At 39.3% G+C, this 576,716-nt stretch overlaps 4 protein-coding genes and 1 long non-coding RNA gene across 22 annotated transcripts; 3 read left to right on the top strand and 2 right to left on the bottom strand.

The window, feature by feature from the left end:
• Positions 1 to 22,130: 22,130 nt before the first annotated feature.
• LOC120750732 (uncharacterized) lies at positions 22,131 to 23,804 on the top strand. Its single transcript, XR_005700128.2, has 3 exons — positions 22,131 to 22,160; positions 22,697 to 22,756; positions 23,603 to 23,804. It is a non-coding gene; the product is annotated as an uncharacterized LOC120750732 (long non-coding RNA).
• A 65,019-nt stretch (positions 23,805 to 88,823) lies between these two features.
• Positions 88,824 to 96,149, bottom strand: ZBTB18 (zinc finger and BTB domain containing 18). 5 transcript variants are annotated; one of them, XM_058419892.1, is made up of 4 exons: positions 96,046 to 96,149; positions 94,624 to 94,707; positions 91,833 to 92,520; positions 91,181 to 91,720 (listed from the first exon to the last, which is right to left on the bottom strand). In XM_058419892.1, exons 2-4 carry the CDS (start codon positions 94,634 to 94,636, stop codon positions 91,690 to 91,692), a joined length of 732 nt encoding a protein of 243 aa, XP_058275875.1. In that variant the 5' UTR covers positions 94,637 to 94,707; positions 96,046 to 96,149; the 3' UTR covers positions 91,181 to 91,689. The 5 variants fall into 5 exon arrangements, with proteins under 5 accessions (XP_039915297.1, XP_039915298.1, XP_039915299.1 ...); XM_040059363.2 differs by having other exon boundaries at positions 88,824 to 92,520; XM_040059364.2 differs by lacking the exon at positions 96,046 to 96,149 and adding an exon at positions 95,525 to 95,542 and having other exon boundaries at positions 88,824 to 92,520.
• A 76,276-nt stretch (positions 96,150 to 172,425) lies between these two features.
• Positions 172,426 to 326,438, top strand: AKT3 (AKT serine/threonine kinase 3). Of its 5 annotated transcripts, none has more exons than XM_040057628.1 (14): positions 172,426 to 172,443; positions 185,867 to 186,021; positions 252,738 to 252,863; positions 264,788 to 264,899; positions 266,310 to 266,454; positions 272,944 to 273,075; positions 277,093 to 277,158; positions 278,711 to 278,779; positions 285,810 to 285,932; positions 287,762 to 287,890; positions 304,535 to 304,749; positions 307,898 to 307,985; positions 316,955 to 317,057; positions 319,086 to 326,438. In XM_040057628.1, the coding sequence occupies exons 2-14, from the start codon at positions 185,976 to 185,978 to the stop codon at positions 319,169 to 319,171; spliced, it is 1,440 nt and encodes a 479-aa protein (XP_039913562.1). In that variant the 5' UTR covers positions 172,426 to 172,443; positions 185,867 to 185,975; the 3' UTR covers positions 319,172 to 326,438. The 5 variants fall into 5 exon arrangements, with proteins under 5 accessions (XP_039913562.1, XP_039913558.1, XP_039913557.1 ...); XM_040057624.2 differs by lacking the exon at positions 172,426 to 172,443 and adding an exon at positions 173,085 to 173,224; XM_040057623.2 differs by lacking the exon at positions 172,426 to 172,443 and adding an exon at positions 173,425 to 173,535.
• Positions 325,621 to 430,423, bottom strand: SDCCAG8 (SHH signaling and ciliogenesis regulator SDCCAG8). 9 transcript variants are annotated; one of them, XM_040057616.2, is made up of 20 exons: positions 430,030 to 430,423; positions 422,992 to 423,156; positions 422,800 to 422,882; positions 419,363 to 419,476; positions 418,833 to 418,958; positions 418,396 to 418,536; positions 416,945 to 417,009; positions 415,024 to 415,212; positions 413,054 to 413,192; positions 410,216 to 410,368; positions 407,751 to 407,885; positions 404,785 to 404,901; positions 392,836 to 392,978; positions 373,421 to 373,548; positions 371,195 to 371,300; positions 364,351 to 364,482; positions 347,690 to 347,779; positions 331,646 to 331,772; positions 329,687 to 329,769; positions 325,621 to 325,755 (listed from the first exon to the last, which is right to left on the bottom strand). In XM_040057616.2, the coding sequence occupies exons 1-19, from the start codon at positions 430,094 to 430,096 to the stop codon at positions 329,719 to 329,721; spliced, it is 2,271 nt and encodes a 756-aa protein (XP_039913550.1). In that variant the 5' UTR covers positions 430,097 to 430,423; the 3' UTR covers positions 325,621 to 325,755; positions 329,687 to 329,718. The 9 variants fall into 9 exon arrangements, with proteins under 9 accessions (XP_039913550.1, XP_039913546.1, XP_039913551.1 ...); XM_040057612.2 differs by having other exon boundaries at positions 371,195 to 371,303; positions 430,030 to 430,422; XM_040057614.2 differs by having other exon boundaries at positions 325,626 to 325,755; positions 329,683 to 329,769; positions 371,195 to 371,303; positions 430,030 to 430,422.
• A 317-nt stretch (positions 430,424 to 430,740) lies between these two features.
• On the top strand, positions 430,741 to 522,659 carry CEP170 (centrosomal protein 170). Of its 2 annotated transcripts, none has more exons than XM_058419643.1 (19): positions 430,741 to 430,851; positions 455,201 to 455,346; positions 460,177 to 460,266; positions 464,513 to 464,594; positions 465,151 to 465,206; positions 465,320 to 465,482; positions 468,148 to 468,282; positions 476,417 to 476,893; positions 479,464 to 480,107; positions 492,821 to 492,970; positions 498,908 to 499,034; positions 501,162 to 502,970; positions 507,146 to 507,380; positions 511,978 to 512,155; positions 513,572 to 513,739; positions 514,025 to 514,113; positions 518,626 to 518,719; positions 521,893 to 521,944; positions 522,293 to 522,659. In XM_058419643.1, the coding sequence occupies exons 2-19, from the start codon at positions 455,242 to 455,244 to the stop codon at positions 522,577 to 522,579; spliced, it is 4,941 nt and encodes a 1,646-aa protein (XP_058275626.1). In that variant the 5' UTR covers positions 430,741 to 430,851; positions 455,201 to 455,241; the 3' UTR covers positions 522,580 to 522,659. The 2 variants fall into 2 exon arrangements, with proteins under 2 accessions (XP_058275626.1, XP_058275627.1); XM_058419644.1 differs by lacking the exon at positions 430,741 to 430,851 and adding an exon at positions 436,310 to 436,324 and having other exon boundaries at positions 511,978 to 512,125.
• The last annotated feature ends 54,057 nt before the right edge of the window (positions 522,660 to 576,716 follow it).

Below are 576,716 nucleotides of genomic sequence, written 5' to 3'. Positions count from 1 at the left end.
ACCAGATCTATTCCAAGTTTTATCTGCCTCACAAAAGTCATTTTGGCAGCCAAGGAACCGACAAGACCTGAATCCAAAACCAAGCAGAAGTTCCCTGTTAGAAACTTTAGAGCAGGAAAATGTCTAGCACTTCAAAACAATGTAGGCTTTCATGTGAAGCTCTTTGCAAACTTACAAAACAGCAAGAAGTTCTTGGATAAAACCCTGTTTATTTGTGCTGCGCACCAACAGCGAGTCCGGGTTCCTGTACCCAAGGTGAAGGGCCTGCAAGAGTGTGCAAAAATTGGCTGTAAGTGCGTGGTTGTGTATGGCTCCAACACAAAAAGGCTGTGACAAGCAACTGAATGAAGTAAATGGTTTTCCTACCAGAGTAGTGCAGCGAGTGCATCTGAGGCCATCCCTCTTCTGCTTCCTAGTTTGACATTTTCCTGGCCTCGTATACTAATGGAAACCGTCCTAAACTAGCAGGTATCACCTGCCCCTGCAGGGAAGCAGCATCTCCCTCTCCTAGTACTTGCCACAAGTGAAAATTTCTGGAAACAAGCGAGAAAGCTGAGTTAAAAGGCTTTATCTTGCACATGTAACACTGCCGCTGAACGCGATACAGACCGTCGAGAATCTGAGCCTGTTACAAAACTGCCATTCAGCGCAGAGGCAAGTGTCTGGAGCATCGCAGTGTGTCCCCACATTGCCCTTCTGAGGTCCTCAACGTGAGGTCTTCCTCCTGCCCAAGACCTCACAGATGGGGCAGCGATTGCTGGGAGAATAAATGATAGCCAAGGAAAGTGGAATCAGGCATCGTGCAGCCAGGGCTCGCGTGTCACTGCTTCCCCTCGAAAAATTTACTCATTTTACTTGCGATTTGAATTGCAGCTGCAGTTTGAATTGCAGGACCCTCTGCGCTGTGCCATGCACAACTGCATAATTACAGGACGGCGTGTTCTCCACTTGATTGCGATCTGAGCAGGGTGCTTCCTCCCACCTCGCCAAAATGGCCCCCAGCCAGAGCCCATCAGCCTGCCGGGGGGAGGGAAACCGGCTCTGCTGGGAGTGGAGGGCACGGTTCGCAGGGAGAAGAGCAGGAAGAAGTGCTCCCAGTTTGTGGAAACGTTAAGGGTGTCACAGAAAGCTGCAGAACCAAAAAGACAGTTGGGTAGTGCCGTGCGGAACAGCAGTGGAGGGGGTTGCCTCTGTGTTGACTGCTTGCAGCCTCACAGACTGAGGGTGTGTGGTAGCCATCAGCAAGAAGGCTCTGGCTGCGTTGGGACACCAGGCCTTTGGGGGGTGACACCTGGAAACTATTAGGCTTCATACAAACAGTTCTCCAAGCCGCTCCAGGAAGACGGATGATTAAAAACAACATTAACCTTCAGCACACATACTCCATGACTGTCTGGACACGGCAACTTTTAGAAGAACATTCTTGATCTTTGCATCTTTTACCTTTTATCCTAACGCGTGACCTCACGGCGTATGGGGTAGCAGGGGGTTTGTGCAAGCAGCGGTCCCAGCTCTGTGGCTGAGGAAGTCACATTCCAGTGTTTTTTCTAATGATGTATTTACCTTCTTATGTGTGCTGGGTAAAGTGCACTGAGGCATTTTAATCAGCATTGTCAGGAGATGTTTCTCGTCTTGGCTTCAGAAGCCCTGACTGCATCCTGTTTCACTGTCCATCTCTTCCTGTCTAATAGTTGTTATGCTACAGAATTTAGATTTGGAAGCAGGAAAACTGCATGGACAGATGACCCAGAAACTTTCTGGAAGCACGATCAAGGCAGACATGTAACTTCTTTGATTACTTTTTATATTTAAGTGCTTTCCTCCTCTGCTTTATTTCTGGGTTCACGTCAACAGAGCTTTCTTCTTTATCTACTTCAAACATGATGTCTCCTACCAGGGCTGCTATTTGATTACTTTCCTGTAATAAGCATCTGGAAACATTGTAGATTCTTTCCTCTGTATTACAGTGCATGTGATTTGTTTTCTTGCTATCCAGCTGGATCACGCTTTTTTATGGATGAAGATTTACTGAAGTGAGAATCTTTTCTCCAATTAAATACTCTCAGTTTAAGAAATCATCCTCATTTTATGTGCAAAGGGGTCTTGAAGCCAATCCAGGCAATACAAGGTAATTGATGTTCCCTCCTTTGCGAGGTGTTTTTTTCTCAAGTTGTTTATGTTTTATCAGGGAGAGCCCTGCAAAAGGTTATTCATAAATAATGAGCATACAGAAGTCTTGTCCCTCAGCTGAAGGGAAAATGGAGAGAGAACAAGCCCACAGCTCCTCCTGAGGCCAGGTGTCACCATCAGCCTCTGCCCCAAAGTACTGGCATTCACGATGGATTTGCCCTTTCCAGGAAACGTGCTCCTGGCCGTGGCGAGTCCGGACACGTGTAGGGTGATGCTCTGACCACAGTGAACAGCAGAGCTCAATTCTAAGGCAACAAATCCTTTTAGTACAGTAATCTGGGTGGATGTCACAAATTTAGGGGTGCAGAAACCACTCTTTATTGTTTGAAGATTTTCTTTGAGACCTCTACCTGGACAGCATGTGCTGTGGATGAAATGTCAACTCAATCATTCTTCAGTGAGGTGTTGTTGCATTTTTTTTTTTTTTTTCCTAAAGATACTTTTAAAGGGCAACTCATTTGCATAAGACTTTCATATCCTTGGTCTTAAAAAGGCTTAAGGAGCCAGGACTGTGATCTGAAATCTAATATTCTTACCTTTTGCAGTGGCAGAGGACACGGGGAGTTGTCATTAAAAAATGATTCAATTCTCTTTGTAAAGGAGTATTGTATAAACTGTGAAAGACATGGTTAAAATAGTAAATAGTGTTACAGTTTGGAATTTTTATTGTTTTACTCCGGGCATTTACTGTGGGTTCTCTATGTGAAATGTGATGGAATTATTGTGAAGACACATTGTTTAAATATTAAACATTAATATTCTTCTTTTGATGGCAAAGCCAGTATTAAACCTGTTAATTTTTCATTAAAGCACCTAAAGCCAAATTTGTTTAAGCTCTCAGTTTGCTGTCATCTTCATAATAGAAAACACCTAGTAAAAGCCACACAGACCTGAGAATAAATAGGAGTGAAATGTGGGAGCCAGCTCCAGGCTTCCTCACAAGGCAGAGGGGAGGCGGAGAGGAAGAGAGAAGCAGCAAGAGGAGAAGGAAGAAGAAAAGCAGCTCAGGGAAGAGAGGACGAGGGAGGAAAACAAGAATCGACAGAGCAACAGGAAAAGGGTTTGTAAGTATTAAACACACAGTACGGGAAAAGGCTGCTCCATGGAAAGTAACTCCCACTTGGCAAAAAGCGTAAGGGGGTGTAGGGCTGGAGACGGGTCAGTGCTGGGGGCTGGCACGTGCCACTGCGGGACAGGGCCTTCCTGAGGCACAGCCGGTGCCCTCGCGGCGTTCCCAGCGGGAACTAAAGGCAGGGATACTTCACGGCCGAGTTTGGCCCCAGGTGCTTTATTTGATCTCGGTGTGACGGTGACATGCGTGAGCCAGCTCCTGCTCGCCGTTCCTAACATCAAGGGCTGCACCTGTACAATCACATCCAGATGGGAGCGTGTGCCATCACCGCGGTTTTGTGATCGCCAGCAAGAAAAATAACTTGGGGGAGGTGTTTGTGTGTGATCCTTTTGAGCATAAATGATTTTAAGCTGTGGTTGGCGGGTATGGTAGTGGCTGGGCAGGGAGATGGAGTAGGAAGCGCTGGATGAGGCTGCATTTGCCAAGCAAGAAGGATTTTACAGTAATTGAGATGTGAAATGCTGAGAGTCTTGACAAGAGTTTTAGCTGTACAGATGGGTAAGGAAGGCCATATCTCAGAGACGTTATGCAGAAAGAATCTGCAAGCAGCAGAGAGCAAGCTTGGATGTGAGCCCGGGGGAGGCACCCACAGGAGTCGCTGCCCAGGTGACTCTGTGGAGAGGCAGTGAGGAGTGACGGATGGAAGCATGAATGGAGGGAGAGATGGAGGGGTGGGTGGGTGTCTGGGGGAAGGGATGGGGTTGTGCAGAGCTCTCAGAAACAGGGATCCATCCGCAAAAGGGCGAGGCAAAAGACGAGAAGCTGTGTTTTACCCTTGCTGTGTGCAAGCTGATCCCTGCTTGTCCACACAGAGATGAGACTTCAGATTTTCATCTGGGTAGGAGACAAGTCTCCAGTAAAGCACTAGATCTAGGAGAAAAAAAATATATTCATGGCTAACAAAGGACTAACACCTTTTGCTTCATCCACTGAGATTTCCGGCTATAAAGAGGGCCAAAAAGCAATATATTAATACTTAATATAAGTTATTTTATTAGAAGTAATAGGGGGAAAAAGGCCCATTTTTAACTTTGGTTATTAGTCTTTTTTTTTTTTTTTTTTTTTTGAACACCACTTTTCTATTGTTTTAACCAATCCAATTAACCCTGATAGAAAAGTCCCATCGGATTCAATGAGGATAATATTGACGAGGACTTACAGACATGCTACAGAACGACTGCGAAATCTGGGGGGCCCTGATACACGAGAGCCCTAAACTGAGCTGCTGGCACATGAGCACTGATGTAAGCAGGGCGATCAGGGATGCTGAGGCAGTGGGATACAGTCCAGCCAACTCACAGGGCAGCAAGCAAGCAGCGCTGTATTCCATTGGATTGTGCATAGCAGCCCAAAAACCTACATCACTGCTGCTGGTCATATTTTTCACCTGAATTATTTAAGCTCTTTTCTGGAAGGGCGATCTCTGCGTATTTCTCTCTTTCACTCTGTCCTTCTCTTTCTCCTTGTTTTTCTTCCCTCTCTGCCTTATGTGACCAGTTCATTTGCAACATTTCTGCTGCAATCCTGCCGAGATTCATTTTCACTTTTTTATTGAAAAATCAAAATCTTTGGAATTAAAAGCTCCCAATATTGAATTTTCAATAACAGGTGAAAATTATGCTCTGCATGACAATGAGGAGCAGGATGCGCTGAGCTGGGAGCACGATGACATAGGAATCAGTGAGTTCATGTTTGACCCACACAAGACAAGTGGGGCAAGTATTTAGAGAAAAGCAAGAAAGCAAAAGGCATTTGGGAAGTGCAGCAGTGAACGTGGGGGAACAAACTTTTCCATTCAGGGCAGGGGTGGTAGCAGGAGGAATTTTCCTGCCTTTTGATTGCAAAGCAAAAGCAGGAGCAGGATGCAGAATTTTTTGGGTGGTGGATGAGTTTGTGGAAAAGCATTGGAGACTTGAGGGTTCCCATCAGGGGAGAAGCAGTTTGTTAAGTGCTGCTCTGGCTGCTCCCATCTGTCCATTCCAGGGACCTCATGGCTGCAAACGCCTCGCTGTGCCCCAGCATGTGGTGAGCGATGGGAGGGCTGGTCATTGCAGTGAGAGGTGAACCCCTCTGCTGCAGCAAATGCTGTGAGGAAGCCAAGGGTGTTTTCTTTGTTTCATCTTCCACTGAACTGATGCAGATCAGCAGCAACATCACCAGCTTCACTGGCACCCAGCATCCCTTTAATTTCCATCCAGCCTCGCTCCGAGAGGGGTTACGCAAGGCCATGGTGACACTGCCAGTACATGCTGTGACTGCTTGCCTGGTATCCGCATCTTGCACTTTTCTGGAGTAGCCTCCTTTCTCTGCTAAGCCCTTTGTAGTTGCCTGGACATGTGCCCAAGTGAGAGGTGCACATTCAGAGAGTGGCCACCCTGGGAGCCACATGCCAAGAGAGGTCTTGTGCGTGCCAGGTGATGGCTCAGAGACTCTCAGTACAGTCACAAAAAGCTTTCCCATCAAATCTCCAAGGGCACACTTCTGCTCAAGCACTGTTTCATTTCCTGCGAGTCTTTGAAGATGAGGAAAATCACGTAGGTCTCATTTTCCAGTGAATGCGGGACTCCAAAATTAATTCAAAAGAGCAATGGTCTCCTTCTCCCATGCTGCCCACCCAGAGACCAGAGCCCACAGCTGGTCCTTGCAAATTTGGGGGAAGTTTTGCTGCTGGCATTGACGGTCCTGGGCATAAAGCAGGGCAAGGCAGGGGAAAAAAAACACAGTGAAAGAACACAAGGCAGGGAAAACAGAAACACACTCCACTCCCTGGAGTACCTGGGCCATGCAAACTGTTGGATAGCTGCACCAGGGATCTCAGCCATATTACCTATATGGGAAACCCTTGCTGACCTGGAAGGAGCCACCAGGAATGTTCCATGACCCAGGCCCTGGAGGGAGCAGCCAGCACCACCTGGCCCCATTGGACTCAGTAGCCTTGGGTCACAATAGCTGCGAACCCTGCCCCGTGCAAGGAGGCAACAGGAGGAAATCAATTTCGATGTGAAGCATTGTTATAAAATTTCACCGTCGCTCCCTCCCTCCCACTGACCCCGTCTCCCTCCCCAGCTGGCTCCAGGGAGAGAAACTGGCAGCAGCACGTGAGAAGTGCTGCAGATGGATGGTGTGTCACGGGCACAGCTGGACAGATCTGGCACACAGGTGTCGGTCCGGTGCCTGCCAGCTGCCCAGCAGCCCCCAGACATTTGTGGCCGAGGGATTAAAGGGGAGAGGAGTCTCCCTTCTCACTTGGAGCACAGCAAGGGAAGCAGCCGTGCTAGGGGAGTTGGTGGAAGGCAGCAAACCTCTCCCACCAAGATCCTCAGGGTCAGATTACTCTGCCAGGGAGGGCACGGAGGGTCCGAGGGCTGGACATGGTGGCTGCTGTCCTGCAAACCAGGTGAGTGCTGGTGGCCCCACAGACACTGCTGAACTGGCATGGCCACAGTTCACAACTGGGTGCGTGGCCACATGAGCATGACTGAGTGCAGGGGAAGTCTCCATAGGTTCTCTCCTGTGGTCTGGGCACTGGAGAAGACCATCTCCTAAGTCAGGTAGCCCTGCTGCTCCCAGAGGGGTCCTCCAATGGATGCCATCTTGAGATGGAGAAATGAATAATGGAAGTAAAAGTTGGCAGTTGGTTAGGTACCCGATGATCATGACCTCTTTTTTTGGTGCAAAAAGAAAAGTTAAAACCCGGTACTAATTGGGGACATGTGGTGCTTACATTGGTAGAGATTACAGGCTGAATAACCTGGCAGAGAAAACAAGAAAAATATTAATTGTTATTGCTGAAAGATACAGTTTTTTTAATGCCCAAATCCCTAAACTCAAAGGATTGAGAGGTTATGCCCAACCCAATTAGAAGGAAATAAACCCAAAACTTTATTTTATATGTGTATATATTTCTAAAGAAATGTGTTTGTGAGTGTTATGTGTGAAGTGTGCCTACATATGAATGTTTGCATACACACATAAATGAAGATGAGAACCCACTAATAAGGGACAAGATACCGTGGAGTCTTCCCTGGCCGCTGCCTGTGTGCGTGAGTGGCCTTCAGGAATGGCCAACAGAAGAGATGGGTTTCATGATTTCCTTCCCACTTTAATCACTCCCACACTGATCATCATGTGTCTGGGAATCTCGGTGTTTGTGTTACATGGACTTACATACATCAGAATGGGAAGTGGGTTGCAATGAATGTTGCCAAGAGGCAAGGAACAGCACGGAATTGGTAAGATAAAAAATAATGGATTACAATTATACAAAGTTATCGTTAAAGACAATTAATGTGGGGGGTTTTAAGGCATATTAGTAGCACAGGCAATCTGAATAACACTGTATCACTCAATGGGAATGATAAACTGTCAGTCAAACATTATACAAAAAGGGCTTTGCAATCAATAAATATTCTTTTTGTGCATTTGGCAATGAACATATGCTGTATTTGTATCCCAAGAAGATGACAATGATGAGGATGTCTGGTTTTCCAACTCTATGTTGGCTCCATCTCTGCAGGGCTCCAGGGTGCTGCAGAGCTCCACAGGGTGATGAGGGCTTTGGCCAAAGACCTCCCTGGCAGCTGCTGCTGTGATCACACAGTCTCCAGGCCTATTCACTGTGATGGCCTTCCACAGACATGCACTCCCCTTCCTTCTTTGTGTATTTTTGTTAAGCCAGGCTTGCACAGTCCTGCTGGAGGGGGTCCCTGGTGACAGCAGAGGGTCTATGCTTTGGGGGGCTGCCCATCCTGCTCCCCTCCACATCCTGCCTGGACAAAACCCACCAGAGCTTTCACAATGGGACAGATTTCCCCAGGCCAGCTGACCCCACAGAAGGTGGGGCTGCCCTCACCAACCTGGGGCTGCACATCATTTAGAGGCTGCCCTTTGAGAGCTGTTTTTACCCTCAGTCACTATATTCATGGGACTCACACTGCAGGTTTATTTCTCAAGTGCAGCTTGTACAATGAACAGTTATGATAGAGATTTCAATAGCTCCTGCTACAGACTCAACTTTAACCAATACCTGGGAGAACCTCTCAAGATGATGTTTATTAATCTGTTTTCTGCTCAAGAAGAAGCTCAATTGGCTTCCACTGAGTCAGCAAGAAAAGGCATATTTCTCTAGACTGTAATTTGTAATTTTATTGGTTACTCCTCTTTCGGAAGAGGCTGTTGGAGATTTTTGATTTCTCATAAGCCATTGATAGAAATTCTAAGGGAACCTAAGTTTGGTTATCTGGCTTGTAACCATTAAATGAAATTGACTTGCTCTACCTGTGAACCCCCTGCACCTTCTGCTGGATGGCCCCGCTCTGTTGACATCCTGCATGCTGCGGCCTCTCAGCCTGGATACGCAGGAAGATTGTGAGCCAAGCACTTACACGTTGTCTTTCCATTGCTCTGCCCAGCCGGTGGTGTTCTTGTGTTATTCATTCCTCTCACACCACCTCCTGCACTTCAGAAAGTTTGGAGATGTATGGTACCTGACAGCCTGCAATTAAGAGTTCAGCCAGGCTGTGTAGTGATAGTGCTTTGCCCTTCCTGAAAGATGCAGACTGCCTTCTGTCAAAAGGGCTGTGTGACTCATTCAAATTGATTCAAATTGCTTTTGTTTGTTTTTCTTTATGAAGCAAGTTCTTTTTAATTGCTAAGGCTCCCTTTCTGTCCTACTGGAAGCTGGACTAAGGCAAGCTACTACAGAGTTTAGCCTCAGAGATGCAGTTCTGTTTAGTTCATAGATTTACTGCTGATTATCAAAGTAAAATAAGACAAAAAAGAATAATTTTCTTGCCTTGCCTGGCCCCCCAGAAAGCACAGCATAGACATGGGTAGTCCAGGAATACTGACTCCACTCCCACAGCAAGTGCAACCTGGGGACATTAGGCTGATATCTTTGAGGCAACTCAGCAGAAACTTGTGGGAAGGCTTTCCCAGCGGCATGGTAAGAGCAGCAAGGCTGGAGGGAGCTCCTGCAGTGAAGTGCTTGGGGCAGGGGGCCCCAGCTGTCCTTGGAGGACCCCATGGAGGGGAGCCCTCTCTGCGCTGTCTGGGGACAGGGCGAAGGTCAGTGCCCTGGCACCAGCACCTTGGCAGGCATTGAGTTAAATCTTGGGCCACGTGTGCAGGGTTAAAGGGGTGCAACATGGCTTCATTTGCAGCACAGCTTCCTGTTTTAGCAGGATGCTTTGCCCTGAAAGAGCAGATCTGCTTGGCCTGGAATTTGGTCAGAAGACAAAGCAATGCAAGCTCTCTGTGGGGAGTTACTGTGGCACCACCGCGGTATTTTTGGTGCTGAATATGCTAAAAGGCTGGCCTGGCTCACCAGCTTCAAACACACATCTGTCCCTTTGAAGTAAGACTTGACAGATAAGCTGCTAAACTGACCTGCAGGCCTATGGCCTATGACTGGCAGCCAGGTTCTTTATGCTATAAAAGTCCAGTCTACTTTCATACAAGTTCGATTCTTTCACATCCTTTTCTGGAAGTGGGAAGTGTGGAGTTTCTCCCATGGGTTTTGGGACACGTCTTCATGGTTCCTTCTCAGGGATTGAGAGAAAGAGGAAGAAGTACTCCAGGAAGAGAAGTGTGGTGAGATACATCAACCTCAACTTAATGTTTCTATTGCTAGATTTAATATAATTGCTTTAACACAATGGATTTAATATAGTGCACTATACCATTTATGTTATACCACATTTGCCTAGCTTTTATACTGTGTAGTAATTGTGATTTAGATCTTCTTACTGTTCATTTGTCTTAATAAATGACTCATCTTTTATAAATACATCTGATTTGCCATCATTAGAACTTGTGGGGCAAAGTTATAAAGCTTAAACCTTTGGCAGTCTAAAATCAGATCCAGCTGTCCCTCAGCTCCTGTCTCTGAGAAGGAGTTTAGAAAGCAAGGAGGTCCTCTCGGCCCCTTGTGACTCAGCAGCAGGGCTTCTTTAATTAAACTTTGTCTGAAGCTCCCACTCCACCTGTGATACCCACGAACTGTCTAAAACATTGGGACACACGCTAACAGGCAGGCCCATGGAGCACGGATGTGACCAAAGCCACCTCTTCACGTGCAGTTGGGGAATCGTGGTGGTGGTGCTAGAAAAAACAGACACTTGGCTGAGGGGAGGTGGTGATCCCATCAGATGGAAAAGGCAGATTTTTCCCCTGCCAGGACAGGGAGGCTGAACTGATCTGTCCCTCCAGTAGAGAAGCCATCAATGCTTCCAGGCAACTCCAGCTCCCATGGTCAGACCAGCAGCACCTTGGTCTTAAAATTTCAAACATCTATGGATGCAGGTGAGCACAGCCTGCTCCGAGCTAATACCTCTTCTGCACAAGGAGCCCTTTTCTCTAAAAATCACTCACAAGGGCTGTTCCCATCCAGCTCAGGGTCAAGGGCTTCAATGGTGCAGGGGGGTCACTTCTGTGGGGGCTCCTCACCACCTCCTGGAGCTGCTCCGATGTAGCCCAGGTGTGGGTTGTCCCCACGCAGGGTTGGAGCTACTGCAGCACTCTGGCACCCATGGCAGGCCCTTTGCCTCCCTGTGTGGGGGTTCCAGAAAGCCCATGCTTTCCCACTCCATAGGCAAGATCCTGTTGTTGCTTGCACAAAGTACCAGGCTCAGACAGTGGAATAAAGGAATAAGCAGAGAGCTCGGCAGGAGGGCCAAGTGCCTCGCACCCTGTTTTGCTTCTGAATGAGTTTGGGATGCAGTGGTGGGTTGTTGCATCCCTTCCCTCAGGAACTTCTTTGGGATGGCAGCCAGGGTGCAGGGACAGCATCCAGAACTTAGTTACTGCATTTGCAAAATTCACACTTTGCAAAATCCAGTTCAGTGCCAGTGTCGAATGGAGTTAAAAATGAAAACCTACACAATTAAAGCAATTGCACAATGATGGCATTGGAGCCTCCATGGCTATGAAGGCTGAGCCCCAGGGTGGGCTGGGGGCTGCAGGGTGACCCCTCTCTGGGTGCCTGGGGGCTGTGGCCTCCCTCACTCCCGCCCTGAATAAGAGCTTTCATGGGCCCTGAGTGCTTCTGCCAAAGGGAAGGGACAGGCAGCTGCCTCCTGCGCTTGAGCCAGGCGCAGGTGATGAGGGGGAGAGGAGCCCAAGTGCTGTGGGGCCTGGTGTGCCGAGCTTCTAACCCTGCTCTTGTTGGGAATGCTGGGATGAACACCCCTCACTGGCTGCATCCCCTTTGACACTGTCCGCGGGATGGCTGGGCACAGGGACTGACCTGTGTCTCCTATGAGCTCTCACCATGTAGGCAGGCTATTAGGGGACAAACTGCAAAGATAAGATAGCACGAGAAGTTGGGCTTCACCGTGCCATCCTCGCTTTCCCTGGTGCGAGAGAGAGCGCTGAGTTGTCCAGCTCTGGAGCCAGGGACAAGTGCATTTCCTGCTTATTTGTAATGTCTCTGCTATGTTGATAGTGGCAATTTCTTAGGGTTAACAAATAGGGTTTCTTCATGGAGCTAGCTGGGAAAGGGTTCTCTGCAGAGAGGACACTCCCCTCTCCCTCCTCGGCTCTGAAGGGTGTCCCTGCTGGATCTGGGAGAGGCAGATACTAGGGGATTAGCGCGCGCTGGAAGGGCTGCAGCCGGAGGGAAGGCTTGGCACCGCTGCCTGGATGAGAGCTCGCAACAATGGCGAGCTGCAGCCTGCCAAATCTCAACACAGCAGGCAAGGCTAGGCTCAGCTCTAGCTAAACGGGAGCCGTGTAGGACCCTCCATTTTGGAAGAGCTCTAGCAAGGTCTGGCACTTGGAATTCTTGGCATCCACAAGTGTCTTCGCTCTTTCTTATCCCCTCCTGTTCCCAGTAGATTTTGCATCCTTTACAATGGATAAATTATACATGCAGAGTTTACTCTCCTACCCGAGCTTCGAGAATACCCCAGTGCCAGCCAAGGGAGCTGGTGCATGGGGGAATAGCCAGGAATGTTTAAAATAGTCTGGCCATGTGACTTTGGGGATTGGAAAAGGGAAAAAAAAGAAAAAAAAGAAAAAAAAGAAAAAAAATCCTTTCCCCCAACACTTGAAATGCAAACCAACTTTTTTTTTTTTTCACAGGAGAGAGTCATGAACTGGTGATCTGTGCGCCAGTCACGAGCCAGCAGCTCTGGTTTCCCTCCTGGATGCAGAAGTGGCTGTGTCTGGGCCCTGGGGCTAGGTGCTCGGAGCCAGAGCCTGCACGGTGGGTGGCTGGATCCAACCTGGGCCGAGGTGGAGGCGGCTGCCATAGGGAGAGCGGGAAGGTGGCAGAGCCTTCCCGTCCCTCCCACTTTGGCTGGCGCTGAATGATTAAAGCTAAGGGCGGGTGTACCTGCACTTGTACATACAGCTTGTTCTGTGTCAGCTCTTTGTAGGGAGAAAAACCAGCCATGAAAAGGGAGACTCAGGCAATATGGATCCCAGTATGGACATGGAGCCATCTGGGAAAAGTGGGGTACTCAGCCCCACATACTCTTCCCTGTTCAGCTGCCCACGCACACCCTGTTCATCTGCCCCTGCATCTCCCTGCCTGTGGGGGCACCCACTGCATCCATCTCACCGTGTCTGGTTGCAGGAATAGCCCCATACCTCCAGGGATAGTGACAGGGACAGTGTTCCCCAATATTCCAGCACCGCCTCATGCCCAGGGTTGACTGCTGCTGCTCACCCCACTACTGGGGGGCAGAGGGGCAGCAGCATTAATGAAGGTTTTAATGATGGCTACCGGCTTGTACTACAAGCATTTGAGTCTCATTTGAATTCAGGCAACTTTAAGCTCTTTTGGCAGTATAAAAGGGCCTGAAAGTGGATTCCAGTCACATGTGCATTTGCTTTTAGACTCCAGTGCAGTGCCAGCGTGATGTAAAGGGGCCTCCGCGAGCCGGAGAATCAGTCCCTGCATATTTTACACTCTTTTATAGCTTACTGTGACTCTGCTTATCTCTAACAGTTAAAAAACGAGTGCCAATGGTCTACACGCTGGATACGTATCATGCAAAACCAAATATAGCACGGCTCAAGAACACTCTTTGCATAATGTACATATGTATTTCATTTATTTTTGTAAAAATTCTGCTTAAGCATATGGAAGGGAAGGAGTGATAACACTGCCTAGAGGCAGATATAATGTGGTCAGGCAATGTGCAAGCTTCCTCACACAGCTCGAGGAATGTGCCTGAGTTTGAAGTTGTTACATGAATCCTGGACAATTCCTTAGCGGCGAGAAGCAAGTAGGTCATACAGATGACTTTGTGACAGGGGGTCTTCATTCAAATCAGATGGCAGAGATCCTCCAAATGCACTTCACCTGGGGCTTATGTTTTCTAACCCAGAACTATGGATGTGCAAGACTCTGGCTGAAAATAACCATGTAGAACCATATTTAGGAGCCTGCATGCATGAATTTTTCTTCAAACTTTTGGCTTGCCACATCAACGCTGTCCTACCAGTAATTCTACAAACCCTCTGGCTTATATTGCATAGCAAAACCACAAATGCCAATTGCAAAAAAAAAAAAAAAAAAAAAAAAAAAAAGAAAAAGGAAAAGGTAAGCCATTAAGAGAAAAAGAAATTAACCGTATTTAATAAAAATTAAAGCTCCTTGTCCTTCCCTGGCAGGGAGAGCCAGACAGGACTGACCCCAGTGCCTGGCCCTGAGAGATGCTGGGCTCCTGCCAGTGCTTCAAAAAAGAATTCTGCTTTGTTCATCTTGAAGTGTGCCTCAGTTCATGCTGCTTTTCCCTACTTTCCTTGTATGAAGACAAAATTATATTTTTAAAATCAGAGTGGCTTCTGCTACAGATTGGGGTAAACCACGTCAGCTTTAACTCATCACCTCTCAGCCACAGTGGGAGTCACCGGGACCTGTCTGACACTGCATCACACATACCAGCTCCTGGATGGCTGGCCAAAGCCAACCCTGAGCCTTCTGGGGTCCCTGGCCAAACCTTGTGACCTTGCTGTGCTGAGGGACTCTCCCAGTCCTGCTGCAGCTCCCAGTAAGCAGGAAATCTGGGAGCACTGAACTGGCCAGCATCTCTCTTCCCATTAATAATCTCACTGGGATTTACCCCTCATTTTTACAGGTGCAAATGACAGTCAAACGAAATACTTTAGCACTGGCTGGTGTTTGCAGATCCAGCAGCATGTGAGGTGCTTTGAAGCTGGCATGCAGAAGGGAGCTGCCTGTACTGGAGTACACAAAATTTATGAGCTGATCTTCCAAAGAGATTGCACCTTGGGTGGGGAAGATTCTCAGACATAATCCTGATTTCATGTTTAAGTTAATTTTGTTCTGAAAAACACCAAAGCATGTATTTATCTGTAAGTGGATAATTTAGGGTAATTCTGGGTAATTTAGTGTAGCTCATTGAAAAGGGGTGCTTTGCTAAACAGGGGCTGTAAGAAAACATTTAGGCTAAACTGAAGTCAATGGGCTTTACTTCTGAGTAATGTGACCTGGTGTCTGAAGCATTGGGATCAAGATCTAAAAGGGCTTGATGGAGAAGGGGAGGATGAAGAAACGGAGATTACAGTGACACCAATGCAGTTAATCACGGACACAAGTGCAGGACACGCATTTTACCAATGGATTTGTGTAGATTTTGGCTAACAGGCTTTGTTTTAGGAACTGGGGGATCCGTGGTCATGGCATTTTCTTACTGGCTTGCAAACACTTTCTGCTGAGAGGCTGTTTTGCAGAAGAAATTAGACTCGTCTGAGAGACACAAGGTTGGAGCAGAGATGTTAAGAGGACAAAGAGTTATCAGGATATGGACATAACAGAGGCAGTAAAATCCAACAAGATACCTTTTTCTGTGTTGTGCTCTCCCTTTCTACCCTGAGCCAAAGCTTAATCTAATTTTTTTTTTTACTGGTAAAAAGTGGTTTGCTTAATATAGTCTTATGCAGCTGTAACTGAGAATAAAATTAGATCTTGGTGTGCTAATTGGGGCCCTGACCCAGAGGAGCAGTTAAACATACACTTAGTGTGAAGCAGGAGAGCCACTCCACCTGAGTCAGTAAGGGTATGCCTAAGCTTGAGGTTAAGCATCGTTACAAGTATTTGGAGCACACAGTTCACAAGGGCTGGTTTCCAACCTCCTCCCATTTCTGCTTGGATACCTCAAAGCTCCAAACATTTTCATCTTAAAATAGTGAGTGTTTCACAGGGAACTATTATCATTTTCCTACCTTCCTTGGAGGAAAACTGCCCTCCAAATTAAGGGGTGAATTTCATTTCAGGAGAACCGCAAGACTAGAGACAAAGGCATCTCTTCTTTACTGACCTTCATTTTGGTAGCAGTGGGAGTTCCTGGTTGCTCATTCAGTGGAGGAATAGAAGGAAGTGTTTGTAGGAAAGTCTTTGGTTCACTGGCTTGCACACTGTAGAAGACAGGAGGACTGGGTTTTAATTTAAACTGTTAATTGGAGGAAAGCAATAAAACATAAAAGATTTACTTGCCTACAAACCTCTGAAATGTCTTCTATTTTTAGAATTCTCTGCAAATGCTTTTCATGCAAATGTACACTCACGTATATGTACATATGTACATCTCTGTTATGTAAATCAGCTCTTGATTTCTTATTCACTGTGTTAAGGAGCTTCAAAAAGGCTTTGGCATTTCTTTTACTGTGATGGGATTTTTATTTTTAAAGAAATAGTTAAACCTGCATATCATAAAGGTACTTTTAAAGCAGCCTGACCCCAAAAGCTGTATTCAAGCTAAACAGGATCTGGCTGTGCCAGTCCCCTGAAGTACTCCCCTAAACACTGTCAAACTTTTAACTGCTTGTTTAAAGCTGATGCTGGAGTATCTGGCTGACCTGAGTCTTATCCATTGAGCCAGAGTGTTTACTCAGCACCTGGAGAGCCAGGCACATGAGATGGGACAGAGGAAGTACAAGGAGTTGGCTCAACTTTCCTGGCCTGCCAAAAAACACATATCTGGCCCACGGAGCCATGGGAAGCCTTTACCTGCAATGCAGGGTCACACTGAGTCTTGTTTCCTTGTTCTGTGTGGTTCCTCACCCACGTGTCCAGTGATGGCACTGGGCAGGCAGTGTGTCTCTCTGGGTGTGTTTCTCCTGGAATAAAACTTCTGTTCTTTAAGTCATCATGAGTCTCCATCCTGCTGGCAGTGAGTCAGGAGATGACTACCACAGATCTCTTCAGTGTAACACCAACCTTTTATAAAGTCATCAAAATCCAGAGGGAAGCCAAGAATTCCTGAGGCCGGATTGCATTGCAGCGTGCCCAGTAAGCAAAGATGTACATTACATGTATGCCTAAAATGGAAACAGGAGCTGGTGCTTGCTTCAAAGGCAGCAGCCAGCAAGTTCCTCTGGAGCCCAAATGCTCTTCCCAGCAGACAGCTCTACTGGCTGAGAACAAAGGTGAGAGGCAGGCCCCAGCCCACAGGTGCTGCAGAGCAGCAGCCAGATCTGCTGCAGGATATCAGCAAATAAAGTGGTTGGATCCTACCACATCTGTAAGAGGACTAAAACACTCAGCAATCAGAAAACATCTTGGCAAATATTTTTTTTTCCCCCTGTAAGTAGAAGGATGTTTCCTAGTAGCAGCTTCTGCCTGTGCCTGTTGTCGGCTGCTTTGTGTGACTTCCCTTTTCACTTTAAGCTGTCTGTACCGAACACCAAAGGAAATGATGTGGGATTATTTTACACCCAACTTGTATAGCCCATAAAAAAGAGAGCACCCTGCTGTGACAAGCAATGGCTTCCGTACAGTGGCAATGCATAGAAAACAGACACTGACTTTGAAAAGTAAAACACTCCAGGGAGTCACTGCTCTCCCTGAGGAAATAACATTTACGGTGCACCAGCTCCATTTGTTCCAGGGACGTTTCTAACCTGTTGTCTGGATTTTAATGCAGTTCAGGCTGTCACATCACACCAAGTTATGTGATGCCTTTTGTGGATAAGAGCAACAGGCTCAAAGGACTGGGTTTTGTTGGTTGTAAATATTGTTTCTTGATGAAGATTAATGAAGGAAGAGCCAGTGCAGAGCAATCAGGTAATGGAGGCAAAGCAGTAATGTCCCTTTGCCACCAATTTCCCTCCTAGAATACCAGGACCAATTGCCCCTCAGTCTTGATTTCCACTGGGGTCTCAGTGCTGAGCTCTAGCCAGAGAGGTGAAACTGAGCAATTTCCATATTGCCTGCATTCCCTGAATATTCATCCCTCTTGCTCAAAAAGGAAAAGAAAAAAAGTAACAGAAAGAAGAAAGCAAGCCTCACATTTTCTGTGGCATCTCAAGCTGGGGGGAAAGGCCAAGATAAATGGATACTTTCAAGGTCATTAGCTTGTGGAGCTCACAGTTTGTATTGCCCTGCCAGAGCCTGGCTTGGAGAGGTTATAAATGTTTTTCGTCTGGAGCAGGGAGCTCATTGTTGGAGTTTGGATCCTCTGCCTGGATGACAGTGAAAAATCCAAACTCTGGTGGAGCAGGGCCCCCCTCTCTGCCCAGGAGGTCTTTTGTCTATTCATCTGTAGCAGAACACACAGGGAATTAGATGTGAGTTTGAACATATTGCGATGCCTCACCGCTATGGTTTCCACCACCAAAAATGTTGCTGGGCAGCTGACCTTCCTGGCAGCCCACCAAGAGAGAAACAAGGTCAAGTGCTGTTTGCTCTCCAAGAAAATTACATCAAAATGATGTCCAGTCCACTCCAGCCTCACCAGCCAGCAGCCCCATGGTCTGTGGACAAGAGATAGGGGAAGGGACAGAGTCAGAAAACAAGGGTGTGGGGCAAGGCACCATCTGCTGGTTGCATATTTTGGGGGTACCCTGAGCCAAGGCAGTGATGTGCCTTTTGCAGCTGCAGCAAGTGCAGCACTGCGGCAGCTGAGCCCACCTGCTGACACGCAGGTGTCTTCTCCTCGTTGCTGCTCCCAGGCCTGCCGAAAGTCGCTGCTTTTGTTCGGCCGAGTAAATAACTCCTGCACCTGGCGCCCTTCTGTGTTGCTCGGGGCCCCTGAGGGGCTTGGAGGGGCAGGGGCACAGCCACAGTGGCAGTGAAACCCAGCCTCTGAGGGGGAACTGGTGTCACCCTGCCTGGCCATCTACATCTCTGACTTTTCCCACCCAGCAGTGACAGGGTGCAGAGAGGGTGTGTGCAAGGGCAGATATCCTTCAGTCTCACTGCCCTGCCTTGAAGGCTGCTGGAGTTCTTCCTCCAAAGTCAGGTTTCTCCATTCTCCCAGGCGTGGACTGTTTGTTCAATGGATCAAGCTTCCTCCAGCATCTGAGGCCCCATGGCTTCCAGGGGACTCGTAAATGGTGCAGATAAATTGTTGTTTGGGGTCAATGCCACCAACTGAAATGGCTAGAAAATTCCAGCTATTTGGTGCACAGTCAGGCCAGATGTTTTATAGCCTCTGGAGGAATATCAGTAGAAGTATTTCACAGTGGTAAAGGTCAAAGCTGGACTCTTAATAAGCAGAGCCAGCATTTTTGATGGCTCTCCAATTAGAGGAATATTTATTGGCAGATAATATCTGCAGAACAAAAACCTCTCACTCAGAAACAAAAGAGTTTTAGCAGTGGCCTCTGAGAGCCACCAGGCCTCCTAGACCTCATGTTGGCACAGGGAATCTACAAGGATTGTGTTGTCTTCTTCCAGGGCAGGAAAGCCTCTGATGCATGGAGTCAAGCCCCTCTGCCTCTTGACTGTGCACTGCTGAAGAGGCTCCCTCTGTGGTTAACCACAGGGATTTCTGTTCATCAGTTCCAAGCCTTGACACTGAAGCAACGTTTGGCATCTCCATTGCTTCTCCTTCCCTGGCCCCACCAAGCCCATGGGTCTGGCTTACCTGCCGCCTGCACTGATTGAGGAGCAGTGGAAGATGTTTTTTCAAGCCCTTTCTCCTCACCACCTCCAAGAGCCTCCAAAAAACTGCCTCAGCACAGAACAACAGCACAAAACACTTAGCTGCAGCAGGATCTGCAGGACAGATGGACCAAACTGAGATTTAAATTCCAGGTGCAAGTCCATTTTGCTACTGAATTTATGCCCAAGATAATATTCAGTGGAAGTTTTAGTTTATATAAAGATGCATCCCCAAGCATATATAAATTAGAGTCTGAAATAATATGATTTGAAAGTAGGCAGGGCATGAATTAGCAGTGCTCTTCCAAAGATATTTCTGAAATGGCACACAGAAATACTGAGAGCAGATGTTAGATTGCTTTCGGAGGACAAAAATGGGTCAGACCTTACAGCGGAGTTTCTAACCGCCGTGTAGTCTCTGTTGTCCTATATTTCTCAGGATAAGAGTGAGGAACACTAATGCTTCTGCTCCAGGTGCCCCAGACCGCTGGGACTGAGGCGGTGCTGGTATGTGTGAGAGGAAGGTCTGCCTTTCCGTCTGTCATCTTCAGAAAAATAAGCTCTCTCCACACCTAAATCAGGCAAAAGCAGAATGGTCAGCCCAGATGTTGCTGTCCTAAGAATGAGAGCTTGGGGAGCAGACAGATCCCAGGAAGCATGGGATGAGGCCCAAGCAGCTGCAAGTGCTCTGGTTGTGGTGTTACCCTGTGGCCAGGGGCTGGAAGGCAAGGAGGAAGACTCAGGAGACCTGTTCAGCACTAGGCATGGAGCACAGACCTGGCAGCTGGGGCAGGAGCCATGCTGGGGCTGGAAAACAGGGACCAAGTGGCAGGTGTGCCTGCAGCCCGGGCAGGGCTGACCTTGGCTGAGGTGGAACGGATGGATAGCCACGAGGCACTGGCAGGACCTCCCTGACAGACAGACCAGCCTGAAACATGAGGCCTCTGGATGGGAGCCAAATCATTTGCCATCACCTTGTCAGTGTCCTGGGATGACCTGGACACTGAACCACTTCAGGCTGACTTAGTGGCTGGAGAGCCTGTAACTCCTGGGACAAACAACTTACCATCACCTTCACCTGTTTAGTTTTGCAAGCAGAAAGGCAGCAAACAATTCAGTGGTTTGTGTTTTCTTTTTTAAAAGGTTTGCTCTTTTTTCAAGTTGTGATTTCCTGTTATAGAAGGTCTTCCTGAAGAATTGCCTTCAAGTCATCTGATGCTCGTTGGAAAGGGAGGCTTTCCTGTGTAGCAGTGGTTAAAAGACAGAGGCAGACTCCCTGTGAATTGCCAAGGTCTGTATCACTCTGTGCTGGCTGCAGGCTGCAGGAGTTACAGGAGAGGGGAAAAAGTAAGCATGGGCAGTGTACCTGTGATTCCTGCTAGCAGGTGCCCAGGACAGCAGAAAGCAGGCAGTGCCACTTTAACTCTGCTGAAAACACCAGCAAAAGTCCCCCTGCCTCCCCACACAGCCCAGGCTTCGGCTTCAGTATTCCTGTCACAAAAGCAACTGGGACAGGAAGGTTGTGCTTCACAGGCATGGCAGAAATCCCAAATAAGGTCTAAGAGAAAGGACACCCATTTCCCTGAGTGCCTGCAATGCCGGGACTGGGCTGCGGGAATGGCCGGACCTGGCGGGGCTCTGCTGGGCTCTAGGGTCACAGCCCGATGGCTCCCGGCAGCGTTGCAGACTAACAAGGACGAGCCTGAGGGACCAGCATCTCCAGAGCAACGAGGGGGACAACGGCAGGAATGGCCTGGCCCTGGCCCTGACCAAGTAGACTGTAAGTCAAAACAGGCTATCACACCCAAAATAACGTCAGGGGATTTGTTAGTGCCAGGAGAAGGCTTACTGGCTTTCATCCTTTAAATATATGGACCTAAAATATCCTAGCAAGATACCAGTCAGAAAAATGCCAAAAAACCAGCCAAAATTTTACCAAGGCAGCTGTTAATGCAAAGTAATTCAGCCGTTCAAAACCATTTGTTTTTCACATCAGTCCTTGATTAATAGGCACTTAAATTAAGTTTTGTTTGTTTGTTTATTTGTTCTTCTGGGATTAGCTGTTTCGCTTTGAAAGAACACAAGCCCCTCAAAAGATAAATGGAGGTGACACGCTGCAAATGTTCACCCAGCCTTTGCTTTCTTTTGAAAGGCTTAGATAATTTCTGACTTTCCTTCTGGAGGCTTCTTTTGACCTGCCCAAGATGCCAAACAGGAATATGGTGGGTGCGCAAGGTGGCAACGGGTCACAGCTGTGCCGGACTGCAGTGAGGGCACTGGGGTAGCTGAGCTCTGGTGACTCATAATGGAGCGGAAGGAGGTTTTGGGTTTCCCCTTATCCTAAGACAACATCCCAGGGAGGTGACACCAGGTTCTGAGGGCTCTGGTGGAACAAAGGTTGGATGTGCTGCCCATCTCAGTGAGAGGAACAGAAATTAAACTTCATGAACTTGAACAAAAGACTAATCTCTATGAGGAGAGAGGGGAGGGACAGAGAGAGGAACTGCAGACAATTAGTACTCTACAGGCTCTCAGAGAGTCATTAATGAGGGATAATATCCAATTAAGGAGGAGGATGGGAAATCTGGGGAATGCCTGTATATATTCCAGTAAATTGCTCATGGCTCCTCCCTATTCCCCTCCCCAATTTTGATAATAGTCTAAACAGGAAAGAAATGTTCAAGTGAAATATAGTTCATGGAAATATTTGGAGCCCACAGGTAGGTGGCTTGCTGCCCAGACGTCCTGGGAGCACATCTCTGCTCACATGCCTCATCAGAGATGCACACATTGAAGGGTGTGCAAGAGGGAACCTAAAAGGTTCTGGCAATGATTTAACTCAATTAATGTCTGTGGGAGGGTTCAGCTTCACATCATGAAGCAAACACAGGATGAGTAACTGATATAAAACTGAAAGGCACTTTACTTGTGTCTTTTGTCTTTAGGATGGCAGAAGAGGGATAATATTCCTCCACTGACAGAGTAAGGCTGGAGTTGGGCAGACTCTTGTAAAGCGCTGCAGATTTTTTTTTTTTTTTTTCTTTTTTTTCTTTTTTCTGTCAAAAAGGTCATCAACAGCTTGGAAATGCAGATTTCCTTCCAGCAGGAAGTATCCTTTTTTTAAAAAGCACAACTTTCTATCCATATCAGCATTTCTTTAAATGGAACTGTTAGTCCTGTTGATGTGACCTAAATCAGCAATGTCCTGCATAAGAAAGAGAAATAACTCACAGTCCCCAGTGCCTCAGAAACACTTGACTGGATTGACAGAGTGAGAGTCTGTTTCCAGAGAGTCTCCTATAAAAATAGCTGGTAGTAAATTTCACAAGTTTTGATTGTCTGGGTTTGGGGGGGTTTTGGGGTTTTTGGGATTTTTGAATAATTTTATCTTTAAGGCAACCCCCCCTCCCCCAACATTAATTGTGCCAGCAGTGTTTCAGTACCTCCCTTAAAATGATTCCCAAAGTAGTTTGGGGAATAAAGCTTAATTTGTTTAAGTTTTTGCATGTGCTGAATAGGGTGAGAGCTGGAAGAACTCCTAAGACTTTTCCAGACCTTTGGAGCTTTCTTCAAAACAAGTAAGTCACTTGTCTGTTCAAGCATTATGACTAAATTTTCTCCCCAAGGTTACTGCAAGGAACAGAGACCTCAACACGTCTGCATTTACAGATGGGTTCTGAACAGCATAAGCTTTGAAAAATGGGACTTAACTTGCTTGTGCTGTCGCTCCTTTTCTCCATAAATATATATATACACACGATTATATATAAAATCCCTCTCAGCCCCATTGTATGCAATCAGTGGCTATTGCATCAGTGAGTGTTACAGATCCCATTTTTCCCAGGGCAGGGAGGGCCCTTAGCTTGCACAAAGGCACAATGCAGGGAAGATTAATATCAGCTTCTGCTTTGCCATTCCAAGCCCCTGCTAACTGTAAATAATATTCCAGCAAAGATCTTGATGCATCATGATCTATTGTGTTGCAGCGATGATGCTGCTTGTTATGTCTTTAGCAGTGATTTATCATCCTCTGCAATGACACAAATCATGGATGGCTCATGACACTCCAGGATGTATGATCTCTTAGTGGTGGCAGTGATGAATCCTGTGCTTAGATCATAACATTTTGAAACCTGGGATGTGGAGCTGATCCTTTGCTTTTTACTTCTAGAAGGTACCTAAAGCAATAAAAACCTCTCTTTGTTAGCAGCACATCAAGTAATGCATCTCCCCTTTTCACAACATCTTGATACGGTTAATTCTGGCTAAGACTCAAAGGGTTATCAGGCAATTCTGGATTACTCACTCCTTTTGCTCTTCCCCTACTACCTTCTAACCTTTAATGTCCTCCTCCTGCATTCTGGTCTCAGGGACATATTTTGAAATTCTGCTGCATGTATAATGAGTATAAAATGTTCCTCTAGGAGCTGGAGAAAGCTCAGATGTTTGGGTACAGTAGGCCCATTCCGACACAACAAGCCTACGCTCAAGCTGTGATCCCAACAGAGAAGAAAGCGTTTCAGGTCTGAGCTGCTCTCATCCAGTGAGCTACTGCCATATCAGCTCTGCTCCAAGGAAGTGGAAGTACTTGCTTTTATTTATTTTTATCCTGTGGCATCAAAACGTCCCTGGGTAAGAGAGGACAGAATGGGAAGAGGGGGGATGATGGAGGTTCTTACTCTTCACTGCTGGGTTCCTGATCTGAGACAATGTGCGATTTCTTTTAGGCAACATGTAGATTATTGTGAGAATACAGGTTTACTGGTAAAATAGACATGAATATCAAAGGCACCAAAAAAAAAAAAAAAAAAAAAAAAAAAGGAAAAAGAGAGAGGAGAAGAAGGAAGAAAAAAAGAAAATTCTAAACAGATGACGGGAGGCCAAATGCTGCCCTTAGTGATGAGCACCTTAAGCACCTGACAAGCTGCTCTGGCTGTAGTGGAGGGGCCCCGCAGGCTGCTTTCACCTTGGACACAGCTGCAAACCTGAGGCCTAGGATCACTCCAGCAGCCAACACTCCCCGCTGGGCTCAGACCGAAGTGAAGGGCCCCCTCCTGCCCTGTTGCTCCGCCTCACCCCAGAAGCGACAGAGAAATCAGCACCCTCACCCCCGGGAGGGCTTGGTCAGGCCGCTGGTGAGACGAAGAGCCGGGGCTGTAAGGCAGCGATGCTGTTCTGCAGTCAGCGAGGTGCCGGAGCCCTAAGCCCGCCGTTCTTCGTGGGGCTTGCGGCTGCACTGTGGGGCTGCGTGTGCTCCCGGCGCTCTGGTACCCAGGGAGGAAGGAGCTGGGGCATCCGCTTTGAGGGCCGCAGGAAAGTCAGGCAGGGCGGCTGAGGCACCCCGCGCCCCTCGGCTTCACTCTCAAAGCCTGGAGGCTCCAAAATGGCTCGCCACCACTGGATGGAGCAAAAGAGGTGGGCGAAGACAGCCGAGGAAGCCTCCCGGGATGCTGGGCTGGCTGGCTGCCTGCCCTGGCCGCGGCCCCGGCTCAGCTTCCAGGGAAGCTGTTAGTAACTCGGAGCCGGCTCTTCCCTCTGCTCGCGGGGCCGGGGCCCCTCGGGTGCCCCCCGCCGCTCGCTGCCCGGCCTGCTGGCTCGCCAGCCCCGCTCTGCCACAGCTGCTGCCGCCGGCCGCCAGCTCTCCAGGTGCTCCACCGGCTGGAGACACCCCAATGGCCAAGAAGGCCTCGGCGGAGGGGCCAGCGCCGGCCCCCGGCACGGTCGCTGTACCCAAGCAGCAGACTGTCCAGGGGAGGGCTGGGGAGCGGCTCCGCAGCCTGCACGATTCCCCCGCAGCTCGCAGGGGTCGGGCAGGGCGTTCCCTGAGCCCCGGGCACAAGGGCCCCGTGCCGTGCTCCCGGCGGCTGCAGGAGCACAGCGGATCTCCTCGTCGTGAAGGCCACGTTTGACCGTGCGGCCGCAGCACCCCAGAGGAAGATAATTTCCTATGGTCTCAGTGTAGTGCTGAAGGCTGGGGAGGCGACTCCCGCTCTCCAAACTGGGAAGGGGAGGTGTCGCAGGCAGCAGCAGCACCCAGGGGCAGCAGAGGTGAGGCCGTGGGAGGTAGGCGCACCATCCCCGAGTGGGGTCTGCCCCTGCCGCCACTGCATCTCTGCGGGACAAGACCAACCTGATTGCTTCAAAGCTGTAACGTGGTCACACTCGTGGCATTTTGCTGATACACCACCTTGGTATCAGAACGGACATTTTTTCCTGTTTCTTCCATCAAGAAGTCATAAGCCAGTCAATTAGTGGAACAGGGCCCTATTTAAGGAAGGAGCTGCCTTTTTTTTTTTTTTTTTTTTTTGTAAAACTTAGCAAAACAAGAACTGTAATTATCAGCCTGAGACAGCCAAGCATCCTGGAAATTCTTACCTCAAATGGTGACTGTTCAGCCAAGTCGGAATATAACAAAGGAAGATTTTAGAATAGAAAATCTTGGGCAGTGCTGCTTACAGTCTTCAGTACTCATTAGTGCCTGTGTTTTCTGTAATGCTGTAATTCATTCTATGATATCATACCATGATTATGATACTGCTTCAGTAGGCAATGCTGTCCTCTAAGAAGAGAGTTATACTCAGCATGAAGCAAATGTATGATAATAGTTTTTAGGCTGCATACACAGGTATGAAAACACATAGCAGCCTTTCAAACCAAAGCCTTCCTTATTACTAGTCCTAAATATCTTGCTCCAGAAAAGGAAACAGCTTCCAGTGGTGTGCAAAGGTGAGAGAAACCATTTGAGATGCACCTTGTCATGGCAGCACATTTCTTCAGTTCCCAGTGTATAACCATGGATGGCAGTGAAATTTGTAACAGCTGGGATTCTACTCATACACTAAATTTATCACATATAATGCTTTGTAAATAGAAACATGTATTTGGAACTTAGATGCACCATGAATAACCTTATATCCTTTAGTATGTAACACTTTACAATGTATTTCTCACCACCTTAAATTCTTTCTTTACAATAATCATATTTCTGTACCTCCTATTTCACCAAGTGTTTTTAACTTAACCTGTTGAAAATATTGTGAGAAGGATTGCGCATCTATTGAATGTTTTTATTGGGTGTGTTTTTTGAAAGTATGAATAACTGGATTTGATAAAGAATTAAAATTAGTGAGACTGAACCAAAACAGACAAGAATTAAGAAAGAAAATATAAAAGTGATATGAATGAGGTAAAGAAAATGACACATCTTCCTAAGCTAAAGCAATTACAGTAAATGGATTTCAATTAAAAATATTAATGAAAAGTAAGGGATGTAAAAGATGGGAAGACAGAATGGGAGAGAAGCGAGCCAGTATCACAGCAGCCAGAACAGTTTTGTTAATGTGGAGGATTCATGTTTAATATCCAATATTTTCCCGTGCCCAGAAAGATGTGAAGCCACATCACAGCCCTGTTCAGACAACACCCTGATGTGGGAAATGTGAAACCCTACAGGTTTCATTGAAAGTGAGTCTCCTTATCCTCAGGGACAGCTCTAACCACTGTGCTGTTGAATGAAAGGGCATCCCTTGTCCTTGATTTTGTAGGAAGCCTCCCCTTTTTTTAACAGGTGCCTGAATCTTTTGACTATGCTAAATCAGCTGACAATGAAAATTATGTGACTTGTTTGTCTACCATGTTCTGATGCATTTCTTTCAGCTGGAAGTCTCTGGCAAAAATGACTTGAATTTGTAAATATGTTTGAGCTGCCCTGAAACATCATGTGTGGAAGCACCTGCTATTTTCCAAACTATGATTTGATGATGATGATAAGAGTAATGATAACAGCTGTTATTGTTCAGGTAACCATGAGTATTTTGTTATTTCCTCTTTTATGTTGCTTTTTTATTGCTTCCTATTTCTTTGCCTACCTGCAGCATATTATTTTACATATATTTTCTTATTTATTTTGCTTCCTCCTCTCCACTGGAATTTCTGATGGTGCCCTCATGGGCTTATATATCCTCAGGTGCACAGCCACACAACTCACGGCTTCTTTTTTTATTGCCTGGGCCAAATCTCCTCCAGTTTTCCTCAGGTGCAGTGTCAATGAAATCAAGTTACATCAACAGACTTGTGCAACTAAAGAAAAAGCAGAGCCCTTATCAGTATAGCGTTTCGATATATCTTTTCTTTCATAATGTCTTTCTCATCACATATCTTTATTTACAGTTTCCTTTATTATTTCTCTGCACCTCATTTTACAAACCTGGCTTCTTTACATTCAATAGCCATCATTGTGGTCTATCTGATCTAGACAGCTGTGCCGAGACAGGGCATTTTGGAATATTACTGTAAAAAACTGGAAGCTTTTTGCCACACTTGTATTCATTTTAGTGGTTATCACTGTAACAGTTAACAAAAGACACAAAGACATCCATACCCAAAACAGCATATGAAGATTTAATTTTTTTTTTTAAATGGCACATACATTTAAATAGCTCCTACTTTTCCCATTTGGCAAGGCCATTGTTGTGGCTAATGTATGTATTTCTGAAAACAATGATACATTTCCAGTAGTATCTTCCACAATTTTTTTTCAATGAGCAATAAAGGAGGTTGAGGTGGGATGTGTTTTATCCCACCACATTATATCATTCCTCTTTTTCCTCTTTGTTGGATGGCAATCAGGAACCCTCATGCCAAGCTTGGGAAGCAACAGCATCTGGTTCCTTGGCAGATTCTGCAGGCGGTCTTGTTGCCAGCCTTTAAGCTGTGTCTGGGTCTGCTGCATGGTTTGGCTGCAGATGGGCTCTCTGGGTTGCCTTGTGCTTATGGGTGCCAGTTTTGGCTTACCTTTGATTCTGAGGACTTTACTCATTTTTATTCATTTGTGAATAAGGACCCATCCAAATGCTTCATGAAACCAATATCAGAGTGTACCGATATTTAAAATGGAAAGGGAAGAAGGCCGTTTCCCTTCCCCCTCCCCTCCCCAGGATGAAACATTATAATAGCATCTGCAAATGGATCTGGATCTATCAGTATTTCCATTATAAATCAGAGGCTTAGAGCTTAACCATGAATATTCCTCCCAGAATAAAATGCAATGCGGCCACTTGTATCAAAACAACACTGAGCATTTTTTCAGACCATCTAGGCATTCCCACACTCACTTCCTTTTCCTTCCAGAGGGATAATTTTGAAGACACAACAGTCTTACATCAAGCATATGTCCAAAAACCTCTGTATGGAAAAAAACCCAAAAAACCCACTTCTTGCTGTTTCTGGGTGCTGAGGTTCCATGCTATTTTGGAGCACGTGCAAGAACAGTGCCTAGGCCTGGAAGAAAAGCCTTGAAATCAGAGACTTCTCGATGGACACTGGGGAACACAGCCCTCCTGCCTCTCTGACCCACAGACCCCCAAAGCCTGGGAGGGTGCAGTAGGGAAGTGATGTATCTGCCTCCTGTATTTGCTATCAGCTCCTGCCGTGACCCCGTCTGGCCACCCTGTGGCCTGGATTTGGGCACCCAAACACCCTCTTGGCAAGAGCTGCCTCTCCTGGAGAGTATGGGGGAATAGCAGGGTGTGGGGAGGCTGTGCTCCCTAATCGGAGGTGTCAGGCTGTTGTCAGGGGGGAGCCAAGTGCCTCTGCCCAGCCAGGGAGTGCAGATACCGCTCAGCACAGATGGCCAGGGGGGTCTGCCCAATTACCAAATTAAGCCTTCAAAACACGATGTGACTCCCAGCATTTTGAAAGAAACCTTCCTGGACCCCAGACTTCAGTGCCTGTACCTCCGTATGCACAGCCGGACCAGGGACGGCTGCTTTCTGTCATCTTGGGATGAGTGCATTTGGGGCAGCTTGATTCTCTCGGGAAGCAACAATTCTGCTGAGTCAGGGGATATGCAGGGACCAGCATCCCAGAGAAGTGGGTGGGTTGGGGTTAGAGGGAGCAGGGGAGCTTGTTGGCACCCTATCAGAGGTGCCACACACGGTAATAAAGGTGACAGTGCCTGGGGAACAGAGCATTTCCCCCGCCTACGACGGGGCGCTCTTGATGATGCCAGATACTGGGCAATGCTGGGTCACAGCTGTCCGTGCTGATTCCCAACATGACCCTGTTTCCCTGCTGAGTGCTCCTAAGCAAGCTCTGAGCAGCCAGCCAGGCACTGAAGACAATGCACAGCAAAAGCTCTCCTAATTACAACAGTATCCACAGGCAGAAGTTCCAGTACTGATAATGACAAAAGAAGATTAAAGTAAAAGACCCAGCAACACTTTTTCAGAAGGGTATTTCTATTTTTCTCTTCGCTATTCGCAATGTAAAATAGCAGTGCACAAAACTTTATGCCTATGAATATATGCTGAAGGAGTCATGTCAGTGACACATAGTGTTACATGAAATCCAGCTAAACGTAACACAACATTCAAAGCAGCAGTGTTTCTGGTGTCCCTTGCTTCCATTTTTAAACTTCTCTTTTCTATACTTAGGAAGAAGGATTCTTTCCTTTCCATGTTACCCTGCAGTCTATAGACAGTCTCTGCACATGATTTACAGCAGTCTTTCTTGTGAAGTCTCTTCCAGGATTCATCTTTTCACAATCCTTTGTAACAATCTTATGTTCTTGCAGTCTTTCTTAAATGGATCAAGGCAGAATGTAAAGAAGTTAAATCACAACAAAATTGTTACAGATTCTCTTTTGCAGGTTATTTGGGGAAGGGAAGCGATTCACCTTTAAAATGAGTGATGCTTCCAGTCTGGTGGAATGCTTAAGCATCTGTGCAGTTCCAAATATGGGAGCAAGCTACCTACATTTGATGAAATTACTTGCCTTTTAAATTAAAGTGCTTAATAAGTTTCAAATGTCAGGTCTCATTTTTACGTGTAGGCCTTGCCCTTGTCTAAAGTTACTTTCTATTTTAGGCTGTTAAAAGCATACATTACAGATCAAAATAATAACCAAATAATCAGTTAGTCTCCTTAATGGGAACCTCTCCCCTCTTCTGCATGAGCAGTAATAGAATTCTTAAGGAAATCACCCACTAACATTAAAAATACAAGCTAATATTATCTCCAAGAAAGATTCCAACACAACCAAAGACAGAGGGTCCAAATAAAAGAGCAAGTTAAGTGCCGAAAACCAGGACTGGTGAATATTTGCTTAAATGCTATTTGAATTCTCATCCCTTGTTGTGTCTTCTGAATATTTCCTTAAGGAAGTAAGCGTTGACTATTGTCGGAGTGGTTGGTTGCTCTTTGTAATTTTCTTATTCACATAAAACCCAAAAATGTTTATGAGTTTGTGGTATTTCCTTGTTTACTGTTCTCTTTGACAAGTTTCACCTACCCAGAGAGAAACAGACGAGGTACTGTGTGGTTTAGGTGATCAGCTCAATACTATGAGGGGTGAGTAGCAAATAGGAGACTGTCAACCCAAACAGCTCATAAATAAGGCACAGGATGAAAATCATGAGTCTAAACCATTGACAGCCAAAAGTAAAAATACACCAAACGCTTAATGAATATGCTCAGTGCAGTTCCAGCTGGTCCATCAATCATCCACCAACAGAAGTGCTACAACCATGGCAAATAATAATTAAACAATAGTATTACTATTGCTAGCTCTGTTGGGCATGACCGCTGTCTCACAGAGGAGGGTCAGACAGGCATGTCCTGCCCTGAGTTTAGAGCATGTAAGAGATGCTCCACAGAGATGTGTGTCCACAGCCACCTCTCCCATCTCAGGTCTTTGCTATATAAGCAAAAAAGGTAGAGGATTCAGCTATTGCTGCTGGTGGCTTGCTGTGGATCCAGGCACAGTGGTTGAGCAAAGCACCTTTATTGCTGTCTCACCGTCCAGTTTCTAGTGGGCCAAAGAGCACAGTACAAAAGCTGTCATCCCACTTGGCTCTCATTGCTCTCATTTTTGGCACCACTAGCTGAGGCCAAGGGCTGAATGAGCACAGGGGATGAATCCTGCTTTGAAAGCTTGCAGATCAGAACTGAGCCATGCTGGAAGAGCAACGTGAGATGCCTGCACACTTCTTTCTTACATGCTCCCATTCTCTAGCTAACAACGGAAATTACGATCCTGCAGGGCTAAGAGAACTCTTCTAACAATTCTGGCATTCTTGCTAATGGTCTGAGAAAGTGGTCAGATAGAAAAACTATACTCCAGGAGGAGGAACTTCTGGAAAAGATTGGTCTGTCCCCTTGATTTCTTGTCCGCAGGCAGTTTTTTGTTTGGGAAGGTGTGCAGAAAACCCGTCAGGTATTTTATTCTTTCTTTAGTTTGATTTGCAAGCCATGCTTTGCCGTGCTTTGAAGTCATCTATAGAGCATTTAAACCCCTCCTTACATTTATAGTCCGGCCTATCTAATTCATTTCCCTTCCGTGGCATTTCACCTGCAAACTTAAGGCTCTTGCCATTTGCCAAGGAACATCCTCAACTCCTTACCGGGCAGCAACACATGCAGACACGAGCAGCAGCTGCTCCTTTATGTGGCTGGAACAAGCAAAGCTTGGAAAGTCGGGAGAGGCGTGTAGTGCAGCTCGATGTATGCAGAATGCACAGCAAGCCAGCCATGCGCACGTTGGCCCTGCAAAATGGCAGAAGCCCTACGTGCCTCCTGTGCCTGCCCACTTCACTCTGCCTTCCAGCAAGGGCAAGGCAGCCCAGCACGAGTCAGGTCTCTGCTGTGCCCCTGGCCGTCCTGCCTGAGGAAGGGAGGGAAGCAGGGGACAAATTTCTGCTCTGGCCTCGGCTCCTGAAGCAGAGGAGCCACCAGCCAAGTGCACAAGTAAAACAATTGAAATAAATCTTAAGGTTTCACTAGTTTGTTTGGGTTTTTTGTTGTTTTCTTTTCCCCTTTTCCACTGTGTAAGCTGTCTCTTGTTTTTGTTTTTCACAGGTTTGGCAAGCACTTTGCTTTTACAGCTCAAGCTTTGCCCAGTCACAGAACTGCATATAGGCTTTGCTTAGCTTTTGTCTTGCATATTAAACAAGAATTAGGAAATAAAAGAGATATTATTAGGGTTTGGACTTTCTGATTTTGGAGTCAATAGGAGCTTTGTTCTGCACTTCTGGCAGAGGAGAAGGGAGAGCAGACTGCCTCCTGTTAACATTGTAACCCAGGGAGTTTGCTCTTGAACCCCAAACCAGGTACGTGCCGCCCATCTGACCTCTTCCACAACCCCGCTTTCAGTCCCTGGCAAGAAAAACCTTTCTGTTAGGTTCCACAGAAGCAGGATAAGGTCCAGGATGTTTAAATCCTCAATACTTTCTGTTATTTCCTGACAATACCCAATTCATCGGTCCAAGATTTGAATACACATCTTCCTCGCACCATTTCACAAAAGGCTCGGACCCCAAGAATAGAAGAAACCACTGCAATACAACAAGGACATATAAATATGAATGTCAAACTGCCCCATCAATGAAATGCTTTAAAATGCAGGGAGTGCCATGGTGCAGTGGGCCACAGAAACACAATGAAATGATAATGAGGACAAACGGAGATGAAGACCACCCACCAGTAGTTTTATGACTGTGACTTGGAACGACAGTTCTCAGCGGGGCCATTGCGACTGGACGCCATTGTCATTTTTAGCACATGCTAAAGTAGCAATTGTGCACGGACATTTCAACTGTTGCCTCTGACAAACAGCAGCCAGACTATTTATGAACAGCCCCCAACCCCATTCTTGTGCGTTTGGCTGTGTCTGTAGGTAGGAGAGAGTGGAAGACTGCTACTTTGTTCTGACAGGTTTTCCCATAGTCACTGTCTGCTACTCCTTGCATATGCTTAATTTTCTGAGGATTTATGCTGGCCCCTTCCTAGACAGCTCTCCAGCATTAATCTTCCTTACCCAAGCTTCTACCCCACTTATGCCATAGTCTCCTTCATGCTGTATTGTGTTTACCCTCCTTTCCTAGAGAAAAAAAAACCAAAAAACAAACCAACATTCAGAATTAGGGTATCAGAGCAAATTTTTCTAGGGCTTGCTTGTGCACGTCAAATAAAACTTGGGTTTTGGAGGAATGAAGAAGACGAAGGCATGAGTCTGTTCCTGATATGTTTGTTCACCCTGCCAGGGAGGTGCATGTGCTGGATCAGAGCACCTCCCAGGTGTCCTGGCGTAGGTTTCTGCCTCTCTATCCCCAAATGCTGCCACTCATTTTCTTGGCAACTCTCACCAACACCTCATCTCCAGCGCAGGGCACAGGGGGTGCAAACAGGGTGCAGGAGAATTTTCTCCCACCCAGCTTCCATGCCAGAAACTGTTTGGCTCAAGATTTAGGTAAGCAACAAGTCTTCAAAACAATGATCCAAATGCAAATCTCTTCTGTTTTGTAACTCTGCTAGAAAATTACCAAATCATATTCACAAAATGAAGCCTTTTAGGTTTGTTCACTGTTTCATAAATATCTGTAGATTACACAGCACTCTACCAGCTTGACTTCAAATTTTATTGTATTAAGAAACTCATCCAAAAAGCTGTTGGTATCTAATATATTCTTAATCCGTCACTCTTCAGATCCTGTCATAAAATGTGTAACTGAGAGAAACTGTTCACATTAGCATGCCACCGTATCAGGTCATCACTCCCAAAGCTTTCATTATGGGTTGTTGCTGAAAGGTGCCATCTTCACAGCCAAGATATGCCTAATTTATCCATTAGGCATTCCTTCAGTAGTCATTTAAAGAGAGCATGATTGGGTTTTTTTAACTGTCTACGCTTTACCAAGAAGACAGCTATAGCATGGCTCAGAAAATAAGCACTCATGTTATTCTCGATGGGCTGCGCAGAAAAAAATGTTTAATTTGCATGCACATGATGGTAAAGGAAGCTGACTCAGAACAAGCTGTTGGTGCTTCTGGATGGTCAGAATTAAGGGACCATAGGAGCATTGAGAGGTCTCCAGCATGGACCAGGGAGCACTGCATGTGTGGGTGTTGTTCTGTGTGTTGTATAACCCCTTAAAAAAATGGGGAGTTATGTATTCATCCCTGAAGGAAGGGATGAAAAGAAAAGGAGCTAGGGAGGAAGAAGGAGGGGAAGAGCGATCCACAGCATACAGAAATACATAGCTGAAGGTACAAGGAGACAAGGCACAGCGTCCCCAGCTTATTAACCATTGTGGGGAGCATTGCACGCTCAGGTCTGCTTTTATCTTACCAAAGCTTTGGGAGGAGGCCTGACACACCTCACTGGAACACATTAGGTAACCCACAAAGGCAATGGACAGCAATTTCATAAGACAGTTCAATAAGCCTCAGATAAGAAAGTCTCCTGGAGCTATCACTTTCTGTCCAGCTTGGAAAGTGAGGTCCATTGCTGTCACAAAAGCACAGATATTAATCAGACAGCCAACTTCTCTGGCTCAGAAAGCTTCCTGTCAAAATCTTCACAAGATGGACAGTCACAAAATACATAGTGGGAGCTGAGTAGAGCAAGAGCTCCTGGTTCATATCATAGGCATGTGGTGACCGTGGCTCTGCAGGAGAGGTGTGCTCTGCCTCTGTGATTCCTCTGCACAGGTCGTGTGCTGGGCCAACAGCTCAGGGCTGGCAGCAGAGCTCCTGAGCCAGAGGACTGTCTGTGTAATCCAGACCTCTGCTTCTAGAAGTAAGAGAGCCAGAAAGGCCTGCACCATGGAGTTCTCACTGACTGCATGCCCAATCCAATCCAATCCCATCCCCTTACAGAGCAGAGGGGCCCCGGACAGCAAATATTGTCTTCTGTCTGGGCACCTCATTCTTATCTCAGCTTTCCAATGCACAAGGTAGGAAGGTAGTGTCCAGTGATTCCCCGCCATGAACGAAATTCTGATTTATAGATACTGGGTAGGAAATTCAGCCTTTCAGTGCCACACAACTGCTGCCACTGGATCTACAACGGCTGTAGGAGTGATTGAGAATAGTACAGGAAACTGGAATTTTCCCTTGCTCTTGGTCCTTGAACTCCTTGCATTATCCCATGAATTCTCTGAAATTTTATTTAGTGAGTACTTTGGTTTGCAGTGGAAATCTGGTGCAGGTAAATAGCAGTTGTCTTCCACACCTCATGGGATGTTTGCTGTTGTGTAGAAAAAAAGGTCACCTTACAGAAAGTTCAGGATAGGCTTGGCACTAGCACTGACATTCTTTGCCAGGCATGAATCCTCAGAATGATGTTTCCAGATCCCAGAGCCTCCGCTTCCTTCTTAGCCTGGTTAGTTAAAAGCCTCTCTGTGGTGCTAGCCTAAGTGGGATCCCAGAAACTCTCAAATATGCATTGAGACACCCAGCAAGACCTCGTGGTGTGGGCTGTCAGGTTTCATCCTTTGACAGATTTCTCAGTTGAGGCACATGTTGGTGAAGTGGCATATCCAACGTTGTGCAGGAAAATTTATGGTAGAACTGAGAAAGGAAGTCAGTAACTTCAGCTTGAAGTTCTCTGCCATAACCCTCACTCCTTCCCCTTCATGTCTGCTCCCTGAATCCCCATTCTTCTTAATGCCTCAACAAAGGGTTTAAATAGACCTTATGAAGAAGAGGACACGTGGCTGGAAAACACTATATGTGGACACATAGTTGGAAAACACTGTATGTTTAAATTCAGCATAGCTGTGAGAACAGGCAACAAGAAAATGGGATTACAAACAGTCAAGCAAGTTCACACATGTTAGTTATGTCCAAAGAGAGCTGCTCTCCTTTGTTGCAGTGTGCTTCACTCATCTGTGCAGCTGTGCATCTGGCCTTTTGTTTCTCCACCTATTCTCATAGGTGACTGTTGTAATGAGGAATGACAGAGACAGGGACCTGACAGGCAGAAACCTCCCTGACTGACTGAAGCATGGGAGTCATGGATAAGGCACTTGAAGCAAAGGAATCTGGAAAAGATATTCAAATATATAGAAAACCATAAATACTACCAGCAACACTACCATTATGCCAGTTTTGCTTTCCAGCAGACAGAGCTCTGTATGCATCCAGCCTCACACTGGACTCTCTAGCAAATCTCTCCTGTTTATTCTGTCTGTGTTCAGATACCGTGGTGGAGACTACACGGTTGCTCTGTTGAAGCACCTGGTCGCGAGTGTATAGCTGGCCCCTCCTCTGGACTGTGCTGAGCTTCCCTGAGTCCAGCACAGCTTGTTCACTGTGCCAAGCACAGACCAAGTCACCTAGAGTGTCATTTTTCAAACTCTGTCTCTGATTTTTAAATGGTGGGTTTGGTACTTTGTAGGGGAGATTGATGCCTGGCTGCCAAGAAATGTTTATTCTTGTGTTCTTGCCTAATCATTGTCACAGATGATTCAGCAAGAGCAGAACTGCCACTCTCCCTAAAAAAAAAAAAAAAAAAAAAAAAAAAAAAAAAAAAAAAAATAAAATAAAAAAAAATCAAATCTGCTGGGGCTCGTTCGTGCACTTCAGAGTACAAATTAAAAAAAAAAAAAAACAACAAAAAAAAAACATCCCAAAACAAATCAAACCAACAAAAAAACCCCAAAACCAACCAACCAACCCCCCACACACACACACAAAAAAACCCCCCCACAACCTCCCCCCATAAACCCACAAAAAAAAAACCCATAAAAAGCCATCCTTGAGTTCCCAGAGGCAAATTTTTTGCATTTTGAAGAGGGAGTATTGGGCTAAAATTAGAGAAACTGCACAGGTAGAAAGATTATTAACATAATTAATGGCTTATGTAAACCAGGAAGAATGTTTTCTGGGGGATGTTTTGCTGTCTGCAAAAACCCAGAGACCTAATATTGTTTAGCCAATTTTCCCCTGCCATGAGGAGGTCAACAGTCATGTACCCTCTGTGTCAGACACTGTCAAGCCTTGTTTACTGCCATTAGAAGGTCCCAGGAGAAAGCTGGTGAGTTTTTTGGCAGTTTGTGGCAGAAGAGAGAGCTACAGCTGCAGAGCAGTTGTTGTCATAACACCTATTCATCATTATCCCTCCCATCATGAATCACCTACTGATAACCAACCCCTCTTTGTTTACATTCATCACATCTAGAAAGCCGGTGCTTGCTTCCAGGAACCACATCTCTACCTGTGAGAACTGGCTGCTTTTCTGCCAGTATTTCTCCCCCAAACCCCAGAAAATTCTCGAAATCTCCCTGCTGAGAGAACAGGGACAGCTTTTCAAATGTTTTGTTCACTTCCACTTAAAATTCAACCGGAGTATCTAAATTAGGAATGCTGCTACATTCCAGCTCTGAGAGCTGCAGTGCTCTGTTACAAAGAGGGGCTCCGTTTTCTCCTCGTCATCCAGAACCCTGTCTTTCTGGATCGTCTGGTCCATTTGCCTAGGTGGAAAGCTCGGTAGGGGGCCCATGTTGTACCCTTCCTTCTGTGTCTGGTACAGCATGGAGCACCATGTCAGCGATGCACTAATACACAAGAATAATCAGCTCATCAAATCAGCTTCATTAGTTGGAGCTCGAGAGCACAGCTCTGCTGCCCAGCCCTGCAGACACGCAGCCTGCCTCACCACTCCATCTGCTGCAGCCGAGCAGGAGGGGTCTGCCCATTCGGCTGTTCACGCAGAAGTGCAAAAGCCCGGGACACTGGGGGTACTCCGAGCATGTGCCATGTTCCTGCCTGACACATGTCACCAGGGGACCACTGCTCCTCCCCTGTCTCTCATATGGAGACCAAATCCAACTCCAGAGTGCCAGCAATGAAGCCGCTAGAGCGAGGTTTTAGGCCGCTAATGATTTTCCTGGGTTTTTGGGGGGAGGGGACTGGAGTCTGGTCCAAGAGGTCTGCCTCACATCCTTATCCCAACGCAGACTCCTGGAGGCCGCCGCACGCTGCTGGTGGGTGGCTGAGCACAGGGGACCCTCTCTGTGTGACGGGAGAGAGGAGAGGTGGCAGTGCAGAGGCTACTGGAAGGTGGCTCATCTCCACGGCAGGCTCAGGGCTCTGCGGTCCCTGCATGGAGATAGCAGAGGAGCAGGACATCAGCAGGTCATGAGTTTCACAGATTTGTTCACTGCTTGGAATTTCTGAGTGAGAGTATTTATGGAGAGCTCTGCAGTTATTTTTTACGGGAATGGCTCTGTCACTAAGCACTTCAGAAAAAAATCAGGCCACTATGTAGATGAAAAGGCAGGTGGAGGGGGCTTCACTTGAGTGTATCCAGCTTGGATACACCCACTTGGGATGGGTGTAAGCCCCTAGCAGGCGCTTGCTGTGCAAAACCCCTAGGGCTGGTTATCTTCGCAAATGCTCTTCCTCAAACAATGACGAATAATAAACACGTGTAAATTTCTCAGTCTTTTGATATTGCCAAGGGTCTGTGCAGAAGTATCTGTTGCTTACATCGAAGTTCTCTCTCTCTTTCTCTCTGTGTATTTTTAGCGTGGATGGAGATATAGTCTCAGAAAAATGTAATGACATGTGACATGCAGGATTCGTATGTATCTAGGCAGTATGGGAATGTACCATGTAGGAGGAGATGTAACATACTGCTTGGCTTCTAATACCCATTACTTAAGCACAATAAGGTGCCTTATGGAAGCAGATAAGGGGGCTCCCCATGGAGCCTAAGCGTTAGAAGACATATGTTTATTCCATACCTGTATTCTCTCTTTGCTTTATGTCATTTCTTTTAAGTTACTTCATGCAATATTGACTGATGATTTTTACTGGCTTGTCAGAAATGCTCTGGGTGTTTACCTTTAGAAGATGATCAGTTTTCACAGGAAAACAACTATCAACTTGATTCCACCTCTCCCATGTCATTAACGAATATCTGCTAATGAGTCCAGCCTGATGCCTATATAATCCTATGGCAAATAATCTAAAGTTCAATAGAATATCTCTGATGATTTTAAGACAGCCAAAAGGCAATGTTCTGTCCTGGAGTTACCTCTGTAGCTTTAACAAGATAAGACAGAGAAGTTTTGCTTTGTAAGTGGTTCTAAAAAAATGTTCTTTTTTTCCAAAAACCAGCATGTTTAAGGAAGCATTTAATGTCCACAGTACCTCTGCCACTCAGAGGAAGTGTATCAAACAGAAGGGATCAGCCTCTTCCCTCCCTTGTTTTCACATTGCAACCTAGTTTTAACAGGAGCTGTAGCCTGTAAGTGGATACAGAAAAGGACTTCTAAAGGATCTTAATATCATAGTTCAAGCAGAACTGCCTATTTTCTAACTAAGGTTTGAATTTCATTGTAAAGATAGACACTGGAACGGTTGACAGCTTTAACAAGAAAACTGTGACTGCAATCCTAGTGCAAACCATACATCTTGTGAGATCAAGTGGAATGCTCTGTACAGATGCCAAAAGGAGCTGAATGTTTAAAGCCTGGTTTGGTTTTTTTTATTAGTAGTTAATGGTGTATCTTTAGCACTGAAAAGATCATTTGACAGCACATCGGTCTTGCCAGATACATGAGTAAAAAGGAAACTCAAAAACCCCACATTTGTGTGGGGTCTTTTTCATCTGAAATTTTAGGAGGAAACAACCTACCGACTGTGAACTCTGCTGAACTACATGGAAAGACTGCCATTGATTTCCATGGACTTTAGATCAACCAGAAGGAGGGGAGGCAAAATGCATGCTAGGATGTTTCCTTGGTTATTTGCCTGTCCTTTTAAATGCTATATGTGACATTTTAAAGTTCAGGTGTTAAAAAAGGAATGATAGCTTCATGAAGGGTTTGTCAGTGAACTGCAGAGTTTAGAAGGCTGTTAAAAATATGAATATAAATGTCTCTGTGCATATACACTACAGGGACAGAATTTAATTTAGCTGGAGCTGGTGGTACCTGACACTTTCTGCTATGAGAGCCTGTTTTCAGTTTTCTATAACTTTGCCAAGTTTTAACCATTCAGTGTCTACCTCACACTGAATATTTTGCATCTCTTGATTCCACCAGCAAGGTGATGAAAAGCTACCCAGTACTGCAGAATGGAGAAGGCAATCAGGATCTGGCCACAAGGGAGAGGGAGTAAGTGACAGCAGGAGAAGCCTGCACATGGACAAAGGAGGGGACAAAGTGAAGTGGAAGGTAAATCAGATGAGGGCAGACAGACATAAGAGAGAGTGATGGGATGGGGTTAAGGGCTAGGCCAGCAGGAGAGGCAGCCTGGGAGAGAAACACAGGAAAGGTTGAGGAATAAAAGACCCCCAAAGCAATGTGAGCAGTAAATCCTTGAATCATGCATTCATCTTCTTTAGGTTTTTGGGTTTTTTTTTCTTTTCCCCCCAGGCTAAAGAAAATGATTTATGCAGCACCAAGCATAAGGGGGCCCCATTCTCCACTGGCTGGTAAGCATTGCTGTGAGGAACACAACGGCAGCAACAGCAAAGGCAGGAGATGCCTGTTGTCATTTCAAAAGCCCTGGGAATGACTCATTGGTCAGACTGCTCCCAAGAAGAGTTGCTTATTGCAACTGTTTGCTTTCTTTTCCTGTTAAGACTGCAGTTTTTATATTCATTTTCCAAGCACTAGGAAGAGGCTATGGGACTAGAGAAGTAGGCAGAAAAGCTAAGAAAGAGAGCAAGGACAGGGAGTTATAAACAAAGGCACAGAGTGAGGAGGGAGACAAAGCACAGATGAGGAATGAGAGCAAGTGAGAGATGCAGAGAGGGGAAGAACCACCAGTTGGGGGACAAATGAAAATCTCTCAGCATTTCTAACTCAGTCCCAATGTACATGTATGATCCTCGTGCAAACACTTCTTCCCAGACGTGCTTCACCTTCTGGTCACAGGGACGGATGCAGAGTCAGTAGGAAGGACAGCTGGAGAAACAGATGATTAGACATTGGTATGACAAAAGATGTTCTCTGGTATACCACATCAGTAGATATACTTGAGGAAAGTCCCAGCTCCTGTGTTCTCTCACTCTCTACCTGCTAGGTTTAAAGCTTGATGTCCAGAAAGGCAGCACACATTTCCTTGTCCTCTGACCCTGGAACCAGAAACCAGCCCCACCCAAGGCACTTCCCAGGTTGAGGTCCACTGGAACATTGCACATCATTTCTGTGGAGCTGTTTACATGAGGTCCTGCTAATGTGCACTCTCATTCGTGAGCAGCCTGTGCCTGTGTGTCTCCCTGATCCACAGATTAATGGTGAGATGATGCTTGTGGCAGCTGCCAGGCTGCACTGCTGCTGGGAGACAGTGTGTAGGCAAGGAGGTGTCCTTCTTGCTCCAACTGCATGTACCCATTGCAGGCATTTCTGTAAGGGAGGTTATTTTGGAAGTGTAAGGAATCACATGATTCCAGAACAAATGTCTCCAGGAGATGTTGCTCTTCCCACATCTCTTCCAAAGGGAAAAAAAAAAAAAAGAAAAGGTAGAGGGAGACTTCCAGCCAGCCCCGCTAGTTTTTGCAGATGAATTGTCTTAACAAATGAAGCCTTCTCACAGCATCAGTTTTGCACACGGGTTACATCAAGTTGTTGGGCATGCCCCTGTTCATAGCTGCCTGGCAAGGAATTTGGGAAAAAAAGAGAAATGTGAAAATGGTACCGTGGACTTGCCAGTAAATGGGCTATTTGGAGTTTTGGCTAATCAGTTTCTGTGATGGACATCACCCAGTCTTAATGGCATTGGCTCTCTGCATGCCACACTATAGAAAAAAAATTGTTTTATATTTTCCTGTTTCACACATATTCCCTAAATATTTGATGGGTCAGAAGCTCTTCTGAGGCTAATTTATCCATGTGAATATTTACTTCCTATAAATGTCACCATCTCCCTGATGGATGCAATCATCTGTGGCAGTTAGGCTGCTTTGCAGGACAGGACCCTAAGTGATGACCGAGAGGAGAACATAAAGATGCATGAGTGGAGCGAGGCAAGGAAGCCAAGCCAAGCAGGGTGACTGCTGTGGTCTAAACACCCCCCAGCAGTGAAGAGGTTATGGTTTCTGTTGTCTCACTCTTCCTTTCACAGACAGTCTGGCGACTACCACCACCACCACCTTGGGAAGTAAATAAAGTCCAAAACACCAGCAGAGGGAATCAGTAGTTTTTATTCACTAAAATATATGTCGGGGGAAAAAGAAAAAAAAAAAAAGAAAAAAAAAAGAAAGAAAAAGCAAAAAAAAAAGCGCGCGCTGTAGTCACACAGCTGTAGTCTGGTCTCCCACGTTTCAGCTGTTCCCTCTGTCCACAGGCAGAAGTAAATGCGTCACTTTCTGAATTGTTTCTTTAAAGAAAAAAAACAACAACCCAAATCAGTTAATCAACAGCAGCAGTGCTGCCGACTGGGAGCGGTGGGCTCTGCTCCAGCCGGGAGGCACAGCACGGCCCCTGGGAGCGGCCGCAGGTAGGAGCCGCGAAGCTCAGCGCTGTTTGGAGCAGGCAGTGTCCCGGCAGCGGCGGAAGGAGGGTCTGTCCTGCCCAGGCAGCTCCCGGCGCAGGGCTGCTCTGCCGCATGCAGGAGAGCCTCGGAGCACGGCAGGGTCGAGCAGGCAGCGGGGCCCCGGCGCCACAGCCCGGCCTCGGACAGGGCAGGAAAATGCTGCGTTCCCCGGCACGACGCACAGGATTTCCTGCAGCGGGTCAAGAAAACATACCTTCCCATTGTCCCCGCCATGTCACGGGGAGTCCTTGTGCTCCGCTGGGGACAATGTCAACTCCTACCCTGGCAACCAAGGAAAACAAGGACGGTTGTTTGGCATTTCACGCGAAGCTGCCGCCCGCCTCCCTCACCAGACAGGCCTGGCACCGGCAGGGACGGCCGCCCTCATGGCCACTAATGAGCCTCCCTCCCTGGCCGTTGGTTGGCCCCAGAGGTGGAAAATCTGTGGCAGCCCCAGGGGAAAAAAAAAAAAAAAAAAAAAAAAAAAAAAAATCTCAAGACAAGCAACTGTTTGTGGGGGAGGCGGCGAGGAGTGGACGCCATCCGGCCTTTCCGAGCGCGGTGCTGATCCCTGCCCTCGGCCGGGAGCTGGGCCGGGCGGTCAGCCACAGCCCGGGCAGTGTTTCGGCCGGGGCTGTGCCCAGCTGTGCCCAGAGCGGTGTCCAGTCGGGAAGGGCTGTCCCACAGGCGCAGGAGGCCGTGTCGCACCCTGCAGCAGGCGTGGGCCGGGCTCAGCGCCCACTCCTTTGCCAGCCCCGTAAACCGCACGGTGGGCTTCCTACTGCCCTGCCCTGGCGTTCAGTGCATTCACTGTTCCTGTTGTCTTTTGTCTCCTCTAAAAATCACTTTATCGTTCAAACATCAACCACAGAGAAGAAACGGCAGTTTTACGTTCATGCAAAGCCCAGGACTCAGTCCTTTCACGGGCGCTGAGCGCACAGAAACGTGACGTGCCGTGCTGGGCTCCCGGGAGGTGGCACAGCCCCGGCCAGCACACGTCCCCCGGGCACTCCGAGTGCCGTCACTGCAGCCTGGCTCCTGACCGCCCCAGAGCCCCGTGAACACAGGTCAGGGAAGGCTCAGCTTTGATACTGCCGGGCTGGCGCATCTCCAGGATTAAAGGTACTGTTTGCTTCCTATAATGCTTTTGTGAACCTGCATTTGCTTTTTGTCATAACACCAAGCCAGCAAGTGCAGGATGAGACAGAGCACCCTGGAAAGCAGTGGCCAGGATTATAAGAAACTGAGCGTTTTACAGGAATTTAAAGGAAAGGAATTAACACTCTGACCCTTTAAAACAAGGTAATCTTAAAGTACACGTGGAAAACATGTAAATCGGCTTAGTGTTAACAGCAACATGGATACATACAACCCAGTATGTAGGACTTGACCTCTGGGCTGAAGACAGTGTTACGGTTTCTGGCAAAATACAGATTTTCCCTCTCTTTCCAAGATGTCAGTCTGTCCTATGTTTCAGTGCCCCTCAGAACACCCAGAACTGTTGACTAATACTAGTTATTTCCTTGGGTAAGGATTATTAATGAACTCCAGCATAACAGAAAGGTGAAAATATTTAAAATAAAGCCCTAGAGATAGAAGCACATATAAACCAGGCTCCTAGGCATCAGAAGTGCCCCTGCCACTAAACCAGGTGCAAACCCAAAGTGCCATGGGATAGAGCTGTGTCCAGAGCCAGTGTTACTGTATGGCAAGATCCACAGAGTGTATCACATAGAAGGCTGCCCATTCAAAGAAGGAGAAAAAGACATACGTAAAGAGATTTTGCTGTTAGAATAAAAAAAACAAAAAAACAAACAGTTGAGAAGTGTTTGTCCAGGAAGGGGGAACATGTGTCTTTAAATTTATCATAGATAAATGGGCAGAGGGAATAGCAGCCAAGATTTCCTTGTCTGAAAGGCTGAAGCTAATACTGTCATCTGTGGTTAAGACCCATTTGTCAAACAGAGTATGCTGAGAATAAGGAAAATCAAGTCTGCCTTCCCTTTTTAATTTGACTTAATTAGCCATATTTTCCCTTACTGAAATAAAGGCATTTTCAATTGCAGGACACATTTCTGTGCCCTTACTTTTACTAATGCAAATACATAGCTCTGCATGCAGGGAAAGCAAAAGCCAGACAAATGTGCTGCAAAAACAAGATGCTCCACTACACTCACCTCCTTCCTTGGGAGAGGAGGACAGAACAAACAACACGTGGCAGATGTTAGCCGCACAGTTCAGTGCCCTACTGGGAGGCATGCAAATACTATCGTGATACACAGGCTGGGAGAAGCTACATAGGAGAAAACAGGGCACTTGTTGTACGTATGTCAGATTTGCCCCTCCATAGCTAGGAGAAGGCATGCACTCATAGCACGGCACAGAGTACATAATGCAATTATAATTGGGTGCAATATGTTCGCAGCACTTAAAAAAACACCGTCTTAAAAAACTGAGTGCCACGTTCAGATGGCTTAAATTCCCCAAGAGCCCCCGTGCCTACTGCTTCCTACTGGCTGCTTCTGGTCCTTCAGCGGTGCCCAGCCAAGAGGAAACTTCAGGGCACAGATGGAGTTCAGGCTAGACAGTCCATAACCTTCACTGGATCCCGCTGGCATCCTGTGGTGCGAAACCTGCATCCCAGAATTACTTGGAGCAGTTGTCCTCCCGAACCCGATGAGCACACTTGCTTAAAATAGGCACTTGCAAAGGTGTGGCGGGGCCAGCCTTAGGGCTCGCAGAATTGCTGAGGGGGACTGTGAGCCTCAGAATATCCTTGTAATTCATCTGTAATGTTAAACTTTAAATAACTGTCTTCCTCTTTCATTCCTTTCTACCTCAGCTAAGAAATGCGACACGCACCGTGTAAAGGGACTGTCACCAGCTGTTAATAAGAAAGCAGCTTTAGCTTCTCTCCGCTTCTCTTGTTCACACGTAGACAGTGTTGGAAATCAGTGAAAACGGGTGTAGCCCCTCTGCTACCGCCACCACCACCTCCCACAAAGAGAGCAAGTGAGAAAGGGAAGAGGAAAGGTTGAAGAAACGGGCTGACCTACTTAGGTACTGCGAAGGACGAGCATGCAGGCTCTGAGTGCTGGGATGGCTGCGCGCGTTTGTTCTGGGCACCTACTGTTACCCTGGCATCCCTCCAAACAAATGGCTTTACACCAATTCCAAAACAGCTCCTTCCTCCTCCTCTTCAAAATATGCCCTCCCCACCGTGCATGCTCTCCCTGTGATCCTTGCCGCCTTGGTTTTAAAACGGCCGCTTCCCTGAGCAGGCAGCCAGCCCCTGTCTTCTCACCCACCTGTTAATACCTGGCCTCCTGTTTGTCACATGGCAGCTCTGGGCTCTGGACCAGGAACCCCCCCTTGCTCCTGTGCCGCAGCCACTGCTTCCGGCATGGGCCACCTGTCCCTCCTGTCTCAGCTGAGAAAGGACAGGACCTAACTGCAGGGTAGGTGGCTGTCAGTGAGCGGACCCGGCTTGCAAGGAGTGGTTTCCAGAAGCAGGAAGGAGAGAGGAGGCAGGTCTCCTTGCTCTCAGGAGCCCTGACTCAGACCCCTTCCCGTGTGTTGCATGCCACCCCCTCTGCTCCACTGGCTCTGAGCCCCTGAGTGGCATCACTCGAACCCTGCGAGTTAGCCAGCCTGAAAATTATACCCACTGGGATCTGGCCAGTTTGCAAAGCCTAATATCAGTGATTGCAAGGTGGGATCAACACATTCAGGCGACACAAAGATTGGTTTTATAAAACCCTTTTGGATTTAGATGGCAAATGATCCTTTTGCTCTTCAGACAGTATTTCTGGCAATTCAGAGCAGTCACAATTGCTTGTCAGAACAACCAAAAGTGCTTCCCTGGCAGCACGGCATATCTTACTGAGAGACTGGAAGAACCTTCTTTGGTTTCTATATAAAACACACTTATGACTCATATAGGACTCAGAAATTGTCTTAGAGATAAATGGGACGATACACTGCAGATCTGGAGAATGATGCTTGAGTCACAAAGCTGGAACCGTGATCAGAAGGCAAAATTCCCCAAAGTTTGGGGTCTTAGGGAGACAAACAGGTTTGTTTGCATTTGCATGCAAGCGTTGCATTTGGAATTTCTTTTTTCCTTCCCACTTTCTCACTGAATGTGTTCTGGAGTATGAGTGGTCTTGTAATTCCTTTTGTCTACTCCTGCTACCACCTTTTGTCTTTCCTCACACCAGTGATGTCTCAGAAGCAATTAAAAGCAGTTCCACTGAGCTCCACGATGCCACATCAGCTTCAGTCCTTTACCAAAGAGTATGTAATGACATTATACAAACCACAGTGAAAGATCATTACTAAGAGTGACAAAATCAAGCGCTGAGAAACTAGGAAAAGCCACTACCAAGCTGGCTTGTGGAGTTGCAGTTTGGCTCCTCTGTGTGTACACACATTGCAGCAGTCTTCAATTACACGAGCATAATCCTGCCCCGTTTGTCCCACAGAGTCCCTGCCTCATCCAGCTCATGGAGCAGGCGGTGCTCAGTTAACAAGCAGCTATTTATACTGGGTCTGTGCTCAGTACAAGGCCCCATGCCTTGTTCACTTAACACTGCTCAGACCCCAGTGAGAGGATGGAGCGATTCACTTTCCTGTAGGCTCTACTGTTCTATGAGGACAGGCTGAGAGAGTTGGGTCTGCTCAGCCTGGGGAAGAGAAGGTCCAGCGACCTTATAACATCCTTACAATACCTACAAGAAAGTTTGGAGAGGAGCTTTTTTGCAAGGGCATGTAGTGATAGGACAAAGGACAATGACTTTAAACTGAGAGTAGGTTTAGATGAGACATTAGGAGGAAAATCTTTACTCTGAGGGTGATGAGGCACTGAAACGAGTTGCCCAGAGTGCTTGTGGATGCCCCACCCTGGAAGTGTTCAAGGCCGGGTTGGACAGGGCTTTGAGCAGTGGTCCAGTGGAAGGTGTCCCTGCCCATGGCAGAGGGGTTGGAACTCAGTGGTCTTTAAGGTCCTTTCCAACCCAACCCAACCCAACCCATTCTGTGATTCTAGTGTACTTACCAGTGTTGTGTCAGTGGGCTTCATTCCATAACACCTTTTGGAGATGAGAAGGTGGAATTATTCCCATTTTTAGATGGTGGATTATGCACGGGGATTAGATTGTTCTAGTTCTTCAAGGTGACCCCTTTGGGGTTCCTAGGCTTTCTGTGCTTCACACACAGGCTCCCACCTACATATGAAAGCTTGGTACTTCTACACAATAGACTGTAGCAGGCACTTTTATCATATATTCACCTGTGGAAAATTTGTTTTCAGTGATTTGCCTTATATAATGTAGGATGTCCTGGAGCTTTCTGGGATTTCCTTCATATATAAATATTTGCCAAAAAATAGTAGTGACAAAGAGATTCTCTCAGCAAATGTTTTACAACTCTTGCATGATAGTTTCCAGGACAGCTAATTTTAAAATATTAATCTCTATAGGAGTAATTTAATATATCCTTCAGTTACTTGTAGATTGAAAAGGACTTTCATATCTTCATTTGATACTGATATGTTGCCATACTCTTTTCCAAGTAGAATGAAAATATGCATTGTTTCTGCATTATGAACAAGGTTGACATCCCCACTCTTCCCCAGTAATAGGCTAATGCAAATTTCATTTGCTTCTACCATATTAAATAAAATGTTCTACATCTCAGTCTGCTGTTTCCCTTGCTCTTTGAACCTACTTTGTTTTTAATTTTTTAGGTTATAATGCTGCTTGTTTGGTCTCTCATGCCCTTGCATTTGCATTTTTTTCCCTAAGAGATGATTCCACTCTGCCTTGCAAACAGAGTGAGTTGTCAGGCAAATCTGCCTTCTTTTTCTTAATTGTGAAATCTTGACCACTTGACCATATAATGACCTTCTTGGTCATTACACCCTTCTTCAAGACACCCTTGGTCAAGACACCCTTCTTGGTGTCTTTGCAAATTTTTCCTCCTAGCCTTCCTCACAGTTCTCATCACCCTGAGGTATTAGCCCTTCTCAAATGTCAGGTTCATGTACTACTGGAGAGACTGTCTCTGGTGTAGTGAGCACATTCAGGTCATGAAAAAATGTCCCTAAGCAACCGCCACCTTCCAGTCCATCAATCTGCACACACTGTAAGGAAATCCAAACTGGAATTCCCTCATGCTGGCTGCCATGTCTCTCATGTCAAGGAAGTCTCATTGACAGTGCTCTCCTGAGAACACAATTCTCCAAAATTGAAATTCGTTGGGATCCCCCATAACAATGCAGTTCTTTTCAGATGCTGTAAGAAAATCACTAAGTGCCCTTTGCTGCTTATTGGTTGGTCTGAACATTCCTTTTCGTGCTTTGGCCTGTTTGGCCTCCTGTCCTCAAAATGTTTTATGCCACAGCCTCTCTGCTCCCCATTCTTGCCTTATAGGCTTTAAATTTATTTACCTCCTTACCTCACTAGATCCATTCTCTCCCTGACAGCTTGCTCTGTGTTTTATGGTTTACACCTTTTTTCTCGTATTGGCCAACAGGCTTAGATAAGCATTCCCGAGCTTTCTGTCCAGTTCTGGTGCTCCTATCCACCTCCACTTTGGCACTTTTAGTTCTTGCTCCCAGGCCATCCTCTGTAATCACTTTACCAAATTTGTCTTCCTTCCCTGGTTGTGTTCTCCACTTCCCCTAATCTCAGAATATCCTAAGATCCAGCCTTCCTTGTGCCTCAGAAACACAAGGTGATTCCATTGTCCATCCACAGTTTGTCTCCAGTGCTTGCTCACTTCAATACTCTGTTCTTTCCTGCCCCTGGCTCCTGTTCCCAGCCTACTTGTGCAGCTAATCCCAACCCTAGTTGTTCTTGCTCTCCTGGCTCTCTAGGTCAACAGATCCCTTGTTTCAGTTTTTCCATCCATTTTGCCATCTTCATTCCAGTTGCTGTCTCCTCTGCTTTTGAAGCCTCCTACTTAAAAAAAAAAAAAAAAACAAAAAAACAGCCTACCAGGAATGTCACTGGGGCAATAAGTTAACTAAGCAGAAAGTGCTCAAGGTTCTGTTATTCTCAGTCCCAGTTCCCCAGTTAACTGCATCAGAGACCTTGGCAGAGCCTCTGCCCATCCCTCTGGAAGCCAGTTGAGTGGTAACCTGATGAATACCCATCCACCTACAAGAAGCTGGACATATTTTTAGGTACACCAGCTTAAGCTGTTATATGAATAAAATTCTGTACACTACAGATATGGTCCCTCTTCTCAGTGCTGGCTCTAACTCAGGCTAGAAGAGTTATTACAGGAAAAAAAACTGGCTTCTCTTCCTGTGCTACTGGCCTGAGACATGCTCTGCTATTTCATACAGAAGTACATGTTCAGCCTCTGTTATCTCTTGGAGATAATGATGAGAGGGAACATGCACCATGACAGTGGCGTTCTTGGGTTCTTTATCTGTTTAACATCTAGAGAGTCTCCACTCAGCAGCTATGAAGTGAGATTTTTGGTTTTCCCTCAAAAGCATGTGTTGGCCAAATTAGGTGGATTTTTCAGAAATGTGATACAAGGCATATCCCTGAAGTCAAGGCCAAACCTCTGCCAGATTTCAAGCCCTGCTTCAAAGCATGGGAATGATGCAGTGGTTCCAAGAAAAAGTTGCCAGAACATTTAAATTTGGGCAAAACAACGTATTTTCCCAAACCTTGTTCTTGGAAAAGCCAAAGCTGACGGATCAGAAATTTTCCCAAAAAAATAAATCAATCAACCTGAACAGTACGGCAAATTTAACTTCAATTCATTAATGTTTGGCACAGGTGTAAGATGCCAAACCCATGATTTTGTAATACAAAGCTGGGGGCAGTTTTTATAACAAAAGACAGGGCAAAATCACTTGTAATCATTTTTATCCCCTCTTTAATTTTTAGTATGCTTATGTCTTCCCCTGTTGTTTACAAGTTAAAGCAGATTTTCATGCATCCTAAAAGATCTTTTAAGGTCAACACTTCACATTAAAATATGCAAAAAAACCCACCAAAAAACAATACCCGCCCCCCCCCCCCCCAAAAAAAAACCAAAACCAAAACCAAACCAAACCAAACCAACCAACCAACCAACCAAACAAACAAACAAAAAAAAAAACACCACCAAAAAGACCCACAACAAAACAAACAAAGAAACCCCCACAAACTGTGCTTTTGCTCTCAAAAACAGAAATAAAAAATACAAAACAAAAAATAAGAACAGGAATTTGCTGGTTTTTAATTCCACAAATACACCTCACAAATGTCAGATTTCTTAGCTGTACAATCAATAAGTAAGGTGTAGAAAGTCATTAAAAATTTTTCATCCTGCTCTGACTAAACATACAAAAAGTGACTTATTTTCATGGAAATGCCTGGGAATGTCTCTTTGGATCCAAAATTATTTCCCACATCCACACCAGCTAAAATTGTAAACATTAGGATATAAAAACGTTCTATGGGAACCAGTTTTGTGCAGACAACTGAGGGCCTGTTATCACTCAAAACTCACTGACTGAAAGTGTCCAGTTGCTAAAATTTTAAGTATCACCAATGACAGCATTACAACTGTGTGGCAGTATCCTTCCTTGCTGCACATATTGTTTAGCCAAAACTTCATTGACTTGAAAGTGCCTTTTTCTGTGCAGAAAGCTGAATTTTAATTTCTGATTTACCAGCTGCAGTTTTTTTTTGCTCTTGTCTCAGCGACCTTGTTTCCTCAATACAAAGTGTGGATTCAGATATCTTTGGAGAGTTGTCTCCTCTGGTTTCCCCAAGACGGCAGAACCACTTATTTCCCTTCACAAGACATCTGAGTTCCATTTATTAATAGAACTTACTAAAACCATTATTAAATGGTTTTATAATCAACATGAAATAATGTAGATGTCATCTGTGGAAAATTGCAAAGTGTGGAAACGATGTCATCATGTATTAGTAATGCTCAAAAATAAAATAAGTAGCTCCACAGGGCTTTTCCAATATTTGTGGAGTGGCACACCTCCAAAGCACACTCAGAGAGGACAGGGTACTTTTGGAAAGCTTATTTGCATGCACCCAGGCATGCAAGCGCACACACACACACATATGAACTGCAGGCACAAAGCTGTTCTATTTTGCTGGCTGGGAAGAAGTGAAGTGTTGGAGGATACTAGTCAGTGCTGCCTGCTGCCAGGCTGAGTAGGGTTTCTCTGTTTTTCTGGGGGTGTACCACAACTGGGAAGAGCAGTCCTGCCCCGCCCTCTGCTCCCCTGGCACTCCCCAGCACGGCAAGACTGGGCAGGACAGGCATCCCTGGTGGAGGACAATGCACAGGAAGGTGCCAGCAATGCACTGGGGGTTGTGCTGGCCTCCAGGAGGGGAGAGGGACAGCTGGCATGAACTCCTGCCCTTGGCCAAAACCGGCTGGGGAGAACTTTAATCAAAGGATAATATTCACAAAAATTCAGAAAGCTGGGTATAATACCTAGCAGAGCCATCCCTATACTTCAAGGCACAGTGCTTCCTGATGACAGTCTCCATACATAAATCTGGTGTGCCCTGCTTACTTCTCATTAAGCATATTAGACCTTCATGAGGAAGGTTGCTGTTGTAACCAGCTTAGTTACTCATTTTCTCTTGTCCCCCTTAGCACAAGTAATAAGCTTGCTGAGGCTTTGAAATGGGTAGACAAAAAATGAGAATCTTCCTGAGATTTGCATGGCACATAAATATTTAGCATTTGATTTATGCTGTGTTGATGCTATTCATCAATTGCCTTATTAAGACCTATAAACTTTGAGAGAACTTTGTAGATGGGAGAAAGGAAAGTCATCCCTCTGATGCTAGAAATATGGAAGAGTCAGAGGTCTACGTGTTATGGGAAGAGGAAACTGCTCTGTTGTGTCTGATCACTGTGGAAACTGCTGCTCTGCTTTTGGGTTCACAGCCCAAGGAAACAGCAAGGATCTGCTCCTTTCAATAGGCAGACAGAGGTGTATTAAACCCCTCCACTTAAAACTGAGTAGATCAGGAGTTGCTCTTCGTTTTCCTCCCCCATCCCCAATTTAGAGACAACATAGCTGTGAGGACATTGATGTGCCAGTGAAGGCAAGGGTGAGCTGAGCTGTGCATCATTTGCCAAATGCGTGAGAATGTGCGTGTGCATGAGGCTGAGTCAGGGCGAGGGCATCTTCTGCCAGGACCTGGGGGAGCAGAGGAGAGAGACCAGCAAGACTGCAGCCCCAGAAGCTTGGTGCTGGTTTTGTACTCAGTAGCCACTGCACCCGTCATCTCTGCATATTTTAAAAATGACAGGCAGTTTGGGCATCTGCTTACATCAATATTCTGTAAATACAAGGATAAATTGGTAGCCCAAAACGGTGAGAAAGCTTTGCATAGGTTCTGTTTTGAATGCTATTTATTACACAGCATGATATACACAGCACTCTTATTCATGTCAGTGGGAGTTTTATGCAAACATGGAAAGCAGAATGTGGCTCAAAATTGTAACTTGATTTGCTGTAGACAGGCCTTTCTGCATGCAAAGCTGTGAAGGCAAGTTCTCCTCTTCACACAAAAAAGGTGCAAACCCAGTGTAATATGGAGACTGTGGTAAAGTGCAGAAAGGTCCTGCTGCCTGGTGTGGCTTTACACCGAGTCTTCCATCACCGGGAAAGAAGAGAAAGAGAGAAGGGAGCAATCCTGGGAAGTATGCTTAGATAAAACGTTTCCCTAAGGCATTTCGTTACATTCGAATTTGCAACTGATTGTTTTTGAGGAATAAGTGTACCTCTAGAGATGGGACATTATTATGGGGAGCTGGTAAAGTCTCTGTAGATAACAATGGACTTAGATTGCTGGGGAAAAAAAGCAATTTCTATCATCCTAGCATTGTCTAACCTTAAATGATTTACCTTAATAACCATAGTTTTATGAATGTATAGATTTACTCTTTTGGTAGATATTTTGCTTTAATTTTAGAAAATGTGTGGAAAAGACCTGCCTTACTGACAGCATGGAGGTTTAAAAAGTAAAGATTTTTTTTTCCTAATACTTAGATCTAAGTTTTTCTTGCCCTTAGGGTTAGAAGTGTTCTTATTTATACTGGCCTTAGCACTCTGACTTTTGGGTGGTGCTGTAGTGACATTGAAATTTTAAATTTCAGGGAAGTGAAATACCTTAAGTATGCCTTAAAGTCACCAAATTTTATTACATATTGAAACAAGTGGCCACAGGGTTTGTATAATTTGGAGTTCACAGATGAAGAAACACCGCCCATGGGAAAATCCAGATGCTTTGACAATAGAGCATTATTACCGTGTAGCATTACAGCACTGATAAAGATCTGCCACTGAAGGCTTGGACATATTTATCACCCAGAACTCCTTCTGTGATTGTTACTGCCACAAATAAACTCCTGCAGAGCACATAAGCTTTTCACAGAACAGACTTTTTCCCCCTTATTTTTTTACTTAGAATAAAGATGATCTCCCTTCACAAGCAAAATTTACCCAGGACCATCTTGAAAAAAATGTAGCGGAAGGAATCCCTAAAAAATTGTGTATCAAAAGCTTAATTAACACTCTTAGGCTGTAAATGCAGATATGTACTACAAGGAAAAAAATAGTCTTCTATGTTGAGTCTATTTCATATTCAGTTTGGAAATTCTAAAGCAAGACAAAGTTTTCAAGATATTTCAAAATATACTTGAACAATTCAGTCTTAGAGCTCTGGGAACCTTAACTCTGAACACTACCAATGGCAGAGTGCCCTACGTGATACAGAGGACAATGTACCCTACATATCTAGTGCTGAGGGCATTATCTATTCAAGGTGTCACAGCACATTATGACTGAGGAAACCCTTCTGAACACAGCAAACTGCCTCCTAGAGTTGCACTCTCTAACATTCCATCTGTTTCATACATGGGCCCACTGTCTGAATGGCAGCTTTGCAGGAAAGGACCTGGGGCACCTGATGGATTCCCAGTTCAACAGTAGTGGGTCCCTCAGGCAGAGGTGGATTGCAGTATCCTGGGCTGCACTGGCAGGAGTGTTGCCATAAGGCTGGGGGAAGTGATCCTTCCTCTCTTCAGCACTAGTGAGACCACAGCTGGAGTTGTGTGTCCAGGTCTGGGCTCCCCAGTGCAATAGAAAGATGGAGTTACCAAAGATGATCAAGCCAAGAGCCATAAAGATGATTAAGGGTGTGGAGAAAAGGCTGAAAAATCTGTGACAGTTCAGTCCAGAGAAGAGAGGGCTCAGAAGGAGTTCTTATCAATATATACAAATACGTGAGGGGAGGGTGTAAAGAAGATAGAGCCAGGGTATTTCCAGTGGTGTCTAGACCATGAGCAGTGGCCACAAAATGCAACACAGGAGGTTTTGTTTGAACATCAGGAAATACATTTTTACCGTGCAGTTGTCTGAGCACTGGCACAGGCTGCCCAGAGAGATGGTAGAGTATCCATCCTTGAAGATACTCAAAAGCCAACTGGACATGGTCCTGGGAAACTAGCTCTAGATGACCCTGCTTGAAAAGGGGTGTTGGACAAGATGGTTCCCGGAGGTCCTTTCAATCTCACCCATATGGTGATTCTGTGATACTAATACACATGCTAAGCAGCAATTCTAGCCTACTGACTAGAAGTGTCCTTTTCATACATCCCTTCCTCAGGTCTATCCAGAAACATCTGGGCAACTGAAAGCAACTTGTCTGCCAAATATGCTGCCTTGCAACCAAAGCATTGCCCTGATTTTAACCTTTAAATAAGTACTGACCAAGCAGTCTAGCATTTGTAAACCTCCAAAGCAATTAGAAAGATTTTGGGCTTTCATACTGTAAAGAGTGTATGTTCAGGCTACAAGGACAGCTATCGTAACACCCTTGATGGAATCAGCTTTGATCACAGAGATGTCTTTTATTATAGTAGAATATAGGGGAAAAGTTAGTGTGTGTAGGCTCATCCATTTTTAAAAATGTCTACTGCTTGCTTTTTTAAAACCTTTACTTTCCATTTCAGAATCTCAACTTGAAAAAAAGTCCTAATTTAAAATGTCAGGATTATTTTTTTCTGTATTTGATTTGGTTTTGCTAATTCGTCTTCATTTTCTGACTAGAAATAACTAATTTAACTAGTACTGCTATTTATTTTAGTAACTGATATAGAACTGGTACAACCTGGCGGGGCTGCGTGTGCCAACGGCATGACGGTTACGTCTGCAGCAGAAAACCTGGCATCATTGCTTGTCCTGAGGAGTAAGGAATCCAGTTTGGAAATCATAGCTTTTCTAACCCCCACCCACAAATCCAGCCTTGTGCGCATGTTAAATCCTGTCCATTTGAGATATGACCTGGATGTGTGCCAGTCCTGCCCATGCAGCACCATGTGTACCAGCAGTTCTGACCTGCAGAAAAATTTGCTGGAGAAGCATTGAGTGGCTGCTGAGAGGAGAGAAATGGAGAAATCAGGATGGGACGAACATCCCAGGGATGGGGAAAAAGGGTCACGAGCGGAGCACTGTGAAGAGGGGAAGCTCCCTCTGCGCACCAACCAAGATTTCACCTTTGCGTGCATGTGTCCTGTAAGTGATATTTGGTGCATGTAGCATTCCTCATTCAAATCCCTCACTGAGGCAAGTCATTGCCAAGAAGACCGCCCCCCCCACCCCCCAGGAGACTTCAGTCCTTCCTCACATCATATATTAGCACCTCAGATCTCCTGCATTACTGCTCAGACTAAATGTGCATTTAAAAAGAAAGAAAAAAAAAAACCCCACACATTGCAATCTTCCTGTGAAAAAGAATCACAAACATGAGGATAACACCCCAGTCCCGGCTGTTGGGAAACAGTTTCTGTTTGGGGGGGGATTTGCTAACTCGTCCTCTCCGTGGTGGCCGAGCTACCTCTGTGCACAGGCAGTGTAGCATGTGGAGCCCACGGAGGAGCACGTCCCTTCTCCTGGGGTCGCCACTACAATAAACATCTTGTTAAATAACTGCAGCAGTGGAAATACACGGAGTGCTTGGTGACCCTCATAATTTCTCATTTCTTCCCTCAGATGAAGTGGTCGGCAAGTCTGAAAAATGTAGGAGCTCTTGGATGATCTCTGCAAGATGTGCTTTCACTTATCCATGTGCATCTCTTTGTTTCTGAATTTAAAATGTGGTACATCTGAGTGAAGAAAACTAGGTTTCTATGCAGGCTGCCTCTTTTCCAGCTCCAAAGTAAAAGATGTCAAAATATGCTTTTTGAACAAACCTGTTTAGAGGCAGAAGGCTTTCTCTATTGATCAGAAAAGCTCAGAGTGACCAAACTGAAGTAAAAATCCCAGAATGGTGTGGAGGAGGGTATCAGTATTTTTTGCAGATGGCTTGTCTGAGCAGCGTTTGGCTTTGGTTCCTGGACTAATGCAGCATGTTCTTGCTGCTGGTAAATCCAATCTACTAGAGATGTAGACTGCAAGGGTGCTGCAAGACATTCCTAAAGGCTCCCCAAGATCATTGCTCCTCTGCCTCACTTGTGGTCCTCGATCCCTTTCTCCATCTTCAAATCTGCAAGTGTCAAAGTTAATAGAAAACACCAAAGTGGGGAATTGAAGGAAATCTGAAAGGTTTCGTGTGGGAATGCTGAGCAGGAATCCCAGAAGTGCACAAAAGAGTTTTTAGTCTGATAACCTGTGTCACTTAGGCACCACTGAAAGCTTTATCTGCAGCTTTCCTGATCAGGGGATGGTCCCTAGCAATGCAGTTGCTAGCTGTTTGAGGGGTTTTTTGTGCGTGTTTTGGGTTTTGTTTGTTTGTTTGTGTTTTTGTTTGGGGTTTTTTTTTGGAGGGGGGAGGGTGGGGTACGGCTTCCTCTCTTGAGGATTTCCCACTGCAGATATCTAGAGGTGTGTGTAGCCCAAGACATGCGAACAGAAAGAACTCTGCATATTTTGTGGTTTTGTTGAGTAGCAGTGCAACCCAGGTGATGTAAGAGTGCCTCTGATTTCCAGTTCTGGTACTTCTTTCTTGAAGAAACCACTAACCTTCACAGACCCATGGTTTTTTGGTCTGCGCACTGACAATAGTGGTACGTACTTGCAGTCCTCTGTAAAGGGACCCCAGCAGAGTTGGGAAGAGTTTCAAAATCAGCAAACTTTTTCATCGTCTTGGAGCTGCACAAAGAGGAGCAGAGAGTTTGTGGGTGCTGAAAAGGCTCAGTATGTCTGTCACAGCTTGCTTTTCTCCCCAGATAGCATCTATAGAGTACTGGAAGCTCAAATGACTCAGAAGGGGAAGGGGAACCTGTGAAGTCAATGCTACCAAACCCAGCAACTAAGTGGTGAGGGAGAGACTTCCTCACTTTTGTGTCTGTGAGTAGGACAAAACATTCCTGGTGCCAGCCTGGAGCCAAGTAACCCACAGCAAGCTGTTCTGTGGGCAGTGCCAGCGACGAGTGAGCTGAAGTACTGCAGCCAGGTAAACAGCCATGCACGCTTCTCCACAGACCCAGACTGCTCATTTGGTTCCTGTCTAGACGGCAGTGCCCCGGCACCTCCTACCCTGTGCCTTCCTGCCCTTCTTGCACACATTTGCTTGCGGGCTTCCCCACTGTACGGAACTGCAGTGCTGCTCACTCCTTGCCTGCTGCCCGTGTCGGCAGCCAGGCTTCGTTTGCCCCTGAGGACACCAGCTCAAACATCAGCTGGAGGGAGGAACTTGACATCAGGAGAGAAAATGAGCAGTTTCTCCAGACACCCCTTAAAGATGGTTTCAGCAATTTTTATGTGCCGCCTGGTGAAATGCAAGTTAGCTGTTATGTTGGCAAGGGAAACTTTTATGGACTGTTCACGCCCTTTGGGCACGACCCCGGCCCCGTGTCTAAGCTCTCTCACACATGTGGGAAGCAGAAGTGCTATAGCAGGCGGCACAGTCACACACGCCGAAGTGAGATGAGAACCAGACTCGCCTTTTTAGTAGCCTCTAAATGCCGCTGTATCCAAATGAACCCTTTCATTGGATGAGTATGCAGAACAAATCTGGGTGGCAAACGTACGAGATTGACTCGTAAGGCAGAGGTCAAGCCATCACAGGAAAGAAATGATGTATTGGTGTAGGCATCAGGCACCCCAAATATCCACTGGCAACATTCTCTGGAATATGTGAGCCCTAAAATTTCAGGTCAGTGTCTTATGGAAGGGACCCCCCCACCATCCCCCCCTAGCCCCCCCCAGCTCGGCAGTTTCCATTTCATTTTTTGAATTATTAAAAGATCAAATGTTGGAATGCTGGATAGCCTGAATTCATTTGTCAGATCACGAAGTACTCATAACATTTCTCAGCCTTAATAACACATCTGCTCTTAAAATGTGGTCTCTTGATAATAGCTGGCTGAAAGTGTCTGAATTTAGGGATTATTTGAGACAACAGATTTCCTTCTATTTGGAATTGAATGAGGCATCTGCTCCCTCACCGTCAGCTTTGTGGGATATTCTCAAGGCAATCATAAAAGGGCAGATCATTTTGTACATTACGAGAAGGAAAAAAGACCTCTGTTGGCAATTACGAGACTTGGAAGGGTGAATTAGGGACCCACAAAGGTACCACTTCATGTCTAAAAATTCTAGCTACTCCATCCATTCTCCCCTCTGTCTAGGGTGGGACACATATTTATCTGATGAATGGAGAGGGAAGGTGCAATTCTCCTGTCAAAAGCAATGTTGGCAAAAGGGAAAGAGAAAGAAAATTAATCAGGAAAGGATATGCGGATATCCAAGTTATCTTGGATAACTGACCCACCAACATATTAGAGAGATTAGGACTCAGGATGGAGAGCAAGGCATGGATCCCTTGGAGGATTAAAGGAATTTTTGCCAATGTTTATGCCAGTTTGGTACATCGGAAAACCAGGACAAAAAAATGAATGCTTGCAAATTATTTAACACGTATTCATCATCAGAATCTTCTCCCACATGTAAGCGGAAGATGATTAATAAAGAAGTAAAAACAAAAGCAACTGGAGCTGAGAGAAGGCACTGCTTTGCACTTTGCAGGTATATAATTCATTTCTGGATGTGAGACATGACAGGCGGTGCCCAGATGATGCCCTTTGCTACGGTAGGACAGGATGCATGCTCCGGACCACCTGTCTTGGCCAGCACACAGGTGAAGGCAGACAGATAAATATATGCATGAATACACACAACTGCATACATGTACATCTGCATGCATCCATATATAGTGTATGTATATACTCACATGCATGCACACATCTATACATATAGATGTATAGATAAGTATATTTAGCTTTTTAGTCAAGTGACGCAAACTGCTGCAGCTGGAAATAACACTGTCTGCTCATGAAAAGACAGGCGTGTACTTAGACTTATTTATGTGGTAGAAAATGTGTTCGAGGGATGTGAGCTGCCCCAAAGCCTTTGTCAGAGGAGAGGGGAGCAACCGATGAGACACCTTGGATGCATTTGCATCTGGGTATGATTATTTAGTGTAAGACTGATCCCAACATGAAATACCTGGAGGAGGACCTCCTGCCGCAGGATGGGATTCCGGCAGGAAGGAATGTGTGCCCTTATGGCCTCACTGTGATGCACAGGAGTCCCCGGTGTGTGGTGAGGAAGACTTTCCTGGTTGGTAGGAGGTGAGCTGCTCTGTTTACCTTGCGATGGGCAGAAGAAGGCACCTGACGTTGGATGCTGGCATGCAGGCATATTTATGAAAATATGTAGCCTGAGTTTGGAAAGGCCACTGCACCTTAAGGGAGTTGTTAATTATTTTATGTTTTCTAATACCTATCTAGAGCCCAAAGACTGACTTAGGAGCCTTGTGTGAAGGTCGTTTTCTGAAAATTATGACTCTTCATTTTGAATGGGTGAAACCACAGAATAAAAGTCTAGGACCTCACAGCTCTTCAACTCTGCTTCAACCCTGCGCGGGTGCCATAGGCATTGTAATTGCCTGTGTGAAATGGGATGAGGCAGGGGATGGGTTGTGCCTTCCCACCGCAGAGAGTGTTTGGTACCTCGGCACGATGCAGTGTGCATAGGACCCTCCCAGAGAGACAGCGGCAGTGGCTGAGCTTTCTACCTGGGCGAGTGGTGTTGCTGTTGGATCAGGGCAGGTTTTTGGCTCGCAGCTGACTCGGGGAGAAGGGGCGAATGCAAACGCTCTGCATAATGCATAATATACCCACAGGTCAGTGAGCATCGCACATCCCGCTCTACGGCTGCGCTGCAAAGTAGGAGTCTGCTCTTGTTCCCAGCCCAAGAGACTTGCTCTTTAGCGAAAGCTGTGGAGGCTTATGCTGAGAAGGTCTGCGGTGCAATCCCCGGCCTTGGCGGAGATGCTTGGCAGCACCGACACCACCCTGAGCCGCTCCGAGCGCTCCGCAGCTGCAGGCGGGAGCCCGGCCAGGGGCCGGCCATGGATCCCTGTGCCGGGCTCCCACCGGAGCTGCGCTTTCACACGCTAATCCTCGCGGTGAGGGCAGCGTCTCTAGCAACAGGGTTTTCATTCGGGGATGGCTTGGTTTCAAAGGCAGCTTTTTAGCACTTTGATTGAGGCTCACATCAATTCTTCATGTTTTATATTGGATATTGCAATTTATATTAGGAGAGGGGTTTGAAGTTTCTGATTTTCCCCTCGGCCACCTTTAAATCTAATTTCTAATACCTTAGCCACTCTAATGAAGTTCTCAATAGTTTACATTGTTATTAAACCTCTCTTTGGGGAATATAGCTTTAATCCTCGTTATATACCAAATATGAGTATCGAATATTCATTGTGTAATTGCAATTAAAAAATACAACCCCCGAAGGATCTTTTATATTAATTTAAATTATCCTGCAACTTATAGTATGGTTTGAAATAACCTATACTGCTACAGTGTCTTTATTGAAGACATTTCAATGTCTGTAGTTATACTTAGAACTCCTTCTTTTTTGTCAGTTAAATCCTGTTCTATGGCACTGTAGTCATGTAGATACAGATTTACAGCAGTATTATATTTGAACCTTTTTTTTCCACCCTCTTTGTATTTTAAAGGAACAGTTGAAATCACTAATTTTGCATTCAGTGTTAGGAAAAGTAGAGTAATTAATCCAGGCAGCTTTTTCATGCATTTGACAAAGCTTCATGTCACATGAGCTGTTTTCTCTTTATAAGCGGAGACAGATTCTTTACTCCTAGCAAGTATCAAGAAAGTCATCAAGATAAATCCCCAAATAACACACTGAAGGACTTTAAAATACAAAATTTACTGTTTACAGCTTAGACATGAAAAAAAAAACAACCCCAATTTATAATCTTCTGCATATAGATAGCATGGTTTGGGACACATTTGCAGTGGATTTCAATAAAGTAAACTGCTAGCAATTTACAAGATTATTCATTTAAGCTAATGTTTGCAGATAATAATACCATCTTATCTTTAATGTATCTCTCTTGATTCTTACACTGAACATCCTTTACAAGAAAAAAAAAAAAAAGGCTTTTGAAGTCTTTAGATGACAAATGTTATATTTACAGATGATGATCTCTGTGTTTGAAAGCTGCGTTAACTGGCATCATCTCCAAGGGGAAATATTCAGGTAGAGCCAAGCTTACTGCTATGCAGCAGCTCGGTTACAAAGAAGGGACGCCAGCCGTGGCCTCTGGGAGTCACTGCTTGGAGCAGACACAGCAAGACCCATCACTGGCTTGCAGTCTGCATAGATATGATTGGATATTTTTATTCAAACATTCTGGAAAAAAGCCTAAAAGGTCACAATTCTGCCTGCCACACGGCCCTTTTTGTTTTTACAGCCACAGTAAGTATTAAGTGAAGAAGTTGACGGGCTGAAATAGAATTAGCATTAAAACAAATTCTGAAATCCAGAGAAATCTGGTGGAAATTTGTATATTTTTGATACCCGCCCTCACATTTTTTTTGAACTGACAAACCCAAATAGGGCAGCCAGGGACAAGTTTCATACTTGCTTCTGTCCCTGTTTTAAGCGTGATCCCCAAATGTGAGGGATGGAAAAGGGGACAGGAATGGGCAGATTTGGCACAGTGGAGGAACTGGTGCGTTCCTCACTCTTTCTGTTTAATAGCCTGCTGCATGTGGTCACTCAGGAGAGGAAGGTGTCCCAGCAGTGTCTCCAGAGAGCACAAGCATTCAGGTTGTTTAGATGCTGTGAGCTAATGGCTTTTGGAGGCTGAGTACTCTTCCCAAGCAGATATAACAGGGGGCTCTTTGGAGTGGCAGCTGCTACCAAAACCATAGTGGGAGTATTTCAACAACAGTGGGAGGGACTTTCTTCTGTTGCAGTTGAAGGAAGGAGAAGGGAGGAAAGTTAAAGGGGGTTCTGACATGAAAGCCATGTCCATGACTCCTTGTTCCCTACAAAGACTGATGGCAGCAGTCCAGCTAAAAAGAGTGTGAAGCCTTTTGTGACACACACCACCTCCCCGCCCCCCATGGTGCCATCTGTGATTTCTCCTCAGGCTTACAGCTCTGCACTTTCTGGCCATCATCTGTGTTAAAACTCCCAGTCTTGTGGTTGAACCTGTGACAGCACATGGACAGCTGGGACTCCATTCCAATGCTTCATGTCCAGGAAGTCTTATTGCCCTTCCTGTTTCATCTCCTGTCTTTCTATTGTGTGCAGCCTGTGCATCACCTGTCCTTAACACACAGCTCGATTCCCTGGCCACCCACACGGCAGCTGGAGCCAGGGGACTCCTCCTTTTCCTGGAGTCTTGGTAAGCAAAGCCAGGTGGTGCAGGGGAGTGAAACCCAGCTGTTGCAGGTAGGGTGAGAGCTATCAAGCTCTCCACCTATATGGTGATTCTCATCGAGATTACCGGGTAGGAAAGACATCAGTTCAGTGCTGGATGGTCTTGGCCCATTCCACTGCTGCCAGAGGATTGGAGGCAGCTTGCAGGTATGAATAGCACCTCTAATTGAGGAAGGGGAGGAGATTGTTGGCCTCTCTACTCTTCATGTGGATCAAGACCGTAAGTGACAATTCACACATCACTGTGATTGTCTGCAGTGGGACGAGTCAAAGCTTCCACAGACCTGACTGAAGATGGAACCACGGTGGTTCTTGTGCGAATGACCCTATATAACTAGCAATTTAATGTTAAGGTTGTCCCTGGGTGTCCTCTTGGGAGGACTCCTGCCAGTCTGGTTTCTGTGGGCTCCCTGTCTGCAGGAGTTACTCCACAGGGGTTAAGTAGAGCTGGGTTTATGGCAACAGTTCTGGGGAGCATTTTTAATGGGAGTTCAGGGGTGTGGGAATGTTGTTTAATTGCCAAACTTGGCATCACTTCCTTAGGGGCTGGGTCTCAGCTTTTAAGTAATGAGTGACCTGCAGGTTCACTGTCCAAAATTGTACCCACATTTCTTTTACCTGCAGTTATCTTATCTCCATCTCCATCACTGATTCCATGCACAGACAAGCATTGTTAGTACTGTAAGAATTAATCACATACTGTTTGAAAAAAAAAAAAAAAATTGACATTTGCATTTCAAAACTCTTACCAATTCTAAACATTTATTCTACAAAACTTGGAAAGATTATAGTTCTGTTTCAAATTATTCCAGCACCGTGGGCATTGCCACAGAATGTAAAATTACAGAACATATGAGACTGAAACCTGACACCCGTTCTTCCCTGTTGTGAAGTGTCGTTGATGAAAAATACACTAGTTTGAAGAAAAAAAATTATGTAGGAGCATGACCTATTCCCAAAGCAGCTAGCCAAATTCACTCATGTTTCAGAGACAGCTGCATATGTAAATAGAGTAGGGGACGCTTCTTCAAATACAATCAAATTGGTTTAAAATAGTAAGAAAACATGATATATCTGCTACAGAATAATCTCCTGATGCTACTGCAAGGAAGTTCAAAGTATTAGCAGAGAAAAAAAAGGGCATGATACTGTTTGAAAGTGCATCTCTTCTGTAATCAAAACAACACAGAATTTAGTGAAATCAGTCTTTATTGCTATTAAAATTCTTCTTCCTTTAAACATTTTCCAACTAGACATTTTTAAGTTTTGTACTCCAAGAGATGAGTTTTGCATGAAATGAATAATCTACTCAGACATTTCAGTACTTTAAAATGACCTAGAAAAGATGGTGAGACACAGGTTGAAAGGAGCATTTATATAGAAGGGACATGAGTGAAACTGGAATTGAATATAAATACAATTGTAATTAATATAAGTATAAATATAAATAAAATTATAAATATAAATAAAAGATAAATAAAAATATAAATATGCAATACATGTAATTTTAAAAAATCTCATCTGTGTATTTGCAGATATATGTGTGTGTATTTTGCTGCACACATAAACACGTTGAGGCATCTATACAAGGCTTTCATTTGAAGACTCCAAAATGCTTCAAAAAGCTGAGTATTGTGCTTAGTTGCTCTCCTTTTACAGATGGGGATGTTAAAGTGCAGAGAGGTTACATGTGCAAAGCACATTGCTTTCTTGGATGTAATAACCAGTAAATGAGTTCCCAGCTAGCAGAAGAGCTGCCTCTGCCACCTTCAGCAAGCCACCTGTTGCTTTTGAATGGAGAATTAGCCATTTTGGTTCAAGCATTTCATCTTCCCATTCCAGCTGCTAGTTTTCACTCTACATGAAGAAAGCAAAAGCCACAAAGAAGTTTTGACATGTTTCAAACAGAGTAGTCCATTCTTTTAAAAAAACAAGCCTAACCTTACGTAGTCCACACCATTAATTTCCCAGACCTGGCCCCAAGTCCTGCTTCTCACCCATGTAGCATTTAATTCCCTTTCTAAATCTCTTCTTTATCCATAAGTAAGTAGGAGTGTTATTTGAGTAAGGAATGAGCAAGAGCTGTAGGCTTTAGCCTTTGAGTTACAGAGATGAAATAGTTTACACTCACAATATGTTGTATTATTTGAAACAGGAAAATAATATTTTTCAGTGAAAATTAAATTTAAAACATATGTTGACGATCATCCACATCTTTCACAAAACATTGCGTGTTCTTGAAGATCCTTTTTTCACAAAGGTTGGACAGTTTTAGTTTGATTCCCTGAACTGTTCATTTACTCTTCTTTTTCTGCTTTGTTTTGCCTCTTGCTCTCTTTTATCAAGTCACCTGGAGAGATAAAAATGAACTGTCCCACATAGATGGCCAGTTCTGGAGCACACATGTAGCCAGACGTCCTCCATAATCCCAGGGCTGCAGAGGTGGCTTCCCCTCCCACCCAAGCTTTTACACTGATCTTCTCAGTGGTCCACCAAGGAGTCCAATTTTAAGACATAAGTTTGCACATTCTCTGCCAGCAGTGTCTGGGAAACAGCAATAAAGGAAAATCTCTCCATTACCCATATGGGCTGCCTTTGCTGCAGAACATGAAACCCTGGCAGACCCCCCCCCCCCCCCCCCCCCCCCATCTCCTTACTCCTTCTTCCTCTTTCACACCAAAAATGCTCTTGGAGAAATTTAATTTTAACTGTTTCTTCATCATATTGTAAAGCAAACACTGCTACAGATTTCTGTGCTGAATGATCTGCTGCTCACAGCAGTTCAGCTTCACTTCTCTCCCATTTGGGGAGGCTGGGGCAGAGAAGAGGTGCATGATAAGGTCTGTAGTGGACCTCAAGGTCCACTGAGGACCAAACTAAAGTCTCAGTTCCCCTGAGCCTGATGCCTATACCCTCGACCCTGTTCCTCTCTCAGGTGTTTGCTTCTAGGGGCTTCAACCTGGGCTGCTCACCCCATAGCCTCCTGCTAACCCTAGTCCTCTGCCACTTTTTCTTCACTGCTGCCCATTTTTGCTTTCCAGACTCCTTCTCCCAGTCAGCCCTGCTTCCTTCCAGCCCACCTGTCATGAGCCATGTCTACATCTGGGATGATGAACATGGTGGGAGCTTTGGAAATAAAGAACAGCTAGAGGGACCTGCCTTATGGGTAAGTGGGAACAAAGTCTTCCAAGGGCTGGGTGGTAGTGGGGTCAGGGGAAGAGAAAAGAGGTATGAACTTCACCTCAAATCTGATGGCAGTCAGAAGGACCTTGATACTAGATGTCATGAGTCAAACTGTGGCAAGGCTAAGGTTTTAATAATGCTCACTCTCAATATTTAAGGTGGTGGATCTGAACGAATGCTGGATTGACTCCAGATATTTCTGGAAGACACTTTTGGTTTCATCCCCTTTATAATAGTTAAACTGGGATTTTGCAGAATAGTATGCTCCTCATATAGTGTCTGATTCAGAGCCAGATTTATAAAGACATTTAGGTGCTCTTTCCCACTGATTAAGGAAGTAAAAGCCTAAATTGGTTTGAAAATCTGCCCTTGAGAGCTGCCATGTGTGTCTGGGCACCCGGAGGACTTTAAGATTTACAGCATATAAAGACCCAGTGAAGATCAAAGAAATTCTTTGCCAAACGCAAATGGTAATGAGACATACTTTGAACCATCAGCACTGCCTTTAATTTTCTTCTCCAAAGATCAGTGTCAATGAAGAATATACTGAGTCTGGGTTTGGGGGCCAGTTCTGAAAATTGGGTCTGATGCTGCTGCCACGAGACTAACTGTTGTCCCCAGCAGAAGCCAGACCAGATCTAAACAACTTATTCAGTGACACACTGCATTGACTTACTTGACACGTATCTTCTCTGGTTTCCATGGGCTCAGGGGAGAAGTGAAACCTCATGCCCACAGAGCAGCAGAGAGCTGGATTGCAGCTGGGCTTCAGGCACTGTGTGCCAGTCAATGTGCTCACCTGCACTTCTTCAGCTTTTGGCTCTAACTGGAAACTTGGGCTTCTCATGCCTAGGTGGTAATGCCAGGCTCTCTGAGATACACCCATTTATCTATATCAAATGGGAAGGTGGAAACGAAAGATGCTCCAAGATACCTGAGTGATTTTTTCTGTTTGATCTGATCAAACATATTAGAAGATGTTACAAGAAAAAAAATGGCCTTTTCAAGCACATTCAATTTCTTTGAGTCCATTTGGTTTACAAGAATAAATACAACCTCTCTTATTCATAATATCAGTAATAACCCTGAAATCATTCTGCACTTAATGAGCAATTTAAGAGCATTAAATGCTGTGAACAATCAATTTTCTGGGTATTATTGTGCTTGTATTTATAAATGTCTAATTATATAGGTCAGACTAGCTTGTAGCCAGTTACCTTTGGTAGTAGCCAACTGCAGACCTCTGACTCAGCACAGTGAAAAATAATTCCTTTATAGACTTCTCCCAGAAACAACAGCAAGATCAGAGTACCCATACAGCTCTAGATTTTTGCTTTGCCACCAGCACGTGGCCCCCATCCGTGTCCCCATCGCCCCCTCCCTGTGCACAGCAGCCCCTCCATGCGCAGGTAATGAGGAAGGCAGGGCTATGCTGGAGAGGGGAGCACCACACGCCTTGGCAAAGGTTTCCCATAAAGATCTGTCCTCTAGCTGCGGATGCAAACTCAAGCTGGTCGTGCACACAACTCCAGCATGCCGAGCCCACTACCCCTCGGCACAGCCAAATGTTTCAGCAGCTGCCCTTTTGTCCTGTTTCTTAAATAAACAAAGAACAGATACAAATTAATGACCTAAATTTATGGCAAAACACACTGCCTTCCCAGAGCAAATAGCCTTAAAAGAACAGATGTTAAAATAGCATTTTGTACTCAGAGAGAGAAAACGGCTACCGTGCAAATGGAAAAGCTCAGGATGTGTAGAAAAGAGAAGCTAAAGCATCTAATTGTGCCACGCCGCCTCCCGCTACACCACAAACGCCGTAACCTTCTGATGGTGTCTTGCACAGAATAATTATCCTCCCTGGGGCATTCCGCATCCCTTCTTGCCTCCTCTTACAATCCCAGTAAACTTTCTCCTTTCATTCCTTTATATTCCTTTTGGAGATGAAAAGAGCAAAATGATCATTTTGCCAGCACATTAAACAGCGACTGGCAATCCGGCGCTGTAATCCTCAATGTAATTTAGCCCGGAAGAATTGTGCTCCCGCAACGCACCATCTCAACAAACCATTCCTTTGAATTACCTCTTTGTTTTACCCCGAAGGGTGCATTCATCACGCAGGAGAGATTATTTCTCACTAATATTTTTGCTGAGACTTACTTTTGCCAACACCCGTATTTAAGCAATTGTTAATGATATCCATGCACCAAAAAAAAAAAAAAAAAAAAAAAAAAAAAAAAAAAAAAAAAAAAAAAAAAAAAGTAATTAAGATGGATAGAGGCTTTGGAGAGCGGGTAGTTATTTTGTTATTTGCTTATTATTTTTGCACAAAAGCAGAGGGAGACACAATCATGCACAGGAGGTGAACGTGCCTTTCGGGCGGCAAGCAGTCTCTGCCATCGGGTGCCAGCAAAAGCAGGAGCAAGCGACACCGGGTCATGGCGAGAGGAATTAGAAGGCATCTCTGTTTTCCCGCCCAGCAAGTGCATTCTGTTTATACTACACCACATTGTATTTCTAGTCTTACTCAACATTTTAATATACATTTTCTTGTCAGGCGTCTTGGCAATCGGGTACACGACTTGCAAGATGGACTGAGAATTCCACAGGTGGACTGATTAGTGGGTGGCATTTCTGAGCTCCAGCAAGCTGTTAGCATTATGTCTGTTTGCTTTAGGTACAGATGTGAAATGATTTGACAGTCAATCTCAAAGTGTGTGTGAGTACTTGGGCTTTTTTTTTCTTTCTTTTTTTTTTTTTCCCTTCTTGGTATGTCAAACTCTTCTTAGAATACAATCCTCATCCGTCTGGTTGTCCATTGAAAAAGCATCCCCCCCGTACCCCCCTCCTGTAGCCAATCTGGATGAGTCATGCATTATTCAGGAGATATAATTTGTAAGTGTCAGAAGTGGCTTTGGTTTTTTTTCCTGTTCGCTCATTTGAGGACCACAGCTGTCGCGACCAAGAGTCCTTGCCGGGCACGAGGGTTATCCCACCGCAAAGGGGAATTGTTTCCTTTGGGTAACTTGTCCGAATGCAAGTTTCCTTAACAAAGCCGTAGTCGTAAGCAAATGGTGTTTGACAAGTGGAATTTTCTGTTGACTTGCTCATTTCATTTCCTTCTTTTGGCAGAAACACTTGGAACTTGATTTTCTTGCAGTTACTATGAGCCCAGAATAATAACTCCTAAATCAACACTGAGGAGGTGGAAAGGTACAACAACACAAACACTCAGTAACAGTCAGGACAGCGACATGGAAATATGAGTTGACATGCAGAATAACCACAAGTGGTGCATAATTTATTGATTGCACCTTGTCATGGGAATGATGAGCTCTCAGCTAGAGGAATTATATTTTATATATTTCACAACTTTGGGGAAAAATATAAATATTATATATACAAACTGCATATACACTAACTAATGGATAGAGCAAGATTCCTATTTCCAGTTAGTGAAAAAACTATGTGCATCACAAGGCAATGTTTTCTGGAGCTGGGTAAGCCCAGGAGAGGGGAGGCAGGAGGGCGGTGAAAGAGGATACAGTTCTGTAGCATTGCTTGGGTGTTCAGGTGGACATGGTAAGGTTAGAGACACTCCACTTCAGTCTTAAAAATTCCCTAATGCTGGAAACCCGCTGTATTGTATTGTAAACAATAGGTTTACATTTGCTTTAGATATCAATATAATATTTCAGTTGTGAAGTCATAGACGCATGAACTTGCAAGAAAACTGCAGCATGAACCAGTGTGCGGAGACCAGCAAACTACCCTGGAAAAGCAGGGTAAAAGGTCTGAGAAGTGTCTATTTCTTATCAGCTTTCAAGCTTTCAACCAGGCAGACCTTCAAGCCTCCCTGGCTAGGTACAATCCAACAGCTGCTTTCTCCTCTCCACATTCTATTTGTTTTCAGCACCAGGAGAGCTGCTTTGCTCCCAGGCTGGGGCTGCCCCCCTTTCAAAGCTGTTGCTGTTTCCTCCCTGTTTTACTCATTGGGTAAGCAGGGCACCAACTGAAGCAGACTGTTCCCTGTCTCTGGCAATCACACAGCCACAAGAGGAGACACAGACACAGCAGCACTGTTTGCTGAAGGTCGGTGGCTCAGTCTCTGGGTGGGCAGTCGACAAGCACACACATGAGGACCAGTGGCTCCTCTGCCAGCAGTAGCAACCTGACTGAATGGTTGAAACCCGCAAATAAATGAGAAATCCAAGTGTTTGCCCCACATAGGTTTCTTCCAACAGGTTAACCAACTGAAAAATCAGCTTCCACTACTTAAAATAAATTGATTTTTTTCTCTTTCTACATGGGAAGAAACTGTAAGTGCTTTGATTTCTGCTGATTACCTACTACAGCGCTTGAGTTACAACCCTGGAGTCAAAGCTTTCTCCAAGTAGAAAAGCTGTTTCTCCAAGTGCTTCTTTTTCAGTGCTATGAAGAAACATGTCAGAGGAGACATGGCAATGCACTCCAAATGAGAAGCAGGGGCTCAGCTCAGTACTTGCTGGTATCAGCAACAGATTTGTCTATATCACCTTCTGCAGCTAGGAAAGTTGCTGCTGTGCATTTGCCATTTAAGTTGTGAGGTGGTTTCGTGCTGCTTAAGGAACAGCTTAAGTTGGAATAAAAGCAGCTTCATGGGAAGAAAGCAGTAACAAAGCCTTGGGTACCACAAAATCGCAGCAGAAAAGCGTTCCTCAGTGTAGCTAAAATGAAAGAGCCTTCAGCAGAAAGCTGGTGGTCCTGCTCTAGAGAACAGCAGCTGCTGCCTGGGTGACATGCACTTTGGTTTAAATGTGCTCAGGGTCCACACGGACTATGACATGCATTCTGCTTTATTTTCTCCCTTCAGACTCAGAAATACGTTTACCACCCTGCTCCAGACAGTATATATCTCACTATTTCCCATGATTTACAATTAAATCTTGTCTCACAAGTGGAAATAATTTCTGAACTGTTTATAATATGAATGTGATGGAGACCTATGACTAAATATCTCGTTTATTATCTTGCATTAGTCTTCTGACTTTTTATGAGGTTTCTCTATGTTCAAAATAGAGAGCACTTCTGTTAAACACATACTTCGGGTGACCTTCTCAGAATAAGAAATTACCAGGCTGAATGCACCCAGATGTGAATCACAATGAGTCTGTGGAGGGCTGCAAGAATAAGCAAAGGCCAGCGTGCAGATGCCGCTGTGGGCTGCAGGGAGGGAAGCCGAGTGGGAGGACACAGCCTCCCCCGCTCCGCGGCCGCTCCAGAGGCACCCGACGAGCAGCCAGCAGCAGCTGACTCACCTCGGCGGCTGCCAGGGGTCTCTCTGGCAGAGATAAATTCCCTCTGAGAACCGGGTCTGCCTTCCTTAAAGCAGAATTACCGAGCTGCTGCGTAGGGAGGTGCACTGAGTGGGTCCCCAGGAAGGCGGGTGGATGCGGGCAGCAGGGCTTTGTTAAATGCCCGGGCTTCGCCCCGCTGAGCCCGTGGCGTCCCTGGCGTGTGGCTGGAGCCCAGCTCCCTCTGCTCAGCGCAGTTGTCTCTTGCTGTGCTGCTTATTCACACATCTCGGCTCGATCCGTCTAGCTGCCTGGGTACCGATGCCAGGGAAGCTGAAACACCACAGGCTCTGCGAGCCCACCCAGACCATAGGCTCCAAAGTGCATACTGCTGCCTCTTCCTCTGAAATTAATATCTCAGCTCGCTAAATTAAAGCAAGCAGGGTTTCACCCAGGCATGTTGTGATCACACCTCCAACTTGCAATATAGATTTACCATGTAAACTGCTAAGCAAGGTACAGTGCTCTCCCAGCAGGAGAAGACAATGTCTGCCTGCAAGGAAAAGGGTGGGAGAAGCAGGGGTGCAGAGCCCTTCTCCAAACAGCTCCAGGGCACCTGTCCACACCAGCACAGGAGACCCGGTACATGGAGAGGAGGCCACATGAGGAAAGATGTTTCTCACCTGGAGAGCACTAAAGTCAGAGGCATAGAACATGTTTTATAAAGAAGGCAGAAGCCACCACAGCTGAGCAAGGTGGGGCACGGAGGTTGGGCACAGAGCAGATCGGTGCCGGGGCTGAGCCCTGACTTGGAGGCCTACCGCTGCAGAGGAGAGTGTCCCAGTATATCCTAACAAATTGAGTACTTTAGGATTTTTGTGCATCTGTGCAGAGCTCGGTGTTTGCAGGTGGGCCACTTCTTCTGCCCAGCCCCTTGCCGCGCCTCTGCTGAGTGCTCTTCAACGCAGCTTTGTCTGCACCCAGCGCGCTGCTGAGGCTGTTGGGTTTTTATTCTTCGCTTTTAAATCAGTAGACTTGTTACCATCTTTTAAAAGTGTGAATAGCTGCAACAGAAGCCATCAATTAGCACGAGCAAACAGGGCCAAAGTCCTTCCTTCCTCCTCCCCCACAGCATATTGTGAGGAGAGCTGTGCTCTTCTACTTGGGAGGCTGCTGGAGAGGCTCTGAAGTTGAGCGGTCCCAGTGCCGCCTTTGCATCTGCTCTAGGACGGACAGTACGCTCAGTGCGAGGGAGGCAGGATGGGCTTTCGGCATTGGCACCACGACAACGGGAGCGAGACCAGCTCAGCAGCAGCAGCAAAGGAAGGCAATTTTTTTCCTCTTTCTGTTCCAGAGAGCCTTCCAGGGCTAAGGGGGGTTGCCAGAGGTTGCCTGGGTTTTTTCAGTGCCATTCCCCCTTCCCAGTATTCAAGAAGGTACAGGGGGAAGCCCCTCTAGCAGCTTTGCTTAATTACTCTGATCTACGGAGAGGCTAGAAAAGCCTCTCTGTTGAATAGTGTGAAAACCAGACCGTGCGTGCCAGAAGATTTCTGTTGATTAGATGATGCAGAGTATTAATTAGAATATAGATTATATGCAGGGGCTTTATCATAAGTTTGCTGCCATTTGGTCTGGGCATGTACATTTCTTGCCACATTGCCTTTTCTCCCAGAAAAGCAGTCTCATGGAGCCAGCCTGGCTCCTAACACAGCTCCCATCCAGCAAGGAGGAGGCTGATTGCGTTCTCGGTTGTGAGTGACAGTGCTATTCCTTACCAGCCTGGTGAAGGATGCAAAGAATTACTGTAACATTGACCAAACCCCACAGAAATGTGTAGCTTGTGGGAGAGCCCCACCCCTCCTGCCCGGCCCCTCAGCCACCATGCCACAGTCAGACGGGTTCCCAGCCAAACCAGACATGGGAAGCGTAGTCAAGTGGCCACTGATTTGAGTGCCAGCATACACTTGGCATGGGCTGCCCTGAGTCCCTTTTCAAGCCACACCAAATGCAACCTCCAGGGCAGTAAGGCTATTCCAGCCAGTGATTGCTTTGTGTTTGCTGGGGCCCTGGGATTCGCTTATCCCGTTCCCTTGGGCCGCATTTGGAGTGGCTCTTTCCAAGTGCAGAAGGACGTCTGGGATGCAGTTACTACTGAAAAAATATGGTCATTTTTTCAGATCACAGGGCAGATCAGTGACCTGTCTCACCTGCTGCTCATGCCAACAGCCACAGATTCTTGAGAGCAAGATACAAGAATTCCATTTGGGGCATTTTTTTGGGAAATGTGTGGCTCACGGGGGACATTTTTTCCCAAGCTTTAGTTGGCTTACTCACTAAAGTATGATTTATAGCCTGTTATCCATACAAATACATATTTTTTCTAGATTCTGTAACCTTTATATGCTCTTCCAAGATCAGGTACCTTGTGGCACGGTGGTATATTACCCGTGCTTGGAGAAAATTTTCTACTGCTTATGTGTCAGTAAATAGAAATTACAGTCTCATAGACAGTGAACAGAAGCACTGGCTTATCTCTGCTGTGCTGTTCACTGCCTTATATACCTCTAATGTGCCCCTCTTCCTTATCCTATTTCTAAATTAAAGTCATTCTGGTTTTTTACATCTCTCATTATATATAGAGGTCTTTCCATATGTCTAACATTTGTTTGAGTCTCAATACATCAGACCACGTAACATGCTGATTCACAGAAATCTCACGTTCCGTAATGACCTAGCCTTTGAAATCTGCCTGCATTTAAAAAAATCTGGATCAGATTTTGACTTATCAAATGTTATCTGACCACCTCTTAATCAGAGATTGCTAGGATTGCTTTCAAGTAAGATTTGACCTCAAGCTTTCTCATTTGATTCAAACTCAAGTTTATTAAAACCAGCAACTTTATTCAGCTCTTTAAAAGGAAGATAAACATTGTCATGTTGGCACCTTGGAAATGTCTTGCCATTTCCCTTGATCACAGCTCATTTAAAAGCAGGCAAACTGGCCACTGCCCCTTCCAAAATACCACCTTCATATCCAAGAGCTGCTTTGCCTTCAAACGTTTCCAAAGCTGCTTCAGCCTCACAGACGTCACACTTCTGCAGTGCAAAGTAGTTGCCTTATGGTGTTAGAAGAGCTGTTGGTAGCCCCTCACATGGAAGGAAGCGTGGGAGACGCTGGGGTGGGCAGCTGTGGTGTCCCTACTGGTACTGGGTCCACTGACACCATGCCCAGTGCAGTTGCAGGTAAGGCATTTCTGCTCCCACACGCAAACACAGCTCTTTGGAAAACTGGCCAAGCAAAATGGCATCTGTCTTGCTTGGTGTTTGCAACTGGAGATACTCAAAAGCTGTCTGGACCTGGTTCTGGGTAGACTGCTCTGGGGAGCCTTGCTTGGGCAGGGCGTAGGACCAGCTGACCTCCAGAGGCCCCTTCCAACCTCAGCCCTCCTCTGCTCTCTGCCACTGTGGTAACACATTAGCCTCCCCTCCTTGGCTGGTCACAACAACTTAATCGTCAACCAGCACTGTAGAGCCATGGATGCTGCAGTGTGGGTCTGCAGCACAGGTTCCCTGCAGGGAAAAGAGCTGTGGCCTGGATCCTGCTGTGAGCTCAGGCTCTGCCCCACTTGGGGCACCTCCAGCTCCTCAGGATTTACTGCAGGTCAGCATGTCTGGGCCAGAAACAACACATCAGTCACAACCTCAGCTGAAAATCGGCTATTGCTGAACCTGACGCGTTTCAGAGTTACACACATGTGAAAAAGTCAAACTGCTCTAAGTGTAGCTTTGCCCGTGCCCACACATGAGTGCGGTGCCGTGGTCAGACATTGATCGTACCATGGCCACAGAGGCATTTCAGCGACACATTCCTGCTCACGATACTGAGTGTCCCCATCTCACTCAGGATGCTGGAGTTGTAGAAGGCACTGACTCACAGGCCACTCCCGTCTTTTTCATCCTGCGATTCACTGAAAAATGTTGCTTTTCACTACCTTTGCTTGTAACATTAACTGTGAGGGGTTCTTCCTCCCCTGCACTGAGGTCTCTGCCCATTCATCACCCTTTGTTAGTTCCCTGTGACCCTAGCTCAGATCAGCATATGACAAAAACTATCCAAACATAGGAGGTCTCCTATGAGCTAATCTTCCAGCTATTCTACAGTGCAACCCACCTTGACTTCCATGCTGCTTTGATGTAAAAAGTGCCTTGGATCATTCCATCGTTGAGACCCTCGACCTGTTGGCTCTTTTTACATTTTGCACACCTATGGATTTATTTTCTGCTTGTCTTGGCCTAACATCCTACTCATATCAATTATTTCAATCTCCCTCACACACCAGTTCTCCAGCCCCATCATGGAAACCCAGTTGCTCTTTTAGAAAAAAAAAAAAAAAATCTCTATTAACTGAAATAAATTTCTTTCACTTTTACTGGCCGCAGATTGCCACAGTCACTGGTTAGATTCATCTTTATGTTCAGGCAGCTGATTTGTATGGTATTGAAAGGTTTTGATCTCATTTCTGGGGGGCTGATCATTGAGCTCTAGCACAAAGCTCTGGTTCAACACCATCCCTTTACTGTTTTTAAACAGAACTAGGACTAGAGATGGGACGGTTCAGTGCTTGGGACACCGAGAGGCAATGCGAGGGACTGTGCTGCAATCTCTTTTCTGGCACCAGCTTCCCACAAGGCTTGGAATGATCACTTGATCTCTTTGGCTCTGAGTGCCCCAGCAAGGGCTCGCCAGCATAGTTCCACCACTGAAACACAGTTACAGCCCTCTGCAGCCGGTGAGGGCTTTTTCTTGGACATCCTTAAAAAAACGCTGCTCCCCGAGTGTAAGGATCTAACCCAAGGGAGGAATGTTACATCCCTCTAAATGCAGCCCCCATTATGCTGCGATCAGCAGAGGTACCGTGACAAGGGACGCAAACTATTTCAAACCTTTTCTACTGCTGTGGCTTGCCAGGTTTGCGTGGAGAAGTTTTGCTGGCGTAGCCTGGGCCAATGCATCTCCGAACCTTATGTACGGGGGACAATAGGCAATCCAGGCCTCACAGACTATTTAAGAATAAACTCCAGACTGTGAGCTGCTCAGACATCTTGGTTGTCGACTGCATATAGGTGCCATCCTAAAACTGTGAAACTGAATACCCTTAATTTAAAAATTCATGCCCAGATCTGTGCTTTGCCCTTCATCCTTGCATTTACAGAAGGCTAAATTGAGATCCCAGATTTTACATCCAAACGCCGAAATGTTCACAATTCAGGCTCCTGCGAAGGCTTACAGACAAGCACATTTTAAAACTGCATCGTGTAAACTGTTTATGTGCTGAAAGAAAGCCAGAGATTTTGCTAATGACAAAGAAATTGTTCTCTCCTCTGATAGCTGAAAGAATTCCTCTAATGACAATAAACCCTCTCTTTTGCAAATTTGCTTTGGGTAGATGGCAGGATTAAAGAACAGCCAGCCCAGCTATGATTTTTCAGATTGCATAAGTACCTTAAAAAGATGTTCATTATCTGAAGTGACGCCTCTTCCCTAATTGCAATGCCACTATTATGTGACATTAATTTTTTTTTTCCCCAAACCCTCGTAGACAGTAAAACCACGTTTTCGCCTCAGGAGCGAGCCTTGCTTGGAGAGGTAGCGCTAGCTAACGGAGATGGGGGCAGGTGTGGGTCCCTCCCGACGGCCGCCTGTGCTGTGCTGCGAGGACCGCTCTGCTCCTGTCCTCACCTCACCCCGCCACATCCAATCTGCTGCCCCAAATCGCAAACGGGAATAAAAAGAAGTGCAAAACCCTCGGCTGGGAGGCGGTTGCAGAAAAATCTGAGGCTGACACTGAAAACCAACATCTCCGACAACTTGCACACGCCGAGAAATATTTGTTTGTTTGCTCCGACTCCCGCTCCTCCTGTTCATTCAGCCCCTGGTATCGTGCCAGGGCCTGGCCACGTGTCCCATCCCGGTGGGACAGGGCACCCCGCCGGAGGGGAGCTCGCCGGCAGCCGGGCGCTGCCATAGGTCACCGGCTGGGAAAAACTGGGAGCTTTGCCGTCACCGTGAGGAGCTGGGCACAGGGGAGGCTGACAGCATCCCTGCCCAGCCACCCTGGTGGGCAGGGAAGCAGCCTGCCCGCACCGAGGCTTTTCTTCCTGTAGGGATAAAGGTGGAGACAAAGCGTCTTTCATGCCCGGACGCATCAGGCGGAGTTATTCCCTGGGCCGAAAGGGCACCCATGAAATCGCGGTGAGCGGGGTGGCCGCAGCACCCCGGGGCCGCTCCCGTTTCCGCGGGGCAATACACGGCACAGGCGAAGTTTGCACCGAGCCCCCTCGATAGCCTTTGTGCCTGCCCTTACCCAGGCTCCCGGCTGCCACCACCATCAGCGCATCGGCTCTTTGGTGCCCCGCAACTCTCCCGCATTTGCAAGTGGCCCTCAGCATACAAAAGGGGCTCTGGAAAGAGACCGTAATCCCCTCCTATCGGCTTTCAGAGAGTCGCTGTTATTGGGGCAATAATTTATTAAGGTTTCTGTTTCTCTTTGAAATACCAAGGTATAACATATGAATCCATATGCACACTTGAAATTGCTGGGAAGGCTGTAAACCTTGTCATTTTAATCCTATTATATGGTTTATATTTAATTGGTCGCTAGTGAGGGATGAAAATTTCACAGGTCTCCTAAAGGAATGAATATTGTTAATCAGCTCATTTAGCAAGGGAAAAGGATACACGTCCGCTCTCTAAACCAGCATTTCACAGCGCCACTCAAGTTCCAGTTACTGCAGGAGTCAGTTACCCCTCAAAAAAAAAAAAGTTGAAAATTAATCCAAAGCTTAATCAGCGACATGATTGTATTCCCATTACATTCCACTTAAATGCATATGTTTACAATATCCCTTAATAATAATAATTATTAAACATAGTAAAATACTTCCAAACTTGGCTCATGGCATCATTGTACTTCTAGTGGAAAAAAAATTATCTGAAGCCCTGTCAATATGCCACTTCCTCCTCCCCCATCTTTTAACAGAAGCAGCCTCCAGTGAAATAATCCAAGCTGTGTTCAAGAAGTTGGCAAGTGGGTCCAATTAAATGTGGTTTTAGTGTATTCTGGCATTTGCATATCTAGTTTGCCAAGAAGTAATGTTTTAGAAAAAAAAAAAACAAAAAACCACCATAAAAAAACCACACAAAAAAAACCCCTGCGCTGGTCCAGACAGAGAGTGGATGGTGTGATGCATCAATGAACTTTGTCCCACGAATCACAGTGGTTTAAATGAATAAATAAATAAATATTTTTTGTCTCATCTATTGCCCCTTTTTGGCTAACAGGCTTTGCAATAATCTGAATGTCCTGTAAAAGAAAACACACAGAGGGAATATTAGAAAAATAATGCAGCAGAAGAAAAACCAGCTTTAATATTTAGTGAATCATTAAAAAACTTAATTTACAATGACCTTTATTTAACGGAAATATTTAATGCCTTAGCGGAGCCGTTCTCCAGATAAACAGTGATTAAATAAAGCAGTCCATCAAAACAGTGCCTGTTCTCCAGGACGCAGAACTGAGAAGTCAGTCGCTCTTTGCGAACGATCGCTCACCGCTGCTGCGAGCGGCACCTTGTTTTTTGTGGCTGCTTGTCCTCCCCTCCCGAGAATAACTGCCCCAGCCCCCCTTTTTCCCTCTGCTGGTGGGTTATGTGCAGACCCCTGGGCGTGGGAGCGCTACGTCCCAGTGCCCTCAGGCCACACCTTTGGCATCATTGTGGGATGCCGTCGAGGGGCCACAGGTGCAACTCCTCACCGTATTCATCACTTCAACCCAGAGAAAAACCTCAGCAGAGGAAGGACATTTGAAAAACAAAAATCCCACCCCAAACCCCTCACAAACCCTAATTCTCCACAAGGCTAAGCGTAAAATGATGTTTAATGTATACTGGCCATTCCTTCCACTCATTTATTCCATAGCCAGGACAACCTTGCTACAAAGCAAGGAGAGTTAATTAATAAAACGAGGCAGCGTGGGGTTATATGGAATCTTTAAAGCCTTTATCAGTTTGCCAGTCCATTAGCGGGTCTGCATTCTCCGCAAACTCCCTGCTCCAATATGTGCAGCAGAGCAGTTAATTTCTTTTGGACTCAGTCTATGGCACCAAGCTGCTTTTTTTTTTTTTCCTATCTTTATCCAAACAAACTATTAAATAATCAACAAATAAGAATATTTAACCCAAAATAATGAGAGGAACGATCTCTCGCCTAAAAACTATAAATTAAAGCTATCCAGTCACAAAAGAAAGTTGAGTCATCCATTAAGCAACAAAGGAGAAGGAAAAAATAGATCTCACTCGGATGTTTTTGTGTCATTGGTTGGCTCGCAAACATGCCCAAGCCGAGGCCCCAGGAGGATGGACGACTGGGGACTGAAATTGCTCTGAGACCGTCATCAGGCAAGAGTTTCCAAAATATTAGAATATGCCCCAAAAAACAAATGAAAAAAAAGATGAGGGCCACTGTGACCCTCACTCTGACCGAAGTGTAGGCTAGGACTTGTCATTTAAAACCGGCTGTGGACAGGGAGCCTTCATCCAGGAGCAGCACACGGCCTGGAGAGATGCGCTGTGCAGCTGTGATACGGCAAAGCCTGGCTGCACTGAGGGGTCAGGCCACCCTGCACTGGTGCTACAGCATCCTCACCCTGCACCAGAAGGCTGGGGAATGGAGTGATGAAGGGACGTCCCTGCCTTATTGCCACCGCATGGGGCCAGGAGCGCTTCCCTCTCCTTCCCCATGAGGAGAGCAAGGGAGCCGTGAAGCTGCCACCAGCCTCTGTACTGACTTGCCTGGCCTTGCTGACCTCACTGCCCTGTGTGGCTGCTGCACGCTCAGGCAGCAGCACTTTCCAAGGGGCTGCGATGGAAAGTAAACCCCAATTTTAGGAGCAAACTCCCCTCCCTGTTCCCTCCTTCTCACCACCCCCCACCAGTCATGCACAAGAGCTGTGTTTAAAAAGGGGTGGTGGGGGGGGGTGGTTTGCAGTGATTTCCAACCCCCCAGCTGTATTTCTCAAAGCATTCTTGTGGATGCTGTGCTAACAAGATGCTTGACAGGCACCAGGCTGCGCGCTCACAGCCACGCTGCCGACTGCCGAAATTCACAGCCCGCTTCCACACGGCACAGCGGGAGAAAGCCTCCTTTGCGGCGTGTACCCGGGATGGCAAAACGGTCTCCCAGGGAAAATGGGGCTGGGGAGGTGGAAAGGAAATGGGGCAGTCGCAGGAGTATGCACATAACCTGGAAAAATGCTACAGCTGAAGTCATTAGCCCTCCCTTATTTTTCTAAATAAATAGCGTAGACACAAACCAGGGGTTGCAGCGAGTGCCCACTGAAGAGCAAGCAAGTATCTCAGAAGGATCTGTGATGGAACAAACACTTCCATAATTAACTTAATTTCTGCCCAGAACCCAGGGATGAACTTTTATTTAACCATACTCCTCCGGTGTTCTCCAGAGGACTTGAAAATTGTTTTCTCTTAGCAACAAATAACTCTGGGAGAACGCGTTCAAATCGGATCCGCCGACAGCAGAAAGGCGCGGAGCCAAACCTAACATCAGGCATCAAACGTGGTGCACAAAGGGGCTGGAGAGGTAGCACAGAAGATGTGATGAAAACACTCTGAAATATCAAACCCTGCATCCAGCCTCAGGAAAAACATGACTTTCACTGATGACTTTCATTCTCTGTTTTTTGGTGGTTTTTTGGTTTTTTTTTTCATCCTTCTTCAATACGTTCAGTGGCTTTGAATTAGCCACATAATTTTACCATGCAACACTGGCCACAGACTTCCCACTCCCAGTGCCTCATTCAGCAGGAGAGCAGGAGAAAGCCAGGGACCTCTGCTCCAGGGATGGGGTCTTGCACTGCCCCAACAATGAGACCTCAAGTGTGGGCTTCAAAACCATGATTCTGACATCTGTAAAGTTATGAGGAGGAGATTTGCCTTTCTTTGTTCAAAATAATAAAAAAGAAGAAGCCTTTGAGATGAATTAAAAATGTTTCATCCTCCAGGACTGCACTAGGAGTGAGGCTTCCAACCTTGCTGTGGTATATTGCTTCCTTCCTAAGAGCCAGAATAAAAAAAAAAAGGAAAAAAAAATCTCATAATGCTTTTGTCCTTAATAAGAATCAAAGTGGTGTAGAAAACAGTCTTTATACCTCCCATTCCCATAGCCTGATTAATGTGCTCTGTCTTTCAACATGTGCTTTCCCTTAAACCTCATTTTTCTGTAATTTCCTTCATTCTTTTAACAATGTGCTTATCCTTCTTCTTCTTTAAAAAAAAAAAAAAAAAAAAAAAAAAAAAAAAAGAAAAAGAAAAAGCCATTTTTTACAGATGTTGCCTCTTTTCTCACCACAGTCCAAAGCACAGGCTCATCCTCCTTCTTCTAAAGAAAAGGAGATAAGATCGTTTCAAAAGGTGAACATCAATATTGAATTTTAGCAATATATGGTAAACTGATGTCTTTGTAAATATCTTTTTCTGCCCCAGACATATTCCTACCCTATTCTGGAAGTAACAATAGCTGCCCAAAGTAGCTGGGTATTTCCAAAAGCAAATTTTTTCCTGCCATTAATGCAGGCTTTCAGTTTTGGACTGAAAGGATTTGGCTCAGCTGTGAACAACCGTAGGACCTATCGAAGGCTCTTGATAAAAAAAATCCTAAACCACTAAATTGTCGTGCTTTCATGTGGGGGAGCCCTGAATCTGAAGAGCATCAACCTAAAATAGAAGGCTAACATTAGGACGAGCGCTAGTCATCTACTCACTGTCTTGAAGGTGACTCATATGTAGCTCACGTCAGGTAGGTCCCAAATCTTAACACCCCCGCTCGCCCTCAGGCTCACATTCCACGAAGAAGGGTTGAGAGACCAGACCCTTACATTTGTCATACTCCTTTTTAAATAGCACTGCAGTAAAGCACCCAGGTATCCAGCTCCAGACTATCCAGCAGCATTCCTAGTTCAGAGTACAACCCCTTAAAATCAGTTTATACCATCAAGTACTTCTGAGAATTGCACATCCATTGGCCCAGGGCAGGCAGAGAGCTCTCCCATCTCCATTCTCTGCTGAGAAAGCATGAGCCCAGTTGTTTTAATGCCTTGTTTGAATACACGTTATCCACCGTCTTCCCAGAAGCAGCGCTTCAGGCATTTTCAATCCCTCTGGCAAAGCGTGCCCACAAACCTGCCGGCGTTTGGGGATGAAGGCGCCGTTTGCCATAGCACGCTGACCCCTGGCCGTCTTGCTGGCGGGAACTGTCTGGCTCGGCCCCACAAAGGACCCCACAAGCGACCCCACAAGCGACCCCAGTGCCTGCCTCATGCCCTCACCCGGACACAACACCCCCAGGCTGCAAGGTGAATACGGCTCTGCGGTATTATCTCTGCTCAGCAGGGATCACACCTTCTCTTTCACGCTGCAAACTTCAAGTTATAGATGAGAGAGAATGATAGAGCGCATTAAAATTAGCAGTCCTAAAGAAAAAAGAAAAAGAAAAAAGCTTGATCTCCTCTCATTTTTAACTACTGGCTATGGGCATAAAAGGTTTCTTCACCGAGATTTTAAAATGCATGGGTTTCTTGATCGAAATTTAGCCTAAGAATAACAAATTTCCTGAGTGAAATACTGCTATATACCATTTGTTCCCTCACTTTTTACAAAGCCTTGTTTTTGGAAGACTTTTCCAATCATTAGCGAAAAATAATTTATGTTTATCTAAATCATCTGGGCAAAACACAACTTTGGGTTCATCTTATGCTTCAGGAGCCTTTTCTTTTAAGTACTGAGCAGCAGTCTTGAGAAAACCTTGGAAATATGTTGCAAGGAGTTATCCAGCACTTGCAGAGGTATGTTGGTCTGTCTGTCGACAGGGAGCCCAGTGTTCCTGTGTCTATTAAATTATATCCTCATAATTAATACAGAGGTATACAACTCTTTAGTTCTCAAAAAAAAAAAAAAAAAAAGAATTGCCTAGTTAGTCTCAGCTCGTTAAACCACAGGTTTTTCTTAAAAGTCACTCACTCATTTGAAAATAATGAAATACTGGTATTTACAGTGCTTTCAAGCTGTCATGTATTTAAGCCTGAAAATAATCTATGAACAGAAATCATATTCTGGATACGTGGTGCCAGTCAAACTACTTTAAAAAAGAGAGAATAAGCTACAGAAAATTAAGACCTGGTAGCTATAGCTTATGAAGATGGAATATGTTTCATTAAGATTTTAACTATATTTTTTATCTTGGTACAAATTTCCAAAATTATCTCAACACAAAACCTCACTAAGTGTGAATACATGGCAAATGTAGTTGAAAATAAATTATATCTTGTATGATAAACCTCTATCAGTTTCAAAGAGTTTTATTTATAGATAAAGTACATTTTTAAAATTGTAAAAAAAATTGCAAAATGTATATTGGGAACACATCCAAAAGTTTAAAAAAAGTAGCTTTAATGCTAAAATTGAAGACTATTTGACAAAAGCATAAAATACAGCATCGAGACTAGTTTTTATTTTCTTAATAGATATAAATAAGCCTCAACCAAACTGTATTTTGGGAAGGTTGTGAAAGAAATATTTAAATCCCTATCTAGATTTACATCCAGATACAGCGTATACCATGCCGTGGAGCTGTTTTGAGACAGTTAAGCCTTTTAATATACCTCCTGTAGTACTGAGGCAGTAACATATTGCTTTACCAGTAAAATCCTTTCAGAAGTCATCGTGTACATGTAACTTGCTCTTTAAATATTTTACTAATTTAAAGCTGGGTTTCATGTACTAGGTTGTTATGGCTGGGGATGTGCTGTGTAAATCCCTATCTGGCATGTTCTGGACGTGGCATAAAAAAAATCCTTCTTGGTGCTCAGACTAGCACTGATAACTGCAGGAATCACAAGCAAGGTTGCACAAGACCATGTCGTATTGGCTGCTACGTATGAACACTAAACACTTCTTCTAAAGATCTTTAAGGAATTACTCAGGCTATGATTTTGATGCACACCTAAATCAAAATTAGCAAGTTATTTTTAACTACTTCCTCACATGCACACACATATGTTCATACACAACATGCATTTTAAAGCACAACACCGAGTTTAAGAACGCTGCACGTTAAAATGTTCCAAAAAATATTCACCTGCTGTATTTTGCATTCAAACATTTACTTGTTTCCTGCAATCCCTAAAATACCCAATCACACATTAACTTCAGTTCGGAGGCTAGACTGAATACCTTTCTTCTTCTCTGCAACCCCAAGCAAAATCTTACTAAAGCCAAGCTGTAATGTCTCAAAAAGAAAAGAAAATTTGGCTGCCCGGTAGCAGCTGCGGTACAGGAGCGGCATGAAGTCCGTCCCAGCAAGGGGGCTGTTTTATACAGGATTGAGCACTTGTGTCCCCCTGCCAGAAATGGCTGATGTTAAGGAGTTACCAAGAATGAAAACTGTGGCCATTCTGCACCAAGACGACGGTGTAGTAGTGGAGCGACTGTCTTCTAAGGAAGACAAGCCTGAAAGCTAGATTGAAAGAGGCTAGATTTAAGCAAAATGAACTATGGATAATAAGCAGGCAACTTAAACGAGTTCAGTTAATTGGAAAAATTGACTAACCCAAGAAGGTCCAGTGCAAGAGAAATACTCCAGCTCAAACATGGATTATTTTTGAAAACAAGAAATATGTTTGGGTTTTATTTTTTTGCAAACATCTCTGTTAACTGAAAACCTCTGCAGCATTTGCCATCCCTGCCAGAGTTCAGCCTGTAGCGCCTTTGGCTTTCCCGCTGCCTGGCTCTGCAGAAGGCTCACCCCACTCCTGCTCCGGCAGCGCTGGGTAAACTGCAGATTATTTGCACCAAGAGCATTTCAGTTTGACAACTGGTTGAAATGGATACTTCCTTTTTAGCCTACAAGAACAAAATGGATAACCTTTCCAAAAAGGACCATTTCTCTTTCACAGGTTTAACTGAATTTTATCCCACAGGCAGGAGCTGCTGACTGTAGATTTCAAGAAGCAGGACTCTTCTTCTATCTGTCCACATTTGCCAGCAAAAGGCAACCTTTCCATTTTCAGTTCAAAAATGCTCATACAAATAAAGGACCAACTCCTTTCTTACCGTCGAGAAAATATTTTTTACTACCAAAATCACTGCATTTAATGACACAATTAAAATCTGAATGAAGAGTTATAAATTTTTCACAGGACTCCTGTGAAATATAATATATACTTTATAATATATTGTCTTCTATAAAAATATAAGACAATTCTGATGAAATTCACATTTACTGTGCCACTGAGAAAGCCTTAACTGCTTTGGTTAGGTTTTTTAAATAAAAGTCCATAATCTGGATATCGTTCAGTTTATAAATCACATGGACAAAGAGCGTTAATAATGTGTAAGTTTGAGAACCTGGCCACAGAGAATTATATGACATTTTAGCATCAGTTTTCTAAATTCGGGGTAATTTTTTGCAGGATTGAAATACATTTCACCTTCATTCTGAAGGAATTTTCATTGCTTCAAAGTGAGCGGAGGGAGCAGGTAAAAATTTTCTCCCAAGTTTGCCTCAGCTACAAATTGCTGCAGCATCGCTGATCATAAAACAGGGAGCTCAGGGTTTCATTTTTGAGTAGGCTGGGGAAATGTGTTTTTGAAGCTGCTTATTAGGAATCAATTAAAAAGTTGAAGCATTTGATTATTGCAGATTCAGCTGGGGGAGGTGGGAGGCAGTCAGTCCACCACCAACAAATCACTTGCTCCATTATCTGTAGAAGGAAAGCAGAGTTACGCTGTCGCAGGGAGAGAACAGCAGTGCCCTGCTTGAGCAGGTGAGCCAGCATGGGGCAAAAGGGAATCTGTAGCTTTCCAAATTTATTTTACAATTTTATTTGGGCTTCCAACAAGGCAATGCAAGTTTTGAGGGAATATACTGGTTTTATTTAGGGTCAACAGAAGTACATGCGATTGTTTAGCGCTCATTTTTACCCTAAGGCAGGAGAGCAGGAAAAACAATGAGAAGCCCTTCCCTTCCTTGGCCAGAAAGTTTTGTTTTAAACTCCTACCGACTTTTACAAATTGCACCTAATACACAGAGATCTCAGTAAGTAGATGGTCTGTAGAATGCTGTGCCTAGTTCAAAAATCTCTGTCTCACAAATCTCTGTCCCACCAAACCTCTCAGCTTCAGTTTAGAGAAAACACTCGTAACTAAAAGAATATTAAGCCAATATGGGCAGTGATTAAAAAAAAAAATTACCAAAATTATATATTTAATATTTTCCCTGTGAGACTGTCTTAAAGTACTCACAGTTAAAAAGTGATGACTATCACCGGTCAGAGAAAGTTGTCTGAACCCATGAAGTTCAGAGCATAGCTCCAATTCCCAGCGCCTTGCCTTCAACCATCATGGCAACACGAACAGTGAGGATTTTGTTACCACAATATCCTCAAGCCAAATAAAATGCTTATTCATGCTTCATTATCTAGGGACTGTATCTAAAAAAAAAAAAAAAAAAGAATAAAGATGAAAAATGCTACAGCTATTTAGGTAAGTCAGTAACACTAAGCACTGTGGAGAGAAACAACACATGGGGGTATGTTTCATCTTTTCATTGAAGAAACACTTTGACGGCCACAAGTGTGTGCTGCACACATACAAAACCATCTCCAGATAAACCACAAAGTATAAAGAATATTTTCAATTATTTTGTCACTAACAGCTAAGTTTTGTTTTCTGGTCCCTTCTGAACAAGGACTCTTTCTAAGTCTAGTTTTATTTGGGAATCTACAATCCTTGAAAATCTTAATGTTGGAGAACAAATGGTGAATCTGCCTGGAGCCACAGCCAAAGCTCATCAGCTGCACAGATTTCAGCACTGCAGTATTAGCTGTCTTTCAGTCTTGACGATACTTAAAACCATCTTAACTACACATAATATTCTACCACATGAAAGCCTACAGAAACGGTCTGCTTAGAAAACAGAATTCTGTGCGACCGGACTGGAGATGCTAACATTGACAGAAGGAAATGTTTTCAAAATATCTCTAATAGCACAAAAAACTGACACCGCAAACACAGCAAATGATGATTGAAAATTGTGATAAAGAATAAAACAGTGAAAAAAGATAATTTTGGCTACATACAAATTACTGCCGAGGTAGGAAGGTAAGCAGAATAGCTTAGGCACCGAGATTCACTTGGTCACTGCACAACCTGAGTTGTACCTAGGCAGATGATAAGTGTAATGAATTGTTTAAATTAAGGTATTTCCCCCCCCATCAAATTGTGCCTGCTGTCTCTGTTCCAGCCTTCTAATTTAGCTCTACTTTCGTATTCCCATTGGACTCCAAAGCGCTGGTCTTGTTCCTAGGATAGAGCAGCCTCAAACAAGAATTCTGGGTATATCCTGCAACAAACCAAACCATCTAAAGCAGGTCTTTTTCAAAGGTTTAGCTAAGCTTTTTTTATTTTTTTTTTAAGAGAAACATTTACTCTCTTAAGAGAAATACCCCATAGATTTAGAATTATTTCAATTTTCCTCTGTAGTCCAGACAGCTTTGATGTGTTACCAGTAGTTTGGACATTTTGACTGCCTGCTATAACACTGACAGCCAGTCAGCACCCGGCCAATGCTTCAGATTAAGTTGTTGCCTTCTGCTCTACTGTTCTCACAGAGACTGATACATCAAGAGAGTGAGCCCAAGAGAGCTCCTTAGAGTGCCTGAGACTACAAAGGGAATTGTGTGCCTGCACAGATATTTGCATGGCAGCAAAATTTCTGGAATTCAATAGATTGCTTCTGCAAAAGTCTTTGGGGAAGTAAAAAATAATTATTATTAAAAATACCTCTACAGAATGATCAAGAGCTACACACAGAGAAATGCTTTCAAAACACAAGCATTTAATTTTTTAAAATGTTAAGTGAGATGTAAATATGTATGGTAGCAACAAAGTGCCCAAAAGCATACTGAAAACATATTCCATACACAGTTAGCAATAGAAGTCTGTACAAAAGTAATAAAGTTACACAATATAAAAAATACTCCATAACTATAATTTAAAAGAGGGAAAAAAGACAAGGGAATTGATTTCTCAGTTCATATAATTTATTGCAGTTAGCACACAGTTTAAAAATTCACCAACACACCAATAGTACAAAACTAAACAGCATTATAAGTTATTCCCTCCTCAGGAAAATAAAACATACTATGATTGTCAAAGCTAGATGTCAGTCTAAGTTTTAGAACAAAAGAAGAATGTGAAACTAAGGAAAGGAAAAAAGCAATCACTCACGAGGACCACAAAAAAATCCAAGAGAAAGTCCATTTTCCTCAGACACTGATTGTCTTTTCTAACTTAAGAAAAGAATGTAGTTTTAAACCTAGAAACTATTCAAGTAACTAAAGATAACGCTCCAAGGCCATTTTCACAGCTTTTTTTTTTTTGTTTTAAATGCCATTACAGCCAAATTAACACACATTTGACCAAATATTTCCAAAACAGTCCAGCAATACACAATGGAGTTTTCCATTCAGTATCTTAAGCACAAAAATAGGCTATGTTTACAGTAGTTAAGGCGATCAAATTTTAAACAAAAGCAGAGAAAAAAAAAAAAAAAAAGGAAAAAAAAAAAAAAGGAAAAAACAGCAAACGTTTTCCATGCTACTCCCATAGACCTTATTTGTAAGTGCAAGACAGGAAAACAAACACTGTGCAAAATGCTTTTGACCTGCGTGTTGGTCATTAAAACCACACGTCAGGCTGCAGTCTCTGCTGCTTGGATACGCATAGTCCTTCCCCGGCCCCCCTGGCCCCCCCTGTCACTCAGGCCTGCCCAGGCCTTTCAGCCCGGGGCTTTTTTTGCCTTTTTTTTTTTTTTTTTTTTTTCAGTCCACAGCCTCTTTTCAACGGGGGAAAAAAAAAAAAAAAAAAAGAAAAAAAAAAAAAAAAAAAAAAAAAGAACGACCTATTGTGGTGGAGTGGTGCAGCAGGAATCCTACAAATGCTCATCTGGGGAAATGGACGCACCTCCGTTGGAGCTGGCGTGGGGTCTGTGCAATTAGAAGGGGTCTGGGGTTAGTAAATGCACACCGCACATGCAAATCTCGAAGCCCGGTTGTAAACATTCAATTTTTTTTTTCCTTGTTAACGTAGCCAAATCGGCAACTCGTAGCTTAAGTTCTTCTCAACTTAAAGACAGTGGGAAAGTAAATTTAAATTAGATAAAATAAAAACAGTGCATTTCTCGTCTTCATAACACTGGCATTTTCAACGGTGTCAGGTTTTTTTCCTAAGGAAATTAAATAATTTTCAACTCACTCGTTAAAGTTATACAATGCAAACAAAGACAAAAATATACTGAAAATCATGCATTTCTGTAGCGTTAATATTTACTTTTCAAGACTCAACTAAGAGCATCAACACAACCTGCCAAGTTCTTTGATACCTCCCCCCGGCCCATGTAATCAATTACAGTATACAATAACAGTAATTCACATTTTTTAAACACACAGTTCATCACTGCTGAAGCTGCAATATCCTTTTTCATCCCAAGCAAACCTTCACGTAAGACAGAGTCCCAGTGATCCCAGTGTACTCTCAGGGTTTTTGTTTTATGTTTTTGTGTTGGTTTTTTTGTGTTTTTTTGTTTTTTTTTTTTTTTCCAGTGGGAACTGTCAGAAATCCAGAAGTTGCCATAATAAGTTTTAAGTCAACCGCTTGTTTAAAAATAGATAATCCAGCATTTCAGAAATTTTCCATTTGGGTCTAAAAGCATTCAGGTTTCCAACAGCTAGAAAGGACTCATGCAATTATAGAAATGTAAAGGAACTGATAAAATTGGGAGAGGATTTCTACATTCAGATTTTAAGAGGGGAAAAAGATCAAGAGTTTAAAAGAACGCAGTGTTTTGGGGAGAATAAAGCCACGTCCAAATTTTTTTTTAATTGGAGATTCCTTGGAAGTAAAGTATCCGCTGGCTTCTATTCCGAAAAGGGGGAAAAATAAGCTCCGCAATTAGTTACTTTGTCGGATTACCTCTACAGTTCATTTTTATTGGAGTGCTAAATTAGTGAAATATTCATGCTGCCTTAAAGTGCAAAAAACAAGCTAATAGCCAAACTTTCAGTTCAAGGAAACAAGATTGCTTTTAGACTGTACCACAACTATATAGATTTATATATATATTATTTATATATATAAAAATTTTATTTCCAAAGTTCTTGTGAGCTATCTTCTAAGGTCCAGTCTCTGACAGTAGGTAAGCTCAGTGCTTCGCTTTTGACAGACAATGAGTTCACCAACTCACAGTGAAACTTCCGAATGTGTCTGTAAAGGTCTCCGGACTGTGTGAACCTGCGTTCACACCACTTACAAGCATGAGGCTTCTCCCGCGTGTGAACCACTGCGTGGCGGCTCAGGTTGTGGGAGTACTGGAAGCTCTTCCCACACTGGGTGCAAGTGTAGGGCTTTTCACCTGAATGAGTCCTCTCATGACGTTTCAAGGTGTACATGCAAGAAAAAGTCTTACCACACAACGAGCAGGTCGGGACATTGACATCGGTAGCAGGCTTGCTGCGGATCCCGTCCTGCTCTCGAAAGTGCGTGCTTAAATGAATTTGCAGGATGTGGGGGCTAGGAAAGACCTTGTTGCAGAGAGGACACATGAAAATTTGGCCAGCGGGGCTAAGTATGTTTGACACGTAAGGGAGCAAGCTGCTGTCCATGTTTCCTTCCACCTGGACTCTCTCATTCTCTGGAGTTATCATTTCATCATCGCTTGCCTTGTCCTCTCTATCTAGCTCCCTCAAGACCGAATCTTCCCTCATCGGAGCCAGGTGGGCCGGCTCGTACTGTACCCTGTTATTAGTGCTCACACTTTCTTTCACAGTGCTATGTTCCATATCATAGTCATTAGTGCCAACATCACTCTCATCACAGGAAGCCTCTTTCTCCACCTTCACCTGAACCAGGCTGTTTCTAAGCATGTCCTGCGAAGAGAAATAAGAACTGTTCAAATTTTCAACTCCTGAAAGGCTGGACTTGACAGACAGGTCCAGCACGCAGTCAACATCTGCTGAATCCCTCACGGAGGTGACAGACCTCTGGGACAAAGACTCTGTTGAGCTGCAGGGGCTGGCTACTGTTTTTCCAGCTGCTGCTGTGTGCGTCTCTGCCTCTCCGCCAGTCTGGGGAATGCCTGCTGAGTCTGAGGGCAATCTCATCCACATGTTCCCAGGCTCAGCCGCCAAGTCCCTTTTGCTAGGCAGGATGTTCAATTTTTCATCTTCTCCGTCGTCTTCATCGCTGGGCAAGTCTCCTGGCATGTGGCTGCTGCCGTCGGAGAGACTCTCCACTTTGTCTGAACAACTTGAGGCGTCTTCCTCCTTTTTTGTACTGTCTGCCTCCGTGGTTGCTTTCTCTTTCAGCTTCTTTTTGCAGACTTTGACAATGTCATACATGTGGAGATAACTGGCAGCTGCTAGCACGTCTTCAATGGGCAAGTCTTTGAACTGGAGCTTTCCTTCGTACATGAATTCAAGCAGGAGAGCGAAAGCTGGGGCTGTAACAATGTCGCTGTTCAGATGAACAATGTCCCTTTTGTCCAGCTGGTCCTTGTAAAAGAGGTGGAAATACATGCTGCATGAAGCCAGTACAGCTCTGTGCGCTCGGAACTGGGCATCTCCTACCAGAACAGTGCAATCACAAAGAAAACCCTGATGTCTCTGCTCACTCAGACACTGTAGCAAATGTCTACTGTGGTCAGGAAACTCCATACTGTCTTCATAACCTATAAGCAACAAAATTTTTAAAAATTAAATGTAGGTCAGAATCACAGAACTTATAAATCCAAGTAATTCCACTCTAAAAACCTGGTATTTATATTGCTGGAATTCTGGTCCTGACACCACGCAAAGAATATTTGACACAAATGTACAATGGCAACTCTTTCCCCGCCTGACCACTACAGTTATGATTTCCTTTCTGTGGTAAATAAGCTGGTCTAGTGAGCGCATAGGTACATCTGCAAATTTTTTTTTGAAGTATCACTGCTGTTCATAAAATCTGTTCAACAGTTTGGGTTTTTTTAAAGAACTTCCTCCAGATTGAGTCCCTAGGAGGGCAGAACACACCCCCACCTCCCGCAGGAAAAAAAAAAAAAAAAAAAATTAAACACTAAGTTTGAGAGATCACAGAAGCGGCAGAAAAAATATACCAGATCATCTACCTTCTTTTTAAAGTCAAATTGTAGTAAGAGGAGAGGTTCTCACATGAAGAAATGTTAATATACCCAAATCTGACGGTCCAACAGTCATAAACTACAAAAATTATTTACATGTGTCAATTTATATCAACAGCAAAAATGGACATTTTTACAGATTTAGTTCATGTGGTTTTCTTCTTGTAGTAAGTACAGGGTTTTTCAAGGTTTTAAACCTTTTCTATACTGTACAATAAAACATGAACATTTTTTGCCAACATGCAGAATATACAAAAGAAAGCTAACAACCAAAATGCTAACAAGCACCACTTCCCCAGTGCAGAAGGACAGAAATTTCCCTCCCCTCCCACACCAGGCAGAGTTTGCAGTACTAAGCTTTAAAAAAAAAAAAAGTCATTCAACCATTCAACGTGAGCGTGTGTCCACGTTTAAAAAGAGTATCCCAAGTACTGCTCTTACCCAAGTGTTTATTTGCCTTCCTTGATGATAAAGACAAAATAAATTTAAAAAAGAAGTAAAGAAGTCAAAAATCAAATGGAAAGTAAAATCTTTTAAAAACCTATGTTAATCTATTCTGTGATTGATAGCAATGGTTTCCCAAACCATCAAAGCAGATTGTGACTCTCCAGGCTGGCAGATATTATTGAAAAACCCTCATCCCTCGCAAACCAAGATGTACTAAAAACTTACAACACAACCCCTACTATATTCTGTAAAATACCATTGCTAGAGTAAAGCATGAAGATTTACAATACAATCACTTTAAGTGCCCCACAGCCAACATCAATCCTAATCCTTAAGAGGGCTAAAAATAAAGATTGGAGGGCAGCTCACAAGGTAGCTGTGATCAAATTAGGAGGCTGAAAGGACAGAGAGGGACGAAGAAGGAAGCTTATAAACATCTGATCCAGCTGACTGTGGCCATATGGCAGCTGCTGCCCAGATAAAGAGATTAAGAATAGAGGAGTGCGATTACAGCTGTCTGGCCAATTCAGGCAGCTCAAATCTACAAGTTCTAAATTAGTCGCAAATACAAAAACTCCTTCAAATAATTATTGTTACACTAAATAAAAGATTTCAAATGCTACATGCAAGGAAGAAAAGAGGAAACCAGTCAAGCCATTCTCCCGGGTACAAAAGTTTTTAAACACATAACTGATTTCAATCTTTCAGAAGCACTACAGCTGTATGCTACTACATTTCTGAGCTGCTGGATATTTAACCATGTAACGAAAGACTTCCCCACAAACACATTTTAGCCAGGAAGGTCCTTCTGTAAAAACGCACACTCTTGTATATTTCACTAAAACCCCTGTAAAGTAATTTAAAAGATGCAAGACAAGAACATAAAGCAAAATTCTCTTTAGGCTTGCCACTAAATCCACTGCAGTTTTGGTCTCAGAAATTAAGGATGAACTTGCTCTCTCCTTCTTCCAAACCAAGACATTCCCACAATATGCATTAAAGTTAATGCTAACAATGTGCCCAAGAACTGATACTCTCCAACTGCAGCCCAAGCCTTTTGACTAAGTCCACTTATCTATTTAATAGTCAATTTCATATATTACCTCTAAACTTGGTTAGAAAAGTAATGTGATTTTTTTTTCTAAAATTCAATAAACAACACACCAAAACAAAAATATGCTGTATCTAATCTATTGCTACTCCTACCTTTAGTACACATAAACCTGATTAAGTCCTTTCCTCTGAGTCTTGCTGGCTCCAGGTCTGTTAGATCGGTGGAAAAAAAGCAGACTAGGAGAGACAGATGCAAAGTGGAGATGATGTTAGAGAGGAATGAGATACCTTCTCCACACACAGATCTGCACACACTAACTCCCTGTCTGTGTGTTAGAATAAAAGGCTGAGGGATGGCAGGCTGTCAGCTGCTCTGACATCATGTTCAGATGGAAATGCTACCTCCAGCTGTGCTCCTTTTAATGCCATATGCTACTCCTCTACACTCCTGCCACCAGCTTTTTCTTAGGAGAACTTTTCTCTTCTGTGAGTATAAACAAAATACTTCAAAGTCTCTTTTTTTCAAACTTTCTAACAGGGAGGGAAAAAAAAAAAAAAGAAAAAAAAAGAAAATCCTAAACATATGGGGCTCTACTGTATGTGCAGCACAGCAACACTTCTGCCTTAACTTGGAGGACCGCTTCATGTGCTGACAGCTTACCCCAGCCACGGGGTTACCCCAGAAAGCCACATCGGCTCGGTTTTACTGAGCCCAGGGGTTCACTTAAAGGCAGAGATTAACCGGACCTATTTACCACCTCACAGCTCCCCGCCCCGCCGCCGGTCCTTACAGTTCCAGCGTTTAAGGCAGCGCAAGTGACACCGAGCACCAACTCCGGCTCCTTTCGAGCCGCGGAGCAGCTCCCCTGGCCAGGGCACAACTGCGAGCGCTCGGCTCGGCTCCTACACCGCTCTTCCCCCGCGGGGGCTGGGGCTGCCCAGCTATTCGACCGCGGCGGCCCCGGGACGCGGGTCCCCGGCTCCGCAGGCTCCGAGCGGCCCCCCCCGCCCGAGCGGAGCCCCGAGCCGCGCCGGCCCCCCCGGTGACACTCACGCGTGTACCCGGCGGGGCGGGTCACCTGCCCGCTGCCGGGCGGGGACGGCCCGCCGCCCCCCGGGACGGGACAGGACGGGCGGGGAGGCGGCGGCGGCGGCGCGCAGCAAGTTCCCGGCGGGCCCGGCCCCGCCATCCCCGCCAGGCGGCGGCAACTTTTGGCCGGGGCCGTGCGCGTCCCCCCCGCGGCCCGACGCTCCCGTCCGGGGCCCTGGTCCCGCGGGCAGCGCCGCCCCCGCCCCGGGCCGGGCCGTGGCCGGCCGCGCCGGCAGCCGCCCCGCGGGGAAGGAAGCAGCTGCCCGGCGCGCAGGAAAAGCCGCCCCCCGGGTCACGGCGGCAACAAAAGAAAAAGTAACCGGGAGCGTCGCCGGGGCGGCCGGTCCCGCCGCCCGGGGAGCGCCGCCCCCGCCCCTCCGCCCACCCCCGGCCGGACCCGCCGCCAACTCCGCCCGCCCCGCGGGGCCGCGGCGGCCCCGGCCCCGGCGCGGCGGGTGTGTGGGGATGGGGGCAGCGGGACTCACACTGCGCGGCGGCCCGAAGTCCCCGCGCTCCCGCCGCCGCCCGCCGGCTCCTCTTCGCTCACTTGCCGCTCCGGGATCGCGCCTCGCCCCCCGCCCGCCCCCCGCGCCCGCTGGCCGCCGCCCCCCCCCGGGCTCCCCCCTGCCGGCGGCTGAGGAGCGAGCGGGGCAGCCGGCGGAGCGAAGCGGGCCCCGCGCTCAGCGGCTCCCCATGGCACCGGCGGGGCGCGGGGGCGGGCGGGGGCCGGGGGCGGGCGGGGGCGCGGGGCGCTCGCGCGGCGGCGGCGGCACAGCCGGGCCCGGCTGCGGCAGACAGATGTTCGCCCCCTCCCTCCCCGCTCCCCACTTCGGACTCCGCTCCCTGACTGACAGCGCGGCCCGCCCGCGCCGCCGCCGCCGCCAACCGCCGCGGCGCCCCGCCGCTGACTGACGGGCCGCGCCGGCCGCCGATTGGAGGAGGGCGGCCCGGGAAGGCCGGCGGAGCCGCCAATCGCGGCGGGCGGACGGGCAGAGGGGGCGTGACCCGGCCGGGAGCCGAGGCGGAAGGGGGCGGGGCCGAGCGGGGCCCGGGGCGGGGCGAGCGGCGCGGGGCGGGGCGGGCGGCGCGGGGCGGCGGCGGCGGCGCGGTGCATGGCGGGACGGCGGCAGGTGCGGCGCGGCCCGGGCGGCCTCGACGGGAGCGGGCGGAGCGGCGCCGGGATGCGCTCCCGCTTCTTCTTGGGGCGCTCCTGCTCCTTCTTGGGGCGCTCCTGCCGCCCGGTCCGGGCGCTGCTGGGCTGCCGCGGGGCCGGGCGGCGTGGAGAGCGTGCCGTAAAGTGCTGAGACCGTGCAGTCATTAGGGGTCAGAGCGTTATTAGTGTATTGTGGATGGTTATGTGGGTGCTGGGTACGTATATATGTATAGTGGGCGTTGCGGTGTTATCTCAAGACCCAAGAGGCATCGTCTCCCCCTACTAAGAACACACAGTCGACTACGATAAAGAAACTTTTTGCTAAAATTCGCCAAGGGATCCGTATCTAAGGGAAACTCAAGTTGCTGATGCTTTGTAACTTTGCAGGAAGTTGAATGCAGGAACATCTGGATTAGCATAAATCACATGGATGCGAATGGATGCTGCCGCAAGATGTACAAAAATAGAGTAGCTTTGCCCTTCCTCATTTATGATTGGATAATTAGAATTAAGTACCAGCGGGTAATGAGGTGAATCATATCATACCATTGTGTAAAACTCCTAAAGCAAAATCGCAGGGGTGTGCCCAGTTTGGCTGGGGCACTTTAGATGCAAGAATAAATACTTATGTTTGTCGTTCTGCGGTTTTTGTCCTAGCCTCTCTCCTTGATTGGCACCAGCCAGCTGTGAATTCCTAACAGGAGTGCCAGCGCTTTGGCTTCTCTCTTCCATGGAAGTGCTCTGCCCTGAGCTTCCACCTCAAGCATTGAATTACTGTGGGTAATTTTTGCGCTTCCCGCCGTGGCGGGGCGGATTGTGAGGAGCAGTGCCAGCAGGTTGGCATCGTTTGGGACGTGCGTGTGCCCAGGTCTGCGCGCTCCCGGGCAGCGCTGGGAAGGCTGGTGCCTGAGGGGGAGCGAGCTCTCCAGACCTCATCGTGGTTCACAGGCAGATTGAGGTCAGCGGCTTTGGAGAATACCACAGCTTAATGGCGGGTTAGGATAGGGCAGCGGAGGCCAGGTTTGAAGGGCTAAGGTCTTCCTTAGCAAAGGGCTAATCCAAGGAGATTTGGTATTTCCCCATCTCCCCTTCGGTTTCAGGTAGAGGTAACATAGGGAAGTATTTTAAAGAGAACAAGGATCACCAGCAGAGACTTGGAGTTTAAAGAGAAAGAACTCAGTTATGAATCAATAACCAAAATTGACTGAGTAGCTATAAAAGCTGAAAAACATGTACTTCGTCTCTTCAGTAATATGAAACTCTTATAAAGAAACAGACTGAACTCTAGCTGTGCCTAATTGCTTTGACAGCACTGCTATGTATATAACACAGCAGCTAGCATCTAGGTGTCCATATGCTTCAAACATTGCATACATATATGAAAATATAAAATATATACATGTACAAAAAAAACCCACTTTCCACTCCATCCTTCCGTGAAGTAATTGCTTACACTAGGTGTGGAATTTTTAAATTTTTACCTTTCAGTCCCTCTTAGATACTGACACAATTCCATCATTAAGAGTTGGTGTATTTTTTCCATTGGCACCCCGTTCTATATTTCATTATAGCTGGAACTTGATAGGATTTTGTCCTTGTCTTCAGGATACAGCAGCTAAGATGCTGACTCTTCATGTTTCCTGATTGTTTCCTCAGTGTTAATAATCACTTCATCTGAGAAAAATCAGTACTTGTTCCCTGCTGCCTGTCATTTCTTGAACGTCTTCCCTATGGCTACTAAACTGCTTTTTCTTTTAATTGCAAAAATAAATGTTGAATGTACTTTAACAGGAAATATTTGGGAAAATAGTTCTAAAGTTTAGTTTGGGTTTTTTAATGTTAAATATACAAATAACTTATGCAGCTACATACATTTGAACTGTCAGTGACTGTGCCTGAAATGATTACGGTAACTGTGTTGTCCTAGATCTCTACATTTTGTGCTGCCTCTTGCTTCCTCCAGTAAGCCATCTCACCAGCTGCTCTGGGTTGGTTAGTAAGACTTCAGTTTTTGAATATTTACTTATACAAGTACAGCTTTACTGAGGGAGGCAATTTAGGCTTTTTCGTAGTACAAAACTCTTTGAAAAATGAGTCTGCTTAATGTGAAAAAAATTGAAGAATTTCTTTGCTAAAGAGGAAATTTAGCAAATGGACTTTCTCAGATCAGTGAGAATCAAGAGTTTTCCTTTTCACAAAGTCCTGTACCAGGGTTAAAAGATGAACAGAACTTGCAGCTTTTGGTCTTTAGAGGTCTTTATTCAGTTTCTTATCTCAAGGTCCGCACACCGCCAACACCTAGCTTAGCACGCTGGAAAGCACAGCTGGCAAGAACGCCAGCCAGAGAATTCCAAGGTCTTTTAAAGGTTTCTAGTCCAATTAACTCTTAAAATGTACTGTATTTACAGTTTTGTGCCAATAATTGCTACCTGTTCTAAACGTAATTTCTGCATCAAACCCGTTCTACCAATGTCTCTGTGCCACCATCACAGCAGAAAATGGAGTAGAAGAAGAAGAGGAAGATGACACACTGCCCAAAATCCTCCATCTTGCTCTCATCTATCTCCCTATTAAAAACCTGAAACTACAAATTTTCACCCCGTGACAGACTAAACTACTATTTATTTCAAATCTTTGTTGCTTTTAATTCATCTCTAGGTGTTGGAAGTTTTTCCCATGGACTAAGGTCAAAGGCAGTGCTCTCCTGGGGTCCCAGCTGGGGTCTCAGAACGTCTAGGGCAGCTCAAGGGATTTTCCACGTGCCCTGAACTCCAACACAGATCCTTACAGACTTTTAGAGGACCTGAAATTTAAAAATAAATGTTAAATAAAATTTAATTTAATTACTGCTTGTACATTCTGTTAATTTATTATTTCCTCCTCATATACAAGAACTTGCCTCCTTACGTTTTAAGATGTACTGAGAAAAAATTTACTTTCCCTCATCTAGTATTTACAATGCTGGCTCCTAATTAAATCAGGTTGTGTTTCCTTTTCCATTCTGTCGTTTGGCTATATGACCTCCAGCAAATTGCTTTGTCCGTTTGGTGTATATTGGTGCACCCTGGGGCTACAGGTTCTTTCTTACTACTGTTATATTTAAGGGAGTGATCTGTAATTACCATTTATACAGCTGTTATAATAAAACACTTTTCTTGCTATTTCTAAGCAGGAGATGGTGAGAAACAGAAAAAGTGAGTATAGGTAACACTTCAAGATTAAAAATCTTTTTTGGCAGTGAGTAAGACTTTATTGATTTAAACCTGGAACTGTTGACGTTTGTCTGGGGTTTTTTATTTTTTTTTAATGTGAGAGGCACTCTAAATTTTTCAAAAGTACTTTGAGAGGTTTAAAGACTTTCCATTATGATAAATGTAGAAACAAGATGATAGAGAGTGAATTAAGGAAAAAACCTTCAGAGGGAAAACTCACAAATACCCAATAGTCCAGTTGATCCTCTATTAGAAAAAATAATATAAGACAGGCATTCCATTGGAAGGGATGGTGAAGCCTTGTTGTAAAGGGACATAAACATCTGGCAGTACACCTGGTCTCTACACATATTTATAAATCACCTCAGGCATCCCAAGATACTGTAAAGAACACACACAAGAAAATTGAACCAAGAACATTCATAAGCCAAGGAAAATAAAAATGATCTCAATATAGCATGGAAAGAAGTGAGTCTCATTTACTTCACAAACAGTTTGGAGAGACTTGATGCCATTTTGCACTTCTTGCACCTTTTCACTTGCTGACTTTCATTTATATCCTCCAGGCAACACGGAGGCCTGAAGGCCTTTGGCTCATAACCAATGCTGACGTTGCAGTGTGAAGCTACAGGAGCACCTGCAGCTTCTGCCTCTGATCTGAGAACACTGAGGCTTCCTGGCGTCTTTTCTAACACAGTTTGTGTGGTGAATCTCCCAATATTGTTTGTTGCTGCTCAAGAGTCATCGATACATAGTGAGCTGCTTTGCAGATGCCAGCTTTGCCTGCTAGTCTTAAAAGTGTTTGTTGTGTTTGTTTCTGGAGCTTGAATGGAGCTGTGTGCTCTTGGAAACTCTTCTTGAGGACAGTCCAACAGAAGCTGACCAGGGTTAAAGTGCCTGTGTGACATTTGGGTCCAGAACAATAGATTTAGGTGCTAACTCAACACAATTATACTGTAGAGAACCAGATGAAAATCTGGTCCTTAATACTTTCTTATACCTACTGTCACACAGTTTTCTACATTTTCTTCAAATTGTAGAGTAGTGTTGTGCTAATTACTGTACATTCCATTAATTTTGTTTTCTTGGCAAGAAAGAAATGGACAATGGAAACTGCTCGTCTGCCACCAAGTACCCGAGGTTTATGCCCCACAGGTTATTTCAAACTGTATACTGTCACCCGTATGCATTGCTACTGTTTTCATTGATAGGACAATGGAAAGTGGGTACTGTCCTGGTGAACGGAAATGCTCCCGAAAAGTTTTGATGAATAGGACTGGAGGTAAAGCAGAAAAAATATCTACAGTTTTATGTATCCCAGAGAAGTGAAAATTAGGATTTACGATCATGGCACTCTTGTTTAGTTTTTATTGTAGTGTAACTTAATTGATGGCAGTCTGGTTTTCAGAAAAAATAAAAATTAAGTAGTTTTTGAAGCTGCCATCACACTTGAGGTTCAGCTGATGTCACCGTGGAACAGAGTTTTCTCTCTGGGGAACCAGTGCTGAGGAAGTGCCAAGATAATATAATACAGCCTTTGCATGAATTGGCTAAATGTGCATGTTATTGTGCCAGAGGCTGACTGGATCAGTAATTCTTATCTGCCCTAACTATGCTGGATAAAGATCAGGATGTACTCAACTAAGAGCTTTTCTTACCATGTGGGCCAAAACCTCCTCTCTCATCTCAAATGTTCTCACATGTAGGAAAAGGAGTGCCCTGCACTGAGGTTTATCACCAAGGTGGCTTCTAACACGCTACAAGCTGAAGACAGACACCACTGATAAACTTTATGTCCAGATGTTCTTTTCTGGAGCATAGGTTTGTCTAATTTTAAGCTGCAGCTTCTGCTTCACGAAGTGATTATTAATGAGGGCAAGGATTTCTTTGTGATGTCTTCAAACAATTTCAGGGCTCTGTATAAAAATTTGATTGTAAAAGATGGAACTGGTCTTGGGGGTGGAGATGTGAGCTGGAATTCAGTTGGATTTGTTTGTTGACTGTTAACGATATGCACACCATCACTGGAAGCAGGACTGAATTTTTTTTCTCTAAAAACCTCTTATTTTGGATACAAAGGTTTCAGATTTCCAGCCTAGGAACACCTGGCTGCTGGAGTCCAGTCTCCCACAACTTCAGCCAGCCATGAACAGACGCTTAGTTCAGATCAGAGCTACACCAGGAGCCGCTGCATGCTCACAAGAACACGTAGGTATTATCCCAAAGATACATAACAAACACAAAACCTCAAGTTAAAACAGAAGACACAAGTCATGGTGCCCCGGAAGGAAGAGGATGGGAGTGATGGTTTATTTGTGCTCTGAGCCCCTGCAGTGGCAGAGGTGTACTGGGTGGGACTGCTCAGAAGGCATCCAGATGTCTTCCTTTCACAAAACCTCCTGTGGTTCCTGCTGAGGTCGTGTGCATGTGACTGATTATTGTAGTTGGAGTAATTCTGAGAAAGTTAGAAGGTGTGAGGCAATTTCAGCTAGTGTGGTGGCCCACACCAATTCTGTGGCTCTGTGGCTTCTGTTCTTAAGTTAATAAATAAAATGGCGCTTTAGTTTTACAAAACCGTTGGTTTCATTTTTGTCTCTTTATATGCTGAGTGTAGGTGTATGCTTCTGTGTATATTTGTGGGGTGCCCCTTCTACAAGCGCATGCTGTAGAAACAAAACAAGTAATAGCCGCTATACTATTGTTTCACTATATTTAAAGCAGACCTGAAAAATACAATGTTTAGCCAAAACTCTGTTAAATTTTCTTGTGCTTTTTCTGTAGTTTCTTTCTTATCATTACAGATTACAAAGACATTTATGCCTAAACAGAAGCTGTCTTCTTCCAATCAGCCTGCTCTTTCTGCTCAGTTCATTCACTAAATCATTTAATCACCCAAGGCCATATGTTACCATCTTGTGTAAAACGGGTGGAAGAGGGAAAAAAAATATGCAAAAATCTCTGCACAAGAGTGGGTGTCAGCATCCAGCATAGCTCCCACTAGGAAGCACAAAATATAAAATGTTATCACCAGTGAATGCGACTATGAAAATAAACCGAGACAGACAAAGGAAAGAGACGAGCCATAGCAAAGGTGAAAAAGACAAGCTTTGAATATCAATTCTGGGTGGAAAAGTTATGGACTAAATGTTGCATATTAGTCCAAGTGTTCTTATTCTCAACATTCTGCCATTAATATAATGCTTTGCTGTAATTAACTTGAAAGCACATTAACTCATGCTTACAGTCCCATTTTTCTCATTGCATGAGTGAGACCCTGTCCCTGACCTGGTTCCATCTTCTTATCTCTCTCTCTTTCTCTCTCTCTCTGTACTGGTGCACATTTTGTCCCAGGTATTTTTGTGTGGAGTCTTGTGCTTTTACCACTTGGATTCAGCTGCTGTTCGTTGTCACGATTACTTTGCATGGCTTTCTCTCTTGGCACATTTGCTGGGTGACAGACCCTTAGGAAACACATGACTTGGAGCAAGTTGTGGGGTATGTGCTCCTGTTAGGGAATGAGGAGGCTTGAGAGAAATTAAAGGCGGCAAATCTTTTCTTTTTAAAGCAAAGGGACTTTCCAGATTTATGAAATGACCTGTAATCCATCCTTTCTTCATATCTACAGGAAGCTATTATGTTTTTCCTAGCCTTTGAGCTTGTGACAGTGCTGCAGTTGGAGATGGGAGAGCAGCTGATCAAAAAGCCACTCCACTTGTAAAGACTCACAGGACAGGGGCATAACACCACAGACTTCAAAAGAAACCCCTTCTCTAAAGCTGCACATGCCAGTTTATCCTAAGACTATGAAAGCATAAAAGATTATATTTTCATTTCCATGGTTTGCTGGTTTTTATTTGGCAGCTACAATAACAACAGGCTACAGTGAGCCCATAAAACAAAGTGAGAACAGCAGCTCATTTTTGTGGCAGAATGTAATGGCTGTGGCTAAAGGGCTTGCATAATTCATCTTAAACCCTTATGACTCTATTTATTGACTTTTAAATGAAAATTAAACTCTTAGAGCCATAAGGAGGCTTCTGGTATCTGAAACAGGATTTCGATGATGATATTTTTATCTGACACTACCAGCTGAAAGCTCCCATCAGGACGCATTTTGCTGGAAAGCCCCATGGCTGGGCAGGGCTGGGTCTCCCCTCCCCAGCCTGGTCTTGGTGCAGCCCCAAGGCCCTTGGAGACCCGGGGTGGAGGGGTTGACTGGCCGTACCTGGGAGTCTGACCCGAGACATGGCAACCACAAGCTGTGTTTCCATGATGGGAGGAGGGTCATTGAGGCGACTGGCAAGACAGTATTTACCACCTTCACAAAGTGAAAAGGCGAAGAAAAACTGAGGTATCTGATTTCCTCAAAGGCAGCTTATGGTAATATCAGATATAATGCCTTTCCTAATACACAAGGAGACAAAAGATTCAGATAACCTTACCGTTAGGGCAGAAAAAGGATTTTTACTTGCCAGAAGCTTTTAGAAGGTTATTTTGTTTGTTTCTCAGATTTTTTTTTCTGTGATGTATCATTTCCCCCCTCTTATTTATTCTCCTGGAGACAGAGCAGACTCAGGAAGTCAATTGCTGCTTAGGGAAGTGTCCTGCCTCCAAGCTGACTTATATAGTAGGACATATGGCATAAGTTATATTTGGACAGATGTGAACAAGTAGTCAGTAGATTTGATAAGATTCTTTATTTAAACTAACTTGCACAGTGTCACTGCTCTACCATCTTTCTCTCCTTCTTCAGTCTGATCTTTTGCTGGTTTCAAGAATTTTAAATATACGTTACAGCCAACTAGTCTGTAAAGCTTTAAATGCATTTAGGAGCATTCAGTCATGACAATAATGTCGGATTTTCTCCCCAGTGTGATTGGCAAATATCTGCTTTTGATGATAAAGCGGGCACAGATGATACATAGTATAAGCTGCAAACTCCAAGTGATTAATCAGACAGCCAAACTCAACGCAAATGATTCTTGTTGATTTGTTTAATTTGGCCACTAATGCTCCTGTTTCACTGGTGTGGAGTTAAGGCACAAAGTAGTTCTGTACCTCCCAAGGGTAATACAGAAATAAAATCTAAAAAAAATGGGATTGAATGAATTTCAAGAGCTCATGTACTTCATCTCCCTGCCTGGATCGCTGTCAGGATCATAAGTATCTGGGATGTTTCTGGCTAATGCTTGTCCATCCTGTTTTTGGAAATCTCCAGCAAAGGAGACCCCACCATCCAACCAGGCAATTGTTCCCACTTCTCCATTAGCCTTTCCAGAGATAATATTTTTTCTGGTGTCTCCTTGCAAATATTGTTCTAAGAAGCTTCTTACTTCCATCCAGCCCAGAGTGATCTTGCAGAAGAGTTTATTTCCTTTGCACATTAATAGCTCGTGCTGGAGGCCAGCCATCGTACCTTGTCCAGCCTTGTCTTCTTTAGGTTAAACAGCCCTACGTGTTCCTTGTAGGTCATGTTGTATTTAGTATTTTTCAGCTTCTAATTGGTCCACATCCTTCATGGCCATGCCCTAGCTATGGATCCTGCATTTACACAAATTATTATTCCCTCCAAAGCAGAACATTTTGCTTTCATCCTAATTGCCATGCACCCAGCTCTTTTGGTCCATTTTCCAGTATGCCGGCACCATTTTGGACGTTTCTTTCCTCCAGTGTGCTTACATCTCATTCCAACATGGTTCATCTGCGAATTTAAGAGTTGTGTTTTTAAGCTGTTTATCTGTATCATTAATGAAAAAAATGAGTTGTATCAAATCTAGGTCAGCCATCTAGAGAACCGGACTCAATATAGCCTTTCAGTTTGGCAGTGAATTTTTGGTAATGATCCGTTGTGCGTGGCTTTTCAGCCACTCTTGTCACCACTGATTAGTTCTGGCTTGAGCATGTTCCCTGGTTTAGTCACAAGTGCACCAAGCAGGACAAGGCAAACAGCCTGGATGAAGTGTTGATTTCCTCCCCTTCTTTCAAGACCTGTTAACCAGTTTCAGAGAGGAACTGGTTTTGTTTAATGGGTCTCATTCGTGATTAATCGGTGTGAACTGATGCTCATCTCCTTGTTGTCTTCTAGGTGGTTTAAATTTGTTTAATTATTAAGTTTGGTAATTGGCCCATAACTCTCTTTTCATCCTCTTTGAAGGAACCACATTTGTCCTCCAAAAGTTGTGAAAAATGGCTCCTACTGATCAAGATATTACTTCAACCAGCCCCTTGCCGTCAAGAGGATGAAGGATAAGTACAATACAAATGAGGAAATTATGAGCACCTCATCAATGACTTAATAGAAACTCTTTGGTGGTGCAAGGGAGGGGTTGCAGTGCAGCCTTTTATCCCAACGCATCACTTTCTCAACAGCCTGAGCAGAGCCCACTCCCTCACGTTAGCTCTTAAACCTCAGCTCTGCAAAATTAAACTTTCCTAGCGTGTTATAACTCTCAAAAGATAGCGTGGGTGGGTGAAAAATGCATTCCTCAAGGCTTGAAAATAGATGTAAGTGGATATTTGGCATAAAGCTAACAAAAAGAAAAGCCATGGAAATGTATTAATTGCTACAAAAATAGGGTTTAACTGCCAGTGGTGGTTCAACCCACGGCTTGATAACTTGACCTAATGCTCACCTTTTAGGTACAGACATGTACTGCTTAAGCATATGTGCCATTTTAATTTCCAACCCCACTTTTTAATGGTTAAAAGCTAATTAAAACATACAGTGGCATTTTGAATCAATATAGCGTATGGACTGCTGCAAATTCTCTCATCAGGCGTGTTGCCCTCAGGAAGCAACATTAACTTCAACAGCAAAATAGGGCTGTGAGCTCATTAATCATCACGCTCACAGACAGTCTGGGAGGCAGTGGCAGCAGCTCTGCATCTTTCTGGTGGTGAAGATTGGATACAATGGTTAGACATGTGAAGTGTTGCACAAACATTAACTATTGCAGCCAACTGTCTTTGAAATTGGCATTTATCCCCTCAGCTCTTCAGATTAAAAAGCAGAAATGGGACCATGAGGTGGATTTTTTTTTCAGGCAGTGAATAAGAGTCAGGCTGCTATAAGAGCTCAGCAACCTGGTGTCCTGACTCTGAAGACCTCTTATTCCCCTGTAACAAAAAAAGAAAACCCCCCAAATGACATGCCCCTCCATAGCTGCCTGGGAATATATGGATAAGAAAAAAAAAGTAAGATAAAAGAGGGAAGTGGAAAGATAATTGAGAAGAAGGAAAAGGAAAATGGGAGTCAGAGGTAAACCTAAGATTAGAAGAAATTTGGTAGTAAAGGGTAGAAAAATGGTTTGTATGTATAAATGTAGTCTTCAGTGCCTGTGAGAAGCTTTGAGATAACCTTCAGTGCTCTCTGCTTTGCTACGAGATGCTCACAGAAACTGAAAACATATGCCCTTACAGCCCCTGTGCCCCTGCTCTCCAGTCACATCAGCACTGCTGAATGAGATAGGGCTCACAAGAACAGAGCTGAAAAGGGTCCTCACAGACTCCTCTGTCCTAATCTTACTGGTCAATTTAGCGGATGCCCTCTGAAGCAAAGGTTCACAGACTCTTTTGTGCTAAAACCTCCTAAGCTGTGGCAGTTTTATCCTTACTGGAACCACTTTTGTGTGGAGTCTGATGAGCAGCTTCAGAGACATACAGGTAACACTGGTAGTGTGACACTGCAAATGACTTGTACCTGTTTTTCCTAGGATATGTTGAAGACCAGAAAGAGAACCTGAATTCTGGCTCTTAGCTTTGTATAAGATTGAGTCACACAAGTTCCAGCACAGACTCTTTTTATTGGGACTTTGTGCTTAGTAGCATTCAGATTTTTATTTCAATCGAGTCTTTTTTAAGCTTTAGGGCTTTTTGCTGGGTGTGTACGCTGTAAAAGATATTAGTCTCCTCCTGAGACAATATGGATTGAGGGTGGACAGTCAAACTGGGGACATAACACTGCTCTTTATTTTCCTCCTGCATTCTCTCCCTGCAGTCCATCAGACCCCTCTCCCACCCTGAGGAGGAGAGCACTTTGTGCTGGCTCTCGCTGCGTGAGCTGGCCTGTGCATGTGACTTCTTCTGGGGGCACGGTGCTGTGATTGGGGACCCATCTTCATAAAATCTGGAGACAGCATGCAGAAACATTAGTGATTGACGAGGACTGAAAAAGTGCCAGGGAAGAGAGAAGCTTCCAAATAAAGCGAAGTGCTAAAGGAGTGCAGGCTGCACACGTCTGACACTGCTGCTGCCTCATGGGGCAGGGGCATTCCCTCTGGTCATGCAGGAGGAAATATCTGCACAGTTCACAGCACGGTACAGCTTCTACACATCAGCTGCTGGCATCACATCCACCGTGGACTCCTTCATCTCTTCCCCACATAGATCCATCAGTCCCACTTCCCCGCACACTGGAGTTTATTTTTGTGCCTGGCAGCAAGCTTCATACTTCCTACCTTCACCTCTGGAGCTACAGAGCTTCTAAGAGCCCCTGAGAGGTTTCTCCTTTTTGAGGTGCTAGGGGCCTCACTTCTGTGGTCCTTTTTCTTTTTAAGCAATTTTTAATCAGACCACAGAAGAAAGATCTCGGGGGAGAGTTAGGTGCAGAGCTGGGAAAGGGGGATGCCTGTAGGACCTGGCACGGTGAATCAAAGGCACCTTTCCTCAGACTGTTTCAACAGGTTATTGGCTGGTGTTGGGGGGTCAGGTATGGTCTGAGGGCAGCTGCTCGAATAGATCTGTCCTGCCATGGGGAGGCTTCAATATTAACTCTAAATTAAATTGAGCCAGTGTTCACAGGACCATCCAGGCAGGAGAAGAAAATAAGATAGTGTAACATAAGAGGGCACAGGAGAAGGATTTTGCTCTGTAATGGCAAATTACCCACTCAAAAATAACATAAAAAAGGGAGGAAAAAATTAACGAATAAAGTCTGCACATTATTTTAAATCACAGAAGTGTCAAAAATGGTAATGCCTATATCAAGGCTGCCCTAATGTAGCTTTAATTTGCATGCCATTGGCATTGATTTGATGTGAATATTTACTCTCCTATTCAATTAAGAAAATCCATAACTGCCACCATATTTTAATGTTAATGTATTTTTACACAGCTCTGTGTTTACCTTATTTTCTCTTCTATAACATTAACACTTTTTTTTGTTAAAAATGTGTGAAAGATTAATTTGTAGAATGACGGGATATGTGGGTGTGTAGCACAGGCCAGATGGAAGGGGTGTAACATGACAGTTTTCTTCTGTGGCTTCATTTTGTTTTTATTGTTGTAAGCGAGCAAAGTATAACTAAAATTATCATTTCTTCTCTGGGCAAAAAGAGCTAAGTGGTAAGTTCCTCTTTTATTCCCCGTGGCTCTCAGTGCTCCCATGCAGCTGCAACCCTGTTCAGAATAGCTGACAGGTTGATAAATATTTGTCTAAAACTTCAGCTTATGTATTTGAAAATTTAAAGATTTAAAACTGTGATTTAAAGAAGGGAATTTGCACTCAGGCTCTATAATTGTGCATCTGTGGAATAGATCCTAATTCAGATTTATTCATAAGCAAGAGGAATTTTGTGAGACTAATAATTCTTTTCTTCACTGGTAAGGGTGAAAACAGGCACCCTTAATGCTGAAAAAGGAAAGAAAAACAAAACAAAACAAATCTATGCAAGACAAAGCCCTTTTAATCTATAAAGCTATCCATTCAAGAAAGCTTTTTAATTGTTGAAAGAGGGCTGTTCCAAGGCCAAATTCTAATTTACACATAAGTATTGTAGGAGTTTGGTATAGTAAATGTCCTTATTGAAGAATAAAGCAATTAACACAGTAACTTGCTGTCATCTGGCACGTAAAGGCATTCCAAGAAAAAGTTAAGTGTTGAGGAAAGGAGAGAAATTCAGGACAGCATGTGGGAGAGGAATATGGAGGCTCCTTTTTCTGCCACTCAGTAGAAAAGGAGGGGAGAGAAAACCCACTGCAGACTTAATCTGTTTCCTTACCTCATCACAAATTGACCCAAGTTTCTTTCCTTCTTTCAAGGGAAGAGGGAAAAATGCAACCGTACCTAAGGTCATTCTTAGAGGCTGAAATCCTGAAACCGCAATACCATAAGCAATAGCAGTATGTTTTGCATCCTCATCCACAAATGATTATTCTGCCCTGTAAATTTGTCCGTGAACACACATGTGCTTCATGAGTTTTGCTGATACTCCAGTCTTCTATGTCAGTGCTACCCACCCTCTCATATATGGGAAATCATCCCCTGAAAATGTCATTTTTTTCCCCCACAGTATATCCACACAAATCTATTGGCTCTGTTTTAACGTCTTGCAAGTGCACCTGATGAAACATCTGTGATCTTTAAACAGGCACCCAGCGCTTTCTTCTGTCTAACACACACACACCACCAAAAGTGCTGCTATGCTTGCACATCAGAAGACCTTTTTCCTTGTCATTTTGACCACTTTTGGTGTGGGTGCAGGTATACGTGTACCAACAAAAGTGTCTATTTCCATCCAGCTCTCTTGTCTGACAGAAAGGTTGGTTTGCTCAGGTTTCAGACAAACAATTTGTTTTGGTTTAAAAATCATCACAATCAAGAGAAGAAATTTCTGAGAAGTCAAAAGTAGTGGAAATGGAGTATTATAGTTAAAATAATTTAGTAATAACCTAATTTGTTTTTCTGCTGATTGAGTAATGAAATAGAGCTGTATTCAATCCTCACAACCCTCTTACTGCAGATGGAGGATTACTCCATTTAGAGTGTTTTGTCCACTCTAAGTTGCTGGATCTTTGTTGAAATGAAAATCTTTTGATTTTCATAAATATAAAAAAAAAAAAAACCCAAGGGTCTTGCCAGTTTTTCTGTGCAAATGCTGCTTTCTGTTAGTGTCGTAACACTAATCTGGGGCTTGCTGAATCAAGAGTCCCTTTTCTTTTTTCTCTTACCCATATATATTTTCAAACATTAGCAGGTTTATGCCCTAAATTTCATGGACTGATGGCAGTTTTCTACTTTTCTCTTTAGTATTTCCTCCAAAATTAGGCTTTCCATGCCTGTTAGCAGTCGTAACTTCTTCTCTGGTTTATGAACTCTTCGCTATTTAGCCTCAGTTTGTGTACGTAGAATTACAGGAACTTACTGCAGATCCACCTGCAGTTTATCTGGTCTGTTCTGGGCTTGGTGTCACTGGGATGTTTTGCTCCTGTGTCACAATATGAAGCCATATCTAACACTGAGTGAGTGATGCAACTGCAAGAAACGAGTGCTCTCAGGCGCACGTGGGAGCAAACTGTGGTTGGTGGCATTGCACATCACCCTTTTCCACAACATCAGTTCAAAACTGGGTTTGTAGTGGTGCAGTGGCTTTTGGGTGCTGTTTTTGCAGCTCACCCCCAGAGCTAAGTGGTGAAGTGCAAGGGTATCTAGTTCTGTAGTCACCAGACTCCCAGTAGGCAGGTAAGATTCACCCAGATGCAGTTTATATGGCTGGCATGATAGCCCTGTGTCTGGTGAGCCAATCCATTCACATCCAGTGAGAAGTGATCATCACCGAATCACAGAATGGCTTGGGTCAGAATGGGCCTTAAAGATCCCCTAGTTCCAGTCACTCTGCCATGGGCAGGGACAGCTTCCACTAGACCAGGTTCCTTAGAGCCCATCCAACTTGGCCTTGAAGACTTCCACTTAGGGTGGAAAAGAGGCGCTCAGTCAATGTCAACAGAGAGGGGCAAGTGAAGCCTCAGCTGGAGAGAGGGAGAAAACCAGAAAATGAGAGGAGGTGCCAACTCACTAGGCTTGCATTCCTCTGCAAAGACCCTTTGCTGTTTTGGGTGTCTGCCAGGGGCTGGTCAGTGTTACCTAAGTCCACACAGCAATGAGCGGTAGCAAGAATAACTATCAGAAAGCAAAGGCTGCCTGTTGGCAGATAGCTTTGTGCATCCTGGCTCTGAAGGAGGTGCTGAAGCTGCTTCCTCTGTGCCCACTGGCTTCCGCCCACTCCTGAGGATACAGCAGGTGTTGGATGAGGAGATAACCAAGCAGGAACAAACCACATCAGCGGGTGGGAAGGTCTTTTTACTTGGGGAGACCTTTTGCAATTAAAACTAGGTAAAACAAGCAAAACCCATAATAAACAAAAGCTTCCTAAGCCCAGGGGTTTTGACATTGTCCCTGTGTCCAGGCAGGGAGCCAAGCTGCCCCCCAGACATGCTTCCCACATCTTCCCAGTTGCTTTCATTTCACCCTCTCTCTCTCCATTTCTTTTGATGCCTTGGGAAGACTGACCTGAAACAGAGACTGGTCAGAGCTAGAGAATAAAGTAGGCATTTATCCACCTTTGGCAGGACAGGCACCTGACCGGAGCCTCACCCAGGGTGGATTAAGAATGGTCACAAAATGACTGGCTGACCGGTTACGAGGTTTTACACTTTTATAACTTTTGGGCTACTTGCATTTTGGGGTTTAATTGTCCAATTACAGCTTCAGGCTGTTGGTCTCATCCTTCTTGTTCCACCCTTCTCGTCCACCATTGATTATGCGTTTGGGCCTGAAGGTTTTCCTTGGTCTTCAGCAGGAAAAGGATTTGTTTTGTCTACCTGCTCTGTGAAGAGAGCTTACCAGCACTTAATATGAGGCTCGGAACTACACCCCTAGGCAGCAGAGAATATGACAAACAAGAAAGCTAAAACTTAAGGCATCATTTCCCCCCTTTAGAGGCTTGACCAGGCCTTTTCCTTGTCAAGTCTCTATTCAAAATATCTACTAGTATCCACTAATAATGGGTATTCAATAACAAATAAGTATCTAACAATAGTAAACAGCTAACAATAATAAGGCATCACTCTGAGGAAGAAGAAAAACTGTTTAACAAAGCCATCTTATGCCAGGCAGTGCAGTACATGCTCTGCAGGTACACCTTATTCTTTCACTTGGCTGTTTTGGGGTAATAATTCTTCTCCCCTTCAATCACACCCACTTTTTTTGAGATACTATAGCTTGGCTCCTTTTTAAAGGGGATTGAAACCTGGGGGGTGGGCCACAGGTTTAAAAACTAGCCCTGTCAACACTATTTCTGTCGGTCATTGCCTGCATAATTGTCTGACTTCGTATGGATAAGTAGGTTTTAGTTGCTGACTGCTAATATTAACAAAAGGAATCTTCTTTTTTCTTCTTAAAAATCCCAAGAAAGACCATGTTTCCTTGTTAAAAACTCATTGCTGGGTTGGGGGGAGGTGGGGTTTGGGGTATTTTTGGTTGGTTTTTTTTGTTTTTTTTTTAAGATAAAGATAAGAACCTGAAGTGAGAAATCTGTTTTCAAAGCTGTTATGACAGTCGCAAGTGAGGCTTTGAGGATGAACAGGTACAGGTGGGTTTCAGAAGAAAAAATATGCATTTCATCACTGTAAAAATATAAACAAACTCTGCCAAAAACCAGAGTATTGGAGTAAAGCAAGAAGACTATCAAGCTGCATAACCTTACCCACTGCTGTCTTCATACCTGATGTACAGGATTTAAATCAGTACTGAAAATATTGTTACACAGCTCATTTTCAGAAACTAATTTATTTGGTGGGGTTTTTTCCTCCTCCTTTGTGTCCTGTATGCTTACCACAGCTGCCAGAGTGCTGTCCTCGCTCCAGAGATGCAGAAGGATCTGAATGCTATGCTGCTCTGAGTCCTGGGGATCCTGGAAATGGGTATGCCTGATCAAGCACAGCCTCACCTGAGCCATCCTCAGGAGAGAGATGCCCCTGAGCACAGCAGTGCCCAGCAGCCCAAGTGGGAGACACCTCTGGAGATTTACCATTTTCTCTCTTTGCTTACTCTCCTCAGATACTGGCCGTCTCCTGGGCATAGGCAGCTGACTCCAGGACAGATGGGGACACCTTCCAGGTCTCCTGTATGACCCAGGGGCTCATGTCCATCATGGCAGCTCTCAGTGGAGAGGCTGGACTGTGGCCCGGAGCCAGGACAAAATGCTTGATTTTAGTGCTTTGTGTAGATTTGTGTGGTTGCTTTTCACTATTAGATTGCATTTTCTTGCTAAAAAAAAAACCTAAAAAAAAATTTAAAAATCATCCTTTTTTCCAGTGGTTGGTCTTATTTTGTCCTAGTCATCATAAAGTGCTAGAAATAACATGATGCAGAGGTTTCTTGTGTGTCAGTCCTTACTAGCAGCCATCTTTACAAGAAGTCACATGCTTTTTCCGAGCACAAAAGTCAAATTTACTGATTTTAGCAAGAGGCTGACAAAACATTGTCTACATCTCTAAAGAGTATTCCTTGCCCCAACCAAATGAACAAGCATTTCTCAAGGCTGAACAATAGTGTTGTGCTTTCAAGATATTCTCTGCCAAGCATTTAGTTCTCCTGATGATGGACAAAGACCTCTGGGAACTGGCTACAGCCAGAACTTTCCCACTTCACCGAGAACATGGTTCTACTAATAATTTCAAGGAAGGGAATGAACAAAGAGATCCATTGAAATAAGCTCTAAAGAAACACAGAATTTACCTCTGTTCCTTTATTTTAAAAACGTTAGATGCTGGAACATTGCTGTTTCTGTCTTCAAGACCTTGCTCAGCCAGGGTGGGTGACTGCACTCTCACCTTGCCACCTGCCAGCCCTCATTGGGATGGAAGCCAGGAAGTAAGATCTAGCCCAGCCACCTCACTTCTGGAGAAACAATGATTCCTGTCCTGCTGGACAGAGCTCATCTGGAATGTGATCATTTGTTGATATGCTCCATCAAAGGTGACTCTCTCAGGCAGTATCCTCTGTTCTGACTGGGTTTTGTGGGAACGGCGAGATGAGCTGCAAGGAAATGACCTGGAAGGTACTTGGCTTTGATTGTCGTGCAAAGAGGAGGGGCATGCTGGAAAGCACTAAGTCTACATTACCTGCCACCAGCTCACTGACAAACCTGTGTGTTCTTCAGTGACGTGTGCATTTCCCTACAGGAACCTCAAGAAGAAAGATCCAGTCATGGAGGTCATTGGGCTAGGGCTTGGGATGTGGTCTAGGCTCTGCCCTTGGCAGACACCCTGTGGCATCCCCTACCTCCGTAAAGGAGGCTCCAGTTACCAGTGCTGTGCTCTGCAGAGCTGCTTGGGAGGTTCTCAGATCAGACAGCAATGAGCTCCACAGAAAAGCTTATAAATATATTAAATTTATGAACATTTACTGTACTCTGCACACTGAAATCTGCCAACACTAATCCAAAAGAATTACACATTTTAGACCTGAACATAACATACTGTATGCAGTAACTCACATCAGAGCAACCCATATGCTACTGTTAATGTGCCAACTGACACATGTTAAGCCACAAACATAAGAAAGGATTGGATTTCAACTGCATTTTTTGTATATCAGTTATTCCTCAGGTCCATTATTTTTATTCACCATTATCTTCTCTCCTCTCTCCAGACAGACCGCTCTCCCTAATACATCTTCCACTGCCCTACCAGATTTCCTGCTAGGTAGAGACTGCCCTGGAGACAAAGGGACTAACATAAGCACATAGGCCAGGAAGCACAGAAATAGCAACCCCCCCCCTCCGCAATAATCTAGGTCACTTAATAGCCTACTTTCAGGGTTCCTGATGAACCCTGTACCCACTCCTGCTAGGCAAAGAGAAACCCTGAGAAGAAGTGGGTGGATGAGTAGACAGCCAGCCATCCCAAGTGTCAGATCTGACTCCTCGGGAGAGATGCGTCGAGGATGCTCTGACAGAACGTGTCTGAGCTGGAGGCAAATGTTTCTGCATTACATTCATGACACAAGAGTTCTGCCACCTTGCAATATGCGCGCGCTGCTGCTGCTTGATGGTAATAACTGGATTTTTCCAGGGAGTCTGTGGAAGCACCCCAATGCCATTACAATAATTAGGTCTCAAGATTTCTTGAGCTAGGATAATCCCTCCAGAAATCGGTAAGTTTTACATAAGGCAAGTCAGGAGCGACTGCGGGAGTCTTGAAGCATAAATGTGCCCCAAGTAGCAGGGAAGAATCTGCTTCTCACCTTCCAGGTTTGTCAAGGTGTGATACCAGCAATCAAAACATGCCACAAAGGACCGAACTGCCACCAGCTTCAGTTCTCCTCCCCAGTGAGACAAACCCATAGATTTGCATGGGGTTAGTACCAAAAACTGTGTGAAGGATGCAATTTCATTATGTAAGCAGGAGGGTTTAAAATAGGAAAACCAAAAAGAAGACGAGAGCCCATGTCGTCATGCAGATTTAAACCACAAACTTTCAGTTACCTTATCAGATAAATACTACTTTGGGAAGCAACTAATGTATTTTATGTAGGGCAGCTACTGAAGAGGATCTGACAGAGAATTAAGCGATAGATTCCGCAAGTATTTGGCAACGCATCAATAACGTACTGGAGAACTCAGACTCCTGAGTCTCTTCTTGATTAAAGGAAAGCAGCTGCTGGAGTCTCAGGACTTGAAAAAGTGGCTAAATGTGACATGTGAGAAACCAGAATTTATCTCCCTGCTAGAGCTGACCTAGTGTGAATTGTGAAATGAGGAAGAGAATAGCTGGCTTGTGTTTAAGGTAGGAGGTGAGACCACCCTGTAAAAATGTCTTCCAGTGCATGAGAGACCGTGATACACATAACCCCAGCCATTCCATCAACATATTCCTATGGATTATTTGCATCCTCTTTCTTTCTCTGTCCTTTCGGCCTGTGTGGGAAATGCAGTGTAACTCACAGCGGCATGTGCTGCAAAAGCTAATAATACCCTGGAGATGATGGAAATAGCATCCTTGAGGTAAGAGCTTGCACTTTAATTTCAGCACAGAGAAATCTTATGGGATTCCCTTATTCAGAGTTATATACCTCACTCTTTTCTAGAAACTTCAAAGTCTTTTATGTTAAAGAACCCTTTCATCATGTCTTCAGACTGGCTTAATTAAATTTAGGAGACTACTGCATTTTTGTAAAATAAGCAGAAATGTGCCTGCCATTTAAGCACAGTCCTACATATAATTTTAATATTACTCCAACTTCTTTTATTTCAAAAATACATATAAAATTTGGATGTAAGTTATTGCAGAGCCTAAACCCAGAGATTAGGCATGTTGATAGCCCTGTTCATGAAAGTCTGCAGGATCCAGGCATTTAAGACAGTTCTAAATATAAGACAGAGGGCTATCAATTAATACTAATTTTAACTTTATAAAAATATCTCTCCAAACTCTCTTTCTAATTAGTGAAGTGGGAGGTACTCCCCTTAAGTCTCTTCATTAGACCTGTGGTCCACAACCCTGCCCAACTTAGGGTCCAGGACAGGACATCCCATGTTGCCATAAGGGAAATGAAGCAGAGAATAGCTGCTGAGTAATGCAGATCTTGCAGAAGTATTTGAGATAGGCTAGCATGAATCGTCACCACAGTGTGTTCAAAATAACGCCTGGATTTTATGCCTAAAGTTTGTGTCTGGGGAGGTGAGACAGCAATCACCACATGCAGTAAATATTTGAAGTTCAGTAGTGCAAGTTCAGTGATTGACAGAGGGTGTGGTGGACATGAGAAGAGCCATGCTGTGTCAGATCAAGTCTCCATCTTGATAAATATTCTGCACTGAGCAGTGACCAAAATTTGTTGTGCGAAGACAATAAGAGCTAGACAAGTAGGTAGTGAAATGTCCCCCTGTAACAGTCACCCAGCCTCCAGAAATTTGCAACTCAGTGATCTTCTAAGCCAAAGGTGGCGTCTTGGAGTCCTCAGTGGATTTTTTCCTCTATGATTTTGTCCACTTTCTTTTTAAGCCCGCATAAACATCCAGCTTCCTGTGACACACCACCTCTAGCTAAACCACATGCTCTGTGTCAAGGTGGAGAATCTCCTTTCATGTATTTTTGACCTGCCATATAACAGTGTAGCTTTGTTTCAAAAGAGATAATAAACAATCCATCCATATTCACCCTGTTTACATACACCATTTTTTTTTTCCCCTCTTGTAATCTTCCTTTCTTATCCAGGCAGAAGGGTCCTATTCTACACTGTCATTCCTGATATGTTGTGCATAAATCTACAAGTTAGATGAAAGTTGAATTTTTTGTTGAGGAAGTGCTAGAATGGGTAGATGGACTGAAATGCTTAAGCACAAGTAGGAACACACAGGGAATCAGGAAAATTATTATAATTACTAGATGTGTTACTTCTAGCCTGTGGATCTCCCTGGGTAAGGCATAGCTCCTGCCTAAATCCCTCAGATAATTCTCTTGGTCTGCTCACATCCCTCCAGTATTTACTGTAGAAGGTAAACTCTCATGTTTTCCACTCATCCTATTTTCCCATCAGAGGTGTAGAAAACCTGGTGAAAAGAGATATCCATCATGCTCTAGCAGCTGTAATGGGAAACCATTGCTTCTCCTAAACCATGGCTTCTTCCTGGCTTCTTTTGTACAGGACATAAACTGGGAAATTTCTTGCAGATTACCCTGCCTTTCCCAAAAGCTTCAGTTAATCAGGGAAGAGCTCTTGCTCTTACAGAAAATTATGATTAGGGTGGTGAATGTGAGTATAGTGCCTTTGAGTTCACAGACATGCGCTGGTCTTGTGGCACTGATTCCACCTGCAAGGAAGGTTGGGAGAGACAGGTATACCAGGACACTGCTGGCATGTCTGTTTGCTTGGTTAGTACTCTCAGGGAAGGTCCAGCTGGCTGGGAGGCCAGATCTTTATGACAGAGCCACAGAAACACTGAGATTGGAGAACGACCCTTAAGATCAATGAGACCAAACATCAACCCAAGGCTGCCAGCTCCACCACTGAACCATGTCCCTAAGTGCCATAGCTACACATCTTTTAAATACTTCCAGGAATGGTGATCCAACCACTTCCCTGAGCAGCCCCTTCCAATACTTGACAGCCCTAGATGATTCCTCCTGAGAGTGATTTTGGCTAGACAGTATCCCAGTCATTGCATACATGATTGGGATACTGACATGACACCTCGAACCCCATCCTATCATACCGCTTTTTCAACTTGCACTAAAATTAATAAAGAGAGCAGCATAATGACTGATCTTAAAGTTTTGTCTTTAAAGTGGCTTTAAAGCTTAAGGCTGCCTTGTCACACTTGAGGGCATTACAGGTGGAGTGGGTAACCAACATACCGTAGTGCTAGTGCTAGTGTTTCCTTAAAAATAGATCGCATTCCTGGCGACCTTGCACTGCCATGTGTTACCTGGAACTGAAGTTGAATAAGCACGTCAGAGATTTCATTTCCACGGTTTGAAGCAGTAGAACTGAGATGTTGCCCTTGTCCTCCCCCCATTCAAGTACGAATGCAGTCTTTGCAAAGCACTGCTTTCATTTAGTCATACCCAGTTAATACTTGTTGCCAAACGGAATGTAGATTTGCCTCAGAGAAGATCACTCCTGACTAATGAAATGGCAATTAGTTTATGCAACTTATTAGCATTAGTACTTCTTTTGCTTTGCAATACTACCTAAAAGCATCTCTGAGATATTTAAACTGCAATGCTGTCTTTTAAATAAATAGTCCTACTAAATGTAAAAAGCTGGCATTTGTACTGCATGCACCTATGTTAACATCGTTGCAAAGCAGATGCAGAATGTAAGGCGACTTGAACAATCAGCACTGTAATTTGCACAGTAACATTGTTTTAGATCTAATTAGTGCTTATGCAGATCCCTTACAAAAATGTGAAAACCGCACCAGGATGTAATTGTTAATGAATTTAGTGCAAAGCACATCTGCATAAATTCCATTTCAGCAAGAAAAAAACCCCAACCTCTAAGTTCAACTGCTATTTGCTCAAGAGCCAAAACACTGTGAATTGTGCCCACTATGTTTTAGCCTTGCTCTGCTGGCTTTGATATTTCAAATAAATACTACGAAGTTAAAGCCTCCAGCTGCAGACCAACCCATCTGTAGATGTTTGTTATATTTGGCAGTATTCAAAGATGATTTGCCTTCCTGCTGAAAAATAAAATAAAAAAAGAGGTTCTCTCAGCAAAAAACCAAAATTGAAATACTTATCAGCCAAAAACTAAAGTTTAAAAATATTCTGTGTGGGTCAAGTGACAGAACTTTTGGAACAGCAGGCATGCATGTATACTGTGCCTGTAGCTTGAACTCTGTACCTTGCTCCGTGTGTATGCAGAAGTCCATCTGTAGTAACTTCTTTCTGAACTGCACAACGTATCCATGGCTAACAAGGAGTGCCGCTAATGGATGCAGGTAACAAATCTTAAATGTCATGCAACGGCTACCTTAGAAACCACTCAACTGCCCTTCAAGAATAGCATCAAGATCTGTTCCACCATCTTTGTTTCTTCAGAGATGCTTGCTGAGGTTTATTCAGGGCTCTGGAGTTGGTCTCCCAACAAAGAACTGGGCTCATGAACTTTTTGTACCAGCATTAGAAAGCTCACTCAAGAGTTTGAAGTTTGTCAGGAGTGAGTTTCAAGATGAGAATATTTTTTGCTGGGTCTTGGCTTTATGTGTGGTCTTTATTGAAAATGTAATGCAAGGTGGATGTTGCAGGTACCAAGCCTTCAGTAAACTCGTGTAAGGGCTTTTTTTTAATGGAAGCCTTAGATACATGGTATTCCTTCCCAAATAGTGCAAAGATGTTTTTCTACAAGACCACAGTTGTTCTGAAAGGCATTAGCCCATAATGAGGTTAGGGGAACATCAGAGCAGGAGTCAGGAACACCCAAACCAACAATCCTGCCTGTCTTCCTACCCTGGTCTAAAAAAAAACCAGAAAAAACCCACACACACCACCACCACCACCAACAACAAAACACAAACAACAACAACAACAAAAAACAAAAACAAAAACAAACAAAAAAAAATCTTCTCACAAGTTCAGGTCAACTCAGAACGAGTGAGTGACCCAAATCAGAAGTTACAGTGTGTGATATTGGAGAGGTCTTACATACCAGCACATTGATACCTATAGACAAAACAGACACATACTTGAAAAAGATTATCAGTCTTGGGTTTTTTACCTGTTTGTTTGTTTGTTTGTTTGTTTGTTTTAATGCTGGTTTTTACCCCAAATATGGCACTCACAGTTAGGCTCAGACCCTTTCCCCTTTGTTATCATTATCTGAAACACTTTCCATCTCTGTACTTTTTTTTTTTTAAAAAATCATTATAGTTTTGCTTCCATGAAGTTTGGCTGTGCCTTTTTTCTAAGAAATCAGAATGAATTCATGAGAGGTGACAAAGCAATTCAGAGAGCTGTCTCTTTACTTCAGGCCCTGTCAAAAAGCTTCCTGTGGGTGATTAAATCAGGCGACAAGTATAACCTTCCACACTTAATTCTCCATTTCTGAATAGGAGAAACCATAGCACCAGTTATGTCATTGAGGTATTCATGATGAATGACTCTGTTAAAAGATGCTGAGTCATTCGGATATCATCTGATGCACCTACATAAAAAATCTTAATGTAATTCTTGCATTAAAATGGATAGCTTCTCAAGTTAATAGATGAATCTAGTGAAAACCTTCATGAGATTGCTATCCATAAATTTGTTAAAAGGAGATTAGTAAGATACATCCTGGCCAGCAGGCTTCAGGTTTCCTTTGGCCAGCATGAACACATGCTCAGTGCCTGAGGCCTGCAGCCCTTTAAATACCAGATGATCGCATGCCAGTGACAGCTGCTGTGTCAGCCCATGGAGCTCGAACCCTGGCCCTGGGTGTCCGTGCTCCAGCCTTGACAGCCCGAGGGAGTAACCGGAGAGGAGCAAGAGGGGACCCTAGGAGACCTACATGTGATGGGACTACAGGGGGACACTGAGCAGACAGTGAGGTCCCAACAGCACAGTGGCTTGGCTGCATTTCTCCGTAAAAATATGCACCATTTCATAAAGAAAATTCCTGTCTGAGCTCTGCGCAAAGAACCCAAAGAGATCTCCTGGTGTATGTTTTTCAGTTTGAACCAACAAACAACCAGTTAAACCACGCTTTTCATCTCCCCCTCTTTTTCCCTATTCTCTAGTCAAACTCAACCTTTCTGTAACCAAAACTTCCCTTTCTATCAAAAAGTTACTAGTGAGGTTTTCAAAATCGCAAGTTAGGTGCCACTGGTTTGTTTTGGGCTTCTTTTTGACATAATATTCACAAATGTGGAGGACTTAGTGAAAGAGAAAGACTGGTAGACAGTAGAATGTGATTGATGGCAGAAGTGGAGATGAAGATGTTGAACAGAAGGAGGTGAGAGGGAGGTGTGGAGGACAGAGAGAAGTAGGTGTCATTAAAAGGAAATGACGAGACAAAGAAAAAGGGTAGACACGTGTGAACTGCACAGTAAGCTTCCTTTCCAAGAGCTCAAATCTCAGCAGTTATTTTAGTTTTCTGTTTTGTGAGGAAAACTGACACTACACAAAGATGAGAGAACAGAAATTCATAGAATGTAAAACCACTTTGTACCCGCTTATGGTGGCACTGAGTTTGGATCATTAGGAAGCAGTCTTCATTCAGAAAGTGGAACGATATATGTTGTAGACACAATATAAACTTTCTCTCATGGCTGATAAAATTAATATATTCTGCTTTTTTAATAGATCTTCAAGTAATTCTCAGTTTCCTGCATCCAAAGCCTTTTTTTACATGCTGACAAGTGAGAAGGTACATTATTAGCTGGAGTAATGACAGTCAGCAATGAAACCAGTTTCTCGCCTCCTGACCTGCCTCCCCATCACTGGCATGACCATTGGACATGTCACCAGAAAGAGATTTACCCACTTAAGTGGCAATTAATGCTTCTATCTTTTGTTGGTTCGTTGGTTTTGGTTGGTTTTTTGTTTTGTTTAATTGGGGAATTTTTTATTTTTTATTTTTTTTGGCTTGTGTTTCGGGCATTTTTTTTATGATCTTTGTCTGTTGCTGGAGATGATCATGTGTATTTACCTTTTTTGAGAACTAGTCCTCCAAGCAGTTGCTCATGGAGCTTGAGCAGCCATGGGAATGGCAGCTTGCTGCTGGTTTGGACTTAGAAGAAGCCAAAATGGGAATCCTGAGCAATCCCAGGAGAGGGAAAATGTCTCCTCCATCAGCACATTGACTGAAACCTGGCATATGGGCAGGACAAGCAGACGTTTTCTTCCTTGCTCTGTGAGCCCTTTTCATGTAAACTGTACAGAGCAGAAAATTCAGCTGTTCTCTTTTCCCACAGGTTAGCATGGATAATAAAGACACTTCATTCTTTGCTTTCAGATAATTTTCTAAACTATTTAGATTCTTGAAACCTTTACACTAACAAAGAAATTCCAGTGCCTCCTTGTCTCCCTCCCTCCCACCCCCACCCCAATAACTTGCGCTGTCTTGTAATTCTGACTTGATTTTTGGCATATATTTGCATACATTAGAAACGGAGAGAGGATTAAAGTTTAAGAGGAAATTGTGGCTAGTGTGAAAGGGGAACAAAAGGACATCTGTGAAGTAGCCCACAACTGGCAAGGAAAGCTATTCCACCTCCAGCACCAGCTGCAGGGGAAGTGGTGCCCACTGCCCCAACAAGACTTTCTTTGTTTTGCTGCAAAAACTGGGAGTGGTGGCTTTTAAAGTGACACAATTTGAGGTGAGGAGCTTCCCTTTTTCCTGCTCTATTCTGATATTGTATGGCAACAGATGTTTTCCAAGCAAATAATTTCTCCCAAGATTACCCTAACAAAATCTTCCAAATCCAGAGGGAGTACAGATTTATGGTGCTGGGTGTCTCTGCACCCACAGGCAGGCATGCAGGAGTTGCTGCTGTAAATTTCTCCAGGGCTGACTAGCCCTCCTAAACCTGCCACTTCCTCCCCAAGCAGAGGAGGACATTTTCCGGCAGTTCTTGGTCCCACAGCAGCAGAAGGAGCTGGGGACTCTGTGGAGGATGTGGCAGATGGGGGAAAGTGATGTGGGACAGGAAGCATGCTGGAGCTGAAGGGAAGGCTTGAGAGTAAAAGAAGAGGAGGACAAAAAGATGCAAACAGGAAGAAAAATGTATGCAAAGCTGGCTTCCAGTTAGCTAAGAGGGAACTGTGCTTTTTCTGGGGAGGAAAGTCTGAGAGGAAAGAGATGTGGAAACACAAGAATGTGAACATTATCCCACCCAATTAGGGGAGACACTTTTCAATTCTGAAATGGTGGGAGCACTCTGGATGCATCAGAAATACCCTTTTAAAACTCAGTGAAAACAGTACTCTAAAACCTTGCTTACCTTCATCCTCTTACAGGGGACACTAAAGAGAGATGTCTGCAATCAGACAGGTGTCTGGTCAAATCTCTCCCCTAACACCTCATTTTTTCAATGGTTTAGAGTGCTGTAGCCAGATTTCCTTTAATATTCCCCGAAAATATGGGGGGGGGGTTGCCGTGAATCTGCAAGTTATTGAGACTTGAAGCTTATGTGTTTCCTTCCTCGGTATATGAATTTGGACTGCTTGGCTCCATTTCCCCCTCTGCCTTAGCCACTTGGCTGTTCTGTTCTCCCGTGGCTACATTCCTCCTCAGGGGACACTGAAGACTGTAAGGTCAAAAGGAGTCCTGGAGTTTTTTCCCCATGTGAGATTAACGTTCACATAGTGGTGACAACCTCCCTATGTGTGCCCAGCCCACGCAGTTTGTATGCTGCGATGACTGTCTTTCAGACAGACGCATCCACGCCACTTTTGTCAGGCTGGCAGAGTCCTCCCTGCCTTCCACCATCATTAAGCTTTAATTAAAAAATAAAAGTGGCTCAAACCACCAGCTCTAAATGACTTTCATGGAAAAAACCAACCAGCCAAACACCAAAAAGTCCTGCATGGGCTTTCTTTTGGACATATGCAACTAAAAGTCTCTGGAAATTCTCATATGTGATTTGATTTTCTGTAAATTAGTTGCTGCCAGGCCCCTTCTTCCCTTGTGTGCACTTGGATGAGGAGGAGATCTAAGTTTACAGTATGCCCAGGAGTGGCAGAGCTGAACTTTTTCAAAGGTTTGGGGTTTTTTGTTACTTAGTTTTTCAATTTGTTACATTTAAGGAGGGTGAGATCTCTTCATAAAGATGCGAATTATAGTTGGAAGTACTGAGTAATGTGGGTACTAACTGCTCATCTCAAGGTCAGGTAGTTTTTAGGTGACATGTCGTAAGAAATGGGGAAAGTTTAGAAAAAAATACTACTTTTGCACGTGATTTTGGAGGGAAATTATTTTAATTCTTGAAATTGTAAGCTAATTTTTGCAGTTGTTGGCAACCCATCTTTCGGTGGATACATTCCTAGTAGGGAAGGTTCTGATTCCTAGTCTGAGGGGAACATTAAGTGCTGAGTGCCGCTGAGAGATTTACATCTCCCTGTTATTGTCCTCATAAGCTGCTACATGGAATCTTCTGATGAAGCCTGACTAATAACATGGATATAAAAAAACTTGTATTCATCCATAGTAGTAAAGCATACCTGTTAAGATTGAAAAAGATGATCATATTGTTAGCAGTCTGAAAACCAGCCTAGAATATGAAAGAAAATATCATCTTTTTCCCTGCCTGTCACTCAATGAAATAAGCTGACTTTCTATTTTGCCTTCTTCTGGCTCCCATGTCTTTGTGCATACCACCAATCAGGCAGACCACATCTCCTTGCTTTTCCACGTGTTGGCTTCCAGTCACCGTGGAACAGGCAGTGTGTATTTCAGTCAGAACAGGGCATCACATGTAGAGTTTGAGGGTTAGTGGTGGTATGGCTGGTGCACAAAAGGGAAAATCAACTGAGTTCATGAAAGCTGTCACTCTTCAGAACTTGATTCTACAAAAACCAGGAAAAACATATGTTTATTGCTAAAATGATAGCACAACTATACCAGCAAAAGAAACAACTCAAGTACAAGAGGGTGCCTTTTTTTCCTAGCAGTTTCAAGGCAAAGCTGTCCTAAAAGATGCTACAGAGAGCAGCCAAACAGTGCTGAATTGAGGGACTTATTCTGAAGTTCAGAGAAGACAATCTGAGAGAAGGTTCATCTCAGATTGACTGGACGTGAGCCACAGAAGAATGAAGTAGAGTAGAATAGAATAGAATAGAATAGAATAGAATAGAATAGAATAGAATAGAATAGAATAGAATAGAATATTTCAGTTGGAAAGGATCTACAACAATCATCCAGTCCAACCCCCTGGTCAATTCAGGGCAAGTGAATTTGTTGTTGATGTATTTTTAATATGTTTACTTTTTTTTTTTTTTTTGTCACGCACTTATGTAGTTGTTAGATATTAGCACATTTTCTTCATCATGGCACAAAGATTTTGCCTTTATGCTTACTATCTGATTGAAAAAGGAGATAATAATGAAAATTAAAGTGTACATTTCAAAGAATTGAAAATATTGTAACTTTTTCTCTATTTTCACAAGAATGAGCTCTACAGTAAGCACATTTCCATGTGGCTATTCACTGTTCCAGCATTATTCTGTGACCTTTTTTGAAAGTACACAATCTAGTGCTGATTCAGGACAACATTTCGTGCCATGTCAGCCCATCATTGGCAGGAGAAAGAAAAGAAAGGATCCAACCCAGATGTTTCTCAGAATGTTCTGATAAACTCAAGATTTTAATGACATTTGCTACAATAGAAAAATAATTAAAAGAGGGGGAGAAAAAAGCGAGTGGGAATGCTGGGCAGTCATGCAGAGGTGATCACTAAATGTCCTTTATGTACCCAATTTGTTCTTGATACTTAAGGACACTGTGGTGCTTGTACATGAACTGGAGCCACTTGTCACTAGAAAGGCTGCCAGGATTAAATCAGTAAGAAATTGTTTATTCAGCCTGTTCAAACAAAAAATGAATTGTTTTGATGAATGAGATTTTTTTTAATGAATTAGCACTTGTCATGCCAGTAGTTTTTAAATGTAAAGCACTGAGGCATGTTTTTTTTCCTTTCATTCTGACATAACTGCCCTAAAATAACTGAAGTACCAGGGCTCCAACAGTGGCACATTACATTATGTATTGCAAAGGACATAGTTGCCACTGTAGGTAGACAAACACTGCTTAAAAAAAATCCCAACCAAACAAAAAAAAGCAGAGGAAAAAACCCCACCCCCTTCATAAATTGCATGTATTCTGTAGTAGCTTTGATAAAATCATCTCCATTTTCTACAACAAAAACCATTCAATGTTTCAGTTAAATGCACTTTTAGTGATGACGAATATTTCTAAGTCCCTCTGGTAGGATTATTACCATTGGGCAAAACTCTTCTGTTTCTTTTGAGGGAGGTCTTAATAATGGTGATAATTTGCATGTATGGTATTGAACTAAGCACTAAACTTCCCTACAGTTTTCAGAGGGGAACTAACCTTCCCTTTATGGAAAACTGTGTGCCCCATCTCAAGCTGAGCTTACCAAAGTGGGGATATGACAGCCACACATTCACCTTGCAAAGGGTTGGAAGTATCACCAGTCCTTGCTGGTTGTTTCCATCACCCATGAGGGGTAAGTCAAACGATGCATTTTGAGTAAAAAAGCCCCAGCCAAACCAAGCAACTCAAAATCATACCTAGGCTCACCTTCTCTATGTGAGTACAATATTTCAGCTTCAGTTGTTATTTTTAAGAATGAGATGACTCATAATGATTACATTGATACATTTTCCCGATTAGAACTTCCATGTCATTGGCATAAACTGGTTTGTACACTGCTCACATTCAGGAATGTAAAGGTTCACCTTGGAGGAAGTGTGTGGCATCAACCAAGATGAGGTCATGCCCATGGAAACTGTGACATTGTACCCGTTCTGGCTGGAAGGGGCATGATGTCTGGATAAGCCCTCGGTTATAATTAGCTAATTAAACTTGCTCCTTGCTCAAGGCAGAGAATCTGGCATGGAAAAGCTCCAAAAGCTCTTTCAACTCATTCCAAATTGGCCAATGTGGTAACGTAGTTAAGACAATAGGGGTGTTATATTTGGAAATGTTGCTAAAAATAGGTTACATTATTTAAGGAACATCTCCCCTCCTGATAACCTTTGGAGATTCCTCTGGCTGAAAGTAGGGAGAATTCACTGATACTTGGAAAGCAAGTAGCCAAAATCTAAATTATGGTTCAGAAACCATACCGTTAAGTCAGTTTTATTTTAAAGTCTCTCCTGACCCCTTGCCTTTAAGAATTAACATGAAAGAAATTTATTTATATATATATTATATATATATATATACACATATATATATACACACACACACACACACACACATATATATAAAATAGAGAAATATATACTGGATGTGTCTCCTGCTGTGTTGATTCCTTTCTGTTGAAGCTATCATTTGATGAAGCAGAACATTTACAACCTGCTTTGATCAAATGCCACAACATGCAGGAGTGCTTCCAGGGTACCCAACTTCCTCATCTGGTTCCCTGAAGTAACATTCCCTTCCATAACTGGTGGTTGTTCCTGGCAAGGCCTTCCTGCGTATTACTGCTCAATAGTCTTGTTAATTAAGACAGCAAACCGAAGCTACACATTTTAGCCATATTTAGAAAATCTCAGGAAACATTGCATAATCTCCACGCCTTGACAGATTTGTCCCTGTTAGCATTTGGATTACATTTCCTTGGTTAATCTTTTAAGACAGTAATAATTATTATTTGCAGAGCTTTCACATGAGAACTTGGATTTACGTTATAGTCTTCATGTTTTTACTGCATCTTGTGCCTATAGATAGCACAGATGGCCCAGTACTGGTGATTTGACTCTACTGGTGGTGGAATGAGTATGGAAAAGGTTTAGAAAATATAACCAAACTCGGGGTGCAAGTCAGTTACAAGTCTGGTACAGGAACAATTCTCCAAGCAATAGCCCTGAATGATAAACAGTACTCTGGTAAAGCTGCCCTCTTACCTTCTTAAAATGTTAAGAGCAAGAAAGCATTCTGACATAGGAATGAATAAATGGTAATGCTGACCTCCTGGTGTGCTGTTTTCTGACACCCTGGATTACTCGGAATAAGAATGTGGTCAGTGAATTGGTCTCAGTGGAATTGTTCAGGGAGAGAGCACTAACAGGAAGGAGAGAGGGGATCTGAAGGTAAGCAATGCGGTTTTAGCACCTAGATTATTCAGGTTTAGCAGTTCTTATCTGTCTCCACTGCATCCCCATCTCTCTTGAGTTTCTAACTGCTTGAAATTGAAGCTCATGGATCTAGCAAGGTATTAAGGATGCTCCCTAGCACCTTGGTGACAGCAATTTCCTTCCCTTGCCTGCAGCTGATGCTATTTTTTGACCCAATTTGTGCTCCTTACCCCACTTTTTAAACAGAGAAGTATCTGTGTTCTTACCACAGAGACAGCTGGCCCATCCCTACCAGAACTTCACAGCCTTTAGTGAAACCCTTCCGAGCCTTATTTCCTTATACAAAGTGCAGACCTTGGCCCTGCTAAAGTCAAACCCAGCATGGTGACACACCAGGAAAGGCCACACACTTTGACAGAGGAGACACAGGGTACCTATGTAGTGGCCCTCTGTGGAGGAAGTTTTCCTGACTGTCCTTGAGCTCACAGTGATACAGCAAGCCTGAAAAGCAGCAGTCAGGAGAAAACTACAAGACCCTGTAATGTCCAGTTGTTCTGTTTTCCATCATACAACAGCTGACATTCTCACCTTGATAGTGTTACACTGATAATGAATACTCCATGTCATTCATGCTTGTTTTTTAATGACATTGCTCCCTTAAACCTTTGGTAATGTACATACACACACACATGTCTGTCTCTTACGAGAGTTTCTGCTAAGATTCCCCATCAGCTAAAAATGTTAGAGCCACCACCAACTGTACCAATGAATCACAATGTACAATGGGGTTACTACAGAGTTTGGAGCATTCCTTCATAAGTGATGTGAAGGAGTAGCTGACAGCATTAGGGGCAGGGGCAGTGTAATTAAAAAATATATATCTTTTTGAATGTCAAGGGAAGATTGAAGAACCATATAAGTCTAGAGAAAGATAAGTAACTACAGGAAATCCTAAGAACAAAAGGGAATAATCAAACAAAGATGGGGAGCAGATGGGATGGGGAAAAGAGGAAAGAGGAAGAAGAGGGGTATAATACTGCACTGTAATTTAGTTTTTCTTCCCAAGAGGAGCGCATCTTGTATTGTCTGTGATCTGAACTTCTTGAGTGTCACCTTAAAATGTAACTCCTTCCTTGTGTCAGAGAATCTGCCATTTAAAAGCCAAACTAATATCTCTCCTCTAACAGTTCTGCTTCTGTTTGACGTTAAAAGTCTACATTATTCTAAGGGTAATCCCTGGAGGAGTATTTAAAACAGCAGCAGCTTGGGGCAGTCTCCAAGGAAGTTAGGAGGAACCTCAGCATTCCCAATAAGCAGATTCCTTGCCTCCTCACTGTTGTCCATTGTGGCCTTTTCTGAATTTCATGCTGTGAAAACTGGCTTTCATAACAGTTCCTTACCTGTATAACAAATATCATTTTAGCTTTGCATAAACCAATCTCATATAGACTGGCTTATCTTCCACTTAGCTTTGTTTTACTTTGTTTGATGTCTGGATTTCAGGTCTTCCTACTGACCTTGGCTAGGATGGTTTATTGATGGCTGGTAACATGCAGGGCTGATGTGGTATCGAGCAACAACTCTGCTTTCACAGCTTTATCAAAGGGGAGTGACTAAGTAAAGTGAACCGCCTTTTACCGGGGATGAGCCCCAGTTCAAGGTGACAGGGCTCAGCTCCTGTGAGCATTACCTCATTTCTTCCCATCTGTCCAACCACAGGCAGAATACCTAACACCTAAACTAAATAATTCCTAAGTAGCAAAACTCCATGTAGGCAGGGGTATCCCTACTGACAGAAAATGTTGGGGCAGAACGGAGAGGATGCCCACTTCTCTGCTCCTCTTCGTCTTCATCAGTGCGTGCTGAAGCCAGTGAGATTCCTCCAGCCTTGAACCGGTATATCTAAGAACCAAATCTGGCTCTGCACTTGGCAGGAGCACAGATTCAGAAACATGATGCTCAGCCAGATCCGCAAATAAAGATCTGCTAGATTAAAGGGCAGATATACAGTAGATGTTTTGCTTTCCTAGTAGCCTGGAGAGAACCACCCAGACTTCTAACTTGTGTACGTATACTTTCAAAAGGGCAAAAATGTTGCTTTCATAAATTAATTTCACACACTTTACAGAGATAAAAATAATCACTGTGACATTTTGTTTGTCTTCCTTTTTTCCTGTATGCAAGCAGCCAACTCTCAATTACTTACAGCCCTAAATTCGTTCCGCTCAATTGTGAAAAGCCCCCGCAATATTCAACAGGAGGGGAAGAATTCTGATCTGTGGAAAGTCATCATGTTTGCAGAGAAAGCAAATTTCCTCCTCTCCCAATATGCTGTATATATCAGCCAAAACAAGACTCTTATACCGAGTGCCAAATGGTATGTATTCCAACCATTTTATGTATTATATATTAATGTTATAAAAATATGCACCCCAATTTTTTATAACAAGAGAATTTGTTGTGGCAATATCTGACACCACTTTTGAACTGACGTAGATGTGACAGCCTAATAAAAACTTGCCTGCCAGCATGATAGCATTGGTTGTGGATACTGAATTTCCTCGACAATTCCTGGGGTTCTGTACTGGCTTTTCTTCAGTAATAACCGTATCAGACTTGCTGAGCTTTTCTCTAGCTACTTACTACACTCAAAGCTCAACCAGGTCTAAAAGAGATTAAAGTTTGATTAAGTTTCTTATATATTACAAGTAACAAAAACTGTGCAGACACTAGTTTGTTTGTTTGTTTGTTTGTTTGTTTGTTTGTTGGTTTTTTGTTTTGTTTTGTTTTGTTTTTTTGCTAATGCCTGGACGCTTCACCTGGTTCAGAGAGGACCCTTTCTTTTTTCTATGAAATCTCATTGACATTTTCCTCCTTGAGGGCAGATGTCTCACGGGAGACATCTTTCGTGGTTTCAGCATGTGATGGAGGAAAGCGTTACATAAACTCAGTGAGGGCTCTGGAGATCCTGTGTGTGCATCTGTGGAATATACACAGACTGCAATGAAAATCCGGGATCAGCACACAGGTTTTTGTAAGGTTTGCTAAACAGAGAGCCAGGGTGCAGCAGTGGATCACCTGCAGAAGCTGGGATGAAAGCCCCTGTTCTGTGAAAGCAGACAGGGACAATGGGAGAGTGCAAGTGTTATTTAATACCAAGTGCCTCGTGCCATTCTTGCCTCCTGGTATCTGAGTGTATAAGAACATAGTAGAAACTTAGGCTGATAAGGTATCTGAAGATATAAAATCACATGATTATGTGTTTTTTAATGCAAATTCAGTGTGTCCTGCCTAACGGTGGTGCAAATCAAGACTGTTGCCTAGACAGTGGATGTAAGTGTATGTCCTGCACCACAAGCTATTGATGCACCATAGGCATGACCAGAAGAATGAGATACTTGCATGATGAGTGATGAGCCTCGTCCTCCCAGTCTCACAAACTGTATCTCCAAGACTGGCACACAGAGTGGGTGGCTATGACAGAAGTAAATTAGATGGTCTATTTACATAATTACCAAAAGGTATGACAAAACTGAAACCTACCGTCTCTGCTCATAGTGAAAGCTGGTAGGAATAACTCAGCTGGACAGGGAAAGTCTGCAGGGCCTCACAGTGCAGGGGTAAATTTTTCCTTGGGCCCACTGGAAGGGTCAGAAATGCCTTTTAAATTTCCTGGTCAGCAGTAACAGGAAGCCCCGACTGCAGCAAGGCATCCCCGGGGCTGGGGCAATGCGGGCAGCCAGCTGCTGGCAGGGATTAGGAGGATCTGCCCCTGCCAGGTGCGGGTGTCCTGCTCCTTAACCAAACATTTTTATGTGCTGATCGCCTCCCATGTAGGAGACAGCTGTTCCTTCTTCTTATCCAAATGCTTGCTTCCCTTTAACCTCTGGTTTCTTAAGATGCCAGCTTCTGGGTCATGGTCCTGTGAAGTAGATCTCATTGACTTCAAAGGGCAACCCTGCAAAAACTGGTGTAGAACACATTTTTTGCTAGCAGGCTGCTTCTTCTGGTTTTCCCCTTTCACTTTTACTTTCCTCTTCCTTTCTGTTTCCTCCTTCCTTTTACCTCCTCCCTCCTCTTGATCTCCCTCTCCCTCAAAACAGGGGTGATTTCCAGCTGTTTTCACTCAGAGCAGGGAAGGCTTCCCACTAGACTCTCCGGTCAGATTTGAGATCACCTCAATACCTCACTGATTTTTTTTTTTTTAACCTTTGCTTTCCAGAAACTCTACCATTTAATGCTGGTTACAAAATCATGGCATCTACAGGAAACGAGTGGTGCCATTTTCTAATACTTACAGAGTGTGGAACACATTTCCCCTTCAGCAGCATTATTTCAGTATGGCAATTAATATTGTTAATAGTAGTTGTGAAACACACATTGCAGAAATATTTGACCTGGAATCAGGGCCCCACTTTTAAGCTTGAATTGCTTAAAAATGCATGAACACTTGAAAACATAAGATGGAAGCAACTCTGCAGCAGGATGGTTACAAAAATGCTCCAAGGAGGTGATTCTAATAATTTAGAGACTGACTGAACAACAGCTGCTTTTAAAGAAGCATTGCAGATGAAACAACAAAGAATAGAGAAACCTACTGGAAGGCAGTGAAGCCTGATGTGTAGTGCTTCTGCACTGAGGTTTTGTGGCTGAAGAGCTGAATCAAACATAATTCAGTGATACCCGTGCCAGAAATCTCAATAAATTGTGCTTCATCCAAAATCCTGGTGTGCTGGGTACCAGAAAGTGAAGAAAACAATATCCCAGTGAGACAAAACAGGCATCATCAGTTTTTATCATGGTCTGCATTGCCATTTATAACAGCAAGAGCATTTTTTCATTGGAGAAGGTTATTCTTCAGGGTCCAGGGAAGAGAGGCTATGTAAACCCTGCCCAGGCTCATCAGCTGAGATGAAATACAGAGCTGTGCCTGGTATCTGAAAAGAATGGGAGAGTGCTGTACATGGCTTTGCAGCTTCACAAGTTTGTATTTTTTGGCTGCAAGAGAAAAGGGCCACCTAGAATGAAAGTGGAGGCTGGTCATGTAGGCTGATGATGACAAAGATGATCCGAAGATGAGAAAAAAAATGAGGTTATTTTTCCCAAAGTGATTACGGCTACTGTAACGACATAGTTAAACCTCTGAAGAGCCTGAGGAACATGCGGTTCCTCTGGGTACATGGATAGATCCAGTACTGCAATTTCATATTTGGCTGGGAAAAGAAGGTCCAGTCTAGTCAGGAAAAGATACTGTATGCTTCTTGAGTGTGCAAAGCCCCGTAAATCCCAAAGACGGAACCCGCAGAGACATTTGTCCTCTCTCAGCCACAAATGCATCAGAAAACCTGCAGCAGCCAAGAAAAAGCAGGCAATGTAGTGAGATGACTCTCACCCAGCCCTATATATCATTACTAATTTTATCTTCCATGGCAAATGTGCAGGTATTGGGACCCTGTCCAGGAAAGCACTTAGGGCTTTATTCTGACAGCATGCAGAAGAACAGTACTTTGCTCAGCAAACAGCACCAGTGAAGACTTTGAGGCAAATTATGGCATTAAATTTACGCAGTGTAAAGGCAGCAGCATTGGTTTCCTGGGCATTTGCGTAGTGCCAGCTCCAGTGCTGCAACTCCCTGCTGTAGGTTCTTCACCTACGCAGGTGCTCTGCTAAGAGACCTGACCAGGGCCGGGAAAGAGGAGGCAGACCTGCCTCTCTGATCTCCCCTTGAAGAAAACTGTCTGCAAGGGACCTCCAGAATTTGGGAATTTCCTGCAAAAGCACACTTGCCCTGTGGGTCAAAAGAATGAGCTTTGTGGAACAGGCCATTAATTCCCAACAATTTAATTCCATAAACTCTTCATAGAATAATCTAGAATTACCTCTGGATGAAAGTTCAAATAATCTGCATTAATTTTGGACCAAGAAAAGTGAGTCATCTTCCTCTTTCCAGGCTCCCAAGAAGATTCCCATTATGCAGCTAGAAACACCTCCATGAGTCCTGGGGAAATGGCTTGGGGAGCAGGTAATGTTGAAAATGTCCTGATTCAGAGCCCAGAAAGAGGCTTCCATTGACCTGACTGAGGTTTGAATCAGAGGCTGCAAGAGCATGCTCCAGATTTGAATTTAAGATTTACATAAAATACTGCAGAAAAAAACCTCAAACTTTGGACAGTTTTCCGATATAGAAAAGAAGTTATACTGCTTTATGAAAGAGTGCACATCATTTCAGTGAAATCAGGTTAAAAAATAATTCAGAAAACTGGATTAACTCCATCCACATAGGAATCGATTGAAGGTAAGGTATGGAACTTCAGCAAAAACTAGTGCTACTCTGTCCATAAATGATCAGCCAGTGGCTGTTACGATGACTGAAGTGGCTCCCAGGCTCTGGGCACTTTATGGGTGGTAAATGAACACAGTACTCCATTTTATTTTGGGGGTTGGGCTTAGTGTAGAAAAGGTCTGGGGAAGAGATAGAAGTAGTAAGATGACAGTGGGGGCACAGGGCTATTTAAATGGTTTAATAAAAGCTATGAGGTTTTTTTTCATAAATTGGAAAGCCTGTCTCCTGGGCTGTTGAGGCAAGCAGGGTCAACCACTTAGACAGGGCACGTCACGGCTCCTTGAGCTACAATGCCCAGATTTCTGCTTTTCAGAGCTGCAGCAAAGACAAGAGGATGTACGGGTATTGGTGTCCTGTCCAAATGACTTGGGATACCCAGCCAGACCCAGAAATCTGGAAGTTTCCCCAGGCTGCCTCCACAAGGAGACAAAACTCTTGCTCCAGGCCACGCAAGGAGTCTGTGGTAAAGCAGGCTTCTTGATCCTATTGGGAGAGCATGTCAGACACAGAGGGCAGCATCTGGATTGGGTGAAGGAAGCAACCATCAAGGGTAATGCTAAGCAGACAAAGGGCCATTTACTAACTCAATTTCCAACCTGTAAATGCCGTCGCAATAGCACGTGCTTTAATCATATTAGAAAAATTGCACTTCTGCTTCCAAAATCAATTTCATGGAGATGTTGCCTCCATAATATACAGGGCTAGGTCCTCAATAAGGTAATCCGCAGAGTTGTGTTGGCTTTGAGAAGATGTAATGGTTCATACTTGTTGGGGAGCTGATCCTCAATCACAGAATATTGAGACAAGAGAAAACATTGAGCTGTGATGACTGAGCAGCATCTTGACCATAATTAACAGGCTTATTTTCTGGGGAGTTGGGTGAAATATGGTCTCTGTGCAGAGAGGTGGCATCTGTCATAGACAGTAATTAAATCCCATGTGACCTTTATTTTGAAGGTTTAAATGGAATAAAAATGGTGCGTAGAAATTATTTTTAAGAGTAAGATTTGGTAAGGTGTGTTTAGAACACGGTGGGCTCAAATCACAAATGTGTAAAGACTAAATAAAAATGAAACACCTCTTGCAAAAGTAAAAGGTCTTTCTGTATCGTGAGAGGACACCTAGTGCATATGCAGACTAGAGAGGGAAAAAAGACAGCCATCATTATCTTTTTTCCATTAACAAATGGCTGCATTTTACTGTAGGTCTTGCTAGGAGCAGGATGCTCATCCCAAGGTGAATAGAAATTTTCTTCAGGGTGCATCTGCTGGCGTACGGAATGGGGAATAGCTGCTGCTCCCACCGCTGTTGCCACCCCAGCTGGGATATCACATCCTGGCGGTAGTTCTCCAGGGACAGCAGTGAGCCAGCACGTGCAGCAACTGTTTGAAGGGGGGATTGAAGCACATCGTAAAAGTTTGCAGCCAGAAGCAAGACAGGAATGTTTTCATGAGACATCCTTAGGTTATGCACACTGGGTGTGCAGGCAGCTATTAAATAAAAGGCAGAGAGAAAAGCACTCACAAAACACAGGAAACCGAGTTTATTTCTTCTTGATAAGCCCAGTGAGCAGTGAGGCAGCAGCTCTGGTGAAATCCTCATCTCCGTTCCCTCACGTTAAACATCCAGGTTGGTTCCTGCTGTAGTTCCACCATTTCTGGGTGGCAGGTAATGACAAGGCAGTGGTGGCTGACAACTTTGAAGGGATGGCTGTGTGACCAGCTGTGGGAATTGCTTCTGGTCCCCATTGGGAGCTGGTAGTAGTGCATGGCTGCATGGCCATGTCTAGGAAACCAGGAGAGCTGTGGCTGTTACTTGAACTTGGCTTGAAGGAAACAGACCTGGTTTAAACTGCCAGGGTCAGCTTATCAGCTTGGCAAATAAGAAAAGAAAATTTACTGCAGCTGTGCCAATATAAAGGACCTACTCCTGATTTTATGGACATTTATAGACTGGGTTTTGTAGCAGTCTGCTTATACCAATAGCTGTCTGTGCTTGAAATAAAGGGACAGGAAATTTGGGTCTTGCTTTCAATATCACCGTTCCTTGTGATATAGCTGGGAGTACAGCTGAGCAACACAGCTTCAACTTCCTCTGCTCCAAACTATTCCTTTTTTGTTTCATGAGTTTGTTTAGATTGTAGTTATCCCTTGATATAAAGTGTGTCTGACTAACTAGTGGTTTTGTACTGTACAGCTCAAAGTAGGGGATCACATGACTAAACAGAGGACAAAGAATTGCTCAAAATGGCTGAGTACTAAAAACCTCTCCAGCCGTGACAGTATGTACTCATTGGAGGTTTTTCAAGCTGTTAAATATTTTTTAATTCAGTATTTTTATTGGTTTGTCCTGGGTCTTGTCCTTTTTTTTTTTTTTTTTTTTTAAATCCTCTTTCCTGTAAATTCTCTTTACTAAAAATACCGACCAACGGTCTCTTTGTGCAGTGAAATCAGGTTGGTGAAAACTGGTTTTGTGCAAGCAGCATGATAAAAGGTGCATTCAGAAATATATCCAACAAGTAAGCTCTGCAGGGTGTAAGTCTTCTGAAAAGGGAAACTGAATCCTCCAAGCCCTTCTAGTGCAGGCTTGTGTTGCTATTGAAGAAAGCCATGAATAAGGTTTTGCAGGATCAGGCCCCAGAGTTCAGCAAAATTTACTTCCTGCGTGCTCTCTATAGCATATAACAGCCAAAATAAAAGAAGGAATTAATTTCTGTTTTAAATTCTTGGCAAGCAACTTCATATTGTTGCTGATCTTTTCATGGGAATCAAAGGATACTGCCTTGTTACAGCTACTCGCAGAGCAGAGGCTCGAGGGAGAGCAAGGTATTTGCCTTCTCAGATGAAAATCAGACTCTAACTGGTGGTATTTTCAATAATGTTTAACAAAGCTGCATTGCTAAAGAATAGACAATATTGTGGCTTCTCTGCCTTAAGTGTGGTTCGTTTTTCAGCCAAAGAATTAACTATTTCCACGGTGCTCACCCGGCGCCCTGCTCTTCCCAGTGGCTTCTGTCAAACTCTGTTTCATTGTGAAGCATTGCACTTTTGGAAAATATAACCCACCAATTTGGTGGTAAACAAGCCTTGGCTTTAAGACAAAGCTTGTTTTAATCTCCATGATCAGGGTACAGATCTGACCATGTTTTTTAACAAACCTCTTACGAAGAAATCCTATTCATGATTATTATCTATATGAGAATAAAAGTGTCTAATTACCTTATATTAAATCTGTATTTATCAATTGTGGTTTTCTCTGGGAAATTATAATTTGCAGAAATGCTCCACATTCCAGGCTGTAACAGTTGGAGGTGGATGTCCTTAAGGATGGAAAAAAAAGTTCTTTTTTAAATGGCACATTTACTAATTATAAAATGCTCTTATCTCTCTGCAGCCAAAGCCAAAATGAACATGTGCCTTGCACTAAGAAATCCCAGGATTGTCACAACTTGTGCCAGCTGTTGAGGTTATGACACCTGTGCCAGCATCGCCAGCTCTGCCCACTGTCATCTGTTCCAACTGTTCCATCTGCACTGTTTGTACCAATTCTCCCATTTCTGCATCTGTACCTTCTGCAGAAACGGGTCCAACAATGCCAGCTGTGTCATTGGTGCCAAATATGCCAGATGTTCTATTTGTCCACCCTGGGCCAAATCAATGTAGTTTTGTGCTCATTAGTTTTAGCTGGTAGATTCTATTTCACAATTTTTTGAGATGCGCTTAGATCAAATCAATTCTAAATCACCACTACAACTGCTTTACATCTATCTTGCCATAAACAGAACTTTGTTTATCATTCCTTGTTTGGTCAAAATTATTTTAACCTTATTAAGATGTACATGATGATTTGAGTTCTGTCTTAATGGCGAGATATTTTTTTTTTCTTGTAGAGGATTTAGCTGCAGAGATTTGAATAGAAAAATATAAGGGTCATGGTGTCCAGGCTGTAAATAATCCCCATGGTTGCAGTAAAAATTGTCCACACACTGATGTACTGAGAAATCCCTGGTGCTGATCCCTTATTCCACAACTGCACATGAGGAGAAGACCATCCAATGCCAGTTTATTTACGCTGAGTACCTTAAGCTGTGAGAGACGGAGGAAAATGAAGCCCTGGGTTTGTACTCACCGTGGGCAGGTTTAACAAGGATTATGTCGAAGCTCTGCTCTCTTCATGGCTGTCCTGCTCAGGAGAGAGGGAGATGCTGTGCTGCCCCTGCCCACCCCCCAACTACCTTGTAGCTGCAGTCAGTCTCAATAGCCTTTCTACTGGAAATTGAAACCTGTATTGATCTGGGTGACAAGCGTTCTGCCTTGTCTGTGCTTCACTAATGACATAATATTGGAAAACTGAATTCGTGAGTCACTACTATTTTTGATTCATCATTTACTCACGGGACCGCCCCGCATCCAGAAAGATCACACTGCAGCCATTGAAGGTGGTGGGCCTTTAGGGTGTGTCATGTCCTCTGGAATTTAGTGCTCTGGGTCATTAAAGAAAGCCAAAATTTGCTGCTGCCAAGTACCCCATTATAAACTCAGAATAAAGTTAATTCCTGCATAAGAGAACAAGCCCAGGTTTTGCATCCCTGTCTAACAACTGCTCGAAATAGCTTTCACAATAAAATGTATGTAGGACATAGCCGGCGCGCTGCGCTGGCCCAGGGTCTGCCGCTGACCGTGTCGGCGTGGGCCCTTCTTCAGCACAGGTGACAGCCCCAGACTCAATCCCTGCGGCTTCAACTCCGACCCCATGGCTCCTGCAGGAGCTCTTGGCACCGTGGCCCAGCCTGCAAGTTGCTGCTCACGAGGAACCAGGCGCTGTCATCACCTCCAGCCCAGTGTGGGTGCGAGCGTGCTCGACAGCTCGGAGCCACGCGCGGCATCCCAGCGTCCTGGACCCGAGTGCTGGAGGTGTCACCTGCGGTCCCTTCCTGTCCCCAGCCCCCCATGCCGTGGCAGAACTGCTCATCCCCGCCACAGACAGCAGTGTGGCACCGGGGAGACGCAGCTCTGCCTTGTGGGGAGCCAGGAAACAGGTTTGTAAAAACTCAGTCTGCCACTCCGAGGTACTGAAATGCGCAGAGCTGACAGCTCCTCGTCAAAGGAAGGTATGGATTGAAAAAATAGCAAGTGAGTTAATTTAGGAAAGGGACTGAGGCAGAGGGAAAAAAGGCATTTAATGGAGAGGAAGGCCGTAGGTGCAGAAGGAGGCTGGAAGAGCAGCAGCGCCATGGGGATACGCCTGATGGGGACCTTTCCCTCTGGTGGGGGGAACCCGTGCGGGAGAGGATTCCAGTCAGGCTGCAGACCACTTTGATCCTGTCCTGCAGCTGTCACAACACATTTAACCTTAAAAAAATCCTTGACCTTGAGGAGTTTGCCGTACATAAAGGTTCCAAAGTGAAGTCCCAATTGACATGTTTGTCCCTTTCTTCCACAGGATTTAGAAATAGGGAGAAAAATGAGTGAGAAAAAAAGAGATTTTTTTTGTGTCTGGCTTGTGTAACTGAATTGGCAGTCAATGAGAGGGACAGATTTCTAATTAAGAAATAGCTCCTGTAGTTTCTCAGGCAAAACTCTGGCTGAAATATGTGATTCATTACTTTAAAAATTCCTTGGATTTCCAAACTGTGCAGCTGGAGGACACCCCATGCCCCAGCCTGTGAGCTCTGCCACTGTGGTCAGCCGCCACCTGCCAGCCATTGTCTTTACTCATATGGCAAATGCCTTAAGTTGGGAACAATTTATTTCTGTGGTGTTTGCAACAGTAGGTCCCTGGTCTTCACTCTGCTGAAAACAGGGCCTGAGAGTAATAACCAAATGATCCTTTCTCTGCTCCACAGTCCCCTGCATGCGCCATCCCATCACTACACTGCTGTGAGGCAATGGATGGGCTACAGCTCACCCCTCCCTCCTTAGCAGGGCTTATGGAGATGTCCTTGGAAAGCATTGTTGAGCATTGGAAATTCATGTCCTTGGAAAGCATTGTCTTCCACAGCAGCTGAGCAGAAAAAAATTAGTCCTGGGCTAAAAAGGAACTTTATTTCTACAAGGCAGGTTGGCTAGGAAATTTGGGGCATTTTTTTGCCTCTTTCTGTCTCACTTTCTGCTTCCTGCAACCATCCAGGAGATTTGCTTGTAGCCCAGAAGTTAGAACAGCTTGTCTCCTGCTGTACTGGCCTGCTGATGGATTTTTGGTGGTTACTGTAGGTCCTGGGTTTGTTACAGGGCAGTGGGCTGCATTTGGTGATCACTGCAGTGTGGTGGCAGGAGCTGTGTAGTTCCTCACTGGCTCCTGTGGCTGGAACCAGCAGCACAGGTATTCCCAGCCAGCAGCACCATCCCACCGGCTGTCTCAGACGTCTTCACTGGCCCCTGTGACCTGTGGGAACAGGCAAGGACAATGAAGAGGTTTTGTCAGCCCTCCATTGTTTCAAGAATCCTGATGTGTCCAGAATTCTTTCACTATTTCACTATAAAAAAAGGATTTTTGGAGGCCAGGGAGATGGAGAACCGGTCTTTCCTTTAAGAGAAGGCATTATGGCAGAGTCCTGGAGATATTCTCAGCCTTCAGTTTTGTCCCAAAGAGATTTATTATTTTTTTCCCCTAAAGGGCATTGCTTCCTCCCCTTTCAAGTTTTCTTGAATTACAAGGACCTCCCCCTCCTTGTTCCATGGAGAACAGCTGACCCTTTAATCACTCTTTGCCACCTAGCTAGCAAATATTTATCCTTTAAAATATATAAAATAAAATGCCACCACTTTTATTTATATAAAATAAAATAAAATAAAATAAAATAAAATAAAATAAAATAAAATAATAAATACAAAACTGGAATACAGAGCAACTCCCAGTTCAGTTTGTATGCTTAAAACAGAAGGAGAACGAGGCTGAGAAGACTGTGTGTTAAAACCTGGCATTGGGGAGCACTAGCTAATTAGAAATTGTCACTTTCACCCTTGGCACCACTAACAATAACACAGACACCAATGTGCACACATTCACACACCCACAGATGATTGTGTCTTTACTACCATGTTTGTAGGTAACACAGGCCAGTTCTCATTAAAGTCCAGCTCTTGAATTCATTTGGCATAAAGTACATTCAGGATACATATTTTAAAATAGCATTTTATAAATTAAAAAAAGAGTTAAAAGTATGATGTTAAAAATATGAAAATATTTTATTTTCCATTCTTTCAAGAGAGGAGCAGCTTGACTAAGAGGGAAGGTTGCACACAGGGCAAAAGCAGTGTGCTCTACCTCAGTTAGCTTCTCTGGCTGGCCTGATCTTGGGACTGGCCAAAGGTCAAACTTCTCATCCCACATCCACCCTTGGGAGCTCACCCTGTGGAGAGATGCTTCATCAGGAGACTCTCCTACTCTGGCTATCCCTACAGGGAAAACTTCAGTTAGCAGAGCTCAGCAGAGTAGTGGAAAAGGAATTGTGTAAAAGAATTTTATAGGGCTCCTCTTATTTCTCAGCTTTTTTGCACCTTTCTGGTTTCATCTGGGTGGTGGCAACAAAGACAGAGACATCCTCTTTATAATATTCCAGAAGAATTTTTAAAAAAAAAAAAAAAATTTCCACAGCAAACTCTGCACATGAACAGCCCAAAGGGTGTGACTGAAAAGGATCATTTTCCTGCAGCAGCAAACACCCAGGCTTTCAAAAAGAATGAACCCACTTCAGTATTTTTAGGTTTTATTGCGTTCATTTAACGAATGTCATTACTTGCAGCTTATAAAATGACAGCGAGCTTGTGTGAGCTCTCCTGATACTTTTTTGCATTATCCTGGTGGGCAACAGAAATAGGCAGGGGAGAGAGGAGTGAAACAGCTGAAGGGTGCCAAAAAACCAATGAATATCTATGCAGCAAAAAACATTGTGGTGGTACTGAAAAATTTGTGGCATTGAGGAGTGGTATTGGACTGCCTGTAAAAACTTTTTTTAAAATATGAGAATAGCCCATTTGTTGGGTTTTTTAAAAAAAAATCAAATTTCACACTGGGATGCTATGAAGGGTGGAAATTTTCTTGAAAAATTGTCATTTTATACAACTCTAATTAGCAAACTGTTCATATAAACCCGCAAGCTGTGCAGCAGATTTCACTTCCAACATCTCTACAGACAAGACAGAATTTCACCTACTTATTTACTGATCATGTCGCAGCATCCTTTTCCTACTCGCTGATGACTGTTCAGTGGCTTATGTAAAATGTGCTGGTGATTTCACAGCATTTCCATTGGACGAGTGTCCACGTGCTAAAGCAAATCACCATCACTGGCATGCTCCTGTTGGCAGGAACCAAGGAGCAAAAGATCGAATTATCTTTTCAACCCAAGACATGGTGCAACCAAGAGTTATTGAAAAATGTGGATGGGGCTGTTTGGGGTCTCATGCACTGCACTTTCCCTCTTGGTATACCTTTCAGCAGCGTGAATATTTATGACTATACTTTGTCTTGTTACAGACAAAATAAGAGAAGCCCAAGGGGATTCAGTCAGTGCAAATAAAAGCAATGTTTGCAAGCATGAGTAAATCTCAGTCACAGTACTTGGCATTTTATGTCAAATACAGCTAAAGCACAAAATTGCAAGAGATAGAAATGATTTCAGGACAGAACTGTTGTTGGGAGGTCACTGGAAAGAAGTGGAGCCTTGAGCGATGAGTCTTCCCTCTTTCAGGCCAAGGGTCAGGCAGGGTTGCCTGTGTTTTGTATAGAGCCACTTGAGGATCCTTTATCTTAACTGAATTCCCTGTTTAATGGTGTGGTAAAATCACAAATACCAGTTGGATCTCTCATTCCTCCTACAGCCAAGTTATAGGCTAGTTTCTTACTTGTTTCAAAATGCACCTTTATCCCTAAAATCTTTTCATGCTGGTAAAAATCCTTCAAAAGCCACACTCGTTGGACACCATGGCAGAGGCTAATGAGGAAACATAACACATGATCAAAATCAAGTAAATGTATTTCATTCTTACTTTATTTGTAGCCCTTCAGTAATGAAAAAAACAAAAAGATTGTGCAAGAAGGCTCATATTCTGCAAGCATCTGCTCGGTGTTTCAAATGAAAGATTTATCTTTCTCCTCTAATTGTCTTATTTGATGTCATGGGAAACAAAAACCTCCTTCTAACTCTATTCATTTAATTCCACCACTTTTGCCAATACTGAGAGATCATATGCTGGTAATTTTTATTTTCCTTTGCACTCCCCCAATAGACATAAGCCAAGCAAAAGTCTCTTTGTGCTCTTCATATATGTCTGTAAACTTAAAGCATTCTCAGACACGGCTTCTTGGATTTCAAGAGATGGAAAATACATAATGATATACCTTTTGTTCATTTTTCTTATAGTCATTGTAACTTCCAGTTTAAACTGCACAGAAAAATAATGAAACCTATATATGTTACATTTTATAATTTTCATATTGTAATTATCTGTGCATGTCTATTTATTTGTTCATGTGTATATACATTTACTTGTAGATTGTGACCACCTCTAAGTAGGCTTTTTCAGATGCTCTATTTTCTGATCTTAGACTTTTGTATTTGCAATTTGTAGAAGATTTACAGACTGTTTTAAAGCTTTTCATGGTGGATAGTTGTAATTTGGCTTAAATATAGAAAGTGTACAAATCTGTTTTTGTTTCTCTTTCAGTACTCAATAAATGCTAACCCAATAGCTTTTTTTGGTTGTTGTTGCTTTGTTTAATGTACATTAATGAGGGCTTGGATGTTCTAAGAGGTGCAAGATATAGTCCCTCTCAAGACTCACCAGCTCCCTTTGGACATCCAATTTATTTTAAATACCAAGCTTCTTTTAAACACCAGTATAACTCAATTTACGAGCATAACTCAAATCATGGGCATGACATGTCTGTTTAAATTCATAAGCATTTACTTATTTTTCTATTTTTCATTTCTTGAAGCTGCTATAAGCTGAAATAAAAAAACCAATAAGAGTGTAAAACCAACGGTTCTCTTTGAAACATAATATCTGCAGGTTTTCATTATTTAAAGCTCTGTGAAGCATGATCACAGGTGTATTGAATTCACAGATCTTTTCTGACGTGGCTTTGAGTCTGTACTTTTATAAATGGGTGAGAAAAATTTTACTGGTCTTTGCCAGATTATTAATCTGCCTTGCCTGGTTATTCCTCTTCCTTGCAGAGCATTACAGCTGTTTTGTGTGAAAATAAGGACTTGTGTCCCCCCAGATGACTTTTCTTTCTGTTTGACTTTATAATAAAGAATCATAATGATGAACCAGTGACTCTTCAATTTTATCATCTCAGCAAGTCATGTAAAATCAGAACTACAGATTAAGTTCATAATGAAATAAAAAGTGGTTTGGAGAATGCTCTTCTCAAGGATCATTATTTTAGAAGCTATATAATAGGCCAGAAGTAGGAAAATTAAAATGCCTTTATTTGTTTTCACCCAGTGGTTTATCACTCACATTTGTTTCTGTATAGTGCCTGTCAGCACTAAGGGGGTTATTAGAAGATGCAGTCCAACTTGAGTAATGTTGATCCCAGTGTTTTGCTCTTTAACCCATTGTCTGATACACTGTGGGGGCTCTGGTACCTGATCCGGTGTTTGGTCAAGACCCTTCTCTCTTGCCATTGCTCCTGGTGGGCTGCCAGGGTGGAGAGCCAAGGTGTCTTTTGGAAGGAAGTCCCTTTGCAGTGAGAGCACACCTCTCTGCTCTGTTTCCAGTTATTCCCGGGTAAAAACGCCTAGGCCAGTACTCAGGGCGAGCAATGATTCGCTGACTTGATGGGACTTAAATGGGAGGATGATGCAGCATTTAGTGCACATTGCTGAATACAGTAACGAAGAAGAAAGAAACTATTTGCACATTGGATTTACTGTCCGACGTGAGATGCTTAATATCACTAGACTCGTGCTGTCACTGATGCGGTGACATTATTTAGACATCCACTGAACTCAAAGCATGAGAGAAGGTGATAATAGAGGAACAAGTGTGATGGTGAGAGGAGAAGCCTGCCAACTTTTAAAGCACAAATTTGCAGCCACATCTAAATTGCTCCTTCTAGCATATTTAAACTGTGGGGATGGGCACCTCTAAGGGCAGAAATCTGAAATGAGTTTAAATCCTTCACTCAGATATAAATAAGGTAAGGTACACGGTGGCACACATTCAGTGCTAGTATTGGGTCTTCTCCATTTAGGCAGGGAATTAAAGGCATGATTACTTAATAGGGGCATAACCAGAGGCCTTTATTGAATTCCTTAATCCATTCAAAGACATGCTTTCGTACAGATCTAGAGAAGAGACTTTATCTCCTGATTTAAATGTCGTCTTTGTAATGACAAAACCCGTGAAAGATCAAGAAAGATTCTGACATCAAAACTATTCATCACCAAAGAAGTTTCTGAAGGCTGAAACACTGAAGCTGTGTATAATTATGCACTGTCACAGAAAGCTATCCCCGTGCAGAAGACCTGCACAAGTCAAATGGAGTTTAAAGTCCTTAATCGTTTTATCATTGGGGTTGTCATGGTACATGGGACTCATGCTGTTCATCTTATACAGGGATGATTTTTTATCCTAAATGAAAGAAATATTGGGTCAGAAGTACATATTTATGACTATATTTAATATGATGGTTTTCAAAAAATACATAGATTTTGTTATATTCTCACAATAAGTTTTAAAAAGACTGTATTCTGTTCTCAGTTTTTCACTGGTTTTAAAAATCATTTTAATATGCAAGCACCAACATCAATACAACTTGTAACATGAACAGCAATTACAGGAAAAAGATTGCAGCAACTGTTTGGAAGCCAGGCTGTGTCACCTGATTTTCACAAATAAGAGTTTCATTGAAATGTTGCTTTAAAAGGACCATTCTGCTTAAAATGAGGTGACAATGACATTGCCATTTACCAATAATCATGATCCTCTTTGAAGCTAAACATAAATGTTCACTAAGGTAAGATATATCCTGTAATTCCTGTTGAATTCTTCCCTCATAGGGAAGAACTGTTCAAGAACTGTTCAAAAAAGTCAGGAGTGATATCTAATCAAATTGCCTTTAAGAGAAGGAGAGACTGAGTGGTTTGGGATGGCAAGAAAGAAAATAAAGTGAAAGTGTAATATGGAGAAATGCTGGCAGAAACTTGGATCTTTAGAGGCTCAAAATATGACCAGGAAAGTTCACAGGTTGTCATCTGATGAGAGGGTAAAGAGAATATGAAGTAGTCAAGGAGGGGACATAAGAAATTCAGTTTCGCAAGATTGATTCTATCAATGAACTGGAGATATATCCCCATTTCTCCACAGGGAAATTGAAAGGGTCTTACATTGAATGACATGATCATATTTATATACAGGACAGCTGGTTTACCATTTGATTTCCCTTGGCTGAAACACTGCTCCCACACTGCTTGTTGTGGTGAAAACTGCCCCTCTGGTGCAAGGGATGAGTTATCTGTAGCAAGAGATGTTGTGGAAGCACAGGTGCAGGGGAAGGGGTAATGACACAAACTCTTCTTTTTTAGTAGCTCCAAGTCCAGAACCAATTTGCTAGAAATTTACCAGTTGCCTAACACATATAATCTGTCTTTTCATAGCTCTGCTAGAGGAAAAATATTATCACAATCACATCCATGAAAACAATAGGTTTTTGTAAAGTACAGCAATTTCTTGATCTTGGTGTTGATCTTGGTATTGTGCTGTATGGTTTTGAGGAAAGTTGGTAGCAAGCAGATTAGACTATGATTTTCTTCTGTGATGCTGCCTGGAAGCCAGGCAAGATAGACTACATACAAATCAAAAATACCGCAGCACCTCCCAGGCTATGCCCACCTTATGCTGAGGAAAACCCCACACCTTGCTCTGCTGTGGTTCCCTGGGCACAACCAAGCTCTGTCAGCTAACCTGGAAGGCAGATGAGGTCTGCTGGAGGCAGAAATGGGTTCAGGCCCATTCAATCCACAGCAGTGTCAGGTGCTGATCCTGAGAGTGCCTTTATTTTTGGGAGGATCCTTAGTCCAGTGCTTCAGGCACTGTGTAAACACATCCAGTGTTTTGTATGCTATATAAATCATAAGTCCTACATCCTGCAAAACCATGACCTGCACTAATGTTTCAGGGGCTTTTGAAGCCAATGAGCGTTGGATGGCATTACATTTGTCAGCAGGGCTTTCCTCAGGGTACAGGGTGCTCAGGTATTTCAGGGCAACCAGCATTCCATGTTCCAGATGGCTCTCTAAGCAACTCCTGCTTTGAACACGCAGGATGGATAGCAAAATTTTGGGGAATTCCAAGAATGCTCTCTATCTTTGAAAACAAGAGATGAATTTTTACACTGAGAGCCCTAAACAAACAATCAGTAAAAGATGTTGGCCTGAATTGCCTTGTCTTGGGTCCCTCCCTTTAACATTCCAATCCAGTTGTTTGTGGTCATGAGTGTTGTAAAGCACAAGCAAAACCCACAGCTGGAGTCCTGCAGAGAAAATGGTGACATTAACAACATGATATTCAGAGTTTGATTCACACTACAAAGAAGAGGATTAAAGTTCCACAGAATCACAGAATCGTCAAGGTTGGAAGAGACCCTCAAGACCACGTAGGCCAACTATCAACCCAACACCAACATAATCACCCCTTAACCATATCCCCGAGTGCCATATCCACTCCTCTTGAACACTTCCAGGAGTAGTGACCCCACCACTTTCCTGAGCAACTTACTCCAATGCAAAACCATTCTTTCAGTGAAAAAAAAATTCTAATATCTGATCTGAACATCTCCTGGTGCAAATGAAGGCTGTTTCCTCTCGTTCTTTCACTTAAGACATGGCAGAAGAGATTGACGTGCAGCTCATTACAATCTTCTTTTGAGTAGTTTCATGGGCAGCAGTACAGTTCCTCCTTCCTAACAGATTATCTGACTTTTAGGCTAAAACATGCCTTTAACATCCTAAAATGCCACCATTGATTTCAGCAGTGTGGCACTGACCTGTGTGTGCTGAAGGTTTACCCCATTATAATCTCTTGGACAGATGTGATTTCTTCTCACAGGGGTTGGACCATCAAGGTCTCCAAAACTCAGTTTCCTTTCTTTTTTCCTAGGAACTTGAGTAGAAATCCTAAAGGGAAAACAAACATCCAGGATGGATCACTGAGAGTTTTGCTTGAGTAAATAGAGCTGTAAATAGAACTTAGGGTGATGACAAGTTATCATACTGAGACATCTATTATCTGTAAGGTCAAAGTATAATTTATCAAAGAAATATGAACACTGTGGCTCAGTATGCCAGTGATCAAAATAAGCACCATCCACCACAAGAGAAGTAGCTGTTGCTGTACTTTTCCTGTGTATTCAACAGTGTCTCTTTAAACTTCAGAGATTTATCTCCTCTCTCTTAATCAAGCAAATTACGTGAATGTTTACCACTTCAGCCTGAGTGTCACAAGCAGAAAAATCCCAGAGTTGAGTCCTCAGCACACTGGTAGGCTGAAGACATTGCCTCACACGACAGAAGGGTCTTAAAGGCCTAAAACGAAGCGAGATTTGGTGAACTTCCAGAAGGTGGTTGGGCCAGGAAAGGGATTGTCTGAGCCTTTGCTTGCAAGGGCCACTCCACGCTGCCGTTCAGGGAGAGGCTTAGCAGGCAGCAGGTGTGGGATGCCAGTGGCTGCTGTAGTCAATGTTGCCTGGCAGGGGTTGTGATGGTGCACGATCATATTTTGAGCTTCTTCAAAGGAATGAAAGGAATGAACAGAGGTTACTGTAGTGCATTATCAACAGAATAACCCCCATTCTCCACTTAAAGTAATAATCCTCTCTTTGTGAGCACCGGTAATCTGCAGCCAGCATGCACAAACTAATTCATAATTTTCTTTCACTTCTGCACAATCTGCAACAGAAAAACACAAACGATACCCAAAATAACTTGGCAAGCCATTTGCTTATGTGTAAAACAAGCAGAAAACGAGCAGGATTGTGCTAAAGAACATTGTAAAACCTGAACTTTGCCCAGTGAGCTCATGGCAGTCTCATGGCATTGCATAAGTTTCTTACTTGTTAACAGATTCTACATATTTCTTTCTTCCTGAAACTTTGTTTTAGCATATTAAAATGGTATCCATGAGCTGTCACCATGCTGCATTTCTTGGGCTAAATGTAAACTATTATGCTTTTATGAGCCCCTCTTGTTAGTGAAGAACAAATTCAAGAGAGTGAGTAGTTTCAATCTACTTCTGTGGAAGTTGTTTTGGAGCTTGTCAAAATTATGAACAATTATGCACAAATTTGAAAGCTTGTACCAGAAAGCAAAGAAGCAGAAATTTCTTTCATCTTTTGATGAGAAAGTGAAAATAAAAAACCACAATGGTTTTATGAATGTGTTAACAAGTAACCTGAAACAAGGAACTAATTATTTTTAAAACCATGCGAAAATCTTGAAAAAAATTAATTAAAAATCTACTGCTAACTCCCTAGTCTCATAAAAATTATATCAGAGGTATCTCTTTTTTTTTTTTTTTTTTTTTTTTTTTTTTTTTTTTTTTGAATGGACAGTATTCTTGATTTTTCACTTCCATAAGGTTTGATGGTCTGTAGTGTCTTATATTCCTAAATTCAGTACATCATTGTAAATTTTTGGATTGAAAAAACAGGAGCAACACGGTTGATAGCTGAAGCAAGAATTACTTCAAATACACTACCATTAACAGCTGAAGACCAGAAATGTTAGCCTTCTTGCTAACATGATGAGCAATGGCCATCTGTCTTCACAAAAGATTCCCAGCCAAAAATGATTACCTCAGCCCCAGTAAACTCTTAAACTTCTCAGCAGAGCAATAAAAGGTTCAATGAAGGGGGTACAGAGCAAAGGCCTAGACTCTCCAAGGTTTATTTAGGTGGTTTACTTTTGTAGAGACTCCCTCTTCATGAAAATCCGCACTACAAAACACATGAAACAATATACATTTTATGTTAGGAACATATAGACTAAAAAAAAAGTCAGTGGAACAATTTTCTATAAATCCCTTGGAGAATCTGGTTCAACTTCTCTCACTTTAACTCCCTGAAATCTCAGTTACTCTATTAACAGTTAAATTAGGTTTGCTCCACACAAAACAGAAAATAAGAAAAAAACCCATAGTAATATATGTTTTATTTGAAATGTGTAATGTAAGTTGTATCAGAGCTAACCTGCTGCCTGTACATCTCTCACAATGCTATGTTGATGACTGGTGTCAAGCGTCTTCTGACTGATACAATGTGAAAAAACCCCACAATCCTGAGACTAACAAGGTATTGGTCAGTAAAACTAGAAAATCAGTCATTTTATTGTAGTGGCAAGCAAAACCCCATCTCCCCAGTGTACTGGCACAGAATGGATTACGAATATAGTCTGTGCATAATTACAGAACTTGGCCATAAAATCAGGATATCAAGATCAGTATCAAAAGGTAATTGCAGCCAGATTAAGGCTAACATCTGCAGGTAGAAACACATGTGGATATTTGCATCCACATAATCCAAAAGAAATCAAAAAGCCTTACCCAGGATGATGGAACCTTCCACATGGATCCTTTTCCTTCATAAAACCCACAAATTATTAGAAGTAGGGATATAATACTATATAATATAGATAATAAATATATATATATATTTATATAATCCAAACAAGGCCAAAGGAGTCATTGCACTTCGAAAGGTAAGAGGAAAGACACTGTTGTCCAAGAGAGAATAAACCAGCACAAATGGTCATGAATTGTAAATCAGTACTGACAGGGATGGAAAGCAGGCTGACTTCAAATATTAAATAGCAGAAATTACAAGTAAAAAAGTTGCAAGTTATTACTATTTGGGACATACATGGCACTTTTTTTATTCATAGATCCCAAAGTATTTGATAAGAATGGATTAAACTTCTTCCTCTTGTTGCAGCTAGAGTAAGTAGGGCATAGAAGAATTGCAGCGACCTTGCTAGCATTTGTCCCGCAGTGCTTCCATAATTACCAGAATGGGGAAGAAAGATCCTAAGGGCTGTATTTTATAAAGGTAGTAGGTATAAAGGGAGAAACAAAGAAAACATTTCATATGAAGGAAAAAAAAGAGTGTGAATGGGAAATATATAAGAATGAGGAGGGAGTGAAAAAGAAAATCTCTGAGATATTAAAATCTCTGAGATATTAAAAGGAACAGGTTTGTATGAACCTGTAAATATAAACACATTCACTGCAGATGAATGTCTCACACAGAGACTTTTATAGCATTTGTGAATTTTTAATAGGGGTACCTTGTCATCAGGCTCTGGCCATGGACACAGATTAAGAATCATCTGAGCTCTGTGCACAGGGCTGTGGCAGGAGTCCCTTCTGAGAGTGGGCTGGAAATCACTCCCTTTAGTATCACCTTGAAAAATGTCATCCTGAATGGTGAGGGGGGTCTTTCTGCTGACAAGGATGCAATCAGCTGAATTACTAAATAGTTTGGCTGCCAGATGAAAATCTTGCAAGTTAACCTGTATTAGGACAATTTTCTCCCTTTTTTTTTTTTTTTTTTTTTTTTTTTTTTTTAATTCTTAAAAATCTATGAGCTCAGAAGTTTCTTATAAAGAAAAAGAGCACATATTAAAGTCAGTATAAAAATCAGTAATCCTCAACAAGTTTTAAGCCGATGAGGAGAACCTGGAAAAAAAAATTCTAAGTATGAAAGTACAATGGAAATCAATGATGCAAAATAGTAGCTTTTTGCTCAGCAGTTCTTAGTCTCACACATCTGTTTGCTTAAAATACAATTACTTTAATGTTGCTTGCTTATGCTTGAGTTACAACAATGTGGTGTCTCATCAATAGATCAGTTTCCTCAGTTGTAATGAATCATATATACCAGATCTTCAGAATTCTTCCTTTTGTGGCTTGATCTGAATCCTGCTGAAATACCTTCTTTTCATCCACTTTGTGTGATTTGTAGTTGCACAGATATTTCTTAGAGCCTGAGTTTTACATTTCAAACCCTGTGTGAAGTGACAAGGAGCTCATGGTCAATCCCAAGGTGTCATGTTGATTTTTATAGTTAGATAATGGACAGTCTATTTTTTAACTTCTAAAGGAAGCAGGATCACTATAAAATGGGGAAAAATGCAGTGGCCTGCTAAATAATGTTTATAAGTTCATTCTTTGGATATTTATAATTGATTTCACATAACAAGCTTTCTTTTACAAATTTTATTTCTTCATTAGTAATTTTTCTCTATCAAACTGTAGTATTTTTAAAGTTATTTTTCTCTTTGTAATTGTTTTCTTCAGCTATAGTAAAGGGAACAGTGTAAGAGCATTAAGTAGTTAACACAGTGAAAAACATGTAAATAGTCAAATTCCTATACAGATTAAAAAGCCAATGGGAAGCCCACAAGAAGTGAGGAAAAAAAAAATCAGTGTTTAAAATACACACCATCAAAGCATAAGGAAAGCCTTTCTTATTTAAAAGGTGTGCAATCACTTTATTTCCAAGTGGGACTACTTTTTCTAAAAATGGACACAATTTCAAAAATGCTTAAATGTGTATTTGAGCACCGTGCATTTTGCACTGCTGCAAGTTAGCCCCTGAAATCCATGGGAACTGACCAGATTCAGTCCAAAAAAACATTCCTTCACATTTCTGTAAGTTGGGATTGGCCAACAGTAATGCATGTTTTCTGTTGCTGCTCAGGCCGCACTGCAGCAGTCCCAGAATAGGATTTGGATCAGGTGTCTTGAGCAGACCTCCTCCTAGATGGCAAACTTATGAGATGTAAACATTTCTTTTGCATCTTGAGGGAAAGCATAGCTGACAAATGAAAGAGAGTGTAGGTACCAACTTCATTCACACGGCACGTAGGCTCAACTTGCACCCCAGTCTTTACCTGCTGGAAGGCATTTTTTTTGTCATTGCATGAATCGTACAATATTTGATAAGATTTCTCAGATTTTCCATCTGAGGAAGGGTTAATACCAGAGTGAACAAGTAACATATTATGAGGACTTCAGTGTATAAATATTTACAAACTTTATTAATTCAAGGATGCTTTTTTGCTTAGTTTTTATGACACTTGTTTACAACTTGGCAGGGTTATTTTGAAGGAGTATTTCTTGTACCAGCGAGGATGACGTCAAAAGTTCCTACTTTGCCCAAGGCTGTAGAACTTCTAGAGGTAATGTGGAGGAATTTCTAAGCAATATGAAGAACATATGCCTAGGTGGGCTGCTTTGTGCCTGCTTATGTATCCTCTGAGCTTGGCTCAAGAGTCTCACTGGACATAAAATACTGAATAAGTCATTATAGCAGGGAAAAAATTGTCCGGATCTCTGACCTGATAATTCCTGCAAGGGAAAAGGAAGGAAGGAAGGAAGGAAGGAAGGAAGGAAGGAAGGAAGGAAGGAAGGAAGGAAGGAAGGAAGGAAGGAAGGAAGGAAGGAAGGAAGGAAGGAAGGAAGGAAGGAAGGAAGGAAGGAAGGAAGGAAGGAAGGAAGGAAGGAAGGAAGGAAGGAAGGAAGGAAGGAAGGAAGGAAGGAAGGAAGGAAGGAAGGAAGGAAGGAAGGAAGGAAGGAAGGAAGGAAGGAAGGAAGGAAGGAAGGAAGAATCTAGGGGATTTCTAGGTCATGTGCCAACTACCACATGCCATGACTGACTCCTAAAGATATGCCAGGACCACCAAGAAAACCAAGCACTTCCCTATCTTGATGGAAACGGTAGAAAACACCGTAGATGTGTTACTGTTGTTGCTTTGAATGATTAGGGTTTGAAGAATATTCTCCCCTGAATAATGGAATATTTGAGATGCAAATAGTCTGGATATTTGATAAGTCAGAGTAATCCAAATTATTTTCTTAAGGACAATGATTTACACGTGTCTAGATAAGAAAGGATTGACACGATTCAGAGGGTAGGGTATAACAGCAGGAGGGCCATTTAGGGCAAAGGGAGGAGGATGAGGAAGGTGAATGCCTGAGGCACAGAGCTGGTCATCAGGAGAGATGCCCTACACCCCTCATCACCCTGCTTTTGTTGTTCAGCAAGGCTGGAGCAAGTCCAGAGACAATGACCAAATTCAGGCTGGGGCCAGTGACTGCCAGGAAAGCCCTGGGCACTGGGGCAGGCTGGGTGAAGCCAGAGGAGAGTCAGCTTGTTGCTCTGGGTCTCTCTGGATCAGTGGGGTGCAGGGCCAGGGGACTGCCTCCAGCTCAGGGATGAAGGGAACACCAGCAGTAATCCTCTGCAGGGCTCTGCCTCTGCTGGCTGATAAACATTCTACAGGTAACGTTTGTGAATGAAGGATGGTGCTCTTAATACACATCTGTACACAAGTGAATTGGAAAGGCTGAGCTTTATCTGGGTAATGCTAAGAACTGTGAGTCTTCAGACATAGAAAAAACACTGCATATGGGTGTTTTTCACCAACCTTGTATTCACAGAGGTAAGTTTAAAGAAACTTTAAACAAATACATATGCGATCCATTTAAAATTCACAAATATTCACAGAGGAGTTTATGCTGAAATTCAGCTACATTAAAGGACGCCAGTCCAAAGGCAAGGTTTAGGGAATAAAAGGCTTCCTTTTCCATATTAGCTTTAAAGGGTTTCTCCCTCAACCCAGTTTCCTGTTAACTGAAGCTGAATGTGTCAGGTCTTCCTCCACAGCTTTCTGCAATAATTCCATGATAGGACTGTCATGAAACATACCTTATTTTTTGTCAGCAACTGTATGAAGATTTCAGCTTCCCTGTTTTATTCCCTGATAACACAGCATATTTGATGTATATACATGCACATAATTTTACACACTGTTTTATACTCTGTTTCACTTTCATGTAAGATTTTAAGGGTGTTTTTAAAACCATGAAAATGTATAAAGTATATATTAGTTGTGAAGCTGTTCATATTAATAAATGGAAGTGTCTTTTTTGTTTTGTTTGTTTTGGTTTTTTGTTCCAAACAGAGAAGTATATACAATAAAAGGAAATGTGTACTAGTGCATGAAAATGAAAACTAGTGCACATTGAATTAACATTAAAGGTAAAGAAAAAAAAAATGCAAAACAGGAAGGCCACAAGAGAAATCAAGACATATTACACTGTCTGTGATAGAAAGACTGACATCTAAACATGAAACAAAATCTGTGTACTTACTTTTGACTATGTTCCCTTGAATTACAGGGAAATGGGAGGGGTGATATGTAATACCAGTCGGTATTGACTAAGAAACAAATGTACTTTTATTTCTTTTCCATGGGATGTAACTGACATGAGTTTTGTGCTTTGTGAAGAATAGCAACAGTGCTTTTATAAATACATTCTTACATCACCTTACTATTTTAAGTTGAGCCTTATGTAATTTTAATTAAAAGTGGAAGTTGTTGTGGAAATCCCCTATGTTTGGTTGAAAGCAAGCAGAATTTTGTCTATTTTTTTTTTTTTCTCATTTGTAATAGTCCTTTCACCGTAGTTCTGCAGTTCCATGTCTTTCTGAAGCTCTGAAGCATCATTCTCTGGATTAAAGTTAAGAGAACTAATCTGGGAATCTTTAATTTTGAATAAATTTATCACCCTTCAGAAAACTTTCTTACACGTAATATCAGTGTATGATGTCAAACTTCTACATATACATGTTTAAAGGCTGGACTCAAACCAGTGCAGAAAGTTGTAGTGAGTCATTGGCCAACTGATGATGAATCATCCCCTCAGCACCTGGGACTGATTCATCCTTCCAGCAGGCAGCTATTGGCTACTGCCTTTACAGACACAAACACCGTCTCATAGATAGGAGTTGTCTGCATTAGGATTTTGCTTGGCTTGTTACTGCAACCATTAATTGAACAGAAAAAGGGTTGCTAAAAAAGATCAGCTTCAGTCTGAACGTCTTACAGCCCCCTTCCTCTATCCTTTGGATGTTCTTGTGTCCTTGGAGGACATGTGCTAACACCCAAGAAAAACATCTGAAAATTTTGTCAACAATTTCATGTGAGAGGTGCAGATGTACTTTACGGGCTCTGTTCTATGCAAGTTCCCCCTAGGTCAGTATCCAGAGCTGTATTCAGATCATCAGCTTTATTACTTACAACCTGCTTTGGACACTGATACTGGTTCCTCTCTGACTACAGTATCACATGACCTACAGTTTCCCTGTTGTGGCTTCCTGATCTTTGCTTCATGGCCTTGGTTCAACTTGGATCTCAAGCTTTCTGATACAGCTGTTTGAACCTGGATTGATCTCTGATCCTGGTCTGCCCATGACCATGAGTTTGTCATCCAGGTATTGGACCAAGCCTGGACAACATTTCCCACTATCTCAGGAAAAAACAAAAACCTGGGGATCCATGTGTAAATGTGTCATCCGTAAAGGCATTATAGTTAAATTACTTTTATCTGAAGAGAGGAGAGGAGAGGAGAGGAGAGGAGAGGAGAGGAGAGGAGAGGAGAGGAGAGGAGAGGAGAGGAGAGGAGAGGAGAGGAGAGGAGAGGAGAGGAGAGGAGAGGAGAGGAGAGGAAAAAAAAAGAAAAAAACCCCAATGAACAAACAAACAAGCAAACAAAAAGTGTTTTGGGATTGGAATTTTCTAAGGTGACAGAGATCAAGAGGAAAAAATAGGAACTCATTCTGAGATGTGGGTCATGTATCTGCCATAGCTGCAATTATTTAAATAAACACTCTGGCTTATTAAAAAGTACAATGTTCACAAGCCATAAAAGAGTTCTGAATACCACATCTTCAGAGTAACACAAATTCCTGATTGTGTACAACTGCTTACCCCAGTCCCTCTTTCATTTCTGCAGAAGAGCATCTATTTGCCATGAATCTTAAAGGATGGTGTTCAGATACCACAGGTGCTGATGCCATTTTAGATGGCCCTGGTATGCTGCCACTCTAGTAAAAGTAAAGATCTTCTACAGGTTCCATATCTACTTTAGAAATATGTATCTTAAATGGTGCTAGAGTGCTAGATACCTAGACACAATAAGCAAAGACATCCCTTCATTCATCTTACTATCAAATCAAGCTGCTTTACCTTTCTGCCACAGAAAGAATGCTGCTATTTTCCCCTCCGTCAGCCTATTTTCAGTCTGAAACAAGCTTTTCTATAGTAGAAACAAACAGAAAAGTCTAGACTATGGCTAATGTTTTCTGAAAATTCTCCTGTTGTTCATTTAGAAAAGTGGTTGTTGCATGAGAATGAAAAGACAGACTGCTCTGGATGTAATATAACATGCATATATAAATACAGATGTCTTCTTGGCCATTTTTGAAATGAAGGCCAAATTAATCCAGATCTGTCTCAATAGGCAAAGCTATTGCTTTATTTCTGCGGAATCTATTTTCTTTATTAAAACTACATTCCTGTAAATTCTATGCGATGATTTTATCAAAATAAGGTTTGATCCACATTACTTTTGCAATTAGACCAAATCACAGCCAAAACCAAACCAAACTGAGAAATGTCAATAAATTCTTAGAGAATAAAATTATTTTGGATTTCTTTCAACTGACCAACTGACTTGCAGACGGAGTCAGCAGACTATTCAAACCAGGCAGAACATGATTTCATGTATGATATTCTCAACAAAACTTAACAGTTTTTCTTTCAAAAGATGGATCTCATAGTGTTTCAAAACTCCAGGCATTATTACCAATCTCATTAAAGTACAGTCACTTTGCTGTCATCTTCTTGTCTTAGGCTTGGTTTTCTTTGTTGCGTGTCCTTCTGAGCACATGGTGGAACCACAAGCACTCTCCAAGGTCCTGAAACATGGGACTGGACTTTTTACTAATTAGAAGCATTAATATTTTAAACCAACAACTTCAATTAACTGTGGGTAAGAAGGACGTTTATTTAAATTTGTTTATTTAAATTCAAGACTAATAGAACCAGTCTTGGAAAAGAGGACTTAGGTTTAAATACATACTTGTATTTAGACCACATTTAGATGCTACAGAGCACAGATGAGTAAACAAGCAAATTGGGATTAGGCAAGCTTGGAAGGGTAAAATATCACCCTCATCATTTAAAATACTTGGGAAGTATTTTCCATGAATGTTGAATTCCTGGAAAACAAAGTTGCTGAGATGTGCCAGGCAAGCTGAATAATGTAAATTTCTTGCTGAGCTCTGAGTTATCAGTATGCTCATTACTAACAAATATTGTTGTTCTTTCTTTACAAATATGCTTCAATATTTTTTATCTTGCTAGTGGCCTTTTTTTACTCAGAAAAAAATGTAACAGATGAAATGTCATTAGTATTTGTTCTGAAAAGAGAGGCACTCCACTTATGTTCCATTCCCTTGTAGTACCAGCTATTTATATGAAAGAATGGTGTAGTGAACTATTTTCCTTTTGGATTTATTGTCTGAAGTTGTTGCATGACATAGGTTGTGGATATCTGAGATTACTCGTATATGTCTGTAAAATAGTTCTGAGTTGCCAAACTGATAATGTGAAAAACTAGTTCAAGCTTTGAAAAAAATGTCCAAGTTACTCAACATATAGCAAATATTTTCTGTAAATTATGGTGGTCTCACTGTGGAAATATGCATCTAAACATGTAACCAGCTTGCAATCTTGCAGTCTTAATGAAGTGTCTAAGAACTGAATGTTAACCTCGACTGAGCTATCTGTCTGCTATTCCATGCCACTCTCTGTATCACAGCTCAGAAGAAAAATGCCTGTTTTGCTCAGAAAAGCTTACTCTGCTGGCCCATTGATGTCTTTTTCATGGATAAATAAATGACATTATTTTTAGCCTACCTTTAATCTGAATTTTCTTGTCCACTAACCTAATTCAAATGAACAACATGGTATAAATTAAACTTGTACTATACTGTTCCACTACCTCAAATTTCAGAGAGAATTTATTAGTAAAGTCTTCCTACCATAAACCCTGAAAGATAATTTATTTAAAATGCCTTCTTCAATTTTTTACTGTGTTTTCTAAATTATATTAAGATCATGTATGTGCAGAGAAAGTATAGTTCTTGAACCAGTGAAAACCAAGACTACTGAAGATAATGCAGTATGTCAGCATTAGAATGTTAGGAAATATTTTAAATAAAAACATAATATGAAGATACTTCTACTGGAATTATAGTTTAAGAAAAATATAACAAACAAACAAGCAAACAAAAAACTCCCAAAATTGTGATAGAGTTGTCACAGAAAGGAATTATTTTACAAGAGAAAAAAAAATACAAAAATTATTTCTTCAGGCCTTTCTCATTTAATTACTATTTTGGACACCTGATTCAAAAGACTGTATAAAGGAGGAATTAATTTAACCAACAAGAAATTCTGTAGGTTCTTCATCAAGAAGAGCAGTTAACAAACTAGAAAGACTGGAAGACGCAAGAGTTCATTATGAGTGTAAGCATAATCAGGTCAAAGTGCAATTAAAAGAACATTCATTATAATTGAAAACACAGAAAGCAAGAATTACAAGATTTTCAAAAAGCAGTGAAACAAACTTATACCATCTATTTAAAGAAAGACTTCCTAAATATAGAATTCAAATTAAAATGCTAATAAAGGCTACTTGCAGGCATGCCTAAAGCAAGCACAACATCTTGAAACTGAACCTGAAGAATATTCTTGTTGATTTCAGCAATTCCAAAGAATTTTACTGCCCTTGTCAGTAGTTCTTGAATCACCTTCTCTATGTGTACGTTGGTGATCTTTACAAAGATCTTTATGAATATGAATTTTACAAATAAAATATAGTTTTGCAAGTGTATAAAGGTTCAAAAAGCCCTGGAAACGTCAAAAATGTGAAGAAAATAAAACCCTAGCATCCCTCTCTGGGGATGTCTGTAGCTTCGGGAACGTACCTCATGGAGAGGAAATGAATCCACCAAAGATTGGTCCCTCTCAGCCAGGGACTATTTTCCCAGTATTTTAGGAAAAATTAGAAAAGGGAGACTGGCAATCAGCAAGTTCATCAACCACTTAACTGTGAAAAGGAGATAAGCAATTAAAAAATTGCAAAATCACCACAGAGGTGTTGAAATCCTATAGAAGATTTATTCATTTGATATGTCAATGAATCTCCTATCCCTGCTGTTAGACTTAAATTAAGACTTGGACTTTGTGTTTGAGGGTTGAGAAATACTGTGCACGGATTATGCTGTGGTGGTACAATTCAGTCTCCTGGGTAGCAGGGTAAAGATTTAAGTCAGTATTATTTGAGATTAATAGGACAAAGCTCAGGTGTTTGTACCTTTTTTGCGCCAGCAGCAACAGCTATACCTGGATCTACTTGTTTGGTTGTTTCCTGAAGAATACTACATATTTTCTTGTTTATAAAATAAACAAGATTTCTACTAGAAGATAAAAAGATGCTGAATGCTACTCATAAAACTTGTGCTGCTCCACTCCTAAGAAATTAAAAATAATGTTACCAGATGTTCTGTGTGGTCCCCTGTGCTGAAGCTGGGGAAATTTATGTTTACATTTAATTTACTGTGAGAAGCAAGATGCAGAGAAGACATTGTTATTTACAAGTATTGAGTGGCACTCTGAAGAGCTCTGCTGCTCCGCTGCCCTCTAAAGTTGGGGGCAACAAAATTTCTCAGGTTTTATCCAGGTGTCATAAGAGTATAAAGCTGTCTTATGCTGTCAGTGTATCTTCACCTTCCAGTCCTTTCTAATAGCTTTTGAATCCATTATCCAATTCCTGTCAAATATTACAAGGATCTAGAAATCTCAAAAGTATTGTTTCTGCAAGTATTGTGAAAATACATAGTTAGGCAGCAGGGAGAAGCACAAATAAATACTTCTGCATCCTCTCCAAGGGAAAAAACCCACCCCAAAAATCACTACTGTATTGAATCCACTAATTGTCCCATTCTCTTTCTGAGCTGAAAATATCAACTTTACAGCTTGTACAACCTCATCTAAAGATCCATTTATTTCAAGTTTTATGAAAACCTGCATTTTCTTGTGGACCTGTGCAAACATTGTTCACCATTCCCTCCACTTTTCTGACTTATTTTCATTCAATTGCTGCAAGGTTTGAATTTTTTTGGAGCACATTTATCAAACATTTTTGAAGCATCTCACACACAGTGGGGAAAAACAGAAAGGGATTAAGAATAGAGGATTTATCATTTTTTCTAACCACGAGTGACAGTGGTTTATTGTTAGGATAGGACACTTCCCAAAAAATCAACTTTTTTTCTTCACCCTAAAAGAAACAAAATACATTAATTTTGGTTTGATGTAATCTAAGAAACAAATCAAGATGGTAATTAGCACAACACTAAAACATTATTTTCTTCTATATCAGCAGAAAGATCAAATTATTCCATAAAAATTAAAGAAATTTTAGTGGAACTGACAAGTATGACGATATTCACCTTGGGTAAATCTGGACACCCAAACTTCATTTTCGAATTAAAAAGCAAATCTGCTGAGACCCCCACAAAGTGAATGAAGACAGGCAGGTTCTCCTAGAAGGTGATTCAGGGCACAGCACCATTAACACAGAAAACCTCAGGGATTTCACCTTCTAACAGGAATCACAACTTAGACTTCCAAAAGTGCAGCTAAAAGTTGAATCAAAAGTGGTGATCTGAAACCCATTTTCATCTAATTCCCAAGATTATCTGTAACTTTATAGCCAGGCTCAAGACTTATTAGAGTAATACTTAATTACATGTCTTTTGAAAAAAATAAACTTGCAAGGACAGAAAGAGAGAAAATACTACATGAATTTTCACCTGTATCCTTTTCAAATAAAGCCCAGGACTTTTGTAGAATTTGGAAAGCTTTCTGACTTTGTCACAACTGGAAAGTAGGAAATAAGAAGCTGGTGGAGTGGCAGGCTCACATGCCTAGAATTGATTTGCACAAATAAAGAGTAGTGAGGAAAAAGTAAATGGAAAACAACACGAAAGTCAACAATTATATGAGGATATGTCAGTGCTAAGTGTCATTATTCTTCTGATTTAAGACAAGCATAATATTCTAAAGCAGTGCTATACAGTAAAAACCATGAGTTATTTAAACATTTCTGTAGGATTTTAAACATTCTGATGAATCATTTATAATTAACTATGATTAAAAATTCACTGACAAATAGATAACCCCAATGAAATACATGGGACAGAGTGCTTTCTCAACTCATATTATCTTTCTTTTTTTGTGTGTTAAAAAAATAAAAAGTTTTTACTATAATTACAACCCCGTACCAATGATTCATAAGGAGATATTATATTTGGAGTGCCTACTGATAGCCATACATATTGGCTAGTAAAAGGAATTAAATGTTTCATTTTCATTTGAAATTTCAGCTTAAGGCCATGCCAAAAATGTTTTGGATTTTTTTACAGATCAGAAAGGGACAAAAGTGAAAAGACTTCCAGAAATAAATGCTATGTAATAGAAAAATATCAACCATATGTGCATTTCAGATTTGTAGATCAAGTTACAAGGTTGGCAATCAGATTTCGACTCCCTAAATATTCTCAGAGTTCTAAATATAATCTTCTTCTGTTCTTCTCTCCCCCCTTCCTTCCCAAACTGTTGTGTAGCATTTCTGTGTGCAGTAAAGCGACCTGTCTTGTACAAATTGCAGAAGACTGGATTTGTTTTGTGAGTAAAATGGCACTTATTCCTTGGGTACTGTCCTGTACTAGTGCAAAACAAAGGGTAGAAATGTAGGATCTTTTCTGGACTTGATATATATATTGAAGCAGTCTCAGTCTCTCAAAGTTTTCATTAAAATGTATGATAAGTCAAGTAGATTCATAAGGACAATTCTCTGATTATTTCCAGCATGGTAACTAAGTGAATCCCTGCACTTTCATTATGCCCATCTCCCTTTTTGCCTGTCTCTTCTCTTCTCTTCCACTAACTTTTTGTCCATATACCCTCTTCCAAAAAAGTTTCGAGGAGAGAGGAAAATCTCAGAGAGAGTAAATTAATAAAATTCTCATTAAAACTTGTCACTGAGTGAAAGAGCTCTCTTGCTAGGATTTTCCATGGGGTGAAGTCTAAGCTATTAACTGGAGGAATCACTGCAGTCTTGGGCATATAAGGAGGACTTGATGTATTCTGGAAGAAGTGAGATTTTAGGGATCTGCAATGCAGCTGGTGTCAAGAAGTGTAATGATGTGGGAAATAGGACAGAATTAATCTATAAAGAATCCCTCTTCTTCAGTTCCACTAGTCATGAAACACCTTATTTTTTTATTTGTACTTGTCTATGCTTAACAGCCAACATTTGTCTACAGATCACGATACTGAGGTTCAAAGGCAAAAAAAAAAAAAACAACCTGTTCACAAGCTTGGGTTTTATGACCAGAAAATCTTACAGTGATCATCAGTCTGGACTACCAAGTTAATGTAGACCTCAGCATTTTCTTAATTGCTTTGGCAGGTGAGCTGAACAAGAATATTTAATTGTGATCTAAAGTAGCAGAGAATCTAGCACTCATTGCTTAAATTATTCCAATTTAATATTATCACAGAATTTAATAATCCTTACTGCTAAAGCTGTACTTGCATTTTTAGCTTGTCAACTCTGTTTTCATTCATCAGGTCTTCCAAAAGGTATTTTACTTTTATATGTTGAATTACCACATTACAGGGTAAAAATATTAATTCATTATTTCTTAAAGAGATCAGATTCTTTCAATATAATCTCTTAATACAAAGTAGGGTTTCAACAACATGTCATTAATTTTTAAATGATTTTAAATTTTCTTAGCAGTTTTTGAATACTGAATTTTGGCTGGACATAGTATTCTGGTACTTGTTTGGCTGATGTGGTAATAAACCACCTATCTAAAATTATTGAAACTAAAAATGCAATTTTACTAACATTAATTCACCCTGAGGAGCTTATTGTGTTACTTTCATTTCAATTCATATGTCATGTAAACAAGTATGTTGCATTCTCAGCAGCCCCAGTGTAGATTCCCTGTTAAGACTATATTAAAACTATTTCAAAATTCCTTGCAGTTATTCTGGATGAAAATGCACTATTTGAAAAGAGCTGAAAACTGATTTTATGAAGACGGCATACTGACAGCTTACTAAAAAGTTCAGCCTTGAATCATCTATAATAATAGCTTTTTCCTGGTTTACAAGATGGATAGATTATAGAACGAGGCAAGCTATGAATTCCTTACAATAGTAATAAGAATTCTTATCTGCTGTTCTGAAAGGAGAATTGCCAAGAGTTTTTAACATAACAAACAACCAATAATGTTTCTGACAAAAGGAAGAGTTACAGAGATAACATAAATATCTGAATTCTCACCAGTAAATCCAAACCCCTACCTGAAGGAAGGTATCACAAAAGACATACGAACTCACAGGTAACAGAACAGGACACAAAAATCAGGTGCAGAATTTCACAGCATCTCCTGTGTCAAAGCAAGACCATGGCACAGGACCTTCTTTTAAGCCATCATAAGCTGTCTGGAAGAGACCTCTGAGTCCACTCACAAATTTTGAAGTCCATAAATACTGGCATGGGTTACCCTTTGCAAGCAACAGATGTGTATCAAATTTTATGCCTTAGCTTTAGTAAGTGGAGATTATTTTTAACCAGTGATTTTTTTTCTTCATATTTTCAACTTTGTATAACATTATTTCATCCTAATATTTTTCCTTGATTATTTTTTTTCCATTGCTGTGCTATAAATTCCATAGTTTCTATTGAGAGCAGTTCTTCTGTTATCAAATTGACATCAGTTTATGAAACTGCTACAAAAAGGAAATCTAAAATAAATTAATTATTTACCCACTGTCTAAATCGAATAGAAAGCAAGCTACTCTACAGCACTGCATTTTAATAAATTGAATGAGAATTCACCATTTTAGTGTTAAACTGAAATAAATTACTACATGAAATCCTGACTGTTTAGAATAGCAATGACTATAAAAAACAACAAAGGAGATGTTACAGTTTCTGCATTTTGCATGATAATGGGCTTAAAACAACTCAGGGGGAGAGGACAATTTTGCTACAAAAAATTAAACCCTTCCATGATTGTGCGTATGCCATTCTCACAGAAGTCAAGGACATAATCTTGACCCAAGAATGTCAACAGGAAGTCAGAGGATTAATTAAGCGGGAATACAAAAGCACATTCTTATAAAAAGAAAATTTCAGAGACAGAAGTGTTAAGGATAGCACTCAGGACATTTAGATAATTAACATATTTTCTAGAAAATACACAACATTCTTGTTACAGAAATTAGAATATTAACCACCACTTTGTAACATTTACCTAAAGTTTATTTTAAGAGAAGCTTTGTTTTTAACAATCATCTTAAATCCCAGTAAACTGAAGAATTAATTAGCAAGCACGGAGGATCAGCAAACTAATGCTTTAGTCTGTTAAACCATCTGCTCAGGAGCACCCTGTTCAAATCTTGGCATTAGGAGAGGATGGATGAATACTTTTGTCTCTTGCACTTAGTCACAACTTGCCATTCTTTGCTCATGCACATTTTTTTTCCTTCAGCTCATGGTAAATAAAGTTATAAAGAGGTCGGTAATTGATCAAATTTCTGTTTCCATGAAGTTTTGCATAACAGATTGCTAACAAATTTGGCAGAAAAACCTTACTGTAGCCATCCATCCCTCTTATTTCATACCAGATTCCTGTATTCATAGGTATGTATGAAGGGACAGATTCAGCATTATCTTCTGTTTTCTTTGCCTAATACGAAGCAGGCCAATATCCAGTTAAACCAGGCAAAATAGTGTAAAGTAAGTGAAGTCTTCAAGGCAATCTGTCCTTCATTTCTGAAGACTATTAATGAATGCTCCATTAATATTTTACTACCTCATTCTTCTTCTTTATTAACAAGAACATACTTATCAGATCTGTGGAGGTCCTTGTTATTGCAACCCCAATCTGTCTTCATTTCCTACACTTTTGTCCTGATTCTTTGATTTTGTGTCACAGCTTTGTTTCCAGAAAGTGCAGGTACATTCTGACACACAATGGATCAAGGGTGGTGTTTGGGAATGAGGGTAACCAACAATCTAGTCTAATGGAATACTTTTTGTTGACACTGAAATTATTTCCTTGTACTTCAGCCACTCTCTTACAGATTGAAAAGATGGAGGGCTGTCAGCTACAAACAAAGTGATTGATACCGTAGGGAAGCCATCCAGTAAATCACACTGTGAAGTCTGCACGGGAGCAAGGGGCAGAGAAAGGTGCTCCAAGGAGCACACTAAAAGAGGAAGATGCTCTTTACCACTACTAATATTTGCCAAAGACAGAGCAATGTTCCAAATAAAGGCAAGGATCTGGACTAAACTTTGCAATAGATGGCTTCCTGTCCCTCAACAGCCAGCGTTCTCTGCAGTTGTTTCTTCCTAACTCTTTGGGCAGACGTGATGCTGTGATCCTCTCAGGACCACATGGGGAAAATGGTCCTAGTCACAAAACCACTGAAGAGGAGACATTTGTTTAAAATTCTGTTTCTCTCTCCATTAAGCTTCGGGCTCCTTGATTTTGCTCAGGCATTACAGACTTGATCCTCCTAACAGCTTCAACTGGCATTTTCTCATTGACTTCAATTAGGTGAGACCAGGACACAGAGAAGGTTCTGTGTGAGAAATCGCTGTATGGTAGTAATTGCAGAATTTTATTCAAAGACATATTTTATCTCTGTTGATGAAATTAAAATAGGATAGGAAAGAGGGGGAAAAAAAGCTCAGGCGGAAGGGCTGGCATTTTAATTTTTTCATGTTACTTCTGTAGTAGATTGACCTCCCTCAGATAAATCTGTGCACCATGGAAACTATTTTCTCACTGAGGAAAAATTTCCAAGTTCAGCTGAAGGCCTATACATCAAGTAAAGCATATAGCTAAACTGCAACTGTGTAATCTTACTGCCCTCTTCCCATCCTTCTCTCCAGTTGTTTGTTGTCCTTACTGTCATGTATGGTTTCAAAGCAGGTTAAGGTCACTGGGGTAGGGCATGTGCCTTTCACACTCTTTGCAGACCTCCAGTGCGTGGGAGTATGGGAAAGAAGGGGAAGGAAAACACTTTTTAAAAATCTTCAGAGAATAAATAATAAAGCAATAATAACATGCTGTAAAATAAGTGCAATCAACTGATATTTACACAGTATTATATCCAGTCTCTATTGTGTTGAGCGCAATTATAGTACTGCTCAGCCACGTACAGGAGGACAGAATGATTTCTTTATTGCTATCTTTCTTTACTGTGTATTCACAGATAGCCTACAACCTGCAAGTCTAAATTAATAATAATATGAGTATATTATTAATAATTATAGTATGAGTATATGTCTACATGGGCTCATAAGAGCTTAACTTTTGTAAGCACTGATGAACTGTGACCATCTGAGCAAAGGAGAACTTTCTGTATCCACACAATTTTGTGTAGGAGCCAGACAGCAACAAAAGCCAGCCCAGCCAGGGTGGGGCTGAAGCAGTTTCATGGAACTGGAGACACGTGTAGCAAAACAGCCTGCAGATGCAAAATCTAGAGTCCAGGTTGAAGCTTTTTTTTTTTTTTTTTTTTCCCCCTCTGGACTGTTTTTATCTTAAAAATAAAGAAATTGCTCTCCAATTTTTTTTTTGTCTAAACCATGTAACAGATATCTGGGGACATGGAGTAGAATATCGCCTTCTGAGGCAGCCACAGAAGCAGAAATATCAAAGTAAAATAAATAAATAAATAAACACATAAATGCCAAGAGACTACAGACAAAGAAGTAAGAGATTAAAATAATAAAGTTACTTAGAAGTGAATGCAGCAGAAAGGGAAAAGATATTAGCTGTAAAATTCAACTGACCACAAGTTCTGTTTCCTCCTAGTATCCAGCGGATTCAAACATCCCCTGCCTACACTTTTCCCACATGCCTTATCTGAATTCTACAACTTTACCATGAGTTCTTTCTTGTTCTGAGAAATCCAGTTGTCATGAGACAACTACAATGCAGGTGGCAGTGGCTGAAGTCCTGAAGTGTCTGTGCACACACAGTACAGAGAAACCACAGTCAGAGCTCAACATAAGACGTTCACTCCTTGCAGTAGCTGAACTTAAACTCACTGATAGAAGAGTTTCAGGTTTTTAAGAGCTACACACATAACTGAAAAACAAGCAGCAACTCTTGCAGGCAACACCTTAACTTCGCTATTAAAAAATGCATAACATTTATTAAGGATCATTTTATGTAGAGCAAATTTGCCCTCCTGTCAGTTAGTTTCCACTGGCATTTTTGTGTGCTTTTCAAACAATAACAAGGCAGACGGTAATTGGGAGTTTAATACCAGAGATTGTCACCTGACCCATTGTCCTTTTTAAATTCTTCTTCTTCTTTTTTTTTTTTTTTAATGAATCTTCTACACTTTAAGTTGTTTCATTTGTCTTTCTTGTTGTTTTGTTTTTCTTTATGCATTCTTACATGGAATAAAAGCTTATTAGCTGACATGAGAAACAAGGAACAAAATTAAACTGAAGGCAATGTTATCCGTAGAGGCAGAGAGAACAGATTCTGCAGGCAGAATCTTCTCTCCTATTTAACTATTTGTTTTCAGGATGTAAATCTTTGTAATCTTAGATCTTATCACTCTGGTAGTGGTAATAGTTAACAAGAACATGTTAAGTGAAGGAAGAAATACACACGTTTTTGCCTTGGAATGGACCGGTTTATATTGAGATTATCTGCGGGTTTCCCCTTTGGTTTCTGTGGCAATAACAATCATATAAAAGTTTATCAAGTTCTCTTGATGGTGCCAGATAAATGACAATGAATGGGTTTTATTTGTTTGGTTTCACAACTGTAATTGGAACATATCAGAGGCTCCCATTTTTTTCCTGCAATTACATGCAGCCCTATTCTCCTTCTGACGTGAACTGCAATACTTTCTTCATTAGCATATGCTGTTAATATGTTCATTAAATTCATGTCACATTGTAATTAATCCGAAAATTATGTCATTTCTGCAGAACCTACAACCTCATTAGGTTCACAGTATGTACATCACAGCCATTTCATTTCTGAGAGAGGTATACCTCTGTTTGGTTGTTAATCAAGGGGTCATTTCTGTCCAATTTGCAGTGATTAACTCTTTACAAGAAATCATTTTGAAGCCTTGAAGTGCGATACTAAGGAATAAAATTATTATATGTTCCATATAGAGAAAAAAATCATTGCATAGCAGCACTTATATAGTACATTTAATAATCCATATAAAAAGGTATCAGTTTAGATTCAGCACACTGAGGTCAATATATAAGGCTGAGCAGGAGTAGCTAGAAACTCTGAATTTCAAAACAGAGCATTGATATTTGATTTATAAGGAGTAAGATGATAGCGAATCTGATTTCAAAGTCATAATGAATTAAAAAGAAATTACCTGTGAATAGTTATCTATATCATACAGATAGAACAAAATTATCCTAATCAGGTGTTGCTGAAAAATACATGTTTAAGCTCCAGGTCAACATGACAGATTTCAGCCCAGTTTCATTTTCAGCAATTAGTAACAAAATAAAGTGTAGAAGACTATCTCCCCTTGTAGGTAAATATATATATATATATATTTTTTTCTTTTTCCTTAGCAGGGTGCAAGGGTTTTTTCTTTTAAAAAGTATATAAATGTGCTTTTAGGTTTGATTTTTCCGAGGTGATTTACACCAAGTATCTACTTAAAAACGTAAGCAAAATCACTGTCATCATAAGGGAGATATTTCATAGCTGGCTTGTGAAGATTTGGAGACATCAATTAGGGTGACCAACTGCACACATATACTTTATTAACAAGAAATTTGCAACTGCGAGTGGCAGGGGTTAACATCGAGCGGGGATGAATGACCTGAGTGATATCAAATACCAGGACTTTCTGTGGGCCCGGATTTCACACTCAGCGTTTGGCACCTGAACGGTTGATTGGCAGTCTATCAGCTACTGCCCATGCAGATTTCATGCTGCCTTAGGTTCTGAGCCCTTCCGAGGAATTGCAGCAAACAGAAGGTGCGTTCCAAGAACTACACCTTCAGTTTCTCAGGAGCAGCACAGTAGCAACGATCAAAGGAGACATTAGTGAATAAACATATTTTAATAATTGATACTATGGTTCTCTGTGAATATTGATGGTTAATAAGATGCTCACTTTACTAAAGCATTTCTGAGAAAGAGGAAGACCGAACGGTAAATTCTGGGAAAGGAAGTCATGCTTGGCAAGGTCCTTTTTAACTTAATCAAACACAGTATAAATGATGGTTTTCTTCAGAGGTAGGGGGACAGAGAGCTTAGGTTGTAGCTTGCTAGCGAGAACAGAGCAGCAAACAAACTTCATAGTTCTAAGAGGAAACAGCATATTTATGAATGGGATTATTGGTGTGGTTGCTTGCCACAGCAGGGAAAGGATTCAGTGCCCCTGGAGGCAAATTTCCAGTCCTGTGCCAACTCATATGATTATTTAGGTTCTCAAAAAGTCTCTCTGAAGCCCCATAGTGGTACAGAGAATAGGAAATCTGATGATTCAAAGAGTTGTAGAAAATGGGTTATGAGGGGAAAGAAAACTTAGAAATTAAAGGTGAAGTTCATGCTAGAGAAACATTTTTGGGTGTTTGTTTTTCTTTTTTTTTAAAATGTAATTTTGATGAACATGCATTTCTGTTAAAAAAAAAAAAAATGTACTGATGAAATGGAGCAAATACTTGCATTTCATGCAATCCAAAATATCTATTTCTCCTTTGCAATAGTAGTTTCTGACACAGGTCAGTGTGAACCGCGTGTATAATCACTACAGAAAATTAATCTGTGCATATTACTGAAGCCATAAACGACAGAAGACGTCTCTGTACGCACTATGCTCCTCTAAAGCAGCCCCATACACACAGCCGCTAAGCCGTGGGTCGAGAGCACCGTACCTACGAACCCCAGGCACTGCTCAGGGTTGCGGGGCCGGGCTCGGCGGTGGCTGCGGCTGCGGCAGGGCGCAGCAGGCCGGGCATTCCCGGCCCGGCATCCCCGGCCTGCGCAGCCCAGAGGCAGCACCGCCGAGCCGGGAGAGCGCCGTGCCCGGCACCCCGCAGCACGGCTGCTCCGCCGACACCAGCTCCGCTCCGCCAGAGCTTGTGGCAACGGGAAGAGTCAGAGCCTCGGGAGCGCTGGTGTACGCGTTCTCTAGGTGTTTATTTACTCGTCGGGATAAGGAGAAGCCTGCAGACAATTTAGCAACACTGAGGCTGGCGCATTCACTAAACACTTCAGCGAGGGATGAATTACGGCTTCCTGCGGCGTAACTGGTAGTTCTATTCCTGGAGGAGTTTGCAGAGCCAAGTGGACCACTCCGGGTACCAGGGCAAGCTCGGGGCGGGGGCCGTGTAACTGCAGAGTGCGAGAACAAAGGGAACTAACCCCGGGACACGCACACGGGGCTGGCGAAGGGCCGCGACGCCGAAAGGAAGGACCCAGGCGCGGTGCGGCGCAGCGCCGGCGAGCGCCGCTGCCTGCATCCATCCATCCATCCATCCATCCGTGCATCCTCCCGCTCCCACCCGCGGCCCGGCGGCGGGACGGGACACGCCGCTCCGCTCCGCTCGGCTCCCGCCCCTGCCTGCCCGCCTGCCAGCCGGGCGGGCTGCCTCGCCTCCCCCGTGCTCCCTCCTCCCTCCGCCGCTCCCTCCTCCTCCTCCTCCCTCCCTGCCGCCCGCCCCCCCCACCCTCACCTCAGCCGCCCCCCTCTGTCTGGCTCCCCCCGCGCTGTCTGGCGGCCCCCCCGTCCCCGCCGCGCTTCTCGCGAGAGCCGGGGATGCCGCCGCCGCCGCCGCCACCGCCGCGGAGGGGGAGACACTCGGGGGGAGCCGGTGACGTCGGGAGTTTTCCTGAAAGTCAATAACGAGCCCGGCGGAGGCGGCGGGAGGAGCCGAGAGCGGGGCCCGGGCGGCTCCGGGGTGAGTGCGCCGGGGGGGAGCCGCCGCCGCCGCCGCCCTCCTGACCCCGCGCATCGATGTTGCGGCCGCGCTGCCCGCCCGGGCGCCTCCCTGCGTAGCGGGGCGCGCAGCTCCATGTAGCCGCCGCCGCCAGCGCCCTGGGGCCGGAGCCGCCTCCTCCCGCCCCCGCGGAGACACCGGCCGCCAGGGACCGCCGAGCCCGGCGGGGGGACAGGGGAGGAGGCAGCGGCGCCCTCCCTCCCCTTCTCCCCCCGAAGCCGCCGCCGCCCTCGGGCTCCGCAGCAGCGCCCGCGGCGCCGCCGCCTCTGCAGGTACGGGGCGGGAGGGGCCGGGCGGCGGCGGGGGCGCTCGGGCGGCGGCGGGGCCGCTCGGGGAGGGGATGCGGGGCGGCGGGGCCGGGGCGGCGGGGGAGCGCGGGGCGGGGGCGCCCGTGGCCTAGCGCCGGCGGCGGGGCGGGAGCGAGCGGAGGGGCGGGGGTCGCCCCGCCGGGCCGCGGGGCCGGGGTGGGGAAGGGCGGGGCGGGGGCGTTTCGGCGGGGAGAGTTATGTAACGGGGGAGGGGGGGCGGCAGGGGCAGGGCAGGGCGTGCGCCCCGGGGCCGCTGGATGCGCGGGGCCGGCGGTTCCCACGCGGCGGCGGCCCCTCCCCGCCGCCCCTCTCCGCGTCCGTGCCGCCGGCGCCCGTGCCGGGACTAGCGCGGCATTTTATCCGCCGGGAACTTCTGTGCGTGTGCGCCAGCGTGCCCGTGTGTGCGCGTGTGTGTGCCCGCGCAGCCCCTGCGCTAAGAATAGCTCCGCGCCCCGCGGGCCGCCGGTGGCAGCGCCTCGCACCAGGGATGATGGTGATGCTGCTGCTGCTGCTGCTGCCACCGTCGCCGGCTGTGGCTGCAAGTAAACAAACCGGCCCCCCCGCCCGCCCGCCCCGGCCATCATGGAGGCCGCGGCCCACATGCAAAAAAGTTGATGCGCAGCCGGCTGCCCCGGGTGACCGGCGGCTGCCCCGGGCCGGGCCTGCGGCGGGGTCCGCCCGGGCGGAGTCCCGGCAGGTGCCGCCCGGGGCGGGGAGGGCCGGGCGGGCCCGCGCTGTGCCCCCGTGCCCGGCGCGGTGCGAGCGGAGGGGGCTCTGCCCGCCAGGGGGTCAGCGCGGCGCCCCTCGGCAGCGGCATCGCAGCGCTATATATTGTAGTTTAAATGCAAATGATCGTGATGTAACCAGCGCGGCCGGGCTCATAGGCTGCGGGGTTGCTTTGTATGGGCACCGCTTCTTAGTTTACTTCTGGATGGGAATCCAAGAGGTGTGAAATGGCCAGGGTTGTTTCACATTCCCCCATGATACGTTGATTAAATGTTAAAAAAAAAGAAAAAAATCTTATTTTCCCACGGGTGGAAAGGATAAACAATTTAATCTCTCTTGACCTTTATTCTAGTTTGTTTTGTTTTGTTTTGTTTTGCTTTTCTTTAATGTAGTTACTAGTTGACTGGCTGCTTGCATGCACCTACATCATCTCATAATTTTTATGAAAATGTGTCCGAGTCTCTGTTTAAGAGTTTTATTACAAAAATTATGACGTGCCTCATACCTGTACTGGCAACTTTTTTCAATACTGAAGAAACAGAGAGCAGTCTCTTCTGCTAATGTTTATTTAGATCTTGCTATAACTTTGCTAAACATGGTTCCCCACATTTTGCACCTAGAGGACTTTATTACTCAAGGCGAGAAGCATGCAGACCTTAACTTATGACAAGTAACATTTTAAGCATGATCTCCTGTTTCTGTCAGCTGCTCTATAGGCAAGATCTGCTTGTTTACAGGAAGATGGAAAGAGAGTACATGAGGTAGAGAAGGAAGCTTATTTTGGCTTTTAAAGTAAGTGTACTACTTAAGTTTGTAGGACTGTTTGGTTTAGGTGTTTTTTTTTTTTTTTTTGTTTTTTTTTTTTTTTTTTTTTTCTTTTAATTGGATTGAACTACTAATTATAGTCCATGTGGATATATTTTAGTTGGATGCAACCAGTAAGTTAAGTTCAAGTAAGGGCCAAAGAAAAACTTCAGAGATAAGATGTCTCTGTTTCCTAGAAGGCTACGTGTATTGTTTAAATAACTTTTTTTTTTTTTTTTTTTTTTTTTTTTTTTTTTTTTTTTTTTTTTTTTTTTTTTTTTTTTTTTTTTTTTTTGTCTGATGTGAGTGCCTGGTGTGTGTGTAAACACAGATAATATTAACAAGACTGTCTTCTTTTAGACAGTCTATTCTGTGGTGCATTACTCTAACTAGGTTTGAATGGATTCAGTAGTCTCTTTAGTTTCATAAATAGGTTCACAGAAAGTAGTATTTCAGTGTCTTACTACCTCATTTGTTCTGCATTTTGGGGGCAGATGATGTGTTTTTTGTGCAAAATGCTGCTATTCTAGGGAAAGTAGGTGAGAATTCAGACATGTACTAGTTTTAACTTTGCCCCAGTTGAAGTAGATACAGTTATAAGGATTGGATAGCATTGATGTGCACTAGAAATTGTTGACTGACACTGGAACAAACTGACTGCATTGTCAAAGGGAAAATACTCTGGTGGTTTGTTTTTGGTGTGTGTGGGTTTGGTTTTTTGGTTTTTTTTTTTGAGTTTGAGTTTGACTGAAAACCTCTCACTAGAGCTCTGCAGATGTTTGTGACCCAAGCTTCTGTTTGCAAGACACTAACCAGAAACCGTATCTTGACTTCCTACTGTATTTTGCAACAGTATGTATCTGAAGTTTCTATTATAACCAAAAGATAAAAGATCCTTCAGACTACTTGGAATTTGCCTAACACCAAGTGATTGTGTGTTCTTTCACTCTCTGGGTGCACATTTTCCCAGTTTAAAGAGACCTACTGAATAATAATTTCTATGCCCTAGAAGTATTACTTGCTAAGTAACTTTGAAATACTCAATTGTTTTGAAAGTTACGAACCATTACTGAAGTGGTGTGTGTTTAAATGCGTTTGAAATTTCTGTGCTGTTCTGAGTATGAAGAAGATACAGTTTCTTGTAAATGTTTGCTTACAGTTTCATTTCATGCTGTTAATGCAACAGGTGATGTGGAGTTGGCAACATAGTAGCCTAGCTTTCCTTCAGTTTTGAAGCAGAGACCCGATATTCTTTGGCAGTTTCTGTGGTTTGGACATGCTGCTTACTTTAGTCCACGTTGGAGAGTGGAAGGGCGTGGACATATAGTGGCTGAAAACTTTGTTGTGCCACGCTTTCATTTTGACATGGATAGTACATAAACAAATCGATATCCTATGAAAGTAACACACCATACTGTAGCTGCATGTTTTGTAGGGGGTTCGGTTGTGTGTATAACAAAAGTCTTCTGTTCGCTTTTTTCCAACTAATAAACATTCTGTTCAAAATGTGCAAGACTCCCCTTGTGAACTACAGTAGCTATTCAAAAAGGGGGAAATGGTTAAATGTGTGCATCTTTGAGTTTTGTTTAAGTTAAATGGTTGCTTTTGTTTTCAGTATTTGTATGAACTTTACAACTTTTTGTTGAAGTACTGTCTTCTTAAAAGAAAAGATTGCCGACCTCGGTGCCCTTTCGAATTATTCTAGAATATTAGGTTAATTTGCATTATCTTGGATTCTCATTCTGTTAAGATAGGCCTAGTAAGAACACCATGGAATAGGCAGGGAGTGCTTTCTAGCACAACATGTAGTTCAGGAAGTTTTGCATTGCTTGTGAGGAAAGGTGTGGTTTCAGTGAGAAACTTGCATGTTGACCAATGTGTTTTCTTTGTGCTCAAAGGAAGAGACTTCCCCAGGATCACAGGGTCTCCTTGGTAAATAAATGTGTTGCACAAGTAACTCTTCTTTGCAACAAGGTGTTGTGGTATAGAAAAGATTGCTTTCTAAAGATAAGTTACACAATAGCTGAAAAAGATGATTCAAGGTGTTTAAAAATTCAAGACTGAGAAACAACAACAAAATCCCCAAAATAAACATCAAAAGCCCCCCAAAATCCTGCCCCCCCAACCCCCCTCCCCCCAAACCTACCAGCAAATACTAAAACAATTAATGTGAAAGTTACCTTTTTTGGTTTTTTTTTTCTTAGCATAAAAGTTAATCTTTAAAGTTTTGGTTTGATTTTTTTCTTTTCCTTGGGTAATTGTATGAACAACATTCTGGACTCCCTATGAGAGTTTAGAAGTGAAACTTATTTAGGCAGATCACTAGTATGTAAAAAAATGCAGTGGTATAGTAGGTGATTATTTGGCGTTTTATCCTTGTTCCATTACTCTAGATCAATAAATATGGACATTTACGATGCATGACAAGGATTTAAAACAGATTATTTTTTTCCTTTATTATTTAAAGATGTTGTTCAGGTAGTAGTAGGAAGATGTTACAAAGTTAATACTTCCAAGAAAAAACCCCCAAGATTTAATAACATTAAATGTTACAGTCAAGGAGAGTAAGCATATTTGGCTTTTGTATGTGAAGGTGCATACTTTTGCTCAATTTAAATGTTTCTTTGATTTTTGATACTGTTTGTGTCAGCAGTTATTATGTTTAGGATAAATAATATATGTTGAACCCATCTTGACCAATCTTCTTCTTCCACATATTTCTATGTGAGTGTCTAAGTGTGAGTCATATTGATCAAAAATAGCATTAAGAACACGTTGTTGCCCTGTGATTTTTTTTTTTTTTTCTCTGTAATATCCTGACTAAATAACAGTGGTTATTTAAATTCTCTTAAGAATGCAACTGGGACCCCAGTATTTCGTGTGCATGTCTGAATGACTTGACAGCATGGTTTGCCAAACTTCCCTGCATTGCCCACATGACAAAATTGTTTGAATGCCTCCTATAGCAGGAGCAGAGATGAAGACCCTGCTTCAGATTTAGATCAATGAAGATCTCACCACTGCCTTTTTGTAGGTGTGGAATGTCAGTGCCCAACAATCAACAGCTTCTTGTACAGCTGGTTTAACACCACAGAATTAATGCACTGGTTCTTGGTCTCAGCAATCTTGCAAAGCAGTTTCTACCAGCACACACTTATTTTATTCCCCTCAGCATTCAGTGTGTTTCTTGAGATATGTAGTTCTTGCAGCTTGCTTCATGAGCTTTTATTGAAATTGCTATGTCCTTTTCTAAATGTATTGATACACTTTGACACAGGGAATTAAGGCTGTACACATGAGTTTCATGTAATCTGACTTTTCATGCAACATTTGCCAAAGAGCTTCACCTAGTGTGTAAGTTAGGGTTGTAGAGAATTCCTTCAGTCCTTAGGAAATTCAGATCTCAGGTTGATGAAAGTAATGCATTTTGAGTGTGATCAAGAATATCCAAAGGTTTTAGGTTAGAAGTTGATTATGTTCTAGTCATGTTGCAGTGTCAGGATTTGACAGGAGGTTCAGCAGTGTTTGGTTGCTCTGTAGAAAGGAATCACAAAGTTCATTCCTATTACAATACAATTCAGAATTTGATTTGTTCAACGTAGACATAATAAATAAAACCTACTGTGTAAGAGTTTAAGAGTAAGCTATTTGGTAGGCACGTCACTGAACTTTTCTCATCTTTTATATCAAATTTTTGAGAACCCTTTTTTTTTTCTCTCAGTACTTGCTTGTTACTTATGAGTAGTTCATGTATTTCTTGTTTTTATTCAGTGGTGTGCTTGATCTTTTGTGCACAATGTAGAGTTGTCCTGCAGAAAAGTTGCTATCACAGACATAATTAAATACATGAGATTAATGAAATTTTGATTTGTATCTCTTGAAAGGTATCTTTTAAAATCTCTTCTAGAATGACTAGGAATTTCCAGATTCTTTGAACTTTTGGAAACTAGGTTAGGCTAGGTTTTGGGGTTTTTTCCCCATGAGTCTTCTAGACATAGAAAAATAATTTTAGTTTGTTTAAAAATATGGAACTTATGTTTATTTTTTCTTCATTGTTTGAGTATTTTCTAGACTATATATTTAAAAAGCAAAGGATCTTTGTCTCTAAAAGACAAGGATTAATATTCCTACATTAATCCATGGCAAATTAAATTTACTACATATTTTGAAGGGTTGATTGAAGTAACATTGTCATAGTTGTGATACTCAGCTCAGCTAATCCTTGATTTGACTTCCCCTGAGTCTCAAAACTCTCCCAAGATCATTGCCTCAGTAACTTGGTTTTTTAATACATAATTTTAGCCCTTCCTCCATCTTTTTTACTTGAAAAGTATTCTTTGGTTACGTTTCAGACATACACTCTAGTAAGTTTTATCTCTGCTTCTGTCCGCTTTTCAGTTATTGTTTTATGTGATTTGAGGGGGACAAAACGGATTTAAAGCATTTTTGTCAATAAACACAAGGCAAAACAATGGGTTGTTAATGTTTCACATGGGATTCTAAAGAAACAATTTAGTTACATTTAGAAACTTCCTTTATACCTTGGTAAACAAAGGCAAGGGTGGCTTTGTTCACCTTGCCTTAAATGTACCTTTGTTCCTTAAAATAACTTGCTTTGTCATTGTAATAGGAAATAAAATACAGAATGATGGTTTCTTTCCTGATAAACTTATTCAGTTGCAGAATCTAAATAAAACATCTAACTTGTGTATTAATATTTCAGTGCACCTGCACTCTCCTAACTAGGCTTATCTGAGCATATATTAGTTATGTGAAGCTTTTTGACATACTGAAAGTGAAAATAGAACACTGCAAACATTAAGCATACACCTAAGCATGCATTAGAAAGAGCTATTTAAGTTTTCCAAAGTATGTTGGTTTTCCTTACTGCAAGGTATAGGCAGTGCCATTTTCCTATTGTGTCCCTCTTTAGTCCAAATCAAAACTTACAAAGTAAAGTTGTTACAAGTAAATTTCTAATATCAATTTCCTTAAAGTTCATTGAGGCTTTTAGTATGAAATATACTTTAAGAAGTATTTGCAATGCCTACTATGGAGATATCCTTGGGTTTTTTTAGATTTGTTTTAAAAACTGTAAATATATGTACTTAGAAAGTGTTTAAGCTATCTTTCAGAATTTTAATTGTATGTAAAGGAAGTTTACCATTTTACAAATTTAGAATCTATTTTCTTTAGATAATCCTTTTTTGTTAATTTCTTTGTCTTGTCAAATCAGTTCATCTTTTGTGTTGGTTTGATATTGTGGGGTTTTTTGTATTTCTTTTTTCAATTTTTCAATGAGTTAATAATTGGACAAATACTATGTGCCTAGAGGTTGCTTTTTCCTCAGTCTAAGTTGTGATAGTATTTAAATCAGTCAGTATAACCGGAATTCCAGAATAGGTAGTTTATTAAAACCTGTATAAATACTTCAAAATTTTTGGATAAAGCACTTACCTGAATGTGATTCTTCCATTAACAATGTAGTTTAATTTGATTTAGCAAGTTTTATAGCAATCTCTGTTCTGTCACATAGTCTTTTGTGTAATTTTTGATGATGTGCTGTATATCCTCTAATTGTTTGGCCAGCTTTACTAAGGGAGGAGGATATGCATGTGTTTTTCATTTAAATAAAACCTGGATTTCAGCTTCCATTCCTAAAGATAACTCTGGTTTTAGTTTGGAGCTTTGACATTTTGAATTCCTCACTATGGGAGTGCAACCTGCATTGGAAACAGTTACAGCCTGCTTGGCTGTTTGAGAGGAGTCGCCCAAACTCAAATTTGAGAGGAACTCATCATGTCTTGATCTGCTACAAAGAAAAGCCCCCAAAGCAAGGAAACAAACGTGTGTGATGGAAGCCACTAAGAGCTGCTTCTTTGATGCTGTGGGTATTGTGTACATGTACAAAACGATTCAGTTACTTTTCTGCAAAATAAGGAGATAGAGATGATGAGATTTGGCTCTGCTTACAGGGGGGACTGAAGAATCTCAGTGAGTCAGACAAACAGAATCAGAAATGTTCACTTACTATTCTTTTCTTCCCAAACATTTTACTAAACAAATTATTACTTGTAAAAAGGGAAAATGGTAGGACTCATATATTAAGACAACAAGGTTGGATGATTCACTGAGTTGATAATGGTACAAGAAGTTATGGGGATCATCTCTGGAAGCACTGAAATAGATTCTCCTGATATTCTCTCTGGTAACTTGACTTGGTAAATGTGAGAGTTTCTGTTTTTATCTCAGCACCAAAATTGTTGAAAGTAGAAGCCTGTGTTTGTGCAAGTTCTCACAACAGAGAAATGAATCATACAATTTACACTGAATTTATGGGTGCTGTCTTCTTGTTATGGGGAAAATGGGAAGATGCCCAGATTTCAAAGGAGTCTTGTCTGCTATTATGGATCTCAATGATAATTCACTTGCACATGGTCGTTATTAAGTGTAGACCTGAAACATAGTTTTTAGTTCTTCTGCTTGGAAGGGATTTCTTTCCTTCTCACTATTCACCAGGTCTCTGTAGGTGGCTGACTGCTGTGATGGGCATCCCGTAATTTCAAAAGAGAAGCTGGGGAAAAGCCGTCTTTCTATATTCCTCTATGACTGAAAATCTAAACTGTACTAACCCATGACAATACTGAATGGTCCATTGCTCATTTTAATTGTTGATCTTATAGTTCCCGTATCATAGCATTGTGAAGTAAGATGGTTCTTCTCTATACTGCTGATATTCTTAAAGTTCAAGATTTCAAGGCTAATTTTTCCCATGGCTCAGGAAAACTATGAGCTTTTGCATGGGGATGTGGAACTCTGTTGCTTGTAGTAGTCTCTGCTTAATCTTTGGTCAGAAAGTTGCCTTTGCAACCTTTACAGCTAGGAACTTAAAAGTATAATACTAGCTCTTTAGAAGTGTGCTGAATTGTTTTATTTCACCCTACAAAGGTGGCTTAATAACTTCCTGAAGAAAAAAGGAAAAGTTGTGCATTTTTTATGAGATAAAACCCCCCAGCAGGTGTTTGCATAGAATCACAGAATTATTTAGGCTGGAATGGGTCTTTCCAACCACTAACCTAGTACTGCGAAGTCCACCACTAAACTGTGTCCCTAAATTCTTCACATCACTGATTGTAATGGAGTAAATTTTTACACATGCATCATAAAGTGTGCTGACAGTGGGCTCTTGTATGTATTGTGCATATACATGGCTATCTGATACTGTCTGCAGAATACACACAATATACTGTTGGAAAAATATCTTCCAAGTTTGATAAGATACAAAAAAATTGAAAATTGGCGGGGGGGGGGGGCAGGGAAGGGAAATCTGATGTATTCTCAAGTTGCTAGAAAACATATGAAACAAGTCAAGTTCTGTCCTGTAGGAAGCAGCTGTAATGCAAAACATCATCACATCTAGTTCTAACATATTTTTTTCCTATTTCTGTGGGTTCAGTCTATATAGCAGTAAGGTAAACTGCAAAAATTACTGCTTACCAGCTGCTGAAACTTTAAGTGCATCAGGAGAGCAGAGTTGATTGCTAGCAAGTATTTAAGTTCTATGCCAGATGTGCAGAATAAACATTTCTGTAGCTTTTCTTGAAGTAGTTGAACTACAAATGAAATGCTATTTTTATGTTAGAGTTTTTGTTCTGTGTGTTTCAGATGACTCATTTACATTTATACACAATTCTTTATTATATCTTCAGGGAAGAAGGCTTTTATGTGACTCTTTTTCACTATAAGGCCAGTTTTGGTCATGGTAAGAAGTGACTCTCAAAGTTCTGCTCTTCTGGAGCATTGCTGAATGACTTTTAGAGTAAAGGAGTAGAGCTTTTAGAAAGGCTTAAAGGCATTTAATAAGAGATAATATTACAGATGCTTACAAATGACTTCTTGAAAGTGTAGTGTGCACATATAACCTTTATTTTCATTAGCTTTTTAATGCTTTGATTTATCTCCTTCAGCTTCCTATGTAATTCAGCTTGACTTTTAATTACCCATTAATGGAGCAATCGATTACCAACCTTAGAACTGTTGGTAATTCTAAAGTTGTTTCTGGTAATACTGTGGAGCTAAACTGGGGATAGTGCAGTTAATTTTATCACCATATTTATGTGGGTTTTTAAAAAATTTTTTTATTTTTTTTTATTTTGGGGATTTTGTTCCAAATTCAGTAAAGCAGTGCATGTGATGGGTGGGATGCAAGCCTACAGACATACACTAGAGATTGTTTCTAGCACTGTCTGACATGAAAGTCGGTCATAGATCAGATTTTGATTGCATAACACTAACTTAATTGTAATCAGTGGGTAAACAGGGAGCTTCAAGCATGAATTCATTCATAAATCATGGACTGATTGATCAGTCTGTGGGCAGACAAGATTATTACTACTTGGTACAGAAGTTAATTTCTTACAGCTATGTCTTTACCAGTAAGAATAAATCATTGCACAGCTCACAAGCACACACCAAAACTGGAAAGTACATTAAATTTGCCCAAAGGGTAAAATGTATTGCAGCATATACCAGTCCAGGGTAAATACTGAGTGTTACGTTGCTTCTTGTGTCTTTGTAGCTGGCAAAAGAATTCAACTGTGATTATTTCTCAAAGAACGCAATGAAAGTCTTGTAGAAAATGAAACTTAAGTTGGGTATTTGGAAATTGATGTGCTTACATTTCCTTCCCAGAACAGCTGCTCTTAGGTCACAGTTGTTTGACACCCACCTCTGGGCTTTGGAGAGATTTATGGGTTTGTAATAAGAGCTGATGCTGTGCTGCAGTGATCCAGAACGGCGGAACAGCAGCCTGCTTTCAGGCGCGTGTCTTAATCTGTCAGATCTCTTTTCATGCACAGCTGATAGACTTGCTTATCTCATTTGAAGCATGCAAACAAAAGTTCTGATAATGTCTGGCCCAGAAATTAGCTCTCACATTAGTAAGATGTGGAAATGCACGCTTTAGTTATTTCTGCTGTACTGGCTTGTGTATGAAATGATGCCTAAGCAGCTAAAGTTAGATCAATTAACACCTGTACAGCATTCTCATGTCCTTCCAAAGTGTACATAACATTTTCTTTTAACTCTTATGAAAGCTTGAACAGGGTGTGTTTCTATAGACACAGGTGTGTGGTGTCCTGCTGGACGCAGCAGGGTGTGATGCCAGTGCCAAAGGTTGTGTGTCACCTGCTCAGGTCTCACTGCCATATCTGCCAGTGCCGTGGGGATGTCTCCGACACACAGTAGTCAATATTACTTACACTTCACACTATTAACAAGTTTAGCGTTGTGATTTTTACGTCTATGCAGCCAAATTACTGAGTGTTTTTGAAAAAAATAGTTTAGTGAAAGCAAGATTTAATTGGGCACACTGGAGTGTTTCTGCAAAATTGAGTTGTGCTGTATTTTTGTTGCATACTACTTGAAAAAATTCTCATGCCAAGTTTTATTTTGCATGTTACAGCATCTATGCAAAAGTAGCCTTCCATCTAGCTGCTGTGTCATGCAAATACACATATTTCAAATTATAAATAAGAAACAACCTGTATGTCTGTAATGGTTCTGTTTTTAGTTTGTGCTTGGTTGTGTTAAAAAACCTGATTTCAGAGTGCTTTCTTCATTCGTTTGTTGCACAGATTGCTTCTAGCACAGCTGTATTTGTTTCTTCCCTGTTTATATTTGTTGGTCAGTCTACTAAATTGACATATATGGGATGCATTTGATAGCACTTGTGTGGGGGTTCCTGTTCTGTGCCACCGCTGTGTACATCTGTGCTCCTGTATGTCGAGCTGTGGAAGGGCATTCCTCCACCATCAGAGAAATCCCATTTCTTGGCTTCCCACGCTTTTCTGGATGAGCATTATTTGAATGCTTCTCTTTATTTTGAAGCTTGGAGGGGAAAGGCAGTTTGCTGGCAAAAGGAGACATCTCCTGGCCTCTGGCTTCTCTTCCTACTTAATTGTAGTGCTGTTTATCTCTTCTTCACAGCTGTTAGGTACTCTGGGAGTGAGGTGGTCAAAAGAGAGGGTTGTGGCTTCTGAGAGTGGTATGTCCTGTTCCAGGACTAACTTCCCTTCTGTGCCCTGCAGGCTGAGGTTTGTAGGGAAAAGAGCACTCTGGTCACTGCCTGGCTTAAAGCTTTGAGAGAACGTGCCCTCCTTCTTTTCATAAACTGAACGTTTGGGGGTGTTTTTAGGTAATTTTTACTTATGTGAACTTGTTTTTCTGTTTGTGTACTTGGAGGTGATGCTGTTTTTGCGAAACTGTTGTAAGTTCAGGATTTGCATTGGCTACAATAAAATTATAGTGGAAGTAGCAAGAATGTTACCTTTCATTCAGTTTTTTCACTCTCTTAATATGATTGTAAGTAGCCATAAGAGAGGAAGCACTTGTCCATTGCACGGGTTCTGACAGCTGTGGGAAAACTCCTTTATGTTCAGAGTAGGGCCTTTGAAGCAGGGCCGGCAGCCTTTCATTTAGACCAGCATCCTGTGCATTAGTGCGAGCGAATTCTGCTGTGTGCCTTTTATGAAAGTGCCATATGACTTAGATTTTAACACATTCTGCTGCTTTTTAGTATTGTAGTGTTCATGGAAAATGTGCTGTAAGACTAGAAACATGATTGTGTTATACAGTTAATTAAAAATAAAGGCAGATTTTTAATATGAGCTCAGTCAGTGAAATACATCAACAAAGACTTTTTTGTTGGCTGTCAAGTGAGAAAAACAGAAAAGACTCAAATTCTTTCTCTAATATTTCCTTCCAGTCTGACTCATCAGTAGAAATTGTGAAGAGCTGCAGAAAAGAAGCCAAACAGACAAGCTGATAACTCAGAGAAGTACTCTTTTGAGTTTGGGGTTCAGAGTGGAGTCATCATGAGCGATGTTACCATTGTGAAGGAAGGCTGGGTACAGAAGAGGGGTAAGTTCTACCTTTTAATGGAAAGTGCTTCTGATGTCTCCTACACTGCGTGCAATGGTATTACATGGTTACACAGATGAATGTTTGTGATTTATCTTCTGGTCTGGAGCAAGCTAATCTGACCATAAGCTCAGATTAAGGTCTTGTTGGTATTGATACGTGTTGAGCGCTGCCCCTGTTTGTGGGGTTAACTGGCAGTGCAGAGGAAGTTCAGTAATTCCCACTTCACCTTGAAGCTTGTTGCTGCAGCTGCTGTTACCTGTGCATCAGAGTGAGCTGGCTGTTGTGGCAGCTGGAAGAAGCAGTAATAGAGGTGTGCAGTCAGATGTTGCCTGGAAGCTGTTGTAGATGTGATACTTTGTGTGAGATTGCCTAGATGCCAAAATCATTGTGTGGCTCAGCTTGTGTTACAGATGCAAGTAGTCCCAGTAAAATCAACGTGATACTTGCATAAAGTTCATACACCTAATTACTTAGCAGACCTGGAAGCCATATGATTAAAGAATATGTTCCTACTATAAGCCAGTATAAAGTATGATTTTTGGTTATTTTTGAATTCCTGTGAATTCTTGAGATGTCTGTTTAAAATGTTTCACAATTGCAGATTTAGGGAGGTTGCTGTACGTTCAGCTTTGAATGTGAAACCTCTAGAAGTATCTGGCATCCATATCATGTGATGAACTTTGGATGAAATCTTCCATGCTTCATGCTGCTCTGCTTTAGGCTGTGGTTGCACACATGATTATTTTCAAAAGAATATAACCTCTCTCACAGAGAGGAGGTGATCTGGATTTTAGGATGATTTATGCCATGAGTTTCTGTGATCCTAGCCCAGAAAGATAAGATTGAAATAGTGGGAACAAAATTGCCCTTTAATTTACAAAGAAATGCTTTTCTTTAATAGCAGTGTGTGAAGACAAAGATCATTATTAGCTTTGTTATTGCAGATTGACATTAAATGTCAAGGAAGGCAAGATAATGAGAGAAAATTTTATTATCTTTTATTATTCTTGCATAAATTGTTTTTCAGGATGCATCATGGGTATTGTAAATGAAAATAAGCTAAACCATGTTAAGCTTAGGCCTACTTCCTATGTTGGAGTATATACCTGTATTTAGAACGCATCGTATTTTACATGACAGGAACTATTTAAAATTTTAAATTATTTTTCCTTTCTGCCTTGTTGTTGTTTACTCAGTTTGGAGATCTGATTTCCTTTTTTGATTATTTCGTATCAATTTTTCAAATATATTTGAACGGTTAGGACGCTCCAAATAATTTTCTTTTACGCGACATCAATTCCTTCAGGTAATGTTGTTCATTCTTATTACAACTGCTACCAACTTTGTGAGCACTGGATATGCATATATTAATTACTGGGATACAGAAATTGACAATGCATGCTGAAATTCAATGTCTTACTTAATATTTGAAATTCTGAAATGTTAAATAAAGGTTTTTCTTCTCACCCTTTTACTGTCAGTTAATTGAAGAAAAGCCCACCAAGCTGACATTTTGAGGTCAGTTTAGTTAGTAATTGTTTTCCTTTCCAATTAAAGACATTTCATAGCGTGCATTTTTCTGTATCAGAAATTACTTTGAACTTTTTTTGTTCTTGCTATACATAACTGTGTGAGTTTTAGTGGAATTTTTTTTTTAATTGCACCTAATATTGTCCTTAATTTTCTTTGTCTGATTTATTCTGGTTGTTGGTGGGTTAAAATGTTTATTTTGTTTCTGGAAACAAAAGGAAAAATGCAGTTGTGTTTCACAGTGCTAAGAATTCATAAGCATTTTATTCAATGGTTGTACTTTTCATGTAGTTACAACTTTTACCCTGACCCTGCTCTGGAGCAAGAAAATCAAACTTGTTCAGTGCATTTGTTAAATGTTGCCAAGAAAAAGTATCCAGCTTTACTCTATATTCTGAGTATACGCTCAATACGCTCAATAAACACTTATTTTACCTGTTCTCTGTGTGTGCTGAGAAGCATGGTGGGATTGGGTAAAGCTGTCTTGCTTCCACCAGCCATCATTCTGTTACAGTTCTAAAGTGGATTTTTCGATTGTCAACGCTTGGTGCTCATTGGCTCAGTTCACGGGCTGGTTCTGGTCGGTGCAAACCATGTTCCACCTGGAGAAGGGTGAGGGTGGGATCTCTTCTCCAGGCAGACACTGAATGAATTCCAGCCCCAAGAACCAGTCCCCTGGACAGCCCCGAGCCAAGTGTATGGTAGAGTGTAAATTTCTGAGAATCCAGACTGAATTTATCTAGAAATAAAACTTGTAAACCCTTCCTGCAGGGAACACAGGGGCCTGAGCTGCTTCAGTTGACTGATCTATTATACTGAATTACATGGGCATGTGACTCTAGCCCCGGACCTCTTCAAATTGTCCCCTTCAGCAGTCAGTATGGTTTGTGATACAAGGAAAGGGAAAAAAACCCCCAACTTCTTTTTGTGATTCACGGCCCAGTCAGGAGTATGAGGATGACTTGAAGGTATTGGGATGAAAAATGGTTTTGAGGAGCTGTCGAATGACATGGGCCATTACAAAGGCGAGTTAGGCAAACTCAAATGTAGAAATGAGAAGGGAGGACTGAAAATAGAGCTGGGGAGCTGTCTCTGAATTGAGACTCTGCTAGAGAGAGGCTAGGGATGACAGGGTATGTTAGGGCACCGTGAATGGCTGTGAAATGCAGTGAAAAAATGTTTGCTTTATTATTATTCTTAGTGCTCTATCCATGTCAGTAATTGAGGGCTGAAGGCTATATCTCTGTAAGGTTTTAAGCCTGCTGTTGAGAACTGAAGAGTCAGACATGATGCTACACAGTTGGCTTCAAAGCTGTGTTTTTCTCTGTGTGCTTAAATGAGGCACCCATTAAAGTATTAATGTTTTACTTAAAGTTAAGAAATTGCAGAATTAAGTTTTTTTGATCATACTTGGGCTTGGAGAAGTCTTTAGGAGAATCGATTTCAGTGTGGTGAGACTAGGTGATACTGTGGAAGAGTAAGCTGTTGTGTATGAAAGGTGAAATGAGCAGAGATGACAGGCTGGAGGTGAGAACTTTGGACAGCAGAAGACACAAAACCCAGGAAGAAGCAATGCCTGAGAAGCTTGGGGAACCTTGGGTCTCAGGTGAAAGGAGACCCTGAAGCGCAGTGACTGGGTGTGCCTGAGCAAGTAATGCAACCCAGCAAGAACAGATGCAGAGAATGAAGTAATTGGTGATGGGGACTCAATACATGTCTATCTACACTTTGTACATTTGTAAAGTGAAGTGGGTGTTAACTTGGACTGGCCTCTGTCTGCTTCTGTGCCCCTTTGGCAGTGGTAGTGTTCTGGAGTGCATCGTGTGGCTTTTAGTTCCATCTGAGTGGAACCAGGTTTGTGCACCGGGGGACTGCTTCAAGCAGCAGATGAAAGTGCATTCACGGGGGTGATGGGGAGATTTGCTGCAAAAGCACTTGCCTTATCTCTACTAAAGTACTAATTCAAATCCCTGTGAGACATCAGAACTTGAACAAGTGGAGAGCCAACAGAGCAGTCTCCTTAGAGTGGAGTCTCTGCTCAGGCAAGTGAGGAGTGGGAATGTATTTAGAAGGATGTAAAGAAGGATGGCTTTATGGTTTTAGCTCACTGTCTTAGATCCAGTGACAAGAGCCAAGCAGCTCATGCCCTGTGTCCACATGCAGCTGCAAAGATATTTTTGCAATTCACTGGCTCAGTGAGGATAATTTTTCTTTCTGTCTGTTCTCCAGTTATACCTGTAGCATGATTAGGAGAGAAATGCATTGTCTTCCTTTATGAATTTACTGCTTAGATGATGCCAGCATTTTTCCTTGTGATGCGTACAGAGAAAGGGAAGCAGTTTTGACTAAAAACCTTAAATACAGTGACCTGAGCCTTGTTGCTGATATGCAGAAATTAAATATTTGACATTACTGGAGTTAGTGTAAGCACTCTGCAGTAATTGCTGAAATGACTTTTACATTTTGGATTTGCAGAGGACAATGTTTTGCAGAGTGAGTATCTTTAAATTTATGTGGAAGTCAGTATCCTTAATTTTACTTAACATGTTTTTACTGCATTTTCTAAATTAAATTAATGATTTGCAGAGAGGGATATGTTTTTAATTTATCAGTTTGGAAACACTTTTTTTTTTTTACATTATGAACACGCCTAGTGTGATTAGGGCTGTAGCATTACAAAAGTGAGTTTTATGCATATAATTCCTGTGGTATTTTTTCTTTAAAGTCAGAGTTTTCTGAGTTGTAGACTTGACCTTGTCTGTGGTCTATAATAGTCACAACAATTAGATTTAAGAATCTTTCATAACTATGCTTAATTGCAACCTAATTTCTTTATATATAACCTGTGCACAGAATTTCAATTAATTTAAACATATGAAAAAATTTAAGAGTTTCTCTTACCATGTTATTGAAAGATCATTAGGGACAAAGGAAGAATTGACACAGATGCTAACTTTTTAAAGGACCCAGTTTTAAATTTAATGTGTCAGCTAACTTTCTCTTGAATTGAAAGAGTAAGGTTTTGGGGCTGGTGAGGATATACCTAGTGTGTAAGGTGAAACACGATGGCTAAATCATTGTTTAAAGACAAAGCAGTATGTTGCCAGTTTAAGTTAGTGCTTGTGTTACCACACTTGGATTGCTTTACCTGTGTTTGGGCTTCGGTGTTCTGGTGTTGTGCGTTAGGTAAAATGCAGTTTGCCGTGGCAATCTCCACAGGGCTCACGTGTACCAGCATCCCAATTTTGTAGAGAGGGAACTGAAGTCCATGATTGCTGTGGCTTAACTGTAATAACTTAAGAAGTTTGACGTAATGAGATGGTGGTGAAAAAACAGATGTCATGAAGCTTTCCTGTAATGAGATTGTCCTGTAAATAGTGTATCAATGAAATACTGTAATATGATTTTTCACTCAGTGTTTTTCTTTTTTTTTTTTCCCTTCTTCTTCTTCTTTTTTAAAATACCTTTCATAACTTCTTAGTATCTAAAAATGAAGTAGTGTTAGTATTTCTAAACTCATAGAATGTCTTTGATTTACAGTGATGAGATTGACTCAGCTCCTCTCTCTTTTAATTTTTGGGATTCAGAATGGGATGCAGGTATCATGGGATTTTGAGAAATAACTGTGTGGAAAATATTTACTGTTGTTATATCTTCTATCAAGAAGAATAAATAGCGTAGTGGAATAAATCTGTTGTTCCAAATAGTAATAGAATTGTTGTTTAAAGTACAAATTTTTTATAGTCTTAGGGTAACATGTCTTCTCCTTCCTCCCTCTGGCTCAAATCCAGAAAAATAACTCTGTTTAGTGGACATTGGGTTTTACAGTTGAACCAAGACCAAACAGATGTTAATTTTGGAAATATACACTGGAGATTGAGTTCATGTGGTATGTTTGAGGGTTGGTTTTTTTTTTTTTTTTTTTTTTTTTTTTTTTTTTTTTTTATTAATCATTGGTTTTGTTTGGGATTTTTTTTTCAGTATGTTTTTTTAATGGGGACATAAATGTCTTGATTGGAAAATTAATCTCAGAAGTTATGGTATTAATTGATTGTTATTCACAACCTGTCAGAAATCTTGTTTGCAGATTGTCTGAATTATTTGAGCAATTTAACACACCTCTAACAAAGAGAAATTTAAGTAGACTATGTTGAACATCTGCTACACAAAGTAGAAAAAATTTAAAGATTTTTTTTCTAATTGTCTTAGCAAATAGCAGTTTAAGGTAAAGTCCTGATTGATAAACAACTTGAAACTAAATAAGCCTTTCATCTTGTAGTTGTTCTACTCTAATTCTATCTAATTAATGCAAAACGTGAAGTTCTGACAAAATACATGAATGTAAAAGAGGCAGTTCCATGTGGACCAAAGGGAGGAAAAATGGCAGTGTGACCTTTCTTATATCTTTATATTGTAGCTATACTTTTTTTTTAAATTCCCAAATAGTTAAGAGATTGCTGTATCTTGCATTTAGTGTAGAAATGGATTTAGGTAAATCTGTAAAGTAGCTTGCAGTCAGCACTGTTTGGGTTTTTTTTGCTTGTTTGTGTGTTTTTGTTGTTATTGTTGGGGTTTTGTTATTTTGCTTTTTTGTTTGTTTGGGTGGGGTTTTCCCCCCACATACACTATGAGCAGAGATCTATGCATTTAGATGCTGTTTCCCTGCAGTGCCCCACTGGGAGAGGAGGGCCTTTGAGCCCTTCCTCTGTCCCACTCACTTTGTAGTTGACTACCAAGGTCTTCCTTTTGGAATAATTATAACCTTTTTATCCATACTTTTCCTTGAAGAGGAAAGATCACAACATATGAAAATCTGAAACTCGATGTAACTAGGATGAGGCATTCTCTTTGCTAAATAACTTTATTCCAGATACTTTTTAGGTAGTGCATAGGTGCGTGTAATTTTTGCAACTCTTCACCTTGTACTATTACCAGTTTCTGTTCTTAAAGGCAATTTGCAATAGAAATTGAAGCATGAAACGCAAAGTATTTTAAACAGTCTCAAGATTATCCTTGCTGCAATATCCTTGTTGAACGCCAGTTTAGATAATTGTGCATGGTTGAATAATTTTTTTTTTAAATAGTTCTTGTTTCATTGTAGCTATAATAGAGACTGTTACTGTTTTAAATGCTTTTTAAATGGTTGTTCAGTTTTGAGTCTCATCAGTAAAAATGAAGCTCTCATACATGGAGCAGTATTGTAGATGATAGTGGCAAAAATTCTGTGCGTGTTCTTTGACTGAATGTGTTAGTTCCTACCAGTAATATGTCAAATAGAAGATATTACTGTATTTTTGAATGGAGGAAGGTGTTCTCCTCTGTCTGTAATAATAGTGTATTATTAACTTGGAACATTCACGGGCATATCAATATATTTGACCTTGGAACTATTGATGTTCAGATTTCTGAAAAGAAGTTAACCAAATTCAATACCTAAATCAAATCTTTCTTTGTTTTCCCTGCAGTTGCTTGTAAGGCATGTTTCTGGTGCTTATCACTTTGGGCTTAAATCTTTTTTATATCCTGAGTTTCTTTGTGGTAGAAAAGTGCTTTTGCTATTCCTGACAGCAACAGGTTGCTTGTTAGGCAGGAAAATACCCGGGCAATGGTGTTTTGGAGTATTCTGGACTCCAGTGGCCTTACAGTTTCTTGTTTGTTCCATTTCCTGTATAACGAATGCTGCCTGCTTGCTCATGTTCTGAACGTTTTTCCCGTTCATGCTGATTTCTCCTATTCACACTACTTAGTTACCCATCAGAGCAATACTTCTAAAGTAGCAATGTTGAACACTTTCTGTTGCAGGGATAAGGGAAGCAAGACGTTAACAATTCATTGCCCTTTTCTTGTTCACAACCCTTTTGGCCTGGCAGTACTGCACAACCTGCGGATGTCCAAGGGATGCTGTTGGGGAAGAGTTTGAAGAATCATTTGGCAAATGCTTGTTTTCTGTTTATTAAAACCTCTACTTTTTACTTGAAGCTTAAATAGTCATGCTGTATAATACCTCTGGCGTGCTGTAATACATTGGTTACACTTGAAATTCCTTTGTGTTTGTGTTACTTTCACATTGTTTTTGTAAGGATAATACGCTTGCAATACCAGAACTTTTGATACCTTGTAAAAAATCATCTTCTCTCAATATGCCTACATGCCAGTCCAGCAAATCTCCCAAGTCCTTGTGATTGATTCTATTTCAGAAGAGTCTGTGTATCTGTTCTTCTCACCTCAGCTAGGTCAATCAGCTTATGCCTCTGTGGGAACCACTTCTTTAATACTACTCCCCCTGTAATCGTCAAAAACATTATTGAGGTCAGCAGCTGCGACTTGAAACTAGGTTCTGAAAGAGTTTTAGGACTGGACTAAGAACTCAGAATTTTAGGGCATGAGACAAATGAGACTGCCGATTGAGATACTGAAATTAAGCTTTTTATCAATAAAGAAACTTCAGGGAGAAGACCAGGGAAGAAGGTTTTGTAACCACTCAGTGCTGTCTTGGTTGCCTTTTTTTCTAAGAGGAACTTCTGACCCTTCATGATCAAGTCTACAAATTGTAGACAAAATGAGAGGCTTTTTTCCATCAAAACATGGAAAGATGTTGGTAGTGAGTGGGATTTATTAATCTCCAAGTTCTTGAGAGCAGTTTAATCTAAAATGCAGGCAAAACGTTGTTTGGGTCCAACTGTAGAGACCTTAACTTGCTTTGGGAGGGATTCCTGCTTCCCAGGGTAGGACTCCATCAGCGTACTAGAGGCAGATCTGTTGAGACATGCTTAGGTTTTGGTTCAAACTACATGTGAACGTTTCCAGAGCTTTCCTTTGGATGCATCATCACGTCTGTTCCTATGGATTTGAGAGCCCCTCAGCAGTGGGTGGGTGGTGGTCACATTGTAAGGCAAAGCTTGTAGTAGTTGTTAATTGGGAGATTTGCCTCACATGTATTCTCCTTATTTGTAATGTTGGTGTACCTCCATTTTTTCAGTGCTCTTTAATACCATCTCTTACTAGTGCTACTTACTTTATCTCTCAGTTAGTCTGGGTTGTTAGTGATTCCTTCCTTCCCTTGCAGCTGAGGGCATTGTTAGATTACTTTATTTAAACCTAAGTAAATTTCTTTGTAATCAGATCGTTGCAACTGACATCTTATTTACTGTAAATTCTTAGTTTATAGTTTGCTTTCTAACAGTGCTTTCTTAAAAACTGATAGGAAGATAGGAAATGAATGTGTAGATACTGGAACACTGATAAGAAAACACATTCTCTTTTTCTAGATAGATTCAAAAGATCACTTTTAAATTGATGGCTGTCTTGATTTTGGTAACAGTCTTCCCAAAAATATTGAATTGGAATATGGGAGCATATTAACTGAGTAAAATTAGCAAGTTCCTGGTTTCATTAGTTGTTATCATTTTTGCATTGAAATTCCAAATTGTGTAATACTCAGTTATTCACATTTGAACAGTTGAAATGTAAAAAAGTTTACTGGGCACAGCTTCCTGATAGTCTTTTATCAACATTGCCACAATAAGAAAATTACTGTAACCAGAATAATCTTCACAAATAGCTGCTAATTAGGCTGAGGTGCTGAGAACCAAACCACCAGCAAGACATTTGGGGGCTAGTTGATACAGATGCTCTATGATTTTTTTTTTTTTTTTTAATGATAAATTTATGGACAACCAACAATTAAGACATATAAGACAGTAAATTATATAAAGAATTGGGCCAATAGTAACTTAAATTTGGCACTCAGTGTTGTGGAAACCTGAGTTTGTCCAAGTCACAGTTTCCCTCAGATAAAATGGAAATAGTATTGTTACTTCACCTCAGAGACTTCCTGAATGTGAGTTTGTTTATCTTTGTGAAACTTCTAAATGCCTTACATTACAATATTCAGGCTTTTAAAAATATAATTTTATATAATTGAAATATAATTTTTGTATAGGAAGTAAAGTGAATCTAACAGTTGAAGTTTAGTTTGAATGAGAAGAAGTGGATTTTTTTTTTTTTTTTATTTTGTTTATCCTGACACATTGCAGAGGAAGAGGTAAAATCTGTTAGGTCGTGCAAAGAGACGAATTGTTAAAGAAAATGGAAAAATCTTAAGGTTGGTTCTTTTGTTAGGCATTTTCCAGAGAGACTGGAGGAAGCTCTTGAACAGTGATCCTTGGGAGAGAGTAATCTATAGGAACATGACAGCATCTCTCCCTGCGCTTGCCCACTTTTGATCTCATGAAACTGCAGGTGGATTACTCATATAACTTTACACGCATAAAAATTCCTTCAAAGTAATGTGCTTCTATATAGTATCTTTTGCTTTACTTTGAGGCTGGTATTCACTCTGTTTTGAACTGTGTTGGCTTTTATAATATCATGCCAGTTTATGCATGCTGACTAATACATTGGAAACTTTTCTGAACAACTTTATTCTTATCTTGAGAAACAGCAGTAGCTACTGTATTTTAATTAGAAGCTTGCAAACTTGCCCCTGATGCTCTTCCATGTTTACTTGAAACTTAAGTGGAAGCTGTTGCTGAAATGGGGGAAGTGTCATGTCCTCCCCTGGCTTGGTTGTGTTGGCACTTGTGTTGATAATGGTGACATGGTGAATCATGCCAGGAAATTTATCTGGCTGAAAATGAATCTATTTTTATTTTCCCAGCTAACTTTCAGATGGATCATTTCCCTGACCTGACTCACCGAGTAGCTGCACAAACAGTAGAGCTGGCAATGGGAACGGGAGAGTGGGCACGTGGAGAGGCAGGACGGCTCCCTGCTAGTGGCAGCCCCCACCCTTGCAAGAGTGAATTTGCTACAGAACTGCACCTAAAACTTACATTGTCACTGCCACAGGACTATGGCACAACTAGTTTGTATTTCAAGATGGTTTTCTTTGAAATTCATGTTAGAAAAGGACCACCGATTTATTCTGTGCTAGTCCTAAATGTGATTGAATTAAAAAATGCCACCACGAGGTTCTAGCTAATTCCTATTCCCGTGTGTTTATAGTTTTTAAACAAACAGAATTTTTTCACAGAAGAGTGACTTGGCTAATGTCTGGAACATTAAGTGGTTTCTTAATCTAAATAATAGAGTAGCTTTGTAATCCTCTTGTGTTTATAGCTTGGAAGGGGAAGGTGTTTAAAAAGAGTATTTTAACCAAAAATCTCTCAAAGCTGATGATAGACGTGTATTCTTCTGAGGCTATTCAGTTGTTGGCTTCTAGCTATTATTCCAGATTAAAATGATACTTGATGATTTTCAGAGTTCAGAATATTTATACTGTGTTGGCGGGCAATCAGCGAAACTTTAGGTAATGTTAACTTGTGAGAGTCTTGAGTTTTCTTTTAGATTTTCTGCTACATTAGGTAGAATTCTTGTAAAGTAGATTTTGTCTGAACTTCATCCTTTGCAATGAATACGCTACTTCTGGGTTTGCTTGGTTGTATAACAAAGTTTGGAGAAGGATCACGTTCTTTGATTTCAACTTGCACATGAATATTTTAAATGAATTTTTGTTGTAAACATTGTATTTAAGATCCCTTTGGATGGTTTTCAATCTCAGGATCTTATACTTTTAATTTACACCATGTGTGTAGGATTTTATGTGGAACTGCTGTTGCCAGAAAGAGGCTTATGTAGAGATGATGAACATTTCCCTTTCCAGCTATCCTTGCTCCAAAGGAGACAGGGAATTGCTGTTATTTGCAGCTCTGTGGACAGCCATACTGATATCAGATGAAATAGAAAAATTTCCTGGCAAATGAAACAAATGAGAGTCAAAAACCCCAAGTGAAACCAAACCAGCTGGTTTTAGGGATCCTTTCAAATGCTTTGTGTTCCCCTGCATCCTCTCAAGGGTAGAGGAGGAGATCCAAGAAGTTAGCTGCAGATATTATTTCGTCTACAAATGGAGAGCTGGGGAATCAGTTACAGCGTGATTTTTGTGGTATATAACAGCTGTGTAATACTTACTAATGTATTTGTCTGAGATATGTTTTTTGTGCCAGCTTCCTTCGTATCCGTATAGTCATTAACAGATAATCACATAGATGTTGAGTGAGCATTGGTAGTGAGGTTTTAAAGAATGCACTGTAGATAGGTAGTAATAATAATAATAAACCCAACAATAATATTAATACATTATTACTATTATTATTACTATAGTTATATGCCTCCTTCAATAAAAACTTGGCCCACTCAAATAAGGTCACATTCTAAAGAATTCTAACATGATTAGGTTTTTTGTGTCTTTTTGAGGAACATACTTCAATAATTTAACTTATTCTTGCATAAAAATATAAAATCCAAATTTGTGTTGGTTTCTTGTAATATGTATTCCCGTAAAAAAAGTTGCTACTCCAGAGCAGAATAAAATAAACAGGGACAAAAAGGCTCTTTTTACTGGAAGGCAACATGAGTGCAGAAACAACATTGTGTAGTCGTCCAGAGTGTGTCAGACCTTTCCTTACAAGGAGAAAGTATCTCTGTGAGTTTTAGTGGATAGATAATCGCAGGTCGCTGTATTCAGTGAAATAATTGTCGCTGGTAAATTACCTCACAGTAAGCATTTGTATTTTTGTAATAAATGCAATCCTGTATTATAGCTTTAGCATATTAATAGCCTTTTCTTTCTTGCAATCCACTATATTCCCTAAAAGCCATCTGTGGCTTGTGAGCTGTTGATATCAATATATTTGTAGCTTTAGCATAGAGGAAGGGTTTATATTGATTACATGCATGGTTTAAAAAAAGGGTGGCTTACATGATCTCTTGTTTCTTGCCAATTAGCATATTTAAAAATGCTTCAAATAACTTGTCATCTTTAGAGTTCCTTGAAAATCTGCTTGTATTTCTTCACTTAGAGTGTGATATTTTATTTTTTTAACACACTAGGCAAGAAATTAGGCTATTTTAATCTTTCCTTGGAATAGATAAATATTAGGAATTACTCTCTATGAGAAATTCCATGCGTTGTTATTTAACCAATGTCTGAGGAACGCAGTATTGCTGTTTAGAACACTCGCAATAGGAAGAGAATGGCGCTTCAAAATATGCCATATGAAGCACAGAAGGTTTTAGTGTGCATAAAGCCTTGTGGAGACTTAGAATCAGAAAGATAGAACTCAATAAAGCATGTGAAATTGGCAGTTTCCTTAAGTCCTCATTGTGAGAAAAGAGGTGTCTTTTTGTAAATCTTAACTGTATTGATGTTACTTCTTAACTGTGGAATGGTGTGAGCTGCTGTGGAGCCTGGGATATCAAGCAGGTACCAAGAGCAGTGAAGATCAGGGGAACTTTCTCAGAGTCTGTTTTAAGGATAATCCCCAAGGAAATTGCCTTTTATGATCATGCTGCACTGAGCAGCACTCTTTTTTTTCTGAAAGAAGAATATGCATTGAAGGTTTCAGCTTCTGTTGTAGTTAGAGAATTTGTTCCTAGCTTGAAATTGTAAAAATGGCAGAATTGGTAATGTTTTCAAGATATTTTTCTTATGGTTCATACTGTAACTCGTACTGGATATTTCTGGTGTAAAAATGTGTCATTAGCTTTGCTACACCTTTCCCTTGGTGTCTGACAGTTGCTCTCTGGTCTTGTTTGAAAGAGCCACTGGTAAATGCTACTTTTTTTGCAGGACTCTAAGCATCTGATGAGCCTGTTGAGAGTAGAGAGTGATTGGTAAAATGGAAAGTATACAGAGAATGGAGAAATTTAAAAGATGGATTAGATAGGCTGGGAAAAGTGAGCAAGTTTGGTATGGAAATGAGGTATCTGTATTGCTTGATACATCATGGAGAAATTATAAAATGGAGAAAGTTTATTGTGGAGATAGACTTGCAGATAAAAATACTGAAAACTTGTGTTGCAGGGACTGGTAATTTTTAATTATTTAAGGAAGCATGAGAAGTCAGGAGTCTCTGAAACAAACAAGTATTCAGTGGTAATTGCAGTAACTTCTGTAATGCTGCAGCGCATCCTCGTCTTTCAATGTTTAGAAGATGAAGTTAAAACCATTATTTTTTGGTGGGTTTGTTAGTTTGTTTTTGAGTGCTTTGTTTACACTGCTATTATGTAATTATAAGGGAAAAAAATGTATAGACAAATAAGATTTATCCCTGAAAACTCCCAGCTCAAGATCTGCACTGGAAAGTAAAAGAATACAAGAAAGGAATAAATTTATATATCTCGGTAGTAAGGTGCCTGTCATCTGGGGATTTCAGTAAGGAGCTAGCATTACAAATTGGCAAGGCAACAGTTTCATTTACCAGCTAAATAAGATACGGTCATAAAAATCCATGTTTTAAAGACCAGGGTGTGAAACTTCAACTCAGATATTGCTTTCCATCACAACATATGGATGTGAAAGCTGGAAATCCAACAAAGGTACAGACATCTAAATGCCTTTGAAAGCAAATGCCATAGAAAATACTATGTATTAAATGGAATGAATTTATAACAGATGCCAAGATTCATTAGACAGCTCAAAAACCCCTTGGCTCTAAAGTTATCCAGAAAAGAAGATGGAATTATCATCTGGAACATATGTTAAGAATGAAGCCAGAGCATCTGTCATGGAAAGCATGCCACTGGGCAGCTGGAGGAACACACAAAAAGCACCAACTGAAAGTCTCTCCATTGAGCCACGCCAAAGGTAAAAAGGTTGTGAGACATTGCACTGGATGTGTAAGGAGTGGTTCAGAGCAGACAGAATCTGCACAGTGATTTTTGGCTCTTGGTGAGCTTTTTTTCAGCATTGTAAACTGGAGAGTTTTGGGTTGTTTTCTCTTAATATTGCAGAGAGCAAGGAGTGATTAAAAGTTGAAGGTCGGAAGTAAAAAGTACAGATTACTAGGCAGACTATTTAATTATATCGTATTTTAGTAAATTATATACAAATTTCAGCCCTGAAAAGAGAAAGATTGTGTAATTAAATAAATCTTGAGATGCATTCCCACTGATTAGCTTTATGTGTAATAGAGCATTCAGGATTATTTCAGTAAAAATCCAGGCTTATTTTATCCAAGTAACCTACAGTTGATGACAGTAATATGGATTACACACTTGCTCTTGTATGTTTCTACTTTTTTTCACTTCTGGAATTTCCAAACCTCTCTGCAAACCTTCCAATCTCTCTGCAGTATAGTTTCTTTTAACTGGCCCTGCTATGAGCCTAATGTTTCAAAGGTTTGTGTTGGAAACAGCAGAATGTAAATTTTATAAAAGACTTTTAGTTGAAATGGAAGCTTTCAAATCTGTTATCTCAATCTGTCTCTTGCTCATGTGTTATGCAAAACATTTTATTAGAATATAACAATCTCAACAAAGTTTGTCCAAAGTAAGCATTCAGTAATATCTTAGACTTGGTAAATAGAATTGGTTTGTGTTTTATTTTCCCCTTGTGATATTCAAGGGGAAAAAAATCTCCCAAACAGGGGTGTGGGTATGTGTGGGGGTGTGTGTGTTACAGCTTTTTTGTTTGTTTCCTTGGTTTCTTGGGGCGTGTTTTGTTTGTTTGTTTGTTTGTTTGTTTTTTGGTTAATTTGAGTTGTTTGTTGTCGTCGTCCCCCCCCCCCCCCTCTGCTGAATCATCTCACTGAGTCCCAGCCTAACACATGGGAATGAGTGTACCCCATGAAAAGTTTGAACACTCATTCACCTTCTAGGTGCGTCTTATGATTCCATGTAGTGAACTAAGCCTGTTAGTTCCACTTAGGATAGCAGGATAGCAAGTTCAGGCAAAATGAGTCACTCTTCAAACATTTCCAAAGTTTATTGATAGCTGCAGCTTTTCTGCTTCTTCCACTTACGGTATGATGAGTGTTAGGGTGATCGTTTCTTAATGCCTCATAAAGGAAAGAAAAGCTTTTGAATGCAGTTCAGCTGTACTTACAGGCTCAACGTTGAAACAAAATTTGGTTTTATTTTTTCTTCTAAAACATATACAGTTAGTATTTTTATCCCATTTACACATTCGGTGTTGGTAGATCTCAGTTCAGATGCCTTCCTCTCACTGGAGGTAAGGCATCGAGCTTTAGTCTGTCCTGCAGAGCCCACATGGTCATGATTTTCTACTGTGACAGATTCTGCATCTGATTTGTTGTTTACTTAGGTCCAGTTAGGATTGTAGTTAAAACTAACAAGTTTTGTCAGAGGTTGTCTGTTCCGTCAAATTCAGAGCAGTTATGTTATATGAAAAAATTAATACAGCACACTCCAGAATATCTCTTCTCCTTTTGTTTCCACAGCCATTTGCTCTTTAGTGTGCATGGCAACTGAAATTTCTGTGTATCCAATTTGTAATAATGTACTTTTAATAGTATTGAAGGCAAGCTTAGAAATAATGTCTCTGGTAATAAAAGAAGTGAAAAGACATTGTGTAATATACTATTTCAAGTTACGTGTTGCCTAGAGGTTTGAAATGCAGTTGTCGTGTGCTCACTACTAAAGATTTTTGCCCAAGAGTACATAACAATAAAAAATCTTCAAGAGCTAAAAATACAGGATTACTGTATTCTTTGGCCTGTGGTCAGAGAGTTGGCAGGAGTTGCCTTGTATTGTTTGTTCAAGGTTTGTTTGAAGAGAACAATTATAGGATGATCATTAAAAATATTGACATATTTTTCAGGAGCAGTGGATTAAAAACACATCTTTAAGAAGGAGGGTTTTTAAGCATTAAGTTGGATTGCATTAAACAAAGTAGGAACAAAAAGAAAACGTTGTTTTAATCTTAATTTGATTTCCAGTTATTGAGGAAGTAGTTGTTTGTTGAAATTGTGTATATTTCTGTGCATTTTCTTTGCACATCGTTTTGATACGATATACTACAAAATCTAATTTAACATAATCTTGTTCTCTTAAGAAAGATAGGCAACACCTCCACGTAGAGGATCTCCAGTAGGGTGAGAGGAGTTCTTGGTGGATTTTTGTCAAAGACTGTATGAAGACTTCATTCCCCCATTTTGATGCACAGTCAAAATCAATCTAGACATACAGGGTAATAGTTATGACTGAGAGGGTTTCCCAGGTTGATAGCCTTGAAAGAGTGATTCTCTGGTATTGAACTCTGGTCTGCACAGATGAGAGTATGTGGGTTCCCACAGTACAGCTCTGCTGAGTTTATGCCAGGTTTTTTACTAAATTAGTTCTGTAATAAAATTGGAATGTTTCAGTCTTTGTCTTTCTGCTGTGTAGGGTCAGCATGCCTGCGTTGTTTTGTCCTTGTCCCTGATTCAACTTTATTCCTTTCATAGCTGGTTTGAGATGTTGTTTTGGGAATTGCCTGTGAAGGAGGTCTGGCATTTCCCTCCACTTTCCCTTTGGATGTATTGCTGAGTGTAGTCACTCGTGCTCCTCCCAGAAACTGTTAAAAACAAAATTTCCCCTCCAAGCACACTCTTCTTAAAACCTAGGTAATCTTTAATTTTATGATGTTTATAGTATTTGTTAACGTGACTGTTACCAATGTTGTATCTATGATGACAAAAGAGTGCTTCCTGTGTATTAAAACTGTTTATTGAACAAATAGAGAGTTTCAGTGTAGATACTCTTAATAAGATAATGGAGAAAAGCATCACTTTCTCATTAACATCACCAAGCTGGGAGATCTAGTACAGTTGTCCTTATGTTGTAAACTACCTACTAAAATAACTAGACAAGTGCAAAAATACTGGCCTGTGTTTCCAACAAGGCTGCCAGTTGAGATTTTGCATTGATATGTTTTTATTTGAGTTAAAAATATAACACTGGAAGAAGTTTTTTCTGTTAAAATTGTGTGTCCCCCATTTTGATGTGAACTCAAAACCAAAGTTTGTCCCTGCATGATGTTTGTCTTGGGTGTTCTTGAAAGCTCTGGTGACTATGTGATGCAAAGTAGTTCTGGAACTTAACAAACTTTATTTGGACCAACTTTCTAACAACATGTAGTCTAAATTTCCCTGCTGATCGTTTTTTGTACTGCCATCTGTAGATGTGAAGCGCAATTAATCACTGTCCTCCTTATGAGACTCGCATATTTTAAGATTATAATATTCTGCCTTCCTCTTACTCCCTACCATATTCTCTGTTCTAGGATAAGCCTAGTTATTTTTAGCGTACTAAAAACTTGGTATTTTCTTAAAAACAAAAAAAACTCCTATACAGTCTGGTTCTCTCAGGACCTGTACCAATTTTAGTCACCCCTCTCTTAATTTGTTACTGCTCAAATTTTGTAAATGCTGATCTTTCAGAGCTTTTATCTTGGCTGGATAAAAGGAATAAATTCTTATTTTAGTTCTTTTTTCCTTGATTTGCATACAAAATCTTTGTTATTACAAAACATAATGATATTTATCTCTTACATTATTTGTCTTTTTTGTAACATCATGACTTGTTCTTCACAGGTTTTTCTAAGACAAATTTCTAAATCTGGATTATTGTAAAGAACTCGTGCTGTCTTGGTATCTCCATACATGACTGACTTGTAACTGGCTGATAATTTTTTTTTTACCTTTAGCATTATTATCTTGCTCTTTATTATTTTGTACCTGATTTGAAAAGAGCATCCTTACTCCAGTGGTGTTTTATTAATAAGTACTCTTCTATGGAGGGATTTATTTTTGTTGGCAAATAGCTTTTTTTATTATACCCAAATAAATGATCTCTTCAGTGTGCCTGTGACTGTCAGTGCACTGATCAACTGAAAACAGAATTCAAAGAAATGAGAAATGGAGAATTATTCTTCCTTTAATATGTTAGGGGAAAAAAAACAAACCTGAGGCTTTTAATGAGTGGTGTCATCAGAGTGATCGAGGATATTTTGATTGTTCTGGGAAGCTGGATGAATAATATTCAAATACTTTTTTTTATTCTGTTGATTGCCATCAACTGTTATAGTGTTATTATAATCTTGTCTTTTATTAACACATCCTATTACATTAAATTTGCCCATGACTTTTTTCCCCCCCCAAGGATTTTTAGTTTGTTTGCTTTCGTGTATGTACTATAAAGAAAACTGAAAATAGTATTTGACTGTTCATGGTTTTTTTAATATTTTAATATTTGTTTCTATTTTGGGTGTTTTAGTAATTGTTAGTCTTCTCTGAAGTGACAGAGGATCTTTTAAAATCAAAATAATGTATTTTCGGAATGCTTTATTCACGGAGAAAATAAAATAATTTTCTGTTTCTTATGTAAAACTTACTGTTTTCACCTGAGGAAAATAAATACAGTGCTATTCTGAATTGTCACAGGTGGTGAAGGTACCCTGAGCAATGATCTACAAGATCTCTGAGCAGTGATCACCGCAGAAATCTTGTCTTGATAAAGTTTTGTTTAGATGGTCTTTACTTGTGACCCCTACTATCCATTGTGGGAGAATCACTCCCTAAAAGTGAGTCTGTACTTAGGTGGGATGGTTATGTCAGTGCATTTGCTTCCCTTTGAGAAGTTTGCTTTCAGGTTTGTGCTACTGCTAATTTTAAAGAGAAAATACATATCTATTCCGTGTTTGTTTTTTCCTTCTGTGGGGATGAGTGGATTTTTTTGGGGTTTGTTTGCGTTTGGTTGGTTTTGGTTTTGTTTTTCTTTTTTACTCCCTCTTGCTTCCCTGTTGCCTCCCACATTTGCACATTTGTTTGCCAACAGGGGCTCTCTGCTGTAATAGGCTTGGGGGTGGAGTTGATCCAGCAGAACTTTTCTGCTACTGTGGTCTCCTAGGCTTTTCCTGTCGTTCCAACAGGTTCTAAGTGTGATTATATAGGAAATAAACTTCTGAAGCGCTTCCCCCATTCCCTTTCCGTTGTCTCCAGCAAAACAGACTGACTGTGTTCTAAGCGGTGGTGTGCGGAAAGTTTCCTGCATGTGTCCTGGCCATTCAGGCAATGCACCTGGGTTTTTTTGGGAATCTTGCAGGCAGTCTTCTGGCTGACATCTCCATTAGATACCTCAGATTTTAGAGCTCGGGCAGGGTAATTCCTGGGGGAGCAGTCACACATGACTGGCTGCTGTAGCACAGGAGTTCACCTTGCTCCATTTAGCAGCCAGCGACAGACCGACCGCAGCACCCGAGGCTACCGAAAAGGAGATAATCTTCTTACAACCCAGAACAAATCCCTCGGAGGAGGAGGATTCCTCCAGGTTCTGCCCTACTAAAAGGTGGGGATTTCCTGCAGTGGGTAGGCTTTTGCTCCGAGACACCTATATTAGCAGGAATTTGCACAGTAGTTGAGACCTAAATGAAGACGTGTGGAAAGTTGTGGGTGTAGTGGTTTTGTGGTTTTTTTTTTGTTTTTTGTTTTTTTTTTTTTTAATTAAAAAAATAAAATAATAATAAAAAAGGGTTTTCCCCATAAAGCAGTAATATTTGACATTAAGTTCACAGCTTCAACATTTTAGGTATCTACAGAAATGTTTGGGATTGCAGCCCCCAAGCCGAGTCAGTCAGGGTTAACTTGCTGATCACAGGTGCCCAGTATATGGGAATGTGTAGCCAACGGTAAACTCTGTTTCTGATAGATGTTTGTTCTGATTTCCCTTCTTGCTCCTCCCAGTCCCAGCCCCCAGCTTTGCCTGATCCACATCATCTGGGAGTTCAGACAGGATACATTGGTAAGCATGTACTTTTGAGGGCTTGGATTATTTTGGAGATGGCAAGTGCCATGTAATGCTAAACTGGGGATATGAAACTTGGTATGGTTTTCCTAGGAAGTTACTGTATATTCCATGTACATTTCTACTTAAATTCAGTGCACTCTGTCTTCTTCTGATACAGTTTTTGTTGTAGCATGGGATTTCACTCTCCTTTTGTAGTTTTAGATTCACATTCCCTACTTATTAAGCAAATTGGGTGTTTTAATGTGGTGCTACAAGTGCTCATTAAAGCTATTTTTCCAACAGCTGATCATTATTTCTCCCTTTTTTGATTTTTTTAAATTTCCCCTTTTTTTTTTTTTTTTTTGAGAAAGCTATCCAGCAGAGTTTTCATTTGTTCTGTGTAAAGTAGTAATTTCCTTTTCCATTCTTTGTTCTTACAGCCCTTAAATGCTTAGAAATTTGTTTTCTGTTGCTGCAAGTACCCTAAAAAAGTTTCTGTCTGTTTTATTCTTACCTGTGGATGTAGCTGGATGCTTTGTTTATAGTGCCAGACACAACAAAGACTCCGTAATCAGCTAATGCTTTTACAAATGAGTCAAGTGTTTTGGGAGGGTGAATCAGCTTTGAGACCTAATTCTCAATTTTGAAGTCACTCGTCTGAGAAGCATGAAACACAGGAATAGGAGAAGCTGGATTGCAAACTTTGCTGATAGTGTATTTTAAAATTTTCATAAACTTATTTCAAAATCAAATTGTTTTTATTGGATAGGAGTGTCCAGTGGCCCAGTTGAAATTGTTTTCAGCAATCTAGATGATACTTCTCTTTAATGTGTGTTTTGACTGCATGCTGTGTAAATGACTTTTCTGGATGAAAAACACCTTATATCAACAGTCTTTTTGCAGTTTAGCATTGTAGATTTTTTTCTGCTGGACATAAGCACACAGATATATAAACCACCACCTAAGTAGTGTAAAATGGTGATACTGGAGAAATTTTGAATCCTGACCTAATTCACTTTAACTTTGCGGTAGCAAACTTTGCCTTTTCTGCTTTTAGAATTCATTTTGATAGACGCAGTTTCCTCAGAAAATATATACAGGAAGAGCTGTATTTTTTATTCCCTTCTGTAAAGTAATATTTGCTTAATGATATATGAGGATTGTGTTTGAGAATTAGTACACGTTCACAAAACACGAATTGGAAATTAACTATATTTTCAAATATTCCCATGTTTTATCATATCCAAAAGGTTCTTTGTGACTTGGTACAAATATCTGCACTATGAATATGATCCTTGTATCGAGAAATATTTTCATAATTACACTCTAGTACCATAATTTTTTGCTTCATTGCCATTAGCTCGGGAAGACTTGAAACCTGATGGAAGTATGGTGATAGACACAGATAGGAGGTAAAATGCTGACTATTCTAGTTGTCAATATTTGGGGTGGAGAGGAAGGACCTAGTTAAGGACCTATGAATAAAATCATTTCAGTTCACATCAAAAGCGCAAATTGTGACTTGTATTGCATTAAGGGAGCGTAAAGGAAACTGATAATAGCTATTAAATATTTAATATATATGTAATGATAAAAAACTTGCTAGTGAATACATTTAAAAAGTTCATTATTGAGCTTTAGATATTGAAATGAGACCAGACAGGAAATATGTTGAAATGCCTGAAGCTCCCCTAGAAATTTGTATTTATTGTTATATGTGAAACTGTGAGCATATCTTAACATTTTACACGTACAGTGAAAGACTGCATAGATAAAAGTACCAAAGCCTGTAGCAGTTGAATCAAACTCTGTAATGTAACTCCATGATGTAATTGAATGCTTATGTTCCACGGGAGGCTTTGCCTGTGAAGGTCTCTGATGTCTGTGCCGAGCCCTGTTGAGATGGATTTGAATCACTGCCAGTGCCTTTCTCTGGCATGTTACAGCCTTACTTCTTACGGTGGTAATTTCGCCTTAAAATTATAGATTTCCAGATGATATGGCACTGCATTTTAAATACACATACCTTTGAAATTTTAGGGTGAAAAATAACGGCAGAAAGCTGAACAAAGTCCTGGACTCCACAAATGAGCACATCCTCTGCCTTCCAGCTGGTGCTGGGTCCCTTGGGGCTTCTTATGGAAGCCTCCTGCCTGTGGCTGGTGCCTCTCATGGACAGAAGAGCCACGTAGATCCCTGCATCTCAGCAGAGTTCTGCTTGAATTCAGCCCTCGTGACCTGTGCAGGTGGCTGCTCAGAGAACTTTAAAATGAGATAAGTGTGATGGGTCAGGCTTAGCTACTGTTTTCACCAGTCTCCTGCTGTTATTCTAATCGAATGAGTAAAATCTTCATTTGTAATGAATTTTGTGTTCTCTCTCTCTCTTTTTCTCCCTTCTCTTTCTAGTTGCCAGGATGTTGAAACATCAATACCAGAATTTTACATCCCTAAGGGTAGGGCTCCCTGTTTTTCTGAAGATATTGCTCCCTCGCTGGGTGTATTAACGTTTTGTGGAGTCTGTGGTGTTTACACCTTGGAATGCCTCTAACAGTTCAGGTGCCTGAATAAAGAGTTAGGGTCTGCCCTCTAATAATATGCTAATATGCCCTCAAATAATATATGATATGCTTACATAGCTTACTCACAAAATTACAAGGCTACGTAATTTTTTATGTGCGTAATTCCTTTAATGTTAAAAATGGAAATTTTTAAGTCTGCTGTTCACATAATTGCAAACTCATAGAATACAGACAAAATCATAAAATATTCTTAAAAATGTGAAGAGGACAATTTATTGCTTACTTAGATCTGTGAAGGATTCTCATAGGATATTGGTGGTGTGTTTTCCAGAAATACTGTTACTCTAATTCAACCCACCTTGAGAGCTGGTGATAAAAATCTTGATGCAAAACACACTTTCACAGCAGAAGAGTGCAGGTGCAAAATGGAAAAGCAAGCAGTTTTTCAAGTGGCATTGATTGTTTTCTGTGCAATATGTAGGAACATCAGAATATTTTTAGATGAAAAAGATTGAAAAATTATCCATTGCATTTGTGATAGCCTATATGTTTGGGTTAGTTATTTACCGTTTGCAATATCCATAAAGCTATCTTAAGCATCCTAATTAGGTTTCAGCTTTTCAGAGAGAGGCTGGGAGGCTCTTGTGCAGTTGTGGCACGGTGGTGGGGTGTGTGCAGCACAGCTGCTTTCTGATGTCAGTCGCTATTTCAATGACACGAAAGTGGGAGAGGAAGAGCGTGAAAAAGGCAGACAGCATTTAAGAAAAAAAAAGTGTCATCAGTAAGCAAATTATTTTTGCCTGTTTTGTTTTGATTAGGATATGAACTAACAAATAAAGTCTGATTGCTACAAAAGAAATTACATCTGGAGAGTTTAACTGGGGCACTTTCAGAAACTTTTTGGTGAAATGTGTCTTTTTTTGCCCCCTTGCTGGGAAAAGTCTGGATTGCCTTTGGCAAAAGTCCTGGTAATACACATAATTCACCTGGCCTGCAAGCAGAGCAGAATCCTTTCCTCTCAGTGCTCTCTGTTTGTTTGGATTCCAGTTTGTGCTGTGTTCAGGGACACTGGAAGAATGATGGCTTTCCTGTGGAAAAGGGGAGTAGCTCCAGGGATCCATGTGTAAGGTGCTCAGTACTTGATGAGCAGGGATGTTACCCTGGTTTTTCTGAGTTTTTTAAAGCCTTTTGAATTTTCATAAAAATCTTTTTAGTTACTGTACAATATTAAAAGCAGTTCTACCTTTTTCCCACATATGTAACATAAACAAATCCTTTGTTTTTCATTCTCTGTCCTTTGTTTGCATATTTCTAACCTGAAAACAATTGTAACTGACTGGCTGGTCTGGCCAGTTGGCTTGAGAGGGGAAAACTCTAAAAGCCAATCTTCTACTAGACCCACAAATGTATAAAAAGTAAGAAATAAAACAAAGAGGCTTTCTCTCCGTCTGGATTCAGCCTTGAGCCGGATCGGAGAAGGACCTCTGCCCTGCGAAACCTCTCTCTCCGTGTGACTGCTTTGTGTGTCTCAGTAACACAGGGTGGACATTCCTGGGTTTATTTCCTCCCTCTGTAGGCATCCTTTTGCTGTGCTGATGATAATAAGGCATTCATGGGGTTTTTCACTGGGTTTTCTTGAATTTTGTAGTTACAAGTTGAAAGAAACACAGAAAATTTCTACTGATCCTTGATCTCAAAGATCTTAGTTTCCAGTGTGAGGTGAAAATTGTTTCTTGAAAATCTTTCTTTGGATGGACTGACCATTTCCTTTCAGATACATCCCCCCCGGCGTGTGGGTTTTGTGGAAGGGCAGAAAAAGTGAATATGTGGTAGGGAAGGAACTTTCTGGATTTTGTTTGTTTGTTGTTCTCTTTTCCAAAGAAAATCAGGGAATTGTGAAAACATTGGAGGGGCTGCATATATTAACAAAGTGGTTATTAAAATTATGAAATAGGTCTTTGGCCACTAAAAATCTGGACGATGTTTATTAATGGTTGTCATGGGATCACTGATTTAGAAGTGTAAAGATAGTTGCTTGAGAATACCAAATAAAATTTTCTGCTACCATTTAAAACGTGGTTTGCATACTGACTTTGGTTTGTTTATTCTTACAATTAGAGCAGTGTGAATCACAGTTGGTTTTCTATGACTTTTAATTGCATCTCTATGTTTGACTGACCTCAAAAAAAGGGAACTAGATGATGATGATAAACATTAAAATCTGCTTTTTAAAAATATATAGGTATTACTTGCACACCATTTCAGTTAAAAAATAAGTTTTTTTAAGCACAGCTATTTCTGTTATCTTTAAAGCACTCTTAAGGAAATAATACATGCCTTTGTGAGGATTTCTTTTGAAGGTAGGTATGATTTCTATATGAATGTCATCTCCTCCTTCAGAACATTCCTAAAGAGATGTGAATCAACACCTGCGCAGTTGAGGGCAAGAAAGCAGCTTTTCTGTCTTTATACCAGTACTCGAGTATTTGGAGTCTGGTTATTAGGAAAAAAAAACCATTGTGAAGTCCATTTTATATTTCAGGTAGAAACATACATAGGTGCATGGTTTTCATACCAGAGTTTTTCTTCTACATGGGAAACTTCATTTGCTATGTGAACATGTAGGATGAACACTTAAAAATTAGTAGCGCTGCCTGCAGATGGTCCAGTTAGTTTGGCTTTCAATGCTGAGGACAGTTCCTCTCAAATCAGATGTAGAAAAACTACTTGGAATTGTAATGTGGGATTGAGTGAGCTAAGGGGTGGGTGATATTAGTGGTTTGCTGCTTTTACCAAGCTTGTCTAGACAGTATTTTTTTTTTCTTTTATTTTTTAAGTATGATTTTTTAAAAATAAAATATTTACAGTACAGCTGTAGTAATGAATTCTCACACATTAATTTTTCTTTTTGTGTTGAAAGTATTTTCAATATTTACTTTAAAATCAATTTTCTACTTTCATATTGCCCTTGAAGTTTTGATGCTACAGAAATTATGTTTGGATATAATCATGTTGTACCATAATTGGCCCATGATATTTTGTGTACTAAACTACACTGTAGCAGATTTTACTAGAAATACTGCGTAGTGACACATTGTACTTTAAAATACAAACATTTATAGAGAAAAGTAGCAGATGATAGAATTAAAGATCAGCATCCTTTCTCAACTCAAGTTTTTTCCTTTATGAAAATAGCAAGGATTTTTTTCTTGTCTTCTTTCTTTCCCCTTTCCTCCTTCCGTCCAATTAGTTTAAATCAGTTATGGTATCATTACACACAGAGTTAGAGTTTGTTAAATTCAATTAATTAAAAAAAAAATCTTGTCTGTAATTTAAAAAGGGTGGATTTATCTTAAGTTTTGGCTTAACCTTTATAATTGGTTAGTAAAACCTATAGACAATCTCAGGAATAACTTGTCCATCTTCAGAACTGTTGGAAAATGTATTCCATTTTAGTGTTTCCTTATGTGTGTTCATGCGTGTATAAAGGGTAGTTTTGACAGTGGATGGAGTGATAGGAACCTTCCTCTGAGTTTGGAGGAGAAAATAATAAATTATTGAATTATTTGTTTTACTATCTGTGGTGACGCATTATGTCACGCTACCTTAATAAAAACATGGTTGTATCATTATTTTTTCACCCATCCATTGAAAGTGTTGATTGTTCCTTGAACCTTTAGTGGTTAATTCTGTGCAAAATGAATGGCTTTATGGTATTGTTCCTCAAGGAACTCTAAATACAAGCCTTCAGCAGTGATATAACCTCTTTCTCTTCAAATGTTTGATGATTTTACAGTGAAGTACAAATTTCCTTCAAGGAGCTCTATACTGATGTGCCTAATACTTTGGAAGAATTGAGGAAGTATGGATGGTAAAATTAATTTTAATTATTATTATTTTTGTTGATAACAAGTCTGAAACTTCAGTGTTTTGTGATAAAAACATTTAGAATGTTGGTATGCTTGTATTAAAACAACTTTATTATTTCTTCCATAGGTAGTGATATATTGGGTAATTTTTTAGATTTAAGAAGTTGTTGGAATGAATTTTGCAGGTTTTCTATAGCTTAATCACAACAAATTAAATCAGATTTGTGAATGGCATCTGCCCAGACTGTTAGGGTTTGTTGTGAACTTCAAGGCTTGATCTTTTGGTTTATGCACCAAACCTGGCATTTTAGTGGGTACTGTTAGCTTAGGTTATATAGCACTGCTTTTTGATGCCATATCCATGCAACTTTCCCCTTATATTTTATGGACTATAAAGCAAATACGGAATGACTCAGTTCTCATCATGTCCATGTCAAGCTTAAACATAATTCTTACTGTTTTTTCTGACCTGAGGTGACAGCTGAAAAGTGAGCTCTTCTGTGTTGATTCAGCAAAGATTCTTGATCTGCTCTAATTCTTTATTGTAAATGGATCACACCTTGTGATTTTTTTGTTGGAATTCATTCTCTTCAGGTTATTCCTCCTAATTAAGGTAACTGGTATTTTAGTGTTGCTGATTTATCCATTCTTTGCTGTATAAAGATTGTCTTCGTAGCATTTCTGTACTTGAAAAAGCAATATTAATTTAAAATAAATGGTCTGTTTTATTAATAATCACATATGCAAAAAAAGGAACATCTGCCTTCCAAATGTTATTCAATGATTGTAATTAAAAGGTTAAATAAAAGCTGAGGCAAGCTTTGAATTTTGAAGCATTTGCAACAGCTAGTAATCTGACTTACTGCAGACATTTTTGTCAAAGTTGAAAAAGTTAGAGCTAATTAATTTCTTGGGAGACATATGATGAAATTGTAGGTGTGATAACATATTTGAGTAACATATGGTCGTTATGGGGCACCTTTCTAATGACTGAGCACCAAGTTAAATATAGACTTTCCATTTTTTCACTTCTTCTATTAGTGGTTCTTTGTTACTACAATTTAAACTCATTTTCTGTTGTGCATGAAATAGGATTCCTTATATGTTTGTAAGAAATTTAAAAAATATTGCCACCACAGTGCTGCAACTTGGTGACATTTACTGAGGTGGACAGTTCATCTGTGACAGCCTTTTGCTTTTTGTAGCATTAATTGTAATTATGTTCATATTGACCTCTACTTTATAAAATGTGAAACTTGCAGCAAAATGCTTAGACGCATGTCCCCAAAGTAGGAGTGTAAAATATTTTCGAGAGATTGGTAGAAAATGCATATTGCTCCCCCTATATGTAATATATTGAATTTTACTTAAATCAGCTATTGTAATCTATTATGTCATAAAAAGGAGGACAGAGGTATTTTTGGAACACTTTCTGAGTCAGACTGCATAGCCCTAATAAAATGTATTATGTTCTAGAGAGGCAGTTCTGCTGTTCCTCAGAAGGCTGTAAATAAAGATTGTAAGAGAGTAAACAAGTGTTGTGTTTTGTAATTAAAGTAATCGGAAGTTTAACCTAGTTTTAAATTTATCTATCATGATAATCTAGAGCAAATTTCAAGCTTTATTATTTCTGTGTCAACAAGCAGAATGAGAAGTTCATGATAAAATAATTTAGCGATGGTGACTTGCGAATGGGGAAGGAAATAAAAATGTTTCAGGTGAAAATGAACAAAATGGAAGGAGAAGGGTGGGGTGGGTTTTGGGCAGGGATGGAGAAAGTAGTGGATGCATGAGAAAGCTGCTGTTTGTGCTGGGAGAAGATAAAGGATGCATGTTGATTGAGGCTAAGTGGGAACTGTATTCTGAGTCGAATAAGAATTGTTTTGCAAGTCATGTTTTTTCCTGTACTTCAGTATCCACTGAAACACAAGCGGTGGGTTGGCTTATGTTTTCTTTTTTAATGAAAATGACAGTTAATTTGGTTCTAAAGGAGCTCTATTGCACATAAATTTTGCCTCTCTGGAGAGAATGATGGATTATCACAGCATCTGACTTCGCAGTGGCTGCAGCTTCAGTTTTGAAGCTTTGTCCTACAGCCTTTACTGTGGCCACAGAGCAAAGAAGGTGTCCAAGGGATTTTAAGTGTTTCTAGGAGCATGGTAGCAATTTTTATTTGAATGCAGCCATCTATTTCTTTTTACAGGGAAGTGAAAAAGCTGTCCTGATACTTAGAGAAGATGCTGGGAAGGAGCAAATGGGGGGTTGTGTCTTGGTATCTGGGGTATTACTGGAGTGGAGAACAGCCAGAGGAAGGCAAGACTTCCTCAGTGCCGCGGGAGCGCCCTGTTCACGCAGCGGAGCCATCCAGCAGTATGCGCAATGTCGTTTGGGCATTCTTTCCTACGCTGATTACAATTCTCTTTTCGGTAATTTTTGTAAAAAGGAAGCTTTCATGTGTTTCTTGGTGTGTGGAGTTTTTGGCTGACTAAAATGGACTCTTTTGGCAGCAGGAAGCGCTGAGTACCTGTTGACAGTGCAGGTAGAGTGATGGGGTGGGGAGGCTGGCTTAGCGTTCATTCACGTCACACTTTATTTCAACTTTGATAAGCCCGGTACGCTCTGCACTTGAGACAATTGTATATTTTTATTTTCGCTGTTTCCTGCAGGTGACACTTGTATGTTTTTATTTTAGCAAGCAGGTGTGCTCGCATCTGGAATCATCAATATTATACTTCTAGTGCATGAATTGTGGGGTCAGATGTGATGAGATCAGGGCTTCAGCTATTCACATATTTCGTTATTTATTGTTAAAAATCACTGAAGCTCAGAACGGGCTAGTGATCAGGGCAGAGGGTGTATGTTAAAAATCTAATTAAAAAAAAAAAAACGCATCTTGAGGCACATGATGAACTCTCACATCTAAGCATTTTTGGATGCTTTCATAGCCATCTGTAGAGGAAGGATCATTGATTATGCATCAGCCAGATAAAAGAGATCATTCTGATACATTTCTTTCTTCACCAGATACCATTTTACTGCAAAATACTATGGTATATTGATTGAATGATAAAACCAGTTTTTTTAATGGATGGCAATAAAAGCATACTGTATAAAGAACACAATTATATGCTACAGTGAAAGGCTGACTTTCTCATAGCGGTTACTGATAAATCAAAGGAGGGAGGAAAATACTGATGAATTGAATTTAAAGTAAATCATTGTCAGACCACGCCTCCCCCTCATTATTGATGAGCTTTTCTTCTTAGTTGAAAGACTAAAAAATAATATTGACAAACCACTTTACTACTTACAACTTTGAATGTTCAGCTGAGTATTATTTAGTCTTGTTATGAAACTAATAATTGAAAAAATGGTATACAAATTTGTTTGTTATGGTAGACAAATTTGCCTTCTGCATTTGTTTAGAAAGATAAAGTGTATTTTATTGAGAATGTGCATCATACCAGTTAAATTCTATAACATGTGGAATGAGCACTAGTTTATGAAGAGACATGAAAGACAGCTCTTCATAGTTTCATATGGGAGACAGATATAATGTAGAACAAATTCCTGTTCTGTTGCTGATCACTTTGTTAGAGGTGTTAGATCACAATGTAAGCATAATTTGCCTGATACAAGCCCCATAATGTTATTTTCTTAAAAGGAATTCAGATAAGCAGAAAGCAAGAAAGCATTATTATTAATTTGTTTGTTTTCTCTTTAAAACCGTCTTTCAGCTTTGAGTATTGAAATAATTCCAAGCATTCAAATGTTAAAATACCACATTTGGCATATGACATTTCTTATTGAGAAGCAGATCTGTGTTTGTAATTTTTCTGTGGTTTGGTGTTTTGCTTGGGGCTAGGGGTGAAATATGAAGCGTTTGCAAGGGGTTTTTTTTTTGGTTTTTTTTCCCTTTTCAAGAAAATATGTATATATTTTTTTTTATTCCAACTCTTTGTTACCCATTAAAAAAAGAAGCAATTGCAGAAAATATGTAAGGGAAATTGCTCATTTTCTTTTTAGGTTTCCCTCAGCAGGGTAACACTGTGAAAGATGCAGTCATGTGGTTTTTATTCTATATGGGCTGGGACAATTTCTCTCACTTTACAGTTCTCGGTTTTTTGATACTGATTGAATACTGTTACTGCAGTTACCACTGAGTTTGGGGGCTTTCCTTGTGTTGCTGTTGGATTTTTTGGTTGGTTGGTTGGTTGGTTTTTATGGGGTGTTGTTTGTGGTTTTGGTTTTTTTTCCTCTGGGAAGATCTCTAGACACAGAAAGGCAAGAAAAAATACAGAATGTCAACAGTTACTCTTTGAAATTAAAAGATGAATTAAAATGTAGGTAAATAATCATGTAACATGAAAAATTCATTGTCAAATGCCTACACATAGAATTATGCGTATATTTAATATGCATAGACAGTAAACTTTCTAATAGGTGACTGTGTGTCAGAGTCCTTAAATTCAACATATCTGCTGGAGAATTTTAGCAGACATTTGACATTATGAAGCAAAGTTGAGTCCAACTCTTAAATAAAGAATAAAGGAAATACTGAGTAATTTTTTGCATAGTGACAGGAGCAGAGTTCCCATGCTAATATGTATGTGTCTGAAATTAAACCTGTGTAGTCAGCTTTAGTTCTGGCATTTTTTAAAAACTTTTTTGAATAATTTACTTGGTAACTACCTGGTTACCTGGTCGGCCTTTTAAAGGAGTTTACTTTGGATGTGACTTCTTATTTAAAAGCCAACTGCAAAGTAATTGTATGATGTGGAGTTCTCTCAATTTGGGTTAGAACAGACATTTGCACTTGAAACATGTAACTGGTGGCTGTAACAAGCCCTTATCTGCCCATTCCTTCAAGATTCATATTCTCTTCTTTTGGTTGTCCTGCTACTCTTTATTTGCACATATACAATCCATATCTGGCCCTCTTCTTTCTCTGGGTCTTCTCAGAACATTGTGAGTCCCAACTCTTGCTCCATGCTTTCAGCTTATTTCTGTGACAGTTTTGAATTTCTCTCTACTTCTAAATGTTCCAGCCATCCAAGTACCCACTCTGGCCAGCTTGTTCTTTTTATCGCCTGCTCCCCCATTCCCTCGTCCAGAGTTCTGCAGTGCATTTGTTCTGGTGTGAATTATTCCACGTGGACTGCTTCCTTCATCTCACTACTACCCAGACATCATTAAAGGTAATACTTGGAGTGCAAGGAAGAGCCCCTCTGCTCTCATTCTGTTGCAGAAAACTGATTGTCAGAAAGAGCAATTGCAGGAAATAACAATCAGTCTGTACATGACGGGAGGGAAAGTGGCCTGTGTAATGCGCCTTTGGGGAACTGGGCTGCCAGGCTCAAAAAGTCTTATCCTAGCAGTGGAGTATATATATCTGTATATAAATACTAATATTAATAACATCTGAATGGCTCTACCTACAGACATCTCTGACATTCAATGAATTCTCTGCCAGACTGCAAGTTCCAAGTCAAATTTCAAATTTCTACAAAAAGCTTGTAGATTTTTGACAGAAGATCTATTATAATGTCTTTATACAGTAGCCTTCCCATAAAGCCCTGAGAAATAACTGACTTAACTTGTTTCAACTTGTATTCAGACTCAGATGAATTAGTGGAAAGAGTCCCTGTAGGTGATATGGGAATTGGTTCAAGCAATGATGTCAGCCATGCTTCTGTGTGCTCCTTCATGCTTTGAATATAGGGATGCTGCCCTTTAACAATCTCAGATGTTTTTCCAGAGATTGATAAGTGTTACAGTGTGAAGGAGGAAGGTAAAGAGGTTGAACAAACTTGACGTATTCTTCTCTGAAAAGCACAAGGTAATTTAAAGGAATTGATTTACATGGTAAGGAAAGGTTTCAAAATACAGACTTATAGTTTAAGTGCATATAAGCTTAAGATGAACATGAATATTCCATTAATCTGACAAAAACATAGTAGGTAAATCAGTACAGAACTCAGCTTTTAAATTATAAATGTGTTTTAGACTGTCTGTAAAGTACACACATACATGTAATTATTTATTTATTTGGAATAAAATTGCCTGGATTTTGATAAATCATAGCCTTATAATTATTTAGCACCAGCTGTAATTTTTGAAAATTATTTCTGATATTAAAGAAAGAAAGAAAGAAAGAAAGAAAGAAAATGGGTAGTGGTAATTTCTTGGTGGCCCCAGAAATGCAGACTTGTTGGTCTGTCAAAATAACATGTCTGGTGTGACAGTGTCGATTGTCGGCACATAGGGGAGGAGTGTGTCCAGCATCTTGTTTAGCACTCTGGAAGTCTGCAGTCCAGATGACCAGAGAATGATGTTGACAGTAGATGACACTTGGGTTTTTTCTTTGCACAGGTGGTAAGAGAAGAGCTTGTACACTTTGTCTTTGATGTCTGGCAAGGCTCTCTAGGTATGTGGTGGCAGAGTTGTTACTTCCTTTTCACGACTGGTTCTCTTAATGTAAGAAGTCTGTAAGAGTGTGATGTAATTTGGAAATTGCATTTTGAAGTGAACGTGGCTTAAGTGTGGCCAGCTCTTGCTGAAACAGTATGAAAGAGCTAAGATTCACACAGGAAAATTACTTCTCTTCTCTCCATCCATACTTAAAATAAAGAGTACTTACGGTTACAGCGCTTGTGTCCAAGAGTTAAAATCCTCTGATTCTAGTTTTTGAGAGACTTGGCCTCTGTTTCCAAAGGTTTACTGTAGATAGAGGCCAGGATTTGAGAAAGAATCTCTAAAACTTTTTGGTACTGAGTAGAAGACCCTTGCCTAGAAGTATCATTCATGAGAAGCCATTAGAATTAAACAGAACCAATTTAACAATATCCTTCTCCAAAGTAGATGTCATGACAGCCCAGGTCCTGGAACATTCACCTAGGAGCTGACTATTGACTTAGTTTGGTATTGTCGGCACAGGTTACCTGTTCTGCAAGTTAAAAAGAAACTAAGAATATTCTCCTGCAAGTTAACAACAAACTAAGAATAGCACGAGTGGTTACTCTGATGCATGTGTTGTCTCTGATAGTGGCTAATATTTGATGCTAGAGAAGAGTAAAAAAAAAAAAAAAAAAGGAAAGATGTTAAGACCTTCTGCCATTCTTCATGGCTGGCTTTCCTCTTTACTACAGGATAATTTTGTGTCATCATCAGCCTTGGTTGGCTGTCCGTTACCTTCGTTTACTGATTATCTCTGATATACTGGACTCAAGGATAGGTCATTGAAAGTTTCCTGTGATGACCTTGATTTTCACTGTGGAAACTGACCACTTACTCTGACTTTTTATACCTGCTTTCTGATTGTTTGAAACTTGTTTTGTTTATTTTTATTGTGGAGGTCATCCCTTTTGTTCAGTGGAGATAGATAATTTTTAGGTTAAGGACATTGTTGAGTGTTGTTTGGAAACCTAGGCAGTCTATATAAATTGGATTTTTTTCTGATCTAAATGCTTACTAACTCTTAAAAAAGAAACCTTGGATTTCTGAGATGTGATTTCTTTTTACAGAGGCTGTTTTGACAGTTTTTCCAAGCTTATTTGTCTGCCCACTAATTTTTTTCTTGAGAGTAGTTTATACTAATTTGCTCAATTCAGATGTCAAGTGTTTTGGTTTTCAGTTTTTCTGGATCTCATTTGGAACACAAATTAGAATTTCTTTAAGCCCTATTAATATTGAAAGAGTGTAGAGGAAATCAGAATGGCTCAGAAAATTTGCCTAGGTAATACTTTCTGAATTACCAACACATCTAAAGTAATGCAAAGGTAGACCATCCTTTGTGAAGTACCAAAGGTTAGAAAGGACAGTTGAGAAAGCAGTATTTGCTTAGAAGGAGAGCTGGTACCTTTTACATTGCTTAACTTTTAGCAGGAAAAGACTTGATAAAGCACTTCATGTGATTTCTTGTGTTAACATGTAAGCATAAAGAAGTTTATAGGCAGGATTTTCCGGCAGAGCCACTTGGGTGGAAATCCTCAAAAACATGATCAAACTTGTGTATCTGTAGTAGCTAAAAATCCTTTCAAAGTCAGAGTTGTCTGAAGAGGAGGCAGTAAATGTACACATATGGGCTGCTGTGGAAAGGTCAGAAGTTATCAGAAAGGAGTGGTGATGATCAGCACCAGACATTTATGGAATTTCTTGTGAAGGCATGTAAGAAGTTCTCTCCTGATCTCAAAATCATACAGTTGTTCAGCGTGCTGAAACACATCTTTGGTCAATCTTTTTTCTCAGAACTTTTGGTTTTTTTCCCTTGTCATATGCAGAGTTTTTAGCAAAAGGTAGGGAATGTGATTCAGTTGTGAAGCCAACTTTTGTGCTCATACATATGATGTCTGTTGTGTCAAAGATAATCTCTTTCTTTACAATTGCTTCTTACAGATTTCATGAAGTGGATACCTTCGTGTTGGAAGAAAATGTAGCACAGCGGCTTTTAATGTTGCAGAAAATTGATCTAAGTCTCTTTATGTTTGTAGGCTTGAATGAGACTTGTTCTAGAGGCAATTCCTTAAATGTTGAAAGAACAATAACTTTGTATTTACACAAAGTGAGTAAAAAGAGGATAGAAATGTAAGAATAGGGCTAGAAATAAAATTACAGAATGAGAAAGGCTGGAGAAGAACTGAGGGAGGAAAAAAAGGAGTTTGAAAAAATATATTTTGTTTCTTAGTTCCTAAAAATATTAATCCAGATAATTTTACCTGGGCTTACTTCTATGATTTATATTCCACATAGCAAACTGCTTCTTTGCTGTGCTCAATATATAAATATTCATCACATTAGGTATCACAAATGTGTAAAAATCTTTCTTTTTTTTTTTTTTTTTTTTTTCCCCTCCCCCAAAGTAGAATGTGCTTTAACAGTGAGACTTTGTCAAACCTGCATGGCCTCTTTGTATTTCAGACATCAGCTGATATTCTGCTGGTTGACATCCTTTTGAAATTACGTGTTTCAACTGCTGCTGCGTAGTGCTGAGCACAATGATTTTATCTGTTAGCGGATATGGATGTTTGTGGCCATGCATTCAGAAGGTTATAAGTGATGTCAGTATGTAGGACAGTTTCTCCTATGACTACTGTGATGCTACATGGATACTGAGAGAGAAGACAAAAGAGGGAAATCAAAGTAAGCAGTTAGTTTCATAATGTTATTTTTCTTGATACTTTTCACTCAATATATTGCTTTCCCTGATTACCAGTAATCAGGAGGCTGATAAGATAAATCAGTACAAAAGCTGCAAAACTTTGAAAATTCACTTTTTTAAAAACCACAGGGAATTCACCCCAGGACAGGAGGAGTGGGGAACTGATTACTTGAAATTGTGGAGGAAGCTTTGAATTTCTTCTTCAAGGAGTTTGTCTTCCAGTGCTGTCAGTCAGTGATTTGTCCATCGACTGTGAACCTGAAAGTGTGTGTTGCTGTGGAAGGGGTGTCAGGCATGTGCCTTTCAGTGGCACTGTAAGCATGGTTGGAGACTTCAAATACTCAGGGTAACAGATTGGTGCAGGGTTTATTTATTCGTTTTTTTTTTTTTTTCCTCAGAAGCTTGCTCCTGCTTTTTTTGAGGTTGTGAAATTCATCAGATAAAGGGTTAGTTTTCCATGGTCATACAAAGCTGCCTTGATTATTTTGGAAGGTCATAATACTTATTTGGGACAGAGAACGCCTCAATTTTATGTAATGGATATTTGATGTTTTGGCCCTGAGGCACTGTTTATGTTAATGTTGATGCAATTTCAATTGCTGTTCTGTGAGATCTGAGGGGGTTTTTACAAGACTGACTTAAGAAGACTTCCACAAGATCTCAACAGCCTGTGAATGTGGAAGAGTGAACGTGAGTTAAAGATGTGTCATATAAAAAATAGAAGCTTCAGAGAGAAGTTCACTGATATGGGACGTGCATACAGTGTTTGCATACAGTGTTCTGTGGGCATCTGCAGCAGAAGTATTGGAATCCTGAATTAAAAGCTGGGAGAAAGATTTGAGAATATTTTGTCTTAAGTTTTATGTAGGGTTGTATCTGTGCAATTCCTTTTCTGGTCAGGAATTAGGATGTACATTTTGAGATAGGAGGACAATTAAGATATTATAATGAAGGAGATGGACTAAAAAAAGATACAAGATATGCTTGATTAAATTCTTTCTGTATGAAGACAGCTCTGTAACCTAGTTCTCATTTCAGTATTTTTAATGTGACTTTAAATATACATCTATGTATTTATAAATATCACACAGAATTTTCTTTTATCAATTACGTAAGTGTTACTCCATGCCACTTCTCCCTCTTGCTCACAGTAGCACTCAGAATGAATGAATTACTGTAGGTAAAATGAAGGAAAAATGCAACCTCCTCCTCAAGACAATATGCCAAAAATATATCGTAGTAAGTTCTTAATGTAGCTGTACAAGGAAGAGTTTGCAAGTTCAAACACATATTAGCAGCCTTTCACAGTAGGAGATCTAGCCTTAGTTTCAGCAAAACTGTTCTTTAAAATTTCTCTTTAATTTGTGGCATTATCTGACAAGTTAATAATCAGTTTTGCATTTTTTTCCATTTATTTTTGAACTGTAATGTCTAAAATTAAAATGCCTTGTAAAGATCAATAGCCACACTCCAATTCTTCTTCATCTTATCTCTGGAATGTATGATAATATCGAGTAACTAGCTTTCATGGAAACGATAGAGTGCAAATTTAACTTGTCTTCATCATCCTGGAAAGCAAGGTATTGTTTCCTTTGGGGGTTAATTAAAGATGCTCATGTGTAAAGAATCCAGTGTTTAAACTGCAATTTCCCATGAGAAGAGCTGAAGCTTAAAATGCCAATTACAATGGAAAGGTGGTAAAACGAGGAATGTAAATGATAGTTTATTAGATTAAAAAATTGTCTCAGCTCATAGTTTTAGCTAAATATTTACAAAAAATCTGGCATTCATAGTAGAGCTCATAAGGCAAAGATTTCACTGTTTACATGAAAAGCAGTAGTAAGGAGGAAAATAACATTTTGTTTAGCTACCAGATAATTGCCTCTGTCTCCAAAAGAAGAAGCTGTATGAAAGATTGCTAAGGAAGTTATTCCTTCCTTATAACTCCTGATAGTGATGAATTAGATATCCATTTCTACATTAAAATATCTCTTTAAAATGTCAAAAGAAGAGTATATCAAGGTGTTTCTAACACATCCAGGCAAACAGCATTTTGAGTGCTTTTTGGCCTGCTGCACTGTTTCTCATGATTTGCAATAAAAAATACAAGACTTCTTTGAATGGGGACTCATAGGAAAGCTGTAGAGTCAAATAACATAGAGCCTGTACAGTAGAGTTAGTGTGCATATCTCAAACTGGAATTATTTTGTATTTTACTATGAATTTTTGTTAATCTTGTTAACTGAATTTTGGATATTGCAGAATCACAGAATTGTTAGAGTTGGAAGGGACCTCTGGAGATCATCCAGTCCAACCCTCCCAGCCAAGGCAGTGTCACCCAGAGCAGGTTGCACAGGAACATGGCCAGGTGGGTTTTGATGTCCCCAGACAGGGAGGTTTCACCACCTCCGTGGGCAGACTGTTGTAGTGCTCTGCCACCCTCAGTGGCACTGAGTTCTTTGTTGGATTGAGGTGGAATTTCTTGTTTTGGTCCATTTGGTCCATGGCCATTGCTCCTCATCCTGTTGCTGGGCAGCACTGAAAAGAGTCTGGCACCATCCTCTTGACGCTCATCTCTAAGGTATTTATATACATTAAAGAGATCCTTCTCAGGCTTTTCTTCTCCAGACTGAACAGGCCCAGCTCCCTCAGTCTCTCCTCATAAGAGATGCTCCAGACCCCACATTGTCTTTGTGGCCTCCACTGGACCCTCTCCAGTATCTCCTTGTCTTTCTTGTGCCGAGGAGCCCAGAACTGAACACAGAATTCCAGAGGTGGCCTCACCAGGGCTGAATAGAGGGGCAGGATCATCTCCCTCGACCTGCTGGCCCCCTGATGCACACCAGGTTGTTTATTTGATTGACTTCAAAGTACAAGTGGTTTAGTCTTCATCACTAGCTATCCACTGGGAGGTTGAATTTTACTGGTGATGCAGGGAATGAAAGTAGGACTTGAGAGCAAACTGAAGTAAAACATGAATGTTTTTCTTTTTGCTTTAAATAAAATGTAAGGACAATTGTACATGAAATGGTCTTTGCCCAGCACGACACTTAAAGGAAAGGACTGTGTTGTTGGCTGCATTTCTTAGTCTCTTAAGCTCACAAAAGTAGCCCAGACAGTTTGCTGACCTCACATGGACCTTTAAGTCTCTGACTTGTCAGACAAGAAGGGCAGCGCTCTTAATTGGCATTCAGATCACAGGCAGGCACTGGGCTCAGCGCATAGCCAAGTACTGCTTTAGGATTTAGACAAAGCCACTCTGGCAAAACATCCCAGTTGTCAGGGTAGCTGGCTGTTTCCTAAAGAACTGTTACATAATGGAGAGACTGAGAAAAGCTTTAGGATGCAAATTTTTTTTAAGTAAAAATTTAAAAAAAAAAAAAAAAAAAAAGGGAAAAAAGAAAGCGGCGGTAATTTGTGAAAAGAAACATCCCCCCTCTCCTTGGATGATCTCATTCATTGTTTCTTCCTTCTGTTTAACTTCTCAGGGTCATAAATGTAGTTTGCCGTTTAAAACTGTAGTGATGTCACTCCAAAGGTATTTTGTGGAAGTGGGGAAGGGAATTATCTGAAAGTATTTGGGAATCAACACTTACAGATTTATTAGCCTTACTAGAGGTCAGCTATTTGCATTTCTTCTTCTTTGTGCTTAGTGTAATGTAAACTGGGAATTCAGCTATAGAGTGAATGTTTACATTTGAGACATCCCGTGGAACAGAAGCGAACGTTGTGTTTATTGCTACAGCTGCCTTCTCGAGTGAAATCGTGATCTAAAGTCTCTCTGGTCCCAGGCCAGATTTCCAACCTGCCCCCTGTGCTGATCCCCTACACAGTGCCAGGGTTTGACACTCCCTGGTACTGTTTCTCCCTGCAGCCTTCAGCATGACATCAGCCCCAAGCATTGCTCCCAAAGCCACTCACAGCCCCTGCCCGTGCTGGGAACGGGAGAGAAGGGGAGGAACTGCTTTGCACTGCCTTGGGACTGTGACAGTGAGCACCACAAAGACAGCTGCGTAAAGAGTTGCTGTGCTGTGGTTAGAGTGGTGCAGGGGACTCTGATCTCCATCACAATATGCTTACTTTGCCATGGGTGTTTTGGTGCAAGCGAATTTTGTATAGTCCGCCTTAGTTGTAAAGGTACTACAGTGTTTTATTTATTACGTGGCCCTGTTTAACAAACTGCTCTTGAAAGTGTACTCATTTCAAATATTTGTACAAATAGTGCTCTCTTTGTTAAACAACAAAGCAGTTGGCTGGAGTACTGTCACCCAATCCACTGAAGAAGGATTTCACAGAGTATGTATGTTTTCTGTAAGCTTATGATCTTGTACGCTTTGGGGATAATTTTTTTCCAGGAAATTAGGAGGAGCGTCAAATATGGAGGCAGCCAGAGAACACAGCTTACAGCGCATGTTCTTGTAGGGAGAATGTATTCTTTCTAGAAGCTTGGTCTGTTAGGTGTTTGAGGGATCTTTACAAAACAAATGACACTAACTTAATTTCTTACCAAGACACTAAATTACATTTTCTAGCTGGTCTGTAAACAACACTTTCTCCATTGCAGCAAATAATTAGAAGGAGTGAAAAACAATGAAAGATCAGTTTGGGAAGTCTGAATCATTGGTAATATAGTTATAATAGCAATAACCATGCCCAAAACATGTTGGCAGTAGCCATAACCCAAATCTCCTATGGCTGTGAGGCCATTCCAAAGTAGCCTGCCACTATTCCTGTTCTTCTAGTTGTGTTTCATGTGGTTTGTTGGTGCCCTGCCTCATGGACAGGGTAGTTCACTGGTCCCAGTTGCCAGGGCTGTATGAACACAGCTTTGGTGGTCACCCTTATGCAGGCTTTGGTGCTCTGGAGGGTTTGGTTTGAACACTGCATTGTCCTCGCCACGGTGTTTCTGGCAGCCTTTTTAGTTGCTCCTTTGTGCACTGCTAGTCTTTTCTGAACCTGGGCTTGTCTGACTGGAGCCATTAGCCAGGCCTCTTAGCTTGCTCTGTCACCCAGTCTGTGAGCTGCAGCTCCTCCGTTGCTTTGCATCTCCCATCATAGCAGCCCTAAATGTTTGATTTTTGCAATAGACAGTCATGTACACAGCCTGCAGACCCCTTGCCACAAAAGGGGGACTTTCTGAAAAGGGGCTTACCTTTTCTTACAAACAATTAAATTCTTACCTCCGTAAAACTTTTGGTTAAAGTTTAGCCAACAAAGCTTACAGACTACAACTGTGGGCTACTGCCTTTGGAGAATATTGAACACTGTTAGATTCCTCATGCTTTCTTCAGCATACTGATAAATAGCATCATTTCTCTGGCTTTGTAAGTTACTTCTCTTAAACAGGAAGACGTCTCAATAATGAGAAATCGAAACAAGGGCTGTGTAGATGTGATGTGTTGGCTGTGCTAGTCACCTTTTCATTCCTGGTGGATGGCAGCTAACATATTACTCATAGAATCCTGAAAGGAAGGGTTGCTTGTCTCCTTCAAATTTCACCCTGCTTGCTTACCTAAGCTTTTGCAGCTGGTCCTCCCTGAAGTTCCCATCTTCCTGAGGAAATCCAGCAGTCAGATCTGACATTCTCAGGTCTAATGCATGTGTAACCACTATATACTGTTGTTCAGGAAGAATGTAATCTTGACACATTACTCTGGTATGAGACTTGCTAATAATGTTAGCTGAGAACTTTAGTTTGATGCAAAAATATTGGTGCTTTTCATCTGCCCAAATCTTTCTAAGATGATCTCACTTTTCATCAGAATATATGCAAAAACCGAAAAATCTGGATGCAGCTTTCATAGAAAAGGTTTTTTTAAGAGAAGAATGTAATGAAACAATAAACCAGAGATAACTCTAATGCTATAAGGCTCAGAATGATCTCCTGTTAAAATTATGTTTCTTTCTTTGGAACCCATGGTCGACTATTATTTTTATTTTTTCTTTGACTGATGCACTTGAACTTAGCAATTTCAAAGCATTTGTTTAGAATGTTACCATATTGATCTCATATATATACTTAAGTTTATGTCCTGTATTAGAGTAAATGTAAACATAAGCACAGATTTTTCAGGATGCCGATGGTTTGTAAAGCTTTAATACTTTTAACAAATAATGTACATTTCTTTGCAAATGCTGGTAGTGACTTCTGTTACATACTCTTCTTTAAATCTGTCTTATAACTTTTACTTGAAACACAGGAATGCTATACACTTGCGTATGTAAATGGGAAACCAGGCTAACCTCCTCCTTATGTCGGAATTCAATACGCTATTTCTCCTAATTAGTTGCCTTTGAGTCTCACAGAGAGTCTTACATAAACAAACAGAAAGCGGATGTGTCTGCATGTAACTTTGTGTGGTGATATGAATGAGCAGTGAACACCCTTATAGCTGCCTTTTCTATTTAGCGCATAGCTGAGTTACTTGACAATAAAACAACGGAACCGTATTTGTGTATCTGCTTGGAGCTGTTGGAGCATTTCACAGCTGTTTGCTCCCCCCATGCAACCTCTTCACGTGGTGACAGTAGAAGTTCCTGTTCCCGTCAGAAATTCTGTAACAAATTACTAACTCTTACCATGTTTTACTACAAAATCAGAAGATTTAGCTTAAACTGTTACATATCAATTCACGTGATGAGGTGGAGAGATTGCGATACACTGAGATTAGTTAAGCTGATGTCTCTCTCTCCCTAGAAGGGCAAAGAAGGGCCTGCTACCTGTCACCTTTGCATGTGCATTTCAGCTAAGTCTTCTGGTGTAGCAGCTGTGTTCATCTAAGCAAGCGGTGTTGGTCCAGGGAATTAAACTGACATAGAAGAGGTACTGCTTGCCAAAAAGATGCATAACTGCTTTGACTTTACTGCAGGTTGAAAGAATAGTGGTGTTGATGATATGCAATGTTTGACTTTTTTCAGTGGCTGAGTGCTACTGTATTTTGAAATTTGATTTTTGGTTTATTACACAGTAAGAGCTAGGAACACAAATCACAAAGATGACCAATACAACACAATGTTAGAGCTGTTAATGTACATGAAAAGCTTAAAGTAAACTGAATCTTGTGTTTCTTTGAATATGCAGCCTGGAAATACAATCATCCCTTTTTTGTTTTTATAACTTATCAGATTTTTCTGTTTCTTAAGAAAGAAGCAGCAGAGAAAAAAAAAAAGTGTCATTGTGGGGTTTGCTGGTATAATGGAAATTATTTGGTTTACTATGTACATCTTTGCTGTAAGATCTAGTAAAGTTAATGAGAGTACTTATTGGTTTGCTATCCTCTGGGCTTCACAAGGGATGATGTTGCTGGAAGAAGCCCAAAAAGTAGCTTTTCGTGGGATTTTCTAGACAATGCTTCCTGGGTTTTTTTCCCCATTTATTTATTTATTTATTTAGTAATAGTACAACTCTTTATTAATCTTTTTGGTCATTCTTTTGGCCTCTTAGGAAATAATTACTATGAATACAGTGTGTGTTGCTTGGCTGGCGCAACACAACTGAAGAATTTTTATAATTTCTGGCTGAGCTGAAGTTGGTGAAAGAAAGTAGTGGTGGTTAAAAAAGTATAGAGCACTCTTAATCACCCAGTGTGGATATCCAGAAAAACAGAAGTCGTCTGTTACAGGTGGAAAAGGCATTATAAGGACCGCAGGTACATTCTGTTGTTGGTGGAGGTTGTCAGTCGGGTCAACAGTAGACCATCTCCAGGTCTTGGAAAGGTTCTGTGTTGTAGATCTTCTTATGCTGATCATAGATTTTCCTGCCTGTTTCACCAAAGGTAAAGGAGCTTCTTTCTTCCTGCTGCCTGTCCTTCTTTTAGTACTGTGTGTTTATTATCTGTAGCCCTTCCTCAAAGTAATGTTCTTATTCCCTGAGAAGTCCATCCAAGTCTTAGCTTATTGAGCTTTTAATCTGCAGGAAAAAAAAAAAAAAAAAAAAAAAAAAAAAAATCTCTCAGCAGACACTGAATATGAAATTACTCAGTTCAGTGGTTAAAATCAGGCAAAATATGAGATGAGAGAGTTAGATTTTAGCTATCTGTAGGTGGCACTTCCAGGCTTATGAAATTAGTCCATTATGGTTTGACTTTGGAGAGGGTCACTAGACCTTTCATCTTGAACTCACCTATAGAAATGCATCACTGAGGTGAAGCATTTGGAACTGCTGAAAACTAAGCTGTGTAGATGCCATGAAAGGCTGAAATAGACTGGAACAATGCTTGAACACATAATATTAATAAAATAAAAAAGAGGTAGAGGTGCTTTGTAAGTATTTTGTATCCATTAAACGGAAGGAAGTATGTGCACTCTGACCAAATAATTTTTTAAAACACTTACTTGGAACATGCTAGAATGAGTAGCTGTCTGCAAGCAAGAATTTTTACCACTCATTGTCTGATAGGACTAGAAGTAAAATTCTTGTTATTAAAAATAATTCTTGTGTGTTCCTAGGGACATTTCTGTAAAGGGAAATCCTGAACATTGAAAGTTTACTATTTTTATGTAATTTTTTTTTTTCCCCTATTTTGGCAATTGTCCTTGTTTTCCTATTCATGATGAGTGCTAGATGAGTGACCTGACAATTGCAGAGCTGTTAAGTTATTTAACGCCAACCTCATCTTTTAACTGGTGGCACTTTAATAAATATGAACTTAGCTTAGGGCTTGCTGAACTGAGAGGATAGCAAACTTTAAGCAGGAGGCTAGAACCTTAGCTTCACTTTGGATTATAGACTGCAGCCAACACAATACTGAACAGGTACAGGAAAAAACCCACCAAAGTGTAGGAAAACAGCTAATTATAGTAATTGCAGCTGGTTTCAAAGTACTTCTAACAGTTTGTGCATAATGCTTACTTGAAAGCATCAAATGGGCGCTAGTTGTGAAATAGAACACCTGTTTGTTGTTGAGCATGTGTTTATGCAGATGATTTTTGTTGTCAAAGCACCTTGATGTAGAGTAGTCCTGTTTACATTTACATTCTCCCCAAAGGATTAACAGTGTTCTCTCAATAAATTTACAGTCTATTCTCCTCTCAAAGGCTGCTGTTTGGAGGGTGGTGTGAACAAGGCAACAAGTGCTTGCTAATCACTTGAATATACATAATTAGCGACAGTCTGGTGCACTGGAGTCTTTGTACAGCCACAGCAATACTGATTGGCAGCAGCAGATAACAATAGTCGTGGCAAGGTGGTATTTGTTGAATATTTGAAGGTGTTTTTCTTTTATATTTGCAGTAGGCATTTTGAGTTAATTACACCATTATTCTGAAACACACTTACTATATTATTTTAATGTCAGAGTTAAAGATCAGTCATGTGGCCTGTTGTACACAAAGGAATAAGACCTTTAGTAAATCCTTTACTTCTTTTGAGACTAAGATGGATTCTTTTTTTTTCTTCCTTCATAATTTTCTGAGCCTAAGATGGATTCCATTTTTTTCCTTCTATGTTTTACATAACTCAAAGTCAAACTGGAAAGTATGACTAAAAATTGGGGAGATGAATGTATGTGATGATGCTCTTGTATTCAGCAGTGATTAGTTTTACAACTGGCTCTCTGACAGGTTCAGTATTTTGGAAAACAAACACAAAATCATTGATGATAAAATTTATGTGTGACATAGACAGTAATTAATAAATAACACCGGTAAAATTATTTGGATTGATTTTCATGTTTGTTATGTTCAAACAAAATGTGTTTTAATATGGCTCAATTCTTAACATCAATTTAACTAAAGGGCGAATACTACAACAAATAGACTCTGAACATCTAGAAAATCAGATGAGTCACTCTATGCTTGGCAAGGTTAATTTATATGAAAGTCATCAAATTTCCTCTTATTGACAAGGGAGCAGTCTTAATTTATATAGTTTAGAGGCTTTGGATATTGTATCTTGGATTTATTCAGGCTTCTGATATTCTATGAATTATGTTTTCATAAGGAAAAAAGGATTCATGCATTAGATGAAACAACTGTGAGGTTTGTTTCTAAGAGCAAAACTGTTAGAAGACTGAACTGAGTAATTATTAAAGGTTCCATATCAAACTAGAAGTAAATACGGAGCAGAATTTGTTAGGCTCTTTTGTGATTTCTGCCTGAGCAGTACTTTCATTGATGTGGTGAGTAACAGCAAAGAAAATGGTTATTAATATTTTGAGGTGTCTCCAAAATGAAAAGGACTGCAGGTGTGCTGGAGGATGGGTTTAGAATTCTGAATGGTATTGCTAATGTGGAGATGTGGTTTGTGTGAGGAGCTGGAAGCTGTTCAGGAGGAGCAAGTTTGACACACACTCTAGAATGATCTACTTGAGAAAGAAGTTCATGGAGAATGAGTGGCTAGGTAAGAAGGTGTTCAGAAAAAAGGCCAGTAGGTGCCATGGATGACAAACTGGGCATTAGTTGTATCTTGCTGTTGCGGAGAAGGCAAACACATGTGTGCATGATCAGGGATAGCCCCTGTAAATTGCATCTTTCTGCTCCATTGGGCACTTAAGGTCTTAGCTGGACAAACATATCCATTGCTGGATGCTGCAGTTCGAGATTACAAGGACTATTATACAGAGATCAGCAGTGAGAGAGATCAATGATTTAGGGACCTGTGAGTATAGGCTGAATGAACTGCGATTACTGAAGCTATATTAGAAAAGAGAAGTGATAATATGATGTGTTCTTCATGTGTACACTGAGAAAAGAAATTGTGGTTCTAAATTGTTGCCATGCAGTTTGATTTACAAACCAGGAAATATTTTTTGAAGTAAGCCTGCCATGAGAAATAGCCAAGTGAGTCATACCAATGGCCCATCTAGCTCAGCGTTCTGTTTGCTGTGGTGGCAGAGGATGTGCTGTTTAGGGGGAACTTGCAAGTTTGGCCTTGCTTCTCATTCCCCTTGCACGTAAGGATCCTAGTGTTCAGGACTGTTGCGTTAGTAATGTTAGATGGGGTATCTATGGATGTGTATCACCAAGGGCCCTAACTATTGCAGTGTGGTGTTTGGTGAGCAGCAGTTCTGCACTTACCTACTGCCTTCATGATTTTGTAAACTTCAACCTTCCCCTCTCCAAACTCAAGAGCTCCTGTCTTTTCATCCTGTCTTAGAAAAGGTGGCTGTTCCAATGCCTGGATCACTATGGTTTCTTTTCTCTGTGATTTCTCCTAATTCCACTACATTCTTCTTGAGACTTGGAGACAAGACTGTGCAAGCTAATGAAGATCTGGGCATGGCACTGTTTTCTGGATCAGCAAAATGACATCCTTTCTCTTGTTCTCAGTATCCTTTCTGACATGCCCAATGTTTTGTCAGCTTTTTTTTTTGGCTGTTATTTACATGCACTTACTATTTCATGGGCCTGTCAGTGATGAATCCAGGACTCAACTAAAGTAAAATTTCTGATTCTAAAGTAAACATTGTTAGGCACAGTTTATATTATTTTTTCCTAGACACATAACCTCACGTTTATGTACCCGATGTTCAGTTTTCATCTTTGCCCACTCAGTTTTGTGAGATCCGATCCTTCTGTTCTCCTGTATGCCGTAAATGTGGCATTTGACTATTGGCTACAGTTTAGTATCATCTGTAAGCTGTAAGATGTTTCAGATCAAACCTCTGTCCAGGCCTTTGAAGAAGATAGAGCAATCATGCCAACCTTGATTGCTGGGGGACCTCCTGACTCTTTCTTATGCTGACGTATTTTTCATTTTCCTCCCTATTTAGGTAGCTTTTCATGCTTCATACTGATGTTTTCCCTAAAATCACCTTTTAAGTTTTCCATTAAGGCATCCAAGTGGACCTTGGCAGGTGGGAAGGGGAGAGTGCTAGGGGAGAATTACTTTATTTTCTTTCTTAGTTATGGCAGCCATTTTTTCTGGCCTCAGTATTTTCGTTAATACTCTGCTTCTTTGTAAGGTCTTTTGAGCTAGTTCTTTGCCTTTTTTGTAACTATTTTTCTTATTTTTACCTATTTTTTTCTGTTAATGCTTAATACTTGCATATCAGATTTAACTGGGCAGCTTTCTTCCACCCCAGTGCTAAGCCCACTCCTGAAGCTGGGAGAGGGAGAATCTTGTACATGAGAAGTAATACTATTTTAAAAACCATAAAAATAGCTACCAGTAACAGTGAAGTAATTTTCATCCTGTTTGCAGATTCAGGGGGATCTGTGGACTACTTTGGAAGAGTATACAAAAGCTTACTGAGAAAAAACTAACCAGATTGTCCAGGGTGTAAGACATGGCATTTCTTTTGCTATTTAGGACACTATGTTTCTTCTGGGAAATGGTAGAGTTCCATGAACTGAAAAAATTTGAAGTCTATTGTGTGAAATAAAATATTTGAGTTCTTAAATGCTTGTATTTCCTGATAGTTCCTAGTCAAGTAATGCAGAAAATGGTTTCCTTGAAGCTTTTCAAGATGCATAGTAAGAACACAGAGAAGTAAATTAGCATAGGGAATGGGAATTCATGGTTCCATTCCAGTTTCTCTTTTAATATTTAATATTTAAATGAATATTTACATGCCAGAGAGAAGAAAATGGCGAAGAAAAATGATAGTGCTTTCAGCATTGGTGAGAATGCCTCTAGAACTTGAGATTCCGAGACCCTGTGTTGTTATTGAGGAGTATGAGATTGCTTTGCCATGAGAAAGAACCTTAGGGCAGAAATGTAAAGGAGCTCTTTAATGTAGCAGCTAAAAGATTAATGGAACTCTGTGACTGAAGGTTGAATTCAGTTGTATGCAGAACCAGGATGAGGATGATTAAGAGAAAGATTGAAAAATATTGAGGTAGATATTTTGATATCATCAAAACAGAGTGGATTTGGGAATATAAGCATTAAAAAAAAAAAAAAAAAGTTTTTTGCCAGTACCTGCGTAATGGGAGAAAGTTCTGTCACCTGTCTTTTTTGAAGAGCTCATACTGAACTGATGAGATGTTCCTGTTCATCTTAAAATACATGATGCCATGAATAAAAATGTCCTATACCGATTTGCACATGAGATACTCAGATTAGTACTGAAATGTAAATTTGGTGAGAATTTGTCCAAGACTTGCTCGGAGTGTTATTTAAATGAAACAGTAAAAATCCAGTTGCTCTTTGCTGAAGTCCCTCCTGACATGCTGTTTGAGAAACACTGCATCAGTATTAAAAGACAAAATTATTGTAGTTTCTGCTGTGTTTCATAGTCTTTCTTAGCTGGGCACTGCTTTTACCACCAGTTTGGCACTTTTCCTACAGAGCATTATGAAAAGTTAGAGCTCTCTTACTGAATGTAGAGTGTATGCGTAGCTCAGTTGCTGTGGTTTTTTGTTTTCATATCGTACTGTTAAACCCATTAGGTTCTTATATTTTCTAAGTGAAGGTACTGATTCATGGTAATGAAGTAATTTCTTAATATTGTTTTGATGTATTAGGTAAATGGAGTTCTTTAAAATCACTGTAAAGGCACTTTCTTTAGTGTGCTTTGTTTTCTTGAGTTCAGAATACAAATGTTGTCTTTGTGGTGGCACAGTTACAGATGGAGGGAACTGAAGGTGTTGTGTAAGTCACTGTTAGTTTTGCTCCTTAAGTGAAAGCAGGAGTGTTACTATTTTTGCGCCTTCACCCAAGGAGCGTGGAAGCTGAAACCGGGCAACAGGACCATCCTTTTGCAGAGAGAGGGGCAGCAAGAAGCTGCTGGTGTCTGCTTGGGTGCTTGCACAGTCAGCAGTAGGTACACACACAGCCCTCCCACTTGTTGCCCGCATAACCAGGTCCTTCAGGCAGATGTCCCTCCACTGTGTCGTGGAGAGAGGGAAGTTTTCAAAACAGTATCTAAAGGATGATTTCATTTCTACATCTGAGCAGATCAAATGGTACACTGCTGAGGAAGGGGGAGGTTCAGGTAGATCTTGCCTGAAACACAGACCCCTTGATACCTTGTGATGAATTCAGAAAGAATGATTTGCCAGCTGATGGGGTCAGTTTATTTGATCTTGCAGGAAGCTGTTCTCTTTCTGCCTTGCTCCACCCCCTCTTTTTTTTTTTAAGCTCTTGGGCTAGCGAGCTGCACAAGTGGCAAATCAAACAAAGAAGACCGCTGGGCCGCAGGACTGGAAGGAGGAGGAGGAGGAGGAGGAGGAGGAGGAGGAGGAGGAGGAAGAGTTTTACCTTACTTGGGTCAGCTGAGGTGTTGTCACAGGGGGAAGTAGAAGGCTTAGACAAACTTCATTAGAGAAGTCCTTTCTTTGAGTCTGAGGTGCAGGCAGAACTCACTTTTTTAAATTCCTTCACGGAAAGGGGTTTAAATGAAGGTAAATCCTTCCTTAGCCTAAGATACTGTCAGCAGTTTAAATTTAAGGAATTTTAGAGGTGTGATTAAATCGCTTTATCCCGCAGGTTTTAATGATGGCAAATCAGATATATTTATAAAAGATGAGTTCTTTATTAAAACTAATGAACAGATAGAAGATCTTAATCAGAATTACTACACAGTGTAAAAGCTAAAAAGTAGCAGTCAACTGTAGCATAACATAAATTATATAGTGCACTATACTAAAGCCATTGTGTTAAAGCAATTATATTAAAGCTGGCAAAAGAAACATTAAGTGGAGATTTTGGTGTATTTCACCACACTCCAGGCATGAGTACTTCTCTCTCTTTCTCTCAGTACCTGAGAAATAACTGTAGAGAGGCGTCCCAAACTCCACAGGAGAAACTCCACACACTTCAAGAAGAGGATGTGGAAGAGTCAAACTTGTATGAAAGTAGACTGGACTTTTATAGCATAAAGAACCTGGCTGCCAGTCATAGGCCATAGGCCTGCAGGTCAGTTTAGCAGCTTATCTGTCAAGTCTTACTTCAAAGGGACAGATGTGTGTTTGAAGCTGGTGAGCCAGGCCAGCCTTTTAGCATATTCAGCACCAAAAATACCGCGGTGGTGCCACGGTAACTCCCCACAGAGAGCTTGCATTGCTTTGTCTTCTGACCAAATTCCAGGCCAAGCAGATTCCAGGCAAAGCATCCTGATACAGATTTAGTGAAAAATTTAATCTGTAATACACTGAAGGGTTTTGTTAGAACTAGGGGAATCTGAAAAACAGGTTTGTTTCAGAATCTTGTAGAGGGCTACTACTTTTCTGTAGCTTACTGATCACGCCCTTCTTCTGCCCCTTACAAAAATGGTAAGTATATTAGAGAATGGTCAGATCTCTGGGAAATGTTTCTCCCATTAATCATGGATTATCTGAAGAGAGGTTACTGTCTGTAAATGAATAATCATATCACTGACTTTCAGTCATTCCCTATCAAACTGTTACCTGCTGTTACAAGACCAAGCTGTTACTGAAAACTCAATATTCTTAAATATTAAGACTAAATATGCCTAATGTACCTGAACCAAATACAATATTTAACTGAATTAAACTGTAAACATCCAGAAGAAAAGCTTTTGTTAAAACTGTTTCAGCTGTCCTGCTGATGCTTGGTGTTCTGTGCACACTCAGTAAGCAGAAATGTGGAAGACTCTGTGAGATGAAAAATTTGTGTCGCTTCTCCCTGATGTGGAACCTGTATTCCCTGGTGAACGTCAGCATGGAAAACTGCATCAGCATCGTAACGGGCGCTCATCTGCAGCACGACCCCCGGAAGACAAAGCAGCATTTTACCTCTCGGGATTAACAAACATGTGGCAGCTTTGGTAGTGCTGTTTGGTAGTCAGGTGATAGACTGGCCATATGTCCTCATACCTCATTCTGGCATGAGATTTTTTTTTTTTTCCCCCTCTTTGAAATTTGAAATAAAAGCATGGCTTTATTCGGGTGTCATTTGTTCCAGTTCTTATGTCACAGATGTAAAATTCTAAAAGATCTTTTAAGAAGTTCTTTTAAGAAAACCCCAAGTTTTTCTCACTCTAAATCTTTATTGGAAAAGACATTTCCAATATTATCACGTGTAGATGACTTGCATCATAAGAAGCTTAGGCACCTAGTTAGGCTCTAAATAGGAAGGTGAATGTTTAAGAGTTCTTTGGGGACCTACACAGCTCAAATCCCTTCCCATAGTAGAGACTGGTCCTTTTGACATTGCCATGCTCCCAAATTGCATAGGGCAAAAAGAGAAGGACAAGTTTTTTTTCAGACAGTTAAAACTTTCATCCAGGTTATTAAGAAGCCCCATCTCTTTCTCTGAGGTTTGGACCAGTGATGTGGGGATTTGACATAAGGAAAATAATTGTTTAATAGTATTTTACAGTGGGGAGAAATGGAAGGTATTACTGGCTTTGAAGTATCATGAAGTTAAAATATTGAATTTAAAAATAACTGCAAGCATAGAGAAGTGTTTTCTGTCTTGTAGTACTTTATCACTGGGATTTCAGTACTCGGAGGAGATAATTTGTAGTTCATTTTAAGCAAATTGGAAAATATGGATGTTACATCAGTGTAATGACAACGTCATTATTAAAGGCTGAAGGAAGCATAAAGTATGGATTTCCCTTCACTTTTACATAGTTTTCTATATCCGTTACAGATCAGATCCTTGTATTTCTGCTCTTTAGATTTTACTTAATTTGTTATTTTTAAAGAGAGCTTCTACCATGAGTCTTAAGGAATTATCTAATCCATTAAAATAAAAACAAAACACACAACTACCTTCAGTAAATGCTTTGATTAAAATGGACATTTCTGAACCTTCTACAGACAGTACCTGCTCAGATGTGACAGCATTTGTGACATCACCAGTACAGACTTTCACAAGGATTTTCAAGTCAGTGTTGTAAGTTTCCATTTCATTTTTGCTAATTAGAGAATTGTGCTGTTTATTTTCTGGAGGAAAAAAGTCACTAGAAGTGTATCAAATTTGTTTACTTAATTCAATAGAAATGCAAATATATTTTTTTGAAAATTACAGTTTCTTATTGGACCCTATTATTTTGGTGTCACAAATGTTAAATATTTGGTGCCAGTTAATTATTGTATGTATAATCAGAATTTCAGAAAAGCCAGATGTAGAAGTAGATTATCAGTGTTATCTCATGTATGAAATTTCACTTCTGCATTGAATAAACTAATTGTAGACTTTGCTGAGTAAGGTCATCCTCTAAGTTCTGAGACTCTTTTGGAGGCTAAGTCATTAAGCATTTTTCAGTAGTTAGATTAAGAAGAAATTGTATGCTAATAGCAGAGAAGACACAAGATGTGTGTCTGTTAGTAAAAAAGAAGAGTGGCAAATTTCATCCTGAGCTTGGTGAGATAATTTTCTATGTCTTGTCCAGGTCAGTCATCTTTCAATCCATCTTGTGCGTGGAATTTGGGGGTCATATTTTATAGCTGTGTTTTAAAAGTTTCTAAAATGACTGAAAAGGATGCAAAAATATTGTGCTAGTAAAACGACAGGGCTGAAAATTTTGCATTTTTGCTTCTCAGTCAGGCTTTCTTAAAATTAAGAGGCTGGGAAAACTTGAATCAAAAGACTTTTTAACACCTCATTTGCCTGAATATTTATTGCAATTGTAATGTAATAAAATAGTGCAAAATAAATTTGTATAAAACATGTATATTAGAACTGAACTGTGTTATGGTTCTTATGTGGGGTTTATGAGCTGTTTTATTAAATTTAAGGCAGTGAAAGCTCTTAGAAATATGTAGAATTCTGAGATATAAATGAGTTGGGGGTTTATTTTTTTTTTCTTCTTTAATTTTAATATATAAATTTAAGAAAATACTGACCAAGTTGTTTTTCTCTTCTTAGCACTACTGTTAGGATAGCATATATTTCAGAGCAAATTCAAAATTTCAATTTATATTGGGACCTCTAAGTTGCTAAGATTTTGTAATCTTACTAAATTATAATAGCTATTTTACAAATACATGTAGAAGTATTGTATTTCTAGCTTTTCAAATTGAGCATTTTAAGTGATTTTGCAGTTATTTGTCAGAGTACAGAGATTTGTATAGTTTACATGTTTTTAATTTATAATTTCTGTGTGTATGTGTTGAGTAAATGACAGAGTATATTCTGACACACATGTCAGGATATAATTTGGTTGCGTAGAACCTGCAATTGTATTAGGGAAGTTCTTGGTTCAATAGTTTGTCAGAACCATTGCGGCATCATTGCTTAGAGATGCAGTTGATCTTAGAAACTTGAATCACTTGAACCTGATTTTCTAGCTTGACTGGAAAACAAGAATTGCACTCACAAGGCGGAGCAGCAGTCTGATTAATTAGTAGTTAATCTTGCCTAAGTTCATGCTGATGCCCATTCTCCTTTGCATCTTTCTTGCCCCCAGCCAATTACTCCCATCTTTTCTTTGTGCTGATACTAGCTCTACAGTGACCTGAAATTGTTTTGATCTGGTCAACACCTTTTTTCTTGGGGTGTGTTTTTTACACCTGTCTCACCTGTGTGGGTGCCAGTGCTGATGCAGTGGAGTGGGACATGGGATGCACTGCATGCTTCCTTTGCAGCTGGTCCTCACCTTCCCAGATGGACTGCCCTGGTATTATTATTCTTACTGTGTTTGAGGCCAAGGACTGAGACTTTCATTCACCATCAATATTTCCTGGCTAGTACCAGATTTGTTCTAGAACAAAAGATGAACAGCAATTAAAGGAAGTACATGCCTATGTTGAATGTTTACTCTGATTTCCTGATTGTGAGATTTTTATTTTTTAAGAAAAAGTACTCACACAAATTTGGAAACCTGTCACAAGGAGAGGCTGACTTCTCCTGAAGGTGCTGCTAGGAGTGAGTGCTGAATTGGTGGGAGAGTGGCTGCATTGCCATGGTGCAAACCCCTAGTTTCATGGTGAATTTATACCATTCAGCTAGGACTGTGGCTACAGAATGTTTGAAAATCTTTTCCTGAATTCTTCTGAAAATGTGTTCCTGTGAAATGACTGATACTCTGCTATTGGCCATTTGTGTTAAACCCTTTTGTCATAGTCCTTCCTTTGAAAGTGAAGCCTAATCCAGTCTTTCTCTCCTCATTCTGCTTCTCTTGCTTCTCTCTAACTCTGGTTGTTTCTGTGTGTGTGTGTGTGTGTGTTTTGTCTCTGAAGCTCTTTTGTTGTCTCGTCATATTTATTTGTTTACCTTGGAATAATATTTAGAATGTTTGTAAAATTCTGTAACTTTACAAATGAGAATATTTTCCTGTATTCTCAGTGTTGGACACTTAAACAAGGGTTATATTAATTGTTCTTTAGTGGTTAATTTAAAACTAAACTGTGTGTGAGCATTTCAGGTTATTTCTGTAACTGTTTATTAATTCAAGTAATCCTTCACTGTATTTCATCTGGTGTTTCTCAGCTCACTGACACAGAGTTGCCTCTCTGAAATTCTTCACATTCTTAATAAACTTGAATAGTTTTACTGTGAGGTAGTGGTAACCCTAGATCATTGTATGTATTGACTGAAAATGCTTTTAACAGAAAACTGTTGAGCTTAATGGATTGGAAGTTCAACATTAGACTGTGTAATCCTATTTTGATCTCCTTTTACCCATTTTCCTTTCTCTGTTCTGTTCCACCACAATTTTTTTCCTTCACACAATTAGTTTCTTCAAACTTATTTAAAGCTTTTCTTAAAAGATGAAATAAATTGTGTCAGTCTCCATCCATTTTATTTTCTTGCCATTGTGAAAGATAGCCCATATGATGGGCATCATTTTTCTACTCAAAAGCAGTGTTGCTTGTTTATCTTATGTAAGTTTGTGTTATTTAAAATATGGGATTAAAACCAGAATTTTAAGCAGTTTTCTTTGATTGCCATAAAGCCAAGTGACTTGAAATTTTTTAAACTTTTTCTTTATTTTTTTTTTCTTGAAATATAATTCTCCATTTAGAATCCTTCAGTTGAACTGTTATCAGGGAAGGATAGCTGTTTTCTGCCTGTAGCTTTCATCTCAATTACAAATTCTTAGTAACTGTGGATGTCTTCTGCCTAGTTCTGGGACTCCTTAGTACTTAATACTCAGCTCCAATACCTCCTTTTTGATCTAGAGTATTTTCTGTTACCTGAAGTAGATCCTGTTGTTGTCTTCTGAGGTAAAAACCAATAGAAAGAAAACGTTCTGGTTTTTTGCAAGTGTACTATGCTCAGCTGCAGCTGTGTCTAATTTTTCCCCAAATTTTCGTCTTCTAATCTGTTCTAGTTTTTTTTATTTCCCTTGCTTGGAAGTTTACTACATCTTATTTTCTGAAAGCAGCACTTCAGGATTTATTAATTTTCCCATTTCATTACAGTGTTTTTTGTTTTTATGTAAAGAAACCTACATTTTCCCAGCTCCACTCAGCTGGTTCCTTACCTTGTGTGATGATGATCTTCCATGATGATTTGGTTGTAAGAGCAGGGTTAAAACCTGGAAGTATGTGCTAAGGAGCAAGCAGATCCTAAGGGCTGGACGATATATTTTCCAAATTTTGCAGGTCCTTATGAATTAAACATTTGGTTTATTAAAAAAAATATTTCCAAGGATGATCCAGGAAGAAAATGGGAGTGGAGGTGAGGGAGTGGATTGGAAGTCTTTGTCTCCCTCCCGTGCCCTGTGTTGAAGTTCAGTTTCACCTTTAATTTACTGAGTAGTTCCTGTCCCAAATACAATGGAACTGAAATATTTTGTGGTTACTCTTAATTGGTTCTTGACTTGATTCCCCTAGACTGCATGGATGAGAAGAAAAATACTTCCCGCTCATGTGTTCTAGAGCTAACAGTATCAATGAGTGTTAGTGTCAATAAATTGACACTCTGAACTTTATTATGTGTGATATTTAGCCAGTTTAAAAGAAATAGAAAAAGTCCTTGAAGTGGACACTATTTAAATTCAGGGGCATGGGATTTTCTGCAATTAAGTGGATTGCTATGGTAGGCCAATATATTAAGTGCAGGCAGTTTTGCTGCTAATTACACACAACTTCTCTGGAGTATCAGATATTCAGATCCATTTTATGAATATGGTAGGGAGAATAACAACTGTAAAACAAAGCACTGTGCATGTAAGTGACTGTTAGCGTGTATTTCAGAAGGGATAAATGCTCACCATATGGTACAATTACTGTGTCCAAGTTTTCAAATTAGCTTCTCTCATCCTCCTTATTACTGTCTTTAAAAAGAGAGGAAAAAAACCCAACATGATTTATCTACTCTGCAGCAGAACTCTTGACGCAAAACAGCAGCCCAGTTCTGTCCAGTTTTTTTTTTTTCCTAGCATAATAGAGGCTGTCGGACTTTTTTATACTAATTACTGTGTGAGCCTCAGATGAACCCCCTTCAATTCACAGGGCTTTGTTAAGGGAGGAGCTGTCAATGTGTCTGCCCGTTTGCAGCTGTGCTGTGGCTTTAGCTTGCTTAACATTATGCTGCTTTTTAGACTTGACAGAAGGGATTTTTTTTTCTATTTTTTTTTTTTTTTTTTTTATTAAGGCAAAGCAGCCTTGTAGCGAAATGGTTTAAGCAGCTGCATTGTGGGGAAGCACAAAGAAGTTATTATTGTGTCTGTTTAGGGGGGTTGGATGGAGGGGGGAGATATTCGGCTGCTGTTGATGCCGATTGTTGACTTGCCATCTGCCAGATAGGGAGAAGAAAAAAATGACAGCTCCAGCAGGGTGTTCAAGAGGTTGTTTGGAGAGACGCATAAACATGTGCAGATGTCGAACTGAATAATGGCAAGAACTTGAGACGGTTTATGATGCTGCTGTTGTGTGTGCATATACAGAATGAATGTATGTGGAGATTTGGTTAGGAGGAGGGTACATATTAATTATCATTGTCCCCCACCGCCTCCTTTACTTCTGTTAATTAGTTCAGGAGTTTAATATCTTCCCTCCCTCCGTTGTTTATTCCTAAAAAGAGCTTGTTTCTTGCAGTAGGGAAGAAAACTTTTGATTTCTCCATGTGGTGAGCTTAAAAAAAAAACCCCAAAGCAACAACTTAATAAATTTGGTACTTGTGGATGTAGAAAGAGTAATGTAGTTATTTCAAGCTCAGACATTTTGGGGACAGGTGCTTTACAAGTTCTTACATAGCTCTGTCGTTTGCTGCAAGACTGGTACATTGCATGCCACTACTTCTGCATCCTGAGCTTTTCTTATGCAGAAAGTGCCAACTGGTGATTGTCTTGTATTATGGAGTATGCTAGGGGTTAGAATGAGATTAGCAACTAATTTTCTCTTTCGCTTGACCTTGTTTTTCAGTTCTTTCTCCGAAGGCAAGGAGCTGGTCAGGCATAACTTATATTTTCCTGTCTGACAGTTGCGCATAAAATAAATTTGGATTGCTCCATAGGAATATAGTTTTCTTTCTTTCACTAAAATCCTTTCTTATTTCTTGTTCAGTGATTATGGTGAGTTTCCAGGAAACTGTGAAAGAAATGTGAGGAAAGATACAAGCATAGAGGGAAATAAAGTTATCCCAGAAAGGCTAAAGGAAAGCATTGTTATACAGGTGATCTCTTACTTTGAAGATAAAAATGGAAACTTTAAAATAATGCATTTTCTTCTCTCATATTACATGAAGTTCAACATTAAGATCTCTGTACTGAACTGAAAAGTGTAAAATGAGGCAGTGGTTGAAGTGCATTGTGGATGTGGATTTCAGATATGTCTTCATGTTATCAGTATGTATCAGAGTATTTTGGTCATTTACAGCATGACTTAAATATTATTGGAATAAACCTTACCAGTGCTTCCCACCAAGCCCTTACCAAAAGTCAAGGAACTCCTTTTTATTGTATCATCCATCTTAAGTCTAATAAGCATCTGTAGGTCCTTGATAACAATAAGCACTGATGGGAGCATTTGATGTGCCCTTCTGTCATCGCTGTGGCGGAGTGGGAGATGTCAGTTTTGGATTATGTCAGTCTTAACTGAAAATTCAGGTGTGGCTGCCTCCTGCCCAAATACCGATTTCTGCATCTGAGCCTAGACAGAGGTCACCAGCACTGCAAATGGAGATTTGCTTTTTGCCCGTTAGTTGGGTTGTTGGTTCTTCTTCCCAGAATTGTGGTGTTTTATGTGTTCCATCACTGCTGGCGGGAAGCTCAGTTACTTTGGGCAGGGCTGCAAGGCTGCATATCATGAAGCACTTCATGCAGCCAGAGAGATCTCCTGATGTGTGCAGCAGTAATGGGGTGTTCCAGCTCAAGCACTTTGAGGAATGCTTGGGCTTATCTCTTATTGATTCTTTGCAAATGATGCCGGCTAAATGACAAAGCAAAAAAGATGACTTCAGTGATGTGCCTTGAGGAAGAAATGTAGGTGAACGGTGTTGGTGCCGGCTTTTTGGCACCTAGCATGGTTTGAGGCTAGGAGAACACCTAGTGACAAGGAGAAAGTTCAGAGGAGCTATTTTAAAATTATTGCAATGTGCCAGTTTTAAAAGTGAGACAGTTTACTTTGTGAAAACATGCTAGCGAGTGTACCAGTTTTAAGAGGGGAAAAGTCACATAATTTTTGACAATGCACATGTCTGTTAAGGAAACTCAGTTGAATGATAACGTTGTTGTCAAATTTAACCATATTCTTTTGCAAACAATGGGAAGTTTGAAATCTCTTATGTAAACCAGTGTTAGCTCTTTTGCAAAATGCTGTAAGTAGGTAACATTAGGAAGATGTTTAACTCAACTTGGCCACATATAAAAAGCAATTGTATTTTAATCACCTGACTTAATATGTTTTTTACCAAGTACATGAATTTAAATTGTTGCTGCTGTAACTGACTGTCTTATTCACAGAAATTTATAGATTAATATTTGTATACTTGTCTTACTCTTAAAATATTTTCAGGACCTGAAAAAGATCCTTTGCTCTACTGGTACTTGATAAAAGAAAAAGAAAAGAAAGTAGTATTTTTTCTGTTTTACAAGGTACCACTTGATGCTGACAGTGCTATACAAAAAAAAAAAAAAAAAGAATATTTAAAGGTACTGAGAACATAAAGGTTTTAGCTATAAAAAATATGGGAAACAATTTAAAACGCTTATGTTTACAAAAATGCAGCTTAACACTATTAAAAAATAATAATAAAAAAAACACTGCTCAGAAAACCATCTAAATAGTGCAGGGTTTTTTGGCTTTTATACTATAATGCGTTGTTTAAGAGAGATATTTCGAAAATGTGAGCAGTGTTCCTAAATGTTTCCAGAATACGGACCTTGGTTTTCCATTCTTGAATAGCGAGCATATTTAGAAAATATTGATCACCTTTGTTGCTCAGAGATGCTGATGCAATACAGGAGTCTGTTGTTCCAGACAGCATGTGCTAATAGCAACTGCTATTTAATTTATTTACTGTTCTAATTCTTATCCTTCAAGAATGAAGGGGAAGTGAGAGTGATGTTGAAACTGGCAAGTTTTTCTTCCTGCTGGCGCACAATGGGCATGGTAAAGGTCAATTCTCAATTTGTCAGGATGTCAGCTCACTGAGTATTTCTGGTATGATTTTTTAAAAGGACAAAATTACATGCATATGAAAATGAACATTTATTTTCCATGTGTTGCCAAACACACCAGTAATTTTGAGTGGATATCGTTGATGCCCAATTTCAAAACCGCATTTATGCGTGAATAATGGTGTGTCTGTCTCTCTGTTGTTGAAAACTTTCCTCTAGATTGTTTTGCATGTTTTAGAGAGAAAAAATGATTAATGCAACAGGAAATCATTGAATAAATAGCAGGGGCTGAAGTGCTGCTGCATTTGTACAAGATAGGACAATGATTCACTCTACCAGACATAATGAAAAAACCATGATGGCTGGTGATTTGAACCCTAGAACCCTGGAATATGTTCGTACATTGCATTCATAACCTGGGGAGAAGAAAACCCCACAGTAAGAGCAGGGAGAATCTTTCCATTGGGGAGATTGGTGCTCCTCGTCGCTTTAGCTGCAGACGTGCACCTGAAACCATGGAGAGAGCTGCTCCGTGTCTTCTCCCTGCCTGTGACTGCACCTCTGCTTGGGAGGAGCCTGCTTTGCTAGCAGGAGCCCTTCTCTTTGGTCACTACTTCGATTCGCTTCAGGAACAAAGAATCTACTGTTTGCCAGCTCTTCAGTGCATCTGGGCTGGCATGGAGGACAGAGGGTTGTCCCTGCTCTCCTCCCCCCTTGCTCAGCTGAGGCACTTCTGGAGCTCAATACCCGAGGCTGCTCGCTGCCTTCTGCAGAATATTAACATCTGTGGGGTTTTCGCTGGTTTCTGGCCACGTACCTGTACGCAGCTGGGCTGAAATTGAGCAGTCTTCTGTCTGAGCTGGATTATTGAGGTGTTGTGGACAGTGAAAGGTGCTTGAACTTTCTCACCTAAACTTCCCAATTTTCAAAGAACTTAATGGAAACCTAGCTGTGGTATAACCCCATGTCCGCATGTATCATGAAATGTTTCCTATTTCTCAGTTGTGACTGGAGAAAATCATTTGTCTAGTGCGAGTACAGATGTGCTCAAAATGTCATTCAGCATTACTGGGAACTGTTGGAAAACACTTAGTATAAATAAATAATCACCATCTCACAGGGTAAGAGAGAATCAGAAAGTGGGAGTTCCAAATTCTGCTTTTCTTTGATCTGCCAGCAAATACTTATGAGAGGCCATCTAATAAAAATACCTTTTAAAATGCTAAGGCATGTTAGGAAAAATCACAGTTTCATTTAAATTTTTACTATGCGATAAGATTTTGTAAACTACTTTGTATAATATATTATTACATACATTAGATTGAAGGACATAAATTATGAGGATAGGTATATTTTTATTTATCTTAAACGTTTATTTTTTACAGTAGCTTTGAACTGTGCTGCAGATTTCTTATAATGAAATTAAAAATAAGTAAATATTCTAACAGGAATGCGTTGCATTTACTTAGCGTCTGCTGACTTAATCAAATAGTCTGCTGATGCTTCCAATCGTGTGTTAGGTAACACTGCCCTCAGAGGGCCAAGGTAAGGAAATTCAATCTCAAAACCACTGGCATTATTTCTGATAATTTTATTTGACCTGACATTAATTACAGTTTTTTTTTTTTTTTAAATGCATATAATTGTGTGATTTACTTTTATATAATGTTGCTTAATGCTCTTCGATAAATTCAGTTTTTTCCCTCCGTTAATTAAATGTTATTGTAGGGAGTTTGATCTAAGAAAAAAAAAGTGCCTTAAAAAAAGAAGAAAAAAGAAGGGAGACAATGTTTGTGTATTATTTCTATTAAATCCATTTGAGTAAATAGATGAAACAGACAAGAGGCAGAATTTTCATGTGTTCTCTTCTTGGAGGGTTTTTTTCCTTAAATCTCACTTATGTCTGTGTGGCAGCTGTTGCTTCTTTTAAGGAAGCAAGTTTTTGAACTCAGGTTTCTGTTGCTTATCAGCGCTGTATATTAAAGACATTTCCTTCACACCTCTGAAACCATTTACATATTGAAAAATGTAGATGTTTCGCAAAAGCGGTATTTTAAAAATACATTTTTAATAATAATAAGACTAATTTTAAATTACTGATTAATTTTTCAATAATTGCTAAATTTCCATATGCTTAAGGATTACAAATGGTGAGACTAACAATAGCAACTGCTGAATATGAGGTGAAATATATGTTTGAAGAGAGAGTTGGAGTTGTGAGGTAAAATAAAAAAAAAATTACAAACTTTTGGGTGATACATTTTGTCTAACACAGATTTTTTTTTTTTACTACTCATACTATTTCTTAGAAAGCTCTCCTTTCCGAAGCTTCTCAACAGTATGAAAGCTAGCAATGTTGCATCACTGGAATAAACATATTTTGTGAAATGTCCTGAAGGCAGGTTTCTTGTTACTGGCTGTCAAAACCAAAAAAAAGAAAAATCATTAAGGCTGCACTACAGAGGCAAATAAAGAGGCAGCCACGAGGGTCATGTTCTAAACAAACCTTCATTAAGCACTCTTTGTTACTGTTGTTAGCCAGTGTATTATTAAATACAACGTTAATTAAAGAGTTGCACGTTACGAGGGTGCTTTTTGCATGAAGATCAGATTGAATTTTCATGTGCTTCATGAATATGCTGCTGTCTTAATCTTTTGGATGTATTCTCTTAGTAGTTATTGAAAAAGCAGACCCCAACAACCTAAAACTTGCATTTTGTGTGTATGTATTTATTGTTTGTATGTATCAGTGAGATGCATGTTCTAGCCACTTTCCTCAAGTAGTGTAAAAAACTTTGCCTAGAATTAAAATGATGTAGGAATTACTTGTCTTTCTTTGCTGCAGTAGTTGCAATTAGAGACCTCTTCTTACTGTCTAATAAGCAGATCCTAAAAGAATGTGGTTTTCAACTTAAAAGAGTGTAAATTTAGGCAAAATAAGAATTTAACGTACATTAACTCAGCAGGAAGCAGGGTACAAACTGATTATTGCTCTATGGCAGATCCACTGCTTTTTTAAATGCTGCAGCTCCATTTTATTAAATTGTCAGGATATTTTGTGGTTTGGTTAGCCTGCCTGGACTTCTCCTCTCTCACAGAATTACTTTTCACTTGCTTTAAGAAATTTCACATGAGAATTTCCTCTAGTATGCTTGTGTTGAGGTATTTAATAAACATGCATTCCAAATATCTTTAAAATGATTTCATATTGGTAATTCTGGGAAAGACACTTTTTTTTTCTTTTTTTTTTTTTTTTTTTTTCTTTTTTTTTTTCTTTTCTTTTATTTTTTTTTTTTTTTTTTTTTTTTTTTTTTTTTAATTGCAGGGCTGCTAAGTTAGAAGATGTGTGGAAGTGTTTTTTTTTCTTTTCAAATACTCTGCTTTGCTTGGAGAATTTCTCAAAAAAATTCTCCATTTTTTTGCATGGAGAATTTCTTTCAAGGTAAATCAATAAGCACATTGTATTAAGAAGCATGGACTAAAAAGTTTCTATCTTTAGGCAGATTATTTAAAAGGAATGTGGTTATAAGAGAGCACCTAGAGTGCGTCTTGAGAGCCCTTAACCCACTTGAGCAGCTAAGTAAGTGAACTCTTCACTGATACCACCATTTAGCCTTCAAAAGTGTTCACCCATTTGTTAATTAAATTACAAAATAAATATGGGGCAGATGATAAATATTCACATATAGGCCTTGGAGAGGAATTGGAATGTTGATATTTTCAAGACAAAACCAAGGTTTGTGCGTGTTCCTGTAGGTGTTCTGAAAAAGTAGTCTGATCATGATTCAAGTTGGGAAACCTGAGAGAAACATTCTTCAAGGGAATAGGTCTGTGAAAGAAATATATGGATCCTTATGAAGCCATGGTGTTTTACAATAGCTTTGAGATTGCTTTTTCTGAGTCTGGCTATGGTTTGTAGAGTGAAGACAGAGGTACGGCTATACTCATAGGTAAACTGGTACTTATCTGTCGATGATTAGCTTTTATCCAGAGTTGCTAACTATCTTCAGAGGAGCTTGAAGGTGCCATTTTGCTCTTTTAATGGTTCGTCTCCAGGCATAACATCAGCTGCATAAGTCAGTAGGTGATTAAAAATCTCTCCAGTTTTCTGATTAAGAGAATCTGTGTTTGGCTGCTACTGGATACTCAACCTAAAGTGTTGTCCTAAGCAGTGAAGAGGGAGTAAGTGATCAGAGAAGCGTGTGCTGGGTCTGTAAGGCCACCGGTTAGAATGGTCTCCTTTTCCAGCAGGTTTCATTCTGGAGAGTGTGTGTAAGCAAACAAAGGCTGCCATTCTTTCCTGACTGACTATTAAGTGTACTTACCCTATCAGCCCTGATCCTTAGAGCAGTCTGCTTATCTCCCTTTCCAGTTTATTCCTTGCAGAGAGGAGGACTCTCTTTGAAACCTGAGCCCTTGAGTGGCTGACCTGCTTTAGGCATGTTGATATTGTCTCCATGCTGTCCTTGAATTCTTCTGCCCATTTAGGTGCCTGCCTTCTAGGAAAGACTAAGATCTGGATAGATTGCAAACCCAGTAACAGGCACTTTCTCTCACTTACTCTTACAATGAAATGAGATATAATTTATTAGAAAAATGCAGTAGATTATCTTTTTTGTCTCTTTTAAGAAAACAACTAGCATGTTAATATTTTTAAAACTCACATTGGATGATCTGATACATAAGGTTTTGGTTTGGCTTCAATAGCGAGTCCGTGCAGATTTCAGAAGATTTGTTGCAGGGCATATTTTAAATATTTTTAAAATACGACTCATACCTTTACTTAGGCCTATGGTTATTTCACGTTCAAGTATTCAGCAAACTTAATTTATTGCTTTTCAGGTAATGCTGATATAATTTTTCATTGTTGATAATAAAGTTACCCATTTGTTTTCCCACGCTGCACTTATGTTTCTTCTTCAGCTTACAAAGTATCTCGTACCTGTTTGTTTTGGTTTTTTATTGCAGAGTTCCATGTTAGCTGGGGTTTCCTACTGTGAAATGAGCTTTTACTGGCAATATCAGTAGGGATGTTCCCAGCCAAACTACAAACCAGAGGCCTGAGATAAAGCTCTGCATCAATGCAAATGTAACTGGTGCCATATCTGCTCAATTCATTTAAGTGGTCAAATTAAGTCACACTTAGACTTTTTCAATTCTTTCTGCCTATGTGAAAATGTCTGTATAGGAAAGTCAAGCAAGTGCCCTGCTATCTAGAAGCAGGACTAAACAGGAAGAGTTTTGCTACCATAACCCAGCCTGAATACCCCAGTGTTAATTGTTCTTTTCTCCATCCTGTATTCCCTACTCGCCTTTTCTGCTTAAATACACGAACACTGGACATATAAGTGGCTGCAGTTGGATTTGTTAAGCCGTAGGTATTGTCAAAATCCTTAAAAGCTGTGCTCATCAAGACCATATAAGCAATTCCCATGTTGAACTTCTGTGACAATTAGTTGATTGCTGTGATGGAAAGGTGAAAATGAAATTAATGAATTTTTAGATTACCCTTTAATGAAGTAACCTCCATGTTAGATGGATGTAAACTTCTTCCTGACTTTTGAATGGCTTAAAAGCTGTGTAGCTGTAGCTAGCGAGGTGCTGAGGTTGTAAAGGGCACTGGCAGCTGGGGTTTAACCCAGGAGCAGTGCAGCCCCTGGGATGGTTCGTTCTGGGCATCTCACAAATGGTGAGAAGTCCTAGGTTCCTTGTTGGAAATTCTGCCTGTTGGAAATTGTTAATACACTTTTCTTTTCTGAAAATGTTCACTTGTATAATGATGAAACAGTGACTTTAAATAAAGTTTTAGTTATAGTCATTACTTGCTCTCCAGAATTTATAGAAATCCAAGATGAGGGAAGTTGGGCAAATCTAAACTAACCTATACTGAACCAAGTAACTGTGCTTTAAAAATGAAGTTGTTGCTGAGTTCTGGTGTGGCATTGTAAAGTATAATAGTGTTAAGGAATTTTTTCACCCTTAATAGCAAATAAGTGGCATTAATTAAGGGTTTGTGTGTTCTGTATGTTTCTGATCCTAAATTCCTCATAGATTCAGAATGCAGAATGCTTTGCTCAGGCTGGGGTAGGGGAAAGGTGGCATGGTAGGTTTATTGGTGGACTTACCTCTTAGAAGATAATTGGCTTCTACTTTTTCTTGTTTATTCCTTTTGCTTTCAGTTTTAAAGTATATTTTGTGTAGGTTTTTCCATTACCCCCAATTTCCTTGTACTTGCTTAGCGTATGTTTGGAGAAAATTAATGACTTTTGGTTTGGTTCAGCAGGGTAAGTTGTCTACCTTGTAGCAGTTTAGATTTCATTTGGTTATTAAAAGTCAAGCTGTAGAGTTTTTTCTCTTTTTTCTTTTTTTTTTTTTATTTTCCCCTGTTAAAAAGTTTTAATTATTTATGATGTAAGTATGCAGGATGTTTGAAATGTATATTCTGATAAAATTCAGAATTATACAATGTTAGTATACCATACTTGTAGCCTCTTATTCCAGAGGCATTGTTACGCAGTCAAGACTTACCATTGCAATTCAATTTTCCCTTCTTTTGGACAGAGTTAAGGTTTTCTCTGTAAATTGAAAACATCTGAAAAGATTTTGGTATAACTAATGTTCGATACCAATAATGTGATATGTTTTTTAATATTCAAGTTTGGGGTTTTTTCTACAGTGTTAATGGACTTTGTTTTTTCTTCTCCTTTAGGAGAATATATAAAAAACTGGCGGCCAAGATACTTCCTGCTGAAGACAGATGGCTCTTTCATAGGCTATAAGGAGAAGCCCCAGGATGTGGATCTGCCATATCCACTCAACAACTTTTCAGTGGCAAGTATGTATTTCCAGTATTTATTATTCCCTCAGCATATTGACAGATTATCTGCTACATATTGCTTGGTGTATAATTCAGAATTTATTGGTAACACTGAAAGTTTAATGCCATGTGCCATACTAATGCACCACTAATCTTACATCCAGCTCAACAAGATGTATTTACAGTAGCATGGAAGAACCATGTGTTGGCTTTTGAATGTTTTTTGGATGTCTGAGTTCTCATTTTTTGTGTGTGTCTGAAGTGTCTCTAAATAACAAAGATATTTGACAAATGATTGCTGTAAGAAGAAAATTCCTGGAAAGTTTACCTTTATTTAGATCGCTGACCTCTTCTCTGTTTTTCATTAGTGTTTCTGAATTCATTTGAAAACTCAAATTAATTAGAAAATTATCTAGACTTTCAAGTGACACAAAATCATGCTAAGTTATTTTTCTCTTGGATAATCAGGTAATCAGCTCTCCAGCCTGGTTAATGAGTAATTTCAAGCAATCAGACAATTTGCATATATTAACAAAGCTACAAAGTGTGTATCTGTTGGATAAAGTGAAGATTGTGTGTTTTCCAAGAATGTTTCTAAAAGACAAATTTGTAGGGTTTTTGAACTGTCAGAGTGAGATTGGTGAGTGTTTCTGAACAGAAATGAAAAATTTGAGGAGAAAATTAAGGGGGCAAAAAAAAAAAAAATCTCTGAGTTGCAAATAGCACAGCTAGAAAGTTTCAAAGGAATGCCAGAGAATTTACCCAATTTCTTTCAAAATTGTATGACGTTTACTCCAATACAAAACGTGGTGGTGTTTAGTTTTATGGAGCCACCAGAAGATTATTTATACTTAGGGAAAGGGTTCCCTTCATCTTCACTGCTGAAGATGGAACAAATGCCACTGAGACTGAATTTTCTCTTTTCTGGATAAAATTGTACTAGAGGCTGACTCAGCATTTGTGTATACAAGGTAATTGTCTGTTTTATTTGGTAAGAAAATAATCTTGTGCTCCAAGCCCATGTCTCCTCTTACAGCTAGAAGAGGGAAACTTTGCATATTCTGATTGCAATAGAAAATTATATTGATTGTGCAAACCGTCTAATAGTATTAGAGGCTCTTTTGCCTTGCTAGTATTCAGCAGAAAAGCAGTGATGTCTTTAAGTTGTTCATATGAGTAGGAATTGATTAAATCATAGGCCATTATTCATTCCTTAGTTATTACTCTGAATATTCTAACTACTCTTTTTCAGCAGATAGTATTTTTCTAGATACATTTTCCCCAGCTTGCAGCAGAAAGGCAATTTCTAGTGGGCTTTTTCGTCCTGCTTTACCATGTTCTTCATTGCATATTCTGTCTTCCCTTGCTGCAGTAACTAGAAGGGTGATCCAAATGGTAGTTCTGCTAATTAAAGAAATATATAATTAGCAATTATTCTAGCATAATTACCAGTGTGTTGGTACTGGTTTTGTCTGGGTTTTTTTTGGTACCCAGAGGTTCTGTTACATAATTCTGATATTAGAATGCTGTCCCTGAACTTTGCCTTGATGGAAATTGAAATATTTCACATTGTTTTCCAAAATGACACCATCACCACCCCCACCATGTCCCCCCCAACAAAAAAAAAAAAAAAAAAAAAAAAAACAAAAAAAAAAAAAAAACAAAAAAAAAAAAAAAAAAACAAAAAAAAAAAAACCAAAACCTTTCTGCAATTAGTAAGTCTGATAGGTCTGATTCTTTGGCTGTGTAAGCTAAAGGAACAAGCATGCAATATTAATTGAAAAAAAATCCAGTTTTGATAAGCAAGATGACTTCTTCCGTTTTTCTGACGGGAAAAGGCGTAATTTTATCAGAAGCATTGGCTGACCAGTGCAAGACTAAGGAGATGTATCACTTATCAGAAGAATCTCATGAAATTAAGTGGAATTCCTGTGTAGAATTCACAGGATGAAAAGCAAACCAGGATGGTATACTCTAAATTGCGAGGAACCGTAAGTTTATCAGCTATTTTATCTGTCTGAAGATGAGATCATCAGCAGGGCAAATAAACAAACAAAATTACTGTATGAATGAATCACATCTCATGGGAAGTACCTGGTAAATGTCAAGAACTGGTCTCACGGCCTCTGATCCAAGAGTTCCTGAGCTGCTGCAGTAGGTTTGTGGCCACAAGCAGCGCAACATATTTTTCCTGTAATCGTGAAGTAGTTTTTCATAAATTACTAGCCAGGCAGATGGAGTGTGAGATCACTGTTAATACCATCTTGATTAGGTTGGCAGGGACTTAAAGATATGTCTTTACAGTCCTATCTTCATGTAAGCTTTGTAGCTATCAGTAAAGTGAGAGTGTGGTCTCAGTCAACTTTTTGCTCTCCAAATGATAGACATCTTTGGCTCTTGCCTGCAATTTGTTATTTAAGCAGAAAAGGCCAAGGTTGTGGTATTATTTTTGTAGTACTGTTGGAGTTAAACACAGGAAAGTTTGCACTTCTACTTTGTATGATACTTGTTGTGTAGTTTAAAACTTTCATAAGCAGCTGTATCAAGCTAGCTACCCCCATCATACAGATATTTTCCCACCGGCGTCCCCTGCCTTCCACTCCTGTCACATCAGCTTACTTTGCAAAGGTAAAGCCCTTTCCCAGGCATGGTATCATTTCCCCTCATGTGGCTCCCTGATTCCTTCCAAGATAAAGTTTTAAAGTTCCTTGCCTAAACTTTAAAGTTCCTTACCTAAGCATTTCTCTTTCCTTGGTCTTTTGTCATCTGTGAACTCCATCGGGAATGAGGAGAAGGCTGGAGAGAATGAAGTTATTTTGCATACTCCCAAAGTGCTTCCAGTGATAATTATGTCTTTGCTAATAGAGCCTTTCTCATTGGGGTATGTTTTATCATAGAATGGAGTGTTCAGAAGCTATCCCTTTTCCTTGGGGTCTTCTGGGGGGAAGTGTGAGGGGAAGGCACTTGGAGGTGTGTGTAAACAGGTAGACTCTTTACTCAGAGAGGGAGAGACGGAGGCAGCACACGTGTGCTTCGGTCCATTGCCAGCCGCTCAAAATGCAGAGGAACCATGTGGGCCTGAAATGGAGATGAGGGATCTCTCTTCCTTGGAGCACTGAAGATGAAACAGGGTTGAGTGGAGGGTATGACAGACTGGGGCTGGGTGGAGCTGAGCCCTGGGGAAGGACACAGGCTGCCCTTAGGTGTCCTGAATGGACTTCACCCGCCTGTGGCCGCTACTCTCCCAACTTGGGGTGCAGAGGGAAGACAGCCGTGGGCACTCTGCACTGCAGCTTGGAGCTGCTGCAAGGTTGCAGGGTGAACGAATCAGCCAGATTTGGTGACACTGAAGAGTGTGTAGGAATCGCTGGTTCCTCTCCTGTGGAGCCAGCTTATTTTATACCTAACAGAACCACCTTCTTTTAGCTGGGAGTTGCGAGAGCTGTGTGCTTGAAGTAGGCTGTTAGTCCCTTAATGCTCATGCCCTGACACTGAGACTCACAAAAAGCTCTGCTGTGGTGTCTTACCGTGCACTTGAAGATAAATGAAGGCGGTGTAATGACATGGGTGGGAAGTTCATTGTGAAAACTTAAAACCGGGTGATGCTGGATTTCAGGGGTAAATTCAGAGGTGTGAGCTTACTGGAATTGTCTGGTTCAAAATCAGTTCAGCTCTTTTCAGGTATAGAGAGGAGCAGTTGCAAATAATCAAACTGCAGAAGCTTGTACAGATACTCTTGATTGACTGAGTCACGGTAACTGAGTGGGTGTGCATTCCTAGCCCACTTCAACTGCGAAATAAAATATGTTAATTTAAATTGCTTTTGCTTAGGCATTCATGCAGTCAGAACCAGTTTAAAAATAATTTTGGATTCAGTTGGTATGACTTCTCCGTACAGGCAAAGGCCTGATAAAAATGTACAGGCAAAGGCCTTTTAAAACTCCATTAGGCTTCTTTGAGAACAAAACTAATACTCTAAGTAACAGGATGTATTTCCTCAATGCCCTCCCGCCCCCTCAAAAAACCCCGACACGGCCTCATAAGCCTGGTAATGCTGTTTTCAGCTGGCCCACTGTTGTGTAAGTGGAATAAATGCTGCTTTATGTAAACCACTTTAGTCTTTGATTGTCATCATTATTTGGGAAAGCAGAGTGGGGAAGAATTCTACTTCAGTTCTACTTAAGGAAGACTTGTGACTTCAATGATTTTAAAAAAACCCCCAACTTCTCACATGCACAGTGAGTGTGTAGGTAATCACACAGCACATTTGGGATGAAGTATCTCTAAGAATTGGCCCTTTGCCTTCATTTTGATCTTTACATGGGGAATAATTGGGAAGAGCTGCATCCCTTCACAGTATCCTTTGAGCTTTGGCCAAAAATGATGTCACCTGGAACTTTTTTCCTATCTTGAAAGATAATGCTTTCTAAGCACTCTGGTACAGCTACCTTTTTTCTTGTCTTTAAAAAGAAACAGCAATTTATTATTATATTATTATTATTACTAAATGGTAACCTTTTATAAACTTTTATTTTATTTTTATTTTCCCTGTGGAAGTGATTATCATGAACCTTGACTATTTTAAATGGAGGATCTGTGCTGCTTTTTCCTAGTCTTAACTTTTCAGTGGGCCAGAGAGAAGATTTTTTTATTTTTAGGATTTAAAAATCTTCAAATATTGAAAACGGAAAAGTTTTGGGGGAATAATGTTAGAGCTTAAATAATTCTGAAGGCATTCTTTAAAGAAATGGGTAGGAAAATAAGTATGTCTGTTTTAAGTGAGATTAATTTATGTATCAAAATTCTTCGGCATTAGACTCGACCCAGTGTACAACTCCAAAAATAATGTTTCAATGAGATTTAAGTCAATTTTTAAAATTTTGTTGCAGTACTGGATTACATGAACCCAGAGATAAGATGTAACTGTACTTATAATTACAGTGTGGATTTGATTCCAAAGTAATAGTAGAATTGAATAAGTGATGTTCATTCAATATTGAAAATACTTGTGGAGAGCAAAGGTCAGTGTACATGTCATATACTGCATTTGCAAATACATCTGTGGAAGTTCAAACTCAAATGTATTGTGTATAGAAAATATTTCCATCCGTGTTGGATGGAGAAATGTTTGGGAGGCTTTAAAATTGCTTCATGAATGGTTTCTAGGTGGTATAGCTAGTATCCTTCCTTTTGACGTAGAGGTTTATAGCCAGGCCTGAAAGTTTTTATGCCAGCGTGATATACCCAGCTGCTTAAATAAAACTGGGGTGTTTGTATGAAAGACAAATGTAGAATGACGTGTAATTTTACTGTCTTCCATTAAAACAAAGTAGAGCCCAGGCAAAACCCATGCAGAAATCTCCTGTTTCCATTCTCCCTCTTTGCATGAAGGGGCAAATGACAAACAAGTTGAAGTGACAGCAAGACATAGATGCTACTTTGGTACTTCTTGAAGTATTGGGAATAAAAGACTTTGCAGCATGATGAACTGCACAAAGTTTGATCTTTTGCGGATTCAAGGAGTATAATGAAGGGTTTTTTTGTCATATACGTTATTATTTTATCAAAGCACATATAGGTGCTTATCATGAGCCAAGTCTCACAGAAGTGGGATTTTTACCCATAGAGAACAAAGAGTCAGTCACTGCTCCAAAATACTAAAATTCCAAATATAAAACAAGTGACAGCAGATGGATGCAAACAGATGGGAGGAGTATGAGAAAACAATGAGACAGTATTAGCCTGTAGTACAGGCAGTGGTCTCAGCACACCAACAACTAATCCATTGTCAAGGATAGATTTTTACTCTCATCTCCCTTCTTTTCTTCGTCCCTCCTTCCCTCCCTCCTGTTTTTTAAGGCATGGTGAAGGAGAGTTTTAAGGAGGATTTTAAAGAGAATTAGCATGACAAACAGAGAGAAATTAGAAGTGCTGTAGAGAACTGATGATGAAATTGTAACAGTAAAGGGATGGGTGGCATTTTGATACTGAATAAAAAATGATAACAAGGATGAGAGTAGGCTGTGGGGACAGACAGAGTTGAAAGGTTACCTATATTTGATGTGATAGAGCTGGGTAAGAGATGGGAAATGCCAAAAAAAGAGATATGTGATCAAGGGAACGATGGTCAAAAGCAATCTATTATGGACAGTTTTGGGAATAACATTTTTAGGGTAAACCTGTATTTGTTTGGATCAAAGAAGAGATATTAAATTGTTTACATAAATCTCTATGTAAACAAACATAAGTTTAGGGTGATACTCCCCGCAGATAAGATGTAGTAAGAAAGAACAAAGCCTTTTGGAAAGCGTCAGAGAAGTAGATTTCCCTTAGGGAGCAGGTAAACAAGTGGGACAATCAAAAGGGGACCAAGCTAAGGGTGTATGTATGGGTACACATGTAAGTTTGTTCCTATATGTAAAATACATGGATTTTTTTGTGTGCATGAGCAAAAATATGTATATCTGTCTCTGTGTTATGAAAATGGTCTGTTAGCTCTGCTAGTTGTCTACTATTTGTATAACAAAAAAGGTCATCTGAGAAGTGTGGATTTGGAGTGCAGAGTAGCAACAACAGTAAAAGTATTTGTAAGGAATCTGTGCATTAAATTTTGATTTGAGAGAGGAAAATCAGATTAGCAATTAAATAGGCAAAGGTTGGGACAAAAACGTTTATCTTGGAAAGATCAAGGGAGAAATAAGAAATCTAGGTTAAATTATTATGCAGATAGGTAGATACATAGAGCGATACAGATCTATGTAAAGACAACACTCTCCCTATATGTTAAAATGTGCAAATGTTATAAATAATGCAAGCAGTGGCTTGATACTATTTTTTTGATATAATTTGATAATCACGGGAAGTTGTCCTCTGTGCTGAAACTTAGTCTGTATTGTCTGTATTAGAAATAATTTCTCAGATATGCAACCTTCTGTTCATTTTTTAGTACATTTTTTATGGCTGCTTGAATGTTTAGTATTCTTGTCTAGCCATATCAACACATTCTGCTGAAGTTGAAACCTTTTATATATGAAATAATAAAATGGCATTAGTGTTCTTTCTATTTACTTTTTTATGCTGAATGACTGCATTTAGGAAAAGAATGCTGGTGATTATATAGTTAAAGTTATAGAATTCAAACGTTAAACTTTTTAATAAAATCTGAACAGATGATCTGTGCTTTTTTTTTTTCCTTTTCTTTTTTTTTTTTTTTTTTCTTTTTGGAACTGGCAGGTTTCAGGCCCTCTAATTGGCTTCCCAGCTTTGCAGAGTAATTACAGCTTCAAGCAAACTTTGTCATCTGTGGTTCAGAATGGTGTAAAGTAAACAGAACGTTTTGAAATACAGTTTGTAGTTAGAGTTGCTCAGGAGAGTTTAACTAGCATAACTACTTAATTTAGACAGTAGCAGTTATTTGAAAAAGATAGTATAACATTTTTAGAATTGTCAGGTTGGTTGTCGATATGAAGACAAAAGTTAACCTCTGGACTTTGTTTTGTTTTTTAAAAGGATAATTTCAATAATTGAGAAACATCCATTGCATTTGTTTTTGCAGTTTTAATTCTTTTTCCATGTTCTGTATACATCCAAAAATTGCCAAAGGAGTGCTATGCACTTGTTGGAACAGAGTTGTCATTCTCTGTTGCTGTTTTTGTATTTTGCGGCTTTGAACAAGTGTTCTCCCCCAAGGTTTTTCCTCCTCTCTAATATTAAAGGAAGAGTTCTCATGACTGCTGTTTCATCCCAGAAAGACAGAAAGCTTTAGGAGTAAAATGTGTAATTCCAAGTTGTAGATGGCTAGCATACAAGAACACAAAGTTGAGTCTGTCTGTTTACTGGCTTACTCATCTTTTTGAATGATAATTTAGACTTCCAACTGTTTTGAGTTGAGATTCAGTCCTTTAATTACATATGTTTATGTATAGTAGCAAACTTGAAGACATTATGGTAGAATGTTCTCTACTCTTGGTAATGACCCAACTATCACTCGAGCATTCAGAGCCAGCTCTCAGTAGCCAGTTTCACTCTTTCTTCTGTGCTTTTGTATTTTCCAAACTATTCACTCAGTCCTAAACTACTATGGTTTTTCCACTAATTAGTAGAAAAATATTTTGGTAATTAGCAGTAACTGTGTATACAGCACTTATTCATCTTAATAGATTTTTTCCCCCTAGTAGTAGGTGAAAGATATTCACAGAGAAGTTTTTATTCATGTTACAGTCATGGCAGGAATACTGTTTATCCCATACATCTGGATACAGCAGCACATGAAACATGTGAGGCTCCTAAATATCAGCAGACTTCAGTTATTTTAATCTACTTGAGAAGAAGGGGTAGTACTCCTCTTTGGGGAATACACTCTCCACTTCCTTCTGAAACCCTTTTTGCTTCATAAGGGATGGGTAGGAATGTATTCAATTTTAACCTTCCACAAGGAAATCAAATCTTTATCCACTTATAACAGAATATTACCAAAGCTAATTAAATGTTGCTAAATTTTATTTTCCAGCAATTTCCTCCAGTGATAGTGAAATGGCATTTTGGGGGGTTATTTGTCTGGAGATTTTTCTGTTTTCAGTACCATTTTCAATTCTTAAAGTTTTTTAAATTACCTTGCATTGATTTAATCATCTGTAATGAAAACTCAGATTTTTTTTTTTTTTTTTTGCTAACAATGTTTTGTTATTATTTATAATGTTAATAAATATTGAGTTCTTATTAATAATGCGCATAATCACTTTGAAGGCTGACTGAAAAAATGTAATATAAGTAGTATATTAGATATAGATTTACTTAAAGTGTATACATATATATTATTATACTTTTATAGTATATTCTATATATAGGTGAAGACCATATTATGCATAAAATTTGGACATAAGCAGGTGTAATTCCATTAGTTCCATTTTTCATATGTGAGTTGGAAAACTTAAATAATGGAATTTAAATGTATGCATATTGCCGAAGAGAAAATACATGGTGAAATTCAAAATCTTCAGTTCATCACAGGTACTGGAGAGGATGTGCTTTTTGGTTGGTACAGATTTTACTGTCGGTTTGACTCTGTACCTTTTTTCCTTCAGACTGTCCTAACACAGCTCACTTTTCTCCCTGGCAGCTTTTTTTCACCTTCCTTCCTCTAAACTAGGTACTCTAGTTTGGCTATACTCTAGCTGTCCCCATGCTTTTCTTTCTTATAGAGGTTCCAGTCTTTTTCCTGTCCTATTACCACTTTCTTCCCTTTATTTTCTGGTCTTTTGTTCCTAACAGCCCTCCTGTAAATAACTTGCTGTATGCCATCTTTCTGCATTGGATTTTGCCTCAGTGAGGTAGTTTCTTTTCATATTGTCTGAGGAAGAGGGTAACATATTATGAATATAAGTGAAATGCGTTCAATTTAGCATGTGGAGAGGCAGGAGATAGCTGCAGCCTCTGGATTATACTCAATGCATAGACTTTCAATGATTTTTATGCTTTAGTAATTGTTATTGTAATTTTTTACCCTCTTCCCACTGCACTCTTATCCCTCCCACATGTAGTGTGGCCAGATGCCTTACATTTTCACAGGAATACTAAAAGGATATCAAAGGTCTTGATTTGCCAAGTTTTAAGTCTCTTCTCCAAAAAGCAGCATTTTCCAGCAGCGTGCAGCCTTGGGCAGACACCCAGTAAAGAAAATTTCAGCCTACATGATTGAAGTGTGATAGGATTAAAGATGAGAGGATGGTTTTGTCAGGAGTAAGATGAGATAATCTTAGAGCAGACAATGCTTCTAGTCTCTTCTGCTGGGAAGGTAGCCCCACATGTTCCTTGGAACTTCAGCTGAGGAAGTTAAAGAAAAAGCATGTTAACCCTACCTTCACTGCCGCCATGATTATATCTGGAATTCAAACATGAATCCCTGAAGACAGGGATTTCTTTGATTTCATGGGTTATTGCATTGATCTACAACCCTGGTTAGGTACCCTAAACACTACTTCATTGTGCTTCTGTCTGCCTTGTTCCTCTTCCAGCTTTTGTGTTAAACTCCTTCTTCCTGCGTCCATCCTGATGTAGATCTTTCTTCTACATGCTGAGGATGGCTCTCATTCCATCCAAGACCTAGCAGAGTGTGTGTAAGCAGTGAGGGTGAACTACTGTTTCTCTTTTTCATGAAAAGTTTGTTACATGGAATGTCATCTTTGTTCCTGACAGTGAACAGTCTGACTTATATAATAATTTATAGATGTGTGGTGAATACATTAGTTTGTTCATCAAGGAATACACATGTGCACAGGACAGTATTCACTCATCTTTTGTTTCTCATACCTGTCTGTCAAGCTTCTGATGTGTTTTGCTAAGCTGCAGAAAAAAATACTCTCGATAGCCATATGCACTTCCACTCTTCTTTGTTTTTTCAAATTAAAAAAATGCAGTAGATGATAGTTGAGGTTTCGGGATCCTGAATTTGTGAAGACAAAATATGTCAAGCCAAAATAATTTATTTCTGTGAAAGGAAAGCATGCCTTGTTAAGTGGTACATGTCATATGACTTCTGTAAAGCGTTGACATTAACTGGAATAAAGAAGAGTAAGCTACATAAGTAAAAGGTGTGGGTCAACCGGTAGGTGGTAGCTATATCAAAAAGAAGTTACAGCAGATTGTAGGTGAACAGGAATTCATTTACCATATCATTATTGATTGATTTGTGAACCTGATGAATCATTTTAGATCGCACGCACGCATTTGATCTAGATCAGCTTTGAACAAGTGATAATATTCCAGACATGAGATGTGATGGTTTGTGTCTACGTTGTGGTAGCTGCAGAAAAACAAGTAACACTTTTGACAGAGTAACCTTAGCTTCTCAAAAATGTTTAAATGTATTTGCATGAATAAGGAGTTTTAGTTTGTCGGAGTTTTGCAGCTGTAATGTTTGGTGCGGTATCCTACATCGTAGAACTGAAACACAGCAACACCGAACCATTGCCTGAATCGCCAGTGTTGTGGTCTTGCAACAAAGGAGCAATAGGCAGTCTGTAATATGCCTAGAATTGTGGAACAAGGAAGATCTTGGATCTGAGAGCACAGCTGGTGAGGGACAGATCGATTGAACTAACTTAAGGAAGACGGAAGAGAGATATAGCAGTGTTCAAATGTCTAAAAGGGTCAGTTGCTGGAAGTATGAAGTGATTTAGTCAAAAGGACAAGAAACAGTATGCTGAAATTATAGGAACAGTTGCATTTAATCCTAGGAAAAATCTTACAGTGATAAAAATAGTTAATATATCTATAGTTGGATAGAACAGTTTGCTTACAGGGGTTTTGAAATTAGTACTTTTTTGGGATTTTAGAAAGAGTGTAGAGAAATACTTACGAGAAATAGCATAGGTAGACCTGATTCATAGATGATTTCCTGGGGCACCCCCACCGGTGGTGTGTATGGAGTTAATCTATATTTAATAATCAGACTACTTTCAACATCTGAATGTTCTCAGTTAGGCTATTTTACAATAAATCTTACCCTGAAGTGACAGTACTATCAGTAATTGTGACATGGTTACCATTGAAGGGAAAATGTCATATTCCTCCTGCTGGGTGCAGATGGAAAAATATGCCAGTGGCTACTGCTGTTTTCTTGGCATGCTATAGCAATCCAGGATCTAATACTCTTCTTAGCCTCGTAGCACAGACCAAGTTAACAAATGGAGATGGCACTCTTTATATGGACAAGGATACAAGTTTCATCAATTCCTCTGACTGTTTCTGCACCTGCTTTATTATTACCTGCTACCTTTTGTTCAAGCCTGTGATTGTATTGCTGTTCTGTATTTCCTTGTGTGCTGGATAGATCCTGAATGGGGATGCATAAGCTGAATGAATTTCATCTACGTAATTTATTTGCTCATCTTATCCATTAACTGGCAATGTATTAAAAAAGGCAATGTCATGTATTTGTCTAGAATGTCAGCTAATGAAAACAGAGCGACCGAAGCCGAACACATTCATTATCAGATGTCTTCAGTGGACCACTGTCATAGAGAGGACGTTCCACGTAGACACCCCAGAGGAACGGTGAGGGTTTTATTCTTGTTTTCCGTTTTGCAGTCCTCGTGCAGAAGCCTCAGCAGTCTCTGCTGGGCCTGCACAGCAATCAGCACTTGGAACGGTGACATTCTGAGCACATGCGAGCAGTTAGTTAAAGATTTTTAAGTCAGCTTCTGTAAAATATTATCTGAGCTCATAACTAGTCTAAGAGTTGCCTGCGAGTAGGTGGGATGAGTGCGTTCAAATAAGCCAAAACTGTGTCATGATATGTCTCTGAAGTGTTAAATTTTGAACATCCAAAGCCTGGATTGAAATATTTCCAGCCTTGCTGTCTTACTCCTCCTAATGTGCTCCTTTCTTTTGGCACAGAAAGCAGCATGCTTATTATAATTTATTTTATGTTGGCTTATTAGTTTTTCTTGTTTCGGTAAACATTCACAAACTCTGAAGAATTAACTTTTTTAATGTACCAAAAACTTTTTTAATGCGTGTGGGAGATATAGGATCACATACTCAAATTTTCCATACTCTGTCTACGATTAGATGCACTGAATCTTCCCACTGTGGACATCTGTCCTTGTGAGACCAGCACTACGATCTGGCTATTATTTTTGTAAATAACCAACAACTTTGCTTTTCCTGTTGTTTTGCTTAGAGGTTTTTTAAATTCTACCTCGGTACTGTGTCTCCACCCTGTCTTTCTTCTGTGCAGTGTAGTAGCTCACACTGCATTCAGCAATAGATACCACGATAATATCCCGGATCCCTTGCTGGCTCAGCAGAAGGCAGCAGGTACCGTGCTTGGTGTGGGCTGTGACCTGTCCAAGGGCTGCCTGGTGCCCCTGCTTGTCCCTCCGCATAAACCACCACCTGGGCCTGCCCCTCAGTGCAGCCACAGGTTTTTAGGATGCTTGTAGGAATTTAGTAGTCTTTGAGCGCTTTTTTTGAGGGAAATTTGCAAAAAATGCCTGTAAGTCGGGCTTTAAGAGTATATAGACGATGAGTTGAACACATGATATGGTTTAATAAATTTTTTTTTTTTTTCAGTGAAAATATCTTGAAGGGAGGGGGAATACCAAAAAGTCTCTTAAAATAGCATGTTATTATTACGAGATACTACTGCATAAGAGATGACATCCTATGCTCTCAGCTGTATTATACCTGGAACAAATATTTTCAAGTTTCCACTAGTAAAATACTTAGAGAATCAGAAACTGCTAATTCTTGAAGTTACCCATGTAGTGACCTTCTGGTCAACTTCACCCCCTTTAACAAAACGCAGGATTTGGAAGGAAATTGAAGCGATTAGTTGATATGAGTCTTCTGCTGTGTAACATGAGAATTGAACATTGAAACAATGTAGCATGTGAGAAGCTTTATAAACTATGTAACATATTCTGTGCCGTTCTAATAGCAGTGTTGTCTTGTTCTTGACAGGGAAGAATGGACAGAAGCAATCCAGGCTGTAGCAGACAGACTTCAGAGGCAAGAAGAGGAGAGGATGAACTGTAGTCCAACTTCTCAGATAGACAATATTGGAGAAGAAGAGATGGATGCTTCAACAACCCATCATAAAAGAAAGGTAATGACCTTAAAAAATAACTGACAGGGCTCATACGTAAGTAACTTTTGTAGGATGGTCTAGTTGGGCGAAGCAATATGCAGGGAATAGTATTTCAATGTAAATGTCAGTTTATTATAAGATCAAAGCACTTATTTATTTCAATGAAGCTGAACTGCTCTAGTTTGGTTTATTTGATAAGCTGTTATGGCACTTCTGAAAAACAAAGTTCAGCCATTCAAGCACTTGCTAACATTCTGTATATTGTTTGACTATTACTTCATCCCTTTGTTTATTTACTATTTTAGAAGTATGGTGATAAAATTTTTTTCTTTGGAAGTACTTTTGCCCCTTTTCTCATGCAAACAATACCCAGTACAAATTAGGTAATTTGCATGAGAAAGGCTAGCAGCATCTGGCTTTTGCCTTGGTTTTTGCTAACTTGGGAAATAACTTTGCTTTAGTTTTCAATGTTGTAGGAGAAAACAACATTTCCTTTTTCTGCAGTCCTTTACAGCTTTTGGTGTAAGTAAGAACACGTACATTGTTGGCCATGACTTACTTGTGGTTGCATCTTCAGAGTCAACAGGTTAAACACACAACCAAGAGCAGATTTTAAAGATCTGATGCCACTCAAAGTTTGCTTATGTGTCTCCATTTTGTCCTGTATGAACTACAAAAACTCATGCCTCTCATCTACTATACAGAGTTGACATGACTCAAGAAATGTACTGAAATTGCATGAAAAATAATAACCAATTTACATAGGACTGACTTTACTTTTTCTACCTAGAAGTGAAGCCTGTAGAAAATTAAGTAGAAATCATCTCACAGAGCAAAACAGTCTTATGGCTCACATAACTAAATGCCTTTGAGTGATGAACAGTACAAGAAAAACATTTCTCTATTTACTAATAGAGCATGTTTTGTTTGTTGCGCTACACGAAGCAAGAGTCATAGAAAAATCAGGGCTGAGAACTATACTCTTAAGAATATAACAAAGGTGTCATAGGCAACTTTAGTTCTATCATGTCCTAATTTTTGAGAACTTGAGTTTGCAGTCCAAACAGAGTTCTTTTATGCAGTTTCATTGTATGCAAATTTCTAACCTTTGTCTGCTATAGAAAAAGGTAAAATCAATTATATAGAGCTGTAACAAAACTTGGAACGTATATTGTCAGGCTGACACTGAACCTTTATCCTGGTGGCATGGATAGTTAATGACTGTGCTCCAGGGTAAAATATGATAAGTGACAGCAAGACAGAGGCAGTGTTTAAGATGTGTCAGCCTTGTGAGAGACAGTGTGATTATGTGGAAGGGATTTGGGTTTGCTCTGTTAAGATCTGAGCACTGTTCCAAGCCTGTGTATCCTCTTAGTGGAGGACTAAACCACTGCATAACATCACTTATTTCCTAGGTGTCAGAATTAAAGCTGTGTGGTACGAGTAGTTTATCTGGAATCTGCTTTCCTTGTTCACAATGCAGTGTGTTTTCCCATACAACAAAAGGAGCTGTGGGAGCAGGAGTAGGAGGATAGTTTTGTTTCTGTCTTGCTACTTGTGCTTTAAAAAATGATGAAATAATATGATGGGACAGTGTATGGGCAATGCTAAAGAATATTTAATGGCTTTGGCAACAAGCCAAAAGCAAACTCCACAAAACAAAGGTGAAATTAAAATTGTTGATATTAAACGTCAAATAACAAAACAACAGAACTAGAAAAAATAATAATAACAAATAAAAATATAATAAAGTTTAAAAACCCCTGAAACAATAGAGCCAAAACTCAGAATCCCCTGGCAGATTTCTAACTGTTGGATGATGTTAGTAAAAGATGCTCAGAAGTTTTTGGAATAAAAAAATATGAAGTGCCCATTATGACAGGGAATTGCCACTGCCTCCATCTTAATTGAAATTGTGAAAAATAGGTCTTTTAAAAAAATGTTTCTGTTTTATAGAAATGTCTCTGAAAAGCTGTTGTTTAAGCTTTCATAGTTTTTAATGTAATCAGAACCATTTCAGTTAAAATGGCTTTTTTTTTTTTTTTTTTTTTTTTTTTTTTTTTTTTTTTTTTTTTTTGTATTGGATTTCTTTCCTTTCAGGGGTTTTTACACAATGTGTCCTTTTTTGACAAAAGCTTGTTTTGTCACCTGGTTTTACATCTAAGCCCAGTGAATTTTGCTTGTGCATGCACCAGATGGTATACATATGAGTAGAAGAGCGTAATCAGATTAAGAGACAAGACAGAGAGGAGTTGGGCCTGTTCTTCTCTGAAAAGGTAGTGGAAAGAAAACAGCCGTTAGGATGTGAATCTTGATTTGAATAGACACAACAGCTACGTCCCTGCTTAGATTAGCTGAAAGAACCAGAAGCACCTCTTCTTTTTCCCAATTTTTTAAAAATGGTGTCAACATGCAGTTTAAGTTTTAGACATCACTAAAATTTGTAATACTCAAAATTCTTAGAAAACTACTTTTATTTCTTGCTGTGCTATTACTTCTTAGTAGAGCTTTTCCCTGATGAAGTCAGATGAAAACTCCACATGATCTAATCATTGTGCACATCAGGAATTTAAAAAAAAAAAAAAAAAAAAAAAAAAAAAAAAGTTAGTTTCTTTGGTAGGAATTTTCAACACCATCCATTGGGGATGGTATGTTTAGGTGGTCGACAGATATTCATCATAATGGTTTTTTTTTTGGTTGGTGCAGTCTCCTGTGGCTTCATTGCTTTTTCTTTGTTTACAAATTTGATTTGCAGGATGCAGGATGAATAAAGAACAGATTTTTCAGAGGAAGACTAAAAGCAGTGTAATGAAGGAAAAGATTCACAACTTGGAGTACAGTAGGAATGAAAAACTAGGGAAAATCATGAAGGAGAAAGAATCCAATATTACAGGAGCCTCCAAAGTCACCATCTTCCTTCAGGTTTAGGAAGTATTTCCATTTTTCCACCAGTTTTCAGTACACTCCTAGCTATGGCATCTGTGTTTTTATCTCCCAAGGTCTTGTGTTCTTTGGCAGACTTTTTGAGTTACCCTGCACTACGTATCATCTCTAAGCCTTCTGCTGAGCTTTTAAGGAATGAGAGCATCAGGAGTCTTTATTCTTAGAACTAACACTACCACCATAATGTGCTGTTAAGCCAAGGCTCAAAATCTTGCAAACCTATTAACCTTTCTCTTATAAGTATACATATATTTTTAACTTGTTTTCACTGACCTTGCATCTAGATTAATGACTGCTTTGCTGAACATTATGTAAGCAAATTTTGGGCAAATCGATCTTTCAGTTTGACTGACTTGCTGCCCTTAGCACCAAATCTATGTCTGCCATCAGTTGAGCCAAGACCCTCTTTCTGTGTATGGGCAAAGGACAACTTTTCTGACCTGGTTTTATTCAGACTCTGATGGTTGCTCTCTAGTCTCAGTGTCTTAGAGAAAATCAGAAATGTTGGAGAAGTTACTCCTTGGAGGCTGCTTGTGATCTCATAAATTTGTGACGGTTAAAGGGATAAATTGTTACAGTCACTAGCTCAGTATTTATCAATAAAGCTGCCAGCCATTCATTGTCAGGGAGCGCGATAGCTTACGACTGAAGGATTCTGCCCTGAATTACTCATCTTCTGCCTGAATTGTGTTTTGAATGCATTTTTAATTTTTCATGGGTTTTTGTCAATATTCACTGCTTTTGCTCAAAGGCGTTTTCCGCTTGATGGTTGTCACAGAACCATTGAGTAGGTAACCTGACTTTCCAAAGTACTGAACTGAAAGTGATCATTGGAAGTCTTCCCTTTAGCTGATAGAATACGAGGAGCCACACAGTGCTGTGATCACAGCTTTTACATATTACATCATGCACTGCATGTTGTCCCACATTAGAGTAGTTTTTGGAAAAGCTAGCTCTTCAAGGATTTCTCTGTAGTAATAAACTTCAATTTTACACTCAGTTGTATAAAGTGAGTTTGCTTTAGGTAAAAACTATACCGAGCCTTGGAAATCTCTGTTACCTATATTTTTTGCTGTGATAAACGCAGTTTGGTTTTTCCTGATGTGAGGTGGTTTGGGCAGCAAAGTAAGATCTGCCACTGAAGAATGTATGTGTGAGCATGAGGTTAGTTCGCTTAGAAGCTACCGATCAACAATTACATAGGAAAAAGATTTAATTCCTATTGATATAGCTAGAAAATTGGTATATGGGAAGCATCTTCTCCATAATAAAGCTTTGAAACACCCAGGTATCCAGGTGTTAAATGGAGTGTTGAAGACCTTTTGCAGCTTTGAAACTGCAGGTTCAACAGTTAAAAGCTAAGGAATTGCGCATTAATGTGGTTAATGGAACTTCAGTTCTACCTCTTATGTGAGCAGATTGCAACCTGACTCTGAGTGAACAACTGCATAAATTACTTTCAGGGTTTGTCGACAGCAAATTCAGATCCACATAGCATCACATAGCATCATGCACTTGAGCTTAAAGGAATAAATAATTTCAGAAGGTAATTTTGCCCTTTATTCTTTCCCACAAGTGAATATATTTTGCTGCCATTATTTGCAATTGCACACCAGAGATATGCCCAATGCCTCTACACCTGGAATGCGTGTGAAATATGTGGGCAGTGTTAAGAGGTATTTCTGGTAGAGATAAGGAAAGTACTAATTCCCTTGTGGAAAACACAAATGGAATTTTATCCGGAACAGCAGTATTCAACACAACTGCCTGAGGCCATGACTAGTGATAGAAAGAGACACCAAGAAGGGGAAAGATAAGGGGTGATCTTTTTCTCTCACAAAACAGGATTAAGTACATTTAACTTAGCAATACTGAGACTTGGAGTATAATTACTCTTTAAAAATGTTTTGAGATGTGCTTTTCACAAAAGAAGAAAGGTCACTGATACTGCAGGACAGACCTATACCAAGAATAGGTGAGTGCATTTCCTTTAAGAATTTGTAACTGCTTTTCTCCAGTTGCAAAACTCGATGGTTTTGTGGTGCTGTAACCAAGCCAGTAACACAGCACACTGAAAGATGTGCTGTAGAAGCACACAGTGATTGGCCAAGTAAATTCTGCTGTGAATTCAAGGCAGCCTTGAGCAGTTGCTGTGATCTCAGCATTGTTCTGGGTTTTTTTGTTTTGTTTTTTTTTTTGCTACATCCTCATCTTTGCATCTAATGCATAGACCATGGAGACCATGGAGTATGCTTCTGAACTGACTGTGAAAAGAACTTGTAAAACTAAGGATTATTGACTCAAACTTTGGGCTCAGGACCATGTGTGACACACCAGTTGAGCTGATAAACCTACTAGACTCGATTTGTCTGTTAATGGAACCAGCTCTTGGATGTACTGTGTTTAACCTGCAAAACTAGAGCAGTGTTGGAGTCACAGGAAAGATGAAAACTTGCTACCTCCTCCTTTTCAGAGCCAGACTGATTAATGTAAATACCATGTAATTGTAGTCTGTACTGAAATTTTAAAAACTCTAATTCGAATGCAAAGGCTGCTGTAAAGTGTTACAGGTACAACATTTCAGTGAGGATCATGTATGTTTCAAAAAAACCATCAGTGCAGTGGTTAGTGTTAAACAAAACCTACTGATACACCATGTTTTATGTGTCCCTGGCAATGCAGGAGTTGATGAACTTTCTTAAATGTGCTGCATTCTTGAAATGTTGCTTTTGGCTAAGGCTTTGTCCTGCGTGTGCTTTATAAAAATACAAATCTACTTGGCTTTAGAGAACTATAATAATAATAATACTGAATGATTTATCCTGGTGGTTTAATGACAGCAGTTAGCTGCCTTCTTTGCCTTGGTCAGCAGCAGCAAGACCAGTGTTATCTGGGCACTCAGCCCCTCCCCAGACTGGTACAGGGAGGGGAAGCAGAATGAAAGCCCCATAATGCAGTCTGATCCATCTGTTCAGTGATCTGATTCAGTGTGTCCAGAGAGGGGCAACAGAGCTGGTGAAGTGTCCAGGGCAAAGTGTTACGAGGAGCAGCTGAGGGAACTGGGGATGTCTAGCCTGGAGAAAGAGTCTCAGGGGGGACCTTATTGTTCTCTACAACTGCCTGAAGGGAGTGTATAGACAGGGGAGGGGGATTGATCTCTTTTACCAAGTAAGAAGTGATAGAATGAAAGAAAGTGGCTCAAGTTGCTCCAGGGGAGGTTTAGAGTGGATATTAGGAAAAAATGTCTTCATTGAAAGAGTTTTCAAGCATTGAAACAGGATGCCCAGGGAAGTGGCAGAGTCACAATCCCTGTAGCTATTTAGACATGTATATGTGGTGTTTAGGGACCTGGTGTAGTGGCAAACTTGTTAGTGTTGGGTTAAGAGCAGGACTTGATGATCTGAAAGGTCTTTCTTAACCTAAACAATTCTGTAATTACAAGCTTAATCACAGAAGCGGGCCTATTCTTGTAAGCCATTCATATTTTATTGGTAACAGGGTTTGGTTATACATTGAAACTGGATAACCTAAGTCTTGCTAATCCTTGTTCTTTGCTCCTTGTAGACAATGAATGATTTTGACTACTTAAAACTACTGGGCAAGGGCACGTTTGGCAAAGTTATCCTGGTCCGAGAGAAGGCTAGCGGCAAATATTATGCTATGAAGATTTTGAAAAAAGAAGTAATAATTGCAAAGGTAAGAAAGGTTATATTCTTAATATTGGGTCACTTTAAAGAATGGAATAATCGATATTTAATACATGAGGTGTAATGATTTTTGATGATAACTTAGTTTGATAGAAATATATCTTCAGAAATGTGATGTATAGATGTGTGTATCTACGGGAAACAAGAATGCAAAAAAATACATATAACTATTTTGCATACCTTTTCCCAGTATTTTACAATCTAGAATGTGCTAAAACACAGAGAGTTTGCTGGGCAGGAAGATAGTGCAATCTGAGTTTATACAACAAAAAGTTAATTGTGGGGCATATTGGATACTTCACTATTTTTTCTAAGTCAGTTTCAGGTTTATTCAGATAAACACATTTAATTTAATGGCCCTGTGCTCTGTTCCTGCTGTGTTGTATAAGATTGCTATGCATGGGACTAACAATTCAATTTTTTCAGTTTTTGAGAAATAGGGAAAGTCTGAAGCTGATGTCTGAACTTGTGGTTTAAACTGGCATTGTCCAATCACTTAAACTTGATTAGTGTCACTGGCTCTTGTGCTTCATCATATTATCATCCAAGCTTAAATTTAGATCATCTACTCTGAGCTTTGTTTCTAGCAATTCTGAAGTTTTGAGTCCCCACTTACACAGAACAAGTTGAAAGCAAGAAACCGACATATGTTTATCAACATGAGACACAATTAAAAATAACCCCAATTATTAAATGAGGATGTTTTGAGGGATGTGGTTCTGACTGATATTTTTGAATGCTTGAGGCTAACAATATCAGTATCCATAAAAACTGAATGTGAATGGGTAAACACTATTTTACATCTATTAAATATGAAAATATCCTTCAGATTTGTATGATTTTCATATTGAGCGATGAAGACAGCGCTTACGAGAGTTTTGCGGTTACATTCATTGTCTGTCACTCACTTTCTAATAGCTTTAGAATGTGTAGATCAGCTGCAATTAAATTTGGCAGAAGAATGGAAGCCTCAAAGACAATTATATTTCCTTGAGTATCATTCAAACTAGCCCTGTTACAGTGGGAGAGACTTAAATTTGTGTCTTCAGCAGTGAAGGGACTGACCTGTGAGTTCTACATGCCCTCAGCAGCTGTGCAGTGGTTTGACCACATGCATGGTCAGCATGTGCATGGTTTGGGCTAACAGCAGCGGAGAGTGCCCTTGCCTTCTTCATGGTCAGGAGATACAGGAAGAGCAGAGGGCATTGCTGCTGTACTCCCCTGATTCTGTATGGGAAAGAGCACCTCAGTGGCCCTCCTTGTAAGACCTGGCAGCAATCTCTGTGGTTTGCCCTGTGGGTCTCAGAGCCTGTCTGGTTACTGCATGCTGAGCCTCAGTCTCCAGCCTGATATCCTTGACGAGTGTTCTGCTCACCCCTGGCATCTGGGGATCCTCAGGAGATCTTGCGAGCTCCTTTTCTGCAGCTGCTGGTTTGTATCCTTCCAGCCTTCAGAGCATTTCGGTTTGTTTCTTTGTATCAATAACATCCCAATCAGATTTTTAAATTTTAGGGGGTTTTAATTACTTTTTTGCCTGCTACAATATCACAGACTTTTTAGAATTGATTAAAGCTGATGATTGGGTAACTTTGTCTAAGGTGAGCAAAAAAAAATCTTGTTCATAGGAGTATGTATAAAGGTAGAGAAATTTTGAAGAAATCAGAGATGGAACTGTTTAAGTTTGAATTTAGCTGTCTGTCCCAGTCAGGCTGTGAACCTGGGGATTTCTCAGTAGCATTTAGCTCTGGAGATCAGTGCTAATGATATGGTCATTAGGTAGAATAGATCTGCCGTCCCAATTTGGCATATAAGTGATATAATATACACTCCAAAATTACAGGATGGTTTTGGTTGGAAGGCAACTAAATGATCATCTTGTTCCAGTCCCCCTGCTGTGGGCAGGGACACCTTTCACTGCACCAGGTTGCTGAAAGCCCCATCCAACCTGGCCTTGAACACCTCCAGGGATGGGACATCCACAATTTCTCTGGGCAACCTGTTTCCAGTGTCTCACCACTCTCTCAGTAAAGAATTTCCTCCTAATGTTTCGTCTAAATCTCTCTCCTTTTAGTTTAAAACCATTCCCTCTCATCCTGTTGCTACCTGCCTGTGCAAAAGGTAGCCCAATGGAGGATTATACCCCTAAGCATAGTATGAAGTAGAAAAGTGGTGCATTGACAGCTGTATAGCATCTGCCCAGTTCAGAGTAAATCTGTTTATCCTGTTTACGTGACCGATTAATATTACACTTACAATTGTCATTTATAATCATACACTTACAATTGTATGTGTAAGTTTAATATTAATCGGTCATGCAAACAGGATAAATAATTGTATTTTTTGCAATTCCTACCCGTATTACAGACTCCAGAGGTTATTCTAGAAAAACTAGGCACTGCCAGCTTTTTCTGCCATATATCTGGTAAACCGAAGAGGTTTAAAAATAAATAAATATATGAACCTTTATGCTTGTTTTTCTCCTTGGAGTGTTTTATTGTTTTTATTTTTTTGTGTTTCCCCCTGTATATCATTGTAGCGTATATGCTCAGTGTTGCACAGCTATTCAGCTACATGGCATCATAATTTATTACCACTGACTCTGTTGTTGTTGTTCAACGTCCTATTTTGACAATTTTAAAAGTCTAATTTAAAACTTCTGACATCTGTGTTTACTTTCCAGTTTAATAATACCTTATCTTCAGAGCATAGTCTGATAAGCATGTGTGTAGTACAATAATGTTATATTGGTATTAGTTGTGGCAATAATAAAGTGTACTCTGACTAAATATATTTACTTCTGTAGGATTACAGTGGAAGTTTGAGTCACACTGGGGTAGTCTTTAGCTCTGTGTAACATAAAGCTCAGCGGTAGCTTACCGCTGCAGAAAATGGCTACACCCTCCCCATGGCTCCTGGGTGTTTTAGGCCGGGCCCCTGGCAGCCTGGGGAGGGGATTCACAGCATGTATTCCGTGCAGAATTGTATAAAATGTCTGTGTATTCATACTGTGAGCGCCCTAAGGGCTGTGCTTTTCTCCCTAGCCCTCAGGAGCCGCTGGTGTTGTAGCTCAGGGTGAGCCCTCTGCCCGCCATCCTCACCCGTGCCCAGCTCCGCTCTCTGCACACCTGGTGGTGTGAGGGGCCACAGCCGTGTCCCTGGGCCTCGCTGGCACCCCCAGGCTCCTTCCTGTCCCCCTGCATGGTGCCCACCCCAGGGGCTGGGGAGAGGGCCTCTGGAGGGAGCAGGGAGCAAACGTGGAGGAGCTTGCCGGGAAGCAAACATCCACAGCAACTGGCTTAGGTTCCTTCTCTCGCTTCGCTACAGCGCTCATTTTTATCTTTCCCCTTCAGGCCCACAGGCAGGAAGGTGTCACCCTCTCTCTCCAAAGTGCCTCTTTTCCGAATTGTGGCTGGAAATGAGTTGGGGGTTGTGTGGGCATCTCCCGTTCCCAAGGATGAGGCCGGTGTTGTTACGGATGCTCAGCCTGGTCAGAGGAGCGCTGCTCGCTGCTGGGCTCCTAAGGACAGCTTGGGTGGATAAAAACAAAACCAGCACCAAACCAAGTGAAAGTTTAAAAACAGAAAACCTGACTTTACTTAACACTTGGCTAGATGAGACTGGGTTTTGTATTTGCCTGTCAGTTACTCCATGTGTACATGTCTCGCACATTGGTTTAGTCGCTCTGAAGATACATTGTTCAGGTGATTCATACCAGAACTGTGAAGCTGTGATGACTGTGTTTTTAAGCTATCAAATCCAATATTATAATTTCTTTCTTCTCTGAATTGTATGTAAAGACTTCATTTTAAAGCCAGAAAATAAGAAAACCAAATAAAATACGTTGTTTTTTTGTCAAATATTTCCTCAAAAAAATGTGAAGATGAATTCATTTTTCAAAACTGTTCAGCAGCTTTCTCTTTTTGAAAGTGTTGATCTTTTCCTTATAATTAATTAAATAACAATTTTATATCCTAATTCAGACCTGCTTCTTCTCTTTATTTCTCAGGATGAAGTGGCTCATACTCTTACAGAAAGCAGAGTATTGAAAAACACCAGACACCCTTTTTTAACAGTAAGTACTGGGAACTAGTTTTAAGTACATTAGGAGGTAATATTTAACATCCATTATGAACATATTTTACAAATTTTGATTTCTTTCTCATGATGGTTTGTAAACAATCAGTAGCTATCTGGTCCTTATGAACTCCTTTATCAGGATATGTAATTAAGAATTCAGAAATAAAGTTTCTAATAAATTTGTAAAGCTTTACTGTACTGAAATTTATTTACTGAAAATAAATTTAATTGTAGAACTGTGTAACTATTGTGCAATTTTTTGCAGTTTTTGTATATGAACACTTCTAAAATAAAAGTTATTAATTTCACAGACGGGTAAGTATTTTTTTCCAGGAGAATTTAATTAAGAATTCAGTAAAACAGTAAAAATAACTATTTGTTCAAAATAAGTAGCTCACAGAGCCACAAAACTCAATACAAAGAACCCACTACCTTTGTTTTCATATGGTTAATATTTAATAGAAGGGAAAGACTTCTAAAAGATGATAATTTTGAGACTCATGAAAAATTATGATTGATTGATTTAACTATAGACGTGGTTTCTTTAGAAGTACTTCTGATTCCTCTTGCTTAAGAATATATTTAAAAATATTTCCCTTTATTTCAATATATAATGAACATTGTTTTTAAGACAGGGAATTTTATTTTTTTTTCTGTTAGTATTAGTATTTCAAAGTATAGCATGGAAGCTTTCCTATTTAGAAAAACTTCTTTGGAAAGCAGAGGATTGCATTTACATTCTTGGAAATTCAGTAAAGATGAAAGAGATCCTGCAATGTTTCTTGAATTAGAGTGTAATGATAAGCAGGAGTAGGGATACCTCCCATCGAAAAATGCAACAATGGTACTGCAGCTTTATTTTCTTATCTTTCCGTTATTCATCATCAAGTTTTGTATTGAGACATGCAGTTTAGTCACACGTAGTTCTACTGCATTTCATTGCTTTTAGGCCAAGCCTTCATCTGTAGATTTTCTGTGGTATTATTGATAAGTCAACGTTGATAAATCAAAAATTTTAATTAAGATCATAGCATCTGTTGCAACTTCAAAAGGATGTGGAAATTAATATATTAATTTGGCACTTAGCATTCCTAACATTTCATAATATGAAACTGGAGAGTCCTTGCTTTGGAAATGAAAGCATACTAAATGTTAAGATGACTTTTAAGATTTCATTTGGGAGAAATTTAAAAGAATGTGATAATCTCTCTCTTCATGTGCACTGTGGAAATAGCTGCTACTGTGTATGGCAATAAGAAATGAAGTATGAAAATTGTGTGTTTTAGTAGCCATTTAATACTTTATTGTAATAAGCATGATGTTTTCATATCAGTGGACATGCAGCAGAGATGAAGAAACACTTGAAAGTTTTTGTGTTAATTAATCTCAAGCTCCAGATAAAACGTTACACTTTCAATTACTCTTAAAGTTCTTACCAAAATCAGAATTTTCAACTTAAAAAGATAAAATTTTGTTACAGTTTAAGTGCAAGATGTTGGGTTAATATAAAATGATAATTGCTTTGATTTTGCTGTTTTCTTTGCAAGTCCTTGAAATATTCCTTCCAGACGAAGGATCGTTTGTGTTTTGTGATGGAGTATGTTAACGGAGGAGAGGTGAGTTTAAGAAAGGTGTTCTGCACTTGTAATAGTAAGGCTGTCATTGGATTACACTTCTTAAGGTTATATTTTTTCCTTGCCTTTTTGCTTTCTAGTATCATTAAAGGGCTTTCAAACTGTTTTATTTTTAAAAAGTTGACGTTTTTATAATTTTTCTGTCAAAACTAGTTCCTCTTCTGAAAAAATCAGACTTCTGTATAGTGAGAGATAATTTAATGCTAGAGAAATAATTGCATATACTTGCTTATTGTTCTTTTTACTTAAGCATATTATGGCACGTTCTGGCATGAAACAGTCATAATCCGGTGAAAACAAGCAAAAGTAATGTTGACGAGTGTTACTTTGGTCCCAATGTGAAATGTGTGCTCTCTTTGCTATAACTATTACAAATATCTATTGGAAAAGAGTGGAACATTCATATTTTTCATTGTTTGTCTCCACTTCACTTGCTGTGTATTCTGGAAATTTCAACTAAAGTGCTAATAGAGTGTTGTTAGCTTTGAAGCCATTGCTGTCCTTCAGCTGCTTACTAAAGAATGAAATATCCAAAATTATACCCAGCAAATGGAATTAGAGAACTGCCATCAAAGAAGAGGGCTTTTATCTACCTTTTAGATGCTTTTTGCTATTTAGACTGTGTCTTGTTACATGAACTGGGAGATTTTCTTTATTTTGTCAACTGTGTGCTTCATGATAATGTTGAAGGACTAAGTGTTTCCACAAGGAGGTTTTCTACTTAAAGAACTCTTTCTTAATTCAGAAATTGCTGTGGCATGATACATAATGTTTGCATTATGTTTTAGCTGTCTTCTGCAATAAAACTGTGCTTAGCTATAATCCCAATGCCTGCAGCACATTAGATCCCAGCTTATCCTGGGCCATCCTCTACCAGCCATGCCTAAATATGGTGCTATAGGGTTCTCATATGGGAGGATGGCTTTTTTAACTCAATGTATAAACCAAATTCTGCACATCACAGGTGTTAAACCCAATACAAAAATCTCCGTCAGCAGTAAAGGGCTAACAGCCTTCTCTTGGACACTCAGCTGGCTTATTTGACATTGAATTTACAACACCAATATTAAGTCAATGCTGTCTGCAATGAGTTTTAAGTATTGTGTTATAAACTAGCTAATTCTTCATGGTTTTCCTCTGTGTAAGATTTACTGCATTTCTGTAATCTCTGGGGAGGCACTTTGAAAGTATGTTTTTAACATCATCCTGTAATTTAGCTATTTGTCTTTTTGAAAGGTACTTTTCCATCCTGTTTGAGTGCAGAGCAGAGCCCACAGAGGATGTTTTCAACTCCTTTCTTATGATTGAGAATGCTCCAAGTGTGTTTTGGTCGACTGTAGTTCGGTCGATGCATTTCTCTGCGTTGGGTGGTGCCACGGTGGCTACAGCTGCAAGTGTCGTGTGTCATGGGTTTGTGGGTGGCAGCCTGCTTTTGCTTCGGGGATTTGAGCAATTGCAATGTACTCCTGCCAGGACTGGGTTACTTTCTTCCAGGTACCATGCTGCTGTTTGTGTGTTGCTCATGTACTTTGCTGATGGCTCTCTAATTCAGTGAAGCTAACTCTGAAGTTTTGCCACAGTGGGAACAAAATGGCCTTTTGAGAATTGGTAGTATTCTTTGAGGAAACTCTCTTGATTTGCCCATGTGCTTCCCTTTGACTAGAGATCTGGAATAATAAGTTGGACAAACTGTCTTTTTTTTTTTTTTTTTTTTTTTTTTTTTTTTTTTTTTTTAAATAGGAAAATCTTTAATCTTACCAAATTTTCTTGTGAATTTCAGACTTTAGTCAGTGTCTTCCAAAAAATACAGGATTTCATATTTGTAAAAATAGACTTGTAATTAACTCAGAGTTACTGAAAGTAAATTGGTGAAAGTTTAGTCAGCATTTTAGCTTATATGATACACTGACTTTTTTCTTTTGCTGCTTCTACTATTCTGTCTGTGATCCAAGGAAGTTACATTTCCCTATGTATTCTGACTGTTGAAGGTGTTGAAAACTCATCTTTTAATTTTATCCTTCCAGTGGGAAATTGACCATAGATGTACTGTGTTGCTTTTGATTCTCTCCAGTGCTGTGCTACCTTCAGTGTGTTTCTGTTTAAAATTCCTTTAGATTACATATTTCTTTTTAGGTAAACATAGTGCCTGAACAATTTCTTGGGAATTTTCATGGATTATGTCTTTTAGGAGCACTATAATCCAAACAGTTCTCCTCATGAAGGAGTTCTTGAAACTTGTGTACGTATTCTTGTCTCCTACGCAGGTGAAAGCAAGAAAATGCCACAATTTAGGCTCCTGCCCTAGTACAGTAGTAAAAACTGTGGTCAGTAAAGACTCTCAAAGGAGTCTTTGCTCCCTCTTTCTATGGCTAGAAAGGAAATGAGTCAAGGAAGGGAGCACAGAACGTCATACTGTAGGAGAAGTACTTGAGTTAAAGGACTGTAAGCAAAAATCTTCTATATCTATTAAAAAGCTCGATCCACAGTGAAGTTAATATCCCTCGACAATAGTAACAATTTATCTTTGCCTTGCCTTGCCTATGTAACTTCAGCTTGGTTGGGCTTAGTTAGTAAGAGAACATGTTGCAAGGAAAATGTAACTGCATCAGTTTTACTGGTCTATGTGTGTGCTCTTGTGCAGTGTACAAAAGCAGTACAGTAAAGAATTCTCTTTTGGATTCCATTAAAAAAAAACCAAAACCAACAAAACAGCATATTATGTACTTCAATGTTCTAAAGCAAACCATTAGAGGATTTTTTTTCCAAACAGATTATTCCGATGGAAATATTGAATATGTTTTCCTTATACTGCAAACGTTTTTCTTGCTGCCGAATGCCCAAGCTTGAAATAATTGTCGTGGGCCAAAATCTTAATTTTGCCTTCATTTGGTTTTACTTTTAGGCTCTGTGGGTGAAATGGTTACCAGTGTCTATTGATCATAAACTGTATTGCAGTGTATGGCCAGAAGGATACATCTGCCACTGTAATTACTTCTCTATACCTTTGTTGTACTGAAGGAATTATATTAAAGTAGCATTAAGAAACTGAAATTTGATTTTAGGGGAACAAATATTCATCTGGCTTAGCTGAGTTGACCAAATGGCTCTTTACTTTTGGGGAGTACTTTTGGAGTATATGTTTCCCAGTTTTTATTTCCAGTGTTTTGCTTTAAGGGTTGAAAAAGGTTTTGGAATGAAATCTATTACATACATTACTCTGCAGAGTACACTGACTAATAAGTTGATTAACTTCCTTGCTCTGCATTTAAGGATAATTCCAGATTCCATACTTTGTAACAAACTTAATTGGTAATTATGTGTATAATAAAATTAGACCCTAAAATTTGTTCAGATGGTTCTCCACATAAGAATTCTGAATCTCTGTTCCTCTTGGCATTTTTATTCCACAGCTCTTACTTGAATTCATTAGGCAGCGGAGAGCTAAGTGTCTTGTAATTGAACAAGTGCTATTACTGTCTAGGGAGAAAAAAAAAAAAAAAAAGAAGAAGAAGGAAAACGACAGAGGATTTACAACCTACTTATTCAAAAATAAGTAAACAAGATAATGTTCCTTAGCCTTAAATTGTGATAATCCATAGTAAGGGTGCTAAATTTCTCTGGGTATTGAATGTGCCAGGAAGCAGTACAGTCTGAAACAAGAAATAAATAATTTGAAAATTCAAGGTTGCTACTTGCAAGTGCTTTGCAAAATCAACACTCAGATATAAAATGCAGAACTGAGCATACCCAATACACAACAGCAAGAGCCAGACAATCAACTTACAACATGCTAAGTAGGTCCCTAGCGTGCGTACAACTTAAACCTATCAATTGACACAAGGTTGTGTCTTTCATAAATTTAGCATGCTTGGATCTGCAGCTTAATATACTTCTATGTTTGATCTTAGTTTAAATTTTTCCATTAAATTTTTTTATTAGGAAAAACCCCATGACAACATTGTTGTTCAGTTTTTTAAAGGCATACCAGGAAATTTGTATCTCCAGTCCTCACTGTAACAATAGCACCCTCGTGTATGCCATCAAAGCTGTTAGGTGCAAAATGGCTTTCTTTGTGCCAAAGCTATTTCTATTGCAATTCCAGTGATTTTATAGCACATATTTAATAACTGTAAATCAATAAATAATGAAAATGTTGGAAATTTTTCTTAACCTTCCATCACATTTCTTCTTTTCCTTCTTTGACTTAATAAATATAATCTTCCTGTTCCTGACAATTGTAAATAGAACACAGTGGCTGAATTATTCTGAAATAGTGAACCAGCTAAATAACTAGCTGAAAAATTATGCTGTAATCCCCTGTAATCTCCCATCTTTCCCTATTATAATTTTAGAAACTGCTTAATATCCTTGGCATTTATCTGAGTGTATGAATTAGCATTTAATGTGCATTTTTATATCTAAATGTACGTTCTTCATTCAAAACTAGCAAGTATGGTTTGGTGACAACTCTGTTTGGTGCTGTGATAATGTGAAGAAGAGTGACGGTAGTGTCACATACATTAAAAGAAGCTGACTCAGAAGCTCACAGTTTCTTTGACAAATACAACTGTTGTTAGTTATTTCTAGCTGGTCATTTTACTTTGAAGTATTTTTAATTAGTATCAGTAATCTTGTTGGAAATAAGCACTGAAGAAAGTAAATTTTTTTTGTATGGTAATTTTTCAGGCTATCAAATTTCAGATTCAGATTTGGGACACTTTTTAAATGGAAACTAAAACAAAACTGTTGGTGACAAGTATCCTGAAGTTTTAGAATTTTCTAAGGCTGGTGTTCAGCTACTGAATTAGTCTCTTTCAAACAGAAAATTGCAATAGTCCTTTAGAGTAGATATGAAATGTGGGGCTAACTGGAAGTTAAAAATTTTCAGAGTGTATTGACCTATATTTTTAATTCATTTTAATCCATCAAAACAAGTATACACTTAGAAATGAGTAGCATCATTTTTTAGGAAAGAGACTATGAAACAGACATAAAGGCATAAATTATGTAAATTTTGTATTTTGCTTTATGTGAATGAAATTCTACTTAGCGGTATTTGTTTTCTATTTAAATACTACAGAAATGCATGGAAAGGACCACACAAATTGGGAAATGTACTTGCTCTTTTCCCAGTTTGGTAATACATGAGGCATTTCATGAAGTCAGACTTGGTTGCTTAGTGTGGATGGGTCTTGTGATTGCACTGACTGCTAGGCAGCCATCAGTACAGAGAGCAAGTCACTTCAGAGGGGGCTCATGTCCCACCAGGCATTGGTGCCTAAACAGGTGAGCAACAGCAGCAACAGACACACCTGCAAAGTAAAGATCCTAAAGATCCTCCTTGTCATGCAGATTTGCCATGTTTTTACAGGGTGTCTTGAGCTCTGGAAAAGAAACTGAAAGGGGAATCCAGATACAATGAACAGAATTTTAAATATTTTCTTTAAATCGTAGCACATTTTCTGTTTTGTGAAGTCTCTGCTTATACAGATACAAGCTGCAAAAAGTCTCAGTTTACTGGGACAAAAGTGATACACCTATTATGAATTACGATTCTCAGGAAAGAAGTTGACTTCTAGTTCATAGCTGTGACTTCTAAATTATGTATTGAAGTCACAGAATTATCAAGGTTTGAAGCAACCTTCAAGATTATTTAGTCCAACCATCAACCCAGCAACACCATATTCACTCCTAAACCCCATCCCCGAGTGCCGCATCTAGAAGTCCATCCTCTGAAAATAGCTGCAGTAATTCCTACACTGTTCTGTGCCATATGAATAGTGTAGATTTTCTGAAGGCATAAAGTAGGTTGTGATAAAGACAGATTAAGCACATCATTGGCTTTTTTTTTTTGTTGGCTAGCTTTTGGTTTTTTTAAAACCTGCCTTGCCATTTCAGAATTCTCATCTACTTGATGGCTTAAACAGTGGGAAAAAAACCCAACCAAACCCAAACCTGAATGCATAGTTGTTGCAGATTTCACTGTATGTGTTTAATTCATAAATGATAACATTTTTTTATTTCTGTTTTGTTGATTGTTAACTCCTGTGGTGAAGCCAAAAACATTGTAACATGGCTGATTTGGTCTTGAGGAGAATACAGAAATATACTCACTAATATTTGTTTGAGTAATTACCCAAACTTGCTTTAAGCAGTAATTAAAACTCACCATTTTAGAAAGTATTTGAATTGAATAACTAAAATATGCCTTTTTAGATGTTCCAGGTTCTGAGGGTGATGTTTTATCCATTAAGATACTGACAACCTTATAGAGCTTCATCTTACAGTTTTTCATTGCAGCTGAAATTATTGGCAGGACATAATGACTATTATTTTTTGCTGAAAGACTTTGAAGTGTCTGCACACTGCTGTTGCTAAAAAAGTATTAAAGAGACAAAACACCCAGACTGATATTTACATTGTAGCAAAGAAATACACTAAATACATAGATTTGTTTTTATAAGCCCTAAGCATTGTTGATTTGCTTTTTCTAGTTACTACTGCTGCTAGCAGTTTGAATGTGTGATTTGTAAAATGCCAGTTCCCCACTCAGTCTAGGTCTATTGAAGAACTAGACCTTTTTCAGTTCAAAGAAGAGTTACTGAAGCACTGAAAAACATGAGGCAGAACCAAAATCTATACGTTTTAGTGGTATTTCTCAGTGGCTTAAAGCAAAAATCTGAGAAAGTGGCAGAGGGAAAAGTACAGAACGATGCTGTTGCATACTTTTTTTTTTTTTTTTTTCCTCTGGTAACTGAAGGTTAAATGAGTAGCAAGCAGAATGCCTTAAACAAGATTGGTATATTGATTAAAACGCTGATTTAACAGCTCGCTTTCTCCCTTTGGAAACCTGGAAAAGATAAGCCAGCTGCTGTCTAAGAGTGCTGAGTGTCCACTGAGAGTACACTATCTATCATCACAATATGGTGATGAGAGGTGTTTTATGTTTGTGTTAATTTCCCCCACTAAATCAGTAATTATTACAATCCTGTCCCTGCTGTTTACCCTGCAGCTGTTTTTCCATTTGTCGAGAGAGCGGGTGTTCTCAGAGGACCGCACACGCTTCTATGGTGCAGAAATTGTCTCTGCCCTGGACTATCTGCATTCTGGGAAGATTGTGTACCGTGATCTCAAGGTAAAAAAAAGAAAGAAAAAAAAGTAATCAAATTTTTGTTTTTGCAGAGACTATGGGGACATACACAAAGTAATTATAAAGTTGCACTATTCAGATTTACTGGGAAAAAAACCCAAACAAACCTGTGTTCAGTTTTAAGTTCTGTGCGTGCTGGAGGAAGTTGTTTGATATAGTAATCTCTAGATGGGTACATTCCCTGACTTTAACTTGATTATGACATGAAACAGGATACTATAGTAGCAACATTTGAAGGAGATTTAAACTTCTGATCCTCACCCTCCCTACCCCCTGTCCTGTTGCTCATAACTTAACTTAGATTTCAGCACAAATCTCAAATACAATTCTCAATGTCCCCAAACCAGGGAAGTGGTGAATTGGGACAATGGGACAGCATTCTTTTTATCTCAGCAAAGAGGTGTTTCTGTATGCATTGGAAACATTTAAAAGAATTCAGAATACAGGAAAAGAATTTATTTCAGCATTGATTTCAAAATTATTTTGTCTTTTGTATCTCAGGAAAGATTCCTGTTGTTGGAATATAGTTTGTTTTAGATTGGCCAGCATATATAGTTTCCTGGTACTCTGTTGCTCCAGGGTACTCTGAGACGCACTGTGACCATGTTCTATGGAAAAATAACCTCTGTTTTCAACAGGAACATTTTCTAACTTGTGGAGGAGGAACCTTTAATTCCATGATGAGACAATTTTATTTCTGTGTCAAGCCTTTAGTTTCATGTACAGGAAATTGTGCTTTCCTGTTGTGCGTGCACAGTAGTGGAATTCATTCATGCAATCCTTTGTACAGGAACCGAGGAGAAGAGGCAACGGTAGGCAAGTCCTGCTCAGGGAGGCAAACAGAAAAAAAAAATACTGGGCTGCCTCTTTGTAGCAGAATCTGTTGTACTAAGGTGAAGTGCTGTGAAATCCTGGCAAAATATAGACTTGTCTGGTCAAGGAGTGATAGGCGATAGTTTTTAATTTAAATTCTAAATAATAAAGAAAGAGGAGTTTGACATCATTAATCTGTTTCTCGTGTTGTGTACTCTGCATTTTCTTTGTAACACACTTGGACTCAACAGGAGATCTGTACCTTGGATCATATTTCAAGCTTTATGCAGACTTAGAAGGACAGGGCCATGGTTGTTCTATGTTTGTATTTTCACTACATACCTTATAATTTGTAAAAAACCAAATAATTTTCTGTTGAGAAAAGCTGTTCAGAATGTTTTCTTTGGTTTCAGTTCTATCTGTATTTTAAGTACAGCTAACTAAAACCTTTTGGGAAAGTGATATTGGCTATTATTCTGAACGCTTTCACATTTCAAAGCAAGGATATTTAAAAAGCAACGCAAAGCATGCAGAGGTATATATTCACAATTTAAGAAGTGTCCTTTGCAAGTAGACAAGGAGGAATTTACCTCAGGATTTTTTTTATTACTAGCTGCCCTATCCCCAGTTCTGGCTATTATTGAAAAGGTTATGGAAGTTGGAGGTATTTTAAGGATTTATGAATACAGGCTGTTTCATGACAGTAGAGAGAGTAAAAAGTATCTTGATCAGTGGCTGTCACATTAGAGCAAAGGAAACCTCTGAAGTCATTGACCTGAGATTTACTATTGTAAATTGTATTAAAGTATTAACTAGTTATATAACTTATGTGGCAGTAAACACGGTTAAATGCCATAATATAGTAGATGCTGTATTTTTTTTTATTACAAATGAATTACATTCTGTTGCAAGAAATAACTCTTTTTTTGCAAACTTGGTGCAATGCATCCATCTGTCCTGTTAAGAAATACTAAGGGAATATTTTTCTCCCCAACACACAGTTAGAAAATCTAATGTTGGATAAAGATGGACACATAAAAATTACAGATTTTGGACTTTGCAAAGAAGGAATCACAGACGCAGCAACCATGAAAACATTCTGTGGTACTCCAGAATACCTGGCACCCGAGGTATGATTTAGAATATTTTCTTATAATACTGTGTAAAATGTTTCTTTTCCATTTAATTTTAGACTGACAGTCTGCCTGATTAATAGTCTATAGCTGTTTTCCAGAATGGAATGTGCTGCTGTTCTTTGTGGTGATTGTATGTATATATACTGATGCTCTGCTTCTTAGTGTTTAAAAAGGCCTCTAATATGCGTTTCCCTTCTCATGTTTGCATTCCTCTGTTAAAGTTTTTATCTTCCGATGATTCCTTCAAAAATAATCTTCCATCTGTCTGTCACTTGGAACATATGATCCTGTTTAACTGAGCTGTGTAACTAGCATTTATATAGCCTCAGTGGAGGCGAGGGGGAATAGGAGGGTACTGAGTTTGATGGGTTTTATCCGAATTCCCTGGTTGCAGGGAGAGGAAGTTGAAATTTTAGATATTTCTGCTAAAAGCAGTTGAGTGTGTCAGCCTCAGAACTGGTTGAGGTGAGCACCAAAACTGGCTGTTTCCTAGTATGCAAGCAGAAGTGGCATCCCAGAGTATGCCACCCCATCTTTCCCATTAGCTGGCACTCAGAGTGCCAAGCATCACACTTTTCAAGGATTGATAAAAAGATGGACATCAAGATGTTGCTTTGGTTCCCCTTTCAGCTCTGGTTTGGCCACTTGAGAATCTGTAGTGGAAGCTCAAGTCATCCAGGTGATCTGCTCCAGTATTATTAGTGCTGACAGCTCTGCCACTGATGCCTGCTGCAAAAAGACACCACCACCAAGATTGTGTCTTTACCCTGCCTGGCTTCAGTCAACAGTACCAATTGTGGTGCTCAGAAATAATCACACTGCTTCTCCTCAGGGGCTGCCAAGTACAACTCCAGTATTGATACGAAAAACAGCCTTAATTTTTTACCTAATGCTAAGGATTCTGTGGATGCTGAATTAGCCCTTATTTCCATTCTTCTCAGCATTCAAGATTTCTAATTGACACAGTGCACTCCTCATACTGAGATAACTTTCTAGTCGGCGTGAAGGGCTTTAAAAGGCCCTTCAGTCCTACCATTTCCTTGAAGAAAGTTTTAGAGTTTTCAGAGGGATTTCCCACCTCTTGAGCAACCTTGCTCTACAATAAAGTCTTGTTACTATGTATTGTCTTTGAAGAACAACCTGCCTTAGTTTGAAGGGAGGAGGCACTGATTAGACATAGGTCTTTATTATCTTATTTTCAGCAGCAGTGAATCCTGAGTAGCAGCCACAAGCCCTGGAGCCTGTTTCAACAAGCAATTTTGATTGCATTTTGTTTTTATTCTAAACCTTGAAATTAAGGAATGTCAAAGAATCAGGTACACATCACCTTCTGAGTAGTGCTGCCTGGAAATGAAGATTTTAGCCAGGCTTGGTGAGCGGGATGGAGAGTCTTTATAAAACTCTTAAATTTAAAGCCCCTTTCAGTTTGCAATCAGAGAGGAAATTAAAACTGCTAATAGTTGGCTATAAGTCAATATAGTAGGTAGAGTTACCATTTTGGATGATAGAGTGTAGCAAAAGATCTTACTTTCTCCAACAGTAAAGGAAACATCAGTATTTTTAGGAGTCATGAACTTTCTCTTCATCCATCTGGTATTTATTATCTTCCTTGACTCTTTTGAAAGACTTTCCTCAAACTTGGTTTTAGACACTCAATACAAATTACTTGATCCAATCTGCTTTTCTCTTCTCTAGAAGCCCCACTTCTCTGCTCTACCTCCCATTATGAATGTTTTTTGAGACCCGCCTTGTAAAAATCTGTCTTGAAGGAAATTGATTCTTCATTAAACTTGGGAACAAGGGAACTCATTCCCTTCTCCCTCAGGGGTAAAGGGTTTTCAGCAAGCAACCTAGACAGGTTACTGATATGGTAGGAGATGACTGAACACCTTTAGCTGGATAGCTGCTCACCTGAGACAATTGTATCTGTTTTTGTCAGGGCAGCTGACTGATGAAGGGACTGTCAAGATCCTGGGTCCTCCGGTCTGTTTCTGCACACATTTCAGAGAATGAATTCTCAAAAATTGCTTCTCTTTGCAGTTCAGGCCACAGAAATCATTTTCAGGTGCCAAAATTTACTACCTTGAGGCAAACTATAGAACATGAGAACCTAATGTTACAACTGGACTTTAATCCTGTTACCACGCTGAATTCCTGCCTGTCTATCCCAAGACAAATGGCAACGTATACTTATGTTTTGCCTGGTCATGGTAAGTTTAAAGGCAGATACCTTTTAGCCTTACTTTAGAAGCAAGATATTCATTCTCCAGTTATATGGAGAAATCTATTCATCATCTGTCCTTTTAAAAATATCCTTGCATCCTTTCTTTTCATCTGTGTCAGCTGTGACGGATTCATCCCTTTTGCAGTTTTTTTGGTTCCATTTCCCATGTACTTTCTGGCTGATGGTAGAGAGCACTAGAACAGTGTACTGTGTAACACACAGGGGCAGCCTGGGACTGCAGCCTACCACCCTAGGAGGCAGCTGACCAGAACATTGCACTGGTGGGAATCTACACCCAGCCTGAAAACTGATTCAGTATTTTCTTTTGTAGTAATTGCGGTTTCTGTTCCAAACTTGTTTTTCCCAATGAGGCGTAGAGTCCTGCTCACTCTTCCATCTTTTTACAAAAACTAGGTTGCTGATGCTTCCAACAGTAAAAGAGGGAAGTAGCTAAGACAGATTGAGGTGCATTTCCTCCTTGCATGACAGACTCTGAGGTGAAGGTATCTTTGTGGATCAATACAGAATTATTACCCAAGGCAATTTCAGAATTACTCTTGATCAGTAACAAAAGCCTACCTGTTGCTGGGTTTTCCTCACAGACCTTATGTTTCTGAGATAAAAATAATCCTTCTGACCCTCTGTTGAAAAGACTCTTTAATCTCACATTGATAGGGCCTGACCTCTTTTATAGGACCTGACACTGGAGATCCAGAAAAATGTCCCTGTCCGTGCAGAGATCAAATGGATGATGTGCCACAGGAAAAAAAAGAAAACCAAAAAAACCCCAAAAAACCCCAAAAAACAAACTGTCATGGTTAGAGTCAATTTCATCTGTGGAGATAGAATTCTGGACCATCACTGGTTTCTCATTCATGGGACCCATATGGAAGTTAATGTGTACCTTCACTCCACACTGAGCTGTTGAGGCCATGCAGGGCTTCTGGCCAAGTGGTCCATAGGTGCATTCCCTTTCTAGTCTCCTTTCCTAGCCTTTCCCTGTTATCCAACACCAGTTTTCTATGGTCTAAAGAAAATTTAAAAAGCACTGACTGTGTTTGTCTTGCATCACGATGTGCCGAGCATAAAATACATTAGGGTATGAACACATCCTCTGGGAGGAAAATAGTTTGAGAAAATAGTTTGAGCCACTGCCAGATAGCAGGGTTTATATTTGTTAACAGTACAGATGTACATTTGTCACACTTACTGAAGAGTGAGCAAGTAACTTTTTGTTTGTGAAATAATGTAGGTTTTTTTGAGAATAACTTGGTTGTATAATAGTGAAAATTCCCTCATCATCTGCAGTAGAACTAACACAAGCCTTATTTTTTTGTGTGTGTTTAAGTGTAGTGGTAATAATTAGTAATTCCCCCTGCTGTAAGAAGCATTCCCCATTTGAAAGGTATAAAATATGTTACAATTTCTCACTTAACAGTTTTTCAGGACAAGGAGACTATTTCTTAGAAGTCTGTTCCATTGTTACTCTTCAAAGTAAGCTGTCACGTTAGGGATCATTGTGGTGTCAGAAAATATTCATAGATCCAATGAGAAAAAGATGAATTGTGATCCCATTTAGGTAACACAGATGTATGCTCGATTTTTTTTTTTTCCAACAAATGCTTCTTTTGCACTTTTGGAGTGGCAAAGGCAGGACAGGACCACATGTCTTTTACAGGCAGTATCACTTGCTTAAAAAAGAAAGAATAAAATGGAGAAAATGCTCATAAATATATCTGTGAGTCTTTTAAAAGCAGTTTGGATTTTGTTATTTTTCAGTTGACTGTCAAGAACGAGACCTGCTAATAAAGATGCAGGCTGGTACAGACTTCCTGTAATAGAACATTCAGGAAATGAAGCTACTTGGGCAGAGAAGTAAAATTTCTTTGGGGTCTGATAATTTATAAGGAGGTTTGCTTGGATGAGATAACAGTTTCTGGTTCTCTGTTATTTCAGCTCAAGTTCCTAGGACAGGACTAAGTGCACAGTCTTTGTTATAGGAGAGCAGTCAAATGTGATACTAAGTTTTGGTGTCATGGGAGAGACAAGCTTTAAATACCAGAAATTACTTTTGAAGTTCTAAATCTTTTTAATAACAGAAGTTGTTTTGACTCTGAACAAGTCTGTAAGGGACTTCATGGATGTCATTCAAATGATTCTTAAAAGATGTAGATGATCAATGATGTGTAGATCTACTCTAATAACGGAAAATGAAAGGATATTTTATGTTTTATTGGCATAAAAATAAAGATTAGGTGGATGAATATATAAAAAAAAAATGGTTCATATGTACAGATGAGATGGATGCATTCCTATAAGAACAGTTCCATTTTATTTAAAAAAACAATTTCAGTATAGTTTATGCTGTTACAGTCACTCAAAGGTATGTGACAATGAACAAGAAAGGAGCAGATTCATAGCCTTTATCCCTAGACAGGAGAAGATGTGCATGTCCTGTAACTTATTTTAAAATAAGACCAGTGAGGATTAAGGAAATGTTAAGATCAATTATACAATGCTTATTTGGCCAGTATTTTTTTAGCGATTGTTCTTTTGAAAATGGGAGTGAGGGAGATCATGTGCAATCAATTATTTCCCTGAGTTTTATCTCAGAGGAGTGGAGGATAGAACTCTTTTATCAAGAGGCAACTGCTGTGGCTGCTCACACTTCATGTAATTTCTTACTTGCAGCTGTTCCTCTTGAGAAGGATATGGCTTTGATATAATCTAGAACCTGGCCATCACAGTTCAGTGACTGAATTTCAGCAAGGGAAAGCAGGCTTGTTTGTAACAAGAAACCCCACACTTTTTCCATGTTTTCAGGAATTGAAGTGAATTTTCTAAGAGTGTTGTGGTATATACAGATTACAAAAAGCTGACAATAGAGTCAGAAAAAGTATTTTGTCACTTCTGCAGCTATACACTTATTTTATTTTTGTAACACCTGCTTGGATTGGATCAGGATATTTGCCAAAGGCAGTCTGGTACATTTTGGAGTGAGACTATGATGATCTACCACATAACTTGTCTGATAGGAGTTGAAACTAAGTGCTATGTGTGTAGGCAGGGAGGGAACTACTGAAATGCACTGAGACAGGCTGACAAGGGGAATGGATGTTTCCAGTTTTGCAGGCATCATGACAAAGCATTGTTCTTAACAGGGATTTTAATGCAGATAGAAGTTGCAATGTCTCTGTTACAGAAGAGCTCGCTGAAGTGTTGAGAGAGGCAAGAGGGCACTTGTTCATAAACAGCTTGATGGAAGCAGTCAACGTTGTGGGTAAAGTGAGGCAGCCCAGTTGAGAGAAGTCAGCTAAGGTGAGGGTGTTAAAACTTCAGCTCCACTCTGCTACAGAGAAAATGAAGTTGCATGGGCAGTCCAGCTAAGCCTCTTTCCCCTCTTTCCCTTCTTTACCCTTTTTCCCTTTTTCTCCCTCTTCCCCTTTTTTGCCTTTTCTTACGAAGTAGAGAAAACTATTTGAGTACACTGAAGGAGGTTAGTAAGGGAAGCAAAGAGGAAGGAAAGCAAATGAATGAAATAGATGTAATGGTGTCACAGGTAGATTGAGAGATCAGAAAACACAGATCAGACATTAGAATATTTTTCTTATGGGGAAAAAATGTGATTTTGGGCTGGAAAGAGAGTTTGAACTAAAGACGACTATGTTATTTTGTTAATCTTTTCTAAGTAGGAACCTATAAGATATGTTGTGGGGAGACACAAATGGCAGGAAGAATTCATGCGCAACTTAAAACTGAAGAGAAGCTTGCTGAAGAGTTGTTTGGTTAGGAATATAGAGGAACTGAAGGACAGAATAATTTTTGTCAAGACTTATGCAATTTCCTCTTAATCTCCTCTTCTGTTAAATTTCATTTGAATTTGAAGATAATTGAGGCATCAAAGTAATGTGTTTTTTGAAATTCTATGCAACTTTTTATAAATAATGCCATTATTTTCCACCTCTAGAACTACTGGATGGAAAAGGGAATTTGTGGAAATGGCATAAATTAAGGGAAGGCATCTGTTAAGATGTTGCAACATGGATATACATTCACAAGGTTTTAAGACCAGTGTGAACTTGTAAGACTTGATAAAAGGAGATGGTGGAAAGGAAACTTTATGTTGAGCTCAGTTTTCCATTGTGCTCTAGAGGGCAAGTTCTCAGTCATATTTTATTACCTCTGCTAAGCACTAATGGAAGATTGATTATTAGGGTTTATCTAGGGGAAGGGGCAGCTCTTGTTTTTATTGTACTTCCTTTTATTTTGTTACTTTCTTTAATGTTAACTCTTTCTTTAGAGAAAGGATAATGAGACACTCTAGCAAATTGTCTGCACTGATAAAAACATCCTGGTATTCTGGTTCATATGGTTTCGCTGAAGACCTGATAAGCCTGTAGTGGTGCTACTCTAAAAAGATGGAAAAAAAAAAATTCTGTATGAAATTCTCATAAAGTCAGGTTATTGTATTTTTAGAGGATTGGAGGTAAGTTTGTTTCTCCAGCTTTAGTCTTGTTTTGTTCCTGTCCTGTGAAAACTGTATTGAGAAGTGCATTTACAAGCAGAAGCGCTGTGTCATAGCGGGATAGAGTCCTGGAAACAGACACCTCCATCCTTCAGCTTTTGTGCCATGATGGAATTTTCCAGTTACTTTTCACCTAAAGCTAGAGGCAGTATCGGACTCAGTTGAGGAACTGCACTGTATTTCTATGCATTTCTACCCTTGGTTTAGTATCGTTGCTTCTCCAGGCATTTTCTATGAGATTTCTTACACCCTTGTAAATATGAGAGTCCTTTATCCTTGTCCTGTGGTAGCTTGGAGAGAAGACACAGGCTGCGACTGTCCAGAAGCAGGCTGCTTGCAGCATCTTATCCTGTGCCTCAGGCAACACTGTGCAGACAGACTCAGTCAAGGGGGATGTGTGAACTCGTGTGGATATATTTCTGGGTTTTGTTCCTCCCTTTCAATACAATCTTTTTAGTGCTGAGCTAATTATGTAGTCTCAGTTTTACTGTTGAGTTAGAGTACCTGATCAACTTTCCAACTGTAAAACAGTTTGAAAATCAAATGTAGCTTACATGCAAGACCCAACAAAATTAGAAGTGTTAAGTACGTTTTGGCAGTTCACTTTTATTATGCCCAGTCCTCAAATGTACCAGCAGACAATCATCTGAATGTTAGTTATTTTTCACATGCTTATGTGATCACACAAAAAGTACATGCTAAAAAGAAGCAGATGGTGACAGATGGGGAAGGTTGAATAAGGTGGTTTTGGAAACCTAGAAAAATGCACTTCTGTAATAGTGTAAAAATAAAAATTCTTTGATCGCCAAGTTAGAATGAACAAAATAGAGTGCCCTCCCCACCCCGCCCCCCGAGAAAAAACACAATCCAAAACTTTACTGATAAAAAGAGATGGAACCTATGAGTGTTCAATATATATTTAGCAAAGTATATTATAGAATGTTGTTTTGTCCAAAGATAGAACAATAATTTTTATCAGCCAGAGACTTAGGAAGGTAGTAGTTTCATTCTTTCTTTCTTTCTTTCTTTTCAAATGGTAAATTCAAATAAATTGTGTTCCATGCTCAAAGAATGCTGTCAAAAAGGTCGTGCTGTATAGTAATACATTGGCAGTGTTGGAGGTTATAATAATATTTTTTTCTGATGTCACAAAAAGCTTTTAACCCTCTTATTGTAATGGTAAATAAATTACATGTGTAATGAGGATATCTGTAGGACCAGAGCTAATCTGTAAATCTTTCTCATATAAGCAAATGTAAAACTAGAGTAAATAGTGAAGGTCTAATCAACAACAACAAATCATTTTTTGTGTGGACCCCATCTAAGGATGTACCCTGCTATGAGGGTTGAGGATTTGCTTATTCATTTGCATTAATTTAATGAAATCTCAACATTTGTATCAATTGAGTTATATAAAAAAATAAAAGTTCCATTAAAAAACTTCAATGATGAGTTTTATTTTATTCCTTAAAATAATGAAGTATCTAAACCGATAAATATTAATTGCCAAGTCTTCTACCAATATTGGTGCCATAATTATTTTTTCTTTTTGTATTTCAGTGGGTATTTGTCTTAAATTACAGTATGAGGCATTACTGTTTCCTGGTGGGGCAGAATGCTTTGCTTAAAAACCAGAAAGCCTCAACCTCTGATAACCTGTTCTCATTTTCTTGAAAGTATAGCTAGTTTGCTCAGTACCTGAATGGTGTAGTTGTGCTGCTGCGTTTTGCTTAACTGGTTTTTCTTTTGGCTTCAGAAGGATAATTGAAATTTATTTTCTCTGTGTTTACCTAGATGCTTTGTGCATAATCTGATTCTTAGCAGAGGCACAATAGAATTTATTTTACCTGTGGAAGAGTGGTTTAGTGTTGGCTGCTGCTCTTGAACAGCTGTCTGTTTTATATTTGGCAACATCTTGTTTCTGGGTGAGGACCAGTGAAGGGGGGTTGAGGAGGAATAGCATCTTTGCCTGAAAATATTTTCCCTTCTGATTTATGGGAGATTTACAATATGGAATTTCCTCTTTACACTAGAGTTCCAAGCCCCGGATTATTTTTTTACATTGTGAGGAAATAAAAATGCAAGAAGTTGTTTTATCTTGAAATGCTCAGATCCCATGAAAATTTAAATTTGGTCTTTTTTCTGTTTGGTTATTACTTACCATGTTTTAGTGTCCCACATTCTGTTGTCTTATGACCCTAAGTCATCAAAAATGCTGATGACTTGAATTTGAGCACTTTTGTCAGCTTGGTATGATGAAATGTAGACAAGGCAAGGTTATCCAGAGCAGAACATCATTTTTTGGCAATGACTGGCACGGAGATCAAAACCTGGGGAGCATTTAGATGAGGGTAGCAAAGCATTGCTTTGTTACACAGACAGAAATTTATCTGCAGAGTCAGATAAATTAGCACAAAAATTAGACTTTCTCCTGAAAGCAGATAACCAATAATGTAATAAGAATTTGCGTTTTCATGCTACCTGGGTAATCTCACCAGTCACAAAAATTGGTTGTCCACATGCAGTATCAGACTTCTCAAGGGAAAGGATGGAACAAATATGCAAAAATAATAAACAGAATACTAGAAAAGAGGTTAACTCAACACTGCCCATAAACAAACTTTTGTATTCAAACCACTTTAAAGCAGTGAGCAATTTTCTAAAAACATGTTTCTTTGTAAAACAAGTGTGACAATTCTTATAAAGACTGTCTCAATAATGTTGCTTGAGACTTTTTCATTCATTTTCATTTAATCAATAGAAACATTATTTCCATCTCAGCAAAAGCCTTTAGTTTTTCTGAGAGTAATGAAGCATAAACAAAAGCTCAACAAATGCCATTTAACATCAGTAAATATTCAAATATTCAATATTCTCTTCTCTCCTTTTCCATTTTGAATTCTACTGTAGTCTGTGTCTTCTAGGAGGTTAAATGCATTAATTAGTATTGCATGCTCTTTACTCTAGGAAGCTTTATACCAGAATATACTGTTTCTGATACAGCACGTGCCAACAAATGAAAGAAAAAATTGTTTTGCTATGTATTTTTTAAGGGTACCTAACAAAAAGCTAGGTGAGATGGGCAAAATCTCAAACACAAAAATGTAATAGGAAGATAGTTTACATTAGGGACAGAAGTAAAAGAAAAAGTGTAAACTAGATACAAAATGGAGAAAAACTACCTGCAAAAATTAGAGCAGTGGAAAATCTCAGCTGTCTGTTTCCCAGGGTATCTATAACCTTGACATTTTGTCTTTTCAGCTGTGTATCATAAAACCAGTAAGCATTCATTTAAGTGTTTTTTTCACTGTTGGTGCAGCAGCACTTCACTTTTTCTACCAAGATGCAGTTATAGTAACTGAATTGTATAATTCTTGGTGAACTTACCCTACTGCAGAATGGTTTTTCATAAATCCAGGTGAAAGTCTGTGTCTGTAAAGAAGTGTGTATTACCTGTGTTTACCTGTGTTCGTTAGTGTTAGATTATAAACTTTCTCATTGTTGTAGTTGTTAGCACAGACACTAGAAAGATCTAGCAAATACACTTTTTAACTTCTGTCGAAGAACACGTGGGTGAATATTTGTTAACAGACCAACAACTATAGCAATAAAAATGTGTGAAAGGTTACCAGGAATGCTTAAGGAGCATATACTCCACCTGAACTGTAAGGTTAATTGAAAACAGGTTTTTTTCCCTCTTAAATTAACAGTACATTGGTGTTTCCAAGTTCTCAGTTTTCTTTCACAACATAGGTGTGCAGACGGTTTGTTTAGATGTTTAAATATTTTCCCATCTGTTCTGTCAAAATTATTGATTGAGCAACAAGCTACTTCTAATGTCCTATCTGAAGGTCTGTATCTAATGGATTAGGGGAAACATTACCAGGTCAAAAACATAATGGCTTTTCTGCAAAGTTGCCTTGATTATCTAGCATGAATTATGAGTACAATATTTTGATATTTTTTCTTTTAGAGATAACACCCAATGCTGACAACCCTTTGTATAGGATTGACAATGAATTTTACAAAGGTTACTGCTAAATTTGTCTGTGTTTGCAGGCTCCAGAAGTTACAGCAACTAACTACCATTTCGAGGTGTGTGGTTAACATAGCTCCTGATGGTGTGAATTTCTTCTGTGCAACCAAAAAACTTCCAGATGCTGCTCATCAGGGATGTTGTATTTCAAGAAGTAGCAATGAGAACAGGATTAAGGGATTTTCTACACTGAGCTCAGTTTGTCTGAGGTAGTCACACCTTGTTCAGTGTTCTGTGATTAGTAAGGTACAGGAGAATTCTAGTTTCCACCTAGGACAAGTGGAAGAAACATGATTGACTTAAGATGGTCACAGACTTCACCTGTTATACTGCTAAAAAATTTATTTTCCCAGAAACTTGTAAAAGCATTGCATGTGTTTGTATCACCTTCTCTTTGGCATTCAGTTATCTGCTTCCTATGTCTCTGCCCTAAACCCTTGTAAATAAGAGTTTGCAGATGTGTCTCAAGCTGTTGCCTCCAAAAAACCTTTCACCTCTTAGCTACTGAAGCAATAAAGGAAATAAAAGGTATATTTCCACTGGTTTTCACCATAAAATTAAGTGGACATCAAATTCTGTGGGCTGTATGTGAGGCTCTTAAAGGAGTGACATGCATAAAGCAAAGGACTTGAATATGTATTGACTAATAAACCTAAAGATTAAAATCTATAGTCAGTGGTGAAATAAAGAAAGTTGTTTCTGTGGGTTTTATTTTCTGGGAAAGAGAAAACTTCCAGTGGTAGTAGCAATCTTTTTTTCAAGTACAAGACAGTGGGCTTCTCAGCATTGGGGAATAGATAAGATAGTTAAGATAAGATAGATAAGATAGTGCTTTTTTGTAAATAAATGTAAATACAAAAGTATTTTTCTTCATTGATCTGTAATTAGTTGCCAACAAAATGATTATGTGTGCATAATACACGATTGAATTACTGTGATCTTAGCAGTCCTGCAGTGTGTTTGTGTTGTCTTGATCATCACAAAGGCAAAGGTTGGTCTGTGAACTGAATTGTTTATTTCGTATGTAGGGCTTCACAGTCTACTCTGTGTACAAAGCACTATCCCATTGCATACTTGGTCACTCCTAGTAATACTGTCCAGAAGCCCCAAGGTGTGCAGAGACAGTGGAATCACAACAGAATACTTTGTTTTCCCTTGTGTACTGCTATCTCAGTAAATTTAAAAAAAAAAAAAAAAATTGTTTTGTGGCCTTTTGACCGCAGAAGAAATGAAAATTTTAAGGTAAATAAATAGCTCTCTCTTCGCTGAAGCTCTAATGTTGTTCAAAGCCTCTAAAAGATCCATAAAAGCACTAAAGTACCTTCAAATGCCTGGCAGCAGATGCCTGGCTAATGTTTCTTGCTTGTTAGAAAGTGTGTGTGTGTTACTTAACCTTTTGCATATTTATATAAGAAGGGAAAATACAAACTTCAGTGGCACCTCTGCAGCTGTTTTTAAAAGCACCCACATAAACCCAGGCTGTGTCCTTGCACTGCAGCCGTAGGTGTGAGTTAGAGGAGCCCCAATGCCTGTAAAAACTGTAGTGGTTTCAGTGCAGCAATGAGTTTGTGCCTGCTTTGGAACACTGTTATATTGCTGGAGTGCATTACAGAAATGCAAGTTGGGAAGAGAAGCAGGGCCTTAATCTTCACCCTAAGTGAGCACAGCTGCTACAGCTGTCTGTGTGTGCAGGAAAAACTGGCAGAGTCAGTGTAACTTCTGTGTCAGTGCAGCTTTGGGGCAGGGATTGGCAAGCATTTCTTTCTGCAGCGGTGCCACGCCTGATGCTGCCCATGTTCTCACTTGGGCTACTGCAACTGTTCACATGGCAATTAGGTCAGAAAGCTTCATCCAGGTGAAAAAATAGTCTAGGGTGAAACTTTTTCACTTTTTCTGTCTCTCTCTCTCTCTCTTTTTTTTTTTTTTTTTTTTTTTTTTTTTTTTTTTTTTTTTTTGTACTGTCTGATGTAGTATGTTGCATAGTTTTGACAAGGTAAGGGAAGCTGTGGTGAGAGAACAGAAACAAGAGCCTGAATTAGGCTGGCACTGCCTCTGAAAGAACCAGTTGTTGAACTAGAGCCCTGAAAACAAATGGAGTAAGATTTCCCCAAACTGTAAAAATGATGGCAATTTTTTATTTCCCATGATCTGTGGTATCATCCAGACTGAACTGCAGTCAGTCCACCTGCTTTGCTCACTGGTGGGAAGTCACTTGGGTACAGTGAGTGTGTCAGGGGCCGATGACTAAAAATGTTATCCACACACTGACACCACAGTCTACTGGAGCTCTTGTCTCCTAAAACCTCACCTAGATCTTGGCAAGGTGGCTTGGATTTTGGCACCCCATGTATGTGAAGAGAACGAAGGAAGGGAAATCATAGATCTGAATTACCTGACTATTTAAACAAATGTTGTGGAAGAAAACAAGTAAGTCCATCTTTACTGTGTGGAAGCACGCCTGAGTTGAGTATGTAGTCACTGTAGGTGCTCTTTCTGTGCTCGTGAGTTTTGTGAGATCCTTGTGTTGTACTGCCAGGAAATACCAATACATTGCTTTACAGCAGACACAGAGTGGTTGACCTTGTGCCCTCTGCGATGGTTTTGGTGGGCCTGCTGCCTGTCCTGCTGTGACCATGAAGGGATTGGGTTGTTAGCGCAGGGCATTTGCTTAAAGATCGATTTGTGTGTCCTTATAGCAAGGAACAAGAATTGGCTGGTGGAGGTGGCTCTTAAGGGCAGCATTCAGAGTCCAGGAGATCAAACTTAGAGTGTCTGGCTAAGTGCTTAGGCTGGTATCCCGCATATACAAGGATATCCCACAGCTACTGGTGACACAGCAGTATCACTCCTCACAACCAAGGGAGACTTTTCTAGAAGCAGGTATCTACATCACGGTTGGCAAAAGATTGAATTATTTATAGGTGCAAAGCCTGCAGCTGCATGCCATGTTCATTTTAGCACCGAGCTGAAGTTTTCTTGACCTATGTTCAGTGTCATTAAAACCAAATCCCTCAAATCCGAGGACTGTTTGGAAAGGATTCTGTAATGCTAGGGCAGTGTGTACAGACATGTTCTGATCTCTGCCCTAACTGCGTAGATTTGGTTGTAGGAGCTGCTGGACTCCAGCACTTCACTTCCATTGATTTGACACAGTCTACAAATCCTGGAGTTTCTACACCGTGAAGATTAGAAATTACTTAAAGGAAATAATAGTGTATCTTCACTGTGAATGCATTATGCACAATTTTATTACATTTATGTTAAAATAAGTTGAGATGTATCTTGCTTTATTTACACTATTTTCAGGCTGTTTTCCTTTTGCCTAAATGAAACCATTTTGATGCTCTTGCTTGTCTGGCTGGCTGTAAACCAGGTATTTAAACAAAAATAAAGAGTTGCCAGTTTTGCCAGCTGGGGATGAGAACCCGGCTGGTGATATGCGGGTTTGGGAGGCAGTTAATCCAGCTTTTATGCTTTTTTATGATTTTATGTAAAAAGAGGTTAAAAATCACATTTGGCTCTTTCTTTGTACCACTGTTTTGTTGCTGTTGTGGGAATGCAGCAAAAGGTTGTTCATACTTTTTATTATTATTAGGTAAAGTCCTGCATAAATTACGTAAAGCTGCAAATACAATTTGCTTTAGCTATTGGCCATGTGATTTGCCTTGTTCAGAGAATGGTGTGTTTTATTTTCCTGTTGCCTTCTTGTATAAACCACACATGCAAACCAAACCTCAGCTTACTTGTAAATAGACTCTACCATTGTCTCACAATTTTATGTATTTTGCTAGCTTCAAAAGAAAAGACTAACTGTACAGATGAGAGAAACAGTAACAGTGCTAATAGCTATAGCAGGAAAATATAAAATGCTTTTATTCTGTGGCAGAAGAAGTGGTGATTTAAAGACAAGCATCCCAGATTTCATATACAGTTTTTCGGCAAATAGCTTGCAATATGCTCCAACTCATAAAACATTTAATTAATTTTAAAATGCAGGAGTTATTTTAGTTAGTTTTGTCATATGTACTTATTCAGATAATTTGTTGTATTTTACACTTTCCAAAATTTTATCCTCTATTTGGAAATATCAGTGATGTAATGAGTCTGTTTGTTTTGGCACAGTTGTAAATCATATGTGTTAATGTGTTAATATTTATGATTTTTTAATCTTAAATACACAAGAAGGATTTTTAATATACTTCTTTTCATCATGTTTCCACTACTAATCCTTAAGGATAGTGAAAAGTAGGAGTATGAATGCATTAATTACTGTGGGATTTCCAAAATTGCCATACTGGATCAGACTGCATGTTGCTTCTGCTAACAGCACATCCCAGATACTTCAGAGCAGGCTTGGGTTTACTGGGGGAGCAAGAGGAGAGGCAGATAAATGATCTCAAAACTCTTCTATTACCCCTTTTAGACAATTTCAAGATAATCTATTTATGGATAAAGTCATTTCTGATCTTGTAGAGGTTGCCTTATTCATTAAAGACTGGAAGATTTTTTTTTCCACTACCTGGCATCTAAATGACTGTTCCTGTATGTCTGTTTACAGTTTGAATCTGGAGGAGCTCTTTGTGATGGTGATTGCATGTATCTGTGTGTTACAAAAAGTATTTTGTTTTTCTGGGGATTAATTTGTTGTTGGTTTGTACCTTTTTTTAAAACTCAGTCATAGGGTGCTACCTTTCAGAATCTGCCTTGTGTGATACAGTAACGTTCTCTATAAAGAATTATTTACGTTCTTTACAAAGGTATTTCTACTCTATTAGTTGCATTTCTTTGATTTTTCTGTTTATTATTGTTTTAAGGTTTTTTTGTTTCTTAAGGTTTTTTGATAGCTCTTCTACAGCAAATATTGGGTATTTAACACACACAGTTGTAGTGCCTCCTGTTTTAAGATTTCTTGACTTCTGTTTCATCTTTTTTGTATGAAAGGGGCATGATCTACTAGAAATTCATAGAAATTGGAATTACATATTCAGTATCATTCAGTTTCCTTATTGCTTGTGAGTTTTAGGGGTGAATGCTGCTGTTATGTTGTCTCCATGTCTGCAATTTAATATGAAGGTGCACTTCGGTCAAGACACACTGCTTAAATTTCTTATTCCAGTTCTCTGGCACTGCTGGGAGAAGGGCTGTGGAATAAGTTGGTTTTAGGTACACAACATTGGTGACATTATGTTAACAAGTTGTTATATAATAACAATTTATTTTTATAATAAATTTATATAATACCCTGTTTTATAGTAAACATAGTATTTTATAAACACTGCCATATTTTTTTGCATTGGCACAGTTCAGCTGTTAGGACTATTTGATGGAATGTAATGAAACTAGCGGGAGAAAGGCGCTGAGGATTTTTGATGTAAACAAAGATCATAAAGAAGCTGAACTTGTCTTAATAAGATTAAGGTGGTTCTAAATTGGAGACTTTAGTCAGGTGGGGTAAAAGAGAAGGAAGTGGCTGAGCAAACAGATGCTTCACACTTCTAACTGAGGCATTAGTGCCCGTGTGATACTTGTAGACACAAATATCTCTTCCTAAAGCTGTGGATGATATAAATGGCCTGGTAAAGGACATAGGAAAGGGTAAAAGCAAGTCATGATTGTTTGGAGCAGGTCATTGTAAATTTTTAATTCTGCTTTTAGCAATGCAGAGCCTGGTAAGCCTGGAATTTCAGTGAGCTCAGGTGTGTGAGTCAGTGCTGCGGTTTTGAGTCAGGTTCTGGGAGTCCTTCTAGCATACTGTGAAAATAAAGTCTCAGAAACACATTCGTATAGAGATGCATCAAACAGAGTGAAATGAAGTAGTTTATGTCTTAAAGATGCTTTTGGTTTCTGTCTCAGGTGTTAGAAGACAATGACTATGGTCGTGCAGTGGACTGGTGGGGATTAGGAGTTGTCATGTATGAGATGATGTGTGGAAGATTACCCTTCTACAACCAAGATCATGAGAAACTATTTGAACTGATATTAATGGAGGACATAAAATTTCCTCGAACTCTGTCTGCAGATGCAAAATCATTACTATCAGGCCTACTGATAAAGGATCCAAATAAGCGGTAAGTGAAATTAATTGGTTATACAGGCATAATAAATGCTCTAACTGTGCTGGGTAATGTAAAAAATAGGTCTGTGGTGCCTGGTCTTCTTGGCTGAAGGAGCTGTCCATCACAGGAGAGGGTCATACACAGCCCTGCAGTATCAGATTTCTATTTTTTCAGTCCAGCAGTGATTTACAAAATGAATTTAACAGCAAGAGGAAGAAAAGCTTGCAGAAGACCAACTTTTTAAATCATTCACAGCAAACACAGGGGTCTCTTCAGATTTGTAGAATGAGTACTGCAACAAGGGAAAGATCTCAATTCTTTTTCCTAGTATAACTTAACACTGAGTTCACTGCATTGTCTCATGGCGACTGGCACACTTGCTCTTGGTGATCGTGGCAGGAGAGATGCATAGACAGCCACAGATACATTTATTAGGGCACATAAATAAATCACGTATTAGGTCATTAAACTAGTAATTTGTTAAAGAATACAGCTGGAGCGAAATTTAAAGAGAGCGGTTTGAAGGCAAGTGTCACCCAGCTGTGGTGGGCTTTTTCCTCTGGGATTGTTTCCCAGGAGAGCCATTTTCCAGTGGCTCTAGTACTGGACCAGCAGTGGCTCTAAAATTGTCTTCCCTGGCTCTAAAATCTCTGACTTTGTGAATCAGTGGGATTCCCGTTTTTCCCCCAACATCTTTGACATTCTTGTGAGCCTCTTGGCATGTTTTAGGGCAGCAGACATTGTCTACCTGTCTTCTCTCATTCTCCTTCAGCTGCTGGTTGTTCTCAAGAAGTTTTGAGTAGTGGGCATTGCCCACGGGGACTCAGGGCAGGACTGGTTGTTGTGTTTCTCCAAGGGATTTGTCTGGATGCAGCCAAGTGCAGCAGGTGGGACAGCGCAAGTGGTCAGCTTATCTGCTCCAGCTGAACTTACTGTATGCAGGAAAAGCAAACTGTGACCAGCCAGCCAAATACAGGCAGAGTAGAATAAAACTGTGTTTCTGTAGCAACTCCTAATGGTTTTTAACTTCCAAAAAATCTGACCCATCAAATATATTAACCTTTAGAATTGGAAAGATGCTTCCTTGTAATTAATCTTTGCAGACAGTAGTGTTTATTACAGACTTACATTTAGAAGCTTATTTATATTCAAGTTCTGTGCTAGCTAATGCTAATTAGGGGAGGAACACAGAGATTAACACAACTCACCTTTTTTGTGAGCAGCTAGAAGATATTGAGAGAAGTCTGGAGGCTGAAGGCTAACTGCCATGTTTCAAGCTGTATTCCTCCTTGTTTCTCAACTACTCATTGTAAAAATCTCTACATCTTGCCACGTTTTGCCAAGATGTAGAGAATTTTACAGTGAGTAGTTGAGAAACAAGGAGGAATGAATACAGCTTGAAAAACAGAATAACTTTACACTCAGTTATTGCAAGACTGACGTAGTAGTCCGGAATATTTCTGAAATTTGGGAGCAGGGTAATACCAAACCAGACTTTCTTCTTGGTTGTGGAAATTATTCCTCCTTACAATAAATGCTTCAGAAAGGAATTTATCTTACTTAAATGCTTGCCTTTAGAATTTGTTGTTATATCTTTAGGAGTTCCTTTTAATGAAACACATGCTGGTTTTGTCACTCTTCTTGTTAACATTTAGCATGTATTTAACATCTACTTATTTAGTTAAGAGTGGCTTTTTTTCTGCTGCAGCTTTCTTCTGTTAGGGCAGTAGGATCCTCAGTGTCAGGGAGAAGTTACATGAGAGCGGAGCAGTCCTGAAAGTCGATGTGCTGTTGAGAAGGAAAAAGGCTCCCATCCCTGGATGTGGGGTTATTTCTCAACCAACAACAGCAACTCAAGGGAGCTCACTCAGCTTGTCAAGTCAAAGTGGATTTGCTAATGCAACAGCAAATGGCCAGTTTTGTCTTCTATTCTCATGTCAGGATTAGTTTCTTCTCCAGGTTAAGGAGCTGATTCTGCTCACAGTCATCAAGTGGGAATGATGCTGTAGATACAAGTCAGAGAAGACAGGTATGGGCAGGACACTCCTCTTTTGGCAGCAGTGACCACTTCTGTGAGCTCAAACCACCTTGGGCAAGTTCACCCAAAGTAGGTGAAATCCACTGCCTAAGACAATTTACCAGACAGAGTCTGGCTTTGGCAAGCTATGGGCCACAGTGAGTAGTGTGGTTATTTACAATGGCCTTTAAATAACTTCTCTCAGCAGGCCTACAATTTATTAATTTATACTAATTGGCTCAGATTGAGACTATTTTATGGTAATTGGTTAATTGTTACAGCACCCAGATGCAACAGCAATGAACACTGTATAAAAATCGTGCACAAGTCATTACTGATTGAGTGCCCGGCACGTCCTTGGCAAAATTTTACATCAGCATTATTGGGTTGGTTTGGGTTTTTAATAGTGCCAAGACATTAGTTGGGTGTTCAAGCAAACTAAACTTAAGTATGCTTTTAAAATTAATGAATTACTAAAAAAGCTTATCATGGGCTGTGAGGTTTTTACCTTCTTTTCTTCTTGTTAGATCTGGGATTAGTACACAGGAGTCGCAGTTTTGTTTTGGACTCAGCGTTTATTAATTCTTCTATATTACAGTGTCACGAGTCATGGGCTCTAACTAGCAAGATAGAAAATGGAGGTGTCTCTAGCTCCTTCCAAGGTTATTTAAGCATAAACTATCCAATAACAGGATGACACCTAAATTATTTATACTTTTAACCAAATAATTGACTACACAAGGTCCGCAATGCAGACTTCTTTCACCCAATTAGAAAAAACCACCCAAAGCCAAGAAGAAGAAGGTGAAGAAGAAGGACTTAGATAATGCCTTAAATCCTCCATATTGCCCCATATACCAAAAATCTCAAAATCTAAGTTTCCAGAATTCCAACAATGGGCAGTAATGAACACTGTAGTTGAAATAATCAAAAAGAATAGACCATGGCATGGGTACTTCCACTAACACAAATTCGCTCGAGATCGCCAGAATTCATATTAAACAGCTGAAAATTTCATGTTAATTGGGTGAGAATTGTTCCCAGATAGTCAAAAAGAAGTGGTCACTCTTCCAACCATAACAATAACTTGATCTCCCTATAAAAGTTTAATATATTAATTTTTTTTCCCCCCACTCTCTTTAGACTTGGTGGAGGCCCAGATGATGCAAAAGAAATCATGCGTCATAGTTTCTTTGCTGGAGTAAACTGGCAAGATGTATATGATAAAAAGGTATGTCTTTATATGGCATTGAATAACCTGGCTTCTGCGGCGTGGTTTCAGTGATAGTCATAGATTGCTGTATCTGGAGTTAGTAATTTTTCTTTGCAACTTTTTTGTGTTAATACAAATGAATACTTATTTTGAAGGCGGTGTACTTACCTAATCTTTGTATTTTCAGTAATAATTTGTCTGTTGACCAGAAGTAAATTTCGAAAACTAACCTAAACCTTTTATTATGTAAGTGTCCAAATTCTTTCCTTGTCTTTTTTCTTCCTGGGCTCTCAGGAGAAAAGTACACGTATGACTCAGACAATGTGGAAAATGTTATATAGTTTATCCTGAATTGTCATTTTATTTCTGCCTTTTAGTGAAAAGTTGTTTTATGAAAAAGGGAAATTAGGTGATCGTAAGGAACTCGGAGCAAAAATCTACTTTCTGATTTTTTGTGTATATGTTGAAACTTTTTTCAATCTTAAAGAGATATCTAAGAAAATTAAAATAGTGTTAAAACACTGAGCCGAAACAGCTTGTGGAGAAAGCAAGTGCTGGGAATTCAACTGGAGCAGTTTTCTCTAAACCCAGTCCTGTTCCTGTAATGATCAACACTTTGGGAATGATTTTAGAAAATGAATTTATCTTACTTGGGAGTGAAACTCAATTCAACTTAAGTTGTTTTATATACAGAAACTGATTTTATCTCAGTATTTCTGTAAGAATTTACTTGTTGCTATAAACCCTTTCTATTTTGATAAAGACTTTTCTTTTTTCCCCAACTGTTTTACATTGTTAATTTGCCACTTGAGCTGCGTAATTTTAAAAGATTGTTCTTTCTCCTTTTTTGCTTTGCTCAAATAAAAGGAAAATGGAAGACATACGACTGAGCAGAATATGTTTATGCTACAATGTCAATGATACAAACTGTTTTTTCAGTTGTTGTTGAACTGGAATTTGAAAAATGTGTGGTTGTTGGTGTGGTAGCTTCTCTGACAAATACCGGAATTGAAATGAAAGCCTGTATATGATGATACAAAATACGGTACTTTGAAATTACTTGATACAAGTGTGATTTTTTTTTTTTCCTGGCAGTATCACAAGGTTTCAAGAAACTCCACAATAAATAATCAGAGCAAGTGTATTAATCAGGTTACTTTATGAGCTCAACCACTGGTTGATTATGTAAGGACATTGTAGAGAAGCACTGTGAGGATAAAATCTAAAAGTACAAGTTGAGGATCTTTCTAGAGTAAAAAAAAAACCCAACAACAAAACACTAAAATCAATAGGATTGCAGTGTGCTAGGATTGGGTGAGGAAAAAAAAGCTGTTACATTATTCTTGCTCTCTTGAAAAACATTTCTTAATTATCTTACATTAGGAATAGAATTTTCAATTCTATGCTGTCTTCAGCATCTTATAGTTAAGAATATATAGATGCTCTTAATTGCTTATGCTGTGATTCTTTCCAGATGAACATGGCAAATATGTTTCAGTCAAGATCTTTTCCGAGCTATTAAAAGGAGGCATTTTGCAGATTAAAAAGAAAAAAAAAAGAATTAAAAGAATTATATAAAAATATATAAATGCCGGCACTTGGCTTTTATGCTCATGGAAGTGGATATGGCTTATTGGAATATTTTAACTAGAGAAACTCTAGTCATTCTTTGTTTACTCTGGACACTGTTGCTTTGAGAAACTAAATTTGCCAGTGAAACATCAACTGAATTTCCTCAGTTGAACAGTTCACTTCAAGGATCATAGGAATTGCTTTTTTTGCACTATTAGCACACTGTGTGTCCTTTATGGAAAAACAAGTCATGAAAATGACTTCTGACAGTGTGCTTTTCTGTTTAATTAAAAATAGTTGTGTTCCTATTTGTTTTAACCTGGCAAACAAAGCAGTTTGCCTGGTTAAAATATCCAGTTGTTCCTTCTGCACACACAGTCTTACACTCTGCAGACTTCAGAGCTGTGCTCTGAAATATAATCCTCAAACATAATATTAAGGTTAATGAACTTTCATCATGTATGTTCATTAGAATGCTTATATGAATATTTTGAGGCATTTTGGTATTCTAAAATAACTCAGAGTATCAAATAAATTTGATTTTTAAGTAGGTTCATTCTATGCTTGCTTCTGTTACTGTTTGTTGTTGGATGTAGAGTCTTCAGCAGTAGGGTCAGTTGATGAAATTGATAGTGGATATAATTATTTGCATTGTAAAAATATTTCACAGTAATTTTGCCTGAGTTTTAAGCACCATGGCACTGTAATTTTCTGGCTCCATTTCAAGAGTTTATTTCTGTTAGAAATGAAAGAACTGAAGTTTACTTTCAGAGTGATGAAAACCAAAAAAATCATGTGTATACTGAGTAGCTGCTGGGTGATAGTTTTGTACATGTGCATGCTGCACTCCTTTGCCTCTAATTTTATCATTTTGCTGGGTTATCACTTTACTGGTGTGATTAGAAACAGAATTATATATCTGTAAACTATTTTATGTATTTTGTGTGACAGACCACAGCTCTGTCAGATCAAATGGAATTATTAGGTTTCTGATACTGCTAAATAGTTAACCTAATTTGGTACTACATAATGACAAAAAAAAATATTGTATGGCACACTGAAGCAGAGAAGGTCGTTGCCTTTAAATGAAAAATGTATAGTAGTTAGCATTTATGATCTGATGTATTTATTTTTGGCAGAAAAAGCATGAGGGCATATGAAAGAGAGCAGCCTGTGCCAGGTTCTTCCTGTGATCATCTCAGCCCTGATGATTTTTTATCTCTCTGCCTGAGTATGAGAAATTGAATAGTTTGGCAAACTCTGAAGACTTCAAAAGCCCATGTACTAAATAAAATATTTGTTTTCTTTTTAGGTCGAATCAGGAAGCTTTTTGAAATTTCTCTGTTTCTCATGTAAGAATTGCTTTAGCATATTTTTATTTGGGTAGCAGACATACACTAAGGTTGTCAGATACTCTATTTAGGGTCTTCCACTGAACAAAAAGCACATGGGCATTACTTAAAAGGTAGAAACTTGGGTATGTCTTCAGGCTTGCAGCTTGAAGCACACGGTAGCCTCGTGGCAAAGGAGCTCCAGACCTTTTAGCGAGGCCTGGCTTTCCTCCTGCATACAATATGGATGAAAGATGAGGAAACCATGTGGAAATTTGGGCTGAGAAACATGTTCTGATGTGTGGTAATACCTCTGATTGTCCCTGAAGAAAATGAGGACGTGCCAGCAAGCGAATCTGTCAGTGCTGAGAAGGGGCCAGGGACAAGCGGCGGCAATGGATGAAGCGGGAGGGCTGGCAGTGATGCCGGCGCTGCTTTTGGAGGCACCTGTCCCACTGTAAGGCAGTAACTTTCAGCAGGAAGCCTGACAGCTGCAAGAAGCTGTTCCTTACCCTTCAGCTGTGGCTACCTTGGTTTACTTAAGACACAAACCCAGCAAATGATGAAATCCCATGATCCGAGTCCTGGGTTCAGGCCTGGCAAAATCTGCAGTATAACTATGATCTTAAATGCACGTTTAAATGCTTTTGTGTATCAGATTTTGAAGGGAAAGGGTAGAAGGTAAATAGGAAAGTACCACCATTTGGTTTTAGGTTGTTGCTATTTGAATCATACTATTTTCATTCAATTATCTGCACTGCCACAAAACCTGCAGAAATCACCCTCGTCGGTTGCTTTTGTGTTGTTGCCATACGAAATTGTAAAAAGCTCAGACAACATCTAACCAGTCTGATATTTTCATTGTGTTTCCACTGATACCTTAAGCTACATGGGCAGACCTAGATGTTGATTGCCACCCTTTTCAGAGCTGCTTGAGTTTACAGGGAGAAAAGTATACGTAAGTGTGTCTGATTCTGAAACTTACGTTGCTGGGGGTTTGTGGTTTCCCTCTGTCCATGGTAACAGCATCATATCCCTTGGAATAGTTTATCTGTGGGTGACCCCACTGGCTGAAGCCAGTTTTCTTGTGGACTTAAGTTCTTCCACCACTGAAATTCCAGGTCCTTCTCCTCCCCCTGCCTAGGACCACCACGTGCAGGGTCCATGGGGTATTCCCAGTTCCCGTCTGTGCTGTGGGTATTGGCTGTGCAGCAAGCTGCCTTCGGGGCCATGTGTGGGGAGGAGCCAGTCCCTACAGGAATGCTTATTACCCTTGAATAATCATCTTGAAGCTCAGCTCAAATTGCCCTCTTTTCCCCGGGTGGAAGCTCTAGTTTGAGGGGTGTGGACAGGTATTCCTCCCATCCATTCAGCCCAATTCAGCTGCAGTCTGTTGGTCAGTGCGATTCTTATGGTAGTGGAATGGCCTGAAGTTGTGTCAGGGGAGGTTTAGGTTGGATTTAAGGGAAAGGTTCATCACCCAGAGCATGGCTGGGCACTGGAACAGGCTCCTCAGGGAAGTGGCCGCAGCACCAGCCTGACAGAGTTCAAGGTGTTTGGGCAATGCTGTCAGGCACATGGGGTGATTCTTGGGAATGGTGTGGTGCAGGTCTGGGACTAGTACATGATGATCTTTGTGGGTCCCTTCCAACTCAGCATATTCTGTGATTCTCTGAAAATTCCCTTTAAATTAAAAGAAGAAATAGCAGATTGGGGTTTTTAAACATCATACATTTGGCAGATTTGGTTTATCACAAATACTTTGAGGTAGCTTCAGCCGCTTTCTATACAACACCAAGACAACACCATTCCTGCTAAATTATCTTTGAGCGAGCAGTGTTACATATTTTCTCTCATACTGAAGTATTTATGTAGTTGTTCGCTAAGTGTGAGAAAGTCTAAGGTGTAGAATCAAGCCTGTACATTCAGTGTACCTACAACAAACACTGTGCTTGCCCCTTTCCTTCCTCTAGGGGTTGGGTGTCAAATTTTCCAGGACTTGAACTGTGGAAAAACCATGGTGTTTCTGCTCATGATGTTTGCCAAATGGAAATGCCATTCACTGGAGATAATGAAAATGCTAAGAATTGGATATTGCTTCTGCTGTCATTTCTAACATCAAGCCTTTGAAATGGCCAGGGCAGATTCAGCTTGACAGATGGATATGAAATTGGATTTTTGTCTTGAACACAAACGCTTAAAGTCACCTAACTCACAATGAGTTTAGACTTTTACTTCTTTATTTGTACAGACACATGCATATCTATGCATATGTGTGTGTGCAATGCATAAACCCAGAAAAACTGTATTTCTGTTCCATAGAGTAAATTGTCAGGAGGTGCAGTTCCCTGTCTGGTTGGAGCATTTTTCAGAACTGAGGCCACTAAAGAAAGAAAATGATCCCATACTGGTTTGGCAGCCAGGACTAAGCAGTGCGATTCTCTTGCAGGCTGGCAAGGCCTGTGCTTAACTTACTTACTGTGCTTATCTTACTCCTTTTGGACACATGTTACTGGATGGGCCTTCTGGTGCTCACGTCCCTCTGGGACTTCTGATTTCTCATGCCAGAAGTGAAGAATAGCTGTGGCAATAGCATGTGGATACTATTTCCTTCTGCAACAAATGTGAAATGTTGCTGGCTGTAGAGTGGCATCTTCATGTTGTGATCATCAGAGTGGTTGTTGATGTTGGGTGTTTCAATCTTTATCATTAAACCTCAGCTTCAGTCTTCCTTGGGATGTATGTGGAAGCTTCTGGAGTGTCACTTCTAAGTGTTCATCTCTGCAGTATTTGCACCTTATTTGTCTTTCTTATGGTTTCATTACAGCTGAAATTTGTGGACATGCTGCTTTCTCTTTTTAAATGAAGTTTGACAACTAAGGACAAAGCAGACATCCCTCCAGAAAGATGATTGCCAAGAATTTACTTGGGGAAGGGGAGGTGTGCCTTTGGTGTCAGCGCAGAGTCTGGAATGGGATGTGCATGAGATTTTAGCCCCAGCTGGTTTAGTGCAGGGGAGGTAGAACAGATGGAAAGGAGGAATCCCCGGTTCTCTGTCCACACAGATGTGTGGGAGGTGGAGGTGATGCTGTGAGGGAAGGAGGCAAAGTGTATGGAAAGGCTGAAGAAACCTTTCTGCTACTTCTGTTCAGCTGTATCTGTGCTTCTTAACCTCAGCTACTGCTTCCACTTTTCCAAAGGTTTTAGGGGATGGTTGGTATACATAAGGGCACAGCCTGGATGGCTGGAGAGTTTCTTTTTGCAGTCAGTGAAGTTTCCAAATGCCTTTAATGTCCAGGATATGAAAGATACTGCTGTAAGATAGATGAATCCTAAAACATCATTGACATAAATTTGCATCAGGCCCTTTTAGTTACAGCCTGGAGTTTCATGTCTTCTACTTGTTTCACTTCCCCAGACAGCTGAACTTCCTCCATCACTGCAGTTTTCATCAGCTGACTTACTGGATGTGATTGATAAAGAGTTTTCTAGTAAGCCTAGCTGCTGAGCATTGAATCGGAGCACCAACTTAAAGAGTTTTGTTTTAATGGTGCTTTTCATACCTGATTAAAATTATTGTAATGAGTTGTTCTTTAAGAGTCACTTAGCACTGTGCTTCTCTTCCTAAAATAATGTTTCCAAAGTATTTTCCATAGCCATTACTGTTTCGGGTAGATGGAGAGAACAAGGCAGTGATTTGAAGTTGTAGCGAGGCTTAATGATCTCAGTGGGTTAAAACCAAAGAAGTAACAAGTCCCTGGATAAACCAGTAGTTAGCCTGTAAGTTTTTGAGAAAGAAACTTGTCATCTAATGCATTTTCCTTTTCCTCTCCAGCAGCACATCCATACACTACTACCTATAATGATCTTACCTTGCCATACCTTTTGTGTTTCATCGACTACCCCAACCTGACTCACAGTTGTTACAGACTGAAGTGAGGGTTTGCTCCTTCTCTTTGCAAAGCAGTTGTAGCGTGAAAGGTCTCAGGTGTAGTTCACAGCAGGGTTAGTTTGTTCTACTGCAGATGTGTGCTGCACCATTGAAAAGACATTGCTTCTTGTCATTGGCTTGAGAAAAAAAAACTTTCCAAAGCTTGTATTTTCATTACTTTAGAATGAAAAGTTTGTTTTGTTTTTTTTTTTTTTTTTTTTTTTTGTTTTTTTTTTTGAAATGGCATTTTCTCTTTCTGACCAGTAAAAAGCATTCCAACCAGGGAATTAGTAAAATTGTTATAAATCTGTTGTCTAATAGTTTTTTTCATATGTAATTTATTGCTGAGATCTGTGAAAGAGTTTTTTATAAAAGGATGTGATGGACACTTGGCCTTGACTAGAATACATTACTTGGCTTCTTGTAATCTTGTGTAGACTTTATTTTTGTGGGGGGTTTTTTGTGTTTTTTGGGGGATTTTTTTCTGTTTTGGAGTTTTTTTCTATTTTTTTTTTGTTGTTGTTGTTGGTATTTTTGAGAGTTTTTTTGGGTTTTTTGAATGTTCTTTTCTCAGATAGAAAAATGAGAATAAAATGGCAATGTGGGATGTTGCTCTGGAATAAGTCTGTTTTTAGGAATTGTGTGGCTGCATTGCTGGAGAGATGTACAACTTTGGAAATCTGCTTTAATAGTGCAGAATTGTTTGGGATAGCCTGGATGCATATAGAAATAATTTTCAAAAAGTGAAGGAATCTGTGCAATAAAATAGAATACTTTCTTTATAAACATTGGATGTAACTTGATTTATACCTGGAAGATTCTTCTGATGTTGTGTTTATACATGTTAGCTCCTTAAGCATGTATTCTACAGTGCCCCAAACTTTTACTTCAAAATACGTCTCTGCTGTTGTACATTTTCCATTCAGGACAATGTAAAGGAAAGCTGAACTTAGTTTTGTAAAAGTATCAATCAGATTTATTGTACTCTGTCAAGTATATGAAGTGATAGATTTCGTTTTGCTTAATAATTGCTTGCACTGTTACTGAAGATCTGGATCAGATGAAATCAGTCCCTTAGTATGTACAGTTCATGTACATCTGTGAATATAGCACCTAGAACTTGGGAAAAGGAGGGAGTTAGCAGCAGTTCCTCCTTCTTCGCTGTGAGGCAAATGACCAAGTTAATTGTTTGGTGTTAGTGTTCTGGAGTTGAGGAGAGAGAATGTGAAACCGGTGAAAACCCCACTCAAGGTGATATCAGTGAACCAGGATATAGCCTGTTGTATTGAAAGGAAAATCAATTGCACTTATTCTCAGGGTGTCTTTTACATTGCATATGAGGAGATAGCACCAAAGGGCTCCTAGGAGAACATTGTCACACCACACCCACACACAATTTGCAGTGTCATCCATACAAAACTGCTGTATTGTTTTTGGGCTGGCAGAATGCAATGTGATATTCCATACTCAGTGTGCCTTCCAGTAAAGATTCATTGGCAGTTCTTTTGGTGGAGAAGGTGGATAGTGAAGCTGCTTCAAAAGAGGGGCAAGGGAGTCCTGCCTGCAGGCTGAGTGGCTACTAGTGATTTGCTGTTGGGAAATCCCACACTGTGCTGTGAAAGCAGTAGCAGGTTTAGATACAGCAACTCCCTTAAGGGTGAACTGCCTTTTTTCAAATGAAAAATGAATTTTCATATCACACAATTCCTTTCAACGGCAAAGATTCCTTCCCACTGAAAAGAAAAACTCCAAACCATGCTTATTATGCTCTGTAGTCTTTTTCTTCTTAGCTGTTTATACCACCCAGTTGTGTTGAAGTATCTAGAGATGCTTTTGCCTGACAGCTATGTGGGTAATTAAATTGGCCTGAATAGTTTCTAGGTAATTATCTTCATGCAGCTCAATTTATCTGCAAGTCATGTGAGAGTGATACTTGGAATTTAGCTTTGTTGTGCTATTGACTGGATTCTGAACTGGTATTTTTGACTCAAATGGGTTCTACCTCATACTGGAAGTCAGAGACTCAGCTGCCTCTCCACAGACCTACTTGCTTGATCTGGGGTGCAGGGAAAGAGAACTTACTTGTTTTCCTGATGCTAATTTGCCTGATTTGAGGTTTAGTAATTTTTTGTTTGTTTCTTGGTGCCTTTCAGCTTGTACCTCCTTTTAAACCTCAAGTGACATCTGAGACAGACACCAGGTATTTTGATGAAGAATTTACAGCTCAGACTATTACAATAACACCACCTGAAAAATGTAAGTCAGAAATGATGCATAAGCATGATGTAACAATATTGTTTTAAATATAGCAGTGTGTAAGTTTTTTTGTGTTTGAATAGAAAAGCTGGTCTCACTGTTACTAGTAGAAGTCTTAGTATGGAAGTGTGTAAGAGTAACTCTCAATGACAGCTTTATTTTTAAGATGCAGTAGTTACAAAGCTTAGAATATTAGATAACTCTGGGTTGGGTTTTGGGGGCATTTTTGGTGTGGGCTTTTTTCTGTTGATTTTGTTTGGAGTTTTTTCATTTGTTTGTTGATTTGGGGTTTTGTTTCTTTTCAAATAAGAGAAGACACCAGCTTCAAGTGTTACTGGTTGGCAGTCAAGGTCCCAGTTCAGCAAAGTAATTGGAACATTTCTTTTAGCATGTGGACAGTGCTGGTGGCTTCAGTGGGCTGTGCAGCTTCAGTAAGATGGGCATATTTTGAAATACTTTGAAGGCAATACCTTGGAAAAAAAAAAGGAATTACTTGAAAATCAAATTTCCTATCAAGTCCTGTGCATCAGCAGGGCTCTTAAAGAAGGTGTTAATGTGGATGTAACCATTGGACTCTGGACCTTGCAAAATTTCTTTATTGAAGTGGATGTGATTTTACCATGATTTGTGTTTTTGTCATGTTGTGTTACACATAAGAATCATGATCTGACCAGCCTAGCCAGGGCTTTACAGTTACTTAATAAGCCAGAGCAGTTAAGATCTTGTTCCTGAGTTCTTAAAGAATTTTCTTTCTAAATGGGTATATTTGAGGGGTTTGTTTGTTTCTTTATTTTGTAGGCTGAGGAAGAAGGATCACTAAAGTAGACAATAAAGCCTTAGTTATGGTTGCTTACCCTTTCATAAAGCAAGCTAATTTTCTGACATTTTAGAATTCCCAGGTTAGCTGCAGTTTTCTGTTCATATATAGATCTAGAGTATTTTCTGGATTTTGCATTTTTGGTGTTTGAATACAATCATAGAAGCATAGAGTAGTTTGGATTGGAAGGGACCGTAAAGTTCATCTGGTTCCAATCCCCCTGCCTTGGGCAGGGACACCTTCCACTAGACCATGTTGCTCTAAGTCCTTAATTTAACTGATTTTAAGTCTTTCTGCTGTGGAAAAAAGAACCCTTTCTTCTCCTGTCTATGTTGATAAGAATTTCTTTGTCTTTGTAACTTGAACAAATTTAACTAAAATTTGGATTAATTTAGGTTCTGTTGGTTCAATATTAGACCAGGATTAACTCTAGGTTTTATGTGTAGATTATATGAAGATAAAAAAGACACAAAATTTTGAAAGGCTGCATATAAATATATTGTTAGACTAACAGTCTCAGCAGGAGTCTTTAAGAATAAGCACTGTTAAAAAGCCATGTGAGAATGTACATCCAAATTCTCAGAGTTAGGTAACATCTGGTGCCTGCTTTCCATTGGCACTGGAGGAATTATGTAAATAAAAATATTTATGAATTTGGCTTATTCCATATTTCTTCTGATCCCAGCAAATACTGTAAAAATAAGTAATTTACTAAAAATAATACCTAAGAATTGAAACACAGAGTACCTGTACGATATGTCCATTTTGTAGCTGCTTTTCCTTTTAACTCCCTTTGAAATGGAGGAATATTTAACTAAATGTACAGTAAGACTATAATTTCCTGAGCTCAGCTCAAGAAATGATGGAAACTGGCTGCCTCAATTGGCACTCGGCTTCTGCGCTGCCAGAGGCTGGGTGTCCTGGCATGTTTGGATTAGCCTAGAAGGGGTAGTTGTGATTGAAGTTCTCAGATGATAGAATAAAATGAACCAAACAATCAGCCTGAAATAAATTGTGACTTTTGGCCATGCTATCATTTCAGTAAGTATCGTTCTGCTGTGTAAACATAAGCTTATGTGCTTAACTGAAGTCTTACTTTAATTTGAGCCTTCAACCTCAGCATTATATTCTGAAAGATGTACTGCCTATCAAGTGAATAATAAAATTTTATTGCAAATATACTGATGTTTTGAACTTCTTCCTTAACACAGATGACGAGGATGGTATGGACTGCATGGACAATGAGAGGCGGCCGCATTTCCCCCAGTTTTCCTACTCTGCAAGTGGACGAGAATAACCTTTTTGTTCTGCTGCTTCACTGTCATCTTAGGTTTATCAGTGAAAATGATTCCTGAACATCACCACCAGTACTAGATACTACTATGATAGCAGGGGCACTTTCAGAGACCATTCCAAATTGAACAAGTTTCTTTCCCAAACCTACCTAAAATCCGTTCTGGTTTTGCATGACGTATGAGATTCTCTCTACTCCGCTCTCCTGCTGTTGCTGCTGCCCACAGTCTCGGTATAATAGCAACGTCAAGAAGTTACTAACAGTTTCTTTGAAGGTAGATGACTTGACTTCAGCACTGTACACTTTGTGAACAAGTAGTCATCTATTTTTCCGCACAGTGGAGGCTAAACAAAAGCCGTGTTGGTCCAGCTAATCTTCTTCCAGAAGATGAATCAAAATTGTAATTAGTCTAAACAGACTAGGCGATAACATTTTCTTGCATCTGTTTGTGCTGGTTAGAATGAGGAGATGTAGAGGTGGTGATGTACATAGGCAAGGTTTCTGTTAGGCATATCATTACTTGAAGCAGGTCTCTGTCATTAACATCTGGCTGGAATTTGTATGGGAAATGTTTGAGAGAAGGACTTAAACTGTTGATATATATAAATATATATATATATATTATTTTTTAATTACTGTTGGATACTACAGAAGAAGCAGAAGGGCTGGGCTCACCCAGCCTGCCACTTAGAACTTCCAGGTTCATGTGCAATCATGGAGAATCAAACATTATACATGCAAGAAATGAAGGCATAAAAGCAGCAGTTGAAGTTGTTCAAGGGGTTTTATAATTTGCACCAGATAACATCTTTTTCATGCTTTTCTCTTTCATTATATGCATCACCTCTGATGGCTGAAGAATGTAGACAGGCATAATGGTATTGCTTTTCACCAAAATGTGTGCACCAAGGTAAACAGGTGTTTGCCTTACTTGTTTTATTCTGAGTTTGTGAATTAGCTTCCTCTCCAGGTGTTTAACTCTGTGTGTTGTTGGTTTTTTTTTTTTTTTTTGTTTGCTTTGTTTTTTTGTTTTTGTTATACTGCAGTAGTATTTATTTTTAGAGATAAGGTTTGTATGTGTCATGTTTGCAAATGCTGCTACATCTTAGAACAGGCTTATAGCAGTTAATTTTGTAATATATGGAAGGACTGTACAAGCTGAAGGGAATAATGCACTTTTCTCCCATGTGGAAATTTTAACAAGGTTCTGAAATTGTACATACTGCTTAGAACCAGATTTTTGTGAATGAAATACTGTCTTTTAACAGTTTGGCAGTGGAGGTGGGGATTTCCAACCTCGTGCCAAAGGGTTAAAAGTGAACAGACAAAAAAAGCTACATCTTGTGCTCCGTTTAGGATAAACATAATGTAAGAGACTGACAGCACAAGAGAAAATGTCTGTTCTAGATGAAGGAATTGCATTTGAACAACAAGACCACAGTGATTACAAGAAAAGCACTTTATTTTAACAATTAAAATAGTAAATTTCTGGGATCAGCCATTCTCAAGGAATATTTGCCCTCACCAAAAGAGTCCCGAAACCCAGCAGGTTATGAGTAACCGTGGTACCTGATTGACTGAATTTCAAACATCACAACAACTGCTCCGCTGATAGGGAAACGTCTTTCAATTTCTGAAGATCTGTATCTAACAGAACATGTGCATAAACTTTAGCTTTGATCTTCAGCAATGATAATCTTAATAATAAACCCTTTGGTGCTAGGAGTTGGGGCGTGATGCGGCGCAGCGACAGAGCGTGCACACCCTTGCAGGCGACATCGGGAACCCCCGACTCCGTGGGATTGTCATTGGGAGTATCTCTGCGTTCAGCTCTTGTTAGCTCCCACAAAGACTGTGATATTGCAGAGTATTCCTGTTTGCGTTGTGTGAGTGAGTAGATGAGTCTGAGAGGAGAGATGTTCCTACACAGATGCCTTAGCCTCTTGATGTGGAAAGTTGAGTGCCCAAGCATGAAGCCCACTGCTGGCAGTGCATGTGCTGGGATGGTCAAGGGGTAGATGGGCATTTTAGCGAGGCAGCTAAAGACGCAGAGTAATTTAGACAATTTTTCATGTTTTGTGTTTTATCTTTAGTAATGGATGGATAATCAGATAGAAATATATCATGATGTATATTCTAACTGCATAGGATTTCACTGTGTCACCCTGTAACACTAAAGGCGCGTAGATGTTGTCCCTGTGCAGAGAGAGAGGAGAGCAGCAAATGTCTTGCAGGTCTGTCCTGGACTGGTGATGTAGAGGTGTCTACACTGGCACAGTGAGTGAGTGAGTGAAATAACCAAGTACTTAACAGACGGGCATTAATTCGTTCTCTGCGAAGGTCTCGTACTCACAGACTGAAACTACAGTGATTCAAAATCTGTGTTACGTGCCTGTGTTTTCTCCCCTGTGTTTTCAGCTTGTAATAGCAATAAGTTTCTTGGCAAAGGGTATCTGCAGCCAGTGGCCCACTGGCTGTGGCTCTGGCCAAAGGCTCCTGGTGGCAGTGACACCCTGTGCTTTGCTCTCCGTTGTGTAGCCAGTTAGTGTGTCGTTTGCAGGAAGGGCCTGGCAGTGAACTTTGAAAACCTTTTAAGACATCACTTTGCATTGCATTGTCTGCCTTCTGAAAGGTCAGTGATCCAGTTTATGATGCAGAGTCAGCAGCCACCTTGTGCTGCCCAGGCCTGGGGGATTCTGTCTTACCGGTGTTAGATGACAGAGAAATGGACAAGCAGTGCTGAAAGAAACTTTTGGAGCTCTTCTTTTGCTGTCTGCAGTTGTGGTTGGATTTGGACAGGAGGTGGTGGCTGGTTGTCTTGGTGAGCCTTCCGAGCACAGTACATTTCAGACCTTGACTCCAGCTTGTACTGACTTCCATGACATACAGTATGCCCTCTTATACTGCAGCCATCTCGGAGGAAATAGGTCATTTCTGTTTGGATTTTGGCAGTTTTGCACACAGCTTCGCTTTCCACACTAATCCATCTTCCAGTACATTCCTGTTGCTTAAAGAACATTTATTCCAGTATCGTTTTACCTTTTTTTTCCATCTTTACTTGCGGCTTCTTAAAGCTGACTGTTCTTGCAGGGGCCATGTGCTTCTCCTAGAGTACAAAAGTAAGGTCTTTCCTTACTAACTGCAGGGTCTATATATTACACCTCAATGTACACACTTTGCTGCTACTGTTTGTACTGTCTACAGTAGAATTTCCTTATCTTGCTCCTGGTAGTGCATTACAGGCAAGCATGAAATGTAAAGTATTTATTTAAATAAAAACCTCTAAATTGGTAATTGAATTACCTCCCTGTAGCTTTAGAGTTTGTGACATTTCTTGACCTTGCTAGTTCTTTCATTAGATCCATGCAAGATCTAGTCATATGGTTAAGGATATTAAGCAGACACGACTACAAACCCAAGAAATCGTATTACTGTTGGTCATACTTAAACTCTTTATTTCCTTAAGTATATGACCCACAAGGATGTGAAATAACTACAAGAAACTGTTTTTGTACACTGTACATCCTTAGTATTTTTACACATATATGATAGGGATGCACATTATTTTCCTTCGTACAGACAGCTTAAATAAAGCACTATGTCAATCTGCTACTTCTGTGTTTTTTAATGCTAATTTGTTCTGGAGGATTGTAAATATATATATATATATATGTTCAAGCTTGCCACAGAGGACGTATTTTTTTATATCTGCACATTACTATTAAATATCTTAGAGGATAAAATTCTTAAGTTGTTTTGTGTCAGAGAAAGAAAAATGGAAATGAGAAGGCTATATTGCAGATTAAAAAAGATTTCTCAAGTTTTGGGTTAAATATTTACTTCATATTTTAAAGTAATTTTATATAGGTTAGATGTTTCAATCCTGAAATGCACAAAAAATTTACTTAATTTCTTCTTACAAGAAAATGTACATCATTATTTTTTTATCACTGTATATATAATGATCTGTGCATGTTTAGTTACAAGTTTTATTTGCTGTGAAGTCCTAGTGATAACTGTAACTCGCTGTGACATATTGCAGATACTGGGTGAACAGTTTCAGCTTGTAAATGATAAAGTTACAGTATTGTCAAAAAAAAAAAAAAAAGTTTTTATGACTAAGCAAAATGTATCTGTGCTTTGGACCGAGGCTGTTTCCATACAGGTGTTTCCTGTTAACTCTATGAGATGTATGTCACTTATAAAAGTAAATTTGGGTTATACTTTTGAAGATACGCTCCTATCAGAACATCCACCATTTAAGTGATTTTCAGCTGATGAAATTCTTGGCCTCATATCCCACAGCTAGGCGATGTTTGGGCAAAGAGAGGGAAGAAAGGGAAGGTGGGATTTGCAGGGCACTGCAGAATGGGACTCTTTGAAGCTCACGGGCTGGTCCAGGGCTGTTTGCACCAGCCAATCTGGAGGGCTGAGTGTCCCTAAAGCAGTCCGTCATCCGGGTTTTCTCACGGTTTTCTGTTCTCTGATGTGAATGCTTCTCAGGAATAGAGGTGCTTCATCCAGGTCTCAGGTTTTTTTTTTCTTTTTTCTTTTCCTCCTTTTTTTTCCTCCCCCACCTTGTAATACGAAAGAACATCGTGGATACAGCCACCCACCAGTCAGTGACCAGGACTCTCTGGTCTGGCTGCATCCCGTATTGTGGAATCACGCTTTGTGTGCTGACCTGGATTTGATCATCAGGTCTGATACTTGTAAGCTTTGTCAAACCAAGCATTTAGTGCTTAAGTAGAAGCAGGGGAAGGTGAGGAGGGATATGAGACAGGTAGGCCTGCTGCTGTAGTGACTTTCTAATTGCTACAAAGTAGAGTAACTGCTGCAGGGGAAGTTATTCCTTGTAGACTCCCAGCAACACAGTAGTTGCACCTATGCTGGGATGAGTATGAAAAACCTACTTCAAAGTATCTATACTGGCAGCCCAGGACCCTTTGTTGAAATCAGACTCGTACATGCACGTGGGTGGTTGGCAGTGGGGCCCTGCATGTGGCCACCAGAAGCCACCTGGTAGGTGAGGCAAGTCCAGAAAGGTTGAGGGCCCCACTGTGCTCCAGGGTCTCAGTGAAGCCTAAGTGTCAGGAAAAGGTGCCTGAGTTCCTTTGCACATGTAGCCTATAGGCACTGTCTCCTATTTAAACCAGACTTATGCTGTGGAATAATAAAAAAAAAATGTTGAAGTTTGCTTTTTCCTACATTTATAAATGTATATTCTTAACTGTGTAACCATCGATAAAGTAGTGACACTTAAAAAGCTGTCAGCTTGATTACTGTGAAAAACCCCGAGTTTGACTAGAGAGGGCTTTCTTTCAGCAGCTTTTTCTTTTCCCTAAAGACCTGAGGCCTTTCTCAGCACGCTCAGTGTCATATCCGTGAAGCTGTTCAGGGAGGCATTCAGATGTGTTTGGCAGTTTTATATGGCAGGAAATTGAAATAGGGAGGAAAAATCACTTTGATGTTAGGGCTGTACCACTAATAATTCTTAAAATATAAGAGAAAGAAGGATTGTGTTCCACACCCAATAGTAATTTATTGCATGTGTTGTTACTCTTATTTTTGTTATGTTTTCCGTGTTCATGCTGGCTGAAGTAGCTTTATCGCTGGGGAACTGTTCTTTGTGCTTTTTTCACCCCCTTTATCAACTACATTGAAAAAAATAGATGTAGAAACTTTTCTGTGTGTAGCTTATCCTACACTAGATAGCAAAATCCTCTGATAAATTCTTTCTCAAACAGTTGGGTATTTGAAAAGTAACCTTGAAAAACATGAGTGCACAATTAACCAGAAAAAAAGCCCTCCACATATTCTGAGTTCAGTAATTTGAAGCCAAGTTCAGCTGGTGCCCTGAATACATGCTGGTGGAAAAGTCCAGTTTCACCACCTCAGCTTGGAGCCCAGCACCTCTTGTTGTGGCTCCTCTGCAAGGGCTCCTTTCTCTTAAAGGCCTTGCTCAGTGAATGTTTTAAAGAGGAACCTGACACATGGAAATTCCTCCACATTAGATGGAATATTTCTCAATCTTAACGCTTTTCTATTAGTAAGTAGTTGTCGGAGCTCTCACTTTTTATATAAAAGTGAAAAATATCCTGTTGAATAAAGTTCCCAGGTATATTCTGGTACTGAGTTTGTAAAAAGGAGGGCAGTGTACATGTGCAGCACTTGCAAACAGCCCCCTTCTCCCTCCTCCCCTGCACATGCTTTCCCTTGAATTCAGAAGGACAGAACAAGGAACCTAGTGATCCTATTAGGTTTATTGATATTTCAGCCTGTAAATAATATAGAGATGTATGTTCAATTATGAAAATAGATAAAAACATTTTATAAAAATTGTACAAATTATTGACATACACACCATGTAATAGCTATTAAAACTGGCTTGCAAGCCTGGTCTTTTCAGAAAAGTCTCGGCTGTCATCCTAGAAAGTTTGGTAGGCTGGTAAGGCTTCAAAATATTTGTGATTCTGTAGTTAAAACCAAATAGAAACCAGCTGAAATGAGCTAGCAAGTGTGCCTGTTTTCTGCAGAGGTGTCTTTGGGTGAGCCTCAGACAAGTTTCAGCCAGGTGCTGAGCAGACCTGAAAGATAAAAGGAAGAGATGGGTAGTCTGTATGGCAGTGCCTGTGTTTCTCATTTGTGTCACGTCAGCCTGCAGGCAAGTTCTTAGAAGAGAAATAAAAACTGGTTAAGACTGCAGTAAGGCAGAGTAAACAAGTACAGTTTCAAAGCCTGCATTTCCTGTGGGCCTGCTGTCCTCACCTCTTTCTAAGCTCAGAAGTCTTACAGGTAGCAAGAACAAGAGATAACTGATTTCTAAAAAACAGGATCTCCATGAGCTTTTGACATGGCGCCTGTTTAGCAGTAAATAAGTGAGCTCTTGTTTTGGGGCACGTCTAAGATCCTGCCCCTTCTCCCTTCCAAGAAGAAGATGGCAGGGTTTTGCCAGAGGGTGATTACTGTGCAGCGTTCAGCGTGTGTCTGGGGTGGGCAGCTGTAGGAAAACAGGAAACTGTTGCCTTGGTGCCGGTAGGAAACCTCTGGTGGGAAGGCTAATTCGCAGTTTTGAAGCTCTTGCATAGCTGTTGTTTGTGCTTCCTCGGTAGCACTTAAGGACTGAATTGAGCAAGACATCAAACTATTTGGAGCTGGGGGAGCTACCTCGAATTAAGCCACTGCAGTGCTAAAAATTGAATTTAAGAGATGTACATGACCTCAGAAATAAAAATAAACTTTCTACTTTGGCTGGTTTTGCATTAGAAGACTGAAGGGTTTTGTTTTTTGTCCTTCCCCCGCCTCGGTTGGTTAGGCTGAATTAAAGAAAATTCATGAAGCTGCAGGTCCTTAAAGAATTAAAAACAGTAACATGGTAACATTTCTCCCCCAAAATACATGCACCAGCACCAACTGATACAGTTGTATCTGTGACCAGTGCAAGGATTTATGGCAATGGAAAGCCTTGGGGCATAAATTCCATGTCAGTGCCTGGGTAGTGACAACCAGAGGAAACCTACTCTGTGCTGCAGGGACCCTCAACATTAGAATATGGGCAGAAGCTTAAAAGGACCCCAAACACTCAACTCCTGAAGAAGTCCCCTGGAAATTTCTGTTGTGTCTTTCCACACCACAGTTACCCAGTGTTAATGCTTTGTGAGATGCAGAACCTCAGCTTGACTGATGAAGTGGGCAAATCTCCTGATTCCAGCCTGGCCTGGACCTCTTCACAAAGCAAGCACTGATCCTGTCGGTCTCTGTACCCTACTGTCCAAGGGCCCAAGTATTAAAGCTGTCATTTAAGGTGTGCTGTTCTCTAACAAAATGGGCACAACTGTCACTGTCACATTCAGGTAATTGGTAAACAAGTTGGTTACTGGGCAGTCAGGGGTAGGGGCCTTTCTTGTCTTAGTTTCTCCTCCTCCCAAGAATATTTTCATTTTCAGTGCAAAGAACTCTGCAGCACACGGTGCCCAGGTTCCTCTGGACACTCCCTCCTTACCTCAGTGGCATCTGCCTTAACAGGGTGGTTGGTATTAGAGTTACAAGTTGGAAGGAGAGGAACCACAGATGCCTGACTGGTTTATTTTATTGCTGCCAGCTATACTGGGAGGAGGGAAGAGCAACTGACTTCCTGTTCGATTAGAAAGCACGCAGGTGGCTTCGGTGCCTCAATCCTCCCTTGCATGGCTATAAAACCCAAGGTGGAACTCTCAGGAGGGCCAGGCTCAACTCCTCAGCTGGTGCCCAGCTTTGTCCAGTAGCCAGACACTGGACGGGAGGTATGGGACTCCCACAGCTGCAGATTTGCAAGCACTGAGGAGCTGAATACTTGAAGCCTCATGTCAGGGCAGTCAGACATCAAACAGAGGTCTATCTTTATCCCTTCCTCTCGCAGTTTAACTTGCATCACTTCTGGTTAAACTCCATCCAAGCAGAAGCGCAGATTTTCATCTGCTTAAAAAAACCCCGGGACAACACCCACCATCCCCCATCTGTGGACTGTGTGGCTGCTACAAACACCTGGCAGAGGCAGCATCTTTGTGCATTAAGACTACACTAAAACAAAAGCTCTCTCCCAACAACCAAAGCAACCGTCAGGTCTCCTGAGGTTGAGGGCCATTGTAAGGTTCAGAATCACTTTTGGCAGCAGAGATGGATGACCTACCTGTTTGCTGGAAACAAGGCTCCCCTTCTGTGATATATAATAAAAAATAAAAAGCAAACAGGGCACTTGGGAGCACTGCTGCATTAACTGCTGGACCTCACTGAAAATTTATGCTGACACAAGAAAGGAAAGAAAACCTCTGCTCCAGAACAGCTGTAATTCTGACAGTGCCTCCCGCTGAGCGACGGGCGAGGACGGGAACACAGGCACGGGTGAGTGTAGTGTAACTTCCTCTGAGAAGGAGGGTGATCAGCTCACAGACACGCTCACTGTGACAAAGACATCTGTAAGGAGGGAGGGGAGAGCTTGAGTGGCTCAGCCATACGGAGAGCACAGGGAGAGTGCGGGTTCCTGGCCAGGGAGGGGCTGGCTTGCAGGAGGAGATCTTCACGGGGAAGTCAGAGCAGCAGCACAGGATGACAGCCCTCGCTGGAAGTAATCCTCAAGGTCCAAATCCTGCCCGTCTGTGCTCTCAGTGGCTCAGCTGGCCAGCAACCCCTTCTGGCAGCCAGGGTCTGTGAAGGGATTATCCACCGGCACAAATACTTCTTTCTGTCAAACTGAGGACACCGAGGCGGATCCTGCGAGAGAGGCATCCCAGCTCTCACAAATACACTCGTGCCTGCTGGGGAGTGCTGAGGTTTCCAGCAATCTCTGTTTAGATGTTTGTTTGCTTTCTGTGCACATTTATTTAGTATTCTGTATTTCATGCCTGTGAAGGAGGGCTATTAAGCATCTCTTATCCTCCTGCCTTAGGGTGAGTTCCAATATACAAGAGACTTTCAAAGGTAGAAATTCCCAACCTGTGTGTTCAAAAAACTTTCAAAATGGGAGGTGTAAATCCCATTTAAAATTTCATTACCAGGGCCTGAATATGCTCATGTGGCCTCTAAAGGAATGCAGCAGTACAGCAGGATCAGGTACTTTTATGATTTCTTTTCCTTCACTTTAAAACACTGAATTTTCCTTACAGTTCCTTACTCATTTTCTTGAAAATGAGTTTTCAAGAAAAGCAGGCTCTCAACACACATGAATGTAGCTGAATTTAAAAGAGATTTTTTTTTCTTTCTGCTGTCTTCCCCCCATACAACAAACACATAACACTAGAAATAAAAACTACAGTGGAAGTAACCTGGCTTTTGAAAATAAATCGTATCAAGGCTCAGGGTTTGTTAGGGTTTGTTGACTAAGTCAGCTAGATTCAAGTAAATGATGCAATTTTAAATTCTTTAAACTTTAGAAGTTTAGTAAATCTTACAAGGCAATAGGAACAGCTATAGCTATGTTGCATTACTGTAACTTGGACAGCACCACTCGAAATACAAATATTTCTTTCAATGTGACACTAACTGCTGTGATTTATTACAAAAACAGTTGCAGCCTTTCTAGAGGGATAGGGATGATTCAAGCTTCCTCAGACAGAAAATACTGGAAGCAACAAAATTAAGCATTCCAAATCAAAAGGCAAACACCTAGTGACTATCCACACAAAAAGTACCTGGGTTAAATCTGAGATGATTCAGAAGTTCCCACCTAGCTAAGAGTTGTACATCCCCCTTTCCCTTCAACTTACATATTTAAGATTTTTTTTAAAAAAATTCTATTAGGCAAACCTGTCTTCACTATGGGAGTGCTTGTCCTTAAATGTTAAGTGCTTAAATAGGAAAAAAAATCAAAGCACAAAAAGCTTTGACAGTTTCAAACCCAAAAATGTTTCAAACACTTCCTTCTTCCTTTTGTCTTTAAGTGTTTGCCAGATTCAACTCACATCTGCAGATAGTTTTAGTCTTGCTCTCCTTTCCTCTCCCACCCCCAACTCTATATATAGGATATAGAAAAAAATTACCTACTTCTTCTCATTTCTCTTTATCCATCCAGGTTTTTACTTCATTCCATCTGTGTCCTGTTTGAGATCTGCATCCCATTTTTTCCCCTGAAATATGCAACTGCAGTTACTGGAGGCTTGTGTTCCAAGATACAACAGCACATTTAGGTTAGCATTATTTTACATCATCTTTAAAAGATTAGGTAATGGTTGGTTGCTTCCACCTCCCTCCATGCCACTGCCCCCCTCCAAAGAACCTCCAAAAACTTGGTTAACTGTGAAGGAGAACTGTTGGACAATACAGTAAAATGTGGAATATGAGGTCACTTCAACCTTTGATCAACCCTGACTCTTCAATTGTTTGGTTTTAGTATTTATTTCTATACTAACTACAGGCATCTTTCTGCAAAGAGCTTCCCTTTATGGTGAACTGTTCTTCAGTTTCCTTAAAACAACTGTCTGATATTCCAAGCAGCTCTTTCGGGCTGAATTACAGTTCCCAGAGAACCACCATTGCTTTAAATAGCTGCAAATAGATTTTTAGGGCTCATTTTGTAATAATTTTTAATATAATTCTTCTTTTCTGAGTGTTCTCAAAAAGTGTCCTCTGGAGCACAATTGACTTGTAATGAACATAAAAAGAAGGCAGCTTTTGCCAGTCAAGTCTTGATAGAAGTGTAGTATTTGAATGATTTTTTCCCCTTTTGTATGATTTTTGTACTTCTGCCCAACTCCATAAAAACACAATCACTTCCAGATAAAACAGATTATCAATAACAAAATCCCTGTGGACCATGTAAAAGCTGTTCACATTACCAAGAGTGCTTTTCTTAAAGCAAAACTTTTAATTTCTTTTGGGAACAACCACCTCCTTAACCTCTCTTATAGAGAGAACACTATGGCTGCCCTAAAATTTGCCAGTAGTTACTACATGCTGATAACCTTACACTGTCCTAAGCCACCGAGTGTTGCTAGAACAGGAAGTCCTGTAAAACTGAACACATGGACATGATTAGGAGCTTAACAAAGTATGGATTTTATTCTCCTAGGTTAAACATTTACTGACTTCTACAGATAAAAAGCCTACAAAAATAGTATGATTTAAGTACTTTCAAGTTCTAAGCCACTTCACGTTGTGTTTACTGCTCGGTGTGCTACTAAACTAAATTTCCTACACTGAAAGTCCTTAGTTACATGATTAAGCGAACTCCAGCTATCCTAGGCAAACTCAAGAGTTTGAAAGTTAGAAATATTGTAATTTGCTTTGTGACTGAGTGAATACACTAATTCAACCTAGAGTTTGATTATCTGATAGTTTTACTGAAAACCTCATTCTGTTCACTCACTCAGTGCTGTGATTAATGATCAGGCAAGATTCATTGTACATTCACCATCTCACACCTGGGTGCATGAATCACAAGAACATCTTGAGTTGAAAGAGACCCACTGGGATCATCAAAGCTCAACTAGTGGCTCTGCACAGGACAGTCCCAGGAGTCTCACCACGAGTGGTCATTGAGCAGCAAAAAAGATAAATTACTTTTAAAAATAAAGAGAAAAAAAAATCACAAAGTGATAGAAGGACTTTAGTCCGACAAATGGCAGCAAAACCTCTAAGCAATTATCAACATCAAGTTATTGTTTAATGATGTTAAAGAACAGGTTTCCCTTTTCTCTGAAAAAGCAACACAAAAATCTTCAGATAAGAAAGTGAGGAACTGTCACTGAGAATAACTTCTGCTTTTTTACTGTCACTTCAAAACACTTTTTTCATTTAATTTAGATTTAAGTGAAGAGTCAGGTTCAGCTACCTGTCTCTTTCCAACTGCATGAATTTTATTTTATTTTTTATAAGGTAATGCTGTATTTAAAAAAAAACAACAGCAACAAAATCCAGCAGTTGAAATCAGAGTGCTGGCAGATTTTTTCTCTGCTAAAGCTGCAGAATATTCCCCATAGACATTCTTTTCTTTTGGCACAGTACCTGTGTGCGCAGAAACTGCACCTCTTCTGTAAGCAGGTGCTTCTCTTTGAAGAGCTGATTCTGTTTGTTGAGCAACTCCACTAACTGCTGGGCAGTGGCCTGGCAGTGCTTGTCAAGCTGCTGTAACCTGGAAAAGAAATAGATAAAAGGGTTGCAGAGTATCTGAAGTTGGAGTTCACGGAAGAAGCTCTGATGTTTGCACTGGTGCTGGCAGCGCCCAGAGCCCAGAGTTCAGGCTGGTGGTTGGGCTGAGACTAAAGTATTACTCCTAGGATGGGCATTAAATGTATTTTCACACTTTAAATTAGCACTTTTAAAGGTTTGCACTTTTCATTTAGATGCCTTATGAGGACATGACAGCAAATCTGCTTTGCTGTGACATCAGTAAAGACTGCAGGACTGCATCCCAACACCTGTAGTTAGCTAAGCAAGCTGCACACTCTTCAGTAACTGTCTGCTTGAAACACACACGGTAGCCCAGATTATAAAATCAAGTACCCAAATTCCCTGACAAACTGGACCTGAAGTGACAAAAAACTTCTGTTTTCTGTCCACTGCTCTTTGCAAGCTGGTCAGTGTCCAAAACTCATTACAGAACATATCACTTATTTCAAGTAAGCTTAGTGTTAATTAAGCATGTCAGCATAGATCCTCTAACAGTGTAACAGGGATTCCTGGGGAAAGATGTAGAGAGCCCGTAATTCCAAAGGTCCTCCTCATCAAGGGCTGCAAAACAGAGGGAAAAAGCTGGCAGGTATCAGAAGAAACATGCAGAGGCCTCCTGCTTATACTGGAGAACAAGTGTCTGAGTTGGGACAACAGTGCTGTAAAACAGGTCAACAGCATATTTATTTCTTTAATCATGAAAGCAGGTATCAGTTGTTATTTCTCTAGTGACTGTTTATTACTCCTGGCATGCAGTCAGAAGAAATTTCCAACTCATGTGAATTTTACCTCAGAACAATATTTTTTACTAGATAATCACAAGTAGCCCATGCAAATTTCAAAAATATTACTGGACACAAGCCCTAGTGTGCTCCATTGTGAAGCTCTATGTCCTTTCAAATAAACTGCTGTAAATGGAAATGTCTTTAATTATAGAAATACTCAATTACACTTTTCTGCTTGTAACTTCACTGACCCGTGCTAGATTTAGACTAAAATGTCTCCTTGAGCAGAGGGAGAAAGACGACACAGGCACTGAGCTGGGTTTGACCAGCAGGCCACAGCTTTATCATCTGTATCTCCCGTGCTTGACTACAGGTTTAATAACATTCCAATCCAATTCTGGGCCACAGTGGATGAAAAGGGTGCCGTTCTAGTCGGTGCAGATCTGGATCTGTGAATTCCCAAATTCTGTCTGCCAGTCTGCTCTCCCAGAACTGCTGCCAAGCTGGCCCTTGGTCCATGCACTAGGACTCCCAGCCTGCTCTGGTGTGTTTAGCTCCTGAGGACAGGCTCTGGGCCCTCTCACAGTATCTGCTATTACGTGTGACATGTGCAGCACAGCCACACATTCCCATATGCATTGTATCTGGCCTGCCTGCTGATCTCGTAAATGATTCAAGACGAGAAATGAACAGCTCCACCCACATTCACTGTACTTCCCATATGTTACAACTGCACATCGATGCCTGCCATCATTTTTACAACTGGGTGACAGAACCTTCTGCACGTTTTGCTAATACGAGTGAGGGAGGCTGCACGGTCGCCACGTTCACTTTGGCAACACCACCTACCAGGCAAATGTACTGTGTCCTGAGCATGTCAGTGACCACTGAGATGTCCTCAGCCTCCTGTCTGAACGAGATAATTTTCCCACCAAAGTGGCAAGAGCTGTCCAGGTGGGATGGCATGCAGCTGCTCCCCCTTGGCCTGGCCGTGTTGCAGGACGGGGACTGACTCCATGCTCTGTCACGTTACTTCAAGGTCAAGGTGAAAATGTAGTCAAACACGTTACGTTTGGACTTCCCACAGGACCACCTGGCGCTAAGGAGAAAGCTCCCAGTCAGTAATAACAAATAATTTCCCATTAACCACTTAAAACCAAAATCCCTATTTCTACCTGGAGGCAAGAAAAGAGACAGTTTCATGAGATGAGTGGTTCCACAGAAGGAGAACACAACCAAGGCATCACAAGCTGCAGTGAAACCTTCAAGGCAAACATTTTGCTCTGATTTTCAGTGCTTGGAACTCATGGGCAGCTTTATGTTAGAATGGCTCCAACCTACTTTGCTTTTTTGTGCAGTTACAACATACAGAAGCCTTCACACAGCAGCGAAATTTGGATCTGAGACTAGGCTACACCCCAGGCTGTCCAGAAATGAAGTGAAGAGGGATAAATATGGTTTTGTTACATTTTGACAGCTATGACTAGACAATCATTGCAAGACCCAGCAGAAATGAGGTGAAACATCAGACACAAAGCAGAGCTTTGGCACCAATGTGAATTCCACCTGCAGAATAAACTTCCATTGCACCCAACACCACAAAGCTGTACAAGCACCCACCATGTTACACTTCCCTTTATGCATGGCCTACAGATGAAAATAAAAGCTGCTTTCTTTTCTACAACAACACATTGCTAAACCAGGGGTACCCACAGGACTGCCTGCAAGCTCCCTGCCCTGGGGGATTCAGGCCCATTAATCCACAGGCAATCTGCAATGAAGGTAAAAGCCGATACAACCTGTCAGCCCTTTTCTGGGTTTTAATCTTGATTTGAAGGAAATTCATATGCAAGGATCTGTGGGCAGTACCCATTCACCCTGCAGTGGGTACCAGTCAGTCCTTGACATAGTAGAGGCATTAAAAGGTTATTCACTCTTTCAGCATAGTCAGGTTACTGATGTAAAACGTTTTCACTTTACTCCACGGAGCTGGATTTGCTGAAATGGCGTGATTGGATTGCAGCAACCTGCAGCAGCTAAATCACCAAATCCAATAATCATGCTGCATTTACTGGCACACATCTTAATTAGGTTTTAATACAAGTAATCTGATAACTACTTCTGGCCAGCCAGAGCGGAGCTGTCAGCGCTGAAAGGGCTGTTGTTGAGCGGCTCGGCCGGCGCGCTGCCGCGGCTGCCTCCCCGCTGCCCCCGCTGCAGCCCCCATCTGCCAGCTGCCATGGGAACACAGGCCAGCCCATCACCCCAGCACTGGGTGCCGCGACCCTCAGGCAAGCCACGGCGAGGGCTGGGCCACCGGCCACCCAGGGGGGCCACCAGCACTAGGGCCACATCTCTGTGGGTGAGGGAGTGCTGGACCTGGCTCCTGCTGCCCCCCAAAATGACCAAAACCCGACACCATGAGCGTAGGTCACCGCGCAGCAAACTGCCTTTAAAACGCATTTGTCCTGTCAGCAAGAGTGTCAAGCTATGGGTTCTAAGGTTGCTCCTGCACTGCCTGTTTGCCTGTGGGGGATACAACGATCAGAGGTGGTTCCTGGCTCTGAGCACAAAAACCAAAGACCCCGTTGGAGACCTCTGCCATGCTGCAGGTGCGCAGCTGAAGGGTGATCGCACCTAGTTCCTGACACAGACAGGTCAGGCACTATCCAAGGTCATCTCCTGCTGAATACAAATCAGTGATCAGGCTTTCTTTGCCCATATGATGATCTTGGTGCCAGCCTTGCTGCCCTCAAAGAGTTAAGGTGTATGGCTGGGGCTCATGGTGAGCTTCTCTCTGCAGCCACAACTGCCCCAGCTGCTGTCACTCCCCGCTCCTCTCCTGGGCATGGTAGGACAGGTCTCCTTTGCATTCTTTCCACTTCAACTCTGCTATGTTTTTGTCTTCCCTTTTCACAGCAGAAGTGATGTTGTTGTTCTCATTAAGGCAGAAAAATTTTTGTTTGCTACCTCTTTGTATCTTGAATCAGCGCTATGAACAACTAGGACACTGAAACCAGCAATAAAATTAGTACTTGTGAGAAATTTGCATCTTCACTGTGGTTTACAGCACTGATAAATTCACACAGTAAATTTTGAGGTAAAAAAAAATAGAGTCTATGAATTTAGAAAGGCAGAAAAATAGTATATTAAACCTCAAAGTTTCACTAGTGTCCTAAATTACTGTTTACTTAAGATCTTGACCCATAGATCAGTGCCCTGAAACAACCTAAAGTGATGAGCATCTCAGAGAAGCTCCCACATGCTTCCGAAATGTAAACAGGAATATCCATACATACAACTTATTCTTTAACTGAACTGCATTCGCCCATCTCGCTTCAAAAGCAAAACACTGAGATGCACCTTTTTCATGTTTATGAAATAAAAAGAAAACATAAGAGGAAATACACAGAGACCAAAAAGCCACCCTGTAAGAGTGAGTAGGAATTAACGGTAGTGAACAAGCTTCCTCATTTCTGTCACACTGAAAGCCCTGACTTCTAACAGTTCAGGGCATATGAAAAAAAGTTTCCATGGAATTTCCCACCCTCTGGAATCCTTATCAGACTTCTGTTGCCACAAAAAGGCCAAGACTGTCATTTGCTCAGGCAGAGCAGATCTATACCACTTCTAGCTTAATAAGGTAAGCACTTGCCCACGCTACAGGCAGAACAGACTCATCCAACTGATGTTAACAGATGGTAACTAGAAGTTAATATCCCTTGCACAGTTTGGAATCAGACACCTAAGAAGCAAATGTCCACATATCACCATGAACCCCTTGACCCAGGTGGCTTTGTATCACTCAATCTTCTTTTTTTTTTTTTTTTTTTTTTTTTTTTAATTTATATCTATTGGATAACATCTAAATTCCCTTTTACTAAAGACAGTCTCAATTTTTCCACATATTTTTTAAGTGTCTATAGTATATCATCTCCAATAAGATAACAATGTTTGGCATGCCACAAGAACACTTGCAAATAGGGTTTAATTAAAAGTTTACATAGGAGCTTCCCCTTTGTTTCAGATGTCATCACTGACTATTCGAGTATGTCTTCACTTCCACAGCTGGCCCACCAGGTTAAACAAATAGATCATGTAGGAAACCTGAGCCTGGATCTATTCCTGGGCTTCTAATAGCTCATGTCTAACATACTGAAGAGAACATTATCAGCCTGCTCTTCAGTAGGGGGGTGTAGCAGCTGGGCTTGGCTGCTGTGACGGCCACTTTTAGCCCCACTGGGTTTTGACAGGAAGGAAACAATGAAAGAGAGTGTACAGCAGGCTGGAAAAGATATGGGTGAAAGCTTCACTAATGTCTATTTGTGTCCGAATCCCCTGGCTGAAGATGAGGCTTTTCCTCCTTTAAAGGAATACAAAATAGTGAGACCTTTGACAGGAATATGAACTCTGGATCAGGTTAGGGAAGAAATAGTTCTGCTTACTATTTTATGCTTTTAGTTGACAAGTATGAAGTAAAACAATTCTCCAGATCATTCAGGCTAGTAATTTAGAATGCTGTAAAATACCTTAGGAAAAAAACAAAACCAGGGAGGCAGGGCTTGAAGCAGACAATGTTACAGAAATATATTGAATTGTATGGTCAGACTCTACTTTTTTGTTTTGTTTTTTAAAGATGTTCACCTCTCTGATTTTGTTATGTGCCAGACAGAACAGGTTTTGCACAATTTCTCAATCATGATGGTAGGAGATACATATCCCACTAAGGTTTCAAAAGTGGTCTCATGTTTATAAGATATATATGTTTGCATTACTGAAATAATTTTCCTGTGCTCGTGTCACTAGTTACAACATTTTTTGTGGCTGGTTTACTTTTTATAAACCTGTGCCCAATTTCCCCTACTGCTTACTCCAGTTCCTCTTATTTCGTTGATTACCAGACAAACCTGAACCTGTACAAACCGGTAGCTGCTGTCCACATAAAGCAATCCTTGTATTCAAGCTGGAGACACTGAGAATTTTTAATGCAATCTGCCCAATCTGAACTCTTTCCTTCACAAATACTTCGCCTTTAAAAAGAAATTCCCAGCATGAACCTCATCAGAAGCGACATGTAACAGACAGTACATGTGGTGTCTGGGCAGGCAGCAGAGAATTGAAAAAGAAGTCTTCACTTTTTCTATCCCATGGCATGTGCAGAATGTACATGTGGCCCAAGCTGACATCAGGCATTTGAAGCGAAAAACCTGCTAAAAGCATCAGCTTTTGTTAATTTACTTTGTCAGATATTGTCTTAATTAAAAAAAAAAAAAAAACAAACAACAAACTCCTGCTAGAAAGGGCAGTGCAGCTGAGCTACAACTGCTTCAGTTGTTCTGACAGTCTCAACTGCAGGCGAACAGAACAGCTTTGGGTTCAGCCCCGCTGTCCTCACTGAGCCCAGATCCTGGCTGCAACCAGCAAGGGCTGCAGGCACTGAGGTACTGAGCATAAAGCTTCTGTTTATCTCTCTAGCTATCAGTACCTGTGTTTGAAAGGTCAAACGTTTCTCACTAGTGACCTTGCAGATGAGAGGCCAGTACTGCTGGGAACAGTCCTCCTCATATGGTTATCTGCAAGGGAATCTTTCCAACATTAAGGATTACGTATCACAGTCCTCCAAAACTGTTCTGCACCACAACCCCAAGGCTGCTATAGTGCATAGTCTGACCACTATGAAAATAAACTAAAAATATCAAGCACAAAGTGTTAAATATCTCTGGAGGTGTCACTTGTTAGTTTTGTTGCATAATCCCCATTACCCTTATTTTCCCCTCTAGAGGTGCCCCTCCTTCCAGCTCATTTCAAACAAATGATTTTGCCTTTAAGCTCTGTCAGGCAACACACATTCGCTTACTTTTCCGGGTTCACAGAAGGTTAATGTAGTTTGCAGAAATCATAGTCAAACTAATGATAGTTGTAGGATTTTTACAGTTTAGTTTTATGCTTGTGACACAGGAAAGGAGAAATATGACTTATATTGGTGACAGACAATTTTTTCTGTACAGCATATTCACACAGATGTCTTACATACAGGGGCCCGTTGCTCTCCATCCACACAGAGCAGATTGCTTCTATTTGAGAGCTTAGCCCAAGCTCAGCCTACTCCTCTTTATTACAGCTCTAGCTCATTCTTCCTAGGAAACAAAAAGGAAAAGAGGGGCACATACAGAGTAAGGATCTAAGGAATGGCTGGGAAGAAGGTCAAGGTGGGCAGAGGAGCCTAGGATGTGCGTGAGAGGTAAGAAAGATCTGTGCTCAAGGTATGCGTGGATACACCCAAGGGACCTGAGGAGGGTTCGGGCGCTGTTCGCGCTGGCTGGCCAAGCAAGCACGCTCCCCCCTCACAGGGGGCTGCTGCTGGCACGCAACACAGCACTTTGGAGCAGGGCTGGAGCACTTGGGGCCAGCCCCAATCTCCCCAGATTCCCCAGTACACACATTAACCAGTTCTGCTGACACCGAAGGGAGTCACAGCATGGGGGGTGTAAGACAAGACTAAAGGTAGGGAAAACGGTAATGTAATTTTGCATTGAAAATGGCTGAGAGGAAAGCCGTTCTGTCCTGTGAAACCACAAGTTTTTTTTAGGAAAAAGAGAAGAGCTGGAGAATCTGAGCAGTATCATCAGCCCACCTTCATGAAGCTCAGCTCTTGTGAAGAGAGAGTCCACTTGGTGTTTTGTTTTGGACTGTATTCTAAACTGTGGAACTGCACGTGAAGTTAGTGAAACCTGCAATTGCTTAGCAGCACTGAAGTGAAGCATTTCACAGAAAACACATCTTAAAAATGAATGAGTACATTATAGACAGTATTACATCCTCTGAAAGACGGTGGCTATTTTGTAATTTATATGTGCATTAGTCCAACTGGGCTTTAATTTACTGCAAGGTGAACTTACTAATTTCTATGAAATAAAGGAATTTCATTGTTGTTTTAGAGGCAAATATCATTACAGTTATCTTCAGGAAAACCATTAACCCCTCCACAATAAAGAATATGACTGCAACCAGGCAGTTTGGAGATGAGTATCAGCACACCCAGATCACAGCCAATGCAAAGGGTCAATTATGCCTTTCTGGTGACAGCAGCTTAGCCTATGGAAGAGAATAGCAGGTCAGAGTCCCTGCAATAGCAGCACAGGGCTGTCAGCAACACCACACAAAAAGAGCACAGAAGTAAGTGTCTCCAGGCCGGCTCTCCCATGTCACAGCTCAGCACATGAGTCAGCGGTCACTGGACCCTGCACAGACACCCCAGCTTGGTAACACCACCAGCACCTTCCAGCAGAAGGATTCCTTCTGTCCACAACTGTGCCTATGCATTCACAGACTCTTCTGTTGCCACCACATTTTAATTATAGTGAAAAATTCTAGCAAAACTATCAGCTTTTTCTTTGCTACAAGTTGAAATAACTGTTAATAGCTTTCTTGACACATGTTCAGCCTAACTCTACGAGAAGAATACTTTTCCCCCTGGATTACATCAAAAGGTCTTGTTTAGTTTTGTTAGGTAAATTATGCCCTTCTCATACTACCTCCCCACATTCTCATCTTGCAGTGGTAAGCAGTGGTAACTTTTCTGAAGCAAACATTTAAATAAGCAAGCCTAGAAGTCTTGACATGCTTTTGGAAACTGAATGTTCTCACTTACATAAATGAAAATTAACTGTCTTAAATGACTAGTAGTAAATTAAGAAAACAAAGCTGTGTCTCTGTTCAAAAAATAAACCATGGGGTTTATTCTTTTAAGCAGGGATAGAGAAGGCAAACACACACGTGAAAGGACAACAAGAGATCCACCTGCTATCAGTCAATTACTGTCTCTGTAGACGTGGCAACCTCTGATACTCTTGCTGCAGCACAAATACATCATTGCTGAAAATTTCTTGTAAGGGAAGCGCAGAGAAAATGCACATTTCTCTGCTGGTGAACTCACACATGAACACGGGGCAGATAGCAGCCGGGGCTTCTGAAAGGCAGCGAAAGCTCAGCAGGTCCCCCAAGAGAGCCCAAGGTCCCCGCGGGGGCTCACTGGTCCGACTGCTCCTCCACAGCAGCCACCACAAGAGCCTTCCAGGGTGATGCTGGTGGTCTTGGCACCTCTCCTGGTGGACAACTGTCCACCTCACACCTGGCTCAGCCTTGGCTGAGGCGAGGTAATGAACAGGCCGACAAAATGAACCCAATCCTCCCTCCCGAGGGAGGCTACTTTTGATCAGTGTTGAGCAACATATGCAGGCTTGAGCAGGGGGGCACGCAGGCAGCCCAGGAAAAAGCATGCTCTGCTGTAACTAAACTGCAGATTAAGCTGAGTACTGCTGTTTCCTAAGCTCCAGATAAGGAGCCTTCTGGAGAGCATGAAAAAAAAAATTAAAGAGAAAAAACAGTGGTAATTGTAATTTTACTTATAAATTACTGTGAATCTAGGCTATATTAGAGAAGCGTTTGTCCCAGTTTAAGATACCATATTTTTCACCAAAGATTCTCAGTAGGGAAGATGCTTCTGTAGTTAATGGTTTGTTTCTAATGTCTCTGAAACCATTATGTTACCTGCCCAGCAAGTATTTACCTACAAATGAAGGTCTGGGTGTCTCTCATGTTATATCCTTACATAAAAATCATGATATTGGGATCATAATGTACTTAAAGTCTCTTCAAATAAAATAATCTTAATCACTGAACTTCTGTACTGCAGCATCAGGGCTTAATTTCCTTTGAAACAAATGTTATCAAGGAGAAAACCCTGCATTTACAGGTCTGCTAAGAGGCCTGATTTCATTGAAGCTTACAGAGGAATTTAGAGTGCTATTGTGTGACAGTAGAGAAATGACTAAAATCTATTTCTGTTACAGATCTGGATACAATAGCTTTCGTCCTGATCCAGAATAACTCCTATGAGCTGTAATGTGAACTACAGCCTCCTGTAAAGCACACAAAACCCCGTGAAATGTCCAATCCTATGTTGCTAAAAGCTGAAGGAGTTCTGCCTTTAATAGAAGCAGGCCCCTTGTTTGCATAAAGAGCACCTTGTCAAACAGAATACAAATGCCAAGCTGGTACCTTATAGCCACAAGCACAATAGCGCCAGTCTTTTTAACTAAGCAAATCCTAGAGAGAGCAGTTTTCCCCCAAAATCTGGGCATCAGCTACAAATCCAGTGAACTGATGTCTCAAAGTGTTCATGAAAGATGCGGGAAATTTGCAGAGGGGCACGAGCTTTTCATTTCAAAGAGAAGAGAACTGTATGTTTTCATTACAAAAAAAAACGAGAGCGTGAAAAAATCCTAAGCAAACAATAGTTCTCTTTCAAGTATAAAGTTCAGAATTACATCTCCCGAGTTTCCTGGACGTTAAAAGAAGAGCACATAATAACGATCTAAAAATCCTTCACAAAAAACCAACAAGCAAGGATGAAGCAGTACTCGCCTGGGGGCCAATTGCCTCTCCAGCAGCGGTAAGGCTGTTACTAGGCTTGCAGTACCATTTGTTCCATTACACAATCTCCTGAAGCCTTTTACAGAGAGCTAAAACAACTGCCTGTACCAACACGACACATGGCTTTCCATCCCGACTCTTTGCTAATCCAGACGCTCCAACCATCTTTCTTTAAGATGCCATATGGTTGGCAGAAGCCTGTAGATCTAGCAGCACATCTGCTTGTATGTTACTTCTCCCCTCCAACTCCCCCCTCCACACCACAAAAGAGAGAGCAAATAATTATTTTACATGTAACCAATTAAACTGCATTTAAAGAGGACGGGGATTATTTAGCTCTAGATATTTTAAAAATATAGATTGTTGCAGAAGATCATTTGTCTCTCAGTGATTTGGGAAATACAGAGAAACCAAACAAAGAAATGAAAGGCACATGGGCAAAATGATGGCTGCACTTGAATTATTTAAATGACTGCCATTCAGACCTTATGCCCGAAGATTTATTTCCCACATTAGTGTGCCACTGAAGAAGGGACTGAATTTGCTCTCTTGCTTTTGTCAGAGGTGAATCAGACAAGCAGACTAGGAAACTATAATACACCAAACCATGCTTTGTTAAGCAAGCAGAGTGAGTCTGTATGCTAATGACTCTGCAGGAATACACTGAAACACTGATTTTTTTTGGTGTGATGAGTGAAGATTACTGACACCATAAAAATCCTGGTTGCACTGGCATGCAGGTTATCTCTTTAGAATCCAGACACCAAGGAAGACAGGCTGCAAAAATAATTTTGTTTGTGATGAGTTATCATTTGCCCATTTATGACATAATGGACTATAATGGAAAAGAAAATATACACTTTGGAGCCTGAAATTAAAAAAAAAAAAAAAAGGAACGTAGAAATTATAAATAAATGTTCCTATAAAACTCCCACTGACCACTCTGTGATGAATAACCATCTTAGTTAACGAAGGACAGGCAGATAGAAATATATAAGGACAGACTGTACAATTTTGCAGTTCTGTCTGCTGACAATTTGCAGCACCTTTTGTTCAGAAACGCTATTTCCTCAAACTTTTCCCACATCACTAAAATAAGAGATCAAAGAGATAAAAGATACCATTTCTACCTCAAATGCTGCTCACATGGATTGCTCACGCAATTATCTGTGAAGCACTGTGGAGCACAGGAACACGCAGCACACGTGTCTGTTCTAGCAATTTTCCAGAAGAACAGAAACTAAACATGTATTTGCTCCAAACAGTCCCCCTGCACCAAGTCTCCATCGCAATGTGCACAGAACGTTCCTCTGCCTTCACAGAAACAGTTTTCCCGACAATATGGGAATGCTTGTGTTCAACTACACAGTGAACAAATTGTTTTTCCCCTCAGCTATTTAGGAGTTAGAGTTCCTACACAAATGATGGGGAGACTGTGTCCTATCCTCACAGGAAGAGCCGACCAATGTTGAAGGTTTGGTTGAAACCAGCATTTTTGAGGACAATACTAGGTTTCCAAGCTGTTTGTTTAAGGCTAGTGCTTTCCCCCAAAAGTCTCAAGGCTATTAAAAATTTCATCAACATTGCTTTGAATAGTTTTATACAAAACCAAAATTAAAAAGACGCTTTCTCCTCCAATAATTACATCTTTTACTCTCTTCTTCTTAAGAAAAAGATGACAGAAGTTCAAAACACACTTTTATTTCAAAATTTAAAGTGGATTCAATGACATAGCAATTTAGCTCAGTCTAAATTTGATAGGGCTTGATTTTCAAGCTATAATAAAGAACTATATAAAGGGTATTTACAGTAATAAGATATATTTATAACTACAGATTAAGATTTCAGTTAGTTCTACGCATAATATTCAAAACTTACAAACTATGTAATTATGCCAAAATATATATATAATAAAATATAAAAACCACCCCTCCCCAGCCGCTTGAGTTACTCTCTTCAGACCTTCTATGTTTCACCAATATTTCTGATCATTAACCAATTTTCATTTCAGTTATTAATGCCCAGGCTTGGCCCACTTGCTCCAATCCTAGAGGACTCTGGGAGATGAGAGAGAAAATGATTTCCAATTATCTGATTGCACATATTCACTTCCTTTGTTCTCCTAGATGAGGAGTGTCTGTGTGTCTTTGCATTTTCCTGAAAGATTCTTAGTGACTCAGTAGCACTTAGGGTTGAAGGATGCCTATTTTATCCACTGTGTTGCTTTGGCTAGCAAAGCAATAATCAACCCAGCAGGGGGTCTCCTGAACTGATCAGGTCAAAACCAATTGTGTGTGACCACATTTGGTATGTCTGTGCACATCAGCTGTGACTGAAGTTCCAGAGGCAGGTGTGCTTGGAGAGCCGTCACAAAGACTCCCTCACCTCATCCCAATCCCTCACCAGCAACATCCAGTGCCGCCCTCCTTTCAATAAGAGTCCACACAAACAGCAGAAATAGAATTTCAGAAATAGAAGGCCTGGCCAACAGAAGTCCTTCACACATGTGAAACATGTATTTGATTAGGCACTCCAGAATTTCAATTTACTTTTTAGGCAAAAAGTATGGGTTTAGATTTAGATATGACAGAAAATTAACTTTGTAAATGTGCTATGAGTTCTTGTCCAAGAACAGGTGAATAAAGGAACCATGCGTGCAGTCTTCACCAAAACCTGCCACAAACTGACTTCTGTAGAAATAATGAAAATGCTGCACACTTTCTTATTCCTTGGAGGCTAAAAAATAAAAGTAAAAAATAGTTTATTCTCTTGACAAGCAAGAGAAAATTATGAAGGTGTAGTGTATGTCAGAAACTTCTCCCTTGACTGCAGAGTGTTACTGAACTGCTGCTTACCCGTGGCCACCATTAATGATTTCTAGCAGAAAGTGCTAACAGGTTCACTGGATTGCAGTCTGGAACACTTAAGAAACAGGCTGGGTCTGATGAAGACTCCGCTACCATACCTTGATCAGATACGGGTTTGTTTGGGAGGGCCTTTTGGAATGTATGGCGTAGAGTGAAGTTTTATAAAGTTTATAAAGAAATGACAGTTCTTATTATATGGAATAATAATGATTATAAAAATAGGTTTAAAGCTTCCTGTATTCATGTTCTAGGTATACCTGAAATGTTTGATATAATATACATGTTTGATAATAAAGAACATTTACCAAGTTTTACTGGACACCTCATATGTAAAAGCAACAGAATTTTTACAGTGATTTGTAGAATTGACAGAATGCTTTTCCTCTTTTGAGACAAAACGAAACAGGGAACTGAATGCAAAACCCCTTCAATTTCAAAAGGGTAAGTAAGGATATTAGCAAGGGAATTGATTTCTTGATGAAATAACCACATGAACACCCTTAGACATCCATTATCAAAACAGAAAACATAGAATCACTACACTGAAAAATTCATCACTTCATACTGCCGTTTTTAATTTTGTGGCTCCTGTTTTAGTATCATTTCTAGTTCTTGATGGTGACTTCATGTACTTAATTTTAAGACTAAAATAAGAAAATGTACCTTAAAGGGAAAATAAGTAATCAATCAGGCATCTGAAAGACTTCAATTAACATTTTGACAAGTTTCATGGTATGCAAACTACTCTAATGCAATCAGGTTTAATTAATTTAACCCTTTGATTATGGGAAAGCAAATAAATTACAAAAATGTCCAAGATGCTCTGCAGTACCTAAGTTCCAAATTTCTAAAAGTGTCAACTCTGGAACCATATTTTTGACTCTTAAACTTTGCCTTCCTTGTCTGACACACACAGATCCCGGAAGCATTCAGCCTCCACACTGCAGTTTGTAACACACCAAGTGCACATGAACAATACATGCCCTGCTGAATTATTTCTTATTCAATAATGACATGTATTTTACCATATACAACCATTGTGACCTACTACTGCAAGTTGCACTTGCATTTATTTCTACAGCTTTGTAGCGTTCAGATTTCAGAATTTTACTTGCAATCTGATGTCTCTGCCACCACAGCATTGTTATAATCGAAATTAATACACCAAGATAGTCTTCTAAAATTAAATTCTGATCTGAAAGGTACATTTGATCATTTTGGGGATCTCTCTTCAGATGCTGTCAGGGAGACAAGTGAGCGGATGTAGAGAGAATCTGGATATATGGTTCACATATGGGCCTAACAAGAGCAATCTCTTCATATAAAGACACTATTTCTCATGCTAAGTCTACCTTGTTTTCTAAGCTGAAAGGAATGTTGGAATCTGGGACAGTTTCCCGCATCAGAGTCTGTTATTTAACTGTCTGATGTCGGAATTACTGTGTTTTCATAGAACCTCTGTAGTTTGGGGTTGTTGTTTCGCTGTATTTTGGAGGGTGGGTTGTTTAAGACTACCAATGCTACACCCTCTTAGGAAATCTTACTCTTCTTGGTTAGTTTTCCACTCAAGCACCCTGAAATTCAGCTACCCCGAAGGATACAGCATTTTTAATTTTGGGGGTTTTTTTCAGTGTTGCATTAGAACTATGAGATTACCCCTGATTCAAGAACCCTGGTATTTGGTATTGCCAAGTACTGAATGTTTTTAAGCTCAAATCCTTCATCTAAGTCTAGACCCAAAAATACAGGTCCCAAGCACAATGCTACACTAGTTGTCATCTAGGGCTTCCTTTTGTTCAGCACAGAATCCAATATGACAGCAGAAGACAAAAGCACAGAGTAGGAAGAAGAAGAAAGCAAATCTTGGTTGCTAAGTTAGCCTGTCACATAGCAAACGTTTGTGTGAAGCCATACACCATATGACCCAAAGGCTCAGAAAGCTACAGCTAGGCTAGGTTTAGCAAAAAAAGAACAGTACAAAGGAAAATGTAGAAGGTAGGATGTGGACCATCGCTCATTGTGGTGAAATCTTTTACTTTACTTTGATCAGCATACAGCGGTACCTGAGGTACAAAACTTCGCTCAAACAGGTTTGGAAGAAAAACCGCAAGATTCATTAATGCCTATAACTCATAACAAACAATCATTTCACAGTTTTATCTTAGAAGATGTTAGAAAAGATCAGTACAGTACTAAATCCACACAGCACAGAGATGTCCTGATCCCAGCAGTGTCAGGATCTGTAGCAACAGCATGGGTAAAACTGAAACACAACACTTGGAGAAAAACATCCACAGTTCCCAACAAAGTGCTGAGAAGTCTCTGTTAGCTGCCACAGCTCTAAGCATTCATAGGATCGGGAAATGACCAGAACTCATGCTTAATGGATTTAAATAACTGAGTAAGATCAAACACAGCAGCAACTCCAAGCTGTGCCAACCCAAACAACTTTGAGAAAAAAATCACTGTAACACAGAATAGAACATGTGAATGTGCGAGGTACTGTCCAAGCTTACCTCAATTTAAGAGAAGTCCTCAGACAAGGAAGTTAAAGGTAAAAGTTGCCTCTTAAGGCTGTGAAATTATTTTGCAGTTAAGTCATTACAGCAACGAAGGGGCTTGAAGGTTTGCGGGCACCTCTAAGTCATGGGGTTCACAGACCATTATTTATTTAGTTCCCCCAAGCCCAAAAGAAATGAAAAATTCTTTTTAATTCAGGGTCCTAATTAGGATGATAATTGGAAGAGATCTCAAACCATCACACTTGTCAATAAGAACCTATGTGTTTGCACCCAGATTCACCTGTAGCACTATTATCAGGAGAAAACTAAGTAAACAATAAAGTACTCTACCTCGCGTAGATGGGGTCTGAACTTGATTCCAAGTTTTGAAGGAGTCCAAACCTTTCGAGGAACCTCAGCCAGCAGTTCAGGCAAAGATTTCTTCAAAGGAAAAAAGAGGCTTGATTTTTCCCCCCTTTTCTTTGTGATCCTCTTTTTAAATAAAAGCAACATCTCCAATTTGTGAGTGCAGTTTTTTGAGAAAGTAAATAGCAAGCAAAGCTTTCAGTTTATGAATCTACTAATTCATCCATGAAATATCCAGGTTGCCTTTATCATAATTTCCAAAACACCGTATTATATAAGGTAACAATGGAATACTAGGCTGGTCTGTTTCCCATATTTTTAGTTGGCTCAGCTGGAAAGTGAATACAGGCTATTGCCCCAGGATGAGTGAATAATTTAACTCAAATGCAATTTTGCACAAAATGACTTTCACAACTGGATTATAAAAAAAAAAAAGGAAAAAAAAAAAAGGAAAGAAAAAAAAAAAAAGGAAAATGCATGGCTAGTCAGACTATTTGTTAAACATCAGAAATTGAGTTCCACCCCCCCCCAAACTAAACTAGTATAATTCACAAAATTTAGTGATAACAGTGTTGCTGTTAAATCAAGAAGGTATAAATCAAATCTTGACATCAAAACACCAAGCTTTTCTGTGCTAGAGAGGAAATTGCCCCTACAGAAAGTGTCAAGTCCAAAACTTAGGCATTCCATCTCAGACAGTACTGCACTGGCCTGGTTGAAATCTCTGCTCAGGAGTAAAATTTATTTTCAAATAGATGCAAGACTAAATCCCCAAATTGTCGACCGATAATTTAGAAGAGGTCTGTTGCATGTGGAAATGGTTTTGATCTTCAGATCATAAACTCCTGGAGGCACAGATCTTCTTTAATTACATGACTACAAAGCACCATGTGTTTCCATTATGCTATTTAAATAATAGATTTAATTTGAATTTACATTTGTTGATGTAAACATTACTGACTGCAACATTACCCTGCAATCTGATGCAGAAAGTCACCGAAGTATTAGGAAAAAATTCCTTCCCAGAAAGATTACAAAGGAAAGAATCCCCAACTGTGCTATTTGAAAATATGAATAGAAATTAGTTAAATAGAACAGAATAAATTTTAGTGGAACAGAAATTTTAGGGTGATATTTTCACACAAACAACACTAGCATCTCAAGTAATTCTAATTTTTAATTCTGCTCTGCAGTTATGTGTTGTGTTTATGGGACCAAATGAATTCAGATGTTTCCAGCAACCAAAGTTCCACTGATTATTAAAAGGAAAAAAAGTAGCATGGGAAGGATAACTCATTTATCTCGCAACACTGCTTTAACCTGAAGGGCAACTGGGGGACTCTGCTAATGAATTTAACTATCAGGATGCTAATCAGTTCTGTTTTTTACCAAAATTAATTTAACCTCTGCTTTTGCATAAATAGTCCCTGCTGCTTAAAACTTGAGGGCTGCCTCTGTACATTGGGAGGGGGGCAGGGCTCAAATGGAACAGGGTCCAGAGAGAATTCAGAGAAGAACAGCTCAGGAGGAAGCATTTGAACACAGTAACATAGGGTAAGCTTTTCCCTTGCACTGGTAATAGAAAAAACCCTACCCCAAAACCCAGAGCTCACTACTGCTGTATGGAAAGGATTTTAGTTTCGCATTAATGACCTGCAAGCACTTCTAACAGATGCTGTAATTGTCTGTTTAAGAGAACCTAGGCTAATAGATGGAAAACATCTACATACCATAAAGATGAAACGTACTGGTCAGTTTATGCCATGATGCTACTAAAAAAATTACTTACTAATTGCTGAACTTGTAGATTATATCTAATCATAATATCAGCATTAACAATAATAACAACTAAGTCTAAAATTTGCCAAAACAGGGTCAATTGAAAGTGGGAGCAGAGAGTAAGATAGAGAAAAAGTAATATTCTGTTAAGATTGTACTGGCTATCAGTTCTGAACATATAACTCACAAATCCACTACGCAAACAAGTAAATCGTGTGAAAAATTTTGTACAAGCAGGGTTTTTGTTCACTGTGTTCATCCAAAAAATATATATATTTCAGAAGATCCAGAAATCTTCAGAAATTTTCCAGAAAATATTCCCTCCACATGTACTGTTGAAATATTTAAAATTACCTTAAGCATAAAAAAAAAAAAAAAAAAAAAAAAAAAAAAAAAAAAAAGGAAAAAGAGTACAAAACAGCACCGTAAGAGTATTTTTCGTATTTTTTCTTCAAAGTTTTTATTTTTTTCCATATTAGTTGATTTTTTTTGTCTGGTAGTATGTGAGACCTCTAACCCATTCTTTCTTTTCCTTTTGTCCTTACATTAACCTGAAGAAGGAATGAATGGAAATATAAGGCCTTCAGTCTGATCTAAAAACTCACAGATAGAAAAAAGAAAATCCTGGATGTAAGTAAAAAGATGATTGGCACACAAAACCTAAATAAGTATTTAAGTGCTAGGTTTGAAAAAAGACCCCTTATTAGATCCAGATCAGCATAAAGAGTCCCATCAGTGGGCCAACACTCAACACTGTAGATGAAGGATCAACAGGAATTCATATAATCTTGGGGTTTTGATCAAATCTTTAACAAATGCACGTACTTATGGCAAGGTACTCTGGATTGCAGAAATTTAATTTAACAAGTATGAGAAAAGCATAATATTGACAACTTTCTTAATACTTTCCACATTGCAAAGACAGTTACTATAACTCGTTTTGCTCTCAATGCTGTTCACTTTGAGAGGAATGACAAGATTTGTCTTTACAAACAAGCCCTGGGTCTGCTGGTAGATAAAACTAGCACTGAGAGATAAGAGAAACAATGGGAAGGATGCTATTGATTGATGAATGGAAAAGAAGATACTTGCCTTTACAAACAAGGTCTGTTTGTAAATGAAATTTAATATTGAAAGATATTATGGGATTTATTATGGGAAAAACCCATAAATCCCATAAAAATTAAAAATTAGGGGAGTTTTACATTAAAAGGGGAATCTTAGGCATTTCGGGAAGTCTGTACCTCTCAAGCACCTCAGTTAATGGGGAAAGAAAGAGGGAAATGCAGCTGGGAAATTAGGATAAAAAGGAGGCTGCATCCTCTGAAAAACTGAGAGACCCCAGAGGAAATGCCCCATGGCCTCTCCCTTTATTCAACTAAAGTAAAAGGACTCCTCTGTCTCCTTTTTGGACATGAGCCTCTGGTGTTCGTGGATTAATTTTCCTAACAACTTCTCCATTCCCAAATCTCAAATGTGCAACTCCCTAAGAGGGTCAAACTCTTTGTAACAACATGACTTGCTTCACCTACTTGCCATTTTGAAATTGTGTTCAGAAAAAAATGCAGTGAATCTATAAAGCTTGTTATGCATGAGGGTACAGGCCTCCCACTTCAACTTACAGCAGCTACCTAAATGATTTTAACAGGAACTGACCATTTCCAATATGTAACACGTAAACCTCTCCTTTTGGAGAGTAGGGGAAAAAATAGCTGAAGTTTCTGGAAAAACTGTGTTGGTAAACGTACATCAGATGTGTGTCACAAGAACTGGATGACCAAGCCATAGGCATTTTTAAAAAATATCAACTCAGACATTAATAGGACTTTAAGGAATTTTCACAATACATTTACCATAAAAGCAGTTATTTTAAGACCTAGTAGATGGACGTTTACTGAAATACTTAGGTGACCTTGGAGAAGTCAATCCGACTACTTTTTCAGTCAGAGGGTGAGGGGCCTTTAAATTTGATGGAGTCCTTGTAGCACTGAGCTTCCATTAAAAAGATAATGGAACCCTTCTTCATTTAAACTGATACATGAAGGTACCAGTTCTGCTGCAGTAGGTGTGTTATCAGCTCCTGGAATAGTTACAGGAGTAACTATCAACATCTAGTCTCACAGACCACAATGACATTATTATTTATGTTCATATTATAGAACAAAACTAAAAATAGTATTTTGAAATCTTTGAATATTTTAATTTAGTGTCTATAGAACTTCTGTTAATATGGAGGAGTAATGATGTCTTGGTCCTTGCCACAGACTATTTATTTTACACATATTTACATGAAAACTACTGTGTGAGCTTTTCATGTCACCGTACCTTTCTTAGTAACAATAAAAAAACTTTGTTTCTTTTGATACAGTTTAAAAACAGTTCTGTAAATACAGAAGCAGCTAGTGACTTAACATCCTTTTTTTCCCTTTCTCTACCTCAGAACAGAACACTAAAATCAGTATTTCAGTAGTACTGAATTCCACAAAGTGCTATTGCCCAAAGTAAATTTATACTCATAACATTTAGATCAAAATTTTATATAGAGATAATTTCATTGTCCACTACCATTAAGTTCATCATCTGCTTCTTTCTTTGTCAACAAAAGGATCTTATAGGTTAGGACAAACATGGCTTTGTTCACCTTTGCCTAAGGCAATACAGATTTGGAAGCCCAAGCCTTCAAGAACTAACTTCCAGAGAACATGAACTATCCCAAATACACATCAGGGCTAACCTAGAAACTGCTTTCATGATTCTCCTACAACAGACTTATAAGCATTTACCAGTCCTGATCTTTCTCTGAGATGGACCACATAGAAAACAGAGAAAGAAAAATATGTCTGAGAAGTAGTGGTCAAAGCTCTTCTCCTACTAGAGCTGCCACAGGACTTTTAACACTTCAGTAGAATACAGGATTTTTTTCAAAAGGGTTTTTCCTGAAAGACTTTCAATTATTGTAGGCCACACTGTACTCATTTTATCTGAGTCAAGCATTTACTGTCACTTGGAAGAGTCTTCTCTTCCAGGAAACCTGGAATTTCAAACGGAATCCTTGGATAACTGACCATCAATCTATTTTAGAATAACAAAATCAATGAAGATATCTATACTCAGCTTCAAGATATATTTCTCCACGCCAATCACAACTGCAAAGAGTAAGAGGTGTAATAACTGTTGCCTCATTCTGATCGTTATGGTGCCCTTTTATTTTCAGAGACAGAGCCACATATAGAAAAGACAGATTGAATTTCCAAGTCGTATTATCTCACATAATTATCTACTCCTTACAAAATGAGCAAAGAACTATGCCTTGGTTAGAGAGTTCAACAGGGCACTATCACAAATAATTGCCTGCTAAGATGATCCTTTCTGACGTGAAGTTTGGACTTCAAGTCCTAATTCAGTGGCTTCCACTTTTGTTATTCACAACCAATTCCTCTGTGCCCAGCAATGTCAAGAGGTCAACAATTAAATTAATTCAGAATACACCATGAACGTAAGAGTGACCCTGTATTATATTTTCATTTTTTTTCCCTTTGATCATCCCTTTATTTGACTGCATTTCAGTAAATTATCCATGTAGTTTTTATTTTGACAGCTCTCTTTACAGCAGTAAAACAAAATGTGTGCATTGCAAATGGCAAAGATTCAAATTTCAGCTATGTTTATCCAAAATAGCACTGAACTGCTTCTGTACTTATGCTATACTGCCTACAGCCTTACGGAAGGGGAGACAGATGGGATGAATTTAGCAGGGAAACAGCTGTGGCTTGAAGAAGAGACAAGCAAAAGTTTTGCTATCAGGCTTCATTATGTATCAAGGTACCAGTAAAATGTGTATCCGTAAGGCAGCCAAAAAAGTGTTTTTCATTTGACTAGTGATAATTACCTTTTCTCAACAGCTGACAATGTTCTAAGCACCATTAAATAGGTATAATAATTAAGCAATAAGATAAGACAGGCAGTGCCTTGCTGGGGATTATTGCTCGCCTCGGGTGTGTTGCGAGGCACAAGGCTGAAGGGTGAGTGACTTCAGCCACCCGAGAAATGTAATAATCCCACAGAAATGCACTGCCTGGAGTGTCTTCTTGCCATTAAAAATGGAAATTTAAAAAGGACAACATGCTAGACACATTTCCTGTGGATTTTATTGACATGGGTTAACATTACAGGAAGTCAATGCAGAAACTCCATTTCTGCCCAGCCTATGAAAGTCGTTTCCCAAGGACACATATGCCCCTGCTCAGCTTGTTTGTGCATTTTATTCATAAAACTTATTTGAGAAACACAACTATTTGCATCATCTAACACATGCGTGACAAGGCACAAAAGATTGTAACAACCTTCACAATGGCAAAAGTTAAAGTGCTTTTAAGTCGTGTGGTTCCAAACATTTCTTCTGTGCAATTGTCTATGTTTGATATCAATTTACAGACAGACTTTTCTGGTACTGAAATTGTATATGTGTGTGTGTGTATATATATATATACACACACACATATGTATTTTTAAATATATGCTTAAAAGGTCAGCTACCCAAATGATCAAAGCATTAAGGAAAAAAGCCAAACAAAACAATCCAAACCTCCCTGAAACCCTTTTTGACTACATGCAAGTCACATAGCTAAAACTAAGGCTTTATCCCTGGTAGTGTAGGAAGTGCTAGCGTAGCACTCAAAAAAATTACACTGCTTTACATAATCTGAGAAAAGTTTACTGTCATTTCAGCCACGCCACTGAGGCAACATTTTGAAACTGGAGACCTGAAACTATTTAGCAGCCTTGACTTGAATAAAATCAGAATTCTAAAGAACATTCAGGATCAGGCCCCAAGTAATGAGGTATGTTTGGGGCAAGGATCCTTTTCCATCTGTATAATTAAAGGCAGAATCTGGTCTCTGAGGTTAAAAAGAACTTCAAAAAAGTTAAAAATGTTCTTTCCCCTTTCTTCTCCTCCATACATGACTTTACAATTCACAAAGAACAAGTTAAACAAACACAGAATAATCTTATTATCCTTTTCCATTTCTTTCATATTTTCCATCATCACTACTTTGTTCCAGAACCAAACTGAGAAGCCCTGCTGAGAAGCACACAGAATACTGCCTGGAGTACCCTAGAAATACAGATGCTAAGTAGGTCTTATCATACTGTCCTTCCTTATAGACACTTCCATAATCTCTGTTTCACTAAAACTTTTGCTAGTAGCAGCTGAGGGATAACTCATTTAAGACCACCTTTCTAGAAACTAGCCCAGGGCCTGCTCCTACTTGACTACTACCAATTAGCACTATCACAAGGATTAATAAACACAGTAATTTTTTAGCATTTAATTGTAGAATAGCAATTTGTTTAGAGAGCACTCAGAAACTGAAAATGAATATGACGGAAGGAAGTTTAAGTTAGACAAGAAATAGGCAAAATAAAGTTCTATCTGTGTTTCAGCTGACAAAAACACTGGGAAAATTTGCTTCCTGGTCTCATAATGCATAAACTAATCACTTGGTAAAAGATGGAAACAAACAGCATGATAAGAAAATATCCCATCTTCGAGTGCAACATAGGCATGGAACTAGTGGCACAAGACACATCGAGGCTAAACAGATTTAAGAACTAAAGGCTAAAGAGATTTAAGAACAGGTTACATTTATATAAGGAAAATGAGAGTGCCCACAGTTAGATCATCTTCCAGAGGAACAGTATTGGATCCTGCAGAAGCAATCAGAACACTGAAGTCATTGAGAAAAAGCAGTCTTCCAATAACCTTGCAAAACTCCATCACTTATGATATTAAAACATAAATTATCATTAGTTTGTGTCTCCTTCTCTTACAATAACCTTGAAAGCAGGCAGGTGCATAGATTTTGTTAGAGAGCTGGTAAATTTTCATGACACACTTGCAAAGCTCTTTAAATGCTACTCATCTGTCTTCATTTTCAGTTCTCCACTATATGGGAACAGAGGGTTTTAAATAGCCTTTGCTTGAAAATCTCACAATCATACACAGCGATCAAAACTGGAAGGAAATCTGTTACTGCTTCAAGTAATTTGCCAAATGAGTTAATAGTTAAATTCTGCTGTAATTGTGAGTTCACTGAAGGCTTAACAGAAAGATACCAATTACAGTCAAATATCCCAGCTAGGTATTCGCTGCTGAACTACTGCATAGTGGCAGTCTTACAGTGGCTATCTGAAAAGGCTTTGGGAGGGTATTTTTTTGTTTGGTTGATTTTTTATAATTTTTCTGACTTATCACAAGGATATCATAGAAATACGGTACAGAAATTGAACTTTAAAAATGCAGATGGAAAACAAGATGGAACAAAGAAAAGAAGGTGAGTATAACAGTCAGGTACTTGAACAATTTGATTTTTCAGATGGTCTAAAAAAATCAAAACTCGCTAAAGATTGTTAAGTGTTTAGGAAGAATATGGATAGTTAGGGCTGTCCTCCAGAGCTTATACTACATTGGAAAGGCTATTACCCCTTTTTTTTTAGTTCTGGGTACATTGAGCAGGTAACTTGAATAAACTCAAGCTAACTCAAATGAACAAGACAGATATGCTTTGGGGTGCTTTCTCTTGCCATTAAACAGCTATGTTTTTATGTACAAGACAGCAAAGGAGCACATTGACCCAGCTTGCTCACTTCTTATTTCACATCTCTAGGGAAAGTGGCGAGGAAGGCTGGTCCCCAACCACCACCTTCGACCAGAGGTGCTACTACCAGGCACTTGTCAAGTGTTTCAAAGAAGATATGGTAGTGGTGAAGGGATAAATTGGTGGATTTACACAATCACCACCAGAAGCAACCCCTGATCAAAATTAAAACTCTTGCAGCCGTGTAGCAAACGTAGGAGAATAAAACGGGGTTTCCCTGGAAAACAAGGGGTGCACTTCTGTCCAATTATGCACATCTTTGTCAGTGTCAGTTATGATCTGCATAGCGACAAGAATTTCTAGATCTTGTCGAATGAAGGAGAGTCAGGGCTGAGCTGTCAAAGACATCACCTTTATCCACCTCCATTTTAGAGGAATCGAGAATGCTTCGTTAATGCTAAATTAACATTTAAATTTGAAAACCAACAACTGTGCTGACAACAGAAAGTAACAAGAACAGCCTGGAACCTTATGTTGTGCTGTTTTATATCGCACATATTTCAGGGCTTTTTACATTCCTGGTAGACAAGAACACAAGCTTACTATTAGTGAGCTGTAGGCTTTGACTCAGTTCATGATGGCATGAATATGAACTATCCCTGTTTCTGTTTTGGAGAAGGCAGAATACAATAAAGTAGTAGGGTAGAAGATAACGCTCAGAAGAGGAGGATTACCATGCTCTTAGTAGAGGGTGTGTAAGTCAGAGAGCTGGTAGCTTTTGAACACAGGAATAAGCAAACCTGGCTATTTTCTCACCTAGCTTTTTTTTGAGACATGGACCAATACAACCTTCCCAGATATGATCTTCCAGTTCATCAAACAATAAAATTGTGGTGGCCAGCAGTCTTGATGTGCAAAGGCAATACAGACACTGTGACTTCCCCTCTACACCTTCTTCCTCATATTGACTGTATTGCTATGCAATTATATCAAGTGCAGCATTAACTAATCCTTAAAGAAGGTAGTTCAGATAATCATCAGCCCATTAACATAACCTCAAATGCAAAAAAAGGCTGCAACAAATTCAGAAAAGAAAGGAATATATAAGGACATGAAGAGATAATTGGAGCATGAGAAACCGAAACGTAAGCTAGATCAAGCAGATTTGGTCACATGAACCCAAAACTCTTTGACAGCTCATTTTTTGATAAAGGAAATGCAATAAATCTTAACAACATTAACTTTAGCAAAACATTAAATATCACGCCAATCAGCAATCGTTAGCTAAGTTGCTGACAAGTAACTGAATAAAACAAAGAGCACAGACAACAGGAACAATTGAAAGGGAAGAAGAATTCTCAGAGAATTTCTTCATATTTAAACAGATTTTTGAATATTTTGAATTATGACTCAGCACAAAAGAAGGAGTGGGCAGATAAACTTAAGAGATGTTATCAGCTTCGAGAAAGTCTGGGATACTACACAGAAAGAAAAAGATGACTCAGAAGATTGAAACAGCAGACACAAGATGAACTTACACTATATACTCAATTCACTCTCAGTTCATAGCAAGTCTCTGCTGAAAACTTGAATTTACTTGGGAGAAAGAGGTCTTGGATGCACCTCTTAGTGCAGCTGTAAAAAAGGCAAACGTGACTGTAGGATTCATCAGTTAAAGAATTTCTAGTAAATATATCAATTCCATATATACAAATATATTCAAAAGTCACCATCCAAGACCCAAGACAGTTTTTACTGCCCATACTTAAAAAAAGCTCAACAATCAAAACACCAAGGTGATGAAGAGCTTATTGCAAAAAGAACAAAGGAAGACGGCTTTACTTATAACCAGAAGAAGGACTGGTTACTTATAACCAGAAGTAGGATATTCTTTTGAAGAGCTACTTACTCAAATCTTGGCTCAAAGACAAGTAGGTACAAACAAAACAGAAATTAATTCAGACTAAAAATAAGAAGGATCCCAATGAAAAGATCAGTGGAAACAGTTGTCCAAATTGGAACAGCAAGGCCCATAGAGGAGCTCAATACATTCTCAAAGAAATATATGAGTGTATAAACTATATATATAGGTACATATATTTTAGATACACACACTTGGAAACAGATGAACACAGTACTCTGTGACCTAGAATACATCTTGCAGAACATTATTAAGTTCCCTAAATATCTCTCTGGAAATTGGGTAGGATATTCCCCTCTGCTTTATATTTTCTTCTTAAGGCTGAGAAATTATTTGAACAAAATTTTGCAGCACTTTATGAAAATCTTGTATTTCACTCTTTGTATACTTCAATTTTTCTAACGACTAAGAAAACTTTTGTTTGTGTGTCTACTGTTTAGGTAGTTGGGGGATAAATCTTTAAAAACAATATTAACTATTTTGAATGGGAATATTATACATATAAAAGCATAAAGATATATTTATACCACACTAAATACAGACATCGATTTAAACTGAGAAAGTGAAAAATAGTTAAAAAGATATATAGTAAATAGACAAATGGTGAATGGCAGAGGAATAGGGAGGAAGAGATTCGGAACATCCAATTTCTATTCCAGAGAATTTGAACTGCGAGCCAACACCCCAGTATTAAACAAAGGCCAAATACACATTCAGATTCTGACAGGATTTGCAACTTATATACATATGTCTACACATTAGCCATTAATGATTTCCTAATAGCAGTTCTCTGGAGTATATATTTCTCAATCTAAAATATGAGTCTATTAAACAGTAACAAAAAAAATTAAGTAATAGTGGCAACCCCAGGGCCTGGACAGAGATGAGAGTTTTATCTGTCTGTACCACAGTGCTGACACATGGTGACCACAAAGCTTTTTACAAACTCCTTGCATGAAGGGCTGAACAAACAATTATGTATCTCCAATTGCTACAGCCATCCCATTACAGTAAAACCACACCAAAAATACCTGGACATGAGTAAAAATGCTCAGGAAAAAGTGCAGCCCACGGCTCTTTAGACATTGAGACAACGTGAGTATCTTTAATATCAAATATGGACACTACATATGTTAATCTCTATTTTCAATTTAAAAATTAATGCATTTTAAACTGAAAAGCCACAATATAGTGCATTTTTAATCTATGATTGTATTGCAAAACAGATGATTGGTCTAATGAAATATAGGTACAGTTACCTCACTGTCACTTTAAAAAATATACTAATCTATCAGTAGATTAAGGAAGACAGTGTATTTAACTCAGAATGAACTGGACTGGAAAAAAATAAAGGTCTTTCAGGTAATGACATAACCTAAGTTCTTCCATCCATCATTATTTCTTGCAAACACACATACACACAAAAAAGTACTAGAGTTTTAGGGAGAAAATGTGAAATTTCAAATGTAACTTGATTGCTCTAGTTATGAAAAAGAAATTAATTAGTTGTTCTACTGAAGATTTGCCAAGAAATCCAAAATCTCTATTCAGCAGTAATAGTGACAGCAAAATTACTATTGTGATTTTACATAGCAGATATTTGAAAATGCTGGTGTATTCTCTCTAGACTCATATGTCTCAATTCTCATAGATATGTGTTCTCTTAAGCATACATGATTTTGCATACACTATCACCTAGTAACAAAACAAACAACAAAAAAATGAAAAAACCCTATAAAAATCCTTATCAAACTGAGTATCACATTTTCACTCGAGTGGTCTGTTCAAAGAACCATTTTACCTACCCTTCCAGATAAGCTCATCCATAAGAATCATAGATTTTGCCATAGGTAGAAAACAAATATAATTTGTCACATGTTGTGCTATTCAGACATTTCTGCACAGTTGCTGCACTACACTAGAATGTCTGAAGGGGAAGACACCCCAGGTAGTTGGCTGCAGACACATCTCAGCAACATGGCATGTAGTTACAATTTGACACATAGAGTCTTTATAAATCCAATGTCTATGAAGTCAAACAAAACTCCTTCTTATTTATAGTAACAGGCGAGAGCAGATCTCTGCCGTCTTGTTACACAGATGGTTGTAACATTTTTATAGTTAACTTACAACCACTGATGCCTAAGGAATAGACACACATCTGCCCCAAACTGCCAGTCCTGTAGGCTCTTCTTTTTAACTTTAGCTAGCAAAAATACAGTCGAAATACATCTAACAGTGTCACCTCCAAAAAAGCTACAACAACAAAAAGCCCCGCACAAATTTGGATAAAATGTATCATTAATGATAATGTTATACTGATTGGACATTGATCACACGCATTACTGCAAAAATTACAGTAATATCAACTGTTACCACAAAAATCTCAGAGAAAATTCACAGCCCTAAATTTCACATGCTGAACTTTGGAAAAATGTTTGGAAAGAAACTCATTAGAAGCTTCTAAATTTAAGTTTTATTTAAAAGATTTTAAAAGAGCCTTTTATTTCATATAAACTACTGACTACTGTCCAAATGTATTTTTTTTTTTTTTTCCTCCTTTAACTGCTTGATAAAAAGTAAAGGCAGGTCTGGCTCATCTTGAAAAAAAGAAAGAAATTGCCTAGGATTTTCTTCTCCTGCTTGAAGATGTTTGCTGTATTTCCACATATCACCTGGGTCTTCAACAGGAAACGTATACAGAAAAAAGCTAAGCTATGCCATTAAATGCTTCCCATTTTAGACACTGGCTGTCCACAGAAGCAATCCTCTAAATAGCTGACTTGCAATCAAATGCTTGTTTTAGGTGAAGAACAGACACAGAAAAGTAAAGCTGTATTTGAACCTTGTAACTATAAGAGTTGTTAAATAAGTCCAGGAAAAGCTTAAACAGCCTGATGAAATCCTGACCCATGGCAGCTTGGGCAAATAGTACTTCTCCATAAATATGTTCAAATAGTAATACATCTAGGCAGGTTCTTGTCTCTTTCTTCTTACTCTTGAATTGGAAAAGAGCTTGTGAGAAAGTGGATCTGCATTTACAGAACTGGTCTAACTACAGAGGTGAAAATGCATACCTGGTAATTCAGTTTGAAAACAGATTAAGGAAAGAATGAACCAACTTTATGCATAGTTATCTAATTCATTTGGCTTTGGATTTTCCTTCATCTGGAATCTATTCAAATTTTGGAACACCAAAAAAACCCCCAGAAGACAGAAAGATAGAAACCTTTTAGTTTTGCTGTATAGTCTTTTTATTCTTGGCTAGTTTTTACCTTTACAGCTGCCTTGTAAGAAATTCTGTACTTTCTGCTGTCAGCTAATTTCTACTATGAACACGTATCTATAGAATGGGAATTTGAAGAATTTAATAATACAGTCTGCTTTGAGATTGAAAATTTATAAAAAATGGACTCTGCTACATAACAGACAAGAACTTATTTCTGCAAGATTCATATCCATGAAGTTACATACGGTGACCAACTCCACATGGACCCTTAACATGTCACTTTAGTCCTGCAAACTGTACATCTTTCAATTCAAGTTTGCCTCAGCAGCATGTGACAACTGTACCATTTAAGATGGACATCTACTTCTTTTAAATGCCATACTTCACTGAGTGAAAACACACTGAAAGGATATTTCCATTACACTGAAAAGGCAGATTCTGTTTAATGACTGCAACCTAAAGAAATCTCTTTCTTAGAAAGTTGCTGATTTAATTTTTGACTATATTAATTTGCAGCACATATACACACAGAGATAGGAATGGCACTAAAACACTTATCTTGTTCACTTTCAGGAGTGCAACTATTATGCTTGCCAAAACACTTCGGCTCTGAAAGAAATTCTGACTGATCAATTAGGTATTGCTTCTTACACAAAACAGTTACATCAGGGCCTGTCATATTGTCCCTGGATAAAACAAGTATGTACAGAGATTTCTTCTCAAACAAATATCACAATACTTCATTATCAAAATGCAAATGTTAGGTTCCAAGTTTAGACAAATCATTTTAATACAAGAAATTTTCTGAAGATCCAGAATAACAGCAGATAGAAAATCAGGTCAGAATGCACTCTGTGGGACTGTGTTGCAAAAAGACCACTGCTATTTGTAGATGCATACAAAGGAGAAACAAATGTGTTAAGTAACCATTGTCAACAGTATTTTGCTGTGATTATTAGTATGTAAGTGATGGATGAAAATCTGAGGCAAAATATTTTATTATTATTTGTTGTTCTGCTTTTACTAAATAGTAGAGCCAGATCTCTATTTTCAAAATCAGAAGAGAAAAATTACTATTTTTATTTAGTGGAAATCCTTCAACATAAATATACGGAACTGAGAGATTTATTTGTTGGAGTAGTTATTCCCTCTGCTTTTCTTCACCTAGATTTCTAAACTTCATGACCAATTTACAGCATTTGGGAATTCATCCAGAAAATCTACTGCAGTTTTCACATGGAAATTAAAATTAGATTACATTGCCTTTTTTAAAGCAGTTTAGACTATCAGTCTTGTCACTTATTAGTTGGATTTTAAATTAATGAAGTGCAAGATGACAATTAAAAGTACGTTAAAAGAACTATCTCTTAAAATGATGGTAAAGTATACTGTTCATGTTTAGAACACCTGATAATCTCTGCCATATTTACATATTCTAAAATATTAAATAAGACAAATGTTATTACTGCCCTGTTTTCTCTGTTGTCTGCAAAACAGCAGCAGAAGGTAAGGCATTGCCTGCAGCATGACCACTCTGCTTTCAAACCACTTTTGTGCTCTGGATTAATGCTTTCAGTCTTTTCTAGTGTATAATCATTGCTGCTGCAGCAGCAAATGAGCAACATTTTCCAGTAGATCTATTTTATTTATAAAAATAGATAGAGGAAAGGTTACCCTAAGAACTTGCAAAGCACTTTTAAATTCTACTAGATATTCATAATTCTACAGAAGAGCAGCTAGGAGGAAAAAGAGGGGGATTTTTTTTTTTTCTCCTGAAAGTAACCTTGAATTCTCAGTCCTACATATGGTAAGAATCCACCACAACTAAAGAAACCAAAAGCGAGGTGAGATAAATGGAAAGATTGTGTGGTTACACAGATTAGGGATGCAGTTGCAGCGTTTTGAATTTCTTTGTTCTCTCAGCTATAAATGATGATGACAATCCAAGGTTACAGAAGAACAGGATGAGGTACAGACAGAAATCTGAAAGAGAAGAGGAAAGAAGTGGTTCTGGGTGACTGAAATGAACACATGAAGTGCTTGCAAGAAAGATTAAAGACAGACAGAGAGTAAAGAGACGGCAGGAAAAAAAAAAATCAAGACTTTAAAGAAATGAGCATACAGGACTGGCTGCTTTAATACATGCAAGCTCTGCTCCTCTCAGGTGGTCAATGATGTAAAAAAGCAAACAAAATTTTTCCCAGTAAGGGCTGTCTAGTCCAAATAAAGTTAAACTGCATTTTGCCTTTGACTACTGACAAGAGGGAGCCTGGATGATTGGATTTGCAGAGTTGCCTCTCAGCCTCTTCTTTACATCATCCTCTACCTCCACAAGCATGTCAAAACTCCCTCCAGTGCCTGTTACACTTAATATGGAGTGGAAAACAGAACAAGAAAGCATAGATGAACTTTCTGGAACCAAAAGGAGAAGACTCCACAGTGATCTTTGAGGAAGTTTAATCCATATCACAGCACAAGCCATTAGCAGTCTGGATACCCTGGCCAGAATAGTCAATTGAGATTGGTGGAAGTATTACATACTAGTCTTGCTGCAGCTGCTCCCAGCTCATCCTGAGGAAGTCACTACTTCTCTGAAAGGCTAGTGGTGCTTGGAAATTGTCAGCGTTTCTCTGGTTACTATGATTTTCAGTAAGATTTGTCTGTTCATGCAAGTTAAATGATGGTAAACCTCCAAAATACAACTATTATGTGGCATAATGGAAGCCACATCTGTACTCTACAGTCACATCACTGAATAACCTCCTCCCTCCTTCTTCCCCAGCTCCCCCTCCCTTTTTTTTTTTTAATATGGTAAGACTATTCATACAAGTTAGAGCAGAGAACAGCCGAAGCAGCCCACACACATATGTACTAGGTTTAAATTCTCTGGAAGACTATGTTGTTCAAGCTTTCCTTTTATTTATCCAAAATGGCACAAGCAAAAGATGTCAAAAAAAAAAAAAGGAACTTGACAGAATGGCTGGGGAGGGGGAAGGAGTGGTCATTTCATAAGGAGAGAATATTACTTTCACACAATCTAGTGCCATTTTTATGTTTACACAACATGACTGGTACGGTTGAGCATATCACATACTGACAGATTAACAGGACCTCCTACCTTGACTTCATTCTCTCATGCATTCTCCCATGCTGGATACATTGCTGGTCCAATTCATCATTCCGTTTCTGCATCTTCTCCAATCTGCTGTGGAGATACTCCTTTTCCTGACTAAGCTGGTTGACTTCAGATCTACAGAAGTAAAACAAAGCGATGATGGATGTTGTCAGATTTCATCCTGCAGTGTGACATCAATATGTGGCTTCAGCATTTATAAAATTTCATACATTTATATGCAATGCATGAACAAGCTATTACTAGAACTTACAGAAATAAAATGCTGTTTCAGATAATCTTAAGACAAACGGATATGATACTGGTGAGTATCTTCTAAATATGCCACTGGCAATCACTCAGTTATAGGTTGGCTATGCTAATTTCAGCCTAATTTAAACAGGCCTGCCATTTGGCATTATACATTGCTGTTAAATAAGATCAATAAATGTAAATTCATACTTATTAAGCAAGAATATGGTTAACATTTTGAAAACACATTTCAACTTCTTTATTAGAGAAAGCTAACATTTAGTTTAAAAAAAACCCAGCTACTAAAACCTTGTTCAACCTTTACTCTGCTTTATAGGTCAAACTCTCAACAGTTCACAGGTTGAACTCTCAATAGCTGTTGAGAGTTTTAGAAACTTTAGTAACCTCCTATGTCTAAAATGACATTGCACAGGAAAAAAAAAAAAAAAAAAAAAATCAATTAAGCCCGCATTAACCCCTCCCCCACAAAAAACACCCAAACCCAACCAAAAACCCAAAGCCTCACTAGGAGGAAAATTAACAAAACTTTAAGAAACAAGGGACAAATATACAAGCAATACACTAATCTACATAAAACTCCGCACAGCCTTAAAGAATATTAGTCACTTCTAAGCAATTCCTATTCTTCACGGGTGAGCAGAGACACCAGATCCATGAATGACCTGGGACTGCCACTTGCTACATCTCTAACCATCAGCCCATGGAGAAACAGGCATGAGCTGTTTCTTAATATCAGGAAAAGACCTCAGATTAAATTGTGATAAAATATACATTATGCACTTGTACAATTTTAACTCTTTGGAAAAGGTTAATGAGAACATGTCAGAATCTGCTATACCATCAGAAAGTAGAATCAAAAGCAAGCAAATTTGATTTATGGCATCTGCCACTCCATATCTCAAGGTTAAAAAGCTTCAGATATATCTTTAAATCATAAACTTAAATATGCTGCAATTACAGCAGAAAGATACTTTACCTTCCTGGCTGTTATAGAATGCAACAACAACTGACATTCTGAAAAATACAACAAAGTGCAGGGAGGAAGGAATACTCCTCTTTCAAAAACATGCTGTTACATTGACAAGTCAAATCTAGAAATGACAACATGATCTTTTCATGTTTAAATAGAGAACAATGCATGGTATCATCTGTGAATCTAAAAGAACTTAACAAGGGAAACTTTGGACCAAATTGAATTGAATGTAATTGAATTTAGATTGAGAGTTACAGCTATATTAAGGAAGATCACATACAAATACATCAGAATTGTGCTGATAGATTTGTACATCAAACTTCAGTGCACAGGAGTTCCCTGGATGGGTAAATAATAGTGGGCAGGATGTAATACGAAGGCAGCAGAAACTGAAATTTTCCACCGATCATTTTAAAGAAACACTAATAACTTAAATGTCAGCATTAACAAAGCCTTGCCAGCTGGAACAACTATTATCAAACAATGTGAATGCAGTCTGTACTTGATACTGATACTGTAAGACAGACAACCAGTGGATAAAAGCAAAAGTTCACTGCAGAGCAGCTCAAAGAGACCTGACACGGGACTAAATTCAATTCTGCATTCCTTTTTTGCTAGCAAAATCAGCAACAGCATTTGCCATGTAGTAATACTGTAAATTATCACATTTGTAAGGTTTCCCAACTGGGAGATCCTGTTTCTTCTTCTGTATGCATATGTGACTGTCTCATTCATGGGAACAGCAGAACCAACTTTCAAGGTGATAAATGCCTCAAAGTTTTACAAGTCTCCTTCATACTTGAAGGTGCCTAAAGACTTTCTGGAAAGATCAAGTAATTTACATCAACCAAAATCAAAACACTACTGAAAATTACAATTAATGAAACAAAAGTAAGTAATGAATTAATTAAAATCATGAGTATCATAATCTCCAAACTCTAAAATAGAGCTCTAAATGCCTGATGCTTTGAAGCACATTATGAGTGTTTGTCTTCTCCTAAAACATCTTTTGTAATTACAGTAAAACACAGAAAAACAAATTCTAATTAAGACATTTACATGTCCTTTCCACCTAAGAGTCTGACCACCAAGACTCAAGTATTTAATGACACTGAAGTTTTGAAGGACAGCACATATGAAGTACAGAATGGTTAGGTCCATTTTAGAAGGTTCATGTGTGTTGGCATTAAAGGGAGAACACCAGTCCAATACAATACTGCATTCCGAGAGTCTTCCATCATCACTCCTCAACGATTTCCTCTGCATTTTTAAACACACCTTTCATCTACCTCAGTTTCCAAAGATTAAGATAAGACAGCTAATTCTATGTGATATTTAAGTACCCAAACCACCGTAATTTTAATAAGCCGAATAACTGTACTGAATGCTATAGCACATTTATACAGAAGTAGGAATTCCACCCAGCCAGAGGCAGGGCCAGTCCTGTGTAAATGCTTCTGAATAACTCTGCTCCCAAGGTATTACAGCAGGAAAAGAGAGGGGGGTTAAATGTCAAAGCACACAGTGCTGAACTCCAGAGATAGTTCACTCATAATGCTGAGCACAGAGGCAAATTAGAGAAATCTATGCACTAATCACTGTGTCTGATGGATCCTGCACAACTGAAGGACACAGCATGGATGTGCTGATGTTGCTTCACCAGAGCTACTCTGGGTCCAACAGTCTGAGCAATAAGCTGTGGCGGACTCAGTAGAAACCGAAGCATGCAGGCATTTGGAGTGCTGCCATCAGAGCTGGACTCAGCAGGAAGGGGCACTTCTGCAGACTCAGGCTGGCCCCACAAGTCCGGCAGTCACGGATCTGTGTGTGCTTCTGAGACCTGATACGCTCAAAAGACCCCTATGAAATCACTGTTATTCTGAAATTGCACAGAGCAAAGCTACAACATCACATGAAAATGTGAAATGTATGCCTGCAATTGGATGCATAATAGATTTCACCAAATCTCATTTACTTGTCACTATATCAAAACTAATTGATGGGGGCAGGAGCAACAACAGCAACAAAACCCCCTCTATACTTCTGGATCCATTTAACTACCAAAACTTCTATTTAAAAATCACTCTGGTTTTATCTTCCATCTTTGCTGGAAGAATCTTGGAAAAAAACCCAAAGAGGTTAGCCTCCAAAACACTTAAACACTAAAGGCAAAAAATGAGGAAATGTTATATCGTCACAATTCAAAGTCAGTCTTAGGATGAGCTGAGTTTTGAACACTAAGGTGGCAATGTTGCCTTTACTCCTCTGAACTAGGTTTTGCATTTCAGTGCTTTTTAAGCACTGCCTTTTCCTGCCCTTAAAACCGATTGCTTATTTGCACAGAAATTAAAAACACGCTCTAAAATATTTTCTGCAGATTCAATATTGTTGCATCTAATTTTAATGACTGAACCTTCAGACTGAACCTTCCCCACCTTCATACAGCTACCTTCAACAAACATTTCACTCCCGGTATTGAGTGCAACGACTGCAGTCAACCAAACATGCAGAAAAATAGTTCAGCCGGGTATGTGTTCTTTACTTCAATTAAACTCACACAGTTGGATGCCTACTGTTGCCAAACCAGTAATATAATTTATACATTATAGTCCAAACAGTAAAACTACACTAAAAGTCATTTAACAATATTTATAACACCATAAAATACAGTGTTAAAATATATGAACTGCAATATGTACCAAAATTATAAAATTTGTTTCTCATCATCAGTGATTAAAACCAGGATCATTGCTCTAGCTTCAATACTCACAACCCTGGTGACAGATTAGAATTCAAATCTTAATGATCAATTTACAATTAACAAGATAGAAGTGAAACAAATTAAACCAACCATTATATATAATGAGACCCAATGGACTCCCATTGTTCCCCTTAATTACAAAACGCAAATCACAAATACACAGTGGGTAGTGTTAAGCATTAATCTACAACCTAGAAACTCAGACAGTGACAATCAGAGGAAAAAAAAGAACAAAACAAGAGAGGAACAGAGAAGAAATCAACAAAGGACTATATTTTTAAACATGCCTATGCATACAAAAACCTTCACAGACACTATCTTCTTTTTGCACAGCTTGAGGGGTTTATAATTCGTCTGACATTGTCTTTCTGATGCTTTTCTGTGTAGGGACTAGCTCAAAAAATGGTTCCAGCTTACATATAAACACAAAAACTTCAGTTTACATTTCTCAGAAAACCTGCATTAAATATAAAAATATATGTGCCATTCAGATGCATTCCACAGAAATTGTAGAAATATGTAGTTGTCACACATAAATTTGAAATGTCCCTTATTACAAATGACTACTTCCTATCAAACCAAATAAAAATTAAATAAACTTACTATTGCATCTGTTATTAAAAGAGCTTGCCTGTTCCACAAGTTAAAAAATAGTATTGGTAGTGTACAGTTATTTCTTAAACCCATGGAAATTAAGGCACAAAGATTCTAGAAACACAGCAAGAAAATACACATCCAGGTCCAAAATTTAGTTTATAGAAAGGTCAAAAATATGGAAAAAAAAGGAAAAATATTTTCTGTGAAAACATGGTACACTGCTGCTTTGTGATCTGCTGTTATTAATGTACATAAGAACTAAGTTATAAAATCTTCCCCAAATTATTGCCTCTTTTCAGAAGATAAAGCTACATTATTCTGTCCCAGAATGTGGTTTTACACTACATTCAGTGACAATGATTGCCATTTGGAGAGGTGCTACTGAGAGATACATGCCGATCTTGCATTTAGAACTTGGCTAAAATAATTTTTTGCATCTGATCTCCCGATCACATCACTTTGTGAAGCCATCTATATTAGTCTGTCATTTTCCACCATCTACAGTTCCACCTTGCTGTTCTCATTTTTAACCTTCATTTTTTTTTTTTTTGTTTCTACCTATTTCTCTATCTCTGTTAGTGACTACAGCAGCTCCCACTCCAGTGAAGGCAAGCTCAAGCTATTTTAGGACCACTTCTCAGAACCACTTTCATGCATTCTTCCTTACAGTTCCTTTTGTAAAAAATACCACTTCCTGGAGATGCAAGAGGGCTCCTTTTCCCACTTTCAGGTCCTTGACATAGTGAGCTAATGCTGCTAGGTGGAGAAACACTTGGCAATCTCTAGTATTTATTTTCAGAGAATAATGTGTTTTCACAGTATGTTTTCTGTCTTTCCTTCATCCTTTACAGTTACTAGTCTGTGACTGTGAGCTCTAGCAACAAAGTCTGTGTGCTTTTTTATTGCTGGAATAATAATATGATTTGAATCCATTTAGATTTTGCATTACTGTAGCAGAAGAGCTCTGCTTTTTCAGAGGAAAAATTCTGTTTGCTTCTCTCTCAAGTACCCCTCACAACATTTGCATGGGAAGATTGCTTATAGTCCCTCAAGTTTCTCATTTCTTCCCCAAACACTCTGGAAGGGATTCATCTCTGAACTTCAGCCACTTAACAGCTAGTCAACACTTTATATTCAGTGGGAAGTAGGATGGGCAGTGGAGGCAGAACCAGTGGGAAGCATCATATATTTTATTTATTATAGACATAGACACATATATATATATAATTTATTAATAGACATAGACATATACATATACATATATATATATATATATGTCTGTCATTTACTTAAATCATTCCCCTTTGACCATTCCTAGGAAGAGGGTATTGGGGTAAATCTCTGAGTGAGTGTTGCCACTTTTACATTACCTTGAGAAGATGATTAAATCCACCCAGCAGAAGAAGAATCCTGTCTTGAAAACCAATTTTATATTTGCTGAGTGTTTTCCTTACTTCCCATCAGCCATGAGACAAATACTAGCCTTAATTACCAAATTCACTTTGCAGATAATTTACAGAACCTACAGAATGCCAAGTCTCCACTGAAGTCCAGTTTACCAGCCTAAACATGAACCCAAAAAAAGTTTCAACAGATACACACTTAAAAATGTAAAATCAAATTATTTGCTGCTAAAGAACTATAAAATTCATATTTTCTTTAGAAGATAGTTCTGTCTTACATAACTTTTGAATAGATACCTCCATAGCTTTGTTTAAATTATTATTACTTCCAGGTTTTGCTCTCTTCCTCAATTTTTAATGACTTTGAACTTAGATGTGCTATTGATTGATAACAAGCAGCAGCAGAATCAGAGCATCAGCAACAAGAATTTTGATGACAATTATTTTATAGACAATATTCAGCATGTAGTGTAGTACTGTGAAAAGAGCTTAAGTAAATAATTACAATGACAACAGTTTTGACATCACTGAATCTTCAGCATTTTTCATATAACTTTAGATAAACTTGAATTGTAGCTTTTAAAACAATTTTATACTTTTCATATTAAGAAGGCAATACTATGCAATTTTTACATTGGAATTGTCCAATAAATTTGAATTAAGCGTCAGAAATATAAACTTAAGGGGCATATATTACACTCAATTCTTAAAGGGCATATATTACATTTATATGATATGTAATACCTGGGACAAAATGAAAAATAATAAATATTAAAATACAAAGAAAAAATAAAGAAGCATGTCTTAGTAATAAAAGGGTCAGGCTAAGAAAAATATACTAACCTGTACTTTTCTGACATTTGTTCCAACTTCCTTGTCAACACAAAACATTCTTCCTTTAATTTTGCTATGAATGTATTCTGGGATGTCAGCAATGAATCCAGTTCTTCTACTAGAAACCATAAAATTATGATACTATAAAATTACAATTATATAAATTTATAGATAACATAGAAACAATTTTATATCTTCATAATTTCTTTCTTCTAGTTCATTCTAGTTTTGAGATTTTTTTTAAGCTTCAGCTACTTGGACATCATCACTTACCAAATTAAGGCTCTGTGTCAGAATTAGCTAAAGTGTTAAAGCAATGTTGCCACTGAATCTGGTCTTGTAAGAGAAGAATCACTGTGAATAGATATCTAATCTGGTGGGCTTGCTTTTTAGCTAGAAGTTCACTGACATTTCTTGGAGGAATAAAATTGGCAAGCCATGCTTTAGCAGACTTTTGCTTGCTCAACTGGTGCAGAGGATACACCAGCAAACCAAATGCTCACACTGTGGACTCATTTCAGTGTCTCCTTAAAACAGCAGTTCTTTTATTTACTGTGTCCTGAGCTTACCATGAATAATGTGATTTTTTATTGTCAAATGGTAGGATTTAGACTTACTGCCCAGTGACAGTTGAAATGAAACAATTTTATAAATAATTTTCAGTTACTCTCAGTTTGGACTGCACCTAAACTCATGACCTAGAATCCAGGTATCTTTATTATTTCAAAAGAAAGACACTTCAAAATGATGTTTCTTGATTTCTACTTTTAAAATTAGTGAAAGCATGACCACTCTTACCCAAATTCCTTGTATGTGTGCAGGGTCATAATAAACAAGGTTTTCTTTATAGACATTACAAATGACTATAATTTTCAACTCCCTCTAATCCTACTAGATATACATAAAAACAGACCCAGAGATAATATTGCTTCATTTCTGTACACTGGGACAATTTATGCACCAGGAGGGTAAACTACTTTTCTCTTGTGCAAAATTATACATGGTCATATGCAGATGTGCTGGCTAAAGGAGGAAAAAATTATTCTGAGAGCTTCTTTTCTTCTCCTACAGTGTAGGCAGCAGCCATAATGTAGGTGTTTGCATTCCCTGAACACATGGAAATGTCCTCTAGTACTGCGACAATACAAAATAAGGCGGAAAATGGAATAGCAGATAGAACCGTGCCTGCTACTTTACTTATTATACAGCACTCCTTAAATTAATATATGTTATTTAGTTTTCCTAAAAGTATTGCGTGACTGGTGGGTAAATATGGTATCTGGTTAAACACATAAGTATATAATGTTCTTTAACAGCTGAAGCTCCTCCTCCTTTCCATGCTCATGGGTTACAGATTTCATAGCTTAAAAATTTCCCTTTTTTTTGTTTATTTATAATATGCACCTCTAATAATGTTGTTAGCATACTGTTAGCATACATTATGTACTTCATAATAAAAACCCCTCTTTTTTCTTTGTTCAGAAAACCCATTTTACTTCCAGATTAAAGTTAGATGTTATTGATGGACTCAGTCAATGCAATGAAGTCTCCTATTATGAGAACCTGAAGTATGCAAGGGATTAAACATCTTTCTTCTAGACTGAGGATGTGTGGGGGGGCACATGGTAATGCTAAAAATGTTTGAGGCTGCAAAGATTAAATAAAGGAACATATCAATTTGGAGCCAGTGAATTACATCCAGCTGCGACAGTGAATTAAGAACCGATTAATGGCTAAAGCTTTTCTCCAGTTTGGATGCCGAAGCAAACTCATTAAGCTTTTAGAGTAGCTATAATGTGTGTACTGTGGGAACTGTTCAATGCTATTCAGGAGACTTTAACTGTAAGCTCAGAGCATTTCCCGCAGAGCTTCTGATGCTATTTTCTTTATATAACATGTGTGCCTGAAAATCCAGCCAAAAACAAGCCCTTTGTTTTTCTACTTTGTTGTGGTCTCTCTCAGCTTTACGTTTCTTGAACACAGGTAAATAAACTCATAATCCAGATGGTGCAGCAGATGTGAGAGCAGCACTCTGAAATCAACAGACAGTGGGCAATACTTTCCATTTTCTCTTTTAAACGCTAACTAATATGTAATTCGGAATCTCCGGTGTAGTTAGCATCTGCTCCCTTCGGCCAGCCAAAGGTTACAGGTGTTCCTGATGTCATTTCACAGTAAGGCGTGGGCCTGGCTTGTGAGTGAGTGCCCAGGCTCTAATCTTTCCCTACCACCTACCAGTTTTCTCATGCTGGGCCTCCATTTGCTGCATCTTCTGTGTCAGCTCCTGCTCTCTTTGCTGGGCCTGAAGGGCTTGGGCCTTTGCTTCATTGCTAATGCTGTGCTGAATGCTCTCTTTCTCCAATCTATTAAAAAAAACAAATAAGAAATTAAGAAAAATAAAAATCATATACCAAAGAGGATAAATTAAAAGGGTAAAGCAGAACATTCAAATAATAAGAATAACAAAAATCTTGACAAGCTTTTCACATTAAACATTCTCCTCCCGCTTCAGGTTATACAAACTGACCTTTGTCTTACAATGTCAAACATTCTCCAGTGACTAGTAGAGAATGAATAAAAAGTATGATCTATTTCCTGAGAGAAAATTGGCCCTGCAGGAAAAAATAGGGTTTTATTTTAAAAAATTTTAAATACGACCTCTTTTTTATAAGGAAGCTTACCAACATTCACTTTGCCCTGAACATATTATTTGCATTTTCCTTTAAGTGCTATTTGTTCAATTCTGCAATGAAGCTTAGGGACCTGACCCCGAGATGGACTGGTTCCCAGTGAATCAGCAGGAGATAAGTCAATGGGAGCGATTGCACAGTGCTCGTGATACAGCTACTCTGAAAGCTTAATGAGTTTTCTTAAGCAACCAAACAAGTCTTAACTATTAATTTATGTAAATAGGAGATGAATGCCTCCATTACAATAGAGTAGACTGCTAGCACCACACAGGCCCAGCCCCTCGTGGTTCTGCTCAGTGGGGGGCTGTATAGGAAGGTCTAAAGCCCAGCACTGTTATTGAAGGATGCAGGCAAGAGAGCAATTTACTTGACCAGATACGCAAGATGGGGCAATCCACTCCTGAGGCAAAACAAATGCTAGACTACCACACTCCATTGAAGCATTTTATTTAATGCAAGCCAAGCAAAAAGAGCATGGAAAACAAAACACCAAAAAGAAATGTGCATATAAATTAGAAAAGATCCTGAACTGCAAATTCAGATCCAAACTTTCCCAAAGGTCGTGAATATTTATTTGATGCACATTGGGATCCACATTTAAAACATCAGTGAGTTCACACATACAAGGATTGATTTCTAGATTTCAAATGACATGAGCAAACACTTTTCTACTGAAATGACATTTAATAGCTTGGGATAGGCTTCAAAAAAGTCTTATAAACGTGTTTTGTTCTCGAAATACTACCTATTTCAGAGGACTACAAAACAGAACACGGGCACAGATCATGTAAGGATAAAGCCACATCTCATGTGGTTGCTGCACTTAACCTTTGGATTGGTGCCTAATAACCCATCCGAGATATTGCAATATCTCAGCATGACACACACAATGTTAAATCTTCTCTCTCAAATTTACCCCAAAGCAATACAAATGGTGGGTCACATTACACTAATTCCTGGTCCTGATGTTTCAAGCCCTACCTTAGGCAAAACTCCCTTGGAAATCACAGGCAGTTTCTTCTGAGGTAAGACAGTAAATACGTTTAGATAGCAAAAATATTAGAGCGTTAAGGAAACAAAGCACATTTTTAAAGAAAATTTCATATATTGAATAGCACTTTATCACATCACTCTCAGAATTGCTTTGTGATCATATTGGGGCTATCTTAAAGAGTGATGCTCCCATCATTTTTTCAGTGCAAGCTCCAAATATGGAAAGCATTACTAAGAATATTTTCCCCATATTTGCTGGAAACCAGTCTGTGTAAACCTCTTTATTTTACAAATGTTTTTTATCTTCAGAAAGTTGTTATAAGCACTGGATTGCTCAAAAAACTATAGGAAAAACAAGCCACCAGCATCTTCCAAATTCCTTGATGCTTTCAGCTAAAGAAAGTGTCAGTAGCACAGCATTTTATTTAATAGTTCTCATGAGAGATGGCTTTGGTGCAGTTGGGTGCTGTGCAGTCATCTGGCACACAGCTGGCTGGCTGGCCTTCTGCTGGGGGTAACCTTCAGCATGCAGCAAGCTGCACAGCTCAAGCTACCAAGGCAAACCTGTGAAGGTCCATTCCTCACCACTACGGCCCCTCCTGATGAACTCATGCTAACCAGCAAGTTCAAAATAAATGGAGAATCTACTGCCACCAGAAACACTCTCCTGTGTAGGGGACGCATCCAAAAGAGCTGCTCACCTGCGTCACTTACTGCACAGAATAAGCTAGCGGGAGCTCAGAAACCATGGATGTGTGGTGAGTGCCCTGTGGCTGAAGTGTGTATGGGGTGGTTGAACAGGAATTTATACAGTGGATAAAACCTCAGTAGTAGAACTAGGAAAACACAGACAATTCTTACACAGAAGAGCAGCTTCTTAAAACTTACAAGATTTGGGAATTAAAACACATCAAGTATCACACAGAGCAATATCTGAGGTGCTTAGAACTGCTCAGGAGCGAAAAAATATCCTGGAGCCAAATCTGTCTGAACAGAGTGGCAAGTCCTTCATCCACACCTTGAGTTGAACCTGCTCTCTAAGTTCAATCTCCCTACTGGAAATTTCCCCAACACATATATGGAGGAAAAAAAAAGAAAGCATAAAACACGCAGAAAGCAGCCCAAGAGATTTCAGGATCTGTTGGTAACTCTCCTGCTACAACCAACAAATACTGCAGGAGTTCTAGAAGCTTTGACACTGTCTGTCCAATTGCAATTTCTTAAATCAATTCTTTCATAATTCAGAGTAAAAGAAAATCTATGCACTGTGGACAGAAGGAAGCAGTCCTTAGTCCCTCCAGCATTAGTGTGAAGACGTCAGAGGTCTCCTCCTACAAAAACTTCAGAATTTCTTATATTCACTAATGGAAGGCACAGAGACAATGTAAAGCAAAGCTATGACTGACTAATTTTGATGACACAGGTAATATCTGAATCAGAAATGACAGCTAAAGATTAATTGTTCCAGAACTTTTAAAAACTTCATCAATAGAGGTCAAAAATAGGAGACGAGTGGTAAAAGTGCACCAGCGTGTTCTCTACTCAAATTCAAACACTAGCTCTACTGAGTGCAAAACTCTAAACACACTAAAATGCACATCTGATTGGTCACACCACCAATCAGTTTTACTAAAGCAGATGCACGGAACTCATGGAAGTCTTCACTTCTGTGCAATAAAGTCAGAAGCAACCAAAGGCTCAATCGTGGAGAAAGCTCAAGCTCTGCTTGAGCCCTATCCTGAAGTACAGGTTTTCCACAGTGATTTTTAAGACTGCATTGTGGCTGCCAAGAGCCATAGCTAACTCAATGAACTGGTTTGCATATCTCAATGAACTCGATATTGTTCTGCAGTGCATGAAAGTTACGCTTTTCAAATCTTCTTGACAAAACAAAAGACACTCTGAACTGTAGCTTATAGCACAGGAAGAAGAAAATTGCCATCTCTGGCAAACTTTTAAAAAATCCTTGCTGCAACTGAAGGGAAAATTCACTTTGATGTCAAAGCTAACATAAAAGTATGCTGACTGAATTTGAGCCATCAAATTTAATGAAAACCTAATAAAATCCCAAACCAAAATACCTCCCCAAATCAAAATGCCTTTCTCACTAACAAACAAAACCGGGATCACGGATCCATTTAAAAGAGAAGTCCCCTCTCTGCCAAAGAGTTTTTCAGTAAAGAAAAAGGAAGTATGCAAAGACTAGTGACTTCAAATTAGTATTTGACGTAAGTAAAAGCTCGTCTATTTCTGACTAGAAAAGAAAACAGGGATTGATAAAATTTTGAATTTCACTACACAGTTCAAGAGTATGTATTTCTGAAGGAGTCTTTTCAGTTTGGTAACAGTAAAAATACAAAAATAAAAAATGCTGGATGATTCTTAATGTAGAATCAGGCCTCTGACTCCTGGAGGCTGACAGTAAACCTTCTGGCAAAACAACTACAATTTGAAGCAACCATGCTTCCTATATTGACTATTTGATTTTTCCATGAGATCAACATGTGGCATTTTTAAAAAAGCTAATGGATCCATTAGTAACGACTGTGAACTTAACTGGACAAATTAAAATACTCTAGCAATTATCTCAGTTCAGTGATACACATGAAGTTATCATAGCATTATTTTTGACATCTTCATCTAAAATTAATTATAGGTAAAAATATAACTACAAAGCATTTTAGCTTTCATATATACTTGCTTTAAGCTGAACTTCATAAATCATTAAGGAGCAGCCAGCATTTAATGTTCCAAATGTCTGAGCTACTCAAATTAACAAAACTTGTCTAAATTAAACAGTCCTGGAACTCTGCAGCCACACTCAGACTTGGGCAGCAGGAGGACCAGTCAAGCCTAACACTGATGCTTTTACCACGTGCCTCAGTGGTCCAGAACAGACCTCTTCCCTAAAGAACATGTAGCCAAGTGGGGCAGCCCTGTGAGCCACTGCACAACAAATTACCTCAGAAGAGAGAAAGGACTCAGCTGAAGGCTCCCTTAAATCTTTCAGAGGAAATGAGCTTTCTCTCTCAGTATTTTTGAAAATAAATGTATAGCAGAGGATTCTCTACCAAACTGGAAAAGTTTTGAGGAGTTACCCAAGCATTTTATTCCCAGTATCTTTAGTAAAATCTGGCACGAAGTTACACAAATCAATTAAAACACTTGAAAGTAGGATCTGAAAGACTACGTGTATTAGGAGCCCCAAAGACCAAATAACTTTGGGTACAAAGGCTCAGCAGTGTTTTATGCAATCTGCTTTGCAAACTTTCTACAAAACAGGTCTAGTGGACTGTCCATTACAAGCAACTTTATGAATCACCTTCTCATAGGCAATTTTATCTTACTATTTCAGCTACAAGTGTCAAAGGAAGAATGGAAAATCCAAGCATATCCTCGCTCTTCTCTCAGGCTACAGGAGGAGAAAAAGCCAACTAAATAAACCACACATTTATGATAAAAAGAAAAATAAAAGTATAAAAGATGAAACAAGATGACACAATACCTGACTTATTCTCTAAGGGGAAATATTAGAATTTTTTTTGCTATCTCTAACTTTATTACCAGACACTATTCAATGATAAAGGTCATAAGAGAAGGTATACAGAATAAGATCACACTTCACAAACTTCTTCCCCCCGTATTTTTTATGTATCTTTGTATGTATGTCATGCACAGAAGGGCTCATTTTTTTATTTTTTCAGGTTAGCAGACAAGTGTAAAGGTTGGTCTACAAACATGGAAAAAACCCAATTTACCAAGAAGTCATTCTCCCCAGAAATAGTCTTATAAATAATTCTATTAATGTAAAACTTCTATAACTCCTTTCAGACCAGCTTTCAATTTACCAGCACTGCAGTACCCCATTCAGCTATTTACAATGGAGAATGCGTTTACTGAGTTTTATCATAAGCTATCCAATCTTAGTATTTTCAAACATTTAAGTAAGAAAATGCAACACAGTAAGACCTGTAATTCTGCAGGTAAACAGGTACATGCTGGTTTTAAATGTAGCTATGATTCAAAATTATTGCTTTCCAAACCTTCTAAATCAACAGAGCTCTAGAGCATGCACCTTGCTCATATGCTTGGATCAACTCAATAAGAAGGCTCAGGGTCACAAGATTTCTCCCTTTCCTTTAAATCAGGCTTCTAGCAACCTTGTGTTCAGCAAAAGGTTGCTAGAAGGTTTGGTTATCTTCCTTTGTAAGGCCTATGAATTTTCATCTAACAGGACCTTGTTAACACCCATGGTTGCTCTGAATGAGGAGTTAGCTGGACAGTGTTCAGTGGTTTCCTCTCATCAAACACTGTAGATTGTTTTGCGATCTGAATTTTTGTAATAAAGGTTTTGATTTTTTCCGTGCTTGTGTAAATCCACACTGGATTGGATTTTATGGCTCTTGGTGCTTCTGCAAGGCAAAAGAAAGGCATGAAATGAATGCTCTTATGGCACAAAATAAATAAAAAAAAAGATGTATGAGTGCACGCTCCCTGAAGAATTATGTAGAGATATCTTTTAAAAGCATCACGATCAGGTCATTACTTTAAACCTTTCCAAGGAGCTGAAAAATTGCCCTTCCTGTATCCCATTGAGGGAATTACCCACTGAGTTGCTCTTTTTGTCAGTTTCTGGGAGCTGACTGGATGCTGATTCTGGAGTCAGCTGCCAGGTCTTCTCAGCAGAAAGCTCAAGTTTCTGGAAAATGCCCCAGCCAGCACACTGTGTTTGGTGAGCTTCAGTAAAATCTATATTTGCATGGTCAAATTTTGAAGAAATCCAACTATTAAATTAATTGCTGGGTTTGAAGGACTGCATCATTTCTCAGGATACATGTGGGCCTATTCCTGAGAACTGAGGCTCAAAAAAACCCAAACAAACAAGCAAAACTTAAATCTTGTTTCTTGCATTAGTTGAGAAATACAGAGTTTCCTAAAATAATGAAATGCCAGAGTTTTCTCCTCATAACCATGAGAAGCAATGAGAACCATGAGAAGCATTACAAGCAATTAGAAAAGTTATGTAAAGGTCAAGGGGTAAAAAATTCAGCATTCAAATTGGTCCAGCTCTTTAAATATAGATCTTGGACGTTAGAAAGTGCTACAGAAATAACTTGAAAGTAGAAATACATTTAAAGTATATTAATGAAACAAAATGAAACTTTACTACCTCACTTGAGATGAAAGGCTGGGAAAAAACAACTCTTCCAGGCTGCTACTACTATTTCATAAAAATACTTCAAATAAAAAAAAAGCAACACTTTTGAGGCGCAAAAACCAAAAGATTAAGCTCTGTACAGATTTCCAACCTCATCAAGAGACTAATTACAACTAGTTGACAAATTAGCTTGAAACTGATTTCCCCAAAATGTAGATAACTCGTCACCTGTATCCCCATTCCCAGAATTCAAATGTCAACTTCTTATACTATGTTCTATTTTTTCTAAGAATTTAAATTTTGCTGAAACAGAAATCAGTGCATATAACTTTCTTGTACCCACTGATTTTTTTCCATATCTCTCTATTTAAAATGCAGCCATGCCACCAGAACTGCTTTGTGACTTCTATACGTATTTCCACTTTATACAATAACAAGAAGTCTACAGAAACAATGAAACACTTCAGTCTAAAATTTCCACTTTGCCCTTTAAGCCCTACTGAGGCAGCAGGAGAAACTATAAATTAATGGTTGCATGTGAAAAAAATTTCTATTCCTGCTTGCCATACTTGAAATCTACTTAGAAGTTATTTCAACTAACTGTAGATATTAATGGGCACGAGACAGATGAAAAGCTGTAGGAGCATGGGAACAGACAGACACAGAGTGTTACTCCTATGGAAATTTCTATGAAATAAAGAACCTTGAACATAGTTAACTTCTACCTCTCTATCTGTAAAGTCTGTTAACAAAATGAAAGGACTGATTTCCTACTTTACATTCAGCTTAACAGTAAGAATTTGCAAACACCTAGCCTTTCACATGATTTTACTCTTTTGGCATTATAAACTTCAAGATATAGCCAGAAAATGACCAGTTCCTCAATAATTTCAATTCAGTCTTGATAGTCCTCTGCATATCAAGCCACAGCCAAATATTATCATTAGCTTTTTTATATTTCGATAGAGAAGAGAAAAAGTGCCTCTAACAGTAATTAACATCTCATATTAGGTCAAATATACCAACTTGGAATCAAAACCTGATTTTTCTGGCACATTTATAAGCTTTGCCATCAAGATATGTAGCTTGTAAGTAAACATCCATTCTCTCATGACTATTACAATCAGATTGTGAATTATTTGGCCCCTCAGTCCCTATAGAAACACACAGTTAAATACAGAGTAGAAACTGCATGGTGATTTTTGTGAAATCTTAATACTTAGCCTGAGCACTTCCAATATTGTACACATTTCTCTAGAATATTCTTTGTTCCACAGGCTGCTTTTACAAATGACTGTATGTTGAAATAATTACTTAACACAGAAGATTTTTACAGGTATGTGTTTTGCATACACAAATTATTTTCCCTATATTTAAAATAAAGCAGTAATTTTCTTGATTCATGGTGATTCTTGAATTTGGCACCAGCAACATCTTAGAATGCAGCTTCAGGACACATTTAAGGCAGACAATGTCAGTGTAAGAGGTGTGGTCCTTCTTGTCATCCTCTTACAATGAGCACTCACAAAACCTATTCTTCAAGAAATTATTCTTTTTCAACCTGAATTACTCCCTGAACAACCTGATCACACAGGTGCCTGTCTTCCAGTGTCAGCAGAAGCCAGAGCCTGGCAACATGTGGCCAGACATAGCCATATATTGCCACTCTAGGGATTTGCCTTTTCAGCACAGCATAGACCAGGTTCAAATAACTGTGACTCTGTAGTCCAAGGCTCAGCTTGTTAATACAGTAAATCCAATCATCAGGCTCCTACCACTGAATCAAAAAATGATGCAGCTAAATGATGCAGAGATCTGATCTGCTATGAACTCACTCTGCCAATTTAAATTTGTTCAAAAACCCAATGTTTTTGGTACGTTAACTTTGTACCAGCAAGCTTTATGCTGAATCAGGTATCATCTGTCCTTCCTGCAGCTGGCATAAAGTCAGCACAAACACGGCGTTGCATGCTCTAGCTAATTAAAAAGGAAAGTGCCTGTGTGTGCTCACACCTGATCCAGATCAGCTCAGCACAGCTGAACGATCCAGTAGATCACAGATGCACGGCGAGTGACTGCTCAACACTTACCTGCATTTTTCACACCTTAGGTACAGATACACAACCTGCACTTAAAGTGCCACAGGCCTTATATGTGGAAGTTGGTAATGATCCCCAACTATTGCTGAAGTCGAGAAGAAGTTGAGGAATGTTTTTTTCCTGCCTCACAGGAACAGCTTGGGAAGAAGCAGAACCATTTGACAGAACAAAGCACTCTTCAGGATGACAATTTGAAAGACAATATTTGATTTTCAAGGAATTTGATCTAGGGTAAGCTAGATTTCTACCCTATCCTACAGCAAGATACCACACGTTCCAGCGAACTGACAGACTTATGACCAAAAGCAAAAAAGATGAGAACTACTGTGCCAACATTACTCTGTACTTGACTGTTGTTGATTCGCTCTAGATCTTACAAAAATGTTCTAATGAAAACCATGCTCATCTGTCCACATGTCAAAAGAGCTAGATACAAACAGGTGAGCTAAAAAAATAAGAAGTTCAGCCTTACATGCCTTTATTCATTTGATTAGCTGTAGCATAATTTTTGTATTATCCTGATTGTTACTGCCTGCAATATTACAAATAATGGACAGGCAGTATAACAGTTGAGGGTTTTGGTGATGGTTTTGTTGTTTTGGTTTTTTTTGGTGGTTTTTTTTTTTTGGACAGGTTATAAATCTCTTCTTTATGCTGTCAAGAGTAAGGGAATAACATATTTCAATAGCAACTTTAAAACGAAACTCACAAATTACTACCATTATGCTAAGTGCTAGATATCCCACTGTGCAGTTTTGCTTTGTGAATTTTTACCTTCTTCCATGCACACTTTTAGCCACTGATCGCACAGCCTTTCAGTGTTTTCTGCCTTTTCCTTTAAATAAACTGGCTCTGGCTCCTTCCATCTGGTTCCCCTTCCGTCAGCAACCCTGCACCTGTTCACACCTCCTCTCCTGTTGGATTCCACTGAACATTTCCTCCTCTGCCAGGGCTATTCTGGCACTCGCAACCTTTCTGTCATTCAATCCATCTGTCAGAAGTGAACTTTGTTTACCGCAAGCTTCTGCTTTCTTCTTCAAGAAGCAAAGCCCCTCAAGGTCATTGTCAAATGAACTGTCGGTGTAGATTTAAATCCACTTCTGCTAACCAGCAGCAGATGAAGTTCTTTACAGTCCTGTATTTGTGAAGATCAGTTTGGGGTATAGGAGAAATAGCAAGAAGCAAAAGAATAGCTTTTAATCATTATTTGTTAACTCCAACAGCTAACGTGTTTTTCTTCAAATACATATATCTGTTCCTTCTTCCTAGGGCTAGCACAGTCTGAGAAGGACTATGTGAAGAAGTGAAAAGGCTCTTAAACATATTACAAAAAAAAAAAAAAAAAAGCTTTTGATTCTGACTTTAATACTTGTAACAGAGCTAATGACTAAAAATACAAAGACAAAATGGGAACAGTTGAATGAGTAAGTTTACAGTAAAAACTTAAAGTGGCCCACAGTACTCAATTTAAATTATTTAATCTGCAGCTTTTTTTTTTCTTTTTTGCCTTACCTACTGATGTTTCAAATGCAACATTATTCAAAGAAAAAAAAAAAATCAGAATTTTTCTTGTTTTCAAGCCTTGTAAAACACACATCTGCAACTCTTTGTTAGAATACTGCCTTCCACATTGAGGCAAATGGTAAAGACTCTTTGTCAGGGCTGAAACTAAATTCTTATTGTCAACAGGATACATTATTTTTAGCAATTCCTGTGTCCATATTTATTTTCAGGAATACACTCTGATAACCAAAAGTTCCTGAATTATTAACTAACCTCCTTGACAGTCTTATTCTTCTAAAATAAGAAATATCTTCAATTTCACTGCATACCTTGGTATCCTTTTAAAAAAGGATAACCTTTCACCGAGATTAAATACAATACCAAAAAATAAAATACGTGTTTGAAGTTTTGTAAGCAGTTATAATGAACCACCCATTTTATTACCCTTTTACCAAAAACGAATTTAAAATAAAGCTTTCTGGGATCGAGTCCAGGAGGTAATCCAATCTCATTAGCAGAAATGCATTTATACTTATGTTAGGTCTGAATTTGACTTTAATGAAAATTGCATTGACAAATACTGCGTAAGTTTAGCTGAATAAAAACTTAATACTGATCTATGCCTTCTATGGGGATTAGTCCCTGCATTTGCAGGGAAGTATTTTCTTATGCTATGGTCTTCCTCAGGAAAGCAGATGCAGGTGAACAAATGCACTGGAAATAGAAGAGGAACCCTGGTACAAAAAGAGCACGCAGCAGTGTCCTCCCTGACTACAGAGACACTTCAACTCCCCAGTGATTGAAGCCCCGCAGAAGCCAACTGACCAACAAGGAGGAGCCAATCAAGAAGAGCTGCTCCTATTTCTACAAAACTATAGCTTGACATGCAAACCACCAAACCCACAGGGGCAACCCAGAGCAGCACACTGGTAAACCCTGCCACGCTGCCAGCACAGCCCGGGCGAGGAGTTCAGCCCCGTCAGGTGGCCGACAGCAGCTCGTCTGCTTCCTCAGGACGGGCATCTCCCAGCTCAGCCCCTCCTGACCATCACTGGCGCAAGGGCGCTGTGCAAGGGCTGAGGAAGGAGAGCAGCCAGGCGGTCAAGGCTGGCATGCTCAGGAGATTTTTTTTTTCCTTCCTCCTTCCACCCACCCAGCTACTTTCTCCAGCAATGACAACCCACAGGCTGATGCTGTTCAAAGAGAAGTTGGGTGAAGTCTCCAGCTGAGGACCTCTTGGGTTCCCTGTTCAATTTTTTTTTCTAGGCAGGAACTTCAAGAGCAGAAGTTTGCACAGCAAAGAAAAAATACCCACTAATCAACAACTGCTGTGACTGCACAAAAGAAACAACTTTGAATATACTTCTGAAAGCACAAGACAGCTTTTAAAATTGTTGAAGTTCACAAATACCAAGTGCTGAGAGAAAAAGTACATTTTAGCTTATCGGAAAAACAAGCTTTCGATGTACTTGAGAGAAAAGCTTTAGAACAAGTCAGAAATAATGATAAAAATCAGAACTATTTTTCCAGTAGCAAATTCAGCAAAAAATCCAGCAGCCTTGAATAAATGTATCTGAAAGACTTCGTTGGCTCAAAAAAAAGAACAAAAAAAATTATCCTGTTGTCATTAGTCACACAAATAAAAAACCTAATTTGAATGAGACCAAAGTAAATATTTGATACACACTCATAAACTTATTACTGTTGGTGCTGAATAATAACTGCTCTAAACAAAGACCTCATGAAGATGTTTGCTTTCTACAGCAGTTAGTCTCTTCAGTGTTTCATCTGAATTCACCACTCGCTCCAAAGCACTTTAAGTATTGTCACTGCTCCTGAACCACACTCTACATGCAGCAGCAATTTGGCTGCCTCAACAACCTGATGTGATCATTGATGTGACCAGTTGCCGTTTAAATGCCGTGAAGAAAAATTTAGATGAATCTAATACTAAAATCTGAAAATGCATTATTGTCTTTTCCCTGAGAAACATTTATTGTATGACAATAAATACAATTGTTAACCATGTTAAAACTTGCTTAATTCTATAATAATTTAGAAATGCTTTAATGTTCAAAATTAACATATGATTTTGTATTTATTCTTGACTCCTTCCCTTGTAAAATTTATCAATGGCCTTTATATGTTTGTACGACCACTTAAATATGCTTAAAATATTAAATGGAATGATATTTAAATAATAGTGTGTTATCTTGACACAAAGTATATCAGCTTCGAAAATTTTACAACGCACTGCCAGAAGACGACAGAACCGATTTATTTCAAATCACTCAGTATCAGTCTTCATAAAGCAGCATATGGTCTTATCATGGCAGGTAAAATATTTTACCTTCTATAATAACGCAGAGCAGCTAATTTATCTACATGCTGTATAATCAGATAAACAATTTCAGCTGCACTATGAAAACCTGTAGGCAAGGGAGAAATTTATCCCCCATCACTTTATTGATTTTTCCACATACATTCATATGATTGTTAACAATACAGGCTATTCTTCCATTCACCTCCTTCTTCAATTACCTTAAAGCAAGCCCTTCTTTTCAGTAGAGAAAATATTTGCAGTTTCTACAGCTGCAGGACAAAGAACTCAGATTTTCACAGAGTTGCTCCGGGGAAAAGGAAGGGGGAACAAAAAAAAGCTCTGCAAGATTCAGCTGCAAGTAATGCAGAGTGAATGACAACTTTCAAAGCTACCACAATCATTTACTAATGTGCTGCTATAGCAAATAAGTCTAATTTTTTTTGACAGCACCAAATTAGATTTATTGCAGAAACTGCCGCATAAATAGCATATGGTTATGCTATACTACCTATTTCAAATCCCTGTAATGTTTCCTCCCCTCCCTGCTCAAAACGGGTAATTGAGCCAAGCTATAAACCTTCTGCAGACAAGATACATACAAGTTCAAAAAGCAGATGCAGGACACGTAGGTGGGTTTTTTTTTTTTGTTTGTTTGTTTTTGTTTTGTTTTGTTTTGTTTTGTTTTGTTTTTTTTAATTGCCTAAAAAAGTATCACATATCCTGGTGAAAGAAAACCAGGTAGTAATAGGCAAAATCTCCCTTGCTACACTTCAGGGGTTTATTTCCCCTTTCCCTCGATAAATTTTTATTTTCACTTCTCTTTCTAGCTGACTGTCATCAACACGGGGCACGACCTCGTAATCCTCTCACACGTGACTACCTCTTACTTGCACAAGAAATCCTATTGATCTTTACTTCTTACGTGAGTCAAGTTATTCATGTGACTCAAGATCAGAAGGCTCGGACCTCCATTCATTCCTCTCGAGCTCTCATTTATGAGCAGGGAAGTGCCTCCTCCGAGCAAAAAATAAACCATCAGCAAACCGGTTCCATTCATTGGAGGGGCCCGGCCCTGTGGGAAGGCGCCGACCTACAGCTCTCCCGCCTTTCAACGGGAGCAAAGTTTCCCTATCGCTTGCCCGGATCAGACCCCGGCCCCACGTGCTTTCGCGTTTCTGCCACTCGCCACATCCTCCGTTCGCCGTACCGCGAGGGCGAAAGGCGAAAGCACGTAGCCTTTATCGCAGGGCAGGGCCGAGAGCAGAGCCCCGCGCGTTTGAGGAAGGAGGGGGCGCGACGCGGGCCCGGGCCCGTCCCCGGCTTTGCGCGGCCGCGGAGCTCGGAAGGAGCGGCGTGCGGCCGGCGGGCGCACCACTGCACACATCGCGCACGGCTGCGGCCGCCCCGCCGCTCGCCCGGCGGTGGTCAGTCCTCCCAGCTGCCCTATCCGTTACTGTCTGATTAGCTGCGCGAAGGAGCCCCTCCCCGGCCAGCTTTCCCCGCCATCTGTTCCGCACGCGATGGCTGCCGCCCAGCAGCCTCGCGCTGCCCTCCTACCTGGCACCCGGCTCCCGGCCTTACCCCAAAGTGCTAACACAGGTTCTCGCTGCTGGCAGAGTCAGGATTTCATTACTACTACTTTGACAAGTGCAGGGTTGTTTGTAATTTCTCTTTTATCCCGATTTTGATTGTACAACCACCTCCCACTGATTCAGTTTGCTTCAGTTTTGTTGCTCACAGATTTTACTCTCCGCATTAATCTCCCTCTGGCATGTTCCTGCATCTGTTCCCTTTTTTATTATTAATTTTCAAATTCCCACCATTTTTGACAAAAAGGAGGTAATCTACGCTCTGCTTCTGCCCATTTCATTTTCTTTAATTTGGAAGATACGTATGAAAGCGTGCCAAAGAAGTTAATTCTCCGTTAACAGTTTATTTTCTGGCATCCTGATGCCTTTGTATATGAAAACCGCATAGAAATAAATGTTGACGGAATCACGACAACACGGTCGCAACTGTCCCTAAATTTAATGAAAAGTAAACGTACGAAGCAGAATCTAAAAAGTTTATTAGTTATTGAAGTTGTTTCATGTTACCGCTCATCCCTGCATTTTAAAATAATGCTTTTGCGTATGATGAGCACACTATAAAAAATTTTTACATCAATCACTGGTTACACCTCATTTCTGCTTCCTCCCCCCACACCCCCAATTCTAGCGTTATTGGTCCTTTCATCAGTCAGTCGGTCTGAGAAGATTAGGCATATCTTAGTCATTTAATATTAGTAACAACATTTCTCCAAAACTCTTTCCTTGCATAGATGATGGACGCTAAGGTGATAAAATTGTTGGAAAAGGCATGGTGTTAAGCATGTTGCTAACTAATACATAAAACTAGGAAAAAACCCCCAAACAATAAATACTAAGTATTATGCTACTCCCTAGAAGGCTGTGTAAAACCAGGAAGTTTACGTTTTATCATTTAACCGTATAGCTTAAAGAGGGAAAATAATGAATGATGCAAGCTGCACATTCTAACAATGAACACTGGTGATGACATACAGCTCAGCACCAGAGCCTCAGAGATCAAATAATACCACACTAACCTGGAAGAGCATGTGCTTCATTTATTGAACATGTAATAGAAATTAGCCTTACTGGAGTCACTGAAACTAGCAAGAAGCCCCAATGCACAGTAGGATGACTATACAACTACTAAAACCCAACTGGCATGTCCTTAGATATGCTGCTTTCTAGAGATGACACCATTGTCAAAAAGAGGGAAGAAATATCACACTAATGGGGGAAAAACAATAACCAAGAAAAAGAACATCCACTGACTCACTGTAATATAAGCTTTAGTCCTTCAAGAGAGTGTCAGGGATTTAGGAGAGCTTGGTGGCTCACCTGAACGGGAAAGCACATGGTCATTTAGTAATTTTTCCCCACCTACCAGCTGACCGTCAGAAGTTCTCACAGTGTTTCACATGAACAAACAAAAATAATAACATTTAAATTAAACTAAATCTGCTTCATTCCAGTTGATTATATTTCCTATCAAATTTCAGATGACATTTCAGTCAAAAATATCTTGAGCCGTCTATCTGCCTACCTACCTTCATACCTGAGAAAATGCACAATGACATAATAAAATTTCAGTTTTGAAATTTGATGATTCCCTTGCTTCTTAGGATTTATTTAACTTCTTTGGCATATGTGAACAAGGAACTGTATCTGACTGCAACTGAAACAAATAATACCTCCAGATCTGGCTTGAAAGAAAAAGAGGAATGTTTTTTTAATAATGGTTCTGATACATTCTGAAATTTTTTTACATTAGATGGCACACTAAGATCCAGACAAGTTGTTAACATCTTGCATTTTTTACATGATCTTTTCCATGAGAATATTGACATGATTTTTAATGAGTATTTTCTCATTAACTAAGAACAACAGACCTGTATGTTTTCTAGTGTGAAGAAGGGCTTCAGGTAAGCTTAATTAGCAAGACCTAACCTCGCCAAAGTAAGAGCAATTTAACATTGATATAAGAACTAATTTCATCAGATTCTCCTACTACAGTAACCTCAAAGCTGAAACTAGGGTAAAAGAAACGCCCAAGAAAACTTTAAACAACCATGGTCAGTCTCATAGCATGGTGACATCTGCAAAGTTACATGACTGACAAGCAAAACTACACAGTAGAAGTTCTGTGTTTCCCCAGTCTTTTGAAGACATACAAATTAGAATTACTAACTAGATTCAATAGCAGAAAGTGCATGTTAATAGCAAGTATTTCTAAGCAACATATTGCTCCAGGAAGAAAGGTGACAGGAAAAGGCAATTTTAAACTCTGTGGCAATGGTTTAGAATAGCTAATTGTAACCTTTTTTCCTTCATTTTTAACAAGTACATTTTGTTAACTTAGAAGCTGTTTAGTTGGTAATCAATCAACAGTGTCTGAAAACTAGGATACAGCAAAGAAATGGGACTCTTGGAGAAGAGTGCTGTTCTGCAGAATACTTTCTTTTCTCATTATGATACAGACTGCATGTTTTTTCTCATTTATTCCTTCCATATACATTTATCTCATTTTTGTACATTAAAATCCAAAGTTCTTGTATTCATTTTATAATCCTATTTATTTACAATTCCCAGACTTAGAATCAGTGGATTAGTGAAGCTTTTCTCCTTAATAATACCATAATTCATGCAAAACAAAGAATTCTTTCTGTTTCTCCTCAGCTAGCTCTAATTTCTGCCAGAACAGCACAGACAGGTCACGCAAGGCAACAGAAAGACTATCCACAATGGTGTAACAGCAGTACAGGCCCTCCTCAACTCCAGCGTTGTGAGAAGACTTGGAGAGAACCAGCTGGTCCTCTCCTGAAAAGAAGGGAATCAGCAAGACGAGGCCAAGGCCAGAATACCCAAGAGATGCACTAAATCAGTGCAATTTCTGCAGCAACCTCCCACAGGCAGGACTCTAGAGCTTAAAATCTGTTTTCCTTGGCAAGCGCCGCAGTGAATGAGTCTACAACCCCCATAGGATTGCTGTTACCCCTACCCTTCAAGTATTTTCACTGACACAGTTGCCATTTGAGGTGAAGGGAATAAATGAAAGAAGGCAAACCGTAAGTAAATATAATTTACATGAAACAACTATGGATGTACCAATCCATGAAAAACATACTGAGTTCAAAATGCAAAACTAATGCCCCTAGAGACATGTAACTTTTATACCTTCACTAACACAGAAAACCTGTTCTGCCAGGAGGTGAGCTGAGAGGAAGAAAGCATACAGGCTAAGGACAAATGTCATTTCAGTAGGGGATGTTTTCCTCTGCAAGGCAGGGAAAACAGATGACACGATGAGAACATTTCAAACCCTGCCCTACGAATTTCAGTTCAAGGGGAAAACAGGTAACAGATCAGGAGCAATGAATCGCTCTTCTCTTTTACCCCCTTCTTCCCCAAGCAACATCACCTAACGTATTCCTGGAAAGCAGACAGACACTCCCAGTGTACAGAGAAGACAAAAATCTACAAAGTGTTCTAGGATTTGGGGAATGTCAAGACAAAAAAAAATTAAGCCTACTTCTCATGCCTCAACATATACATTTTTTCCAATAAATACATGTCAGCATAGCAAACATTTCAGTTCTTGTAAGGAGATGCCAAACATGAACATGCAGTAAATACAAAAAACCCCTGAACCCAATCCCAAAAAATAAAACCCAACCAACCAAATCCCCCAAACCCACAAAAAACCACCCCCAAACAGCCAAAAAACCCCAAGGAGATCAGGACCTTGCAGAAGAGTGTCTGCACTAGGTCAAAGGAGCCATGGCAGTTCAGTATCTGTCTCAAAAAGGCGTCTGTGAAATTGTATGAGAACAGGGCCAGCACAGAGCACTGCTTGCCCAAAATACTGTTCCCAGCCTCTAATGACTGCGTCTCAGAAACTTTCCGAGTCACAGACCATGCATCGAGAAGGTACCTGAATCATCTGCATGTTAGGTATGCAGCTTTAATTACTTTGCTATGTAAAAGCAGGAAATAGTTCTCACTTTTACATTTTTGAGTACAAAAAGAATTAAAAATTATAAATTCGCTAGTCAGATTTCCTCGAAGATATCCAGAGCTTTACTGCATATAATCAGCCTTTGCTAAAAGGAGCGTGGTAAAGCCATTTGGTTAACTATCACAACAAATCATTATTAATAAAGTTCTGCTAAATCCAAACTTTAGATATCTTAACAACTCACCCAAAACTTTTTTCAAGTTCATTAACCTCTAGCATATTTTTTTCTCTAAATACAGGCTGTTAGAGTGGTACTTTCTTCCATCTGTTAAACAACCGTGCTCTGAATTACACAGAAATTTAGCTGAATAAAAAAATGATTCATTGAATTTAATAGTTTAGACAAGGCTCTATTTTATTTCCATTTACTCAATGGCAGAATTCTCACAAAGCCCAAAAAGTACAAGACTTGGATAAACACACAGACTTCTGTTAAGTGATAAAAATCTGAGCTTTTTTTCTCCCCATGAAAAATTTAAACTAACTTAACTTTTTTCCTTAAGTACTGAGTAAAAGCTGCCAGATTTGTTTATGGATGTTCATTCTTGCGGGAAGCAGGGCAATGGAACAAAAAACTCACACACACAACCAAAAGCCTGCAAACAGTTGGACAATAGCATTTTCCTAGGCAAAAGGAAAAAAGTTCTGCAGTTACCCAAACTCAAGTTGCAATGAATAACTGGCATGTCAACCTACTGGAGTTTTCTAGAAACGTGTAATGAATAGTGCAGCAAAAGACATTGGGAACTATACCCAAGGATGGAATATGTTCAGGGGAATTGAAGTCTCTCATCACACAATGCATTGTACAGTATCTTCATTGAGCAAGAGACTGAAACACCCATCTCACATACTTGAGCTTACCTCATACAGAAAAAAAAAAAGTTCATTTATACATTTATATATGTATTCCTGGTCATTCTGCTGACAAACTTCAGGTTATTAATATAAGAACTCCTATGCTGCTTTACACTACAGTCTCAAGCAACATTTCAAACATATTTGTCCTACTAAGCACAGCAACAGAAAAAAATGTAGCTGCAGCCTCCCTTGCTCTTCTTCCTGCCTAAAACCATGCCACCTCACCACCAGAGCTGAAGATTGCCCCTTCTACACGCTACTAATTCACTTTTATAAATTACAGTTCACAACTCACTTATTCAAATCTCCACTTCTAATATGACTGAGGGCTGCCCATGCAGTCAATGACTGCAAGTATCTACAACAATTGTTGGGGAGCCTGTGGCAAAAAATTAGCAGAATGAAATCGGTACTACAGCATGTAATAGGATAAGGGGTACCTGGTGAGGTGCAGTTGGTGCTCAGATTTACTCAGCAGTTCTGTCAGTTTTAGGCACTCCTCTCTGGCTCCTGTCACATCCTGCTGGGCTTGTTCCAAACGCTGTTTGTTTCCATTCAGCTCTAATCCCAGTTTTTCTATTTGCTTAGAAAATTATAGAACCAAAGAAAGTATATTTAAGAAATACATAGAGATCCATTTTAAGACCAAAAAAAAAAGGTGATCAAAGCACCTGAAAATAATGCACACTTCTGTTTTTGAACAAAAATACTTACTTGATAAAAACTGCAAAACAAATTAAAGTATTTGAAATCACATTCTTATGGAAAGCCAAAATGTGTTTCATATTTAAATACTCTAATATACAATCAATGTTATTGTGTTCATGTGGCTTAAGAGTTACAGGCATTCAAGTATTTTCCATTCTTCTCACATAAAGGCTCCATATTTGTGGCCTGAATTCACTATGTTAGAGAGCCAGAAAGGCAGCGGAACAGTAGCCATCTTCAGAAGCTGCTTGACATAGGATAGGTCACATGATAATTAATTTTTTACACAAGAGAATAAAGGTAATCTTGGGATTTTATTGGAAAGAAATATTTATGACTTCTATTTGAACCCTAAACATACTAGCTGCTGTTAATCCTATTATTTTATTAATATCATTAGTTCTTATATGTTAACATAGTAACTAAAGTTGATGAGTCTATTAACTTATTTTACAAATAACCACAGTCAACTTTGCATGACCAGCATCCTCAGTTCCAGTGATACATGCTAGACTTATGTTATCCCAATCATACTGTCAGCAATTTAAACATTTTTTACAGAAATTCTCAGAAACAGTATCTTTTTCTTCAGGTCCATATACAACATACAAGTACCTGTAGGAACATATCTGTAACACAACCCTCTACTTTGTCCTAAGGATGCTTTTCAGAAGGTCAGCAGAGTGCAGAATAAGCTGACAATGTAGTTTTATCATGTAGTAATTGTTCTGCACTAACTCCCTACATAAATATTTGTTTGGCATTGGGGCTGGAGGGAACTTGCATGTTTTTCAGTCAACTAAACTGTGAAAAGTCATTTGTAGTACAGAATAAAATTGTTCATATAAGGACTTCGTGCTGAATAGCTATTATACTTTAAACTCATACCATAGCTTATTTGTGATAGCTTCCTCATGTAGACAAGATGCAATATCTTCTTTAGCTAATGGAATTACTAATTCAAACATCCTACAAGAACAAATGAAAATAACCTCGCCCTAATACAAACATTTGAAGCACCTTCATTACAACATTGTCTCTTTTCCTCCCATGAAAGTGTTAACTTAAACTACTTACAGTAAGTTATGATGTCAGAAAAATACAACCTCTTCATCCAGAAAAACAACACCATTTCAATAGCGTTGGGTTTTTTTAAATTTTGCCATTTACTTAACTGTACACTTTTCTGCCAGCAAAGAGCACTCAAAAAAGGTTCATGAAGGAAATCATGATTAGAATTTAAATGTCAACTTGCTTTATCGCATGCACCTCCTACCAAATTATATTGGGAATTCCAAGTTCAAATGCAAAGATAGTAAAACTATCTACAGAATCGTTAATGCTCTTCTCTTCTAAAGAATATAACAACCAATTACACTGACAGAATATTTTTAAATCAGGTGGTCAAAGATATTCAGTTGCAAAAGCTTTGCACTTTCACTTTTCAGACTTTTGTGTATTTTAACTAGAAGTTTTAGTGGGTTTTCTTCTTAACAGCAGCAATTCATAAGTGTTATCTCTCCATTCACAGTAAACAGGGACATGAACCCTTCACTATCTTCATAAGTTAAAGATAGGGAAGTTCTGCAACGTTCCTAAAATCTGCTTTAAAAGTACATCCATCCAGCACACCTTTAAACAAACCCAAACCACAAATTAGTCCAAAAGCATCAGCTAAGTACTTAAAAAAAACCCACAACCACAGCTGAGAATATAAATACACTCTAGATAGCTCCTTCAGGGAAAAGTTTCAAGGAACAGATGGGCTTTACACCATTGCCTCGAGTTAAACAGGCTCAGTCAGGTTTTGACACAGGCCCACAGAAGGAAGCAAATTCCAAGTGCAAGAACCTCTGGTGAAAATGTTTCGTTTCCATCAGCCAGATGTTGAACCTTCAGGGCTGAACTCAAGAACACATCCATAGATTCTAGTTGTCATGAAAGTGCAGGGGGAAAATCTCAGATAGGGAAGTGTCACTTCATGACAGAATCTTTAAACATTCACAGGTGTCTTATAATTTCAATTAGAAGTATCAAGAAAAAAAAAATGTGGCTTGAAGAACAATTTTACTAGTGCTACTTTCATCAGTAATTCCAAAATCCAGTATCAGCTCCTTTACACTCATGCACACATATGCTTGTGCATGTGTGTAGGTATATACAGACATACATAAACGTCTTAAAATATCAATGTTTGGAGGTGCCTGCAGCGTGACCTATATTCTAGAATTCTGGTGATGACCATGGCAGAAACAGCAGACAGCCTCATGAGAAAGGGATGGCAGAAAAATGATACCAAATACAACAGGTTAACAGCAACTCAGAAACAGCTAATCCAGGTATATTTAGACTTATCAAGTAAGTTATTCTTTTTGAAACACCAAAAAAAGTTCATTCAAAATAATTTGGTAGGAGCCACACACTACACTACATTTACAGGTTGAAAACAGATCATACTCTCATTACTATGGGATACTTCAGTTTGAAAACTCAGGTAATAGTTTGAAACATGAACCCTCAGAATCTGAGATATGTTAATATAGTAAAAAATAACCCTCTTCTCTCTCCTGTTAACAGTAATAGTCTCAGAACTACACTCTGTCCTGAATTCTGAAATATGTCAAGTCTAGTTCATCATTAGGTCATCACAATGTAAGTGGGATTTAATCTACAGAGAAATTACAGAATCAATGAATCTTCTTCACTGTTCCTGCAGGGAATCTTATCAGCAGCATTTTTCCCAACTTTTACTCAGAATAATTGGTGTAACTTCAGTTACCATTTCTTCTATCAGGAGGCTGTAAGTAGTTCTGTAGCTTCTCTCCAGGCCACAATGTAGTTGTAGGGAGAGAAACAGAAACAAACCACCAACTAAAGCATTTTGCTGACAGCTCTGTTTCTCATGCAGTGTTAATTTGATCCCACAGTGCCTATCACCTGTGATACAGCTTTTTCCCACATGATCAGAAAGTTATTTCTTCAAGGTACTTAACTTTTCAATGTATGTGAGAGACAAGAGATGGAGCACAGAACTGCAAAAAGACAGATGACAATCTTGCATTTAAGAAAATCTGAAACAGATTTTCAGTATAACAAGGAACAGAATTATCATAATGTATACGTACAACAAGACTACATTAAGGTTAGAACAAGCAACTTCTGGTGTTTAACTCTGCAACTTTAATGCTCTTATTACTTCTGCACATAATTTCGAAAGTACTATTTAATATGTCTTGTTCTGCAGTTGCCCAAACTCCCAGGAATATCAACAGGCACTTTGCCATGGAAAGATGGCAGGCTAAACCTCAGCAGGAGAAACACCATTATTGGTAAGCTGAAACACACTAACGCCATCCTGCATCCACGTTCAGCTCGGTCAAGCAAAAGAAGTTTTACTTAAACAAAAATGAAGCTTTGGTGAAGTAGCACTGCGGTAAAGTTTTTTTCTAAATCAATTATTATTTTTTCAGTATTACCACCAGCCACATTTTATATTTTAAGTTTTCCACTTCCGAGCACATAGGACCCTTTTCTTGAGGCACTTAAGTGCTTCACTTCTCGTTCATTAGTTTGTGATGCATTAAAAAATAGTCTTCAGATTTTTACAATGCATTTTTAGGAGAACACAGTAGAGATGCTCATTCAGTGATATAAATGCAACTTGCTGGAAAACATAAAAGATCATTTCTCAAACGCTGAATCAATCCTCAAATATCCTTTTCATAACCTGACATTATCTTCACCTAACAACACTTATGCATGTTGTAAAAATGTGCTTTTTAATTAACTAGAATTCTCTATCTCTGTAAAGTCTGATTAAATGAAATAATAATTTCATTCAAAACAAGTCAAATTAAAGATTAAAATAATTATTTCTTTTCATACTAATACTGATTCTATTGTATGCAAAAAATACAACTTTAAATTTCAAACTAGCAGATGTTTTTCACAGAATTTTACATAACAGAGAACTGACAGAAAAGACAAATACTTTTTTTTTTAACAAATGAGAATGATTAAGTGGTGATAAAAAACTTGTACTCTGAAGGAATTTCAAAAAACAACTTTAGAATACTTTTAACAAAATGAAAAATAAACTAAAACCAAATTAATTCTTAAGTAATTTATGACATTCACTGTTGTCCCAGTATGTTAACACATCAGGTAAAAAACCACACAGTATAACCTTAAAAGGAAATTCTGCACTGACTATATCATTGCACAAATGCTTTAGTAAAATAATTCTGGAGAGTAAAATATTAATGTGAACTTGCACTTTTTTGTTTGTTTGTTTGTTTCATACTTCATGTGCCACACTCACTAAAAGATGGAAGAGGCATAAAACAGAACCAAAAAGAGAAGAAAAAAATATAGAGTAATAGAAGTATAATTACTATGGTGGTTGGTATTTGAATGTACACCCCCAAAAGGAAATCAACACCTAAAGAAACATACACACTTCAAATTAATACACTTTTACAGCCCATGATGCTCATAAGCTTAGCCTCATTTATTAAAGTAGCCTTTAAAGCAGAGAGAACAGTGATAATGCTCAGGAGCAAGTGTTTCAAAGAGGTGCCTCCACTATGGCCTTGCACAAACATTTAAATACTGTGTGTACCATTGACTGGAAATTTTTGCACTCTTTTACACTGACCTCAATCCATGTTCCTAATGGATTCCTTCCATACCTAATAATATACTAATTAATCCAGGACAGAGCTAACTGATGTGGGATTTTTTAAATTTAAAAAACCCAACAAAACAAGAGTGGTTTTGTAGAAAGATTTTAAGTGTTTTTCTTGGATTACTTCAGGCCATATGCAGCAGGGGTCGTTTGCAGTCATTTCTATCCTAATCCTGATATCAATCAAGCAACTCTAGGTTCGGAGTGGTCTCTAAACCTCAGACCTCCCAGGCACGGCCATCTGACATAGCATATTGCACCTGAAGAACTATCCAACTTTGTAAAGAGAGTTAGGGCCATCACAAGGTTAACCCCCACCACATCCCAACAATGGCTTTCTCCCTTTTGCACTCTGTTTGAACTACTGCTGCTTCCCATTCAAATCTGAATGAGGATACAAAGCACTCGTGAAAGCTGATTGTGGTTTCAAAGGGAAACCTCCATTCTGGAAATAGATTTATTATAAACTGTGAGAACATACACATGTGTACACAGGGCTTAAAGGAGTTCACAAAGACCACCTCTTTCTAAGAGGCTGATTCACAAAACCACACAGGATTGCTGCAAATTCTACAACTTATTTATCCTAAAATAATCTGAAAAGCTTTCCTGAGAGGAAGGGCAAGTAAACTGAGCAGAAACACGAGAAGTAGCCCCAAGAAACACACATGGTTCCTGTGGAAAGTTTTTTTCTGTATTGCTGGCTTACAAATCAATTGATCTGTAAAGACCAGAGGGACAAGAAAGATTTAGCCTAGATAAGCAGAGCAGGCTGTGATTTCTTAGATAGCTATTATCCTAACCTGATCTGGTGGGACTGTTGAATTCCTCCAAGTAGTTTTGTGACCCCTTTGCCACTTGTACTGCAATGTGTGATGGCACCCGGCAGTACCACACACCTTTGTGTGCTCCACTAAAGGGCAGAGCCTCAAGAGAGGAGCCATCACCTAAGCGAAGTCCATCAGCCACAAACCTCCTGCTTCCAAATTGATGGAGAATTAACAGAGACAGGAGCCTGCAGTTTCCTAGGAGGAGCAGGGGTGCTGGAAGAACTTTATGGGAATAGCATGGAGCACACTTTAAATCTCACCGAAGCAAACTTGTTAGCTGCGGTTGTTAGCTGGGGCAGGAAAAAAATTATGCTGCAAAGTACTGATTTATGAGTACACACACACACAAAATTTTTAAATTAAGAAATAATCTTTAAGGTCTGTTCTTGTGCGAACTCTTGAAGAGCAACATGGTACCTGTGGATAAATACCCCGGGAAAGGACAACAGTGAATGGCTGAAACATATTATACAAGGATTTTACCTCATCATTTCCATGAAACCATTTGCTTTTAATTTGCCAAAATATCTGACCTGCAATACTATTTCAGGAACGAAACTTCCAATCCCACAGAGATTACTACAGTCACATTTTAACAGAGAACATCGCTGTACTACAGATTAGCTCAGCAGCCACCAGCAGAGATAAGAAAGTGATTTTATTCACAGTGGAACAAGATGATTTTTTTGTTAATGGATTGCATAGGTGGGAGATGAGGGACAGTGAGATAGTACAAAATATGTGGTTCACTCGCTGATAAAAATTTCAGAAAAGGAAGGATGTGTATGGAAAGAAGGAAGGGGAAGATCACACCTCCTTCATTATTGAAAGACAGGAGAGAACAAAACCTGTTCCTTTTATCCTTTCAAATTATTTAAGACTGCTGATGTGAGATTGGTCCTTACTTCCTGGACACCATAAAGGAATAGCTGAAAAGAAAACCTATGCAATAACAACTGACAAATGACAGGGACTTTTACACTCTTTTTCTTCTGATTGTTGACACAATCAGAAAGAATTGATAAAACAACCATTTTTTCTAGTCAGAGAAGAAGAAAAAACCAACAGAAACCAAGTATTTATTGAAGTATGTAAACCCACTATATCAAGAGATGTGCAATTCCTTTCCTACTCTGAATAATTTTTAATGCACATAAACAATTTTCTCTTTCCATGTACTGTGGCGTGACATCACTATGGATGACAGAGCATGGATGGAGGTTACATGGACCAAACTACACCTATGAACAATAAATTCCTGATCCTGTGTTATTCCTCTTAGCAGGCTGTATGCTTAGGGGAAGCAGACCTGTACAGAAAATGCAGACAAGTGAGTAAAGTCTATTACTGGGAATCCTAGTCCCAAGGATTTTTCTTAAGGAAATAGACAGGACTTAATAAAAGCTGCTCATGCCACTGATCCTTGAGGAATGGATGGCTGACAGAGGAAAGCTATGTCGTACCCAAGCAGCAGCAGCCATATTACAATTTGATATATATTGCAGGGTTGTAGGTCAATGTCATCCTCAAAAATCTTGAGATAAGCTAGTAAGTTCAGCCATAAAAAAAGAATTATGTTCCTCCTAAGCAGGCCAGAAAATTCATATCAAAGCAAGGCGTAAAGTACTGCCATTTTGCCCCTTATTTACTCATTTTTAAATTAATGCATTGAATGCCCAAAACACAAAATGCTTCATTAGGAAGAGTTCAGTTACAGTAAAGGTTATCACATTTCCTTAATGCTTTCTTGTCCAACACCAATTTGGGTTTGCAGCTTTTAAGACCATTATACTCAAGGTTGGACCAGGTGAGAAAATTTCATGCGAAGAGTTTCAAGCTGTCTTCTGAGTTTTGGGGTTTTCCCCCTGCCAAATATTACTCAAGTATATGTTTACTGATTTAATAGAATTTCTTTTCAAAACAGAATTTCCAGAACATCTTTATAACTAATGAGGAAACACAATATCTAAAATAGATATAGACTGTTACAAGAATACACATAACACATAATCCTAGCCCATCTTCACCACTTATTAAAACTTGCAAGTTTCAAACATCTGGTGATATGCTGAATGTCACAGCTGTTGAAAACTAGTGTTTTAAAGCCTGAGTCATGAAAGCTGGATATCTATTCATAAAAAGACATTTCAGTGAATCAGGGTCTTTAGAAGGTGTTACTGGTCTTGCTTTGGATACTCTGAAGCATTTCCAGGATATATACCCAAATTCTTGGCCTGAACTATTTTTGATGAAGACAGAGTCAGTAATCTCTCCTCTTATACCATCTAAATTAGGTTACCATAAATCACGGATTTATGACAAATGAGATAAACATTCCCAAAATACCCTTTGGCAAAATGCTTTTGGACTGCGATTTTGCCAGATTTTTATTTGTCTGCAAAATTGTCAGTCTGTAATGTACAGAGGCATCATTTAGGTTCTGTCACACTGCACAAAAATACTTTGGTGTGTAGCTCTTCCTATTTGTATAGGTTATGCATGTCAGTGAGTCTCGACTTCTTTTTATTTGGACTTATAAACTGCAATGCAGGCAACTCTTAAAAATCTGTGGGTTTTAGTACAGCGTTTCTGGAGCTTTTAATTCTGTTGCCTGCCTTGCAGGCAACAGAATTGTGTAATCCCCTCTTCAAACTGTATCTGCCCAAATTTAAAGACTTTTTTACAGGTTAAGATTACTAGCTTGGATTTATGTCTACTCAAAGTATTTATCTAATTCATCAAAGCATGAAAAAACAAAACTGAAAAGCTGCAGTTAGTTTCTGGAGTTGAATTTAACATGTCTTATTACTTTATTGCAAGGACACTGCAATTCCCAGTGGAGCCACGCTACTGGTAAGAGCTCCCTAATAAGGAGGATGTCTAAATTGGCTTGGACTGCAAAACCCAATTCTAAAAATTGTTTTCACTTCTACATGCTGAAGTTTGCAAGATTTTATAAGCCAAATATAAATCATTTCAGACAAACAGAAAGCAAATTATTAACAGAAAACTTCATTTTTATTTTTATAAGGCAGAGCAGAAAAGAGCAAGTGATGTTAATCTGAAGACCAATTTCACAGTGTGTCAGAAGTATGATTTCTGTTAGAAATGCATAACTGATGCCACGCAGTGCTTACAAATTAACAAAAAAAGTATTATAAAAGTGAAGCCCTGCTGTGTCAAATATGCCACACAATTTTTGTTCTAATAACAGCAATTTAGGTTAGGGCGTGACTTCTCTCTGATATAGCTGTGCTAGTACAACCCCTAGTGTGGACACAGTTTACTGCCACGTAGGCATTATATTCGTATAATTTATAAAGCTTGTTCCTAAGCAGTAAAAGTATTAAGTAATGCACTGTTATTTCAGCACAGCTACATCCACAATGGGAGGGCTGGCTGAGAGAGAAAAAGAGAGGGCAGTAGGTTATGCTACTTTACAACATATCGGGCCAGATGAACAGATGTGGGTTTTGTGCAGAGAAAACCGCGTGGTAGATGCCTTTCCCCCACCTTCCTCCATAATCCTGATGTTAATCGGGATCATGATGCATGATATTACAAAACAGTTAATCAATTTAAATGGTAACATTGCTCATTGGGTCTGTACTTTTTAAAAGAAATATTAATGGAAAATGTTAATAACTGAGAGTTATAACAGATATTGACACGTGGCTATCAGTCCTAACCGAACAATAAATACAGGGAAAAAGATACTAGGGTAAAAGGGAGTAAGACCAAAAATTGAGGTTTCCTAAATAATTTAAGTTCAATTTTGAATAATATTTATAAATACCAGCATATGATAAATACCGACCTGTATGTCTCTGACAAACAAATATATGTATCTGGTGATCCTAAATTGTACGTATGGGGCTTTTTGCCTGCGTTGACACACCTGAATCATTTTAATCCTTTTTTAAAAGTCACTCCATGTAAACTAAAAAATATCTTCAAAACTGAAATTTATCTACAGCACAATTAAAAATACAATTATACCTCAAGAAACAGTAAACTTGCTCTCAGTATGTTAAAAGGTAATCCAAAACATGATCCTTTGCTTTTAAAAGAGAAAAAACCATCATTTAATACAAATAACATGAAAATACTCATACATTATTGTCGCTCTACTTAAAAAAAAAAAAAGTATTTATTATGAACAGATGGTGGCCAAGGAAGGTATCAGCTCTGTCTCTTAGCCAGAAGGTCAGGTCATGGCTGAGAGACCAAAGAACAATTATTATTTGCTATTCAGTGCCACATAAGATAAAACATTTTAGGTTTTCTTTAAATACAAAGATAGATGACATTGAACTCATTTTTTTTAAATGAAATAATTTGCAATAACTTATTAACATTTGTTAAAATCTGATTTAAAAATCCCCAGCCAAGAAGCAACAACAGAACAAGGCACTCTAACACTCTTCTTGGGTTGCCTTTAACGTGTTAAATAATCCTAGGACCTATACAGAACTTTTTGGGTTACTGGAGCCACAGCTATAAAACAGCTGCTAGATACTGAGTCTGAGAATTTCAGAATTGCTTCTTTTCCCTTTTTTTTGAGGAACCAACAATCATATTTGAGCTATATAATAACATTATTATCTAATTATCTAATAATTTTTGCTGATAGGCACTCTCACTCACATAATTTCATTACCATCAAATTATAAATCACCACATATTGGTGCATTCAGCCCCACACTGATTAAAATACCAGTATGTCATCACATGAGGTTAAAATATTTTGTTAAATTTTGTAATTTGTTCAAAAGGCAATCCTCAAGCAAGAACAGGAGAACAGGATTTAAAATCCAAGATACTTCTTCAAGTATCTTATTAAACACATCCTGTTTTATTTGTATGCCAAGATTATGCCAACTCTTTTATCTGTGATATCTGTCAAGACACAGACGACAAGCCTGTTTTTTGTTTTTCAGTGTCCTTAGGCCTAAAGGATGTAGGAGTAAAAAAAAAAAAAAAGCAACCTTGAAAAAAAGAATGCTTTTAGACCTCTCTTCTTCTGCGCTGTATTAATTTTCTATACATGTTGAAGGGTTATTTCACTTAATAAGCTCCTCCCTTGGATTTTACATATATTTTCATTATAACTTGAATAAATATTGCTTCCAGATTAAGCTTGTACTATTAAGTTAATAAACTTACTGTCCTACATGCAGCTTTTGAGGAACTGATAATTAAAAATTTAATTTTTGAAATACTTCATTTTTCCCCATGTATATTCTTATACAGGGAATGATTTGTTCAGTTATTTAAAAGAAAAAGAATGATTCAAAACCTCTTGAATAGGCTGCTCAAATAACAAAAAGCATATTAAAAAATCATCCTCATGTCCATCTAATATATCTGTATTCAGAAGACTCTTTTGTGCAAATCACAATTTAAGAAGGAATACTGAAAGTTTGAAATTGTACAGAAAAATGGATAGAACCTCAAGAAAAAGGGCACTTCAAAAGATGCAGATTACACCTGTTCAAGCTGTTTGCCAAGTATGTTGAAGGTTACTCTAATAATCTTTCTTACTGCATGGGATGTTTTCTCACAGATGATCTGTAAGACATATACTGTTTTTTGTATTAATATAAACCCCAGGTTTAGATAAACAACAGTTAATGACAAGTGGATTTTTTTTCTCCATTTTTTTTTTTTGCTCGAAGGTTACTTTTTTTTTTTTTTCCCAACTTTTCTATGAATCCCAACATTTAGTAACATTGAATCTTTAAAGAAATTGGAAGATAAATGATTTTAATTTTTGGTATCATTAGGTTATGGTTAGAATCCTTAATGTTCTGTTAGGCTGCATGTATAGGTAATTATGTGTGGATTTATTTGTGAGAAAAAGTGTCTAAACAAATGTATACAGTACACAGAATTTAAATAGCTGGTATGAATAATATGATAGAGTAATTCTATATGAAAGCATGGAATGAGTGATGCGCAAAACTGAACATACTAGGGCTGAAAACAAGAGTAAGATAACCAAGAGGTATTTATTTAGCAGTAAAAGCTGGCTTTTTGCCATTAATTTAAACCATTTAACAGTAATAAATGACCACTATTAGAAAAATGAATCATTCCAGCTTCTGAAAAAACCCTACTTAGGCTACTAACAACTGCAAAGTTATAGCAGTATTATCTCTTACCTGGTCCTTAATTTCAAGCTCCCTTATAGTTTTTGTTCTGTACTCTCTGAGCTCCTTTTCTGCCTCATCCTTCTTCATTTTGGTTTGATTCAACTGATAGCGCATTTCTCCACACACCTGTTAGATTACACAGACAACACGAGCTGTTAGCGTGAGGAATCCATGGACCAGGGTTTGCAATTAGATCTTTTGGTGCCCTCTACAGGTCACTGAAATGCAGCGTTATTCCTAATTTACTGAACTTTTAGGTCTACGAATGGTAAATGTTTTTACATGGAAAAGTGGATCTGAATTCTCTATATAGTCATTAACTTTGACATATGCGGTACCTTCTAGATTCAAATATATTTGGATCAAGATTTTTCTAAGTATAAATGCTTATGTTGTAAATATATATAATTACAGTTAAATGACAGTTGCTGATTTTATACTCTTCTCTCACTCTCTGTAAAATCCCAAGAAAGTCTATGTCAACACTTTCAAAACCTAGAAGTAAAGCATCTATCACGCTCCTAAATAAAGGTGTATTTTACCTTGCCAGTTTTACAGTGTTGAGAAAGAAATTGTTTAAATGTTAGCACAATAATTTTCAAAGTTTGATCAGAGCATTACAAACTTATTGCAAACTGAAGATAAACTCTTTAAAAAAAAAAGTCTAAATTAAACAGATACATGGTCCAGAAGAAATGGATCAAAGCAACATTTCAGGAAATCACTTCAACACAGGACAATTATTCTCTGCTCTTGGAGTGTTTGTTATATTACCCCCTCAATCCTTTCCATCTGGCAGCTCAACTTCAGAGCATATGTGAAGGGGTTAAGAGAAAGTGAAAGAAAAAGAAAACAAAACAAAACCAGAAGATTACTAAACCCTTTCACATAACTTTACTGCTGTGCAGGGTTGTTATTCTTCCAGTTTTCAATCTAAGCCATCCTCCTTTTTGTCCTTATCCTGTGCCATCACCTCCAATTTGTGCCTGTTCATTTCACCTTAATTAACCAACCAAATACATGCACATTCCTTAGTGAGAATGTAAATGTGTTTACTCACAGCTCCTCTTACTCAACTTTCTTTCCCACTCACTCTACTTCCCTGCCTTGCTTATATTCTTTCAGCACTTGCTCCTTGTATGTACACCCTTTTAATTGGCTGCTACAACCCTCTGTGCTTCTCAAAAACATTCTCACATATTCTGCAATCCAAAGTAATTTCCTTTTTTCAGTCGCATACCTCTTCTCATTTTCACATTTTTTTCACCCTCTCCTTAAAAAAAAAGTAGGGAAAAAGTAAATATGCATATTGCAAGGAAATTACTCTAGGAAAAAACTAAACAAACCGTCATAACTTTTAAGACGTAGCATCACTTATAAATTCAAAGGACAGCTTGTGAATTTAGCCATTGCAAATAATGCAAAGCAGCAAATGCTCTGAAGAATGGCCAAGTTCTAAAGCATTTTTTTAAACACTAAAATAGTATATGCAGCAAAAAAAATCTTGAGATGCAGCTGCATAGCTTGCAAACCCTGGATTTCTACCTCCTTCTTCGTTTATCTGAAGGATCTAAGAAAATGCAATATGTCACTTCCTCCAAGTGAAATAAAATACAGCAATCCTTGCCTTCAGCTCCTCCACACACCGTACAAAGGGAATAACACAGAAGAATCAGCAGATGGTGCTGTCCTAATAATGGATTTTTCAGTCTCCTCAGGAATGAAGGAAATAGATCCTCACTCCGTATTTTCTTTCCCTGACTTCTGGTGCATGAAGAATAAACAATATTTTGGATAAAACTCAAAACAGAAGTGTTGCTATTTGCTGCTTTTAATAATGGCAAACTGAGTCTGGAAACAGAGAGGTAACTTCAAATTGGTAGGGTACAAAATTGTTCTTTTCAGACCAATGAATATGTGTAACTCCTGCCTCTTTCACCACCTCCTCACCCCTCCAAGTGGTGCTAGCCACTTGTGAACCCAGCCAAAAGTGTGTTTCAGAATTGCTAAATCAAACCATTCTGACATTTTTAAAATACTCATTTGTTTTTCAGTTAAAATTAACATAAAGTTTCTATTAAGTTGGGATGACTTTTTGCTGTGAATTTTTCTGCAATACTTTTCCCTCTTTTATCAGCCAGGGCAGCAGGGGAAGACAGGAACTGTTGAAAACCTCTCCTGAAATTTCCAGAGTCCCAATGAATAAATTGCTCCTCAAATCCTTGCAGTTAACAACTGGGGAGGTAGGATGGGCCCTGAGATTATTGGTAAGGAATATAGATATTTCAAAAGCCTGTAATAAATATGCTTTGTTTTTCTCTTTCTCTTGTTATGGCTCCCACTGAGGCTCTAATTGATTGAGAAACGTGCAAAAGAAAGCACCCAAGAACGATATACCTACACAAGATGCATGGGAAAGGGTAATTCTTTTATTAAGGAATTAATTTTATTAAGAAATTCTTTTATTAAGAAATCTTAACTAGAAGATCTCTTTGTAAGAGCTCTACTATCAGTAGTACTGAATTAAGCAGTATACTACATAAAAGGTCTAAAGGAAAGTATTTAGAAAACAGTGGTTTGATATAGTTCCCTTTATTTTAGCACTTCAAGTCCCACAGGTAGCAATTAAGGATACTGTTGAATTTTATGTTGTCTCACTCAGACCAAACTCAATTCTTTACTGAAGAACAATTCTTTACTAAACACTGGGATATTGTTTTAAATAGTGATCCATGTATGCTGCAAAATAGAAAAGTTAGCTTCTGCATGACAAGGTGACTTGGAAATGGAAAAAGTGGTTTTTTTACTCCTGCAATTGGGATAGCTGTAGTGCCTCTGGGATATTGAGACGAAATCTACAGTTACCACACATTCCTTACCAAAATAGAGGAAAATGGACAAGGTAAAAATTCTCTTCTTTCAGGTCACAATGATAAAGAAAACCAAGCTCAATGCTCCTTTATAAATGTGCTTACCTTATTCATCTCTGTTTCATGAGATGCAAGCAGGCAATGTGATTCTTCTAACTGGTTAACTAGAGAATTCTTTTCCCTTGTAATTCTCTCTACTTGAGCCTCCAAAACAGCCACGTCCTTAGACAAAGCTGTAACCTGAAAAAGTCCAAGAACACCGTAATGATGCAATTTGACCAGCCACAGATCCAACTCTTGTGGAACTTTCTCCTCAAAAGCAACTGTATATAGACAAAATACATAACGATTAAAATGTAATAAAAAATCAAGCATGTAAATAAAAATATATGCTATATTATTAATAATAGAATATGTTAACATTATTTTATTAAGGGTTCACTACCTTAAATTTATTTATCGCACAGTAGTTTATCTGATTAAACTTTTAATCAACTGTACTAGTCTCCAGGACTTGTTAATATGGACACAAGGTGTCAGAAGAGGCTGGCTGCATTAGTTTTGCAATATAAGAGTATTGTTTAACACAACCTTACCCATTCTTATGCAGATTGATTCAAACCAAATCATGTTCCCCCAGATAAGAAAACTGTTGCTGCAACCACAGATCTTAAATTAATTTTCAAGTTCAGAAAACATTTCAAGTTTATAGACCAAAGCATACTGTTGAGCAAAACTCATATAGAAATAGTATATTAAAAATTCTAATGTAATTCAGATGAAATTTTGCTGAATGATTTAAAAATGTAACAATAAAACAGAGACAGTGAACCTTCAGCTATTTAGCCCTGAAGCTTACTAATATAAGTGGAAGTAATGGTGTCTGACAGTTCTAGGTTAACTTTCAGAAATTCTAGAGGATTATATATTCATAACTATTTTTCGCTCCTTATACGTACACCTGATTCATTTATCTTGCCAATTCTCCCCTTCAAACAAACCATTTCACAAAGTAAGCAATAAAATATACAGATGAATCTTGACTTGATCCACAGTATACCATTTCTACCTCCTCATAATCCTAAACCATAAAAGTAGTTAATCATATGTAGGTGTAAATCATTAACATAGATCATCATTTTCTACAAAGTCATCCCCTATCTTTAATTACCAGGCATGACATCATCATAGAGTCACTATATATTGTTTAATCTATATGCAGGATTTAAAAGAAAGACTACAACTACTTAGAGTGGGAATTGGTTCCAGTAAAACACTTCTGAGTGGGTGATGAAATACAAACTGATGTGATGACATGGAGTGAAATATTCTACCAAAAACATCAAATGCTTGTCTAATAGGCTGTATTTTACAGCCAATACACTGCTTTAAAGCAACTCTGCAACAAAATAACTAACTTCATAAAAGGGATAACTTCTAATAGATAGCAAGGAGTCAAACAAGGAATTACTTAATAATGTCTCCAGTGGAAGGTTATTTTTTTAGTTTCAGTTTCCCTGGCAACAGATCACTGATTATCTATCAGTTCACATCTTTAAATATCACTTAGTCCCCATCACTGTGCTTAATACTTGCTTTTGTATCTGGAACTGGAGTCAAAGAGGCTTTTTTATACACACTTAGATGGTTTATTTTGCTCAGTCTGTGCTCTCTGGATTTTTAGAAATAAGGGATATGACTTATAAGAGTCCCAAAAAATAAGAAAAAGTCTACTCAGGAGAGAAATTCGTTTCATTGTTTCCAAACTTCCACCAGAAATGGCTGAAGATGTTGCAGATCAAACAAGCATGAAAACCACTAATTCATGAAGTATTTATCTCTCTACATTTCTTCCCATTTAAATCACCTTGGGAATGCCTCCTCTACCACAGGCTTACTGCTGTTAGCTTCAGCTTTCCTCTGTAGACTCCACTGGGCAGAAAACTCTCATGTTTTATATTCAAATTACAGCAACATCTAGAAGTCTAAACCAAGGTTATCAAGACTACCACAATGGTCACAGCATAAACGATGAGACAGATTCTGTCTCAGAGAGTTTATAAACATTAATAAAAGTGAGAAAAGAGATTCCAACACATTTCTGCAGGTGGGAAAACTAAACATATGATAAGATCACTTTGAAATTATGATATTGTAACATTAATGTATATGTACGATCAAAGTAGCAAAGAATCCTAAATTTGACGTGTGCTAACTTCTGAATGCTTGCCTTGGCAAACAAAATAGTAATTTTTACAAAAGAGTTAGGTACAAACCTTGCATCCCATATTAGTTAACGCTTTCCTACTCTGACACAGCATTAAAAATGTTATGCTAATTAAAATAAAGTACTTAACATCAACATCAACAACCTAGTATATATCTAGTGACATAGCACAAAACCCAGTTGTTCAAACTCAAAGGATCACTTACCTACCACTGCTTTAAAGAAATGGTAGAAGTTACTGAGCTCTCATACCCAAAACTAAACATAAAAGACAAGCAAACAAAGTTTAAAGAGCATGATACACTCATTGTAATACACAAACAGAAAAAGAACCAGCCCATACCATTGCTGCCAAGTCCTCCCTTTCTTTCCTCATTTCTTGCCGCAGTGCTTCTTTTTCATCAGCCCTCTTATTTAGCTGGGCAGCCAACTCCTTTTCAAGATAATTCTTCTGTCGTTCCATCTCACTTTTCAGTTGCTCACAGTGGACTAGAGCCTAAAAAAACCCGATTTGCTTAAGTGAAAGAAACCTACAATTTTTAAACAAACATGGTATTTGTCTAATACCTTCAAAGAAACCAGTTTCCTATTAGAAATATCTTTTTTAAAAATGCAGTTATTATGATGTTTATACATATCCTGCTATGTTAACATCTAGAATAGGACTAAAAATGAAAACAGATGTGTATGTTTGTAGGCATATACATGCCCTACTGTAACTGAGAAATTTAATTGCTTTTAGGAATCATGGCAAAGATGGAAGCATTTTTCTGTGCGTATTTTCCAAAGAAGTAGCTGTTCCTCTAAATCTATGATTATTTGCCTTACACATAAAATCTGAAATTCCTGACTGCACTTCACTAGAATCAGCCTCCAGTGTTTGACTCCTTGCAAATACAGTGGTTAATGTCTAACTAAAGAACCAAAGGAAAAATTAATAAAATGTATGCATTTTCACTTAGTCTCCTCCTGAAGTGAATTACTGAGCATAGAATGCTAAGAGACCTAAAAACAGTCAGTAAAAATACCAAAAAAAAAAGTTTGAGAAATAAGTTTCAGGTTTGTCAAAAATGAATTCTACTAAATACCTCATAAAGTACTACTTAATTTCAGGTGCTAAAACACAGGATTATAGATGGGTTCTCTATCAAAAAAGAAGAAACATGATTTCAAGAACACTCTCAAAACACTGTCTTCACTACCTTCTAAAAATGCTAGGGAAAAAAGAAGATATTTATCCATTTGGGCTGCTGTTATCTCTGCCAAAGTGTAGAATTTGAGTGTTATGCCAATTTAAATCAGAAATACACTACTCCATTACAAGTAAATCCAAGTATTCAAAGCACCCTGAAGCAAGCTTTGCTACCCTAAGAGTAAACTAGATTAGTAGTTCAGTTAATTGTAAATTGTTTAAATTAGTTAATTGTTTAAATTAGTAAACTAATTTCAACATTTCATTGATGTCCAGCATATTCTGTTTCAAAGAAGCTAGAGCGACCTCCCTTTAGGAATTCTAACTTATTACCTTTATCTTCAAATTAATTTTTTTTTAACTGCTTATTTTTCTTTTACTTAAAGACAATCCCCTGTATTCAATCTTTTTGGCTTTGGACTGTGCATGAGGGGAGCAAGTTAAACCATGCTTTTTTAGAGAATGTTTTAACAGTCTCCATTAATTTTTTTGACAATTCTGTGGGACCCTCTTTGAGGTCCCTTTCCTATTCACAAGTCTATCATGGTGAGAGAATCCCTCTTATGGCATTGAATCCTTTTCTGTAGGAAAGAATAATCAACTTCAGCAAACAACCGCCTGCACGAAACTGCTGTAGCTTGGTAGATATATGAACCAATGCCACTCTAGAAGAAAGTAGTTGCATTAGTTGCATCCCAAGAAGAAATATGTATTTTGTTAGCTCCATTGTTCTGACTACACAATGAGCAGTTCAAACAATTAATCTTTTATGACATTTGTGTCAAAAATATATTCCTGATTTTGCTTCAACTATGTAAACTTTGACATAACAAATCTCCTTCCTGCTCTATGCAATAAGCAAGAGGACACAAGCTACAGAGACAACCAAAAGACAAGCAGAAATGGTGGTTTTAAATGATAAGCACCTGAGGTCAGACTTTGGGTCAACAGGCTGATGAAACTGCAATTATAGTATTTGAAAGCTTAGAGTGTTAACTTCCTACTTTTGTTATGTGGACTGTTCTATGGGATTCCATGCTAGTTATTAAGAAAAATAGCACTTGAGAATAAAATAGGACTGGGGAAAAAAAAGGATGGTTTGTCTTTACCAAGAGCTATACCAGTACTTGTAAAAAGGCAAAATTAATGCAGTATAAGTAAAAAAAAAAAATCCTGTTTCTTAATATCAAAGCAGTTCTGGAGTGTGAAGTAAGTCCAGACTACTATTCAGCCTTGTAGACAAACAGGTAGCACTTCACACAAGCCTACAAGCACACACTTCTCTTACAGTACTGCATAAATAACACCAATTTTATCAATGGAACGATTATATCAATCTTGTTTGCATTCAATTACAAAAACCAAACCAAAGCAACCCTCTCTCAATTCCATAGTAATTCACTAATAGTACAGTAGATGTCACTAACTATCAAGGAAATAATTTAGGTCAATACAAGTTGATTGTGTACAGAACTAGGGCTAACGCAAGCATTAGATCAAAACTGGTTTCATCATTATTATTTACATAACCCCAGAAGTTTCCTGCATAGCATTAGACAAGATTTATCTTCAAAGAGCTCTGACAGTCAATCAGTTCTTGCACTGCTCTCATCTGAGGCAAAAAAGAATTGTTTGTAAGCATTTTAACTATTCTTTCCAGAGTAGGTCAGAAACGTGATGTCAGAATTATCCTCTTATGTATCATTAGTATCTCTGAAAATTTTACAACTCAATTTATATCACCTAGCTGTGAAACTATATCGATTAAGAAATGCAGTGCTCCTCATAGTATTGATGAGAGGTTAAGAACCTGAATACAGAATTCATATTACTGCTCAGAAACAGTCAGGTGGTGCAGTTCTTTTAAAACTACATCGTATCAACATATGACAAAGGTCTTATGCATGTATTCTCTCACTAGCATGAAAACTAATTAACATTTGCATTAGATCTGAACACTAAAAAGCTCTAATTTCATGATGGATTTACCTTTGTTTTTTCAAAATTGGCCTCTTCTGCCATTTGCACAGCATTTTCAACTTGCTTACAAGCATTGGATTCTCTTAGCTGCATCTCCTTCATGCTTTGTCTCACTGAAACAAGTGCATCCATCAAGTCATCTCTTTCTCTGCATATTAAAAAGAAACAACAACCCAGATACTTCTTCTAAATTTTTTGTAGGTAAGAGAAAAAAATTTAAACAACAGGCATACCAAATATAAAATATAAACAGATCAAAGACTTAAGGGTGGTAAGCAAAGCAAGACTAAAACTCATGAATGAAGACAGCAAACTGCAAGCTTGGCAGATACTGAAAATACCATTTGCTTGACAACCATTGAACCTTCATTTCAGAAGGATGGACCATTAGGGAAGCTGCCAGTAAAAAGTGCAGATCTCAAGTCATTGATGTACAGAAGCCAAGGACATTTGTTGATGTAACAATACGAGGATCCATGTCAAAAAAAAAAAAAGGCAATATGGAATTACACTGTCATTAATAAATGTAGAAGACGGAAAAAATAATAAAAAGGAAGGGTTAGGCTCAACAAGTAATCACGAAGTATATTAAATGACAATGTAAATCCATTTGCTACAAGCTGGAACTAAGCCAAACAATAGGACACCTGGATTCTACAACTCTGCTGGAATTTTGTTAACTAAGACACTAAAATCTGTACTAAATGGTAAAGCAGAGTTGATAAAACTGTAATACGTAATTTCACCTTTTCATTACTTTGAACTGTTAAAAGCTTTTAAATTAAGTTTAATTGTCTGTGGTTTAGGTGCAGCTCAAGATTTTGGCTGAAAACTGTAGCGTTCTTAATGTTGTGTGAAATGGTAACACATTTTTTTGTATTTGCCAGAGACCTAGCAGTCATACTTTGAAATTTCATTTCATTTTTGAATTGGATAAAGTTCCTTTGAATATTTCTACTGAAATACCCTTGTTTTCAATAAACTGCACCACAAGTAGAGGTAGCGTTTAGATTTTTTTAAACCTCCAAATGAAATAACGGTATAAGATAGATAAAGAAGTCAGTTCAAATCTCTTATTTGAAGCTAAGTGAAATGTAAGAGGACAAGAATGTACTGATTTACAGTTTGTTTATATTTTCCAACATCTGTGACAAATAATTACTTTTGTTACAAAAGCAGATTTTGAAACACGACTTCTCAGCAACAGAGCTTTGCCAGAAAATTTTTGGACTTGATAATAGAAAAAATACATTAATCCTGGCAACAGCCATCTAGTGCAGAGGGATGGTGCCCACTTGACTGAGTACATAAATGTTCCATGTCCCTTCAGCCTCCTTGCTTCTAACTGACCCATTATTCCATCTCAAGCTCATTCTAATACTTCAGAAATTCTAAGAAGCTTCGGATATCTGACAATAAATAGACGGCTGTTTGAACAACTTTGAGAACGTTGCAGTATCCTATCATTATTACTAGCAAGTAGAAAGGCAGACTTTTTTTGAAGATGATTGACTGGCAGAATTCCTTAAGAAAAAAAGAATTTAATGTTGGGATCCCTGAATTACATAAATTCAGCCTATATAGCTGTGCTTTAAAAAAGAAGTAATCAATCAAAATGCATGGACTTGCACAGTATTTCTGCTGACAGAGTGAGGGACTTGTTTGCACAAAAAAATGCAGAAAACGGACTGTAAATAGCCTCATTATCTGGTCAGCCCAAGGCATCATAATTACATGATAACATCTAAAATTCTTTCCTACTTGGAATAAGTAGCAAAGCTGCCGTGGATGTTGGAGTGGTTGGGACCTACATTCACTGATTTCAGCATTATGACTCCAGCTGGGGAGTGTATTGTTCCATAAATGCACAACTCTCTACGAAGGTAACCCAGGACATTGAGATGTTTAAATTAAATTAAACAATGCCTTAATGCAAGCAGCCACACTTCAGTCACAAAGCACATACCCCCCCAACTGACCTCGTCAGCCTCTCGATGGTCTGCACGTGAACATTGCAGTGAGTCCGCGCAAGAACGGCCTCGTGCTGGGCACAGGTCAGGCACAGACCACCAACCTGGCTAGAATTTCGGGCTGAAAACAGTGACTTCTGGTGTTTCAGCCTTCCTTCCAAATCTTTGCATGTCTTCTGAGATTCTGACAGGTCTTTTCTAGAAAGAAGAAATAAATAATAAAAAAAATTATTTGCGAAATTATGTATTTCTACACGTCACATTCATATACGATTTATAACTGCAAATGTAACCTAAAGAGAACTGTAAGAATCCTGGCAATGAACATTATTTTACACATTTCAACAGGCTAAGGAAGGCTTTAACAGAGAAATAACAGCTGAACTGGCCAATCAAAATTATTAATAGACAAAACAATACTGTGTTAATTTGTTTCTTCCCCCATAGTGTCAGAAAATATTGAAGTTAAACAGAAAATTGTTAGAGGAAAAACTCGTAGGCTTACATTTTGTCTGAACAGATTATAATATTCATTAGCGAAAAGCACTATCAGCTGTATAAATTTTTCAATACCCTAACAATTTTCTGTTGTTTTTATTAATATCACTAACTTCATACTCCCTAAACAAGAATCCAGACATAATCAGCACATTGGCTCAGATCCAGCCACACACACAACTTGAGGTCCAACATACGTACAGAAAACCAGGCTAAGATTTTTACTTGTCTCCAAAATTTTTACCAGGTGCTCGGAAGACTTTTCTCCAGAATTTCCAAGCATGTGTCAGGCTGGGGAGATCGCAAGCAATAGGAATGTTAACATCAGGAAGTTCCAGACAAACGCACACTGTGCACATATAGATCAATTTGACAAATTGTGCAACGAATCCAAAGCTTTGGGTTTGTTATGCAGGCCATCTGGGCAGCACACACATAGGAAGTCTGACACATTCTGGCTGCGTCGGATTTACTGTGCACATGATATATACACTGCATGCATTCTTATTTCCATCTGGAAAATCTTCTGTGCACTTTTTCCAATTTTAGTACTTGGTCTATTACATATAACCCGTTATACCCTGAACGGAATTTGCTCTGCATAGGTCCTTAGGCAGTCCTAGTGCAACAAACCTATTGTTGGAAAGTCTTGGACAGAAATCAGCAAGTCCTGTGTGCATTTACCCTTGAAGTTAAAAGGGAAGATAGTCCCACTGAAAGCGATATGATTCCTCACTTCAATAAAATTTAGCTTTGCAGAACTTCCTGTTTGCAAGATCATGCCTCTTAGGAGAAAACAGAGGCTGAATAATGTACTTGAGGAGCTTCTGAGACAACCTTAGCCTCTAGAAATTATTTTGGAGTAAATATAACACTTGAGGCCAAGGGGGGGGGGGGAAATTGGATTATACAGCTGAAATTAAAGATCCACCCTTACATTCACTAAGACAACTGGCTTTGCACATTGCAGGTTTCAGCAATGCAGAGAGATTTTTTTAACTTGTCTCCCTACCAATAACTCTTTTTTACACACAGAACAGTCTAACATTTTCAAATATATGGAACCATGGTTTATTTAGGGGAGAAAAATAATTAAACAGTGGTAGAAAGCTAATTATGGAAGTTGTCACACAAGTTAAAATTGTAACTTCTCTTCTTTTTTTGAGTAGTCTATCTTACATGACCTTTTTTAGGGGAAAGAGGGTAAAAAAGATAAGATACTTTATATTGCTACTATTTCTATAAAGTAGCAGTACATTTGATTTTGCTACACTTATATTTGCGAGAAACCAGTTTTCAGGGACACTATCAGAAGACACAACATTCACACATTCAGGCATTCTCTTAGTTAAATTCAGATTAAGAGTGGTTCCTGCTGTTACGCAGTGACAATTTATTAAGGATTATTTTAAGGAAAAAAAAATCACTTTACCTTAGAGACTGTATTTGAGCATCAAGGATATTGACTTTTTCTTGATAAAGAAGTTTTAGATTCTCCTTTAGAAAAGATGAGAGAAAAGATATGTCTTGCTTTCTTCATAACAGTCTTTGCAAATAAACCTAGACTTTACCCACATTCTTTTGCCCTGAGGACATAAACCTGTTGATATACTAGTGGCAGAGAAACCTAAATATTTCACATTTCTGGAAGTTTAAAAAGTGAACAACCCTCCCGTTTTTTTGTTTCTAAATAAGGTTTTTTACCAGATCCTCATATGGTAAATTGTTTCAATTCCAACTGCAGTCCTCAGTTCTCTACAATGATTCACAGAGACTGATGAACATGTCTCGAGTTTGCTCTTGCTCTCCCACAAACAGCAGATATTAATACATAATTATTAAGAACTTCAAGTACACAGGCTATTTATTTATAATACAGTGAGTTACTCTGATTACCTGCTGAAGAATTAGGTATCTGAATCAATCACATCCATGTTAAATACAATGGTGATAACCAACCAGATAATGCACCATATATTTATAACCAACCAGAAAATGCACCATATATTTAGCTCACTGTGACGCTTACAAAGAAGTTTCAATCAACATGATTCTCCTGATTTAAATGTGGCAGATGAAAAAAAGAGCAATTAATGTAAAAAATAGCTTCCAAACAACTGCAGGCGTCAGTGACCACTGAGGTCTTCGGCACAAAAATCCTATAACTATATTTTTCTACGGAAAATCCACAAATCCCATATAATAAAAGAATTAAAGTAATGTATAAATTATTCTGGAGTACACAAATGCACATGGATATAATATATCAAAACTTTTCAATTAGCCAAGTTTTTTTCCCAAAAGATCGCAACACTACCTCACTACTCCGGAGCAAAAGGAAAATTAATATCCTCTGAGACTAAAAATACAAGAAGAGACAACATCATCTCTAAATTACTAGTACTCCTCTGTGTCTCTAAAAACACAAGATCTGTAATTCAGCTAAGGGAAAGCAGATTGTAGAAAACTACTTTTGTACCTTACTGAGCCTGTGCTCCTCCAGAAGCAGAACAGCTCTGTGAAAAGAGCTTGTGTGGAGGGCTACATAAATTACACCAGGTAGTTCCCATCTGCTTGGGCACTGTATTACTCCTAAGAATCCCCAAAGTACAGTGGAGCTATCATGTTTAAGCAAGAATTATCACTGGGAAGTCATCATCTGCAGATACAAGCTGCCATCTGTGTCTAACTGCACAATAATATTCATTAGGGTATAATGAGAAGATGAGGTTTAAGAGAATAGAATTCTCTTAAAACCTCAGATTAAGGTTCAGTCAACTGAAACTTCTGTGTCTGTTACCAAGTTGATCATCAGAACTGGAACAACAACAACACTGAACAGTTTTGCAAAGGCAGGACTCTGTGAAGAAAGGTAATACCAACCAGTTCTACAGGCCATTTTGCATTGTCTCCAGAAGTTTCTGTAACAAAAGCCTGATCTTTGTGATGTGCTGGTGATGAAGTGACAGGCTGGTGTGTGCTACGGTCTTTACCACCTACAGGCCAGGAGTTCTGAGTATTTGCCTAAAATAAAAGTATTAATGCTTCAGTTATGATTATGTAGGCTGATTTTTTAAACACATGTACTTACTTAAGTATTGAATCTTATAATCTTCAGTAGAATATAAGATCCAATGCCCAAGTTAGTTAGGTTAGCAACCTACAATAATGATGTTACCCAAGGAAATCCATGTTTACATATTCTCATTAAATTTTGACTAAAATTCCCTTTGCGGACAACCATTTGTACACCCCTCGGTAAAAATAATCTGGCCAGATCCTTGAGCACTGATTAAAGCAACAACAACAACAACACTTACTGAGGCATCTAGAAGAGTTTGTTCTCTCAACATGTATTCTGCAGTTAAGAATTTCAGCTTCTGATGGAGTTCCTCATTTTCAAGTAAAACTGCCTGTTCTCGATCTTTCACCCCACACAATTCCTCCTATAGGATAAAGGAATTGCATTTTAAAGGCTCCTTAACATGGCTATCAATATTGAAAGGCATCTTGAGACTAAGAGTCTAGATGAACATTTTCAAATATTTCAACCCTTTTAGAGAGACTGAGAATACTCAAAAGACAGATTTTGTATGTTTGCAGCTTAAGTTCCCATAAATCTTCTTTTAAAAAAAAGCTTATTTGGATTTGTGATAGGACGTAAAAATGTCTTTAAAGACCCTTAAACACCAGATACAAAGACACAAGGTAAGGGATCTATTGAACTGCATTTGGCTCAGTTTTGGTCATTACAGCAATCAAACTTAAGTCACAGTGTAAGCTGCTTTTAATGCAGTTCTTCACATTTAGGGGACCAGGGTTTTAGTAGGTCAAATATGTTGTCTGATACCTTGTAAAACTTCACTTCTGCTTCCAAATGGTTAATGTACTGTGACTGATCATTGATTATAGGAACAAGATCAGATAGGGCTGGTAATTCTTCAGGCACAGCTTCTGGGGGTTTCTGAAGGAATTAAAGAACAGCATGTGTTATGTTCTGATTTTCCATTATTGCAGTAAAGATGTTGTTTGCACACAGAATACAGCCTACAGTTTTCTGGTAAGTCTTCAAAACGCACACAGAGTTGTTTGTGGAGTCTTCTCAGAGGAACAACAGGTACATTTCCAGCACTAGTTCACACTTCTGAAGGAAACAATTATCTTTATGCATATCCCTATTTTTGAAACTCACAATTCTAACACCTATGATTTTGGGTCAGAACATATCATTTTGTGCAAAAATATTCCATTATATACTTCTCAAATATAATTGAAGTCTAAAAAGGATCAAAGATTCAGAAAGCCACACCCTTGTTTTTAAATATTACTTTTGAAATATTCACCATTCAAAAAACAAACAAACACAACCCCAAACAAACCCCCACAAAGCAAAATTTAAGAAAAGGCAAAGCAAGAGGTATAATCCTTAATTAAGATGAGGTGAAAGTTTCCAGCAACAAAAACCTTACAGTCCAATTATACCAAATATAAGTATTGGCTTTTTTAAAGGGCACTCCTGAAATATCTGGAACCAGAATTGCAGAGACAAATGGAGGATATCCAGAAGCATCTGAAAAAACATCCCTTTAGAGAAGGAATTCCAAATTTGCAACACATTCTGCCTGGCTCAGCAGACATAAGCCCCATGTTCTATTGACTCAGAATTCACCTTGATTTAAATTCATAATCCTAACCACTTCATAATTTTTTTTTGGAAAAAGGAACCACAATTGTTAAAGTATATATAATATAGCCTTGATAATATTTTTAAGTCATCTGTTTCTCTGGCTCCTATTCATCTGCCCCTCTGCTCTGAAAGCATAATGAACACCTTGTAGCTGAGACCCCCAGCTGCCTCCCTGACAAGATTACACCACAGCAGTGTTAGAAAATGTGGAAAAAAATCCATTTCTATTCAATTTTTTTTCACAGAAAAACAGTTCTAATGTTTAAACAGAGAAACATCACTGTAATGTAAACAATAGTGCTAAGCAGTTTTTCACTAAAAAGAAAATAACAGGTAGCATATTTTCTCAACACCAAAAGAACAGAGGACCCCTGTGACTTTTTTTTACCTTTTTAACAACATAATTGTTATAAATTGGTTTGGGATTTTTTTGTTCCTACAATATAACGTGTAACAGGGTGAAAGAACAGAAGTTGGGGAAGCATGCATTTAAATTAGGCCAAATAATAAAATCAGAACTGGAAGACACAGCCGATCAGTATGAATAATAACCAAACAATTATGCCTGGGTCTCAGAAATGTTCACATTCAAATACTTAATACTGAAAAGAATTTATAACATATAAATGCTTAGCAGCTTTAGAAGCCAGCATTCTAAGCAGTGACAAACAGTTTTGCCAACATCACAAAAAATTTGGCCCACCTTGTAGTTTTCCAGAATGCCTCAAATTTCAAGCATCTAAACCACAGAATCAAAGAAACTTTGCCACCCTATAAACTGGCAGGAAACAACAGGAATCCATCACATCTCCAGCTATAACAACAGTGTCAGGAACAGAGGCTGGGTGCAGCTAGGTTAGCCAAAACCCAGCCTGCAGAACTGCAGATGTTATATGAAGCAATCTTGCTGGGCCTTGACCTCAGGTGATGAAGTGTAGAGCAAAAGGAAAATTTTTGCCCAGCCATCAAAGAAAGGATGTACTCATTCCGCATCTACTGCAACTTTAATCAATGGGCATGAAAGGGGAATTTTGTAGCGACAACGTTATTTATATGTATGAGGTGTGGTAAAGGTTACTGAAGAGCATAGTTTTTGTGAAATATTATACTTAGCTACAGATCCTGCAGTCATTTACTATTCAGCAGTCATCAGGTATTTCAGCATCACTCAAGGCAAAAGGTTAAGGTTACTCATAACCTAAGTATGCTTTCCTTGACCTTTGGGAAATTGGATTCTTATACAAGAAGCATTTCTAAAGTGTCCAGTAAATCAAAAGACAAGTTTGTGTTTTATGAGGGTTTGGGCTTTTTTTTGGCATGTGTGCACTTTTGTAGTTCAGCATTTTTTGAGCTTTACACATTGTCTGCTTTCAGAACACTTTCATATCCTTGAGCAGATGGAGGACAGCTGCAGAGAATAAAGCCACCAGTTCACAGAATGCCTCTCACTGGAAACTTCAAGAGGAAGAAATGGGACGATGCTGTACCAACACAGTAAATTCCATTTTTTCTCTGTTTATTCCCCCATCCTTTGATCCACTCCCTGAAAGCACTACCCCAAGTATCTCAGATAAAGGCATTCCATTTTATAAATTTTCCACTGTACTAAAACTTCCCAATATAAGTAGAAAACTTCACCAAAGATAGAATAAAAGATTCTTTCCCCCTTTTCCAAAGCTAAATACAAACTGATACTGATTCATGTCATGACAAAGTCAACCAATGATGCATCAATCCCTTGAGCTACAAAACACTAACTCTTTCCTATAACATTATGAGGTAAAATACCTGGCAGGACAACCCTACTAAACTCGTGGATCTTAGAACACTCAAAAAAGTTAAGTTTAAATAAAATTCCTTAACGTCAGGGCAGTAGAGCTACGCTCATTACACAGGCTGAAAGCAACACAGCAGGAATAACAGGCTTTAGATTATTCTGCTGTTAACTTTGACAGCAAAGAGCTGCTTGTCTTGCTTAGTACAAAACAAAAATATTCAGTGTAAGCCATCAAAAGATAAAATTGCAACAGTGCCTTTGAATTATTTTTTCCGTAGAGATTCTAGCAACCAGCAGTTGCTCTGTAACTGAACGGAGCATCGCACGTACTTTGGTGCAGTTCTGCTTCACTGAAGCAGCATCTGAGGAGCCCCTGTAAGGGCAAACAAACCTTGAGATCACTGCATTTTGGCAGAGAACTACAGAACCTGTTCTTGCATGAACATCTCTAACTCTTTCAAGAAAAAGCATAGTTAAAACATAAGGACACTGAGAATCCTTAAGGTACAGTCAAAGGGAAACAGACGCTCCTTTTTCAGAAATTTTTCCTTGTTGTCTGTCCCAAGTGTTTTCAAAACAAAAAGGATGGATGACCATGCTGCATGGTCAACAAAAAGAGGAGAAAAGTCTAAACCCTGTATTAGAGACTCCTTTTTTTTCCATTATGGTCATAAGGATACCAAGTTCTGGTCAGAGCCTCAGGAAGCTCCCACATTTAAGACTGTAAAAATGATTCAATGTTTCTTTTTTTCCTCTGTATACTATAAAACCAACATGCATGCCATTTATTCAAACAACAGAAATGAAACCAGAAGAAACATACATGGAATGACGTCTTCCTACTTGAGGGAGACTCTTCGCTTTCCATTCTTTCTTGGTGTTGCAACAAAATTTTAAGTTGGTTAACTAGGAAGAGATAAAAACCATTATAACCAAGAAATAATTTTTTTTTTTTCATTGAAATGAGCACAGTTTCTAACAATGTTTAAACCATTTGCTCTCAGAGTAATCTTACCCGCGTGACTTTGCTGCAGTTCCTGACTGGCTGCGTTCCCACAGTCGTCGTTGGCTCTGTCCGCATCGTCACTGCCCTCATCCACAGAGGACTGGTCACATCCAGTGCCAGCATCGCCTTTTGCCAAGAGATGTTTCAGCTGAGAGATGCTTTCACGGGCACGTTCTAAAAAAACACCCAACCACATCATCAGCCACAATAAACAACATAAAAGAAAGGATTTACCATCTGATATTTTAAATGGGAAACAACATGGGAGTAGTACAAGCATTCAGCATGTGTCTAGCTTGACTACTTGACCTAAACTCAGCGACTGGGAGCAATTATCTACTGCAAACAGCCAAAAAAAAGGACCATATTTGCAAAATATTTGCTAAATACTCATTTTTCAGAGAAGAGCTATACATAGCATCTTAGCCTCTCAATACATTAGGACACTGCAGCAGCACAAGTCATAATATACTTGACCTTAAAATATTTCCAAGCATATGCATCTTCCATACTTTGCAATGAACCTAAAGCTCGTGCTACATATTCTACAATATGCAGAACTAGAAACCAAGAAAAATGTTTTTGCATTTTAGTGATGCCACCACACATTATTACAAAGCAACGTGTCACACAATGAAACAAACACCTGAGTAAATGAAGTAATAACTCAGCAGACCAAGCCACCATAAATCAGTTATTTAATAAAGACCAATGACTTCTGAACAAGTGTGAAAAATAAATAACAACACACACTGTTCTAGAAAAAAGACCCAACAAACACAACAGAAAACCTCTATCCAGATAAATATAAATATTTTCAGTAACTGACTTACTGAAAGATGATATATTAAAGGTCTTATCTAATGTCCAATATATTTTTTCCTTATATTCCTTTCTTAATTTAGTTGATTCAGCTGGCTTCACAAAAATCATAAATGCCAATCATAACAGACATATCTCTCTAAAAAAGCTGAACATTTCCAATATGCCAAGAAAGAAATTTGAGAGATTTGCAGCTAAGAGATGACAACTGAAGTGGAAATCACAAAATATGGGCTCAATTTTAGATAGGGATACATCTACTGGATCTCAGACAACTCACTTATTACTTCTTTTAGGTATAAATGCTCACAGAGCAGCAATTTCACTCGTGAGCCAAACTTGTAAGGAAACATCTTCTATTGGAGTAACTGCTAGAATTAGACAAATGGTAACCTTTCCAACAAAAGTCCTTACTTAATTTTTACATGCTTGTATTTTCTAAATTGATATGATGCATAAATAACTAAAAATATTTCCTGTCAGTGGCAAAAATCATTCAAATAATAATCACAGTTAAGCATTTGCTAGGTAGAAGTCATAAGATATGCCTCAGAGTATAGGTTACTGTAAAAAATTTAATAGTTCTTTTCTTCCAAACAGAAAGGTAAATAGCAGTTCAAGTCAGAAAACAAAACCTAAGTAAGTATTTCTGCCTTCACTTTATATGTTCTTTCAAGTTCACATCATCTTCACTGAAGCTTGGAAATTGATCTTTTCCCCACTGTAATGGTTTTCACCATTTTTCCAGTCTTCTCTACTTGGTTGTAATTTATCAACACTTATAAATAACTCCCCAAAAAGCATTATATTTAAGAACATGTTCTCAGTCCAGTATCACCCTCTTTTTAGCAGTGCTAACTTTTAATAACAACCTGACCCATTTCTGACCTACTAATCTTCTCTCAGCACTTATTTTTAAAGCCCCGTCATCTTATGACTCACACCACCATTTCTGGTTAATCCATCCTTTAATGAATTTAATGTAAAAGAAGACGTAAAAAGCATATTTTAAACAGTCTTCGTTTAGTAAAACAAACCCAAATACCATTCACAAGGCAATGGCTCCGAAAAGAAGGGTTTAGATCAAATGTTTCACTTTTGGCATACTTAGGCTCTTCATCCTTTCTTGAGCATTCCAAGATGCTGTGAGGGCGGAAGAGCTAATTGAGAAATGGCTGAAGTATCTCACTGATGCAATGGCTTAGGTATTTAGCAAACTATGTTGCAACCATTTGCTGGCAGGATGTGTTCAATGTCCTTTAAGTTGTCATGTGCTGTGTCATCTAACAGCAATAAAGTTCCTTCATTTCCCCATTCCCTGTTGGTGTCTGCCAGAGAACCCCGGAGTGCCAGCATTTGCTCCCTAGCCAAGGGACAAACAACAAACCAAACCAAATCAGAACCAACCAAGCCCATATACATTGGTTTTCCCAGATCTTCTCTCTCTCTCTTTGTAGTATTACAGCTTCTGAACTCCAAGCTACTACTTCATCCACAAAGATAATATAGATCCTCTTACACTCTGTCCTCTTTTCCCATAAACATACAGGGCAGTAGTGGTGAAACTCATTAAAACCATTATCAATGGCACACTGACGCCATTTTTTTTTTTTTTTTTTTCTGGACTACACTTTTCTGCCTCTGAACTAATGTCATCACATCCTGGAAAGTGTCATCAAGTATTCGCTTAAATTTCTTAAAAGCTTGCCTATTTCCAAATTACTAATGTTGCTGTCATAGGCAAAACACTCACCACTGGGATAACTGGGAATTATGATGTCCCAGTGGTGTGGCTTTACATTCACCAGGTGCAAAAGATCCAACACTTTAGTATGAGTTGAACTGGATGCCTAAAAGGGGATAAGTACATTACAGCATTTTGTATTTCCAAAGTCAGGAAAAAATTTTGGGCGTTAGGATAAAAGACGATGTGCCCATGAGTGGAAAAACTATGTTTGTTGTTTCTTTTAATGTAAAAATATTCTTTTTAAATATGAAAAAAATAAAAAACCACTGTGGATGCAAACTACAGGACAACAAAGAACATCTGCTTAAAGACAACATGATTAATTTTTAAATTAATTCAGAAGCAAATAATTTTTAAGTGCTCCCCCATTCAATCTTTTTCAGTTAAGCTACTTCAGTAATAGTACATTTTATAGAATCATGGCCTCAGTGAAAACATACTGCAAAAACTGCTCACATGCAGCACTACAATTTACATATCAAAATCAATCAGCATCTTTCTTTTTGACACCTTAACAAGACTCCACAAATAAAACCCAAACACGTATTCCTGTTCTATGATAAAACGTAATTGAAGCGCTATTTCCTATTGGAACAGCTGAGTTTATAATTGAAATTGGACTCATGTGGATTGAAAGTTCAAAAAATAAAATTTACTGTTAAGCTCTTTGATTTTCAGCGTTGAAAGGATCTGAGATGATTATGAAAAATGACAAGCTAACATACAAATCTGATAGATCAAACTCAATACGTAAAAAAAAAAAAAATCAGTGTAAGAACAATGTGTCAGTGAAGTCAAAACAGGAAAAAAACTCGGAAGGCATTGAAGCAGGTTAGCATTGCCTAAACAAGAGATGTTTTCTCAGGCACTGCAGAGAACTCTTTTTAAAGAGTACTCCTTTAAATGAAAGCACCAAAGCTACCTCATTCATGGACTCGGAAATGCCATAGAAAATACTCTGGGAGCAAAAGAACCAATCATCCAAAACAACAGAATTGCCTGAAAGACATGGAAAGTAACTCCAGCTGGTAGAATCACTTAGCAGCATAAATTGAAGAAAACAAATGGCAACTCTATGAAAAAGTTGTCATAAGTCTGTTAACCCAAACCTGTCCAGATCTAATAACATCTACAAGAACATGAGGTTATATGGCTATAAATTCAACAAACAGCATCACTTTCTGATATCTCATGGCTTCCAATCAGCAAACAGCCTGAGAAAATTAAAGAATAGAATTTTTTTGTGTACAGCACATCCTGGAACTTACTTTACTTCCCATTCTGACATCCAGCTGTTCTTTATTGGCTGCCAAACAGAGGTATGCAACTGTGGAAGTAACACACGAAATGGCAGTTTTGAGACTCAAAGTATCCTATCTATCACTACCTGTGCTGCTAGGAGTTTACAGGTAGCAATGAGCAATACCAGCCTCCTGTTCATTAATCAGGCCTCAAAAGATCCCAAGAAGTGTGAAATGTTCAGCTGTTTCAAAATAACAAATCCTTCTGATTTGGTTTCTTGGTCTCTTTAGTTGCTTAGCATTATGTAAGAAATAAGTATTTTTCAGCACCACTTTTACCAAGCTATCATCTTTAAAAGCACAGGCTTCTCTGGAGCTGCAGCAGTCCTTGTCATGAGTTCCTAAACCAGCCCTTTCTGCAGAGCATAAAGCATTTGCCAAAGTTCTAAAAACCCTCACATGTAAAAACCTCATTGCCCAGCTCCTTTTGGCAGATTCTCCACCCTTAAAAGAACATTTTATGTTCAGAAGAATACATAGAAACATCTGCCAAATAAAAATAAAAAAGCCTAAGCAAAAAAACATTTAGAATGTAATTCTAAGCTGCTTCAGTGTCACAGCTAACTTGTAGTGATGGAAACTGGGCCACATACTTGTTTTTCCTAAGATGGCTTTGACTTCCCATCTCTCCTGCTTTATTTTTGGAACCACATAAAACAGCCTCAAAATGAAACTTTATTTGTAAAAGTCTTACATTTTCATCTGTTTCTCTTAAGAGTTATCATCTCCATTCCCTGAAATTATGTAGGACACTGAACTCAGCAGTGCAGTGGAATACAAATGTAATTTCCACAATATCCTAAGACAGACTGGAGGAAGACAAGTGTATCAGGTTCCTAAAAAGGATAGTTTGCCCCTCCTCTTACACTGTCTCAGGTCCAACAGCGAGCCAGTGCTCTTTACTCAAGAGGCAGAAAACTCAACATAAAAAATAAGTAATAGTTCTCTGTTCAAGAAACCAGAAATATGCTAGAAACAAAGAACTGGATAGTAAAATAATAATAGTCTAAATAGTCTTGTAGTAGTCTAAAATAATAATAGTCTAAATAGTCTTCTCAATTTATTGCTGTTAGGAGAAAAGGGGAAAGTGCCAGGAAGGCATCAAGCTCTGCTCTTGGCGGAGGTGTAGTTGAAGGCCCATTGGACATTCACATTATGCCTGTCAATTTTCAGTTATTAATATGAATACAGCAGCAGCACACTATTTATTCTCCTTTACAAAATACCTCTACTCCCTTGAGAAGAACTTATTAGAAATATTATCTCCTAAAGTTTTTAAGGTTCATTTGAAATGGTCTCAATTATATACAAGTTTATGCAGTAACCTAATAACCCCAACTGTACAAATACCACCCTCTTAACTTAGTACTACACACAGCATTAAAGACTTGCATTATACAAGGTCAGAAAAAGCTACATTATAGAACCTTTGTTATTTTATCAAAGCCTCTCTGTTGAGCTCAAAGACCAGTTAGGTCTTAATCAGGTTTTTTTGGTCCAGTTTTCTGCCCTCTGGCCACCAGATGCCGTTTACTGAACACTCAGGCTCCCTGTCTTCTGAGGGATTTCCCTTTGCAACAAAGGACACTGCACGAAAATAATCAGTTACTCTTTGAGAACTTATCCACCCTTCCATCAAACTGAGCAAAGCTGTAAAGTGATCCTTCTGGTGTCCAGCATGGGTGGTGAAAACCTGCTGCCATGAGCTCAGCCTGCATCCAGATAATGTCAAGCATTACAGGCAGGTTAAGAATGTTTTATTTCAAAAACATCCAATAATGCCCAAAGCATGCCACCTAAAATTGCAGAACCCTGATGACAGGAATGATCCCAATGGGGAGAAAAATCTCAAGCTGTACATCTATATGACAGAAAGAGGTAAAGCATTAGATTTGACAACTTTGAGAGTAATGATGGACCTGTTTGTCCTACAGTGAATTCTTAACACCGGTAGTAATGAAGTGGAAAATTCTGTATAGCTCAAAGGAGTTAAAAATTGTACCTCACTGAGAAATAAAGAGGTTCTTTGAGAAATACAATGGATTTTATGTTATATCGCCCTGTATTGGGGCCGTTTGTGCATCACCATATTGATTTTGACTGAAAGCACCCCTGGATGTATGAAAGCAAAACTATCTTGGCATTGTATGAAAATAAAATTCTTGCTTCTAAGAATGTAAACGGGAAAGGCTCACCAGAAATTCAGGTTATGAAATTATTTAATAAATATAATGGATCCAGTGTAATTGGATCTAGTCAGAAAAAGATAAAATGAAAGTTGTATGAAGAGAATACATGCATCCAATGTTTCCATTAGACAGGGTCAGCTCTAAGAGTCTTACACAGAGTTAACCAGCCTCGGTATTTGTCCCCCTAACTTGTTCTGCAATAACAGTTAACAGCAACCATAAAGTAAGCATTACCATGTCCATCTCCTCTACAGGAAAAGTAAATGGAAACCATTCCTCAAAGTTCTATCTTCCGGAACAAAAGAAATCTATCGCTAATCTAAAGAACCGATGCTCTTTTGAGAAGGGAGTAAAAAAACCACTTGCTGAGAATCAAGTATCAAGCAGCTATTTGAAAATGTTTCCATTGTTTTAGCCTTATTTCTTCCTTTTTTTTTGTTGGCAATGTTGTTTCCAATGGCACAGGAAACACCCCAACAGGCCATGTGGGGGTGCTGTGCTCAGAACACAACTTTTCGAACCAACAGGTTCGCACACCCACAAACCATCCACTGGCTTTCTTCAGAATGCGGACATTTACTTTGCCCAGCCAGTGACAGAGTGAAGGCTGGTAAAGCCCAGGTGTCACGGCTGACAGATTCAGGTGCCCTCTGTCATGCTTCTTGGAGGAAAAGTGACAGGTACGGCAGGTACGAAAACACTCAACGACATGGGAAACAACCACTCTCACTGGAATCCATTTGTACCCTCGTCTTTACAACTAGAATCCGATGCTGCAAGGATGGCCAAAAACCTTCACAAGAACCAAAACCGCACCCTCGCAGCAGCGGTCCTGCCCGAGCCGAGTTACGGTGAGACCACCGGGCGCGGGGAGAACCAGGCGCAACTTCCCGCCTGCGCGGCCGTCCCAGCCCGGCCGGGCGCTCCGCGGGGCGCGGGCAGCCGGGCGCGGCGCAGCCCGCCCTCGCCCCGCGCCGGTGCCGCTCACCTCGGAGGCGCCTCTGGTACCGCTCCAGGGACTCCTCCAGGGCGCGCTCCCCGCAGGGCGCCCGCATCAGGACGCCGCTGGCTCCCGGGGAGCAGCCGGCGCTGTCCCCCGACACCGAGGGCTCTCCGCGGGGAGGCTGGGGGATAGAAGTTCCGCCCGTCCTGCCTTCCCGCCTTGGGCTCTCGGAGGAGCCACCTGCGGCGTTCCCTCCGGCTCCTGATGGCCGGCCGTTGTCGCCGGCCGCCGGAGCTGAGACTAGCAACGCCAGGCGTCCGTCGCGCTTCCCGAAGGCGGGAACGCCGCCGCCAGGACTACGAGTCCCGGCATGCACGGCGCCGCCGGAGGCAGAGCCCCCGCCCACCCCCGGCAACCGGGAGAGGGTGGTCTCCGCAACCCGTCTCCCCTTTGTTGTGGATCGCGGCCGCAGTCGCGCCTGCGCACAGCACAGCCCTCCCGCCTACGCCCTCGGGCCCGCAGCGGGCTCAGCGCCGGTTCCGTCACGGCCGGGGCGGATCGGGGCGGGAAGCGCCGTTCACCTCCCGCCATCGCCCGCGCGGGGAGCGCCCGCAGCCCGGGGAGCGCTATTGTCTGCGGGCGGCGCAGGCGCAGCGCGGCCCCGCCGCCGCTCGGCCCCGGCGCGTGCGCAGTGCGGCGCGGTGCCGCGGTGCCGTTACCCGCCGCTATGTGCAGGGAATAACGCCGGGGCCGTTGCCAGAGGGACACCGCGCGCTCCGCCCTCGCTCCCGCATCCCGTGGGATGCCGGCTCGCTGAGCACCCGCTAGCGACGGCCCCTCCGCGGCGCGGCGAGCCTCCTCGGAGGGGTGAGTGAGGATGATGCTGCCGCCGCCGCCCTAGGCTGCGGGTCGGGCGGGAGCCGCGGCGGGGAGAGGGGCCGCGGTCGCGCCGTGGGTCCGCTCGGTGCCTATTGTGTCGGGAGGCGGCCGCCTGCCGGGACCAGGGCGGGCCGCGGCCGGCGGAGGGGGAGGCGGCACGGTCTGGGCGCAGCCCGCTCCCCCTCCCCCGTCCCCGCCGGGCCCGCTGGTTACTCCGCGCCCCCGCCTCCCTTTCCCCTCGTCAGCGCGGGGGGATCGATGGTGCCAGGGGGCATCGCCTCGGGCGGGACGCGGACGGCATCCCGCATGTGGCATTTGGTGCTGCTGGGTCCCGCTGCCCGCGTCTCCCTGCCCCTTTCCGCCCGCGGGGCGCCCCGGCACACCCACCCATCCACCCAACCCCGGGGCTGCGCAGCCTCCCCTCCCGCGGCGGATTTCCGCGATTCCAGCGGAGACGTTTCCAGAGGTTTAATTTTTTTTCTTTTTGGGGTGACCCTCTTTCACTGACTGCCCCGGGGCTGGATGTGGCGTGTTTCTCCAGATTTAAAAATCAGTGACGCCCTTCGTCTGGGATGCGACGTTTCCCCCCGTCTCCTTAAGATAACGTCTTCTGTGAAAGGGTGATGGAGAAAATCTGCGGGTTTCGCCTTTTCTCATATTGCGTATTTCCACCCGACGAATCGGGTCCCCTGCTTCCCAAAATATCTTCCCGAAGGCGTGCGCTTTTCCTTTTTCGCGGCGCTTCCCGGTGAGGAAAAAAAAAAACCATGAAATGGGGTTTTTTGTCCGCGCTGGCGAGGAGCAGCCCGGGCCCACTTTGTGCGCCCGCCGTGGGGACGAACGGGTTACTGCGCTAACAAAAACCCGATGGCGATTTTCGAGCAGAAAGCGGCGTCGCGGCGGAGGAAGCGGCGGGAGGGGCGGGGCGCGGGCGCTCCCCGGGCCCCGCTGCGCTCCGCGGCCGCCGGGCAGCAGCGGGGCCGGGAGCCGGGAGCCGGGAGCCGGGCGGGCACGGCGTGTGCTGCCCGCCAGCGCCGGCCGCCGCCTTCTGAGCGCTTTTTTAACGTGAGCCGACAATTAGCCCATCAGTGCTCGCGGCTTGATGGAAGAAAATGAGATGGAGATGGTATGCTGATGAGTTGCGGATACATAAGGGTTGCGTTCTTGTGACAAGAGATTAGATAGCATCCAGTGATCTGCACTTGGAGGAAATTATTTTCTTCCCTGTGAAAGCAAAGGTACTCATAAAATATTTAAGTACTTTGAAGGAATAAAGCCTGTTCTAGCACTGCGATGATCATCTTTTCTCCTTTGGAATGCCATTCAAGGCATTGTGACAGCGTTCTTGGCCCTGGGCTTGTGTCTGTAAAATGATATGTGGGATGGGACAGTTTTTGTAAAATGAACGGAGACATGATTACATGTGCTGTGATTTCCTATGATTAATTTCCTCTGGGAATTATTTTACATCCAGATGCTGAGAAGTCTGTCTTGCTAAACTCTGCTGATATGGAAGCTTCTCAACTTTTAAGTTCTATTTAACGGGGAAAAAATTAAACATAAACTCTGCTAAGAATCTCCCTTCATTCATTGATTGTCACTTTTTAAAACACTTTTTCACCTTCATGTAAATGTTCTGTTATTGTAGGGTTTTTTTCTTTTTTTTTCCCCCTTTGTCTGATGGAGGTTAGGAAGGCTGGCTGGATAGAGAGAGTAGTGCAGCTTGGGATACAAAGAATTTTGTCAAAATCTCAAGAATTTCGAAGTTATTTGTAATGGATCAGATTAAAATACTTTCTTCAATTCTTTTGAAGAGAAACCTTCTAAATTGTTACCAAACTTTGGCATGACAGTGCCTTGTTTGAGGAGTGTTTTTGACATATCTAATCTGACTTTTATAGAAAACAGTGGGTTCTTCCTATACTGAGTTTCATCTGCTGTAATGGACTTGACAGGCAAAATTTCTTAAAAATTCTGGCGATAACATACAAGCCAGAAAAGATCCAGGTTATGAAAATGAACTGGAAAAGTCTATGTTCAGTTGTAGGTGAGAGCTTGGAAGCTTCCTCAAATGCCTGGAATGAAACCCAAGGCATGAGTAGTTGCAGAGATGGAATTTGCAGTACCAATTCCAGTTCTTGGCATTGCAGGGAGAAGGTATTTAGTGTATCTTGATACCATAGTATCTCCTTGAGTCTCCTAACAGGACAGTTTCCATGTTAGCGCTGCTTTTCTTAGCTTTGCAGGCAGAATGGAACTCGGATACAAGATTGTTTTTACTTTAGCTGGAAAACAAAGCAAAGCTGTGAAATTCTGGTTTTCCTTTAGAAAATTCTGGGGAGTCTGATACAGAACACATGCAGATAGGAGGTTTTCTACAAGTAAATTCTCTCTGCTTCTAGCACTTGTGAGATTGTAGAAGGACACAATGGCGCTTCCCCCTTTTTGAAGAATATGCATAATGTAGTAAAAATTGATTCTGTTGTGACCAAGGGACTGCAATTTGAGAAAAGGAAGTCTGTGACTGAGGGATGGAGCTTCAAGTCTGCTAGCTGGGAGCTGGGGTTAGCTGTGTGTATCTCCTCTAAGGTGCACGTCTTCACTGCGCTGGTTGAGCCGGTGGGGGCCTTCCATTGTCTGTTAGGTTTGTGATGCTCTCACCAAGCACCTGCATGTCTTCCGTTCTAATATTGATCCTTGTGTGTATCCACGCATTTCTGAGGGATGGGTCTACTGAGAGCAGCTTCCTTCAGTGCTCAGTGCTAATGTTTCCCTGGATCACAGTCCAGCTAGGCGTTGAATGGGGCAGGTGTCATGGGGAAAAGTAGTATGTGATTATTTGACATCAACTGTGACATAATGTGTGCAAATGAGAATGGAGAGTTGTTTAAATGACTTCATGTATATCTGTTGTACAGTTATACATTCGTAAAAATACTTAAAAATACTAAAATAAATTAAAAATGCCTAGTTCTGTCTTGTAGTTTAGTTTCTCCGACTCTGCCTCCAAGAAGTTGGGAGGCTGGTTTTATCCTACAGGTGCATTTGTGGGTAGAGTGATCTTTTTAGTTAAAATTCTGTTCGACCTTCAAAAAAACCCTTGTATTTTAAATTAGTATATATAATTTCTATCATATGTCAAAACCAGTTTGTCCTAGAGGTTTCAAATAAAAGCCACAATTATATGTTAGTAGATTGTGGACATAATTAGATTTCAGATGGGGAGACCTGTGTTTGGGAATGTACTCAGTGCTGCATCACTGAAATTGAAGTGCGTTCTGCTGGCTCTTAGATCAGTGCTGCATCACTGAAATTGAAGTGCGTTCTGCTGGCTCTTAGATTGTGGGTGATAAGTAAGGAGTGGGGTGGATATTAAAGAGGCTGACTAGTCGTTCTGCTGTCTTGATGGCTCTGCGTGGAGCATTCCCAGTTACTCCCTCTTCTTTGGGTTTGGTACAGCATGGCTGCACTGCTTTGTTGCAGTGACTCTGGTAGTTTACGAAGTACATGAGAAGTTAATTCACTCCACTAACCCAGGAGAACACTATTTCTTTTCTTTTTGTTTTGCTCTTTTTTTTTTCCCCCCTTCCTCCCTTGGATTAGCAAATTGAATTATCTTATTGTGTGGCCAGATAAGTGCCAGAGCAAGTACACAGAATGGGGACAGCAGTGTCAAGCCAGGGAGAGGGGAAGTCTCATTTTTCCAGTAGCAAAGATACATTTCATCTACTTTGCTGTCCTTTGTGACTGTCCCCTGCACCACTGCAGGCTACTGCGGTCAGACAGGAGGTGGGTTATGTATTAATTCAAGAAAACAAAAAATTCAGATACTAAGTTTGTTCTTTTAGTCTTTATTTGAGGTCCGTGATATGTAAAATGTCCACGGCCAGAGACTAAACATTCAGAACCTATCAGTGGAAGGAAGAAAGTTTCTCTGGAAAGTAAATGTGAAAAGATGGAGGACAAGTAGTTCTGTTAATCATTGTGACTTTTGTACTAGGATAAGCAGGATTTTTGTTCCAGGCTAATGTTGGTCTCTTCTCCTTTATGGAATTTAGGGATGTAAATTTCCAAGTATTTTCATAGCTTTTTCTCTCCTGTTTACTAGTTTTGAAGTGAGTGGGTTTTGTGAATTGTAGGAAGGTACTAGTAGGTAGGGGTTTAGAAAAATGGTGGGTTTTTAAATTCATAACAGAGATTAAAGAATATATTCCCTGAATAGAATGTGATAAGTTTTTCACATGTGAGCTCAGCAAATCAGTCAGCTTTGTTTCTCCTTCTCTTTTTCTCCTCTGAAAAACTGTTACTGAAAAAACAGACTTTTCCTTAGCTAGGTGCTTTTCAGAGCTTCAGCATCATTCACTGGTGAGTCTAGCAGGCTGATTCAGGTCCAACAACTGCAGCCTTCTTACTGTCTAGCTTTTTTGGTTGCTTCTGCTGCTTTTATTGCAAGGTTTGGTGTTCTTGTAATAGGCTCCTCTGTTTGCTTGTTTCCATTCTTTTGAACTGAAATGTTTTATATTCTGATCTAGTCAGTGAAACTTGAGAGGGTATTGTCCTTTTCAAATAGCTGAGTATTCTGAAGTGTGTGTGATGCCTTTTCCAGATCTCATTTTGTACTTAATTCCAAATAAAATTCTGGTTCTGCTCATTTTGTTTCTTTCCAGGAAGAACTGCAATTATTGAGCTTTTCAGAGACATAATAACAGAAGTGGTGCCACTCCCTGGCATTTCCAAGATGTTTCTTTGTGCATGGGGTATTTAGTTAGTCTTCAGCTGTGATATATGAAAAACTTGTAATCAATCCATTAGCAAGTCATTATGGTCTGAAAGTAGTAATAAACTCAGTGCATTAAATCAGATGTACTTGCAACTTTTCCCTCAAAATTACATGCCCAAATAATTTTGTTGATGATCTTTCTATTCATTTGCAAATACTTGCCTATCTAAATATGCATTCCGTTCTGTGTTCAAAACCAAAGCCTTTTCAATTTTGTCTTATTTGTCTTCCCAAAGTGGATTGCATTTCAGAATTAGGAAAAAAATGCAGAAGTTAGAGTGTCATGATACCTTTTCTGTTTCCTTATGATCGTACTTATTTCCTGCTTACATTAATCCTCCCTTCTCTCCTCTCTATACTATGACCTAGCTGATAATATTTAGTCCTGTAGAACTGTAGCATCACAGGAATCTTGATGTCAGGAATTATTCTACTTCATAATTTAATTTACTAAACAGAAAATATTTAATGGTAATATTGTTGATATTGGGTTGTTTTGTTGTTGTTGTTTGTTTGTTGTTTTTTTTGTTTTATTGTTTTCGTGTTTTCTCCCCCCCCCCCCCCTTTGGAATTTTACTAAAAATGGTCACATAGATGGACCTTTCTTCTGACTTGTACCCAGTATCTTTTCTCCAAGAACAGATATAACCTGGTGCCAAGGGAGAGCTGGAAAAGGTGCAGGTCATATTTCTTGCTTTCTGCTGGGGCATTGCTAGTCTCCCATCTATTTTCTGCTTCAAACTTTTGAGTCAGGTGTAATTTCTGTTAAGGATTGTTTCTTCCACTTAGTCTTCATTTCTTCAACTGAGTCTTGAAAAGACAATTCAGTAAAAATTACCTAATTTTTTATTCATGTTCAGCAATATATTAAGTTAGTTAAATAATTAAAATCTTAGTTTTCTACATTTTTCTTTTTTTTAATTGGAAAAAAGCTGTCCCAGTTTTGTGAGATTAATGATGATTACTCTTCTGGTCATTCATCTCCTCTTTCTTTAAATGGTCATGTTTTCTTTTTATTGTACTTGGTTTCCAGCTTGAATTTTAGCTTTGACTGTGACACTGGCTATTAATTTTTTTTTTTTTTAATTTTAAGCAGAAATCAGTCAGGAAGCCTTTGAGGAGCCACTGAGAACCCAGAACTTGTTGTTTAGCTTTTGCATTAGCAAAGACTTTTGAGGAATGATGGCAACTTGTTGACATAAGAATTATGGAACCTGTACATTTTTTTCATGTTACAGATAATATGGCCCTCGGTGGTCATTTTGTGTTTGTTTTACCATCACAGTTCTTGCTGATAAAAGAGGTTTTAATAATAAAAGAGGTTTTAAAAAAACTCTTTTTCTTCTACATGTTGCTCACTCATCATGCTCTCATAGTCATTTAAACATCATGCTGATTATTTTATTGGGTCAGATTGGTGATAATTGGGTAGAGCCTTTATTCTGATGAAGTCATTGTAGACTTGAATATTTTACAGCCTTAGTGAAGTTAATTAGTTCTACGTATAATTCCTGCCTATTTGTTTAAATAAATGTTTTTAGTTTCAACTATTAGCATTTTCATCACATTTTTTTTAGCATATTTTTAATTAATCAAATCTTAATCAGCTTTTAAATTCACCTTGTGATCTCTTTTTAGTCAAACTCCGGTCCTAATATATTACAAGGGATCCTATGCCTAGCTCTTTGTTGCTGAGTGCTCTTCTGAGAGGTGCAATTCCATGCCCACTATCAGTCCTACAGATACATAATACATAGCATGTCAGAAAGAGGCACAAACCTCCTCAAGGTCTGAAATGAACATTGGAAGCATATGGGTGTTTTTCATCTGAAAACAGATTCCTGATGGAGAGAATTATCTCCAGTTGTTTTATGGGGAGCTGCAGGAAGGTTTCTGATGAACATGGTTATGTTTTTTGGGTTTTTTCTTCTTGCTCTTTAGATAGTGCTGTGTGGCTTTGTTCTCTTCAGTTTTCGTCCTGGTTGGAGAACAGTAAGAAAAATAATGTTGCTGGCGCAGAACTGGAATTATTGAAAAGGAATATTTGGGATATAGTCAGTAGGGGTATTATGAAAAGAATAAGTATTTAAAAGAAAAATCCTACCCAAAACCAAAACAAAACTAGAAAAAAAAAAAGAACACCAAGAATGAGCAATGGCAAAATAAATTCACACACACACACAAAAAAAATCACGTTGAACTTAAGCTTGGACTTAGATTGAAGTCAATCATTTGAAGGCTCAGATATGCCACAAACATTTTTTAAATTATTTTTTAAGTTTGGCAGTAACAATATTTAAAGTAGCCATTGCAGAAAATGTATCACTGTTTCCATAATCATGGTTTGCCAGTTTGTGCTGAATCTTTATACCTTGTTTGTTTTGTTGGTTCTTTTTCTCATTCCGAATTTTATTTTTGGCTTCCTTGAGTGTGGTAAGTTTCTGTCTGCCCCAGGTCTTAGTGCAGTCAATGCATCTTCAGGTACTGCAGATGACATCTGTGTATGGCAGGATCTGTTTTTACACAACAATACAAAGCCCAGTATAATTCTGTTGCATTATATTTTTTAGCTTGCTGTAGGATATTTATTGCTTGTCATTAACCAATATTATCTTCTTCTATTTTCCTGAAATAAAAACTACTTTCTCTAGTATTTGACACTTTTAAATAATATGTAATTGTCTTGCATACTGGATGTGTGTTTTTTCTACCATCCCCTAAACAAACACACATTGCTTTTCTCCATTTTTGTGGCCTGATTGCATCTGCTTTAGCACACTTCATTGGCAACTTCAGCTGTCAAAGTCAAACCTGTTAGATGTTTTGTTGTTGAAGCTGCAAATAGCAACAGTCACCTTCCCCCTTAGGGCAGACTGATACTCCAGGGTCTGGTTTGTATTGAACTCTTGGAGGATTGTCATTGCACGTGGCTTGTTTCAAAATGCTGCCTGGTTACTGGCTTTGAGGAGGTCACTGTTTGTAACAAAACTAGGAACTGAGCTATGCAACAATTACCTTTCAATACCTTCACATAGTCTAAGTGTTTTAAAGGTTTATTTTATTCACCAGGCCTTGAGTTTTAGTTTGTTAAGAAGTGAGAAATTTTTTTCTGCCAGTTTCTGATGTTGCTTTTGGTCTCAAATATTTACCTCGTTTATGTACCCCACACAAAACCCATTTTCAGTTGATTTGGTTAATATGTCTGGGTATTTACTTGAATGTTTAACAAGGTGAATTCTTTTGAAGTTGTCTGGACAGTCTATAGAATATAGTAAAGTCTTTTGAAATGTGGCAGTAAAAATAAGGGTTGAACCATCAAGACATGGGAATGAACCAGTAAGTCATGAGTCATTCATTGTCCAGTTGAGGCAAATGGAACCCTTTAATTTCATTAAAAAGTATGAATATTATCAAACATACTGTTATTTTTTATATATTTAATGGAATTAATTCAAACAGCCCTGTGGGACAACACTAATTTTAAGAGATTAAGATCCTTGAGTTCTTGGATTTTGTGAGTCTTTCCCTTGGTGCAGTTTCATCCCAAAACTAAGAAAAGCATTATGCCTTGCTATTTTTATCTACTGCGGTTTTTGAGAGACAACAGCATTGACTTCAAAACATTTATTCAATAACGTTCATGTATTGTTTTATTTATATAGCTATTTCCATAGGAATTCTTCTTTTCTTTCTACTCAATATACTTATTCACATTAGGGGTCACTGATCTAAAACAGATTTAGAAGACTGACTGCATTTGTGTATCATGAGGTGAGAGACTGAAGATTTGATCCATGGGTGGATTATAAAACACGGCTGAGCAAGTGAAAAAAGAATAAAATTACACTGAAACATTTTACGAAGTATAACGTTTTAATCTGTAACGGATAAATACGAAAGCCTACTTTATATTTGAATAGAAATTATGGTGAAGCGCTGGAACAGGTTGCCCAGGGAAGTGGTGGATGTTGCACCCCTGGAGGTGTTCGAGGCCAGGTGGGGCCCTGAGCAGCCTGGTCTAGTGGAGCGTGCCCCTGCCCGTGACAGGGGGATTGATGATCTTTGAGGTCTCTTCCAACCCAAGCCATTCTGTGATTCTGTATTAATAGTCCTTACAGTTCCCATAGATTTGTCTAAATATAAGAAGTCCTGTGAGGCTTAGGGGGATTTGGTGTAATTGCCTTGTATTCTTGTAGCAGCCTAAGCAGAGCTTACTACTGGCTGTCCTGGTCCTGCCCTGTTCTTCCCTTTCCTCCCACCCGCTCCTGCACAGCCCCGCCCTTTTGCTTTGGTCCAGCAGCGGTGTGTAGCTTCTGGGCACCATTCGTCTGTTTGTGGCAGTGGAGAGGAGCACAAGAGTAGCTCTGCTGTGAGTTGAACGCTGTGGTAGCCCAGCTCAGCTGCGGAGGCGCCTGAGGCCGGCAGCCGTGGGCGGCAGAGGAGGAGCCCTGACTTGGTGGCTGGGGCGGGGCGAGAGGGTTGGGATGCTGACGGCAGAGAAACTGGCTTGAGCTGATACGAAACTGCAGCTTCTTCACTTCGGTGTTGTTATGCTGAGGCTTCAAACTGCCCCTTCGCCTGCCCACTGAATCTTCAGCGCCAGGGTTGAAAATACGGGAATACATTGAAGTTCTGGACATGCAAGCAACTCAGGATGGGGTGTCTTAATCTGTTTATTAGTGTTATTAGTATATATTAATTTTGCATAGATTCTCCCATTCCATAGCCAATTCAGGGAACACAAGGTACTTCACACAAGGTAGGCTGCATGAGATTTGCTACAGTACGAGTGTCTATGCAGAAGCTCATAAAAAGGAAGAGGTGCCACACTATAAATTTCACACCCCTTACTGCTCCTATTTTTACATCTTTAAATTTAATTAAGCTACCTTCTCCATTTCAGTTAGTATAACTTTGGCACAGGCTGCTTCCCTTTCATAATTTCTGCATACATTGGAATTTTATCAAGTATTAAAAGCTGTGCAGAATCTGAAAATGTGTTTTCTTTCTAACCAAACCTGCAAAAATATCTGAAAAGCACTTTGAAGTTTGAGGATAAAATTTGAATAAAAATCAGTCTTTGGAGCTCTGTTGTTCGTAGAGCTTCTTTTAACTACTTGGAAGGAAAATACGGATAATAAGGAATAATTGTTTTGTCATGGTTATTCAGTATTCTTTTATTTTTCAGCTGCCTTTCTGTCTGCAGAAGATTGCAAGTTGGTAGTTACTAGTATATTCTAGACCAGCTGTTTCTAACTGTAGAGCTTCTGTGGATGTGTTGGTGGACACAGTTGGACCATTATTGATGGAACATCTCTTTAATACATTATGGAGAGAAAAACATAAACAGGAGAAGAAGTAACGCCTGGTTTCTTAGGGATGTGTCCTGTATCCCAAGCTGTACCAAATCTCAACATGCACTCTTGTTGTGTGGGGAAAACAACTTGTTCTGTTCCCCGCAGTGTTCTGTGGGGAAAATAACTGGAGTGGCAAATGCCCTTCAAAGGCAGTGAGAGCACAAAGGAGCCACGTGAGCTCAGGTCAGCCTGCAGGCTGTGAGGAGCTGGGAATTGTCAAACTTGTATCACAGCGTGGGACAGAGGACTTGTTCTTTTGAACTTCTTGTGCTCAGCTCTCCATTTCCCTGAAATTTTTAGGAGCTTTATAACCCTGAAATCTCCAGCTCTCTAAAGCTTGCTGTTGGGAGGAATGATTGGTGGAAACAAAACGTTTGCTTAAGCCTTATTTCCTCAGGTAACTAAAAATGGTTTCAGTAAGGGTTTTAATTGCAGTGTGGTAGAAGGAGAATACATTTTTAAAACTCTGATGTGCAGGAACTTCTACCTGAACATGAGGAAGAACTTCTTTACTGTGCAGGTTCCTCACCCTGGAACAGATTGCCTGGATAGGTTATGGAGTCGCCATCACTGGAGGTACTCAAGAACTGTCTGGACACAATCCTGTGCCATGTGCTTTAGGATGAGCCTGCTCAAGCAGATGACCCACTCTTAAGTCCTTCCAACCTTCCCAGTTCCAGGATTCTAATTTAAAGAATACAGGATGTGAATTGTTCCAGCCTTTAAAAATGGAACTCATAATGAACTGTTGTAATCAACCTCTTATGCTCTTGTCCATATTTAGTTCCATCTTAAAATGTTGTAAAGCAGTTTTTGGTAAAGCAGAAGATTACTTCTCTACTGTAGAGGCATGGTCAATGTTGCTTAACATAGCTTTTTATGCAGATGAGCTTAACCGAGTTTGAAGTCTAATCTTTTTGTTGGAGACATAAAATGAGTAACTTCCATAGTAACTGTGGGTAGTTCTTAAAGTAATAAAAATCCAAACCTTCAAACTTGTTCACTGAAGTACAAACAAAAAGCATGACTTGATCCCTTTTTGTGGATGGGGTTACAGTACCACTTCCCATTGTTTGGTTTGGTTCCTGGAGAAGTATGTGTAGTTTGGAGTTCTTCCCATTTAGCCTTCCATTTCACATCTCTTCCTCTTTTTATTTTTTTTAAGGCAGAAAAAAATATGGAACTTAGAGTGGAAAATCTATATAGATTTCCTCCCATAGAATGACTTGAATTCCAGATTTCTGTCCGTTGAAAGACACACATTTAATATCCTTTCAAAATATTTGTAGTATCATACTAATAAAAGCGTTTTCCAGAGGTTTCCAAGTATTCTGAAATTATTCAGATTTTTGTTGTAGCATTCCGCAAAATATATGCTGGTGTACTGAATTAAGTTTAATTCCCCAGTCATTATTAAGCCAGCTTATAAAGTCCACATGGAAATAATCTGCTTACTTAGCAGTGTGGACTTCTGATTGTGATTTAGTTGAGGGATTGTAATCTACCTGCTCAAACAAGTTCTTGCATAAACATGTTGAGCTCTAAATGCGCTCTGTGTGTTAATTCTGAAAGGTTGTTTTGATGATTCCCTCGTAACTTTTTAATTACATTCAGTAAATAAGAGATAGTAGAAGAAATGAAGACTTACCATGCTTGTAGCTGTGTTCCTTTTTGTTGGCTGCACACAGGAGGGGAGTGAGTAGGCACCACAAGCAGATGTGGAATAGCTTCTCTGTGGGGAAGCCATTTACGAAGTACTAATTACTGGCTGGTTTAAAATCTTTGCAGTAAGTAGAATTGATCATTAAAACCACGGGTATTCTTAGCGTTTGTGCAAATGTCTTAGCCTGCTTTCTGTCTTGCTACATTTCTAATGCTGTTTTGACAGCTGTTTTCATATGATCATACATTGAGAAAGTGTTTGTTACATTTGGTACCTTTCAGTTTCATTTCATGGGAAGGAGAGAGATAGGAGGACACAAACATTAAGGAAATGCCATATTCCCAACTGCAAGATTATTTCTTTTGGACTATTTGGCTTCTGATTAAAGAACCAAACAAATGATTAAAATGTAAGGCATTTTAAGCCTTTTTCTCCTCAGTTTTTACATGAATCTCCAGGAAGAGGACTTCCGATCAGGAAGAGGTCTAAAACTCAGGTCTAATGTTTTTGTCTGATATTGAAAAATGCTGAAATAATAATCTGATTTCTTTACATCAGAGCTACCATGCTAATTTTTACATAATTTTGATTTTAAGCTTGTCCTGGTGTTAATTACTTCATAGAGTACCCATGTAGCTCAATATAATTATGGCACAGAATTATTTTTAGGCTTTGTGCATTACACACACTCTGCCTCTCTTCAGACTGTGAAGATTGCAAATGTCTCTTGCAACTTTAAGGCAAAAGTTTGAGCTTTTGCTTGCTTTGTAAAATAAGTTCATCCAGCTTTTTTTTTTTTTTTTTTTTTTTTTTTTTTTTTTTTTTTTTTTTTTTTTTTTTTTTCTGTAGGGCTTGTGTTACTGATCTTGGAACAAACAACTCAGTGAATTTCCAAGAAAAATACATCTGTGGACTTGGCTGTTGAGGGTAATTGTAAAAAGCTCCAAAGCATTCCATAAGGGAGAGCATAGAGTGTGTCACATAATTTGTGTGGAGCATGATAAATGTTTTCCATGTTGCAGTGGAGATGTAGCAAAGAATAATAATTGAATACCTTTTCAAAGTTATGTATCTGTATTGCTATGAATGGTTGTGGAGATCAGTAACAGTGATACCAAGAATTGTCCTCCATCACTTCCACTTTCATGTTCTGTGTACTCATGCATTGTTTCAAGAAATAAAGTGGAATTAAAAGGAGAAAAGTAGATATTAAAACTACTTCAATACATGCTTTTCTTTGGAAAGTAAACTTATCTTTATATCCAAAAAATAAATAATTCCTAGTATGAAGGAAGAAAAAAATTTGCCTTGGCTTGAATGTAATTTAATCTTACTAAGTATCTTGTGTCACAAGCTAAACCCCATATATTTCACAATTCTGGGGAAAGTGAAATCACCACCCTTGGGAGGTGAAGAGGTCCAGTTTTATTTGCAAAATGCTGCTTGTTTTTTCAGTAGTGCTCAGGGCTGTGGTCAGTACTTGGCCAATGCAAATAAACCACCTCACACACAGCCTACAGAATCACTTGAAATATGCCACGATGGAGGCATTGAGAATAGGAAGTGGAAGAGGAGGACTTGACTGCTTCTTTTAAGATTGCGTTCTGCCTGAGTGCAATGCCTGATTTGTATTTGTTTGCTTGTTTATTTTCCTGTTTGCTTATCTCAGCAGTGGTCTAATGTGATATGGAATAGAGGGAAAGGAAGGATTTCTGTAACTTTCATCGCAGGGAGCTTTTTCTCAAAGATGGTTTGGTTATGATTTCTTTGGCTGGCTTGCCACAGTCGTTTCTAAAGGCTGCTTATCAGATGTACTGTTTTATTAGCATGCTTGGTATACTAATCTCTCCAGAGATGACCTCTTTTGACCATGTGGAATAGGGAATTTTTAAAACAATTTATTTTATGCAATTCCTTAATCTGAATGAGAGTGATGGACAAAAAATGAACACTGGATTGTTTGAACATAAATTAAGCTACTCTTATAAGCAGTTATTAACCTTTATTTTGGCTGTTTGTTGAAAGCAGCTTTTGAAAAGTATTGCTGTTCAGTTTTGGGAGGCTGCAGAGAAGTACATTCACAAGAAATGATTTTTTGTTAATGATTGTAAGGATTAGGAATGCAAAATAAGCTGTTTCTTTAATAAATGCAAAATGTCATTATTGTCTGGTATCAAATAATAAAACAGGATAATTCTTTTAAGTCTTAACAGCTTTATCCTAGTGGCCAGTAATGAAGTAGGTTTTAATGTTTACGTAGGAAGACTTAGAAGGAAAAATTAAATTTTCAGGTACTTCTCATTACTATAAGGACAATATATGTAAGAAGAGGCTGATGATTGTTGTGTAAGACTGTATTCATGTACAGTACCAGTCCTAAGCAAAGTTTTCAAATCAGTCTTTTAAGGATTTGCTTCTTTACCAATATCTCTGTAAAGGTAACCCAGAATTTTATTTTTTTGTCAAGTAGGACTTTGTTTCAGTCTGCTGTTCCTAATACAATTTGATCTCTTAGCTTCTACTAGGGATTGTGATTTGTTTCTTTTCCCCCTTAATAACGTCACTTTTATCACCTGCCTGTTCCCTCTGGACCTGTATGTCTCTCATCAGATCCAATGGACTTGTGCACCTTCAGGTTCTTTAGGTGGTCTTGACCCTGATCTCCTACAGTGGACGGTTCTTCATTCTCCCAGTGCCTGCCTTTGTCTTCTGTGACTTAGGTAGTGTGGCTGGAGTTTTGGCTGGAAAAGAGCAGGGCAGAAAAGTGGTTGCGTGCCTCAGCCTTCTCCATATCCCAGGTAACTACGTCACCGGGTAACTTTTCCTTCTGGAGAGGGCCCTCATGTTCTCTAGTATTTCTTTTTTCTCGACGTATCTGAAGAAACTTTTCTTGTTGCCCTTGGCATCACTGACCAGATTATTCTATTTGGGCTCTAGCTTTCCTCACCCAATCCATGGCTGTTCATACAGGATTTCTGCCAAGCTACTTCTCGTTGCATCAGTCCTATTTAAGCTTCTTTTTTGAGAGAGTTTGAGTTTGTCCAGAAACTGCTATTCATCTGTGCAGGCCTCCTGGCAAATGTGCTCAACTTCCTCTCTGTTGGGATGCATCTCTTCTGAACTTGGAAGATGTGATCCTTGAATATTAATTAATTAAGCTTTCTTGAGCCTCTTTTCAGGGTTCTGTCCTAGTCTAAGGAAGAGACTGGAGATCCCTGAAGAGGCCAAAGTCTGCTTTCCTGAAGTCCAGGGCAGAGAGATTTCTGTCCACCCTCCTCACTGCCCTAAGGATCTAAAACTCCTCCGTGGAGTCACTGCAGCCAGGGCTGTCCTTGAGTTTCATGTTCCCCTGTTGGTGAGAGTAAGGTCCACCAGCCCCTCTTTGCTGGCTCCTCTAGCACTTGAAGAATGAAGTAATGATCAATATGTTCCAGGAACTTCCTGCCCTGCTTATACCTTGCCATGTTACCCCTCCAGTACTGGGGTGGTTGAAGTCCTTCCTCCATGAGGACCTGGACTTGTGAATGTGAGGACACTCCTGTCTGGAGTGTCATCAAGGACCTTATCTGCTCAGTCTTACATGTTAAGTGAAGCAGACACCCACTATAATGATACCTGTCCCTGCCCTCCTTTTAATCCTGATCGATAAGCTCTCAGTCAGCTCCTCATGCATCCCTTGGTGGAGCTCCGTGCTGGTTACTGATATGGAGGGTGATACCCCCTCCTTTCTGCCTTTCCTATCATTCCTAAATACCCTATATCCTTCCATTCCAACACTCCAGTCACAGAAGCCATCCTACCACATGTCTCTGATGCTTCCTTGGCAATTGTAGTTCAAAGGCCTCTTCACCAGCTTGGCAAACCTGTGTCCAAAGATACTCTTCCCCTCTGATAGGCAAACCCCAGCAGTGCTCCAGCATATGAGGTTTTTTCAAAGGGAGCCCCGTGGTCTAAGAAGCCACATCTCTGTGTGTGGCACAGTCCTGTAGCCATTTATTGATTCTCCAGATTCAACTGGCCCTTTCAAACCCTTCCCTTTAAGTGGGAAGATTGATGTGAAAGCTGCCTGTGTTCCAGAGTGCTTTATCACTGCTCTCTAATCTTTGGTACCCACATGAATTCATAGCAGCAGGTAATTGTCACTGGACCGGATCTCTTTGCATACTGTGACACTCAAATGACTGATAGCCATCAGGTAAGCCTTATGTCTCATACATTCCTTTGCAGTATTTGTATGTTGATACTAGTGTAATAACAAAGGGCATGATCTCAGGATTTTTTTTTTTTTTTTTTTTTTAGTCATTATTATGTAAAAAACAGAGTAGGATAAAGTCTTTAAGTCACTGTCCCTCAAAATCAAAACCCTAAAGCAACTTTGACTGCAGCTGCATTGTTGGCAGAAAAAGAAGTCTATTTCAGTTGCTGTTGGGACAACTATTCCTGTGTGTCACAGCGGTAAAATAGACGTGGATCTAATTCTGCCCTGGACCGGAGGGAGAGGATGCTTGTGCGGTCCCAGAGCTGCAGCAATGTTACAGGGCAGATTTGCTGCCTGACAGAGGGCAACAGCCTCCCGAGCTGCTTTCTCATCCTTATTCCATCAGATGCATGGAGCAACCTGTAGGTCAGGAAGAGTATCTGGGTCCCTTCTGTAGAGATCTCAAACTCCTTCAGTGCAGGAGTTAAACCTCTCTTTATGCTTAGCAATATTTACAGCTGGAAGGCCTTTTTAAAAATTTTTATTATTAAAATATGAAGAAGAAATGCTTCTTCCCTCAAATGCTGCTGAGCAGTGTGCAGCCTGTCTGTGCTAGGGCCAGGCTGTACCCTCCTGTGGCATCACTGTAAAGCTGAAGGTGTGTGTCTCTTCTTCCCCACCTTCCCCTTCTCTGTCCCTTTTTCCTTTCTCTCCTGGTCGCAGACTGCCTGAGAAATACACTGTTGTTGATTTATAGATTTGGTACAACTCTGTAACTCTTGTTTTAGTCTTTTGTATTAGGCAGTATAGGTAATGTGCATATCTACCTATGCAGGAGTGTACTAATTAAAGAAGTAGGGGGCGTGTCTGAGCTTGATGTACTGATGCTTTATAAAGGCAATTTCTTGTTTTTTTTATTTCTTGTTTCTCGTCTGTTAGTTATATTTAATTTTTTTTCTTCTTAAGCTTAAAATAACCTTAGAAAAGTCTTTTTTTAATAATAGTAGATCTAGCAGATGTTCTCTGTCTATAAACAAAGGTTCTGGGGATTTTTCAGACGTAATATTTAAGGAGGTGTACATATTTTTATTTTGCCTTCTTTCCTCCTCCATCTCTCTTGTAGAAGAACATCAACCACAAGACTGAAAGCATGGAGGACAAAGAAGGTAAAAGGGACTGTATTGCCGAGTAGTGATTAAGATTTCTTTGCTCTCAATATTTCTTTTGTACTGTAAAATTTTGTCGTGGCTACATGTTTTAGTCCATGCTGGAAATGACATCTTTTAGACATAGTGTAAGGCTTCAGTATGATTTTTTGATCTGTTTTTCAAGAAATTGTGGCCAAATTCAGATATTTGAGCTGAGGTGGAACAGTTGAAATACTTCAGAAGCAGAATACTCAAGCGTATCATTCCAAGCCCTGTCAGTTATATTTTAATAATTTTAGAAGAGAATCCAACAGACCAAGAAGGACTGAGATTTTTATGAGATGTTTTGGTTTAGTGGTAAGGACAGTTATCCTAATCACACTCCTGTTCCCTATTTGAGAAAGGAAGTTAAATTGCATGGATAAGTCCCTTTTCTTTGACTTACCTGTTTTCTTCCACTTTATCTATTTGTATGCTTGACATCCAGTTCCACTCTTGTCCAGTAATTTAATAAAATTTTAATGAACTTTATTATCAATATTTCTTTAGATCATTGAGAGTGGCAATGGTTTCCTGTTCAGGGCTGTATGTAGCATTTGAATGTTTCTAGAGGGATGTGTTCAGGTGAATTTTCCAGTCAGTGAAATATTTGAAAATAATACTACTAGCTTGTTGAGAAACTGAAAATCTAAGAATTTTTGGTCTTTTTTCCTAAGTATGTGCGTTCATCTTCTCATTTTGATGAAGAATTTCAATGGGTTTAAGCATAAACTACCTTGTTTATGCTTCCTTTGCCTTTTAACAGCCTTTTAAAGGAGTATTTGGATTAGCCTTTATGGCCAACACTTGTGAAGTACACTTGAGTGTGCAAAAGGCCCACAAATACTTCAAAACATATTTTTATTGATCATTAGCCTAAGCCATTTAAATTTAGATGGGTATTTATTTAAGTGTTTTGAAGAACAACATTACACGCCACTGTGGCATGACATATGGCTTCTGTAGATTGAATTCCAGCTCTCAATGGAAGGTTCTTCAGTCCTGCAACTTTCCTATTTTTGTGTGTTTGTTTGTTTGTTTGGGTTTGATAGTTTTGTTGAGTTTTTCCTGCACAAGGTGCCCTCTTTGTTAACAAAACCCCTTGTTGTGTACTTGAGAATAGTTTCAGTCAGGAGGCTGATGTCTGTGCAGCCCTCTGTCTCCCTTTCTGGGACGACAGCAATGCAAGCAGTCAAGGCAGCAGAGAATTACGAAAGCGCCAAGGATAGATTCATGAGTTTCATGGCCAAACATTTAAGAAGCCATCCTAAGGCATGACTTACTTTCTTGTTTTTATAGTCCCTATGACAGGCGATGAGCCCTTCGCTTTACTTTGGAAAAGTGATCTTAATTTTCTAACCACTCTGCATGGCTTACTTACTTAAGCTTACTTTGCTAAAGAATTAGGCATTCAGAGATGTAACAGAAATAAATGAGATCATTTGAATACCAGTATATTGTGTGAAACTAGGTACTTTAAAATGAAATGCTGATGGGTTTGGAACTTAAATATTCAAGACTAAGATATTTTAGTGTTAAAAAAAGCTCTCTACAGTTCCCCATTTACATGAAACCCGCTCCAACTACTTGTGGAGATTTTGCTGTAAGTGTTAATGAATTTCTCATGTGGTGGTGTTGAGCATGGCAGATGAAGTCGGGACGAAGTTAATAATTCAGGAGAGGTTTTTAGTGATGTGCAGTAAATAAGGCACAGGCTAATCAAATGATGATGAGAAGAAGAAGAAGAACACTGATTAACTGACTGTTAAGCTCTGAGTATGGTAGAGTCCTGATTAAAATATATGGTGATGTAGTTAAAGGTTGTTTTCCAATGCATGTATGTAAGTAGGTTAATTATGATCGCCCATGGAACACTTTGTGTGTTACACTACCCCACTTCAGAGGGTTTTACAGAGTAGACAGTATTACTGTGCTGTTTGCCACTTACAACTTCCTCGGTTTAAATCTATCATCTTTGTAGATTACTTTTTAATATCAATTATATGGATACAATAATCTTCTCAGGGTTGAAGTTACCTTCAGTTTGGTCTTTTCTTTCTTTGGCATAGATTTCTCCATTTCAGTCAAAATTAGAACTGCTGGCACTGGTATTTTTAATTACATTGAATAGTCAATAAAGGAGTCATGGGAGGCACTTCTCTAGTGGGTGTTGCTTGCTGACTGTGGAAATTGCTTCCTCCTGCTGCTGAGGACTCCAGGACGGTGTAGATAAATGTAGACGAGAGATCTCTGAAGTTAGGTTTTAGAAGATGAGGTTTATTGTAAGGGATGTGAGGCCCTGCTCTGAGCTGCCAGGCTGCAGCTTGTGGCAAGGCCTAGGAAAGTGGAGGAAGGGAGAAGTAGGGGGAGGAAATTCCAAGAGAGGAAAGTCCTCGGGAAAGGGTGCAAGCAAAGAGAGCGAAGAGCAAAGAGCAAAGAGGCCGAGTCACCTTCGCAGCCCCCTTATAAGGGGTCTCGAGGTGGGCTGGAACAGACTTGTGCCAATGGGGTTACAGATACCTGATACTTCAGGGGAGGGTTACAGGTGTGGGATGAACCATACATTGAGGGGTGAGACAGAACATTCCATTTGACCTCTGGGTCTGGCTGCAGGTAACCTTCAGATGGTCACATAACTGTTTTCCCAGACATCCAGTATCTAATACATCTCAAACATCAAAACTTACTTTCAATTCTATCTCACCTACAGGTTTCTCATTCTCAGAATACAGGCAATCATATTTATAGGGTTTTTTGGCTTCCTCCTCCCCAACAGCTGACAGCATTTCTTTGTGATTTGGTTACCAGCTTCAACTTGAGGTCTTCTCCAGTCCTTACTGGCTCCATCACTGCTCTCACTTCTGATTTCTCCCTTGTCATGGCTTACTCCTGACATTTACCTTTCTTGAGTCCTGATTCCAGAACCTGTCTAGGTCTGGTTCAAGTGTCTTGTCTCTGTGTGGTGGTGTTCTCTCCTGTGTCTTCTACCCCTCGCGTTTGTTTCAACGTAGGGTGGGTTGAAAGTACCGGGAAAAAGGTGCCTTATTTTTAGTTCTAACTGGCACTATTATACTAAAAGAGCATGCTCCACAAATTTATTTAACTACCTCTGTGTAGACAGATGTGTTGAGAGAATTTATCTCTGTCCTTATTGAATGAATATACACGAGGAAGGTTTTCAAAAGCCTCTTGCTTGTCTTTGTCCATTTGGATGGATTTGTACAAGAGCAATAATAGAATGTACAAACTGGTGCTCGCGCCTCCTGCCATATTGCCATGCCAATTTCCATATATTAGGTACAGCTAATATTTTTTTTAAGGTAGTGACATAGAATATTCTGCTCTAAGCTTGTTTTAGAAATATTGTAGTAATTTTTTCAGAAATTTCCTCAAATTTACTAGGCAATTTTATGAGAAGTTAAACTTAATTTTAGCAAATATTTCAACAGCTGGAAACAGGAACTTAAAAGGACAAATAATGGGCAACAAAAGGCTTCTGGCTTTGTCAGTACTGTGTCTCAGCTTGGTGCAGGGCTTTTTATAATGTCATTTTAAAATATTCATTGTACAGTAGCAGGATAATTGTATACCATTAAAATTATGTTATTTTCAGTCTTAATGTGGAAGACTACAGTGCTTAAAAGTTGGGATTTCAGACATGTATTATGTTTAATTTAAATTTTAAATGTAGCATTTTGTTTCTCTGTCGAATTGTCTCAGTGTTCACTAACTTTTTTGGAGCTGTTTTCAGTTATAGGCGAGTACAAAAATGTAGACTGTAAAATGCTCAAATTTCAGATTATTAAGGATTTTTATTTGCAATAACATGACTGTATTAAAACTAAGCTTGGCAGTGTCTCTTTAGACACTTGAAATTGGTTACACCCATCTTTTGGCATAATACAGGCTCTTACTTCTTAGGAGTGAAGTATATTTACAGGGATGAAGTGGCCAATTTCCCTGTTGCTGCATTGTCTGTTTCAGACTTATTACTCATGTGTTCATTCTGACATGCTGGTTACTGCCTTTTGAAAATTTTAGTCCTTCACCATAAAGTGCTGTTTCTTCTGGAAATATTTTGCAGCTGCCATAGATGTCTCAGCCACTGACTTGCAGGTATCAGGAAAGAAGCTTTGAATGATCAAGTCTGGATGAAATGTTTGCTAGTTTGGTTAAAGACTACAACATAATACTGCCATTTTAGGAAACACTAATAAAAACAAATGCTTCATTAAAACATTTAAAATTCTTTTTTTCTAGGGTAGAAATATTTTTGGTAAATACAGCTGAAAAATGTAGTCTGTACTGGAGTAAGACAGGTCCACCCAGGACAATATCCTGTCATGCATAAAGAAAGGCTAGGTAAGGAGGAGAGGTTTTTGTGTAGGACAGTGAAACCTCACTAGAGCATCCTCCCAGCCCCTCAAAATGCACAGTGCATGCACTTCCTGAGCTGTAAGTGGCATCAGTGCATGTAACAGGATTGATAATAAGCATTCAGGAAAGAAAAAACTGCTTTTTGAACCCTGTGTAACCTTGCATTATCCATAACATTTCAATGCAAGAATTACCATGACCTAAATTTACACTCTGTAAAGAGCCATTTCTTGTGATGATTTTGCACCTGTCATATAGTAATTTAATTTCGTGTCTCCTGGGCAGTGAAGCATCCTTCATCCTTCTATTGTTCAGAACTTGAGACAGCAGTGTATTCAAAACATTGCAAGCTTTCATGGAGTTTTTGGGGTGCAATTGTGTAATTGTCCACATACTGTCGATATGACTAATAAGTATGCAGTTCCATATCCAGTTTTAAATGTGCTCTTTTTTTTGTTCTGATATTAAACAACTGTTGCTACTGGATCCTGTTTTCAGCCATTTTTACTATGCAGATTCCAGCATAGCTCTGATCAAAGGCATTGGTTTATTCTAAAGAATACTTTAAAATAAAATATGTATCTAGGTTGATGGTTTCTTGCAGTTGAGACAGCAACTGTTTCAAAAGAACATTATTAAGTTTGATAGAACTGGTGATGGACTTTTAACTACAAATGCGCTGCCGAGCTGTGTGGCAGTGATTGCTTTGTATAATACATTTTTAAAAATTATTTCAGATAGCTTAATTTAATCTGTTTGTTGTCAGGCTTTATCACTTGTAGGAAGTTTGGAGTGCTGGGTTGTTTTTTTTCCCTAGCTCTAGTTGCTGACCTACTTGTTTGTTTTATAAATAAAAATAGTTTTCCTCTTTTACAGTCTACCTGTGTAAACTACAACATAGTTTTTACTAAGAAATTTTTCCAATTTTTGAATTTCTTCTATATCATCTTGGAGATTTTCATATGAATTTTCAATTAGAGCAGGAAGGCCAAATGGTGCAAATGTAATTATGATAAACAGATGGGATATTGTAAAAGATAGTAAAAGATAAACAGAATGAGGAGCTTTGACACTGAACAGCATGCTTGCTGTCAGACATCCAGTTAATTTACTTGTTAAAAGCCGGAATGTAGGCTGGCCGTTGGTGATACTTACTTTTCCTCTCTTAAAGTGAACTGAAAAAGGTCATTTGATTGACCCAGTTTATCTTTCAAAGATAAACCTTTTAAACTAGATTAAATTGAAAATACAAATATTAATTTCTTTCAAAGGTGCTGAATAATCAATTTTAATTTATAAAACATGTATTTAGTAACTACATCACTTTAAATTTTATTTCTGCACATTCTTATTGTAGATGTAATTTTTAATCTTAGTTTCTAGGAATAAAATATGTTAGAGATGCTGTATTCTGTTGAGTCAGATATCATTAAGTGGACAGACATTTCACTTGAATGTCTTGTGATACAGCTGTGGAAAAATAATTCTATTTTAAGTATTGCTATAGAATACTATTGCAATACCTATTTACTTTTTTATTCAGGAACACTTTAGCACGTTAAGTCACTCTAAATTCATCCATGTGAATTGCCGTACTTTTTTTAAACTGGATTGGTGGCTCTCCTGGTACATTTTACCACCTGACAAGTGATGCTTTTGACTAGCTCCATGTCATATGCAGTTTTGACTTCAACTTAGTTATCTTTACATCTTTTAGTAATTTGTGGTGTCTCCTTGATTGCAGTTTGTCTGATGCCATAGTGCTTGCATTCTCATTTTATTCAGTGTTGTCGTGTTAGTCCTCATTTTGAAGACCTTACTGAGTTCTTGGTATTATTTGAGAGCATGCTCACGTCCACTACAGACTTATGTCTACATGGAGTGCGTTTGCTAACCTTGCAGAAATTCACTAATTGACATATAAATAGAAGAGAAGAGAAATGCCAGCTGTTTGGTACTGAGAGAAAAGCTGGCTGGTTGCTTTTGATTTTCTTTAGCTTCTCTTTTAATTAATACAGTGTGGTTATGAATGAATGAAATAATTGCTTTGGCTTGCATTTTCTTTAAGAGAGGTTTGGAATACTCCTAAAGCTTTTTTCAGCTGTTAGCCAGTGAATTACTCTGAAGAGAAGTTTAATCATATTTTTTGTCCAGTTTGAAGTAAATCATGTTATGTGAAGAAGTTTTCTGTAAAAGATTTTATCCAGTTTTATGACATTTTAAATAGCTATGGGGTTTTTTCTTCTGTTTTATGGAATACGTTGGACCGTTCTTTGATAAATAAAGGTAAAATTTTGAGGAATACTTCTTTTGGATTCATACTTACAGATAATTTCTAATTTGTTCATTTTGCTCTGCTTTGTTTGCAATACAAAATGCACACTAAATGCAAGTTACTTGCTGTATTTTTTGTGGCTGTTTGCTACATTGTTTATTAGTTGTGATAGTGAAACATTATTGTAGCAATTGTCTAATAATAAGTGGTCAAATGCTAAAAGCTTTCTGACAACTTGACATATAATTTTGGCATTAGCTAGCTGCTTGTTCCTTTCGCAGGAGGTTACCAATTAAATCTGCCTAGCTGCTTGAAGCAGAGCCTGAGTATGTAAATCTGAAGCCTGTCGCTTCCTGTGATTGCTGGATTCAGTACATGCTATTGAGAATGCTGTATTTTCAGAGGCTTTTTATATTCTGCTCACAGTGTTTGCTGAGCAGAAACTGTAGCTAAAAATAACTAAAATGAGTTTCTCTGTCTCTCCTTCTTTCTTACTGCAGGATGACGTAGCTTTGCCAAGGATTTATCAGCTAAGCAGAAAATGAGCTTAACATCCTGGTTTTTGGTGAGCAGTGGAGGCACCCGACATAGGCTGCCACGAGAAATGATTTTTGTTGGAAGAGATGACTGTGAGCTGATGTTACAGGTAATTGCTTCAGCCTCCCATGTGCAGCTGCTCAAATTGTGAACTTATTGCACCAGCTTCGTGCATTCCTTTTGAAAAATAAATTTCCCAGATGTGGAGGGAGCAATTGTTTTGAAAAATCTTTTGTGTCCTTAGGAAAAAACCCCAAACTTTAATTGTAATGCTGTCAATCATGCAGTTACTTCTTAAGTACAGAGAACGACATTTTCTTCATGTAAGTCAAATGCAGAATGCAAGGATAGAAGATGAAATAAATTTTGCAATATGACCAGTAAAGTAAGTAGACTGTGTTCCATAAGATGTGGTAATGTTAGGAGAGCTGGATGCTTTTGAAAGGAGCCTTCTTTTTTCAGCAGCTTGTAATCTAATTTAGTCACATGATTTGTAACTCTGTCCCCATGCCCTGATTGTGTTGTACAAAGGGAAATGAAATTGGTAGAGAAGAGTATTTCTCTTATCTATGAGGAAGTTGGATGACTCAGTTTCAGTAGAATTGAAAATATGCAAGTCAAAATAGCTTGATCCTTCAGTAACTTCCTCAGCTTTGGAGATCACTCTGTGGAGCTCTTAGATGTGTGTAGCTGTGTGGTTATCTAGCCATATTGCACTTTGGCCTGTCAAAGCTGTAGTCCTCTGAGCTGCCTTTTTCTAAATTTTTTTTTTTTTTTTAGTGACTGATGGTAGTATTTTGGGATTTTCTTCTTAAATTTTTGTCATTTACTGTTGAACTCTTAAGAAGATTGAACTTCAAAACTAATATTCTCAACACTTCCTACCGTTCAATAAAATATCTTGTTTTGGAGTTTTTGTTCACAAAAGTTATGTATGCGGCCATTATTGGCCAAATTAGAATCTTACTTGCAAATTAAGTGCTTAGAGATGTAATCCTATGTTTATTACTCAGAATGTAGTATCTCTAGTAAACTGCGTTTGGCTCTTGGCCTCAGAAGGCATTCAGATATTTTATTTATTGGTGATGTTAGAAAGCAGTTGAAAATACTCTTAATTTCTCTTTAACAACAGATAGGATCATGTCTTGGTAATTTATGTGGGAAGTATTTAAAAAAAACCCCAAAAAACAACATGCACACAGATGTAACAACAACAGAAGAAAAACGCCCAAAAGCCCCACCCCACTGGTTCCTGCCCAGGAGGTTATAATCCAAAAACACTTTTATTTTGCTAGCAACTTGTTTTAGAAGACTCTTGTCTGTAAATAAGGGAGTGTCTCCTTTCTTCTCTGCTATCACATCCATAGTAGATCAGTTCATAGAGTGAAGCACTTATTCTTTGTGTTACAGAACTTCAAAGGTAGCTGCCTCTTTGCTTAATACTGTGAATAGATTTGATTTATTTACAAACATTATTTGTTATGTATTTACTTCAGAGTAAAAAAAATCAAGGGGCCTGGTGATATTCAAGAATGTTCTTTTTAGCTTGCTGCTATGTTAGGTCTACATGCCAGCATGACTGTAACACCACATAGTGCTGCAGGGGGAGGAACCCAGCAAAAGAGTAGCTAATAATGTGTTCTTGTTCTGTATGTATAGCTCTTTGTGCAAGACCTTCCTTTCCTCTCTCGACAACTTGGTTGTTCTCTTATTGCAAAGCATGTGGACAATGCATGAAAAAGAAAGCAGAATTTAATGCTTTTATTCATAATTGCTTGACAGAAAACGTATTATAAAGGCCTTAATGAAAAGAATTTTGACTCTTGTTTCGTGCTTAATAGACCTCAGATCTCTACCTGTAAGCACTGTTGTTTTAAGAGGTTTTGTTCACATCTGAGAATACAGATCCGCCTTTTTTGTAAATATATTCAAACACAATCTGAAGTCTTCCTGTTTAGCTTAGATGCTCCATTGCATCAGCCTGCTTGTGGATAAACATTACATTTTCCTCCTCTTTCACCTTTATGGTTAGAAATCTTTTTGAATGTTAATGGAGAAATCATCTCCCAGAAAAAAAAAAAATCTACGTTATTCACAATATCAGACTTATTTGCAAAGAGGAATGCATTTATTTTCTCTATTCTGAATATTTTCTTAGGCTGGATTGAACTGAAGAACATCTATCTAAAATAATACCAATTGCAACTTTTTTTTTTGACTGAGGATGGGATTTTCCTCTTTATGTTTGTATGGCTCTAACTGCAGTTGTTCTTATTTCTGCAGTCATATATAAGTCTTTGTACTGGAGCTGGCCGGTCGGTGGGGTTTTTTTTTATAGAAGCCATTATGGTACTATGTTTTGGATTTGTGACCAAAGTAACACTGTTGATGACGCACCACTCTTTGGGCTGTTGCTGAACAGTGTGTGTGCAGTTTGAAGGCATTCCCTCCTGCCTGGCTCCTCCTACACACGCCTGACTTGGGGGGGTGCTTACCATGTGGAGAGGGAACACAACCAGGACAGCTGACCCAAACTGACCCAAGGGATATTCTGTGACAAATAATGTGTTGTGCTTGGCAGTTAAAACTCAGGGAGGGGCTTTGGGGAAGATTCCCACTGCTCAAGGGACTGTCTGGGCGCTGGGCTGCCTGTGGGAGATGAGAAGTGATTGCCTTCTCAAAATTTGATTTGCTTTACTTCTTCTTCCTCTTTGCTGCTGAAACTTGACCCATGAGTTCTTTCCTTTTCTCTTCCTTTTCTATCCCACATCCTGCTGGGGCTGCAGAGGGTGAGTGAGCAGCTGTGTGGCATTTAGCTGCCAGCCAGGGCACTGAAGTCTTCCAAGAAGGAATTTTAAATACCTTTAAATTTGAATGGAAGGCTTCAATAACAAAACCAAAGGCAAAAAGGCTTTCAAAATATTTGCACAGTCTTTACACCTGTAAAGATCGGCTGAAATTGATAAAAAGTACAATTACATGCAAGTAATCTGAACCTGAGGAGAACTGTGATGTTGTGCAGAATATCAATGTTTTTGTAAAAGCCAAAGACTTGAGTAATCGTTCTTAGCATTTCAGATGATGTGACACAGTATCATGAAGCTTTGAGGGTCTTTTTGTGTCCTTTCTGTTTTAACTTAATTTTTAACAGGATGTAGCACATAAAGATAATTAAATAAATTATTAGTAATGCAGTATGTATTTGAATAACAACATTGAGAGAAGTTCAAAATCTTTTTCAATAGCTTAGGTAAAAATAGGGTAATTCTTGGTGCAGAGGTTCCACCTGAGTGTGGAAAAACGTAATCTGTGCTTAATATTTTAGGCTCAGCAGAACATGCACATCAATGAATTTCATTGTATAGAGATTTTTTTCACTTGAAAGGTTACTAAGTTAGTGGAAAATGAACCATTTTGCTGTGTCTTCATCTGCCATTGAAAGCACTTAGCTGATGCAGTATATTAGTGCAACTGATATTGGCAGGGAACTTGTTCACTTGTCTGTCTTTTCCTTATTCTCCACTTTGATATCCTGCCCCCTCCCATTATACCCCTCAAAGATGCAGAGCAAAATAAAAAGTCTAAAAATAAAATAGTTAGTGTAAGCAGAAGAGCACTGATCTCACTTCTTTGAGGGGAAAGCAGAGCAGTCATAAGATTAAATGGAAAGGAAGAATGAGAAACTAAATTGAAAATGAGGGAACTAATAGTAGTATGTCTCAGGTAATGGTGAAGGAGTGAGGTGATCATTATGGGATTGCAGTAGGAGAAAACATTTCCTTAGGAGGAGTAGTTGTGTGTGCTGATGCCTTGAACTGGCCAGTGCACTTGGTAAGGCAGGACTCCTAGAACTGACAGACCACAAATGCTGGTACACCCAAGTCATGGAAATGACAGAAATGTGCCATTCTCTGTGCAATACAGTCCTGAAAAATGAATTAAGTAGCAAGGATGGAAGATGCAAACCTGAAATTAGGAAGAATGCTGGTGGAAGGAATTTGCAACTATGCAGTCAGGTTGTGACAGTGCACTAGCAGAGTTACTGGAAACATAGGATTGAGCGTGAGCTGATGGAAAAGATGAGCTGTGCTCTCAGTTCTCTTGGGAACTCTTGAATATGTCCAGATGCTGCCCATATGCATGCATGAAGGAGACACATCCAGCCCCACCTCCCTTGCTTGTCATCAGCACTTCAGGCTGCAAACACTTGGCCAGGAGTGAGTGCTGAAAGAGGGACTTGGCTGCTAGGGAGCTGCTGTTCTGGGATGAAATAGTAGCAAGGATTGTTTCTCATGTGTGGTGATGTTTGGATGTGAAATAAAGAATTCATAAAATAAATAAATGCATACTGAAGTGCTTAAGGAAGGACTGCCAAAGTCAGAACTGATGGGAACAGTAATTCAGGAACTGCTCAGACATTTAGTGAAGAGGCTATAGCTAATTGCTTCAGGAAATTGAGATCAAGAAGAAACACTCTGATTGCTTGTATACGATGGTAATTATCCCAGATGTGTGACAGGAAGTGTTGTGTTTGAGAGAGAACACCAGAACCCCGGAATCACAGTCATGTCTTGAAAGATGCATGTAATTAATGGGAGAGAGAGTAAGAAATAAAGTGAAGTTGATGATATTAGATTAAACATCAGTGATACTAGAGTGGATTGAAAAAAGAAACCCTTTGGATAATATATATCTGGATCTGACTTACTGTATTTAGGGAAACATTAAGAAAATTATTTTGAATTAATTTTAGTATTCTGCTGTGGGTACTTTGAGTTGGGTTAGAGAGTGTCTTTTTCATATGTGGGACTATCTTTTTGATATAATTTGAATAAATGTGCTAGGTAGAAAGAAAATAATCACACTGCTCTAAGAAATAGCCACAATCATTTAATATGGTTTTCAAATACCTTATTTTATTTTCTTTCATACATTTTAGTCACGGAGCGTGGACAAACAACACGCTGTACTCAACTATGATGCCTCTACAGATGAACACTTGGTGAAGGATTTGGGCAGCTTGAATGGGGTAAGTTAACATCAGAAATAGCTCCCCATAGTGTTCCATATCTTTGTTTTGGGATTTCTTTGAGCCATTATTAATTCTACATTAATACCTTTTTAATGCAAGACTGGAAATGGGTGAACATTCAAAAGCAAAGTGGAGCCTCTGTAGGGGTTTTCCACTGCATGTTTTTTAAAGCGCTGCAGTTAATTCCAGTTATAAGAGGGCTTTGTAGGAAAAGCTCAGCAGGAAAAGCTCAGAACAATAAACAGGAGTATGTTATACTTTTGTATTTCAGGATTGTAAAAAAAAAAAAAAAGAATTTTGAATATAATGTCTGAAAGTCCTGACATATTTCAATCTCTAAAATATACAGTTATGATAGGGATTTTATTTCACATGCTATTCCTTTTTCTCCTGCTATAATGGAGAAAAGAGTGTTCAACTGTACTTCATATGTGGAAAAAATAAATTATGCAATAATCATGTTATATGAAAATCTATTTAATGCTATATTTGCATTTAGTTTTTCAGAATATTTTTTATTAAAATCTCTATGAATAATCTGTGTCAAGTAATTGCAAACTAATACAGGGGAAATCCAAAGCTATGAGAAAAGTAAAGTTTTGTATGACATTTTGTGCTTTAAGGCTTTTCTAGGAATTTCGTGTTCAGAAATCTAGCTAAGCATCACTTTTTATAATTTTTTTGATACTACAGCAAATTATTAAAAACATAGTAACTTTGTCATAATTTTGTAACCCTTTAGATACTTTTTTATGAACCATGTATTTGTCCTAGTTATGGTTGTTATTTTATAACATGAAATGTTTAGCTCTGTTGTGAATATGTACAGAATAAAATCACGAGTTCATCTGTGACTGCACATTTGAATAATACTTAGAAAGCTACTGATAGTGAATAGTTTTGTCAAGTACTTAAATAAATAGAAGATGAAGAAGAGCTCTCAAGTTACTGCCTTTGGATCTTGATGTGCGTTTCAAAATAAAACTCGGTCACTGTCTCTATTAGCTTTTCTGTATTTTAAGGTAACTAACTCAGCCTTCTAAAGTGTCAGTCTCAACTCTGTGTGAAACCACTGAAGGGCTATATCCTTTGAACAGTTCTAGACATACAAGGTCTTTGGTCCTTAAATATTTAATATACCTCTGTATTTTCAAAGTCAGTGTGCTGTTTCAAGGCAATGATGAGAAATAAGTTCAGCACATAGAATTTTTTTGCTGAGACATTTGATTTTACTCCCTAGTTCTGTAACTCCTGTAGTCAGTAGGGATACCTTCAGATTTTCATTGCCTTGTCACAAAACTGGAATTTAATAGAGAGATATATGTTAAAAGGCCTTCATTCAACTCCTTTTTTTGCCTCTGATAAAGAGCTTTCAGTGATTTGCTTCACTTCATCTAATTCATGCTCAAGTTTGAGGTGAAGCTTCAGTTGCTCCAGAGCTGTTTACTCAGAGACATCAAAGGAACTCTTTTTTCCCACTGTTTTGGGACAAGGAATATTAAGTCTCAGGAGTTCAGTCCTTACTCTTTGTCTTCACAGTGTTTTCCTTACTATCAGTTTCCCATTGTGCCTTTCTTTCATACCTCTGCTTACCTGGTTTCAGGTTAATGGAGAGAACACATTATTTTTGTAACACCATACTTACTTGTGTGGCAGAAGAGTGCCTCAGTACCATATGGTGAACTAGGTAATAATTCTTCTAGTCTAGCTGCTGTTTCCACTGAGAACACCTCCCTAGCAGCCAAGTGCCTCTTCTAGTGTTTCAGCTTCTACCTTTTCTTATTTTCCATACTTCATCAAAAGATTTATTTTGCATGTCTCCAGTTGGTCCCATCTCTTTTGAGAACAGATACATACTTTTCTTAGTATAAAGGACTACTCCATTCCTGATGTAATGCACTTTAACCACTCAGTAGTTCAGAGTTTAAGGGGAGGTGGCTAATAATCAGTATTTTGGTTTTGAGTGTTATGTGTGTTATAATTTCACAAGATGAACTGTAATTGTACCAGATGCCCTAGTGCTTGAATATTCTTATATGTATGGTGGATTCACATCCAGTTCAGTGAAAAGATTACAGAAATCTTTTTCCTGGACTTAGAAATCTAGGAGTCTTTATCCTGGACATCTAAATTTGGAAAAAAAAAAAAGGCAAAAGTAAATTTTAATCAGTTTTACATGAAATAAAATTTTATTTCTGATAGTCTGTTGTGACTCATTCTGGACAGTCCCGTTTTTCTTTTTTTTCCTTATAAAAAAGATGAAGGAATTTATCTTTTCTGAAGGAAATGTGTGCAGTTGCTAGTATGTAATTATTATTTCCCTAGTATCAGTAGAATTCAACTGTACTTTCTCCTTTGACTTGTAAACTCAGAAACATACCAGAAGAAGTATGGCCCTGTTGAATAACGTTCTTCTCAGGAGTATTTACAGGATAGCAAAGCCCTTTCACAATGATGTTTCAGGACTGGATTGTGAAAAGCTTAGCAAACTTTTATGAAGGCTTAAAAACAGTTGACTCTCACTATTTAGAGAATAAACTTTAGAAACCATGTGAATGCAATGATTTAAAGGGGCAGAGGATTCCTTATTTACATAGTAACTCGCCTTTTCAAGCTAGCTTTGTCTTGCATCCCAAAGCATGTGATGAGATTTTAAAGCTCCAGTGGCAAAGTAACTAAGACTTGGTTGTTTTATGCCATCACTTCGGTCACGACCATGAGGCTGGGAGTAGACTGCACACACAGCCTTTGGAGTTCTCTGCATTGGGTGTGCTGTGCGTGCACATGAATTTCAGAGCTGGGAGGAAAAATGTGTACATACATACATACATGCATGTCTGCAAGGTGGCCTAAATTCTGTCTGTTCACTGAAATTCGGAGTGCCTTGAGGATTGCCTTCACAGAGGTTTTTGCCCTGTACTCGCAAAATGTTGAGGTGAGATAAATATGCCTGAAACATTACTGAAAGTTTGATGTGTACAAACCAGTAAACAGTTGTACTTTTTATTCTCGTTCCCCTTGGAAGACGCTTTCTACAAAGTAGGTAAACAATTATTTAAATAATGAAACAAACATTCTTTTCTATTAGAAAAAGAAAATTAAATGGAAGATCCTCTTACTATTTGGGGGAGGGAGATTGTTTCTCTCTAACCAGTTCATTTAATACTAGGCTCATGAGAAACACAACCATTGAAATATTTGGACTTTTGACTTATTTAATTATTCAGGTTTTTTCAATTTCAGAGTGCTTATAAAATGTCATATTTCAACTGTTTCTTTCTTTAGAAACGTGTACATGTTGTAGAGGTGTTGAGTTAGAAGTAGGATGATCCTGTAGGGTTGCAATATGCTGAATTCTTACCACTGATTTTTGGTGTTACTTAGATGCACTAACTTAGTCCATGTTGTCCTTAAGTTCTTTGACAATGATTAGAAATAAGCTGCCTCAAAACTCCCATATCTAATGCTAAATGCTGTACAAATAGGATGATAAATCAGTTCTGGCAGTTAATTTGGATTGAAAAAGAAAATCACAAGAAAAATAGTAAGTGGAGGTGCTAATTCAAGGGAATGTTAAGCAACACTTCCAGGAATATTGCTAACAAGATTAAACGTGCAAGGAGTTTTTCAAGGCCAATGTGCTATCATTGTTAGGGCAGACATGACATATAGAGTGGCACGATAGAATCTCTTCAGATCTCTTTGTTATGGCCACATGCTGTCTTTTTTGAAGTTTTTACAAACCTTGAGGACAACTTCTAATTGGATAATAGCTTTCTTGTGAATTATTCTGTTGGTTAGTAAAAGGTATTTTACTTGTCCATCAAATATATCCTCAGATTATTTACATATTTTCTTTACTGATTCTCATGGGACAAATCGCTTGTTATTACAGGTGCACTTATTTTTCACCCTCAGAACGGATTGTTGTGTTAAAGGAGCTCCTCATTCTCAAAACAGCTTCATATGGGAACTTACAAAATTGCTTGTTAGCTGCCCTTAGAAGAAATGACAGGCTTGCTTTTTACCCTTTTCCTACACTGTGCAACTTAGTTATCAACTGGTGTTTAACCTTCCTTTTGCCATAGTTAAGCAGCTGGCAATTTGAGCTTACGGTTTCCTTGTGAATCACCAGCAGAAAATTTGTGGCGCTGAAGACTTTCTTAGAAAATTATTTAAATGGTTTAATTTTATTGGCTTGGAATTTAATGGTGTTTCCTTCTGTCCTCATTTGTTTCTGCAGACATTTGTGAATGATGTGAGGATTCCAGAACAGATATACATCACTCTGAAGTTAGAAGATAAATTGAGATTTGGATATGATATCCTTGCCATAAAAATGCAGTGTCGGGACACACTTGTCTTGTTAGAAGTATGGTTGTGTTAAGTGCTCTCATTGCTACAAAATTACCTATATTAGAGAAAATCTCAGGGTTTAGGATATTCTGCCTTGGTCTGAACTACTGATAAAGTACATTTCATTGTCTCTCACTGCAAGAAACCTCAACTTTCAATTACTGTTTAGAACAAAATGTGTATCTTCTGTGTTGCTAAAAAGTACTACTTATCTTTGAGGCAAATACACAAATATCTGTGTCATATGGAGTTGTATACCAGCAGATAAGATTACAAACTACTGAATGAAAATGATCACATGTATTATTGAAACACTAAGGTATCCATTCAGTGTTCTGTTTACAAATAGTAAATAATTTCATTTGCATTGATGAGTTTCAAAGTGCACGATATCGTAACAGTTGACATATTTTAAAAGCTGTCCCCATTCTAGTGGCATAATAGGCTGCACAATTGTTGCTTTTGTGTAAAATTCTCTTGTGAATTCAGAGTTTTTTCAGTATTTTCCTTATCATTTCCTACATACTAATCTTTTTACTGTGGTCAGGGGAGAGATGAGAGTCCCCGAAGAAGCACTTAAGGTAACAATGTGCAGTTCCTGGATGGGTTTTTGTCATTGTATAGTTATTATAACATATAATCTTTTCCCACTCTTTGAGGGTTTGTGTTTTTTTCTCTATTTAATGTCATATAGCATGAAAAATTCACAAGCCAACTCCAGTTATCCCAAAAATCTTCAGAGGCAGAAGGATCGAAACAAAGCAGCTCCAAAAGTTCAGAGTCCAAGGTAACAGACTCCACACCTGAAGTGCACCACAAAACTACAGAAGCACTGAAATCTGAAGAAAAATCAATGGGTAAGGTTCATTTTGTTTTTGCAGAAGCACAAAAGCTTGGAAAGGACATTAATTTGCTTCAGTAGGATGATTGTGAAATTCTATAGACAGTAAAAATTTCATACATAGGAGCATTTAAACATAGTTTAGGTGTTAATAATAATAATAATAATAATAATAATAATAATAATAATAATTTTCTGTCTTTTTTACAGTAACATCCACACGTTAAGAAACTTTTAAAGAGAGATTTAATTGGCATTTTTAAGATTTTTGCATGTCTCTTTGTCCAAATCACAAACTTGCAGCATTTTTGGCAGGAAATTGCTATTTTTGGAGTTTAAGTGAAAGTATTTGTTCAGAAACAGTTTGTACTTTTTACCATCACCATTACCAAGTGCACTGTTTTTCCTTTGGTTGGTTTGGGGTTTTTTCCCTTTTTATATGGCTGGGAGTTTTATTTGTTTGTTTTGTACTTCCTAGCATTCATTGTTTGATGTGTCAGGATATAACCTAAGAGTTCTATTGTGGTTTAAAGATTTGTAGAGACTGTAGTTTCAGGCTTGTTTCTACACCATGGTTCATATTTAGTTAATGTGTCATGGTGGCTCTGCTGTGGTTGTCTCGACGTCGCGTGGGTTGTACTGCACCCAGCTCTGGGCCCCGGTGTGGGAAGGCTTTGGACCTTTTGGAATGAGGCCAGAGGAGGGCCAAAAAGATGGGCAGAGGGTTGGAGCAGACTGGCTGCAAGATGGAGTTGTTCAGCCTAGAGAAGAAAAGGCTCCAGGGAGACCTCACAGCAGCCTTTCAGTACCTGAAGGGAGCTGCTGTAAAAAGAGGCAATGTGTGTTTTACACAGGCAGATAGTGATAAAAGACCAGGTGCAATGGTTTTAAACGAGAGAGGAGAGAGTTTGATCAAATGTTAGGAAGAAATTTTTCACTGTGAGAGTAGTGAGCCATTTGAACAGGTTGTTAGAGAGTTGGTGAATGTCCCATTCCTGGAAGTGTTCAAGGCTTTGAGCAAACTGGTCTTGGCAAAAGGTGTTCCTGCCCGTGGCAGGTCCCTTCCAACACAAACCATTCTCTGATTCGCTGATGAACTTCAGCATGAGCCTTGCTAAAGTGTAGTGGAGATGACCAAAAGAATAAGAAAGGGATCAGGTATTGTTGTTGCCTTAATATGGAACTGTCTAGGTCTGATTTCCTTAGGTCAAAGCTCTACAGTTTTGTTTACGTTTTCATCTATTCTTCTGGAAGACTCACTTCAAAGAATTCTCTTCCCCATGTAGAGGATTCTGTGGTATACTTAATTAACCTGTTTGTTCTGTTGTCTAATCCAGCATCTTATTAAGGGTACATAAAGTAGCAAAGTGGGGGGGGTTATCCTCCTCTTCAATTTTTTTTTCACTCTTCCAAAAATAACAGTCAAGGATAGGGATTTATATTTGATTGCAACTCTCAGAAGGTTTTTGGGGAATGATTCTCACACTGTTGCTGTATAAATGCATATCTGTTCACTATTGCTAATTCAGTGCATAGGAACAGAATTATGGAATGGTTTGGGTTGGAACAGAGCTTAAACATCACATTTAGGTTGCACCCCCTTGCCATGGCCAGGAACACATTCCACCAGACCAGGTTGCTCAAAGCCTCATCCAGCGTGTTCTGTAACACTTCTGGGATGGAGCATCCATGAATTCTCTGTATAACCATCAAGTTTTCTAAAAATACGGCATGCTGCTCTGTAAAAAGGAGGTACTTAACATCATGTTGAAACCTTTGACATGGCTATGAAATCATCTTTGAAATACAAGTGTATAAAATACTGAAAAAAAGTTGGTATTCCTAATGGGTAAAGTAACAGACAAGCTCCTAAGATATATTTTAACAGATGATTTTTTTTTATATAAAGGCTCTTTAAAATATATTCAGAACATCTGTATGACACTAGAATAACTAAATCTCTGTAGGGTGAGGTGTTCTTCCAAAAGGTCAGATCAAACCTAACCCAGCCAATTTACCATCAAATTAGAAATCTTAATTATATCAGTGGGTTTTTTCTTACATAATTTTTGCATTTAAATATATTTAACCATGTGTATAGCCCTTTTAGTTGCACTATAATTTAACTAATACCTTTAAAAAAACCCCAGCCTGTAAAATTGATTGTGCTCAGTAATGTTTTACACACAAGGTAACTTTCAGCACTCTGTAGTAGCCGTCAGCAATTTGGAACCTTGGCAACATTGCAAAATTTGATCAGTTTTTCATGCAGTGAGTTCAGATTTCATTGAAAGGTCAGTGTGGGTAAGAATGAGAATCTTCTCACAGAAATAGCAGCGAACAGCTTTTAGGAATGTACTGCTATCTTGATGACTTCACACTGAAACAAGAAATAATATTTACAGATATATCAGGGTAACAATGCGAGATGCCAGCTGCCTTTGCATAAACATTTGTGCCAGAAATTTTGATCAGGTCATTAGTAAGCTTTTATATTTAGAACCCAGATCAGTTGTCTGGCCTCCAAGTTTGTTTTGTATTTAGGCAAATGCATGCAACCATTTCACTTCAGCTTCCAGGAGAAACGATCCAAGCAAATTACTTTACTTTCATGTGATTTTAACCTAAATATCACAGCTAAACAGAAAAGTTATTTCCTCTGCTTTGGGCTGACTTTATAGATACTTCTGCCATGCCTCGTGGGACACCGTTGTATGGACAGCCAGCCTGGTGGGGTGAAGATGAACCTGATGAAAAAGATGGTTGTAAGCCAGATAGCAAGCGTGAAGAAAAAATGCCTGAGACAGGGGCTTCAGGTAAGTGTGTTGTCTTTTTTGTTTGTTTGCTTTTGGTTTTGGTGGGTTTGTTGTTTGTTTTGGGTTTGTTGTTGTTGTTTTCATTTGGTTTGGGTTTTGTTTTTGTTTTTTTTCTCTTGACTGAACTGCATGTATTCTCAACTAGGGAACAAAACAGATACTAATGTTTGGAAGTTCACGGTTTGCATAGATGAAAGCCTATTAAAAGATAAGGTAGTTGGAGAATATATTTTTGTGAGAAACTATGCATTTACGGAGATCAGTTTCACATATAATGTATAAGTTTTCTAGTATATAACACAATTTTCTATCAGTAAGTATAGCAAGTAACATTACCTGAACCACTGTGTCTTTTTTTTCAGTTCAATCCGTATCTGTCATTTTATATGCATAGGAATATTTTATTGAAATAATTTCTGAAAATAAATGGTGGATAATATATTCGTGTCTGACTTTTAGCTATATAAGGTTATCTGTATTAACGTTCTCTTCTGTAATTCAATAATGTTGTATTAGTGGGAATTGCATGTTATAGTTCTTGAAGTAAAAATTTGTGTAGTCTAAAGTTAAACTGGTAATGTTTATGCCCCAGTAATACAGACCTTTTTATTAGTTAGCTTGTCTAGACACAGTATGTATTGCCAGAACTTCAATCTCGGTACCTATAATTAGGCTTTTATATCTATCGTCAGGCACATAAATAAAGTGACTGCTATTCTAATAGAGACAGTAACTCAAAACTTATTCAAGTTAGGACAAAATTCAACCATGTTTGTTTGGCTCTTTAGATACACATTTAAGGTCCAACAGTTTTAATTTTGCAGTTTTTTAAAGTACTTTAATTGAGGTCAGAATTTATCTTTTCCTGTCATAGTACTTGCCTTGGTTAACATGAATCATATTTTGCAGGAGCTGGAGTGAAGTCTAAAAATGTGTAAATCCAACTAAAGCAATACTTCAGTGTAGTGAAAGCAAGGTCTTTGGAATTAACTTTTTACCATAGCCTTTTTAATGACCTTTTTCATTTTATTCTAAAGTTGTCATCATTCAGACAGTAGTGTAAGTCTATTAAGATTTGGACTAGTATAAAGACACCAGATTAAAACATTTAAATTAGTTTTCCCTCATTAAATATAGGATTATTGAAAAGTAATATGCTGAAGTCTGTATTTTCAATGCAATTCCATGCCATTAATAAGGTGTGATGCAAGATGCGAGCTTATATTTAGTAGTGTGCCTGTTCTTATTTTTTATAATTTTTAATTGCTTTTTCAGAAGAATCAAATTGAATCAAATGGTTTACCTGCTCTTGTATTTATTTTATCGAGAGATTTTTCAGCGAATGATCAGTGCTTCTATCTTAGTTCCTGAGTTACAAGAAAAATAAGATTCCAACTTTCACTCAAACTAATCATGGAGATGCCATCTGTTTCAGTAGTAGGCAAAAATAAGTTTGTTCTAGACTGAACTTCAGTAATGGGGACAATTTTTACATGATTTGCTTAGTGAAGTCATCATAAGGCAAATGATGACTAAATAAAATAGATTAATATTTTCTAAATTATTTAAATTTGTTTGTTTTCCATATATATACTCTACAAAAACTAAATTTGGTGGGCCCAAAGCCTTCTTGGCAGATACAACATTTTGTCCTTTTTTTTTAAAATTTATTTTAGAAATCCCTTTTATTTATGTTGTTGCTTTTGTTTAGCCATGAATGTATTTCCTATGAATAGTATTGATCTATCAAGAGCGTAAGAATAGCTTTTATTTCCTCAAGCGGAAAGACTCATAAATCTGCAGGAAAGGAATTCAGTTTGAAAAAGCACATACTAAACAAAAAGTTATGTGAAAGAAAGGCACTGCTGAGAAAAATCCAAAACCTGACATTTTTGCAAAACCCTTTAATTTGTGAGGATGTAGAATTAAAATCCTGTGTCTAGACAAATGATTTATTTATCGTGATCACCTAATCTCTGAGTAGACATTAATTGTATGTTCTACTAGTCTGGTTCTTGACTGTAGTAGATAATTTTTGCTGGTGTTGTCAGAGAGTCTGAAAAGACAAACCATATAAGACATTCGCTTCTATGGACACTTCTTCAGTCTCAGAACACTGTGTCTGTGTAGAAGTGTGCAAAAGACATTCTGAATATTTTTCATGCAATTACAAAATCATAAAAGTTTTGGGCTGCTTTGGCCTATAGTTATGAAAAGGTGAACTTTTCAACAAGGAATTATGTATTTTCTTCAAGCACTTGGGGTTTATAATATAGATGAATATAATAAAGGAAATCAACATAAAGACACTTTTATGAAAGAAAATTGGAAACTTCAGAAGATTGTCATGCTTGGATATTTTTAAAATATAAGCAAACTTCAATAAAAATGTTCAAGATTGGTGCAGTTAATTATTCTTTTGTAGGGTAAATTGTATTAAGTGTTTAAAACACTCATCTGGGACATGCTTTTTATATAAACTGCCTAAAAGTAAGTACGTTACAGGTGAATTCTCAAGCTAACTCAAATCGATAGATTACATTTTAATAAAATAATCCTATTAAAAATCTGTTTCATGCTTTAATAGTTTATTACATGATTATTTACTGAATAGAAAAGAAGACTTGAATTCTAAGAGGTGGGGGGTAAGGTTTAATGAGGAGAGTGAAGTGGGCGATTTATTTCTGTTAAGCCAACTATAGACAATTAGTCTTTACAGTCTAAAGTTAATAAGATTATTTCAATGTTAGTGTATTTCTATCACAACAGAAATTCACTAATGAAGATTATTTACAAACAGCAGAAAACTTTTAAAAGAAAAATCCTTTCTGCATTTTTCAGATATATGTAGTGCTCTAATTCAATGATCGTAGATCTGCTAGTCTGTATTAAAATGAACAGTTGTGCATACACCTCTGGCGTGACTTTATGCTGCAGCTGTTAAATGTCCATGTTATTGGCAGGTTTATTGGGTGTGTAATTATTATTACTGCCATATGTTATGCTCTCGCTTCCTGGGAAAGCAAAAACTGCATTCTCTGCTGATCTTAGTTGTAGTCATAGAATTATATGTCATTAATGCCTTTACCAGAAATCTAAGAAAAGACAGAAATAAGTTTTTAGGAAGACTTCAGGAATCTGAAGTAATTCTTTCCACTTGGCGTGAATTTTAATTCCAGCATTGCATGAGAATATGTCAGATTAAACATTCCTTGCATTTACAAAACAGTGTCATTTTCAGGTAAAGCAGGCTGACAGTTGAGAAATACCAGTGTAATCAGTGTGTGCAGGAGTTTACACACATTGTAATGTGTGATGCTTAATCAGCAGTATTAGCAGTAAAGTTCCTAGGAGTTTGTCCTAGAATTTTTATGAGTTTTTTCGTGAAACATGTGCAAGTGCTGTGTATAAGGCTAGCTTTGCAAAGCTCTAGCAGCAAATGTGCACATTATGTCATGGGGAGCTTACAGAACTCTATAGATCCAACACAGCAGTATATTTAAGTAAGATTAGTTTTGTCTTTTTTTGACTTGAACTCCTTTAAATCAGGTAGTTAAATGATTTATTATGAGATGGGGATTTATATACAGAGCTGGTTTGTACTTTTATTTTGAAAGAGCAAATCTGATATTTTTTTCCTAAGACTGGTTATGAAAGCATTAAAAGACAGAGATCTTCATACTCAATACTAGGTGAATCATTATATGTATTTATTGAAATCTTGTCTTTAAATAAAAAATTAAAAGTTTACTTCAGGTACAAAGCAAAGGAAAACCCTAAAAGGTAAGTGGGAAATGAAAAGTAGGAACATGAAAAGAAAGAGGAAAGAAAAAAAGAAATTGTATTAAGCATTTGAAAGCACTAAATTCAGCTTATTTTATTACACATACTGTTGCACAGTGCCAAATATGGAGCTAACATTAAAAATGTTTTGGGGTATTATGTAAATATAATATTTTGGCTGTTTCTTATTCCTACTGCAAATAAATATATTGCTTCAGATTTACAGACATTTTTTACAGGAAGTGCTTTGTAAATTTCAGATCATTTTCTTTTACAAGTTTTATTCTTCAAATTGTATTTTTAAGGTGGAAAGAAAAGAGCATTATTAAAATTCTGAAGATTGTACAAAATATTTTCTGAGATTTCCTGTCATTGAACATGATGATATATCAATATACAGAAGCAGGTTTTTTGCACATCTGAATAGCACAGACACCCATGATTTTTCTTGTCCAGGTTAGCAAGTAAAATATTGAGATTCTGACTACTTGTGTGTGTAGCTTGAGAAATGAGACTTACAAAACCCCAGAAAGTCCCAGAAAGTGTAATTGATTCTGCTAACATCACAAAGTGAATGTTGCATTTTTGATTGTCAACTGTGAATAGAATAGAACGGAATAGAAATCACTGAGGTTGAAAGATACCTTCAAGATCATCCAGTTGAACCATCCACCCAGCACTGTAACCCCTAAACCACTAAACCATCACCTAGTGCCGCATCCAGATGCCTCTTGCTCACCTCCAGGGATATGACTCCGCCACCATATCCCTGGGCAATCTATTCCAATACCTGACCACCCTGAAAATGAAGAAAATTCTTTCTAGTGTCTAATCTGAATCTCCCTTATCTCAGTTGAAGGCCATTTCCTCTGGTCCTCTCACTGTGGAAGGAACCAGCCCCACCTGCCTACAGGCTCCTTCCAGGTGGTTGCAGAGAGTGATGCGATCCCACCTGAGCTTCCTCTTCTCCAGACTAAGCAAACCCAGCTCCCCCAGTCATTCCTCACAAGAATGTACCCTAGTAAAGGATCTCTCTGAATCTTGCTTTTGTTAAGCCCGTGGTTTCCCAGATATTCCGTAGTTTCCCTCCTAGCCTCTCCTAGAATTGTTTCAGTAATAGTATCACTACACCTGGGTGGCAGCTACCAATTATTGCTTCCTCACTTGCCTTGTAGAAGCAGTTGCTCAGTTGCCTTGTTGCTCAGGATCTTTGAAGAGTGAGAGCCCCCTTTTTACAGATAATCCTGCTATTTTTTCTGCCCCCTTTCCTTTTAGTCTTGCCAGTTATGAAATCCCATTAGTCCCTGAAGAGATTGAAATTCACTACCTACCTGTTCCCACCCCTTCATTATCCCAAAACTCACTTGCAATTGCCATTTTTGCAATACATAGACTGTGCTTGTTCTGTTTTAAAAATTATAGAGCAGTGACAGCCACTATCTTCAGTATTTGATTGAAGGTTTTCTCTTAAAGGTGTTTGTATTTAGTATGATAAATATTTTCCTTCATCTTGGCAGATGAAATTTTATAATAGGATTTTGAAGGTAAGGCTGTTTAATAGATCACTCTTTGTAATATTTAGAAAGCTGTAAGGGCTTGCATTTAGAATCTGTGAGAAAAATATTGAAGGGTGGTTCCGATCAGGATCTATTAATTTTTTGCTTCCTGCTTTTCTATTTCTTATTCTAATCAATTCTGATGCATTTAATTTTTCTAAAAAATGCAAGTACTTCTGAGTGAAAATAGGATTTTTAAGTAATTAAAATAAACTTATATTTTGGATATTTTTATTTATATAATTGTTAAGAAACTTTCTAGTTTAGTGACATTTACAATTTAGTTGCAGTTTAGTTTCTTGCTTCTTTTGATTAAACTCTGTCTTAATTTAGATCCGAACTATATGCTAGCGTCTGTTTAATCAAAAATATTGGGATCAAATACTGTGCATATTATTGTAGTATAAACAGTTGAATTGAAAAGTTAAATTTGGTGCAGACAAGTTTCACACAGAAATTTTTTTTTATGAAGTCCTTCATCAATTCTGACAAACCAGTATGAGAGATCCTCTCATTGCTGTACATCTGATGCAATTTGCCTACAGTCTTATTATTTTCAAAAGATGGTAATAAACCAGCTATTTCATAATTACTGAAAAATACTGTGTTTTGTGTGGCCAGCAGATTTGCTCCTGCCTTGTCCAAAAGTAGAAATCTTTCTCAAAACTGAGTATTAGCCAGTTATCTTCTTTGAATGAGTGTTGAACTCTATATCTGGCTTAATTATTGGCTGCAGGAATTGCATGATGTTGTTGACTTTAAGTTCTGAGCAGAACCATGTGAGGGAGAAAAAGTTGTCTATGATTTGGCTATGTGGTGGATTTCTCTCCTTTTTGGTGTTTCATATTGTAAGGATCCAAGCTCTAGATTTGATCCTACCAGAGCTTGATCCGTTCCAGCTTGTTAGCTGCATGAAACAAATGGAGAGTGACTGTAGTGTACCTAAAATCTAGGACCTGCAAAGTGTGATTTTTGTTCTTTTCTGTACAGTTTCTGTATAAACAGAGAAGGTTTTCAATAACCTTTGCATCAGAAAAATAGATTAATTCTGTATTGTTTGTCTGCTGGCATTAGTGTTTTCAGGAAGGGTGTTAAAAGGCATTCTGTTTCCCAGGGAGGGGAGCAGTGAGATGCTGTTGTTCTACCTGAAAACTCCCCCACAAGACATAAGGTAGCTGATAGTGCAATGAAAGGCATTAGCTAGGGGACTTTTGGGATCCAACAACAGAATAGAAAAACCTGTCTGAATTCTGAACATGTTTTGTAACAGCTACTGGTAGAAAAAATAAATTTAAATTGCTTTGCTGCCTGCATTGGAGTAATTTTATCCAATGGGTATCCAAACATGGCAATGATGAAGTATTTTCCATTCAATAACACCTTTCTTTTTTTTTTTTTTTTTTTTTTTTTAACTTTTCCAGGTATTATTTCTTCCCTTTAATACTTTAATAGTTTATTTCTTTGTATCACACTGCCATCCTTTTTTTTTTTTTTTTTTTAGTTTTGAGCATTTTCATAAATGGTCACAAGAAGCATGTGTTTGTGAGGAGCAGCCGAGGTGCATTATTCCATCCTGCATCGTTTACCCCTTCAATTCCTCACTTCAGTATAGATGTTTCTATTGCTATCTTATTGCATAATAGTTTCATACACAAATGTTAACTTCCTCAGCTGATGTAGGGTGGCTTTTTTAAAGTACCTAAAATCAATTAGTTACAGTTTTAATTCTTTACTTGGCAACCTAAAATGTTGTCTTAAACATCTTAATGTGGTCCATGATAAATTGCTTCGGAACTATTCAGAATTCTTTTGCTGGAATCTAAGTTGCTGCTAAGGTCTCGAGCTTCTGTTGCTTTAGCGCATCTCTGCACCAGGTGTTTTGGCTGACTTTGTAGTTCATAGAATGCAATCAGAAGATTTGCTTTCTTAAAGTCATATTGGTAGCTTTGCTGCAATTACAGGAAGCTTTAGCCTTCATTTAGACTCTACAGTGGAACTTCGAATTACTTCCCTGTGCTTTTTCTGCCTTCTGCTTTTTTAGCCAGTGAGAGCATGGCTTGCTAACATTCTGCATGCTTTCAGCTATTGTTCCTTTTTCTGTTCATCTACAAACAATGACAACAAGTTAAATAAGAGGACATGTCAGTAGGATTTAGCTTGATTCTTTAGTTTTATCTTTTGTAGAAACATAAAGTGTTTCCATTCCAAAACACTTTCCAGTGCTTAGCAGTGTTTAACTTGTTGAGCCAGAATTAATGTTTATCTTGCATTAATGTGTGAATTGTTTTTCTGAAGAATTTGGCCGGATAAAATTATGCATTCTATCCACTGCAGGAGATGGAAGATCATTAGCACTTGTTTTGAGAGCACCCTGAATTGATGTTTTTTTCCAATAGTTTGGAATTGTGATAATGATAATTTTAACAATTTCACGATTGTGATTTACCTGTTTCCCATGTTCAAATAATTCACCTGACCTTTACACCTAAAAATATTTTGCATGCACTTTGACAAATTCTAAGTGAGCTTTTGCGCTTCTTCTTTACTTACACAATTCTAAGTGAACTTTACACTTCTCACAGCTGAAGTTCAAACTGCCTTTTCATTAATACTTTTTATATGTAATTCTGTGCCCTATTCTTCCAGAACTACTGTGTTCAATCTACTGCACAATCTTACTGTTTATTCCAGGAATTACTCAAGTGGCCTTTACAGGAGTTCAGAAACTTCTTGAAGAGCCTGAAGTTCCCAAGTGTTGTGAAATGTGTTGTTTTTTTTTTTATTTTTCCTAATAGGATGCAGCACCGATGCCAAGCAATCTGAGGAGCGATCTGCATCTGCAAGTGAAGAACTTTATCCTTTCTGTAGGGAGCCCAGTTATTTTGAAATCCCTACTAAAGAATGCCCGCAAGCTTCACAGGTAGCAGAGAGCACTATTCATGAAATTCCCACAAAAGATACCCAAAGCTCCCACGCAGCAGCTTCGGGGCACGCTTCCTTTACCATTGAATTTGATGACAACACTCCAGGAAAAGTAAAGATCAAAGATCACGTGACGAAATTCACGTCGGAACAGCGTCACAAGTCGAAGAAGCCTTCTTCTTCCAGTGGTCAGGACCTGCCGGGGCTTCAGACGGTGATGATGGCTGCAGAGAGCAAAGTAGCAGATTGGCTTGCACAGAACAATCCTCCAAGGATGATATGGGAGCCGACGGAGGAGGATTCCAAAAGTATTAAGAGTGACGTTCCAGTGTACTTGAAGAGACTGAAAGGTAAAGTGAATAGTTCCAGCTATGCTTAATTCTGAAAGCAGCAATTCCTTGCCAGCATGCAGTCAGAGGATCGCTGAGCTGTTGCAGAGTTCAGATGAAATCACGGACACTCCACACGCGTGCAAGGGTTTGGGCTGGGAAATGTTATTGCTGAATTTAGTCTCACAAAGAGCATAAGAAATGAAATGCTGAATCATTTTATAATCAGTATGCTAATTGGAGATGTTCTGGTGTGGCTGAAACCATCAGGTATTTAAACACTGATCTTGAAAAAGAAAAGGAAAAAACCCAAACCTTAGTTAAATTTTATATATCTTACTTTTTCTCAAGAATTTCTATAAAAACGTGAATTACTTTTTTAGAATCAAAGCTCTGAAGTTCAATTTATGCTTTTAGCAACTCTCTCAATAGCATATATTCTGTGGATATTTGTGTTCTAAGAAAATAATTTATGGCAAAGAAGTACATCATATACTCATTCTGCTTATATGGATCATGTTTGGTGGGGTCCAGTTTGAGTCAGGAATCAGAAATAAAGGAAGAGCTTCAACAAGTCCTCAGCTTGTGGACTATTGTATTCATATGTGTGCTGCTGTTGAGTGGAGTTCCAGGTGATCATACATGTTCATTTATTGCAGTGACATTTCAAATGAAATTAGATCAAATGTTACACATGACAGGTGTCCTTTTCTCTTGAGTGTTACTTAACACAATAGAGAACTAGACAGTCTTGATGTTAAGATGAAGATTCCAGTACCATTCAGACTTTCAGAATGAAAACTTCTGATGAACTTTTTCAAGTCTCTCTTATTTTCCATTTTTAATTCCAGCAGGTTAACCCTACAGTTCTCATTTTCCTTGGCTCTGCAACATTGTCATGTCTAGTTCTTAAACAAGCTGGGACTAGGTGGGACATTCTTTGCCTTATTGATTAAAAGTCTGCTTTCTAAGGCTGACTCTTTCAAATTAAGCTAAAAATAAAATTCTGAAAGCAGAATTAGATTAATGTGCTAGCATAAAGATAATACTGTAAATCACATTCTTTGGCCTTCATGTAAATGTATTATATTCATGCATGTTCTTTAGGGTACTAGCCATAACACTTTGATAAATAGAAGGGGTTTTGTCTATAAGGCTTTTCCTGGCAGAAACTCCTCAAAGTCTGATTAATTTTCATATGGAAGAGGTGTAAGTTATGGGATGCATATGGCCATAATAAATATCTGAATTTTATAATCTTCTATGGCCTGTTTGTATTCTCATTCATTAGTTGTATTTTTAGATAGTAAATATACTTAGGTGCTTTGAGAGTTTGATTTTTTTGAAAAAAAAAATCAAAGCTTTTTTTTTCTCCTCAGCTTTTTCTTATAATATTCTGTACTGAAGTCCCACTACTATAATCTAACATTAGATTATATGACTTACTGTGGTGTTGATATTGCTTTAATATTATTTGGAAATATATGGATCATGACATAATTTTTGTAGGCACTATTCTAACAGGTAGAAAACAGGAATTTATGTTGGGATTTCAGCTGTGTTTTTAGTGGTATTGGTCTGATAAGTAAGATTAGTCAATATGTAATTTCTATTTAACTGAATAGTAGCTGCGAATCCTAACTATTTAAATGAGAAAACCTTAAAGAAGCTAACCTCTTGAGAATCAAAAATACAGAAATTGTACTATATATATATGATCAAAATTTGATCTAAAAGAGTTCAAAGAGGATGAAACTGTTCCTTCCCAGGTACTGAGCTAAAACTTGGGAGCATTGACACTTTCCTTGTACATGAGGTTGCTCTGTAAATACACTTATTATGTGTAAGTATCCAGCCTTTGGTACATTTTCAGGTATCATTGCAAAGTACATTTGTAGGTGTATGTATGATTTATGAAATATGTAATCCTTATTCATAGATCTCAGAGTAGTTTATGGAATGAATAAGTAATAACAGCCATTTCACATGCGCACATCAGATGCTGACTGGAGTGAATTATGGAAAAACTCATTGCTCTTCTTGGAAAGAGTAATAAAGAATTCAGTCCAATTTTTAGTAGACATTTCCCATGATAAACTGTTGTAAATGTGGGAGAAATCCAGCAATATGAACTGTGGCTCTCTTTCCACTGTCGGAAGGACTTTTATTAAGGTTTTCTTTTTCCTCTTAACCCTGCCTGGAATGTGTCAGTAGTCATTTGTAATCAACTGGCTCTGTAACAAAACTAATATAATTCAAAAACATACTATAGTACAGCTGGTAAAATACTGGCTTTTGTATGTCACTGATAAGTATTCACAGATGAGAATATTGGGGAAAGGATACTTCAAATGCACTGCTGTTACTGATCAGCTTCTAAAATGTTTCATTGTTTGACTTGTAGCAAGTTGATTGCATTTCCAGGAACTGTACCAAATTTGCAGAGCCAGGTACAGTAAGCTGTTGGAGTTTCCAAAGAAATCCAGTTTGAAATAGTTTCTTTCCTAGTTTGTTGCTTGTCTTTTTTTGTGTTTTATGTTGGGGTCTGTCTTTGATTCACTGTGCTATATACTGTTTTGCTTTGCTTGTAGGGAATAAGCACGATGATGGCACACAAAGTGATTCAGAAAATATTGGTGCACACCGGCATTACAGTAAACGGGCAGCTCTTGAGGAGCACTTAAGGCATCATCATACAGAGCTAAAAAAGTCACATCAGAAAACCCATTCCACAGAAAAGCAGCAAGAGCAAGCTGGTTTGAGTCAGACTGCCTTTATGATTGAGTTTTTTGATGAAGACCATCCTCGCAAGAGACGTTCTTACTCTTTTTCTCAGAACGTAGGAGCTTTATGCGCAGAATCTCCGTCTCCAACATCTCACGCACGAGCTGAAAGAGTGAAACCTGCATCGGGAGAGAAGGTCCCTTCACCTGTGCAAGCTAGCTCCTCACATCACCGAGCAGTGCATGGTGTCCATGCCAAACTTGTGAACCAGAAATCAGAGGAATCCTCAGCTGCATTACCTGCCTTACAAGCTGTATTGTTAAGGAGTTCAGGAAGCCTGGGCCACAGGCCTAATCAGAACCAGGAGATGGACAAAAAGTTGAAGAGCCAACATATTTCTGCTGCTGCTGAAAAGGACAATGAGGATGACCAGAGTGACAAAGGTACTTACACTATTGAGTTGGAAAATCCCAATACTGAAGAAATGGAAGCTCGCAAAATGATTGACAAGGTGAGAAACCTGAAATGCATTCTGATGTTACAAGTGTTGTGGGATGTGTGGGCAGCTGTCTACCACTTCAGTTCTGCTTATTAAAGCTGCTGCAATAACACAAGTTTTTAAACCAGTCTATAATGTTGAAATATGAAATGTACTAAGAGCAGCAGCAGGCATTTGGCTAAACATTATTCCTTGTTTCCTGCTGCTGTTGTCTTAAAGTTTGGTAGTTTTAATGTGTTTTCAAAATATTTTCAGTACTGTAAAAATACAAGGCACCAAAAATCATTTAATGTGTATTTTTATGAGGGTGGTTTATGTCCCTAATAAAAATACTCATTAGTTCTTGAAAGCCTCTTGTCTATAGTTTTCATTAAGTAAATTGGTTCCATCAAAATGATCATATAGATATGGATTGCAAGTGTTTTCTATACTTATTTAAAAAGTATATTCAGTAACAATAACTTAAATTTCAGTGTCAGCTATAAAGAGTAAGTATAAAAATGCTTTGATTTTCCAAGTGTTTATATGATAGCAATGTAAATTTCCTAGTTTGCTTTTTGGTACCAATAGAAATATCAATAGCAATACAAATTGTATTTGTGATTTAAAAACTGTATTAAATAACCGTTCTTTGGATTCAACAGGAAAATACTGGTAGTAGAAGCTATGTTTAATCACTTCGCTTAACATGACTTGAAATTGATTTTTTTATGGTTTTGTTGTGTTTTCTTAGATCATGGTAGAATGCCTGCATCCAATTCTAGGCTAGGGTTTTGCTAATTTAACAGGAAATTCATCATTTACTTGTTTTAGAATTATTTAAGGATTCATTTGCATGTCTAAAACTTTTTGGAGCTGAACAAATACATTAATGAATTTAGAATTAATTTTGGCCAGTGTTGAAAACACACTTTGTAAGACAAGCTAGCTTCACTGGTTTGATTTTGTAAAAAAATTCTGAAGTAGTGGGGAAATGAGACATTTTAATATTGAGGGTTTTCTTTTAAAAAGGGTGTTTATGGAACATTTGGAGACAGGTATTAAAGTAAAGGATGTCACCTTCACTAAAATAATAAAGATAATAGTTTCACCTCTTATGCATTCTGAAAAGAAAATTTTGACTTCTTTGCATCTATATTCAAAAAACAGCTGGGAACTAAAAGCATTCCAGATGAGGCAAGTAAATATGAAGGAACTACACTTCTACACTTTATTCTTAAATTATAAATCTTCAACTACATTGCATCAGAAAATTTGTAAGTTCAATTTTAGCTAAATACAGTAGTTCAACAGGGCTTGTTTGGAAACCACACAAAGTAATAACATTTGAAAATAGACAATTTATGTACTTGATAAAAATGTTAGTACTGTCTGATCATAGAATATGCTTAGTTGGAAGGGACCCCTTAGGATCATTGAGTCAAACCCTTGGCCCTACACAGGACACTCCAAGAATCACACCATGTGCCTGAGAGTGTTGATAAAATTTCAAATTTTTTGTGGCCTTCAGTATCCGTTCAGGTTATCTAAAGTCATGATTCAGGAACAGGAAGTGAATGGAAACCTTAAGGATGATAGTAAAGTACTGCTTAATAATCTTAGTGTTATATAAAAGCTTTTGGGTGTCATAAATTTCCCTTACTGCTAACTTTAAAGCTGTCACCACTAGGTATTAAAGATTTACTATGAAGTAAAGCAGAGATTTTTTTCTTCAAGGTCTTCTGTATCATTTCACTTAGTATCTGTGTTGAAATCTTATGAACACTGTATTTTACACCCAGTTCAAAGACGCCTGCTATGCAATTCTTACTTGATTTGGTAATATGAAGTAGTCCGATAATATTTTTATGAAATGCAGAAAAACAGACAATGAAGAAAATCTAAACCAAATGGAAGCCAAAGTTTGTCCTCCAGCTGAGATCAGCTTTGCTTTCCTCCTATTTTAAATTGCTAATGCTTTGGATAATCTTACTGTGCCAAAAGGGGATAAGTGAGGTATAAGACAAGGACTTTTGTTAGCCTGTTGACTCCTGTGCTTCTTTATTGAGGATTTAAGAGAATTATTGGTATACGTCTTATCAATTATTTCAGTATAACCACTCTTACATTGTTGGCAAGTCTGTCCTTTTTCTGAGTACTTACTATGCCTGCTCAATTGAGTCTGATTTAAGGTGTCTCTTGGGTCAAAAGTTTAATTGAAATTCAAGGGTTTAATTTGCTAGGATTGGGATGAAAATGCACTACAAATAGCAAGGGGATCTCTTTCTAAAACATTTGCACAATATAATGCATTCTTGCCAGTAGCAATTTACATTAGAATGATGCTAAAATCTGTGTGTGATTTACCTGAAGAATTTTCATTGGAATAGAGTACTTCTGGGTTTGGGTATTTTTTCCCTTTTATTGGAGGAAAGGATGAGAATGACCAAAATATCCAAAGAGTACTCCTAAGTGTGACTCAGCCTTAGCCTTAGCGTTACTTCTCTTTTCTCTGGAAAGGAACGTAAGAGCAAACCACAAATGCAGGAGTAGTATTAACTTGTAAAAAAATCAGGCTGGGATTATTAATGCTTCTTTGCATTAAGAATGCGAGAGAAACATGCAGGAGTCATAGTTAAACTTCTCAGAACAAAAAAAAAAAAGAAAACACCCATCTCTATGTAATTCTGAGAAAAGGGGAGTAAAAATCTTGATGTTGAGCTGTATTACTTCCTTCAAAAGTACTGGTTTTGCTTAGCGTAGCCTTTTACTAAAGATTCAAGGAAATAGTCTCAAGAAGAATAGTTGCTTGTGTAGAATGATTTTTAAAAGCCAGAAACGATGCTGTTCTGCTTATTCAGCGTCTTTATTTCATTGAGATTGCTAAGGATCCAGTTCTTCCTCTGGCGCTCTTTCAGCCTTTAAGAAAAATGCATTGTCACTGTAGCAGAAAAGGAGTAGAACAGCAAATGACAGAACCTTTATTTCTCAACCATTTTAAAGCCTGACTTTTGAGAAGAGAATGTGAGAAAAATGCATGATCAGAAAGAAAGGAAAATATTTCATAAGTAATGGAGGAAAGCTTTTTCATTTTGATTCTTTTTCCTAACAGAGAGGGGAAATCACATATCTGCAGACATTCACCCTCTCTTGGGGTGAATGTCTGCTACTTACCTAAAATGGAAGTTTTCAGATACATTGTGGCTTGTGTCTTATACAACTTTCAAATTTGCTTTCAAAGAATTAAAAAGAAAAAAATATTTTGTTTTAAGATGAAAAAATAGAGTACATACGCACATAGTTTTCAATTGTAAATGATAAAAGAAGATGCAAGTAGAAATTTATGGTTGTGTCTTAATGTTCTTTATTAATAGAGAATACTTGAAAAATAACAGTGAACTTTGCTTTCTAAAAGTCCTTTCATTGGCCAATGATATTTCTGTGTTCAAGTGTTCAAATGTCGCTTAAATTCATAGAGAAGTATGAATTGGTTAGTAGGCTAAGGTTTATAAAATAAATATTAATAGCATGAGGAAAAAATAGATGATGGATCTCTTTTTATATTTGTAGAGCTGTCTTTAAAATTGCCACTGAAAGCAATTTAATCAATGTGTCAAGAAAGCAAGCTGCTCTTATACACCACAAAGCCCACCTTGAACATATGTGGCATAAAATATCCTCTACACAAATAGCATCAGAAAGACACAACTTTTTCTAGCATAATAAGGGATTTTTTTGCTGTATCTAAGTACAAAATAAAACAAATTCAGGATCTTGATTTAATTTGGAACATGTTTTCAGTGTTAGGTTTACCATATAAAATACATTAATAAATGGGGCACAGTTGTAGGATTTGTTTTTCCTTTACATGTAGCCCTCTTTAGGTGGGTTCAGTGCTTTCTTCTGTTAACACTTAGCAATTGCTTTCTTTTTATCTCTGAGTTGTAAATTTTCTATCCATTTTATGTTTCTTAAATAAATCAAATTTATTAGAAGAAAGTTGTTTTCGGCAGTCATGTCACATTAAAAATCTTCATAGGCCACAGAAAAGGTAAGTCTGTCAGTGGATGAAAGAATTCAAAATGATGCTTCTGCAGTTCATCTTCCTTTTTTGTGGATATAAAGAGACCAAATTATTATGCTAATGGCTTTCCCTTTTCAATAAAGCAAAGTACTGGCAGTAATAAATATTAATAAATGAATGTGCAAATAATTCTGCATGTGTTCAGAATATTAAAGATGTTGAGGCTATTGCAGTAAATAAGAAGCGACTCAGGTTTTTTTGGAAGTTCTTCGGGGGTTTTCTTGAGGGCTGTTTTTCTCTTTGTTTTGTCTAGGTTTTTTTGCTGTCTTTCTTCTTCAGCCATTTTCATTTTAGGATATTTAAAAATGGAAAGATTTTGTAGAACTTACTACAGCAGATGTAAGCTCCTCTATGCATGTGTGGGAAGGGAAGAGATGGAGTAGAATTGAGGCTAGATGAGTGTTTCAAGTCCCGTGAGATAACCAGGAAATCTGGAATGTTATAGCAGCTCATATGCACATGGAAACATTTGGCTTAAAATTTTCTTTGGTCCCCAAATTTTTTACTTGATTTATGTTATTTTAATTTAAATTCCCTAAAATATAATTGGTTTTTTCATCAGCAAAGTAAATTTAAATAGCAAATTTGACTGATTCATACTGATTCCCAAACAGAAGACTTGAAAAAAATGTATCAAAATCAAATCTCAGTCCATCCTTCTCCCACCTTCAAAAAGACTTACTGTGACCATGTAATGATTTTGTCTTCAATGCAGTCTCCATACTTTAGATGTTTTAAAGTCTTTATTTATTTAGATAGGCAGGCCCTAATAGTAATCATCTTGTTTTTAATGTGCAGTCTATCACCTTGAATTTTATTTGATTATATACTGTGCAATGAGTATACATAAAATCTTACTCTATTGACAAAATCTTGAGAGAGATTCTTGTTTCCTCTTTAAAATTTTGGAGTAGTAGTTATAGAAGGAAAACTGTATTGCTATTCACTGTAGCAAACACATTTTCCAATTTTATTTTCTAGATCTTTATGCTAATGATGTACTTATTTGTTTGGTTTGACTTTTTTTTTTTTTTTTTGAGTATGAGTATGAGTATGAATGGGACTCTATTCTGAATTATGGTTGTTATAAAATGGAATCTCCTTTTTCTTTTTACTCCCAGAGTTTATCTGTTCATATCACATTATAATATTGGCTAATGTGTTTTTGAAGGACTGTTTACTTTTGTATGATTTATTGTTGTTGCTTTAAGTGCTCATAAATTTGTATACCAGATCTTGTCTTCTCTGTTGAAAATTTATCAATAATCTTGCTGATTGTCATTGTTATAATTCCTTTGGTTGTGGAGTTAATATACATGTTATGGAACTGCTTTCGGCAATTTTTTCAGTATTATGAATGGAAAAACTACCTGGAAAGAATTGATGGACAGGGAGTAAGTTAAGAGGAAAAAAAAAAAGTTTGTTTCAATGACTGTTTAAGGAACTAATGTAGATGTATCTATTTTCATAAAATCACTTTCAGGCTTCCTGTCTCTTACACTCTCTGGGTTTAATTGCTTTTACCAGTGCTTCAGCAGTTTCTTTGAGAGAAATGCCTTGAGCCCCACAGAGTGTCTTGTTTGCAGAATGACTATTTTATGAGTACAGTGCTGAAAAATCAGTAGACCACTTGAAGCCTGTCCAATCATCTGAGCTTATAAATTTTGTCAAGAGTTCAGAGGATGTTTATAATCTTTTCTTCTTACGAGGAAAGGAGTTTTACAGCCTCTAAACTTGTTGTTGCCTTTTTAGTTTGGAATCCTAAAGAAAATGAATTCTTCACAGTAGCAAACAGGACAAAATATGTATGCATGTAAATATGTAACTGGTGTCTGGTAAGCTCTCAGACTTGGCACGTTGATCCTTTTCATTTGCTTTTGTGGCTTTTTTTATACCAGAGCATCTTGCATCTGATTCTATAACTTTGATATAACGTTAAAATGACGTAAACAGCTTCTGTGAAAATCCATGGCTATTCATGAGATATGCCCTGCACAGAACACAGTCTGTTTGCCTGGGATGGCCGGGATAACTGCCAAGAACAAGCAAAAAGTATTAAAATAAAACTTTTCAGAAGCAGCTTGGTTAAACATAGTTTATGGAGTAGCTAACCACAAAGTGAGCTGAGGTGTTGTACTCGTATCTCACTTTGTGAAAGGTGGGAAAAAATGTTTGTCTTTTGTCTTTTCTCTATGATCAATAACTGACTTCTAAAGACCAATTTACTGTATATTATGAATGCCTGAACTACCTTCTGTGGGAGAATTGTCGGGAGCTCAGTCTGAACACCAAATGCAGCGTTACCGAGATGATCTGCTGTGACGATCTGATGCCTCTTCCGTTTCCTTGCTTTCTGGAATCCTCTCTTGCCGTCAATCAATCATCCTCTGAGTGTGGTTTAGTTACAATTTCTTCTTTCTTAGTATACCCAAACTGTGCTCAAATCCTGAAATCCTCTTTGTATTTCCAAAATGATACTTCTTCCCCTTTTTTTTTTTTTTTTTTTTTTTTAATATTTGGTTTTTCTGGTCTGACTCTCTTGGTTCACAGCTCAGTTTCTGAAATCTACTTTTGACTTCTATGACAAACAAATATGCTTATCATCTTCCCTTCCCCTAAAAGGTTATGAAACACAATTGCTATCATAATTTACATTCCCATCACTTTACAATGTGAAATACCTTATACCTTATTTCAAATTAAATAATTTGTTCCTTGTTTATTTTGCCATCATCCTTCTTTAATGCCCTGTACAGAGTAGCCCCTTGTTCCTTACCATTGCTCTGCTTTGTTTGTATTTTTTTTTTTTAACTGTTCATCTTTTAATTCTCTTTTGTCTTTCTTGTCATTGGGTTTTATTGCTGTTGCTTTTATACAGATTGCCTACATTGAAAATTAACTGCATTCACATCATGATCTTTTTAAAATATGTTTCTAGATTACATCCCTGACTACTGTTAGGATCTGAAAGAGTAGAAAACGAGTTACTGAAATAATTTTACTTCTCAAGTACCATCATTAATGAATAGGAATTACAGCTAGAATTCTTACTAATTATTTGTTGGTTTTCTGTTAATTTTGTCAATGGTATCAGTAATTCCTGTATATCCCTTTCACTGAGACTTGAGCAGTAAGATGACTGGGGAAAATTTGTAAACAAAGAATTTTAAAACTAGATAGGATTCTTCAGATTTTCCAATTCTAATATACATAATTTGCTGTAAAACTGAGTGAACATATCTATTAGAAATCTCAAATTATGAATTTTTCCATTTATGTCAGTATCTTCAGTAATGATTTGGATGAAGAACTAGCTCTGTGGTCATTAACTACTGGGTAATTACAGTATTGTAGAACTGCTACATGATCTTACGCTATGAAACAATTTAAAAGTAAAGGAGGTATAATGTCCAGATATTTTCGACTTTGAAAAGCATCTAAATGAGATACAACTGGAAAAAGCTTTTTTCTTAATCAAGAACTTTCGAGTTTATGAAAAACACATAAGAATATAAGGTGAGGGTTGTGGGTGTGGGGGAGGGCGCTAGGAAGCCATTGTCTTCCTTCTTATTCAGAAAAAATGGTTCCTGTTGCCATTATTTTTTCTGACCAGTTTTTATATTAATTTCTTGAAAGTATTGCACATATCCAGAAAGAAAATTGACTTCTGTGGTTTTAAAGAATCATCTTGATACTTAATTCTAAAGACATTATGTTCACATCTAGTACGGTTCATCTGTGCTACAAAAAGTATTCATCTGCTTTGGGGCAGGAGAAGGGAGAGTGCACAAGACCAGTTCCTGATCACTAAAGCTAGCTTGTGTTTGAGCTGTGTTGCAGCTATGGTGATGAGCAGGTGAACTCCGAGTCATGAGCTGTTGTCACAGGGAAATATGTGTGACCTGCCAGAAGAGAGTACTTTGCTTTCTACAAAATCAGCCCTTGCCAAGAAGACCAAGGCGTGGACTCAGGCTATCTCCGAAACTCTGCCAGTACCTTTTGCAGAATTTGCATCTTGCTTTTATTGTGTTAGATAGATTTTGTTAATTCTTGGATTTGCTTGGATAAAGAATTTTAACAATTACTGGTTAATATAGGTAAGGTTATATTCCCAGAATATTGGAAAAACTGTTGCTGCAATGAAGTGATGACATTTGTGAATATTCTCATTAAGCTACAGTTTTTTTGCCATTTGTTATTGCATATTTTCCCTCTGTATTTTTTCAGGACAAGTTTGCATTCCAGCAAGTAACAAGATCTGCTTTGAGACATGCTATAGTTTAAGCCTGATGTTTTGTCCCTTTGTTTTACTGGGTGAATTGCAGAATCCTATTATCATAGGAGATCTTTGGAGGACTTACTTCCCGGCTGTGAAATTGAAAAATATGTGCCAGGAGCTCACATTTTCCCTGCTGCTCTGAGATACTTGGGGCTTTCTCAAAACTTAGCACTAGGAGACCTGAGATGCTAAGTTATTATGTAAGATCACTGTTATTATGGAGCACAGTCTCACATAAGCTGGGAAGGACTTAGAAAGGAGATGTCTAGTCCAACCCCCTGCTCAAAGAAGCTTTGAGGTCAGCCAGGTTGCCCGGGACTTTATCCATTTGGGTCTCCGTGCCCTACGTGGGCAGAGACTAGGCAAGCTTGCTTGACTGTCCTCAGAGTGAAAAGGCTTTTCTTCATGCCCTGTCTCACCTTACATGAGTTGTCCCTTCTCCCCCTGCAGTGTAGCGCTGTGAAGAGCCTGGCTGTCATCTTGGTAATATGCTCCCCATTGTACTTGGGGGACTACTGTTAGGCAATCGCAAGCCCAAAGCCTTTCCACCTCCAAAGTGATCAAATTCAGCTTCCCCAGACTCTCCCCACAGGTAAAATGCTCTAGTCTTGGCCATCTTGGTGGCCCCTGCTGAGCTACCCAGTTAGACAATGTCTCTCTTGTATTACCTGGTAAATCCATTTGTGTAAGAGGCCAGCTGGATATTGCAGGTTAAATAAAATTACATCAAGAACGTTTCGTACATGGGTCTTGACTTTCTACGGCATGTTGTCATTCCCATGCCACTTAAAATGTCCTGATTTGCAATGGAGATTGTTTCATGCTTCATAGCACTAAAGTAGTTATTTTTAAACACCACCACCACAGTTTATATCATGTTTGTATCTGTTCTACCATTACAGCCCTGTGGCATAGAGCCTGCAAGAACCCCATCAAATGGTGCAGGTTGGTGGGCTGTCTACTCTGTCAGTCAACTTTCAGGGTTTCTGTGAAAATTTTCATCCTGTTTTTTGTTCTGTGACTTCATGAAACTTGAAGTCATCAGCATGGAACAAAGTAATCTTCCTGCTAAAATATAATTTCAGAAAAATAAACAATAGGACAGAGTAGGGCAAAAACCAGTTTTCTGGAATGATAGCTTATAGGAAGCTGATATCTTGGAAATATCTTTCTCTGGTAGTTTTAGTTTTAAATTACACATGTTTTAAAAAATGCATTAGTATTGTTGGGTTTTTTTAATATTTCTGGGAATTGGTCTTTATAGTTATTTATTCTTTTTACATTATACCCCAGATTCCCTCAAAAAATGCAAAATCAGAGTATTGTGAAAGTCTCTTGTTTACAGTGCTATTTAAAATGGGTAAATGATTCAGGAAACTTTTTTTTCATAGACAGCTGTGTGGTGCTTATGTGGGATTTGTGATGGTTAGTCACATGGAATACACAGAATTATTTTACGTCCTTTATCAAAAATAAGGGCTTGCTTCTCATTTTTCAAACAGCTTGATATGTCCAAATCTGTATTTCAGAACCTGGTTTCATCTAACCCAAAACACTGTTAGTCAAAATACATTTCATAGTTGCTTCTGACAAAGTCAAGCTTTACAGAAAGAAATTGCAGTCTTTTTGTCTAAATAGATGAGAGATGCCGCAATATGTGTCATCAGCATTTTCTCAGAATTCTCTTGGTTTATCTCCTAGACCTCCCTTAAATGACTGTGCAATCATGAAGATATTTAAAGAACAGAAAAATCTAAATAATTGGGAACCTTGAACATGTAATCTAGTCTTTGTAGGAAGATACAAGCTTCGGTCACAGCAACCCACTGTTTGCACATACACCATGTTGTAGCAGCCCAGAAAGTACAAATTTCATTTTCTAGGTTGTAGAGAGATGATTTCCAGCAGAAGCATTCAGGTTACTCCATGGCTATTCTGCTCATTATTTAATAAATGGAGTATGTGGATTGGTTAATCCTGAAATTCTAATAGTACTGCTTTTTGCAGATATGTGACACATGTGGAAGTAATGATCTACATTTTGTCAAATATTGGAGTTGTTTTATTTTGTGAAGAATTTTCGTGTTTGAATTCTTAATTATGTGTTAGTAACCCCTTTTCAAGGGGTTTTTATATATCACAAGTCTGAAATTTCGTCTTTGGGCTACATCACAGTTATGAGCATCTCTTCTTCCCTGTGAGAAGAGGAGCTTTTCAGTTGTATAGCCGTGGAACTTAGGACAGGTGCATGCACATATCAAATGTAGAATGACATTGTAATACAAAAATACTCTTTTATTGAAGATGTTTTACTTTTCTTTCTAATAATATTGTCCCCAAATATTCTGCTTATCTCTTCTGATATCACCACTGGATTGGGGTGCTAGTGCTTGTTCTTAGTGGTATCCATATTACCTTTCACAGAAAAAAATAAGCAGTATTCAAATTTGGTTTTGCAGTAATTTTAGTAATAGAAGAGTAACAAAATTTGCTTAAACATGAGTTCAGTACTAGAAAAGGTAAGACTGAAAGAAGCGTTATTTCTGATACAAATAAAGAAATTTGACATGGTAAATTAATGTGCTGTCAGATAAAATGAAGCCATTTACAAGCAGCCATTTGCTGCTGTAGTCCCAATTAGATATGGAAGTGTGGAATTCATATTTTCCTTTTGGTGCTTAAGTGGTAATACCAGAATTTTGTTTCATTTAAAAGAACATGTAAAATTCTTTAATCAGTGCATCTGTGGTACACAAAGAAAAAAGTCTCTGCAGAATAGTAATATATTCAAAGAAAGGTGTCAGTGGATGGTAACTGGTTTCTATCTTCAAAAGTTACTACAACTGTACAAATAAAAATTGTATCATGAAAGCAAAAAAATTAGTTTTAACACTCTATTTAAATAAAAAGAAAAAAAAATTGTAAATACTGTTAAGCAACTTCTAATCCAGAGACTCTGGATATGATTTATGTATAAATTGGAAATTCGGGGAGCACTGTCTGAATTTTAAGATGTCAGGTAAGCAGGCTTTTCTCATGAGAGCAAAATACAAATCCAGTGCATTTGAGAAAATTGTAATGTAGTAATTACTACTAAATGTAGTAATGCTGTAGCAAGATCTTCCTGTACAGTTAGAAGAGCATCAGGAGTTGAATGACAGGATGCTTAACTATTATTTTTTCCTTTGTCTGCTTCTCAGAAGCTGACAACATTATGGTTTGTGGCCATCTAGTGGTGAATCCATTTTGAAGACAGTAACCTTGTTCAGAATTGTAATAAACCAGTACTCTAGATTTGCTGTGCAAAACTGAATTACAGCACACTTTTAGAGAAAAAAGAATTTTATACACCTTTTCCTATTCTGCACTACTAGTGTTTGTTACAGGAGGATAAGATCAGTGAAGATGACAAAAATTTTGATGTTAACTGTTACTTTTTGGCAACCAGTTTTAATGTGTGTGGGAGGTTCATTTTATTCTGTAATTTTTAAATGTCTAAGTCTCTAGTAGTAAAGTAGTGAATTTATTTCTTAGGCAGAAATTTGCAAATTTTATAAATTACATGTTTCCAAGATACAGCTATTTTCTAAAATGTCTTTGATTATACATCAATTCTGAAAGCAGTTGATATTCCCTGTTTTCTGTGACTCATGAGAAATTTGACAAACATTATGGTGATTCTCCTGCTAAAGTTCTTATTACTAAATTGCCTTGGTAATATTGTTTTTCTAATATTTTTTTCTGAGCAATGTTTTTAAAATGTCACAGGAAAATTATTCTGGCATAGGCAGAAGAGATTAATATAAGCATCATAAGGAAAGAGAGTAGTTGCCAAGTCACATTTGGATGAGATGGGTCTACATGATTCATGAGACCTGGTGGACTTTTAACATCTGCCAAGTCTCTAACTGTTGAAAAACTGAAATTTTGTTTGTATTAGAGAAACAGTTCGATAAGCATATGAATAGCAAATGCAAGCATTTGTATTTCTTATTCTCTTTAGATAACAGCAAAAATATGAAAATTTGGTGATTGTAGTTATGGGGTTTTTTCCTTAATTGGTAAAATGCATTTTGCACTGATTTTGCTTTTGTCTTTTGTTCCTTTCATCAAAGTGTCATTTTTTCATATCTGACCATTCCAACTAGCAGTTCTTTGAATTTTCACAATGTTGATGTAGACTTCCAGTTGTTTTTTTTCTCCTAATTGCTGTAGATTTTTCTTCTATTTAATTTGTAGATTGCACTAAGGTGACAGATAAGCATAATACACTAAAACCTATTTATACTCACTATCCAGCATGCCACCATCCATCCATTAACATTGAACATTGTTTCAGGATGGTATTGGGTTAATGAATGTAATGGTTTGTTTCATTTTCAGGTATTTGGAGTGGATGACAGCCAGGATTATAATAGGCCTGTTATCAACGAGAACCAGAAAGATTTAGTAAAAGATTGGGCTATAAATTCTGCTACAGTAGTGCTGGAAGAAAAAAGACCACTGAGTACAACTGGATTTCTTGACACTGAGGTAGAATTTAATTTTTGACGGTCTTCTTTTTTCTTCCACTAAAAGAGAGCACTAAGAACTGACCAGTAAGTGTTAAACAGGAAGCGAAATCTTGCCTGGAAAAGATTAACTCAGATCTATAAGTATTTTCTTTCTCCTAGGCCTTTATTGCATTATCAAAGCTTCTCTGTCAGAGGCAGGTATAATTCATTGCGGAGGTATTCTAAAACTTGGCTACTTTTCTATGTGCACTGGCACCAGTGTATTGGAAATGTAGCAGAAGTTTCCTTGCAACAACGTAACTTTGCACAGCGTGTACTTCGTGTGAAGTTCTTCAGCAGAACTGAAGAAAAGCTGGTTATGTTTTATAGCCCAAAGCAAGTAACGATATTAAAATTCAGAAATAAGACGTGTGCACTTAATGCATGATAAAAAGTCATCTAGGAAAAAAAATGGTGGATAATACTTTTCAGATTTTTTCTTTGAAGCAGGAGGACTTGAGATTTTTACATTTGTGGTTTAAGTTCTCCAGTGAGGTGTCACTCATGACAAGTCACATTAGTTGATTCAGACACAGTATAACTTAATCAGCTGGTGAAAGAGTAAACAGAGGGAAATGTCACTGTGTCTAGATCAGTACCTCTGAGTTTCTCTAAGGCTACAGCTTCAGGTGAAGTATTGCCACACAGCACAGGCATATTCTGCAGAAGGTTTGTCACCGTACTTCTTTGCACAAATCTATAACCATGTTCTTTCTTTCTCTTTTTTTTTTTTTTTAAATGACTCTTGCAGCACTCAGCTCTTTTGTGCCTTGCCAGTTGAAGAGTGTTGATATTTTTCCACTTTTATCATTCCATAAATAGAACTGATTTATTGATAATAATGATTTGTTTTATTAACATAATTGGGCTTTTCAGGTGTCAACTTCACAAACAGAAGGCTTTGTTATTAGCAGACTGAGACTACTTCTGCAATCATACAGCAGGTTTAAGAAACCTTCTGGCAATGACATACTAAAATTCAGTTTGATTTAGGTGGAAGTTACAAGAATTATGCTGTTTTATTAATGTGACTGCTTTGCTGCATTAAAAGGTCTTTATATAGTGGGAGAGAATAGGTTATTAGCATAATTTAAAATATTACAAGGCAAGATGATGGGGAAAATGAAATATACTTCCCTCTAGCCACCCCCCGGCTCTTGCTAGCTCAGTTATTCAGGGGTTTTAGGGAAATATATTTCCAGAGAGACAGAATAAAGATTTCAAAAGAGTGGCTCTCACCCCAGCTCCAGTTCAAGCTTTATTCTCGATGTGATGTTCCAGGAGGCCGAGGAGAGAGAGAGAACCAGGAAGAAACAGGGGTATATCTAGTTTTGGGCCAAGGAACGATATTGGCCCGGAGCCAATAGGGTCAGGAGTAGGTATGATAGGGAAAAAAGGGTTAAACTACATAGCACAGGCTTCAGGGGGATTCTGAGGGGAAAAACCATTCCTCAGAGGAAAACAACAGGGAAATATGAAAATTATTTGGTAAGTCAAGGAGCAAAACTGACATAATTAACATGGATAGAGCAAAGTGGAAGAAAGCTTACTAGAGAAAGTTAGAAGTTGATTGATAGATATGTAGAAGTAAAAGAGAAGCTAGTTCAGAAAATTAGGTGTCTTTTGTAGGGAAATAATGGGAAAACAATCATGAGGATAACCACTGAGAGGAGATTGTTACATTTAAAGTCTCATTACCAAAACTTGCACTCAGTTTGTTTTGTCAGTAGGAAAGGGAGAGGCAAATGTGTTTGATTTGTAAAGTATGTGGGTCATGTTTTCATGCTTGTGGGTTTTGGAAGACTTACTGCATTACTGAGCTGCAGATAATAAGTTTATAAACCTTGTTGAAGATCTTGGCTAAATAGTCAGGTAATGTCAGGGTAGCTCAGTGTTCCAGTTTTGCATCCACTCAGATGGTAGGTGGGCCTCGTTCCAGCTGTCCATCACAGTTATTCCTGTACATGATTACCAGAATGAGGTGAATTCAGAACATGATTGGCATAGAAAAAGCAAAGTATAAAATTCTAAGATATTTTTAGTCAAGAAGACGGAAAAAATGGCCTGGGAAATAATAAAGATTTTGTAAAAACAGTTTTACGGAATCGCAGAATTGTTAGGGTTGGAAGGCACCTCTGGAGACCATGCAGTCCAACCCCGCTGCCAAGGCAGGAAAGGTCATCTGGAGTCACTTTGGGGGTTGAAAGCTTATTCTGAAAACTTATTCTGTCATCTTTTACAGGGCTTTTGAAGTATCATTAATAAAATACTTGGAAATGCTTTTCTTGTTAAAGAAGTTCTCACCTTTTTCTTTGATACAACAATCTTTTAAGTACTTTGGAGTAGTGTGTATCATAAATAAAATAAAATGCAGCATAAGTGTCTTGGACTGAACCTGAATACATTCGTTCTTGCCTATTCAAAGATTACATATAGGCAATGAAAATACTAAATCCATCTATTTAAAATATTTTAATGTTTTTAATTTCTATAAGCTGCCACTTGCCAACTTAAGGTAAGTGTGATTTAAGAAAAAAAAAATAAAGTAAATAGAGAACAAAGAAAATATTATGTTGTTGGTATTATTATTTGTTCTTATCCTGTGAGTTTGGTTAATAAAAATACTGCAAGCATTGGGGCAATCTATCCATCCAACTTCCATTTAATTTTCAGTGGTCAGTTGTCTGTGCTAAATGTGGTTCTTAAATAATGGTATATCAACGTAATTGATATGCTTTGGTTTTTGGTTGGTTTGGGGTTTGTTTGGGTGTTTGTTTTTGTTTTTTTCTTTGTAAGACTAAAGCTTAGTTAGAAACCTGGTTCTTCATCTGCTGGGTCATCAGTGCCATTGACTACAATGTTCCTTTTGCTGTTTTGAATGCCTACTTTATGTCTTTCCCTCTGAGGATCAGATGAATAATACTACATTCTGAATATGGAATAATTTCATTCCTGTAAATATTCACTATATTGCTTCTTAAAAGTAAGAGTATTTAGAGGCTGTATTTCCTTTTGTTCATCCTCTCAAGATACTCCAATTTCCTGTTCTGTAGAACAATCCGTTTAGTTTGAAGTTTGATATTTTCTTTTTGTTTGAACTTAGATGCTACACTGATATGTAGGCTGATGTATCACAAATATCACAGGGTTGTGAAAAGGCAGATAGGACCCTTGAATACCCAGGAAATGTATTATCAGCAGAAAAGGGCAGTGTTATCATCGCCACAGTGAAGCTTCCCCTGTAATGATAGCACTAGAATTTCTACCATTCTTGGTCAGGGACGGTGGATATAAGTCTAGAGGAGGTAAAAAGTGTACTCAGATTGTTATGGGTGTGGAGATTTATCTTACAAGAACAGATCAGTGCTGTTCAATTAGTCTGGCAAAGTATTAGCTGAGATGGATGCAATTGCAATTGCAATTTTCATGTATAAACCGAGTAACCATAATAGTAGAGAAAAAGAAGATAGGTGTTTAAGATAGGTGTCAATGTTGTTCCAGGAATAACTTGAAGACATTGGCTGTAAATAAATCATGTATGGAAATCTGTAAAATGATCAGCACCCCAGAAGCATATGTTCTGAAGCAGGTGGAGTGAGGAGGGAAGAACTGCTTTCAAGACAGCAATTTATGAAAAGATGAAATAATATGTTTCTTGTAACTTGAACTGACTGGAGATATGTGTCTGAAAAGACATTTAATTTTTATATTAATTTTATTCACCTTGTTTAAATTTATTTTTTAAAAAAACCCAATTATTCTGCTCTTGAAATGCCAAGAACTGGAGATTCTTTCTAGTGTAATGTGTGTGTGTTACAGATTTTTTCAAATATGGAGCCTGAAGCCCTAAATCTTCAGGCTGAATAATAAGTCCACAGAAATTCATTGGTACATTTTCCAAATATTTATTACTCCTATTGACTAAGTGCGATAAGCATAAGAGAAAGCAGATTTTACACGAAGGTAAAAGGCTAGTATCTCATAGGTAAACCCAGCTTTTCTGATAGGCAAGGAAATTCCTTTTGGTATTCAAGGGATGATTTGGAGGATTGCTTACTTGAGAGCCTGTAAGATCCAAATTGATATGGATTATAGGAAGAACATTAGGATAATGGCACGTAACTTTTTAGATATGTCCTTTATAAACCTTATGCCTTCTGGATGTGCTCAAACTTCTATGAAAAGAAACTGCATATTTTTGTTGTTGCTTGTGCTTGTATACACAGAGGGCTGGAAAAGCACACATTTGCATTCACTGCTGTGTAGAAAATATTTTTGGCAGTGTAATTACATTCAGAGAAAAATAATTTATCATGTTGTTTTGCTGCAGTTAATCTGCAAAATTTTAGTGTGTTTCTCCATTGTGAAGTAGAATTTGGATTTCTGACACAAACCTGTGACTCTGAAATTGGTTAGGTGGTATAGAAGGAACTAGCTGAAATTTTCTCTTGCAAAGATGCTTGGGACATCTATCGTGTTTAGATTTGGCTATAATTAGTTGTTTTATTAGCTAGAAGTTCACTAGTACAGACAGGAGAAGAAAGATTGGTGATAGGACAGAAAAATGAGGGTTCAGTAGTTGTTAGTGCATAAATGCGGTGTGTTTTTTGTGGTATTCTTACTAGCACCTCGCATTGTCTTCAGAAATGCCCATAAATAACAAAAACTTTGAACTGCCTACCTTTGCTGTTGTTAGACTTGAATTTTGTAACATTTTGATTCTAAAAAATCAATTAAAAATATGGAAATTTGTATAGTAGTTCAAGCAAACTACCTGCTGCATCTCTGATTTACTACAGTCATGATATTCTGGAAGAGATTTACGATGTTACACTCATTTGCATTAATCAGGAGAAATTCAAGATCATAAATTCAAGCTTTTAAATGTCTGAGTAACTTTTAATTTGAAAGAAGTTGTCATATAATAGGTTACATTATTCACCATTCTAGTTCTGCTAAATAAATTTTATAGACTGTATAGTGTTGTTTCATGGTCAAAGACTAGAATCCAAGAGTAGTCAAGGCATCAGGCAAAAATCAGCATTTTGAATAGAAGTGTGAAAATTAGAAGATGCAGCAGGGCTGGTGGCTTTTTTTGGAGATGTAAGCAAAAGCGACTGTAAGCTATTTGATAAGACAGTAACATTGCACTATCTTTAGAAACCAAGTTTTCAAAAAAAGATGCTGTAGGAACACAACAAGATGATATAATTCTATGCTTTTCTTACATTTCAAAAATTAAAGATTTTAAAAGGCTTCCATCAAGAAACCAAATTAGTTTCCTTTTTGGTTTAGGTGCAAAAAAACTGTAAAATACTGATGACGTTGACTTCACTGTTACCCAGTAGGATGGTTTAAAACTAATCTTTCTTTCTTTTTTTGTTTAGGCCAAGCAAATAATCTGAGCTTCCTTTCCTTTCCATCATAAGTTATCTTACTCTTTCAGTCCTTAAGGTAGTCTTTCTGTAATAAAGTAAATACAGTATTTCATCTGGACAAGAGGGTCTTCTGAACCGGTAAAATGTCACTTCCTTGTGTTCTGAAGCACATTTTTAATTTTTCAGCACATCCTCACACCCCATCTACTTTTCCTGCACTTCTGAACTGAGGTCTAAAATAACCTGGTCTTAGAACTAGCACATGTTCTGATATATTTTATGTAGGTTCTGGCATTTAAAAGTTCACTGCATTAGAAACTGTTGTTTGTTCAGTATTGATTCAGCAGCTCTATAGATTTTGTTTGTTGTTTGCCATTCTAGACCTGGGGACTTTAAAATTCTTTGAGGTAAACTATTTTTTTTCCTCCAGGAAAATAGTGTCTGACATATCTATTCAGGAAAAACCTGGAAAGATGGCATGTTTTTTATCAAACAATTATAATTTTTCCTCTGCTTTTTTTTTTTTTTTTCTTTCTTAGGAAGGTTCTACCAACCTTGGAAGTAAACGTTGGGTATCGCAGTGGGCCAGTTTGGCTGCAAATCACACACGTCATGACCAAGATGACATGAGATTGGAGTCCTCTGTGCCTGCTCCATTAGAAAATGGTATTAAAAACTATTCTTACTGTCATAATTTATGCTGAAAAACCTGTGAAGGGGAGAAAAGAATGATTATGTACTGTACTTAATCTACTTTTTTACTCCCAATGCCTCATTTTTACATGACATTCTTCTGTTTCATTGAGCAGAAACAGTGTAAAAACCAACTCAGCAGTAGTGGTGTCTGCATGGCAGTTGAGTGCCAGTATTACACTGAATGTTGCTAAAAGAGGAGAGTTTATAAATAGTTTAATATTTAATAGAGAAACTCTTATTTAAATACAGTTTGAGTTGCTCTGCATAGTATGTTTCTTCCCTTACATCTTTCTTAATCTAAATGGACTTCAGTGTGATGATTATTAAACAATCCAACCTGAGACACTTCAGCTGAAGCATAGCATCCTTCCTTATCTTGGAAATACAGAAGACCTTTTATATTTCTTGAAAAACCCAGAAACTTTCTCTTTAGTGATGAACAACCTTATGTCCCTTTCTTGTGAGTGCCAGATGTTCAGTGTATGTCTCTGTATATTTTAAGTTTTCACATTTCTGATTTTGAAATGGTTTATTCTTTAACATCTACGCTCTTAACTATAAACGAGTTAACTTGCCTTACTTCTCTTCTGCTTTTTTCTTCCTGCCAATTTCACTTTAGAGGTTGTGATCATCTTTGGCAGAAGTCTTACAAAGAAGTTTTGCATAATGCATATATCTGTACCAATGCATGAAAGAGTTCTTACCAGTGACTGTTGCTTCTGTTGTAGCTTTTCCTCCCCTCCTAAGCATTGAACTTTGCCTAGGATACTAGAAGTCAAAGGAGATGGAAAGGGGAAAAATTAAGTTATCTGATACGCACAGAATAATGGAAACCAGGAGCAGATTTTGCACTGTTTGAAAGGATTGGGTGTGTACATACAGGACACTCAAAATCATTGCTGTCGAGACTGATCCTTTGGGTGGTTAATCGGGAGCTTTGGTGGTCTATTGATTTCTGTAGTGTTTTAAATGGTCACTTACAGATGTGGCCATTTAAAACATGTATTGAATATAGATATTCAATTAATTGCTTAGAGGATTCTTGCAGAGAGAGAAACCCTATACTCCAGTTTTTACTCCTGGTGCACCCAGTGTTGGTTGCAAGCTGTGATAGGAAAATCCCAACAGGGTATGCAGAGCAGTTATTTATAAATCTCTCCTGGAAAATAGGGAATTGACAGATGTGTATATTGCAACAGCAGACAAATGAACTGCAAAAAGAATTTTTTTCTATCCAAATAGAGTCAGAGCAATTCATAGAGCAAATTATATCCACTTTGAGTAATAGAGGCTTGTTTCTGACAGCACTGTGTTTGTTAAATGGGCAAGGAGAGACAGTCATCATCACTGTGGAAAAAATAAAGTTTGGTTTCTAAAACAGTTATTCCTTGTAACAGTCCATGGCATGGCCATGCTTTTCTGCTGAAGGAGCGTTCATTCTGTGTACACTAAGAATTCAATGAAGTGCTTTAACACTGTATTGTTTAGATGCTTTATATATGTTTTCTGTACATTTTTATACTACAGTGTCTTGTTTGAGATAAAAACATTATTTTTGCTTTCTCAGCCGTAGTAATTTCTATGTTCACGGGTGGGGCTTTTCAGTATTGCTGAGAAGTGTCTCCCAGCACTTCAGATTCTTTCCTGAGTGAGGCGAGGCCTCACAGAGAGAGGCCGTAGTCTGTCCATGAGACAGACCTTGAGCTGTGGAACAGGCAGGTAGGAAGAAGGAGGACTGTTTTTGGTAATTTTGAAATCTGGTCCTCTAGGTGTTTAGGAATGTAAGACTTGCTTTCCACTTCCTGTTGTAATGGTGTGCTGATTTATATAACAGGGATTTCTTACCTATTTTAACCTACTGTGAGATCATAAAAACTTTGTATATGTGAGTCAGCTGGCTAAAAGAGTTTGTTAAGTGTTTTTCTGCTTGTCTAAATATAATTGGTCCTGCAATAGAACAGCTGGATGGACTGATGATTTTCAGTTCTATTTTATGTTGTATTAGTCTTATGAAGTCTTAAACATTTAATCATCTTTCTATTTGCTTTGCAAATAGAAATATGTCTTCTCAAATATTTTTTTCTCTTTCATTTTTAGACACAGACATCAGTGAGTCTGGTATTTCTGTTAGAAGTGCTGGTTCAGCTGCTTCTATGGCCAGCCAAGGTGAGCGAAAGAGGAGGACACTTCCACAGCTTCCCATAGAGGAGAAAGTGAGTGAAAACTCAAAACCAAAAACTGTATCTCATCAGAGGTCAGAAATAGGTGAAAAACAAGACACGGAACTTCAGGAGAAAGAAACTCCAGCTCGTGCCTCAGATGCTAAGTCCAGCAGAACAATGAATGGTCTTTCACCCAGAGCTACCGGAGACAAAGTTTTTTCTTTCCCCAGCTCTTCTAGTAAAGAGAGAGTTGAAACTGGCAGAGAAACTTCGGTGGTGAAACAAGCTTTAGCAAAAATTCAACAACAAGAAAGGAAGGAGCAAGGACACTGGACACCCTCAAAATTGTCCTCTACAAAATCTGCTGCAAACCAGGTTGAGAAAGGTAGGGAGGAGGTTGTTATGTCACCCAAAACTTTGGAAAATCAAGACAATGCTCCTGGACATGTTACAGATAAAGCAGAAATTAAGTTGGCACAAATTGAGGGAAAAAGAAGAAAAAATGAAGAAATCATTAGAGGACAAAGTCCTAAAGTACTTGGAGGAGAAAAAAAGGAATCTTCAAAACCATTAGTGAGGCAAGGTAGCTTTACTATAGATAAGCCTAGCACAAATATACCTATAGAACTTATTCCTCACATTAATAAGCAGAGTGGTTCTGCTGCCCCTTTAGTATCTGCAAACAGGTTGCGTGACAGAAGTGATTCGATGGACACTGATTCCAGTATAGATACAACACTCATTTTAAAAGACACAGAAGCTGTAATGGCTTTCCTTGAAGCTAAATTGCGTGAAGAAAATAAAACTGATGAAGGTCCTGACACTCCTAGTTATAACAGAGATAATTCCATATCACCAGAATCAGATGTTGATACAGCCAGCACAATCAGTCTTGTTACTGGTGACGCTGAAAGAAAATCCACCCAGAAGCGGAAGAGCTTCACAAACTTATATAAAGATAGATGTTCCACTGGTTCCCCTTCAAAGGATGTTTTAAAATCTTCTACAAGTGCCAGAGAAAAGATGGAAAAAAAAACTAAGAGTCGATCTTCAGATGGTGGGTCTAGAGCTGACGCTCGCAAAACTGTGCAATCCAGTGGAAGAATGAGACAACCGTCAGTAGATTTAACAGATGATGACCAAACATCCAGTGTACCTCATTCTGCCATTTCTGATATCCTATCATCTGACCAGGAAACCTACTCTGGCAAATCACATGGAAGAGTTCCTTTTGCCTCAGCAGATGAACTTGTACATTCCAAGATGGAAGGAAAGTCAGCTAAATCAAAAAGCTCTCCTGCTGCACCTGGGCAGTCTAGTAAATCTACCACTCTTCCAAGACCTCGTCCCACAAGGACTTCTCTCTTGCGCAGAGCACGCCTTGGTGAAGTCTCAGATAGCGAGCTTGCTGATGCCGATAAGGCTTCAGTAGCGTCCGAAGTATCCACTACAAGTTCTACGTCAAAACCTCCATCAGGGAGGAGAAATATTTCCAGAATAGACTTACTCGCTCAGCCTCGCCGAAATCGACTCGGCTCTTTATCAGCACGTAGCGATTCCGAAGCAACAATAACCAGAAGCACTGCCTCGTCACGTACCCCAGAGGCAATTATCAGAAGCGGTTCAAGGCTGCTCACAGGAGGAGATGGCACTAAAGTTTCTGCTAGAACTCGAGCCAATAGCATTTCTCGACTTTCGGATTCCAAATCCAAATCCTTGGCTTCGGCTCATAATTCTCCCTCAGGTATGTGAGATTGTTTGAAATAGTTTTGTACAATACTAGCCGTTTTTAACGTTTGGATTTTTTAAAGAAATTTTTCAAGAAAGATCTCTTATGAAACTGTTGAGTTTTAGTTGATGCAGTCTTTTTCTTTGGTGTAAGAGGCTTCCATGGCAGGTCTTGTGGAGATTTCTCATTTAAAATTATAAAGACAAGAAGTTGTAATCCTTTAAGTCTTTGGATATGTTTTCATCTTGAAACCAGTAAAACAGAGCTGAATTGGGACAGTTAAATGCATCAGCAATTATTTGTTTTAGTGCAAAAACAGACCCAAGATCTCATCGCTCAAGTCATGGCAGTTGAAGTTCAGAAAGTCAACAACACTATTTAGTACACAGAAGATATAGTATTTATTTATAAGGTAGGCTTGTAAATAGGCAGAGATTTTTTTGGTAAGAGTAATAACATTGAAGTAATGAAGTCAAAAACTATCTACTACCTAACTAAATATCATAAAGTAATTTATTTTAAAGGGTGTGCCTTATCTTGGATTATTTCCCATTCTGTGTTCCAAATCGTGGCAATTTATGATTTCATTATGATTTCCAGATCATGCTGATCTTCTTTGGTGTGGTGGTTACTCTACCTTGTCTTATATTTGGAAGGAAAAATCCTTACAATCTATGAATTTTAACCTACTATTCTGTTAGAAGTTAACATTCTTAGTGCAAGCAGTGTGAAGGCTGGTAGGTTTTTTCAACAGCAATATTAAATCTATCAAAATAAAATGTGGTAATTATAAAAAAGTGAACTTCCTTGTGAAATGAGCGTCTAAAATAAATATCTGCTTGCTTTTAGAATTGTCCTGCTACCAGCTTTACCATATTTGCAGTCAATCCACAGTCTCAGAATGAAATTAATAGAGTAGCTTCCAGCATTGTAGTGCACTGAAACTTTGCTGCATCCCATTCAGAATCGATATAAGCCACTGTGATACTTAATTTCCCACATTCCTGCTGTACTTCTGTTGCTTGTATATCATAAGTGGACCATGTCAGGATTCTTAGCATTGTGTATTCCCCAGGTAGTTACTTTGGCTGTGTCATTTATTAGCTTAATGGAAATTTCTGCTGAGATACAAATGAGGTGTTTGCTGAACGGTAGAGTTGACTCTGTTTGATACTATGACAGGTATCTACAAAGGTACCCAAACCAGGTGACGCTTCAATAAATATTTGGTCTTTCCTTGTAAGATGTAATTGAAAGAGCAGCATGTTTTCAGTTTTAATCAAAATTTTGAATTGATGATGCAGCCTAAAATGTGGCAACGATAGGGTAGGGAAGTGTCAGTTAAAACTTCTCTATGTTTATTTTAATATTGAATACTAGTTCACATTATGATAATGCTGATTTTTGAAAAGGTAAAAGCCCAGATGTTGTTTGTCACTTCACTGCTTTTGTCTTTCACAAAACTCCATATGAATTTTGAGTTTTGTGTCCGTGTGAAGTAGCACAGGCTTCCTAGATTAAGCATTGAGTCAGAACAGAGAGACCTTGAGCAGCCAGTTGTGTTTGGCAGCTCTGCTGGCTTGCTGACCTAGCTGTCATTGCAAATAGCTGGCAGATAGTTTGATCAAAGATGTTGAGGTAACTGTAGGGGAAAAGAAATTGATAATGGAGAAAAAACAGCATTTGCTAAGTACATTTTAGTAGTAGGAGCTTGGAAATGGATGCACCTTGAGAAGTCAATGCATCAATGAGAGCAGAATTTTTTTTAAGGAATATATTCAATAAAATTTATTCTCCGAACTTTGAAGTGTGGGTATGTTGTCCAAATCACCGAACTTGCCAGCTTAATCATTGCCAAGACATTATACTTCACACAGAGCAGTCACTAAATTTGGTTTGAATGCTGATTATTTTAGTCAAGGTTTTGGAGGATTTTCTAGGTGGTGTTACTGATACTCACAGTCTTTGGTGTCTGAGATAATCAACTGCACAACAGCTTTCAGAAATGTACATAAACTACAATGGCTTTTTGGGCCTGCATAATTTAAACATAATATTAAAAGCATATAAATGCAAATGTATAGCTACCTAACTGGGAAACATGCTTGGATATGCTTGTCATGAATTACACGACTTTGGAGATTTTCGCCACTAGGCCTACAATAACTTTGTCCTCATATTAAAGACAAACACATTGATAATATGTAACAACCCAACATTTCAAAGCCTTAAAAATCAATGGTCTTAAAAATAGGGCTTTTATGATACTAAGTAATGTTACAAATTATTGTTATTGATGTCATTTCAGTTAGTATCTCTGAAATGTTTAAGCCTTTACAAAATTCAGTATTTTTGATTGAAAGTATAACCTTTTCTTAAAAAAGTGTGGGTGGAAAAGAGGACCTAAGACTAATCTCATCAATATATCTTATTTAAGCAAATGCTTCTAATCTGAATGTTTTAAATCTAATTAACATGATAAAACACTATTTTGTACACAGAGAAATCCAAGCTTCTCCCAGACCCAGACCCTGATGTTGAAACTTACAGTGGTAGAGTACTAGAAATCAAATCTGTTTCTGATATTTCACTTCTCATTCAATTTTTAGTTTTTAAATATATTATTACATATGCTTATTGTACAGTGCTGAGTTCCTGAACTATCTCACTTGAGAAATTTTAAGATAAATTTTATTATTATTTTGAAGAATATAATTTGAACTGGGACGAAGATTTTAAACAAAAATGGATGAAAAAATGTGGGCCCAACTCATAAATCTCTTTGGACTTTGGTCACACATTGCTTGCATGCTGTTGGTGGGAAAATGTACTTTTTCTGCTCATATTTTACTTCCCTAGGATCAAACAACTTTGAAACCTCCAAAAAGAGATCAGAAAGTGATTGGTGAGACAATACAATATAATACAATACAGTATAGTACAGTTGGAAAATTAAAATAAAAAGTAGGACTGGGCATAATTTGAAATCCACATTTAAACCTGAAAAAATTACAGAAGCATAGTTTTGTTTTCAGCAATTGAAACATCATTATTTATATGAGGGAAGGGATGTAAGCTTATGCACCAGTGTCACATACTACATTCTATAATCTTTGCATTACACAAAAATTCCTTCCATTATTCGTTACTTAAATTCATATTGGTGTGTACTTCATTTGTAATGTTGGTTTTTTAATGTATCCAGGGAAATCGTTATTAGTTCTTGCATTTTTTAATACTACAAACAATTTACATCATTTGGTTCTATTATTTTTCAATCACCAGTAGGTTGTCACGTACTTCATTTTCTGCAGTACTTACAGAGCCTCATGAATGTCAGTGAATTTGGGGTATTAAATCCCCTGCAGCATTTTAGCAGGTGATGGGGATTTCTTTACACTTGGTAGTGTCTCTTCCTCCTGGAAATGTGTGAGGACAGCACATCTGAAATCCATTTTCTAGACTTCAGTAATTCATAAGGGGACAAGAGCTCCCTATTTAGTTTCAGTTCTCTTGTACTTTGGGCTGTCCTCAGTAACGTGGCTGTATCATGCTTTATGTGCTGTTTGTCAGAATGTATAGTTCTTTCTTGCAGCAGCCTACTTTTCTTATGGATGTGCTGCAGGTTTTCATAACACAGTATTAATTTTGCATATTCTTTTTCTGTACTAAACACGTAATCATAGAATCATTAAGGTTGGAAAAGACCTATACATCATCTAGGAGATTTATGCTTTCCTTATGTAAGCATGCATTCCAGGCTTGGTGCCAGCTCCATCCTTCCTTCATATCTCTTCTAATCTTTTTCTGTGTATTACATAAACCTTGAATGAAATTTGGGAAAAACATCTGCAGAAAAAGTGCAATCTGACTATATACTTAAATGTTAATGAATTGGGCCCTTGTTTTGTGATACAGTCTCAGCTCATATACACTCACTGGCTTTTACATTTTACTTCACTCATCACTATACAAAGAGCATTAGTTTTATGTTTTTATTAATCAATATTTTTTATTTAACACAAATTCTGTAGCTTTCTTTTAAAGATGTAGTAAAAAAACCCCTTTTGTGAGGTACTTGGGGATGGATAATGAATAGCTGTGTATTTTTGTGATGTTACTGAAATAATGCTGTTTTTTCTTATCAAAGATGCCATAATAATTCTTTTTTAATAATTAAACTAATTTAGTAAGTGCAAGATGGAGGCGCTTTCCTACAGATTATGCTTCCACCTCAGAAGATGAATTCGGATCAAACCGTAATTCCCCTAAACATGCCCGTCTGCGTACCTCTCCAGCCCTGAAAACCACGCGACTGCAGAGCGCTGGGACAGCAGCTCAAAGCAGCAACACATTCAAGCACAGGATAAAGGAGCAGGAAGACTACATTCGTGACTGGACTGCCCACCGGGAAGAGATAGCAAGGTCGGTTTGAAAGGAGCGCCCCTAAAATAACGGGGATTGTACCCAACCACTTGTACAGGTGCACACAGAGGACAAAGAGAGCTGATGGATTTTCTGTGTCACTGCTTACTGCTTTCCTTCACTCGCTGAATGGGTAACTTAAAATTCTTCCTATGTGGGTAACTTAAAATTCTTCCTATGAGAGGCATGAACAGACAGAACACTCACATTACCAGCACATCTCTTTTTAGTGGAAAGTGATAGTAAATTCTGATTTATGATAGTCAAATCACAGAATAAGAACTTACAGTTGCATTATTGGAACTTGAAGAGGTACTTTGTGTATTTCCTGAGGCTGAAGTGTACTGTGATTTTGTACTCCCCTTACATGTTGAGATAAAATTTCAGATCTATCCCAGGTGTGACAGAGAGAGGAAAAAGTAAGCTTTGGAATGTGGAAGACCATGTTCTCATTTTAATTTTTGATTTATAAAGACATTACTTCATGTTAGGTACTTTCTGATTTAACTTATGTATATTCACCAAAAAGTAATTTTTTTTGTTGCAAGTCTGTGAAATTAGTGTATCATGTACCTCTATTATTGCTGGCACCACTCTGCTTCAAGTGGACCAAGGAAAAGTTAGTTGCGCATTCTGGTAACCAATTATTTTCATATTATGCAACAGCAAGGCGGTGAAAACTTCAGAGAGCTTGCACAAGCATGTAAATGTTATTTAATACTTAGATGTCAGTGTTCAAGTTCCAAAGATTTTCCTAGAACTTAATTGGGGAAGCCTAAACAAGAAATATATATGAAAACATATAGGATTTATTTTAGTAGTGTGGAGTATTTTCGTAATACCGTGGAAGTGTTTTGCTTAGTGTGATGAATTATTTTTTGTTTCCTGATCTTGGTAATACTTTTCAAGATTTGTTTCTCTAGTGTGATCTGTGCAAAGGGAAGATGTAGAGGCCTGAGGGGCACACAGAAGATACCTAAGGGAGTCTCACAGTATCTGGATAAATAATGAAACAAACATTTTCAAAATCATCTTCCTAGAACATCTCTTTCTTTTCAGAAGTCTAAAGTTAGAGATGGTTATCGGAAGGACTGTGGGTATATGGGAAAAATAATTGATAGCCATAGCCTAGTAGTTCCTCCTGGTAAACAGTACTGCTGAACCTCAGCTTCAGTGAAACTTTTTGGTATGTTTTGCTCATCTAGGAGAGACTGACACTGGAAGTAATTGATGATTCAGTCTAAACTCATTTGTTGGTTAGATATGCAGGTTTTTCTCTTCCCTTGGCATTCTTACCCTTTTGTACATTGATGTATTGGCTTTAAAATTTTTTTTAAAGGCTGTGTACTTATCCTAGCCCTCCAGCTTTTTTTTTCCAGTGGAACTGCTGAGGCTCAAATCAATTTTTTAGGTTTATGTAGAAATTTCACACGACCTGCATTAAATGAGCTTATATAAGGTAAAGAAAAGTAGCATTTAGTATCCGAGAAATTCCAGGTTACTGTCAGGTGTTGTCACTGCTTCCAAAACAATTTTAGCCTCTGCTCAGGGCACTTGCTGTAGGTCACTAGTTCATCCTTTCTGTGTCTCCATATCTTTGTAGTGATTCACATTTTTGCTCCCTGGCTTTAATTTTAACTGATGTCCTCTATAAGATACCTTTTGTCTCAGCTCCTATTTTCTTGCTAACCATAGGCTCTATTATTGCCTACCCTGTTTTTTTTTTTCCATCCCAGCCATCAACCCAGCCTCTATGTTCAGGGCCCCTTCAACTCTATTTAGAGTTTTAAAAAAATTAATAGATGCTTATATGCTCTCATTAAAATTAGTTGATGTATTTTTGTTGTTGTTGTTGAATAATTTATTAGATTAGGCAGGTGTAAGGATAAGCCTTTAATAAAATAGATGTGTAGCAGAAAATAGTGTAGAAACTGTATGGCAAACATCTTGTTGCATCTGTGTTACCAGTGTTCTAACTGCTCCTTCATGACTGACCCAGTTTGCACTTTTCAGGCTTCACGATTTACAGATGTTAATAAAATTTGAAAGAGGTGTTTAGAGAAACTTCCTGGAATGACTAAACTTGATTTAAGGCCACTTTGACATGGAGGGAATTTACACCCTCTGAATAACTGGAGCTTCACGATTATTTTATTTAAGGATGTTAAAGCATAGTTACAAAATCCAGTGACTCAGTATAGGGCGTCTAACAGTAGACTAAGCATAAAAATGTTTTTAATAATCCAGTAGTTCAGCACTATTACAGATATCTTAGACATATTTCTATTTCCTTGTGTTTTTTTCTAACAATGGGCATTCTTTCACTGCAGGTAGATAAGAACTAGAGTTCCAGGCTTTTGAGAAAGGTGGTCATGCTCTCTCCATCCCAAGCCCTGTGTTCTCACCTTTTCCAGTGTGTTGGAAACTGAGTCTGTTCCCTGTATTAGCTGTGTAGCTGCCTGAATCTGCTCACCGAGTGAATCTAAAGCAGTATTTCCTGGAGTGGGTTGAGAGATTTAGGGAATTTGAGGTTTATTAGTTTTGCCTCTGTGAATTGATTTGCCTTGTATGATTGCTAGGTCTGATGCAGGAAGCAGTAGAGATCTGCAAGGCAGTCTGCAGTTGTAGTGAAGTAAATAGTGTGCACCTAAAGCCTAAGTCTCTTGTCCCTGGTTACACAAAACACACTCCTTACACTTAAGCAAAAATTTCTGCTTCTGAAAGTTAATATAGAGTTACTTGAAAACATCGTAAGTCAGGCTCAGTTCTCAGCTGGTTTCTAATACTCTTTTTCACAGTGCTTCTTGTTTAGCAGTCTATATTGTTTCCATACAGAAATATAATTGAGTACTGGACTATAGCTTTCACATAGAAAACTATTCCAGATTTTGTTCGCATGACTGACACTTGTCCGTGGTAATTATCTATCAAGTTGCTAGCCATTGATGTTAGAATTGTTGATTCTGGTACTTCTGGGATTAATTTGAATTAATTTTTATATAGAAATCTGACACTTTATACGATTTTGATTTCGTGGTAAGAACTCAAATGAAATGGTTGTGTCATGTTGAGGCATTGCTGATTTCTGTGAAGAGTTAAGTCTTCCTTAATTGATGCTACTTTTGATTATGGTGTTTAATGACATTGCTCTTCTGGAAGATTTGCTGATGAGTGAAATCTCCTGTTTCCTTCTTCACTACTACTCATTAAATACCAGAATTTGTCCCCAAAATCAAATGGGAATAGTAGCAACTTCTCTATTTAAGGAAAAAGTTAGATTGTAGGAAACAAGGGAAGTAGCTGTTTTAGTATCTCAATTACTAAGAATATTTGACTTTTAATGTCTTGTATAAATTGTCACATACTTGTCTACAGCCGTCTTCCAATTATGTATGTATCTAAGCTGCACAGAGTTGCACTTCATTGCAGATGGCTGATGGTTAGCCACAAAATCCAGTGTTGGAATTTAACTGGAAATTTCTCCAGTTACGTTTGCCTTTCTAGTTGAAATTATGTTCACTTAGTCTTAAGCTATCTCTAGGCCAGTGGTGTCCATTGTTTTTCACTTAAAGACAAAGTAAAAATTAAGAGAAGCCAGCTCACCTTAAAATCGATCTCTGCAGCCCAGGGTGTGTCACTGTCACGTGGCTGTGCACGTCCTTCCACTTGTGGCGGGCGCTGCGTCTCTCCGAGTCCTCGGTGGCAAGTGAGCGGCACTGTCGGCTTCTGTGCCTTCAGTGCTGGCAGGCAGCAGTGGGAAAGGGGATCACTTGGCAGTCTGCTCTTCTCAACTCTGTGATCCAGGCTGGAGATTCAGGGTGCCATAGTTAACAAGGGCTTTTGGCTTTTGCTTTGTGGGGGTTTTTTGTCTTGCTCCCTCCTTCTTTTGGGGTGTCCTCTGGAGGAGTAACACAAGCAGAGCAAGCCAGAGCAAAGCTGGTTTTCTTTGATGCGGTGAATCAAAAGAAAAGAAAAAGACTCTTTGGCTGAGAATTCAGCTGTATTTTTGTAACACTATCATATCCAGGTTTTTAAAGGTATATTCTATTTTTGCCACTGAAAAAAAAAACTTGTCTTGACTGTGTTTGAGGATTTAGGGTATTGGTCTGGATTTTCAGACCTGTAAGCAGCTTGATCTGAATGAGGTGCGCTGCTGCTAGAAAATCAGAAGTCCTGAAAACATTTTTTTTCAAGTAGGCAAACTAAGATACAAATTAAATGTTTTCTGAGTGTTTCAGATTTACTGCCACGTTACGCAGCTCATCTGTACGGTATTTTCAGCATATTTCCTATGCATCCTCCATGTTGGAGGTACTGCATATTGCATGCATCTGTCTGAATTCTAGGAAGAAAACAAGGATACTCTGTCTTTTGAGCTCACCTTCCATCTTCTTCCTCTAGAAAGGCATGCTATTAAAAGCTTCAGTCAAAATTTGCTTTTATGGTTCTACAAACAATCCTTCTGTTTAGAAAGGCATGCACGTCTTCATAGCATGGCTATCAGGAACTAGAACTTACAACCTCAAAGGCTGCAGATTGGGCTCTACTGGCCCAAAAGTATTTGTAGGGGAGAATGTAACACTCTCTTTATTACTAGGATCAGTCAAGATCTGGCTCTCATCGCACGGGAAATCAACGATGTAGCAGGAGAGATAGATTCAGTGACTTCATCAGGCACTGCCCCCAGTACCACAGTAAGCACTGCTGCCACCACCCCTGGCTCTGCCATAGACACTAGAGAAGAGGTAGGAGATCTTCATGGAGAAATGCATAAGGTTCTTCCTTTTCTTTATTTCTTTTGCTTTTAGCATTTTGCATAGCATTTTTAGTTACTTCCACTCGACCCGTATGCATGATCTCTGCATTGTTTTTTTTATTTGAAGTTCCTTTACATTTCAACAAACAACCCAGAAGTTATTTTGTGAACACAGCTTGTCAAAAGGATGCATAATGTCTGTCTGTCTCTTTTTTTCCACGAAACATAGGACAAGCTAGTCATTTGTTTCTTGCTTATCTGTAGCCTTAGATACTGGTGGATGGTATCTAAGTGCATTTAAAGATACTATTGTGTATGCACAACTATATATAAATGTAAACGTTTAATTCTTTGCTTAGCTATTAAAAACAAAAAAAGTCCCTCTTTTCACAGGTGACATAAAACTTTCATCTTCTGAACACTGAAATACTTAGGTACCATCAGTTTACTTTAGATTCTCTTTCTTACTAACATTGTCAAAAACTGCCTTGAAGTAAGTTTGCTTTATGCTTCTAATAATTCTTACTTTCTTTGCCTACCTCTGGTGTATTATTCTATGAATATATTGACTAACGTGTTCTAGTAACCATCACAGGTCTAATGCTGGTAAACATGTTAATCTGAATTTAAATCATCCCTTTCTACCATGTTACAATTCACCATAATAATGTGTTACAAATGTTTAATGCATCTTTTTCTTCATAGTATTCCTTTCAAAATGTGTTTTATTCATTTTTGTGTGCATAAATTTTGATGAATACACTTAGTTTAATGCTGTCTTTTTCTGTGGAAAAAAAGATATAAACAGCAATAAGAAATCTGCAAGCTGGATACTCAGAAAAATTATAAATGCAGTCACATAGATTTTGGGTTTAATTCTCATAGACTGTGGCTGAACTTTAAAGAAGTAAAATGCTCTTTTTCTCAGATTTAATTAGATCACTTCAATTTTTTTTATTATTAAGTAATTACTTTCTTCTTCAAAAAATACAGTGCATTGTGTACATACTGCAGGTGGCAGTATACCCTTTAGGTACTGTAGGTCTTTCTGTAACACTATGACTAATTTGGAAAAAAGCCCTAAAGCTCAGAGTACTCTACTTAATTCCACAGATATGTTCCATTAATCAAAGGAATAAATTATTCAGTACCGGTTTATAGGTAGCTATTATGTTACCTGCCCATAAGCAGAATTTCAGTGGGATAGTCTAAATTTGCCATGTATGTCTAGTATTTAGAAAAAGAAACGAATCTTGTTCATTTGTACAAGATATTCTTACATAAGTGATGCATCATTTTATACTATAGAAGACAACAGAATGATTATTATTTGATAGGCATCTTATAAACTGTTTCAGGACAAAAAACCCCAGTAATCTGATTTTTGGATGTATCCAGTAGATTTCATGAACTTCATTTTTCTTTTATCCCGCAGTTGGTGGACCGAGTATTTGATGAAAGTCTCAATTTTAGAAAAATCCCTCCAATAGTGCATGCGAAACCCCCGGAAGGGAATGGTCGGCCTAGTGATGCCAGACCTCAGCTGACAGAGGCCCTCGATCCCCCAACAATTACCCGCAGAAGGACTTGGAGCAGAGATGAAGTGAGCACACAACAGGATTCTCTCTAAGAATGTGTCGATTTTAAGCTTTTACAATTATCTCCCCACTTAATATTCTGGACATTATCCTGTCTCTCCTACCTCTAGCAGGTGGCATGAGTACTGGAAAAAAAGTGTGTATTATTTTATTGGCAAAATGTTCAAATATCATTGTATATGATAGTAATTAAAACATAAGTAAGATTTTTTTATAGTTAAAAAAACCAGAATATATGGAATTGTTACTATTATACTAATAATATCCTTTTTATTAAAAACTCGTTGCAGGTTATGGGGGACAGTTTGCTGTTGTCCTCAGTCTTCCAGTTTTCTCGCAAGATAAGACAATCCATAGACAAAACAGCTGGCAAAATCAGGTGGGTTGTTAAAAATTGTTATTGCTGAAAATGTCTGTTCCCATCAACATTCCCAGCAGTAAAAAAGAGATATGTAATAGTCACAGGGGAAATGTACATAGTACAAACTTGTCTTTTAAAAAAGCACTGTTACTTATGGTATTTTTAGCATTCAGAAAGATTTGGAATGAATACTTTTCCATTATTCCTTCTGTTTATTTCACTTTATATGAAGAGGAATATCAGGAAAATTTACGTGGACAGAGCAACATCCAGCAGAGGAGCTGTTCCAACATCTGCAGTACTGTGCAAAATCTACACAACCTCTGTGCAAGTCCTGTAAAACTCCCTTCCTTAAAAGATAAGGTTAAAATGTTGCTGAAGCGTAAAATTTGGTCCTGTAGGTTTGCCAAGTTGTTGTACAGATTTTGCATTTTAGGAAGGAAGAACAAATTGGACAGAGGAGAGCTGTTTCAGTAAATCCTTCTGAAAAACAGCTTGTTCTGGAGACAGTGTGATCCCTATTGACTCCTAAAACAACAGATGTAGCCACCTGTCATTTTTAATCGAAAATTCGTGCTTAAATAGTTAGATTCCTCCATAAGTTATCATACTAGCAAAGAGAAAGTGTAGACATTTCAAAAATGGTAACACTTGTTACTCTACTGACAATTCCATTTAACTTGAATATATGAGTGTACAGCCAGCTGATGACCACTTTGGTTGACAAGAATTAAAGAAAATTCTTAATACAAAGTTCAGGATTGTATATTTCATATGTTCTTCTTCATGTCTCTGTGCAGTTAATAACTTTAAAATAGAGATTAAAAATAAGGAAGTCTTTTGGCTGAACTCAATGCATAGTTTTCTGAATGTGAGAAAACATTAGGTCTGTAATTGGTTGGTTTGTTGAGGGAGTGTCAGATATTGGAATATTGGTTGAGTGACAGATTGAACAACAAAAACTTATGTCAGTGTAGGGTGATGTAACCAGTAAAAGCAGCAAAACCTAACAAATCTGAAGATTGTATTCTCATGGGAATACCAAAAAAGATTTGACTATAGAAATCAAGAAGAAAAATAATAATCTATATGAATTGGTTAAAACTGTAGGTTAACTGCCATTTCTAGTCCTGCTATTTCTAGTAGGAAGAGTATCACCAAGTGAAGAATCAATTCTTTAAAAGCCTGTATTATCATTATTATCCTATTCTAAGGATTTTTTGTGTTGTTTTTACTGGTGATTAACAGGTAATGTTAAATTCAGGTCTTACACATTTCTGATTAATTTGCTGATCTTAAAAGGTAAGTCAGCCACTAATGAATGTAATAATAATGTGATCATTTATGAAAGAAAAACAGGCATACCTACAAAGATTTTATACATACTTAAAGAAAGGGGAACTGCTTTTTTCTATTAAAATGCAGTTAACTTCCATTATTAAGGAATTATTTAGCCTGTTCCCCAGGGCTCTGTTCAAAACTTTTCCTCAGAATGGGTTAGAATAATACTATGTTATTCATAATTTCATTAATATTATGAATCAGAAAAACAGCACTAATTTTAATACTGTTTTTTTAGGGAACATATAAGGCAGCTAGTACCTTATTACAGATCCTTACCTTAGCTTTGTTTTGGAATACATGAGTTCAGCCAACTGGTGTGCTGCTATTCTTCTTTCTGGAATTAAGCCAGTTAAAGTTTCTCCCCAGAATAGTTACAATGTCTTCATAAGAGAGGTGCTTCAGCCCTCTGGTCACCTTTGGGGCCCTTCTCTGGACTCACCCCAAGAGGTCCATATCCTTCTTATGCTGTGAACCCCAGAGGTGGATGCAGCACTGCAGGTGAGGTCTCACCAGAGCAGAGCACAGGGACAGAATCCCCTCCCTCACCCTGCTGGCCACTCTCTGTTTGATGCAGCTCAGGATAGAATTGGCTCTCTGGGCTGTGAGTGCCCACGGCTGGGTCATGTCCATCCTCATCCACCAGCATCCCCAAGTTCTTCTCAACAGGGCTGCTCTCTTCCTCGCTCGTGTTTGTGCTGTTGTATGTTACAAAGAGCTTGCAGGAGTTTTCAGAGATTGTGAAGGGAAGAGGTAAGTAGGTTTTGTGGTGCAGTTTATCAGTGCTCTGCAGTGTGAGTGTGTTGTCGTCGACTTGTCTTGCAGCAGGCAAGTGCCTCTTCCGTCAGGCAAAGCACTCACAGCACTGCAGGTACTGCCTGATGGCCTCTGCTGTTTGCTGTGCATCCTGCCAAGTGCACCAAAAAAATGGGAATTGACCTTACTTGACAATCGAGTAAGGTTTGCCTCAGAAAGTAGGGAGAAGCAAGGGAAGAAGGCAACGGGCATTTATAAATACCTTTTTTTAACTTGAAAAGTATGGTTAGAAAGAGGAAGAGCAAAGAAGACAGAGATGATGATACTCCAGGACATAAAAAATAGCTAAATGAAGTGTTCAGAAAAGGAAATAGGCTTCCTAAGTTTATAGTAAAAACAAATTTGCTATCCACTTTATATTTAAAATAACAGTTTCAAAATTTCTAATTACTGCTTTCATTTTGTTCTAATCTTTTTTTATAAAGTGACCAATGAAATGAGAACCTTTTGAATTTTAGGAGTAAGAACACTAGCTCTAAAAACACCACATAGAGAAGCAAAGGCACTAATCACATACATCAGGATAGAACAATTTTAACAGAACATGGCAAGAAGGTAGATGAAAAATCACACAATATCACAATAGCTTTTTTTTTTTTTTTTGCTAGTATGTTTCTGCTGATTTCCAGGGTGATATAAATGCTATTATATTAGAGAAAGTGTAGCTGCATAAGATTGTCTTTATACTGAATCAATTATTTCCATGCTTTTTTTGGGTTTTTAAATTATGATCCTGTAAAGATCAAAATTGTCTCTGCTTTATTTTCTGCTTTTATTTTTAATACACATTTGTACTCTTCGATGACAAGCAAATACTAAATTTCCCATTGTATTTGAAATTTCTGGTATCCAGGTTGTATGGCTTTGCAAGCTTTTTCACTCCCTTCCAGAACATAAGGAAAATTTGCCAGACTTCTGATAATGAACTTTTTCAAAAGATGATGAACCTAGTTAAGGCTGTAACATGCTTCATGCTTTCTTCACTGCAGTTCTGATTACTTTTAATTTATTTATTCCTTCTCCCCAAAAAAGTATGTATTAATGTTTGCTCCTTGTATGCTTTGTAAATGAATACACCCAAGTCTGGCAGAAGTGGTCCTTGCCTCCATGCCCCGACATTGTGTCATGAAAGTAGCACTTCTCACAGTGAAACCTCCAACATAAATACCTTCCAAAGCAGCAGTGAGTGAAGACCTCAAAGACAGAAGAGTTAAAGCAGCTTCTGGGTGAATTGACTACAGACATCTGTGTACCAATAAAATCAGACAGGGTACACGTTTTGCAAAATTAGATATTCTCAACAGGATAACTCCCCACAGGATATGCATAACTGAGGAAAGGTGAACAGAAATGCAGTACTAAGGCTCACAGCATTCTTTCAAATTTTTAGTCTTTGTGATATTCACTGTATCATGAACTTCCAACTTAAAAATTACTTCCTCAGAGACCTAGTTACAGTAACAGCTTTTTAAAAATATGCTGCTTTTTGACCATGATTTGAAATTGTGTGGTTTGTTTGCTTAGCAGTTTTACTGCAGCTATTTTTGAACTTTTAACTCTGAAATACCAATTAGAACAGAAGTGGATTTGGACTCCTCTGTGTCATCATGGTGTCACTTCACAGACCTTAAGTATCTGCACATTGCCTTTTTTTTTTTTTTCCTTTTCCAATTGCGCCAATGGAGGAAGTTTAAATTCATGTTCATTATATGACAATGAAAACAAAAGTCTTATCAAGCACGGAAGCAAAACATAAAAAAATGGGGATCTCCTAGTATGGTTTGGGGTTTTACAAGTCAAAGTGACTTCCTTAAACATGTAATACGAGTGATACTCATACTACTAGAACATATAGATATATATGTATAAAATGTACATATAGAGACTTTTCATTGAAAACTTTTTCTAGGAAATGCATTTTTTTATTTCCTAAAGCATTTTTTTATTTATTAATATACAATACAAATGTAAAAGCAATGTGAAAGTTGAATTCTTTTGTCTTATGTTTTGCTATTATTGTAAAGTGCAGTATTAATGGGGAATTTTCTCACTACAGTAAAACAGTTGGCTTTTAAAAAATTGTGTCAGTGTGGAGGAAGGAACCAGCTGTGTCTGGTATATATACCATAAGCAAGTATTTAGGTACAGAATTGCCATTTTAATGTCAATAATATTGATTTTGCTGAAAGTCTGCTTCCCTGGAAATTTAAACTGTGTGGTTATATTCCATCCGGTTTCAGTATTTTATATTTTATTTTCATTTATCATTCCTTATGCTGTTTTCTCCTATCATGTTATTTAATCTTTCAGTTTATTTTGTGGGTTTTTTTTATTTTTTCTATTTTAACCTACTGTTGGATTTATTTCTTCTAGAATATTATTTAAGGACAAAGACAGAAATTGGGAAGAAATTGAAAACAAGTTACGAGCTGAAAGTGAAGTTCCTATTGTGAAAACATCAAGCATGGTATGAATAGTTCCCTTTTCTAGGACTGATTATGCTGCTCATCCCGTGGCTAAGTAATCAGTGATCAGTAGAGGAATGAGGTGTTTTCAGTGACATAAGGGCAAAAATCTTTAAAAACCTTTATTTCGACACTCTGAGTGTGTTTCAAGAATAAACCTAATCTTCAATAATTACTAAGACTTACTGTCTCATTAAGAAACAAGTGATTGTTCAGGGGAAATTTTCAGATAAGGAATGCAGTAAAAGGGATTCAGACTATACATAGACCATCAGTATATTTTTTTAACAAAAGGTAACAACCATTAGTTTGAATGTTAGATTTCTTTTGCATGAACTTGTTTTACAATTTAAAAACTACTTTACCTTCTAATTATTAATACTTATTATGTAATACTTAAAACTTTTAATACTGATTATTAATATTTACAGAAATTGTGTTTTAATGTGTGTGATGAAAATAATTCATAACACATTGCGATAAAAGGACTAAAAATAATCCTGTTAGTTTTGTCTGGAAGTGGTTGCCCAGTAGAACTCCAGCTGTTTTATGTAATAGCCTAATTATATAAATCAGTTACGGTTTATGGCCCAACTCAGGCCATTTCAGGACCAGACTGTGTGACAGTGTGAGGGGACAGAGCACACGTGGCTCAGTCCACTTCTCCTCCACTTCTGAACACAGAGCATAAGGTTTGAAAAATAGCCTTGCATGAAACAGCAGTCAGAGTTGAGCTGCGTTATCCATCTGCAGAGTCTGCTGTTAAAACTATCTGTTTACAGAGGCAGGTTCTTTTGTGGGAGAGAAAACTGCTCAAATGTGAATACATTTCCTCTGGCATTGAACAGGCTAGAACTTCTCTAGCTCATCATCTGTTAGTAAACCCCTCCAGATTGATTTTTCCTGGAAGTATAAAAGACATGGCCTGTAATTTCTGCAGAATGGTGTATTTATCAAGAGCAATCATTAGTAACTCAGTATTATAATTTAATACATTTGCTGATAGTTTTTGTTAGGCTTTTCAAAGTTTGATTAAGCAATTTCCTCAGGTAAGTTTCTAATTTTAGAAATACTATAAATAAGGAGTTCCTCTTATTCCAGTCCAGAATAAGATCCAAATTTAGTGTTTTATATTCTAAAAACCCCTAAATATGAGGGTTTAAAGTACTCTTTAAAAAAGAAAAAGGTTAGTTGTATATTTATTCCTAAGTTCACTATTTTACTGATTTTTTTCAATCTATTAAAGTATCTCACAATGCTTGAAAACTTATCGGTTGTTCAGGGGTTTTCATCTGTGCACTGATTTTCAAGTTTCTGTTTAGTTTTCAGAGCAATATGTAGTTCAAATGCAGTGCCTTTTTTTACCATGGGACACTAGAAGTTAAGAGGGGACACTTAGTTGTAAGTGATGTTAGTTTTGTCCTTGGAACATTTATGTCCAGCTCAGATATGAAATCTGCTTAAAGATAATGACTTTGTAAAGGTAATCAATCTCTTTGCCGCCCGTGAAACTCACACTAATTAGTACAGAACAGCTTTCTGAAATGGATTAATGGTTTTCGGAAATTTGTGCCTTTGAAAATTCTGAGCTTTAGAATACCACGGACAAGTCTTCTCAGCAGCTGGGTTAACACTATTCTTCCATGTAGGTTCCTTCAATTGTAGGATTTACATATTTATACTAATATAAATATGCTAATTCTATAGCCAGGGAAATTACTCAGGGGAGTGGTGACATCAGCAAGCCTGCCAGAGTTCAAGAACCCTTTGGAAAATGCTCTCAGGCACATTCTTGGGGTGTCCTGTGCAGGGCCGGGAGTTGGTCTCGATGATCCTTGTGGGTCCCTTCCAGCTCAGGATATTCTGTGATCCTACAGCTTAAGATGTGGTACCTTTAATGATTGCTGTGTTTTTGAGTGCATTGCTGGGGCTGTGTCTGTGTTAGCAAGTAGTGCAGCACAGTGGGGAAAAACCTGTAAGGCAGAGGAGTGCTGAGGCCCCAGCACTGGGGTGCTGTGCAGGGTCTCATGGGCACAGGGCCAGTGGGTGCAGACAGAACCTTGATGCAGTCATCTCACTGTCTGATTCACATCTCTACAACCTTATAAATGACTCTGTTCCATTGAATACTGAGCGTATCCTCTAACGGCCCTTCCAACTTCTGCTGGTTCTTTGCCTGAACTCTACAGAGCTGTGGTGTCTGTAAGTCTGAGCTTGAGCAGAGGTGGCACAGGCGAATGAGTGATGGTCAGAATGAGGCCATGGGGATGGCAGCAGGCAGTCAGTGCGGAGGGCTCTGGGCTTCTGAGTGGGACATGGCTCTCCAGCCTCCAGCACTGCCACTCAGGTCTGGGCCACCACCAGCAGGGATGTTCTTGATGCTAGGAGGGACAATCCAAATAGCATAAGGCGATTGGACAGGTCTGGGAGGGCTATTGTTCACTCCTGAGAGGCAGTTTAAATCTCTTTTTCCATACCGGAAATTTCCTTTATTTTTCCGTCATGGCCTTAAGCTGGGATAGGGAAGATTCAGATTAGGTATTACAAAAATATTTTTCACTGTTAGAGTGGTCAGGTTTTGGAACAGATTGCCCAGGGGTGTTGTGGACTCAACATCCCTGGAGGTGTTAAGGAGGCATCTGGATCTGGCACTGGGTGATGGTTTAGTGGTGTAAGAGTTATGTCACCCTGGTTTTTCTGAGTTTTTTAAAGTCTTTTGATTGTTCATAAGATGGAGTCAGACTTTTTAGCTACTGTACAGTATTAGGAGCGGTTTCTGCCTTTTCTCACACATGTAACATAAACAAATCCTTTGTTTTTCATTCTCTGTCATTTGTTTGCATATTTCTAACCTGAAAACAACTGTAACTGACAGCTGGTCTGGCCATTCGGCTGGGAGGTGATAACTCCAGAAGCCAATCCACAGCCAGACCCACAAATGTATAAAAAGTAAGAAATAAACAGGCAGGAAGCTCATGGCCTTGCCTCAGCCTTGGGCTCTCTCGGAGGAACAACTCTGCCCTGCGAAATCTCTCGTCTCCTTGTGATTGTTTTGCGTATCCCGATCACAGAGTTACAGTGGCAGTGGTGGGTGGAAAGCTGGACTTAAAGCTTAAGGGTCTCTTCTGACCTCTTCCAATTCTATGGTAATGAAACATGGTTGTTTCTTTTCTAGGAAATATCATCAATCTTACAGGAATTGAAACGAGTTGAGAAGCAGCTGCAAGGTACAAACCTTTTTTCACTTTTCTCTTCTGTGGTTGCTTGCTTCAATTTTTTAAATGGACATCTATATGTGTGTGTATATATATATATATCTGTTTCCTGTCCATACATAGTTGGTGTTTAGTTTGTGCAATTTCATTTAATCTTAAGTTTTAATATATATAACTTATTTTGAATATATCTATGTTGGATGCATCATTTCTTTGTCATGGGCAGCACACATAAAAATTCATATCTGTCATGGTAAAAGCAAAAGTGTGAGATAAGGATTTCCATATTTTTATAGTAATAGAAAATCACATTTTTTATGGCTTCTTCCCTATCCTCCTCATCTCTTCTTGACTGCTTAGCAATTAATGCCATGATTGACCCCGATGGTACCCTGGATGCTCTGAGCAACTTAGGATTTGCCAGCCCCATCTTACCAGCTCAGCCGAAGCCGAAGTCCAGCCCTGTTTCCCAAGGCCCCCGCCCACCAGCGCAGCCAAACTGCCAGCCTGAGGCTCGGGCTGTTCGTCCCACCACCGGCCCTGTGGCAGCTGAATTGGAAAATGCTGAATCCGAGGCAGATTTCAGCATACATTTCAATAGGTTTAACCCAGATGGAGAAGAGGAGGATGCCACCCTGCGTGAGTGATGTCTAGTGTTTGATACAAAAACCTTTCATGTGGAATGTTTAGAATTCAAGGAAAACTTATAATGTTTGTTTTTATAATTAAATAAAAAAAAAAAAGGCTTGGTCAAACAGCAGTTGTTTTATTAAACCAGTTTTCTTTGATTGTGATGCTTTGATTGTCACACAAATCCTTTTCGAATCATAAAGATATGCATAGATACCAGTGTAGGAAAGCAGATTGTGGCAGGTTTGCCCTTTGTGGTTGTGTGCTTTGCAAAAGAATTATTATATCAGCAGTTTTCCCTTAATAGATTTATTTCTTTTTAAAAGCCATGCAAGCAGTCTAACATTTATTGAAAACCCCACATCTCTTTGCCAAGCTGCTCTGATGAACAGACTTCCTCCTCTAAAGCTTGTACAGAACTGTTGGACAGTTACGTTTGATTCTGAATTAGATGATTTATATAGGAAACATTATCTTTGACTACAATGACACATTACTGCAACAGTAAGACAGATTTCAGAAAGCATTCATTCTCATATACTGGAAAATCTCAAACAGTTCTGTGGTTTATGTAACCTTGTTGCTGCGTAAATTGTCTTGGGGTTTACAAATAAGTTCACATATTAAGTTTGCACTAAGATTTGCTGGGAGTGGTAGGTGAACATATCGATATCGTTGAACAGCAAGCAGTGTTTTGGTGTACATAGAAAACTGATAATACTGTCCTTGTATTATCATTACAGTGTTTTAATCCACTTTCTGAAAAGACTATTTGGCACTTTTTGATCTTCTTCAAAAGTCTTTTTGATGTTAATGAAAGTAGAAGTATTTAGTATCTCATTTCTGTCCAAATCTTTGTTGAAACTAACTAGGAGACAAATTTGAACATATAACAATGTGGGACATATTAAAGCATATTGAGGCAAATGGGCTCTCACCAAATGCAACATAACCTTACAGAAGAAATTACTGTTTATTTGGAATGATCATGAGATGTAAAATTTTCTTTAGGGAACTTGGAAATTGAGTTGTCATGATTTGCTTGATCAATAGATGCACTCCCAAGCAAATGATTTTATTTGCTTCTGTATATTTTCCCGTAGTCTTGCTAGTAAAGCTGTCCCTGTCTTACATATTTAAAAGGATTCTGGATGACGACTGCTAACGTGGACATTTTGCTTATACCACTGAAAAGCAAGTCTATTTAAAGTTTCCTATATAAGCCTATTTTCCTTATCAGTTGTCCCAGTAACTTAACATTTGGAAATAATAATAATAAAAAAAGGTAAATTACTTTGTATTTCCAGAACACTGTAATTTGGAGGAATGTTTTTTTCTGTTAAATGTAACTAACAGACTGGAATTTTCTTATGTTTGCATCAGTCTCTATATATTAAGGTTAAAGATACAGTTTTGCAGCTTTTATGAAATGGTCTTTAATATTTCAGCAATAATCCTATATGAGATTTGTTTTTAAAAAACCTACTTTCTGTACGCTTTTAAATTGTACAGGCTTTCAGAAATCCGTAAAAGTTGGACCAGTTAATAAAGATGCAAAAACTTTTTTTGTAGAGATGTAAAAACAAAACCACTAATCTGTTGTATAATGGATTTCATATTTTCTTTAAAAAAAATTTAAAAGCAAACAGTCTTCATGTATGACTCAATATGCTCTACTCCAGCTAACTGTGGGAGCCTGAATTACACTAGTTTACAGAGGCTACAGAAGAACTTTCTGAAGATGCAGAAGGGCAAAAATAAATGGAAACTAGAGCTAGGTGTTAAAAACTGAGTGTACCAATCCATCACCATAATTCCTTCTTTTGTTTAATGCTTGGGAACATAATTTTTCTGCAGATTCAGGTGAAAAGTAGGGAATGGCTAGGAAGGTTTAAAGGTGCAGGCTCTTCATACGAGATTCTGTTTGTGTTATTTCAGGCGTTTTTACCTTTATGTTGTGAAATAAGCATTTTGCATTACTATGTTATTATTTTGTATGGACATGTTCTCCTTATTTATTTTTGTTACATTTATTATGTATGTTATTTTGTTATATGCATTTACAACTCCATTTTTAAATAAAGTGTTTCTGGAACTTTACAAATGTGTGGATATTGAGAGCTGGGAAGTTCGCACAGTCTTTCTGCAGACTAACTCACCTTTACTGAAATAGGAAATTAGATTTTTTCATAAATATCTTCTCTCCAGAAAAAGTTCTGTTATTGCTACCATTGCATCATTTATTCTGTGCTGACAATATTGGCTTGCTTTCCTGTACTCAGCTTCTTTTCCACACTTCAATTGATTTTGTGTGCAAAGCTGGAGGCAAAAATAATCCAGTCTGCCAGTCACCAAACAGTGGCTCTGTTTCCCTTTGTAGAATGAAAGTGAGTTTTAATGCACCTGCCAGCTGCAACAGTGGATGGTTATCAGACTGTTTCCCCTCTGCTTCACATATTGGAAAACCTGACTGAACATGCTGATTTGGCTCCAGACTGGTGCCTTTTTTAATTCTGTCCCAGGTTTGACTCTATGCATGCTTTTCCTGCAAGACACTAAATTGCCTTTTCTCAGCTGGGTTCATGCAGGAACAAAACCTTGAATTTAGTAAAAGCTCCAAGAATGTCTTCCCGGGTTAAGCATTTTGGTGTTGCTGAGCTTTGCTGTGACTCAGCATCAGCTGCTCTGATCTTGCTTCTGTGTGTGTATTTTTCCTTTATATCCTAGCCTGCTGCCATTAAGACAGCGCTAGTGGCACGCAGTAACACTCAGTAGCACTCAGCTCTGCAGAGGCGGGAGATTTTTACTGCTCCTCAGAGATGCCAGGTATGTATAGTCAAAATTGTGAGAAAGTTACAAGGTATCCCCCAGCTTCATTATCTGCTGTCGTTTCCTCTCTTGTTGCCAGCGTCCCTCTCTCTTTGCAGAGGATAGAGGAATGCACTCCTGGGCTTGTGTTCTCATGTGCAGATTCCCTGATGTTTAAGCAGAAATGCAACTCTTCCCATACAGATTTTTATAGGACCACTCTCCTTGCAGTCAAGGTTTTGCAGGGTTGTTATTCAGAAGTATTTAGGAAGTCCAGCCAGACGGCATCGGGCATGTGCTCCCTCTAGACACCACCAAGTGGTGCTGACATGCCAGGACACAGGGAAAGCAGAATTCAAGTCTTTTCTTGTCGCTAGAGGACGCAAATAAATACAGATCTGACTCCATGAGATGAAGGCTGAAGAAGAAGAACTTTATTGTTTACAAAGACCTAATTTTTATAGGTTTTGAAGAATGACCAGGGATTAGAGCACAAGGTTACCATTTCTCTATCCCACTGGCCAGGCTCGAAGTCCATCAGTGGACTCTTATCAGAAAGGAATGTGGAAAACATGATGTTTACAGTGAGGCTGTGGGAAACTCAGTTACAGAGCTATAAACATCTCACAAAAGCTCACATAATGTGGCAACATTTTCTCATCGGCACTGCGGGCTCCTCCCTTGGCTACATGCACTGCTCAAGTTCTACACCCAATGATTTATTGTAATGACACTCCCATCTTGCTGTAGTGGACAGAAATAAAGCCAAAGGCATAATTTTTTTGTGTGCCTTACCTGGTAACAGCAAGGTGGTGTTTCACAACAAGCATGTACATTATACCAAAGTAACTGGTACTGCAGTCTCAGAAGAGAACACTGCCTCATACCAAAAACTGACTTCCAGTCAATGTCTGTTGGAAGGCCTTTGTAATTTGAACTGGGAAGATTTTAAACATAGGAAAGATCTACAATTACTGCTTTGGCATGCAACCATGAAAAGCAAGGGTGTTCCTTCATGCAGGAATGCGTGAAGCGTAGATGACATGGTGTGTACAGTAAAAGGAGGCCACTCGCTGCCTGCGAAGGAGATTTTATACCACAGAGTCTTTTGTATCTGAAGAGAATTACAAGGAAGAAACTTGGCTGCTCACCATACAAGTTGCTTTGCTTCATCTTGGTGAATAATCAGTGTAGGAATGTCACTTCTGACTTCAAATACAGCTAAATCTGTAATGCTGACAGAGTTACAATCCTGTTCAGCCATGATTGCCAAATATTAAATACATCCGCAACGTCTGTCTTAGCAATATTGTCACAGGACAGCTGCCTAATGCTGAAGAGCATTTCCAGCTGCACTGGCTCAATAATCTTGTAAAAACAATTTTTGCATTCAACTTGGTATGCCTTAGTCTAAGTCAGTGCTGTTCCTACCAGTGACAGCCAAGAGAGCACTGGCTGGGGAGCAAGGCATTTTCTTTTCAGATTCTTTTCTCACTAGTCACATATCTGGGGAGGAAAAATGCATTTAGCAAACAATTGTGATGATACATCCCTGGAAACACTTCAAAGCAGGATAAGAGAACTGGAAGCCTGTTGTCAAAGGTCTTTACCTGTTCCAATGAGACCAGTTAACCATGAAAACTAAACCCAGTGCTTACCTTGTCATGCTGACAGCTTCACGAGCAGTTAGTATTTTTTGAAACGGTTCTTACCTTATGACTGGGGAGAGCTCTTAAAATGAGAGGGTGTTGGAAAATGGAGTCTCTGGGGAGGCTGTATTAAAACAGGTGTTTGTATGTATTGAATACCCTTATGGCAATATAGGGCAACGCTTTTAAGTAATACTTGCCAAAATTATCCAAACACTGAGGCCTTAGGAGTAGAGTGAGGGGGTCTAGAGATTAGTTCATTTCAAGGGTAGTCCTACATCCACTTACCAAATAACTTGTCCTTGCTAAGTTTGTTGCTCTTGTCTGTCAATTTCTTAGGACTAACATTTTTAGACCTATTTCAAAAGATTAGTAGATGTGTTGATGAGGCTTTCTGCTACTATGGAATAGCTAAAAGTATCAGAAATCTAAAGATTTATGTATATTTTTATAAATATTTTTATTTAAAAAATAAGCAGAATTATCTTTGAAACAAACTGTGATCTTAAGAGAAAATTTTATTATTAAAATTAATTAATTAATGTTTTAAACAAAAATGGGCAACATGAGATTTTTAAGTTCCATATGGAGACATGGAGTATGATGCCAAGCACAAAGAACAAGGATTGTATGTAAACTTCACAAAAGTTTCCAGGTGACTTCACATTTCATTTTCGGTATAATTTCTGGGGTAATGGGATTTAGAAGTTGAGAAAAATTCATTGAGAAAAGAAACCAGATGTAGATGTGAGTTGTGGTTTGGGTTATCCATAACTGATTTTGTTGAGAGATGAAGGAAATGACTGCAGATAATTCAGGAGGTTTTTAAAGTATTTACAAATTAAATACCTTAAGTTATTGAAGAAAATGTCATTAATAATATTTCCCAATATAGCAGCTGATTCATAAATGATCAGGCAGGATACCGTATTCTCAGCAGACGTTACTAGATTAGGAGACTCAATGAAGTGCAGAGAGCTAAGCAAACTTTTAAAAAGAGCTTTTGAAAGAAATCAAATGACAGAGATGAACTGAAGTGAAGGGGAGTGGGGAAGGAACACAGTGTCCCAGCCGTGGCAGTAGGTGCAACAGAACCATGCAGTTGGTTCAAGGCAGCTTTAGCACAAAGGAGAACTGTAAGATGCAGAACATAAGAATTTGCCTGCAAGAATTGTACTTCAAGAGCTGGTAAGTAGCTGTGCAGGAAAATATTTTTCTTGCTCCAAGGTGTGCTTCAGGTTCACGAGAAACTACAGCCCCCCCCGGCTCCTTGACAGGGGATGGCAGCTGGAAGTGCACGGGAGTTACTGCATGCATCAGTAATCACGTAATTTTTCACTCTGCAGAATAGCTGGAGTTTCTCAAGTAAACTGACTGAACCAATAGACAGCACTTTCCATACAGTGAAATAAAACCCTCCAAACAAATTAATATCCCCCAATGCAGTTTGTTTTATGTTTTCCTGAAATTAGTTTTGGACTTCACAGACAAAATTTCAGTACTAAAGATGCAGGTGTATAATATTGTAATCTTGTTACCTGCACACTTGGGAACTCAAGTGCTAACAAAAATTTGCTGCACAATCATGTCCATTCTTTCTTTTTGTTTTCATACATGCAAGGAATTTACACAAACCAAGCTCCTCATGATTGCTGCTGTCAGTATGATGGCCAGCTGAGCAGATGGTTGTTTAGAAAAATCCACTTTCTAAAATGCAACTTAGGCAGTATTCTGAACACCTAATAAGTTCCTTTCTTCCCATCACAAGTCTGAGGTAAAAGTGTTGCTTTAGTAATAACTTGAGTTGATTTTCTAAGTGTACAAGCTCCTCAAATTTAGATCCTCTTCAACACCTTTGCAGGTTTAAAAACAATATGTTTTAATATAACATTGAAAGTCACATCTGAGGCTTCTCTGAAGTTATTTACTCCAGGGGCAGCAGAAGTTCAAATACAAAATTGAAAACACAGCTTAGTGACTTATCTCAACCCTAATGTGAGCCTCAAGCGTACAGACCTTCAGAGCCACATTTCTAGCTACATGAGTAGGGTTTGCTCTTTGGTGCAAGCAACATTTGTTGCTTGTAGTTTTGAGAATATATTTTTAGGCTTCCAAGGTGTTTGGGTATCTATATTCCTAACTTTGGCTAATTTAAGTATTTTATCACAGAATCATAGAAAAACAGATTGGCTTGGGTTAGGAGGGACCTTAAAAATCTGGTTTCAATGGGCAGGGAATCTGCAACCAGACCAGGTTGCTCAAAGCCCCATCCAACCTGACCTTGAACTCTTCCAGGGGTAGGGCATTTACAATTCCTCTGTGCAACTTGTTACAGTACATCACCACGCTCGCAGTAAAGATGTTTTCCCTGTTTGATCTAAAATGGCTCTTTTCAGGTTGAAGTCACTTCCCCTTGTCCTATCACTATATGTCCTTGGAGAAAGTCGCTCTTCATCTTGCAGGCTCACTTTAGGTCCTGAAAGGCTGCTGTTAGGTTACTCTGAAGCCTACTGTTCTCCAGGGTGAATAATTCTAATTCTCTTAGCCTTTCCTTTGTAGGAGAGTAAAAAGCATTTTCAAAGTTAAAAGTGACATGAATAAAGAAATCCATAATTTCCCTTTTAATGATGAAGTGATTTGCTTTGGAAAATGTATGGATTTTTGTGTCACTGGAAGAAAACTGTCAAATTATGCACTTGCCCCTTAATGCTCCAGCAGTGAATTACAATTAAGCAGAACTGGTCTCCATGGAGTCAATGGAAAAGTTCATGAAGCCAAAGTTTTCAGTGCAATCCCAGATCACTACATTTTGATTTTCACTTGTATGTAGTTACGTGAAATTCAGAAAAGCTATCCCCAGCACAAGTATTTTTGAATGAGATGGTTATAAGTTTTAGCCTGACATTGCAAAAGCAATGATTTTAAAATTAGCAGAGAAAATTAATCCTGACTGACATCAATGATTTCTTTTAATTGATATTTAAATTTCTCCAGATGAGGAAACCCACTGGAACTGCTTAAAATGCAATTAATGAAAAAAATGGGATGGGCAGGCATGGGATAGTAGGAAAAAATTTCATAGAATAATAGGTATGATTAAAAAGCATATCTGAATGGCATTTCTAATTAAGGATTTTCTCCAGGGAGACACAGTGAAAAGCTTGATGCTAAGTGAATTTTGGAGAATCACTGCAGATCCATTAACTGGTCTTAGCACTTTTTGGAGCCTCCCAGACAGCAGTGCTGAGGACTAGCACAGATAATTTTACAAACATCAATATTGCTTGCAGGCTTTCACTGCAGTATTGAAGCCAAAGAAACAGTAACAAGATTTTCCTTCCAGTGGTGCTTTTCTTCTGAAATCTTTCAAGCACTTCACAAACATTCATTCTGTTATGAAATTTCTATGAGGAAATATTTCATCCTGGTCTTACAAGTGGGAAAAGGGACTCAGAAAAATCTTGTTTCCTCCCTCTTGCTGAGACAAGGCTCTGCCATAACCAAAATATCAGTAACTTACATACAGCCTGGTGGTACCAATAATGTGCCGCTTGATCTGACAGTGCCCATCAAATGTCAAAGTTATCCCCAACTTCTGAGTCACTGGGATGGAGCTAGAGACCTGTGTCTTTCCAGCCAGGTCAGTTTTGCTCACTTCTCTTTCCCCAGTGCACCTTGCTGACATCTCTGGCACTGCTGAGATGTGGGTACCTGCCCCAGCAAGCTGCATTAGCTTGTCTTGGCAGCCTCCCCAGCAGCTGGTTGAAGCGCGAGGCTAACTTGGCATTTTGGGATAGTCTCTTCTTTTTGTTGACCATGGAGCTGTCACACATGTAACCCTCTGTACTGTGCATATCTCAGAATTTCTATGTCTCCTGAACATTCCTTTTTTCAGGTTAATCCCTGTTTCTTTACATCACTGGATGCAATGACGTGTATCAGTTTTATTTGAATTAAAATGGTCTGCCTGTGCTCAAAGTGTTCTAATTCTCCACGCAAATTATCTTGGTTTATGTGCATATTTTTAAAAACATCCAATTATTTTATTCTCAAGATTTAATGGACTAACAGAGATTGTATCAATAGTCACGTTCAGCCATTGGTACCTGGGGTATTGGATTTGCTGCTAGTTTTGCAGCACTGCAGAAGCACTGATGTAGCCATTTATTTTAGTTTTCTAATGTATGGATTACATTTCTAAATGTTTGCAGAAGCCTGGTGTGAAAGGCATCTACTCAAGTGGGTTTTGTTCAATTGTCCAAAAAGTAACCAGCAATATTTGAGAGATAGTCACAAAGCAGTTTCCCTGAAGGACACAGCTGCAGACCCCAGGTGTTTCTAGAGGGTTCTGTAGAAACACTGTGGTCTAGAGGCTCAGTTACTGATTGTACATGTTTTCTTCATATATGTTAAATGTCCTATCAACATATCAGAATAAAGGGAAAACATGATGATGCGCCTTGTTGAGTACATGGATACATCTGGAAGAAAAAAAAATCTAAAGCCTCTGAAGTTTTCTAGTTAAGCTGCCATTTTACCAAGAATTTAAGTAGAATTTAGCTCTTGAGAAGGACCACATGGCCTATTAGATCTGCCTTCCTTTGAAAACTTTTCTAATTTCTTCATCATAGCTGCCATTGAGCTATATGAAGTTAGTGTTTAAAGGATTGCAAACTTTCATTTTCTCTAGGATCTGGAAGGACAGAGCTAAGTGAATAATCCTGCATTCTGTACAAGTTTTTTAGCATTGCTGTCAAAGGAGAAACCAGAGGTGGGAGAGAGAGTGGTTATTTCAAGACAGTCAAGTTCTCCCTGGCTCATTCTGACTCCAGCATCCTGTGAGATAATTTCACCATGGGATGTACTAGATTTGTCATACTGATTTTCTCTCTGAGAGAAACCAGTGCACTGGCCTCACAGGTGGATAATAAAGACAAAGAAGTGCTGCTGTTTGTAGCAGCAGAGCTTCTAAGGAAAGCTGATAGTCCTGCTGAACCAGGATCTGCAACAAGTAATGCACTGGATTCAAAGCTTGCCAATGTGCATTTCCATCAGGACCAGAAATTCTTCAAATAAGTAAAATGAAGGGGAATAAAATTCCCATAAAACTTCCTTTTTTTTTTTTTTTTTTTTTTTTTTTAAGAATTTAGGTTTCACAGAAAGAATGGAGGAAAGTAAAACTTTGATTGGACCAAATTTTTTTGATCTATCAAATTTTCAGGCAAACCTGCATATCCAGCAACAACTTTCCCAGTCTGGGTTTCAACAGCTAATGAGTCATGCTGCAAAGAAATTCAAGGTGTCAGAGATTTCTCAGAAGTTAATTGTCTGGATGGAAAATTAGGCTGTCCAGAGGGGACACTCTCCTTACCCTGGGGGACTTGGGTAAGAGGCCAGTTGAGATCTGAGTATTAAAAATTTTAGAGAGATGCTTTTGCCTGAATTAAGGCATGAACAAGACTATGTGCCAAAGTCAGTAGTATGAATTTTATTGAGAAGTAAATGGGGTGGGGGGAGAGCAGGGCAGCTGAGGAGAGAGAGACAGAAAGGGGAATGAGAGAAAGAGAGTGACAGAGACAGATTAAGTAGAAAATATCACCACTCTGTGGGTCCCAATGGTGTCCCATTGATCCTCTTTTTGTGGTCGTCTTGGTGGTGAGACATCCACAAAATACAGAGTTCAGTGGGTTAATCCACATTGCGGCCAGGTGGGAATGCCCAGATACCTTCCCTGGGGGAGAAAGCGGGGTGCAAGTTTGACACAGTCTCCTGGAGCAGACTCTGGATCTGTTGCATCGCTTGGATCATGTGCAGTGCTCTGGGGCAAGGCCTCAGCAATGAGTCTGGGAGCACTTTGGGGTCTTTGATGGATTCTGACACCCCTCAGCTGCCTCTCACCTGAGTGTGGCCTGCCCAGGGTGGGGAGGGGGTTCAAGCTGAGCCATTTGGTGTGAGGCAGGGTGGCTGTTCACTGCCCCTGACCAGAGGCGATGCCACGCACCAAAACTCTCCTCGTCCTGCCGTGCTTGCGGGGCAGTGTGTGCACAGCTGCCCTCAGCGGATGGCTCTGATTTCAGCAGGTTTCAGCACAGCTGCTGGGTTTGGCTCTCTCCTGGAGGCGCTCTTTTCCCTCAGCCTTGTTTACTTCTCCCTAGATCTGAGATGACTGGACAGTAGTGTCACCTTTATCTCATCTCAGGTACCTCTGGGCTTTACCCACAGCCGAAGTTCCCCTCAGGAGGCCTGCTCAGGAAGGGGTGGCCTCCGGTGGTCACAGTCCCTTCATACAGTTGTGTCGTAATGGGCCAAAAGTCCTTCATAACAATGTCTAAGGCATTGACCACAACATTTCAGTCTCTCAGGAGCACTGACCCGGTTTTGGATGGGCTTTGCTAACTCATTAATTTCCTACCTGGGGAAGAGCGAGGCCGGCAGGAGCCAGCGCTGCAGCTCATGAGGGCAGCCAGAGCTGCCGGGGCTGTGTCACTCGTGGGACAGGGACAGCTCTTCCAGCGCTCCCAGGAGATGCAGAAGGGAGGGAAATGTCAGCAAGGGCTCTGGAAAGCAAGACTTCCTCTGTGTCAAATACATAAGGTAAAAAGAGGCTGCAGATCTTGTTAATTTCATTTTGAACACCTTTGAAGGCTTGAGTAAATGCTTACGCTGCCTCTTTGGATAAGTGAAATGTAGATGGGGTTGCTTGAAGCAACGAAGGAAAATGCATCAGGGGCTTTATGAAATCCCTCAGCCTGTTTCAAAAACATGAAAGAGAGGAAAGGGCCATTGCTACACTGAGATGCCAGAACCACTCCAGTGTGCTAAAGCTCAAATGTTAAGTTGAATAGATCCACAAAATCAAGAAGAGCAGGGGATGGGCTCTTGCCCAGATGTACAAACAAAACTGAGAAATGGAGGAGCAAAATGCAATTGCTTGGGAAGAGAAGTCAAAAAGGGAAGAGAGCTGGAAATCTGAGATTTGATTTTTAACCCAATGCCCCCCCCCTTTGCTGTTAAATTAAAGCCAGACTCTGAACTTTCAGCAAGAAGATTTATTAACTGAGCTGGTAGTGTGCTAACAACCAGTCAGAATTTAATTATGGGAAGTAATTGGAGAAAAATTAATGGAAAGGTATCTTGAATATTCCCTTCACGGATATTGCCCTTTATTTGTAGTCCAGGCAAAAATAATTTTATTCCCCAAATTTAAAGCAAAATTCTTTAAATCTTTCAAAGTTTCTAAAATTTTTTGAACTTGTTTTTTAAGTGAAATTTTTATGTCAGACTATAACTTGAATCATTCTGGCTAATCTTAAACATTTACTAACTTGTCATTTCTGTATCTGAATCTGTCTTTGACTTTCTGAGAACCTGGATGACTGTACTATTTTTATCCCTTACATGTTAGCAAAGAGAATAACTTTGGCCTTTACTTATTTTTTGTGAGTACCTTTTTTTGGCTTGTTGACAGATATTCAGTGCAGAAAATTGTGTGAAGTATGAATGCACAATTTCCAACTTTTACCACATGGAAAGACTGCGGTACAATCTATTTCAAATGCAGATTGAAAACTGCCTGCCCAGCTAGTGCCATGACAAACATGCCCCAGGACTTTTAGGGACTAAAGCTTCTGTTATAGCTCTCTGGACTGTCCTCCTCATTCTCCAGCTGAATTTATGAAAGCACCAACAGATGTGAAGAGATTTGAAGAACCACCAGCAGTGCAGTGTTACACTAAAAGTCAGTGGGACCACCTCAACAGTGACATATTTCTAGAACTGCTTGTATGATTGATTTTGGCTGCCCTTGGCCTGAGCAGCAAGATTTACCACAGAGGAGATAAGGAGAACCTTCTTTTATTTCCACCAGAAAATGGGATTATAAAAAGATCCTGTGCTTTGCAGAGAATTCAAGGCAAAATAAAGCTGAGAATCTGGCTATCAAATCTTTAATATTAACATCACAACTGAGCAAAGAAAGTTTTCTACTAACTACACAAAACTGGATTATTTTGATTGGTCTTGATCCCTCACGGGATTAATAAAAATATTGTGGCTGGTGCCTGGCTAACCATGTCATTCCAGCTCTGAATGTCACTGTACTGAAAGGATTTTCAGCATATTGAGACCTGTTTTGAAGATGACTTTATGGTCCTTTCAGTGCCCTCACAGTCTCATCACAGCATCCATCCCACTAGGGAGATTCATGTGCTTATCAGAGAATTACCAAGTTCCAAAACCCCTGCTGTGGGCAGAGACATGTCTTCCCACGCTCTGCACTCTGCTGCTTTATTTCCAAACTCTCTTAACAATTTTGCAAAGAAGTGAGCACACACTGAGTACACATTGCCCATAAAGGCAGCATAAAGCCCATAAGGCAATGTGCTGGGTGCGTGGAGCACAGCACCAGGAGCCAGTTCAGATGTGGACACAATTTCTCTGTAGAGAAGATACTTTCAAGAGGCAGATGTAAATTTGAAAGGAATATCAAGCAGCTGCTCTCTTATGCCAAAGAACATCAGATGAAGGGTAGGTGCACAGTGAAGTGCTGCATTGCAAGGTACATCAGCAATTTTTCCCATTTTTATTACAATGAACTTAAAAGAGTTTGACCGGATTTTCACTGATAGCTGAATCTGTATCTTTCACAAACTACTATATTTTTACTTTGCTCTACCACAATTAGTAATTCTTGTGTTTTGTAATGGGAGGAACTTGTGACTAAAAGCAAAATCTTTCTTAAAAGATTCATGAGAAATTTTCTTGGCTGTTTTTCTTTATGTTGTTTTAAACAATATCTTAGATTAACACAGATTAGTAAATTATTTTTGTTTTATTATCAAACAGCTTTCTGAAGAGCAAAGCAGGATCATGTATTTCCTTCTGGGTTTTCTAAGAGCTCTTTCTAATAGCAAAGTCCAAGACAAATAAATTCTTATCCACAGAATAGAAATGGATTTAACTTAATTCTGCAGTCCTCAAATTCTAGATGTGTCTGCCAGCTCCATGGTGATCCCTGAGTTTTTCTGGGGAGTCAGAGAAGTAGCTTCTCTTGTCAAGAATAAGCATTTTGGAATTGTTTAACAAGCAAAGAATTCCTGTATCCAGTAAAATAAATAGTCTAAGTTCACTGCCTCTCAAATTTCAGACAAATGATGACAGCTCAGAGTGCACTTGCCAGGCTGGCCTCTACATTTAAAGTAAAATTGAATTACCTAGTTGTTTTTTTTTTTTTTTGTCTTACACTAAATGAACAAATGACAGAGACATCTCAAGAGGTTGAACAACCCATGGGTCTTGATTCCATTCACACAGAAACAGAACAGAAGCCACAAAGCGTCTGTCCCAGTGAGGCAGGCAGCTTCTGAGATATGCCACCTTCACCTGAAGAAGGTCAGGAAAGGCCATTTGAGTGTCATGTTCATTAGACACCCCCTTCTGCATTTTCTATCTCTTGACATGACAAAAAATGTCTAGTTTTTTACTGTTTTGTTGTGAGTCTGAGATTAATTATGAGCATTTGGGGTTTTTCCTTTTGTCATCTGGTGTGTGAGCAAATCTTGTTATGGATTTGACCACCATAAGCCTCACTTATTTGACACATTTCATGTTTGTGGGTTGTCTCTATGTGATACATTTCCCAGCAGCTCAGGCTCTCTGTTTTCTTGCAATTTAATATCCTTTTTCCTCCCTGCCTCTCTGGTTGTTGGCAGCTTCTCCAGTCAGTCATTTTAAGAAATCCCACAACAGAGCTCCTCAGGATAAGTACTTCTGCTGTTCAAACCGTTTCCTCTCTCAGAGCATCCATTACATTGACACATGTCAGAGACACACCACCCCATGGATAACACACAAGAAGCAAAAGCAGTATTTCAGCTTGATATTTTTGTGGCTGTACTTATTCCCTAATTCTCTGTATTTTCCAGGGGACCATCAATAGAATTAACACATGTGAACTGTGCTGAGCATTGTAGTTAAATGCTTGTGTTGGGAAGCTAACCCTTTGCTGCAGAACAGCATTAGGGGACTTATCGTGGTTTCCAGATTTTTCATGCTCTCAGTACCACGTGTGATTATTTACATCAAAAGGCAAATCAATGTCCTATAACTGAGCTTTCAAAAATTTTAAGTCATCTTATTTGACTGCTTCCAGGAGTTTGAGTTACCTGAGCAATGATGAACAGTAGTTATTAGACAAGGAATGACCAAGCAGAATTAATTTAAATTAGCTTGAGATAGCTTTAATAAACTGCTATAAATAAGCAATTTGTGCTATGTAATCTCAGCAGTGAAGCACAGCAAGAGATTGTGCATCAGCTGCTTAAATAATGATGCTATTGTTATTGCTACTGCCAGACGCTTACAAGGGCTGGGCAAAAACTCTTCTTGGTTTCAGTGCAGCTGTGGACAGCCAGCTCCTGTAAACAACCAGGAGCCAGGGGGAGCTGAAGCAAGTGTGGCTCACTCAGGGAAGAACAGCTGTAGCAAAGATCAGGTTTTGCCATGGGCAGGGGGAAGGCTGGCCAGCACCAGCCAGGTCACATAACAAAACTCCTGGTGCTGCAGGTTGCCGTGATTTTGTGCATTTCAGAGAGGTGGAGGAGAGGGGAATTTGAACTGGAAAGTCCTCTACATGCAGGATACTTTTAGTCCATGAAATGAGAACGGAAAACACGTAAAGCAACAACGTCTCCCACCTTGACACTGAAAGAAGCACCAGCATTTACTATTCGTTTTTTGGCTCTGCCTCCATTTTCTTGCCATTTCCTTTTGAAATCTAAGTCCTGGTTTTTCTTTTACCTTTCAACTCATCTAGAATGGTCCTAGATAATGTGGTGGCTAGTCAGCAGGACTATCTGGTCTAATGGTCTGAGAATGAGAGATACCATTTTATATGAGAAGAAGAGAGTACTTGGGTCAGTCTCCTAGTCTGGCTTTTCTTCACCTTGAAGGGAAGAAACCCCTTGCCCTCAGAGAAATAAATCCAAGACAGTTACATCTTTGTCCTATTTGACATTTAATGCTACAATCTTGATAGCAGTGGCCTTTGATTTCAGCTATTCACGTTTACACTTCAGAACAGTGTGACACAAGGAAGTTCAATATCTGGTTTGGAATGTGTGCTGTCATCCCCTACAGGGTACCTTTCTCCTTGTCTCATCTATCTCATAACATTTTCCTGAACTTGGAGAAAAGAATGTGATCAAAGTGGTTTGTAAGAAAGCTGTGGGTTTTTTCATTATAACTCCTTAGACATTTTCCATCACACAACTGAAGGATTAAATTTGCCTTTGTAATGTTTACATTTCTCATGCACATCTGAGGAATGGCACAGAGTCTAAAGTGGTCATTAGGGAGTAAAGCTTGAGGCCATGAGAAACAGCCCTTAGTATTTCAGCATTAGTCATGGTGTACAGTTAACGATATCAAAGTTCAAACTACAGCATGGCTTTTCTCAAGTGACATTAAAACAACCTTCTGATTTGCAGTGCAGTATGCAACAGCTCCTGCTAAATTTCAGCTCTCCTGTCTCAACTGCACAGCCAAATACAGCAGTTCAGACACAGGTGATTAATGCTGAGGGAGGCTGTGTAAATGGCTGACTTAAAAATAACTGGTGCCTGGCTGCAAATTTTGAGCATGCAAGGTGAATTGACAAAAACATTACTTGGTTTTGTGTAGGAAGACAGAGGTAGTGCTCAAGGCAATCTTGCCCCTGATATATTGCAGCTGTGTTAATTACCAAAGAGTGGGGAGAGCCTTGTCCTCTCAGCTATGGGTGTGATAAAAGAGTGAATTAGCTGGGAGAGAGCTCAGTTGGTGTCTGCTGGCCCTGCTGTGAGCAGGAAGGGACAGGAGGTCATGTGGGGGGCACACAGGGTTAGGTGGCCATGCTAGGGACAGGAAAGAGTGAGATGGAACTATGGAAGGAAGAGAGAAAAAGGACAGAAGGAGCCGGAGCTGCATGGAACTGTCCATGGGAGGCTACATAGAAAAGGTATGAGAGACTTCTAGATAACAAGGTGCTGATGTTTGAAGCCATCTGAAGTTTTACCAAAGCCCTCTGAGTGTCGTGATGGTCTCTACAATGATAGTTTTGTATTTAATCATAATTCCTGTATACACTGAATTTCTGCCAGATCCTTCAGACTGTGTGAATAAGGATTGATGTCTTGAGGAATGACTGATGTCTTGTCCCTTTCAGGAAAGGGAATGAAAACTTGTGATTTCAAAGAGGATTAATTGGGCAAGCTTTGGTTCATTTCCTTATACTTCTTGTCCTTCCATTCACTTCATTTTGGAGGTGTGGTTTTTTTTTTTTTTTTTTTTTTTTTTTTTTTTTTTTTTTTTTTTTTTTAATCTATTTCTTTATAAACTTTTTCCTGTAATAGGAGTAATACACAGTGAAACATTTGCCACAACTAAATAACATTTTGCAAGAAACTTCTCATAAGGGATTCCCTGCACATGTGCCCATGAGCTTTGATTATAGTTTGGAATGTGAGATAGGATTGCAAATCACATATACTTGTGCATTTTTGGTACTAAGGAATGAACTGAGACTTCTGCTAACTGTGAAAAGAAACTAAACACATCAAACTTATTTCACACGTGGCTGACATCTGGAGAATAAATGCATTCACCACACTTCTGCTGAGCACACTTTAGTGATTTAAAGCTTTTGATTTTTGTTCTATAGACATTTGAAATATGGAATATGTGGTTAAGAGAAAATGTGCAATCATGTCTAAAATAATTTTTTCATATATGATATGAAATCATGAATTTAGATGTTTCAGGTCCAAAGAACTTGAAATTTTTCAATTTCCTAACTTCATTTTTTTTCCCCTTTAATTCCTGTGCATCTCTGGAGACTGTGCTGCAGCTCAAAGCTTAAGCACAAAGTAATTAGGAAGATTTATATTATATTGATTTACCTTCCAGTACTTAAACCAAGGGTTCACACTGCTGCATTTAGCTTTGTGACACTCACTCCATTTCCAGGCATACAGGTAATGAGAACTGCTGAAAATCAACTCAATTATTCTAGAATGGGTGCCTGCACTACGCTCTGTCAAGTCAAAATGTAACCTGTGTCAGCTCTCATCCATACTGAGGGCTTTCTAAGTATTTGTAATATTATCCTGACTATTTACCATGGATGGACTCTAAGACAATGGTTGTTGGGATTCCTGGCACAGATACTTTCCTTCTCTTCCTTCTCCGTAATTCCCAGCTCAGCAAGAGGGGAAGCCTTAGAAACAAACTGCAGATGCTCAGGTTTTCTGTTTCTATGCTACCTATTACCAATGTTCAGCAGCTATTTCTTCTAGAAAGTTCTCTGTCTCAATTCCAAGTAACTCTTCTGCTCACCCTCTGCACATCACCAAGTAGCAAACTAAGGTGCTGCTGTCTTGGGAAAGAATACAGAGATAGACAAGATCCATTAGTACGTGTACTTTGTACATGTACGAGGATTTCTACACTTCCTTACCTTGCAACACAAACGTGTCCAGTATTTAAGCACTCATTGTAACTAAAATGAGGGAGCCAGCAGATTGTGGTGGTTGCTGTCAGCTCTCTGTCCCCCCCACTGTGTGCATCTCTGAAGTACAGGTTCTTGTTTCTCACCAAAGAGCTCCAAAACAGCCAGCACACCAGTCTTATGCGCATTAGATGCACTAGCTCTGCTGCTGAGTGAGCACCTGGGGGGTGTTGAAATCTCACACTGTTGAGAAAAATAGAAAAGCAAATATAAAACTAGCAAAGACTGTGGAGATTTTATGCCTCCACAGTAGTGTTTCTTCTCTTCTCCCCACCTCCCCTTTTTGCTCCTTCTTTCTTTCATGAAAGCTACACCTGTCAGCCCTCAAATTAGCCAGCATGTGACACAAGCCATCCAGCTGTGTGGCAGATGTCTGAACTGTGCTTTGTCCTATATCCATCCACGCAGAATTATTTATAAATACCAAACCTGATACAGTAAGTGACTCAGCCTGGTTTTGTAATTGGTATCTGGATGGTTCTGGGATTTTTAAAACTGCAAAATTGCTTTGCTTGACTCAAATAGACATCAAAATTCATATAAATGGGTCTTAGATTTAAGTCACCGAAGCTGCTGCTCATGTAGCAACATGCACTAAAACTCCAGTGTTGTCTACGTCTAAATCCTAGGTGATTTCGTGGATCTAGAGTCTTCCATGTATGATGTTTCCTCATTCTTACTAATGCACTTGCCCTAGCTCAGTTTCTAGCCATTATTATTACCTTTTGCTGCTATTAGGGAGCTGCCCCAAGTCCATCAGACATACACGTAACTTCAAACTTTTTAATTGGACTCCAGCTGAACTCTGGGGTGTCTGCTTGTCTTTCTGTACAGAACTGGTAGTTTGATAGGTTTGGGTAAGAGAAATCATGGGAGAGGACCTGAGTGGGATCTGATTAACCTCCTGTAGTCTGATCCAGGATGACTTTGGTGTCTTGGGACCCTTCTTGGAGTGCATTACTTCAGCTTGTGTGGCATTGTAAACTGAAAAACTACAAATCTAGCCCCAGCTTTACTGGGAATGCAAATGTTACAATTATATTAACATAATGTTCCTACCTGAACCTATGCTATCGAAAAAGGTGCTTCCCAAAGGGAAACAGAAATAATAGATGCAAGTCTGACCTTCTCTATTGTCTATCTACATAAAGATGCATGGCAGGTTGTACAGCTCTTTCACTGCTCTTTGCTGCAGTGATGTCTGAAATTCCCCTGCAGCTGTCCATCTTCACAGGTCTAATTCCTTTCCAGGAGAGATACCAACTATGATGAGGTATTTCCACCTGGATGTTGCTCCTGTCAGGTTTAATAACTTGCTGTTATCACTCAGTCCCATCCTATTACACCTTGAGAGGAGGGTGTTGGTCCATCATTGTGTCTGAATTCTAGCAAAAGACCTGGCTGAGACCATGAACTCTGGCTGGCTGCTCTAGACTGTCCCAGAGCAGGGAGAGAGGATTTCATGCTGACCTGGACTTTCACAGCCCTACAAGAAATCATGGTACACCACATATTTGTTAAAGACTGTGCTATCGTGACCCTTTCTGCCTATTTTTCTGCCCATGGCTCTGAAATAGCTCAGTTTCTGTGGGCCTGTCTGTAAAGCTCTGCATTATTTGACTAAAGTATGCAGGTCTGAAGTATTCAGGCTAGAGACTGGCTCCATACAGTATCCTTTTAGTGCTCCAAGTCATCCTTGGAAGGGAAAACTGGGCCTCTGTAGACTATAACTATCTTTCTGTATCTTCACTGCGAAACATCCCCCATCTAGAAACATCAGCTCAGAAGATGAAACAGTATTTCTTCTTTTATGGATGTTATACTCATGAAACTTATGAGAGAGCAGTTTTGCTTCTGATCCACTGCTTTTTTAACTGCAGGCTTGGAACTGGTATCACTTGTCACCCCAAACAGTGTTCTGTTCCTTGTTGTGGGGTTTTGTTTTTTTTTTTTTTTTTTTTGGTTTGGTGTTTTTGTTTGTTTGTTTTTGTTTTAGTTTGATGGTATCAGCTGAGAAATAGCAAAAGACAGTAGACAAATCCATGTAGTCTGGTCCATGAGGTCTGTCTTAGACATGCATCAATTCATCAGGTTCATTTTTAAGAGATAGTTCATTTTTGTTTTAGAATTGCCTGTGGATTTGCAAATTCTCTTGCTAGTTGTACTGGACATATGACTAAAAGGATAATATGTTTAAAAAGATGTGACTTTTTTTTTAATATATAGTGTATTTAAAATTTGACTTGTGGCAAAAACTGGCATATTAAATGGAGCTGATCAGTACATTGACCTCTGTAACAAAAAAATCCTCAAACCAACATGCTATGTAGATCCATGGGAAAATTTTCAAAAATTACAAAGCTAAGTGCATCCTGTAAAGTTGAGTCTTTGGATGCAAAAATTAGATGTAAGCAAAGTCACCGGTCACTTCAAAACCTTTGTGGCAGTAGAAACAATTATAATGGCTGCTTCTTTATACATCTTTGTTCTAGAGCCTGACTTTGACATTTACTGAGATGAATGAATTTACTCTTTAGGCAAATCAATTGTCAAAGAATGGCAATTGCATTGCTGTGGTAGTGGCCACTTCTATTACCACAGCAGACTGTTAATTGTTTTTTGGTTTTTTTTTTTTTTTTTTAGCTTCTCGGGTACTTTCCAGCTTGGATCAGCTCTTCTGATCTTGTTCTGCTTTAGTAGCAGTTGAGTGAGCCACTTCAATTAAAAAAAGTTTGAATAATGATTATCTTGTTATGATGGAGAACAGTTGATTTCTTTTCTTGACTTTTTACACAAGCTCTCTTGTACTGATGCCTACCTGGTGCTGTTATGTTCTGCCTCTCTCTCTGGCATTCACCATTAAAAACTTCCCCTCAAGAATTCATGTGAGTCATTTATTTAGACGCTATTTTGACAGGTATATATTTTTACACACACATTACACACATATATATGTATATATATTGACATGTATTTAAACTGAACATATACCGAACCCATATATAACTATGTTATATAAATATTATATGTAAAACACTGTTATAAACATATAAACATTATACATAAATCCCCATGAAAGCAAAAAATAAAAAAGCAGCTAAATTAAACTCAAGGACTTCTGTCAGCTTTCTGGTATCTTTTCACTGTCCTTCAGCTATGGTTGCAGGGCAGATGACTACTGCTCTGCTGAATGATCACATCTTGCTAATATTTAAATTAAGGGTATTTTTCAGAATAAAATGTTAATCTCTCTTCTATCATCTGCTTTCCTTGCACTGATTTCCTGACAATTTGACATTTTCAAATATAAATGAACACTATTATAAACAAATCAAGCTATTCTAACTGCAGACAGGAAAAGGAGAAGAAAAGGAAAGAACTCTAATATAAAGTCACAGAATCTTAGAATGGCTAAGGTTGGAAGAGACCTTAAAGATCGTTGCATTCCAATGCATTGCATCCTTCCTGCCATGGGACACCAGGGATAGCATCTACTAAATTGTGTTGCTTAAAGCCCTGTCCAGGCTGGCCTTGAATGCTTCTAGGGATGGGACACCCACAGCTTCTTAGGGCAACCTGTTCCAGTGCTTCACGTTTCTCATAGTGAAGAATTTCTTCCTAATACCTAACCTGAATTTACTCTCCTTCATCTTAAGACCATTCTCTCCTTGTCCTGTCACTGCATGCAAATGTAAAAGTCTCTCTCCTATTCTCTTTTAGGACACCTTTAGGTACTAGAAGGATGCTATAAGGTCTCTCTGGAGCTGCCTTTTCTCCAGGCTGGAAAACACTGATTCTCTCAGCCTTTCCTCATACAAGAAGTACTCCATCTCTCCAACTATCTTGCTGGTCTTCCTCTGGACTTGCTCCAATAGTTCCATGTCCTTCTTGTGCTGAAAACCCCAGATCTGGGTGTAGCACTCCAGGTGGGGTCTCACCAGAGCTGATTGGCAGAACCCTCTTCCTCGAGGTGCTGGCCACTCTGCTTTGGATGCAGCCCAGGACACAGTTGACTTTCTGGGATGCAGGCACACAGCTTTCATGGCTGCACATCTGGCATACCCTCATGAATACCGGTGAGATTCATGAATGATTATAAAGCAGGATTTTCTAAGAATGTAGGTATTTAACAGAACTTGGAATGTTGGAAATAGGAGTTACGGAGTTGTCCATTGCAGGCTAAGCATTTTTTTCCAAAACAAATAAGATTCTATGGAAATTCATGGCTACAGAGTCCACAGATTCTCCTCCTGCACCAAGTAAAATCCAGAAACCAATCGCTTTCAAGGAGAGAGAATCCACAAACCTCTTTCAAGGAAAATTGGGCTCCTGTGGCAGAAGGCAGCGATTTCTAATTCAGATAAAATGGTAGAATCTGAGTTTGGTTTTCAGTATCATCTGCGTTGTCACTAGATGGCACATTGGTCTAAAGTTTCAGCTCATAGTTAGAGAAAATACACTGACTAACAGCAAGTTATAGGTGGGAACCAGCTAGTAATTACATAGGTAATTGCTCTCTGTGTGTATGTACACATGCCAGTGTGTACAAGTCCCAGGTATCACACAGGATTAGTGCTGTGTGGATGCTTTTTCTGGGGCTCTTTCTTTGTGTATAATACGGTTACATTAGATACAGACACTTGATGTTTATGTGGTAAACATAATACCTTGACTGGTATTCAAGGCAGGGATCGGGAGAGAAAAACATCAAGATGTGTGTCTGACTACCATCTATATGTTCTCATCTGTCTTGAGCTTGAAGCAGGTGAAGGTCAGGCCAGACTGTACGCTTCAGTGCCCCTTTGAAGCAGTTTTTGTTATCTAGGACCTCATATTTAAAAGAATGTGTGATGTACCTTAGGAACACTACTCTCAAATGACTAAAAAAGTGATCTGTGCAGAACAGAAAACAAGGGGTTTAGCTTGCAGGTAGAGAGGGTAGGCTTCCTCCAGTATTTCAATAAGGTGCTTTTGGATGTTTTTTTAAATGTCTTTTCCTGAAATTTGGAAAAAGGCAATGAATCAGAGCCCAGAACTCTCTTTGTGTGTTGTGTATCTATTGTCTTTTTATTTTAAGCTATGAACATGTGCTTCATATTTCTAACTACTGCCATTTCCCCCTGCCCTGTCCCTTTTTCTGCTTTCTTTATGAACAAACCATTTGCTGGCTGAAAAACCCACTGTAGCTTAGAGAAATAAGTACTTTGCACATGAATTTCTGCAATGTACTGTGACTGGCAACACATTTCAGAGGAAGCACCTTATTTTTCAACAATTCCCAGTAAATTCATTTTCTTTTCTGAGATTTTTATGCCTTCTTGAGGAAGACACCTGGAGAGATTACCTTACGTATTCTCTTTTGCTCATAACAATTTTTCTCTTTACCTATTCTGCTGTTGTTTGCCCTATGAGTCTGGCATTTGTATACTGAGAAGGTGCTTGGTTTGGGGATTTGAAACTGCTGGGAACTTTGATTATCAGAAGTAATTTCAAATCCTGAATTCTCAAAAGAAAACAGAGGGCAAATACATGTTTAAAATATGGATGGGATTGAGGTCTACCTATGGAGAAGGTGTTGCATTTCTTTTATTTATAGCACAAGCACTCAATTTATCTTAACTTCTCAGCTCACTGGAAAAAGCCAGCCATGTTGACAAGCTTACTAAAGTATAGAAATAATTTTTGTTCCTGGTAAATCTGTGCTGTACTGAAGCAGGAAAATCACAGGAGACCCAGCACATCAGGTTCATTTTGAATTCTACTGTGCAGTGAAACTGATCTTGATCTTAGATGAATTAAGTGGCTTTCCATTCATCCCATTGCTTTTATCCTTTATGTATTATGTATTTTTGTCCTGAGATGCAGGACTGGACATTTATAATAGCATTTAGTAAGTAGGAATTCAGATTAACATAAAATCCAGGGGAAAAAAAGTTATTAATTCAACAACTGTTCTTCTTTCACATTACAGAAACTGATTTTGGTAAAAGACCTTTACAGTTGGTGCAGTTTTAAAAATAAAGGTACATCTCTGCAGTTGGATTAACTCGTCTCCTTGATTCTGAAATATGACTTGATTTTACCAAGTCTCGGAGAGTCTTGAATTTTTAACCTTCAGGAATTTACTATGTTCTACTGTGATATTTGGGTAGGAGTTAAAAGGACTGTCCCAGTTTTTGAAGCAGGGAAAAGCTATAAGGGCACCCACCATTGGTAGTGTCTTTTTACCAGATATTTTTTAAAAGATGGCTAAATCTTGTTGAGGGTGATCTTCTCATTTTATATACTCATGAGAAAAGGAAAACAGATGGAGGGTGACCACATTGTGCAGGTTGGGCTAAACAGAGACATGTGTCAATATTCCTTTTTCGGATCAGTGGAGAGTTTATCCTTTGTCCTCTGGAAGAGAAACCTAAGATGAATCTTGCTTGTCATCTGTATCTGAGCATGAGAAGGAGTCAAGATTTGTTGGTTTGTGTTTTACAGGCTGCTTTTACTTGGGATGAAGAACATGTATGTCTTAGGTAATGAAACTTGTTTGGCTCAGAGGGACAAAATTAGCCAGAAAGAAAAGTCATTTATGAATAGCTGACAAGGAACCCTGACAACATGGAGATAATCTGTCCTTTTTGGCACATTCTTCCATTTTTATTATATTCCTCAAAATTTCTCTGAAGCCAGTGGAAGATTTGGTAAGGGAATTTAGGCTCAGATCTTAGATGTCTACTAAGAGACATTCATCTGATCCCTTTTCAGGAATCTGAGAAACAGCATACTTATGGTTTTGTTCCGATTACTTGTTGATAATAGATGTTTTCACTCTGGTGAAATAACAAAAATCTACACCTTTATCAGTAAAGAAAAATCATGGAGGATAAAGAGAAGACCCAGACAGCTGAAAATCACAATGAAGAATGACTCAGTGCGCTAAAGGCTAAGGGGCTCCTTTTGCTTCTATAGGCAACTTAAACCTTCCTCATAGGTAATAAATAATGTCAGCCAAAATCCTTTGCAAAACTATTGTTTTGGAATTAGCTATCAAATATATCAATAGTTTCACTCCAGTACCTTTCATTACTGCAAAGTTAATGGAAAAATTATTGATTGGTGGTTCAAGCCATACAAATTAACTTTGTGCAACAGTAGCATACAGAGTTTTACTCTACCCGTGAGGAAGCACTTTACTCATACGGACATTCCTGTTTCAGGTAACACAGCCACACATGCTGTGTCATTCTACAGTGTAGACTTTGTTGACACCGCTTCTTATTTAATTTGCAATCCATGAAATGATGTCACTGGTATGGACTATTTTATATGACGAAAACGTTTGGTACCTCTGTGCTGAAACAGTGACTGAAATGCCTCAAAGAAGGTTCAGACTGGAGAGAAGAAGATGGCTTATTCTGACATCAGACTTACTTGATGCATTGATACTTCTCCTTGTTCTCATTGCTATCAGCAACTCACAGAAGCTCTGTGTGGCTTGGGCAGGGTGCTGCTAGAACTTATTTCTAGGTAGTAGCTCGGCTTAGTAAGTTTCCCATCATGCGAGTCTTCTGTGTTTTATTGTGTTTATTCCTTGATGGTAGCATTTGTATAAATTAGGAGCTCTAGGAAGAAACTTACATTTCTTAGATTTTGAAGATGGTTTTCCAAAATCTTAGTATCAGTCACATCACCCAAAGTATATCCTTTTGTACCTAAAAAAAAAATATTTCCAACAAAAGTGAGTTCAAATATGTTAGCTGAAGTTTGGGGAAAGAGGAAAATGAAATAGTAGCAAATGTAGGGTTTTAGAAATCATATATATTCTTCAGTTGCATTAGCTACTTTCTCCCTAGTCTGATTCTTGAGGAAACTATAACTATGAAATCATGTGAAATCTGTTTTCCTGCTCCCTGTTTACTTAGGAAAAAGCCCCGTGGCAATATTCTGTATCAACATGCTTATCCCATTTGAACTGTCATATATGCAATGAGGACTTTGCATCTTAAGTCTTTTTGTCTTTGAGGAATGCCCAGTGTCTGAGCAGTCATCTACAGAGAAAACACTTCCGCACAGGTTCACCAGCAGACCAGCTAGACGTCAATATAAGAAAGAAATACTCAGAAGGCCAGTTCCAGTTTAACAATAGAATGTACTTCTCACATGATCCTCTTTTGAGCAAAACATCTACTTCATAGTATCATGTAGATTATGTGACATTTTAGGTGACAGTTGATTTAGAAACACAGCTGTTCAGACAAATTTTATCTGCTGATGTTTGGCTGCAACATTAATTTTGTTTTTACTTTGAGCTGTTTATTACAAGTTGGTCATTAATCACAGAAAATGACTGATACCCTGAAGGTTAATGCTTGAATGCATTCTTCTAAAATTTAAAAATATTTTTGTTGATGCATATTCCACTGCTGTACAAGACAGACTAAAAATGTTGTGATTCTGAGATAAGGGTACTGCTGATATATGTCTAATTAATGTTCTCCAGATGTCAGCACTATTAAAATCTGTCTGTGATCTGCATAATGGGTAATTTGTTACACCAAGCAAAATACCTGGTTTTCAGATAACCAGATTTTTAAAAACAAAACAGATATATTTTCATCTCAGAGTATAATGAATACCCTAGAAGAGTCATACTGTCAGTAAGATTCATTTCACTGGGGAGAGTTAATGTTGTTCTATCATTTACGTCAAGAAATACCTGATTTGTGTTTCAACACTACAGCCTGGCGTTAACTCTCTTTGTTACCTGAAAACTTCCAAGCACTTGTTTTTAATGAATATCACCACCTGTAAAATATTCATGCTTCATAGCAGCAATAATTCATTACTCCTCACCAAAAGTAAATGCAGTTAAACCATCAACTGAAGGCTCTCATGCCCCGAGGAACACTTTAATGTAAGATTTATTAGGATGTCTTTGGTGCATGTGCAGTGCTGTTTGGTGATATCTTGGCCATGTTTGAAGCCTCTAACAAGGCAATTCACACCAGGAGAGTGCAGTGGAGGGGTTGTCAGGCTGCCTCCTGCAGCACCTCTGTACAGACTGCCATGGTGTAGCCCATTTGCTGACTCCGAACGCTCTGGGATGTAACCATGCTTGTCTTGTTTCTGCTGACAGGACTACAAGCTCCAGAGCTTCTGGAAGAATCTGGCTGATTATCTTTCAGCTATGAGAATATAAAAATATAATGAAAACTAGCTTTCAGGTCTGTTCTCATGCCAAAAACTTGAAAAACAAATTAATTAGCATACTGTGTCTTAACTTGTTCCACACAATGAAGAATAAATAAGGAACTTCAAAGGTAAGCTAGAGGAATATCTTTAAATAGCTGAAAGGTGGATGAAGTAAGCATCTGCTGATTAAATACTGAGGTCATTAATAAAAGAAGGTTCTTGAATTAGTCAGCCCCTTTCTGTTTATGGGATATTACACAGTTGCAAAGCTAAACAAAGGCAGCGCAACTGAAGATCAACTCTGAGTTGAGGCACTCAGTGAGACAGAGAGCAATACTTGTCCTCATTGTGTGCTTCCTCACAGTAGTTTTGTAGTGGTGCAACCCTACTGAAATTTTTACCTTTCCTTGGTTCCAAACCAACAAATTAATTTCCCAAATGCAAATTAAGTGTCTGATGAGAGCATCATGTACAGAATTGGCTCCTGCCATTATACTGGAGTGAAGGATGGAGAGATGCCCTGCTTTTGAGTAAAGTGAATTGATTTCAACTGTATTTCATTGAACTGTGGATAAAATAGCATTCACCAAATCAGAAAGGAATTCTTTAACACAAAGAAAACAATGACTATTTGCATATCAAAGGGGTTAGCGTTCTTCTCTTTAAAAAACAATAATTTTTCACTGCATGCATCTCTTCACCCATTCAAGCTAAGGAGGCCAAAGACCTGGAAGCCTCTATAGTCACCTCTATTGAGAATTTATCTGTAAAATTTATGAGGTGATTTTTCTCCTCAAAGTCACTTCTCACAGTAACAGCCTGGTTTTCACTTAAAATATGCCAATAATGTAACAATGATGTTTCAGGCTCTGTATGGAGGCTTTTTCCTCAAGTCTCAAGTAAATGCTCTTACTTTCACTTCTGTACACATTCAGCTTGCAATAAGACTGTCAAGAAGATGGAAGTGACTGCCTCGAGGACAGACAACCCCAGCCCTTATTATCCCTACAGATTCTTGGCTGTGTGTCTTCCTACCACTCTGTCCCTCTTCTTACTGGAGGATGGATCACATTTTAGAAAGCCTTATTCAGCATTAAAGCCCCATTTTTTTTTCCTACAGAATACCAGCAAGGACCTGCCGATTTCTGATGTCCAGGTAACACCCATTATAGAAAGCTAAGGATGTGTTCCTATGCAGATAATTGCTCAGAAAGGGGTACTTTATCTCTGGTGAACAGATGAAGAGAATAGGCCAAGCACCATAATTTTGGCTTCAGTAACAAAACAATTAATCAGTCTTCATAATGCAATCTCACAAAGCTGGGCTTTCATAGGTTTGGGTAACAGTGCCAAATGAGCAATCACGAAAGAGAGAAGGCATTAGCCAGCAGCTCAACAAAGCCTCCTATTTGTGCAATTTGAAGATGTGATTGACAGTGCTCCCAGCATCTGATGTTCAGCAGCAATTCCCAACTGGCCTATGATGCATTAAGACCGTTGCTACACTTACAAAGTACCAGTACATAGTACACTTAGTGCTTGGATTATGTTTTTTCCAGTTTCTTTTATCAGGGGAAGTGACCACCTTGGGGTGGGTGATGCTGGAAATACAGTGTTGGGAAAGAAATGCAGAATAATATAGCCAAACACGCCTGGAAAAAACACAAAATTTCCCTTTCTACTGAATTCAGTACTGATCTACCAGGAAATCTGTCTTTCCTTCTACCAAAGATGCCTTCACATTTTTTTTTGAATTACAAGTTGGAGCTTGTTTAGTGACTGAAGTACACTTACTTGTCATCAAGATTTTCCTAAGTTATCATGTTCAAGCACACGTTCTCAGTGCTTTAAATGCAAGAAAGAGGAAGCTCCTGATCTGAAGAAGTTTTTATTAAAATGTGCAGACACACACAAAAGCTCACACAATTTACATGAACCAATTAAATGGCACACTATGCCCCTAAGAAACAAGGTTGAATATAAAATTAAACAATATTATATTTGCTAAATGAATTGACCTTTACCAACACAATCTATAAAATCAATTTAGCATGCTGTAACCCTTGCAGATTGGCAGTCCTTTCACACCAGGAGTCTAAAATAAGCACAACAGGCGTTTCAGTACCCAGTAAGATATCATTAAAACATGTCCCAAGGCATTTCTCAACCCATAAACAATACGAGCATTAGCAATTGATTGCTCATTATAACCACCACGTGGCCTAGATGTTATCTTACACAGCATCTTAATGTTCCTTGACCCTAGCTCCATATTGCTCAGGAGAGGTCCCTTACGTGAACTGGTGAATAATTCCTTCAGTAGAGAACCATATACTTTTGTTTAGTTTTGGAGACATGGTATCTTGGTGTGAATTTGCTGTTCTGTAAAATGTTTGCAATATTTGAATTTTGTGTTTCGGAATGAAGTGTCATTTTTCCTTCAGCCTCACAAAGAGAACCAAATGCTGAAAGCGTGCTTGAATTTCTTTGCAGTTTTATGGTTTGTAGACAGGCTTTTGCCAGTAGCTGGGAAAGAGAGAAAGTCACAGAACAAAGGTTGCCAAAAGCACCTTCATGATTGCTTCATCACTGACAAAATCAAAGAATATAAATGCCAGATGTCCTGAGAACACTGTGCTGCACCTTGGCTCTGTGTGCTCAGTGCTATGCAGTGATGTTCATGTCATTTCCCAAATCCATGACACAGTACTCCTCTTGATTAACAAGCGTGTTGGCTTTTGTCTGGATGCAAGCTACATCCATCTGACTTACGCTACAGTAGGAAAGTTACTTTATCTGAAAACCATAATTATTTTCAGGTACATACCTAAAATAAGAGTTGCCAGTTGATAATAGCAATATAACTCTTCATCCCTAGCAATGAAAACGTTTCTTGCCAATGGTTTGTTAGCCATGCAGCTGTAGTGGTCTGGGAAAGCTGTTTCTCAGATGGCAAGAGAAGCCCACATCTGTGTGCTGGGGTGCAAAATGCCTTTTTCGGACCCTGTGGCTTTGTCTCTGTTGTAAAACCAATCTGGGTGATGACATGAGGCTGAGTAAGGTATCATTTATCCTTCCCACTGCTTAGCTCCTGACATAACTTTGATTTGTGACAACTAGCACTCTCTGAGACAATGCCTAGGAACAGTCCAAGGAAATGCGTGTGCCAGAGGCCATTTGCAATACATTGTGTAAACAACACTGCTTTAAGTTTACTTCCTTTGTCCCTTTACTATCCTTCAGCACTGCCCAGCAAACTTTGTCAGATATTCCTATCTCAGAGAGGTGGGAAGGGACATATTTTGTCTCATTGTACAAAAATATCTCTGAGGTGTGGCAGCACTGCCTCTGAGAACTGAAAATTGAACTCCTCATAGAAGCCAGAGGTGAATACTGGTCAGAAGCTAGTCAGTGTGAATGTAGCCCAAGTTGCTAGAATTCTGGGCCAATGAACTATTCGCTGTCTTTTTTATTTACAAGAATAGAAAATAACCTGCCCATCTACTTTCTTGGAAGAAGCAGCTGCTCTTAGCCAAGTTCTGTCTACAGATGAGCGTGACTCTACTATGCTGCAGTTCTTCAGTGAAAAAGACTGACAGGACAGGGAGTAGCACATCATATTTTTCAGCCAAGTCTTTTAATGACCACTCTTTCCATTTTGTTTCTATTTTCTAATATTATAGATTCTTACTTTATTTTTCTGACTGATTACTCTCACAAACAGAAATATTAAGACCATGCTTAAGCAGAATATCACCTAAAATCACCTGGTTTTGGCCAAAGAAATATCCTCGGTGTATTAAGCTAAAGAGTCTACACCCAGTAGATGGTGGAATGAAACAAATTCTGCCCTTGGGGTTGTTCAGGAAAAACTCTGCAGGCTCATTTAGTGTTCATAAAAGCACTATTCTGGGTTTCTCTGGGAAGATTTTTTTTGTTTTGTTTTTCACTGCAGCCTATTTGGTACTGTATTATAAAAGGTTGACTAAAATAGTGTTTTAGCTATTGCTGAAATTTTTTTTTATGGTGCCAATATCTTCTCTGTCTTTCACTTTGTGATCCCAGTGGAGAAGGTTGAGGGTGAACAAGAGGTTGGGAAAGGACACAGCTCTCCAGAATAGCTGACCCAAACTGACCAAAGGGATGTTCTAGACCATATAGTCTCATGCTAAGCAGCAAAATAGAGAGGAGTTTTTCCAGAATAACTTTTTCTTGGTGACTATTTGGGCATTAGTGTGTTAGAGGTGAGTGATTTCTTTTGTATCACTTGGGTAGTTTTCTGTTTTAGTATTTTTGGGTTTTTTCCCTATTTCCTTCACTTATTACATTGTCCTTATCTTGACCTTTGGGTTTTTTTATCTCACTTCCCCCCAGTCCTCTGGGGCAAATGAGCAAGTGACTGGGTGGGGGCTTATGGTCAGTGGGGATCAACCCACCACAGCCATAATTATCTGTCTGTCAGTCTGTCCATTTCTTAGAAATCCTTCAGCTTTGAATCCTGACACCAGACAATACCCACAGGCTCAGAATGGAACAGGTATTTGTGGCTTGGGTACTCTACACAAGACAACAAGGATGAAAGAATAACGATTTGCCTTGTATGATTTTGCAGACAACACAACTGAGTACACAAATACTTGTTCCTAAGAGTTGTGGCTCCATTTGGTATTTGAGTTCAGAAATACCTACCTGCAAAAAGAAAATTTAGTCTGTATTAGTGAAATGAATGCAAGTACAAGGTCATTTAAAGAAAGGGTAAACTTACCATTCACAGTCTGCAAAAAGTAAACTGCAAGAAGTAAACCACAGAGAAGTCAACAGTCTCTGCAGACTCATAAAGCATGATAGCTACAAAAATGCCAGGGGATAGATTTTTGTAACATATCCTGTGGCTGTTTTCCAGGTTGGACAGGTATTATGCTTTGAAAAATTACCCATATCTCAGAAAGGGACAGTCAGAACTATTCTATACTTACCAATATTGGCTTGTGGAATTGAAAATGATGAATTGCTTAAATTTGGTTCCATTCACTTTTAACCATACTTAATAGTGCTTTTAATCAAAGAGGCTTGTTATAAAAACTGTGTAAATTCAAGACAAAAAATCTTTAGAGAGTAGGAAAATTATTTATTAAAGAAAATTCTGGGCATAGTGCCAAAATCTATTAAGCTGATCAATATCATTTTGGGGGAAGCAACTGGGGATATAATTTTGTCATCCATACAAGTGCTGGGAAGGCTGCCATGTTGATGACAGTAGAAAACATTAAAAAGGTATAAGTGCTAGAACTTTACAGGTCTCCAGACTGAAGTCAACAATGTTACTCAGACTTATACTTCAAAAATTTTATTGGAATTTGACATAATTCTGTAAGACAGTATATACAGAGAAAGTGTTTTATTTTTAGAGAGATCAGATATTTCAGATTGTAGAGTTCAATTATATTCCCCAGACTGAGACACTTGTGTTCACCGTACAACCAACCGACATTTAAAAAGCTGTTTGTACCTCCACATGGGAAGCATTAAAAATCATCAAATCGTAAAAAGATTACAAAATACAAAATATTCAACTTTCTTCTAGTGCTTGTTTGTTTTTTCAAAATCATGTATCTCATATAATGGTTATAGTAAATCATGTCAGAGCAGTACCATAATTTGGAGTAAAATGATACAGCACTATTTTCCCCAGGTTTCCAGAGAAGGGGTGAGGCAATCAGGGTCAGAGACAGGCTCAGGGTGTTGACAAGGTCAGGCTGAGGCCAGGTCAGGAAATCAGTCCATGGGATACAGCCTGAATGAATGGGCTTCTTGGCCAGCCACACACGTAGCTTTAGGTGAGGAGGGATGACAAAACCCAATATTCTGAGATTAATAGCTATCATCCTATGTCTGTATAGAAAATACATTAAACTCATGGTTAACCTACAAATACAATTGACATGAAGCCCTGACATGAATTTGTTGGTCTTTAAAGCTCAGAAGTTCTGTGATATACAGCAGTGTAGGAAGAAATTAGATACATACACAGTATGAGACATATGCAAATGACATATTTCTGTTTACAAGATGATAGCAAACAGATGTATTTTAAGCAAGAATACATACTGGTACATTTTCTATAGTAACTTGAAAATTTACATAAGCCTACATTCACATATCTATGGCAGGCAAATTTAAAAAGTGCTAGTCAACAAAAACATTGTCGTCTACTTCACTTTGCATTGAGGTAGATAAATACAACTTTTTAAAGATGATAGAATAATTTAAGTTGGAAAAGACCTTTAAGATCATTGAGTGAAACTATAAACCTAACACTGCCAAGCCCACCACTAGACCACGTCCCTATGTGCCACATCAATATATCTTTTAAATGCCTCCAGGGATGGTGACTCAACCCCTTCCCTGATGACATAATAAATTCGTGGATTTATCACCAGCCTGTCTGTCAGACCTAGCCACGCATGATGGATGCTGAAGGAAGCAAATGAGATGACAAAATAGCAAGAATTTGGAGGAACTGTCACAACAGTGTCTGGTTTTGTTAAAGAAAGTTAATCAAGAGAGATTGTAGTTGGGAATTAGAGCTTTTTGTTTACTGACCATGGATTTAAACACTTGGATTATCCCTTTTGTGTGGTTATAGTTTCAGGATTCCTAGGATAAATAATTTGCTTTAAAAGATTTTACTTGACTTTATTAAATGGTAAACAAACTTACATTGAGCTTTTGAGACAGGGTGTTGACCTTTTACCTTTCTTTCTGGCTTTACCCAGATATATAGCCAAAGGCTAAATCAGGAATCTAATTCTTACTGAGACCCTTGATATTAGGTGGATTTAGCTGAACAAGTTTAAATCACTGTGATATTTGCTCCATTCATCTTATCTTATACAGATTTTGGCTAATTGTTTAATCTCTGTGGTTCTTTTGTTAACTTCAAAGGTATAATGCTGGATTACTGTAGCATTGCTAACGGGGCTGTTAACAGTTTTCTGCTCAAAAGAACTTCTTACTGTGCTTCTGTCATCTACAGTCTGAATGCCTGATGCTTCAAAGAACATTGCAAAAGACATAAACTTGCATGGTTCTGCAGCAATACTACTCTTTATTATCTGCATCTTCTTCCACATTTGTTATACTAAAGAAATTTACTGTCTAAGGGATCATCTTATTAGCATTTAGCAAATCCTCATGAATATTTTCTGACTGAAGTCATGACCCGAGCATTGTTACAACAATTGAAACAGAAACACAAAAAAATATAGGTAAGTGGCTGTTTGAGACAAATTCATGAGAGGTTGCTGAAGTTTAAAGTTATGAACAATTTAGAGACACTAAATGTCAGGAGTTTAGCTCTATAATTAGGAATATTTTCCTTCTGAAGGGGAAAAGAAAGTTGTAATTCAAAGCATACAGTCTGAAATATGTGCAGTGAATTAGTAAGATAAGCCAAAGGGGCTCTCTGAGATAACTGAAAAAACTATCTGCATATATTATGTTTCTGCTGCACAAAGTTCTTTCACTGTATGAGTCATCAGCCACTGGGAGGTCTTAAGCAGATTTTTTTCTTGAGAGAATGGGCCGGAGAATTAGAGAAACATAAAACCTAATTAAATGTGGTTGATGCCATACTTAAACAAGTATTCAGCTAGACTTCAGCTAGACTATTCACCAGTGTTCAGCTAGACTTTACTGGATTGAAAGATACGGTTACCTCAGAGACATGGTGACATTTTCACCCCCTCCCATGTAAAGCAGAGTGTTTGTCTCTTTTTTGGAAGCAGTTGAAAATCCTCCATTGTAAGGAACATTTTCCGCATCTTGGTTATCCTTATGATTTATTTTCTATAAATATTCTGTTATTTCTCTCCTACTCCTCTAGCTATTAGAACTAGACACATGATCCCAGTGGCATTAACATCAATAGGAAAAGTAGTAATATTTTAACCTACACAGATTTGAGCTCCAGGCTGTTACAGGAATTGTTTCCTTATTAGTCTGGGACAGTTACACAGTGTGCTTATATTGATCTGACCATACAGTGCAGGACACAGTCGTCTTAAGACATAACGTACAATCTCCTATCTTGTAAGTAAAATGTCCCATACTCTCTTGCTGAGTGTGGGTTGTTGATTTTATTGCTTACTTTTTTTTTTCCCCCTCGCTTATGTACTGTTTACCCAGTAATCTGGTATGACTTTTGTCAGTAATCTGTCCTATTAATTAGCGTCCAGCTCTCCAATCTCACCTGTATGTCTTATTAGTTGTTTTATATGTTATTTTTTTTCGTTCAGATTGAGGGATGAAAACCTGAATAAATTAATTATAAATGCTACTGGTGTATACTGGCTTAAACATAGAGATTCTATAACAGTAATTTAAATTCTGTCCAAGTAGTTTGGGTTTTCTAATTACTATTAAAATGTCACAAAGCAATTTATGACATCATTTTTTTGTTGTTGTTGGAGTGTATTTGCATCCCAAAATATAATGCCATTAAACAGGTAAGTTAATGAAAATATCCACTGCTTGCACCTCTAATGTTTAGCTGTTATTATACTGTAATATTTAATTCCTCAGTTTTCAATTCTTTTCCAGCTATTCTAGTAACTTGGCCAAGACAGATATTTTTCTAATAGATGTTTAATATTTTCATAGCATAAATTTTCTTCTATTATTTAGAATTTGGCCAGTATTCCAAGAATTAACTGAGCATCAACATTAATGATTCAGAGCACTCATAATCAGATCACAAAATCACAGAAGGGCTGAGTTGGAAGGGACCTCTGGACTGTCCATCCTCCCTGAAAAGCCTCCAAGAGAAGTCTGTCCAGGACAATGTCCAGACAGCTTTTGAGTATCTCCAATGATGGAGACTCTACCACCTCTCCAGGCAACCTGTGCTGGTGCTCAGTCAACTGCATAGTAAAGAAGTGTTTCCTGATGTTCAGAAAAAAAACTCCTGTGTTCCATTGACTCTTGCTCTATCACTGGATGCTACTGAGAAGAGCCTGGATCCATATTCTCTATATCCTCCCTTCAGATATTTGTACACACTGATGAGTTCCTCCCTGAACTTTCTCTTCCCAGGCTGAACCATTCCAGCTCACTCAGCCTTTCCTTGTAGGAGAGATTCTCCTGTTTCTTAGCCATCTTCATTGCCCTCTGCTTGATTTTCTTCCAGTAACTCCATACTTCTGTTGTAGCAGGAAGCACAGACCCAGACACAGCACTGCAGCTGTTGCCTCACCAGTGCAGAGGGAAGGGACATCTCCATCAACCTGCTGGCAGTGCTTCTTCTAAAGTAGCCCAGGACAAGCCTTCTTTGCCACAAGGGCATATTGCTGGCTCATGTTCCACTTGTGTTCACCAAGACCTCCAGGTCTTCTGTAAAGCAATTTCCCTCTACTGACTCTGCTGGAACTCACTGAATTCTCAGCTGGCCATCAACCAGATAAGAGACAAAAGACCCCCTAACTTTAGTACCTACAGTTGACTATTTTTCTGGGTTACTTACTCATGGAATTAAAATTATTTCATTATCATTTAAAAGGTACTTATATTTAAGTTTAAACATCACTAAAGCATGTGTCTAAGTACCACATCAATATGCCTTTTAAATACCTTCAGGATGGTGACTCTCATATCCTGGGCAGCCTGTTCCAATGCTTGACAGCTCTTTCAGTAAAGAAATTTTTCCTAATCTAAAGCTTTTTCCAATCTCAAACTCCCCTGACACAACTTGAGGTAGTTTCCTTTCCTCCTGACACTTGTTAACTGGGAGAAGAGATCAACACCCACCTTGCCACAATCTCCTCTCAGGTAGCTGTAGAGAACAGTAAGATCTCTGATTCTTTTCTCTAGATTAAACAATTCCACCTCCCTCAGCTACTCGTCACAAGACTTGTACTCTAGACCATTTACCAGTTCTGTTATTCTCTATACTTAGTAACTGGAATAGCTAAAAATATGTGGTGCCTATAAAATATTTGAATCTTTCCTCAATAGACACATCTGAAAAATGTAGTAACAAGAAAGTGCCTCTTTACTAACTGATATTTTCGTTATGAAATCTCACAAGTATTACCTGTCTATTGGTCCTAGACAACATCTACGTGCTTCCAGTAAAGGAAATAGGTGGAATGACCTTAAATACCTTCAATAAGCAAATGTCTCCCTGCTGTTCCCTGTTTTAAAGCACATATATACACATAGCCTTTACTGGCATGGCTCATTGTTTGAAAAAGGTTTGTCTTTGTAGGACGTGTATTGCAAACGTCTTATTGCAAATCTGACCAAAAGAGAGGTGATAATGAGCCTTTTAAGGATCCATTTGGGAGAAGCTGCAATGTAGGCTGCTATCGTTAAAAATCTACATCAACACTTTAGTCATTTAGGTTTTTTTACTTATGAGAATCCGAGCAAGTACCTAGAACTCTGAGCAGTGGTGAGTAACACTTCCTGGGAATTCTTGTGGGCTAGAAAATTATCTCACTCTGAGGTAATAACCTGACTTGATGTCTTTGGTACATCTTCTGAAGGGTAATGAGATAATAAATGTGCAAGAAACCTTAAGGACTTGGGAAAATTTATCTTTTGCAGAATGATGCACTATTTCTCTTCAGCAGTACAGCTTGCCACACACTCTTCAGATCTGTTGTTCATTTCACAGACTTTTCTCCAAGCAGAAAATCCAAGGTCAGATTCATACCTTCAAGTGTTTGCTAACTAGAACACAGGAAATCTGAGACATCAACTAGCAGTGACATAAACAAGACTAAGTTTACTCCTCTGATGCAATGCAGCTGTCTTCAAGAAGCTAAATATTTTTTTTTTTTGTGCTCTGTGAGGAGCTATTTCCCCATTGTTTTTAAAAGGACATTGTAATAAACCAGGCAGGTCTAAGATGAGTAGTAGCTGCTCATAACTAACTGCTGGAGCTGCCGCATCTCACCTGCCCTGAGTTTTCAGCTTTCACTCTTACCTCTATCAGCCTTACTGGGAACTTTCACTTCTGGGAAAGGACAATTAGGTGCATTGATATTCAAATCTCTTTCAAACAGTGCAACATAATTATCAAAGGGAAAACTGTGAGTCTCCATTTAAGAGTAATTGCTGCAACAGATCCAATTACGTTTTTGCAAGGCAGAACTTGTCTTACAAAGATCTTAAACTTGCCCTCTAGCTTCATTTTGGTGTCAATAGTAAGAATCAAAGATATACTATGTTTCTTTACTCAGTGTTACCTTTAACATCAAGATGATGCCAAATCCAAGCAATTTTCTTTGTTTTTTTGCACTGTCATGTGCAATCTCTTCTGTTGTTTATCTTATTTTTGCTGAGCGTTCTCATATTTATTCACTGTACCTAGAGACTTTAATTAAAGCCCTGACATTGTCACACTTGTGCTGTACAAACACACAGTAAAAGCCCTTGTCTCATACAACCAGCACAATGTTTTTGAGGGAATGAAAGGCACATGGTGTGGGTTCTCCAAAGTCATACAGGAAACTTGTGTGAGAGCTTGGAACAGAATTCAGTTTTGCATTGTCCCTGTTTTGTTCTCTATATTCTGGATATGCTTGTCTCTCAACATAAACCAAAAACTGGGAAGAGGAAGTTTGGGTTTCTACCATGATCTCAGTAGATGTTGCTCTGTGTCAAACATACAAATTCCATTTGCCTGAAGCACTGTATCCATTATTCTTTTTATTTCAACTTAATAGTGGAAATGGACTAGAAATCTCTAATAGGATAGGGATATTTTACAAGTCTCATGCCTGCATTACCTAGAAGAATCCTGTTGCTTAGAACATTCTTGTTTTCCATTGCCCTGTAGAGTGGTTTTATTCCTTATACCTTTGTCATCACTTAAATGGAACAAGTTTTGAGTGATTACAATTTTTGAAGACAATCTTCTGGATTCATATATACTATAGCTTTTATTAGCCTCTCCTGCTATGCTCACTATGCTCCTTTTTCCCCCCCTCGGTCAAATGCAATATTCTAAAAGCTAGACAGACTTATTCTTTATCCTTTCACTTCTGAAATAAAAGAAATCCAATTTAAGTCACTTATTCTGCTAATAGAAGAATAAGATATATATATAGATCTAATAAGTTGCTTGTTCCTTTGCAATGCATTAAGATATTATGGTCAAATTCTTACTGTCTGTTGTTGATAAACCATTTTTATATTCATTGTTCACATAACCTCAATCACTGATAGGAAATACATGATCTCTTTATTTCATAATATTTTTCCTTTTGCCATGTACACAGTTAAAGTGTACCTTCACATTCCTTTGATTAAAAACTCTTTAGGATTATTATATTGAGTCTCCTATCAAACAAGACAAAGTTCTAAGTTCATATTGCATCTCTTTACAGTAGATTAATTTCAACTGCTTATTCTCATAAATGAAAAAGTACAGCTATTTGTAGAATCAAATTCTCTGTATTAATCTTCTGGAAGACTGTTTTTGAGAGAAACACATTTGTGTTCACTCAAAGTTTATACCAGATTTTTTTAACCTGACATCAGGAGCACAATAGTAACTTCTGCTTTTAAATGTCTGCATTAGCAAACTGGAACTTGCCATTACAATTTCAAATATTTTGTTGCTGAGACAGGGAAGCCTGTTTGCCTCAGTTAAATTCTAACCTGTCTTATGTATTTTCCTTCTCTTTGCATGAGGAGAAATACAAATATGAAAATAAATGTCTTTCCCTGACTTTGGTGTTGCAATCATTTTTCCATATTGTTCTCTTAAACAGTACAGAAACTACTCAAACATCATCTTCAATATGACTCATGCAGACAGACCTAAGCCTGAGTATAAGGTTTATAGTAGGCCACAAATTTCAGAGCTCCTATTGATGGACAAAAAATAGACATGCAGGCAGTCATTAATTTTGGTGTTTTTCCCCCTCAGTTCTTTCAGTGTTTTGATTAATTTGACTTCTTATTTAAAAAGCAGAAATCATAAAACTGGAAAATATTTGAGTATGGTACCTGATTTTAGCATACAATTCAAACTTATTGACTTCAGTTGTTCTGCTAGAATTAAAAAGCAGAGTCCAATGTCTGATGTAGTCTCTGGCCTAATCGTGTTTACTTGCAGAAAGTCATGTTTCTCTATGCACAGCGTGAATCTGCTTTATTTTAAAATTGACATATCTCTTGTATCTTACCCTCTACAACTTCTGTCTATCCTCTTAATTAGTCACCCTTGCAATTGCTGCTTCTGGCTTTCTCCTTAAAGCTGCACAGGCTGTAACCAATGACCCAGAACCCTTGGAAACGCAATCAGTACACCCATGACTGACACAGGAGATTCTTCCCTGCACCAGTTATGCAGCCAAATGTACTCGGGCAATAGCTCCACAGGGTTAATATAAGATGTACTGGTTATGAAACTAGAAGATTGCCTTCAAAGATTGTGCTTGGTCAAAACATGTTCTATCAAAGTGATAATGAAGCTGTCAAAACTAAATTTGTTTTTCTTACTAGAGAATGGAACTGGATTGCTCCAGCTGAGCCAGAAAGTGCTAACAGCAACCACCAGCCTTAGTGAGGCTTGTAATTCACTTTGGATCCGAAACCATACTTGTCCTCCTCCCCAGTCCTCTAGAATTTTAAAGGATAACTTACAAACATCACCCTGTTTAATCAGTTCTTCATGGTGCACTTCATTGAAAATCTACTGATATTTTTGAGAAATACAACTACCAGTTCTGTAAGTAAAGAAAGATGTGCACTGGCTTCTTTTAAGAGTAGGAGGGAGTATTTTGTGCATGTCCCCTAACTTCACACTTCTCTTGATGAGGGGAAGATATGAGTCCTGGCATTTGTCCCAACAGATTACATACAAAAAAGCTGCAGGATGAAATTCATTAATATTCTTTAAAGAAGAAGCAAAGGCTGAGGTGTCCCTCCTTTGATTAATTCTTCTAATCCTAAAACCTCCCTAGCAAAGCAAAGTTTAAAAAGCAGAGCAGTTTCACTAGTGGTTATTGGCTGTCTCCACTGCAGAAATCCACATGCCATGATAGATGAAGTGCTTTGGAAAAGATTTGCCAGGAAGCTAGAAAAGTATTTCATTCCTGCTGCTAAGCTACTATAAAATCTGAGTGTTATCTCAGTCTTATTTTGTTGCTGGGTTCAGGAGACCCATTTCTGCACAAAAGATCTGGCAGTACTTCAGTCTGGAAGTGGGATAATGGCTTCACACTCATGTGCTCAGAGGTACAGTCATGTACCTTAGATTTAGGTACCCTAATAATGTAGAAACAACCATTTTATGGCCTGAAATTGCAGTCTCTAAGAGTGAAAATCTAAGTTCACCCAGATCTAGTGTTCCTATGTGATACTGCCTTGACCTCCCCTGTACAGAGTATAAATATCTCCGACTTAGATGCTGTAGTGTTCACGATGATAGCATTTCAGTTTGATGGCAGCACTTTGTTTTAAGCTGAATTCCATCTGTAAGACAACCCAAAGAGCACATCATTCTTATAGCATGAGCTGAACAAGTAGTTGACAAATAAATTATCTTTGAAAGAATGCTGGTTTTCCAGCAGTGGAAATTCTGTGTCTGCAGGTACACTTTTATGGTAGGTTACGTCCAAGGCTAAGGGTTGGGGCTTAGAACAGTGGGCACTGAAGAATTTACGGTTGTGGCTGAACACTGCAAGGTTTGCTGAAGCCAGCAGGACAAGTCCTTCCTGATTTATTCTATGGACAAGGTTAAGGCTAGTCATTAAATCCTGCATGCCAGACAGGAAAACAATGAGAAATGCTACTGTGATTTCATGGGATAAATCTTTCTGTTCTGGGGTAAGACTTTGCCTAAGACACGACAAAATGGAATAAGGTGGAGCAAAGGTTAGGCTGGAGAACCTACTAGATCCTCCAGTGCAAAGGTACAAACCAAACCTGAGAACCATGTTTACAATTGGGTCTTGTATTAAGAGTTCAGTTATGGATGGAAGTAGGAGGTAATGAAACTTTAGGTTGATTGACAGTTCATGCAAAATCCCCATCAGTAAGATAAGAATTGGCAAAAAAATTGGCCAACAGTTTTTCTGTTTTGTTACAGACTGGATCAATATATAGGTTTAGTCATGGCGTAGGGTGGATATTCACAACAGTAGGGGCCAAAAAGGATTGCTCTCCTGGTGGAATCTGAAAAACATTCAGCAGTGAGGCAGTAGGTTATAGAATAAGTAAATATGGCCTATCAGTGGGTCTATGAATATATGCATCTGTTAAAACTGTGGCCTAAATTAACTCACTCCTAACAAATTTTGATCCACGTCACTGTACTTCTGCGGTCTACATTTTGTTTCAGAAATATTTCAAAACGCCCTTCACTGCTGGTTTCTCAAATTCTAGCTGTTTACCTACCATCCATGTCAGCCTAGTATCTCGTATCTTCTCCAGAAATATCCATGAAAAGTTGCCCAGCTAGTATCAGCCCTCATCTTTGTCATCTTTGTTCACCTAATAATAAACTGAATTTTTATCGTCTTTCTACTAATCCCAAGTGCAATCTAAACTTGACTTGAATGGCAGCTCAGAAACAGCAACAGGTTATCTGGCTGTCCAGGTTGTCATGCTCATTTGAGCTGTTCTTAGGATGAGGGTGTTAGGTGTGGTAAAAAGGGCTAAAATCTTTGTTTCTTCAGGGCATCCTATGGAATGAAGGCTAGCTATGAATTATTGCGTCAGCATATGCCCATGTTAGTACTATTCCTCAAGTTAGCCTTCTGTTGCAGGATCCAAATCCCAAAATTTCCCACTGAGAACTTCATAACTATTTGGGAACTAGCCTTAATTCTTTTGATAACAGACACTGTCCTGCTATTTCAGGCCTTTCAGGAACCCAAACTAAGGCAAAATCCCTGATCTGTTATGTTTCGAATTCTGTAGATCCTATTATTTGTATTCCTATGTCTAATTCTGGATTTGGCCAACATGCAGTGAACCGTAACAGCCTGCAGGTAATCATAAGCTATTTGTTCATGTCACATAATTTTTCTTCCTGCTCTTGAAGGCCAACAAAAAAGCCAAAGTCCCAATCCCGCTTACTTTTGAACCCTTGCACCACCTCAGATATAACTCAGTAACTGGCAACAATGCAATTGCTACTTATAAAATTCATGTCAAAGCTACTACCACCTAGCATCCTAGGCTGTGGATCTCCCATTCAATTTACCAGCAATTCAATTTACCACTGTGGATGGTATTGCTATAAAGGTAGGACAGACTGTATTAGGTTCTGCTGAGAAAAGCCCAGACACAGGAATCAGAAAAAAACACCTGACTGAAGAAAACTTCCATCATTTATCTAGTCTGGGAATCCATAATGCAATGGCAATCTTGAAACATGTTGGGTCCAAATTTACTGCTTATATAATAGAATTGGAAGAAAACATTTGACTTAAAATGACTACAATTCTAGAAGTTTAACTTCCTTATTTTCTATAAGTGACACTTCTAAAAGGGGAAGCTGCTGCAAAATGGACTGCCCATGTTGAAACTCAAGAGAATGAGGAACATCTCAGCTGAAAAGACTAATGAAAAAGGTTCAATAAAGTAGATAGGTGTAGGCCCAATATATTATGAATTTATTGCAAAAGAAGAAGGAATAAAAGCTAAAACATGAAAGTACTAAGTTCCTGATTCATGATAATTCACATAATTCTAAGAAAATCTACTTACATCCTACTGATTAAATATTTAAATAAAACCAATATAAAATCTTGATTAATATTACAGAAAAGTGATTTAACCTGTTTATTTATGTCAGAACAACTCTAGTCAATGAAGTCCAGCTTACAGGCAGCTGGAAATTCACATTTCCTATTCAGTTTGTGATTTGTTTCATTTAGTTTTTTTACTGGTCAAATTGTCAACAGCTCATTGTCCAAACACCAGACTTGTTGAGACTTAACTCTTGTCATGTTTTTCACACACGCTCCAGCTTAACAATCTTGGGGAATCTAGGCCAGATATATTTCATTTGCATTTAAATTAAATGAAAATCCACAAATGTTTTGCTTTTATTCTTATACTTTACCTACAGTGGGTTTGTGCAGTTACTAAAAAAAAAAAAAAAAAATCCACACAAATCCAGAACTTGCTGTTGAATAAAGTCTCTTGTTTTACATCAAATACATACAAGACACATTATTTTCCTCTGTAATTGTAAATAAAATAGCTTATTTAGGTAAACCTGTATCAGTCAGGATAGTGTAAATCCCTTTAGTGTCAGGAAGAACAGTTAGGCTGTGCAAAGCACTTCAGTGGTGGGGTTAACTGCATTTGCAACGTCACAATAGAATACAGTACCACCATTTTCATTGCTGTTGCTGCAAATTGTGTTTATTTAAACTTAAGTATCTCGGTGTCAGAACTGTGGTCAGCTTTATTTGTTTTCACATGCTTGAACTAGTCTGTAGGCCCATCAGATAAAATCCAATGGAAATACTAATTGATTTAATTTAGTCTGATTTTCCATATAAAGAGATGGGCTCCGAGCTATCTTCTGCTCTGAATGAAATTTAGGAATTATGATAGTGGATTCCAAGACAGTGTCAGATTAATGCTCCTATCAATCAAAAGAAGAAATCAAACAGAGGGATTTTTTAGAAGTGTGTCTCTGACACTGTGTACATCAATGGTATGCATATGTCTCTAATCCTGTAAGGCATTTCCCTTTCTCCCCCATTTCAGAAACAATGCAATAGCAAGATTTGAAGAAGGGAATGAGGAAAACCACATGGGAATTACTAGATGAAACAATGGTAAATTATGACCAATGTGTCAACATTACGTTGTTGATACATACAATTATGTATCACAGGTGTACAAAAACTAAGGACATGGAAAGCAACACATTTTCAAATATGAAAGGTGACCTTTAGTGCAGTGGGTATCTGAGCTGTTGAGCTGGAAGTTATTTTGAGTCTAAATGTCTGTGTGGCGTAATCCTCCATAGGAGGATTGGCTAAGCGCATTTATTAATAGTTACTACAAGGATATATATAATCCCTGTAGTGAAAGTGTCTGGAGGGTGTAGAAACACTGTTGAGATGTAACGTTTTGATTTGCCTTGTTCTTCTGCTGCTCCCGAGTCCCCTGCTCTTGGTCTCTGCTGGAGTTAGTCCTGGGTCTGGCCTGACTTTATGCAGTTACGCTATTCATTCTCAGAATCAACTCAGAAAATACCTACCAGTAGTACTCACATCTAAGTATACATTTTTAGCAAGCCCATGGAGCTGTAGAATTAATGATTTTTATTAAGTGCATTTAGAAAATATCAGAGAAATGGTTAGCTGGACCAAATACAGGGCAGTTTCTCAGGGCTGTATTAATGGAATTTCAATTGCTTGTACTTTTTGAGGAAAAACTGAGTAAATAGTGAGTCTGGTCTACAGAAAACATGCTGTAACTACCTGAAGTATTTTGAAGGTATCATACGCTTGTGGCAGATGGTGAGTTAGGGAGAAGAAATGTTCTTATTTATTTTTGTTCACTGGTAGGCTTTTCTGTCGCTCTATCAATTTAGTAACAGTGTGAGTCATCTAAAAACAAATGAACATAACCTGTCAACAACCTTCTGGGGCGGGTGAGTACCATCATGTGGTGTCTGCATATCTCCACGGTACATCTTTACCCTCCATTGCCTGGAGCTACAGGCATTGATTCACAACTAGAAGTGTAGATTAATTTCCATGTTCTCACAGAGAAAGGACATAGGTCATAATGTGGGGGTTTTGTGCACATTGTATGTAAGGTTGTCTTTTCTCAGCTGCAAATACCTGCAAAAAATTGATCCCAGTTTCAAGGTGAACTGAGCCTCACCTTTAGGTTAACAACCTAGCACAGGAAGTTGCAAGGCAGAGAGCTATAGTCACATAAATTTTATTATTATTGCAGATATTTTCCATTGCCATCCCCTTCCTGACTTCTATTTGGTCTTACCCTCACGGTCCTTTTCCACAGGAAGCTGATAATTTTAAACCCCTTTACAAGGCTTGTAATTAGCTGCTGCTGTTCCAGATGCTCTTTTGGTCTCCTCTGCTTTCCAGCCGCTCACTCCTGTGGTTTGTTTGGGATGGAAGGACCAGCGAGTGAGGTCCTGTGCAGAGGTGTTCCCTCTACCATGGAACAGGACATGAAGTAAACGGGTAGCTGGAGGAGGGCTGAGTCTTCTTTCACTGCTAATACACATCACAGCCATTGTTAGAAGTCTGATGTCTGATAAGCTGAAAGCATAGATGGTGCGTTAATGCCTGCCTCATCCAGAGGGGAAGTTTTGTGATTGGATATGCAGATTGCGCTTAAGGATAAAAATTTAGTTCAAAGTTGTTTTGGCTTCCTGTGAACTGTGTAAGGAAGGGAAAGTGCACATTAAAAACATTGACAAGTCTTGATTAAAAAATATAAGACTAATACGTTTGGCATAAATTGTTTTGGGAAAGCTGAACATCAGTATATTTTAAATAAATTGCTACCAACTTCATTGAAACCAAACCTTGTCTAAAACAGCATAAGAATGACCATACCATATGAAGAAAAACAATAGCCACAAAGTCAATCTACAGCCTTTGGACGGATAGAAAGACTGCCAAGAATATTGGAACCTCACCTGTTATTTAATCCTAAAATATAGAAAGGCATGCCAGCCAATAACATATTTGTGACATGCAAGTTTCTTTAAAAGCAAACATAGAGCTAATTTAAATAAATTATTACCCTATACATTGTAGTGTCCATACATACAGTGCCCCCAGGCCCTGAAGAGAACATTAAGATGGCAAAATGTATGGTACCATTGTGTATTAAACCTGTACCATTGTAATACTCAATGGTGCATTGTCATGTTCCATTGAGTATTAAAATATTTTCGGTATATTTTTGTACAAAGTACAAAACCAAACAACTAAACAAAAGTTTAGAAGCAAAGTGTTTGGTAAGTTTAGTCATGATTGATGTGAAAACGTGGACTTCAACTTGTTTGCTTCGAACATTTGCTCTTGGCATGATGGAAAACAAAAATAATGTATATTTATACTAAACATGAATTATCATACAGAGAGTTATGGTTCACTGAGTGTACAAAAGCTCTTTTTTTTTTTTGGCTGGTACAAAATCATGACTGATGTAAAAAATATAAAAAAGTGTTCATTGAAGGGCCACTTTTCATTTACTTAAAAAGAAAAAAGAATGGGAAAGAACAATGTGAACAGAGGCAGATGAAGATAGGCAGTACAAGTAACTGTTGTCAAACAAAATATATTTAAATATATTGGTAAATTAAGCTGGCTAAAAAATTGAAGAAAATTTGATCTTCAAGGATTTACAAGTCAGATTTTTTTTTTTTTAATGCAAGTACATGCTCATGTTTATTACAGAAAGAAGACCTAAATGTTAAAGAAACATCATTCCAGTATTTTTTCCCAACACCTCCTTTAACAATTTTAATAATTTATTATTTCAGAAGTGGGACTGGTTTTCTATTACTGTTCTGTTAATTTTTTTTCTCATTGTTCTGCTAAAAAACCCCCTATGTTGGTGTTTGGTAGTGCCAGATCAAGAACTGAGTAGGAATATATTTTTATCTATCTATTGACCCTACATGTTTGTCACTTCATTAATTCAAGGCACTGTATAGGAGGGGTTTTTTTCATTATCTATACTGTACTTTTATGTTAATATACAAGGGGCTCTTTTTACCGTTTGCAAGAGGCACACTCCATGGGCCTGGATGAAAGGGTGTGACTCCCTGACTGCACATATAGACTTTATTTTAGTACTAGTAAGAATAGAAATGCAGAAAGGAAAAAGGAGGTAATTGAATGGTGCATTCTTTGCACTTAATCAGTGAAGGAATCTGTATTTGTGATGGAGAGAAGTTGTGACTTTCAGCAGTCTAAGGGTACAGTAGGTGCTCTGGTGTTGCAGATGGGGGCACAGTACCAGATTACAGGAAGGATATCATCTGAGTATCAGATACTTGGAGAGCACATGCTCCACCAAGTGCAAATAAATTTAACTGTCATGATCCATTATTTTGATGCTGGAAGTAATCTGTCACCTTTATCTGCTCTTCTCTTCTCCTTCCTCTGTAATTTTTCTTCTTTTGCCACTTCACCTATTTCTGCCTTCTACTTTCTGTCCTATCTTTTGTGGTTTTTCCTCTGTATGTGTGGTGTTATACATCACCTTGTGCTCATCGTGTGAGGAATAAGTATGAATTCTGTCCAGCATTAACACTCCTCCTTACTTTAGCTTGGATAATCATTGCTATTGGTCACATTTCATCCTGATTACTTTACATTAACTGGGGGTTTTATTAACTATTGGAGCAACTGTTCTCCCTCCTTGTAATATTATAAAATAAATTCCGTTTCTGGGTTCCAAAGAAGTCTTCTGTATGTGGACTTTAGGACTGAAATATTTTGAAATATTTATCCTTTGTTGAGACATACTGTAGGAGGAATATAAGTGGAATGTTGTATGTTTTTATGGAGGTTATTCCAAGCATAAATCGGTGGTCTAAGGAGTAACAGAAAGAAGAATGGGAAAAAAATACAGAAGCAGCAGACCAAAGGGGGGAAGACAGAAAACAAAAATAACTGGGAACTTTGCTACCTTAGTCTTATAACAATGTTTATTGTTTCTGTCTCATTCATATCCTCTATAACCTTCTCCTCCAACACCCACAGTAATGCCAAATTGTACCAATGCTCCCTATTGCCTTTTGTGTGCGCATTTGTTTGTTCACTAGGTAAAAAAGAACATGTACAAAGACTGTCAAAATTTGGTTATGTGCCTAAAAGCCAAGTCAAATCATACAGGCACCAAGAACAAATTTCTGCTGCCAAGGAGTTGAAAAAAATCCATAATTTATCCATATCTTTCATTCAGAAAAGTGTTTTCAAATCAATTATTTTTTCTTCAACCAATTAAAAATTTTTCTAGAGTTTCTCAGAATTTCCTTCTGAATACCTTCTGCTGAAAATTTAGCCCACAGATGAAAAAAGTCACCTGCAAGGGAAAAGCAACTAAAAATTCTCATTTTATAAATGAGTAGACCAAAACTAGATTCAGTAACATATTTCAGGGAAAATTGCTTATTTCTTTTTAAAAACTGACATCAGTAAGTTAGTCCTTAGTTGAAGCAGTGCCTTATAAAATCCCTGTACTCATGAAGACCCACCAAAAAGAAACAATTTGAAAGCACCCTCTATGATTTCCAAGAGACCTGCATTTGTATAAAAAGGATTCTAAAGACTAAGAAGTGACACTATGTTCTGCTGCTGAAAAAACTCAGTAAATAAATAAAATGCAAATGCATTTTCAAAGATTTCGTTTGCTTCCTAAGAATATAAACATACCCAAAGAGAAAATCCACTGATGACCTCAACACAAAACATGGTAAGACTGTAGATTGTCTTTTTTTTTTTTTTTTTTTTTTTTTTTTTTTTTTTTTTTTTGTGTTGATCTTTCATACATTCTTTTAAAGTTTATTTTATTTCTTCTTTTTTTGAGAAGAGGGCATACAGTATTGGTGTGTATGGTAACATTTTCATTACCAGTTTCATAAAAATAACACCACATCAAATTAATTTGTGACTGTATCAGCAGTGTCTGCACATGCCTGGTACCAAACAGCCTTTAAAGAAATCAATCACATAACCAGCCTTGTTCTTACTTGTACTGTCTGAGATGCTGGGCATAAGGCTGAGTTATTGTTTTTCCTGTTTTGCTTTTCTCTCCTTTTACTCACAGTCATGCCAGTTCGGTTTCAAATTAGATTTAAAAAGAGGTCTTTTTTTTCTTACACTTTTAATTTTTTTTAAGAGGTTAATAAGATACTAATGATGTCTTAATAAACCAGTTTAAATGCAGTTTAAAGAATCCTCTATAAGAAATACAGTATAATTCTCAGAGAGCTAAGAGGTGCACATTGCTTATCAATATGCTGTTTCAACTGAGTCATTAAGCCTCGAAATTTGTGCCAATTTTTCTAATAGAATATTTAAAAATAGCAGTTCAGTGAGACATCTCTTCAGCATAGAGAATCCCCAGGCCGTCTCATGCTTTTGAATGTATTTCTCCCCACCCTGCTCTTATGGCACAGTAAAAAGTTATCTCACTACTGAGCTTACTTTCGGTGAGCAGCATTATCAGCAGCGTAATTTAGGCTGCTGTGAGGTGGCTTAAGTTCCACTGGAGACAAAAGCAGCATGAACTTATTTGAGAGAGAATAGTTATGGATACTTCCCTTTTTCAATATCTTTGCTTCTGCCTTGTGCTCATGGAGTAATGGTATGATTGTCTGTCAGATTAATTGGGCCACAATCTTGTTTTATTCCCATGTTTCTACTGTAAAGGTAAGTATAACTCAGGGAGCACATGGAAGAAAAAAATAGAGAGGTCAGAAAAAGGGATCATTGACAGTTTTTCTACTTCCTTTAGATTCAGCTCTGACCTGCATCCATTTTCTTAAATGCAACTAGATAGCAATATAAAAATTACATGATTGGCAAGATACAAGTATTCCCCTGTGCATTCTCCTAAATAAAAAAAAATTAAAAAGGGTTAATTATATCTCTAGAAAATGAAACATTTTAAACTGTCCAGAATATAATTAATTAGAAAGTATGGGAAAGAGTGAAGCCTCTAATTGCACAACAATATAGCCCACTAATAAATCAAAGCCTTTCTCAAGGGCAGTTCATTATTAATGCCATTTGCTTACAGATGAAAATGAAAAATGGCTGAAAAATCAATTAGGACATTGATTTTTCACCATTAAAAAAATCTGGAAAGTGGGAATATTGGATGAGATGACCGTTTAAAGAATCATTTGACTCTGCTTGTTTCTCAAGAGTTGTATAGTGTAGCTTGAGCCCTCCTTCCCTGGCTCACTGAGTGACAGGTTTTATTTCTTTTGTATGTAGAGAACTTCTATAGGTGAAACCCTTCAGTGTGTGCTTTGTTGGGCTTTAAGATATGAATACGTGATACTGAGATGTGCCCCAAACTAAACATGTGTTTTCAGTGCTTTGTTCATTTGTATCCTAAATATTTATTCCCTCTTGAGAATATATTTCAAGTATATTTGCTGAGAATTTGGTACAGGAAGATTGAGATGATACCTGAGTTCTCTCTCTGCCTCTCTTGCTCACAACAGTGCTAGTTCTGCAGTGAGAAGAGTCTTCATGCAGAGGTGTTGAATTCAAGGTAGTGTATTAGCCACTGTAGGAGAAGGGAATACAGGTGACCTTGATGTGATAACTAACAGCTGTGTTAATTACCCAATACAGCCTTGCCCCTGATGAGTTACAGCCGTAGCCAATAAAGATAAATGTGATAAAAGGGAGTGGGTTAGCTGGTGAGGGAGGATTATCATGGAGGATCATGAACATGGGGAACATGAAGGAGGATAAGGAGGATGATCCTGAGGAGAGAGGATCACTGCTGTGAGGCCAGTCTGGGTCTGCAGTTAGAGCCTGTTGTTGGAACCTGCAGTCATAATCTAGCTAGGTAAAAGCCTGCAGTCAGAGTCTGCAAACTAATACATGTGGGCAGCAGCCAGAGGCTGCAAGGGAAGCCTACAGCAGGAGCTTGCTGCAGCTGGAGTCAGTGAATAGTTGGAGTCAGGATGGCTGATCTGTAAAGATGACCAGGACACTTTTCATGCTGTGATAAACAAGAAGTCTGTGTCTGGGCTCATTTCTACCCTCTAATGAGAGGGCTGCTGCAACAAGCCTCAAAAATTTTTGTTTGGTATGAAAAGGAACAATATTAACCAGATACCAAATGAAAAAATGAGCCATATTGGATTAGTTTACTAGAAGGCAGAGCTAGATGTGTAAGCCTCAGATATCCTGCATCTTCTTAAGTTTCTGACCCTTTTCATAACTCAGCAACGTAGAAGTCAGGAGGGAGAGACCTGATGGCTAAATTAGGAGAGAAAAGATGGATCATATATTCACAAAAATTGTGTTTGTGCTTCTCTCCACAGAGGTCATACTGTTGGTACAGTCAAGTGTTTATATTATCTGAACTAGATAAGCAACTTTAGACAGGAAACCTGCATCCTTGCTCAGATCCATGCTTCTGTATCTCTATTAACAAGGGTAACTATAGAAATACTCAAAATAATACCCAGATATATAGATCCTGCCTTTTTAAGCTCTTTCACCATATATTTTTATTTGAACTGAAAAAAATCTACCTATCCCTATACTTTCTGATAGGCATGTCAATGGGCATGCTAGTGTTGGATATTTCTACAGACTCAAATCAGTTTTTGAGCAAAAGCTTTATTTTAAATGGTTTATATATAATTTTTGCCCAGTGTATGCATTCTAGGGTAGTTTTGTTTATTTGTTGGCTGTGTAAGCTGACATGAATATACCATTTCTAATAGAATCTGAGTTTTCTTATCTGTAACAGAAATAGAAAACTCCCAACAAGTTAGGAAGCATCATAAGGGTGCTTCATAAAGGTGTCTTATATTTATACTGTAAGCCTGAATGCTGAACTGAAGTTCATCCATATATCCTTTCAAGAAGAAATGAACTCCTCTTTCCATATTAGTAGAACTTAGTTCTAAAAACTGTTATTAACGTTTCTGTGGCATGCCATATCTAAACAATTTAAGCGATTTATAGCTGTGAAACCTTCATATTGAGCTGTAAGTTTCCCATAATTATAGTAAATACTACTAGATACTGGTGTAAGTATTGCCATAAGAAAGCAAACATCTTTTGAAAACCAGAACCATTCTTTGCTTAGCATTGTACAGGTCACAGAGCAGTCAAATTGACTGTTTTCATTCATATTTCTTAGTTCGTTATTGTTTCTGGGTGGTTTTGTGTGTGTTGTTTTTTTTTTTTTTTTTTTTTTTTTTTTTTTTTTTTTTTTTTTTTTTAATGGTACTAGAAAAAAAGGGTAATTGTTGCTTGGTTATTTTTCACTTGGGAGAAAAAAAAAATCTTTCATGCTATGTGCTTTTATAAAATATCCTGCAAATTTTTATCCTCCAAAATGAGGAAAATACTACAAATAGCTTTTAGGCACAAATACCTATAATCTGGTAGCAGATTGTAAGCAAAGCAGCAGGAGAGAGCAGGATATGTGAAACAAAGGGCTTTGCCTCAGAGGAATGGCTTGTGCATCGCTGAGGTTTGGGAGTGGCACACCAGAAGCTTTAATATCAGAGCATGCAGGTATGGTACATGACACATTAAAGGGAAGGTGAATTGTATTGCAGCCACCTCGAATCTGAAGAATATAATACTGTTTATTTTAAATTTCAGAAATTGAGCCACAGTTGGTCTGAACGTGACATACATGGCTAAATGCGGGTTTCATCCATAATCTAAGGAAGACGGATAAAAGAGGTACAGTGTTTCAAAAAGTCTTTTAATACAGGAGCAGGTGCTGTACTGGGCAGGGCTTATCAGAGTGAAAGAAGCACCTGTCCCTGCTGATAATTTCCTGCTTAGACTACATTTAATGCAAAGTAGCTGAGAGATTACAGATGGCAAATGACGTAGTTTATGTGCAATGAGCTAGGCACAACACAGTTGTATCTATAGATAGGAGGAGCCTGATTTATGTAATGAGCTAATGCAGCATTAGTGTGTTTGGAGAGCATTTCTCAGCATGAGACAGTAGCCAAACAGCTGTGCAAGAGCAGTGCAGCTTCATAGGTGGAACTTTTTAGGAGACCAAATGGAAGCGATGATGCTGCAGGTTACTCCGATAGACAAATGGATACACTGTGGAAGTATACCTGTGTGTAATGTGAAGTCCGTGGACATGTTCTCAGGGTAAAAAGATGATTCTGAAAGGAGCTATCTCCTCATCCTACAGCTGCTGAGATTTCAGTATTGTACTATTGTCAGCTGCAGCTCTTTATGCCTGAGCTGGTGCAGAC

This window comes from Hirundo rustica, chromosome 3 (assembly GCF_015227805.2).
Source record: "Hirundo rustica isolate bHirRus1 chromosome 3, bHirRus1.pri.v3, whole genome shotgun sequence".
In the NCBI taxonomy this organism is placed as follows: Eukaryota; Metazoa; Chordata; class Aves; order Passeriformes; family Hirundinidae; genus Hirundo; species Hirundo rustica.
Note: the sequence above shows the minus strand (reverse complement) of the source record. Positions and strands in the feature narration are given on the sequence as shown.

Bases quoted from the DNA above. Each gene is read 5' to 3' on its own strand.
- AKT3 (XM_040057628.1), top strand. From the start codon at position 185,976: ATGAGCGATGTTACCATTGTGAAGGAAGGCTGGGTACAGAAGAGGG. The intron at 278,780-285,809 runs GTGAGTTTAAGA...TTTACCCTGCAG, and splicing joins AGTATGTTAACGGAGGAGAG to CTGTTTTTCCATTTGTCGAG. The intron at 287,891-304,534 runs GTATGATTTAGA...TTTCTGTCTCAG, and splicing joins CAGAATACCTGGCACCCGAG to GTGTTAGAAGACAATGACTA.
- SDCCAG8 (XM_040057612.2), bottom strand. From the start codon at position 430,096: ATGCGGGCGCCCTGCGGGGAGCGCGCCCTGGAGGAGTCCCTGGAGCGG. The intron at 423,157-430,029 runs GTGAGCGGCACC...GTGTTTTTTTAG, and splicing joins GTACCAGAGGCGCCTCCGAG to AACGTGCCCGTGAAAGCATC. The intron at 413,193-415,023 runs GTCAGTTGGGGG...TTTAATATGCAG, and splicing joins ACCATCGAGAGGCTGACGAG to AGAAAGAGATGACTTGATGG.
- CEP170 (XM_058419643.1), top strand. From the start codon at position 455,242: ATGAGCTTAACATCCTGGTTTTTGGTGAGCAGTGGAGGCACCCGACAT. The intron at 465,207-465,319 runs GTAACAATGTGC...AATGTCATATAG, and splicing joins TCCCCGAAGAAGCACTTAAG to CATGAAAAATTCACAAGCCA. The intron at 465,483-468,147 runs GTAAGGTTCATT...CTGACTTTATAG, and splicing joins ATCTGAAGAAAAATCAATGG to ATACTTCTGCCATGCCTCGT.